General features: G+C 45.5%; 2 protein-coding genes across 6 annotated transcripts; one reads left to right on the top strand and one right to left on the bottom strand.

Moving 5' to 3' along the window:
* The first annotated feature begins 65,457 nt into the window (after positions 1–65,457).
* SMAP2 (small ArfGAP2) lies at positions 65,458–129,210 on the top strand. Of its 3 annotated transcripts, none has more exons than XM_063954208.1 (10): positions 65,458–65,672; positions 86,430–86,563; positions 86,685–86,770; positions 92,665–92,743; positions 114,634–114,717; positions 122,375–122,456; positions 123,031–123,137; positions 125,063–125,225; positions 125,386–125,699; positions 125,941–129,210. In XM_063954208.1, exons 1-10 carry the CDS (start codon positions 65,570–65,572, stop codon positions 126,055–126,057), a joined length of 1,269 nt encoding a protein of 422 aa, XP_063810278.1. In that variant the 5' UTR covers positions 65,458–65,569; the 3' UTR covers positions 126,058–129,210. The 3 variants fall into 3 exon arrangements, with proteins under 3 accessions (XP_063810278.1, XP_063810280.1, XP_063810279.1); XM_063954209.1 differs by having other exon boundaries at positions 65,459–65,672; positions 122,378–122,456; XM_063954210.1 differs by lacking the exon at positions 114,634–114,717 and having other exon boundaries at positions 122,378–122,456.
* A 35,937-nt stretch (positions 129,211–165,147) lies between these two features.
* On the bottom strand, positions 165,148–415,112 carry RIMS3 (regulating synaptic membrane exocytosis 3). Of its 3 annotated transcripts, XR_010229178.1 has the most exons (8): positions 414,805–415,112; positions 395,581–395,813; positions 251,477–251,618; positions 248,622–248,734; positions 193,169–193,270; positions 175,788–175,927; positions 172,605–174,363; positions 165,148–168,131 (listed from the first exon to the last, which is right to left on the bottom strand). XR_010229178.1 is itself a non-coding variant. In XM_063954211.1 (7 exons), the coding sequence occupies exons 2-7, from the start codon at positions 395,795–395,797 to the stop codon at positions 174,151–174,153; spliced, it is 927 nt and encodes a 308-aa protein (XP_063810281.1). In that variant the 5' UTR covers positions 395,798–395,813; positions 414,805–415,112; the 3' UTR covers positions 165,148–174,150. The 3 variants fall into 3 exon arrangements, 2 of the variants coding, with proteins under 2 accessions (XP_063810281.1, XP_063810282.1); XM_063954211.1 differs by having other exon boundaries at positions 165,148–174,363; XM_063954212.1 differs by lacking the exon at positions 414,805–415,112 and adding an exon at positions 413,755–413,817 and having other exon boundaries at positions 165,148–174,363.
* Between the last annotated feature and the right edge of the window lie 161,604 nt (positions 415,113–576,716).

Raw genomic sequence — 576,716 nt, forward strand, 5'->3', positions numbered from 1 at the left:
GGACTACTGTACCGTACTGCTATATATATACTGGTGGTCAGCAAAATTCTGCACTGTTCTCCTACTATATATTGCGCACAACTACAATGCAGCACAGGTATGGATGGATAGTATACTTGACGACGCAGAGGTAGAGCAATGGACTACTGTACCGTGCTGCTATATATATACTGGTGGTCAGCAAAATTCTGCACTGTCCTCCTACTATATACTGTGCACAACTACAATGCAGCAGAGGTATGGATGGATAGTATACTTGACGACGCAGAGGTAGAGCAATGGACTACTGTACCGTACTGCTATATATATACTGGTGGTCAGCAAAATTCTGCACTGTCCTCCTACTATATACTGCGCACAACTACAATGCAGCACAGGTATGGATGGATAGTATACTTGACGACACAGAGGTGGAGCAATGGACTACTGTACCGTACTGCTATATATATACTGGTGGTCAGCAAGATTCTGCACTGTCCTCCTACTATATACTGCGCACAACTACAATGCAGCACAGATATGGATGGATAGTATACTTGACGACACAGAGGTAGAACAATGGCCTACTGTACCGTACTGCTATATATATACTGGTGGTCAGCAAAATTCTGCACTGTCCTCCTACTATATACTGCGCACAACTACAATGCAGTACAGGTATGGATGGATAGTATACTTGATGACACAGAGGTAGAGCAATGGACTACTGTACCGTACTGCTATATATATACTGGTGGTCAGCAAAATTCTGCACTGTCCTCCTACTATATACTGCGCACAACTACAATGCAACACAGGTATGGAAGGATAGTATACTTGACGACACAGAGGTAGAGCAATGGACTACTGTACCGTACTGCTATATATATACTGGTGGTCATCAAAATTCTGCACTGTCCTCCTACTGTATACTGCGCACAACTACAATGCAGAACAGGTATGGATGGATAGTATACTTGACGACACAGAGGTGGAGCAATGGACTACTGTACCGTACTGCTATATATATACTGGTGGTCAGCAAAATTCTGCACTGTCCTACTATATACTGCGCACAACTGCAATGCAGCACAGATATGGATGGATAGTATACTTGACGACACAGAGGTAGAGCAATGGCCTACTGTACCGTACTGCTATATATATACTGGTGGTCAGCAAAATTCTGCACTGTTCTCCTACTATATACTGCGCACAACTACAATGCAGCACAGGTATGGATGGATAGTATACTTGACGACACAGAGGTAGAGCAATGGACTACTGTACCGTACTGCTATATATATACTGGTGGCAGGGCCATTTCTAGCCAATTTGGCTCCCAGTGCGAAATTTAAAAATGCGCCCCCCCCATTCACATAAAAAAAAATGCGCCCTCCCCCATAGATATAAAGAGTAAAAGCATGTGAGTGCCGAAGGCGCGCACGCTCCCGGCAAGGGGGCGTGGCCTCATTAGAATGGGCATGGCTTTGTTAAGATGGGCGTGGCCTCATCTGATCTCATCATCACGGCCACCACAGGATAAAAAAATAAAAAGTCCTCATTTTACACATTACAGCAGGCATGCGACCCCATTTTACACAGCACGGCAGGCAGGTGTCCCTATTTTAAACAGCACAGCAGGCAAGTGTCTCCATTTTACACATTGCGGCAGGCACGTGCCCACATTTTACACATTGCGGCAGGAAAGTGTCCCCATTTTACACATTGCGGCAGGCACGTGCCTCCATTTTACACAGTACAACAGGCAAGTGTCCCCATTTTACACATTGTGGCAGGCACGTGCCCCGATTTTACACATTGCGGCAGGCACGTGCCCCCATTTTACACATTGCGGCAGGAAAGTGTCCCCATTTTACACATTGCGGCAGGCACGTGCCCCCATTTTACACAGTACGGCAGGAAAGTGTCCCCATTTTACACACTGCGGCAGGCACGTGCCCCCATTTTACACACTGCGGCAGGCACGAGCCCCCATTTTACACAGTACGGCAGGAAAGTGTCTCCATTTTACACAGTGCGGCAGCCACGTGCCCCCATTTTACACATTGCGGCACGCACGTGCCCCCATTTTACACATTGCGGCAGGAAAATGTCCCCATTTTACAGATTGCGGCAGGCACGTGCCCCCATTTTACACAGTACGGCAGGCACATGCCCCATTTTACACATTACGGCAGACTGCGTCCCCATTTTACACATTCCAGCAGGCAAGTGTCCCCATTGTACACATTCCGGCAGGCAAGTGTCCCCATTTTACACATTCCGGCAGGCAAGTGTCCCTATTTTACACATTAAGGCAGGCACGTGCCCCATTTTACACATTCCGCCAGACTGCATCCCCATTTTACACATTCCGGCAGACAGGTTTCCCCATTTTACACAGTACGGCAGGTGGGGGGGGGGGGGGGGGAAAGGAGGGAGGGAGGGAGAGAGAGAGGGAAAGGGGCTGACTTACATTTGAAGCGGTACTTCCCACTCTTCAGCCGCATCTCCCTCGTCTGTGCGGCGCCGCCGCCGGCCGGCTTGGCTCCCCCTTCTCCCTCCTCCCGAGTGCCCAGCTCGGGGGGGCGGGTTTTTGCAGAATGACGCGATTGCGTCGTGACGTCACGACGCAATCACGTCATTCCGCGAAGCCCCGCCCCCCGAGCTAGGCACTCGGGAGGAGAGGGGAGGGGGAATTCAAAGTCCTCAAGAAGTGCCGCGGCGGGCGCCCCGTACGGTTGCACAGCGCGCCCGCCGCAAGAAACGGCACTGACTGGTGGTCACCAAAATTCTGCACTGTCCTCCTACTATATACTGCGCACAACTACAATGCAGCACAGGTATGGAAGGATAGTATACTTGACGACACAGAGGTAGAGCAATGGCCTACTGTACCGTACTGCTATATATATATACTGGTGGTCAGCAAAATTCTGCACTGTCCTCCTACTATATACTGCGCACAACTACAATGCAGAACAGGTATGGATGGATAGTATACTTGACGACACAGAGGTGGAGCAATGGACTACTGTACCGTACTGCTATATATATACTGGTGGTCAGCAAAATTCTGCACTGTCCTACTATATACTGCGCACAACTGCAATGCAGCACAGATATGGATGGATAGTATACTTGACGACACAGAGGTAGAGCAATGGCCTACTGTACCGTACTGCTATATATATATACTGGTGGTCAGCAAAATTCTGCACTGTTCTCCTACTATATACTGCGCACAACTACAATGCAGCACAGGTATGGATGGATAGTATACTTGACGACACAGAGGTAGAGCAATGGACTACTGTACCGTACTGCTATATATATACTGGTGGCAGGGCCATTTCTAGCCAATTTGGCTCCCAGTGCGAAATTTAAAAATGTGCCCCCCCCCCATTCACATTAAAAAAAATGCGCCCTCCCCCATAGATATAAAGAGTAAAAGCATGTGAGTGCCGAAGGCGCGCACGCTCCCGGCAAGGGGGCGTGGCCTCATTAGAATGGGCATGGCTTTGTTAAGATGGGCGTGGCCTCATCTGATCTAATCATCACGGCCACCACAGGATAAAAAAATAAAAAGTCCTCATTTTACACATTACAGCAGGCACGCGACCCCATTTTACACAGCACGGCAGGCAGGTGTCCCTATTTTACACAGCACAGCAGGCAAGTGTCTCCATTTTACACATTGCGGCAGGCACGTGCCCACATTTTACACATTGCGGCAGGAAAGTGTCCCCATTTTACACATTGCGGCAGGCACGTGCCCCGATTTTACACATTGCGGCAGGCATGTGGCCCCATTTTACACATTGCGGCAGGAAAGTGTCCCCATTTTACACATTGCGGCAGGCACGTGCCCCCATTTTACACAGTACGGCAGGAAAGTGTCCCCATTTTACACACTGCGGCAGGCACGTGCCCCCATTTTACACACTGCGGCAGGCACGAGCCCCCATTTTACACAGTACGGCAGGAAAGTGTCTCCATTTTACACAGTGCGGCAGGCACGTGCCCCCATTTTACACATTGCGGCACGCACGTGCCCCCATTTTACACATTGCGGCAGGAAAATGTCCCCATTTTACAGATTGCGGCAGGCACGTGCCCCCATTTTACACAGTGCGGCAGGCACATGCCCCATTTTACACATTACGGCAGACTGCGTCCCCATTTTACACATTCCAGCAGGCAAGTGTCCCCATTGTACACATTCCGGCAGGCAAGTGTCCCCATTTTACACATTCCGGCAGGCAAGTGTCCCTATTTTACACATTAAGGCAGGCACGTGCCCCATTTTACACATTCCGTCAGACTGCATCCCCATTTTACACAATCCGGCAGACAGGTGTCCCCATTTTACACAGTACGGCAGGTGGGGGGGGGGGAAAGGAGGGAGGGAGGGAGAGAGAGAGGAAGAGGGGCTGACTTACATTTGAAGCGGTACTTCCCGCTCTTCAGCCGCATCTCCCTCGTCTGTGCGGCGCCGCCGCCGGCCGGCTTGGCTCCCCCTTCTCCCTCCTCCCGAGTGCCCAGCTCGGGGGGGCGGGGTTTTGCGGAATGACGCGATTGCGTCGTGACGTCACGACGCAATCACGTCATTCCGCGAAACCCCGCCCCCCGAGCTGGGCACTCGGGAGGAGAGGGGAGGGGGAATTCAAAGTCCTCAAGAAGTGCCGCGGCGGGCGCCCCGTGCGGTTGCACAGCGCGCGCGCCGCAAGAAACGGCTCTGACTGGTGGTCAGCAAAATTCTGCACTGTCCTCCTACTATATACTGCGCACAACTACAATGCAGCACAGGTATGGAAGGATAGTATACTTGACGACACAGAGGTAGAGCAATGGCCTACTGTACCGTACTGCTATATATATACTGGTGGTCAGCAAAATTTAGCACTGTCCTCCTACTATATACTGCGCACAACTACAATGCAGCACAGGTGTTGATGGATAGTATACTTGACGACACAGAGGTAGAGCAATGGACTACTGTACCGTACTGCTATATATATACTGGTGGTCAGCAAAATTCTGCACTGTCCTCCTACTGTATACTGCGCACAACTACAATGCAGCACAGGTATGAAAGGATAGTATACTTGACGACACAGAGGTGGAGCAATGGTCTACTGTACCGTACTGCTATATATATACTGGTGGTCAGCAAAATTCGGCACTGTCCTCCTACTGTATACTGCACACAACTACAATGCAGCACAGGTATGGATGGAAAGTATACTTGACGACACAGAGGTAGAGCAGTGGACTACTGTACTGTACTGCTATATATATACTGGTGGTCAGCAAAATTCTGCACTGTCCTCCTACTATATACTGCGCACAACTACAATGCAGCACAGGTATGGATGGATAGTATACTTGACGACACAGAGGTAGAGCAATGGACTACTGTACCGTACTGCTATATATATACTGGTGGTCAGCAAAATTCTGCACTGTCCTCCTACTATATACTGCGCACAACTACAATGCAGCACAGGTATGAAAGGATAGTATACTTGACGACACAGAGGTGGAGCAATGGTCTACTGTACCGTACTGCTATATATATACTGGTGGTAAGCAAAATTCTGCACTGTCCTCCTACTATATACTGCGCACAACTACAATGCAGCACAGGTATGGATGGATAGTATACTTGACGACACAGAGGTAGAGCAATGGACTACTGTACCGTACTGCTATATATATACTGGTGGTCAGCAAAATTCTGCACTGTCCTCCTACTATATTCTGCGCACAACTACAATGCAGCACAGGTATGGATGGATAGTATACTTGACGACACAGATGTGGAGCAATGGACTACTGTACCGTTCTGCTATATATATACTGGTGGTCAGCAAATTCTGCACTGTCCTCCTACTATATACTGCGCACAACTACAATGCAGCACAGATATGGATGGATAGTATACTTGACGACACAGAGGTAGAGCAATGGCCTACTGTACCGTACTGCTATATATATACTGGTGGTCAGCAAAATTTAGCACTGTCCTCCTACTATATACTGCGCACAACTACAATGCAGCACAGGTGTTGATGGATAGTATACTTGACGACACAGAGGTAGAGCAATGGACTACTGTACCGTACTGCTATATATATACTGGTGGTCAGCAAAATTCTGCACTGTCCTCCTACTGTATACTGCGCACAACTACAATGCAGCACAGGTATGAAAGGATAGTATACTTGACGACACAGAGGTGGAGCAATGGTCTACTGTACCGTACTGCTATATATATACTGGTGGTCAGCAAAATTCTGCACTGTCCTCCTACTGTATACTGCACACAACTACAATGCAGCACAGGTATGGATGGATAGTATACTTGACGACACAGAGGTAGAGCAATGGACTACTGTACTGTACTGCTATATATATACTGGTGGTCAGCAAAATTCTGCACTCTCCTCCTACTATATACTGCGCACAACTACAATGCAGCACAGGTATGGATGGATAGTATACTTGACGACACAGAGGTAGAGCAATGGACTACTGTACCGTACTGCTATATATATACTGGTGGTCAGCAAAATTCTGCACTGTCCTCCTACTATATACTGCGCACAACTACAATGCAGCACAGGTATGGATGGATAGTATACTTGACGACACAGAGGTGGAGCAATGGTCTACTGTACCGTACTGCTATATATATACTGGTGGTCAGCAAAATTCTGCACTGTCCTCCTACTGTATACTGCACACAACTACAATGCAGCACAGGTATGGATGGATAGTATACTTGACGACACAGAGGTAGAGCAATGGACTACTGTACCGTACTGCTATATATATACTGGTGGTCAGCAAAATTCTGCACTGTCCTCCTACTATATACTGCGCACAACTACAATGCAGCACAGGTATGGATGGATAGTATACTTGACGACACAGAGGTAGAGCAATGGACTACTGTACCGTACTGCTATATATATACTGGTGGTCAGCAAAATTCTGCACTGTCCTCCTACTATATTCTGCGCACAACTACAATGCAGCACAGGTATGGATGGATAGTATACTTGACGACACAGAGGTGGAGCAATGGACTACTGTACCGTTCTGCTATATATATACTGGTGGTCAGCAAATTCTGCACTGTCCTCCTACTATATACTGCGCACAACTACAATGCAGCACAGGTATGGATGGATAGTATACTTGACGACACAGAGGTAGAGCAATGGCCTACTGTACCGTACTGCTATATATATACTGGTGGTCAGCAAAATTCTGCACTGTCCTCCTACTATATACTGCGCACAACTACAATGCAGCACAGGTTTGGATGGATAGTTTACTTGACGACACAGAGGTAGAGCAATGGACTGCTGTACCGTACTGCTATATATATACTGGTGGTCAGCTAAATTCTGCACTGTCCACCTACTATATACTGCGCACAACTACAATGCAGCACAGGTATGGATGGATAGTATACTTGACGACACAGAGGTAGAGCAATGGACTACTGTACCATACTGCTATATATATACTGGTGGCAGGGCCGTTTCTAGCCAATTTGGCTCCCAGAGCGAGATTTAAAAATGCGCCCCCCCCCCCCCCCCCCATTCACATAAAAAAAATGCGCCCAGCCCCATAGATATAAAGAGTAAAAGCATGTGCGTGCCGAAGGCGCGCACGCTCTCGGAAAGGGGGCGTGGCCTAATTAGAATGGGCATGGATTTGTTAAGATGGGCGTGGCCTCATCTGATCTCATCATCACGGCCACCACAGGATAAAAAAATAAAAAGTCCTAATTTTACACATTACAGCAGGCACGCGACCCCATTTTACACAGCACGGCAGGCAGGTGTCCCCATTTTACACAGCACAGCAGGCAAGTGTCTCCATTTTACACGTTGTGGCAGGAAAGTGTCCCCATTTTACACATTGCTGCAGGCACGTGCCCCCATTTTACACAGTACGGCAGGAAAGTGTCCCCATTTTACACAGTGCGGCAGGAAAGTGTCTCCATTTTACACATTGCGGCAGGCACGTGCCCCCATTTTACACAGTACGGCAGGAAAGTGTCCCCATTTTAGACACTGCGGCAGGCACGTGCCCCCATTTTACACACTGCGGCAGGCACGTGCCCCCATTTTACACAGTACGGCAGGAAAGTGTCTCCATTTTACACAGTGCGGCAGGCACGTGCCCCCATTTTACACACTGCGGCAGGCACGTGCCCCCATTTTACACAGTACGGCAGGAAAGTGTCTCCATTTTACACAGTGCGGCAGGCACGTGCCCCCATTTTACACATTGCGGCAGGCACGTGCCTCCATTTTACACATTGCGGCAGGAAAGTGTCCCCATTTTACAGATTGCGGCAGGCACGTGCCCCCATTTTACACAGTACGGCAGGCACGTGCCCCATTTTACACATTACGGCAGACTGCGTCCCCATTTTACACAGTACGGCAGGTGGGGGGGGGGGAGGAGGGAGGGAGGGAGAGAGAGAGAGGGAGAGGGGCTGACTTACATTTGAAGCGGTTCTTCCCGCTCTTCAGCCGCCTCTCCCTTGTCTGTGCGGCGCCGCCGCCGGCCGGCTTGGCTCCCCCTTCTCCCTCCTCCCGAGTGCCCAGCTCGGGGGGGGCGGGGTTTCGCGGAATGACGCGATTGCGTCGTAACGTCACGACGCAATCACGTCATTCCGCGAAACCCCGCCGCCCGAGCTGGGCACTCGGGAGGAGAGGGGAGGGGGAATTCAAAGTCCTCAAGAAGTTCCGCGGCGGGCGCCCCGTACGGTTGCACGGCTCGCCCGCCGCAAGAAACGGCACTGACTGGTGGTCAGCAAAATTCTGCACTGTCCTCCTACTATATACTGCGCACAACTACAATGCAGCACAGGTATGGAAGGATAGTATACTTGACGACACAGAGGTAGAGCAATGGACTACTGTACCGTACTGCTATATATATACTGGTGGTCAGCAAAATTCTGCACTGTCCTCCTACTATATACTGCGCACAACTACAATGCAGCACAGGTATGGATGGATAGTATACTCGATGACACAGAGGTAGAGCAATGGACTACTGTACCGTACTGCTATATATATATATACTGGTGGTCAGCAAAATTCTGCACTGTCCTCCTATATACTGCGCTCAACTACAATGCAGCACAGGTGTGGATGGATAGTATACTTGACGACACAGAGGTATAGCAATGGACTACTATACCGTACTGCTATATATATACTAGAGATGAGCGGGTTCGGTTTCTCTGAAACCGAACCCGCACGAACTTCATGTTTTTTTCACGGGTCCGAGCAGACTCGGATCCTCCCGCCTTGCTCGGTTAACCCGAGCGCGCCCGAACGTCATCATGACGCTGTCGGATTCTCGCGAGACTCGGATTCTATATAAGGAGCCGCGCGTCGCCGCCATTTTCACACGTGCATTGAGATTGATAGGGAGAGGACGTGGCTGGCGTCCTCTCCATTAGAAATTAGATTAGAAGAGAGAGAGAGATTGTGCAGAGTCAGACAGAGTTTACCACAGTGACCAGTGCAGTTGTTGTTAGTTAACTTTTATTTATTTTAATATATCCGTTCTCTGCTATATCCGTTCTCTGCCTGAAAAAAAACGATACACAGCAGCAGCCAGTCACACAGTGTGACTCAGTCTGTGTGCACTCAGCTCAGCCCAGTGTGCTGCACATCAATGTATAAAAGGCAAAGCTTATAATAATTGTGGGGGAGACTGGGGAGCACTGCAGGTTGTTATAGCAGGAGCCCCCAGGAGTACATAATATTATATTAATTTAAAATTAAACAGTGCACACTTTTGCTGCAGGAGTGCCACTGCCAGTGTGACTAGTGGTGACCAGTGCCTGACCACCAGTATAGTAGTATATTGTTGTATGTATTGTATACTATCTCTTTATCAACCAGTCTATATTAGCAGCAGACACAGTACAGTGCGGTAGTTCACGGCTGTGGCTACCTCTGTGTCGGCAGTCGGAACTCGGCAGGCAGTCCGTCCATCCATAATTGTATTACAATATATACCACCTAACCGTGGTATTTTTTTTTCTTTCTTTATACCGTCGTCATAGTGTCATACTAGTTGTTACGAGTATACTACTATCTCTTTATCAACCAGTGTACAGTGCGGTAGTTCACGGCTGTGGCTACCTCTGTGTCGGCAGTCGGCAGGCAGTCCGTCCATCCATAATTGTATAATTATTATAATATATACCACCTAACCGTGGTTTTTTTTTCATTCTTTATACCGTCATAGTGTCATACTAGTTGTTACGAGTATACTACTATCTCTTTATCAACCAGTGTACAGTGCGGTAGTTCACGGCTGTGGCTACCTCTGTGTCGGCAGTCGGCAGGCAGTCCGTCCATCCATAATTGTATTATTATTATAATATATACCACCTAACCGTGGTTTTTTTTCCATTCTTTATACCGTCATAGTGTCATACTAGTTGTTACGAGTATACTACTATCTCTTTATCAACCAGTGTACAGTGCGGTAGTTCACGGCTGTGGCTACCTCTGTGTCGGCAGTCGGCAGGCAGTCCGTCCATCCATAATTGTATTATTATTATAATATATACCACCTAACCGTGGTTTTTTTTTCATTCTTTATACCGTCGTCATAGTGTCATACTAGTTGTTACGAGTATACTACTATCTCTTTATCAACCAGTGTACAGTGCGGTAGTTCACGGCTGTGGCTACCTCTGTGTCGGCAGTCGGCAGGCAGTCCGTCCATCCATAATTGTATTATTATTATAATATATACCACCTAACCGTGGTTTTTTTTTCATTCTTTATACCGTCGTCATAGTGTCATACTAGTTGTTACGAGTATACTACTATCTCTTTATCAACCAGTGTACAGTGCGGTAGTTCACGGCTGTGGCTACCTCTGTGTCGGCAGTCGGCAGGCAGTCCGTCCATCCATAATTGTATTATTATTATAATATATACCACCTAACTGTGGTATTTTTTTTTCTTTCTTTATACCGTCGTCATAGTGTCATACTAGTTGTTACGAGTATACTACTATCTCTTTATCAACCAGTGTACAGTGCGGTAGTTCACGGCTGTGGCTACCTCTGTGTCGGCAGTCGGCAGGCAGTCCGTCCATCCATAATTGTATTATTATTATAATATATACCACCTAACTGTGGTATTTTTTTTTCTTTCTTTATACCGTCGTCATAGTGTCATACTAGTTGTTACGAGTATACTACTATCTCTTTATCAACCAGTGTACAGTGCGGTAGTTCACGGCTGTGGCTACCTCTGTGTCGGCAGTCGGCAGGCAGTCCGTCCATCCATAATTGTATTATTATTATAATATATACCACCTAACCGTGGTTTTTTTTTCATTCTTTATACCGTCATAGTGTCATACTAGTTGTTACGAGTATACTACTATCTCTTTATCAACCAGTGTACAGTGCGGTAGTTCACGGCTGTGGCTACCTCTGTGTCGGCAGTCGGCAGGCAGTCCGTCCATCCATAATTGTATTATTATTATAATATATACCACCTAACCGTGGTTTTTTTTTCATTCTTTATACCGTCATAGTGTCATACTAGTTGTTACGAGTATACTACTATCTCTTTATCAACCAGTGTACAGTGCGGTAGTTCACGGCTGTGGCTACCTCTGTGTCGGCAGTCGGCAGGCAGTCCGTCCATCCATAATTGTATTATTATTATAATATATACCACCTAACCGTGGTTTTTTTTTCATTCTTTATACCGTCGTCATAGTGTCATACTAGTTGTTACGAGTATACTACTATCTCTTTATCAACCAGTGTACAGTGCGGTAGTTCACGGCTGTGGCTACCTCTGTGTCGGCAGTCGGCAGGCAGTCCGTCCATCCATAATTGTATTATTATTATAATATATACCACCTAACCGTGGTTTTTTTTTCATTCTTTATACCGTCGTCATAGTGTCATACTAGTTGTTACGAGTATACTACTATCTCTTTATCAACCAGTGTACAGTGCGGTAGTTCACGGCTGTGGCTACCTCTGTGTCGGCAGTCGGCAGGCAGTCCGTCCATCCATAATTGTATTATTATTATAATATATACCACCTAACTGTGGTATTTTTTTTTCTTTCTTTATACCGTCGTCATAGTGTCATACTAGTTGTTACGAGTATACTACTATCTCTTTATCAACCAGTGTACAGTGCGGTAGTTCACGGCTGTGGCTACCTCTGTGTCGGCAGTCGGCAGGCAGTCCGTCCATCCATAATTGTATTATTATTATAATATATACCACCTAACCGTGGTTTTTTTTTCATTCTTTATACCGTCATAGTGTCATACTAGTTGTTACGAGTATACTACTATCTCTTTATCAACCAGTGTACAGTGCGGTAGTTCACGGCTGTGGCTACCTCTGTGTCGGCAGTCGGCAGGCAGTCCGTCCATCCATAATTGTATTATTATTATAATATATACCACCTAACCGTGGTTTTTTTTTCATTCTTTATACCGTCGTCATAGTGTCATACTAGTTGTTACGAGTATACTACTATCTCTTTATCAACCAGTGTACAGTGCGGTAGTTCACGGCTGTGGCTACCTCTGTGTCGGCAGTCGGCAGGCAGTCCGTCCATCCATAATTGTATTATTATTATAATATATACCACCTAACCGTGTTTTTTTTTTCATTCTTTATACCGTCGTCATAGTGTCATACTAGTTGTTACGAGTATACTACTATCTCTTTATCAACCAGTGTACAGTGCGGTAGTTCACGGCTGTGGCTACCTCTGTGTCGGCAGTCGGCAGGCAGTCCGTCCATCCATAATTGTATTATTATTATAATATATACCACCTAACTGTGGTATTTTTTTTTCTTTCTTTATACCGTCGTCATAGTGTCATACTAGTTGTTCCGAGTATACTACTATCTCTTTATCAACCAGTGTACAGTGCGGTAGTTCACGGCTGTGGCTACCTCTGTGTCGGCAGTCGGCAGGCAGTCCGTCCATCCATAATTGTATTATTATTATAATATATACCACCTAACCGTGGTTTTTTTTTCATTCTTTATACCGTCGTCATAGTGTCATACTAGTTGTTACGAGTATACTACTATCTCTTTATCAACCAGTGTACAGTGCGGTAGTTCACGGCTGTGGCTACCTCTGTGTCGGCAGTCGGCAGGCAGTCCGTCCATCCATAATTGTATTATTATTATAATATATACCACCTAACCGTGGTTTTTTTTTCATTCTTTATACCGTCGTCATAGTGTCATACTAGTTGTTACGAGTATACTACTATCTCTTTATCAACCAGTGTACAGTGCGGTAGTTCACGGCTGTGGCTACCTCTGTGTCGGCAGTCGGCAGGCAGTCCGTCCATCCATAATTGTATTATTATTATAATATATACCACCTAACCGTGGTTTTTTTTTCATTCTTTATACCGTCGTCATAGTGTCATACTAGTTGTTACGAGTATACTACTATCTCTTTATCAACCAGTGTACAGTGCGGTAGTTCACGGCTGTGGCTACCTCTGTGTCGGCAGTCGGCAGGCAGTCCGTCCATCCATAATTGTATTATTATTATAATATATACCACCTAACCGTGGTTTTTTTTTCATTCTTTATACCGTCGTCATAGTGTCATACTAGTTGTTACGAGTATACTACTATCTCTTTATCAACCAGTGTACAGTGCGGTAGTTCACGGCTGTGGCTACCTCTGTGTCGGCAGTCGGCAGGCAGTCCGTCCATCCATAATTGTATTATTATTATAATATATACCACCTAACCGTGGTTTTTTTTTCATTCTTTATACCGTCGTCATAGTGTCATACTAGTTGTTACGAGTATACTACTATCTCTTTATCAACCAGTGTACAGTGCGGTAGTTCACGGCTGTGGCTACCTCTGTGTCGGCAGTCGGCAGGCAGTCCGTCCATCCATAATTGTATTATTATTATAATATATACCACCTAACCGTGGTTTTTTTTTCATTCTTTATACCGTCGTCATAGTGTCATACTAGTTGTTACGAGTATACTACTATCTCTTTATCAACCAGTGTACAGTGCGGTAGTTCACGGCTGTGGCTACCTCTGTGTCGGCAGTCGGCAGGTATCCAATACTAGTATCCAATCCATCCATCTCCATTGTTTACCTGAGGTGCCTTTTAGTTCTGCCTATAAAATATGGAGAACAAAAAAGTTGAGGTTCCAAAATTAGGGAAAGATCAAGATCCACTTCCACCTCGTGCTGAAGCTGCTGCCACTAGTCATGGCCGAGACGATGAAATGCCAGCAACGTCGTCTGCCAAGGCCGATGCCCAATGTCATAGTACAGAGCATGTCAAATCCAAAACACCAAATATCAGAAAAAAAAGGACTCCAAAACCTAAAATAAAATTGTCGGAGGAGAAGCGTAAACTTGCCAATATGCCATTTACCACACGGAGTGGCAAGGAACGGCTGAGGCCCTGGCCTATGTTCATGGCTAGTGGTTCAGCTTCACATGAGGATGGAAGCACTCAGCCTCTCGCTAGAAAACTGAAAAGACTCAAGCTGGCAAAAGCACCGCAAAGAACTGTGCGTTCTTCGAAATCCCAAATCCACAAGGAGAGTCCAATTGTGTCGGTTGCGATGCCTGACCTTCCCAACACTGGAGGTGAAGAGCATGCGCCTTCCACCATTTGCACGCCCCCTGCAAGTGCTGGAAGGAGCACCCGCAGTCCAGTTCCTGATAGTCAGATTGAAGATGTCAGTGTTGAAGTACACCAGGATGAGGAGGATATGGGTGTTGCTGGCGCTGGGGAGGAAATTGACCAGGAGGATTCTGATGGTGAGGTGGTTTGTTTAAGTCAGGCACCCGGGGAGACACCTGTTGTCCGTGGGAGGAATATGGCCGTTGACATGCCAGGTGAAAATACCAAAAAAATCAGCTCTTCGGTGTGGAGGTATTTCACCAGAAATGCGGACAACAGGTGTCAAGCCGTGTGTTCCCTTTGTCAAGCTGTAATAAGTAGGGGTAAGGACGTTAACCACCTCGGAACATCCTCCCTTATACGTCACCTGCAGCGCATTCATAATAAGTCAGTGACAAGTTCAAAAACTTTGGGTGACAGCGGAAGCAGTCCACTGACCAGTAAATCCCTTCCTCTTGTAACCAAGCTCACGCAAACCACCCCACCAACTCCCTCAGTGTCAATTTCCTCCTTCCCCAGGAATGCCAATAGTCCTGCAGGCCATGTCACTGGCAAGTCTGACGAGTCCTCTCCTGCCTGGGATTCCTCCGATGCATCCTTGCGTGTAACGCCTACTGCTGCTGGCGCTGCTGTTGTTGCCGCTGGGAGTCGATGGTCATCCCAGAGGGGAAGTCGTAAGCCCACTTGTACTACTTCCAGTAAGCAATTGACTGTTCAACAGTCCTTTGCGAGGAAGATGAAATATCACAGCAGTCATCCTACTGCAAAGCGGATAACTGAGGCCTTGGCATCCTGGGTGGTGAGAAACGTGGTTCCGGTATCCATCATTACTGCAGAGCCAACTAGAGACTTGTTGGAGGTACTGTGTCCCCGGTACCAAATACCATCTAGGTTCCATTTCTCTAGGCAGGCGATACCGAAAATGTACACAGACCTCAGAAAAAGAGTCACCAGTGTCCTAAAAAATGCAGCTGTACCCAATGTCCACTTAACCACGGACATGTGGACAAGTGGAGCAGGGCAGGGTCAGGACTATATGACTGTGACAGCCCACTGGGTAGATGTATGGACTCCCGCCGCAAGAACAGCAGCGGCGGCACCAGTAGCAGCATCTCGCAAACGCCAACTCTTTCCTAGGCAGGCTACGCTTTGTATCACCGCTTTCCAGAATACGCACACAGCTGAAAACCTCTTACGGCAACTGAGGAAGATCATCGCGGAATGGCTTACCCCAATTGGACTCTCCTGTGGATTTGTGGCATCGGACAACGCCAGCAATATTGTGTGTGCATTAAATCTGGGCCAATTCCAGCACGTCCCATGTTTTGCACATACCTTGAATTTGGTGGTGCAGAATTTTTTAAAAAACGACAGGGGCGTGCAAGAGATGCTGTCGGTGGCCAGAAGAATTGCGGGACACTTTCGGCGTACAGGCACCACGTACAGAAAACTGGAGCACCACCAAAAACTACTGAACCTGCCCTGCCATCATCTGAAGCAAGAAGTGGTAACGAGGTGGAATTCAACCCTCTATATGCTTCAGAGGTTGGAGGAGCAGCAAAAGGCCATTCAAGCCTATACAATTGAGCACGATATAGTAGGTGGAATGCACCTGTCTCAAGTGCAGTGGAGAATGATTTCAACGTTGTGCAAGGTTCTGATGCCCTTTGAACTTGCCACACGTGAAGTCAGTTCAGACACTGCCAGCCTGAGTCAGGTCATTCCCCTCATCAGGCTTTTGCAGAAGAAGCTGGAGGCATTGAAGAAGGAGCTAACACGGAGCGATTCCGCTAGGCATGTGGGACTTGTGGATGCAGCCCTTAATTCGCTTAACAAGGATTCACGGGTGGTCAATCTGTTGAAATCAGAGCACTACATTTTGGCCACCGTGCTCGATCCTAGATTTAAAGCCTACCTTGGATCTCTCTTTCCGGCAGACACAGGTCTGCTGGGGTTGAAAGACCTGCTGGTGACAAAATTGTCAAGTCAAGCGGAACGCGACCTGTCAACATCTCCTCCTTCACATTCTCCCGCAACTGGGGGTGCGAGGAAAAGGCTCAGAATTCCGAGCCCACCCGCTGGCGGTGATGCAGGGCAGTCTGGAGCGACTGCTGATGCTGACATCTGGTCCGGACTGAAGGACCTGACAACGATTACGGACATGTCGTCTACTGTCACTGCATATGATTCTCTCAACATTGATAGAATGGTGGAGGATTATATGAGTGACCGCATCCAAGTAGGCACGTCACACAGTCCGTACTTATACTGGCAGGAAAAAGAGGCAATTTGGAGGCCCTTGCACAAACTGGCTTTATTCTACCTAAGTTGCCCTCCCACAAGTGTGTACTCCGAAAGAGTGTTTAGTGCCGCCGCTCACCTTGTCAGCAATCGGCGTACGAGGTTACATCCAGAAAATGTGGAGAAGATGATGTTCATTAAAATGAATTATAATCAATTCCTCCGCGGAGACATTGACCAGCAGCAATTGCCTCCACAAAGTACACAGGGAGCTGAGATGGTGGATTCCAGTGGGGACGAATTGATAATCTGTGAGGAGGGGGATGTACACGGTGATATATCGGAGGGTGAAGATGAGGTGGACATCTTGCCTCTGTAGAGCCAGTTTGTGCAAGGAGAGATTAATTGCTTCTTTTTTGGGGGGGGGTCCAAACCAACCCGTCATATCAGTCACAGTCGTGTGGCAGACCCTGTCACTGAAATGATGGGTTGGTTAAAGTGTGCATGTCCTGTTTTGTTTATACAACATAAGGGTGGGTGGGAGGGCCCAAGGATAATTCCATCTTGCACCTCTTTTTTCTTTTCTTTTTCTTTGCATCATGTGCTGATTGGGGAGGGTTTTTTGGAAGGGACATCCTGCGTGACACTGCAGTGCCACTCCTAGATGGGCCCGGTGTTTGTGTCGGCCACTAGGGTCGCTAATCTTACTCACACAGCTACCTCATTGCGCCTCTTTTTTTCTTTGCGTCATGTGCTGTTTGGGGAGGGTTTTTTGGAAGGGACATCCTGCGTGACACTGCAGTGCCACTCCTAGATGTGCCCGGTGTTTGTGTCGGCCACTAGGGTCGCTAATCTTACTCACACAGTCAGCTACCTCATTGCGCCTCTTTTTTTCTTTGCGTCATGTGCTGTTTGGGGAGGGTTTTTTGGAAGGGCCATCCTGCGTGACACTGCAGTGCCACTCCTAGATGGGCCCGGTGTTTGTGTCGGCCACTAGGGTCGCTTATCTTTCTCACACAGTCAGCTACCTCATTGCGCCTCTTTTTTTCTTTGCGTCATGTGCTGTTTGGGGAGGGTTTTTTGGAAGGGACATCCTGCGTGACACTGCAGTGCCACTCCTAGATGGGCCCGGTGTTTGTGTCGGCCACTAGGGTCGCTAATCTTACTCACACAGCTACCTCATTGCGCCTCTTTTTTTCTTTGCGTCATGTGCTGTTTGGGGAGGGTTTTTTGGAAGGGACATCCTGCGTGACACTGCAGTGCCACTCCTAGATGGGCCCGGTGTTTGTGTCGGCCACTAGGGTCGCTTATCTTACTCACACAGCGACCTCGGTGCAAATTTTAGGACTAAAAATAATATTGTGAGGTGTGATGTGTTCAGAATAGGCTGAAAATGAGTGTAAATTATGTTTTTTGAGGTTAATAATACTTTGGGATCAAAATTACCCCCAAATTCTATGATTTAAGCTGTTTTTTAGGTTTTTTTTAAAAAAACACCCGAATCCAAAACACACCCGAATCCGACAAAAATAATTCGGTGAGGTTTTGCCAAAACGCGTTCGAACCCAAAACACGGCCGCGGAACCGAACCCAAAACCAAAACACAAAACCCGAAAAATTTCAGGCGCTCATCTCTAATATATACTGGTGGTCAGCAAAATTCTGCACTGTCCTCCTACTATATACTGCGCACAACTACAAATCAGCACAGGTATTGATGGATAGTATACTTGACGACACAGAGGTAGAGCAATGGACTACTGTACCGTACTGCTATATATATACTGGTGGTCAGCAAAATTCTGCACTGTCCTCCTACTATATACTGCGCACAACTACAATGTAGCACAGGTATGGATGGATAGTATACTTGACGACACAGAGGTAGAGCAATGGACTACTGTACCGTACTGCTATATATATACTGGTGGTCAGCAAAATTCTGCACTGTTCTCCTACTATATATTGCGCACAACTACAATGCAGCACAGGTATGGATAGTATACTTGACGACACAGAGGTAGAGCAACGGACTACTGTACCGTACTGCTATATATATACTGGTGGTCAGCAAAATTCTGCACTGTCCTCCTACTATATACTGTGCACAACTACAATGCAGCACAGGTATGGATGGATAGTATACTTGACGACACAGAGGTAGAGCAATGGACTACTGTACCGTACTGCTATATATATACTGGTGGTCAGCAAAATTCTGCACTGTCCTCCTACTATATACTGTGCACAACTACAATGCAGCACAGGTATGGATTGATAGTATACTTGACGACACAGAGGTAGAGCAATGGACTGCTATACCGTACTGCTATATATATACTGGTGGTCAGCAAAATATTGCACTGTCCTCCTACTATATACTACAATGCAGCACAGATATGGAGCATTTTCAGGCAGAGAACGTAGATATTTGCAGCACACTGAGCACAGATATTTGCAGCACACTGAGCACAGATATTTGCAGCACACTGAACACAGAAACTGAGAGAAACGCAGCCACGTCTTCTCGCTATCATCTCCAATGCACGAGTGAAAACGGTGGCGATGCGCGGCTCTTTATATGCAATACGAATCTCGCAAGAATACGACAGTGGGATGATGACGTTCGGGCGCGCTCGGGTTAACCGAGCAAGGCTGGAAGATCCGTGGCTACCTCAGAACCGTGGAAAATAGGTGAAGTTCGGGGGGGGGGGGGGGGGGGGTTCGGATCTCAACTAACCGAACCCGCTCATCTCTAATATATACCTGTTTTTTTGTAAGCATCCAGTTTTATTTTAAATGTGCTTCCAATGTTAATAAGATGTTTTACACCTGAGTTATCTTCTGGACCAATAAGAAGGTGGATCCAATTGGGATGAGGAGGTTATAAGGAATGTTTTTTTCACAACCATATTACTCTTTGAAAAAGAACCTTAGGGTTCGAAACGCGTAAGAGGAATAGGATCTTCTCATTCTGAAAGGACTTTACAACTTTGAGACAATACCGAGAGTCCCACTGCATGATCCCACATTACAAACATTTGTTGTTTCCAGCATGCAGACACTGGTAATCTTGATTTGACATTACACCTGGAGCCTCAGCATTCTGAGATGGATTAAACCAGCGAGGCGGGTGACGTCATCCAGTTACGGCACACAGTGTATACAGCGGTGGCTACAGTCCCGACTTCGGCAGTACTTGCCAGCAGCTGAGGAAACGAGGGACAGGTGAGGCTAAGCATCTCCAGCAGTGCAGCCAGCACCAGTGCCGGGAATATCAGTTGTGGGACCGGTAAGCTCCACATTGCGGTACATGACACGTACCAAGTTGTTCTAATATGGACACCACTTTATCCATCAGCATTTCATTAGCGCTATCTATATAAAGAACCTAAGGATAATTCGATATATTACCATGTACATGGATTAATCATTTGTGGACAGTTTTTTTATTTTTTATTTATTAGTGTATATATACACTTATGTAAGTGTTTTTACTCTATTTTATGTCATGTGACTACATATATATAATTTTATACAGTACAACATTGGATGCTAATTGTTATATAAGTGGTACATCTTGGGAAATATACAAAATAAATTATTTCAATATATACAAGTGTCTTTAGTCTGTGAATGCACCTTGGCAATTGGGATGATAAGCGCAAATAGTCATAGTTTCTCATCTTTTGGTATGGAATAATGGGTAACGGGGAGTATACTGCTTTCTAGTATTCATTTACATTTATTTGTGTCCACACAGCCACAAATTGACATATTGCTGCTAGACATACATAGAAATATTTTATTTTGATATAATAGAGTTTATAATTAAATATGAGCGCCTGAACATACCACAAAATATTTTTTTTTATGTGTAGTGTGTAAAACAGAGCTGGCCAAACCAGTCCTCGAGATCTACCAACAGTTCACATTTTCCAGACGTTCTAGCTGGTGCACAGGTGTAGTAATTACTAATTAAGATGTGCAGCATTCATTCCTAACTGACAATTCTACAGATCTCCAGGAGGCCTGGAAAACATGAACTGTTGGTAGATCTCGAGGACCGGTTTGGCAAGCCCTGGTATAAAACAACTAAAACAGTTTGGGCTGCTAGAGAATTAATAGACGTTATACATTTTTATATAAAGATTTATGTTACACAGTTGCCAGCTGCACCATGTTTTAGCAATCGTCTGTCAAGGAAAGAGCTGTATGCACAGTCTAATGATCATAATGCAAATATGGATATGGATACAGTAGATAATGATTTGTCCAGGGGTTTCATCAAGTTGGAACAATTATTGAAGTATGAAATGAGGCACTGGTGGGATAGAACGACATTAAAGAAATACATTCATAACAAAAAATTCCCAGGGGTCTTAGAATTTTTTAAGCTTTTTCTATACAGGATGACTCCATTTTAGAGAATAAAAAGAAGAAATTATCAAGAGATAGCAGAGATTACAGAGACAACAAAGTACGTTCATATAGGAGGAGAGATCAATCCGCACACTATAAGAAACAAACATATAACTCTGAGACAACTAAACATCCAGCATATACAAATTCCAGGAGATTCTCCATAGAAAAACAGACAGCGCAAAATAGAGGTGAATGATACAATAAGAAGTATACCGCTCGAAAACACATGGCTACAAGAAAAATTTACAAAACACCCAATAATGAAGAGCAGTCTGTACGTAGAAAAACAGAGAGGAACAACAACATAAAAGAAGAACCCCTTGACAGCTCTTTTTTTAGAGAAAAACAGGGATCAAAAAGTTACTGCCATCTGAACAGATATGCATATTTAGATATAGGCACCCCAAAAAGAGGCAGAGAAAGAGGGGAGTCAGAGGAGGGAGAAAATTCCACAAGAAGACCAAGATTCCGGTAGACCAGACAGGTATATTTAATTTGAGTAAGAAGGATCTAACTCAAGATCAAATCAAATTATTACAGAAGGGATTGAATTATGCACCTAGTAAAGAACCTAACATATTTGATTTATTTGTCGAATTAAATTATTTTATGAGAAACCTATGTAGGAAACGGTATTTTGCATCAAAAAGATTGAAGGATACAGATGATGCACCAGTGTTACTGGATTCTACTGATAAGGAAACACTTATTTTAGAAAATAATACCATCACATCCGAAACATATAAGAAAATCTTTGATATCAATAGGGATGATTAAGATGCTACATTAAGCAATATGTTTAAAAAGAAATCTAGCATCTACCCTGATAAACATAAATCCAATACAATTCTGTATTTTTATGAAAAAACTTTGGATGATTTTCATGACTTGTGTGCAAAAAGGTCCAAGTGGTCTAATTAACAAAACAAGAACAAATTGCACTAAAACAGCTTGAAAGAGACAACTCGATAGTCATCAAGAGCGCCGATAAAGGTGGAGGAGTAATCCTGTTAGAAAGATCTTACTATTTTGATGAACCATATAGGCAATTAAGTGATACAACATTCTATTGTAAATTAGAGAAAGATCCCACTGAGAGTTTTTGTTGCGAATATAAGTCTTTTTTGGATGGAGCCCTCAGACAGGAGATAATCACTAAGGATGAATTTGCTTTTTTGTTTATTACATTTCCTGTTACACCTATATTTTATCACATTCTCAAAATCCATAAGTCACTCATCGCACCCCCCAGGAAACCTATCATTTCTGGTATAGGGGCCCTCACTTCCAATCTTTCACAGTTTATTGATTATTTGTTACAGAAGCATGTGATCAAATTGAATTCGTACATACGCGATACGATGCATCTGCTGAATATTCTAAAAGATGTAGAATGGAAAACTAATTATTCATTTCTTTCATTAGATGTGCAAGCACTATATACACATACAACACACAAATTTGGAGTGGAATCAATAGCAGATTTTATAAACTCCAGATCTCAAGCAATTTTAATAAGTTTTTATTAGATGCAATCACATTCATATTGACTCATAATTATTTTTTGTTTGAAGACATGTTTTATCTTAAAACAGTCGGCACGGCCATGGGCACCAGATTCGCGCCAAGTTTTGCCAACTTGTATATGGGATGGTTTGAAGATGAGTACATCTGGAACTGACCCTTTGGCGCGAATCTGGTGCACTATGGCCATTATATCGACGACTTGTTTATTATTTGGAAAGAGGATTCACATTCTGCAGAAGATTTTATCACTTATTTGAACACTAATAATTATAATCTTAAATTTACGCACATTTTTGGTCACCATATGGATAATTTTTTGGCTCTAACTATCTCCGCTGAGGGCTCCACTGTTTCTTCTGCCAATTATAAAAAGAAGGTAGACACTAATCATTTTCTCCACTTTTCTAGTGGACATTTCAAACCGTGGCTAAAAAATGTACCACAAAGCCAGTTTAATTATCTACGTAGGAATTGTACTACCAAAGAGTCCTTTAAAGAACAAGCAGAGATTATGTTTATTGACTTTGGAAAAATAAGAATTTACTTACCGATAATTCTATTTCTCGTAGTCCGTAGTGGATGCTGGGGACTCCGTCAGGACCATGGGGAATAGCGGCTCCGCAGGAGACAGGGCACAAAAATAAAGCTTTAGGATTAGGTGGTGTGTACTGGCTCCTCCCCCTATGACCCTCCTCCAAGCCTCAGTTAGGATACTGTGCCCGGACGAGCGTACACAATAAGGAAGGATATTGAATCCCGGGTAAGACTCATACCAGCCACACCAATCACACCGTATAACTTGTGATCTGAACCCAGTTAACGGTATGACAAACGTAGGAGCCTCTAAACAGACGGCTCACAACAATAACAACCCGAATTTGTTTGTAACAATAACTATGTACAAGTATTGCAGACAATCCGCACTTGGGATGGGCGCCCAGCATCCACTACGGACTACGAGAAATAGAATTATCGGTAAGTAAATTCTTATTTTCTCTAACGTCCTAAGTGGATGCTGGGGACTCCGTCAGGACCATGGGGATTATACCAAAGCTCCCAAACGGGCGGGAGAGTGCGGATGACTCTGCAGCACCGAATGAGAGAACTCAAGGTCCTCCTCAGCCAGGGTATCAAATTTGTAGAATTTTGCAAACGTGTTTGCCCCTGACCAAGTAGCAGCTCGGCAGAGTTGTAATGCCGAGACCCCCCGGGCAGCCGCCCAGGATGAGCCCACTTTCCTTGTGGAATGGGCCTTGACAGATTTAGGTTGTGGCAAGCCTGCCACAGAATGTGCAAGTTGAATTGTGCTACAAATCCAACGAGCAATCGTCTGCTTAGAAGCAGGAGCACCCATCTTGTTGGGTGCATACAATATAAACAGTGAGTCAGACTTTCTGACTCCCGCCGTTCTTGAAATATATATTTTCAATGCCCGGACCACGTCCAACAACTTGGAATCCTCCAAATCGTTAGTAGCCGCAGGCACCACAATAGGCTGGTTCAGGTGAAACGCTGACACCACCTTAGGCAGAAAATGAGGACGCGTCCGCAGTTCTGCCCTGTCCGTATGGAAAATCAGATATGGGCTCTTATATGATAAAGCCGCCAATTCTGATACTCTCCTGGCTGAAGCCAGGGCCAGTAGCATGGTTACTTTCCATGTAAGATACTTCAACTCCACCGATTTGAGCGGCTCAAACCAATGGGATTTGAGAAAATCCAAGACTACATTAAGATCCCACGGTGCCACTGGGGGCACAACCGGGGGCTGTATATGTAGTACTCCTTTTACAAAAGTCTGGACTTCAGGAACTGAAGCCAATTCTTTCTGGAAGAAAATCGACAGGGCCGAAATTTGAACCTTAATGGACCCCAATTTGAGGCCCATAGACAATCCTGTTTGCAGGAAATGTAGGAATCGACCCAGTTGAAATTCCTCCGTGGGGGCCTTCCTGGCCTCACACCACGCAACATATTTTCTCCAAATGCGGTGATAATGTTGTGCAGTCACCTCCTTCCTGGCTTTTACCAGTGTAGGAATGACCTCTTCCGGAATGCCTTTTTCCCTTAGAATTCGGCGTTCAACCGCCATGCCGTCAAACGCAGCCGCGGTAAGTCTTGGAATAGACACGGTCCCTGCTGAAGCAGGTCCCGTCTTAGAGGTAGAGGCCACGGATCCTCCGTGAGCATCTCTTGAAGTTCCGGGTACCAAGTTCTTCTTGGCCAATCCGGAGCCACTAGTATCGTTCTTACTCCCTTTTGCCGTATAATTCTCAGTACTTTTGGTATGAGAGGCAGAGGAGGGAACACATACACTGACTGGAACACCCACGGTGTTACCAGAGCGTCCACAGCTATTGCCTGAGGGTCTCTTGACCTGGCGCAATACCTGTCCAGTTTTTTGTTGAGGCGGGACGCCATCATATCCACCATTGGTTTTTCCCAACGGTTCACAATCATGTGGAAGACTTCTGGATGAAGTCCCCACTCTCCCGGGTGTAGATCGTGTCTGCTGAGGAAGTCTGCTTCCCAGTTGTCCACTCCCGGAATGAATACTGCTGACAGTGCTATCACATGATCTTCCGCCCAGCGAAGAATCCTTGCAGCTTCTGCCATTGCTGTCCTGCTTCTTGTGCCGCCCTGTCTGTTTACGTGGGCGACTGCCGTGATGTTGTCCGACTGGATCAACACCGGCTGACCCTGAAGCAGGGGTTTTGCCAGACTTAGAGCATTGTAAATCGCTCTTAGCTCCAGTATATTTATGTGAAGAGACATCTCCAGGCTTGACCATACTCCCTGGAAGTTTCTTCCCTGTGTGACCGCTCCCCAGCCTCTCAGACTGGCATCCGTGGTCACCAGGACCCAGTCCTGTATGCCGAATCTGCGGCCCTCTAACAGATGAGCACTCTGCAACCACCACAGAAGAGACACCCTTGTCCGTGGCGATAAGGTTATCCGCTGATGCATCTGCAGATGCGATCCGGACCATTTGTCCAGCAAATCCCACTGAAAAGTTTGTGCGTGGAATCTGCCGAATGGAATCGCTTCGTAAGAAGCCACCATCTTTCCCAGGACTCTTGTGCATTGATGCACAGACACTGTCCCTGGTTTTAGGAGGTTCCTGACAAGTTCGGATAACTCCCTGGCTTTCTCCTCCGGAAGAAACACCTTTTTCTGAACCGTGTCCAGAATCATTCCCAGGAACAGCAGACGTGTCGTCGGGGTCAACTGAGATTTTGGAAAATTCAGAATCCACCCGTGTTGTTGCAGCACTAGTTGGGTTAGTGCTACTCCGTCTTCCAGCTGTTCTCTGGACCTTGCCCTTATCAGGAGATCGTCCAAGTAAGGGATAATTAATACGCCTCTTCTTCGTAGAAGGATCATCATTTCGGCCATTACCTTGGTAAAGACCCGAGGTGCCGTGGACAATCCAAACGGCAGCGTCTGAAACTGATAATGACAGTTTTGCACCACGAACCTGAGGTACCCTTGATGTGAAGGGCAAATTGGGACATGCAGGTAAGCATCCTTTATGTCCAGGGACACCATAAAGTCCCCTTCTTCCAGATTCGCTATCACTGCTCTGAGTGACTCCATCTTGAACTTGAATTTTTGTATGTACAGGTTCAAAGATTTCAGATTTAGAATAGGTCTTACCGAGCCGTCCGGCTTCGGTACCACAAATAGCGTGGAGTAATACCCCTTTCCCTGTTGTAGGAGGGGTACCTTGACTATCACCTGCTGAGAAAACAGCTTGTGAATGGCTTCCAATACCGTCGCCCTGTCTGAGGGAGACGTTGGCAAAGCAGACTTTAGGAACCGGCGAGGGGGAGACTTCTCGAATTCCAACCTGTAACCCTGAGATACTACCTGCAGAATCCAGGGGTCCACCTGTGAGCAAGCCCACTGTGCGCTGAAATTCTTGAGTCGACCCCCCACTGCTCCTGAGTCCGCTTGTAAGGCCCCAGCGTCATGCTGAGGGCTTTGCAGAACCCTGGGAGGGCTTCTGTTCCTGGGCAGGGGCTGCTTGCTGCCCTCTCTTACCCCTTCCTCTGCCCCGAGGCAGATACGACTGTCCTTTTGTCCGCTTGTTCTTATAGGACCGAAAGGACTGCGGCTGAAAAGACGGTGTCTTTTTCTGTTGGGAGGGGGTCTGAGGTAAAAAAGTGGATTTTCCGGCAGTTGCCGTGGCCACCAGATCCGATAGACCGACGCCAAATAATTCCTCCCCTTTATACGGCAATACTTCCATATGTCGTTTGGAATCCGCATCACCTGACCACTGTCGCGTCCATAAACTCCTTCTGGCAGATATGGACATCGCATTTACTCTCGATGCCAGAGTGCAAATATCTCTCTGCGCATCTCGCATATAAAGGAAAGCATCCTTTAATTGCTCTATAGTCAATAAAATACTGTCCCTATCCAGGGTATCAATATTTTCAGTCAGGGAATCCAACCAGACGACCCCAGCACTGCACATCCAGGCTGAGGCGATGGCTGGTCGCAGTATAACACCAGTATGTGTGTATATACTTTTTAGGGTAGTTTCCAGTCTCCTATCCGCTGGATCCCTGAGGGCGGCCGTATCAGGAGACGGTAACGCCACTTGTTTTGATAAGCGTGTGAGCGCCTTATCCACCCTAGGGGGTGTTTCCCAGCGCGCCCTAACCTCTGGCGGGAAAGGGTATAATGCTAATAACTTTTTTGAAATTAGCATTTTTCTATCTGGGTTAACCCACGCTTCATCACATACATCATTTAATTCCTCTGATTCAGGAAAAACTACAGGTAGTTTTTTCACCCCCCACATAATACCCCTTTTTGTGGTACTTGCAGTATCAGAGATATGCAAAGCCTCCTTCATTGCCGTGATCATATAACGTGTGGCCCTACTTGAAAATACGTTTGTTTCATCACCGTCGACACTAGATTCAGTGTCTGTGTCTGGGTCTGTGTCGACTGACTGAGGTAAAGGGCGCTTTACAGCCCCTGACGGTGTCTGAGACGCCTGGGCAGGTACTAACTGGTTTGCCGGCCGTCTCATGTCGTCAACTGATTTTTGTAATGTGCTGACATTATCACGTAATTCCATAAACAAAGCCATCCATTCCGGTGTCGACTCCCTGGGGGGTGACATCACCATTATCGGCAATTGCTCTGCCTCCACGCCAACATCGTCCTCATACATGTCGACACACACGTACCGACACACAGCAGACACACAGGGAATGCTCTTATCGAAGACAGGACCCCACTAGCCCTTTGGGGAGACAGAGGGAGAGTTTGCCAGCACACACCCAAGCGCCATAATATATATGGGAACAACCTTATATAAGTGTTGTTCCTTATAGCAGCTTAAATATATCCAATATATCGCCAAAAAATGCCCCCCCTCTCTGTTTTACCCTGTTTCTGTAGTGCAGTGCAGGGGAGAGTCCTGGCAGCCTTCCTCACAGCGGAGCTGAGCAGGAAAATGGCGCTGTGTGCTGAGGAGAATAAGCCCCGCCCCCTATTTCGGCGGGCTTTCCTCCCGTAGTTTTAGATAACTGGCATGGGTTAAATACATACATATAGCCTCAATGGCTATATGTGATGTATTCTTTTGCCATAAGGTATTAAAATATTGCTGCCCAGGGCGCCCCCAGCAGCGCCCTGCACCCTCCGTGACCGCTTGGTGTGAAGTGTGTGACAACAATGGCGCACAGCTGCAGTGCTGTGCGCTACCTTCATGAAGACTGAAGAGCCTTCTGCCGCCTGTTTCCGGACCTTCAATCTTCAGCATCTGTAAGGGGGGTCGGCGGCGCGGCTCCGGGACGAACCCCAGGGTGAGACCTGTGTTCCGACTCCCTCTGGAGCTAATGGTGTCCAGTAGCCTAAGAATCCAATCCATCCTGCACGCAGGTGAGTTGAAATTCTCTCCCCTAAGTCCCTCGATGCAGTGAGCCTGTTGCCAGCAGGACTCACTGAAAATAAAAAACCTAAAAAACTTTTTCTAAGCAGCTCTTTAGGAGAGCCACCTAGATTGCACCCTGCTCGGACGGGCACAAAAACCTAACTGAGGCTTGGAGGAGGGTCATAGGGGGAGGAGCCAGTACACACCACCTAATCCTAAAGCTTTATTTTTGTGCCCTGTCTCCTGCGGAGCCGCTATTCCCCATGGTCCTGACGGAGTCCCCAGCATCCACTTAGGACATTAGAGAAAAGGGGTTATCCGACTGCATTATTGAGATCAGCCTATCATAAAAGTTTGAATGCAGAAAGGACCCATTTATTGCAATCTAGAGCTAAACCAGCAATATGGAATTCTAATGACTCAATAGAAGGACAGACACAGATGTTATATACATCAAAATATAACAATAAATCAGGGGACACTAAGAAGATACTTATGAATAATTTTAGTATATTACAACAGGATCACATTCTACATAAGGTTATTCATCCTCAATTGAAATTAATATTTAAAAAGAACAGAAATTTGACGTCACAATTGGCACCTAGTATGCTTAAAACAGACAAAACAACCAATCAGGGAACTTGGTTAACCACCCACATTCCTAAGGGGTGTTATAGGTGTGGTAAATCCAAGTGTATCACTTGCCAATTCATGAAGAGAAAGACAAGTGAGATTACATCATTCAGTACTAAAGAAACAATTCAGATTAGTGAATTCATCAACTGTGATTCAGTATATTGGATATATGTGCTGCAGTGCCAATGTGGACTGCAGTACATTGGTAGAAACACACGTGCATTAAAGACTAGATTCAGGGAGCTCAGACTTAACATTCTTAAGAAGTTTCCATTATACAGCGTATCAAGACACATTGCAGAAGAACACGAAGGTTGTCTAGATGGACTCACTGTAATAAAGGTTCAACATGTCAAAGGTACTAAGTGCAGTGGAGATAGATATAAGCTTCTCAGTTCAAGAGAGGCTTGGTGGATCTTCAAACTGTGCACTTTACAACCCCATGGTTTAAATGACAACATTGATTTTGAGTCGTTTGCCTAGAACTATTTTAGATAGATATGTTTCTATTAAAGATACCTAGTGATGCGACATGCTTGGCAATCAGATATCTCCCCCACCATATAGTGGATGTTGTGCATGTGTACATATTTCTTCTTATACTGATGAATAGAGTATCTGTGAATATCATGATTGGACACATTGTTTAGAATGAAGAAGTCTTACCGAATATCTATTTGTATGAAGACTATTGAAATCCAAGTGTATGTTCAGCAGTACACTGAACACACTCATTTATATACTTAAACAATAGTGGTCTGATCAATGAAGGAACCTTGATAATAGAGAACACATTATCTGTATCATCTTAACACTATATATTTTCTTTGCTATGTATAGATGCCTATTGTTGGATAATTGTGTTTTTCTAAATATATCCGGAACCAAATACATTCAGGAAGCTGCTGGCTATCGAGGGGCTTCTATAGCGCAGTGGTCTAGTTAATGGTTTTGGAACAGTTGAAACCCGCATATAATTCCCTTAGTAGTGTGCTAATGATATTTAGCTTTTGAAATAATAAAAAGAAATGTGTGAGGTGAATAATATTTTTAATTACAACTCTCTCTATGACATATTTTTATATATATGTATATCTCTTTATGAATTAGACATGTATACGACTACATACACCTGGTTTCTGCAAGTATTCAGTTTTATTCTAAATGTGCATTCAACGTTAATGAGATGTTCTGCACCTGAGTTTCCTGTGACTATTGAAATCCAAGTGTCTGTTCAGCAGTACACTGAACATGTTCATTTATATACTTAAATAATAGTGGTTTGAGAGATTACTTTGATTAATGAAGGAACCTTGATAATAGAGAATATACTATATGTATTATCTCAACACTATATATTTTCTCTGTTATGCATAGATGCCTATTGCTGGATAAATTATTTTTTTCTAAATACACCCGGAACCAAATACATTCAGGAAGCTGCTGACTATTGTGGGGCCCTTACAGCGCAGTGGTCTAGTTAATGGTGTAGCAACAGTAGAGACCTAGGTTCAATCCCCATAGCTGTGCACTAACGATTTTTTTGATATTTAACTTTTGGAAAAAATAAAAAATATAAGAACTGTGCGAGGGGAATACTATTTCTAATTACAACTCTACATGACACGCTTTATATATATATATATATATATGTGTGTGTGTAAACTTATTTTTAGGAATTAGATATGTATACGATTATATATACCTGTTTTTTGTAAGCATCCAGTTTTATTTTAAATGTGCTTCCAATGCTAATGAGATGTTTTACACCTGAGTTACCTTCTGGATTAATAAGAAGTGGATCCAATTAGGATGAGGAGGTTATAAGGAACGCTTTTTCACAACCATATTACGCTTTGAAAAAGAACCTTAGGGTTCGAAATGTGTAAGAGGAATAGGATCTTCTCATTCTGAAAGGACTTTGCTACTTTGAGACAATACCGAGATTTCCACTGCATGATCCCACATGATAAACATTTGTTGTTTCCAGCACGCAGACACTGGTAATCTTGATTTAACATTGCATCTGGAGCCTCAGCATTCTGAGACAGATTAAACCAGCGAGGCGGGTGACGTCATCCAGTCATGGCACACAGTGTATACAGCGGCGGCTACGGTCCTGACTTTGGCAGTACTTGCCAGCAGCCGGGGAAATGATGGACAGGTGAGGCTAAGCATCTCCCGCAGTGCGGCCAGCACCAGTGCCGGGAATAACTATATAAAGAACCTAAGGATAATTCAATATATTACCATGTACATCGATTAATAATTTGTGGACAGGTTTTTTTTTACTGTATATATATACACTTATATAAGTCTATTTTATGTCATGTGACTATATATATATATATATATATATATATATAAAGAAAGGAAATTGGCGCCCAAAAGTTATTTTAACCTATAAATACAGGGAACCCAGTGGGTTTCACAATTAACAATTAATTAATAGGTTAAAATAACCTTTGGGCGCCAATTTCCTTTCTTTTTATATTTTCTGTATCAAGTCCCTCCTAACAAGGGACTTAGTGAAATAGGCAGCCCCTCCCAAGGAGCACTGTATCTTATTGTATCTAATTAGCCTTAGAACAGCGCAGAAGGAGAGTATTTGGTTGATATATATATATATATATATATATATATATAATGGACAACAAGGTTCGGCACTCCCAAAGATATGCATGCAACTTGCTCCGGTGCCCTGCTTAAGCCCAAGCAGTAAAATAGAAACCAAATAGCCGGCACTCGCAGAGACTTAATGAAAGACAAAAAATGCAGTTGCTTTAAATCAACGTTTCAGGGCTATGCCCTTTAATCAAGACCAACTGTAGACAAATACAAACATACATATATACATTACCGATAACACCTCGTGTGCAGACGACCGCCGCTCTCCGGGAGACCCGATGACGTCATGGGCGCGCGCCGGCGTAATTCCATAAACAAAGCCATCCATTCCGGTGTCGACTCCCTGGGGGGTGACATCACCATTATCGGCAATTGCTCTGCCTCCACGCCAACATCGTCCTCATACATGTCGACACACACGTACCGACACACAGCAGACACACAGGGAATGCTCTTATCGAAGACAGGACCCCACTAGCCCTTTGGGGAGACAGAGGGAGAGTTTGCCAGCACACACCCAAGCGCCATAATATATATGGGAACAACCTTATATAAGTGTTGTTCCTTATAGCAGCTTAAATATATCCAATATATCGCCAAAAAATGCCCCCCCTCTCTGTTTTACCCTGTTTCTGTAGTGCAGTGCAGGGGAGAGTCCTGGGAGCCTTCCTCACAGCGGAGCTGAGCAGGAAAATGGCGCTGTGTGCTGAGGAGAATAAGCCCCGCCCCCTATTTCGGCGGGCTTTCCTCCCGTAGTTTTAGATAACTGGCATGGGTTAAATACATACATATAGCCTCAATGGCTATATGTGATGTATTCTTTTGCCATAAGGTATTAAAATATTGCTGCCCAGGGCGCCCCCAGCAGCGCCCTGCACCCTCCGTGACCGCTTGGTGTGAAGTGTGTGACAACAATGGCGCACAGCTGCAGTGCTGTGCGCTACCTTCATGAAGACTGAAGAGCCTTCTGCCGCCTGTTTCCGGACCTTCAATCTTCAGCATCTGTAAGGGGGGTCGGCGGCGCGGCTCCGGGACGAACCCCAGGGTGAGACCTGTGTTCCGACTCCCTCTGGAGCTAATGGTGTCCAGTAGCCTAAGAATCCAATCCATCCTGCACGCAGGTGAGTTGAAATTCTCTCCCCTAAGTCCCTCGATGCAGTGAGCCTGTTGCCAGCAGGACTCACTGAAAATAAAAAACCTAAAAAACTTTTTCTAAGCAGCTCTTTAGGAGAGCCACCTAGATTGCACCCTGCTCGGACGGGCACAAAAACCTAACTGAGGCTTGGAGGAGGGTCATAGGGGGAGGAGCCAGTACACACCACCTAATCCTAAAGCTTTATTTTTGTGCCCTGTCTCCTGCGGAGCCGCTATTCCCCATGGTCCTGACGGAGTCCCCAGCATCCACTTAGGACATTTGAGAAAAGGGGTTATCCGACTGCATTATTGAGATCAGCCTATCATAAAAGTTTGAATGCAGAAAGGACCCATTTATTGCAATCTAGAGCTAAACCAGCAATATGGAATTCTAATGACTCAATAGAAGGACAGACACAGATGTTATATACATCAAAATATAACAATAAATCAGGGGACACTAAGAAGATACTTATGAATAATTTTAGTATATTACAACAGGATCACATTCTACATAAGGTTATTCATCCTCAATTGAAATTAATATTTAAAAAGAACAGAAATTTGACGTCACAATTGGCACCTAGTATGCTTAAAACAGACAAAACAACCAATCAGGGAACTTGGTTAACCACCCACATTCCTAAGGGGTGTTATAGGTGTGGTAAATCCAAGTGTATCACTTGCCAATTCATGAAGAGAAAGACAAGTGAGATTACATCATTCAGTACTAAAGAAACAATTCAGATTAGTGAATTCATCAACTGTGATTCAGTATATTGGATATATGTGCTGCAGTGCCAATGTGGACTGCAGTACATTGGTAGAAACACACGTGCATTAAAGACTAGATTCAGGGAGCTCAGACTTAACATTCTTAAGAAGTTTCCATTATACAGCGTATCAAGACACATTGCAGAAGAACACGAAGGTTGTCTAGATGGACTCACTGTAATAAAGGTTCAACATGTCAAAGGTACTAAGTGCAGTGGAGATAGATATAAGCTTCTCAGTTCAAGAGAGGCTTGGTGGATCTTCAAACTGTGCACTTTACAACCCCATGGTTTAAATGACAACATTGATTTTGAGTCGTTTGCCTAGAACTATTTTAGATAGATATGTATCTATTAAAGATACCTAGTGATGCGACATGCTTGGCAATCAGATATCTCCCCCACCATATAGTGGATGTTGTGCATGTGTACATATTTCTTCTTATACTGATGAATAGAGTATCTGTGAATATCATGATTGGACACATTGTTTAGAATGAAGAAGTCTTACCGAATATCTATTTGTATGAAGACTATTGAAATCCAAGTGTATGTTCAGCAGTACACTGAACACACTCATTTATATACTTAAACAATAGTGGTCTGATCAATGAAGGAACCTTGATAATAGAGAACACATTATCTGTATCATCTTAACACTATATATTTTCTTTGCTATGTATAGATGCCTATTGTTGGATAATTGTGTTTTTCTAAATATATCCGGAACCAAATACATTCAGGAAGCTGCTGGCTATCGAGGGGCTTCTATAGCGCAGTGGTCTAGTTAATGGTTTTGGAACAGTTGAAACCCGCATATAATTCCCTTAGTAGTGTGCTAATGATATTTAGCTTTTGAAATAATAAAAAGAAATGTGTGAGGTGAATAATATTTTTAATTACAACTCTCTCTATGACATATTTTTATATATATGTATATCTCTTTATGAATTAGACATGTATACGACTACATACACCTGGTTTCTGCAAGTATTCAGTTTTATTCTAAATGTGCATTCAACGTTAATGAGATGTTCTGCACCTGAGTTTCCTGTGACTATTGAAATCCAAGTGTCTGTTCAGCAGTACACTGAACATGTTCATTTATATACTTAAATAATAGTGGTTTGAGAGATTACTTTGATTAATGAAGGAACCTTGATAATAGAGAATATACTATATGTATTATCTCAACACTATATATTTTCTCTGTTATGCATAGATGCCTATTGCTGGATAAATTATTTTTTTCTAAATACACCCGGAACCAAATACATTCAGGAAGCTGCTGACTATTGTGGGGCCCTTACAGCGCAGTGGTCTAGTTAATGGTGTAGCAACAGTAGAGACCTAGGTTCAATCCCCATAGCCGTGCACTAACGATTTTTTTGATATTTAACTTTTGGAAAAAATAAAAAATATAAGAACTGTGCGAGGGGAATACTATTTCTAATTACAACTCTACATGACACGCTTTATATATATATATATATATATATATATATATATATGTGTGTGTAAACTTATTTTTAGGAATTAGATATGTATACGATTATATATACCTGTTTTTTGTAAGCATCCAGTTTTATTTTAAATGTGCTTCCAATGCTAATGAGATGTTTTACACCTGAGTTACCTTCTGGATTAATAAGAAGTGGATCCAATTAGGATGAGGAGGTTATAAGGAACGCTTTTTCACAACCATATTACGCTTTGAAAAAGAACCTTAGGGTTCGAAATGTGTAAGAGGAATAGGATCTTCTCATTCTGAAAGGACTTTGCTACTTTGAGACAATACCGAGATTTCCACTGCATGATCCCACATTATAAACATTTGTTGTTTCCAGCACGCAGACACTGGTAATCTTGATTTAACATTGCATCTGGAGCCTCAGCATTCTGAGACAGATTAAACCAGCGAGGCGGGTGACGTCATCCAGTCATGGCACACAGTGTATACAGCGGCGGCTACGGTCCTGACTTTGGCAGTACTTGCCAGCAGCCGGGGAAATGATGGACAGGTGAGGCTAAGCATCTCCCGCAGTGCGGCCAGCACCAGTGCCGGGAATAACTATATAAAGAACCTAAGGATAATTCAATATATTACCATGTACATCGATTAATAATTTGTGGACAGGTTTTTTTTTACTGTATATATATACACTTATATAAGTCTATTTTATGTCATGTGACTATATATATATATATATATATATATATATATAAAGAAAGGAAATTGGCGCCCAAAAGTTATTTTAACCTATAAATACAGGGAACCCAGTGGGTTTCACAATTAACAATTAATTAATAGGTTAAAATAACCTTTGGGCGCCAATTTCCTTTCTTTTTATATTTTCTGTATCAAGTCCCTCCTAACAAGGGACTTAGTGAAATAGGCAGCCCCTCCCAAGGAGCACTGTATCTTATTGTATCTAATTAGCCTTAGAACAGCGCAGAAGGAGAGTATTTGGTTGATATATATATATATATATATATATATATATATAATGGACAACAAGGTTCGGCACTCCCAAAGATATGCATGCAACTTGCTCCGGTGCCCTGCTTAAGCCCAAGCAGTAAAATAGAAACCAAATAGCCGGCACTCGCAGAGACTTAATGAAAGACAAAAAATGCAGTTGCTTTAAATCAACGTTTCAGGGCTATGCCCTTTAATCAAGACCAACTGTAGACAAATACAAACATACATATATACATTACCGATAACACCTCGTGTGCAGACGACCGCCGCTCTCCGGGAGACCCGATGACGTCATGGGCGCGCGCCGGCGACGGCGACCCGGCGTCTCCAGGGGGCGTGGTGCAGGGACAGTGTAATCCATCCCCATGGTAACAAGTACAGGGGAGCTGGAAACATAGAGCAGGATGAGATAAAATGATCGTGGACTAGGCACACAGCGTTACACATAGCTTAATCAAAGGCATGCTGAGTAACACAAAAAAATACGTGCAATGATAAATGGATAATGAGAAAACCAAATCTAAGCATCAGCGCACTAATGACCCAAAACTTGATATAATAAAGCATAATACAGCCCTACAAGTAAAACTTCGTTGGTATGTCCCCAGATAACTATACAAGGGCAGATTGGGAATGGCACCTAACGGAACCAGACAACAATGTACCCTTGTACAAAATTTGCCTGAGGTCATCTAAAGACTATATAAGGCAAATATCAGTTAATAACTATAAACCTAAGGATAACTGTAAACTAATGAGAAACATCATCACAAATCAAATAACCTAGCAAAATAACTCATAAGAAACATGTATATGATAGAATGTCATTAAGTCCGAATGGTTTAACCGATTGAAGTGTATGAATCCAACGGGATTCCTTTTGTAGTAGAAGCCGACCACGGTTGCCACCTCTGGAGTTATCTGGGACTCCATCAATAATCTTATAACGGATAGAAGCCAAGTTGTGTTGTAATTCTTTGAAATGTCGGGCAACGGGTTGGTCAGACCCGCGTCCTTCCAGTGCGGCCCGTATACTTGAACGATGTAAGGCAATTCGCTCCTTAAATTGTCGAATGGTCTTCCCTATGTATAGAAGCCCGCAAGGGCATTTGATGTAATATATTACGTATCGACTGGAGCAGGTAAAGGGTTGTGTAATGTTAAACTTTTTACCCGATCTCGGATGATAAAAAAATTCGCCAGTCTCAAGACTACTGCAAGTAGTGCAGCCTTAGCACTTATAATTACCCGCTTTGCGAGATAGAAAATGTATTGGTGCTGCAGGTTTCATCTTTGTAATGTCATTATGGACCACAATGTCTTTGATGTTTTTACCTCTACGATATGAAGGTAAAATTGAGGTCTTTGTGAATCTGGGCATCAGTTTATCTTGCGCAACAATCGGCCAAAGCCGTTTAGCGGTTTTCATGGCTGTAGTACTGATAGTGGAAAAATCTTGTGGCCAGACAATCCGATCCTGGTCGTTCCTACAGAAAACCATCAAAGTGAACGACCAGGATCGGATTGTCTGGCCACAAGATTTTTCCACTATCAGTACTATAGCCATGAAAACCGCTAAACGGCTTTGGCCGATTGTTGCGCAAGATAAACTGCTGCCCAGATTCACAAAGACCTCAATTTTACCTTCATATCGTAGAGGTAAAAACATCAAAGACATTGTGGTCCATAATGACATTACAAAGATGAAACCTGCAGCACCAATACGTAGAGGTAAAAACATCAAAGACATTGTGGTCCATAATGACATTACAAAGATGAAACCTGCAGCACCAATACATTTTCTATCTCGCAAAGCGGGTAATTATAAGTGCTTAGGCTGCACTACTTGCAGTAGTCTTGAGACTGGCGAATTTTTTTATCATCCGAGATCGGGTAAAAAGTTTAACATTACACAACCCTTTACCTGCTCCAGTCGATACGTAATATATTACATCAAATGCCCTTGCGGGCTTCTATACATAGGGAAGACCATTCGACAATTTAAGGAGCGAATTGCCTTACATCGTTCAAGTATACGGGCCGCACTGGAAGGACGCGGGTCTGACCAACCCGTTGCCCGACATTTCAAAGAATTACAACACAACTTGGCTTCTATCCGTTATAAGATTATTGATGGAGTCCCAGATAACTCCAGAGGTGGCAACCGTGGTCAGCTTCTACTACAAAAGGAATCCCGTTGGATTCATACACTTCAAACGGTTAAGCCATTCGGACTTAATGACATTCTATCATATACATGTTTCTTATGAGTTATTTTGCTAGGTTATTTGATTTGTGATGATGTTTCTCATTAGTTTACAGTTATCCTTAGGTTTATAGTTATTAACTGATATTTGCCTTATATAGTCTTTAGATGACCTCAGGCTTAAATTTTGTACAAGGGTACATTGTTGTCTGGTTCCGTTAGGTGCCATTCCCAATCTGCCCTTGTATAGTTATCTAGGGACATACCAACGAGGTTAAGCTATGTGTAACGCTGTGTGCCTAGTCCACGATCATTTTATCTCATCCTGCTCTATGTTTCCAGCTCCCCTGTACTTGTTACCATGGGGATGGATTACACTGTCCCTGCACCACGCCCCCTGGAGACGCCGGGTCGCCGTCGCCGGCGCGCGCCCATGACGTCATCGGGTCTCCCGGAGAGCGGCGGTCGTCTGCACACGAGGTGTTATCGGTAATGTATATATGTATGTTTGTATTTGTCTACAGTTGGTCTTGATAAAAGGGCATAGCCCTGAAACGTTGATTTAAAGCAACTGCATTTTTTGTCTTTCATTAAGTCTCTGCGAGTGCCGGCTATTTGGTTTCTATATATATATATATATAATTTTATACAGTTCAACATTGGATGCTAATTGTTATATAAGTGGTTCATCTTGGGAAATATACAAAATAAATGATTTCAATATATACAAGTGTCTTTTGTCTGTGAATGCACCTTGGCAATTGGGATGATAAGCACAAATAGTCATAGTTTCTCATCTTTTGGTATGGATTAATGGGTAACTGGGAGTATACTGCTTTCTAGTATTCATTTACATTTATTTGTGTCCACACAGACACAAATTAACATATTGCTGCTAGACATACATAGAAATATTTTATTTTTACATAATAGAGTTTATAATTAAATATGATCGCCTGAACATACCAAAAAATCTTTTTTCTGTATATGGATTTAGGTCTCTCTCGGCTTAAGGCTGGGGTCTTTTGTTAAAAGGTGCCAGTGTTTATTTATAATTTTCTCTACCTGTTTGTATTGTCCATTGAATGTGGTAATAAATGGAATTGTAATTTTCTCCTCACCTACAGTATGTCCATATCTGTGTTCCTTTTCTTGGGAATCAAAAGCGTATCTCTGTCCATGTGAATGAGTTCTTCAAATGGTTTATTTAGTTCTTCCTCTGAGTAACCTTTAGATAGAAATTTGGATTTAATCTCTCCTGCTTTATTTTAATATACCTCTATTTCAGTGCAGTTTCTCCTTAGTCTGGTTATTTGTCCTTTAGGGATGTTCTTGAGCCATGTTGGGTGATGGTTACTTTTTTGGAAATGTATGCAGTTCTATCTATCAGTTTGTTATAGTTGCGTGTCTGTAAATCATTATTGTTTATATACAGTACCAAATCCAAAAATAGCAATTCTTCCTTGCTGATATTAAAAGTGAGATTGATGTTGAATGGATTGGTTTTCAGGTCCTCGCAGAAGGTTCGTAGTTCCGATTCATCCCCCTCCCAGATGAACAAAATGTCATCAATGAACCTGTTACATAATATGATATTCTTGCTGTTGTCATTGTTGTTCCATATTCTTTGCTCTTCCCACATTCCCATGAAGAGGTTTGTGTATGATGGTGCAAATCGCATTTCCATGGCTGTTCCCCGTTTTTGTTGATAGAACTGTTTGTTATGCCAAAAGAATTCATTATTTAAGATGAATTCTATACTTCTCAATATGAATTTGATTTTCATTTTCTCCATATTACTCTTATCTAAAAAGAATTTTGTGGCCTCTATTCCTTTTTAGTGCTCTATTATTGTGTAAAAGGTACTGACGTCTGCTGTCCCCAATATGTAATTCTCTTTTTATTTGATGTCTTTTATTTTTCCTAATATATCCATGGTGTCCTTTATATATGATTTCAGCTTGATAATTTCTGGTTGGAGATGGAAGTCTACAAAATGAGACAGGTTGGAGGTAATAGATTCGGTACCTGTTACTATCGGTCTTCCAGGGGGGTTCTCAAGACCTTTATGGACCTTTGGGAGGGTATGAAACACTGGTAACGATGGATTTTCCAGAATGATATATTTTGTTTCATTTTCTGTTAGTGTTCCGTTATTTTTGTAATCTGTTATTCATTTTCTTAAAGATTTCTCTATCCGATTGCTCAGATTACACCTCATTATTTTATAAGTATCTTTATCAATTAGTTGTCTCTGTATTTCTCCTTCGTTTTTGTCGATTCCATTATCACGATACTTCCTCCCTTATCAGCTGGTTTGATCTTTATGGATTCATTTTTTTCCAGATTATTCAATGATTCTTTCTCCTTTGCCATGGTATTCATATTTTTCTCCCATCTGGGTTTCAGTTCTTCCAAATCCGTGCTTACTGCTTTCTGGAAGCTCTCGATAAAAAAAACCCTGTTGAATGTGGGGTTGAAAGTTGATTTTAGTTTAAAGATTTCCCTATTATAGGTGGAGACTTCTTTCTGATTCAGGAAGTATTTTTTCAGTGAGACCTTCCTCACAAATTTTTGTAGGTCTACATATGTTTCAAACTTAGTTAGTTTGTTTTGGGGGCAAATTTCAGACCTTTCTGTAGGATTGAATTTTCTTCTGTTGTTAATACATGTTTACTGAGGTTATATACTTTGTTTCTACAATATCTTTGTTATCTGAATTTCCTTGTGATCTCTCTTTCTGAATTGTTTTTCCTCTTCCTCTTTTCCCCCATTTCTTCATTTTCTTCCTACATCCTAGTTTCTTTCTTTCTTCCTCCAGCTCCTGTCTAAAAAAGATTCCTTATTAAGGATTCTGAATCTATTGCGTGTGGTGATAGGTTCTCTTTCCATAGTTCTACCCTCCGGGTACCACTCATCCTTCACATAATATTCTCTCTTTCTTGGAGTATCAAATCTTCTGTCTCTTCAGTATCTTCTTTCCATCCCTCCACGATGGTCACTTATTGTGTCAGTATACTTGATCCTTAATTTATCATGCCCATCCTTGTGGGATTTCCTGTCATATTTTATGTAGTTTCTTCTTCTGTTATCGTAGGACTTCCGTCTAGTGTTGTTATTCCAATTGTCACAGTTATACTCTGGAGACCTCTTCCTTGTATTCACACTTTGTTTTGGGGTTTCGTAAGGTTCCCAATCTATTTCTTGTATATCGTTCACTTCTTCTTCGAGTGCTTTTATGTCTCTGATGTATTTCCTTTTCTTTCTAATAATCAGTCCCTTCTCTTGCTTCACAATCTTGGCTTCCATTTCTTTTTCCATTTGAATGTATTCTTCCTGTTTCATATGCAGTTGGAACTTAGTTGTTAGTTCTCTTATTTCTACCTCGATGTCCATTAGATTTCTTTTTCTCTCTTGTACAATGAGGCTTATTAATGAAAAGGAGCATTCTTCCAATACTCTTTCCCATTTTTCCCAAAAATCTTCGTTTTCATTGTTCCCTGAAGAGGTTTTTTGGACCCTGAGTCCCTTGGGTATAATTTTTTCGAGCATATACTTTTCTAATGCAGCCATTTCCCACCATAGACGACTTTCTTTACTTAAAATAAGTTCTAATTTCTTCATTTTTGATCTTAGATCATCCTCTGATGTTGTATCTACTTCTTCATCATTATTCCTTTCTATATCAAAAACTGAGTTGGTAAGCAGTTTGCGTTTATCTCTATACCCCAACATGGTGCAGCAATAATAAACAGTTAGGATGGATAATGTAAATGATCAAAATTATGCGCTCCAGTTATACAAATGCAGCCAGGATTTGGGTGTAAACCTGGATCACCCCTTGTGGGTCTGGGACTCAGGGTCGACAACAAAAAGGTAGACACACCTTAGGTCGACGCCAATTGGTCGACACACCTTAGGTCGACATGGACAAAAGGTCGACAGGAACAAGGTCGACATGGAAAAAGGTCGACATGAGTTTTTTTGGTGTTGTTTTCTTCGTAGAGTGACCGGGACCCCAATTAGTGCACCGCGTCCCCTCGCATTGCTCGCTTCGCTCGCCATGCTTCGGGCATGGTGCCTTCACTCCGCTACCGCTTCGCTCAGCACAGATTACCATTCCAATCGTAGTCCACGTGGATCGTTAAGTATGAAAAGGTTCAAAAAAAGAAAAAAATTGTGAAGAACTCATGTCGACCTTTTTCCATGTCGACATTGTTCCTGTCGACCTTTTGTACATGTCGACCTAAGGTGTGTCGACCAATTGGAGTCGACATAAGGTGTGTCGACCTTTTTGTTGTCGACCTGGAGTCCGGATACCCTCCTTGTATGCATAACACTCAAAAAATAGATTGGCGCAAAAGCAATAAGAGTATAGACAGAGCGGTGGAACGCAAAAAGCGGAAGTGAAGTGACACACTTCTGGAGAAAGCTGCAATGCGGCTCAGAAGCGTCAGTGAAAGGGGGAACCTGTTATTAAAAGCCAGGGGGAAGATGTTTAAGTACACACCCGCTACTTCCGGCAGAAAACAACTGGAAGTTAATCAATATACATTATTAATTGGTTTTTTAAAGCGTTTCTACATCTTAAAATCCATTTATTTAATAAAGTGAGATTAAAGTAAATTATAGCTCTGAATATGGACAATCAAAAATGATGTTTTTCCCAATTTAAACATTTAATTGTACTGGACACTCCCCTGATCGGACCCACCAATTAGAGATCAGGAAGGGGGATAAATAAACCATCAGTGAGTGCAGCCCAGCACACCTTGATATAGACTTCTATAAGCCGAAACGCGTTGGTGAGGAGACACATCCAGGGCAGATACCAACAAGCCAGGACTCTTGAGGTCGATTTCCGGTCCAGAGAGGTACCTGAGAAAGTTTTTGCTTGTTTAATGTGTTTTGGTGTGCATTATACACCGCAAATACATTACACACCGCAAATTATGGTATGTTGTTTTACGTGTGAATTTCAAACAAACTCTTTTACTGAATTAAATGTTATCACACTATTGCGACCTTCTCTTTCTCCATACATGTAATATACGAATGGGAGAAGTCTTATACTAAAGGGAAAATTTTTCAAGCACCAGTAAGACAGAGAAGGACAAGTGTGAATATGGCTGGGCTAATAAGAAGAGGACATTTGGAGAGATAACAAAGAAAACTGATTGTTTTTGTATGTGACTTTGAACAAGACTCCACCTTTTTATTAATAGGCACAAGACATTATTATCTGGTTATTATACAACATAAATAGGAAACCATCTGTCTATAGCCTTATTGCTTTTGCACCAGTCTATTTTTTGTTGTACATTTAAAACAGGGACAGTCCACACCAAAAGCATGCATCAAAATTACAGGGATGTGGCTTTATGGGGAAGGGGCGTGGCCACATAATAGTACCAATTCACATTACATGGCATAGTAGTGTCCATTATTCACATTACATGGTACAGTTGTGTCTGTTATTCACCTTACATGACACAGTAGTGTCCGTTCTTCACATTACACCACACAGTAATACCCCTTATACATGTTACGCCACAATAGAGCCCCTTATATACATTATGCCATGGTAGAGTCCCTTACACACATTACACCACACCACAGTAGAGCCCCTGATACACATTATGCCAGGTAGAGCCCTGATACACATTATGCCGGGTAGAGCCCGCGATACACCTTATGCCTGGTAGAGCCCCCATTATGCCAGATAGAACCCCAGATACACATTATGACAGGTAGAGCCCACATTATGCCAGGTAGAGCCCCTGATATAAATTTTAGCAGGTAGAGCCCCTGATACACTCTATGTCAGGTAGAGCCCACATTATGCCAGGTCGAGCCCCTGATACACATTTTAGCAGGTAGAGCCCCTGATAACACTTTATGTCAGGTAGAGGCCACATTATGCTAGGTAGAGCCCCTGATACATATTATGCCAGGTAGAGCCAACATTATGCCAGGTAGAATCCCTGATACACATTATGCCAGGTAGCGCACGCATTATGCCAGGTAGTGTCCCTAATACAGATTATGCAAGCTAAAGCCCCTGATACACATTGTGACATATGCAAGTAGAGCCCAGTGGGTGGGTGGGTTTGTTTGTACTGTCAGTGAGCAGTGTGTGTGTGTGTGTGTGTGTGTGTGTGTGTGTGTGTGTGTGTGTGTGTGTGTAAGAGCAGGGTGTAGTGTCAGTGAGCAGTGTTTGTATAAGTGCAGGGTATAGTGCCAGTGAAGAGTGTGTGTGTTTGTTTGTGTGTCTTAGCATCCCTCCCTGAAACAGCTATAGTGTAACTTACATTACATGTACCTGTTGGTGAGCAGCAGCAGCTGTCTCCTGCAACCAGGCAGTCCTTTCACACAATGCAGGAGGGAGGCAGAGCACACTGGGGAGGAGACAGTGACTGCCCAGCGCTGCCTGCTATAATCTACACAGCAGTCAGCGCTGCAGCATAGGTGGCCAATCGGGTGCTGCAGCTACATACCAGTGCGGAACTACTGCAGTGCGGAACTGGCGGCGTTGCCCAAGGTGCTACATCCATATGCAATGCATAAGCACTGTGAGGGCTTTACTCGCAAGCTTACAATCTATAGGCAAATAGGAATTTGATACACGAGGATAATTACCACATACGGCACATGTTACAGATTGCAAAGGTTCTTTGTTGGCCGCATTATCCAGTCACACAGCAATATTGTCATGAGGTCAGTGTGTTGTTTGACTGTAGAAAGAGAACTTATTTAAAATTAAGTGGGTGGTTACACATGCAATTATTACTACGCATACATGCAACATACACATATAAACTAACTGCAATGCAGCCATGCATCATATGTATTTCATGAGTCCCCACTTTAACATAACTGACCTAGCAATACCTGATAATAGCACCACAGATGGGCAACCGCCAATAGACGCAGCCTCAGCCAAATTTACGTATACCTCTGAATCAGCCACAATTCTGATATCATCCAGTGTGAAAAAGTTTACCAAATATCACTAATCTATAATGGGTGCAGTGTGAGGTGCACATTGGCCTCCGAGGTCCACGGGGACCCACATCACAAACCATGTACCTATTTTTTCAATACTTACCCTCTGGAGTCCTGCTTCGGCTGCATCAGCGATGCAGAAACCACCAGAAAAATGTTGATGCGGTCATTTTTCCAGTGTTTTGACCATGCGCAGTAGAAAAATCACTGGGAAAATGGCGCTGTTCAATTCTCCCAGAGCCCTGTGCACGTGCACTAGACTCTGGACAGTGCTAGGGTCTCCTAGTGACCCTAGTGCCCTAAGTCTATTGCTCTGCCGGCTAGAGAGGAGGGGGCCCGGATGTGCCATATTTAATTAAAAAAACATAAATCAATAGAAGAAATCTTTAGAAAAAACTTGGAAGGACAGAAATACTGTATTAAATCAATTAATTAATTACAGTGCATCCGGAAAGTATTCACAGCGCTTCACTTTCTCCACATTTTGTTATATTACATCCTTATTCCAAAATGGAATAAATTCATTTTTTTTGGTGATTTTTGCAAATTTATTAAAAATAAAAAAATAAAGGGCCCATACACTAGTGTGATATTGCACGTTTTCGTGCAATTGCGATTTGTTCCTGAGACGGATAGCATGAAAAATGTAAAGTTGCATGTACTTTTCTTGCGATTGGGTGCTCCCGTGTGTCACCCATCGCAATCGCAGATCACTCGTGCTGCACATGAGATTTACCTCAATTGCATGGAAATAGGTTTAATAACATTAGATTGTCTGAGATAAATCACATGTAAAAATACACTCAAGTATGAAATCGCAATTGCAGGCCTCCTGGGAAGCTCCCAGACAGATTGGAGGAAAATTGCATGGAAGTCATTGCTGAGATACATCTCCCTAGTGTATGGGGCCCTTAAGAAATTACATGTACATAAGTATTCACAGCCTTTGCCATGAAGCTCAAAATTGAGCTTAGGTGCAACCTGTTTTTACTGATCATCCTTGAGATGTTCTTACAGCTTAATTAGAGTTCACCAGTGGTAAATTCAGTTGATTGGACATGATTTGTAAAGGCACACACCTGTCTATATAAGGTCCCACACTTGACAGTGCATGTTTAAGCACAAATCAAGCATGAAGTCAAAGGAATTGTCTGTAGTCCTTCGAGACAGGATTGTCTCGAGGCACAAATCTGGGGGAGGGTACAGAAAAGACTAGGGCCCTAGTCAGAGAGGTGACCAAGAACCCGATGGTCACTCTGTCAGAGCTACAGCATTCCTCTGTGGAGAGAGGAGAACCTTCCAGAAGGACAACCATCTCTGCAGCAATCCACCAATCAGGCCTGTATGGTAAAGTGGCAGCCCGCCTGGAGTTTGCCAAAATGCACCTGAAGGACTCTCAGACTATGAGAATCAAACTTCTCTGGTCTGATGAGACAAATATTGAACTCTTTGGCGTGAATGCCAGGCATCATGGTTGGAGGAAACCAGGCACTGCTCATCACCAGCCAATACAATCCCTACAGTGAAGCATGGTGGTGGCAGCATCATGCTGTGGGAATGTTTTTCAGCGGCAGGAACTGGGAGACTAGTCAGGATAGAGGGAAAGATGAATGCAGCAATGTACAGAGACATGCTGGATGGAAACCTGCTCCAGAGTGCTCTTGACTGGGATGACGGTTAATTTTTCAGCAGGACAACGACCCTAAGCACACAGCCAAGATATCAAAGGATTGGCTTCAGGACAACTCTGTGAATGTCTTTGAGTGGCCCAGCCAGAGCCCAGACTTGAATCCGATTGAACATCTCTGGAGAGATCTGAAAATGGCTGTGCACCGACGCTTCAGATCCAACCTGATGGAGCTTGAGAGGTGATGCAAAGAGGAATGGGCGAAACTGCCCAAAGATAGGTGTGCCAAGATTGTAGCATCATATTCAAAAAGACTTGAGGCTTTAATTGCTGCCAAAATTACATCAACAAAGTATTGAGCAAAGGCTTATGTACTTATGTACATGTGATTTCTTAGTTTTTATTTTTAATAAATTTGCAAAAATGTAAAAAAAAAATTCACGTTGTCATTATGGGGTATTGTGTGTAGAATTTTGAGAGAAAAAATATTTCTTTCCAGTTTGGAATAAGGCTGTAACATAACAAAATGTGGAAGAAGTGAAGCGCTGTGAATACTTTCTGGATGCACTGTAATTACAAGTAACAACAAAAATGTGATCTATGTATTACAGGGGTGGATTTACTGCTAGGCAACCAAGGCACGCACTTAGGGCCTGGAAAGTGTCAGGGATCCTGGCCGCCAACGGTGATGGAGCAGCGCTGCAGAGGACTTTTTATTTAAAATACATTTGAGCTGGCCAGGTCCCAGCAGGCTGTCAGTGCACATTGATTGGACGGCTTTTTGAGGTGCAGGGGTAGTTATGATGGGAGGAACCCAGCGGCAATGGTAGTTATGGACGGCGCGCATGCGCAGCAGGACATTGTGGTATGTTTTATGAAAAACACCACAATGATGCTGTGGAGAGGATGTGGATGGTGATAAATTCGGCCTCTAAATAAGATATCATTTATAGCTTATACAACTCATTGTCCTACTGTACATTATATTGCTAAACAGTTTGCCATCCTTCATTTCCTGTTTTATTATTTTTACTCAATAATATATCTTGGTTAAGATTTTTGATGGGGGGTGTGGCTTGGTGAGCTGAGGAGAGGACGTGCTCTGAGAGTGTTCCTCCGCTTCTTTAGCCCTTTCTAACTATATCAGCGATTAGCGAAGACTCCCCCCACCCTAGATCGCTCCTGTGACTGCCCCGCTGCTCTGTCCAGGTGCTCTGAATTGCCGCAGAGCCAGAGGAAGCAGCCGCCTATCCCCGCGGATATCGGCCTAGCTGATTCCCGGAAGCCCGGATCTTGAGTTTGCAGTGTGGCCGGGCGGCGGGCTCCGTGGAGCACATACAGCAATGGATGTTGCCGCTGGCGCTCCCTTCTGTAGGCAGACTCCACACCCCCCACGGACAGAAGCGTGGCTGAGGAGGACCCGGAGAGACCCCTGCAAACAGAGTAATCCACAGGTACTCACTGCCTTTTCCACTGGTGCTTCAGCTCCTCTTTGCGGTGGCCATCTTGCCTCACCTCCTTTATGCTGATGTCTCTCCTTTGGCTGATATACTACAGGGAGTTATTCTAGAGCAGTGCTGATATAGCTTGAGCTCTGATCTAATATATTTGCATGCAGTCACAGTTTGTTGCAGCCCACTGAATATAGCTGTTTCTATCCTGCTAGCCCTTTAAAGTGTCATAGGTGCTTTTTTAGCCCCTGAGATGTGCTGCAGCTTTTACAGAAAACTCCCTCTGGTGGCTATCCCGAGGAATTTCATCTGAGCTGTGTACTGCATTTTTTTTTTTAAATAAAGTATTTTTATTTCGAAGGAGATTAGTTTGCACATGGACATTGCATATCAGTAACATACCATACACATAAAGACATGTCAACATCAAGAAACATCATTCATTTTCGGCTCAATATGATATTATGTCATACGTTCATAGGCGCCTAGGTATGTACATTTATTTATACCAATATCTTGCATAATCCGTGCATTCTAGTATTCAAGAACTCTCGTTATACTTAGTTTTGGATTTTCACCCCAATTAAAAAAAAACAAAAAAACAACTCTTACGGACAACTTGTCCGGGTAAATCTCTTCAAAGAGAAAATATCGAACAAGAACCAAACACAAAAAAACCTCAAAGAGAAGGAAACAAAGAAACCCATAAAATAAAAATAATAAATAAATAACAAAAATTAATAGGGGGAAGAGGACACATTGGGGGATATTAGCACTCTGTATCCTACCCTGTCCAGCTGGGCGTAGAGCCAACCTCTCATACACAACCCATTGGGTGAGAGGGAAGCCTATAGCCCTAAAGAAATCATATATTAACAATTCCAGGACCCATTAGCAACCCTAGTGCCACTAAGTTATAGGGTCTGGCAAGGAGTACATGGAGTCCAGCCATGGAGACCAAATTCTATCAAATTTATCAGAGGCATTATGTTTCATATAAATGTATCGTTCCTTGAAAACAGTGTCGTTTATTAGGGCCTTAAAAGTGGGGAGTGTAGGGCCCTTGGGGGCCATCCATAGCCTTGCGATGCACACCTTCGCCATTGCACACATATTGCGAGCATAGAGGCCCTCTGGACTAGACATGAAGTCAGGTCCTCCCATTCCTAGGATACAAAATTGCGGAGTGAGCATGGCCTCGTCCACCCCCGTGTTCACCAGAATCGACCCGACCCCCGACCAGAAAGCCCGCATCTCCGGGCAGTCCCAAAGAAGATGCCAAAAAGTACCTGCAGTCATCCCACACTTAGGGCAGGCGCCCGAACGGCCCGTCCCGAGTCTAGCCAGTCCGACCGGGGTCATATATATTCTGTGCAAAAGGAAGTATTGTATTTGTTGAAATCTGATGGATTTGGTAACCCTGCTCTGAGTTTCCAAAGCAAGGGCCCAGTTCTCCTCATCTATGGGGCCCAGATCTTCTTCCCATTTGACACGGAGACATGTCAAAGGGTCTGTATGCAGTTTGGCGAGTAGGTAACCATAAGCATGGGAAATCATCTTAACCCGACCCAGCATACTTACAAAGGTCTTAATGGGAAATGGTATGATCTTAGGAGGGGAAGTGGCGAATTGGGACTGCAAAGCATGCCTAACTTGGAGGTATCTAAAAAAATAGGAGTTAGGTAAATCAAACTCATCTTTTAATTGTTGGAAGGATTTAAGTGTATTATCCGTATATAGATGATTTATAGAAACTACCAATCTAGGGGCCCAAACCTCCCTTCCCTCGAGCGCATATAGTTCAGGGAGCCATTTAGAGTACCAGAGGGGGGTGTCCGGGTCCAATCCATCAAATTTCAAGAGAATTCGTAGTGCCTGCCACACCTTCATGGCTTGATATATAAGAGGAGGAAGGAACTGGGCCAAGCTCCCACTCAGCAACACCTGCAGGGGAGACAGGTCGGGGAAGTAACATTGGATAAATACCCAGTGCAGAGAAGTGACGCCAGTATCCTGCACCCATGCACTAATATGTGTCAGCTGAGCGGCATAGTAGTACATCTGAAAGTTTGGCAAAGCCAGACCTCCGTCGCAGCGCAGCCTGGTGAGTGTGTTCAGCTGTATTCTAGGACGTTTATTAGCCCATATTAAAGAGGACAGGACACTATTCAGTTTTCTAAAGAAGGATGGGTGAATAAATACAGGGGATTGAAGGACCACATATAGAATCTTAGGTAGCAATTTTCACGAGGCTGACCCTGCCAGATACAGTCAATGGAAGCTTACACCAAGTCTTAGATTTACGGGCAGCCTGTTGCATGATCGGATCAAGGTTCAAAGGTGTAAAATCAGAGGGGTCATTGGTTACCTGAATCCCAAGATATTTAAATTTCGCCGTCCAACATAGCGGCAAGGAGACTTTAGGAACAGCAGGGGGGGGGGGGGCAATCACAGGCATAATGGAGGATTTAGACCAGTTAATATGAAGGCCTGAATATACACCGAACTCCTCAATCAATTGCAACAACGTGGGCATAGACCTGGTGTAATCCTGCAAAAACAGCAGCATGTCGTCAGCGTAGAGGGCAATTCTGTCCTCTCGAGGGCCGGTATGAATGCCCACTATACCCGGATGAGACCTTATTAGACAGGCTAAAGGCTCGATGGCCAGGGCAAACAGGGTTGGGGACAGAGGGCATCCCTGTCTGGTCCCGCGATACAGGCGGAACGAGGGAGATACATAGCCATTCACTGAGATCCTGGCGGTCGGGTTCTGATAAAGTAGTTTAACCCATCTTATAAAATTAGGTCCGAATCCCATACTTGTCATGACTTCCCATAGATAGGACCACTCAATACTGTCAAATGCCTTAGCGGCATCCAGTGAGACCACTACCGAGTCGGAGGGAGAGTCATGCGGGATTTGTAAAATGGTATATAATCTACGTAGGTTTACAGAAGTGGACATCCCTGGCATAAAGCCAGTCTGGTCGGAGTGGATAATGGAGGTAATTACTGTATTAAGTCGAACAGCTAAAATTTTGCCAGGATCTTAGCGTCAGTAGGAATCAATGATATCGGTCTATAGGATTCTGGGGATTTAGGGTCCTTTCCGGGCTTCGGGATCACTATAATAACCGCCTCCGCCATAGAGGGGGGAAGTTGATCATTTACAAAAATATCAGAATATAGGGCGTGAAGCCTAGGACCGAAGAAATCAATGTGGGTCTTGTATACCTCTGAGGGGATGCCGTCACAACCCGGTGCCTTGCCGCTGGGAGACAAGCCAACAGCCGCCGTCACCTCCTCCAGAGTCAAGGGTGCCTCCAACACCTCAGATGCCTCTGAGGAGAGTGTGGGTAGGGGAATATTTCTTAAGTAAGCGGAGATGTCTGATACCGAGTCCACCAGCTGCGAACTGTAGATCTCAGCATAGTAAGAGCGGAATAGCTGCGCAATTTCCGGTGTGGTGTTAACGAGGGAGCCATCGCTACCGGTCATCTGTGCAATAGTAGATCCCGGGCGGTCACTGTGCACCAGGCGAGCCAGCAGGCCACCTGGCCTATCGCCCTGCATATAAATATTAGTAGCCTGAAATAAGAGCGAGCGCGAGTTTTTATCAGACAGATGAGCCACCCATGCCGACTGAGCCGCCAGCCAGCGTACCTTCAGCGCAGGGGTGCCATCCATCAAGTATCTAGATTCCAGATCTCTGGCGTCACTCTCAAGGGCTCTCTCTCTTTCCTTGCAGGACGTTTTAAGGGCAGAAATGCGTCTAATATACGTACCCCTCAGGAAGGCCTTAAACGAATCCCAAACCACTGTTCCCGGGGCCGAGCCCACATTGTCATTAAAATAGCCCTCCCACTGAGTCACCTGGTCAGAGCAGTCACCCATTTGTAACAGCCAGGATGGATGAAGTTTCCAATATGATTGACCCCTCCGACTCACCATAGCGAGAGTCAACACCATAAGGGAGTGATCAGATATACCCCGGGCCTCGTACCGGACGTCAACCACCCTGGGGAGAAGGACGGGGGACAGCAGGGTCAGGTCGATTCTGGAGAACGAACCATGTGTGCCAGAAAAGCATGAAAACTGGCTAGTAGTAGGGTGCCTAGCCCTCCACACATCCACTGTTAGGGTCTCCTGTCCTGTGCTGCCACGTCGTCATGGCAACCGGGAGACAAGTGCTAGCGGAGTAACCTGAGCGCAGCTGATACTCCGGTTCGGGTCTTTTGCTGTGCAGTGGTTACAGGCTTTGTGCACGGCAGGGGATCCGGTGCTGGTTTTTGTGCTCACAGTCTGTGAGGTCTGAGTGGGGCGTGGACAGCACCTGCTATATAAACCCTCTTCTCAGGTTAAGCAGATGCTGCTGAATCTTTGTTGGTTAGTCAGTTCCTGAAAGTTAGCCAGTACTGTGTAACTTTGTATTTGTTTGTTGCTTACTGCAAATAGGCCTTGGGATTTGGTACTACACTCTTCCAATCCAGACCTAGCAGTAAGACTGGAGTCAGTCGTTTAACTTGCTGGGGTTCTTTTGCTACTCTGTGAACTTAGCAAGTTTGCGGCTGTATTCTCAGACTTGCCTGCAAAAATCCTTTCTCACTGTGCAAGGTGTTCAGGTGTCAGTTTAGTGGCAGTAAGCTGAACCAGTGCACTGCAAGTGAGGACTAGGATTGTGGAGACTCTCCTTGTGTCTATTATTCCATCTCTGACCAAGGAGTTTACTGCCACACCCGTTGGTAACCCTTTAGGGTTTTGCTGTTGCCCTTAGCAACAGCATTTCGGGTTCTCTACGTATTAAAACACAACATCTCGCTTCTTTCCATCTGAGCATTCCTAATACTAGGGAGACACCCAGTTTCTTAGCCTCTGGGCTTCTCTGTTCACTTTGTGTTTATTTTGTTACCCTATCACCTTCTGTGTACGTAATGTCATATTCCCCAGTCTGTCTGTGAGTTCATTTGTTTTGCATCCCTCTCCGTTCAGACACCAGTACATTCCTGCAGGCACTGGTGTGCATAACATATTCAGCAGCCCAATACTCCTGTTGAAATTTTGTGGGAATATGGAGCATACCCCTCAAAATACTTTGCAACAGGTGGTCGATCAGGTGCAGGTCTTGACTCGACAATTTAATGATTTGTCCATTAAAATGCACACCTCCCAGGCCGCTGGCGGAGCTCCCGCAGCAGCAGCACCTTCAGGGGTTAAGGAGCCGAAAGTAAATCTCCCGGATCGTTTTTCTGGAGATCGCTCGCAGTTCTTTTGTTTCAAGGAGAGCTGCAAGCTATATTTCCAGCTTAGGCCTCAGTCTTCTGGGTCGGAGATTCAGCGGGTGGGCATAGTGATTTCCTTGCTACAAGGAGACCCACAGGTCTGGGCATATGGGTTGCAGCCTGACTGTCCGTAGCTTAAAAGTGTTGATGCTTTTTTTACGGCACTGGGCATGTTGTATGATGACCCTGACAAGACGGCCTCAGCCGAGGCTCAGATTTCGATCCTTAAGCAAGGGCAAAGGCCAGTTGAGGTTTACTGTACGGAGTTTCGGAGGTTGGCCCATGATACCCAGTGGAATGACCCAGCCCTGAGACACCAGTACCGAAGAGGTCTTTCTAACCAGATAAAAGACCAACTGGTACAATATCCCTTGCCTGATAGCTTGGATCAGCTCATGCAGTTATCCATCCGGGTGGATAGACGGCTGAGAGAGCGTAGGCTTGAAAGGGAGACCGAGGTTTCCTTCTTTCCCAAGGGAACCTCAGACTCTGAGGAATTTTCCGAGGAGCCTATGCAGATTGGGGCTACCCGCCTCTCCTCGCGTGAGAAGACGCGGAGGAGACAGCAGGGGTTGTGTTTGTACTGTGGGAATAAAGGTCATGTGGTAGTATCATGCCCAGAAAAGCCGGAAAACTTCAGGGCCTGAGGGTGATGGGAAATATCCTGTCAGGCCAGAAGTCAGAATTTCCCAAGAAGACTTTTATCATTCCGGTGACCTTGAAGATCCTCGGTCAAACTGTCAAGACTGAGGCCTTTGTGGACAGTGGGGCCGACGGGGTTTTTATGGACCGCCAATTCGCCCTGAAACACTCTGTTCCCTTAGTACCCTTGGCATCGGAAATTGAGATCTGTGGGTTAAACGGGGAACCATTATCCCAGGGTAAAATTACCTCTTGCACTAGCCAGATTTCTTTGTTTATTGGAGCCACACACTCTGAAAAATTGTCCTTTTATGTGACTGTCTGTACTTTTGCCCCATTGGTGTTGGGGTTACCCTGGTTAAGGGCCCACAATCCTCAATTTGACTGGGTCTCTGGGGAGATTCTTAGTTGGAGTACTGATTGTTTCAGGAGTTGCTTGAGCCTTCCAGTCAGGCTTTCGCAGCTAAGTTTGCCAGGATTGCCAGGATGTTATGCAGATTTTGCGGACGTGTTCTCCAAAAAAGTTGCAGAGGTACTACCTCCCCATGGCCCCTATGACTGTGCCATTGATTTGTTGCCGAATGCTAAGCTTCCCAAGAGCAGGTTGTACTCCCTGTCACGTCCTGAGACTCAGGCTATGGCAGAGTACATTCAGGAGAACTTGGCTAAGGGATTTATCAGACCTTCACAGTCTCCAGTTGGGTCGGGGTTCTTCTTCGTGGGTAAAAAGGACGGTTCGTTGCGACCCTGCATCGACTTCAGGGAATTGAACCGTATCACGATTAAAAACTCATACCCACTGCCTCTCATTTCGGTCTTGTTTGACCAGCTTCGTACTGCCACCATTTTTTCTAAGATTGACCTACGCGGTGCGTACAATCTAATCCGAATAAGAGAGGGGGATGAATGGAAGACTGCCTTTAATACCCACTCAGGGCATTATGAATATTTGGTGATGCCTTTTGGGCTCTGTAATGCCCCGGCAGTCTTCCAGGATTTCATGAACGATGTGCTCAGGGAATATTTGGATAGATTCTTAGTTGTATACTTAGATGACATCCTAATCTTCTCCCATTCCCTGGAGGAACATCGTAAGCATGTACGCTTAGTCCTCCAGAAACTCAGAGACCACCGGCTTGGGGCAAAGCTGGAGAAGTGCAAATTTGAAGTTCAGCAAATCGCATTTCTAGGATATATTATCTCCCCAGAAGGTTTCCAAATGGAGGGTTCCAAGGTACAGGCAGTCCTGGATTGGGTGCAGCCCACTAGTTTGAAGGCGCTTCAGCGTTTCCTGGGCTTTGCGAATTTTTATAGACAATTTATCGCTGGATTTTCGTCTATAGTGGCGCCCTTGGTGGCACTCACTAAGAAAGGGGCGGATGTTGCTCACTGGTCTTGTGAGGCCAAAGCGGCTTTTGCCCGTCTCAAAAGGGCATTTGTCTCGGCCAAGGTGCTGCAACACCCAGATCCAGAGCGTCCTTTTGTGGTGGAGGTGGATGCCTCTGAGATGGGTATTGGGGCAGTGTTCTCTCAGATGGGAGTGTCTGATAATTGTCTTCATCCCTGTGCTTACTTTTCCCGTAAATTTTCGCCTGCCGAGATGAATTATGACGTGGGTAACCGGGAATTGTTGGCTATTAAGGATGCACTCGAGGAGTGGAGACACTGGCTTGAGGGGGCTAAGTTTGTGGTCTCAATTCTCACCGACCATAAGAATTTGGCATATTTAGAGTCAGTGAAGCGTCTCAATGCCAGGCAGGCACGATGGGCTTTGTTTTTTGCTCGCTTTCATTTTTTGATAACATATCGCCCTGGGTCAAAAAACATCAAGGCTGATGCGCTCTCGTTGAGTTTTGCTCCAATCCAGGAGACCACCGAGGAGCCATTGCCCATTGTGTCCCCATCATGTATTAAAGTGGGCATTACCCAGGACCTCTTGTCATTAGTCCTTAGAGCACAGGAGCAGGCTCCTCCAGACCTTCCGGTAGGTCTTTTGTTTGTGCCTCCTAGGTTAAGACAGCGAGTGTTCCTGGAATTCCATGCCAAGAAGTCGGCAGGTCACCCGGGTATTGCCAGAACTCGGGAGTTGCTATCTAGGGCGGTGTGGTGGCCCTCGGTGGCTAAGGATGTGGATCAGTGGGTTCAAGCATGTGACATCTGTGCCCGAAATAAGACTCCTAGAGGGGTTCCTGTTGGCCCATTACATCCACTCTCTATTCCATCTAAGCCATGGACCCACATTTCAATGGATTTTGTGGTGGACTTGCCCAAATCCTCGGGGATGACAGCCATCTGGGTTGTCGTTGACAGGTTTTCGAAGATGGCGCACTTCGTTCCACTGGTTGGGCTGCCATCGGCCAGACGCCTGCCTGAATTATTTATGCTGCATGTTGTGCGCCTCCACGGGTTGCCACTTGATGTGGTCTCTGACCGCGGATCCCAGTTTGTGGCCAAATTCTGGAGGGCATTTTGTTCCGATCTCCAGATTTCTGTCAGCTTGTCGTCAGGCTACCATCCGCAGTCTAATGGGCAGACTGAAAGGGTGAACCAGTCCTTGGAGCAGTTCCTCAGGTGTTATGTCTCCAAGTGTCAGACTGACTGGGTTGCTCATCTGTCCATGGCGGAGTTTGCCTATAACAACGCGGCTCACTCTGCTACAGGGATCTCTCCCTTCCTTTGTGTGTATGGGCATCATCCTAAGGCCAATTCTTTTGACCCCCTGGACTCCACGCCTGGTGGTTCCTCTGTGGTTTCGGTCCTTAGGGGTATTTGGAGGAAAGTGAAGAAAGCCCTTGTGTCTGTGTCATTAGTGACCAAAAGGGTTTTTGATAAGCGGAAAAGACCCTGCAGCTTCAAATTAGGAGACTTCGTCTGGTTGTCTACCAAGAATTTGAAGTTGAGACAGCCATCTCATAAGTTAGGCCCCTGGTTCATCGGCCCTTATAAGATCACTAGGGTTATCAATCCGGTGGCATTTCAGTTAGATATGCCCCGTTCTTTGGGTATCAATAAAACATTTCATTGTTCCCTTTTAAAACGGGCGATTAGTAATCCTTCTTCCAGTGGAAGACCATCTCCTCTTCTGATACGTGGCCAGAGGGAGTTTGTTGTTGAAAGGATTCTTGACTCCAAGATGGTTCGGGGTCGGCTGTCATTTTTGGTGCACTGGAAGGGGTATGGCCCGGAGGAGCGGTCGTGGGTGCGCAGTTGTGATCTTCATGCCCCCAGACTGATACGCTCTTTCTTCTCGCAGTTCCCCGATAAACCCGGTGGTAGGGGTTCTTTGACACCTCGTCAGAGGGGGGGTACTGTTAGGGTCTCCTGCCCTGTGCTGCCACGTCGTCATGGCAACCGGGAGACAAGTGCTAGCGGAGTAACCTGAGCGCAGCTGATACTCCGGTTCGGGTCTTTTGCTGTGCAGTGGTTACAGGCTTTGTGCACGGCAGGGGATCCGGTGCTGGTTTTTGTGCTCACAGTCTGTGAGGTCTGAGTGGGGCGTGGACAGCACCTGCTATATAAACCCTCTTCTCAGGTTAAGCAGATGCTGCTGAATCTTTGTTGGTTAGTCAGTTCCTGAAAGTTAGCCAGTACTGTGTAACTTTGTATTTGTTTGTTGCTTACTGCAAATAGGCCTTGGGATTTGGTACTACACTCTGCCAATCCAGACCTAGCAGTAAGACTGGAGTCAGTCGTTTAACTTGCTGGGGTTCTTTTGCTACTCTGTGAACTTAGCAAGTTTGCGGCTGTATTCTCAGACTTGCCTGCAAAAATCCTTTCTCACTGTGCAAGGTGTTCAGGTGTCAGTTTAGTGGCAGTAAGCTGAACCAGTGCACTGCAAGTGAGGACTAGGATTGTGGAGACTCTCCTTGTGTCTATTATTCCATCTCTGACCAAGGAGTTTACTGCCACACCCGTTGGTAACCCTTTAGGGTTTTGCTGTTGCCCTTAGCAACAGCATTTCGGGTTCTCTACGTATTAAAACACAACATCTCGCTTCTTTCCATCTGAGCATTCCTAATACTAGGGAGACACCCAGTTTCTTAGCCTCTGGGCTTCTCTGTTCACTTTGTGTTTATTTTGTTACCCTATCACCTTCTGTGTACGTAATGTCATATTCCCCAGTCTGTCTGTGAGTTCATTTGTTTTGCATCCCTCTCCGTTCAGACACCAGTACATTCCTGCAGGCACTGGTGTGCATAACATCCACCCACTGCAAATTATTCAGAAAATCAGCAAATTTTGTAGGACTGGAGCGCACTCCAGCAGCCCGCGGAGGGCGCCATCTGTCTAAAGCTAGGTTAGTAACATTGTTAAAGTCACCCAAGCAAACTACCGGGGTGTCCGGAGAGGAGGCTATGAATGAAGCGGCCTGCTGTAGCACATCATACGAGAAGGGGGGGGGGATATAAACCGCCAGTATGTAGTAGGGTTGGGAACTTAGTCTGCAGTCAAGGAACACAAAGCGACCGTATTGGTCAGTCTTGACCGACACTAACTCAAATTGGACCGATTTCCTTATCAGGATTGACACACCTCTGGAGGAAGAGGAGTGAGAAGCGTGATAGGCCCAGCCCACCCAGGGTCTTCTAAGTGACAGTAACCTATTCCCTTCCAAGTGAGTCTCGCAGAGACACGCAATATCCGGGCCATATTTCAGAAGTGTAGTTAAAACTAAGGAACGTTTTATCTTATTGTTTAAACCTCGAACATTCCATGTCAGAATTTTCAAATTAGCCATAGACCTGGTAATATGCTATGTAATAACCTAGAGGAGCAACCCAGGGAAAATTCCTGGAAATTTCTAGAACGGGCAAGAACAGTGCTATATTACTCAATCCCTGTAACTTAAACAACAGTATCCAATGCATCAAACATACTTCCCACAAGAAAAAAAACATACTCAAGAACAAATTGAGGCATGAGAAAAATAACAAACTATAGAAAAAAAAAACTTGCAGAAGGTACAGCAACCAGCTGTTCGTTGACCTCCCCCTCCCTCCCCGTATACCACCCCTATCTTCGGCATACTTAAATCCCAAACAGTCGAACCCTACTCTCAAAAGCTAATTTCAGGCAAAGCCCTCAACCAAAACAAGCGAGCAAGGGTAATAACAATCCTGAGCCACCAACGCCAAGAGGGGGCTCCCTGGACAATGGGTAAAGGCCTCCGGTGATCCCACCCAAAGGTTAGATTGTGCAGGGCCTCAGTCCGGGGCTAGCTGGCGCGCTCCTGGTGCATATCTATCCAGCCATTGGGCCGCCTCTCTGGGGGAATTGAAGAATTTGGTTTCCCCGTCCGCTACTACCCGGAGCCGGGAGGGAAATAGCATAGAGTAGGAGAGGTTCAGGTCTCTGAGGCGCCTCTTAATTGGCATAAACTGGGCTCGATCCTTCTGGACGTCCGCAGCAAAATCAGGAAAAGCAGACACGGTAACTCCATTCCTGACAAGGGGGCCTTTTGTGCGTCCCAACCGGAGGACCGAGTCCCGATCCCTATAATGCAGAAATTTGGCGATGAAGGTGCGCGGTGGGGCGCCAGGAGGTAGAGGACGAGATGGTATCCGATGTGCACGCTCCACCGTAAACTGTGCCGTGAAGGATTCAGCGCCGTACAGTTCTTTAAGCCACGACTCTAGGAAGACCTCAGGTTGGGAGCCTTCCTCCTTCTCCGGCAGACCCACAAAACGCACGTTATTTCTACGCAGCCTTCCCTCCATGTCTAGTAACTTGGATTGAAGGGATGTTACTTGTTGGGTTACCGTGGAAATGGATTGTTTCATAGGACCGCACATATCCTCCAGATTCGAGACACGGGTTTCTGCCTCTCCCACTCTCTCTCGTATGCGCTGGACGTCCTGCCGAAGCAGTGAGAGATCACACTGCACTTTCTCCATCTTATCTGAAAGACGCTGCTCCGACCCCGCTATTGCCTCCAGCACTTGTTGAAGGGATGGAGCTGTGGGTGTGTTAGGGGATTCAGCAGCTGTAGCAGATGGGGAGTAGGAGTGTGACGGAGAGGCCCCCTGCGCAGCGGCCTGCGAGGCCCGCATGTTAGGTGGATTAGGTTGTCTGGCAAATTTCTCCAGCTTCGCCGCCGCCGTGCGCTGGCCGTCGCGAACCATGGCGGGCAATAGGTAGTAACGAACACTCCGAGGGGTGCGTACAACCTCATCCGGATCCGAAAGGGTGATGAGTGGAAGACCGTGTTTAACACCCGTGACGGACATTACGAGTACCTCTTCATGCCTTTCGGACTCAGCAACGCTCCAGCGGTATTTCAACACTTTGTGAATGAAATTTTCCGAGATATCCTCTACCGACATGTTGTGGTCTACCTCGATGATATTCTCATCTTCACTAATGATCTAGAGGAACAACGCTTCTGGGTCAAGGAGGTCCTGTCTCATCTCTATGCCAACCATCTTTATTGTAAGTTGGAGAAATGTGTCTTCGAGGTCAAATCTATTCGGTTTCTAGGTTACATTGTGTCCGGTTCCAGACTAGAGATGGATCTTGAGAAACTCCAGGCTATTCGTGATTGGCCGATACCCACGACACTCAAGGGTGTTCAAAGATTCCTGGGGTTCACCAATTATTGCAGGAAATTCATTCGGGACTTTTCTACTATTGTGGCGCCTGTCACTGCCCTCACCAGGAAAGGTGCCAATCCTTCCAAGTGGTTGGAAGAAGCTATGCAAGCTTTCTATCTACTGAAACAAAAGTTTGTCTCTGCTCCAGTTCTGAAACAGCCAGATACCAGTTCGTCCTTCACCCTGGAGGTGGATGCCTCTTCCGTTGGAGTGGGTGCAGTCCTGTCTCAAAGAGCTGATGATGGCCACTTACATCCTTGTGGCTTCTTCTCACGGAAGTTCTCCCCTGCTGAGCGCAATTACACCATTGGTGATCAAGAACTTCTAGCTATCAAGCTCACTCTAGACGAATGGAGATATCTACTGGAGTGAGCTTCTCATACTATTACTATTCTGACAGACCACAAGAACCTCCTGTATTTGAAAGCCGCCCAATGCCTCAATCCTCGTCAAGCCAGACGGGCACTCTTCTTTTCCAGGTTTGACTTTAAGCTTCTGTTTTGTCCAGGGTCACAGAATCGCAAGGCTGATGCTCTTTCCCGCTCCTGGGAGCAAGAAAATGAGTCTGAATCTACTGACAAGCATCCCATTATTGATCCAGTGGCATTCTCCGCCGTGAGGATGGACTATATGCCCCCGCCAGGGAAAAGCCTTGTAAAACCGGCTCTCAGAAGGAAGCTCTTGCAATGGGCACATTGCTCTCGCTTCGCCAGACACGCGGGTATTCAGAAAACCTTTGAATTCGTTTCCAGATCATACTGGTGGCCGATCCTAAATAAAGACATAGCAGAGTTCACTGCATTCTGCCCTAAGTGTGCCCAGCACAAGGTACCATGCCAGTCGCCCGCTGGACAACTTGTACCTCTGTCTGTTCCTCATCGTCCGTGGACCCATTTATCAATGGACTTTATTACGGATCTTCCTGAGTGTAACAAATGCAATATCATCTGGGTGGTAGTTGACCGATTCACCAAGATGGCTCACTTCATTCTGCTCACTGGTCTTCCGTCAGCTTCCAAGTTGGCTCAAGTCTTCATCCAAGAGATCTTCAGACTACATGGTCTTCCTGAAGAGATTATCTCCGATAGAGGTGTCCAGTTCGTAGCCAAATTCTGGCGAAGTCTGTGTTCGGCACTTCAAGTCAAGCTAAAGTTTTCTACGGTTTATCACCCCCAAACCAATGGGCAAACCGAGAGGGTGAATCAGGACTTGGAGGCCTTCCTCCGAATTTACATTTCCTCTACTCAAGACGACTGGGTTCATCTTCTTACGTGGGCCGAATTTTGTCACAACAACCAGTACCATTCTTCATCTTCTTCCACACCATTCCTGTCCAACTACGGGTTTCACCCAAAGGTTACAGAGTTTCAATCGCTTCCAGCAACATCAGTACCTGCAGCTGATATTACTCTTCGCCAGTTTCTCCAAAACTGGGAGAATGTCCGGGCAGCTCTCCTAAAAGCTTCCTCTAGGTACAAAAAGTTTGCGGACAAGAAGCGTTGGGCAATTCCTGCCCTCAAACCAGGTGACCGTGTGTGGCTGGCCACCAAGAATCTCCGATTGAAAGTCCCAAGTATGAAGTTTGCTCCTCATTACATCAGTCCTTTCCAGGTTGAGCAAGTCGTCAATCCAGTTGCCTATAAACTCAAACTGCCTCCATTTCTGAAAATCCCTAGAACATTTCATATCTCCCTTCTCAAGCCGGTGGTCCTGAATCGTTTTCATTCTGCGCTCCCCACTGCACCTAAGGTCCAGACTCAACATGGTGTTGAGTATGAGGTCGCCAAGATTCTGGACTCACACTTCAGGTACAGTCACCTTCAGTACTTGATTGATTGGAAGGGCTATAACCCCGAGGAACGTTCTTGGACGAACGCATCGGATGTCCATGCTCCCAAATTGGTCCAAGCTTTCCACGCCAGATTTCCTCGCAAGCCTAAGAAGTGTTCTGGGGCCACTCCTAAAGGGGGAGCTGCTGTCATGATCCGGGTTTTTGGACACGATTATTTACCTTTCAAGTGTCTCCTGAGACTGGCCCAGTGTTCCAAAACGGGATTCCATCTGCGTTGTCTGCGTGCAGCGCGCTGTATATCTTCACCTCAAGTCTCTTCCCCGTGATCCCCCAGCGCTGTCATGGCAGCCTTACAGTTTAGTTGCACTGTTTTAAAGAATGCCGTCTCCTGCCCTCCGCGGCCTCCGACACCATTACTGCTGTTTACCACATGGAATATACAAACAGACTTTCCCTCCAAATGCAAACATGGGCGCAGCCATGTTTTTCCTCATCACATGTCACTTCACAACCTATCCGCTGCACTCTGGACTCTGCCTAATTATTCAGCCAATGCCTGCTTCCCAGCTGGTATAAATATCCTGCTCCTGGGCTGGATAATCGTCAGTGCTTTGGTTGTCTAACCTATACACATGTCTCTCCTGCTTGTGGATTCTACTGCTTGTTTCTCCAGGTATTCCAACTACTGTGACTCAGCTCCACTAAGAGACCCGCACCTGTTTCCATCCTGCGGTGCAGCCTGGCTTCTGCAGTGTTCCAGCATTGCTCCTGATTACTCTTCACGATCAGACACCGGCTTCCTGCTTCCAGTGTTGGTCCTGCTTCGCTTCCAGTCTCCAGCGGTGTACTGGTATCGTTTTCAACTCCTCCTTTCTGCAGCACCGCTCTCCATACTCCACAGCGTACTTACCACGGCCTACCAGCTTTCCACAGTGCTCCTGAGTCGCTGGTATTCTGCTAGCGGTGCTCCACAGTGTCTTCAGTTTATTTCAACGTCATCAGCGATATTCCTATATCGCCTGTATCAGTGACCATTCCACCATTGAACCACAGCGTCCATCGATGCTCACCATCGGACTCTAAATCTACAGTGGTGAGTTCTGCACACCTTTCATTCATACCGGTTCCATCCGGCACTCTCTGCAATTACCAAGTACCATCTACTTCTGTGCATCTGTGTTGCTCCAGCCTCTGTGCACCATCTGCTGGGCAGTACCAGTTCATACCTCTCCTCAGCGGTTAGCTGTGGTCATATGGACTTACCATCTCCAGTTCTGGCAAGGACTCTGTGATATTCTGTTCTGCAGCGCTAATTACCCTACGTTTCTGGGAACTGTACTGTAATTTACCATTGCACATCTCCTGTGACGTTTTGCATATCTAAGGTGTCTTAAGCTGTGTGTTCACTGAAACTGACTTTACCTTTTACAACTTCATTGTCGTGGTCACGCCTTCAGGCAACTGGTACTAGAGCTCCTGTATGTCAAGGAACCCAATACTACCTCCCTGGTTCACCTACACATCAGCCCCTACATCTGAGGCTTCCCCAGGTCAGCCTCAGCCCTCAGTTGTGACAGCACCTGTGCAGCAGCACACCGTCACTGGTGAGTGGTACGCCAACCAATGCCTGTTTCAAGTGCTGGAAGTACTCTGGCTAGTACCCTTCTCCATCATGACAATGCACCCGCAAGTCCAGGAAAGTGGTGGACTTTGTGGCCCATGAATGCATCCAGGAGCTTAGTCATCTGTATTTTGACATAGTCATTATTATCACAGTTCAATTAATGTTTTGCATCTAGTTTTTTGTTATTATTTCTGTGCAATAGCGCTCTGCCTGAAACCTGAAGCCCAGTGCCTTTAGATGGTGAAGAAACTCCTCGGTTAAAAGTTAAAACTGAGTTCTAATATTCACATATTTACAGTAGAAGCAGGCATGATTTTTCCATCTATGAATGGGAATTTATATTTTTTTACTATTATTTGTGGAATGTCTTTATATTGCTTTGGAAGGTGTTAAAGTCACTAGAAGGTCTTCATTTAAATTTAAAGCATGTACATTAATATTGGACGTAAACTATAATTTAAAAAAAAAAATGTCAAAATAGTGTATCACAACACTTCCCTGTTTATTATAATTATCTTTATAAATCTATAATTTTAAAGATAATATCATCTACTTGTACTTTTTAAAGCATATATACTAAAATCGTAACGTCAGAGATGCGGACTGACTGGCAGTGAATGCAGAACTCCCTTAGCATCATCATATAATGGATGATGGCTTTATTCCAGCTCTCGCAGCAGACGGGTATCCAAGTTGCTACGTGACGTCAATGTCCATTCATAATTTCTGTCTTGTGGGCGTGGATTGCGATCTCCTGATTGGCTGTCTCCCGGACAGTGCGAGTGCATGGCGGTGACGCAGAGAGCTGGGAGGGAGGGGGAGAGACCCGGAAACAGGAAGTGAGAGGCGCAGTAGCCACGGGGAGCCATCTTACTGTCTCCCGGGAAGATGACCGGGAAGTCGGTGCGGGACGTGGAGCGGTACCAGGCTGTGCTGTCTGAGCTGCTGCTGCGGGAGGAAAACAAATTCTGTGCCGACTGCCAAGCAAAAGGTATCCCAAGGCCTTTGTGTCAGAGCCGCAGCTGTATGTGGCTGTGCGGTCTTTTAGTGTTCAAGGCATTACCTCACCGGTATCTGAAATATTCTGCCTGTACCTGGGAGAGGTGAGTGAGGTGTGCCTGGGTCTTTTGTGTGCGGCATCAGGAGACTGGAGTATTGTGTGTGTGTGTGTGTGTGTGTGTGTGTGTGTACAGTAGCTAGAGACCCCCTGCCCGTGGCACCAGGAGAGAGTAATTGTGTGATCCTATACTGTGCCTATCTCCCCAGGAAACAGTGTGTACATACACCCCTGCCCCTGGTGCCAGGAGATGGGAAGAGTGTCTATCTGATGGAAATGTTTTGTACCCAGTACTCTATCTGTGTCCCCAGCAGATAGATGGATGGGAATTTTGTGTGTAGCTAGACCCCATGTCCTCAGGATGAGATGAATTGTGTGACTGCCTAGACTGCTTCAATAGATCAACAGGAGGGAGGAAGGATGTGTGTACCTAGACCCTAAACCTATGTCCTTAGCAGCTGGGAATAGTGTGTATCCAGACTTACTGCCTATATGGAATATCATGGTGCTATATATAAGTAATTGTTAATAAATGGTTGTCTCCAGATGATGGGATTGGTGTGTATTCATATTCAGAGTTGATGGCAGTGTGTCTGGCCTGTGGGAATAGTTGTTCCCAGACTCCCTTTGGGGATACAGAACATATTTCATATACTGTAGCTCCAATACATCAATGATTATACTCGGAGGCTGATGTATAATGCATGTGCCGACAGGTTATTATGTTTTTGTGGAGTCAGCAATCAGATGACCCTAATAGAAATAACTGAAAAATATCAGGTGGGACAGTAACTTTTTGTCTGCATGGCTATACTGGGATTCGTCCAGCTCTGATTACAAATGCTGACACTTTCATTTACTATCTATAGCTGCACAAGGCCCACTCCAAATACTTCCTCTCCCACACAGATAAACTGACCTAATATCTTCCATGTAGTTACATGAGAAACCCATAATACAGTAATTCTAGCGCCACATCAAGACTGCCAAAAAATCCTGTGCTGGTAGCCCTTACATTTTCCTTCTTGTGCATACACCATCATTGTAGGTTTTCTACATTTTAGAAATACAAAAAAAAAAATTGAAAACCTGACCAGTGCGCAAGTAGCTGCCTATGTGAATCGGCTGATGCGGAGCGTCACCTACACTCCCATAACACAATACAATACCACAAAGATCATCAGCCTTGATTCCCTTGGCGCTCAAGATAACAGTCCAAAGGTCCTCTGACTCACAATGGGAGTCATACGATCAGAAGCCTTTAAAAGACACAAAACAACACCTCATAGGGCAATATAGCCAATTCTTCTATATGAAAGAAATAGTGATAAGTGAGGACTCCTACCCCTTGGAGTGGTCTACTTTTGGGTAGACAATACCGCATGTGATATATCTAGTAATACGGCCCACACTGGAAACTCCACGTGTTCATCCTCCAAGAGAAGAGATAATCCCACAATAGTATAATACTGTTTTTAATAAAAATAAGCAATAAAAGACAATAACAGTGATGCTAGCCTCTCACCCGGTGAGTGGTCTACTCCAATAAGGGCAGACAAATGAGCATGAGAATGGAAAGTCCAGGCGTCCCTGCAAGCTTCAACAAACACCAGGCTCGGGTCAGGACCACTGCTTTCTCCTTCCGCCAACGCGTTTCGATACTTCCTGTATCTTCGTCAGGGCATGAAGGAAGTGATGGCTCCTTGGGTTTTTATACCCTTTATAATCATTGTCTAAAAAACCTATTACCAGACATAGACTACTAACTCTAAAACAATCCTATGATAACAATATTGCACAATCCCATATCAGTGGTCAGTCCATGATTTCAAACTCTCTCGAGTCATGGTGATGAATTAACTTTAGCCGGTTATGCCCGCGAAAACGCTATATCGAACAACCCTCTAACTTCCTGTTTCCACCGGAAGTGACGTATCATGCGTTCCACCGCGGCAATCGATGTTTGTTAGTCATCCTCCTTCCTGTGTGTACCGGAGGTGACGTCCTCTGCGTTTCACGATATTTGACAGTCATCCTCCTTCCTGTATGTACCGGAGGTGACGTCCTCTGCGTTTCACCGGCATCTCGTGTTTTCACCAGACTTCCGCTACTGTTTAGTTCACATATGATATCTTATACGGAAATATTTTCAGATTATCCGTCATTCCTTTATTCCATATAGATGTAACCTTCAAAATAATAACATACATTTGTATTATCTGTGGATATGAAACAAAACATATAGAACCCTAAAAATGCCCTATATTTTGCATGAATTAAAATCAGAGGAACCATTTAACCTCAAAGTCCTTATTCAGACCAGAGGGAATTAGGGTTTTATATTTATAAATAAAACTCATCTCCTCTTTCGCTAACTTCGTTGTTATGTCTGTTTGTCTTGGATTTAGGCTCACTTTTTTTAACCCATAAAAGTTTTTAATTTTAGACACATCACAATCATGAACAATTTTAAAATGTGCCGACAGGGCTGGACACTCATGCCCTGTCGGCACATTTTAAAATTGTTCACATCTATAGGTTACATCTATATGGAATAAAGGAATGACGGATAATCTGAAAATATTTCCGTATAAGATATCATATGTGAACTAAACAGTAGCGGAAGTCTGGTGAAAACACGAGATGCCGGTGAAACGCAGAGGACGTCACCTCCGGTACATACAGGAAGGAGGATGACTGTCAAATATCGTGAAACGCAGAGGACGTCACCTCCGGTACACACAGGAAGGAGGATGACTAACAAACATCGATTGCCGCGGTGGAACGCATGATACGTCACTTCCGGTGGAAACAGGAAGTTAGAGGGTTGTTCGATATAGCGTTTTCGCGGGCATAACCGGCTAAAGTTAATTCATCACCATGACTCGAGAGAGTTTGAAATCATGGACTGACCACTGATATGGGATTGTGCAATATTGTTATCATAGGATTGTTTTAGAGTTAGTAGTCTATGTCTGGTAATAGGTTTTTTAGACAATGATTATAAAGGGTATAAAAACCCAAGGAGCCATCACTTCCTTCATGCCCTGACGAAGATACAGGAAGTATCGAAACGCGTTGGCGGAAGGAGAAAGCAGTGGTCCTGACCCGAGCCTGGTGTTTGTTGAAGCTTGCAGGGACGCCTGGACTTTCCATTCTCATGCTCATTTGTCTGCCCTTATTGGAGTAGACCACTCACCGGGTGAGAGGCTAGCATCACTGTTATTGTCTTTTATTGCTTATTTTTATTAAAAACAGTATTATACTATTGTGGGATTATCTCTTCTCTTGGAGGATGAACACGTGGAGTTTCCAGTGTGGGCCGTATTACTAGATATATCACATGCGGTATTGTCTACCCAAAAGTAGACCACTCCAAGGGGTAGGAGTCCTCACTTATCACTATTTCTTTCATATAGAAGAATTGGCTATATTGCCCTATGAGGTGTTGTTTTGTGTCTTTTAAAGGCTTCTGATCGTATGACTCCCATTGTGAGTCAGAGGACCTTTGGACTGTTATCTTGAGCGCCAAGGGAATCAAGGCTGATGATTTTTCTACATTTTAGAGCTTCATATTTCTTATAACTTAATTAGATTGTATTAATGTTCCTGTAAAGGTTTATTTTCATCATAGTTTCAACAGATATCTCATGATGACCTTCCTATTATCCATCCTGCACCGTCTGCAAAATTCCCTTTTTCCTAATATATACAGTTACACCTGCTTGTGACCAGAGTTTTTGCCTTACATTCAAGATGGCAAAACATGTTTTCATGGTTAAAATGGTACTTACAGTCTTTCTACTAAGAATATGGGGGCAGATGTATTAAGCCTGGAGAAGGCATAAAGAAGTGATAAAGCGGTGATAAGTGCAAGGTGAAAACGCACCAGCCAATCAGGTTCAATATGTAAATTGACAGTTATGAGCTGATTGGATGGTGCATTATCACCTTGCACTTATCACTGGTTTATCACTTCTTTATGCCTTCTCCAGTCTTAATACATCTGCCCCATTGTCTCAAAGAGAAGCGAATCAGCAGTAGCCCACACTATCCCACCGGGAGTACATTTGCTGGGAAATGATGCATCCAGTGATTCACTGTGGAGGGAGGGAACAATTCCTTGATCGGTGTCCTTAAGGAATTGTTACTCTAAAAGAAATGTCCTTTCTGTTGCTGGGGCAGAGATCTGTTCTTTTATCTGGGTTAAGAACAGCCATTCCCTTGTGTGGTTTTGCTGGAATCAGATGCTCTCTGTTGACTGTATACATGGCCTGTGTCACTACAAGCAGCTTGCATTATATGGCTTTGTTTAGACTTCCTTAATCTTTGTAATGACAACATTCAGCTCTATTGTGGCAAAGAATACAAGTGTTCTTATCTAATGATGGAAATATGAAACTGTATCTAACTTGTGTGTAGATATAATATAACGCTTATTCACTTTATATCTCCTCCTGGGACTGTGGCCTAGGTTGAAAACTGCATGTGATGTCTAGAATAATCCATTCTTCTAAACCATGGGTCTTCAAACTGTGTCCCTCCAGTTGCTGTGTAACTATACATCCCAGCATGCCCTGCCACGGTTTTGCTATAAAGGCATGGTAAAAGTGAGGCAGTGCCTGTTGGTATGTGTAGTTCCACAGCAGCTGGAGGGCCGCAGGTTGCAGACCCATGTTCTAAACCATGAACGCTTCCGGATCCACCTTTTTGTTCTACTTGTTTCATTTGGTAATTGATAAATTCCCAATTTCCAAAAGTCTTTTCTGCTGGAAGGCTTTGCACAAATCCACCACCCCTATTTCATCTGTAAACATTCTTTAGCAATATTTCTCTGACGTCCTAGTGGATGCTGGGACTCCGTCAGGACCATGGGGATTAGCGGCTCCGCAGGAGACAGGGCACAAAAATAAAGCTTTAGGATCAGGTGGTGTGCACTGGCTCCTCCCCCTATGACCCTCCTCCAAGCCTCAGTTAGGTTTTTGTGCCCGTCCGAGCAGGGTGCAATCTAGGTGGCTCTCCTAAAGAGCTGCTTAGAAAAAGTTTTTAGGTTTTTTATTTTCAGTGAGTCCTGCTGGCAACAGGCTCACTGCATCGAGGGACTTAGGGGAGAGAAGTGAACTCACCTGCGTGCAGGATGGATTGGCTTCTTAGGCTACTGGACACCATTAGCTCCAGAGGGATCGAACACAGGCCCAGCCATGGAGTCCGGTCCCGGAGCCGCGCCGCCGACCCCTCTTGCAGATGCCGAAGATTGAAGAGGTCCAGAAACAGGCGGCAGAAGACTTTTCAGTCTTCATGAGGTAGCGCACAGCACTGCAGCTGTGCGCCATTGTTGTCAGCACACTTCACACAGCGGTCACTGAGGGTGCAGGGCGCTGGGGGGGGCGCCCTGGGCAGCAATGTATAATACCTTTCTTATGGCTAAAAATACATCACATATAGCCCTTGAGGCTATATGGATGTATTTAACCCCTGCCAGATCTCACAAACTCCGGGAGAAGAGCCCGCCGAAATAGGGGGCGGGGCTTATTCTCCTCAGCACACAGCGCCATTTTCCTGCTCAGCTCCGCTGTGAGGAAGGCTCCCAGGACTCTCCCCTGCACTGCACTACAGAAACAGGGTAAAACAGAGAGGGGGGGCACTTTTTTTGGCGATATTACTATATTTAAGCTGCTATAAGGATACAACACTTATATAGGGTTGTTCCCATATATATTATAGCGCTTGGGTGTGTGCTGGCAAACTCTCCCTCTGTCTCCCCAAAGGGCTAGTGGGGTCCTGTCTTCAATAGAGCATTCCCTGTGTGTCTGGTGTGTGTCGACATGTATGAGGACGATGTTGGTGTGGAGGCAGAGCAATTGCCGGTAATGGTGATGTCGCCCCCGGAATGGATGGCTTTGTTTATGGAATTACGTGATAATGTCAGCACATTACAAAAATCAGTTGACGACATGAGACGGCCGGCAAACCAGTTAGTACCTGCCCAGGCGTCTCAGACACCGTCAGGGGCTGTAAAACGCCCTTTACCTCAGTCGGTCGACACAGACCCAGACACGGACACTGAATCTAGTGTCGACGGTGAAGAAACAAACGTATTTTCCAGTAGGGCCACACGTTATATGATCACGGCAATGAAGGAGGCTTTACATATCTCTGATACTGCAAGTACCACAAAAAGGGGTATTATGTGGGGTGTGAAAAAACTACCTGTAGTTTTTCCTGAATCAGAGGAATTGAATGATGTATGTGATGAAGCGTGGGTTAACCCAGATAGAAAAGTGCTAATTTCAAAAAAGTTATTGGCATTATACCCTTTCCCGCCAGAGGTTAGGGCGCGCTGGGAAACACCCCCTAGGGTGGATAAGGCGCTCACACGCTTATCAAAACAAGTGGCGTTACCGTCTCCTGATACGGCCGCCCTCAAGGATCCAGCTGATAGGAGGCTGGAAACTACCCTAAAAAGTATATACACACATACTGGTGTTATACTGCGACCAGCCATCGCCTCAGCCTGGATGTGCAGTGCTGGGGTGGTCTGGTCGGATTCCCTGACTGAAAATATTGATACCCTGGATAGGGACAGTATTTTATTGACTTTAGAGCAATTAAAGGATGCTTTTCTTTATATGCGAGATGCTCAGAGGGATATTTGCACTCTGGCATCGAGAGTAAGTGCGATGTCCATATCTGCCAGAAGAAGTTTATGGACGCGACAGTGGTCAGGTGATGCGGATTCCAAACGGCATATGGAAGTATTGCCGTATAAAGGGGAGGAATTATTTGGCGTGGGTCTATCGGATCTGGTGGCCACGGCAACTGCCGGGAAATCCACCTTTTTACCTCAGACCCCCTCCCAACAGAAAAAGACACCGTCTTTTCAGCCGCAGTCCTTTCGGTCCTATAAGAACAAGCGGGCAAAAGGACAGTCATATCTGCCCCGAGGCAGAGGAAAGGGTAAGAGAAGGCAGCAAGCAGCTCCTTCCCAGGAACAGAAGCCCACCCCGGGTTCTGCAAAGCCCTCAGCATGACGCTGGGGCTTTACAAGCGGACTCAGGAGCGGTGGGGGGTCGACTCAAGAATTTCAGCGCGCAGTGGGCTTGCTCACAGGTGGACCCCTGGATCCTGCAGGTAGTATCTCAGGGTTACAGGTTGGAATTCGAGAACAAAAAAAACGAAAAACCTAGGCGCTAATTTTATGAAGAAAAATTAGATATATAAGTACATATATACATATGCAAACATGCACATGTACATCCAAAATGTTCGCACCTCTGTATCTCCCGTTCGCTGCTGCAAACAAACTTCTGTACGTTTGTGTATAAATATAAGGAAAAGAAATAATACAGCTGCGCCCGGGATTAACAGAGAATATAATGAACCATAGTTAATCAATTAATTGCACATGCAAATACAGGCCACCGAGTGTCAGATCAATTGAGCCCAATCAATATTGCACATAAATGTTTTAATATATAACAAAATAAAATTATATTTAAAATATACTGTGCACAGTATCAAATTGATAATGCTTTAAAAAAGCCAAAAGAGAGAACATATAAAACATAAATCATAAAAGTGTGTCCAATTATGAACACAATAATGTAGCATATATGGTATCTCAGACCTGTCTCAATTAAGAAACGTAGTCATTGAAAAACACTGTTGCGCAATTAATTTAAACAGTAACTAAGATATCAGTTTAGAGTCCACAATAATGTATGGTGATTACTTAATTTGAACAGATATCTCAGTTCTTCAAGTCCATAAGGTATATAACTATTATTGTGATAAATACCGTTCGTGCAAAAGGAACTATAATATGAAATGCTTGTTCTCTAAGACAGGTACGTGTGGCGTCCCACCGTAAAGTTACCTGATATAGTTGTGAAATAGGAACCGGTATTTGGATTAAGCGCACCTCATGTAGCTGCTGGATTGATTGGCAATATTGAGACCGCTGATCCTTGGTTGAATAACAGGAAGAAAGGTGCAGATAGTAACCGCCAGACTGCGCTGGCTTAGATGATCGCCTCGTGATGCTCTTACCGGCAAACCCGTCCTGCGGATAGTGCAGATAGTGACCGCCAGACTGCGCTGGCTTGGATGATCACCTCGCAGTGCTCTTGCCGGAAAACCCGTCCTGTAGCGAGAGGGAGCCGAGCTGGAGTTATATCACCTCACGCCGACCCGCCGGGTCAGATGGAATAATGTGACCGATGTACTGCAGCGGAGGTCGGCTGGCTGTGTCTCATAGGCACCAATCAAAAATTTCCGTGTCGGTTCAAACCTCTGGGTATCGGACCAGAGGAATTGCGTGTGGCAGGTATCCCAGATGGGAAAATAGGGAGGAGTCCTAACGCGTTTCGTCACACCCACGTGACTTTCTCAAAGGTATGACTCCTATAGCCAGAATCAGAGTTATATACCTCTTCCATACAACACCTGTGTTGTGTTTTTAATCACAGTGCAAAGCTGTCATCAGCCTTAGATCTAATTGCGCACATTCTCATTAGTTCTTTAACAGATATCCACAGTAGTATATAGAAACAAAACGAAATTAGTAATGATAAAAACTTCATTATACTGCATATTACTTTCCAATTTACATCTTAAGATAATGACACTCGGTAGCCTGACCTCATGGCAATGATAAGGATTTGGAGTGATATAGCACTACCAATAATACATAAAGGGATATATAGCAATTATAAACACAGAGAGAAAAAAACAAATAAAAAAATAAAATTATATATAAAGTTTCATATGCGTTTAAGCAAAAATAGTTAGATCAAAGATATTGAGATAGAATCCTTGATAATAAATTTACATTTCTGTACCTAGACACAACTTAATGTTAAAAAAAATTAATTAAAAATATGTCTTAATAATATGATATTTATACACATAATTCAAAATTGACTAATATTTTTTATTTCGATTTTTAGGCATATATACCGATTAGTCAATTGATATAATATAATATCATATTAATGAATTGATTAATTAAATATACACAGAGAATAGTAAAATAAATTACTTATATATATTTTGAACTATGATCATATCTTTTTATGAGTTGATAAAAAATACAAGAGAGAATAAATAAAAATATTGGAAAAATGTATATATATAGAAATTGGTATAAAATATCCATATATATTACATTGATGACGAAGGGGAAGAGAGGGGGAAAAAAAAAAAAAAAAAAAAAAACAAGGAGAGAGAGGAACGAAATTCAAAAGGACACTGGAAGAATGAAGGAGAAGGAGGGAGGGTAATGATCTTAGATTATGTGCTGTGAGTGATACAAATATTGATAGATCAAAGATCTATATCAATATGTTCATTAAGTCCCTCTGGAGCGAGGGTCCCTAACCTGTGTATCCAATAATTTTCACTCGCGCAAAGTTTTCTAAATCTATCCCCACCCCTCAATGTTGGGCTGATAGTTTCAATACCCAACAATTTCAAATCCCGTAGGTTCCTACAGTTAAATTCCGAGAAATGTTTGGATAACCCATGTGTAAGAATACCCTTGAGAATATTGCGTCTATGCTCAAGGAAACGTGTTTTGAGTGGTCTCGTAGTTCTGCCCACGTATTTCTTATTACAATTACATATTAGCACATATATAACATATGTGCTATTGCAATTGATAAAAGACTGTATTTCAAAGGTTTCACCCTCTGTAGTATTGGTAACCTCAAACTGTCGTGTATTATTTAAGATAAAGGAGCAAGTTATACAGATGTTATGACCACATTTAAAACACCCTTTGGGTTTCTCTGGGAGCCACTGTAAGGAACCTTTACTTGCGTGTTCGATTTGTCTCTTATCAACAAAGAAACTAGGAGCTAAGCTCTGCTGTAAACTGGAAGATTTCTTAAACACAACTGAGGGAATATCCTTGATACACTTCTTAAGGAGAGGATCAGCATGAAGAATGGAGAAATTATTGGTCAAAATCCTCTTAATCTTAGTGGATGCAGTGTTGTATTTGGTGATAAAATGTGGATTAGTAGAGTCAAAAGAAGATTTCTTTCCCCTATATTTCAAGAGGTCATCCCTGTTTATTTGTGAGATTTCTTTATAAGCTGCATCTGTCAGACTGACTGGGTAACCCCTCTGGTGTAGAGCAGTGGTCAATTCCTTAGCCTGCTTTTCAAAAGTGGCCACATCACTACAATTTCGGCGCAATCGCCGTAGTTGTCCAGAGGGGATATTGTTGATCCATGATCTATGGTGTGAACTATTAAAATGTAAAAAGTTATAATTGTCCACTGTTTTCCTATAAGTTTTGGTCGTGATATGATTGGCGTCAACAGAGAGTGTAATATCAAGAAAAGAGATGGAGTGAGCATCAATAGTACTGCTAAAAAACAAATTAAAATCATTATCGTTAAGGAGTGCTGTGAAATTGGTGAAAGAGGAAACATTCCCATCAAAAATAAAAAATAAATCATCGATATAACGGCCATAGAAGACGAGGTCCGCGCCCAAGTCCCGCCCCCATATGTGCGCCTCCTCGAAGGCGCCCATATATATGTTGGCGAAACTCGGCGCGAACCTCGTCCCCATGGCCGTGCCGAGTATCTGCAAAAAAAATTCACAATTAAATAAAAAATAATTGTGTGTCAGGATGAATTGGATAGAATTTAATATGAATTCACGTAAATCCTCGGACATCGATTTACTGTTCTCCAGACAAGACCTGACTGCCCAGATACCTTTATGATGTGGGATGTTTGAATATAAAGCTTGCACATCGCAAGTAACAAAAAAATGTGTCCTTCCATATGATTTTGGATATAGAATTAAGAAAAGCCGTTGTGTCTTTAATATGTGAACGTAAAACTGTGACGTGTGGCTGAAGAAAAAAATCTATAAAGTGAGATAAATTAGCAGTGAGGGAACCAACACCAGAGATAATAGGTCTACCCGGGGGTGTGTTGAGTGTTTTGTGGATTTTGGGAAGGTGATAATATGTGGCAGTGACAGGGTAAGTGGGGACTAAATACTTCATCTCTTCTCTTGAGATTGTCCCCCCGTTGAACGCCTCTTCCACCAAGTTGTTTAAAAGGTTAAGATATTCCCTGGTGGGATCTGATGTTAGCTTGATGTATGTATTGGTGTCTCTGAGCTGTCTTTCTGCTTCTTTGAGGTAATCTGCCGTGTCCTGAATAACTATCCCCCCTCCCTTGTCAGCTGGCTTAATTACAAGGGAGGGGTCTTTTGCAAGAGTTTTAACTGCTAATTTCTCCCTAGCTGAAAGATTGTTTTTATATTTGGATCGTTTGAGTTCACGTTTGCACAATGCATTAAATTCATCTAATGTTTTTTTATAAAAGACATTAATGGGTGCACTCCTATACTGTGTAGGGAAAAATTGAGATTTATTCCTAAATTGGAAACGATTCTCCCGAGAACGGTCTGTATCAAAAAGCTTCACAGTATTTGTCCCTATTTGACCTTCTAGGGATAGTGACTCCAACATCTCTATTCCTATATTATCACTGTCATCCAACACTATTGCTGTTCCCTCTATTTGTTGTTTATTAAGATTTTTAGAGGCGAAATATCTTTTTCGTGTTAAGGTTCTGGTGAATCTATTAAGGTCTACGAATAAATCAAAGAAGTCAGGAGGTTGTGTAGGAGAAAACTTCAATCCTTTATTTAATAATCTCAACTCATGTGGATCTAATTGTTTGGAGGAGAGGTTATAAATGTTAGAATTGTCTATGTTCTTAAGTCCTTTCTTTTTTTGTACTCTACGTCCTCCTCTCGTTCCTCTACGCTGGTTTCCCTTCTTCTTTTTGGGGTCTCCATTCGGAGTACCTCGTATCGATTTCTTGTGGTTGGAGGTGATAACCTGTTTCCCCCCTGATCCTCTCCTAAAAAAGATGCATGTTTGGTACTCCTATTGTATATCAAAGTATCTTTATCAGTTTGCTTAGGTCTAACCGTTTGTTCTTCCTGTTGTCTAACTGGAAGGTCTCTAACCATTTGTCGTCCCTGAAAATCCCTATGGTTAGTGTATGAGTTTTTGGAATATTCTGTTGAAAATTTGGAATGACTAATGCGCTCTCTAGGAACTGAATGTTCCATGTTAGATGGAGAACCTGAATATATGTAGGGTCCACTTTTGGCCCTATAATCTTTTTTATACGCTCCCTGATAATGAGGGTTAAAGGTACTTCTTTTGTTAGAATTACTCCTCTGCATGTGCAATTAATTGATTAACTATGGTTCATTATATTCTCTGTTAATCCCGGGCGCAGCTGTATTATTTCTTTTCCTTGGAATTCGAGAAGTCTCCCCCTCGCCGGTTCCTAAAGTCTGCTTTGCCAACGTCTCCCTCAGACAGGGTGACGGTATTGGAAGCCATTCACAAGCTGGTTTCTCAGCAGGTGATAGTCAAGGTACCCCTCCTACAACAGGGAAAGGGGTATTACTCCACGCTATTTGTGGTACCGAAGCCGGACGGCTCGGTAAGACCTATTCTAAATCTGAAATCTTTAAACCTGTACATACAAAAATTCAAGTTCAAGATGGAGTCACTCAGAGCAGTGATAGCGAATCTGGAAGAAGGGGACTTTATGGTGTCCCTGGACATCAAGGATGCTTACCTGCATGTCCCAATTTGCCCTTCACACCAAGGGTACCTCAGGTTCGTGGTACAAAACTGTCATTATCAGTTTCAGACGCTGCCGTTTGGATTGTCCACGGCACCTCGGGTCTTTACCAAGGTAATGGCCGAGATGATGTTTCTTCTGCGAAGAAAAGGCGTATTAATTATCCCTTACTTGGACGATCTCCTGATAAGGGCAAGGTCCAGAGAACAGCTGGAAGACGTAGTAGCACTAACCCAAGTAGTGCTGCAACAGCACGGGTGGATTCTGAATTTTCCAAAATCTCAATTGAACCCGTCGACACGTCTGCTGTTCCTGGGAATGATTCTGGACACGGTTCAGAAAAAGGTGTTTCTTCCGGAGGAGAAAGCCAGGGAGTTATCCGAACTTGTCAGGAACCTCCTAAAACCAGGAAAAGTGTCTGTGCATCAATGCACAAGAGTCCTGGGAAAGATGGTGGCTTCTTACGAAGCGATTCCATTCGGCAGATTCCACGCACAAACTTTTCAGTGGGATCTGCTGGACAAATGGTCCGGATCGCATCTGCAGATGCATCAGCGGATAACCTTATCGCCACGGACAAGGGTGTCTCTTCTGTGGTGGTTGCAGAGTGCTCATCTGTTAGAGGGCCGCAGATTCGGCATACAGGACTGGGTCCTGGTGACCACGGATGCCAGTCTGAGAGGCTGGGGAGCGGTCACACAGGGAAGAAACTTCCAGGGAGTATGGTCAAGCCTGGAGATGTCTCTTCACATAAATATACTGGAGCTAAGAGCGATTTACAATGCTCTAAGCCTGGCAAAACCCCTGCTTCAGGGTCAGCCGGTGTTGATCCAGTCGGACAACATCACGGCAGTCGCCCACGTAAACAGACAGGGCGGCACAAGAAGCAGGAGAGCAATGGCAGAAGCTGCAAGGATTCTTCGCTGGGCGGAAGATCATGTGATAGCACTGTCAGCAGTGTTCATTCCGGGAGTGGACAACTGGGAAGCAGACTTCCTCAGCAGACACGATCTACACCCTGGAGATTGGGGACTTCATCCAGAAGTCTTCCACATGATTGTGAACCGTTGGGAAAAACCAAAGGTGGATATGATGGCGTCTCGCCTCAACAAAAAACTGGACAGGTATTGCGCCAGGTCAAGAGACCCTCAGGCAATAGCTGTGGACGCTCTGGTAACACCGTGGGTGTTCCAGTCAGTGTATGTGTTTCCTCCTCTGCCTCTCATACCAAAAGTACTGAGAATTATACGGCAAAGGGGAGTAAGAACGATACTCGTGGCTCCGGATTGGCCAAGAAGAACTTGGTACCCGGAACTTCAGGAGATGCTCACGGAAGATCCGTGGCCTCTACCTCTAAGACGGGACCTGCTTCAGCAGGGACCGTGTCTATTCCAAGACTTACCGCGGCTGCGTTTGACGGCATGGCGGTTGAACGCCGAATTCTAAGGGAAAAAGGCATTCCGGAAGAGGTCATTCCTACACTGGTAAAAGCCAGGAAGGAGGTGACTGCACAACATTATCACCGCATTTGGAGAAAATATGTTGCGTGGTGTGAGGCCAGGAAGGCCCCCACGGAGGAATTTCAACTGGGTCGATTCCTACATTTCCTGCAAACAGGATTGTCTATGGGCCTCAAATTGGGGTCCATTAAGGTTCAAATTTCGGCCCTGTCGATTTTCTTCCAGAAAGAATTGGCTTCAGTTCCTGAAGTCCAGACTTTTGTAAAAGGAGTACTGCATATACAGCCCCCGGTTGTGCCCCCAGTGGCTCCGTGGGACCTTAATGTAGTTTTGGATTTTCTCAAATCCCATTGGTTTGAGCCACTCAAATCGGTGGGTTTGAAATATCTTACGTGGAAAGTAACCATGCTACTGGCCCTGGCTTCAGCCAGGAGAGTATCAGAATTGGCGGCTTTATCGTATAAAAGCCCATATCTGATTTTCCATTCGGACAGGGCAGAACTGCGGACGCGTCCTCAGTTTCTGCCTAAGGTGGTGTCAGCGTTTCACCTGAACCAGCCTATTGTGGTGCCTGCGGCTACTAGCGATTTGGAGGATTCCAAGTTGCTGGACGTTGTCCGGGCATTGAAAATATATATTTCAAGGACGGCTGGAGTCAGAAAATCTGACTCGCTGTTTATACTGTATGCACCCAACAAGCTGGGTGCTCCTGCTTCTAAGCAGACGATTGCTCGTTGGATTTGTAGCACAATTCAACTTGCACATTCTGTGGCAGGCCTGCCACAGCCTAAATCTGTCAAGGCCCATTCCACAAGGAAGGTGGGCTCATCCTGGGCGGCTGCCCGAGGGGTCTCGGCATTACAACTCTGCCGAGCAGCTACGTGGTCGGGGGAGAACACGTTTGTAAAATTCTACAAATTTGATACCCTGGCTAAAGAGGACCTGGAGTTCTCTCATTCGGTGCTGCAGAGTCATCCGCACTCTCCCGCCCGTTTGGGAGCTTTGGTATAATCCCCATGGTCCTGACGGAGTCCCAGCATCCACTAGGACGTCAGAGAAAATAAGATTTTACTTACCGATAAATCTATTTCTCGTAGTCCGTAGTGGATGCTGAGCGCCCATCCCAAGTGCGGATTGTCTGCAATATTTGTACATAGTTATTGTTACAAAAAAATCGGGTTGTTATTGTTGTGAGCCGTCTGTTCAGAGGCTCCTACGTTTATCATACTGTTAACTGGGTTCAGATCACAAGTTGTACGGTGTGATTGGTGTGGCTGGTATGAGTCTTACCCGGGATTCAAAATCCTTCCTTATTGTGTACGCTCGTCCGGGCACAGTATCCTAACTGAGGCTTGGAGGAGGGTCATAGGGGGAGGAGCCAGTGCACACCACCTGATCCTAAAGCTTTATTTTTGTGCCCTGTCTCCTGCGGAGCCGCTAATCCCCATGGTCCTGACGGAGTCCCAGCATCCACTACGGACTACGAGAAATAGATTTATCGGTAAGTAAAATCTTATTTTTACTTCAGCTTTTTCATATTTTCTAAAATATTCCAGTATAGTATGAAATTGTGTTTATTTTTTTTATTTTTTCAAATAAAGCTGGCCGTACATTAGAGCGACTCGCAAACAAGCGATGTCACTAACGATTTCTATTGAACTCCCTGGCAAGCTCCCTGGCAGCTCCTGGACAAACGATTTTGCTAGGTCACACAAAGGAACGATCAATATATCGGACGATCTGCCATCCACTGTTTCCACATCACGGTAAGAGCTGAAGAAACGTCAAACTACCAGCAGGACCGCGCATTGGATCGTTATCGTCCGGGAAAACGACACGATTTAGAATGATTTATCGTTCCAATGTGTTGAAATCGTGCCATCGGCCCTAAAATCCTCCATGGCCAGCTTTAGGATCTGGGCTCTTCTCATGAAGATGAAATATAGGAAATGGCTTTGATTGTGCTGTTTTAGTAAGGCTGCATTTCATGCACATGTTCTTATGTATCTGATTTATGCTAAGTACATGCTATACAATTATTGGACCAATTTGCCAGTCGGGTGCTCGGCCTGTTTTATTGTATAGTGAGTATAAACAATTGTACCAGCATATCATAAGTAAACCCGAAAATCATGGCCATAAACATGGCCCTCTGCTTATCTGATTTGTCTGCCAAGACAGAAAATCTCTGCTCCAATCTCCCGATATCTGCAGTGTGTGTGTGGGCACCTTTTGATAATCAGACCATCAGTGGTATGTACTGGAGTCCAAGTGTACTGGAGGTGCAGGATGCCGGCTGAACTCGGACGTTTTTTAAATCGACCGTCATTTACAAGGAAAAACCATGCCTTGTAAATGACTGCAGCTTTAAAAGACTGCCCAGTTCGGCCGTCATCCTGCACCTCTGGCAAACTCTGACTCCATTACACCCCGCGCATGTTTCCCACGTTTTTCTGTGACTACGTCATCCTCCTTGTGGGCAGACATATGAAATTCAGTGTGATGTGGTGTAAGATCAGTTACTTTGATAAAAAAAAAAAAAAATGCTTACCGATATTAGGTCCTTCAATTTGCAGAAAAATCTCCCCAATTGTCAGCACGACAAAAAAACAGTGGGGTTGATTCAATTCGGCAACTTATGAATAGCGCCGGGAATTAGCTCCCGACGCTATTCAATTCAGCTAAAGTTAAGTCGGCGAATGCCCATTCTCGCCGACTTAACAGGTAGTTTTGTCGGGAGAACGGGCGTTCTCCGACTTAACGACCCGCGGCGATGCTGATTCCCGACAGAATCAGCCGCGCGGCAGCACTTTTGTCGGTTTTCTTCTCTCACTCCCCGGGGATGAGAGAAGAATTCCCGACAATTGCAGGTAACTAGTAGCTGAATTGAATAGCGTCGGGAGCTAATTCCCGGCGCTATTCATAAGTTGCCGAATTGAATCGACCCCACTGTGTACCTGACTCAAACTACTTTCTTACAAATAAGGAATGTTTCAAATAAGGTTATTTCATGTTCCATTTTTGATGCAGCATTTAGGGGTCTATTTGTCAAAGTTTTTCTGTTCTATTGAAGTTATCTGCTGCTTTCCAAACTACAAAGATCAGAGCAGTCATCTGTGCCCATGGTAGGGTGTTTGCACATGTGCAGGGGCACAGTTGAGATCTGGAGGTATATCTGTCGCTTTGCTTTTACTAATCGTTGAGCCTGTCATAGTGACAGTGGCAACCCTATGATAAGTTGCTCTGAAAAAGCATTTGAATTTCGAAATCATTGCAATATGTAATGATTTTCAGTGGTTTATTGCAAATTAATAGAGGTCCCTTAAATAACCTGAAGTTACTTGCATTTTATAATATATGTGGGTTCAAGTGAGACCTATATTCTTTATGCTCAAGGCGATTCTCTCATTGTCATGTCTGACACATTACTTAAGCTTATTACTGTGCTTTTGTTTTATGTATGGATTAATTTAGTCCACTTCCACATTATTTTGTCACCTGGAAAGTACTGTGTGTTCCACTCTTCAGTTAGGGGAAAACTATAATAAATTGTCTTTTTGGTGGTATGACCTGTGTGTAATAAACAGCAATATGACTGATGTTGGCATGTTACTCAGTGTAGCTGTGAAAAAATAAGCTTAAGAAATGAAAGTTAAAGTAAAAAAATGTACCCTCTATGGAAGTAGGAATATTTGCACTTTTTTATTAAATTTACTCCTTTGGAATGTTGCTTCAGTACCATAAGTGGTACATTACGTGTCTATTTCTCTCAGCAATATCCGATCAGATGAAAACAAAACATAACTCTCATGGAAGGAATTCAGTCCCGTCTCCCCTCTCATGCCACTAGATGGCGCTCAAAGGAGCAATTCAATTGATGCTCCGCTCGGTTGCGCATGCTGCGGGGCGGGGGCATTACAGTTCGCAGCCTCCTGAGGCGCAAGCTGAAATGTGTGAAAACTCTGTGGTTTACCTATTAGCCACTTTGCGCAGTTAGTCACAGTCCTAATGGGCGTGCACATGTGGAATGTCTGCCCACTGGGGAAGGGGGGGGGGGCACCCATTACGTTTGGGTGCCAACAAAACAATTGAATTCCACCTGCAGTTTATTTTCAAACAGTATTCCACTGAATAAGAATTCTGTGGTTCACGTTAAGAACATGGGACCCCCTGGGTTAGTATAACTAAACTGCTTGAGAGCATCATTAAACTTGTCAGAACATTGAAATGTGTACCATCGCAAACCCATTTCAGTCGCCTCCGGTTACTATTCCCTATAGATCTCCACAGGATAGTGTTCTGTTAGTCCAGGGGGTCCCATGTTCTGAACTTGAGCTGAATTCTGCCGTTTCATAGTTAATATGACTGACCTGTACTGTTTTATATTTATGAGTAATGTTTTGTTTTGCTTTAGCCAAGCAAGCCATATGGCAGCTTTAAACATAGCATATGTTCTTATTACATAACTATTCCCTCCACAAAATTATTTATATAAATTATTACTGGATGAATGTCAAGCCAACAGCATTTAAAAATATCATTCTATAACTGTCTTGCCCGTCACACCACACTGTTTGGTTAAACTGTAGTTTGTGTGTTAGGAGTATTGTAGTTTCAAACAACCAAATAAGATTTTGTCTAGTGACATTCCTACATGAACACAAGTCAAGCCCCATATACACTAGACGAGAAAGTAAAAGATATCGCTCAGAAGGGCCATTCTTAGTGATATCTGTTACTTTCTCGTCTAGTGTGTACACTCAGCATCGTTAAAGATTCCCACTCCCACGCATTAATGACCCCTCGTCTGAGCAGTCCAGCCGAGGACTGACCTCCTGCAGCATGGCCCCCGCGGCTACAGCTCCCCCCGTCGTTGCTTCCTTCACGTCAGCATCGGCAAGTGTGTATGCACTTGCCAGTGCCAGGTCCCTGCCGCAGCTAGTGTGTACCCGGCTTTAGTCATTACTTTGGTTATTCTGAGTGGCCAGAGGTGTAACAATAAATGCTATACTGCAGTAGAATCTACCAAGGTAAAATGAAATATACTAAAGCTGTGCCATACCTAACTTCTGGCAGTCTGGAGCACAATACACAGTATTGCGTGTCTACTTCAGTCATGATTGGTGCCGAGTAGTGGAATGGAAAAGAACGTCAGTGGGTGTGGTCCCACAGACAAACAGTGGGCGCTGATTACTAAAACTAATTTAATTAGAAGAAATAATTAATTAATTGAATAGGTGTTATACCTATGGTGTAAAAATCTCCTATTAGCTGCCCACAATGGTGGACCTGGGTATCCACCTGATTATGCGAAGAGAGAAAACTAATAAAAATGTGGGCGCTCAAGGGATTGGTAAATGCAACGGCTGCTGGTTTTGTAAAAAATCAATAACATTTATTAAAAAGAGCAAATCAACATGTAATATACGGTTGCCATGAATGGCAACTAATAACAAATTAATAAACCAAATATTATTGCAATAGTTTAAAAAGTATTAGTAATCACTGTATCCTGGGTCCCGGGACTTTAAATGATGTTAGTGCACTTTATCCCAGATTTAGGTTGTTAGTTCTTTTGCATGCATGCATATAACTGTTAATTAGTGATAGAAATAAAGTGCTGTTACTGGCTCAAAAGCACTTTGCGGGAAGGAGGAAGAAAAAAGGCTGTAGATAACCAATGCTTGTTTATACTTCACCGATTGGTGTGGCTAATATGGTGGTATGCCAATCCCGCAGCTGTCTCCCTCCGTACGACTGACCGCACTGCGGCGGTTTCTCTTGGGGCCGTGCCTGATGTGTGTGTCACAATGTCCTGTAGGCTGGTATTCGGCTACGTCGGGAGCGGAGACAGAGAGCCGTATGTGGGAATCCTCAGTAGCAGGGGACGCTACGATGCCGCGGCTCGCGGCTTCCGGTTACGGTGCTTCCGGTTTGCGGTCCACCTGCGTTCCACGGCTGTGTAGATCAGCCGTGGAACGCAGGTGGACCGCAAACCGGAAGCCGGAAGCACCGTAACCGGAAGCCGCGAGCCGCGGCATCGTAGCGTCCCCTGCTACTGAGGATTCCCACATACGGCTCTCTGTCTCCGCTCCCGACGTAGCCGAATACCAGCCTACAGGACATTGTGACACACACATCAGGCACGGCCCCAAGAGGAGTAGTGGAATGACCTGCCTTTCCTCTGTTGTGCTGTTCATACTTGTGGCCCCTGACCTTTGCACAGGAAGGCTGTAACAAACTGCACAGTAAGGGTTTACAGGCACGTCCTTCAGGATTCTAGAATAAATCCCGCCACACAAGCCCAACACAAATTGCTTCAAATGTGATATGAGGCTGCAGGTTACTTTGTACTAAAGACATTACATTTTCTTTCACTGCTTTTCCTCCTTTTGTTTCCGTTGTTTGTTGCAGCTGTGTGCTGTTGTCACAAGATGTCTCACTTCCTGCATGTTGCACAATGTACACACATTTCTAATGGGTCAGCAGAACAAGATTTTCCAGAAATGATAAAGTTGGATACTTTTTGTGGGATCAGCTATTGTGATACAGTTTATGTTCTTTAGCTCTGACTTTATCTGTCTGTGTCCTGGCAGGACCAAGATGGGCCTCTTGGAATATTGGCGTATTTGTCTGCATCCGCTGTGCCGGTGTCCACAGGAACCTTGGAGTCCACATATCCCGAGTCAAATCTGTAAATTTGGACCAGTGGACACAGGAACAAATACAAGTGAGAAGAAATGTCACTGCTCAGTAACATTATCAGTTTGAGCTAAAAACAAAAAAACTGTTCTATAAATGTCTTAAGTTAGTAATTCATTGTTTTGTTTCTTTTTTTATTTTCCCTCCAGTGCATGGAAGAGATGGGAAATGGGAAAGCAAAAAGACTGTATGAAGCTTTTTTGCCAGAGAGCTTTATCCGGCCACAGACAGACCAGTATCCTTTGAATGTGTACTTGATACCTCCCTATGTAAATGGTTAATATTCTAAAAGTAAGTGTATTCATTTAAAAGAGGAACACATTTTGAAAAGGCCTGCATACTTTACCCCCTTAAAAATAGTAAAGCTGTAGCTTATCCAGTCATCTTCCAGCTGCGCGCTCTATGATGAAGAGCTTGGCTAATCATAGGTGCTGTAGCATCAGTGGGGTGAGCAACTCCCAAACCGTGCTGGTTCTTGGCACTGGAGTCCTGAGCTTATGCTACTTGAGTAGAGGTGAACAATGTTTTCTCTGACGTCCTAGTGGATGCTGGGAACTCCGTAAGGACCATGGGGAACAGCGGCTCCGCAGGAGACTGGGCACAAAAAGTAAAATGCTTTAGACTAGCTGGTGTGCACTGGCTCCTCCCCCTATGACCCTCCTCCAAGCCTCAGATTTTTGTGCCCGAACGAGAAGGGTGCAAGCTAGGTGGCTCTCCTGAGCTGCTTAGAAGTAAAAGTTTAAATAGGTTTTTTATTTTCAGTGAGTCCTGCTGGCAACAGGCTCACAGCATCGTGGGACTAAGGGGAGAAGAAGCGAACTCACCTGACTGCAGAGTGGATTGGGCTTCTTGGCTACTGGACATTAGCTCCAGAGGGACGATCACAGGTTCAGCCTGGATGGGTCCCGGAGCCGCGCCGCCGGCCCCCTTACAGAGCCAGAAGAGCGAAGAGGTCCGGAGAAAGCGGCGGCAGAAGACGTTCCTGTCTTCAAATAAGGTAGCGCACAGCACTGCAGCTGTGCGCCATTGCTCTCAGCACACTTCACACTCCGGTCACTGAGGGTGCAGGGCGCTGGGGGGGAGCGCCCTGAGACGCAATAAAAACGATATAAAAACCTTATATGGCTAAAAAAAAAATGCATCACATATAGCTCCTGGGCTATATGGATGCATTTATCCCCTGCCAGTTTCCTGAAAAAAGCGGGAGAAAAGGCCGCCGTGAAGGGGGCGGAGCCTTTCTCCTCAGCACACAAGCGCCATTTTCTTTCACAGCTCCGCTGGAAGGACGGCTCCCTGACTCCCCTGCAGTCCTGCACTACAGAAACAGGGTAAAACAGAGAGGGGGGCACTATTGGCAGCTAATATATAAATACAGCAGCTATAACAGGGAGTAACACTTATATAAGGTTATCCCTGTATATATATAGCGCTCTGGTGTGTGCTGGCAAACTCTCCCTCTGTCTCCCCAAAGGGCTAGTGGGGTCCTGTCCTCTATCAGAGCATTCCCTGGGTGTGTGCTGGGTGTCGGTACGATTGTGTCGACATGTATGAGGAGGAAAATGATGTGGAAGCAGAGCAATTGCCTGTGTTAGTGATGTCACCCCCTAGGGAGTCGACACCTGACTGGATGGTAGTAATTAAAGAATTACGTGACAATGTCAGCACTTTGCAAAAAACTGTTGACGACATGAGACAGCCGACAAATCAATTAGTGCCTGTTCAGGCGTCTCAGACACCGTCAGGGGCGCTAAAACGCCCGTTACCTCAGATGGTCGACACAGACCCTGACACGGATACTGAATCCAGTGTCGACGGTGACGAGACAAACGTAATGTCCAGTAGGGCCACACGTTACATGATCACGGCAATGAAGGAGGCATTGAACATTTCTGACACTACAAGTACCACAAAAAAGGGTATTATGTGGGGTGTGAAAAAGCTACCAGTGGTTTTTCCTGAGTCGGATGAATTAAATGAGGTGTGTGATAAAGCGTGGGTTTCCCCCGATAAAAAAACTGCTGATTTCTAATAAATTATTGGCACTATACCCTTTCCCGCCAGAGGTTAGGGCACGTTGGGAAACACCCCCTAGGGTAGATAAGGCGCTCACACGCTTATCAAAACAAGTGGCGTTACCGTCTCCTGATACGGCCGCTCTCAAGGAACCAGCTGATAGAAGGCTGGAAAATATCTTAAAAGGTATATACACACATACCGGTGTTATACTGCGACCAGCGATCGCCTCAGCCTGGATGTGCAGCGCTGGAGTGGCTTGGTCGGATTCCCTGACTGAAAATATTGATACCCTGGATAGGGACAGTATATTATTAACTATAGAGCATTTAAAGGATGCATTACTATATATGCGAGATGCACAGAGGGATATTTGCACCCTGGCATCTAGAGTAAGTGCGATGTCCATTTCTGCCAGAAGAACGTTATGGACGCGACAGTGGTCAGGTGATGCGGATTCCAAACGACATATGGAAGTATTGCCGTATAAAGGGGAGGAGTTATTTGGGGTCGGTCTATCGGACCTGGTGGCCACAGCAACGGCTGGAAAATCCACCTTTTTACCCCAGGTCACCTCTCAGCAGAAAAAGACACCGTCTTTTCAAACCCAGTCCTTTCGTCCCTATAAGGGCAAGAGGGAAAAAGGCCGCTCGTTCCTGCCCCGGGGCAGAGGAAGGGGAAAAAGACTGCACCATGCAGCCTCTTCCCAGGAGCAGAAGCCCTCCCCCGCTTCTGCCAAGTCCTCAGCATGACGCTGGGGCTCTGCAAGCAGACTCGGGCACGGTGGGGGGCCGTCTCAAGAATTTCAGCGCGCAGTGGGCTCACTCGCAAGTGGACCCCTGGATCCTGCAGGTAGTATCACAGGGGTACAAATTGGAATTCGAGACGTCTCCCCCTCGCCGGTTCCTGAAGTCTGCTCTACCAACGTCTCCCTCCGACAGGGAGGCAGTATTGGAAGCTAGTCACAAGCTGTATTCCCAGCAGGTGATAATCAAGGTACCCCTCCTACAACAGGGAAAGGGGTATTATTCCACGCTGTTTGTGGTACCGAAGCCGGACGGCTCGGTGAGACCAATTTTAAATCTAAAATCTTTGAACACTTACATAAAAAGGTTCAAATTCAAGATGGAGTCACTCAGAGCAGTGATAGCGAACCTGGAAGAAGGGGACTATATGGTATCTCTAGACATCAAGGATGCTTATCTCCATGTCCCAATCTACCCTTCTCACCAAGGGTACCTCAGGTTTGTGATACAAAACTGTCATTATCAGTTTCAGACGCTGCCGTTTGGATTGTCCATGGCACCACGGGTCTTTACCAAGGTAATGGCCGAAATGATGATTCTTCTTCGAAGAAAAGGCGTATTAATTATCCCTTACTTGGACGATCTCCTGATAAGGGCAAGGTCCAGGGAACAGTTAGAGGTCGGAGTAGCACTATCTCAGGTAGTGCTACGTCAGCACGGGTGGATTCTAAATATCCCAAAATCACAGCTGATTCCGATAACACATCTACTGTTCCTAGGGATGATTCTGGACACAGTCCAGAAAAAGGTGTTTCTCCCGGAGGAGAAGGCCAGGGAGTTATCCGAGCTAGTCAGGAACCTCCTAAAACCAGGACAAGTGTCAGTGCATCAGTGCACGAGAGTCCTGGGAAAAATGGTGGCTTCTTACGAAGCGATTCCATTCGGAAGATTCCATGCAAGAACTTTTCAGTGGGATCTGCTGGACAAATGGTCCGGATCGCATCTTCAGATGCATCAGCGGATAACCCTATCTCCAAGGACAAGGGTATCTCTCCTGTGGTGGTTACAGAAGGCTCATCTTCTAGAGGGACGCAGATTCGGCATTCAGGATTGGATGCTGGTAACCACGGATGCCAGCCTGAGAGGCTGGGGAGCAGTCACACAGGGAAGAAATTTCCAGGGCTTGTGGTCAAGCATGGAAACGTCTCTTCACATAAATATCCTAGAGCTAAGGGCCATTTACAATGCCCTAAGTCAAGCAAGTGTTCATTCCGGGAGTGGACAACTGGGAAGCAGACTTCCTCAGCAGACACGACCTCCACCCGGGGGAGTGGGGACTTCATCCAGAAGTCTTCCACATGATTGTAAACCGTTGGGAAAAACCAAAGGTGGACATGATGGCGTCCCGTCTCAACAAGAAACTGGACAGATATTGCGCCAGGTCAAGGGACCCTCAGGCAATAGCGGTGGACGCTCTGGTAACTCCGTGGGTGTTCCAGTCGGTATATGTGTTCCCTCCTCTTCCTCTCATACCAAAAGTACTGAGAATCATAAGAAGGAGAGGAGTAAGAACGATACTCCGGATTGGCCAAGAAGAACTTGGTACCCGGAGCTGCAAGAGATGCTCACGGAGGACCCGTGGCCTCTACCTCTAAGGAAGGACCTGCTCCAGCAGGGACCTTGTCTGTTCCAAGACTTACCGCGGCTGCGTTTGACGGCATGGCGGTTGAACGCCGGATCCTGAAGGAAAAAGGCATTCCAGATGAAGTCATCCCTACCCTGATCAAGGCCAGGAAGGATGTAACTGCAAAACATAATCATCGCATTTGGCGAAAATATGTTGCGTGGTGTGAGGCCAAGAAGGCCCCTACGGAGGAATTTCAACTGGGTCGTTTCCTACATTTCCTGCAAGCAGGATTGTCTATGGGCCTAAAATTAGGATCCATTAAGGTTCAAATTTCGGCCCTGTCGATCTTCTTCCAGAAAGAACTGGCTTCAGTGCCTGAAGTTCAGACGTTTGTCAAAGGGGTACTGCATATACAGCCTCCTTTTTGTGCCTCCAGTGGCACCTTGGGATCTCAATGTAGTTTTAGGGTTCCTAAAATCACATTGGTTTGAACCACTTGCCACAGTGGATTTGAAATATCTCACATGGAAAGTGGTAATGCTGTTGGCCCTGGCTTCAGCCAGGCGCGTATCAGAATTGGCGGCTTTATCCTATAAAAGTCCTTACCTGATATTTCATTCGGATAGGGCGGAATTGAGGACTCGTCCTCAATTTCTCCCTAAGGTGGTTTCAGCGTTTCACATGAATCAACCTATTGTGGTACCTGTGGCTACTAGGGACTTGGAGGACTCCAAGTTGCTGGACGTAGTCAGGGCCCTGAAAATATATGTTTCCAGGACGGCTGGAGTCAGAAAATCTGACTCGCTGTTTATACTGTATGCACCCAACAAGCTGGGTGCTCCTGCTTCTAAGCAGACGATTGCTCGTTGGATTTGTAGTACAATTCAACTTGCACATTCTGTGGCAGGCCTGCCACAGCCAAAATCTGTAAAAGCCCATTCCACAAGGAAGGTGGGCTCATCTTGGGCGGCTGCCCGAGGGGTCTCGGCTTTACAACTTTGCCGAGCAGCTACTTGGTCAGGGGCAAACACGTTTGCTAAATTCTACAAATTTGATACCCTGGCTGAGGAGGACCTGGAGTTCTCTCATTCGGTGCTGCAGAGTCATCCGCACTCTCCCGCCCGTTTGGGAGCTTTGGTATAATCCCCATGGTCCTTACGGAGTTCCCAGCATCCACTAGGACGTCCGAGAAAATAAGAATTTACTTACCGATAATTCTATTTCTCATAGTCCGTAGTGGATGCTGGGCGCCCATCCCAAGTGCGGATTGTCTGCAATACTTGTATATAGTTATTGTTACAAACAAATCGGGTTGTTTATTGTTGGAAGCCATCTTTTCAGAGGCTCCTACGGTTATCATACTGTTAACTGGGTTCAGATCACGAGTTGTACGGTGTGATTGGTGTGGCTGGTATGAGTCTTACCCGGGATTCAAGATCCTTCCTTATTATGTACACTCGTCCGGGCACAGTATCTTAACTGAGGCTTGGAGGAGGGTCATAGGGGGAGGAGCCAGTGCACACCAGCTAGTCTAAAGCTTTTACTTTTTGTGCCCAGTCTCCTGCGGAGCCGCTGTTCCCCATGGTCCTTACGGAGTTCCCAGCATCCACTACGGACTATGAGAAATAGAATTATCGGTAAGTAAATTCTTATTTTTTCTTTCTAAAAGAGCATCAATAAAGTTGTTGAATTGAACTCCTCACAAAGTAAATACTCCCGGTTTCCTTAACATAACTTTTGCAGAGCGGTAGAAATATTTATTAGAGAGAAATATGAAAAGAAGAAATACATGGATCGCAGTGTGGATCTTACCGCATTTAGAGTGAGTATCTGACATGAAAGATATGGGGATGGAGACTACAAACAGTGTCAGTTATTGTGATTATACACTGGTGCAGTGACCGGGTCACAGCGTCTGGGAGCTATATGTAAGTGCTAGAGGAGAGCACCTACGGGTGGAACTCAGAAAATTAGAATATCGTGCAAAAGTTCATTTATTTCAGTAATTCAACTTAAAAGGTGAAACTAATATATTATATAGACCAGTGGTGGCCAACCAGTGGCTCTTGAGCCGCATTAGGCTCTTTCTTTATTTAAATGTGGCTCCCAACACTCTAAATCATGTGACCACAACAGATACAGAAACTGCTACACTCCAGCCAGACATGCAGCAGCACTACAGGGACTGAAATCTGAAGGAGCCAGATACTAGAGGCGAAACACCCACTGGCAAACAGAGAACACATTAGGGACTGCAACAATGGCACGACTTGGTGGGGGAACTTTAGTGACACATGAGGATGGGCTAGAGTGACACAAGGCGGAGCTGGCTGGAGTGACACAGAAGAGTCCTGGCAGGAGTGACACATGGAGGAGCTGGCTGGAGTGATGAAGGAGGGTGCTGGAAGTAGTGACACATGGGAAAGCTGGCTGGAGTGACATAGGAGGGTGCTAGCAGGAGTGTCACATGGGCAGCTGGCTGGAGTGACATAGGAGGGTGCTAGCAGGAGTGTCACATGGGGAGCTGGCTGGAGTGACATAGGAGGGTGCTAGCAGGAGTGTCACATGGTGTGCTAGCTGGAGTGACAGGAGGGTGCTAGCAGGAGTGTCACATGGGCAGCTGGCTGGAGTGACATAGGAGGGTGCTAGCAGGAGTATCACATGGGGTGCTAGCTGGAGTGACAGGAGGGTGCTAGCAGGAGTGTCACATGGGCAGCTGGCTGGAGAGACATAGGAGGGTGCTAGCAGGAGTGTCACATGGGCAGCTGGCTGGAGTGACATAGGAGGGTGCTAGCAGGAGTGTCACATGGGCAGCTGGCTGGAGTGATATAGGAGGGTGCTAGCAGGAGTGACACATGGGAGAGCTGGCTGGAGTGACATAGGTGGGTGCTAGCAGGAGTGACACATGGGCAGCTGCCTGGAGTGACATAGGAGGGTGGTAACAGGAGTGTCACATGGGCAGCTGGCTGGAGTGACATAGGAGGGTGCCTGCAGGAGTGACACATGGGGGAACTTAAGTTTATTATGTGAATCTGGCTTTTTCAATTATTTTATGTGAAAGTGGCTTTTTCAATGGATCTGACTTTAAATTTTTTTATTTTATGTCGTTCTGGCTTTTTCAATGTATTTTATACCAGGGGCGTGGTCTAGCAGGTACAAGGCCACATTCCATTTTTGCATGCGCACCTTCGGCTCGATGTCGGCTCTTTGACGTACCTAACAAGGTTTTTTGGCTCTTTGTCACTGACTGGTTGGCCGCCCCTGATATAGACTAATTACATGCAAAGTGAGATATTTCAAGCCTTTATTTGTTATAATTTTGATGATTGTGGCTTACAGCTTAAGATATCCCCAAATCTCAGAAAATTTGAATTACATAAAATCAATAAAGCATTTCTCTGACGTCCTAAGTGGATGCTGGGGACTCCGTAAGGACCATGGGGAATAGCGGCTCCGCAGGAGACAGGGCACAAAAGTAAAAGCTTTAGGATCAGGTGGTGTGCACTGGCTCCTCCCCCTATGACCCTCCTCCAAGCCTCAGTTAGGTTTTTGTGCCCGGCCGAGAAGGGTGCAATCTAGGTGGCTCTCCTAAAGAGCTGCTTAGAGTAAAAGTTTTATTAGGTTTTTTATTTTCAGTGAGTCCTGCTGGCAACAGGCTCACTGCAACGAGGGACTTAGGGGAGAAGAAGTGAACTCACCTGCGTGCAGGATGGATTGGCTTCTTAGGCTACTGGACACTAGCTCCAGAGGGACGATCACAGGTACAGCCTGGATGGGTCACCGGAGCCGCGCCGCCGACCCCCTTGCAGATGCTGAAGAGAGAAGAGGTCCAGAAATCGGCGGCTGAAGACTTCCCAGTCTTCTTAAGGTAGCGCACAACACTGCAGCTGTGCGCCATTGCTCTCAGCACACTTCACACCAACGGTCACTGAGGGTGCAGGGCGCTGGGGGGGGCGCCCTGGGCAGCAATGAAAGTACCTATGCTGGCTAAATATACATCACATATAGCCTCTGGGGCTATATGGATGTATTTAACCCCTGCCAGGTTGTCAGAAAAACGGGAGAAGAAGCCCGCCGAAAAGGGGGCGGGGCCTATTCTCCTCAGCACACAGCGCCATTTTCCCTCACAGAACTGCTGGTGGGAAGGCTCCCAGGCTCTCCCCTGCACTGCACTACAGAAACAGGGTTAAAACAGAGAGGGGGGGCAATTTTGTGGCGATATTATTACATATTAAGATGCTATAAGGGAAAACACTTATATAAGGTTGTCCCTGTAAAATTATAGCGTTTTGGTGTGTGCTGGCAAACTCTCCCTCTGTCTCCCCAAAGGGCTAGTGGGGTCCTGTCCTCTATCAGAGCATTCCCTGTGTGTGTGCTGTGTGTCGGTACGTGTGTGTCGACATGTATGAGGACGATGTTGGTGAGGAGGCGGAGCAATTGCCTGTAATGGTGATGTCACTCTCTAGGGAGTCGACACCGGAATGGATGGCTTATTTAGGGAATTACGTGATAATGTCAACACGCTGCAAGGTCGGTTGACGACATGAGACGGCCGGCAAACCAATTAGTACCTGTCCAGGCGTCTCAAACACCGTCAGGGGCTTTAAAACGCCCATTACCTCAGTCGGTCGACACAGACACAGACACGGACACTGACTCCAGTGTCGACGGTGAAGAAACAAACGTATTTTCCATTAGGGCCACACGTTACATGTTAAGGGCAATGAAGGAGGTGTTACATATTTCTGATACTACAAGTACCACAAAAAAAGGTATTATGTGGGGTGTGAAAAAACTACCTGTAGTTTTTCCTGAATCAGATAAATTAAATGAAGTGTGTGATGATGCGTGGGTTTCCCCCGATAGAAAATTATTGGCGTTATACCCTTTTCCGCCAGAAGTTAGGGCGCGTTGGGAAACACCCCCTAGGGTGGATAAGGCGCTCACACGCTTATCAAAACAAGTGGCGTTACCGTCTCCAGATACGGCCGCCCTCAAGGAGCCAGCTAATAGGAGGCTGGAAAATATCCTAAAAAGTATATACACACATACTGGTGTTATACTGCGACCAGCGATCGCCTCAGCCTGGATGTGCAGCGCTGGGGTGGCTTGGTCGGATTCCCTGACTGAAAATATTGATACCCTTGACAGGGACAGTATTTTATTGACTATAGAGCATTTAAAGGATGCATTACTATATATGAGAGATGCACAGAGGGATATTTGCACTCTGGCATCAAGAGTAAGTGCGATGTCCATGTCTGCCAGAAGATGTTTATGGACACGACAGTGGTCAGGTGATGCAGATTCCAAACGGCACATGGAAGTATTGCCGTATAAAGAAAAAGACACCGTCTTTCAGCCTCAGTCCTTTCGTCCCCATAAGGGCAAGCGGGCAAAAGGCCAGTCATATCTGCCCAGGGGTAGAGGAAAGGGAAGAAGACTGCAGCAGGCAGCCCCTTCCCAGGAACAGAAGCCCTCCACCGCTTCTGCCAAGTCCTCAGCATGACGCTGGGGCCGTACAAGCGGACTCAGGTGCGGTGGGGGGTCGTCTCAAGAGTTTCAGCGCGCAGTGGGCTCACTCGCAAGTGGACCCCTGGATCCTACAAGTAGTATCCCAGGGGTACAGATTGGAAATTCGAGACGTCTCCCCCTCGCAGGTTCCTGAAGTCTGCTTTACCAACGTCTCCCTCCGACAGGGAGGCAGTATTGGAAACAATTCACAAGCTGTATTCCCAGCAGGTGATAATCAAAGTACCCCTCCTACAACAAGGAAAGGGGTATTACTCCACACTATTTGTGGTACTGAAGCCAGGCGGCTCGGTGAGATCTATTCTAAATCTGAAATCTTTGAACACTTACATACCAAGGTTCAAATCAAGATGGAGTCACTCAGAGCAGTGATAGCGAACCAGGAAGAAGGGGACTATATGGTGTCCCTGGACATCAAGGATGCTTACCTCCATGTCCCAAATTGCCCTTCTCACCAAGGGTACCTCAGGTTCGTGGTACAGAACTGTCACTATCAGTTTCAGACGCTGCCGTTTGGATTGTCCACGGCACCCCGGGTCTTTACCAAGGTAATGGCCGAAATGATGATTCTTCTTCAAAGAAAAGGCGTCTTAATTATCCCTTACTTGGACGATCTGATAAGGGCAAGGTCCAGAGAACAGTTGGAGGTCGGAGTAGCACTATCTCAAGTAGTTCTACGACAGCACGGATGGATTCTAAATATTCCAAAATCGCAGCTGATTCCGACGACACGTCTGCTGTTCCTAGGGATGATTCTGGACACGGTCCAGAAAAAGGTGTTTCTCCCGGAGGAGAAAGCCAGGGAGTTATCCGAGCTTGTTAGGAACCTCCTAGAACCAGGCCAAGTGTCAGTGCATCAATGCACAAGAGTCCTGGGAAAAATGGTGGCTTCTTACGAAGCGATTCCATTCGGCAGATTTCACGCAAGAATTTTTCAGTGGGATCTGCTGGACGAATGGTCCGGATCGCATCTTCAGATGCATCAGCGGATAATCCTGTCTCCAAGGACAAGGGTGTCTCTTCTGTGGTGGCTGCAGAGTGCTCATCTACTAGAGGGCAGCAGATTCGGCATTCAGGACTGGGTCCTGGTGACCACGGATGCCAGCCTGAGAGGCTGGGGAGCAGTCACACAGGGAAGAAATTTCCAAGGAGTGTGGTCAAGTCTGGAGACTTCTCTCCACATAAATATACTGGAGCTAAGGGCAAGTTACAATGCTCTGAGCCTAGGAAGACCTCTGCTTCAAAGTCAACTGGTGCTGATCCAGTCGGACAACATCACGGCAGTCGCCCACGTAAACAGACAGGGCGGCACAAGAAGCAGGAGGGCAATGGCAGCAAGGATTCTTCGCTGGGCGAAAAATCATGTGATAACACTGTCAGCGGTGTTCATTCCGGGAGTGGACAACTGGGAAGCAGACTTCCTCAGCAGGCACGACCTCCACCCGGGAGAGTGGGGACTTCATCTGGAAGTCTTCCACATGATTGTGAACCGTTGGGAAAGACCAAAGGTGGACATGATGGCGTCCCGTCTGAACAAAAAACTGGACAGGTATTGCGCCAGGTCAAGAGACCCTCAGGCAATAGCTGGGACGCTCTGGTAACACCGTGGGTGTACCAGTCGGTGTATGTGTTCCCTCCTCTGCCTCTCATACCCAAGGTACTGAGAATTATAAGACGGAGAGGAGTAAGAACTATACTCGTGGCTCCGGATTGGCCAAGAAGGACTTGGTACCCGGAACTTCAAGAGATACTAATGAAAGCCGGATCCTAAGGGAAAAAGGCATTCCGGAAGAGGTCATCCCTACCCTGGTCAGAGCCAGGAAGGAGGTGACCGCACAACATTATCACCGCATTTGGCGAAAATATGTTGCATGGTGTGAGGCCAGGAAGGCCCCCACGGAGGAATTTCAACTCGGTCGATTCCTGCATTTCCTGCAAACAGGACTGTCTATGGGCCTCAAATTGGGGTCCATTAAGGTTCAAATTTCGGCCCTGTCGATTTTCTTCCAGAAAGAATTGGCTTCAGTTCCTGAAGTCCAGAAGTTTGTCAAGGGAGTACTGCATATACAACCCCCTTTTGTGCCTCCAGTGGCACTGTGGGATCTCAACGTAGTTCTGGGATTCCTCAAATCACATTGGTTTAAACCGCTCAAATCTGTGGATTTGAAATATCTCACATGGAAAGTGACCATGCTGTTGGCCCTGGCCTCGGCCAGGCGAGTGTCAGAATTGGCGGCTTTGTCTCACAAAAGCCCATATCTGATTGTCCATTCGGACAGGGCAGAGCTGCGGACTCGTCCCCAGTTTCTCCCTAAGGTGGTGTCAGCGTTTCACCTGAACCAGCTTATTGTGGTACCTGCGGCTACTAGGGACTTGGAGGACTCCAAGTTGCTAGATGTTGTCAGGGCCCTGAAAATATATGTTTCCAGGACGGCTGGAGTCAGGAAAACTGACTTGCTGTTATCCTGTATGCACCCAACAAACGGGGTGCTCTTGCTTCTAAGCAGACGATTGCTAGTTGGATGTGTAGTACAATTCAGCTTGCACATTCTGTGGCAGGCCTACCACAGCCAAAATATGTAAATGCCCATTCCACAAGGAAGGTGGGCTCATCTTGGGCGGCTGCCCGAGGGGTCTCGGCTTTACAACTTTGCCGAGCTGCTACTTTGTCAGGGGCAAACACGTTTGCAAAATTCTACAAATTTGATACCCTGGCTGAGGAGGACCTGGAGTTCTCTCATTCGGTGCTGCAGAGTCATCCGCACTCTCCCGCCCGTTTGGGAGCTTTGGTATAATCCCCATGGTCCTTACGGAGTCCCCAGCATCCACTTAGGACGTCAGAGAAAATAAGAATTTACTTACCGATAATTCTATTTCTCGTAGTCCGTAGTGGATGCTGGGCGCCCATCCCAAGTGCGGATTGTCTGCAATACTTGTACATAGTTATTGTTACAAAAATCGGGTTATTATTGTTGTGAGCCATCTTTTCAGAGGCTCCGCTGTTATCATGCTGTTAACTGGGTTCAGATCACAGGTTGTACAGTGTGATTGGTGTGGCTGGTATGAGTCTTACCCGGGATTCAAAATCCTTCCTTATTGTGTACGCTCGTCCGGGCACAGTATCCTAACTGAGGCTTGGAGGAGGGTCATAGGGGGAGGAGCCAGTGCACACCACCTGATCCTAAAGCTTTTACTTTTGTGCCCTGTCTCCTGCGGAGCCGCTATTCCCCATGGTCCTTACGGAGTCCCCAGCATCCACTACGGACTACGAGAAATAGGATTATCGGTAAGTAAATTCTTATTTTTAAATACAGAAATGTCGACCTTCTGAAAAGTATAATCATGCATATGTTCTCAGTACTTGGTCTGGGCCCCTTTTGCGTGAATTACTATCTGCCTGTGGCACTGCTGAGGTGTTATGGAAGACCAGGATGCTTCAATAGCGGCCTTCACCTCTTCTGCATTTTTCGGTCTCATGTCTCTCATCTTTCTCTTGGCAATGCCCCATAAATTCTCTTTTATTTAGCCCAGGTAAGACGCTTGTGACGTTTGTTGACGAGGAATACGACATTTGAAGCCCATGTCCAGGATCCGTCTGTGTGTGGTGGCTCTTGATGCACCATCTACAGCCTCGGTGCACTCCTTGTGGTGCTCCCCCACTCTTTTGAATGGCCTTTTCCTGACAAGAAAAAAAGAACTGGTCTGTTGCTCAGTGGTCCAAAGTCCTCTTTTCTGATGAGAGCAAATTTTGCATCTTATTTGGAAACCAAGGTCCCAGAGAATGGAGGAAGAATGGAGAGGCGCACAATTCAAGATGCTTGAAGTCCAGTGTGAAGTTTCCACAGTCTGTTGATTTGGGGAGCCATGTCATCTGTTGGTGTTGGTCCACTGTGCTTTATTAAGTCCAGAGTCAATGCAGCCATCTACCAGGACATTTTAGAGCACTTCATGCTTCCTTCAGCAGACAAGCTTTATGGAGAGGCTGACTTCATTTTCTAGCAGAACTTGGCACCTTCGCACACTACCAAAACCTGGTTCAATGACCGTGGGATTACTGTGCTGGATTGGCCAGCAAACTCGCTTGACCTGAACCCCATAGAGAATCTATGGGGCATTGCCAAGAGAAAGATGAAACATGAGACTGAACAATGCAGAAGAGCTGAAGGCCGCTATTGAAGCATCCTGGTGTTCCATAACACCTCAGCAGTGCCACAGGCTGATAGAATTCAGGTAAAAGATGCCCAAACCAAGTACTGAGTACATATGCATGATTATACTTTTCAAAGAGCCGACATTTCTGTATTTAAAATCCTTTTTTTATTGGTTTTATGTAATATTCTAATTTTCTGAGGTTTTGGATTTGGAGTTCTGTTAAGGTGTAAACCACAATAATCAAAAATATAACAAATAAAGGCTTGAAATATCTCACTTTGCATGTAATGAGTCTATATAATATATTCGTTTCACCTTTTATATTGAATTACTGAAATAAATGAACTTTTGCCTGATATCCAAATTTTCTGAGTTTCACCTGTACATAGTTATCACAGATATAAACCGACATATGCTTCGTTATAAGTGAGAAGGAATGCTTAGAAGCAATTTTTGCCTAAAGTAGTGTAACAGTCGGATAGCATATTGTAGATGTTTAAGTATCCATTGGATACTGTGAAATTGTTACTTAAAATGACCTGTTCTCTACATGTAGTGGGTCTGTACCACTGTGTAGCTTATCAGTTTGCTAGGATCCAGTGGGGCGGTTCGTGGGTATGTAGCTCTCAGGTTACGTGCCCAGATCTATTGCTCCTGCTGTAAGCCTCCAATTAGCATATACCTGCTCACACCCTCTTGAAGGTGTGAGCAGAAGTCCACATCACCTATTCACAGGCTTACTGTGATTGGCACTTAGCCGAGGAGTTTGCTGCAACTAAGCCCAGGCATTAGTCATGGTAAGGTAGACATCCCAGGTTGTGTCATGAGGTTCCCAGGTAGTTGGTAGGTTGCATTCTCATTATTCCAGTCCACAAAATGTCTGCCTACATTGAGTGTAATTGATGAATTTACTTTTAAATTGTTAAGCTGGTGTAAACGCCGGTTTACTTACAGGACTAAAAGCAACACTTTAAAAAGACATTTAATACACTTTAAATGGAGCCGCTGCGGCCGCTATACTCAATCCTCAACCTACGTACATATTACACCATTAGCGTACAGAGCCCGGTACCGTGTACGTACTTTGCGTACAAACGCCCCGCTGGTTGTACAAAGTACACACCCAAAGATACAGCTACACATGTGATTGTAATACACTTATAACCTTAGCAGGGTAAGGAAACACGACAACAGATTGTATTTAAAATGTACAGTCAATGGTACATATGTTTAGTTTCGCCTGCGCTTCCCAGTCTGGTCCTTGGTCATCAGGGTAGATGACCTTCAGAGTCTGTGATAGTGACCTGGCATGCAGCGGGCTCTTTATACAGTGGATCAAAACATAATATAATAGACACTGTGTGCTCTTCTTCCATTGGTTCGGGGGTGGGACATATCCTGTGCACCGGGGATCACTGGTCAGCTCAAGAGGTGGGCGATGGCTAAGACTTGAGATGTGATTTCTGTTGTTTGCATCTGAGTTCCCGCCCCATGACCAGTTAAACCCATCACATTAATCATACATAAATCTGGTATTATTAATAACTTAATGTTGTAATATATGATAATATTCTTATTCCCACCAGATTAATATTTACGTGACTCTGAACAATATGATCCCACACATGATATGATTATCCGGTATTTTGGATATCGGATTTTTCCGTATTTTGGAATAATTGCATACCATAATGAGAAATCATGGTTATGGGACCTAAATCTAAGCACAGAATTCATTTATGTTACATATACACCTTATACACACATCCTGAAGGTCATTTTAGCCAATATTTTTTATAACTTTGTGCATTAAACTAAGTGTGTCTACATTCACACAATTCATTTATGTTCCATATACACCTTATACACACAGCCTGAAGGTCCTTGAATACAATGTTTAATAACTTTGTGTATTAAACAAAGTTTGTGTACATTGAGCCATCAAAAAACAAAGGTTTCACTTTCTCACTCTCACTCAAAAAAGTCCGTATTTCGGAATATTCCGTATTTCGGAATATTTGGATATGGGATACTCAACCTGTATATATGTGTGTATATGTATGTATATATATATATATATATATATATATATATATATATATATATATATATATATATATATTTATCTCCAAGAGTTTAGACTATGAATGTTATTACCTCAGATTTCTAAATGTCTGGTTTGTAATTTTGTTAGCTATTGCTAATTGAGTTTCTCCTCAGCCAAGCTAGCTTCTTGGATATTGTCTTTCTTGTTTGCCCCGTCCTCAGATAAGACAATGACAATCCAGTATTTTATTGTCTTCGACAGAAACTGGGCTACCCTAGAACAATAGGAGTAAACAAAGGTGTTTGCCTACTTCATAGAATTTAAAAGCTTTGTGTAAATAAGGCCATTGTATTTGAGTCTCTGGGAGTATAATTTATGTGTGACCCATCTTCATGCTATTAGAAGAGAAAGCAGACAGTGGGTGATTTATGCAATATATGGACTATATATATGATATGTCTTTGTGGCTTTTCCGTGCGAGTACAAATTCCACTGTAATTACTCATACCACGCTCTAATGCGCAGGACCGCGGGAGCGACCATACGCAAATTGCGAATATGTGCACGCACGGCCGAATAAGTACGCACACGGAGGCCATCTATGTGGCCATCTATGACCACTTTTTTCCATATGCTGTGATATAATATACGTTTGTGTTTATCAACGGAGTGCCGCTGCTTTATTTCTTCTTCTTGCGTATCTACTGCTGCGGAGGGCACCCGTACTTAGCATTTATACCGAGAGTGCCGGGCATTCCAGTGTTTTTTATATAGATAGATAGATATAGAGAGAGTTTTATTTATTTATATATATATATATATATATATATATATATATATATATATATGTATATATATATATATATATGTATATATATATTTCTCTTACGTCCTAGAGGATGCTGGGGACTCCGTAAGGACCATGGGGAATAGACTGGCTCCGCAGGAGACATGGGCACTAAAGAACTTTATGTATGGGTGTGCACTGGCTCCTCCCTCTATGCCCCTCCTCCAGACCTCAGTTTGATACTGTGCCCAGAGGAGACTGGGTGCATTACAGGGAGCTCTCCTGAGTTTCCTGAAAGAATTTTTGTTAGGTTTTTTTAATTTCAGGGAGCCTGCTGGCAACAGGCTCCCTGCATCGAGGGACTGAGCAGAGAGTAACAGACCTACTTAAATGCTAGGCTCTGCTTCTTTGGCTACTGGACACCATTAGCTCCAGAGGGAGTCGGAACGCAGGTCTCTCCTAGCTGTTTGTCCCGGAGCCGCGCCGCCGTCCTCCTCACAGAGCCGGAAGATAGAAGCCGGGTGAGTATAAGAAGATGGAAGACTTCATAGGCGGCAGAAGACTTCAGATCTTCACTGAGGTAACACGCCATTGCTTCCACACAAAACACACACGGTAGGCACTGTAAGGGTGCAGGGGGGGCGCCCTGGGCAGCAATTTACACCTCTGGGACTGGTAAAACTAGATATATTGGCTCTGTGGGCTGTATATGGATATCCTCCGCCAGTTTTTGAATGGATTCGAGCGGGAACGAAGCCCGCCGCTGAGGGGGCGGAACTTGATCCTCAGCACTCACCAGCTCCATTTTTCTCCACAGCACACGCTGAGAAGCTGGCTCCCCGGACTCTCCCCTGCTGAACACGGTGACAGAGGGGTTTAAAGAAGTGGGGGGGGCACATAATTTGGCGCAATCAAGATAGATATATATATATATATATATATATCAAAATCACAGAACAAAGTCCCGGGAAGCCGCACTGACACTCTCCATTAATAAAAAGCAGGTGTCCGGTTAAATCGTAAATAAAGTCACATGCCAAACACTCGGGGTGAGGTTTAAGACAGAACCAGCACTCTGCGTAGTTTTCAAGACAAGTTTTACTCCAAGCCGTGCTCCAATCATAAAGTAATCACATCGACATCAGCATGAAAGACAAAGGCATATACTCATCACTGGTAAATTCCCAAACAGCCGTTTTCGGTGAAAAACCTTCCTCAGGGGAATAACCATGCATAGGGTCTAGCTGCCATGTGAAAAAGTGCTTGCGTGCCGTGCAACTTTTGCATCAATTGTGTGCACATTTTATATGCTCACAATACTGTACTCACCACAAACACCTGGAGTCCAGTGTCGCCCAGGGAGGCCAGTCCCGCCGCTGCAAGTACACCCGGAGATACGGGCCGTGGAACGCACGCCGTTCACCACGTGTCCGGAAGTTCCGGCACGTGGAGCGCAGGCTGCGTATCACGCGGCGGAAGTCCCCCCAAACGGTGTAGTGCACGCTGGCAAGATGTCCCCGGGCAACAAAAAACTGTCCCCCGTGGTCCAGGTGGCAGTAACAGTAACACATGTAATACAGCAATTCTTGATTCACCATGGATTACAATGCTGGCCACAGGATTAACATAAGCAAAGACATTAAATATAACGAAAGTCAAAATTGCACAAAATAGGACACCTATGTGCCATCAGTATTAATTAATGTAATAAATAATGTTCTAATGTGCTCATGAGATCAAAATAATCCTGTAGAAATACTCACATGGGTGCATCAGAAAAAAGAAAGAGAAAAAACCAACATAAAAAAGTAAAAGACATGAGAGATAATAGGTGGGAAATGCAGACATGTGTACACAGAGTCTCAGAGAGCAGTAAATATCATAATGTTATTGTTATAGTGGACACATTAATCATCGTGTCCATCAGCATATCACGGGATCCAACAGATCACTGCACCCTAAAGAAAGGGTACCAGGGAAAATTCTTCATTGAGCCCATGGGGCGTCATAGCGTCCATCTGATATATCCATCGACATTCTTGCTGAAGTAGCAGTCTGTGTCTGTCACCTCCCCTCCTCAGGGGGGGTACATGATCAATCGGCATGTAGGTGAATTCACTCAATTTGTGTCCAGCAGAGACAAAATGCTTGGCAACAGGAGGTGTACTGCCATCAACCTTCTGGTAAGCTTTTTTAATCGAGGATCTATGCATGGCAATCCTCTCTTTGAGCATCCGTATGGTTTTACCAATGTAGATCTTCTTACACGGGCAAGCAATCATGTAGGTCACAAATTTAGTTTCACAGGTCATTCTGTGCCTCAAGGTGTATTTGGTTCCCTTATACGGATGATAGCAGAACTTGCCAGTTAGCATAAAGCTACAGTTAACGCATCCATGGCATCGGTAAGCACCAGATTGAAGCCGTAGCCACTGAGTTCCCCTGCCCACTCGTGGGCTAATATCTGAGAAGGTTACTCGCTCCTTCATGTTGCGACTTCGTCGGTAGCAGAAAAGTGGCAGCTGTTCACAATATTGCCCCATCACAGGATCCGTTTGTAAGATATGCCAGTGTCTACGGATGGATTGTCGGGCATCATTGGAAGAAATCGAGTATGTGCTGGCAAACACCAATCGGTCTGACTCCGATTTGGCCCGAGGTTTCAATAGATCCTCTCGTGAGAGCTGCATGCACTTATCAATGGCTTGGCGTACTTCTGTCTTCTGGTAACCCCTACTGATAAAGTTATCGCCCATCCTGGTGAGTGCCTCATGTAGTGTCCTACGATCAGAGGTGATTCTGGCAACACGAACCAGTTGGGAATAGGGTAGACCCCTCTTCAATGCCATGGGGTGAAAACTAGATGCAAGAAGGAGGGAGTTTTTGTCAGTGGGCTTCCTGTATATCCCTGTGACTATAGAGCCATCCTGCACTCGTACAGACACATCAAGGAAATTAATCTCGGAAATGTCATAGGTGCAGGTAAATCTGATGGATCCCGGAATGCTGTTAAGTTTAGCAACAAAATCAATCAACCTCCGTTCACCCCCTGTCCACAGCACAAATAGGTCATCGATATACCGTACGTAAAATTTAATGTACTCGGAAAAAGTTGAATCACCCATAATGTGCCTCTGTTCATATTGGTACATGAACAGATTGGCATACGATGGGGCCATGTTAGACCCCATCGCGGTGCCCTTCAGTTGTAAATAGAACGAGTTGTTGAACAGGAAGTAGTTTTTGTGAAGTACAACTTCCATCAATAAAAGAACAAATTCCAATTGTGTCTGCTGGACACAAATTGAGTGAATTCACCTACATGCCGATTGATCATGTACCCCCCCCTGAGGAGGGGAGGTGACAGACACAGACTGCTACTTCAGCAAGAATGTCGATGGATATATCAGATGGACGCTATGACGCCCCATGGGCTCAATGAAGAATTTTCCCTGGTACCCTTTCTTTAGGGTGCAGTGATCTGTTGGATCCCGTGATATGCTGATGGACACGATGATTAATGTGTCCACTATAACAATAACATTATGATATTTACTGCTCTCTGAGACTCTGTGTACACATGTCTGCATTTCCCACCTATTATCTCTCATGTCTTTTACTTTTTTATGTTGGTTTTTTCTCTTTCTTTTTTCTGATGCACCCATGTGAGTATTTCTACAGGATTATTTTGATCTCATGAGCACATTAGAACATTATTTATTACATTAATTAATACTGATGGCACATAGGTGTCCTATTTTGTGCAATTTTGACTTTCGTTATATTTAATGTCTTTGCTTATGTTAATCCTGTGGCCAGCATTGTAATCCATGGTGAATCAAGAATTGCTGTATTACATGTGTTACTGTTACTGCCACCTGGACCACGGGGGACAGTTTTTTGTTGCCCGGGGACATCTTGCCAGCGTGCACTACACCGTTTGGGGGGACTTCCGCCGCGTGATACGCAGCCTGCGCTCCATGTGCCGGAACTTCCGGACACGTGGTGAACGGCGTGCGTTCCACGGCCCGTATCTCCGGGTGTACTTGCAGCGGCGGGACTGGCCTCCCTGGGCGACACTGGACTCCAGGTGTTTGTGGTGAGTACAGTATTGTGAGCATATAAAATGTGCACACAATTGATGCAAAAGTTGCACGGCACGCAAGCACTTTTTCACATGGCAGCTAGACCCTATGCATGGTTATTCCCCTGAGGAAGGTTTTTCACCGAAAACGGCTGTTTGGGAATTTACCAGTGATGAGTATATGCCTTTGTCTTTCATGCTGATGTCGATGTGATTACTTTATGATTGGAGCACGGCTTGGAGTAAAACTTGTCTTGAAAACTACGCAGAGTGCTGGTTCTGTCTTAAACCTCACCCCGAGTGTTTGGCATGTGACTTATAGATATATATATATATATATATATATATATATATATATATATATATATATATATATATATATATATATATATATATATATATATATCTATATATCTATATCTATATCGCGATAGGATGGCAAATCATAGAACGTCGATACATCAAGCGATCACTACAGGGACTGCCACTTTGCCGGTAGCCAGACATTTTATGACACTACGACATCAAGTATCTGATCTTAGGTCCAAACTGATAGATTGGATACCCCCATTACCGCGAGGCGGTGACCGTGCTCTCTTGCTTAGAAAAAGAGAGAGCCTTTGGATACATAAACTGGACACAATAGCACCAAAAGGAATGAATGAAAATAACCTTTTATCAATTTTCCTGAAATAAATTAACGAACTACCTAATGATATCTTTGACTGCACCTGTTAATATCATGTATAGGGTGCACCTGTGATAAATTCCACTGGGCGTGGGATTGACTATGCTTTTTCTTGACTTGGTTTTTTCTTTTCTTTATTTTTCACCTTGTCTGCTGTTTATTATCTATTATTTGATGGTTTATTATTTTTATTATTTGATGTGTTAAGATATAACCCCATTTTGTGACCACACTGGCCTCTGTTATACCCAGCTATAATCGAATTATATGTCCCTTGAGTTGTGATGTAAGTTTACCCTATGATTAAAAGCCCTGTGTTGAACTATATTTATGGTGGGTGATGCAGACTATGAACTGGACCGCGATGGGCAGATTTCCATCGCTGCTGGTTTGACATCTGCAAAGAACCGGTGATGTTCTCTTTTGTGCTATATTACCACAAGAAGCGTAACTCGTAATCAGTATTGATTACGGTTATAGATGAGCTATGCTGTACTAGTCGGACGCAGCTCACTTCCGGTAACAACGGAAGTGACGCTTGCGTTCCAGCACATGGTTATCCCCACTTCCGGATTGCGCTCCACGGCGCGCCCGAGGACTCCATTCAACACTAGTCTGATGCAGCTCACTTCCGGCAACAACTGAAGTGACGCTTGCGCTCCAGCACATGGTTCTCCCCACTTCCGGATTGCGTTCCACGGCGCGCCCGATGACTCCAACAGTACGGACGCAGCACACTTCCGGCAATGGCGGAAGTGATGCCTACGTTCCAGCCATGCGTTCCACCCCACTTCCTGCACTGTTGCGGGCGGGATTGGCGCCTATCATGCTGGTTATTTAACAGGGGCCGGTGAGGCAACATCTCTAGACTCCAGTTACCTGTAATATTGACTCCTGCTGTGATGCTGACTGTTTTGACAAAGTTGTGACTCCTTGACAAAGGTCCTGGTGTGGACCGAAACGTCGGAAGGATATGGATATTACCCTTGAAGTGTGAGATTACCGTTTACATTAAATACTCTGTTTGCTGAATTATTGAATTGAAATCTGGTGAGTGCTATCTGTTCCACTCTGTGGATCATCCTGTATATTATATATACATATACATATATATATATATATATATATATATATATATATATATATATATTTTCACCATGGTCCTTACGGAGTCCCCAGCATCCACTACGGACTACGAGAAATAGATTTACCGGTAAGTAAAATCTTATTATATGTATATATATATATATATATATATATATATATATATATATATATATATATATATATATATATATATATATATATATATATATATATATATATATATTTATTAGCGCTATCTGGGAATTTTGGTTTCCAAAGTTATTAGCGCTGGGTGTGTGCTGGCATACTCTCTCTCTGTCTCTCCTAAGGGCCTTGTGGGGGAACTGTCTCCAGATTAGAGATTCCCTGTGTGTGTGGGGTGTCGGTACGCGTGTGTCGGCATGTCTGAAGCAGAAGGCTCTTCTAGGGAGGAGGTGGAGCAAATGAGTGTGGTGTCTCCGTCTGCAACGCCGACACCTGACTGGGTGGATATGTGGAATGTTTTAAATGCAAATGTGAATTTATTACACAAGAGGTTGGACAAAGCAGAGTCCAGGGAATGTACAGGGAGTCTAGCCCTGCCTTTTACTATGTAGCAGGGGCCTTCTGGGTCTCAAAAGCGCCCACTATCCCAGGTTGTAGACACGGATACCGACACGGATTCTGACTCCAGTGTCGACTATGATGATGTGAAGTTGCAGGCAAAATTGGCTAAAAGTATTCATTATATGATTATTGCAATAAAAGAGGTGTTGCATATCACAGATGACCCCTCTGTCCCTGACACGAGGGTGCGCATGTATAAGGAAAAGAACCCTGAGGTAACCTTTCCCCTTCTCATGAGCTGAACGAGTTATTTGAAAAGGCTTGGGAATCTCCGGACAAAAAACTGCAGATTCCCAAAAGGATTCTTATGGCGTATCCTTTCCCGACTAAGGACAGGATATGGTGGGAATCCTCCCCAAGGGTGGACAAAGCGTTGACACGCTTATCCAAAAAGGTAGCGCTGCCATCTCAAGATACCGCAACCCTCAAGGATCCTGCTGATCGCAGGCAGGAGACTACCTTGAAGTCAATTTACACACATACTGGTACATTACTCAGACCGGCGATAGCGTCGGCTTGGGTTTGTAGCGCTGTAGCAGCGTGGACAGATACCTTATCTGCTGATATAGATACGCTGGATGCTGTCCTATATATGAGAGATACTCAGAGAGACGTTAGCCTACTGGGGTCCAGAGCCAACGCTATGGCGATTTCTGCTAGACGAGCCCTATGGACCAGACAATGGACGGGTGATACCGACTCGAAGAGGCATATGGAGGTTTTGTCTTACAAGGGTGAGGAATTGTTTGGGGAAGGTCTCACGGACCTGGTTTCCACAGCTACTGCAGGTAAATCCGCTTTTTTACCTTATGTTTCCTCACAGCCAAAGAAAACGCCACATTATCAGATGCAGTCCTTTCGATTGCATAAACCCAAGAGAGAACGGGGATCTTCCTTTCTTGCCAGAGGTAAGGGCAGGGGGAAAAAGCTGCCAACTACAGCTAGTTCCCAGGAGCAGAAGTCCTCCCCGGCCTCTACAAAATCCACCGCATGACGCTGGGGCTCCGCTGAGGGAGTCCGCCCCAGTGGGGGCACGTCTTTGACTTCTCAGCCACGTCTGGGGTCACTCACAGGTAGATCCCTGGGCAATAGAAATTGTTTCCCAGGGTTACAAACTGGAATTCGAAGAGGTGCCTCCTCGCCGGTTTTTCAAATCGCTCCTACCGGCTTCTTCCCCAGAGAGGGAGATAGTTTTAAATGCAATTCAAAAATTGTGTCTTCAACAAGTGGTGGTCAAGGTTCCCCTGCTTCAGCAGGGGATGGGGTATTACTCAACCCTGTTTGTGGTCCCGAAACCGGACGGTTCGGTCAGACCCATTTTAAATTTAAAATCCTTAAACCTATACTTAAAAAGGTTCAAGTTCAAGATGGAATCGCTCAGGATGGTCATAGCCAGCCTGGAAGGGGGGGGGGGGATTATATGGTGTCCCTGGACATAAAGGATGCATACCTTTATGTCCCCATATATCCGCCTCATCAGGCGTTCCTGAGATTTGCTGTACAGGATTGTCATTACCAATTTCATACGTTGCAGTTTGGGCTTTCCACGGCCCCGAGGATTTTCACCAAGGTAATGGCGGAAATGATGGTGCTCCTGCGCAAGCAGGGTGTCACAATTATCCTGTACTTGAACGATCTCCTAATAAAAGCGAGATCAAGAGAGCAGTTGCTGAACAGCGTATCGCTTTCCCTGAGGGTGTTGCAGCAGCACGGCTGGATTCTCAATATCCCAAAGTCACAGTTGGTTCCGACGACCCGTTTGCCTTTCTTAGGCATGATTCTGGATTCAGACCAGAAAAGGGTTTATCTCCCGATGGAAAAGGCCCAAGAACTCATGAATTTGGTCAGGGACCTCTTGAAGCCAAAAAGGGTGTCGGTGCATCACTGCACTCGAGTTCTGGGAAAGATGGGGGCGTCTTACGAGGCCATTCCGTTCGGCAGGTTCCATGCGAGGACTTTTCAGTGGGACCTTCTGGACAAGTGGTCCGGGTCACATCTACAGATTCATCAGATGATCAGCCTGTCCCCCAGGGCCAGGGTATCTCTCCTGTGGTGGCTGCAAAGTGCTCACCTTCTAGAGGGTCGCAGGTTCGGCATTCAGGACTGGGTTCTGATAACGACGGACGCGACCCTCCAAGGTTGGGGAGCAGTCACACAGGGAAGAAACTTCCAAGGTCTCTGGTCAAGCCAGGAGGCTTGTCTTCACATCAACGTACTGGAATTAAGGGCCATATACAACGGCCTTCGTCAGGCGGAGACTTTCCTTCGTGACCTACCGGTTCTGATTCAGTCAGACAACATCACCGCAGTGGCTCATGTAAACCGCCAAGGCGGAACAAAGAGCAGAGTGGCAATGGCAGAAGCCACCAGGATTCTTCGCTGGGTGGAAAATCATGTAAGCGCTCTAACAGCAGTCTTCATTCCAGGAGTGGACAACTGGGAAGCAGACTTCCTCAGCAGACACGATCTACATCCAGGAGAGTAGGTACTTCATCAGGATGTCTTCGCAGAGATTGCAAGTCAGTGGGGACTGCCTCAGATAGACATGATGGCGTCACGCCTCAACAAAAAGCTACCGAGGTATTGCGCCAGGTCAAGGAACCCTCAGGCGGTAGCAGTGGACGCCCTGGTGACACCGTGGGTGTTCCAGTCGATCTATGTGTTTCCTCCTCTCCCTCTCATCTCCAAGATATTGAGAATCATAAGACGAAGAGGAGTACAGACAATTCTCATTGTTCCAGATTGGCCTCGAAGGGCCTGGTATCCGGATCTGCAGGGAATGCTCACAGAAGATCTGTGGCCTCTATCTCTGAGAGGACCTGTTACAACAGGGGCCCTGTCTGTTCCAAGACTTACCGCGGCTGCGTTTGACGGCATGGCGGTTGAACGCCGGATCCTAGCGGAAAAGGGCATTCCGGATGAGGTCATTCCAACTCTGATTAAGGCTAGGAAGGACGTGACAGCAAAACATTATCACCGTATATGGTGGAAGTATGTATCTTGGTGTGAATCCAGGAATGCTCCTCCGGAAGAATTCCATCTGGGCCGTTTCCTTCACTTCCTACAAACTGGAGTGAATTTGGGCCTAAAATTAGGCTCTGTTAAGGTTCAGATTTCGGCCCTATCCATTTTCTTTCAGAAGGAATTGGCTTCTCTTCCGGAAGTACAGACTTCTGTGAAGGGAGTGCTGCATATCCAGCCTCCTTTTGTACCTCCAGTGGCACCCTGGTACCTTAACGTGGTGTTGCGGTTCCTTAAGTCTCACTGGTTTGAACTTCTTAAAACGGTGGAATTGAAGTATCTCACTTGGAAAGTAGTCATGTTGCTGGCCTTGGCATCGGCAAGGCGAGTGTCGGAATTGGCGGCTTTATCTCACAAAAGCCCCTATCTGGTCTTCCATGTGGATAGAGCGGAGTTGCGGACTCGTCCTCAATTTTTGCCCAAGGTGGTTTCATCTTTTCATATGAACCAACCTGTTGTGGTGCCTGTGGCTATGCGGGACTTGGAGGATTCCGAGTCCCTTGATGTGGTCAGGGCATTGAAAATTTATGTGGCCAGAACGGCTCGGGTTAGGAAAACAGAGGCTCTGTTTGTCCTGTATGCAGCCAACAAGGTTGGCGCTCCTGCTTCAAAACAGACTATTGCTCGCTGGATCTGTAACACAATTCAGCAGGCTCATTCTACGGCTGGATTGCCGTTACCAAATTCTGTAAAGGCCCATTCCACTAGGAAGGTGGGCTCGTCTTGGGCGGCTGCCCGAGGTGTCTCGGCATTACAGCTTTGCCGAGCGGCGACTTGGTCGGGTTCAAACACCTTTGCAAAGTTCTACAAGTTTGATACCTTGGCTGATGAGGACCTCATGTTTGCTCAATCGGTGCTGCAGTCATCCGCACTCTTCCCGCCCGTTTTGGAGCTTTGGTATAATCCCCATGGTCCTTACGGAGTCCCCAGCTTCCTCTAGGACGTAAGAGAAAATAAGATTTTAAACCTACCGGTAAATCTTTTTCTCCTAGTCCGTAGAGGATGCTGGGCGCCTGTCCCAGTGCGGACTACAGTCTGCAAGACTTGTATATAGTTTCTGCTTACATAAGGGTTATGTTAGAGTTTTGATCAGTCTCGGGCTGATGCTGTTTTGTTTCATACTGTTGACTGGTTCGTATATCCATGTTATACGGTGTGGATGATGTGGGCTGGTATGAATCTTGCCCTTAGATTAACGAAAATCCTTTCCTTGTACTGTCCGTCTCCTCTGGGCACAGTTTCTCTAACTGAGGTCTGGAGGAGGGGCATAGAGGGAGGAGCCAGTGCACACCCATACCTAAAGTTCTTTTTAGTGCCCATGTCTCCTGCGGAGCCCGTCTATTCCCCATGGTCCTTACGGAGTCCCCAGAATCCTTTAAGGACTAGGATAAAAAAAAATTACCGGTAGGTTTAAAAAAAATAAAATAAATATATATATATATGTTTTTTTTTATTATTATACAGTGTATAATGAAAGGAAGTATTCATCAATACAGTATACAGACATATTGGCTGATAATCTGCCATCTCTGAATAAATACAGTAATATACTTAATGTTGCATAGTGGCTTTAGGGGGCAGCACCCTAAGAGTATTGTTTCAGCCTTTCCTTTACACTGTGCCTCTCACTGCACCAACATCATTGAGCAGACAGCATTGTACTAATGTAATGACATGGGTGCTTAGAATTGGTATGTCTTTTACAACAGAAAGAGCGAGAGCACAAGTGGAAAAAGTCAGAGTCTGCTCCTGACATGAAGTCTGAGCCTATTGTCTTTGAGAAGGTTAAATTGGTAAGTATTCTGGCTCTTCTATGACCTATTTTTAAACCAGTAATAACCGTCCGTCTCCCATGCTAATATTAAAAGGGTGGTTCAGGGAGGAGCAGAGCAGATTTGATGCATTATTATACTGTACAATAATAAATATCTTAACCTGATGATAAATCAGTAAGTATGACCTTTATGAAAGGGCACATCTAATTTCCCCTAACTGTCCTGGGAGCCAGTGTTACGACGTAAAGCCAAGCTCAGGTGGAAAATAAGGATTATTTCTCTTACGTCCTAGAGGATGCTGGGGACTCCGTAAGGACCGTGGGGTATAGACTGGATCCGCAGGAGACATGGGCACACTAAAAGACTTTTACTGGGTGTGAACTGGCTCCTCACTCTATGCCCCTCCTCCAGACCTCAGTTAGATTCTGTGCCCAGGAGAGAATGGAGACACACACTAGGGGAGCTCTACTGAGTTTCTCTAAAAAGACTTTTGTTAGGCTTTTTTTATTTTCAGAGAGACCTGCTGGCTACTGGCTCCTTGCATCGTGGGACTGAGGGGAGAGAAGTCAGACCTACTTCTTCTGAGTTAAGGGTTCTGCTTCTTAGGCTACTGGACACCATTAGCTCTAGAGGGTTCGATCACTTGGGGGGGGGGGGTCACAAGCAACTGGTGCGCTATATATATATATATATATATATATATATATCTATATATATCTCAGCGCTGTGAACATATATTATTTGTTTGTAGTATATGGGCGCTGGGGTGTGAGCTGGTATACTCCCTCTGTGTTCTCTCTAACAGGCTTCCCTGTGGGTCTGTCCCATATAGCCAGTGTGTGTGTGTGTGTGTGTTGGTACAGAGTGTCGACATGTCTGAGGCTGAGTGCTCCTCCACAGAGGAAGTTACTGGGGGCGCAGAGAAGGATTTGGGAGTGACTGTCGGCACCGCCGACTGCTGATTGGGTGAATATGTTGAGTACATTGAATGCAAATGTGGCGTTATTGTCTAAGAGGCTGGATAAATCTGATTCTCAGACACAAACGTGGAGAAAATCCATGGAAGACGCCTTATCTCAGGTACAGGCCCCCTCAGGGTCACAAAAACGTTCCTTTACCCAGATGGCAGATACGGATACCGACACGGACTCTGATTCCAGTGTCGACTTTAGTGAGGCCAGTTTACATCCAAAATGGGTAAAGAGTATTCAGTACATGATTGTGGCTATTAAAGATGTTTTACATATTTCTGAGGAACCTCCTGTTCCAGATACAAGGGTTTGTTTGTTTATTTAAAGGGAAAAAGCCTGAGGTGAAGTTTGCCCCCTCTCATGAACTGAATGCTCTTTGTGAAAAGGCTTGGGAGTCGCCTGACAAAAGGTGGCAGATTCCCAAGAGAATTTTTATGGCATATCCTTTCCCCTCTGACGACAGGGAAAAGTGGGAGTCATCTCCCAATGTGGACAAGGCTCTGTCCCGACTGTCCAAAAAAGTGGCGCTTCCGTCTCCTGACACGGCTGCCCTCAAGGATCCTGCGGATCGCAAGCAGGAATCAACATTAAAGGCCATTTATGTCACTACGGGTGCACTCCTCAGACCTGCCGTGGCGTCGGCATGGGTGAGTAGTGCTATTGCTAAGTGGGCTGATAATTCGGCATCTGACATGGATACCCTTGATAAGGATAACATTCTTTTGACTCTCGGTTATATCGGGGACGCTGCAGCTTACCTAAAGGATGCAGCGAGGGATATTGGTCTCTTGGGATCAAGGGCCAATGCCATGGCGGTCTCGGCCAGAAGGGCGCTGTGGATTCATCAATGGAATGCTGATGCAGACTCCAAGAAAGCTATGGAAGCTCTCCCTTTCAAAGGTAGTGTCTTGTTTGGTGATGGCCTCGCTGACCGGGTAGTCATCTTTTCTTCCTTATGTTCCCGCACAACAGAAAAAGGCGTCCCATTATCAGATGCAGTCCTTTCGGCCTAATAAATACAAAAAAGGAAGGGGCTCGTCCTTCCTCACTTCAAAAGGTAGAGGAAGGGGAAAAAGGTTGCCTGCTCTATCTGGCGCCCAGGACCAAAAGTCCTCCCCCGCCTCTGCCAAGTCCACCGCATGCCGCTGGGGCTCCCCTATGGGTGTCCGTACCGGTGGGGGCCTGTCTCCGAAACTTCAGTCAGGTCTGGTCTCAATCGTGCCTAGATCCTTGGGTCTTAGACATAGTGTCCCAAGGGTACAAACTGGAGTTTCAGGAGATGCCTCCCGCCGATTTTTCAAATCAGCCTTGCCAGTTTCTATCCCAGAAAGGGAAGTGGTAAGTGCAGCGATACAAAAGCTGTGTCAACAGAGGGTCATTGTTCCGGTTCCCCCGTCCCAACGGGGGGAAGGGTTCTATTCGAGCCTCTTTGTCGTGCCGAAGCCAGACGGCTCGGTCTGACCGATCCTGAACCTAAAATCCCTCAACAGCAAGTACTTGAAAACTTTCAAGTTCAAGATGGAATCTCTTCGGGCTATGATCTCCAGCCTAGAAGGGGGGGATTTTATGGCTTCAGTCGACATAAAAGATGCCTACTTACACGTCCCGATATATCCTCCACATCAGGCCTTTCTGAAATTTGCAGTGCAGGATTGTCATTACCAATTTCAGACGTTGCCGTTTGGGCTTTCCATAGCCCCGAGGGTCTTCACCAAAGTAATGGCGGAAATGATGGTGCTCCTACGCAAGCAAGGTGTCACAATTATCCCGTACTTGGACGATCTCCTGATAAAGGCGAGATCGAAGGAGCAGTTGATAAGAAATGTGGAACTCTCCCTGACCGCTCTCCAACATCATGGTTGGATTCTAAATTTGCCAAAGTCTCAGTTGATCCCGACAACTCGGCTGCCCTTCTTGGGCATGATCCTAGACACAGAACTACAGAGTGTTTCTTCCGGCGGAAAAGGCTCTGGAACGCCATTGCATGGTCAAGGAATTTCTGAAACCAGCAAGAGTGTCGATTCATCAATGCACTCGAGTGCTAGGGAAGATGGTGGCGGCTTACGAAGCCATTCCGTTTGGCAGGTTTCATGCCCGGGTGTTTCAGTGGGACCTGCTGGACAAATGGTCCGGGTCTCATCTGCACATGCACCGGAAAATAAGTATCGTCCAGGACCAGAATTTCTCTACTGTGGTGGCTGCAAAGTTCTCACCTTCTAGAGGGACGCAGGTTCGGAATCCAGGATTGGGTCCTGCTGACCACGGATGCAAGTCTCCAAGGCTGGGGAGCAGTCACGCTAGGAAAAAGTTTCCAGGGAAAATGGTCAAGCCAGGAAACTTGTCTCCACATAAATGTTCTGGAGTTAAGAGCCATTTACAACGGCCTTCTGCAAGCGGAACACCTGCTTCGGGATTTACCTGTCCTGATTCAGTCGGACAACGTAACAGCGTTAGCATACGTAAACCGCCAGGGCGGAACAAGGAGCAGAGCGGCGATGGCAGAGGCCACGAGTTCTCCGCTGGGCGGAAAAACACGTGAGCGCTCTGTCAGCAGTCTACCTTCCGGGCGTGGACAACTGGGAAGCAGACTTTCTCACCAGACACGATCTCCATCCAGGAGAGTGGGCTTTTCATCAAGAGGTATTTGCAGAAGTGACACGGCATTGGTGAATTCCTCAAATAGACATGATGGCGTCTCGCCTCAACAAGAAGCTTCCGAGGTATTGTTCCAGGTCAAGGGACCCCTAAGCCAGTGCAGTGGACGCCCTGGTAACTCCGTGGGTGTTTCAGTCGGTATATGTGTTCCCTCCTCTTCCTCTCATTCCGAAGTTGTTGAGGATCATAAGACGAGCAAGAGTTACGGCAGTACTTGTCGTTCCAGATTGGCCACGGAGGGCCTCGTATCCGGATCTTCAGGAGTTGCTCATAGAAGATCCTTGGCCGCTTCCTCTCAGAGAGGACCTGTTACTGCAAGGGCCATGCGTATTTCAGGACTTACCGCGGCTGCGTTTGACGGCGTGGAGGTTGAACGCCAAATTCTAGCTCGAAAGGGTATTCCCGGGGAAGTCATCCCCACTCTCCTTAAGGCTAGAAAGGAGGTCACGGCGAAGCATTATCACCGGATTTGGAGAAAATGTGTGTCGTGGTGTGAAGCCAGGAAAGCTCCTGCGGAGGAGTTTCAGCTTGGTCGTTTCCTAGGCCTAAAATTAGGTTCCATCAAAGTGCGCATTTCGGCTTTATCTATTTTCTTTCTAAAAGAATTGGCCGCCCTTCCTGAAGTTCAGACTTTCGTGAAGGGAGTGCTGCATATCCATCCTCCATTTGTGCCACCCGTGGCACCGTGGGATCTTGACGTGGTGTTACAATTTCTTATGTGTCACTGGTTTGAACCTTTTGCGAAAGGTTGAGTTGAAATTTCTCACTTGGAAAGTGGTCATGCTTTTGGCCTTGGCGTCCGTCAGACGGGTGTCGGAATTGGTGGCTCTGTCACAAGAGCCCATATTTGATTTTCCATGTGGATAGAGCGGAATTGAGGACTCGTCAATGATTTCTGCCGAAGGTGGTTTCTTCGTTTCACATAAATCAACCTATTGTGGTGCCTGCGGCTTCGGATGCCGTGACGGTGCCAAAATCTCTCGATGTCGTAAGAGCTTTGAAGATTTATGGCTCTTGTGAGGAAAACAGAGGCTCTGTTTGTCCTGTATGCTTCCAACAAGATTGGAAATCCGGCTTCCAAGCAGACTATTGCGCGCTGGATTTGTAATACAATTTAGCACGCTCATTCTACGGCTGGATTGCCGTTGCCGAAGTCGGTGAAGGCCCATTCTACCAGGAAGGTGGGCTCATCTTGGGCGGCTGCCCGAGGGGTCTCGGCACTTCAGCTTTGCCGAGCAGCTACGTGGTCGGGTTCAAACACTTTTGCTAAATTCTACAAGTTTGATACCCTGGCTGATGAGGACCTAATGTTTGCTCAATCGGTGCTGCAGGGTCATCCGGACTCTCCCGCCCGGTCTGGAGCTTAGGTATAGACCCCATGGTCCTTTTGGAGTCCACAGCATCCTCGAGGACGTAAGAGAAAATAGGATTTTAATACATACCTGTAAATCCTTTTCTCCTAGTCCGTAGAGGATGCTGGGCGCCCATCCCAGTTTGTACTGTTACTTGCAGTTGTATTGTTACTTGTTGGTTTCGGTTACACGAAGGTTGTGTATCGGTCATGTTCAGCTTGTTGCTGTTTCGTTCATACTGTTATCTGGTTTTCTTGGTTATCCAGTTGTACGGTGTGTTGTGGTGTGAGCTGGTATGTATTTCACCCTTGGTTTAACAAAAATCCTTTTCCTCGAAATGTCCGTCTCCCCTGGGTACAGTTCCTATAACTGAGGTCTAGAGGAGGGGCATAGAGGGAGGAGCCAGTTCACACCCAGTAAAAGTCTTTTAGTTTGCCCATGTCTCCTGCGGATCCCGTCTATACCCCATGGTCCTTTTGGAGTACCCAGCATCCTCTACGGACTAGGAGAAAAGGATTTACCGGCAGGTATTAAAATCCTATTTTCTTACATATACTGCTGTTTTCAGTATATTTGCATAATACAAATTGTCACTTTCCCCCTTAGATAATGTTTGAAAGATCATGTGTGTTAAATATCAAATCAGCCTGAATGACTCACATTTGCTTTCCAGGATAGCAATGTTCTGTAATGATTTTGGCAAGTGTGCAGTGCTCTCCATATTTGCATTCTCCACTCTGTTATGTCACTTGAACCATTTTGTCTTCCTATTGGTTATGGAGTATAGCTGCTTTCATGGATACCCCATTTGAAGCTAGAACACTCAGTGACCACTGTCTTTACTCTCTGTCATGAAAGAATTGTACTAACATACATGTAGTACTCTCTGGGCGGTATTCAATTCTTTTCACCACTTTCCACACCCGTTCTGTTTCTGCCCTCAGGGACGTTGTATCATTATTTCAGCTCGCTACCCCCGGAGTAGCGTGGCACCCAATCCTTTACACAGCTAAACCTGATCACTATGGGCACAATATGCACGATAACGGAGATCATTTTAGAAAGGAAATTGGGTGTGAAATATCATTTGAATCTGTGTAACCAAAATACACCCAACAATAAAATAGTCAATGAGAATATGGCAAAAATGAGTAGGCATATGGGGCATAGAGGAGAAAATAACATAAAACAGTAAATGGCATAATACAGGATGCAGGATATACATAGCACCCCACATCATATAAATAAAACATATCAAGAATCTAAAGGCGCCATTCAAGCTCATATAGCCGGAGATGTAGAGAAGTACAGAAAACAAAATACTAACCGCAAACTAAAATATTACAAACCCACATCTGCACAAACAGTATTACATAATTACTCCCAAAACAAACTACCCAGAAACCCCCCACCCAGTATGCCCCATCGCCAAACTAGGCATACTTGGATCCCTAAACTCAAACCTTCCCCCAAACTACACTACCTATCCTAATCATCCCCCACCAAAATGAAGTGTAAGAAAATACATAACTGGTGACTGCACACACAATACTATGCCAGCATACTGGTGTAAATATGACACGGATAAAAAACAAAACGGAATACTTGGATATTACAAACAACTGGATATATAAGGTGTCCAAGCAGTAAAGCAAAATGTTGGCCTTTAAAATATCAATCCGGGCAATTTTCAGCTTCTTGCGAGATTGTGGAAACCATCTCGTCCCCTTTCATCCATGGACACAAAGGAAAGAACATGAAGTGCCTGAACAGTAGGTCTAGGAGAGTCCCGTCCTCCCAAGGGTATGCGGTTAGCAAACCGCTCATCGGGATCCCGGCTGTCACAATACTGACGTCGGGATCCCGATGGGGGCATCATACCGCCCTCCGGTATACCGGCTAGGTAGGTGATTACTCCACCCCCCCCCCCCCCCCTCTCCTTCGTGGGGAGAACAGGAACTGTGGCGAGCGTAGAAAGTTTTATATTAAGAATACTCATTCTGAACCTATATGATGTTGGATGCAAAATATGCATTCAGATCAACTTTGGGGTTAGCCTTATTAGATTAGAACCAGGCACACTTAGAAGCCGTGTATATGCTCATTAATGCACTAGATAGGTGGCTTATTTCGAGTGTATAAAGTCCAGGACCAGGATAAATTTCCTGGTCTCCTCTCAGGATTACTGCCTTGTCGGTGATCCATTTTACTTCTACTGCTGGATCGCACCTGTATAGGTAGGTCCGATTGATTGCCGCTAGCAGCAGGTGGAAAGTGTCAGCATCTGCCTCTGATGAAAGCACCCCCAGAAATAGGCAGGGAAACGAGTCAGGCTCCTGCACTCCTTTGTTTTCATCAACTGCTGAAACAAACCAGTGCTGCTACTTTTCCACTTCTCATTCTGTACAAAGTTTCTTTGTAATCCTGTCCACTTGCTGCCTTCTCACTACACCATTCACCACGTCTGTCTGTCCACTCTGTATTTCCTTACTGCCTGTAACTTGTAATTGTGTAAAGCACTGGATGTGCTGTTTGCCGTAACTAATCTAGGCCAACTGGTTCAAATTGGTGACACTGAAGGGTCTTTTTTCTTTCTTTCTGTTGTGCACTCCTGTATCCAATTCCATTGTGAATGTAAGTACATTATATAGTGGGTCTTACTTGTATGTGTGCTAATCTGTCTTTCTGTTTGTTCAGCAGCATAGGAAGGATGAGCCTCAACCTCCTAAGTGCTCTCCCAAAAAGACAGTGGAGCCAGTCATGGACCTCCTAGGTCTCGGTGAGATGACTTAATCACTGTATGTCATTTGTTTTGTTCTCATTGGAGAATCTAGCAGACAGACTTGATCCTCAAATTAGAGGAAATAAGTGTTAATACCTATCATATATCCATAATTCTATATGTACATGATAGTGTAGTTTACCTCTATTTTTTTACGGCCGGGGTGTTTAATCCAGGCACGTTGTCATTTGTTTAAATATTGTATGTCTTTGGGTTTTTTTTTAAATTACGAATAATAATAATAATTTGTTGTTCTGGGGCAGTTGAGTTCTAAGCTGCGGAACAGCCACACATTTCTAATTTTGTATCCTCTTGTCTAATGACTACATAAATCTGCTCTAAGGAACAGTATAATAAGCAGTCATTAGGTCTCTAGTTCCGGGCAGTGAGTGCCTCTCTCTGTGTGCACTGCTGGCTATAATAATGAGTCATTAAAAAACTGCACATGGTGTCATTGTCATTTGGACTGGAACTAAGATCCTGTGCTTTAACCATCAATAATTCTTAGTTGCAAATAACATACCAGTCATTTAATAATTTGTACCTTTTTTTTTTTTTTTTTTTTTTGTAGACACTCCAGTAGCCACTTCTGTTCCCAATGGGAAGTCCAACACCAGCTTGGAGAAGGAATTAGACCTGTTTGGTTCCACATCTTTGTCTGGTTCCAAATCCAGCCAGGTAAATCACACATACAGTTATGTGTAGCATTCTTATTGACAATCCACTTCCAGAACTTGTAGTCTGTTCTGATTTCAATGATGTCAGTAAGCCAACATCAAGTAGTCTAACTGGTTCCCTGGAGGACACTGGGTGAATACGGTTTTGCACATTTCTAAAGATGGTTAACTAGGACACATACTTATGGTTATTAGTGTCCTTTGTAGCAGCATACTGTATGTTACTACTCACCATGTGCCAATTTGCTGCTTCGCATTAGTAGTTGGAAGTGAAATGTTAAGGGAGTTCTTTGCTTGTCCCTCATGATATTGTTACCCTTGGGCTAATTCAGATGTGTTTTATGTAAATGCAGCAGGAGGTGTCTATTACAAGTAGACATATCCTGCTGCAATTGTAAACCAAGCTGCACCCTAAGATGCAGCAACAGCTCACTGCGACACCATCAGAAGGCTTGTGGCACCCATGCAGGTTCTCATAAAAGACCAGGAAATCTCCTTCCAACGATGGAGATCCTGGCCCCTTCCCTCCTCTTAAACTTCTCACTATCGCAACATAGTGACATTGGAATTTAATTCCCACATTGTATACATCATGCAAGGGAAATGGTGACTTCAGCCTTTGTACAGTTTCTATTGCACTGTGACACCAGCTGAAGAGTGTTTAAGCATTGAGACGATTTAAATTTACTGGCTGATACAAATCCACTTGTCATAAATAATGTTTTATTTCTTGATTTTGCAGTGTCCCTATCGTCATGCAGTATTGTTTGTTTGCGTTGATCTAGTGCAGAGTTTCTCCCCCATAACTCCATTTCATACAGCTACCCCTCAGTCGGCTGCGGGAACTCTTGCTAGCATGGCTAACTGTCTTCCCTTGCTTTATACCGCAATAGGTGGCGGGAGGTAGATTTGTGTAATGGCGATATGGTGAAGTGGTATCGGCTCACGTTTTGTGTGCTGATACTGCTTATCCCCCACGTATGAAGGAGGAGATTTGTGTGAAATGACAGGGGCGCAGCTATCTTTAAGAGAGTGTGCCAATGTGCCACCCAATGCATGAACGGTCAGTGGCACTGACTGTTCCGACAACTGCAGTGATCAATTTCAACAGCTGCAGTTGTCGATACCCCATCACCACAGCAGGGACAGCTCTGTCCCTGACTGCTGCAGCTACTGGCTACAGGATACATAGGAGATCTTGCGCATGCCCAGTGGAGCCTTCTGGGGGGAGAGACAACGCATCAGCCCTATGGTGATGCCCTGTGGACTCTGTGGTGATCACCGGAGGGGGGATCTCCAGCATCCAAGATGTTCATACATCTCGTCACTACTGCTTCTGCTTCGCCTCGGTAAAGAGGTGAAGCAGAAAGCGCTATACCGACATGATCAGTGCGGGTATAATACATCTACCCCCTGATTTTATTTAAATTCTGAATGAATACCGGTGCTTTGTGGGAATACAGCTTTTTGTTTACTGGAAAAGATGATTGAGAGACTCATGGCATGAGTTTCTTGGTGTGAAAGTTCCCTTACAGAAGGAAATAGCTAAAACAAACAAATGCATAGGAGTTCTCTGAATAATAGAGCAAATATTGATCACTCACAGACTGGGCTTATATATAGATCAAGAAAATAATGTGAACATAAGCCATTCTGCATAGAGAACCCTTTCTTGACACCTTTTGTTATATAAGTCATGTAAAATAAAATGCCATCATACCTGTTAATGCTGTTACCCCAGTAGCCAAACATTGGAAGCAAATTATTGCAATAAACTTTGGTTAAAAGCTTTTTGTAGATATATGGTAATGCTGGGAGAGCTCTGTGCAGTACACACGTTGCTTTTAGAATTGGTAAGCTGTCCTTTTAACAAAGTTTCTGAGGCCTATCTGCTGAGCTGTTGGTTCTGTTTATCATTTCCCCCAGACTGTCAGCACCATGCCAGTGACTGGTTCTGGATCCGTCCCAGAGAATCTCAACCTGTTCCCAGAGTCTGGAGGGAAAACAGAAGAAGGCACAAAGAAGCAACTTTCCAAGGACTCAATCCTATCTCTGTATGGTCCTCAGACCCCTCAGATTCCAGCTCAAGGTAAGAATATAAGGAGTGACCTAATTGACTGCATATTTCTGGATAACTTTATCTTAACTTCATAAAATGATTTGGCCATCGAAGTTGAAGACATGACATAGAAAAGCAGTCATATTTGTAACTTTTTCTCTTGCCTGCGTCTCTTCATTTATTATTGCAGGAGCCCTCTTCATGGCACCAGCACAAATGGCATACCCGAATGCCTATACTGGCTTTCCAGCAGCAGTTCCCACTCCTGGTATGGGTGGTATGATGGCATCACCAATGGGGATCATAACCCAGCCAACCCACACAGGAATGGTAGCACCCATGGCTGTTCCAGCTGGGTATGTAGGTGGAATGCAGGCAGCAGTCATGGGTGTCCCAAATGGAATGATGGCGCAGCATGCAGGTTATGTAACTGGCATGGGTGCTGTGGCCCAACCAATGTATGGGATGCAGCCAGGACAGCAGCTACAGTGGAATGTTGCTCAGGTAAAATATATGAAGTAACCATGAGATACACGGGTAGCCAAAATTCTCACTACTAATATTAATTTATTCATTTCAGTCTTTGGTTTAAATTTTATGCTTTTTATTTATCTTTCTTTGATTTTGTTTTATTTGCTTATTTGGGGGAGGGGTGTGTTTTTGTTTTGTGTGTGTTTTAGATATTGCATCATAATAAATATGTACACTTTTGATCTTTTCTATCTTTATAATTTTTTCTTTCCAGGTTTCCCAACAGATGGCAGGGATGACCTTTTTTGGTGTGGGAGGCATGGCAGGATATGGACAGCCTACTGCCAACCAGGCGCCTAACCAGAGCCTCAGCTCACCGATGTGGAAATGAAATAGGCATTCTCTGCTCACTCTGAACTTACTCCACTCCTTTCTCCCAGCTCAGCTGGTCCCTCACTGGTGGTACACAAGCATCATATTCATTTACCTGAGAGTCCTCCTAAGAGCTATCCACTAATACTCCCTATCAGCCTGAATCTAGTCTGACAGACATAACAAATTGTCCCTGATTATACAATTGCCAGTACCCTGAAGTATAAGGCAATGCTGAATTCTTCTGCAAATTTCTACAAGCATTTCCCAAAGTTGAGCCATGCATTATGTAGTGCTGTCTGAAAATCCATAAAAAGGGCGCAATGCATTCAAATATCAATAAGCTGGTGATGTGCACCAGTGATACAGATACCAGCTGAATGCAGTGTGCAGTGTTAGAGAGACATTTATTACAATTCTGCACCAGCAAGCTCTGTAGATCTGCAGGCAAGTCTAAATGTGACAACTGGAAGTGGATGTCACCCACCTCTGTTCTCCTTGTGGATTGAAGTCTAGAAATGCAGGGCTGCATGCATATATTGGTTACGTCATACCACAAAGTGTTCAGTGTCTGTTTTACGTTCTAGGCCTCCTTTTATTTTTATTTTTTATTACTTTGTCGATCTTTGTATGAAAGTGGAGTAATACCTCACCACATATTAATTCAGTGTAAGATTGTTCAGTCATTTTAGTAAAATGAATTACAGGTTTTGTTTTCAGTGATTTGTTTTGTGTTTCCTCCACACTCCAACATGATTCCTTATTCTAAAGCATCAGGGGTTGTATAATGACAGTTACATCTAATAGTAACACACTACTCCATTTTGGAGTAGATCATTTGCATTTAAGCAAACCTCTTTTTGGAGTATTTTATTTTGACTTTTTTTTTTTTAAACATGGTGTTAACTTTAAAAAAATATTTAAAGCCATACCAGCTTTGCTTAATTTATATGCAATCCAGAGTTTATGTAATGTAATATAAAGGGCATTTTCTGCTTACTCCACTTTCATAAATCCCCCCCCCCATATTTTTACATTCAGATTTTAATTATTCTGCTGCTGAATGCAATGGAAGGAGTGGTGTATTTGTTTTAGCGGGTAACTTTTATCTCTGTTATGTATTGTGCAATGTACTTTGAAGAGAGCTCTAACTTGTGGCAGGGAAAGGTTTAGGCTAAAGGATTTATATAATATAGAATAAATAGTATATACTTCTAAAATAACATTTGTTGGTGCATGGGGGCCATATCTAATTTTATTAAATGTAATAAAAATGATGGGATGAAAGTGGTCATGCAAATTATATTCTCCCTGTTTACCTTATCATTGACATATTTGGGTGATGCCTTATTTCAGATGAAAGTATGTCTTTTCTTTCTTTTTCAATATGACTGTAATGTGCTAATGTGATTTGGTGCTGTTCATACCCTTTTGTGTGTGACGTTTGCCCACCGTAGCAGAACCTAGCTATCATGGCACTCTACATAGACATCTTTTAAATGTCCTATGTAAAATTGGGTTGGCAAGTTCTCAAGGGTGGCTCACTATGGGTTTTTTTTCTAGTGAATAAAATTGCCTGCCTCAACACTCCTATTTTATTACATAATGTGATGGATGGTTGTGTGCAGTTAGAATGAGTGTTTGGGCCGCAGAGCTTGTACACAGTCTTATCTGGATCTTGGACAAGCATTCTGCAGACAAAACTGTCTTCTCAGATTCTCTTATCCAATGTGTTGAATCCTGATCTTTTCTGTAGTAGACAGAAACATAGATTCCAAAATATCCACTTTACATATGGTCATGCATAAGCCTCTTATGCACCAAACTGAAATGTTTGCAGTGCTATTTACTAATAATGAACTGTTTTGCAAATACATGTTTGGAACATTCAGATCTATATGATTTTTAGTGATGTTGCCCCTTTGAAGATTCACAGCCGTTTTAGGATCAGTGGTGTTAATTGCAATGCTTAAGTCATTCTCGTGTAGTCACATTTGCATGATAGATGACCAATTATTTTGCTAGTTCAGCTGCATTATTTGCATTTTTGTTTTATGGTCCCTACTTTAGTAGTATTCTGAAGCTAAAAGCAATGGTGTGGCAGTGTAAAAGCATAGAGCTTCCCTGAGACTGTGCAGCGGCATTTCTATTCTAGTGCTGGTAGGATAGCCCCTGTAGCACACTGGCATTTTATTCCATACTCATAGATGGTCTGATGTCACATTGAGTAGAGGCCGGTTTTCCTCTGCATTCCATGCAAATCACTGCACTTATGGCTGCCTTTACACTTGTCAGCAAGACCACGTTGGGACTGAAGCTGTATTTATGTGTGAACTTGATTTCTTTTGGTTTTAGTTTTTAAGGATCTTTTCACTTAGTATATAGAAAAGATCCACACAACAAACATAATCATGTTACATCTGGATAAACAGCATTTCATGTGGGACCTTTTTACTTGATCAAAGTGTCCCTTACATCCAACTGCCTCTGTCATTACTTTGTAGCCTCTTTCCCAACCATATGATTGCACACAGGAATACAAGTTTTTTTATTTATTTTCTTAAAAACAGACCAGAAGAATTGTAGGACAGAAACCTTAGAATACATGCCATGTTGCTGTTGGCATGGCAGTTTCCGGAAAAGCAGGGTTTTTAGCATGCAGGGCATCTAGGTGATTAATGTTCTCGTAGTATTTGTATTGTTAGCTAATCAGCTGAACCAAATTCCTTCAAACAAAAGGACTTCATGTACCGTATGTGCTGGGAAATAATTACATATTCTGAATGTGAAATATTTGCACTTTCTGTAGCTTTAACATGTGTTTTGTGTCTGTTTTTTATAACTTTAATATTGTTAAGCTAACCTGTGTTGTGTTTTTGGGTTTTTTTTGGGGGAAATTTTTATTTAACCTTTTCAATATTAACGAGCATTTAAGTTATAAACACATCTAATGCAGATAATCTTACAGATCTATAAATATATATTTTTTGTTCTGTTAATCTCTTGAATTATTTTCTTAATGTCAGTTTTTTTTTTCTAACAATTTATTGTAAAAAAGATGGTTTCTTGTGTATTTGATTTTTGTTCACTTAAAATGTGAAAATCATTTACAGAGGCAGCTACACATCTGTGTATATGTACATTCCGAAATAAAGATGGTCATTAAACATTGCCACAATTGTGTGGGTTTTTTTTGTTTGTGTTGGGTGGAGGTTGGTGAAATACTGTGGTCTGTGAAGTTTTGCAGTGTCTACACTCTGTGGTTCCTTTATTAGGTATGCTTGCTTGTTAATGCAAATTGTAATCCGCCAATCCTATGGCAGTAATTCATTGCTTAAAAGCATGCAGACACGTTCAGAGGTACAGTTACTGTTCAGACCAAACACCAGAATGGGTAATGTGGGTATCTCAGAAACTGATGATCTCCTGGCCCAGATTTATCAAGCCTTGGAGAGTGATAGATTGCACGGTGATAAAGTGCCAACCAATCAGCTCCTGTCATTTTTCAAACACAGCCTGTAACATGGCAGTTAGGAGCTGATTGGTTGGTACTTTGTCACCGTGCAATTTATCACTCTCCAAGGCTTGATAAATCTGGGCCCCTGTGGGGGTTTTTTTTATACCCAAAGGTCTCTTGAGATTACAGAGAATTGTATGCACTGTAATAAACAACCAGAGGTAGATTTACTAAAGCCTCTAAAACAGATCAGTGGTGCTGTTGCCCATAGCAGCCAATAAGATTCTAGCTATCATTTCTCCTACGTGCTAGAGGATGCTGTGGACACCAAAAGAACCATGGGGTATAGACGGAATCTGCAGGAGACATGGGCACTTTAAGACTTTGAAAAGGGGTGTGCACTGGCTCCTCCCTCTATGCCCCTCCTCCAGACTCCAGTTTTAGAATTGTGCCCAGTGAGACTGGACGCACTACAGGGGAGCTCTACTGAGTTTCTCTGAAAATACTTTTTTGTTAGGTTTTTTATGTTCAGGGAGGCTGCTGGCCACAACCTCCCTGCTTCGTGGGACTGAGGGGAGAGAAGTTATGACCCACTTCTAGTGAGTTTAAGGGCTCTGCTTCTGGCTACAGGACACCATTAGCTCCTGAGGGTTTCATCGCTTGGTACGATCAGATGCTCGCTCCCACAGCCGGCCGTCACCCCCCTTACAGAGCCAGAAGTCAGAAGACAGATGAGTAGAAGAAAAAAGAAGACCAGAGACAGCATTTTCCTGAGATACCGTGCAGCGGACGGATGCTGCGCGCCAAGCTCCCGCTTACACACACAGCACTTCTGGTTGCAGGGGAGGGGGGGCAGGTTATTTGGTGCAATATAATATAAAAGCGCTACAGGTCTGGGGCATTTTGGTTAAAGCTTCTGACCCATTGATTTGGCGCTGGGGTGTGAGCTGGCAAATTCCCTCTGTGTCTCTCTGAGGCTTCTCTGTGGGTCTGTCCCCCATAAGCCCAGTGTGTCTGTGAGTGTGTATTACACGTGTGTCGGCATGTCCGAGTGCTCTTCACAGGAGGAGACTGTATTAGAGACGCAAAAGGCGGTGGGGGTGACCGTGTCAGCACTGCCGACTCCAGATGGGGTGAATGTATTGAATGCTTCGAATGCTAATGTAACTCGTATAAGTAAAAGATTGGACAAGTCTGAGTCTCAGACCCAAGCATGGAAGAAATCTGTGGAAGATATGTTATTACAAGTTCAGGTCCCCTCAGGGTTACAGAAACTTACGTTTACCCAGTTGGCAGACACTGATACTGACACGGACACTGATTCCAGTGTCGACTATAGTGACTCCAGATTAGATCCTAAATTGTCAAAGAGCATTCAGTACATGATTGTGGCTATTAAAGGGGTATTGCATATCACTGAGGACCTTGCCGTTCCGGATAAAAGGGTCTGTATGTATAAGGAAAAGAAACCTGAGATAACGTTTTCTCCCTCTCATGAACTGAATACTTTTTTTTTATAAAGTCTGGGAAAGTCCTGACAGAAAATTCCAAATTCCGAAAAGGATTCCGGTAGTTTATCCGTTTCCCACTGGGGATAGGGAAAAGTGGGAGTCGCCCCCCATTGTGGACAAGGCCCTATCACGGTTGTCAAAAAGGTGGCTCTTCCGTCACCTGACACGGCAGCCCTTAAAGACCCTGCAGATCGTAGGCAGGAGGCTACGTTAAAATCCATTTATACGACCACAGGTACACTACTCAGACCGGTCATTGCCTCTGCGTGGGTGAGTAGTGCTATTGAAAAGTGGGCAGATAACTTGACATCTGACATAAATTCCCTAGATAGGGATAACATCCTCTTGACGCTGGGTTATAGCAAGGACGCGGCAGTTTACCTAAAGGAAGCTGCGAGGGATGTTGGCCTTTTGGGATCAAAGGCCAATGCCATGGCAGTCTCAGCTAGGCGAGCACTATGGATTCATCAGTGGAATGCTGATACTGACTATAAGAAAATATGGAATCTCTACCGTACAAAGGTGGTATCTTGTTTGGTGACGGCCTCGCAGATTTGGTATCTACGGCTACCGCGGGTAAGTCATCATTTTTGCCTTATGTGCCTTCGCAACAAAAGAAGACACACCACTATCAAATGCAGTCCTTTCGGCTCAATAAATACAAGAAAGGACGAGGTTCTTCCTTCCTTGCGGCTAGAGGAAGGGGAAAGGGTAAAAGATCTCCAGCCGTGGCGGGTTCCCAGGAGCAGAAGTCCTCCCCGACTTCTGCCAAATCCAGCGCATGACGCTTGGGCTCCTCTACGGGAGTCCGCACCGGTGGGGGCACATCTCAAACTCTTCAGTCAGTTCTGGGTTCATTCGGACCTGGACCCATGGGTTTTACAAATAATATCCCAAGGGTACAAACTGGAGTTTCAAGACGTCCCCCCTCACCGATTTTTCAAATCGGCCTTGCCAGTTTCTCGTCCGGATAGGGAGGTAATTTGCAACGCCATACAAAAGTTGTGTCAAAATCAGGTTATAGTCCGGGTTCCCCAGTCACAACAGGGAGAAGGCTTTTATTCAAGTCTATTTGTGGTTCCGAAGCCGGATGGCTCGGTCAGGCCAATCCTAAACCTGATATCCCTCAATTTCTACCTAAAGAATTTCAAATTCAAAATGGAGTCTCTCCGAGCAGTGATCTCCAGTCTTGAGGAAGGGGACTTTATGGTGTCGGTGGACATAAAAGATGCCTACTTACATGTTCCCATTTATCCTCCACATCAGGCTTACCTGAGGTTTGCACTTCAGGATTGTCATTACAAATTTCAGACGTTGCCGTTTGGTCTGTCCACGGCTCCGAGGATTTTCACCAAAGTAATGGCGGAAATGATGGTTCTCCTTCGCAAGCAGGGAGTCACAATTATCCCGTACTTGGACGATCTCCTGATAAAGGCGAGATCCAGGGACCAGTTGATGAAAAACGTTGCCCTGTTGACAGTTCTTCAACAACACGGTTGGCTCCTGAACTTGCCAAAATCAGAGTTGATTCCGGCAACGAGGTTGTCATTTTTAGGGATGATACTGGACACAGAACTACAGAGTTTTTCTTCTGGTGGAAAAGGCTCAGGAACTTTAGAGCCTGGTCAAACAAATTGTGAAACCACCAAGAGTGTCAATCCATCAGTGCACTCAATTGCTGGGGGAAGGGGGCGACCTACGAGGCCATTCAGTTTGGCAGATTCCATGCCAGAGTATTTCAGTGGGACCTGTTGGACAAATGGTCCAGATCCCACCTGCACATGCACCGGAAGATAGTCCTATCCTCAAGGACCAGAATATCACACCTGTGGTGGCTACACAGCTCTCACCTCCTGGAGGGGTGCAGGTTCGGGATCCAGGATTGGGTCCTAATACCACGGATGTAAGTCTCCGAGGATGGGGTGCAGTCACGCAAGGGGTAAACTTACAAGGAAGATGGTCAAGCCAGGAAATTTGTCTCCACATAAACGTTCTGGAGGTACGGGCCATTTACAACGGCCTTGTGCAGGCGGAACAGCTTCTTCGCAATCTGCCCGTGCTGATCCAATCGGACAAAGTGACAGCAGTAGCGTACATAAACCGCCAGGGCGGAACAAAAAGCAGAGCGGCAATGGCAGAAGTCACAAAAGTTCTCCGCTGGGCAGAGAAGCATACCAGAGCGCTGTCGGCTATCTTCATTCCAGGAGTGGACAACTGGGAAGCAGACTTCCTCGGCAGACACGATCTCCATCCAGGAGTATGGAGCCTCCATCAAGAGGTCTTCACAGAAGTGACAAGTCATTGGGGAATTCCTCACATAGACATGATGGCGTCGCGCCTCAACAAAAAGCTTCAGAGATATTGTTCCAGGTCCAGGGACCCTCAAGCAATGGCAGTGGATGCACTGGTGACACCATGGGTGTTTCCGTCGTGTATGTGTTCCCTTCACTTCCTCTCATTCCAAAAGTTCTAAAGATCATAAGAAGAACAAAGGTTCAAGCAATCCTCATTGTCCCAGACTGGCCAAGGAGGGCTTGGTATCCGTATCTTCAGGAATTACTCATAGGAGATCCCTGGCCTCTTCCTCTACGCGAGGACCTGTTACAACAAGGGCCGTGCGTATACCAAGACTTACCGCGGCTACGTTTGATGGCATGGCGGTTGAACGCCAGATCTTAGCACGGAAGGGTATTCCCAGTGAAGTCATTCCCACACTTCTTCAGGCCAGGAAGGGAGTAACGTCTAAACATTACCACCGCATTTGGAGAAAGTATGTGTCTTGGTGTGAATCTAAGAAGGCTCCTGCAGAAGAGTTTCAGCTAGGACGTTTTCTCCATTTTCTACAAGCTGGTGTAGAGGCGGGCCTAAAGTTGGGTTCAATTAAGGTTCAAATTTCAGCCTTATCGGTTTTCTTTCAAAAACAATTGGCCTCCCTTCCAGAAGTTCAAACTTTCGGGAAGGGTGTGTTACACATCCAACCTCCAATATGTGGCACAGTGGGATCTTAACATGGTGTTGCAGTCCCTTCAATCGCATTGGTTTGAGCCTTTACAGTCGGTGGAGTTGAAGTTTCTCACTTGGAAAGTGGTCATCCTGTTGGCTTTGGCATCCGCAAAGCGGGTGTCTGAGTTGGCGGCCTTGTCTCACAAGAGCCCTTATTTAATCTTTCATGAAGATAGAGCAGAGTTGAGGATTCGGCAACAATTTCTGCCGAAGGTGGTTTCATCTTTCCACATGAACCAACCTATTGTGGTGCCAGTGGCTACTGCCTCTTTCGTTGAGTCAAAATCTTTAGATGTGGTCAGAGCTCTGAAAATCTTATGTCGCCAGAACGGCTCGGGTTAGGAAAACCGAAGCTCTGTTTGTCCTGTATGCTCCCAACAAGATTGGGTGTCCTGCTTCCAAACAGACCATTGCACGCTGGATCTGTAACACGATTCAGCATGCTCATTCCACGGCCGGTTTGCCATTACCGGATTCGGTGAGGGCCCATTCTACTAGAAAGGTGGGCTCTTCTTGGGCAGCTGCCCGAGGGGTCTCGGCATTGCAACTTTGCCGAGCTGCTACTTGGTCGGGTTCGAACACTTTTTTGCGAAGTTTTACAAGTTGCTACCCTGGCCGATGACGACCTCGAGTTTGGTCGATCGGTGCTGCAGAGTCATCCGCACTCTCCCGCCCGTTCTAAAGCTTTGGTATAACTCCATGGTTCTTTTGGTGTCCCCAGCATCCTCTAGGACGTAGGAGAAAATAGGATTTTAATACCTACTGGTAAATCTTTTTCTCTTAGTCCGTAGAGGATGTTGGGCGCCTGTCCCAGTGCGTACTGTATCTGCAGTTATTATTTCTGGTTACACACATGTTGTGTTATGTTTATAGTCAGCCTGTTGCTGACATTGGTTCATGCCGTTGGCTTGGGTTCTGTTGAATGCCACGTTGTGCGGCGTGTTTGCGGTGTGTGCTGGTATGAATAGCACCTTAGTTTAACAATAAATCCTTTCCTCAAAATGTGTCCGTCTCCCTGGGCACAGTTCCTATAACTGGAGTCTGGAGGAGGGGCATAGAGGGAGGAGCCAGAGCACACCCCTTTTCAAAGTCTTAAATTGCCCATGTCTCTTGCGGATACCGTCTATACCCGATGGTTCTTATGGTGTCCCCAGCATCCTCTACGGACTAAGAGAAAAGGATTTACTGGTAGGTATTAAAATCCTATTTTCTCTATTACAGTCTAGAAAATGATGGACAGAATTTGATAACTACTTGTCTATTTTACAAGCTTTAGTAAATTTACTCTCCAGTGACCTTTTTGATGAGTGGTCGGATGATAATGGCCAAACCTGGTTCAAGTTGACAGGAAGGCGACTAACTCAAATAACTATGCCTTACAACAGTAGTATGCATCTCTGAATGCGAAGCATGTTGAACCTTGAACTGGATGGTCTACAGCAGCAGTAGTCTGGGTTCCACGTCATTCATCTAAGAAGAGGAAACTGGGGCTGCAGTGGGCACAGAACCCCAGCCAAAGGACAGTTGAAGATTTGTAGGAAGTCACCTGGTCTGACATCTGTCTTTTAGCTGTAACGTGCAGATGGTAGGGGCAGAGTTTAGTGTAAATAACATGGATTCATCCTGCCTGTCTGGTTCATGCTACTGGGGGTGTAATGTTAGAGAATGCTATTTTCTCCGGCAGGGCCCACAGGTTATCCACAGGATAACAATGGGATATGATGGAGCGACAGCGGATTTGCACCAATCAGTCAAAGCTTTCCAGCCTCCCAACATGCAATGGGCCCGTCCATATATCCCCGCCCCCTGGCTCAGGCAAATCAGTTTTTTGTTTGGTGCGGCAGGAGGCGGACCATGGTCAGAGGGCTGCTGGATTGTTAGCAGCCCCGAGCTTTCTTATTTTTTATTTTTTTTATAGTCTTACTGTTTTTTGAGTGATCTTTCTTAACAGCGTCTTATACGCATATTGGAAAGAGTCGCTCCAACAACTCTCCACTGGGTCGCGACAACACTTACCCACGAGTACAGTGCTGTTTCGGCGGGTGTCTGTGTCAGATATACTAGCAGGTCCATCAGACGTTACCAGGCTGTGGCCGGAGCATGGGGAGAAGGTAAGGCATCGGTTCCGCGTAGCACATGGAATACGGACACAGTAGCTGACGTGCCGCCACTACGGGTGCTCCAGGGCTAGGCCTTAGGGATCAGAGGCTCCAGGAATAGTATGAGGCTGCGATTCCTAGGGTTGATATTAGCGGTGGGGAGTCAGACACTCTCCTGGTCGCCCCTCCCCCCGGTTCATGACCAGTTTCTGCCGAGTCTCCCGCCATGAACTGATTCCTAGCTTCCGTCTCAGACGCTACCAGCTACACTGGAAGACGAGGGGACCCGGTCGCAGCATATGCGGCTGTATGACTGTGGCATCTGTGTTCACTGATTGCTACCACGAGGGGACCCAGTCGCAGCATAGGCGGCTGCATGACCGGTGCGTCAGAGTTCACTGAGGTCCCGGTCGCAGCATAGGCGGCGGCTGTGTGACCGGTGCGTCTGTTCACTATAGCTTCATGGAGCGGCAGTGTACACTAGTAGCGTCTGGATCCACTCAGCGTTCGCTAACCTATTGATCGATCCTGGAAGCGGGTGAAGTCTCCCTGTATCCCACTCTACTGAGTACGGGCTAAACAGCACTAAATCTCTATCTACTGTTTTAAGTATGAATAGTTAGATAAGTGCCTATTGCATAGGAGTCTGTATACCATTACTGTTGTTTCTGTCGCATTGTGTCTAAATACGTTACATATGTTAAACATGATTCAGTAAATGTGTTCTACATACATAAAATATTAATGTAGTTGATGATATGTTCATATTGCTTAATATACTAATGTATAACCTGTGACTGACTGCTAGTATGATGCTGACTTTGCTACAGGTTTGTATGCATAAGGTTTAGCTCAGCAGGAACAATCTGCAGCCACACCACACTGGGGGACTGGTTGGTTCTTGGATGTGGGGCCACCTGGGAATACCTGGTGCTATATTTGCACAAGCTTATCCAGGAAATTAGATGGACAAATCCCCCAAAATCCTGTACCAGGAATAGGGTTACAACCCCTTACATACAGCAGCAGCTTCTCGGAATCAGTGGTAAGTAAATCTTCACTCTCGCAGACTACACATTGTTTAGATTCATCAGTAGATGAAAGCCCTGTTATTCTACTTCATCATTGAAAAAGAGGTAGGTCTCAGTGCTCGAATATACCTGAGTTAATTGAAAGCAATAAAGCCATCTTATCCTTAGAGGATACAGTAAAGCCTGTGTAAAAAGCCAAGGTACCGGTGTTTAAACATCCCAATACTTGAGTTCCAAGAAGATCATGGAGGTGGTTGGGTTACGCCCAATAAAAAGTTAGAATTCCTAAGAAATGGAATTCCTATGATCTGCTTCCAGCTGGAGATTGTTTAAAAAAAAAAGGGGAGGTGTTTCCTAAAGTAGATAAGGAGAATCTACAATAGCTTTGCTTTAAATTTTTCTGTCTAGGGCTGTCATGAGGCCAAGCCTTGGCTTCGGCTTAAATGGCAAAGGCAGTGGTTGCCTGGGCTGATGCGATGGAAGAACAAGAATCTCATATGACTCGTATAAAAGACTGTAATGTTCCTGGAAGCATTGGATATGGCCAGAATATTTACTCCAGGGCATCAGCCCTAACTTTACCTGCTCATAGAGCAGTTTAGCTGGGTACGTGAAAGATCTACAGCCACACCATACTGGATATGCCCAATCTCACCAGATCTTGGAAGCTATACAGTGTGGGACCTGGTAAGAAATGCCAGGTGCTGTAGATGGAATCATTGTCTTGTTCTAAAAAATACACTGCTCAAAAAAATAAAGGGAACACTAAAATAACACATTCTGGATCTGAATGAATGAAATATTCTTATTAAAGACTTTTTTCTTTACATAGTTGAATGTGTTGACAACAAAATCACACAAAAATTATAAATGGAAATCAAATTTATTTCTCTAACGTCCTAAGTGGATGCTGGGGACTCCGTAAGGACCATGGGGAATAGCGGCTCCGCAGGAGACTGGGCACAAAAGTAAAGCTTTAGAACTACCTGGTGTGCACTGGCTCCTCCCCCCATGACCCTCCTCCAAGCCTCAGTTAGATTTTTGTGCCCGAACGAGAAGGGTGCACACTAGGTGGCTCTCCTGAGCTGCTTAGTGAAAAGTTTAGTTTTAGGTTTTTTATGTTCAGTGAGACCTGCTGGCAACAGGCTCACTGCATCGAGGGACTAAGGGGAGAAGAAGCGAACTCACCTGCGTGCAGAGTGGATTGGGCTTCTTAGGCTACTGGACATTAGCTCCAGAGGGACCGATCACAGGCCCAGCCATGGATAGGTCCCAGAGCCGCGCCGCCGGCCCCCTTACAGAGCCAGAAGACAGAAGAGGTCCGGAAAATCGGCGGCAGAAGACGTCCTGTCTTCAACAAGGTAGCGCACAGCACTGCAGCTGTGCGCCATTGCTCTCAGCACACTTCACACTCCGGTCACTGAGGGTGCTGGGCACCCTGAGACGCAATAAAAACACCTTGGATGGCAAAAAAATGCATCACATATAGCTCCTGGGCTATATGGATGAATTTAACCCCTGCCAGAATACACAGAAAAACGGGAGATAAGGCCGCCGAGAAGGGGGCGGAGCCTATCTCCTCAGCACACTGGCACCATTTTCCCTCACAGCTCCGTTGGAGGGAAGCTCCCTGGCTCTCCCCTGCAGTCACTACACTACAGAAAGGGTTAAAAAAGAGAGGGGGGCACTAATTACGCGCAGTATTAAAAATACAGCAGCTATAAGGGGAAAAACACTTATATAAGGTTATCCCTGTATATATATATAGCGCTCTGGTGTGTGCTGGCAAACTCTCCCTCTGTCTCCCCAAAGGGCTAGTGGGGTCCTGTCCTCTATCAGAGCATTCCCTGTGTGTGTGCTGTGTGTCGGTACGTTTGTGTCGACATGTATGAGGAGGAAAATGATGTGGAGACGGAGCAGATTGCCTGTAATAGTGATGTCACCCCCTAGGGGGTCGACACCTGAGTGGATGAACTGTTGGAAGGAATTACGTGACAGTGTCAGCTCTGTATAAAAGACAGTGGTTGACATGAGACAGCCGGCTACTCAGCTTGTGCCTGTCCAGACGTCTCATAGACCATCAGGGGCTCTAAAGCGCCCGTTACCTCAGATGGCAGATATAGACGCCGACACGGATACTGACTCCAGTGTCGACGGTGAAGAGACAAATGTGACTTCCAGTAGGGCCACACGTTACATGATTGAGGCAATGAAAAATGTTTTACACATTTCTTATAATACGAGTACCACCAAAAAGGGGTATTATGTTCGGTGAGGAAAAACTACCTGTAGTTTTCCTGAATCTGAGAAATTAAATGAGGTGTGTGATGATGCGTGGGTTTCCCCCGATAACAACTGATAATTTCTAAAATGTTATTGGCATTATATCCTTTCCCTCCAGAGGTTAGGGTGCGTTGGGAAACACCCCCTAGGGTGGATAAAGCACTCACACGCTTGTAAGAACAAGGGCTCTACCCTCTCCTGAGATGGCTGCCCTTAAGGATCCTGCTGATAGAAAGCAGGAGGATATCCTAAAATGTATTTACACACATACTGGTGTTATACTGCGACCAGCAATCGCCTCAGCCTGGATGTGCAGTGCTGGGTTGGTGTGGTCGGATTCCCTGACTGAAAATATTGATACCCTAGATAGGGACAGTATATTATTGCCTATAGAGCATTTAAAAGATGCATTTCTATATATGCGTGATGCACAGCGGAATATTTGCCGACTGGCATCAAGTCTAAGTGCGTTGTCCATTTCTGCCAGTAGAGGGTTATGGACACGACAGTGGTCAGGTGATGCGGATTCCAAACGGCATTTGGAAGTATTGCCTTATTAAGGGGAGGAGTTATTTGGGGTCGGTCTTTCAGACCTGGTGGCCACGGCAACAGCTGGGAAATCCACGTTTGTACCCCAGGTCGCCTCTCAACATAAGAAGACGCCGTATTATCAGGCGCAATCTTTTCGTGGGCAAGCGGGCAAAAGGTTCCTCATTTCTGCCCCGTGACAGAGGGAGAGGAAAAAGGCTGCAGAAATCAGCCAGTTCCCAGGAACAGAAGCTCTTTCCCGCCTCTGCCAAGCCCTCAGTATGACGCTGGGGCTTTACAAGCAGAATCAGGCACGGTGGGGGCCCGTCTCAATGAATTTCAGCGCGCAGTGGGCTCACTCGCAAGTAGACCCCTGGATCCTTCAGGTGATATCTCAGGGGTACAAATTGGAATTCGAGACGTCTCCCCCTCGCCGTTTCTTAAAGTCGGCTTTACCGATGTCTCCTTCTGACAGGGAGGCAGTTTTGGAAGCCATTCACAAGCTGTATTCCCAGCAGGTGATAATCAAGGTACCCCTCCTGCAACAGGGAACGGGGTATTATTCCACACTGTTGTGGTACCGAAGCCGGACGGCTCGGTGAGACCGATTCTAAATCTAAAATCTTGAACACTTACATACGGAGGTTCAAATTCAAGATTGAGTCACTCAGAGCAGTGATTGCGAACCTGGAAGAAGGGGACTACATGTTGTCTCGGGACATCAAGGATGCTTACCTTCATGTCCCAATTTACCCTTCTCACCAAGGGTACCTCAGGTTTATGGTACAGAACTGTCACTATCAGTTTCAGACGCTGCCGTATGGATGGTCCACGGCACCCCGGGTCTTTACCAAGGTAATGGCCGAAATGATGATACTCCTTCGAAGGAAGGGAATTTTAGTTATCCCTTACTTGGACGATTCCCTGATAAGGGTAAGATCCAGGGAACAGTTGGAGGTCGGTGTAGCACTATCTCAGGTAGTGTTGCGGCAGCACGATTGGATTCTCAATATTCCAAAATCGCAGCTGATTCCGACGACTCGTCTTCTGTTCCTAGGGATGATCCTGGACACAGTCCAGAAAAAGGTGTTTCTCCCGGAGGAGAAAGTCAGGGAGTTATCCGAGCTAGTCGGGAACCTCCTATAACCGAGCCAAGTCTCAGTACATCAATGAAATGGTTCTGGGAAAAATGGTGGCTTCCTACGAAGCAATCCCATTCGGCAGATTCCACGCGAGAACTTTCCAGTGGGACCTGCTGGACAAATGGTCCGGGTCGCATCTTCAGATGCATCAGCGGATAACCCTGTCACCAAGCACAAGGGTGTCTCTCCTGTGGTGGTTGCAGAGTGCTCATCTTCTAGAGGGCCGCACATTCAGGACTGGGTCCTGGTGACCACGGATGCCAGCCTGCGAGGCTGGGGAGCAGTCACACAGGGAAGGAATTTCCAGAGCTTATGGTCAAGCCTGGAGACATCACTTCACATAAATATCCTGAAGCTAAGGGCCATTTACAATGCTCTAAGCTCAGCAAGACCTCTGCTTCAAGGTCACCCGGAGTTGATCCATTCGGACAACATCGCGGCAGTCACCCACGTAAACAGACAGGGTGACACAAGAAGCAGGAGGGCAATGGCAGAAGCTGCAAGGATTCTTCGCTGGGCGGAAAATCATGTGATAGCACTGTCAGCAGTATTCATTCCGGGAGTGGACAACTGGGAAGCAGACTTCCTCAGCAGACACGACCTCCACTCGGGAGAGTGGGGACTTCACCCAGAAGTCTTCCACATGTTTATAAAACTCGACAAGTATTGCGCCAGGTCAAGGGACCCTCAGGCAATAGCTGTGGACGCTCTGGTAACACAGTGGGTGTACCAGTCAGTGTATGTGTTCCCTCCTCTGCCTCTCATACCCAAGGTACTGAGAATTATAAGATGGAGAGGAGTAAGCACTATATTCGTGGCTCCGGATTGGCCAAGAAGGACTTGGTAACCGGAACTTCAAGAGATGCTCACGGAGGATCCGTGGCCTCTACCTCTAAGAAGGGACCTGCTCCAGCAAGGACCCTGTCTGTTCCAAGACTTACCGCGGCTGCGTTTGACGGCATGGCGGTTGAACGCCGAATCCTGAAGGAGAAAGGCATTCCGGATGAAGTCATTCCTATCCTGATCAAAGCCAGGAAAGATATAACCGCAAAACATTATCACCGCATTTGGCGAAAATATGTTGCGTGGTGCGAGGCCAGTAAGGCCCCGACGGAGGAATTTTCAACTAGGTCGATTCCTACATTTCCTGCAAACAGGAGTGTCTATGGGCCTGAAATGGGGGTCCATTAAGGTTCAAATTTCGGCCCTGTCAATTTTCTTCCAAAAAGAACTAGCTTCAGTCCCTGAAGTTCAGACGTTTGTGAAAGGGGTACTGTATATACAGCCTCCTTTTGTGCCTCCTGTGGCACCTTGGGATCTAAATGTAGTTTTTGGGTTCCAAAAGTCACATTGGTTTGAACCACTTAAATATGTGGAGTTAAAATATCTCACATGGAAAGTGGTCATGCTGTTGGCCCTGGCCTGGGCCAGGTGCGTGTCAGAATTGGCGGCTTTATCCTGTAAAAGCCCTCATCTGATTTTCCATTCGGACAGGGCGGAATTGAGGACTTGTCCTCAGTTTCTCCCTAAGGTGGTTTTCAGCGTTTCACCTGAATCAACCTATTGTGGTGCCTGCGGCTACTAGGGACTTGGAGGACTCCAAGTTGCTAGACGTTGTCAGAGCCCTGGAAATATAGGTTTCCAGGACGGCTGGAGTCAGAAAATCTGACTTGTTGTTTATTCTGTATGCACCCAACAAGCTGGGTGCTCCTGCTTCTAAGCAGACTATTGCTCGTTGGATTTGTAGTACAATTCAGCTTGCACATTCTGTGGCAGGCCTGCCACAGCCAAAATCTGTAAAAGCCCATTCCACAAGGAAGGTGGGCTCATCTTGGGCGGCTGCCCGAGGGGTCTCGGCTTTACAACTTTGCCGAGCAGCTACTTGGTCAGGAGCAAATACGTTTGTAAAATTCTACAAATTTGATACGCTGGCTGAGGAGGACCTGGAGTTCTCTCATTTGGTGCTGCAGAGTCATCCGCACTCTCCCGCCCGTTTGGGAGCTTTGGTATAATCCCCATGGTCCTTACGGAGTCCCCAGCATCCACTTAGGACGTTAGAGAAAATAAGAATTTACTTACCGATAATTCTATTTCTCGTAGTCCGTAGTGGATGCTGGGCGCCCATCCCAAGTGCGGATTGTCTGCAATACTGGTACATAGTTATTGTTACCAAAAAATCGGGTTATTGCTGTAGTGAGCCATCTTTTCTAGAGGCTCCTCTGTTATCATGCTGTTAACTGGGTTTAGATCACAAGTTATATGGTGTGATTGGTGTGGCTGGTATGAGTCTTACCCGGGATTCCAAATCCTTCCTTATTGTGTACGCTCGTCCGGGCACAGTATCCTAACTGAGGCTTGGAGGAGGGTCATGGGGGGAGGAGCCAGTGCACACCAGGTAGTTCTAAAGCTTTACTTTTGTGCCCAGTCTCCTGCGGAGCCGCTATTCCCCATGGTCCTTACGGAGTCCCCAGCATCCACTTAGGACGTTAGAGAAATAAATTTGATTTCCATTTATAATTTTTGTGTGATTTTGTTGTCAACACATTCAACTATGTAAAGAACAAAGTCTTTAATAAGAATATTTCATTCATTCAGATCCAGAATGTGTTATTTTAGTGTTCCCTTTATTTTTTTGAGCAGTGTATTTTTTAGAACAAGACAATGATTCCATCTACAGCACCTGGCATTTCTTACCAGGTCCCACACTGTATAGCTTCCAAGATCTGGTGAGATTGGGCATATCCAGTATGGTGTGGCTGTAGATCTTCCACGTACCCAGCTAAACTGCTCTATGAGCAGGTAAAGTTAGGGCTGATGCCCTGGAGTAAATATTCTGGCCATATCCAATGCTTCCAGGAACATTACAGTCTTTTATACGAGTCATATGAGATTCTTGTTCTTCCATCGCATCAGCCCAGGCAACCACTGCCTTTGCCATTTAAGCCGAAGCCAAGGCTTGGCCTCATGACAGCCCTAGACAGAAAAATTTAAAGCAAAGCTATTGTAGATTCTCCTTATCTACTTTAGGAAACACCTCCCCTTTTTTTTTTTAAACAATCTCCAGCTGGAAGCAGATCATAGGAATTCCATTTCTTAGGAATTCTAACTTTTTATTGGGCGTAACCCAACCACCTCCATGATTTTCTTGGAACTCAAGTATTGGGATGTTTAAACACCGGTACCTTGGCTTTTTACACAGGCTTTACTGTATCCTCTAAGGATAAGATGGCTTTATTGCTTTCAATTAACTCAGGTATATTCGAGCACTGAGACCTACCTCTTTTTCAATGATGAAGTAGAATAACAGGGCTTTCATCTACTGATGAATCTAAACAATGTGTAGTCTGCGAGAGTGAAGATTTACTTACCACTGATTCCGAGAAGCTGCTGCTGTATGTAAGGGGTTGTAACCCTATTCCTGGTACAGGATTTTGGGGGATTTGTCCATCTAATTTCCTGGATAAGCTTGTGCAAATATAGCACCAGGTATTCCCAGGTGGCCCCACATCCAAGAACCAACCAGTCCCCCGGACTACGAGAAATAGAATTATCGGTAAGTAAATTCTTATTTAACCCATGGAGGTCTGGATTTGGAGTCACCCTCAAAATTAAAGTGGAAAAACACACTACAGGCTGATCCAACTTTGATGTAATGTCCTTAAAACAAGTCAAAATGAGGCTCAGTAGTGTGTGGCCTCCACGTGCCTGTATGACCTCCCTATAACGCCTGGGCATGTTCCTGATGAGGTGGCGGATGGTCTCCTGAGGGAACTCCTCCCAGACCTGGACTAAAGCATCCGCCAACTCCTGGACAGTCTGTGGTGTTGGTGGATGGAGCGAGACATGATGTCCCAGATGTGCTCAATTGGATTCAGGTCTGGGGAATGGGCGGGCCAGTCCATAGCATCAATGCCTTCGTCTTGCAGGAACTGCTGAAACACTCCAGCCACATGAGGTCTAGCATTGTCTTGCATTAGGAGGAACCCAGGGCCAACCGCACCAGCATATGGTCTCACAAGGGGTCTGAGGATCTCACCTCGTTACCTAATGGCAGTCAGGCTACCTCTGTCGAGCGCATGGAGGGCTGTGCGGCCCCCCAAAGAAATGCCACCCCACACCATTACTGACCTACTGCCAAACCGGTCATGCTGGAGGATGTTGCAGGCAGCAGAACGTTCTCCTTGGCGTCTCCAGACTCTGTCACGTCTGTCACATGTGCTCGGTGACAACTTGCTTTCATCTGTGAAGAGCACAGAGCGCCAGTGGCGAATTTGCCAATCTTGGTGTTCTCTGGCAAATGCCAAACGTCCTGCACGGTGTTGGGCTGTAAGCACAACCCCCACCTGTGGACGTCGGGCCCTCATACCACCCTCATGTAGTCTGTTTCTGATCGTTTGAGTAGACACATGCACATTTGTGGCTTGCTGGAGGTCATTTTGCAGGGCTCTGGCAGTGCTCCTCCTGTTCCTCCTTGCACAAAGGCGGAGGTAGCGGTCCTGCTGCTGGGTTGTTGCCCTCCTACGGCCTCCTCCACGTCTCCTGATGTACTGGCCTGTCTCCTGGTAGCGCCTCCATGCTCTGGACACTACGCTGACAGACACAGCAAACCTTCTTGCCATAGCTCGCATTGATGTGCCATCCTGGATGAGCTGCACTACCTGATCCACTTGTGTGGGTTGTATGGAGGTCATACAGGCACGTGGAGACCACACACACTACTGAGCCTCATTTTGACTTGTTTTAAGGACATTACATCAAAGTTGGATCAGCCTGTAGTGTGTTTTTCCACTTTAATTTTGAGGGTGCTCCAAATCTAGACCTCCATGGGTTAATAAATTTGATTTCCATTGATAATTTTTGTGTGATTTTGTTGTCAACACATTTAACTATGTAAAGAACAAAGTCTTTAATAAGAATATTTCATTCATTCAGATCTAGGATGTGTTATTTTAGTGTTCCCTTTATTTTTTTGAGCAGTGTATTTTACTCTTACGTCCTAGAGGATGCTGGGTACTCCAAAAGGACCATGGGGTATAGACAGGATCCGCAGGGGACATGGGCACACTAAAAAGACTTTGACTGGGTTGGAACTGGCTCCTCCCTCTATGCCCCTCCTCCAGACCTCAGTTAGATTCTGTGCCCAGGAGTGACTGGACACACACTAGGGGAGCTCTACTGAGTTTCTCTGGAAAGACTTTTGTTAGGTTTTTTATTTTCAGGGAGACCTGCTGGCTACAGGCTCCCTGCATTGTGGGACTGAGGGGAGAGAAGTCAGACCTACTTCTTCATAGTTCAAAGGCTCTGCTTCTTAGGCTACTGGACACCATTAGCTCCAGAGGGTTCGATCACTTAGTGCGCCTAGCTGCTTGTTCCCGGAGCCGCGCCATCACCCCCCTCACAGAAGCAGAAGAGAGAAGCCGGGTGAGTATTAGAAGAACAGAAGGCTTCAGCCGGCAGAAGACTTCAGTGACGGAGGTACAGCGCAGCGGTCGCGCTGCGCTCCATGCTCCCACACACATCACCAACGGCACTCACAGGGTGCAGGGCGCTGCGGGGGAGTGCCCTGGGCAGCAGTTACTGAAGGCTTTTTTACGCTGGCACAAGGCATATTCGGGGCCCGGGCACCGTATACGATACCCCCGCCAGTATACAAAAATTCAAATTTGAGCGGGACTACAGCTCGCCGGGAAGGGGCGGGGCTTAGCCGCACAGCTCACCAGCGCCATTTTCTCTCTCCAAAGCCGCTGCAGAGACGCTGGGCCGGACCTCCAAGCTCCTTACAAGTAACAAGGGAGCAAAACGGGGGGGGGGGGGGGCACATGCGATTTGGTGCTTTATATGTATATTACAGCGCAAACACCATATATTATTTGTTTGAAGTATATGGGCGCTGGGGTGTGAGCTGGCATACTCCCTCTGTGTTCTCTCTACAGGCTTCCCTGTGGGTCTGTCCCCTTTATTTGGCTGGTGTGAGTGTGGGTGTGTCGGTACTACGTGTCGACATGTCTGAGGCTGAGTGTTCCTCCCCGGAGGAAGTTACTGGGGGCGCAGAAAAAGATTTGGGAATGACTCTGTCGGCACAGCCGACTGCTGATTGGGTGAATATGTTGAGTACACTGAATGCAAATGTGGCTTTATTGTTTAAGAGCTGGATAAATCTGATTCTCAGACACAAACATGGAGGAAATCCATGGAGGACGCTTTCAGGTACAGACCCCCTCAGGGTCACATAAACGTTCCGTTGCCCAGATGGCAGATACTGATAACGACACAGACTCAGATTCCAGTGTCGATTTCAATGAGGCTACTTTACATCCAAAGGTAGTTAAGAGTATTCAGTACATGATTGTGGCTATTAAAGATGTTTTGCATATTTCTGAAGAGCCCGCTGTTCCAGATAAGAGGGTTTGTTTGTATAGGGGAAAAAAGCCTGAGGTGACGTTTCCCCCCTCTCATGAACTGAACGCTCTTTGTGAAAAGGCTTGGGAGTCGCCTGACAAAAGATGGCAGATTCCCAAGAGAATTTTTATGGCATATCCTTTCCCCTCTGACGACAGGGAGAAATGGGAGTCGTCACACAACGTGGACAAGGCTCTGTCCCGATTGTCCAAGAAGGTGGCGCTTCCGTCTCCTGACACGGCTGCCCTCAAGGATCCGGCGGATCGCAAGCAGGAGACGACATTGAAGGCCATTTTCGTTACTACTGGTGCATTACTCAGACCTGCTGTGGCGTCGGTGTGGGTGATTAGTGCTATTGCTAAGAGGGCTGATTATTTAGCTTCTAATATGGATACCCTTGATAAGGATAATATTCTTTTGACTCTTGGTTATATCAAGGACGCTGCAGATTACCTAAAGGATGCGGCGAAGGATATTGGCCTCTTGGGATCAAGAGCCAATGCCATGGCGGTCTCGGCCAGGAGGGCGCTGTGGATTCATCAATGGAATGCTGATGCCGACTCCAAGAAAGCTATGGAAGCTCTTCCTTTTAAAGGTAGTGTCTTGCTTTGTGATGGCCTTGCTGACCTGGTGTCTACCGCTACTGTGGGTAAGTCATCTTTTCTTCCTTATGTTCCCACACAACAGAAAAAGGCGCCCCAATATCAGATGCAGTCCTTTCGGCCTAATAAATACAAAAAAGGAAAGAGCTCGTCCTTCCTCGCTTCAAAGGGTAGAGGAAGGGGAAAGAGGTCACCTGCCGTGCCTGGTACCCAGGACCAAAAGTCCTCCCCCACCTCTACCAAGTCCACCGCATGATGCTGGGGCTCCCCTGCGGGAGTCCGTGCCGGTGGGGGGCCGTCTCCGATTCTTCAGTCAAGTTTGGGTTCAATCGGCCCTGGATCCTTGGGTCTTAGACATAGTCTCCCAAAGGTACAAACTGGAGTTTCAGGAGATACCCCACCACCGCTTTTTCAAGTCGGCCTTGCCAGTTTCTTCCAGAAAGGGAAGTAGTAAATGCTGCAATACAAAAGCTGTGTCAACAGAGGGTCATTGTACCGGTTCCCCCGTCCCAACGGGGGGAAGGGTTCTATTCGAGCCTCTTTGTAGTGCTGAAGCCGGACGGCTCGGTCAGACCGATTCTGAACCTAAAATCCCTCAATCCATACTTGAAAATTTTCAAGTTCAAGATGGAATCTCTTCGAGCTGTGATCTCCAGCCTAGAAGGGGGGATTTTATGGCGTCAGTCGACATAAAGGATGCCTACTTACACGTCCCGATATATCCTCCTAATCAGGCCTTCCTAAGGTTTGCGGTGCAGGATTGTCATTACCAATTTCAGACGTTGCCGTTTGGACTTTCCACGGCCCTGAGGGTTTTTACCAAGGTAATGGCGGAAATGATGGTACTCCTTCGCAAGCAGGGCGTCACAATTATCCCGTACTTGGACGATCTCCTGATAAAGGCGAGATCAAAGGAAAAGTTGCTAGGAAATGTGGAACTCTCCCTGTCGGTTCTGCGACATCACGGTTGGATTCTAAATTTGCCGAAGTCTCAGTTGATCCCGACAAATCGGCTGCCTTTCTTGGGCATGATCCTAGACACGGAACTACAGAGAGTGTTTCTTCCGGCGGACAAAGCTCTGGAAATCCAGACCATGGTCATTGAACTTCTGAGACCGACAAGTGTGTCGATTCATCAATGCACTCGAGTGCTAGGGAAGATGGTTGCGGCTTACGAAGCCATTTCGTTTGGCAGGTTTCATGCCCGGGTGTTTCAGCGCGATCTGCTGAACAAATGGTCCGGGTCTCACCTACACATGCACCGGAAAATAAGTCTATCTTCCAGGACCAGGATTTCTCTCCTGTGGTGGCTGCACGCTTCTCAACTTCTAGAGGGATGCCGTTTCGGAATCCAGGACTGGGTCCTGCTGACCACGGATGCAAGTCTCCGAGGCCGGGGTGCAGTCACACTAGGAAGAAGTTTCTAGGGAAAATGGTCAAGCCAGGAATCTTGTCTCCACATAAATGTTCTCGAGTTAAGAGCCATTTACAACGGCCTCCTGCAGGCGAAGAACCTTCTTCAGGGTCTCCCTGTCCTGATCCAGTCGGACAATATAACAGCGGTGGCGTACGTAAACCGCCAAGGCGGAACAAGGAGCAGGGCGGCAATAGCGGAGGCCACAAGAGTTCTCCGCTGGGCGGAACAGCATGTGAGCGCTCTGTCAGCAGTCTTCCTTCCGGGCGTGAACAACTGGAAAGCAGACTTCCTCAGCAGACACGATCTCCATCCAGGAGAGTGGGCTCTTCATCAAGAGGTATTTGCAGAGGTAACAAGGAATTGGGGAATTCCTCAAATAGACATAATGGCGTCTCTCCTCAACAAGAAGCTTCCGAAGTATTGTTCCAGGTCGAGGGACCCCCAAGCCAGTGCAGTGGACGCCCTGGTAACTCCGTGGGTGTTTCGGTCGGTGTATGTGTTCCATCCTCTTCCTCTCATTCCAAGAGTGTTGAAGATTATAAGACGAACAAGGGTTCAGGCAATACTCGTCGTTCCCGATTGGCCACGGAGGGCCTGGTATCCGGATCTTCAGGAGTTACTAGTAGAAGATCCTTGGCCCCTTCCTCTTCGAGAAGACCTGTTACTGCAGGGGCCCTGCGTGTTTCCGGACTTACCGCGGCTGCGTTTGACGGCGTGGAGGTTGAACGTCAGATCCTAGCTCGGAAAGGTATTCCCGCGGAGATCATCCCCACTATCCTTAAGGCTAGAAAGGAGGTCACGGCAAAACATTATCACCGTATTTGGAGAAAATATGTGTTGTGGTGTAAAACCAAAGCGGCTCCTGCGGAGGAGTTTCATTTGGGTCGGTTCCTCCATTTTTTGCAGGCAGGTGTGGATGCAGGCCTGAAATTGGGTTCCATCAAAGTTCAAATTTCGGCTTTATCTATTTTCTTTCAAAAAGAATTGGCCGTCCTTCCTGAGGTTCAGACTTTCATGAAGGGAGTGTTGCATATCCATCCTCCGTTTGTGCCACCCGTGGCACCTTGAAGTGGTGTTACAGTTTCTTATGTCTCACTGGTTTGAACCTTTGCGAAAGGTTGAGTTAAAGTTTCTCACTTGGAAAGTGGTCGTGCTTTTGGCTTTGGCCTCTGCTAGATGAGTGTCAGAATTGGCGGCTTTGTCTCACAAGAGCCCGTATTTGATTTTTCATGTGGATAGAGCGGAATTGAGGACTCGTCAACAATTTCTGCCGAAGATAGTTTCTTCGTTTCACATAAATCAACCTATTGTGGTACCTGTGGCTACGGAGGCTGTGGCAGTCCCAAAATCTCTTGATGTCGTTAGAGCTTTGAAAATTTATGTTGCCAGGACGGCTCGTTAGGAAAACGGAAACACTGTTTGTCCTGTATGCCTCCAACAAGATTGGAAATCCTGCTTCCAAGCAGACCATTGCACGCTGGATTTGTAATACGATTCAGCACGCTCATTCTTCGGCTGGGTTGCCGTTGCCGAAGTCAGTAAAGGCCCATTCTACCAGGAACGTGGGCTCGTCTTGGGTGGCTGCCCGAGGGGTCTCGGCACTTCAACTTTGCCGAGCAGCTACGTGGTCGGGTTCAAACATTTTTGCTAAGTTCTATAAGTTTGATACCCTTTCTGAGGAGGACCTCATGTTTGCTCAATCGGTGCTGCAGAGTCGTCCGCATTCTCCCGCCCGGTCTGGAGCTTTGGTATAGACCCCATGGTCCTTTTGGAGTCCCCAGCATCCTCTTGGACGTAAGAGAAAATAGGATTTTAATACCTACCGGTAAATCATTTTCTCCTAGTCCGTAGAGGATGCTGGGCGCCCATCCCAGCGCGGACTGTTTCTTGCAGTTTGTATTGATACTTGTTGTTTTCGGTTGCACAAAGGTTGTGTATCAGTTGTGTTCAGCTTGTTGCTGTTAGTTCATACTGTTATCTGGTATTCTTGCTAATCCAGTTGTACGGTGTGTTTGTGGTGTGGGCTGGTATGTTTCTCGCCTTAGTTTAACAAAAATCCTTTCCTTGAAATGTCCGTCTCCCCTGGGCACAGTTCCTATAACTGAGGTCTGGAGGAGGGGCATAGAGGGAGGAGCCAGTACACACCCAGTCAAAGTCTTTTTAGTGTGCCCATGTCTCCTGCGGATCCCGTCTATACCCCATGGTCCTTTTGGAGTACCCAGCATCCTCTACGGACTAGGAGAAAAGGATTTACTGGTAGGTATTAAAATCCTATTTTTTGGGGGGGTAAGAATTTACAGAATTTCCGGAGTCAGAAGCAGACTCCCAAGAAAGTCAGGTTCCTTCCACATACAGTTCACGCGTTGATATTATACTATCAATAGAAGGCTGTCATAGGCTGAATCACACGTCAGTGTCATTTCAAATTAGGAAACCATTGAGCTACCAGAAGATCTTACAGTGTGGCTCTGGTTAGTATTCGGATATCGGGGAATACCAGGTGCTGTAGAAAAATAAAACCATCAGCGGATGGTGTGGTCTCCTCCTGGGAGATCCCAGTGTGGGGGCAGACTTCATCAGGTCACAGACCTGGCATGGTATTTCTAGTTATGTTTCGCCTTCAAAACAGCCTATCTCGGCTATAGACGAAGGCCTGGCTTTGCAAGAAGCAGGTCAGAAAATTACTTTGGTCAGGAATAGTCATTCCAGTTCCTCTGGTAAACAAGGACAAGGTTTTACTTCAACCTGGCTTAATCGGAAAACAAATGAGTCATTTTGGCTCATGCTAAATCCGAAAAATGCTGAGCAAATACATTTGGAAACATGGAATCATATGTTCCTTATGTGGGGCATGGAGCCAGGGTTTTTTTTTATGGATCCCTGGAGATACAGGAGGCTTACCTACATGTTCCTATACCTTTGTCCATCAGTGTTATCCAAGGTTCGGCTATTCCTCCAGAAAAGCATTTTTCAGTTTAGGCTTTACCTTTTGGGTTAGCCACAGTCCCCGGACTATTTACCAGAAATATGGGGCACCTTATCTCCGCGAGCAGGGGTTTAGGATTTTTCCCATACCTAGGATCTTTTAATCCTGACACAGTCGCAGGAATTGCTCCTATGTCATCTGCAACAGACAATAACATGTCTGAAAAGGCACGGGTGGCTCATAAATTGGGCAAAATCATCTCTGGTTCCGTCACAGCGGATGATTCACTTGGGGGGCTGTACTGGATTCAAGTGTTCACAGAGTAATTTTACCTCTGAACAAGATATCTAAGGTTCAGTCAAGGATTCAGGACTTGCTACACAGTCGAAAGGTATCCATTCACGCAGCAATGCGTGTGATGGGATTGATGGTGTCAACATTCGACATGGTGCAGTATGCACAGTTCCACTCGAAGCCTTTGCAGCATCTGATTCTTGCCACATGGAATGGATTGCATCAGATGATAAAAACGCAAACTATGGTTCTTACGATAGAAGTAAGAAGGTCATTAGCCTGGTGACTACAGACATCCTATCTGGACAAGGGGAGACGCTTTTGGATATCAGATTGGGAAATTCTGACAACAGATGCCAGTCTCCAGGGCTGGGGAGCAGTGTCAGGAAGGTTGTGTTTCCAGGGGAAATGGACCAAGGAAGAAGGTTGCCTGCCAATAAATATATTGGAACTTCGGGCCATATGCATGGCACTGATTCAGGCAAAGGACATTTTTCGGGGAAAACCAATTCAGATCTGCTCAGACAATGCGAAGGCAGTAGCGTACCTCAGCCATCAGGGAGGAACTCGCAGCCGAAAAGCGATGAAGGAGGTAAGTCACATACTAAAGTGGGCAGAACTTCATCCACCCTTGTCCGCATTGTTCCGTTCATGAGACCTAAACTGGGAAGCAGATTTTCTCAGTCGACAAGCCATTCAGGCAAGCGAATGGGCGCTACTTTCTGAGGTCTTCCAGACTCGAGTAGACAAGTGAGGGTTGCCAGAGATGGATCTCATGGCGTCCCATCAGAACAACAAAGTTCTCGCATACGGGTCAAGAACAAAGGATTGCAGAGCGATCTTTGTGGATGCCCTGTCTGTGAGATGGGACTTTTATCTGGCTTATGTGTTTCTTCCAATCACTCTATTACCCAGGGTGGTGAGAAAGATAAAGCAAGGAAAAAGTGCCGTGATACTAATAGCTCCAGTTTGGCCCAGAAGGCATTGGTACACAGATCTGCAGAGAATGTCGATGGATGCTCCACTTCTGCTCCCTCAACTTCCAGATCTACTGATGTAGGGTCCTTGTTATCACATACATCTGGATCGACTGTCTTTGACAGTGTGGCTCTTGAAACCTTTATCCTGAAGTCAATAGGATTCTCACAATAGGTAATTCAAACAATGCTCAGAGCAAGGAAACCTTCCTCAGCTCGCATTTATCACCGAATATGGCAAACCTATATTCATTGGTGCAGTAAACGGAAAACGGACCCTAAGTGGTATATTCAATTGCGGTCGAATTGCCGAAAATGTTGAAAAACTGGTCATTTTCGATACAAAAAACCTGTTGAATTTTATTCGACAATTCAATACAGTACTTTTCGACAAAAAACCTGCCGTTTCATTTTCGACTTTTTGCAATTCTACATTTTTTCAATTCGACATGTCTGCAATGTTAAAAATGCGGCTTTTTGACAAAAGTATATTCAATTGAAGAATGTCGATTCGACAACAGTGCTTTTCGACAGTCATTTCGTCAATTTCATTCCGCCTCATTTTTCTGTCGTAATCTAATAATTTTTTTTAAAAATATGTATTTTTTGGTGCTTTTTTTATTGCTAATAGCATGTCTATTTATATTTGAAGGGATTATCTACTTGGTTTGACTATTTAGGAGGCACAAGTATTATTTATTCGATTTTTTAAAAGAATTTTTTTTTTACTATCTACAATAATATGAAGAGATCAGTGCATGTTTTTCAGTTGGAAGGGGTGTGAAATGGTTAAAAATCCTGAAAAAAGTTGTGTGGGGTCCCCCCTCCTAAGCATAACCAGCCTCGGGCTCTTTGAGCCGGTACTGGTTGTAAAAATACGGGGGGGGGGGGGGGAAATGACAGGGGTTCCCCCGTATTTTAACAACCAGCACGGGCTCTGCGTCCGGTCCTGGTGCAAAAAATACGGAGGACAAAAGACGTAGGGGTCCCCCGTATTTTTAACACCAGCACCGGGCTCCACTAGCCAGAGAGATAATGCCACAGCCGGGGGACACTTTTATACTGGTCCCTGCGGCCGCGGCATTAAATCCCCAACTAGTCACCCCTGGCCGGGGTACCCTGGAGGAGTGGGGACCCCTTAAATCAAGGGGTCCCTCCCTCCAGCCACCCAAGGTCAGGGGTGAAGCCCGAGGCTGTTTCCCCCCCCCCCCCCCCCATCGGATGGGGGGCGGCGGATGGGAGGCTGATAGCCTTTTGTGTCAAAAAAAAGAATAGTTTTTGTAGCAGAACTACAAGTCCCAGCAAGCCTCCCCCGCAAGCTGGTACTTGGAGAACCACAAGTACCAGCACGCGGGGGGAAACGGGCCCAATGGTTACTGTAGTTCTCCTACAAAAAAATACCCAAATAATAAGAATTTAATCACCGGTAAATCTATTTCTCGTAGTCCGTAGTGGATGCTGGGAACTCCGTAAGGACCATGGGGAATAGCGGCTCCGCAGGAGACTGGGCACAACTAAAGAAAGCTTTAGGTCACCTGGTGTGCACTGGCTCCTCCCACTATGACCCTCCTCCAAGCCTCAGTTAGGACACTGTGCCCGGACGAGCTGACATAATAAGGAAGGATTTTGAATCCCGGGTAAGACTCATACCAGCCACACCAATCACACCGTATAACTCTTGATACTATACCCAGTTAACAGTATGAATATAACTGAGCCTCTCAACAGATGGCTCAACAATAACCCTTTAGTTAGGCAATAACTATATACAAGTATTGCAGACAATCCGCACTTGGGATGGGCGCCCAGCATCCACTACGGACTACGAGAAATAGATTTACCGGTGAGTAAAATCTTATTTTCTCTGACGTCCTAGTGGATGCTGGGAACTCCGTAAGGACCATGGGGATTATACCAAAGCTCCCAAACGGGCGGGAGAGTGCGGATGACTCTGCAGCACCGAATGAGAGAACTCCAGGTCCTCCTCAGCCAGGGTATCAATTTTGTAGAATTTAGCAAACGTGTTTGTCCCTGACCAAGTTGCAGCTCGGCAAGTTGGAAAGCCGAGACCCCTCGGGCAGCTGCCCAAGATGAGCCCGCCTTCCTTGTGGAATGGGCTTTTACAGATTTTGGCTGCGGTAGTCCAGCCGCAGAATGCGCCAGCTGAATTGTTACTACAAATCCAGCGAGCAATAGTCTGCTTAGAAGCAGGAGCACTCAGTTTGCTGGGTGCATACAGGATAAACAGCGAGTCAGTTCTCCTGACTCTAGCCGTCCTGGAAACATAATTTTTCAAGGCCCTGACTACGTCCAGTAACTTGGAATCCTCCAAGTCCCTAGTAGCCGCAGGCACTACAATAAGTTGGTTCAAGTGAAAAGCTGATATCACCTTAGGGAGAAACTGGGGACGAGTCCTCAATTCTGCCCTATCCATATGGAAAATCAGATAAGGACTTTTATATGACAAAGCCGCCAATTCTGATACACGCCTGGCCGAAGCCAAGGCCAATAACATGACCACTTTCCGCGTGAGATATTTTAGATCCACGGTTTTTAGTGGCTCACACCAATGTGATTTTAAGAAACTCAACACCACGTTGAGAACCCAAGGTGCCACTGGAGGCACAACCGGGGGCTGAATATGCAGCACTCCTTTTACAATGTCTGAACTTCAGGTACTGAAGCTAGTTCTTTCTGGAAGAAAATCGACAGAGCCGAGATCTGTACCTTAATGGAGCCTAATTTTAGGCCCATAGACACTCCTGCTTGTAGGAAATGCAGAAATCTACCTAGTTGAAATTCCTCTGTTGGGGCCTTTTTTGGCCTCACACCAAGCAACATATTTTCGCCATATGCGGTGATAATGTTTTGCAGTTACATCTTTCCTGGCTTGAATCAGCGTAGGAATGACTTCCTCCGGAATGCCCTTTTCCTTTAGGATCCGGCGTTCAACCGCCATGCCGTCAAAACGTAGCCGCGGTAAGTCTTGGAACAGACAGGGCCCCTGCTGCCGCAGGTCCTGTCTGAGCGGCAGAGGCCATGGGTCCTCTGATATAATTTCTTGAAGTTCTGGGTACCAAGCTCTTCTTGGCCAATCCGGAACCACGAGTATCGTTCTTACTCCTCGCCTTCCTATTATTCTCAGTACCTTTTGTATGAGAGGCAGAGGGGGGAACACATAAACCGACTGGTACACCCACGGTGTTACCAGAGCGTCCACAGCTATCGCCTGAGGGTCCTTTGACCTGGCGCAATATCTTTTATAGCTTTTTGTTGAGGCGGGACGCCATCATGTCCACCTGTGGCCTTTCCCAATGGTGTACAATCCTTTGGAAGACTTCTGGATGAAATCCCCACTCTCCCGGGTGGAGGTCGTGTCTGCTGAGAAGATCTGCTTCCCAGTCGTCCACTCCGGGAATGAATACTGGTGATAGTGTTAACACATGATTTTCCGCCCATCGGAGAATCCTTGTGGCTTCTGCCATCGCCATCCTGCTTCTTGTGCCGCCCCGTTGGTTTACATGGGCGACTGCCGTGATGTTGTCTGATTGGATCAGTACCGGCTGGTTTTGAAGCAGAGGCCTTGCCTGACTCAGGGCATTGTAAATGGCCCTCAGTTCCAGAATATTTATGTGTAGGGAAGTCACCTGACTTGACCAAAGTCCCTGGAAGTTTTTTCCCTGTGTGACTGCCCCCCAGCCTCAAAGGCTGGCATCCATGGTCACTAGGACCTAGTCCTGTATGCCGAACCTGCGGCCCTCTTGAAGATGGGCACTCTGCAGCCACCACAGTAGAGATACCCTGGTCCTTGAAGACAGGGTTATCAGCCGATGCATCTGAAGCTGTGATCCGGACCACTTGTCCAACAGGTCCCACTGAAAAGTTCTTGCATGGAACCTGCCGAATGGGATTGCTTCGTAGGAAGCTACCATTTTTTCCCAGGACTCGCGTGCAATGATGCACCGATACCTGTTTTGGCTTCAGGAGGTCTCTGACTAGAGATGACAGCTCCTTGGCTTTCTCCTCCGGGAGAAACACTTATTTCTGTTCTGTGTCCAGAACCATCCCCAGGAACAGTAGACGTGTCGTAGGAACCAGCTGTGACTTTGGACTGTTTAGAGTCCAACCGTGCTGTTGTAGCACTTTCCAAAATAGTGCTACCCCGACTAGCAACTGCTCCTTGGACCTTGCCCTTATAAGGAGATTGTCCAAGTACGGGATAATTAAAAATCCCTTTTTTCGAAGGAGTATCATCATTTCGGCCATTACCTTGGTAAACACCCTCGGTGCCATGTACAGTCCAAACGGCAGTGTCTGGACTTGGTAATGGTAATCCTGTACCACAAATCTGAGGTACTCCTGGCGAGAATGGTAAATGGGGACATGCAGGTAAGCATCCTTGATGTCCCGGGATCCCATGTAATCCCCCTCGTCCAGGCTTGCAATAACCGCCCTGAGCGATTCCATCTTGAACTTGAATTTTTTTATGTATGTGTTCAAGGATTTTAAATATAAAATGGGTCACACCGAACCATGCGGTTTCGGTACCCCAAACCGTGTGGAATAGTAACCCCGTCCTTGTTGAAGTAGGGGCACCTTGAGTATTACCTGCTGGGAATACAGCTTATTAATTGCCTCTAGCGCAGCCTCCCTGCCTGAGGGAGTTGTCGGCAAGGCATATTTGAGGAAACGGCGGGGGGGAGACATCTCGAATTCCAGCTTGTACCCCTGACATACTACTTGAATGAAACAGGGATCCACCTGTGAGCGAGCCCACTGATCGCTGAAATTTTTGAGACGGCCCCCCACCGTACCTGGCTACACCTGTGGAGCCCCCGCGTCATGCTGTGGACTCAGAGGAAGCGAGAGAAGAATTTTGATTCTGGGAACAGGCTGACTGGTGCAGCTTTTTCCCTCTTCCCATGTCTCTGTACAGAAAGGAAGCGCCTTTGACCCGCTTGCTTTTCTGAAGCCGAAAGGACTGTACCTGATAATACAGTGCTTTCTTAGTCTGTGAGGAAACCTGAGGTAATGGATACGAGGTCCCAGAGACCATCCCCAAATAATTCCTCACCCTTATAAGGCAGAGTCTCTATGCGCCTTTTAAAGTCAGCATCACCTGTCCAGTGACAGGTCTCTAATACCCTCCTGACAGAATGGACATTACATTAATTTTGGATGCCAGCCGGCAAAATATCCCTCTGTGCATCCCTCAAATATAAGACGACGTCTTTAATATGTTCTCATGTTTGACAGGGTCACCGACCACGCTGCAGCAGCACGATCTGCAGGTCTCAGTCTAGTACCTGAGTGTGTAAATACAGACTTCAGGATAGCCTCCTGCTTTTTATCAGCAGGTACCTTCAAAGTGGCCGTATCCTAAGACGGCAGTGCCACCTTTTTTGACAACCGTGTGAGCGCCTTATCCACCCTAGGGGATATCTCCCAGCGTAACTTATCCTCTGGCGGGAAAGGGTACGCCATCAGTAACTTTTTAGAAATTACCAGTTTCTTATCGGGGGGAACACACGCTTTTCACACACTTCATTCATTCATCTGATGGGGGAACAAAACACTGCCTGCTTTTTCTCCCCAAACATAAAACCCTTTTTTAGTGGTACTTGGGTTAATGTCAGAAATGTGTAACCCATTTTTTATTGCCGGGATCAAGTCACGGATGTTCCTAGTGGATTGTGTATATGTCTCAACCTCGTCGACACTGGAGTCAGACTCCGTGTCGACATCTGTGTCTGCCATCTGAGTGAGCGGGCGTTTTTGAGCCCCTGATGGCCTTTGAGACGCCTGGGCAGGCGCGGACTGAGAAGCCGGCTGTCCCACAGCTGTTACGTCATCCACCCTTTTATGTAAGGAGTTGACACTGTCGGTTAATACCTTTCACCTAACCATCCACTCTGGTGTCGGCCCCACAGGGGGCGACATCACATTTATCGGCATCTGCTCCGTCACCATATAAGCCTCCTCATTAAACATGTCGACACAGCTGTACCGACACACCGCACACACACAGGGAATGCTCTGACTGAGGACAGGACCCCACAAAGCCCTTTGGGGAGACAGAGAGAGAGTATGCCAGCACACACCAGAGCGCTATATAATGTGGGGATTAACACTATAACTGAGTGAAATTTCCCCAATAGCTGCTTGTATATATAATATTGCGCCTAAATTTAGTGCCCCCCCTCTCTTTTTAACCCTTTGAGCCTGAAAACTACAGGGGAGAGCCTGGGGAGCTTTCTTCCAGCTGCACTGTGAAGAGAAAATGGCGCCAGTGTGTCTGAGGGAGATAGCTCCGCCCCTTTTTCGCTGACTTTTCTCCCGCTTTTTTCTGGATTCTGGCAGGGGTATTTACCACATATATAGCCTCTGGGGCTATATATTGTGGTATTTTTGCCAGCCAAGGTGTTTTTATTGCTGCTCAGGGCGCCCCCCCCAAGCGCCCTGCACCCTCAGTGACCGGAGTGTGAAGTGTGTATGAGGAGCAATGGCGCACAGCTGCAGTGCTGTGCGCTACCTTGGTGAAGACTGATGTCTTCTGCCGCCGATTTTCCGGACCTCTTCTTGCTTCTGGCTCTGTAAGGGGGACGGCGGCGCGGCTCCGGGACCGAACACCAAGGCTGGGCCTGCGGTCGATCCCTCTGGAGCTAATGGTGTCCAGTAGCCTAAGAAGCCCAAGCTGGCTGCAAGCAGGCAGGTTCGCTTCTTCTCCCCTTAGTCCCTCGCTGCAGTGAGCCTGTTGCCAGCAGGTCTCACTGAAAATAAAAAACCTAATTCTATACTTTCTTTCTAGAAGCTCAGGAGAGCCCCTAGTGTGCATCCAACCTCGGCCGGGCACAAAATCTAACTGAGGCTTGGTGGAGGGTCATAGTGGGAGGAGCCAGTGCACACCAGGTGACCTAAAGCTTTCTTTAGTTGTGCCCAGTCTCCTGCGGAGCCGCTATTCCCCATGGTCCTTATGGAGTTCCCAGCATCCACTAGGACGTCAGAGAAAAAAACAATACACAGACACCGTGACAGTATAACTTTATTACATACATGCACACCAACATGCATACATACTTACCTATGTTGACACGAAGAGTCGGTCCCCTTCTCCACGTAGAATCCATGGGGTACCTGTAAATAAAATTATACTCACAACAATCCAGTGTTGATCGGTCCTCTTCTGTTTGTAATCCACGTACTTGGCAAAGTAACAAAACAAAAAACACGATCCACGCACTGAAAGGGGTCCCATGTTTACACATGGGACCCCTTTCCCCGACTGGTTGGACCCCCGTGACTGCTGTCAAAGAGGGTCCCTTCAGCCAAACAGGAAGCGCCACGTCATGGCACTCTCCTGATTGGCTGTGCGCGCCTGAACTGTCAGGCGGCGCACTCGAGATACGATGTAGCGCATAGGCGCTCCATTATATCCAATGGTGGGAACTTTGCGGTCAGCGGTAGACCACAAGAGTGACCCCACATAACCTTGCGGTCTACCGCTGACTGCAAAGTTCCCACCATTTGATACAATGGAGTGCCTATGCACTACATTGTATCTCGAGTGCGCCGCCTGACAGCTCAGGCGCGCACAGCCAATCAGGAGAGTGCCATGACGTGGCGCTCCCTGATTGGCTGAAGGGACCCTCTTTGACAGCACTCACGGGGGCTCCCGACAGTCGGTGAAAGGGGTCCCATGTGTAAACATGGGACCTCTTTCAGTGCGTGAATCGTGTTTTTCGTTTTTTTAATTTTGCCAAGTACGTGGATTACAAACAGAAGAGGACCGATCTACACTGGATTGTTGTGAGTATAATTTTTACAGGTACCCCGTGGATTCTACGTGGAGAAGGGGACCGACTCTTCGTGTCAACATAGGTAAGTATGTGTGTATGTAGGTGTGCATGTATGTAATAGTTATAGCGTCACGGTGTCTGTGTATTGTTTTTATTTGGGTATTTTTTTTGTAGTAGAACTACCGGTACCAGCGGGCTCATTCCCCCCCCCCCCCCCGCATGCTGGTACTTGTGGTTCTCCATGTACCAGCTTGCAGGGGAGGCTTGCTGGGACTTGTAGTTCTGCTACAAGAAACAATATTCTTTTTTTTTTACACAAAAGGCTATCAGCCCCCCATCCGCCGCCCTTGGATGGGGGGGACAGCCTCGGGCTTCACCCCTGACCCTTGGGTGGCTGGAGGGGGGAAACCCTTGATTTAAGGGGTTCCCACTCCTCCAGGCTACCCCGGCCAGGGGTGACTAGTTGGGGATTTAATGCCACGGCCGCAGGGACCGGTATAAAAGTGTTCCCTGGCTGTGGCATTATCTCTGGCTAGTGGAGCCCGGGGCTGGTGTTAAAAATACGGGGGACCCCTACGTCTTTTGTCCCCCGTATTTTTTGCACCAGGACCAGACGCAGAGCCCGGTGCTGGTTGTTAAAATACGGGGGAACCCCTGTCATTTTTCCCCCCCCGTATTTTTACAACCAGGACCGGCTCAAAGAGCCCGAGGCTGGTTATGCTTAGGAGGTGGCACCCCACGCATTTTTTTTCAGGATTTATTGTACACTTTTGTGATGTCCATGAAGTCGAATCCAGGCCGCCCACTATTCGTCAATTGGTCCGTTTTTCGACAGCGGGACTGTCGAATCCGTTATTTATTGAATATGTCGAATTCGCATCCCGGCAGGAGGGTTTCGCCTGTCGAATCCAAAAACGGTCGAATTCACGCCGAATTCTCGACCGCAATTGATTATACCCCTAATAAGTAAGTCTTTCAGTGTTTCCAGGGTCTTAGCATTCCTTCAGGCAGGAATGGAAAAAGATTTGAAGGTGGCTTCCTTGAGAGTGCAAGTGTCAGCATTGACTGTATGGTTCCAAAAGAAAATTGCCAATTTACAGGATGTGCGTACTTTTTTCCAGGGAATGCTGCGCATTCAACCTCCTTTTGTTCCTCCTACAGTGCCTTGGGACTTAAATTTAGTCCTAAAGGCCCTTCAAGTTGCCCCATTTGAACCACTTAATAAAGTGGATCTTAAATGGTTGACAGCTAAAGTTCTCTTTCTACTGGCCATGGCGTCAGCTAGAAGAGTGTCTGATTTAGGGGCATTGTCATGTCGTTCCCCATTTCTGATTTTTTTTATCCAGATAAAGCGGTTCTCAGTATTAGATCTGGGTATCTTCCCAAGGTGGTGTCTAAATTCCACCTTATTATTATTGCCTGTTATTTATATAGCGCACACATATTCCGCAGCGCTTTACAGAGAATATTTTTGCCCATTCACATCAGTCCCTGCCCCAATGGAGCTTACAATCTATATTCCCTACCACATGTACACACAGACACATTCACGCTAGTGTTAATTTTTTTGTTGGGAGCCAATTAACCTACCAGTATATTTTTGGATTGTGGGAGGAAACCCACGCAAGTACGGGGAGAATATACAAACTCCGCACAGTTAGGGCCATGGTGGGAATCGAACCCATGACCTCAGTGCTGTGAGGCAGTAATGCTAACCATTACACCATCCGTACTGCCCATAATGAAGAAATTGTAGTCCCGGCTTTCCAGGTACCAGGCCTTTCTGTGGGAGATGCATCATTGGACGTGGTCCGTGCCTTAAGGATCTACGTGCATCGTACCAGTGCTATCAGAAAGACAGATTCTCTCTTTATTCTCTTCGGATTTTACAAGAGAGGATGGCCTGCTGATAAGCAGACACTGGCAAGGTCGCTGCGGATGACTATTTCAGAAGCATATTCTCAAGCTGATTTTCCTGTTCCAGCTAATGGGGGTCATTCCGAGTTGTTCGCTCGTTGCCGATTTTCGCTATACTGCGATTAGTCGCTTGCTGCGCATGCGCAAGGTTCGCAGAGCGCATGCGCTTAGTTATTTTACACAAAAGTTAGGTATTTTACTCACGGCATAACGAAGCTTTTTCATCGCTGTGCTGATCGTAGTGTGATTGACAGGAAGTCGGTGTTTCTGGGCGGAAACTGGCCGTTTTATGGGAGTGTGCGGAAAAACGCAGGCATTGGAGTTGCAAAACGCAGGAGTGGCTGGAGAAACGGGGGAGTGGTTGGGCAAACGCTGGGTGTGTTTGTGACGTCAAACCAGGAACGAAAAGGACTGAGCTGGTCGCAATGGCTGAGTAAGTCTGGAGCTACTCAGAAACTGCTAAGAAATTTCTATTCGCAATTCTGCTAATCTTTCGTTCGCACTTCTGCTAAGCTAAGATACACTCCCAGAGGGCGGCGGCTTAGCGTGTGCAATGCTGCTAAAAGCAGCTAGCGAGCGAACAACTCGGAATCACCCCCAATGTCTCTGCTCACTCTACTCGTAAGGTAGGTCCATCATGGGCAGCACAACATGGTGCTTCAGGTGTTCATAATAATGTGACTAGACCTTGTAATAAAGGGGTGATCATGATAAATGAAGGCCTCTATTGTACAGCTGCACTGCAACACTCTGGGGGTGATGTAAGAAGAGTTGGTCAAATGCACTCTGAGGGTTATTCAGAGTTGGTCACAGATTTTACAATCACAGCAAAATCTGCAACCATACTACTCACATGCTGGGGGGCTGCCCAACATGTCTGACTCCACCCTAGGATTCCGAACGCAATTCAGTTGCTATCGCATCAGACAGAGTTAGACCACTGCGCATGTGGTCCAGAGCCATGTTTCCACTCACAGGAAACGCAGGCGATGTCATCGGGCCGCCCCAAACATGGCCATGGCATGCCTGCGTTTCCTGCTCTCCTTCCCCCAACACTGCGTCGAAACCTGTTGCCTGACGATTGCGTGGTGAAGGGTCGCGCACCGTAGCCGTTGCATGTGTGCAGACCCTCTGAATGTAGCACACAGCGTTCAACTCTGGATATGGTCCTATAATCAGCACTATTTGACACAACAAGCCTCAGTATGTATAAATGAAAATACTGTAGTGGTGTCTGCTGGGGTCAGGACTGCACATGGTAGATCTTACAATGGCTGCGGTGAGAGGTGAGACACTGCATCAGAATTAGGCTGGTGCGCTGTGGCTCTGGCAGGGATCTCTGAAGGGGGAAGTTTTTATTGCACTCACAATGGTGGCTGAGATGTTAACACATCTTGTTGGTATTGCTTCCTGCTTCACCTCAGTAAGAGGCGAAGTAGGAGGAGCTGTAGCGGCATGCTAAGTGCCACTATAGTACATCCAGCCCTCTATTCTGTGCATGGCTTGCAGAGTGTAAGAGCAATAATATGACTGGGGCTGGAATAATACATATATTAGTATTTAGGAAATACATTATGCGTAAATGAGAAAAAAAAAATTAATATTTAACCCAATTAAGAATGTATTATGCTTTGTCTTGATGGCATTTTCTTGTTCTTTATTCCAATTTTGATTTCCAGCAAACAATGAGTATACATAACAGGTCACATCTGACAGAAGACAAGCAATTTGTTTTAATTAGGTTTATTAATCTCTGGGTACCAGAATACATGCGTTACAAGCTGACCATCCAAATGTGCTCACATTTTATTCCTCTTTCAAAAATTGCAGAGAATATTTTACAAAAAAAAAATCGTGCATTTTTTTTTTTTGTCATCAGTCCTGCTGCTTTGAAAACCACAAAAATACTAGGATTTGACAGGAAAGACCACATCTATAAAACATTACAGGGCACAAGTAGAAAATGCAGGTTTCCCGTTTTATCATAAACAATCGATTTCTTATTTGCTGTAGTACAAACATTATCCGTCACATACTTGGTCTTTTATCTTTTTTCCTTTTTTTTTTTTTTTTTAAATATATACATGTATTTTATTTTATTTTTTGCCATACATAAAGCGTTACAAATAGAAGCGGGTATCAAACTTTGTGACACCACATTCAGAGCATTAAAGCGTTACAGACATTCAACAGTGAGCCAGAAAGGAGGGCACTTCTGTATGCAGAAGAGGCAGTACATGTCACTCAGAGCTATATGAATAATTTTCTAACCTTTTACTGTGTTCAGGGATTGTCATTTTTCTGGTTTCCTTATTGACTGCATCAACTCTACCTTCAAGTTTCTTGCTACTTCATTTCTATTCTTGTTGTTAAGGCGCTGGTTTGTGACATGGGTGAGATGCTTTTCAGCCTGTATGGCAGCTAGAACTGCTTGTGCGGACTAAAGTTTTTAGTTTTCCTTGTTAATCTGTCCTAGAACATACTGTGCTGTGCAAACTGCTGGTGCAATGTATGAAAATAAACTGCCATACTGTAGTCTTTTCTTATATCCATAAATTCACATCACTATATTTCTGGCAGCAGTGAAGATTTTAAAGCTTTATTTGGCTATTAACTGATTTATACACGGTCGGTTCCGTAAGGCAGCAGGGTATGTATATATATATATTTAAATCCAAAAATCTGTTACCATCTTTCAGTTCTGACAATTGATTCTACTTGTTTTCTTAACCAAAGCAAGAAAAAAAATACATGTACTCTACTTCAGGAAATAATTTTGAGCAAGTGCGGCAAACTAGCATTATCAATTACATACAACTCCTACAGTTTTTGTCCAGCCTCACAACTTGTCACAGTAAATTGTCTATTCTCAAAAAAGAGTAAGCAGTAATTGTCCAACTACCTTTGCAATACTCTGTTTGGGTCACCCTCCTTCTCCTTTCCTTCCCTTTCCATATCTTTTTGCTGACACAGTAAAAAAGAAACACTGCATAACTACTATTATTATTTTTTTTGCTGAATATCAGATATTTTATGAGGCACCTGTGAAAAGCAATAGACGTTGCTACTTCTCTATTCCCTGCATTCAGTTTAATTGCAAGGCATTAGTTATAAAGTCTATATGGAGGTTTTAATGAGAATCCAAAACAATATGTGCTTCTACCATCAGTTGGCCTCCTGCTGTGGGAGTTATGCACCATTGCATATGCACCTGTAATGCCTTTATAATTTAAGGTGGTCTTGTTAGAACAGACAGCAAATATCACCAAGATCAGCAGGGTTAGGTACTGTGGAAGCAAGGTCATATATGATGAGCCTTTTCTACTTTCAAGACAAGTCAATTCTGAAGCTGTTTAGATATGGACAGGCTACTGAGTTGTGGAGGAAAATGTGTTGTAGAATGTGTTTACAAAACTAATACATTGTTTTCAATTGACTTTTATTTTCCTTTGAAGTATGTGGTTGCAATAGGCAAATCAATTGGACTAGATGGGAATCATTTTCAGCCTATGCATTCACCAGGATTACTGACATCCAGCCAGTGCTGAAAGTAGGGTGGTACGGGGTGGTAAGGAGTACCATTAGGAAATTTGGTGGTTGTACGCAGTACCATCAGCCCTCCACTGGTGCATCATTTATAAGGGGCATTTTTGTGTGTGGGACATAAAATAGTGTCAGTGGCATAACAGTGTGTGGCATTATATGTAATAGACATTACGGGGGGTGTGGTATAATATGTAAGGCATTACATTGTGTGGCATAATGTGTAATTGGCATTACGGTGTGTGGCATAATGTGGCCATGCCCCTATTGTCATGTATCAACTCACCTAGTTTTGTGTGACCATGCCCCCTCATGACACATGACCACACCCATTTTAACTATCAGTACCACTAAGAAAAAAATTATACTTGCACCACTGCATCCAGCCCACAAATGCCAACGGTCTCTAATTTCCAGGGGCAGACACAGTGATTGCAAAATGAAATCCAGTCACGATACACCTTCAGCACAAATTAAAATTGGAATTAACATTGCAAAAAAACAAACATTAAGGCCATTAGAGTGCTTCAAGGTGGGGCAGCAGTGTGAATTGAAAAAACAAATGTTGGCAAATTTACAGAATTAAGTCACAAAAGCCACAGTGATGTCACTAGTTCCTAGTGAATTAATAGGCAGCTTTCTACCTCCAAGTGATGGGTACACTTTACTCAGTAACTTCTGAAAGTCGTATGAGTCTCATCTGAAAAATTAGGGTAATAGGTAAGGAAAGGCTTAGATTTACAATGTCAATGGGTAAAAAAAGAAAAACTATGAAAATACAAAATGAAGCCTTACTTGTTCTATAGTGGAAAAGGATAAAGAGGGGTATTCAGAGTTGGACCCAAGTTTGCTTAAATCGTAAACAGCCTTTCACAGCACGCGCAGACTGTCACTATGCAATCACATCCCGAGAGGATCCAGGATAGCAAAAACTGCTACCAACTCTGAATAACCCCCATTGCCATACACACTAATGGAACGCAAACTGCACTTGTCTTCTGACTGCAGTGTGTAAGTATCAAACAACTGTTACGCTATACATTTTAATCTAGATTTTCTCTTTATTAAAACTAGTTGTATTTATCTTCTCTTGGCAAAAGTCCGAATTCTTACCAGTATCTTTTTGATCTTTGTTTTGATGTAAATAAGAGTAAACATTCATATAAGCCTGTACATGAAAAAAAAAAAATTGTATTAAAATGTATATTATACTGTAACTGATGATCTATAGTGAAGAATTCTGTACAATTACTCCATTTTGTAACAATCCAGTTCATGGCACTACTTTTCACAGGTGGGCACAATATTTATGAAATAGGTAAATATTGTACAAAAAACTGCCAAATTCTATATGTGAAAATTTATATTAAGGGTATGTGTACACCTCTGTTTTTTACCATTAAAAGAGTGCATTCTATTATCTATTTATTTATTAACAGTTTCTTATGTAGCGCAGAAAATTCCGTTGCGCTTTACAATTGGAAACAATATATTTGTAATCCTTTTGTTATACCCTTGTTTTGCTGTCTCGGGTTGTAAACATATTATGCATTTTAAGATCCCATCCTATAGACTCAATACTTGAAACAAACAGACAAAAACTGTAGAAAGCTGCATTTAAAACAGACAAAGGACAAAAGGAAAAAACCACAATAGAACAGTCTGTTCATTGTTATTACTTTCATCATAAGATAACAGTATCTGATTTTTGGTATGTTTGTAAGTGATAGCTGTGACATTTTAAAAATCCAGGCATGAAATGTAATACAGCCAATAGAAAGAACTTGTTATAGCATGTGCGTATTATTCAATATGCAGCGATAAAATATGCCTGTGATTCTTGGATTTGTCTATGGTTCTCTTATGGTGCTCAGCTATCATTGTACAGTAACATAAATGGAAGACCTACAGGGAGATTTATCAAACCTAATGAGGACAAGTAAAGACAATTACCATAGCAACAAATCAGACCCTAGCTATCATTTAATAGAATGTACTAGATGATAGATATAGGGGAGAATTCAGTTAGCCTTGGTAATTTACCATGGGCTAATTGATCACCCGGGGCTATTCAATTAGCCCCAAAGGCAGCCGCAGGCTGCATGTAATGGGGGATTTTCTTTTGAGCCTGAACAAGCATGAAAAGAAATCCCCAATAATTAGTGTGTTAACGGGTACTGCAACCCTGCTAGTGCATAGGGCCGTGAAATTATTCTCTGTTACTGCCCGTTATCACGTTCATTTAATTGGCGTTATAAAGGATCTTAAAAGGGACTGGAATTAAATAGCCTCATGCTACCACCCTTTTTCACCCCCATTCAATTAACATGGCTAACTGGATTTGGCCCATAATCTGACTGGTTGTTGTGTAGAAAACCTGCAATTGTCCTCATTAGTAGGTTTGATAAATCAGCCCCCTAATCTACTGTGCACTGAAGCCATATTGTTTCTGCTTTGTCAGGTTAAGCCCTACAGAGCATTCTCCTTTGTTTAGTACATACTGTACGTATACTGCGATACTATTAGGACTATGCCCATCTGAGGCAGCAGATTTGGTGTGAGGTACAGTAAAAGGGTATTTGAAATATGGTCACTTTGTTGCTGCAACAATCTAATTTTGCTGTTTACATACAGGCAATTTTTCTATTTTATTTTAGTGTCTCTCATACTAATACAAATCTTTCTTACCAGTGTAAGGGATGAGGAGGGCACCATTTGTTAGCAGAATAATAGCAACATTTCTACAATAACGTGTACACTGGTATTACAGGTGTGTGCAAATTAATTGACAGTGTAAAGGCTGGGTACACACTAGAACTATGTGTATGTTGGCCGATATCACGCCCGATGGGATTAGGTGTCAGTCGGCTATACACACTGAACTATATAGCGTGAATGATCACGTAATGTATTGTTTATTAGCCGCATTCAGCAGCAAGGTGTCGGGCACTGGGTCATCGCATCGGCCATGCAGTACAGCAGATGGGATGACTCCGATGTTGGCAGACAGGAAAGTGCGATAGTGGGTACACACTACACAATGTGCATAATATGTCAGTCTGATACACGGGATCGTACATTATATCACTTAGGGTGTAAGATTTTGTCATTTTAAATGTGCGAGCCAGACAGAAAGCACATCTAAATGATTGTTTGTTACACTGATGACTTGGGTGAAGTCAGTAAATCTAGTGTTTCAAATTTTCTCCCAGTGAAAGAATCTTTGTTACCAAACGGAATATAAAATGAGGGCAAAAATATAAAACACCCCAAACTGTCAATCTATTGATTAGTTCTTTGTTTAGATAAACCAGGCAAGGACTTATAAAGAGATTAAGCAGCTAGTGGTGTATTGAACGAAAAGTGCACTACAACTGGAAAAAGCCACAATAATAAAAAGCCCTAAAATTAATAAAACTAGTTATTGCAGCTACAGGTGGTTTATATTATAAATCATATTTAACTAATTTGGTGTATTTCCTTAATAAGCAAAAAAATAGCATGGCCAGATTAATTTGCACACCCCTTAAGGTAGACAAGTATTCATTTATTGTTTTAGCATTTAGCTTTCATATGTTATTAATACTGTGCACAAACATGTAAAGAAAATACATTTTCTTTAACATTTCACAATTACATTATTCTTCTAGAACTGCCTAGAAAATATAGTAGCAGAACATATTTTGCACAGAAAACGCATTTTTTCTGCATGTTTGTACCGTCCTACATTGTCTTGTAAGCTCTCATTAGGAGAATTCATATCTGCTGCTTCATGGGAGCAGCAGCGATGCTTACATACGCTAATGCAGCAGGAGGCGCCTGGTATAAACAGACGCCTCCTGAATGCATGTGTGATTCAGTGCTGTGTCCAAGGATGCAGCATCGGATCACTCTGCAACACCATCAGCCGGCTGAGTGACCCACGTGGTTACACAGACTGGCTGCCGCAGCTCCGTCGCTAAGGCCTAGAAACCTCCATCGTAAGACTGAGAACCTGGTCTCCCCACTCTTACAAAACAGAAAAGTCACGCTGAGGAGACACCCCCTGCAGACTGTCAGTCACCCGACATTGGTACACCGTGTCCAAATTCAATACTGACCGGATCTGAATCAAGCCCATCAGGCTCAACCTAAAGAGCCCTGCTGGAGATGTTAGCACTTGATAGATCTATTATAATTGGTGAAGATTTTGTGTTTCCTTGGCCTAGAGTGGAGTACCAGCTAGAGATTCCAATGGAGCAATGACCCTGCTAACTAAATTAGCAATAACTTTTTAATTATGTTATCAATTGCACAGATATCAGAATATTGTTTTATTCAGGGACATAAGATCTATAAATATTCTGTAGCTCTCTTATCTGGGCTGATAAGCCAACTTTAAGCTTTCCAATACTGCATGACCGTTAACTGGTGAGGCATACGTTCCAGGAGGAGAAGTGGCCACCTAGAAATTGGCTATAGCGGTGTGGTATTTTATAAAGCACCTTTGGTAGGTTGCAACATTCCAGTGTCCACAGGAAATACAGATCCTACCCATACTCTGGAATGTGCCTGACATAGATTCTGCTCATTTGAGGTGAACATCTGACACACTGGGACTTGGAATGAGAGAGTGGTAGAACTAGTTGCTGAGTACATATTTACACCTTACTGTATGTGCAAATAACAGCTGAACCAGTGTTAGCAGTCAGCAAATCTGTATTCACATACTGTACCAGCTGAGAAGTACTAATGTTATGCTGGCAGGACAGTAAATATGGTTTTAAAATATACTTTCCCCCTATACATTACAGTAACTAACCATTGTGCCAACTACAGTGAAACAAGTTTTATAACATACAGGGGGGTTGTTGTTAATGAACTACAAAAGTGCACATGGCAACTCTGGTGTGTTAACCTAGTGCATTCATTTACTGCATTAGACAATAAAAGCAGATGTTTGAGAATGATTCTGCTCATTTGCACTTTGTTAGTAAATAGTCCCCACAGACACAATACTCTGGACACTGACAATCAATAACCACAGCAGCACAAGCACAGAATGTCTCATCAGCTCAGTCTCCATACAAGTGATAATGCTGCAGCATTGGAGTCTCTGGGGTAGAGGAAGGACAGGACTGCTCTGTAGTTTGGCAGTTGAGCAGCCAGTCTTTATCTTTTCTGTAAACTCCGGAAATCTTTATTTCTGTCTATGATGGGTATGTAGGACACCTGCTACTATCATGCTATACATAAATCATCATGTGACAAAATGTTATTTCCACATATGCCATTGTGAATTTCTCCTGCAGGGTCCATGTATTAATTTCACAGTACATATAAAGCTTTGAGAAATCCTTAAATATAACTAAAGTGCAAAATAATTATAAGAATTACATTTTTTATATATAATTATAAAGATTATTTTGACGACTGAAATCTTCCCATCAGATAATCCCTACTACTGATATGTTGTTACAACAAAGGTACTTTTTATGGAGTCCTTGAGCTACGGTGTAAGATACCCAATATTCTATATTCTGTTGACACACTAGCGTTTTTTGCTTTGGTTGTCAGATAGAAAAACTGGTTCTAGAGTACATATTTCTTCTTGTTACTGTCGGGAATACAGTTGCACATAACTGCCAGTAAAGATACTTACTGCGTACTGGTGTGGCTATCGCACCTCTTCTGGAAAACCTTTTAGCCTTGCGTGCTGGTGTAAACAGCCTTGCTGAGTACTTGCAGCGCTTATGTAGTTTCCCTATCAGTCCGTGTATTGGTCTTTGAAGGCATATGTAGGGCTCCATTCCTCCTTCTTCATGAAAACCACATCCAGCAGGCTTTGTGGTGTGGTTGTAGTGAAGGGATGTAGACCACTTCAGAAATAAATGACTCTAATCCCAAAGCTACAGAAGAAGCGTAACCTTCTCTCCATCTGCTTGTCCACTAGAGATTGCAGCCCTGAGTTATTACAGTAGACACTGTTTAAGAAATAAGACTGTTGCTACAAGTTTGCTTACTGTTCATTATATATATGCAATTATGCATATGTAGGTTAACGGATAGCTCATAGACAAATAGATAATGCTGTCTCCACTTTCCACTAGCACTGCGAGTCTTACAAATGCACTATCAGACTTATTGGCACATAAAACTCTAAATTCCTAGATGGTCCACAATTGTTTGCGACAAACAATATCTTTGTGCAAAAGAAGTCCACAGATCTTCCTACCACTAAAGTGTTTAGAAGTGTAGCACAGCAAAAATCATTAATGCACTTAAAATAAAAATAATAAAAAACATGTATGAGTTAGATGCAGTGTTATTACAGAAAAAGCTACATGCGGTTATAGGTGTATATATAAAAAATATGCTTATCCGTGCTTCAAAAAGAATGCATAGGTGAGCTGTAGTTATTTGTCTTTCTGCTATTCTTTTTGTTCAACCTCAGAAATAAAATTGCACGTTGAAATGCTACATTCCATTTTAAACAAAAAAAGTAAAAAAAAACATACCTGAAAAAATATCATTCTGCAATATAGATATATGTAAATGCATTCTTGGTTGTATATATAGTTTTGTATGAAATATATGATATCACCAGTTCTCTGCCTGCCTCGGGAGCATATGTGGTATGAAATTAAAAGTTATATGGTCCCTTGGCAAGGGTAGGGCACTACATTGGAGAACATGATGGAGCAGATACCCGCAATGGAAGGGAGTGCTATAACTCTGGGAATTTAATACGATTTGGCATTGATGTGCTATTCAGTGTGCTTCATTTTAGTTTTGTCATACATAACATATATGTTGGTATACATTTACTCCAGCAGGGTAAAGGTCATCAAGGCAGCTCATTTGCCAGCCTCACATCCCTTTCAAGGTTACAATAATAACAAAGGGGTGAGTATATTCTGCTCGGAGTGTCTTTGTTTGGTTAACCTGTAGTATATTTTCTATTAAATATAACAGTCTATGGGATGAATATATATATTTTCCTTTTACAATAGTGTTTAATTGAAAGGATTGTACTTATTGTGCTCGGGGTCCTCACTGATTCTCCCTCCTTTTCCAGAGCCCTAAACAGACACGTTGCATTTGCAACCCAACCTGTAGTGTATGTTTGGTGCTATAATAAGGAACGTGATTGATTTTGCTTCAGGAAAAGGAGGGAACATTGGAACATAACTTTCTTCCTCCACATGTTAAGTGCAGGATGGACTGGTGGAACTTTCCAGTGAGGACTGTGATAGTCGACGGGTGAGAGGACCAATGCTGGAATCTGCCAGTGAAGAAGTTGGAAAGAGTTTGTACCACCCCGTGACACAGGAACTTAGATCAAGCTCTTCAAGTAGGATCTGGGCCATCCCCATGAAACATTTGTGGTCCATTCTGCCATAGTCTCCCCATACAATCACCTATGGAAAGCACATACATGTCAATAACTAAACAATCTGACATGTATCATCAAATTTGTCATCATTTTAATGCATGCTTGGGCATATTCTGACCGAGGGCTGGAATTGTGACTTCTGATGATACAATAGACATAAATGCATCTGTGAACCAAAATAACACCAGTAACTTATTACATTTTGGTCTGGAGGGTGACCAGGAAGGAGAAGCATGTTCCCTATAACTATTTGATCCATTTGTGCCAGCTATAGAAATCTAACGCAGCTGACAAAAGTGTATACAGAAGAATGAGAAAGACCATGGTGGTCATTCCGAGTTGTTCGCTCGCTGCCGTTTTTAGCAGAATAGCGATCAGGCTAAAAATGGGCAAAACTGCCCATGCGCATGGGCCGCAGGGCGCACGCCCTAATTATTTTCACACAAAACTATCTAATTTTACACAGGTCCGAGCGATGCTTTTCAGTCGCTCTGCTGATCGGTGAGTGATTGACAGGAAGTGGGTGTTTCTGGGTGGAAACTGAGTGTTTTCCGGGAGTGTGTTAAAAAACGCAGGCGTGTCAGGTTAAAACGCAGGAGTGGCTGGAGAAATGGGGGAGTGGCTGGCCGAACGCAGGGCGTGTTTGTGATGTCAAACCAGGAACTAAACGGACTGAGGTTATCGCAGTCTAGGAGTAGGTCTGGAGCTACTCAGAAACTGCAGGGAAATATTTAATAGCAGAACTGCTAATCTTTCGTTCGCTATTCTACTAAGCTAAGATATACTCCCACAGGGCGGCTGCCTAGCGTGTGCAATGCTGCTAAAAGCAGCTAGCGAGCGAACAACTCGGAATGACCACCCATGTGAGAAGAGAATCTAAATAAGCTGACCACTAACAACACTCTTTTTATCCTTTATGGCTGTAGATGTGATACTGCTGCAACTCCTATTTCTGGATATGCAGGATTAACTAAGGAATACTATACGTTGGTCTTTCATTGTATGGGATCCAATGTCTTGATAATAACTATTAGCTTGGTGGATCTGTGGGATATGTAATTCAAAATTCTGGCACAATTTAAATATGCTTAATATCTACTCTTTTAGTTGTGCTGCAAATTATTCTTCCCTCGTTGTTACAGGAAACTGTCTCCATATAGTTACTGTTATTTACACTGTTATAGTTAATTCATTGGAACATTCTGAACTTTTTTTTATTGTATACAGAATGTTACTAAATAATTTGATTAATTAAGGCAATTCTATGTTTACCCACTTTGTACCATAATAGTATGATACAGCGCTTGATTTTGGTGTTTTGTGGTTATGCAATAAATGACTCCAGCCAATACTGTATTTTAGCATCAGATGCAGCCACAGCACATGTAATGCGCTCCCTACCCCTTTATCTACCTCCTTTCCCCAAAAGAGCCACAAATGAGCACTTACCTGCAATACCTTCCCCTGAGGTCCTTCATCAAATAGGAGAACTTGCTGATACACTGGGTCCCAGGTTTTCTTAGATGTTCTAGTCTTTTTCTTGGATAGGCAGGCTCCGTTCTCTATCAGGTATACTTTGATGTATGGGGCTGTGCATGAGAAACAGTGACAAGCAATAAAAAAAAAACCCACACACAACACCTTTCACATACATAGAGGTGTGTTTGCAAACAGTTTTATGCACTAGTGCAAGCATTCCCAACTGCGGTCCTCAAGGCACACCAACAGTGCAGGTTTTAGTGATGTCCAGGCTTCAGCACAGATGGTTAAATCAAAACAACTGAGCTACTAATTAAGTCACCTGTGCTGAAGCCTGGATATCACTAAAACCTGCACTGTTAGTGTGCCTTGAGGACCGAGGTTGAGAACCACTGCACCATACTTGCCTACCTGACCCTCTCCATGAGGGAGAAAATGCTCTGTTCCTGGACTTTCCTGGTAATGTATGATTGCCATCACCTGTGGTGAAACACCTTTCTTATCAATTAACTAGCTCACCACAGGTGATGGCAATTATACATTACCAGGAAAGTCCAGGAACAGAGCATTGCATTTTCTCCCTCATGGAGAGGGTCAGGTAGGCAAGTATGCACTGTACTAGTGTGCTAACAGACTCATATCACTACTCTATGCTAATGTTGTAACTACCACTATAATAGCTGAGAAACCCTGTGTAGCTTAGGGGTCTATGGGGGTGATTCAGATCTGATCACTGCTGTGCGTTTTTGCACAGCAGGCGATCAGGTCATAACTGTGTATGCACTGCAATGCGCATGCGCGTTGCAGAGCAACTAAGGGCATCGCTGGTCAGCGATGGGATGGTGTGAAAAATCAGTTTGTACGGGCGTTCACAAGGTAATTGACAGGAGGAAGCCTTTGTGGGTGGTAACTGACCGTTTACTGGGAGTGTCCAGAAAAACGCAGGCGTGCCCAAGCGTTTTCAGGGAGTGTGTCTGACGTCGGCTCCGGCCCCGATCAACCTGATGTGATCACACTGGAGAAGTAAGTCCTGGGCTGCGCACATACTGCAAAAGTGGATTTTATCATCTCAGTGTACACATGGGATCGCACACTTGCACGGCGAATATACACTCCCCCTGGAGGCTGCGACTATCCGAACGCAGGAGAGCAAAATTAGCAGCCCAGCAATCAGATCTGAATCACCCCCTATGTACTAAGCTATGGAGAAAGACAAAGTGAGCAGAGATAAAGTACCAGCCAATCAGCTCCTAAGTGCCATGTTACAGGCTGTGTTTGAAAAATGACAGGAGCTGGTTAGCTGGTACTTTATCTCCATCCACTTTATCTCTCTCCATGGCTTAGTAAATAGATCCCTTATTGAGCTGTGTGCCCAATGACACTGCAATAGGGACCCAGAATGCTGTGTGCGAAAACCTGTGGAATGCTTTAAGTCATAGGAGAAAGGTCAAGGTCATTTGGTGTTGCTGTGCGCATGGATTTCAGTGTAGAGGGTAGCAGGAAGTAAGGTGAGGCAGTAGGAAAAGAGGTTGTTGTCCTAGAGCAGGGAGGACACGTTTGAGAAGTTAAGCTGGTCATAGATGGCATAATATCAGCCAAGGATGAGGGGAAGTAGCCTGCTAATCATAGCACTTCCATATACTGCACAAATGTATGGCAGAGATCTCCATTCAGTGCCTGGAATTGGCTGAATAACGGTCTTTGGATCATACAAACCAAACAATCTGGACCATTTTTCAGTCAATTTCAATCTGTGAATGATTATCATTCAGGTTGATACGCTGACCGATAATCGTTCAGAACAGTTATATGGATAGTTGGTTTGTATGAATATTGTGCTGTGTATGGCCAGTTTTATAGTGGAACAAAGGGATTGATTCAAATGTGGTCACAATGCCGATGGTTGTGCAGCTGATGTTTGAAAAGTCTAGAAACCCTTAATGATGCATGCGTTGCCCTAACTGTATGCAGACACCGCTATTGCCTACAAAGTCAATTGCAATGGAGCCTGCAGCGGACAACCATGGACATTCCTGGGAGAAATAAGAGGTTGCCTGAAGTCATCACAAAAAACAGGTGGGTGTGTTAAAGCCCGTATTCACGGGCAGCTCTGGGGAGAGATGTGTGGCAATCTAGCACTAGCGATAGCGATGCGCGGGGCTATGCATCGCTATTGCTGTGGGGGTACACAGTAGAGATGAGCGCCTGAAATTTTTCGGGTTTTGTGTTTTGGTTTTGGGTTCGGTTCCGCGGCCGTGTTTTGGGTTCGAACGCGTTTTGGCAAAACCTCACCGAATTATTTTTGTCGGATTCGGGTGTGTTTTGGATTCGGGTGTTTTTTTCCAAAAACACTAAAAAACAGCTTAAATCATAGAATTTGGGGGTCATTTTGATCCCAAAGTATTATTAACCTCAAAAACCATAATTTACACTCATTTTCAGTCTATTCTGAATACCTCACACCTCACAATATTATTTTTAGTCCTAAAATTTGCACCGAGGTCGCTGTGTGAGTAAGATAAGCGACCCTAGTGGCCGACACAAACACCGGGCCCATCTAGGAGTGGCACTGCAGTGTCACGCAGGATGTCCCTTCCAAAAAACCCTCCCCAAACAGCACATGACGCAAAGAAAAAAAGAGGCGCAATGAGGTAGCTGTGTGAGTAAGATTAGCGACCCTAGTGGCCGACACAAACACCGGGCCCATCTAGGAGTGGCACTGCAGTGTCACGCAGGATGGCCCTTCCAAAAAACCCTCCCCAGACAGCACATGACGCAAAGAAAAAAAGAGGCGCAATGAGGTAGCTGTGTGAGTAAGATTAGCGACCCTAGTGGCCGACACAAACACCGGGCCCATCTAGGAGTGGCACTGCAGTGTCACGCAGGATGTCCCTTCCAAAAAACCCTCCCCAAACAGCACATGACGCAAAGAAAAAAAGAGGCGCAATGAGGTAGCTGTGTGAGTAAGATTAGCGACCCTAGTGGCCGACACAAACACCGGGCCCATCTAGGAGTGGCACTGCAGTGTCACGCAGGATGTCCCTTCCAAAAAACCCTCCCCAAACAGCACATGACGCAAAGAAAAAAAGAGGCGCAATGAGGTAGCTGTGTGAGTAAGATTAGCGACCCTAGTGGCCGACACAAACACCGGGCCCATCTAGGAGTGGCACTGCAGTGTCACGCAGGATGTCCCTTCCAAAAAACCCTCCCCAAACAGCACATGACGCAAAGAAAAAAAGAGGCGCAATGAGGTAGCTGACTGTGTGAGTAAGATTAGCGACCCTAGTGGCCGACACAAACACCGGGCCCATCTAGGAGTGGCACTGCAGTGTCACGCAGGATGTCCCTTCCAAAAAACCCTCCCCAATCAGCACATGATGCAAAGAAAAAGAAAAGAAAAAAGAGGTGCAAGATGGAATTGTCCTTGGGCCCTCCCACCCACCCTTATGTTGTATAAACAAAACAGGACATGCACACTTTAACCAACCCATCATTTCAGTGACAGGGTCTGCCACACGACTGTGACTGATATGACGGGTTGGTTTGGACCCCCCCCAAAAAAGAAGCAATTAATCTCTCCTTGCACAAACTGGCTCTACAGAGGCAAGATGTCCACCTCATCTTCACCCTCCGATATATCACCGTGTACATCCCCCTCCTCACAGATTATCAATTCGTCCCCACTGGAATCCACCATCTCAGCTCCCTGTGTACTTTGTGGAGGCAATTGCTGCTGGTCAATGTCTCCGCGGAGGAATTGATTATAATTCATTTTAATGAACATCATCTTCTCCACATTTTCTGGATGTAACCTCGTACGCCGATTGCTGACAAGGTGAGCGGCGGCACTAAACACTCTTTCGGAGTACACACTTGTGGGAGGGCAACTTAGGTAGAATAAAGCCAGTTTGTGCAAGGGCCTCCAAATTGCCTCTTTTTCTTGCCAGTATAAGTACGGACTGTGTGACGTGCCTACTTGGATGCGGTCACTCATATAATCCTCCACCATTCTATCAATGTTGAGAGAATCATATGCAGTGACAGTAGACGACATGTCCGTAATCGTTGTCAGGTCCTTCAGTCCGGACCAGATGTCAGCATCAGCAGTCGCTCCAGACTGCCCTGCATCACCGCCAGCGGGTGGGCTCGGAATTCTGAGCCTTTTCCTCGCACCCCCAGTTGCGGGAGAATGTGAAGGAGGAGATGTTGACAGGTCGCGTTCCGCTTGACTTGACAATTTTGTCACCAGCAGGTCTTTCAACCCCAGCAGACCTGTGTCTGCCGGAAAGAGAGATCCAAGGTAGGCTTTAAATCTAGGATCGAGCACGGTGGCCAAAATGTAGTGCTCTGATTTCAACAGATTGACCACCCGTGAATCCTTGTTAAGCGAATTAAGGGCTGCATCCACAAGTCCCACATGCCTAGCGGAATCGCTCCGTGTTAGCTCCTCCTTCAATGCCTCCAGCTTCTTCTGCAAAAGCCTGATGAGGGGAATGACCTGACTCAGGCTGGCAGTGTCTGAACTGACTTCACGTGTGGCAAGTTCAAAGGGCATCAGAACCTTGCACAACGTTGAAATCATTCTCCACTGCACTTGAGACAGGTGCATTCCACCTACTATATCGTGCTCAATTGTATAGGCTTGAATGGCCTTTTGCTGCTCCTCCAACCTCTGAAGCATATAGAGGGTTGAATTCCACCTCGTTACCACTTCTTGCTTCAGATGATGGCAGGGCAGGTTCAGTAGTTTTTGGTGGTGCTCCAGTTTTCTGTACGTGGTGCCTGTACGCCGAAAGTGTCCCGCAATTCTTCTGGCCACCGACAGCATCTCTTGCACGCCCCTGTCGTTTTTTAAAAAATTCTGCACCACCAAATTCAAGGTATGTGCAAAACATGGGACGTGCTGGAATTGGCCCAGATTTAATGCACACACAATATTGCTGGCGTTGTCCGATGCCACAAATCCACAGGAGAGTCCAATTGGGGTAAGCCATTCCGCGATGATCTTCCTCAGTTGCCGTAAGAGGTTTTCAGCTGTGTGCGTATTCTGGAAAGCGGTGATACAAAGCGTAGCCTGCCTAGGAAAGAGTTGGCGTTTGCGAGATGCTGCTACTGGTGCCGCCGCTGCTGTTCTTGCGGCGGGAGTCCATACATCTACCCAGTGGGCTGTCACAGTCATATAGTCCTGACCCTGCCCTGCTCCACTTGTCCACATGTCCGTGGTTAAGTGGACATTGGGTACAGCTGCATTTTTTAGGACACTGGTGACTCTTTTTCTGAGGTCTGTGTACATTTTCGGTATCGCCTGCCTAGAGAAATGGAACCTAGATGGTATTTGGTACCGGGGACACAGTACCTCCAACAAGTCTCTAGTTGGCTCTGCAGTAATGATGGATACCGGAACCACGTTTCTCACCACCCAGGATGCCAAGGCCTCAGTTATCCGCTTTGCAGTAGGATGACTGCTGTGATATTTCATCTTCCTCGCAAAGGACTGTTGAACAGTCAATTGCTTACTGGAAGTAGTACAAGTGGGCTTACGACTTCCCCTCTGGGATGACCATCGACTCCCAGCGGCAACAACAGCAGCGCCAGCAGCAGTAGGCGTTACACGCAAGGATGCATCGGAGGAATCCCAGGCAGGAGAGGACTCGTCAGACTTGCCAGTGACATGGCCTGCAGGACTATTGGCATTCCTGGGGAAGGAGGAAATTGACACTGAGGGAGTTGGTGGGGTGGTTTGCGTGAGCTTGGTTACAAGAGGAAGGGATTTACTGGTCAGTGGACTGCTTCCGCTGTCACCCAAAGTTTTTGAACTTGTCACTGACTTATTATGAATGCGCTGCAGGTGACGTATAAGGGAGGATGTTCCGAGGTGGTTAACGTCCTTACCCCTACTTATTACAGCTTGACAAAGGGAACACACGGCTTGACACCTGTTGTCCGCATTTCTGGTGAAATACCTCCACACCGAAGAGCTGATTTTTTTGGTATTTTCACCTGGCATGTCAACGGCCATATTCCTCCCACGGACAACAGGTGTCTCCCCGGGTGCCTGACTTAAACAAACCACCTCACCATCAGAATCCTCCTGGTTAATTTCCTCCCCAGCGCCAGCAACACCCATATCCTCCTCATCCTGGTGTACTTCAACACTGACATCTTCAATCTGACTATCAGGAACTGGACTGCGGGTGCTCCTTCCAGCACTTGCAGGGGGCGTGCAAATGGTGGAAGGTGCATGCTCTTCACGTCCAGTGTTGGGAAGGTCAGGCATCGCAACCGACACAATTGGACTCTCCTTGTGGATTTGGGATTTCAAAGAACGCACAGTTCTTTGCGGTGCTTTTGCCAGCTTGAGTCTTTTCAGTTTTCTAGCGAGAGGCTGAGTGCTTCCATCCTCATGTGAAGCTGAACCACTAGCCATGAACATAGGCCAGGGCCTCAGCCGTTCCTTGCCACTCCGTGTGGTAAATGGCATATTGGCAAGTTTACGCTTCTCCTCCGACAATTTTATTTTAGGTTTTGGAGTCCTTTTTTTACTGATATTTGGTGTTTTGGTTTTGACATGCTCTGTACTATGCCATTGGGCATCGGCCTTGGCAGACGACGTTGCTGGCATTTCATCGTCTCGGCCATGACTAGTGGCAGCAGCTTCAGCACGAGGTGGAAGTGGATCTTGATCTTTCCCTAATTTTGGAACCTCAACATTTTTGTTCTCCATATTTTAATAGGCACAACTAAAAGGCACCTCAGGTAAACAATGGAGATGGATGGATTGGATACTAGTATACAATTATGGACGGGCTGCCGAGTGCCGACACAGAGGTAGCCACAGCCGTGAACTACCGCACTGTACTGTGTCTGCTGCTAATATATAGACTGGTTGATAAAGAGATAGTATACTCGTAACTAGTATGTATGTATAAAGAAAGAAAAAAAAACCACGGTTAGGTGGTATATACAATTATGGACGGGCTGCCGAGTGCCGACACAGAGGTAGCCACAGCCGTGAACTACCGCACTGTACTGTGTCTGCTGCTAATATATAGACTGGTTGATAAAGAGATAGTATACTCGTAACTAGTATGTATGTATAAAGAAAGAAAAAAAAACCACGGTTAGGTGGTATATACAATTATGGACGGGCTGCCGAGTGCCGACACAGAGGTAGCCACAGCCGTGAACTACCGCACTGTACTGTGTCTGCTGCTAATATATAGACTGGTTGATAAAGAGATAGTATACTCGTAACTAGTATGTATGTATAAAGAAAGAAAAAAAAACCACGGTTAGGTGGTATATACAATTATGGACGGGCTGCCGAGTGCCGACACAGAGGTAGCCACAGCCGTGAACTACCGCACTGTACTGTGTCTGCTGCTAATATATAGACTGGTTGATAAAGAGATAGTATACTCGTAACTAGTATGTATGTATAAAGAAAGAAAAAAAAAACACGGTTAGGTGGTATATACAATTATGGACGGGCTGCCGAGTGCCGACACAGAGGTAGCCACAGCCGTGAACTACCGCACTGTACTGTGTCTGCTGCTAATATATAGACTGGTTGATAAAGAGATAGTATACTCGTAACTAGTATGTATGTATAAAGAAAGAAAAAAAAACCACGGTTAGGTGGTATATACAATTATGGACGGGCTGCCGAGTGCCGACACAGAGGTAGCCACAGCCGTGAACTACCGCACTGTACTGTGTCTGCTGCTAATATATAGACTGGTTGATAAAGAGATAGTATACTCGTAACTAGTATGTATGTATAAAGAAAGAAAAAAAAACCACGGTTAGGTGGTATATACAATTATGGACGGGCTGCCGAGTGCCGACACAGAGGTAGCCACAGCCGTGAACTACCGCACTGTACTGTGTCTGCTGCTAATATATAGACTGGTTGATAAAGAGATAGTATACTCGTAACTAGTATGTATGTATAAAGAAAGAAAAAAAAACCACGGTTAGGTGGTATATACAATTATGGACGGGCTGCCGAGTGCCGACACAGAGGTAGCCACAGCCGTGAACTACCGCACTGTACTGTGTCTGCTGCTAATATATAGACTGGTTGATAAAGAGATAGTATACTCGTAACTAGTATGTATGTATAAAGAAAGAAAAAAAAACCACGGTTAGGTGGTATATACAATTATGGACGGGCTGCCGAGTGCCGACACAGAGGTAGCCACAGCCGTGAACTACCGCACTGTACTGTGTCTGCTGCTAATATATAGACTGGTTGATAAAGAGATAGTATACTCGTAACTAGTATGTATGTATAAAGAAAGAAAAAAAAACCACGGTTAGGTGGTATATACAATTATGGACGGGCTGCCGAGTGCCGACACAGAGGTAGCCACAGCCGTGAACTACCGCACTGTACTGTGTCTGCTGCTAATATATAGACTGGTTGATAAAGAGATAGTATACTCGTAACTAGTATGTATGTATAAAGAAAGAAAAAAAAACCACGGTTAGGTCACTGGTATATACAATTATGGACGGGCTGCCGAGTGCCGACACAGAGGTAGCCACAGCCGTGAACTACCGCACTGTACTGTGTCTGCTGCTAATATAGACTGGTTGATAAAGAGATAGTATACTACTAATATTATATACTGGTGGTCAGGTCACTGGTCACTAGTCACACTGGCAGTGGCACTCCTGCAGCAAAAGTGTGCACTGTTTAATTTTAATATAATATTATGTACTCCTGGCTCCTGCTATAACCTATAACTGGCACTGCAGTAGTGCTCCCCAGTCTCCCCCACAATTATAAGCTGTGTGAGCTGAGCAGTCAGACAGATATATAATATATATAGATGATGCAGCACACTGGCCTGAGCCTGAGCAGTGCACACAGATATGGTATGTATGTGACTGAGTCACTGTGTGCTGTGTATCGCTTTTTTCAGGCAGAGAACGGATTATAAATAAAAGTGGTGGTCACTGGTCACTATCAGCAAAACTCTGCACTGTACACTACTGAGTACTCCTAATGCTCCCCAAAATTAGTAAATCAAGTGTCTAAACGGAGAGGACGCCAGCCACGTCCTCTCCCTATCAATCTCAATGCACGTGTGAAAATGGCGGCGACGCGCGGCTCCTTATATAGAATCCGAGTCTCGCGATAGAATCCGAGCCTCGCGAGAATCCGACAGCGTCATGATGACATTCGGGCGCGCTCGGGTTAACCGAGCAAGGCGGGAAGATCCGAGTCGCTCGGACCCGTGAAAAAAAACAGGAAGTTCTGGCGGGTTCGGATTCAGAGAAACCGAACCCGCTCATCTCTAGTACACAGTCAGATTTCTTAGATTATCGCTCCGTGAGTACCTCCCTTTATGGAAGTGTCACGGGTATGTCAGTGAAAGCAGCTGAATTACCAAATACAGATCCACAGCCACAGAGACCATACTTATACAAAGTTGAGATGAAACCACAGAGCAGCTATAGGGTGTCACAAGTGTCGATGGTGCGCCGATGGTGGAATGTTTACAACCGCCGGCAGAGTTGCACTAAAAATGGGTGTCTCCGCGCTTGTTCTGTTCACCGCATGCTGGTGCACAAGAGGAAGACTGACATTAGCATCTGCATATTACCGTTCCCAATGAACCAACGGCGGTTGCGATTGCAGACACAGCAGCGTCCATCTCTTAATGAGGCAAATACAAGGAGGGTTCACTGCAATTGGTGGGTGATGATGATGTTCACTGAGAGAGACCAAAGGATGAAGTGCGTAGCAACAACTCAATTACTAAAGATCAATTTTTTATGTATAATAGCTTGCCTAGTGTTTAGTGAAAGGGTAATAACAGCTATGAAGTAATTGATACAGCCCTCTAAATGTATGTTATTCGTCTTCACTGAAAAGAGAGCAAGCGCAGACAGGACCAAATGTAGGATTTCTAGACGGTAGTTTCTAATTGCTTGCATGGTGAGGCCTATATAAGAAGTACTGCAGCAGTACTTGTACCATTACAGGATGGCATTAACAATATGCTACATTCTTTGAGCCATGGTTGCAAACAAGGGTCATTTGAGGCAATAGAAGAGTAAAATGGAGTCTCATTGCCCAAATGGTTGGACTGGCCATCAGATGCATGATAAATGGTACACATACCACCAGTGCCGGATTTCCCACTAGGCACGTGCCTAGGGGTGGCAACTGCTGGGGGCGGCATGGCAATTTTCCTCCCCATCAGAGAAGCTGATGTCCTCCAGGTCCGGCCGTGTAAACATTGTGCAGCAGTATAAGCAGAAGAGCCACCCGCGCATCCATTGGCAGCAGCGCGGATGCTCCTCCTTGCTCCAACGTCCTCTGTCTTTGTGCGCTTTGTGCTCCGGACCGGTTGCTGGTGTCATGTCATGTGACATGACAGCTGAGCGCGACCATCACTCAGAGAGCCTGCGTGAGTCTGCATGAGGAGCCAGCCAGGAGGACACATTACGGGAGACGCTGCAGTGTGGGCCTGTCACTGGCTCTGGCTGAGATGAAGAGGACACAAAACGGTATTCAAGAAGAAAGGATTACATTCTGCAAGTTCAAGCCCTATTGGGGGAGGGGGGTGGGTAACATTTATGGCACATAATATATGCAAGGCCGTAGCTAGGTGTCGTAATGTGTGAAAAGGGTGACTCTGCCTGCCGTAGTGTGTAAAAGGGGACTCTACCTGACGTAGTGTGTAAAACAGGGGACTCTGCCTGCCTAATGTGTAAAAACAGGGGACTCTGCCTGCCGTAATGTGTGAAAGGGGCTCTGCCTGCCGTAATATGTGAAAGGGGACTCTGCCTGCCATAATGTGTAAAAAGAGGGGACTCTGCCTAACATAATGTGTGAAAGGGACTCTGCCTGCCATACTGTGTGATAGGGACTCTACCTGCCGTAATGTGTGATAGGGGCACTACCTGGCGCAATATGTATAAGGGGCTCTTCCTGGTGTGTATAAGGGGTACTACTGTGTGGTGAAATGTGGCTCTCGGACACTACTGTGCGGTGTAATGTGAATTGGTACTATTCTGTGACCATGCACCTTCCCATGGTGCTTGGGTGGGAGGGGGGCAGCCAATATCACTGTGCCTAGGGGTGGCCTGACCCCTAAATCCAGCTCTGCATCCCACCTTTCTGACTGAGTGGCTGGTCATACCATTCAGATTGGAAGTCAACAAGAATCTCCATGTTGTTTATTTTAGTGCTGTGGATGGGATGTTTTTGCTTAGTTTTTTTTGTTTGTTTGTTTGTTTTCAACATTTTTCCCCCTCCATGTTTGGGTGGGTTAAAATCACAGTTAGTATGGATACTAGGACTATGGAGGTGATTCAGATATGATCACCGGGCTGCAAACTTTGCCGTCCTGCGTTCAGATAGTCGCTACCCCCAGGGGGAGTATAAATTCGCAGTCAAGTGTGCAATCGCATGTGTATGATGAGCTACAAAAATCCACTGTGTGCAGTCTGTGCGCAGCCCAGGACTTACTCCTACAGTGCGGTGAGAAAAGGCTGATCGGGGCCGGGGCTGACGTCAGACACCCTCCCTGAAAACGCTTGAGAATGCCTGCGTTTGTACGGACAATCCCAATAAACGCTTAGTTTCCGCTACAAACGTCCTCCTCCTGTCAATCACCTTGCGAACGCCCGTGCAATGGGATTTTTCGCACCATCCCGTCACTGACCGGCGATGCCCTTTATTGTTGTCCGACGCGCGTGCGCATTGCGGTGCATACGCATGCACAGTTAGTACCTGAACACCCGCTGTGCGAAAACGCACAGAAGCGATCCAATCTGAATCACCACCTATGTTGGATTTAAAACAGAAAAGCAGAAGATATTTTATATTATTGTACTTTTAGAATAACATCTCTTTGGGGGACATATGTATGTTTTCATTAAATATAATGTACTAAGGTACATATATGTATATGAAGCTGTGAAAAGAGCAGAGGAGTGAGCCAGTGGAGAAATTGCTAATGGCAACCAATTAGCTGCTACTTATGATTTTATAGAATGCATTTGATAAATGTACTTTGAAATTGATTGGTTGCCATGGGAAACTTCTCCACTGGCTCACTTCTCCACTGTTTTCATTGCTTCATACATGTCCGCAATGTGCTTAAAGGAATGGTAAGGATGTGTGTGTTCTGTGTTCATTACAACAGTTTTAGGTGGTCATTCAGAGTTGTTCGCTCGTTGCCGTTTTTCACAGCGCAGCAATCAAGTGAAAAATCGGCAATTATGCGCTAAGTACTTTCACACAAAACTTTGTAGTTTTACCCAAGCTCCAGCGACGTTTTTCAGTCGCTCGAGTGTTCGTAGTATGATTGACAGGAAGTGGGTGTTTCTGGGCGGCAACTCTGCGTTTTCAGGGAGTGTGCAAAAAAACGCAGGTGTGTCAGGCTAAAACGCAGGAGTGGCTGGAGAAACGGGGGAGTGGCTGGCCGAACGCAGGGCGTGTTTGTGACGTCAAACCAGGAACTAAACGGACTGAGGTGATCGCAATCTAGGAGTAGGTCTGGAGCTACTCAGAAACTTCACAAATTTTTTTAGTAGCAATTTTGCTACTCTTTCGTTCGCAATTCTGCTAAGCTAAGATACACTCCCAGAGGGCGGCGGCGAACAACTCGGAATGAGGTCCTTAGTTGGGTGTGATTATATGGACTGTCTTTAATTTTAATTGAAATCACTGTTTCTACAGAGTTGTGTCACATGACATTGGACATTGGACAAGCACTGTTAATAACAATTATAATTACATTTTTGATGATGAAGATAATAATAATAACAATAAGAAAAAAAAACAACAACATTAAACCATCAACCAACCACTGAACTAGAAAGCTCAAACTGATTATTGCTATATGGGCATAGGTGTGCGCAGCACGTTTCATTAGGGGGTGCACTGTTGGAGGGGTGTGTCTAGCACCGCCTTTTGGGCGTGTCTAGCACCATCTATTGACGGTCAACGTAATATAAAATATCCACCTTTGTACCAATCCTAATAAAGCAGATACATTGTCAGATATTGTGGTGTGCACCAAACAAACACCCCTGATAGCACTCACTGCAATTACACTGCTCCTCCTCAGCCTGGTCTGGCTCCCCCTCTCTTTCCCCTGCAAGCTGCAGTCACTCACTGACACTGAGTCACAGACTAGTTACTGCTGCTGCTGGAAAAACGCGTTACGTGTCAATGCTGCTGCCGACCGCCTGACAGTATTGAATTTGTCTTCCTAAGAGGAACGCTGGCTGCATGCTGCTCCTCATCAGTGGCTGACGTTGGCATAGAATAGGAGAGAGGTGGGCGTGTGACGGGTGGGCGTGCGAGCAGCATGATGTCATCACGTCACATCACGCTGTTTTTGTACATTGAGGTGGAGGCGGGAGTATGAAAGCCGGTGGCAGTGGCATCCTTGATTAACCCAGGCGTCCAGTCAGTAATGCAGTCCTGACAGGGTGCATTAATCAGCCTGCTCAGCGATCGTTGCATCAGGCATGTGAGATCGGATTGCCGGACATTAGGGTCTGCCTGTGCGCACCAGGCACCCCCCCTGCGCACGCCTATGTATATGGGGGTATTCAATTTGTACCAAGTTTTCAGACAATCGGAAAACCAGCACTAATTCGACCGTTTGCTATTCTATTGTGGGCATTTTCGACAGGTTTTTGCTCCATTTTCACCATGCCTTTTCAATGTTTTTTTTTGTCAAATTGGCATGACCGAAAAGGGACCAAAAAAACGTTAGAAAACGCCCACAAATTCGCCAATACACATGGATTGGCGAATTTGCCGCCAGTTTGTACCCGGCGGGATTTTTCGGCAAGTCGAAAATTCAGGCTGTGTGAATAGGTCGAATGTGAATTCGACCTGCAAACTGGCGAATAGTGAAATTTTTTCGACTTGAATACCCTCCATGATGGGAATACCAGTAGTGTGTAGTTCCCTTTCTAATGATAATTCAGCACGGAACTTGTGCCTCTTCTAGTGGATTTGGGGGGACAAACTAATGGTACGTCCACTGCCTGCTAGAGGTTGAAAGAAATATGGGGGTCTGGGTATTATTATTATTATTATTATTATTATTAACTTTTATTTATAAGGCATCACAAAGTGGCCATAGATCCGCACAGAGTGGCAAATAAACGTTTCACAAATAATAAGTACCACAACGTAAGTACAGTACGTAGCATAGGTACCAAACATTACAAGAACACCGGACAGGGAAGATGAGGTAACAGGGGCAAACATAGGGAAACTCACTAGTAGGAGCATGCAGTGGTGAGTCACATGTGGGAATTACTACCATTCCTCAATGACCATGTACCTATCATATACGTGAGCAAAGATAGAGAGGGGCATTGGTAATGCAAGAGAAAAACAGGACTGGCCAGGACCTTGCCTGTGAGAGCTTACATACTAAGGGGAGAGGGTGAACAGATAGACGGCGAACTGGAAAGGATACATCGAGGGAAGAGACTCAAGTTATGAGGAAAGTTTGTAGGCTTTGATGAAAAGGCACATTTTAATGTGTTACACTGGTAGAGAGTATGACTGGCCGGAACCATATTGGAGACAAACATGAATGAATAATTAGGACAGATTAATTAGGAAAATTAATAAGTAGGGCTTTTGGAGCAACAACTTGCCATCAATGAAATGCCTACACACATGTAGACACATGGCCAGGCAAGGAATACAATGGCTTTATAACCCTTTCCAGACTGATATTTCAATAACTATCCTTTTCATCTCTTCCGGAATTTATTTTGATCAGGGCATACTGTGCTGTTTGATGAGACCTTTTAGCCAACTTCACACTGCTGGAAAGATTCTATTTATGTTTAGATTTAACAAGGCTGGCATTAATCAAACCTGATTGTGTCTAATTTAGTTGAACCCAATTGGATTCAATTTTAGATGAATGTGTAACTGACGGGACAATAACTATTTCACACAATGTAAGTATGTGTAGGATTTTGTTTTCCTTCAATAAATGAAATGGTCATTTAAAATTGTATCTTTTTTGTTTACTCATGTTGTCTTTTCCTTATATTCATGTTTGTTTAAAGATCTGAAACAATCAAGTGTGACCAATATGGAAACATAAAATAAATCAGAAAGAGGGCAAACAAAAACTTTTCCATGCCACTGTAGTTCTTCATACTGGGACATAATATCTAGAGAACCTGGTTCCCTAGCAACGTTGCATTATACAGTATTAGGTAATCTGTGACTCTCCAGGGGGAGACAGAAGGCAGAGAGGAATGAGCAGGGGTTAGAGAAAGAGCAGTTCTTCCCCTGTCTCCTTTCTGACAGGTGCCATTATTGTGATACAGTAAAGGACAGCAAAAAATGTTTACTGCACTGTACTGAAATTGGGTAATGGTGTCTAGCAGGTAGGTGGTTGCCATGACATCACTACACCTACCTTCACTATTAGTTTGGGTAAACTGATTTATAATTTAAAAAAAATATCTAACATTATGCATAAATAGTATAATAAATTAATAAAATGAGTTTCCTTCAACTAAGATAATGGGACATATGTAACAGGGTCAGAGTTTGCCAGAGGTGCGAGATGCTGGACGACCCTATGACATTTTTTTAAAGTGTCAGTCATTTATAAAGGCATGGTTTTGCCTTGTAAATGATTGCCTCTTCAAACGTGGTGACAACACTGTCGTAATCACAAGCCAGGAGATTCATGGAAGATCATTGTGAATGCCAAATTGTTTTCTCACAAATATTTAAAATGCCCGCTCTAATATATATTGTAAACGCCTGCACATCTTATTACCATGTGCCATGAATGTGCACTATACATAGCAAAACACTGCATCCCATAAGAGAAAACAATACACCCACACATTATCTGAGTTCCAAAGCTCATTGATGTATATATTTGTTATTAAAAGGATATGGATTCAATATATTACAAAGTACAGTATACCTATAGTTACATGGTTACACTCACACAGTAAGCAGTTAAAACATACAGTTACATGCCATCATACAATACCATTCCCTCAATGTATCTTATCTCTCTCTCTCTCTCTCTCTCTGTAAAGTAATGCTGGGACTCCATCTTTCTCTGAGACCAAAACAGGAACTGCCCTCCTGTGTGATCAGCAAGTGTTATCTAGTTTTTGGGGGAGGGATTCATGATGAGTCACTAGTCTCTTTGTATATGCTAATCAGGTTCAGCCTTGAAGACATCCAAAGGGCTGGCCTGAGTTTCCTGTCCACCACCTGTTTGGAATATCTATTGTTCTAATAAAAGTGATTTAAGCTTTTATACATGTAATCATAATTATCCGCTGCAATGTCCCACAACTTCACAACAAGCATCAAATGAAACTACACATCAATCTGGTTGCTTCAATAGTAAACATGACCGATCTATCTTGTTTCGTTCAAATACACATACATGACACCACTCCATCATATACAATTCTAAATCATCATGATGTCTGGCGCTTGATACCACCACAATTATGTACTGCATGAAATAAGTGTCGAATCCATCTCTGTGGCATGTCCGTGTAAATGCGGGTGTTACCATATATTGCTGTGCTTGCTGCGCGTATTTGCAAGTATAGCGACTTATATGTGTGTAGTTTGTATGTTTTTATGTAATTTTTTTTTACTTCGACATCATCAACATTTATAAGATTCCACAAAACTCAACAGTGGCAGTTGCGTAACTATAATATTTCACAGGCATTAAGGTGTGTGGCATATTGTTAATGGGCTTTATGGTGTGTGGTATAATATGTCAAGGGCATTACAGTGTGTGGTATAATGTGTAATGGGCATTATGGTTTGTGGTGTAATGTGAAATGGGCATTGCGGTGTGTGGCATAATGTGCAAAGGGCATTACTATAAGGAGGAAAAATTACAAATAATGTAAGGGGTATGAATCAGGATTTTTTTTTTCTGTGGTAGTCAATGTCTGGGTGTGCAGGTTGCAAAACTGGGGTATAAGTAGTTTTTCCTGCAATGCCACAACCCTTGCACTGAGGCCACACCCCTTTATGATAAAGCCACACACCCCTGTTCTGCAGCGTGCACACCTGCAGCACGCACTGAATCTTTAATTTTTTAAATGGCAATTGGAATGGGGGGGCGGGGTCGCTGTACAGTGGGTATAAAAAAGTCAAACACAATAACAAATCGTACATGAAATCGTACATGAAACTGAGAACATACAAAGTTGAAGAATAAGGTGCAGTGTGAGACAGACGGTAGATCAGGATTCTGCCTCCTACAGTTTACATTAAATGTAAAACATTATCACATGCAATTGCTTATGCTTACTTCTTACGACATGAGGACTTAATTTACCTGGAATTGTTTTGGACCCTGGTTTTGGAGTAAGACCTCGTGCCTGGATTATTTCAACCTCAAGCTGACCATTCCGGTCTAGCATCCCAATATTCACATCCCCTGAAAAGCAAACAGCAAAATAAAACTAAATAAAAGACAGACTAATATTGTTAATGTTACCAAACTGCTGCCAGTTCAGATTGTGGCTTGATGAATCATAAAAGTAACAATACATGCACACGTGTTCAAAGGAGCATAGGTAATTGGCGGGAGTAACTGTGACTATCTTATGGTATCCAAATGCTAATCGTTGAATTGTGTCTGAGCAATGTTATCTATAGACATACACCAGGTTGGATACTTACAGAAATCCACTGATTAACCAATTTGCGGTGCAGAGTATTGCAGAAAATTAATCTACCATTTATAGATTTTGATGCTGGTGGGTGTAGTGGTCATTCACTGTGACTCTCACGAGTGATTATTGTGCTGCGCACAGCAAAGAGGAAAGGGTTTGACTGTAAGCTGCGTGCCATGTAACTACCTCTGTCCTTACGTACTGCACAACGCTAAGACTTAAGGGCTTTATTTAGTAAAAAGCGGAAAACAGTTTGAAACATACCTCTTATTTTCGTGGCATATTTTAACACCTCTTTAATGAAAAATTCAAGCTGGGGCAGACCTTGCGCTAAAGTTGTGTCCCGCCAAAGTCCCAAGAGACCAGCTTCTGTCTCTGGTACCCTCATGGCTGCTTGTCCAGGATCCTAGCTGCTGTGTGCCGGGAAAGGGCAGGGATCCTGGAGTGGTAGCCGGCTGCGTGCATGGCTGCTACTGCAGGGGGGGTGGCGGCGGGCGGACGAAACGGCACTGCTGTGTGCTGGAAGGGGGGGCTGAGTGTGCAGTTGGCAGCTGTACCCTAGAGGAGTGGGAGCTGGGGGAGTGTGCAGTCAGCAGTTGTGAACTCAAACGACTTGCTGGCAGCGCCTAAATAGGTAGACCCTAATTGCAGTCACACCTGAGCGCTGCCGAAAAAGGCACTGTGCATGTGCCTATGGACACAACAATAGAGAAAGAAAAACGGCTGCGCTTGGGGTGTTGCAAATAGATGTAAATAGTGAAGAGTTGACAATCTATATAAAATAATTTATTATAATATAAAATACATCAACAAGGAATGAAATTAATCATATATAAAAGGATTAATGATTATACTCTAAAACACCGTTATATAGACACACAGTATCAAACCGAAGCTTGTATTTAGAATCCCCCTGATTCAGGGTGTAAAATTGATATTCTCTGAGGTTGTAACAATAATGTAACTAAATAGTTACAGTTTTACTCTCTGCAGTGTGTTGTGACTAGAAGTATGTAGAAACAACAGAACTTTTTCTCCAATAATTGGAGAGGGAAAGAGGGCCCAGCGGTCAAGTATGCAATGAACAGTATACAATGTTACCTCTCCTAGGAGCTGATGTTACCGAGCGTCCTCGGTAAGGTCCTGTATAAAGCCCACAGTGCGATACTAGGTAGAGTAGTTCAATAAGGAAATAGTTATCCAAGTTTGCTCCTGAGCCTGTAAGTCCCGGATGTAGGACTGTTGCCAGTGTATTCCCTAGGGCTGGTGGAAATCCTTTTAGTGCCCTAAGCGTAGGGAATACCACATCTTCCAGGACATCAAAGGAGCACACGCTGTAGCCACTAATTGCGGAGAAAATTAGCAGGTGTAGCATTAACCGGAGCCGTTGCTGGCACTGGATTGATGGAGACTGAAGTGCTGTCCCACGGCCAATTAGCAGGTGTAGCATTAACCGGAGCCGGAGCTGGCACTGGATTGATGGAGACTAAAGCGCTGTCCCACGGCCAATTAGCCGTTTAGATGATACAAGCTGGCGTCTCACTGTCAGATGTTACCATCAGAGAATACGGACTGGCGTTGTCCCGCTGTCAGACACAGCCGTCAGATGATATATGCTGGCACTGTCCCGTGGCCAATTGCAGCCGTCAGACAATGTAGGCTGGTGCCGTGCAGAGACCGTATTGGAATCACCATGCAGATAAAAGAATCTCCGCTGTCGGCAGGTTCCTTAGAGCTGTGATGCCGGTGAGTTAGAGTCAGAAGGGAGGAGACTAACGCGTTTTGTCACGATTAACGTGGCTTTTTCAAAGGAATGTCACGTTAATCGTGACGAACCGCGTTAGGCTCCGCGTTAGGTGCTGGGGAAACCAATTGCTTTTTTTCTTGCTCAGAAATACCCCTTCCTTTCGAGCACCTGAATGATATCACTAAGCTAATTGAGCATTTACCAATCTATATGTCTGTTGTGAGAGGCAGAGAGGTTCCTGCATTAGGAGGAGGTGCAGGCCCTGACATGCCACATGGAGCATTATGGGGTTGCTCCAAGGTAGGTAGCTCTTAGCTTAGACATATTTTAGTAAGGAGCCATTATCATGTGGCTCCTTGCTGGTTAATATTAGACCCAGATTGGGGTAATGGAGGTGTGGTGCCTCTGGACTGGCTGAGCTGGGTGGCTTTAGTGTGGCATACCTTTACATTCTATTAACACTTTTCACTTATTAATTTTCTAACACTATTTCTCTATTTTAATTACATTTCATGTTTGTATCACCCTCTCTATAGCTTCGGCTTCCTAAATACTAATTTATTAACACTATAGTTTTTTACACTGGTATGCCGCGCTGGGCTTTCTGGCTCATTCTGGTGTTTTGGGGTGCCACACCCTGCACCTAGATATAGCGCTAGGGACCCCAAATATACAGAGAGGCCTTGATGCGGCTTTGGGGCTTAACCACACATTTGCGCAAATATGTGTAACGAAGATCTCTGAATTCTATTATCATGTGGGATTTATATCTGGTTACTGTTATCATTCAGGGTGCTGGGGAAACCAATTGCTTTTTTTCTTGCTCAGAAATACCCCTTCCTTTCGAGCACCTGAATGATATCACTAAGCTAATTGAGCATTTACCAATCTATATGTCTGTTGTGAGAGGCAGAGAGGTTCCTGCATTAGGAGGAGGTGCAGGCCCTGACATGCCACATGGAGCATTATGGGGTTGCTCCAAGGTAGGTAGCTCTTAGCTTAGACATATTTTAGTAAGGAGCCATTATCATGTGGCTCCTTGCTGGTTAATATTAGACCCAGATTGGGGTAATGGAGGTGTGAGGTGTGGTGCCTCTGGACTGGCTGAGCTGGATGGCTTTAGTGTGGCATACCTTTACATTCTATTAACACTTTTTACTTATTAATTTTCTAACACTATTTCTCTATTTTAATTACATTTCATGTTTGTATCACCCTCTCTATAGCTTCGGCTTCCTAAATACTAATTTATTAACACTATAGTTTTTTACACTGGTATGCCGCGCTGGGCTTTCTGGCTCATTCTGGTGTTTTGGGGTGCCACACCCTGCACCTAGATATAGCGCTAATATATACAGAGAGGCCTTGATGCGGCTTTGGGGCTTAACCACACATTTGCGCAAATATGTGTAACGAAGATCTCTGAATTCTATTATCATGTGGGATTTATATCTGGTTACTGTTATCATTCAGGGTGCTGGGGAAACCAATTGCTTTTTTTCTTGCTCAGAAATACCCCTTCCTTTCGAGCACCTGAATGATATCACTAAGCTAATTGAGCATTTACCAATCTATATGACCATTATTAATGAGGCTGTTTTAAACAGATCTACAGGTTGAGTATCCAATATCCAAATATTCTGAAATACGGAATATTCCGAAATACAGAAGAGAGTGAGATAGTGAAACCTTTGTTTTCTGATGGCTCAATGTACACACACTTTATTAAAAATATTGTATTATTACAATGAATATTACATGGAACCAAGAGCATGAACCCCCTGGAAACGAGCAGGTAATTTAAAAGTAATTAGAAGCCTTACTGTAGGGCTTAATGTGTAATGGGCATTGCAGTGGGTGGCATAATGTATCACGGTCATTGCGGTGTGTATCATAATGTGTCACAGGCATTACGGTGTGTGGTATACTATATCACGGGCATTGTGGTATGTGGTATAATGTGTCAGGGGCATTGCAGTGTGTGGCATAATGTATAACAGGGCATTGCGGTGTGTGTCAAATGTGTCACAGGCATGACGGTGTGTGGTGTACTGTAACACAGGCATTGTATGTACTTTAATGTCTCAGGGTCATTGCAGTGTGTAGCATAATGTATAACGGGCATTACGATGCGTGGCATAATGTGTCAAGGGCATTACGATGTGTGGCATAATGTGTCAAGGGCATTACGATGTGTGGCATATTGTGTAATGGGCATTATGGTGTGTGGCATAATTGTCTAAGGGCCATTGCAGTATGTGGCCTAATGTATACTGGGCATTACTATAAGGAGGAAAAATGACAAATAATGTAAGGGGCAACGCAACACCCATTTCAGCAAGGCCACGCCACCTTTTGCAGATTCATCACTTTTCTAGAGGCAGTTATGGGTGTGGGGGCGCCAGAGAATGTTTTGGCTTGGGGGAGAAAAATTTCTAGTTATGCCACTGGCAATGGGGGTCTGACAGCGTCACACCAAAATCTTGTGACCATCCCAGGCACCTACTGTCGTAATGGGTGGTGGAGGCCCAAAGCATATTGCTGCACCTGGGCCCACCACTCTCTAGTTCCGCCACTGAACCTAAACCATTCTCCATTTTTCTCTGATCTTTTTAAGTACTGCCTGTGATGGAAAGAACCTTTTATTGAAACCAAAGATACAGAGAAAAAATTGCTAGCCATTTCAAAAGAAGAAAATTGAAATTGTCTAAGATTATTTGAATTGATACTTTACTGTATAACAGACCCTGCACTGTAAAAAACATTAAGTCGACTATACTGTACCATTATCAAATTTCATAGAAAGACATAGGGGTATATGCAATTGCGGTCGAATTCCCGAAATTGTCGAATTTCGGGTCATTTTCGACCAAAAAAAAAAAATCGCCTATGCAATTCAATGCTTTCCGACCAAAAAACGGACTTTCAAAATTCGACTTTTTGAAATTCGACTTTTTGCAAATTCGACTTTTCTGCAATGATACAAGTGCTGCAATTCGACCAAAGCATATTCAATTCAAGTTTGGAAATTCGACAGCAGTGCTTTTAGACAGCAAATTCGTCATTTTCAATCCGCCACACTTTGGAGGGTGAAAACAAATAAAAAAAATTTAAACATGTTTTTTTTTTGTGTTTTTTTGGGGGGGAATAGCAGATCTATTTATATTAGAAGGGATTAGGTACTTTTTTTTTTTTTTTTGGAGGCACAAATATTATTTATATATTTTTTAAAATATTATTATTATTTTTTTTTTTATGCTGGAACGGTGAAATCATAAAAAAAAATGGCGTGGGGTCCCCCCTCCAAAGCATAACCAGCCTCGGGCTCTTCGAGCTGGTCCTGGTTCTAAAAATGCGGGGGAAAAATTGACAGGGGATCCCCCGTATTTTTAAAACCAGCACCGGGCTCTGCGCCTGGTGCTGGTGCCAAAAATACGGGGGACAAAAAGAGTAGGGGTCCCCCGTATTTTTAACACCAGCATCGGGCTCCACTAGCTGGACAGATAATGCCACAGCCGGGGGTCACTTTTATGCCGTGCCCTGCGGCCGTGGCATTAAATATCCAACTAGTCACCCCTGGCCGGGGTACCCTGGGGGAGTGGGGACCCCTTCAATCAAGGGGTCCCCCCCCCCAGCCACCCAAGGGCCAGGGGTGAAGCCCGAGGCTGTCCCCCCCCATCCAATGGGCTGCGGATGGGGGGGCTGATAGCCTTTTGTGATAATAAAAAGATATTGTTTTTTCCAGTAGTACTACAAGTCCCAGCAAGCCTCCCCCGCAAGCTGGTACTTGGAGAACCACAAGTACCAGCATGCGGGAGAAAAACGGGCCCGCTGGTACCTGTAGTACTACTGGGAAAAAAATACCCAAATAAAAACAGGACACACACACCGTCGACAGTAAAACTTTATTTCATACGTCGACACACACATACTTACCTATGTTCACACGCCGACATCGGTCCTCTTCTCCATGTAGAATCCACGGATACCTGAAAAGAAAAGATCAATATACTCACCTCAGCCATGGTCCAGAGATAAATCCACGTACTTGGCAAAAAAACAAACCGAACACCCGCTCCATGCCGGACTGAAAGGGGTCCCATGCTGACACATGGGACACCTTTCCACGAATGAGACCTGTCAGTGACAGCTGTCACAGAAAGGTCTCTAAGCCAATCAGGAAGCGCAACTTCGTTGCGCTCACCTGATTGGCTGTGCGCTGTCTGTACTGTGACAGCACATCGCAAAGCCGCTCCATTACTTTCAATGGTGGGAACTTAGCGGCTAGCGGTAAGGTCACCCGCCGGTCAGCGGCTGACCGGCGGGTGACCCCACCGCTACCCGCAAATTTCCCACCATTGAAAGTAATGGAGCGGCTTTGCGATGTGCTGTCACAGTACAGACAGCGCACAGCCAATCAGGTGAGCGCCACGGAAGTAGCGCTTCCTGATTGGCTGAAGGGACGTCAGTGACAGGAGTCACGTGATGTCCCGGCATTCGGGAGAAAGGGGTCTGATGTGAAAGCATGGGACCCCTTTCTAGTCCGGTATGGAGCGGGTTTTTGCGTGTTTTTTTTTTTAAACAAGTACGTGGATTTTACTCTCTGGACGTGGATTTATCTCTGGACGCTGGAAGGTGAGTATAATTTTTTCACAGGTACCCTCGGATCGTCGGAGACCGTGGCAGTCGGCGTGTCAACATAGGTAAGTATGTGTGTGTCGGTAGTGTGTAATAAAGTTTTACTATCAAGGTGTGTGTGTCCTGTTTTTATTTGGGTATTTTTTCCCCAGTAGTACTACAGGTACCAGCGGACCCGTTTTTCTCCCGCATGCTGGTACTTGTGGTTCTCCAAGTACCAGCTTGCGGGGGAGGCTTGCTGGGACTTGTAGTGCTGCTGGAAAAAACAATATCTTTTTATTATCACAAAAGGCTATCAGCCCCCCCATCCGCAGCCCATTGGATGGGGGGGGCAGCCTCGGGCTTCACCCCTGGCCCTTGGGTGGCTGGGGGGGGGGACCCCTTGATTGAAGGGGTCCCCACTCCCCCAGGGTACCCCGGCCAGGGGTGACTAGTTGGATATTTAATGCCACGGCCGCAGGGCACGGCATAAAAGTGACCCCCGGCTGTGGCATTATCTGTCCAGCTAGTGGAGCCCGATGCTGGTGTTAAAAATACGGGGGACCCCTACTCTTTTTGTCCCCCGTATTTTTGGCACCAGCACCAGGCGCAGAGCCCGGTGCTGGTTTTAAAAATACGGGGGATCCCCTGTCAATTTTTCCCCCGCATTTTTAGAACCAGGACCAGCTCGAAGAGCCCGAGGCTGGTTATGCTTTGGAGGGGGGACCCCACGCCATTTTTTTTTATGATTTCACCGTTCCAGCATAAAAAAAAAAAAAATATTTTAAAAAATATATAAATAATATTTGTGCCTCCAAAAAAAAAAAAAAAAAGTACCTAATCCCTTCTAATATAAATAGATCTGCTATTCCCCCCCAAAAAAACACAAAAAAAACATGTTTAAAATTTTTTTATTTGTTTTCACCCTCCAAAGTGTGGCGGATTGAAAATGACGAATTTGCTGTCTAAAAGCACTGCTGTCGAATTTCCAAACTTGAATTGAATATGCTTTGGTCGAATTGCAGCACTTGTATCATTGCAGAAAAGTCGAATTTGCAAAAAGTCGAATTTCAAAAAGTCGAATTTTGAAAGTCCGTTTTTTGGTCGGAAAGCATTGAATTGCATAGGCAATTTTTTTTTTTGGTCGAAAATGACCCGAAATTCGACAATTTCGGGAATTCGACCGCAATTGCATATACCCCATAGAAACATATGTAGCAGCAAATAATACATTTAACTTATATACATTAAAAAATCAAATATTTGATTTACAAATTTCTGAATGGCTCTAATACTTTTGGCCTAGGATAGACACTTGAAAGAGATTACAAGATATGCTGGGGTTTTTTTTGTCATATTCATTAATGTATGTGTGAAGAGATATGGTTATCTTAGGACATATTACCAATCTTAATTTTTATGGTAGGTTATAAGTCTACCCCACACAGACTGAGTTCATTCCACTCAGAGGTCTGAAAGGGATGTCTGGGGTAGTTTGTTAGAATGTATGTCAGTTTTTCCATATATGCACTGGGCCCTTGTATGGCTCACCTCCCACAGTGTAACCTTCGAAGTGCGCCCAACATGGCTGCCTCATCTGGTACGCTTGTGGATGGGATGAAAAATACATGGACCTGGTGGTTTTGTTGGAACCCTACTCTGAACTTTAGGACTCTGAAATCACCCCCGTTGTGTGTCATCTCTTCTAGGGGTAGGCTTTTCCACCCTGGGTAATCCTACACTGTGAACCCAAGATGGCTGCTGCACCTGGTACCTTGTGAGGGTGGAATACACAACCCTTAGAAGTTATTACCAAAAATGCCTACACTAGTCATGCATTACGCTTTCTGTGTGCTTAAAGTTTTCTTTTATGTCTGTGTGGCTTATCTATTGCTATATTACTTAAATCTTCTGTATTACGTGCATTGTTTTTGATGTCTGTAAAGCGCCTTGAGTCCTGTTGGAGAAAGAGCGCTATATAAATAAAATTATTATTTATTATTATTATTATTATTATTAAATGATCTTCAGGCTGTGTGTATAAAGGGCGTAATTCCAAGTTGATCGCAGGAGGATTTTTGTTAGCAGTTGGGCAAAACCATGTGCACTGCAGGGGAGGCAGATATAACATGTGCAGAAAGATTTGGGTGGGTTATTTTATTTCTGTGCAGGGTAAATACTGGCTGCTTTATTTTTACACTGCAATTTAGATTGCAGATTGAACACACCCCACCCAAATCTATCTCTCTCTGCACATGTTATATCTGCCTCCCTTGCAGTGCACATGGTTTTGCCCAACTGCTAACAAAAATTATGCTGCGATAAACTTGGAATTACCCCCAAAGTGTATATGAAACATAAATGAATTGTGTGAATGTACACACACTTTGTTTAATGCACAAAGTTATAAAAAATATTGGCTAAAATGACCTTCAGGCTGTGTGTATAAGGTGTATATGAAACATAAATGCATTCTGTGCTTAGAGTTGGGTCCCATCGCCATGATATCTCATTATGGTATGCAATTATTCCAAAGTACAGCAAAATCTCATGTCCAAAATACTTCTGGTCCCAAGCATTTTGGATAAGGGATACTGAACCTGTAATACACACAGTAGGGTGGATCGCCTTCAATATAAGCCAAGTATAAGAATTAAGAAAATAAAGCATGCTATCATTTAACATTGGGGTATCCTACAAATGGACCCTGTCCTTGTCCTTAAAGCTATCCTTCCTAACAAACCAATTATGTTCAGAAAGGCTACAAACCATAAAGACATATTGGCACCAAGTATTACCCAAGTACGCACATAATTAATTTATAAAGTGCGTACGGTCCTATAAATGTGGACACTGTAATATGTGTAAACATATTAGAAGGACCTTCACCAATTATGATATTTCTGTATCACATAACATTAAGCAATTTATTAATTGCAATACTTGTTCTGTTATTTGTTGGAATGCACATGTGGTCTCAAATACTGTATGTGGGTAAGACTAAATGAAGTCCCAAATTGAGAATACAGGAGCATGTGCGAAATATTAAGCATAAACTTGAAAGACACTCAGTCTCAAGACACTATAAGGAACAGCATGATTGTAATACAGAACATTTAACTTTTAAACCCACTGAACATGCAACATTAGGCACTAGAGGGGGAAATCCTTCACTTAGACTTGCACAAAAGGAAATGTTTGGGATTTTTGAGCTAAATACAATGGTGCCAAATGGGTTGAATGAATGTTATAATAAAACAGACCCATTCTATAAAGGAACATCTACTGTATATATATTTAAAATTACAGGTTTTAAGCTGTTGTCTATTTATTGCATGATAAAATTTTCAAGAATTGGTATATTTTATGGTTTATTATTGAATTAATAGGATTTTAGTACCTACCGGTAAATCCTTTTCTCCTAGTCCTTAGGGGATGCTGGGGACTCCAAAAGGACCATGGGGTATAGACGGGATCCGCAGGAGCTTGGGCACAATGAAAAGACATAACCTGGGTGTGAACTGGCTCCTCCCTCTATGCCCCTCCTCCAGACCTCAGTTATAGGAACTGTGCCCAGGAGAGACGGACATTTCGAGGAAAGGATTTTTGTTTAAACTAAGGGCTACAAACATACCAGCCCACACCACAAACACACCGTACAACCGGAGTAACAGTAAACCAGATAACAGTATGAATTAACAACAGCAACAAGCTGAAAACAATAAATACACCACCCGTGTATAAACTAATTTAACCAGCAAGAAAACACTGCAAGTAATAGTCCGCACTGGGATGGGCGCCCAGCATCCTCTACAGACTAGGAGAAAAGGATTTACCGGTAGGTACTAAAATCCTATTTTCTCTTACGTCCTAGAGGATGCTGAGGACTCCAAAAGGACCATGGGGTTTATACCAAAGCTCCAGACCGGGCGGGAGAGTGCGGACGACTCTGCAGCACCGACTGAGCAAACGCAAGGTTCTCATCAGCCAGGGTATCAAACTTATAGAACTTAGCAAAAGTGTTTGAACCCGACCAAGTAGCTGCTCGGCAAAGCTGTAAAGCCGAGACGCCTCGGGCAGCTGCCCAAGATGAGCCCACTTTCCTGGTAGAATGGGCTTTTACTGACTTCGGCACTGGTAGCCCGGCCGAAGAATGAGCCTGCTGAATCGTACTACAAATCCAGCGTGCAATAGTCTGTTTTGAAGCAGGATGACCAATCTTGTTGGAAGCATACAGGACAAACAGCGCCTCAGTTTTCCTGGCAACAGCCGTTCTGGTGACGTAGATCTTCAAAGCTCTCACAACATCCAGAGACTTTGGAACCGCCACAGCATCCGTAGCCACCGGCATCACAATAGGCTGGTTAATATGAAATGAAGAAACCACCTTCGGCAGAAATTGTTGACGAGTCCTCAATTCCACCCTATCCGAATGAAAAATCAAGTACGGGCTCTTATGAGATAAGGCCGCCAACTCTGACACTCGCCTGGCAGCCGCCAGCGCCAACAGCATGACTACCTTCCAAGTGAGAAATTTCAACTCAACCTTACGCAAAGGTTCAAACCAGGAAGACATGAGAAACTGTAAGACCACATCAAGATCCCATGGAGCTACAGGAGGCACAAACGGAGGATTGATATGCATTACTCCTTTCACAAAAGTCTGCACCTTTTGGAGGACAGCCAATTCTTTTTGAAAGAAAATAGACAAAGCCGAAATCTGTACTTTGATGGAGCCTAATTTCAGGCCTGCATCTACACCTGCCTGCAAAAAGTGGAGAAAGCGACCCAAGTGAAAATCTTCCGCAGGAGCCATTTTAGACTCACACCAGGAAACATACTTTCTCCAAATACGGTGATAATGTTTCGCCATAACCTCCTTCCTAGCCTTAATGAGAGTGGGAATGACCTCCCCGGGAATACCTTTACGAGCTGAGATCTGGCGCTCAACTTCCATGCCGTCAAACGCAGCTGCGGTAAGTCTGGAAACACGCATGGACCCTGCAACAACAGGTCCTCTCTTAGAGGAAGCGGCCAAGGATCTTCCACCAGTAATTCCTGAAGATCCGGGTACCAGGCCCTTCTTGGCCAATCTGGAACGACGAGAATCACCTGAACCCGTGCTCATCGAATGATCCTCAGTACCTTTGGAATGAGAGGAAGTGGAGGGAACACATACACCGACTGGAACACCCACGGAGACACCAGGGCGTCCACTGCACTGGCTTGGGGGTTCCTTGACCTGGAACAATACCTTGGGAGCTTCTTGTTGAGACGAGACGCCATCCTGTCGATCAACGGAATTCCCCAACGCTTTGTCACCTCTGCAAATACCTCTTGGTGAAGAGCCCACTCTCCTGGATGGAGATCGTGTCTGCTGAGGAAATCTGCTTCCCAGTTGTCCACTCCCGGTAGGAAGACCGCTGACAGGGCGCTCACGTGTTGTTCCGCCCAGCGAAGGATTCTTGTGGCCTCCGCCATTGCCGCTCTGCTCCTTGTCCCGCCTTGACGGTTTATATGTGCCGCCGCTGTGATGTTGTCTGACTGTACCAGGACAGGTCGACCCTGAGGAAGGCTTCTTGCTTGTTGCAGGCCGTTGTAAATGGCTCTTAACTCGAGAACATTTATGTGGAGACAAGCGTCCTGGAGCGACCATTTCCCCTGGAAGTTTCTTCCTTGGGTGACTGCGCCCCAGCCCCGGAGACTTGCATCTGTTGTCAGAAGCACCTAATCCTGGATACCGAACCAGCGTCCCCCTAGGAGGTGAGAACTTTGTAGCCACCACAGGAGAGAAATTCTGGCTCTGGGAGATAGACTTATCTTCCGGTGCATGTGCAGGTGAGACCCGGACCATCTGCTCAGCAAGTCCCACTGAAACACCCGGGCACGAAACCTGCCGAACGGAATGGCTTCGTACGCCGCAACCATTTCCCCCAGAACCCGAGTACAGTGATGGATTGACACACTCGTCGGCCTCAGAAGTTCCCTGACCATCGTCTGCAGTTCCAGAGCTTTTTCTTCTGGAAGAAATACTCTCCGTAATTCCGTGTCCAGAATCATGCCCAGAAAAGGCAGCCGAGTGGTCGGAATCAACTGACATTTTGGCAAATTGAGCACCCAACCGTGCTGTCGCAGAACAGCGACAAATTTACACTTCTCAGCAACCGTTCCTTGGACCTCGCCCAGGAGATCATCCAAGTACGGGATAATTGTAACCCCTTGCTTGCGAAGGAAAACCATAATTTCTGCCATGACCTTGGTGAAAATCCTCGGGGCCGTGGAAAGCCCAAACGGCAACGTCTGAAATTGGTAATGAGAATCCTGTATCGCAAACCTGAGGAAGGCCTGATGCGAAGGATATATCGGGACGTGTAAGTAGGCATCCTTTATGTCGACTGACGCCATAAAATCCCCCCCTTCCAGGCTGGCAATCACAGCTTTCAAGTATGGATTGAGGGATTTTAGATTCAGAATCGGTCTGACTGAACTGTCCGGTTTCGGCACCACAAAGAGGCTCGAGCAGAACCCCTCCCCCCGTTGGGACGGGGGAATGGGAACAATGACCCTCTGTTGACACAATTTTTGTATCGCTGCCAGCACCACCTCCCTGACCGGAAGAGACACTGGTAAGGCCGAAATTAAAAACCGGTGAGGGGGCACCTCCCAAAACTCCAGCTTGTATCCCTGAGACACAATCTCTAGGGCCCAAGGATCCAGGTCTGATTGAATCCAGACCTGACTGAAGATTCGCAGACGGCCCCCCACCGGTCCGGACTCCCCCAGGGAAGCCCCAGCGTCATGCGGTGGACTTGGTAGAGGCAGGGGAGACTTTTGGTCCTGGGCGCCTGACACGGCAGGTGACTTACTTCCCCTTCCTCTACCCTTTGAAGCGAGGAAGGACGAACCTTTTCCACGCCTGTATTTATTGGGACGAAAGGACTGCCTCTGCTGATGTGGTGCCTTTTTCTGTTGTGTGGGAACATAGGGAAGAAAAGAGGACTTACCCGCAGTCGCGGTAGAGACCAGGTCAGCCAAGCCATCCCCAAACAAGACAGTACCTTTGAAGGTTAAAGCTACCATAGCCCTCTTGGAGTCGGCATCAGCATTCCATTGATGTATCCACAACGCCCTCCTGGCCAATATTGACATGGCATTGGCTCTTGATCCCAAGAGACAAACATCCCTCGCCGCATCCTTCAGGTAATCTGCAACGTCCTTGATATAACCAAGAGTCAAAAGAACATTATCTTTATCAAGTGTATCCATATCATTAGCTAAATTCTCAGCCCATTTAGCAATAGCACTACTCACCCATACCAATGCCACAGCAGGTCTGAGCAATGCACCCGTATTAGCGAAAATGGACTTCAGAGACATCTCCAGCTTGCGATCCGCCGGATCCTTGAGAGCTGCCGTGTCAGGAGACGGAAGCGCCACTTTCTTAGACAAACGAGATAGAGCTTTGTCAACATTTGGAGACGACTCCCATTTTTCCCTGTCATCAGAGGGGAAAGGATACGCCATGTAAATCCTCTTGGGAATCTGCCACCTCTTGTCCGGCGACTCCCAAGCCTTTTCACAAAGAGTATTCATTTCATGAGAGGGGGGAAACTTCACCTCAGGTTTTTTTCCCTTGAACAAGCAAATCCTTGTTTCCTGTACCGCAGGTTCATCAGAAATGTGTAAAACCTCTTTTATAGCCACAATCATGTATTGAATATTCTTAACTAATCGTGGATGTAAAGCAGCCTCAGTGAAATCGACCTCGGAATCAGAGTCCGTGTCGGTATCAGTATCTACCACTTGATTAAACGGCCGCTTTTGCGACCCCGATGGGGTCTGCACCTGTGACAAAGCCTCCTCCATGGACTTTTTCCACACCTGTGTCTGTGACTCCGACTTATCCAAACTCTTTGATAAAGAAGCTACATTCGTATTAATCGTACTTAGCAATGCGAGTAAATCAGGTGTCGGCTGCGCCGACAGGCCCATATCTAGCCCCGCATCCGCTCCCCCAATAACCTCCTCCGGTGAATAACATTCAGCCTCAGACATGCCGACACGTAGTAACGACACACGGACACACACAGAATGTCTCAGCTAGGGGACAGGCCCACAATGAAGCCCAGATAGAGGACACAGAGGGAGTATGCCAGCTCACACCCCAGCGCCCATATATCCCCTCAAGGGATATATGTGACCAGCGCTGCTTAAACCACGATAGAATGCACCACAACTGCGCCCCCCCCCCCCCGATTAGCTCCCCGTTACTGTGAGAGTAGTTGCGGAGGTCCCGGGCAGCATCTCCTTCAGCCGCGTGTTGGAGGAGAAGATGGTGCTGTGAGCCGCGCGATGAAGCTCCGCCCCTTCCCGGCGCGCTTCAGCCCGCCAAATTTGAAAATGTAAAAATGCCAGCGGGGGTCTGAGAAACGGTGCCGAGGCACCGAAAAGGCTTCTGCCGGCCCCGGACCTTAGTAACATGCTGCCCAGGGCGACCCCCCCCCAGCGCCCTGCACCCTGTGAGTGCCTTTCCTGATAATGCGTGGGAGCATGGAGCGCAGCTGTACCTGGTTACTGAAGTCTTCTGCCGTCCTGAAGTCTTCTGTTCTTCTCATACTCACCCGACTTCTTTCTTCTGGCTTCAGTGAGGGGGGTGACGGCGTGGCTCCGGGAACAAGCAGCTAGGCGCACCAAGTGATCGAACCCTCTGGAGCTAATGGTGTCCAGTAGCCTTTAAACTAAGAAGAAGTAGGTCCTGCTTCTCTCCCATCACTCCCACACTGCAGGGAGCCTGTAGCCAGCAGGTCTCCCTGAAAATAAAAAACCTAACAAAAGTCTTTTCAAGAGAAACTCAGGAGAGCTCCCCTAGTGAGTGTCCAGTCAGTCCTGGGCACAAAGTCTAACGGAGGTCTGGAGGAGGGGCATAGAGGGAGGAGCCAGTTCACACCCAGTTTAAGTCTTTTCACTGTGCCCAAGCTCCTGTGGAACCCGTCTATACCCCATGGTCCTTTTGGAGTCCCCAGCATCCTCTAGGACGTAAGAGAAAGTTTGTTTAAACATTGGTCCTATGATCTTATAGTCTATTTTTTTCTTTGCGATACCGACCCCACGGGAACGCACATCGCTGTCGCAAGCTGTGTACAAACGGTGCAATATGTGCTAACTTTTCTTATGATTTTGACCATATAGATGGAACATAAATATTTGTTTCAAACCAAGAAAATGGCCACCGTTTGGTATTAAAATCTAAAAGTATCCAGATTGGTGGTATATGCACAATAATAAGGGATTGGTGTATTGTGAAAATAACCCAATGCATAAAGAAAGCGGGCTTTACAATAGCCGCTTATGTTGTGAGACTCTGCCACTTTGTGCTAAACACTGGCGGCTTTTTTGCTGGTCTGCAGATGCGCAAGGTACTATGGTAACAAAGCAATGCATTATGGGTAGTATGCATGTAGCGTGTGACATCAGGTATAACACCAGTGACACACTGCATGTGCAGACCGATAAATGGTGCCAATTAATCTTTGATCCCTCCCCTGACATAGTGGGGGCTCCAGCACCTTTTTAGTAAGAAAGTCTTAAAGATACAAAACGTGTTGGGTCACTGCTCCTCAGGGGTTGGCTGGCAACTTTTAGCCTAGGGGGCAAGTCCAAAGCACTGGCCCATAAGTAATGGCGCCATCTTAAATGGGTTTTATTTTGTTTAAAAAATATTTATTAATAAAAAAAAATTGGGCCTGGTGTAAATTATCCCAAAGATACTTTATTATAAATTTGTCAGTGTGGCCGCGGCTTCAGCAGAGCTGTGTAGTGCAGGGGTGGCCAACCAGTCAGTGGCAAAGAGCCAGAAAAGATCTGTAGTCAAGAGTAAGAGCCATATCATGCGCGCGCCTAAGGCACGCAAGCAAAAATGGGGGCGTGGCATAGTTGTCACAAAGCCACACACCATTTTTATGCGCACACCTTTTGGTTTGACGTTTTTAGGAGTATGACCTTGTGTCATAACCCCATGTTTAGTCATGTTGTACAGTGCCACATACAAATAAAGCCCCTGTACAGTGCCACATACATATAAAAACACCAAAAAATGGCTGCCTCCACAGTGCCAAAGGGATCTGGTCTCTAGGTCGACAGTAACTAGGTTGACACTATCTAGGTCGACGACTACTGGTCGACAGTAACTAGGTCGATAGGGTTTCTCTAGGTTGACAGGGTCTCTAGGTCAACATGTTCTAGGTTGACTGGTCAAAAGGTCGACATGAGTTTTTCACAATTTTTTTTCTTTTTTTGAACCTTTTCATACTTAATGATCCATGTGGACTGTGATTGGAATGGTAATCTTGCCCGAAGCATGGCGAGCGAAGCGAGCCATGCGGGGGGACACGGTGCACTAATAGGGGTTCCCGGTCACTCTACGAAGAAAATTACACCCAAAAAATTTAAAAACTCATGTCGACCTAGAGACCCTGTCGACCTATTTACTGTTGACCAATAGTGGTTACTATCTACCTTCCATACCACACCCGTGCTAAATACATATATGTCCCCACAGTGCCAGATACATATATTCCTCCACAGTGCCAGATACATATATTCCTCCACAGTGCCAGATACATATATGCCCCCACAGTGCCAGATACATATATGTCCCCATAGTGCCAGATATGCTCCCACTACCAGATACACATCTCCCCAGTGCCAGATATGCCCCCAGTGTAAGATACACATGTCCCCCAAAGTGCCAGATATGCCCACAGTGCCAGATATGCCCACAGTGCCATATACACATGTCCCCCCAGTGCCATATATGCCCCCAGTGCCAGATATGACCCCACTGCTAGCTACATGTCTCCCCAGTGCCAGATATGCCCCCAGTGCCAAATATGCCCCCACTGCCAGATACACATCCCCCCAGTGCAAGATATGCCCCCAGTGCCAAATATGCCCCCAGTGTCAGCTACACGTCTCCCCAGTGCCAGATATGCCCCCACTGCCAGCTACACTTCTTCCCAGTGCCAGATATGCCCCCAGTGCCAGATACACATCCCCCCAGTGCCAGATATGCCCCCAGTGCCAGAAACACATGTCCCCCCAGTGCCAGATATGCCCCCAGTGCCAGATACGCGCCCCCCAGTGCCAGATATACCCCCAGTGGCAGAAACACATGTCCTCCCAGTGCCATATATGCCCCCTGTGCCAGATATGCCCCCAGTGCCAGATGCACGCCCCCAGTGCCAGATATGCCCCCAGTGTGAGATACACATGTCCCCCAAGTGCCAGATACACATCCCCCCCAGTGCCAGATATGCCCCCAGTGCCAGAAACACATGTCCCCCCAGTGCCAGATACACGCCCCCCAGTGCCAGATACACGCCCCCCAGTGCCAGATATACCCCCAGTGGCAGAAACACATGTCCCCCCAGTGCCAGATACACGCCCCCCAGTGCCAGATACACGCCCCCCAGTGCCAGATATACCCCCAGTGGCAGAAACACGTCCCCCCAGTGCCAGATATGCCCCCTGTGCCAGATATGCCCCCAGTGCCAGATGCACGCCCCCCAGTGCCAGATATGCCCCCAGTGTAAGATACACATGTCCCCCAAGTGCCAGATACACATCCCCCCCAGTGCAAGATATGCCCCTAGTGCCAGATATGCCCCCAGTGTAAGATACACATGTCCCCACACTGCGCCCCCCCTAAAGTGCTGCTCACCGCCGCGCTGCTCCTCTGCTCAGTCTGCTGCTTGTGAGGGGAGGAGAGCGCAGCGTGCGCCTCTCCTGCCCCTCAGTCTCCACTCTCTGGCGGCGTTGATTCTCTCTAATTAGGCGCCGGTCCATGAGCCAATCAGAGTTTGCAAACCAGCAGTTAAGACTCCTTATTGGCTGCCGGACTGCGAGCTCTGATTGGCTCACGCGCCGGCACCGGGCACTGCAGACTAAGGCAGTGGGAGATGCCGCAGGAGCTTACGAGCGCGGCCACCGCTGGTGTAGTGGAGGGTGGCGGCTGGCCCGTGACCCTTGGCAGTAGCGTGGCCCGGAGGGCACATGGCACCCTGCCTCCCGGGCCAGCCCGCTTCTGCTGCTCCTACATCTCTTCTTTCATATGGGACTCATTCATGGACTTTTCAGATAAGGACTTTTTAAAATATTTTTTATATTATGATATGTAGGTTTTTTTCTTGCTTGTTCCCTTATATATTCTTGTATGGAATAAATGGGGGTTTTTTTGCTTGATTTTTTATTGGGTACTACTAATACTTTTTTGGACAGTATTATTGGCAACATCTATAAAGGGTACATTTTTGGATATGGAGTACTGTGCAAAAGTTTTAGGCAGACATGGAAAAAATGCTGCAAAGTAAGAATGCTTTAAAATAAGAAGTGTTAATAGTTTATTTTTATCGATCAAGAAAATACAAAGTGAATGAACAGAAGAAAAAACTAAATCAAACCAATATTGTGTGTACTGACCACCCTTTGCCTTCAAAACAATATCAATTCTTCTAGGTACACTTGCACAGTATTTGAAGGAACTCGTCAGGGAGGTTGTTCCAGACATCTTGGAGAAATAACCACATATCTTCTGTGGATGTAGGCTGGGAAGGCAGCAGCAGGTAGAGGTGACACCCACTGGTGATAGACAAACAGTGGTGCTGAGATGGCTGTGGAGACATAGGGGGTATATGTACTAAGCCTTGGATGAGAGAGCTAAAGTGGACGGAGATAAAGTACAAGCCAACCAGCTCCTATAATTTTTCAAATACAGCCTGTAACATGGCAGTTAGGAGCTGATTGGCTGGTACTTTATCGGTCCCCAAGGCTCAGTATAGCGATCCCATAAGCATACTTGCTTACTGTCCCAGAATGGCTGGGAGGCTCCCGAAAATCGTATGGCCCTGTCGGCTCCCTGGAAGAACAGACAAGTCTCCCGATTTCGAATTGGGCGGTCAGGGCGGCAGGCTTTCTGAATCACATCATCTTAGCCATGCCCCCTGCAGTATAATGCCGGTAATCTCGGTATTGTATAGTGGGGGCGTGGCTACAATGAAGCAAACGCAGCTATTATGCCCCTGTTCCGTCTCTTACATTGTTATGCCTCCACCCTGCCACATTTGATGCATCACACCCTCATACTGCTTTCCCAGCTGAGCCGACCTGGCTGCTTTCTCCCGGAGAGAGCAGCCAGGAAGTGCAACTATGGATAAAGTGCATGTGAAACAACTGTTTATTATAGACCCCAGGCGCTGGACCCCCTACTGCTGAGGACATTTTTAAAGAGCTGGTGGGTCTCAAGGGAAAGATGTAGTGATTGATTACAACAAGGGACTGCTGTCTGTTCCATACTTACAGATTATATTTTCCAATCCACTCCGGTGCTTTATTTGAATTATAAGAGTCCCTTTATGATGCATACATTTTTTTATTGATTAAGCCTGACATATCCTGGTTAAATATTGCCAGTATTATAATATTTCATGGCTACCGAGCATGCACAGTGCTGAACGTTACAAGGTCCACCCGCAATATGAAAGAAAAAGAAATGACTGATTGCGCTATATTACGAGGTGCGTATATGAAAAAAGACACATTTAAAATGACCTCTCTGGTTTTTATTTTAATTCAAAATATCACAAATGTAAATATATAAAAACTCAATATGCATGCATATCCACTATGAGCTCATTTAAAAACTGTAACACTAATTCTATGTTTAAGCGTCCAGTGCACAGATCTGTTTTTTGGGGACAGTTTTATTTCTCCCACTTACATAAATAGCTCGTATTCCCACACCAATAGGTGATGTTTTTCCCAATATATTGGGACTCAGTCCTCTAAATAGAGACACAGTTCCTGTTTGTGTACTGGCCACAGTCTATGAACTGTCAATTTTAAGACAGATGAATGCCGCTTACCGCAGCAGCCGTGAGAACGGACGTGCTGGGGAGATCCTCGCTGTGCACAGCGGCGTGTCTAGTTCTCTTTTCTCCCATCTCTCTTTAGCGGTAGTAGCGGTGCTGGATGGTCTCTACCCCTCAACGTGCTGGAGCCGCTTGTATGCGGACACATGCAGAGCAGACTCCTCACCTGGCTGACCGCGTCTCCTCTGATTGCGGCTCAGCTGAAGCGGCAGGTGTGTGGAGTCTCGTTGGTTGCCCTTAGCTCCCAGTCCGGCGGGGCATATCCAAATGTGGGGTGTCACTTATCAGAGTGAACAGCAGATCCTCTAATGCGTTTTGCACACAGGTGCTTTTTCAAAGATGCAATATGGATATGTGCGCAACAGTCCATCAGTGTATATATATTATGTGTTTAACAAATGACCTCCTCAGTTTTATTTCTATCCAATATATAAAAATTTAATAATTAAAAAACACCACTTTGGAAAAGATGTCCATTTGTTTATCATTCCATGAACAGTTTAATGCCAATCCATACATAGCTTTGTTGCAAACTTGACTGACTTAATTGCCTCTTATAATTAGTATAATACATAATCATGAAATGTACAAAGAGCCTAAAGGAAGAGATGTAATTTGTAACAACACATACCGAGAGCCCAGCATATGTTTTCCCCTCATGTTTGTGTGCTAAAATAATTAGTATTACAGTTTCATATAGGGTTTTGTGTTATATTGTGCCAACTAAACAGCTTCTTGCCACAATATTAAAAAGAGATTAGGGGCCTAATTCCGATGGGTTACATACAAATCCGATGCTGTGGAGCTGTGCAGATGTGCAGAACGGGCCTTGCTATATCACTTGCAACCCCCTGTCAACCGCATATAAATTGACATGCTGCTGCGTTTGGGGGAAGGGGGGGGGAGTGGGGGAGGCACCTGACATGAGTATGGATCATTAGGTTGACCCTAATTAGATTGACAGTCTATAAGTTGACCCCATATGGTAGACATGGAAAAAGTCGAATGGGACAAAAGTTAAAAATGGTAATTTGATCGACAAGTAAAAGGTAGACACTGGAAAAGGTTGACAGGTGCAAAACGTTGACACATGAAAAGATCAACATGAAAAATGGTCAACACATAAAAGGTCGACAGAACATTTTAAAGATGTTTTTGTTTGGGTGTCGTTTTCTCTGTCAAAGCACATTAAACCCCAATTAGTGTACAGCTTCGCTCACCAGGCATGATGACTCGCTCCGCTACAGCTGCACACGGCACAGGTTACTATTCCCAATCGTAGTCCACGTGGATGGCAAAGTGTGAAAAAAATGGTAAAGAAACAAAAAAATTGTGTCGACCATATGTGTGGTGATCATTGTCATGTTGACCTTTTGTACCAGTCGACCATAAGTAATGTTGACCCTTCACATGTCGACCCATTGACCATGTTGACCATGTGGGGTTGACCTAATTAGTGTCGACCTATCATCTGGATACCCCCAGCACCGTTCTTCAAAATGGTGGCATTTTCTCCCCATTTTGTAACCGTGGCGGTACCAGGTTGTAGATAATAAGCCATATGTTGCGCTAATATGGGTGGTCTAAGCAACTCAATAAAGAATTTTGTGGATAATGGGCCTAATTCAGGTTGGATCGCAGTGTGCGATCAAACCAGAATTATTGAAAAAAGATGTGGGTGCATGCGCAGCGCCCATCCTGCTCATGCGCACGCATTTTCTGCAGGGGGCCGCAAAAAATGCAATTGCCTCTGCCTGTCAATCAGGCAGAGGCGGTCGTGGGGCGGGGCGGCAACGCTCCGTTTCCAGGGAGGAGAAGGAGCGTTGCAGGGACGGAACCGGATGAACGGGGACAGTGCGGCGCAAATGTGGGCGTATTGGGGGCGTGATTGGGAAGATGGCAGCAGGTCTCCTGTGGGCGCAGCTAAGCTGCACCGACAGGAGGCTTCCTCTATTTCTGCTAACAAGCAGAAATTGCGATACGATCGCAATTTTTGCTTGTTGAAGGGAGGGGGGGGGGGGGGGGGGAGGCAGCTGGCAGCATGCTGGGCGGACTTGCCCTGCGATGGGTGGCCCCCAGCGTGCAATCCAAAGTATTGCAAATTCTGCTAATTAGCAGAATTTGCAATCCTTACTGAATTAGGCCCATGTTTAGAGATACAAGCGCTAGTGTGTATGAAATGTAGCGAGTAGGTTAAAATAAAATAAAAAAACAAAGAAATAATAAAGAAACAATATAACAATAAATGCAAAAGACGTTTCTAATGTTTTTTTCAGCTGTTTTTTTAAAAGGTTTTGGGAGACGGAAGACCTTCGTTTACGTTTGCGACTTGCCCGTCTGTGCTATGAAGAGTGCTTTCTCTTCTTTACCCTATGGGGGTAATTCAGAATTGATCGCAGCAGCAAATTTGTTAGCCAATGGGCAAAACCATGTGCACTGCTGGGGGGAGGGGGGGGTACAGAAATAACATGTGCAAAGAGAGTTAGATTTTGGTGGGTGATATTGTTTCTGTGCAGGGTAAATACTGGCTGCTTTATTTTTAGATTTCAGTTTGAACACACCCCACCCAAATCTAACTCTCTCTGTACGTTACATCTGCCCCCCCTGCAGTGCACATGGGTGGTCATTCCGAGTTGTTCGCTCGGTAAATTTTTTCGCATCGCAGTGATTTTCCGCTTAGTGTGCATGCGCAATGTCCGCAGTGCGACTGCGCCAAGTAAATTTGCTATGCAGTTAGGAATTTTACTCACGGCTTTTTCATCGTTCTGGTGATCGTTATGTGATTGACAGGAAGTGGGTGTTTCTGGGCGGAAACTGGCCGTTTTATGGGTGTGTGTGAAAAAACGCTACCGTTTCTGGGAAAAACGCGGGAGTGGCTGGAGAAACGGAGGAGTGTCTGGGTGAACGCTGGGTGTGTTTGTGACGTCAAACCAGGAACGACAAGCACTGAACTGATCGCAGATGCCGAGTAAGTTTAGAGCTACTCAGAAACTGCTAAGAGAGCTGTAATCGCAATATTGCGAATATGTCGTTCGCAATTTTAAGATGCTAAGATTCACTCCCAGTAGGCGGCGGCGGCTTAGCGTGAGTAAATCTGCTAAAAGCAGCTTGCGAGCGAACAACTCGGAATGAGGGCCATGGTTTTGCCCAACTGCTAACAACTTTGCTGCTGCGATCAAGTCTGAATTAGGACCTATGGCCCTCATTCCGAGTTGATCGCTCTCTAGCTACTTTTAGCAGCCGTGCAAACGCATAGTCGCCCCCACGGGGGAGTGTATTATCGCTTTGCAAGAGTGCGAACGCCTGTGCAGCCGAGCGGTACAAAAAAAATTGTGCAAAACAAGACCAGCCCTGTAGTTAGTGCTGCAGCACTCAGATCTCGCACATGTATGCCGAAGATGTCTATCTCCTACAGACGCCTCCTGCTGCATTTGAATTTTAATTACACGAACTGTACAGCCACTTCCTTGCGGCTGTGCAATTACTTACATGAGTTAGGCACTAGGTGCACAGATGACAGTTATTAAAGGCTTACAAAAATATTCATTTTCAAAACATCAGTGTACTTTGTTGTTTATTTTGTTGTTTTCTTTTGCTTTGCAGAGGACAATCTAGGTAAATGGGCATTTTGTGGTATTCACTTGTCCAGTGTACCAGATACTACCACAAATAGAAAATCTGTAGAGAAAATGAAGAGCTGATGCTAATAATCAAGCCCAGAAAAAACATGCGTCAACTGCAACTTTGCAGGTATACCATAATGTAGTAGTATTACTGTACTCGATGTGGCAGGGTGTGTTATGGCGCCCCTCCTCGATAGCAGCCAGCCCAGGTGAATAGGCACTGTGCATTTGCAGGTCTTCTGGAACATGGAGTCTGCTCCATGTTTCTGGTGATTTTCCTACAATGTATGTGCATAGTCTAACTCTTGCTGCCAGAAGATAATATACACATCCAGGGCTGGACCGGCCATTTGACACTTGTGTCACATGCCAAAAAGGTTGATGGCCTGATGGTCCAGTATGTCCCGAAAGCCTGGCCAAGTAGCTCTGTCTCCGTGTGCACTGCTTAGCCAAGATGCAGAGAAATGAGGGCTTGCTGTGAGGCCACACCCCTATGACTTGTGCCACACCCATTGAGACATGGCTGTCAACAGTGCCCACACAAAGAGGGATGCCAGGGCCAAACCACAGCTGCAGTACATCTCTGTACACATCAAATGATTGTTAGCTGAATTCCAGAGCCTGATTCAGGTGTGCACATAGTAAGCAATGGGAACTATATACACCACAGTTTCCATACAGTAATGCAGCAGGAGGCGCCTGGTATAAGTATATGCCTCCTGCCAGTGCCGTTTACTTTGTGACTACTCCTCTCCTCCCTCTCTCTCCCCCCGAGCGCTCCTGCTCGGGGGGCGGGGCTTCGCGGAATGACGCGTTTGCCTCGTGACGTCACGACGCAAACGCGTCATTCCGTGAAGCCCCGCCCCCCGAGCAGGAGCGCTCGGGGGGAAGAGAGAGGGAGGAGAGGACTGGAGATAACCATCGACGGAGGAGGCGGCCGGCGCGCGGGACCCGAAGAGCGGCAAGTTGTAAGTATTCTTTCTCTCTCTCCTCCCACTTGACACCTGCCGCACTGTGTAAAATGGGGATACCTGCCGCACTGTGTAAAATGGGGACACCTGCCGCACTATGTAAAATGGGGGCACCTGCAGCACTGTGTAAAATGGGGACACCTGCCGCACTGTGTAAAATGGGGATACCTGCCGCACTATGTAAAATGGGGGCACCTGCAGCACTGTGTAAAATGGGGACACCTGCCGCACTGTGTAAAATGGGGACACCTGCCGCACTGTGTAAAATGGGGATACCTGCCGCACTGTGTAAAATGGGGATACCTGCCGCACTGTGTAAAATGGGGACACCTGCCGCACTGTGTAAAATGAGGATACCTGCCGCACTGTGTAAAATGGGGATACCTGCCGCACTGTGTAAAATGGGGATACCTGCCGCACTGTGTAAAATGGGGATACCTGCCGCACTGTGTAAAATGGGGACACCTGCCTGCGTACTGTGTAAAATGGGGGCACGTGCCTGCGTACTGTGTAAAATGGGGACACCTGCCTGCGTACTGTGTAAAATGGGGACACCTGCCTGTGTACTGTGTAAAATGGGGATATCTGCCTGCGTACTGTGTAAAATGGGGACACCTGCCTGCGTACTGTGTAAAATGGGGATATCTGCCTGCCGCACTTTGTTAAATGGGAACACCTGCCTACCGTACTGTGTAAAATGGGGACACCTGCCTGCCGCACTTTGTAAAATGGGGACACCTGCCTGCCGCACTTTGTAAATGGGGACACCTGCCTGCCGTGCTGTGTAATATGGGGACACTTGCCTGGTGTAATGTGTAAAAAGGGGACTTTTTTATTTTTATTTTTTTCCCCTGTGGTGGGTGTGATATCAGACGAGGCCACGCCCACTGTAATGAGACCACGCCCATTTTAATCAGGCCACACAGCCTTGTCGGGAGCGCGCGCATGCTTTTTTTCTGGCTATATGGGGGGGGCACGCAATTTTTTTTTATAGCAATGGGGGGGGGGGGGGCATTTTGAAATCTCGCACTGGGAGCCAAATTGTCTAGAAACGGCCCTGCCTCCTGCATACATGTGTGATCCAGTGCTGCGTCCAAGTACGTAGCATTGCATCACTTGTAACCCCATCAGCCGGCTGAGTGACACTGAGATCACACAGACCGGCGTCCGCAGCTCCGTCCCTGAAGCTATCTCGGTTGGAAGACAGAAACCCTGGCCTTGACACTCCCACAAAACGGAGGTGACACACATCTCACGGCATGCTATGTATGAAATGTAAGAAACATTTTTTAAGCATATTATTATTATTATTATTATTATTATTCTCATACAGCACATCAACACGACATGCAGCATTCTATCGAAAGCTTATTTTTTCATATTGGTTCAGATTTACCTATTTTGTCAAGGTGACCTCCGGGGAAAGGATGGGGAAGTCCAGGTGAAAAGTAAGCATTGTGGTACCATGATTTGTATAATTGTGGCCAGAGCCAGATTAAGGTCCACATGGGTCTGGAGCTGTAATTTACGAAAAGAGCCTATTGTGTGCTGTGACAGTGGGTGTGAGCAGCGCTTCAGGGCTCTTACTAGTAATATGGAGGTTGTAACCAATGTTGTGGAGGTGTGGTCTGCACAGGGGGTGTGGCCTGTGCCAAAGGGTGTGACTAGCAACTACCTTCAAAAGCCACATCCCCCCCCCCCAGTCCATTCTGCCTTTAAATATGTGGAAACAGCAGTTTCTGCATATTTTAAGGGCAGAATTGGATCCTAAATATGCACCATAGTGAGAACCAGTTGCAGAATTCACCTATGGACTGCAGCCCCCCCCCAGTAAAATCCGCCACCTCACCTCATGTCAGTGAGTTAGATGCAGTCTGGCTACACTGTGACTGGCAGTGACTTCCCATTGGAAGTCCTACCTGTCAGTCACCCACAGGCCTTGCATTCCCATTGGGAGTGTTTCCTCCGTCTGGGACCGCCAGTAAGAGCTGAAACTAGCGGAGAGCTGGCTTCCTATAGGAAGCCACTCCCTGCCCACCCGGCTTCTATGGGCTGCAGCTGACAAGGTTTTGTGCATGCGCAGTACCACCGCCTCTAGTGCATATGCGCCGGTCCCGGTGCCTATCAGCTTCACTGTGCAGGTGCTGGGACCTGGCCAGCAGTGGGGACAAGGCGGCAGGGACCAAGCAGCATGGCCAGGGGCTGTTGCAGTTGTACAAGTGGTGGGGTGGCGCTTGCTGTAATGTTACACGTCGGGGTTTATATTACCAAAATTCTTATGCCCGGTTTTTCAACTTTGGGAAAGTGGGGAAGGGGGATTGCGGCTTCAGTGGGCAGGGCCTTAGGCGGCCGCTGTAACAGGGAACATAACTATTACTGTGTAGTGTGTATAGCAACGCAACAGATTTTGAGGGCCTATTTTGATGGGGCGGCCTGGAGCTGCAGCTCCATCCGCCCCATTGTTAATCCGCCCATGATTGAGGCCCCACTACATGGTACTTGTGGCAATTTGTGTAATTACACTCCATGTGGCGGGGCCAGGATGATGGGCTCAAAGCCCAGAAGAATTCCCCCAAATTCTGGAGCGTAATGGAAATTGGAGAGCATAGGCAAGTATGCATCAGTCAATGCGCTTGTGAGTTTAAGATCCAATTTCCATATTGCAAGCACAAAAATACAGTACATTATAAGTAATTTCATAGAAAGCCAACAAACCTGCCAGCAGGTGATTGGATCATAGCCAGATTAAGGTGGGGCTGCAAGGCATACTGTACACCCGGCCCCCTCTGTCAGGGGGCCCCCTGGCCAGAACACACTGACATCACTAGCTCCCCCTCTTGTGCAGCAGCAGAACCAGGCAGCCAGAATGTCAGCAAAACAGTATGCAGTGCAGGCAGAGACACAGGAGTATCAGGTTTCATGAGCCACTGTAGCAATCGAACTTCCGGACCAGAGGAGAGATACGGGCACTATATTTTTCTATGTGTATTTTAAGATTGTCTTTGCTACACTACAAAAAACGTTATAAAATAGTTATCTCAATTAGGTGGAGCCATAAACTGTACCCAGGCATTAGTAAACTATTAGTTTAAATCTAATATACAAAATTGGTTTAAATTTAATATACACAATCCATACCTCTCAACATGACCCATTCCAGGAGGGACAAAATTCTCTCTACCTGGACTTCCCTATTAATTTATGATTGCACTCTTCTCTGTTGCAATACCTTTTTTTATCAATTAAATAGTTCAAATACAAGTGCCGCCAATCATATATTAAGAAGGGAAGTCCAGGCAGAGAGCATTTTGTTCCTCCTGGAATGGGTCATGAAGGGAGGTATGCACAATGTAATATACACCCCCCCAATCCTCTAGGCCCCCTGTCTAAAGGGACCCGTGCCCCCCCAAGACTTAATCCGGCCCTGGATTGGATTGTGGGGAAAAAACAAAAGCACCCAGAGAAACCCGAGCAAACCCGGTAGAGCACAGGTTCTCAAACTCGGTCCTCAGGACCCCACACGGTGCATGTTTTGCAGGTCTCCTCACAGAATCACAAGTGACATAATTAGCTCCACCTGTGGACCTTTTAAAATGTGTCAGTGAGTAATTAATACACCTGTGCACCTACTGGGTTACCTGCAAAACATGCACTGTGTGGGGTCCTGAGGACCGAGTTTGAGAACCACTGCGGTAGAGAATATTCCATAATTTCCATCTAGCTCCCTTCGTCCCCAGATCTCACGGCAAGAGAGATCCCTGGTATGGTATCTTAGAACATCTGCTCTTAAACAATTATCTGTATTGATTCAGTCTGTATGGCTATGTAAATACAGCACATTCTGCTTTTCCGGTAATGAAATACTGCTGTCAATGCTGTAACTTGGATTTTGCTGACCCTCCTGATAATCATTCAGAATAAACATCTACACCCTGTTTGCTTAGGCCCACTAGAACAGGATGTAGATTTACTATGGGATGGATAGAAAGGGTTAAATACAAATATTAGTGTATAATAAATTATTTTATGCAGGAAGTGTCTATCTTCTTTCAAAGTCTTACTGGGTTAATTGAGAATTACATTCACTATAGTGCCATCGCATTTTGCCTATGTACCATAATCCCTTTATGTCCTCCTGAAGTCTACGTGTGATAATCCTACTGCGATGATGTGAGGTAATGGCAGGGGTCTATAAAAGGCAGCAAAAAAGAAAAGAAGAGACTGGTAATCACTTATCTTATACGAAGGTATTACTTCAAACCAGCAGCGAGATGTAATGGAGTCCGAAGTCGCTGGAGGTGCTGCATACCGGCCAAACTCTGACTTTTTTTTAAAGGGACAATCAGTTACAATGCACAACTTTGCCTTGTAAGTGTTTACCCCTTGAAAAAATGTCCAGGATTGGCCGGAATCCAACACCTCCTGCGATCTCAGACTTCATTACATCCCGCCTTATATCTAGAATATACATTTCTTCCCCTGTACATTCCCCGTTACTAATTAAATGAAGAAAATAGAAGTAAGCATGATGTAACCCTCTAGCAGACTTCTAGACTATACATAGCTACTGTCACCATTAAGAAGCAATAAACATGCATAGATCTGTAAATGACAAACTACATAATAAACAGAATGAGTGTAAACCCAAATGGGCATCTTAGGCACACAGGTATAATAATAATGCACAGAGAGTGAGGAGGAAAGTTTTATTCATTCAAAAATATATGGTTTAGTTTCCCAATCCTTATGCAATACAGATAATCCAATGTCCAACAAGAGACATGAACAGCTGTTGAGCATGTTAAGCTCTGGGTTTCAGGGAGCAAATTACTGGCATTACTTTAAATGTACAGAAACACCTCTCCTCCGCACACAATATATCGCCTTCTCTGCCTACGGTTCTCAGGGTGGAATAGACAGAATGAAATAAGAAGTGTAAATAAGAACAGGGCAGAACTTTCTAGATGGGAATGATCTCATTCCTCTGGGCTACAGCTTTGACTGTAAAACACTAACAAGGTAATTACGATTAGAGATAGCAAGTGGTCCCAAAGGATGGGGGCAATTTGCAGCTGGAAGATTGTCTTACCAGAAATGACTCTCTGGAGAAAAGACAGCGAAACATGGGGAAATATCAGCAGAAATCCTCTAACGGATCAGTCCCCTATAGTAGAAAGCTTAATAATGACAGTGAACATTGTAGCCCACATATTTCAGCATTTCATTATTTACATTTCCTTGTAATAAGCCCATATTGCTGTTACCAGCTACTACATTTAATTCCCAAGGAATGACATTCCCTTAATAGAATATGTATTGAAAAAACTTAGGGTGTGTACACACGGTGAGATATTTTCTTATAGTCAAAATCGCAAGAAAAGTTAGCGCAGATCGCAAGGTGAAAGTCACCTTGCGATCAGGATTCGATCCCGATGCGCGGTCCCGCCAGGTCGGTATCACAAGAAAAGATAGACTATGCAGGCAATCCTTGCTAGATCGGTGTACTATCTAGTTCATCTCACATGTCAATGACATCTTACATAAGCCAAAATCTCACATAAGCCAAAATCGTAAGCACAAATAGTCCATATCTCAAGAAAAGTTAGTCAAAATCTGTGCTATCTGGGCTCCAGGGAGTTCAAGGGAAATCGCAAGTAAAAATCGGGCATAGCAAGGATCTCACCATGTGTACACACCCGATGTTTTGTTAAAAAAAGACTCATCAATTCAGGGGCGTTTTAAGAGAAGTGGGGGTCAGTGTGCAAACTCCGGGTGGGCCCCCTCCTCTCCATGTCGCCATAGGCTCCGGCCAGGGCCGGACTGCCCATCTGGCACTTCTGGCAAATGACAGAAGGGCCTATGGGCTAGGGGCCGGTCCTGACATTCAGAGTGCCGGTAAGGCCGCGCACAGTGCAGCCTCCAACTCTGTTGTGGAAGCTCCCCGCCACCCCTGCTCATCTCCATGGAAATGAAGGCGTGCTGCCAGTCCACACCCCCTAACTCGTGGCATGCCTCCCGCCCGCTTCCATGGACTCCGCGTCCATGGACTCCCCTGACTCGCGACATGCCCCCGTTGCTAGTGTCTTCGCCGTGCGCGCGGGCCGATTTTGGCCCCCATTTTGTCCCTGGCTCCGGCATTGTGCCGGAGTCTACTGTGCATGCGCAGGTCTCCATAAACATGGTGCTCGCCATGGTCCAGAGACAAATTTCATACTGCGCATACGTGGAGCCATTTTTGGTGCGATTTTTGTGGCAGTTGCAGCGCCCGTCACGAGACTCCGGAATGGTAAGTATTACAACAACATGGGTGCAGTGTGTGCGGTGTGGGTCCCCGAGTATGCACCGCACACACTGCACCCATGATAGAATCGCCAATGCCTCAATGCCTTACAAGGGTACTTATAGTATAATGGTGATATGGACATGATGACACAGTTCTGTTGTGTTGGGATAACATCTCAATTAGGGTGGTCTTCAGTATGCCAGCTGTCGGGATCCCGGCGCACAGTATACCGGCGCCGGAATCCCGACAGCCGGCATACCGACACTTATTCTCCCTGGTGGGGGTCCACGACCCCCCTGGAGGGAGAGTAAAATAGCGTGGCGCGCGTAGCGCGCCACCGTGCCCTCAGCGCGGCGAGCGCAGCGAGCCCGCAAGGGGCTCATTTGCGCTCGCCACACTGTCGGTATGCCGGCGGTCGGGTTCCCGGCACCGGTATGCCATACTACACCCCTCATTTACCCTCAGTTATGGGAGCCCTCACTTTGCTTTTTTTTCTTCATATATCTGTTAATATCTATTTATTAACATTTACTTATATAGTGCCAGCATAACCTGTAGCACTTTACAGTTGGGAACAAACACAGTTTTAGCATCAGAATGGTTATTAACAGACAGATAGAGTGGTACTGTAGGAGTGTTCTACTTAGTATAGAAATGGAACACGTAAGATTTGTATATACTGTGTAGAGGGGTGCTTCCAGGGCCGGTGCGAAGTCTCTATGCACCCTAGGCAAACCTTCAACTCGGTGCCCCCTAACCTGCAACCCCCCTGCAGGAGGTGCATCAGGGCTATGAGGAGCAGCTGTAGGGGTGCCCCTCGGGAGCCATAGTTACATCCGCATCCTATGTGACTTCACATAACTTGATGTTACTCATGTTTGCACAGAGGAAGCACTGAGACACTATGTGGTACAGCCTGATAGTAGTAGCTGCACCTGATTAGACCCGCAGCAGCAGCCAGCGCAGTGTAAAATGAGGAGGCCGCATACAGATACATCCTTCAGTTTTTTGCTAGATGAATTCAGTGGCGCCCCCCAGGAGCTGGCGCCCCTAGGCAGCCGCCAAAAGCTGCCTAATGGCAGAGCCGGCCCTGGGTGCTTCTCAACTACTCTTGTATTTGTTTGTTTTGTGGATTCCTTAAATATGCACAAATTAGTTAATCTGTTTTGCTGGGCCACTAATTATCCCACCTGCTTCCAGAGAAAGATGCTCAAAACATGACCTGTTAGGAAACTTGAAGGATGAAGCCAGGGCCGGTGCTAGGGTGTTCGGCGCCCCCCTGCAAACTATAAATTTGCGCCCTCCCATATTCCTTTGGCCTGTGCCGGGAAAAGGGGTGTGGTCTCACAAGTAAGGGGCATAGCCACACAATAGTACCCCCATTCAAAATTACGCCACAATGTAGCACAATCTTATTCATCTTATACGTAATGCCCCACTCGTAGTAGTAGCGTCCTTATATGTAATGCACCCCAGTAGTAGTAGCATCCCTATGCATAATGCCCCCCCCCAGTAGTTGTAGCATCCTTATACATAGTGCACCCCAAGTAGTAGTAGCGTCCTTATACATAATGTCCCCCCAGTAGTAGTAGCATCCTTATACATAATGCCCCCCCCCAAGTAGTAGTAGCGTCCTTATACATAGTGCACCCCCAGTAGTAGAAGCGTCCTTATACATAATTCCCCCTAGTAGTAGTAGCGCCCTTATACGTAATGCCCCCCCAGTTGTAGTAGCGTCCTTATACGTAGTGCACCCCCAGTAGTAGAAGCGTCCTTATACGTAATGCGCCCCCAGTAGTAGTACCATCCTTATACATAATGCCCCCCCAGTAGTAGCATCCTTATTCGTAATGCCCTCCCCCCAGTAGTAGTAGTATTGTTATACGTAATGCCCCCCCAGTAATAGTAGCATCCTATACATAATGCCAAGTAGTAGTATCGTCCTTATACGTAATGACCCCCCCAGTAGTAGCGTCGTTACACGTAATGGCCCCCCCATTAGTAGCGTCCTTACACGTAATGCCCCCCCCCTGTAGTAGTAGCGTCCTTAAAGCACACATAAACGAACACAGACCTACCACACACACACAGACACAATTCACAACACACACACACACACACACACACACATTTCCCTCTCACCCTTCACTTACCTAAGCCAGTCTCCCTCTGAGTCTGTACACTACAGCAGCCTGGTCTGTGTAGCTCGGGAGGAGGATTTTCATGCTGCAAGTGCCGCTGCCAGTGCCTGTCATACAGTGACAGGCACAGCAGCAGCAGCAGGGGGGACAGGACAGCGCAGCGGCAGCAGGGAAGGAATGCAGAGCAGGGGGAGCGCCTCTCCATCCCAGCGCCTCCCTGCACTGCATCCCTTCGCTGAGCGGGTAGCGCTGGGCCTGGATGAAGCCTTGATCCACTGTGGTAGAAAAGAAGTATAGAAGTAAGATAATCAGGTAGAATACCTTAGAGACATAGGCGTTTCTATAATGAGTGCAGTGTGTGCGGTGCACACGGGCCCCCGGAACCACTTTGGAGTCCTGCGGCGGCCCTCCAGTGCGGGCATAAATCATTTGTAAAATGACCGCCAAGGCCATTTCTGAGTGATTTGCACATGCGCACTGGGGATGACCCCGGGAACAAGGCGTGGGCGCCATGTTACCGGAGACCTGCGCAATCGCGGTAGACTCTGGCATTATCCCAGAGTCTACTATTTGCCGGGGAAGGAGGGGGCCCGTGACGGAGGCTGCACACGGGTCCTCTCCTCTCTTGAAATGCCCCTGCTTAGAGATGATAAGAGGGTGTTCAGGAATTTGGTAAATTTTCCCTGAAGAGTGGGGTTTCATGGAACGGGTGTAGTATGGTCTCCCGGCGACCAGCATACCGGCGCCAGGAGCCCGACCGCTGGCATACCGACAGCGTGGCGAGCGCAAATGAGCCCCTTACGGGCTCGCTGTGCTCGCCACGCTGCAGGTACGGTGGCGCGCTATTTTATTCTCCCTCCAGGGGGGTCGTGGACCCCCACGAGGGAGAAAAAGTGTTGGTATGTCGGCTGTCGGGATTCCAGCGCCGGTATACTGTACGCCGGGATCCCGACAGTCGGCATACTGAAGACCACCCCAAGGAACACCTGAAAGTTATGGGGGGATATTTACTATTGTGTGGGTTTATAGAAGTGGAGATGTTGCCCACAGAAAACAAACACATTGTATTATCTTCTAGAAGGTGCTACATCAATGGTAAGTAGAATTTAAAATAACTACGATGGGGCATAACATTAACTAGGGCACTACTATGGTCAGGGGCAGATTGGGATGGAAAACCAGCCCGAGAAATTTATTTAAGCAGCCCTAATGGGGGCTGAGTCTGCTGTGAGGGTGGAGTCTGTTGAGGGAATGGTATTCATCCTTATATGGTCTGATTCTGACTTGGACGCAGTTTCGGTCTTCCTTGCCTCTGTGACTTTGTGCTAATGACTCTACAATGCAGTTCTCTAATGTACATCCAGGCATCCAAATATGCAAGGACTGAGATGCCCACTTTCAGTGTCTACAGATGCTGCAATCATGCTTTGTGCGTCTTTAGATGCCACCATCAGCCGCACCAGTCCTATGCTAGAGCAATTCAATGCCTCTATATGAAACCACTATCAGCAACCCACCCACACTACATTACATCTGCGTCTGATTAGCCAACCCCCTGTAACCACACAGGAATGTCCAACACATTTCTAATGCACTTCTTGGTGCATGTGTCTAACTCTGTACTACAACTCTGTATGAACACCATTCCAGTGCACACAAGCGCGGTGCTGATGGAAAACATTGCACAAGAAAAAAAAACATATTGGCTCCCACAGTAGAAAACACACCCATTGGCCCCCACAGAAAACAATAGAACAAATTCAGGGGGGAAAAAGTATACTATAGCTTGTGGTATTATTATTTTATTTATTTATTAAGTTTCTTATATAGCGCAGCAAATTCCATTGTGCTTTACAACTAGACACAATTAGAAGACAAACTGAGTAAAAACAAACAGTCATAAAGGTAGGACAATTTGTATTACAATTTGTTTCAAATTTGCACTGCTGTTTGAAAGGGCCAGTGACACCAAGAGGTTTTATAATTCTTGGCTATAACATCTCAATATTAATTTATTAACATTTATGTAGAACTAACATATTCCATTGCACTTCTTTCAAGGTGCTATATATCATTTCAACAAAGAAACAGGCCCCATGTGCCCATCGGCCCACCGGGGATCGCCCCTTGTGCTGATCGCCCCTGACTATGGTACAGAAAGTGAACTAGGGCACTATTATCAGGCATAAAATTAGCAACTGCTGCAGAGAGATGTTTCTCTAGAAGCACTGAGATAGGGGTCCCTCAAAATGTTGCTATGGGGCCCACTAAGTCCTTTCTACGCCCCTGAGTGTGGATAAGCTATGCAGATCTTTGGCAGTGAAAAATTGGCTGAGTTGTAATATATTTTGAGACAAAGGAAGAGAAGTATGTTAGTGCAGTCTTGTTGAAAGCTTTGTATATTAGTAGAAGGATTTTATATTGGACTCGATAAAATACAAGCAACCAGTATAGTGCTGACAGAGTGAAGCAGATGTAAAAGAACATTTTGGGAGTTAAATCCTATGGGATGCATATTTTCATGCTCACCTCTTATCAGATAGCTCTTTATATGGGATGGTATCGGGATCCCGGTATTTGGGGTACTGGAAGTCAGAATACCGACAGCGACATCCCACCAAGCAGAATCACGACACCTGGTAGGTAAGTAATCTAAGCCTCCTCCCTCTGACCCCCTAACCCTCCCTGCCCACAGCCTGACCCTAGCCCCCGCCCCCTCCCGCCCCCCTTAGTGCCTAACCTTAACCCTCCCTTTTTTGTGCCTAACCCTTAGCCTCCCTCCCAGCAGGATAACCCTAACCCCCACCCCCATCCCGGGCATACTTACGATTAGGTTATTGACAGTTGGGATTCCGGCACGGACATTGTCATCAATGTTGGTATCCCGGTGTCAATCTTGTGACCAGTGTTGGGATTCCAGCATCGGTATTCCGACTGCTGCATCCGGATTGCCAGTAAGCTAACCAGAACCCTTCATATATATTTTTAAATATATGGCAATATTGTTAGGGTTGTTCTGATGGGACTATTTGATCTTGTCTTTTTCCTCTATAATCACCTTACCAGGAATTATGGGGGTGATTCCGAGTTGTTCGCTCGCTAGCTGCTTTTAGCAGCATTGCACACGCTAAGCTGCCGCCCTCTGGGAGTGTATCTTAGCTTAGCAGAATTGCGAATGAAAGGTTAGCAGAATTGCGAAAATAAGATTTTAAACCTACCGGTAAATCTTTTTCTTGTAGTCCGTAGAGAATGCTGGGACTCCGTAAGGACCATGGGGATAGACGGGCTCCGCAGGAGACATGGGCACTTTAAGAAAGACTTTGACTCTGGGTGTGCACTGGCTCCTCCCTCTATGCCCCTCCTCCAGACCTCAGTTAGAGAACTGTGCCCAGAGGAGATGGACAGTACGAGGAAAGGATTTTAGTTAATCCAAGGGCAAGATTCATACCAGCCACACCAATCACACCGTATAACTTGTGTTAAACTAACCAGTTAACAGTATGAAAAACAACATAGTTTTGGTCCAAAACCGATGAAACTATAACATAACCCTTATTTAAGCAATAACTATATACAAGTCTTGCAGAAGTAGTCCGCACTTTGGACGGGCGCCCAGCATCCTCTACGCACTACGAGAAAAAGATTTACCGGTAGGTTTAAAATCTTATTTTCTCTAACGTCCTAGAGGATGCTGGGACTCCGTAAGGACCATGGGGATTATACCAAAGCTCCCAAACGGGCGGGAGAGTGCGGATGACTCTGCAGCACCGATTGAGCAAACAGTAGGTCCTACTCAGCCAGGGTATCAAACTTATAGAACTTTGCAAAGGTGTTTGACCCCGACCAAGTAGCAGCTCGGCACAGCTGTAGTGCCGAGACCCCTCGGGCAGCCGCCCAAGAAGAGCCCACCTTCTTAGTGGAATCGTGTTACAGATCCAGCGAGCAATAGTCTGCTTTGAAGCAGGAGCGCCAACCTTGTTGGCTGCATACAGGACAAATAGTGCTTATGTTTTTCTGACTCTAGCCGTTCTGGCCACGTAAATTTTCAAAGCCCTGACCACATCCAGGGACTCGGAATCCTCCAAGTCATGCGTAGCCACAGGTACAACAATAGGTTGATTCATATGAAAGGATGAAACCACTTTAGGTAGGAATTGAGGACGAGTCCGCAATTCCGACCTATCCACATGAAAAACCAGATAGGGGCTTTTATGTGATAAAGCCGCCAATTCCGAGACTCGCCTAGCCGAAGCCAAGGATAGCAACTTGACCACCTTCCAAGTGAGATATTTTAACTCCACCGTATGGAGTGGTTCAAACCAATATGACTTAAGGAAACTTAACACCACGTTAAGGTCCCAAGGCGCCACCGGAGGTACAAAAGGAGGCTGAATATGCAGTACTCCCTTTACAAAAGTCTGTACTTCAGGTAGAGAGGCCAATTCCTTTTGAAAGAAAATGGATTAGGCCAAAATCTGAACTTTTATGGAGCCTAATTTTAGGCCCAAATTCACTCCAGTTTGCAGGAAGTGAAGGAGACGACCCAGAGGGAAATCCTCCGTAGGAGCATTCCTGGCCTCACACCAAGAAACATATTTTCTCCATATTCGGTGATAATGTTTTGATGTCACGTCCTTCCTAGCCTTTATTAGCGTAGGAATGACCTCATCCGGAATACCTTTTTCCGCTAGGATCCGGCGTTCAACCGCCATGCCGTCAAACGCAGCCGCGGTAAGTCTTGGAACAGACAGGGCCCCTGCTGCAGCAGGTCCTGTCTTAGAGGAAGAGGCCACGGATCTTCTATGAGCAATTCCTGTAGATCCGGATACCAAGTCCTTCGTGGCCAATCTGGAACAATGAGGATTGTTCTCACTCTTCTCTGTCTTATTATTCTCAATACCTTGGGTATGAGAGGAAGAGGAGGAAACACATAGACCGACCGGAACACCCACGGTGTCACCAGGGCGTCCACAAACAGCTATCGCCTGAGGATCTCTTGACCTGGCGCAATACCCTTTTAACTTTGTGTTGAGACGGGACGCCATCATGTCTAATTGGGGCAGTCCCCACCGACTTGCGATCTGCGCGAAGACTTCCTGATGAAGTCCCCACTCTCCCGGATGCAGGTCGTGTCTGCTGAGGAAGTCTGCTTCCCAGTTGTCCACTCCCGGAATAAACACTGCTGACAGTACGCTTACATGATTTTCCGCCCAGCGAAGAATCCTGGTGGCTTCCGCCTTTGCCACCCTGCTCTTTGTGCCGCCTTGTCGGTTTACATGAGATACTGCGGTGACATTGTCCGACTGAATCAGAACAGGTTTGTCGCGAAGTAATGCCTCCGCTTGACGGAGGGCGTTGTATTTGGCCCTCAACTCCAGGATGTTGATGTGGAGACAAGTCTCTAGACTCGACCAAAGACCTTGGAAATTTCTTCCCTGTGTGACTGCTCCCCAACCTCGGAGACTTGCGTCTGTGGTCACCAGAATCCAGTCCTGAATGCCGAACCTGCGACCCTCTAGGAGGTGAGCACTCTGCAGCCACCACAGGAGAGACACCCTGGCTCTGGGGGACAGGGTGATCCTCTGATGCATTTGTAGATGTGACCCGGACCACTTGTCCAGTAGGTCCCATTGGAAGGTCCTCGCATGGAACCTGCCGAAGGGAATGGCTTCATACAATGCCACCATTTTCCCCAGGACTCGAGTGCAGTGATGCACTGAGACCTGTTTTGGCTTCAATAGGTTCCTGACCAGAGTCATGAGCTCCTGAGCTTTTTCCATTGGAAGAAAAACCTTCTTCTGGTCTGTGTCCAGAATCAAGCCCAAGAAGGTCAGACGCGTCGTAGGAACCAACTGTGACTTCGGGATATTGAGAATCCAGCCGTGTTGCTGTAACACCTTCAAAGACAGAGACACGCTGTCCAGTAACTTCTCCCGAGATCTCGCTTTTATGAGGAGATCGTCCAAGTATGGGATATTTGTGACCCCTCGCTTGCGCAGGAGCACCATCATTTCCGCCATTACCTTGGTGAAAATCCTCGGGGCCGTTGAAAGCCCAAACGGCAACGTCTGAAATTGGTAATGACAATCCTGTACAGCAAATCGCAGGAACGCCTGATGAGGAGGAAATATTGGAACATGAAGGTATGCATCCTTTATGATTCAGGGAAACCATAAAATCCCCCCCTTCCAGGCTGGTGATGACCGCCCTGAGCGATTCCATCTTGAACTTGAACTTTCTCAAGTATAGGTTCAGGGTTTTAAAATTCAAAATGGGTCTGACCGAACCGTCCGGTTTCGGAACCACAAACAGGGTTGAATAATAACCCTTTCCTTGCTGCAGTAGAGGAACCTTGACCACTACCTGTTGAAGATACAATTTTTGTATTGCATTCAACACTAACTCCCTCTCTGAGGGAACCGCCGGAAGAGCCGATTTGAAAAACCGGCGAGGAGGCACCTCTTCGAATTCCAGCTTGTATCCCTGAGAAACAATTTCTATTGCCCAGGGATCCACCTGTGAATGAACCCAGATGTGGCTGAAAACTCGAAGACGTGCCCCCACTTGAGCGGACTCCCCCAGGGAAGCCCCAGCGTCATGCGGTGGATTTTGCAGAGGCAAGGGAGGAGTTCTGTTCCTAGGAACTAGCTGTGTGCAGTTTTTTCCTTACCTCTGGCAAGAAAGGACGATCCTCGTACTCTTTTGCTTTTATTCGAACGAAAGGACTGCATTTGATAATGAGGCGCTTTCTCAGGCTGTGAGGGAACATAAGGCAAAAAATTCGATTTACCTGCCGTAGCTGTGGAGACTAGGTCCGAGAGGCCTTCTCCAAATAACTCCTCACCTTTGTAAGGCAAAGACTCCATATGTCTCTTTGAGTCGGCATCACCCGTCCACTGTCGGGTCCATAAGACTCGCCTAGCAGAAACAGACATAGCGTTTATTCTGGAACTTAGCAAACAAATGTCTCTTTGAGTATCCCTCATATATAACGCAGCATCTTTTATATGCCCTAGGGTCATTAAAATGGTATCCTTATCTAGGGTCTCAAATTCCGTAGATAAGGAGTCTGTCCATGCTGCGACAGCACTACAAATCCAGGCCGACGCCATTGCCGGTCTTAGAATTGTACCTGAATGTGTGTAAATGGACTTCATGGTAACCTCCTGTCTGCGATCAGCAGCATCCTTGAGGGTAGCCATATCTTGGGATGGCAGCGCTATCTTTTTTGATAAACGTGTTAATGCCTTGTCCACCTTAGGAGAAGACTCCCATCGTATCCTATCCGTTTGCGGGAAAGGATACGCCATAAGAATCCTTTTGGGAATCTGCAGCCTCTTGTCTGGAGATTCCCAAACCTTTTCGCACAGCTCGCTCAGCTCATACGAGGATGGAAAAGTGACCTCAGGCTTTTTCTCTTTATACATGTGTACCCTCTTGTCAGGGACAGGGGGTTCCTCTGTGATATGCAAAACATCTTTTATTGCAATAATCATATATCGAATGCCCTTAGCCACTTTTGGCTGTAATTTTGCCTCCTCATAGTCGACACTGGAGTCTGAATCCGCGTCGGTATCTGTGTACATTATTTGGGACAATGTGCGCTTCTGAGATCCGGAAGGTCTCGGTGACACAGGGACAGGCATGGTCTGACTACCTGACTGTTCCCTAGCCTCAGCCTTGTCTAATCTCTTGTGTAATAAATTTACACTAGCATTCAAGACATTCCACATCTCCATCCATTCCGGTGTCGGCGCTGCCGACGGAGATCTGACATTCATACACTCCCCCTCCTCCTTAGGTGAGCCTTCCACTTCATACATGTCGACACACGCGTACCGACACACCCCACACACACAGGGAAGCTCTTATCTGAAGACAGTTCCCCACCAGGCCCTTTGGAGAGACAGAGAGAGAGTATGCCAGCACACACCCCAGCGCTATATAACCCAGGCAAAACACAGAATGTTTCCCCAGTAGCGCTGAAATAACTTGTTTTTCGCCAATAATGTGCCCCCCCACTTGAAAAACCCACTGTCACCTCAGTAAGCAGGGGAGAGTCCGGGGAGCTTCCTCTCAGCGCTGTGCTGTGGAGAAAAATGGCGCTGGTGAGTGCTGAGGGAGAAGCCCCGCCCCCTCAGCGGCGGGCTTCTGTCCTGCTCAAATTATTCAAAAACATGGCGGGGGCTCTTTATATACATGTACAGTGCCCAGCTGTACATGTATATATGTGTTTATGCCATAATAGAGGTTTATATTGCTGCCCAGGGCGCCCCCCCTGCGCCCTGCACCCTTACAGTGACCGGAGTGTGTGAGGTGTATGGGAGCAATGGCGCACATCTGCAGTGCTGTGCGTTACCTCAGTGAAGATCACGAAGTCTTCTGCAGCCTTTGAAGCCTTCTTTCTTCTCATACTCACCCGGCTTCTATCTTCTGGCTCTGTGAGGAGGACGGCGGCGCGGCTCTGGGACGAACTCCAGGGTGAGACCTGTGTTCCGACTCCCTCTGGAGCTAATGGTGTCCAGTAGCCTAAGAAACAGGACCTTGAAACTCAGAGAAGTAGGGCTGTTTCTCTCTCCTCAGTCCCACGATGCAGGGAGTCTGTTGCCAGCAGTGCTCCATGAAAATAAAAAACCTAATTAAAATACTTTCTTAGCAGGAAACTCAGGAGAGCTCCCTGCAGTGTACCCATCTCCTCTGGGCACAGTATCAATCTGAGGTCTGGAGGAGGGGCATAGAGGGAGGAGCCAGTGCACACCCAGAGTCAAAGTCTTTTTTAAAGTGCCCATGTCTCCTGCGGAGCCCGTCTATCCCCATGGTCCTTACGGAGTCCCAGTATCCTCTAGGACAGGGGTGGGGAGCCTTTTTTCTACCGAGGGCCATTTGGATATTTATAAAATCCTTCGGGGGCCATACAAGTCTGCCCACGCGCGCGCGCCAAAAAAATGAGTGTGGCCAGTTAAAATGGGACGTGATACACATATGCCCCCAATAGTGCAGTGCCAGATCCACAATTGCCCCCACAGTGCCAGGTATACAAATGACCCTCACAGTGCCAGGTATACAGATGCCCCCACAGTGCCAGGTATACATATGCCCCCACAGTGCCAGGTATACAATTGCCCCTCACAGTGCCAGACATACAGATGCCCCCACAGTGCCAGGCATACAAATGCCCCCACAGTGCCAGGTATACAAATGCCCCCACAGTGCCAGGCATACAGATGCCCCCACAGTGCCAGGCATACAAATGCCCCCACAGTGCCAGGCATACAAATGCCCCTCACAGTGCCAGGTATACAGATACCCCCACAGTGCCAGGTATACAGATGCCCCCACAGTGCCAGGTATACAAATGCCCCCACAGTGCCAGGTATACAAATGCCCCTCACAGTGCCAGGTATACAGATGTCCCCACAGTGCCAGGTATACAGATGCCACCACAGTGCCAGGTATACAGATGTCCCCACAGTGCCAGTTATACAAATTCCCCTCACAGTGCCAGGTATACAGATGCCCCCACAGTGCCAGGTATACAGATGTCCCCACAGTGCCAGTTATACAAATGCCCCTCACAGTGCCAGGTATACAGATGCCCCCACAGTGCCAGGGATACAAATGCCCCCACAGTACCAGGTATACAAATGCCCCTCACAGTGCCAGGCATACAGATGCCCCCACAGTGCCAAGCATACAAATGCCCCCACAGTGCCAGGTATACAAATGCCCCCACAGTGCCAGGTATACAAATGCCCCTCACAGTGCCAGGCATACAGATGCCCCCACAGTGCCAGGCATACAAATGCCCCCACAGTGCCAGGCATACAAATGCCCCTCACAGTGCCAGGTATACAGATGCCCCCACAGTGCCAGGTATACAGATGCCCCCACAGTGCCAGGTATACAAATGCCCCTCACAGTGCCAGGTATACAGATGTCCCCACAGTGCCAGGTATACAGATGTCCCCACAGTGCCAGTTATACAAATGCCCCTCACAGTGCCAGGTATACAGATGCCCCCACAGTGCCAGGTATACAGATATCCCCACAGTGCCAGTTATACAAATGCCCCTCACAGTGCCAGGTATACAGATGCCCCCACAGTGCCAGGTATACAGATGCCCCTCACAGTGCCAGGTATACAGATGTCCCCACAGTGCCAGTTATACAAATGCCCCTCACAGTGCCAGGTATACAGATGCCCCCACAGTGCCAGGGATACAAATGCCCCCAAAGTGCCAGGTATACAAATGCCCCTTACAGTGCCAGGCATACAGATGCCCCCACAGTGCCAAGCATACAAATGCCCCCACAGTGCCAGGTATTCAAATGCCCCTCAGTGCCAGGCATACAGATGCCCCCACAGTGCCAGGCATACAAATGCCCCCACAGTGCCAGGCATACAAATGCCCCTCACAGTGCCAGGTATACAGATGCCCCCACAGTGCCAGGTATACAGATGCCCCCACAGTGCCAGGTATACAGATGCCCCCACAGTGCCAGGTATACAAATGCCCCTCAGAGTGCCAGGTATACAGATGCCCCTCACAGTGCCAGGCATACAGATGCCCCCACAGTGCCAGGCATACAAATGCCCCCCACAGTGCCAGGTATACAAATGCCCCCCACAGTGCCAGGTATACAGATGTCCCCACAGTGCCAGGTATACAGATGTCCCCACAGTGCCAGTTATACAAATGCTCCTCACAGTGCCAGGTATACAGATGCCCCCACAGTGCCAGGTATACAGATGTCCCCACAGTGTCAGTTATACAAATGCCCCTCACAGTGCCAGGTATACAGATGCCCCCACAGTGTATATTGTATATCAGCCATTCATCCAGGGTATACGCTTATATGAAATCTGAAGTGTATATTGTGTATCAGCCCTTCATCCAGGGTATACACTTATATGAACTGTGCAGTATGTACTAACAGATTAGAAGAGTACTAGAGAAGGGTGGTATTCAGTATACCAGTTGTTGGGATCCCGGCGCACAGTATACCGGCGCCGTAATCCTGACAACCAGCATACCGACACCTTTTCTCCCTCTTGGGGGTCCACGACACCCCTGGTGGGAGAATAGATACTGTGCCCACAGCCTGGCGAGCACATCGAGCCCGCAAGGGGCTCATTTGCGCTCGCCCCGCTGCCGGCAAACCGGCGGTCGGGATCCTGGTGCCGGTATGCTGGGAGCCGGGAACCCGGCCGCCGGCAACTCATACCACACAACTAGAGAAGAATGCAGAAATGGGTGACCACACCATCTGGAAATAATTGATGAGCTGCAAGACACACATCCTGTATAGAACACTTTGCTATTCACTCTAGATGTGTCAGTCAGGAACAGTACTAAGCCTACTGGAAATGAATCATGCCATGGCAGCTACTTCTCAGTGACATTTTGTAGTACCCATAGGCCCAGAGCCAGCCCAAGGCATAGGCAAACTAGGCAAATGCCTAGGGCACTTGGTATACCATGGGGCACAAGCAGATTTTGCTGATTAAAATGATATGCGGCATGCGTATATTCTGTACGTGACTGCGGCTGTATCTGCATATGAAATGCTATGTTACAGTGTATTCTTGGAAATCACTGTAATGTAGTATTTCATATGCAGATACAGCCACAGTCGCACACAGAATATAGGCACGCTAATTATCATTTTAATCAGCAGAAGCTGCTTGTGCGTCCTAATCACATAGCAATGAAAATAAGATGCATTTTCTGCAAAAAAAGGCGCCCAACATTAGCAGAGCTAGACAGGAGCTGCCAGCTGACTCAATACTGGCATCTCCTGCTGCATGGCATATTGTGGCAAGATGTATGAGGACACATCTGTATCCAAGTAGAATCAGAGGTCACAGTGTTAGCGGCTGTTGAATGCTGTGTGTGGGTAGGTTCATTGTGCAATAGTGTTCGGTATATGTGTAAGGAGCATTATGTGTGTCATGTGTATAAATGCATTAATAATGTGCGGCATATGTGTAAGGGGCACTATGTGTGTCATTATGTATATAATGGCATTAATAATGTGCGGCATATGTATAAGAGGCACTATGTGTGTCATTATGTGTATTAATAATGTATGGTATATGTGTAAGGGGCACTATGTGTGTCATGTGTATAAGGGTATTAATAATGTGCAAATATGTGTAAGAGGAACTGTGTGTGTCATTGTGTGTGTATAAGGGTATTAATAATGTGCTGCATATGTGTAAGGGGCACTGTGTGTCATTATGTGTATAAGGGTATTACTAATGTTCGAGATATGTGTAAGGGGCACTACGTGTATCATTATGTTTATAAGGGTATTAATAATGTGCGGCATATGTGTAAGGTGCACTATGTGTGTCATTATGTGTATAAGGATATTTATAATATGTGACATATGTGTAAGGGGTACTATGTGTGTTATTATGTGTATAAGGGCATTAATAATGTGCGGCATATGGGTAAGTGACATTGACATTGACAAAGACCTTTGGTCGAAACGCGTTGGTGTGAGGGCTATACACCATTCAAGGACCTTCCAGATCACCGTTATTTAGGTGAGATAATCCGGATCTATCTCATCCTTTTTGATTGTGTTTAACATCTTCTGGGCGGTCTATTAGGATTGACACTACTGTTGTGTTCATTTTAAGAAACCTTTTTGTATAATAAAGTTTTTTTTAACTACACCTCCATCCCTGATATATATTTTATTATACCGAGATTGGGCGCATCCAAGGGTGGAATTCCACCTTCTGAGAAGGAGGTGGAGAAAGAAACCGCTACGTGAGAGACAACAAGTGGAAGACCGTAAGTGGGGTACGCTTACCCATTGATATTCTCAACACTGAGTGAATGGTCAGGCAATTAATCACAGTTAAAGATACCTTTATGTGCCTTTATACACATGTTTAGTGTAAGTACGGTAAGCTGGCTAACTCCTCCGTCTATAAATTTCAATTGAGATAATAGACTACAATTGTGGTCTATTAATTCGACTACTTTCTCCCTTATTTTCCGCCTTGGGTCATCGCTTGGGGAGAAACCGAAAGAAGTCTGGATCATCCATCTGCTCGGCCAGGAGTAGTCTGGACCTATAAAGAAACCTTTATATGTGGAAAAAACTTCCCTCTAGACGTGAGTACGGTACGAAATTTATTCGTCAAACTATGAAATCCTAGAACAACTTCCCCTTTTTGAATCTGGGACGTACTACACGATATCGCTCTCCTGTCTTCTTCCTTTTGAGGGACATTGGAACAAGTTTGCTAAGAGGACTCCAACCCATTTGAATAAGAGAAGGAAGTCTTAAGAAGACCCAACAATCCTTGAACTGACCCACTTCTTAATGTTTAGAGACATTATAGAGATCATTGGTTATTGTGCGCAGTTGATGTAGTCCCCATTTTTTCTTTAGGTCCATTTGTATGGTGTTGAGTGACACCTTGGTACTACGCAACTGCAGCCGTTGAGCGCAGTGGTTTACTATTTTTTGCTTTCTTTACACCACCTACCTGACAGAGATAGATAGATAGATATATCTAGATATAATTCTATCTATCTATCTATCTATCTATCTATCTATCTATCTATCTATCCATCTATGGCCCACACTTATCAAGCCTTGGAGAGTGATAAATAGCACAGTGATAAAGGACCAACCAATCAGCTACTAACTGCCATTTTTCAAACACAATCTGTAACATGTGAGTTAGGAGCTGATTGACTGATACTTTTTCACCGTGCTATTTATCACTCTCCAAGGTTTGATAAATGGGGGCCTAACTATCTTTGGAGAAAGGATAAAGGGGAGCTGAGGGGGAAGAGGGGAGGATCATGTGAAGTGGGAGGTGAGAAAGGCACAGGACTGGTCCCTGTGGAGGGACCAGCCCACAGTAAATAACCACACAATGTAGGTGCTGGAGTTGGGTGCAGGATGGCGCAGGGCCCTGAAGGTGGGCAGGAAGGGCTGTGTGGAGTGATGAGGAGTAGCAGGTGGAAAAGTGATAATCTCTATCTTGACACTGATCCTGGTAAACGTAAAGCCCCGTAACCCAGTACATTCACTGGCACCTCGCAAATATGGGGGGACGGGGAGGTGCAAACCTGTGAGCGCATGTGTGATGGATGTAAGTGCACACAAAAATGCACTTAACCAGGTAACAGTTTATTAACAAGTAGGAGCTAGTCTGTAGATGCAGCACGATCAATAGTAGAAGCGGGACGCCGGAATCCCGACAGCCAGCAAAATGCTGCCGTTTGGAATACCGACCAAATCCCCTACTTCCCATTCAGGTGGTGGACCACCATCCGAGGGGGAATATAATAGTATGGCGAGCAAAGCTTGTCACCGGGCACGAAACGTGGCGAGGAGACTCGCTGCGTTCGCCGCTGGAATTCCGGCTGTCGGGATCGCGGCATCAGTCTACTGACCACCTGTGTTACATACTGGAACCGTAGAAGCATGAGGCAAAATGACTCCTATATATTGAATGTGCTCTTATTGCATTTATATAATATTTTTCCCTCTACAGGACATTACTGCATTCTTGCCGACTTTTTGGCTGCTCTCTCCGGGAGAGAGCAGCCAGGTCGGCTCAGCAGGGGGGCGGGCTGCGACGTGTCGTGCAGAGGGGGGCGGGCCAGAGGTGGAATGGGGGTGTGGCAGAGGCGGAACAGGGGCGTGACTGCTGGATCGCGTCATGTAAGCCATGCCCCCCGCTGTGTAATGCCGCTATTACCGACATTATACAGCAGGGGGCGTGGCTATGATGATGCGATTCAACAAGAATTGCGTCATTGCCTGCCTGGACCGCCCACTTTACTCGCTAAGTGGGCGGTCGGGCAGGGGGGGACCCCTGAAATCGGGAGACTTGCCTGCTCTTCCGGGGAGCCGGGAGGGTCACCCGATTTTCGGGAGCCTCCCGGCCATTCCGGCAGAGTAGGCAAGTATGCATTACTGATGACTAAACACAGTGCTAAGACAGTGTTATTATTACTGTATGTTACAGGGTATATAACAAATGAAAACGTGTATATGCCTAATATTTTGCGTTTTGCATTTCAGTTTACACAAGCTGATGTTTTCTATTGTGCATGGAATGCTATTTTGACCATCCTGGTATTTACCATATGATATATCTGCAATAAGTGACTCTTATGTGAATTGTTTGTGCTCTTCCAGTATAGATATATATTGCAATATTATCCTCCCTACAGTATAAGGTACCTCTGTTGACTGTGTTAATACAGCTTAAACACACTAAGATCGCTGTAACCATGCTTGCCTACTTTTGAAAAAACATTTCAGGGAGATTGTAACACCTATCAGCGTGGACATGTACTGTTACATCTGAGAGGCGTGTCATGAAAATTGCTTACATCCAAACTTAAATGAGCCCCAAAGTTAGTATACTGTATACACATATACTGCAAGTGGCCATGAAAAACCTTATTTAAAATGCATGTAGCCATAGGGATCATTGTGCCTTATAATCAATACAGGGAAATGGCACTGATGATCCCATTTGAATGTATGTATCTCTGATTTATTGTTCCCCCCAAGAATGTAACAGCTACATAATGAGGATTAGGTGCAATCAGGGAGATTGCTGGTCTATTCAGGGAGACAGGGAGATTGCTGCTGTTTCAGGGAGTCTCCTGCAGAATGAGGGAGGGTAGGCAACTATGGTAACCCATGTAAGTGGTATTTGGATAACCACAAGAGTGCAGCATTGAGACTGTTATCTGTGCAATCCATTAATATGTGATTTATTTTCAGATATGTGTGATACAACATAATTATACAGAGTCAGACCCGTACTTTTGCATTTATGGCAATAGATTGATCTAGGAATTTTCCTATTATTTTTCTGAGCTGTGTTTTGAGAATTTAATATACTTTTACTTTGATGTTTGTCTTATGTTAGTAGCATACCTCCCAACTGTCCCGAATACAGTGGGACAGTCCCACTATTGGACACTGTTCCGCTGTCCCATCTGCGGACCGCAGTGTCACGTGGGCGAGAGAGCAGGTTGGAAGAGCCAGGGATCACCGCTGCTCTGCTCAGCAGCTGGTGATCACTGAACAGATGCCGTGCGCATGCCCCACAAATGACGAAAAAACGGGGGTCGCGGCACTAGGCTCCACCACTCCGCCCAAGGCCTTGCCCACCCCTCCCAAAAGATGTTCATTAATGTGGGGAAACAGTGTATATTAATAAACAGACTCCTTCATCCGTAGACCTTATACAGCTATCAGGTACTGTTCCATGATTCATTACTGTTGTCAAGCTGCAAGTGCATTTACATTCATGACCACAAGGGGGCAGTATAGTACTGCAAGTTGTAGTTATACAGTATTAGTGCTTCAGTCAGCAGCAACGTTGGGAAGAAATCTAGGTCTTTCACACACAATACAGTTGTACTGCAGTACTCATATTGCAGTGAAATTAATTATAATTTATAGAAAAATACAGTTAAAATACAAGTTATTCCTATATGCATTCATTTGTAGCTTTCTCTATATATTACAGATTATGATGCGTTTGGGTGATAACACTTTCACACTCCCTGAATATAATGGTCCCACGGCTGGCACTATTGCCTAAACAGTTTCATTAAAAATGTATTTAATATAAAGACACATAAGAACTAATGTATGATAGTGCATTACATAGTGCTGGGTTTTACTTTAGTGTTCTGTGTAAAACTATGAACTGGAAATTGCATTGAAATATAGTAGACTACAGAGCAGGAGAGCTGCATGGACAGCAGGGAGCTACATCACTTTCTCAGCACTGAAATCATAGGATAGTTACTGTATGTAAGTAATAAAATACCATTAGGTGACGGAGACGATTATAAGCAAGAAGAGGTGATTAGAAGAGACGGGCAAATCGATTCAGTTCGTTCTGGAATTCAGCCAAACGTGGCTGTTTCTGATCTTTGTGAATATTACACGAGGATTCCCACTGCATTTGCTACATGGATGTGTAGTACTGCAGTACTGCGTGACTGATTTATCTTCTCCCATTTTACTACCAATATCTGGAGACCTCACAATGTTTTTTTCTGACCCGAAGGCTTGCACCTGTTGGGACGCTGGAATATTGTAATTTCATCAGTACATTCAGAGGTTGGATAATTGTATGGTAATACCCATACAAGCTATCCTAGAAATGTGCACTTGCTTGTATGCCTATATAATACATTTGAAATAATTATATATTACTCCAAAAACAAATCCTTATTTTTTGTTTCATGCATGATCTGGAAAGCTATGTTCTGCATATCTTTTACATAACATCCCCATCGAAAAATATGGGATGGCTGATGGATATTTCGTTATCTCCTGCTTTTTATCTTGTTACATTGCAGCAACACTTAATTCTTCTCTAAAACTTGTGGAAACAGCATGTTATATTATAATATATATATATATATATATATATATATACAGCAGAAAAAGTGATTAAGAAACATTGGCCGATCATCACGACAGACCCCAAATTTGAGGGCATCAACCAGAAACCTCCAATGCATTCCTATAGAAGAGGTCCAAACTTGAAACAGCTATTGATGCGACCATTGTTACAACCGTCCAAAGCAAATCCTTCTTGGCTAACGATGAGGAAGACGGGTTGTTTTCGTTGTGCTGATTGCACGACTTGTAGATCAATGATGAGCGGCTCTTCATTCTCACATCCACATAGTGGTAAAAGAATTCAAATCAAGCATAAACTACCTGGGATTTCGTGATCTACATTATCATTTGCCCATGCGGGTTGTACTATGTACTATGTTGGTTTGACTACACAGTGTTTCAGAGATCATATGGCGAATCATCGCTATTCAATTCGTGTGGCTTTGGAAACAAGTAAAACCGACAAGCCTGTAGCTAAACATTTCTTGCAATATAAACATTCTATTTCAAGTCTGAAATGTATGTTGATTGATCATATTCCTGCCTCAATTAGGGGAGGCGATAGAGAGAAGAAATTAAAATGTCGTGAAGCAAGATGGATTTTTGATTTGGGAACTGTGGTCCCACATGGACTGAATGAAGCCAATCCTTATTAAATTGAATCCAGGAAAATTCCATAAGAATTAATGAGTTTATACCATGATCTTTCTTATTTGAAATTTTTTTCTTTACAGCAGAACCTCTGTTTAAGAATTTCTACATATATGTATATGTGTTTACATGTGTATATACATGTACTGTATATGTCCTTGTGTATGTATATGTTTGTTTTAATCTCTATATTGTTTATATTGTTAACCTGGACACTGCTGCGCTGATCTGACACACTATTAGTTTTAGTGTAGTGGCAGTTGGTCCAGTTTTTACATTTTTAAGTGGAAATTATTAAAAGTTAATTTTTATCTTATAGGCTTCTTGACAATGTATGTGGTGCAGTTGCTGGGCTATCTATACCTACTTTTGTATTATTTTGCCTCTTTCTAACATATTGATTGGGTTTGTTATGTTTTAATAAACAGATTTGACTTCAGCACTGGTTACCTAGGAGACGTAATGTCACTTCCGGTTCTGGTATGTGTTCCTCAGTTGGTGGAACGCATGGCACTTCCTGTTTGGCAGTGCCGTAGTACAGAGCTATGTAACATCGTTGTGGGTGTTTTCTATTCACTGTAGTTGAATATATCCCCTAATTGCCATTTATACTAGTGGTCCTTTTGACTCTTAAACATTCATGTGAGCTGATTCTTAATGTTTAATATGCACTTCCTCTCCATGACACAATCGGAAGGGATGTCAGAAGGAGTGCCTGTGTTATCAATTGGTGTGGGTATAAATATCCTGGCGGCTGCACATGCTGCTTATGCTGCTTTGGGTGTCTTGTGCCACTTTGTGACCTTAAGATGTCTTGACAAAGATCACTGAGCTGATCAAAACGTCGACTGACCTACTTACTATGCTGCTTTGATTAATAAAATGATCTTCTGAAGCTTTTACTGCAAAAACGTGGTGAGTGCCCTCTTTTGAAGTAAGTATATATATATATATATATATATCTATATATCTATATATACACACACATATATATATATATATATATATATATATATCAGTTGAATCGGCACTCACTTCTAATAATAAATACTGCCCCGGTGCCATCCGGAAAACATTTATATGTACAGTAAGCCCAGCAAGCAGCGGCACTCAGGGTCTGGTCACAGCAGGTACAGTGCAAAGTGCAGAAAGTGCTTTTATTCAATCACTCCATGTCCAACGTTTTGGAGCCACAACGCCCCTTTTTCAAGGTATCACCTTGAAAAAGGGGCGTTGTGGCCCTGAAACGTTGGACATGGAGTGATTGAATAAAAGCACTTTCTGCACTTTGCACTGTACCTGCTGTGACCAGACCCTGAGTGCAGCTGCTTGCTGGGCTTACTGTACATATATATATATATATATATATACCGTATATACTCGAGATAAGCCGACTTTTTCAGCACTTTTTTTTGTGCTGAAAAAGCCCCCTCGGCTTATACTCGAGTCAGTGCAGGGAAGGAGTGGGAACACGGAGGGCAGTGCAGTGCAGTGTGAAGGAGGGACACGGAGGGCACAGCACGCGCCTCTCCTGTGTCCCTCCTGCGTCTCCGGCGGGTCTATTAAAGGAAGTACCCGTTCATGAGCTCTGATTGGCTCACGAACCGGCACTTCATTTAACAGACCCGCCACGGCCGCTGGAGACGCAGGAGGGACACAGGAGAGGCGCGCGCTGTGCCCTCCGTGTCCCTCCTTCACAAGACAGCGCGGGAGCGGCGGAAGGTAAGTAACTGGCACTGGGGGAGCATATTTAGCACTTGGGGGGCACATATCTGGCACTAAGGGGGCATATCTGGCACTGAGGGGGCATATCTGGCACAATGAGGGGGCATATCTGGCACTATGAGGGCATATCTGGCACTGAGGGGGCATATCTGGCACTATGAGGGCATATCTGGCACTATGAGGGGGCATATCTGGCACTATGAGGGCATATCTGGCACTGAGGGGGCATATCTGGCACTATGAGGGCATATCTGGCACTGAGGGGGCATATCTGGCACTGAGGGGGCATATCTGGCACTATGAGGGGGCATATCTGGCACTATGAGGGGGACATATCTGACATTATGAGGGCATATCTGGAACTGAGGGGGAATATCTGGCACTGTGAGAGCATATATGGCACTGAGGGGGGCATATCTGGCACTGAGGGGGCATATCTGGCAGTGTGAGGGCATATCTGGCAGTGTGGGGGCATATCTGGCACTGTGAGGGCATATCTGGCACTGTGAGGGCATATCTGGCACTGTGGGGGCATATCTGGCAGTGTGAGGGCTGTGTACGGCTAGAGCTGCATTTCCCACCCTAGGCTTATACTCGAGTCAATAAGTTTTCCCAGGTTTTTGTGGTAAAATTAGGTGCCTCGGCTTATATTCGGGTTGACTTATACTCGAGTATATACGGTATATATACGGTATATATATATATATATATATATATATATATATATAATGTATTCTACTCTCCTTTTGCACTAATAAAATTAGTGTGTGTAGTTTTTTGGGCTGCCCTTCTCATTGAGTTCCCTGTTAGCCAGAACTAGAGTAAGGCAATATACAACAATAGTGAGCCGCGCCCCTATATCATTGGTGAGAACAAATCAACACTCTACTCAACCATATGTAGCTTCCTAGAGTCTACAATAAACAGTTTATAACATGTTCCAATTCACATATATTTATTTTAAAGCTTTTGTTATTTAAAATAACAATTCTGTGTCCGATGTATACAGATATCCTTTTCTCCTCCTTCTGTTTATGATGATCGGAGACCACAATGATAACAATTAACCAACGCGTTTCATCTCATGCCGCAACTTCATCAAGGATATGTCTTTTGTTATACAAAGAATCATCAACCAAATGTGAATTTTGGTGTGGACACTCAGGCCTGTTTAATTGAGCTTAAGGTTCTTTATTCATGGCCCATTGCCTGGTTCATTGTTCAAAATGGCGTATTACAGCTCAGATAATTAGTTTATCATGTTTAAGAAGAAGTCCGCAATGGGATCTACCCTCCAAACCAGTATGTCTCCTCCTATGGATCCCATATGTCTGATACACTGGCGTATTTATAATGGGTGCACGGTCTGCGGTGTGGGCCCCCCTGGATCCTGGGGGCCCATGTGCACCGCACACACTGCACCCATTAAAAATACGCCAGTGACTATAACTATGACTTCTGCAATTTGCCTACAAATAGAATGCAAGCTGTTTTACTGGCTCATTTGTAGTGTGCTGGGGGATTTTGTGTGTTTTCCTTATCTATATAACCCCTCCCTTTCATGCATCTGCTCAGTCTATAAACTGATTTGAGCAACTGCCACTTATTCAGAGGTGTATTAACACCCAGAGAGACCCATGTGCAGTCATCTTTTCAGTGATATTTTCAGGAAGATGGTGCATGCGCAGAAGACAGCAAATGTGCTGGTACAGTGCCATAGTCTTTGATATCATCTAATCCTATGCCATTTTTCTGAAGGTGTCACTCAAAGATGGTGCCTCTTGCAGATTACAGATGGGGGCGACACATGCACAAAATCAGTGGGTTTGTTCTGGGCAGTTGTGCCCCCTTGACCCAAAGGCCAGTGTACACCTCACACTTTGCATCCATTATAGATAAGCTACTGAATTTATGTATCTTTAAACCGTAAAGTTCCAGATATTCATGAACAGTTCATAATATGAATTACATTTTTGTTTGTTACATATAAATATTTAAGTGATACTCACCCATAGGAGGTGTAGCAAGGGTCTGTCTCCCAACAATCTGCGCTGGGCCAAGTCCATCCAAAAAGTTACTAAACTGACTCTCTGCTCCTAACCGGGTTGTGGGGAATATAAATCTGCAAATATGAAAAGAAGGATGTGTATAGATACTTATCGTGTGACATCGTAACAAATTCCTTAAGAAAACATTAAAATTTTATTACCTTTATGATATACTAGTATCTGCATAAAGTCTGAGATCCAAATATAATAGCCTGTGGTAAGGCAAGGAAAATGCTCTGCATGGGACAGTGGAGGCTGTAAAAGGAAGATTCTCACCTCCACCATCCAGGGATGAGCACATGTATTGTACAGACAGACAACTCTATGGGGTAAATTTACTAAGATGGGAGTTCTATTTAAGATGGGATGTTGCCCATAGCAACCAATCAGATTCCAGGTACTATCATCTAGAAGGTAATAGATAAATGAGAAGTAGAATCTGATTGGTTGCTGTGGGCAACATCCACTCTTAAATAGAACTCCCATCTTAGTAAATTTACCCCTATGTGCACAAGTCTGTACAGCTCCTCCCTGCTGATGCCTCTGGCTATCACTGGCTTCATCCCTCTGCACAATCAGATCCCTCTCCTCCCAGGCTGTAATCAGGAGGGATGCTGTCACAACTAGCAGCCTGCCCCCATGTCTGCGTGCTTAGCCCTTACAGTCTTCACTACCTCAACCAATGATCCCTACATACTCACCAATACCTCTTTGCACTACCTCCTGAATACCTTTATACTAACCACTACTTGTCTGCACTACCTCCCTGACCCCTGCATACTCGCCATTATCTCTCTGACACTACTTCCCGGTGCTATGCCCATTACCCTACCCACACTAGCAATCTGCACTGCTTCCATAACCCCTCCATACCTACCTGAGCTACATAATATAGATAGATCAATTTGAATCATAAGAACTTCTGTTTTATAGATTTTTTTTTAGCATACATAAGTGGTCACAAATAATAACAATACTATTGTCCAGTCTAGTTGGCCACACTCCTCTAATGACTGGCTACATGCCTTCTCTATAATGGCATTTCCCGGTGGGCCCTTCATGCTCTTGTTCGCCATTACCTACCTATATACTACTGCTGGCCTCTGTAATATAGAGCAGCACAGCTGCAGTGGTATATCATGCAGGGGAGAGAAGACAGCTGCTGCTCAGTGGCAGCAGCCTCCCTAAACTCTCCACAGCCCAGTAGCAGCTGTCTCCTCTCTCTCTCCTTGTATGCAGTCATGCTGCACTGCTGTATATTACAATGGCCATCAGTAGTGGAAAGATAAGAACTGTTATGGGGTGGGGGGCCCCCAGGATCCACCCCCCGCGGGTGGTGCTGACAAGTGGGGGAGGGCTGGAGGACTGGGGATGGACCCCCTCTGTCATCTGTCCCCCTGGTCACCTGAAGGCCTATCACACTGAACGAATGTCTCTTTTCAATACATACTACAGCAATAGGGGTTAGGACAGGAGTGAGCGTGCATTGAAGAGACGTAACAAACCTTACACAATTATGTAGATTACTGCAATACTGATTAATGGTGCTAAAAGTTTCTGCTTTTTTTATGTGTCCTGGGCTGGGGGGAATACTTGGCCTAAAATATGAAACTGCAGTAAAGTGTAATGATAAAATAAAAATTTTGCTTTCAAATATGGAACATCACATCTACTGTAGGTAGTGTCGGAGTGGGGTATGAAGGGCCCACCGGGGGAATGCAGTGATACGGGCCAATATTTAGGGGTGTGGCCAGCCTCCACATAGGCTTGAAATGCACAATAGCTTAGTGCAGTGTAATGCAACACATCTACCATGTATAATACAAGTGCACAGTCTGGAACCTGATCCCTAGAGGAAGGAGTGGGCCCTCAGGCAGTGGGGCCTACCGGTGGTTTCCCTGGTACCCCTGTGGGCCAGTCCGACCCTGACTGTAGGAAAGCTTAGTTCCATATGTAAATGAATGTCACAATGATAATAGCACATGTGGGTGCATCCCACTACCCCCTTTTTTTTTAACTTCCAATTAATTTAGCCCTGTCAGTTGACATCCCCCCCCTTCCCATAATCCATCTGCGTATGCCTTTACAAGTATGTACTCTATAAGGTTTCAGATTTTAATCATATACATGGAGTACATTATAAAAAAAATGTTGTTATTTAAAGACTTGCGGGAATCCTAATTTTCAGAAGAGAAAAAAAAAAAAACAATGAGAAAAACAGGACTAACAAAGGAGGACAGAGAACAACTCTGCTTGCATTAGACATTCTAGAATGAAATGGGAATTGTATTTTGGAGAGGTTATTGGGGCTAATTCAGACCTGATTGCTGCTGTGCGTTTTCGCACAGCGGCCGATCAGGTCTGAACTGCGCATGATCGACAGACAGAGGTGTTCGCTGAGTGGGAGGGGGCGGCAGCATTGGGCCGCCGTTTTGGGGGCGCAGTCCGGGCAACGCAGGCATGCCCGTACCGTGCGGGGGGCAGGCCGAGGCGGCTGCGTGACTTCACACGCAGCCACTGCAACCCGGAGAGCGACGGATAGCCCCCTGCCAGCGCACAGGAGCTACGCTGGTAGGGAGCTACTCATCAGGTACAAAAGCATCACTGCCGCGCGATGGGGAGGGCCAGACATGCACGGGGGAAGGGACGGACATGCGGGACGGACTAGCCCTGTGCTGGGCGTCCCCCCGCATGTCAGGGTGGCTGATCGTAGCTACGAACAGGTCTGAATTAGGCCCATTGTTTGAAGCAAAATAGAGTATCATATAAAGTTTTTAAAAGTAAAAAAAAAATTATAAATGAAGACTGTGACCTACGTGCCATCAGAACTGTTGCTATTTGTGCTGCCATCTGTAGATTCCCGGCTCCCTTGCCTTGTCACCCGATTCCTCATCTCCACAGCAATCCCTGTCTCTGTGCTGCGTCGAATATTACTGCGTAGTTTTTTTGTAGTACCATCTGTGAACATCAAGAAAACATTGCTTAACAGCAGCACAGAGTGAAAATAGAGAGCATCATATACAGTAATTAAACAGAATACATACGGAATTGTACAACAGCAGTCTCAAATATCCTACATACACGGCATAAAAACAATATACAGTATATTGTTAATAAGTAAAGCATGATATGGTTGGAGTCCAGCATAAAAGTGGTAGTTTACTGTTTCTAAAACCTTTGTCACCAACCTGACTGATATGTGTACCCTAAGCTAGATATCTGTTTTGAAGACCCTCAGCCAACCATTAACCTCGACCCATTTGCCAACCTGTATCTGCAACCTGCTCCAACCAGAAGCTCAGAAGAACTGGAGGGGGTAATGACTGCAGCAACATACACAAGAAGAAGCCCAAAGAAGAGGGGTAGGATAGCCAGCCAGTAGCAACTAGGCACATGTATTTTTCTATCACTGTGTTATTGGATTAGCAAGAGAAAGCTGATAACAAACACCCAAAAAACTGCCTTATTTTATAGTTGATACAATGTAAGTTGTGCACACAGCTCTAATCAGAGTGATAGGCACTTAGTTTCCTCCGACTCTTGCAGGGCCATCTTATTGTTTAGGCACACTAGGCAGTTGCCCAGGGCCCCACAATTCTAGAGGCCTTTGAGCAGGGGCAGTTGATAGTCACACAATCAGAGCGGCGAGGCAGCACTCTCTATTTGCCTGTAGTCAGACAGTGAATGGCTATCAGCATGCTGATTGGTGGATGGCTGGAGCTATCCAATAATCGGACTGCTGGGGTCACATACAATATCCCGGCAGTCTGGATGTCAGCAGTCAAAAAACTGACTGCGGCATCCCAATGTTGGGAATCCCGACACCCTCACAGTAAGGTAGCTTAACCTAAGCCCTAACCCCCCTAGCCATAACCCTACCTCCCCGTTGCCTAAACCTAACACACCCCCTACCGCAGCCCAACCCTCCCAGATGTTGCCTATCCCTAATCCCCATTCCCGCAGCCTAAACCTAACCCTCCCTTCCCTGCAGCCTAACCCTCCCTAGGGGTGCCTAACCCTAGCCCACCCTCCCCGCAGCCTAACCCTAACCCTCTCACCCCTGCAGCCTGAACCTAAACCTCTTCCCATAGTTTACCAATCCTGAGTGGTGGCAGGTCCTCATACGGGATCCTGGAGTCATCCTTGTTGGGATCCCGGTGTCGGTATTCCCATCGGTGTCGGGGGCATATCTGGCAGTGTGAGGGCTGTGTACGGCTAGAGCTGCATTTCCCACCCTAGGCTTATACTCGAGTCAATAAGTTTTCCCAGGTTTTTGTGGTAAAATTAGGTGCCTCGGCTTATATTCGGGTTGACTTATACTCGAGTATATAAGGTATATATATATATATATATATATATATAATATATTCTACTCTCCTTTTGCACTAATAAAATTAGTGTGTGTAGTTTTTTGGGCTGCCCTTCTCATTGAGTTCCCTGTGTTGCCTTATAGGTAATTGTCTGCACTTAGTATAATATTAGGGCAATGGATATTGTCTGAATCAAAATATAATTCATTATAAATAGGCGATGTTACCATAGTGGACAGTATACTGGATATATATAGTAAGGAATAGATATGAAATAAGTTTGAATGTATGTGTTTATATAGATATACTGTATATTTGTGTTTTACAGCAAGATGGTAAAAAATAGTGTAGGGAACAGGTTTATTCTGCTCTAGTCATAAATAAGGCCAGAGAGGTTACAGTAAGATCAAGAGTCATTGTAGAGAAAAGGTATTAGGCCATAAATGATAATAGGTATGTGACAGAGCTCTGTTGGTCATTGGAATTCACAGGTGTGCTTACAGTAGATCAGAATCTACTGGTTTGTCTATTGTCCAGTGAAGGTTAAAAGCTAGGGAGTATAAATTAACTACTATGAAAAGAGATCACATCCATTGATAAAACATTGTGTAACCGACCCCAGGAAAACTTGTCAATACAACAGAACTTTGGATGAAAAGACATTCCAGATTTTACAATACTATACTTGCTTAAGGCAGTGTGGACACCACACTTTTATGACACCATGCCTCCGTGAACAGGACACGACAGCCCAGTTCAATGTTTGTTTTATTACACCTTGGAATCTGACAAACCTATAATTACCTATTCCATTGGAAACTATGAGAATATGATAGTTTGAATTGGTAAAATATGAGATAAAAGGACCAGACTTGTAGTTAGGAGTTAGAAGGAAGAGGGAGAGGGAGAAGAAGAAGGAGAAGGAAGGAAGTCAGTCAGGAGGAGAAGTCATGGAGAACATGCAGAAGGAATGATTCTTGGGATGGCAATCTTTAACTTGCAAGTATACATTTTATGTTAGCAATTGAAACTGTTTGTGAAACTTATGTCATGTTGTTTTATGTTATGTAACGAAGGAAGCATATATAATTATAATTAGTATATATATCACTACTGTGTATATCTTATTCTGTACGATTTGATCTGCCTGTAAATAAAGAATCATATAAAAAGAGCGGTAATATTCAAGCTTGAACTCTCTTTAAGGAATCTTAACTTAATAACTTCATAAGTCATATGTATAAGGACTGCATATATGTATCAGCCAATTAGTTTGTAAGCCTGACATAATATATTTGCAGATATATATGATAAATGCATATTAATTGAAATATATCCATATATTAAATACCATATATGATATATTAAATATTAATATTCATAAATATGATTCCATATAAAAAATAGTGTAGGGAACAGGTTTATTCTGCTCTAGTCATAAATAAGGCCAGAGAGGTTACAGTAAGATCAAGAGTCATTGTAGAGAAAAGGTATTAGGCCATAAATGATAATAGGTATGTGACAGAGCTCTGTTGGTCATTGGAATTCACAGGTGTGCTTACAGTAGATCAGAATCTACTGGTTTGTCTATTGTCCAGTGAAGGTTAAAAGCTAGGGAGTATAAATTAACTACTATGAAAAGAGATCACATCCATTGATAAAACATTGTGTAACCGACCCCAGGAAAACTTGTCAATACAACAGAACTTTGGATGAAAAGACATTCCAGATTTTACAATACTATACTTGCTTAAGGCAGTGTGGACACCACACTTTTATGACACCATGCCTCCGTGAACAGGACACGACAGCCCAGTTCAATGTTTGTTTTATTACACCTTGGAATCTGACAAACCTATAATTACCTATTCCATTGGAAACTATGAGAATATGATAGTTTGAATTGGTAAAATATGAGATAAAAGGACCAGACTTGTAGTTAGGAGTTAGAAGGAAGAGGGAGAGGGAGAAGAAGAAGGAGAAGGAAGGAAGTCAGTCAGGAGGAGAAGTCATGGAGAACATGCAGAAGGAATGATTCTTGGGATGGCAATCTTTAACTTGCAAGTATACATTTTATGTTAGCAATTGAAACTGTTTGTGAAACTTATGTCATGTTGTTTTATGTTATGTAACGAAGGAAGCATATATAATTATAATTAGTATATATATCACTACTGTGTATATCTTATTCTGTACGATTTGATCTGCCTGTAAATAAAGAATCATATAAAAAGAGCGGTAATATTCAAGCTTGAACTCTCTTTAAGGAATCTTAACTTAATAACTTCATAAGTCATATGTATAAGGACTGCATATATGTATCAGCCAATTAGTTTGTAAGCCTGACATAATATATTTGCAGATATATATGATAAATGCATATTAATTGAAATATATCCATATATTAAATACCATATATGATATATTAAATATTAATATTCATAAATATGATTCCATAAATCAATATTGGCGACCACGAAGGGACTTGTTATTACTGAATCTGATTATCTGATTTATAATATTTATGAGGAGTAGCAAATGCTATAAGCTGGCTACCAAATCTGCAGAATCACGGTGGGGATGTATCTATGAAAATTTATTACCATTGTGTAATGTCAATTTTGTATTCTGTATAACCTAGGATAAATGTGTTAGTGCAATATACGTTATTTTAACTAACATAATATCTATTAGGAAGCAGCACCAAAGGCTATAAGCCTGCTGGCAAAATACAAGATCACAGTGGAATAGGTTACAAATGAGAATAAAGAATTTAAAGGCCTAGAATAGAAAATGTGCACAGTGGAAAAGAGTATTTCCAAATAAATGTATAAATGTACCAGGTATTAGAGTTTAACCTTAAGACACCGGTCAATCTTAAGGAGAGGATACCTTCAGTACTAAAAACAAAGAATATATAAATTTAGCATTGAAATGTTAAAAATGCAAAAGTTTTCTGTAGCATTTAGAAAAATGCGCAGAACTGCGGCTCTAGAAGCCAAACAGAAATGTAAAGAAGAATCAGGTTCACGTCTTCGTAAGGCGTGCCTGACCATTAATGCAAAAATGCATTCGTTATTTAAGTCCCTTAAACAGAAAAATAAACAGAAAAAGTTTGGGGCAGAAGCGAAAAGCCTGACAGTTTGTAATCAAATTGTCAAGATCTCTGATGAAGAGATAACATCCAGCAAGCAAGCTGAGATAGAAACACCAAACAGGAATAGTGTTGAGGTATGTGAAACTCTGTACACAGAGTCTACAGGAGTCAGAAATGACTTAATCAGTCAAGATCCTAAAATTAAGGAAAGTTACATGTTGCAGGACTGCATCAATGTGCAGCGCATGGAGTCTGCTATGGTCACACAGACCACCAGCAGAACAGCCTCTGTGGTAAAGGAAGAAAGTAGCAATGTGCCGGATGTGTCTATCATCAGACAGCACATTAATGTAAAGGAGGTAGCAGCAATAGGAGATGTCCCCTATACTGTGTCTAGTAAGGGGGAAGATCATTGTAACTCAGATTATGAGTATTCTGCTGAATACACTCTCAGAGTTCCCAATGTAAATGAAGAATTTGTTATGCCCTTAGGCAAAGGTGAATTGTCAGCAGATTTAAACACTGATAGCAGCAGTACAGTGCACACAGGGGTGGGGAAGTTCCCCATGGTGAAAACTCCCATGGCAACCAGAGTTGCAAACCTTGAAATGTATTCACCTGGAAACATGTTTAAAGGGAAAATCCATGAAATTAATTCAGGAATGCATGTTTACAAACAAAGTTCCCAAACTTATGTAACCCCCACAGAGCACTCAGAGACTTCTAGTGATGGTGCAAATGTTTGCATGCTCTCAGAGAGACCACATGCAGAGTGTCATTCTGCAAACCACACACCAATTAACAATGACAAAAAGGATCACCAGGATGAAAATGTTTTTATGCCCTGGTGCCATAACCATTTTATTACAGGTGTGGAAAGACAGAAAGCCCTGGGACCTGCAATACATATTTGGCAAAGTTTAACAAGTTTCTCTCCCCACAAAAGTAGGTTTTTTCAGAAGCTCCAAGATTCTTCCAAACTAAGGAGCCACACCAAGCAGCAAACGCTATGGTTAAAGACAGTCTGGGACCAGGCTGCATCACAAGGGAGTATGGTCACAAGTGAATACGGTAGTATCATTCCTTTACTTGTTAGATCCAATGAAGCCATTGTTTGCTTTGATGTTCAAACAGCCACAGTTTCCAAATTAAACCTGCATCATATCTGCAGCGACAATTGTGCTGTCATTGACACACAATGTGACAGGAAAGATTGGCACAGGCCAGAAACAATTGTTTGTTTGTTATTCAATCGTTAAAAGACACATTTGTAAATTCTGTACCTGATAACATGCAGCAGATAGGACAGAATGCATAGCAAGCTATGTTAAATCACTGTATAAATATCTGTGATAGTCATTGTATGTATTTTTGTTTGATTCATAGTAATCCTGGCAACCTGTATACAGAATGGTGCAAGACTCCAAAAAGACTCCAATTTACAAGGGAAAAGGTCTTCATTAACCCTTTCATCGCTGCTATCCAGCAAAATCTACATAGCATCCCTAAAGACTGATATATGGACAAATCCTCAAGGAGTTTTCTAGTTTCACAAGAAAGGGGAATGTTTTCATTAACCTTTTCATCACAAGTAATCATTACTTGTCTTTCAAACTACATGTACACTCCCAAAACAGTGTACAGCACATCTCATCACTGTGATTATACAGAACTGTCTCATCCCTTCATATACCTTAATCACATATATGTAAACATTTGTCTGATATATATATATATATATATTATGTAATTGTATTATATACCTTGTAAATATTTTATGTTTTTTTAATATTACACAGTAGATACTACCTATGCTTCCTTCGTAAAAGCTTCAAAAGTAATTAAATATCTAATACAGGATGGTATACCGCGTTATAACAAATTGGGCCGAGATTATTAAGTGGGATGAATAATTCTCTTAATAAAGACTGTCACAAGTCTAAGATAATTATTTGTAGCATAACAGGGTCACTGTATATGCACATGGCTGCATATAAAATAATATTGGATGGAATTAGATATATTTAAAGCCATTCCTAAATGATATTTAATATCTGTTTGAAGCAAAATTATATTCATTTATTGTATTGATAGGATGTTACTATATACACATCAAAAGCATTTTAAATAATTATTAGTCAAAATATAGGTAGGATAGAAAACGCCTTTATATGGGTTAAACTGGTATAAGTTTATGTAAGATTGAGATGTATAAATAGGTACAAGGTAGAATAAGGAGATTTAAGACTGCATGGTAATTTATTCAGTGAGGAAATACAGAACAGAGTAGGTGTACTACTCACAGCCATTTGTGGTACTATTGCCCGAAGACAATTAAGACCTACTATTAACAAGCAAGGAAAGAAAGAAAGAAAGAAAAAAAAAAAAGACTGTTTCATATATGCCTGTTCTATTCAAAATCACAACCTGTTTGTGCAAAAGCAATATGGACACTGGTCACAACTGCGGCATTGGATAAACGCAAAGGAAACAGAACTGCTAAAGACTGTATAAAGACTATTACTATTACTGAGGGTCGTCACAAGTACTGAATGTTCAAGACACAGCACTCGACGTACACAGCCCTCTGCCTCAAACAGCGAAATGGCAAGCAAAGGAGCAGCTGCTACGAAGAATTCTACTTCTAGTAATGGTGCAAATGTTGCAAACGCAAGGCCATAATGCAAACGCAAGGCATCTCCAATTGCAAGCAAACCACGCAGATGACAGTCTTATCCCAGTAAATTGCTACATACAAGAACAGCAAAAATGTCCAAACGTACTGATCCAGATACAGAAAAAAGGTCTACAATTGGGCTATGGTATTCCAAATGTCTGTAGAAATTAGTTTTCCTCATGAATACTGAATAAAAACCTCAGTTTTGTCTGCTTTAGTTAAAAAGTAGAATAAGGTTAGGTAAGCTAAGAATTTTTAGAGATTTTTAAAATCATAATGGTTATTATTATTACACTTATGGTATATATTATGGTTACAACGAAAGTTATGTTTGAAGGAATATTTTGAAATGTATTTGGAAGCAATTACGCTAGTTTAATGTGTGGCCAATCAAAAGAATTTCTCATGGCCACAAGGGGGCGACTGTTGCCTTATAGGTAATTGTCTGCACTTAGTATAATATTAGGGCAATGGATATTGTCTGAATCAAAATATAATTCATTATAAATAGGCGATGTTACCATAGTGGACAGTATACTGGATATATATAGTAAGGAATAGATATGAAATAAGTTTGAATGTATGTGTTTATATAGATATACTGTATATTTGTGTTTTACAGCAAGATGGTAAAAAATAGTGTAGGGAACAGGTTTATTCTGCTCTAGTCATAAATAAGGCCAGAGAGGTTACAGTAAGATCAAGAGTCATTGTAGAGAAAAGGTATTAGGCCATAAATGATAATAGGTATGTGACAGAGCTCTGTTGGTCATTGGAATTCACAGGTGTGCTTACAGTAGATCAGAATCTACTGGTTTGTCTATTGTCCAGTGAAGGTTAAAAGCTAGGGAGTATAAATTAACTACTATGAAAAGAGATCACATCCATTGATAAAACATTGTGTAACCGACCCCAGGAAAACTTGTCAATACAACAGAACTTTGGATGAAAAGACATTCCAGATTTTACAATACTATACTTGCTTAAGGCAGTGTGGACACCACACTTTTATGACACCATGCCTCCGTGAACAGGACACGACAGCCCAGTTCAATGTTTGTTTTATTACACCTTGGAATCTGACAAACCTATAATTACCTATTCCATTGGAAACTATGAGAATATGATAGTTTGAATTGGTAAAATATGAGATAAAAGGACCAGACTTGTAGTTAGGAGTTAGAAGGAAGAGGGAGAGGGAGAAGAAGAAGGAGAAGGAAGGAAGTCAGTCAGGAGGAGAAGTCATGGAGAACATGCAGAAGGAATGATTCTTGGGATGGCAATCTTTAACTTGCAAGTATACATTTTATGTTAGCAATTGAAACTGTTTGTGAAACTTATGTCATGTTGTTTTATGTTATGTAACGAAGGAAGCATATATAATTATAATTAGTATATATATCACTACTGTGTATATCTTATTCTGTACGATTTGATCTGCCTGTAAATAAAGAATCATATAAAAAGAGCGGTAATATTCAAGCTTGAACTCTCTTTAAGGAATCTTAACTTAATAACTTCATAAGTCATATGTATAAGGACTGCATATATGTATCAGCCAATTAGTTTGTAAGCCTGACATAATATATTTGCAGATATATATGATAAATGCATATTAATTGAAATATATCCATATATTAAATACCATATATGATATATTAAATATTAATATTCATAAATATGATTCCATAAATCAATACCTGTTAGCCAGAACCAGAGTAAGGCAATATACAACAATAGTGAGCCGCGCCCCTATATCATTGGTGAGAATAAATCAACACTCTACTCAACCATATGTATCTTCCTAGAGTCTACAATAAACAGTTTATAACATGTTCCAATTCACATATATTTATTTTAAAGCTTTTGTTATTTAAAATAACAATTCTGTGTCCGATGTATACAGATATCCTTTTCTCCTCCTTCTGTTTATGATGATCAGAGACCACAATGATAACAATTAACTAACGCGTTTCATCTCATGCCGCAACTTCATCAAGGATATGTCTTTTGTTATACAAAGAATCATCAACCAAATGTGAATTTTGGTGTGGACACTCAGGCCTGTTTAATTGAGCTTAAGGTTCTTTATTCATGGCCCATTGCCTGGTTCATTGTTCAAAATGGCGTATTACAGCTCAGATAATTAGTTTATCATGTTTAAGAAGAAGTCCGCAATGGGATCTACCCTCCAAACCAGTATGTCTCCTCCTATGGATCCCATATGTCTGATACACTGGCGTATTTATAATGGGTGCACGGTCTGCGGTGTGGGCCCCCCTGGATCCTGGGAGCCCATGTGCACCGCACACACTGCACCCATTAAAAATACGCCAGTGACTATAACTATGACTTCTGCAATTTGCCTACAAATAGAATGCAAGCTGTTTTACTGGCTCATTTGTAGTGTGCTGGGGGATTTTGTGTGTTTTCCTTATCTATATAACCCCTCCCTTTCATGCATCTGCTCAGTCTATAAACTGATTTGAGCAACTGCCACTTATTCAGAGGTGTATTAACACCCAGAGAGACCCATGTGCAGTCATCTTTTCAGTGATATTTTCAGGAAGATGGTGCATGCGCAGAAGACAGCAAATGTGCTGGTACAGTGCCATAGTCTTTGATATCATCTAATCCTATGCCATTTTTCTGAAGGTGTCACTCAAAGATGGTGCCAGCCAGTAGCAACTAGGCACATGTATTTTTCTATCACTGTGTTATTGGATTAGCAAGAGAAAGCTGATAACAACACCCAAAAAACTGCCTTATTTTATAGTTGATACAATGTAAGTTGTGCACACAGCTCTAATCAGAGTGATAGGCACTTAGTTTCCTCTGACTCTTGCAGGGCCATCTTATTGTTTAGGCACACTAGGCAGTTGCCCAGGGCCCCACAATTCTAGAGGCCTTTGAGCAGGGGCAGTTGATAGTCACACAATCAGAGCGGCGAGGCAGCACTCTCTATTTGCCTGTAGTCAGACAGTGAATGGCTATCAGCATGCTGATTGGTGGATGGCTGGAGCTATCCAATAATCGGACTGCTGGGGTTACATACAATATCCCGGCAGTCTGGATGTCAGCAGTCAAAAAACTGACTGCGGCATTCCGATGTTGGGAATCCCGACACCCTCACAGTAAGGTAGCTTAACCTAAACCCTAACCCCCCTAGCCATAACCCTACCTCCCCGTTGCCTAAACCTAACACACCCCCTACCGCAGCCCAACCCTCCCAGATGTTGCCTATCCCTAATCCCCATTCCCGCAGCCTAAACCTAACCCTCCCTTCCCTGCAGCCTAACCCTCCCCAGGGGTGCCTAACCCTAGCCCACCCTCCCCACAGCCTAACCCTAACCCTCTCACCCCTGCAGCCTGAACCTAAACCTCTTCCCATAGTTTACCAATCCTGAGTAGTGGCAGGTCCTCATACGGGATCCTGGAGTCATCCTTGTTGGGAACCCGGTGTCGGTATTCCCATCGGTGTCGGGATTCCGAATCCCGGGATCCTGACCGCATCCTGACAGCCATTCACTGTATAGAAGCATGTGGAAAGATGCTGTAGGACTGCAGGAGGTGTAAATTATAAGTTTTCTTTTATTGGTTCTCGTGAACTGGTGTGAAGGGGCCACAGTGCATTGCTTTGACCAGGGCCTACAATGCTGTTAAGATTGCCTTGTGATTAATAAATGGCAAGAGTTATCCATTAACCAGCTGCTGGATAGGCCACAATGTCTGAGCCATCTAGAAAACAGATTTCTGTTTCTAGATGGCTCTGGACCACATATTTGGCGTAACAATTATTTGCAGGAGTCTTTGAATGGTCCAGCAGGAGACTTAAGTATAATATCTTTCTACATTATGCTGATGCAAAAGGCACTTTATGTGTTTACCAGGTTCATTTTTTATTGACATTATGGTGCCATGCTTTTTACTTTTTATTACTTGACAATGGGATGGTGAAAATTTTATAAATTTACTATTTCTGTACCAAAAGTGGAGTGCCCTTAAATAATATGCTATATAGTACTTAGAGATGAGCTGGCTCGGTTCTCTAAGAATTGAGCCTACCCAAACATCCAGGATCTGAGGGAATGACTCAGGTTTGCCTGGCAGGCTTGGATTCCAAAATTAGTCAAAATGTCATCTTCCCGGCGGCAGATCTCGTGTGTTTTGGATTTGATATAAATCCCTCCTGTGTTGATTTGGGAACTATTTCACAGTAGAAGCCGGTGTGAGAGCACAACCAATAGACTGCCAGGGCAAATGTCAACAATATTATCCTTCTAATACAGGGGCAGCATTAACCCACTGGTGTTTTTTTTTGTCACTGTCCACAGTGCAGCATTAACCATTTATTGGTGCACACTCAGGGCCGGATCTAGACCTTGCGGCGCCCCGGGCGAAAAAATAGTTATGCCCCCTGTAGCTATGCCCCCAGTAGTATTGCCCCCAGTAGTATTGCCCCCAGTACTGTGCCCCCGGTAGTATTGCCCCCAGTACTGTGCCCCAGTAGTATTGCCCCCAGTACTGTGCCCCCAGTAGAGTAGAAAATAAAATAATAAATAAAAATAAATTAATACTTACAATCCCTCTGCTTCCCGACCGCTGCTGCCCTCCAGCCGCCGGCGCCACTCCTTGGATCTATGGGAGAGACGTCATGACGTTTCTCCCATAGCATAGCACCGCATAGACACTAGAAGTCAATTATGACCTCTAGTGTCTATGTGTCGCTCCCACAATGCAGTGCGGTGCGTGATGATTTAATCGCGCACCGCACAGCACCGGGCATTTACACAGCACCGGACGACACTAGTAGCGGTTCTTGCCACGGCGGCGGCGCCCCCCGGAAGGCGGCGCCCTGGGCAAAAATCTCGCTACTGTGCACACTGGTGCGTGCCACCATTTCTATAATTATATAAGCACAGTGAATCGTAAATAAATTAAAAGTGAGTCCGCAGTGTGAACTGTCATTTATGAAAAAGCAAAATTAAGTTTTTTTGTTTTTTTTTGTACAACTTGTGTGTTTAAAAGGTGCTGTGCCATTGTGTTAATAAATATAAGCGCTGTAAGTCGATATGGATCATGATCAGTCGATAGAAGAGCAGGAACAACAACCAAGTACTAGTGCTGTGGCTGCTGCCAGTCATGATGATCGTGATATTAGTACATAGAACTTCAACATCAACAAAAGCCGGTGTTTAAAAAAAGAAAAAAAAAACATCTCTAATAAAAGGAAAGTTTACTGCTGAAAAATATCAAATTGGCAACACTGGAATCCAACATTGCAGAAGTCTGTGTACTTTTTTGCATTGGGGTCTTCCTCATAGAATTTGAAGTTAATTTTTATGACCATGAGCAGGCCCTGCCCAAGGCCAAATTATTGGTAAGCGAATAAATACTTTGGCACCTGAAAAAATTAAGAAGGCGTGGTCTCATTGTAAAAGCCCAGTTGTAGTGCCCCTTACAAATTTGCCCACTGTGTAATTGCCCCTTACACATTTGCCCACTGTATAAGTGCCCCTTACACAATTGCCCACTATATAAGTGCCCCTTACATATTTGCACACTATATAAGTGCCCCTTACACATTTGCACACTATATAAGTGCCCCTTACACATTTGTACACTATATAAGTGCCCCTTACACATTTGCCCACTATATAAGTAAGTGCCCCGTACACATTTTCACACTATATAAGTGCCCCTTACAAATTTGCCCACTATATAAGTGCCCCTTACACATTTGCCCACTGTATAAGTGCCCCTTACACATTTGCCCACTATATAAGAGCCCCTTACATATTTGCACACTATATGAGTGCCCCTTACACATTTGCACACTAAGTGCCCCTTACACATTTGCCCACTATATAAGTGCCCCTTACACATTTGCCCACTGTATAAGTGCCCCTTACACATTTGCACACTATATAAGAGCCCCTTACATATTTGCACACTATATAAGTGCCCCTTACACATTTGCACACTAAGTGCCCCTTACACATTTGCCCACTATATAAGTGCCCCTTACACATTTGCCCACTGTATAAGTGCCCCTGACACATTTGCCCACTGTTGAAGTTCTCCTTACATAGTTTGCCCACTTTAATACTTCCCCTTACATATTAATATAATCAAAGTATGCCCCCTGTGCCCGGAGACTCGCAAAGCAGTCAGTGATGTTAGCGTCTCCGCCATACCCGGCACCGCACTATAGTACTAGAAGATGAAGAATCTCAAAATAAACTACCGCTCCTGGTAGCTGGACAGCAAGGGCTTCTGGGAGCGGTAGTTTATTTTGCATGTACAGTAATGTGAAGAATCTCAAAACAAACTACTGCTCCCAGCAGCCCTTGCTGTCTGGAAGCAAGGGATTCTGGGAGCAGTAGTTTATTTTATTTTTCTTCACAATACTGTAGTGGGGTGCGCTGCCGGATATAGCACGGCGGCGCCAACATCACTGCCTGCTCGGTGAGTCTCCGGGCAAGCACTACATATCAAAGTGTATCAGGAATGGCCAGTGTTACACAAATCCAGGGCCGGATCTAGACCTTGTGGTGCCCAGGGTGAAAAATAGGGGCGTGGCTTTATGAAGAAGGGGTGTGGTCAGTTATGCCCCCTGTAGCTGTGCCTTCAGTAGTTGTGCCCCCTGTAGCTGTGCCCACAGTAGTATGCCCCCAGTACTGTGCCCCCTGTAGAGTTGTGCCCCCCAGTAGTAGCTCCAGTACTGTGCCCCCTGCACAGTTGTGCCTCCTAGTTGCGCCGCTTACAAAAAAAATAAGATTTTACTTACCGATAAATCTATTTCTCGTAGTCCGTAGTGGATGCTGGGGACTCCGTCAGGACCATGGGGAATAGCGGCTCCGCAGGAGACAGGGCACAAAAACAAAGCTTTAGGATCAGGTGGTGTGCACTGGCTCCTCCCCCTATGACCCTCCTCCAAGCCTCAGTCAGGATACTGTGCCCGGACGAGCGTACACAATAAGGAAGGATATTGAATCCCGGGTAAGACTTATACCAGCCACACCAATCACACCGTACAACTTGTGATCTGAACCCAGTTAACAGTATGACAAACGTAGGAGCCTCTGAACAGACGGCTCACAACAATAACAACCCGATTTTTTTGTAACAATAACTATGTACAAGTATTGCAGACAATCCGCACTTGGGATGGGCGCCCAGCATCCACTACGGACTACGAGAAATAGATTTATCGGTAAGTAAAATCTTATTTTCTCTGACGTCCTAAGTGGATGCTGGGGACTCCGTCAGGACCATGGGGATTATACCAAAGCTCCCAAACGGGCGGGACTGTGCGGATGACTCTGCAGCACCGAATGAGAGAACTCCAGGTCCTCTTTAGCCAGGGTATCAAATTTGTAGAATTTTACAAACGTGTTCTCCCCCGACCACGTAGCTGCTCTGCAGAGTTGTAATGCCGAGACCCCCCGGGCAGCCGCCCAGGATGAGCCCACTTTCCTTGTGGAATGGGCCTTGACATATTTTGGTTGTGGCAAGCCTGCCACAGAATGTGCAAGTTGAATTGTGCTACAAATCCAACGAGCAATCGTCTGCTTAGAAGCAGGAGCACCCAGCTTGTTGGGTGCATACAATATAAACAGCGAGTCAGACTTTCTGACTCCAGCCGTTCTTGAAATATATATTTTCAATGCCCGGACCACGTCCAACAACTTGGAATCCTCCAAATCGTTAGTAGCCGCAGGCACCACAATAGGCTGGTTCAGGTGAAACGCTGACACCACCTTAGGCAGAAAATGAGGACGCGTCCGCAGTTCTGCCCTGTCCGAATGGAAAATCAGATATGGGCTCTTATATGATAAAGCCGCTAATTCTGATACTCTCCTGGCTGAAGCCAGGGCCAGTAGCATGGTTACTTTCCATGTAAGATATTTCAACTCCACCGATTTGAGTGGCTCAAACCAATGGGATTTGAGAAAATCCAAAACTACATTAAGATCCCACGGTGCCACTGGGGGCACAAACGGGGGCTGTATATGTAGTACTCCTTTTACAAAAGTCTGGACTTCAGGAACTGAAGCCAATTCTTTCTGGAAGAAAATCGACAGGGCCGAAATTTGAACCTTAATGGACCCCAATTTGAGGCCCATAGACAATCCTGTTTGCAGGAAATGTAGGAATCGACCCAGTTGAAATTCCTCCGTGGGGGCCTTCCTGGCCTCACACCACGCAACATATTTTCTCCAAATGCGGTGATAATGTTGTGCAGTCACCTCCTTCCTGGCTTTTACCAGTGTAGGAATGACCTCTTCCGGAATGCCTTTTTCCCTTAGAATTCGGCGTTCAACCGCCATGCCGTCAAACGCAGCCGCGGTAAGTCTTGGAATAGACACGGTCCCTGCTGAAGCAGGTCCCGTCTTAGAGGTAGAGGCCACGGATCCTCCGTGAGCATCTCTTGAAGTTCCGGGTACCAAGTTCTTCTTGGCCAATCCGGAGCCACGAGTATCGTTCTTACTCCCCTTTGCCGTATAATTCTCAGTACTTTTGGTATGAGAGGCAGAGGAGGGAACACATACACTGACTGGAACACCCACGGTGTTACCAGAGCGTCCACAGCTATTGCCTGAGGGTCTCTTGACCTGGCGCAATACCTGTCCAGTTTTTTGTTGAGGCGGGACGCCATCATATCCACCTTTGTTTTTTCCGAACGGTTCACAATCATGTGGAAGACTTCTGGATGAAGTCCCCACTCTCCCGGGTGTAGATCGTGTCTGCTGAGGAAGTCTGCTTCCCAGTTGTCCACTCCCGGAATGAACACTGCTGACAGTGCTATCACATGATCTTCCGCCCAGCGAAGAATCCTTGCAGCTTCTGCCATTGCTGTCCTGCTTCTTGTGCCGCCCTGTCTGTTTACGTGGGCGACTGCCGTGATGTTGTCCGACTGGATCAACACCGGCTGACCCTGAAGCAGGGGTTTTGCCAGACTTAGAGCATTGTAAATCGCTCTTAGCTCCAGTATATTTATGTGAAAAGACATCTCCAGGCTTGACCATACTCCCTGGAAGTTTCTTCCCCTTGTCCGTGGTGATAAGGTTATCCGCTGGTGCATCTGCAGATGCGATCCGGACCATTTGTCCAACAGATCCCACTGAAAAGTTCGTGCGTGGAATCTGCCGAATGGAATTGCTTCGTAAGAAGCCACCATCTTTCCCAGGACTCTTGTGCATTGATGCACAGACACTTTTCCTGGTTTTAGGAGGTTCCTGACAAGTTTGGATAACTCCTTGGCTTTCTCCTCCGGAAGAAACACCTTTTTCTGAACCGTGTCCAGAATCATTCCCAGGAACAGCAGACGTGTTGTCGGTGTCAACTGAGATTTTGGAAAATTCAGAATCCACCCGTGTTGTTGCAGCACTAATTGGGTTAGTGCTACTCCGTCCTCCAGCTGTTCTCTGGACCTTGCCCTTATCAGGAGATCGTCCAAGTAAGGGACAATTAATACGCCTCTTCTTCGAAGAAGAATCATCATTTCGGCCATTACCTTGGTAAAGACCCGAGGTGCCGTGGACAATCCAAACGGCAGCGTCTGAAACTGATAATGACAGTTTTGCACCACGAACCTGAGGTACCCTTGATGTGAAGGGCAAATTGAGACATGCAGGTAAGCATCCTTTATGTCCAGGGACACCATAAAGTCCCCTTCTTCCAGATTCGCTATCACTGCTCTGAGTGACTCCATCTTGAATTTGAATTTCTGTATGTACAGGTTCAAAGATTTCAGATTTAGAATAGGTCTTACCGAGCCGTCCGGCTTCGGTACCACAAATAGCGTGGAGTAATACCCTTTTCCTTGTTGTAGGAGGGGTACCTTGACTATCACCTGCTGAGAAAACAGCTTGTGAATGGCTTCCAATACTGTCGCCCTGTCTGAGGGAGACGTTGGCAAAGCAGACTTTAGGAACCGGCGAGGGGGAGACTTCTCGAATTCCAACCTGTAACCCTGAGATACTACCTGCAGGATCCAGGGGTCCACCTGTGAGCAAGCCCACTGTGCGCTGAAATTCTTGAGTCGACCCCCCCACCGCTCCTGAGTCCGCTTGTAAAGCCCCAGCGTCATGCTGAGGGCTTTGCAGAACCCTGGGAGGGCTTCTGTTCCTGGGCAGGGGCTGCTTGCTGTCCTCTCTTACCCCTTCCTCTGCCCCGGGGCAGATATGACTGTCCTTTTGCCCGCTTGTTCTTATAGGACCGAAAGGACTGCGGCTGAAAAGACGGTGTCTTTTTTTGTTGGGAGGGGGTCTGAGGTAAAAAGGTGGATTTTCCGGCAGTTGCCGTGGCCACCAGATCCGATAGACCGACGCCAAATAATTCCTCCCCTTTATACGGCAATACTTCCATATGTCGTTTAGAATCCGCATCACCTGACCACTGTCGCGTCCATAAACTTCTTCTGGCAGATATGGACATCGCATTTACTCTCGATGCCAGAGTGCAAATATCCCTCTGAGCATCTCGCATATAAAGAAAAGCATCCTTTAATTGCTCTATAGTCAATAAAATACTGTCCCTATCCAGGGTATCAATATTTTCAGTCAGGGAATCCGACCAGACCACCCCAGCACTGCACATCCAGGCTGAGGCGATGGCTGGTCGCAGTATAACACCAGTATGTGTGTATATACTTTTTAGGGTAGTTTCCAGCCTCCTATCAGCTGGATCCTTGAGGGCGGCCGTATCAGGAGACGGTAACGCCACTTGTTTTGATAAGCGTGTGAGCGCCTTATCCACCCTAGGGGGTGTTTCCCAGCGCGCCCTAACCTCTGGCGGGAAAGGGTATAATGCCAATAACTTTTTTGAAATTAGCACTTTTCTATCTGGGTTAACCCACGCTTCATCACATACATCATTCAATTCCTCTGATTCAGGAAAAACTACTGGTAGTTTTTTCACCCCCCACATAATACCCCTTTTTGTGGTACTTGCAGTATCAGAGATATGCAAAGCCTCCTTCATTGCCGTGATCATATAACGTGTGGCCCTACTTGAAAATACGTTTGTTTCTTCACCGTCGACACTAGATTCAGTGTCCGTGTCTGGGTCTGTGTCGACCGACTGAGGTAAAGGGCGTTTTACAGCCCCTGACGGTGTCTGAGACGCCTGGGCAGGTACCAACTGGTTTTCCGGCCGTCTCATGTCGTCAACTGATTTTTGTAATGTGCTGACATTATCACGTAATTCCATAAACAAAGCCATCCATTCCGGTGTCGACTCCCTGGGGGGTGACATCACCATTATCGGCAATTGCTCTGCCTCCACACCAACATCGTCCTCATACATGTCGACACACACGTACCGACACACAGCAGACACACAGGGAATGCTCTTATCGAAGACAGGACCCCACTAGCCCTTTGGGGAGACAGAGGGAGAGTTTGCCAGCACACACCCAAGCGCTATAATATATATGGGAACAACCTTATATAAGTGTTGTATCCTTATAGCAGCTTAAATATATAAAATATCGCCAAAAAAAGTGCCCCCCCTCTCTGTTTTACCCTGTTTCTGTAGTGCAGTGCAGGGGAGAGTCCTGGGAGCCTTCCTCACAGCGGAGCTGAGCAGGAAAATGGCGCTGTGTGCTGAGGAGAATAAGCCCCGCCCCCTATTCCGGCGGGCTTTTCTCCCGAAGTTTGAGATATCTGGCATGGGTTTAATACATCCATATAGCCTCAAGGGCTATATGTGATGTATTTTTTAGCCATAAAAGGTATTATACATTGCTGCCCAGGGCGCCCCCAGCAGCGCCCTGCACCCTCCGTGACCTATGGTGTGAAGTGTGTGACAACAATGGCGCACAGCTGCAGTGCTGTGCGCTACCTTCATGAAGACTGAAAAGCCTTCTGCCGCCGGTTTCTGGACCTTCAATCTTCAGCATCTGCAAGGGGGGTCGGCGGCGCGGCTCCGGGACGAACCCCAGGGTGAGACCTGTGTTCCGACTCCCTCTGGAGCTAATGGTGTCCAGTAGCCTAAGAAGCCAATCCATCCTGCACGCAGGTGAGTTGAACTTCTCTCCCCTAAGTCCCTCGATGCAGTGAGCCTGTTGCCAGCAGGACTCACTGAACATAAAAAACCTAAAAACTTTTTCTAAGCAGCTCCTTAAGAGAGCCACCTAGATTGCACCCTGCTCGGACGGGCACATAAACCTAACTGAGGAGGGTCATAGGGGGAGGAGCCAGTGCACACCACCTGATCCTAAAGCTTTGTTTTTGTGCCCTGTCTCCTGCGGAGCCGCTATTCCCCATGGTCCTGACGGAGTCCCCAGCATCCACTTAGGACGTCAGAGAAATAAATAAAAATAAGTTAATACTCACAATCCCTGCTCATGCTTCCCGACCGCTCCTGCCCTCCGTCTATGGCCGCCGGCGCCGCTCCTCGGATCTATGGGAGAGACGTCATGACGTCTCTCCCATAGCACCGCATAAACACTAGAGGTCAATTATAACCTCTAGCGTCTATTTGCCGCTCCCAAAATGCAGTGCAATGCGCAATGACTTCATCACGCACCGCACAGCACCGGGCGGCACCAGTAGCGGATCTTGCCATGGCGGCGGTGCCCTCCGGACGGCGGCACCCCGGGCAAAAATCCTGCTTGCCTGTAGCAAGATCCGCTACTGCACATATCTCTGGTGCAGCTAAGAAGGGCGCCCTCCTCTATGCTACACCTTACTCAGCTGCGTAACCAGCATATGCGTAAAACCGTCCCTGACCATGAGTCTTTTTGCACATTTCATTAGTTGCTACTTAAAAAGGTTTCAGTAGCTTGTATAAAACAGAATACTATTCAGTGTGCTTTATTTTCGGAGTTTGGAAGAGAAACTGTTTGAAAGGGAAAGCTCAGAATCTCGTTTACATGGCAGCTTTTGCAGCAGAAGGGTAGGGGGAGAGGAGGCGGTCGTGGCCCCCCTCCACCTCGGCAATAAGGTCCTGGGAGGTTGCAGCTGCAGCGCAACCTGCAGCACAGATAATTAGGTGCCAGCAGGTGGAGCGCTGACCTCCGAGCTGACAGTCCGGCCAGGGAAAGTGAGGGGCCTATGGCTGAGCGCTGGGCAGATAACTGTCAACCCCAGCAGGGGGAAGGGGTGAGGGGGCTGCAGCATAGCTCACACATCACAAATCCTGTGTGGCCGTGGAGCCAGGGGGAGGTGAGCAGCCTGCACGCGGGTGCTGGCCGGGCCCAGGGAGAAATTAGTGGATTCTATGGTGGGGAAGGGGGGGAAGGAAAGACCCATAAAGCCTGTCTTCAAGCTGGGCATGCACAGTGTGAGGCAGCAGGAAGAAAAATATCACTTTTACAAAAAGCTGCTTCGCAAAAGAAGCAGTTTTTTGGAAGTGTTAATTTTACAGGGGACGCTTCATGAATATGGCATAAATAGGGAAATGGAAGAATGAGAATTGAAGACTAAGGGGTATATGCAATTCCGGGCGAATTGCGGCACTTTTTCGCCCGTTTTTAAATTCGACATAATTCGACCGTCGAATTCCGGCAGGTGGGTGCCGGAATTCGACATATCCAATAAAAAAAGGATTCGACAGTCCCGCTGTCGAAAAACGGCTGAATTGACGGATTTTGATTCGATTTTTAAAAATGTTAAAAAAACTGTAAAAAAAACGAATTTTTTTTGCGTGGGGTCCCCCCTCCTAAGCATAACCATCCTCTGGCTCTTTGAGCCGGTCCTGGTTGCCAAAATACGGGGGGGGGGGGGGGGGAAATGACAGGGGATCCCCCGTATTTTAACAAACAGCACCGGGCTCTGCGCCTGGTCCTGGTGCATAAAATACGGGGGACAAAAAGAGTAGGGGTCCCCCGTATTTTTTGTACCAGCACCGGGCTCCACTAGCTGGACAGATAATGCCACAGCCGGGGGACACTTTTATACCGCTCCTTGCGGCCGTGGCATTAAATACCCAACTAGTCACCCCTGGCCGGGGTACCCTGGAGGAGTGGGGACCCCTTCAATCAAGGGGTCCCTCCCCCCAGCCACCCAAGCGCCAGGGGTGAAGCCCGAGGCTGTCCCCCCCATCCATGGGCTGCGGATGGGAGGCTGATAGCCAAGTGTAAAAATGAAAGAATATTGTTTTTTGCAGAAGAACTAGAAGTCCCAGCAAGCCTCCTCCGCAAGCTGGTACTTGGAGAACCACAAGTACCAGCATGCGGGGGGGGGGGGGCACTGGTACCTGTAGTTCTTCTGCAAAAAAATACCCAAATAAAAACAGGACACACACACCTTGAAAGTAAAACTTTATTACATACATGCCGACACATACATACTTACCTATGTTGACACACCGACTCTGGCCACGTCTCCGTCTGTCGACGTCCGGGGTACCTGAAAATAAAATTATATACTCACCTGATCCAGTGTCCGGTTCTTTTATTGTAATCCTCGTACTTGGCAAAAAAAAACAACGCATAGCCGATCCAGATGGACTGAAAGGGGTCCCATGTTTACACATGGGACCCCTTTCCCCGAATGCAGAGACTGCTGTCACAGAAGCTGTCACAGAAGGTCCCTTCAGCCAATCAGGGAGCGCCACGTCGTGGCACTCTCCTGATTGGTTGTATGCGCGTCGGAGCTGTCAGACGCGCATCGCACAGTCCCCTCCATTATCTTCAATGGTGGGAACTTTGCGGTCAGCGGTGAGGTCACCCGCGGTCAGCGGCTGACCGCGGGTAACCCCACCGCTGACCGCAAAGTTCTCACCATTGAAACTAATGGAGGTGCTGTGCGATGCGCTGTCTGCCAGCTCAGACGCGCATAGGGAATTAGGAGAGTGCCACGACGTGGCGCTACCTGATTACCTGAAGGGACCTTCTGTGACAGGAGTCACAGGGGGTCTCAGCATTCGGGGAAAGGGGTCCCATGTGTAAACATGGGACCCCTTTCAGTCCGTGTGGATCGGGTAAATGCGTTTTTTTTATTTTGCCAAGTCTGAGGATTACAAATATCACTGGATTTAGGTGAGTATAATTTTATTTTCAGGTACACCCCGTGGATTCTACTTGGACAAGTGGACCGAACGTCGTGTCAACATAGGTAAGTATGTGTGTGTGTCGACATGTATGTAATAAAGTTGTACTTTCAAGGTGTGCGTGTCCTGTTTTTATTTGGGTATTTTTTTGCAGTAGAACTACAGGTACCAGCGGGCCCGTTTCCCCCCCCCCCCCCCGCATGCTGGTACTTGTGGTTCTCCAAGTACCAGCTTGTGGGGGAGGCTTGCTGGGACTTGTAGTTCTGCTGCAAAAACAATATTCTTTCATTTCACAAAAGGCTATCAGCCTCCCATCCGCAGCCCATGGATGGGGGGGACAGCCTCGGGCTTCACCCCTGGCCCTTGGGTGGCTGGGGGGGACCCCTTGATTGAAGGGGTCCCCACTCCTCCAGGGTACCCCGGCCAGGGGTGACTAGTTGGGGTTTTAATGGCACGGCCGCAGGGACCGATATCAAAGTGTCCCCGGGCTGTGGCATTATCTCCCCAGCTAGTGGAGCCCGGTGCTGGTTCCAAAAATACGGGGGACTCCTACGCTTTTTGTCCCCCGTATTTTTGGCACCAGGACCGGACGCAGAGCCCGGTACTGGTTCTAAAAATACGGGGGATCCCCTGTCATTTTCCCCCCGTATTTTTACAACCAGGACCGGCTCAAAGAGCCCGAGGCTGGTTATGCTTAGGAGGGGGGACCCCACGCATTTTTTTTTCTGATTTTTAACCCATTCATAAAAAAAAAAAAAAAAATATTTAACATTTTTTATTAGATTCCGCCAGCAAAGTGAGGCGGATTGAAAATGACGAATTTACTGTCTAAAAGCACTGTTGTCGAATTTACAATCTTCAATTGAATATACTTTTGTCGAAATGCCGCATTTGTACCATTGCAGAAATGTCGAATTTGTCAAATGTCGAATTTCAAAAAGTCGAATTTGGAAAGTCCGTTTATTTGACGAAAAGTACTGAATTGCATTGTCGATTTTTTGGGGGGGCGAAAATGTCCCGTTTTTCGTCATTTTCGGGAATTCGACCGCAATTGCATATACCCCTAAATATTCTCATTTTACAATTTTTTCACGATGAATATGCCCCTGTGTTATATCTTGTATCGGTTTTGATGGCTTGTTGCTGTCCCTCCATTTTCTGAAGCATTTCTACCTGATCACTACCTCTTGCTTCATTTGATGGCATGGCAAATGGAACTGTTCTTGCAGCTGCTGCTGCAATCTTCGACATGCGGTTGGTTGCTGAATGAATGCTGAAAATGTCCAGACTTTTTTCGGGCCACACACAGCACGCCCCTGTCATTTTTGTAAACAATTTTGAACCATCAAGCCTAATGTGTGGGAAAACCTCCCCCCTTCATAAATATTCACAGTCAATCAATTAAATTAACTAATGAATTCTTCTTTCTTTCTTTTGCAGCAACCAAGGAGAGAAAAGGTCACAAAAGAAGAATTTTCTATCATTACCATCCCCAATGCCGTCACTGATTAAAATTTTTAGAATCAAACAATTAAATTAAGAATCAATCCATCCTTCCTTCTGATCTAGTTCTTAATTAATGAAAACATTCTTGGTTTCACTTTTCTATAGGGTCATATAGTTTATTAAACTGCAATCCTATATGCCACTGCAATGCCACTGTTTCCTACATGTGCCATGTTTGAAGTTGAACTGCCACGTGTTTGTGCCACCCACTGCTTCGCTTATCTTAGCCAGCTAGCTGGGTGCAACATTTTGACCTAAACTGGATGAAAATATTATGAAATGTGAGGTGACAGTAACAATCAACTGGAAATTAATGTAATTGAGATTAATAATGCTGTAGGAACAAATAAATGAAACAAATAATTACAGTTCCAAAATGAATATACGTGAGCGCGGTTTTGGCAAAACCAAAACCCGATGATGAATTAGAATCAAAACACGGAGTGGGCACACATCTCTAATATTTTCTGTCTTTGATTTGTGTAGGCATTTGCTGACATTACTATAAACACAATTGTTCAGCAAGTATTCATCAGGAGGTATCTGAACAGCAGTATTGCCTGAACTTCCTATGTCATTACTATAGAGTAAGTTGGGGAATGGTAAGAACATTCAGAGAGGAGAAAGAGAGACCAAAATGACTGGTATTAACGTTTAATCCTCACTGACAATGGCAGATATATCCTAGCTAACTTATGTTTTTTTAATTTGTTTTTTATTAATATTTCTTGTGTTAAAACAAGAGACACTTATGGGGGACCTCAATGCTCGGTGAGATCTGCAAAGTGCATTCAGAATGCTGTAGGGACAGTCGGAATGCTAGCGCCTTATGGACACCAGCATAGCCAATTCCCCGCACACTCCATAGAGATACGTAGGAAAATGATTTTGAATCACCAGAACGCTTGGGGATTAGGAAACGAAACATCGCGATCCGCACATAGTTGAATTCCCCCTTTATAGTCCCCCCTCCCCCCAAAAATAAAAATAAAAATCACATTTACTTAAATAGTAGAATGGAAGATGACAAAGTAAGTAGAGCACAATAATGAAAATGGGCCTAATCACAGAGGCAGAAACAACCTCTGGCCATAACGGGGTTATGAATAATACACAATATTACAAATGCCCAGAACTGGGAAGCTATGCATACATGGGGAGTATTATACCACATATTATTTACACGTCAGTAGATTGAAATAGTAGATTAAAAATTGCCCACATTTAAATGCAATGCCTGCATATAATGCTTATTTACAAAAATATACAATACAGTGCAAAAGTTTTAGGCAGGTGTGGAAAAAGATGCTGCAAAGTAAGTAAGCTTTAAACAATAGAAGTGTTAATAGTTTATTTTTATTAATTAACAAAAATGCAAAGTGAATGAAGAGAAGAGAAATCTACATCAAATCTATATTTGTTGTGAACACTCTATGCCTTCAGAACAGCGTCAATTCTTCTAGGTACACTTGTACGAAGTCAGGGATTATGTAGTACTATAGTCAGGTGTATGATTAACAAATCATACCAAACAGGTGATAATGATCATGATTTTCGTCTGAGGTTAAAACACAGTCTCTAACTGAAACAGCTGTGTAGGAGGCTTAAAACTGGGTGAAGAACAGCCAAACTCTGGGCCTAATTTAGATCTGATCGCTGGGCTGCGTTTTTTGCAGCCCTGCGATCAGATAGTCGCCGTCTACAGGGGGAGTGTATTTTAGCTGTGCAAGTGTGTGATCGCATGTGTTGCTGAGCTGCTTGTGCAGTCTCTGTGCAGCCCAGGACTTACTCTTCCAGTGCGATTGCATCCTGCTGATCAGGGCTGGAGCTGATGTCAGACACCCTCCCTGAAAACGCTTGAGCCCGCCTGCGTTCTTCCGGACACTCCCTGAAAACGGTCAGTTTCCAACCCACAAATGGCCTCTTCCTGTCAATCACTCAACTCAGGCACAAAAACATAGGAACTGGGGTGCAGAAAAATGCCAGCTTTTGTTCTGGACTGATAAGTCAAAATTTTTAATATTTGGCTGTAGTCTAGTGTCAGTGAAGCATGGTGGAGGTTCGTTGCAAGTTTGTGGCTGCATGTCAGCAAAAGTTGGGGATTTGGTAAGGATTACTGGTGTCCTCAATGCTGAGAAATACAGACAGATATTTATCCATTATGCAATACCATCGGGGAGGCGTCTGATTGGCTCCAAATGTATTCTACAGCAGGACAACAACCCTAACTTACAGCCAATGTCATTAAGAACTATCTTAACTGTAAAAAAGAGCAAGGAGTCCTGGAAGTGATTATATGGCCCCCACAGAACCCTGATCTCAGCATCATCGAGTCTGTCTGGGATTACATGAAGAGACAGAAGGATTTGAGCAAGCCTACATCCACAGAAGATTTGTAGTTAATTCTTCAAGATGTTTGGAATAGTTGTAATATCACCCCTTGTGTTGGCGTAGTGTCGTACCTGTCCGTTTCCAGAAGACGGCTGGCGTGGAGCTGTACATTTCCAGAGGACAGCCGGCGTAGAGCTTCTCCCAACTTCTTCCTGCAGGAGCTTGTGGCAGAAGGATCGACACCCCAAGGAGAACCCCAGCGATATAAACCCCAGCGATATAATGATACACAAAAAAATGACAGTGTTGATAATTTATTGTGCAGTAATCAACGGGTTATCACTGCGAATGAACATGGGATATATCCAATCAAGTGGAACAAATCAATGTAAAGGCTAAGCTAAACCACATCTCATAGCAACCATGAACATGGATGTACTGTATAACGTCTTAATAAAACACTTGGCAGCGTTATCAGATAATAACAACAATATTCTGCTCCCTGGCTATCTTCCGTGTATGTATGTATATATATATATATATATATATATATATATATATATATATATATATATAGATGAAAAGAAACAAACTCTCTTTTTTATTAACCCTGCAAAGACTGGGATGTCCACAAGATGGCAGTAGATTATCCGGTTCAGTTTAAGCTGATAACCAAAGTTCCCACATAAGTCGATGTCCCTCCGGGGACATTGCGAAGTGAGTTGGTTCCAGGGGTGATGCCGTAGAGTGCTCACTGGCAAGCAGGTGGAAGCACAAACACAGTCTAAACCTGGACTCCACTGGGTTAAGGCAGACACAATTTGTTTGCAGGTTGTCTGTATGTTTCAGGGGCAAACCCAATCCGTGTTGGGTACTCTAAGCTGGGTACCCGGGTGGCTACTTGGGACAGACTTTGCAAGGGAAGGCTGACGTGGAGCCCCACGTGGGGTGAAGGGTGACAGTCCCTGGGCGGTCAGGCTAAATGTATTGGCACAGGGGCAGCCTCTCTTTACAGGCTTCAAAGGGGTTTGCAGATGGCAAGGGGATTGGGAGGGCTAACAGGGTGGTCTCTGCTGGAATAACTTTCCCAAGGACGCAGTCTGTCAGTGGGGAAAATTGAGACCAGGTACCTGGGAGATCCGCTGCAGTTGCCGGCTCCTGCCGGTCATGGCTCCTCGAGTCTGCCAGGCGCCTCTTGCACTGTCCCCAGGTCAGCTGCTTTCAGGGCTCTCTGTCATGTCCCTGTGTAGCTGGCCGTGTTTCCAACTCTGCGCTCCAGATCCCGCCAGTAAGTGCAGGGCTCAGACTCTCCTCAGCAGCATGTCTCCCTCTGCTGCTCCGTTTGCAGCAGTGCTCGCCACAGCTCTGGCGGTTCCCCCTCTGAGCGGTGAGCACTCTCTCCAGCGGTCAGGGTACCCTGCGCGGCTCTTCTCCGACAGATCCCAGCTGTCACACCTCCTCACTCGGCAGCCACCTGACGCCACCTCACCTCTCCTCACTCGCACTATGCACCCGTCCAATCCTAACAGGGCAGACTTCCTGTGCTGCTGGATTACTTGTTGCAGGTCCTGGGTCCCAGTGCCCTGCTGGTTCTTCCACCCCGGATTCTGTTGTTGGATGGGGAGATTAACCCCTGCAGTCTCTGGTCCTAGGGCTCATTAAGCTGTGGTGACAGCTCAAATAACTAGTTCAGGAGCACCACAGCAGGGGGTTATCACACATTCCCTGGCTGGAATGATGCGTGTCCTCACGCATTCGTAGGGTAACTAAAAGTCCTGAGCAAAAGTCCCCTTTTTGTTTCGTTGTTTGTTTCTTTTCTTTTTTAATAACTTCAAAGATGTTAGGCACATAACAGATTAAAATTAGGCCAGAATAGATATGTATACTGAATACACTGCATATTTTATTCCCGTTAGCTCAAGGGCAGAACGCCTTTAGTGCTGCGTTCTGACCTGCTGTCACCGATTACGTTAGATTCACTTTCAGAATCATAGACACCTGAAGAAAAGTACTGTCTGTTACTGATGAGTTCATCACCCGATGACTCTGGATCCGTGCTCCTGGCAATGGGGGAGGGAATGGCGCTTCCCATAAACATCAACAACTTAATGTGGTCATCAAGTGGTATACCTTACTGGGGCTCCCATCCCCACGCCACAGGACTCTCCTCCTTCTCCGGTACAGGTTCTTCGGAAGTGCACAACTTCAGTTGGTCACGAGGTACAGTGCTGAGTCGACCATCTTCTCCCTTGAGTTGGTGCGTATACAGGTCATCTGTCGGGACTCTTACGATAGTGTATGGCACAGCCTCCCACATGGCGTCGAGTTTACTGGTGCAGCGTTTTTTCTTTCTCCACACTCTGTCGCCTACTTGTAGAGGCACCGGCCAAGCATTGGTTATAGTTTCTCTCTTGTCGAGCGTGTACGACTTCCAGCCGCTTCTCTACAACTTGCCTGGCGGTCTCAATGCGATACTGGTGTTCTTGGATCCAGTTGGTTTGCGATGTACCGACTTCTCCAATCACTGAGGTTACCTCCAGGTCCTTGGGACGTTTACCTTGTCTCCAAAACATCAGGTAGAAGGGCATGAATCCTGTCGAACAGTATTCCGTGTTATTGTACAGGTACGTAATTTCCAGTAGGAGAGTGGGCCACCGGGCCCTGACTTCTGCCAAGAGGCTTCGGAGCATCCCTATAACAGTCTGGTTGGCTCTCTCGCAGAGGCCGTTTCCCTGCGGGTGATAAGCGGTGGTCCTCAATTTCCGGCATCCGTAAATGGAGCATAGCTGGTGGAACATTTGGGATTCAAAGTCAGAGCCTTGATCCGTCAGGATCCGATCAGGGTACCCGTAGGGTCAGACAAAGTGTTTCATGAAGAGTTCAGCTGTCGACTTTGCGGTCAGGTCACGTGCTGGGACCACCACTAGAAACTTGCTATAGTGGTAGATCGTTAAGGCGTACTGGAAGCCATTGGATCTCATTTCACGTGGTCCAACACCATGAGTTCGGCCGGACGGCTGTTTGGTATCGGGTGAAGAGGATTTTTCTGGGAGGATTCAGCTGGGCGTTTCAAGGTACAACTCACACAGTCGCGGCACCATCTTTCAACATAAGCCCGCATTCCAATCCAGTAGTACCTCCTACTCAGAGTCGCCTCAGTCTTCTGTGTCTCGAAATGACCGGACTGGATGTGATAAGCGGTAAGCGGTAAGCAAGAAGCGGGCTTGTTCTTTTGGGACCACGACTTGATGGATGGGTTGATGGTTTCCAGGGTCAAGACTTGTGCGAATGACAAGTCCTTGCCGAAGACTCAGGCGATCACTGTGTATCAATAGTTTGACCAACTCTTTCTGCATTAGCTCTCTGTACTTTGCTCAGCCGACCATTCTGGCGGAGAAGTTCTTTAAGGTTCTGGATCACGAACTCTTTTTAGATCAGCTCCCAATCAAATCCTCCCTTGTCTTGTAGACTTGGTTCAGGTGAGGGGTCTGTGGTGACAGCAACAGGGTTGGCGGTGACCATACGTCTTTTTGCCTTAGGAGCCTTGAAGACCGGGGTCTCAACGTCTTCAGCCCAATCTCGTTCTTCTTCCTTGACATCCGCTGTGGGCAGGCGGGACAGGGCATACGCATTTCCATTGGATTTCCCACTGCAATATGTTACTGTGTAGCAGAAGTTGGCCAGATGTGACAACCATCTCTGCTCCACTGCTCCCAGCCGGGCCGTAGATAGGTGGGCCAAGGGGTTGTTGTCGGTGACAATTACGAAAGCGGTGGCGGCCAAGTAATTTTTTTACTTCTCTGTCATGGCCCAGATCAGGGCAAGCAGCTCCAGTTTGAATGTGCTGTGGTTTTCATTATTGCGTTCTGTTTTCCTGAGGCCCCGACTGGCATAGGCGATCACCCTTTCCCGGCCATTTTGTATTTGCAATAGCACAGCTCCCAGGCCGTGGTGGCTGGCATCAGTATGGACCTGGAAGGGCTTCTCGTAGTCAGGGTAGGCCAGGGTAGGCCAGGAGGGGTGCCTCGACCAGTGACCGCCTAAGCTGTTCAAAAGATGCTTGGTGGTCTTCGGTCCACGCGACCATTGCTGTACTTCGCCTCTCTTGACCCGACATGCCACGTAGGAGTTCATGCAGTGATGAGGCCACTTTAGCGAAGTTCTCGATGAAACATCGGTAGTATCTGTCGAACCCCAGGAAGCTGCGTACATCTTTGACGGATCTTGGTACTTGCCAGTCGCGCACCAGGCAAATCTTCACCCCTTCAATGCTCACGATGTGCCTGAGGTATTGCACTTTTGGCTTCAGGAGGTGGCATTTGGATGGCTTCAACATTGAGTCAGCTGTACGAACACTTCCTCCAGGTGTTTCAGATGGTCCTCGTACGTCTTCGATAAGATGATCACGTCGTCGAGATACAGGAGGACGATCTCGAAGTTCCGATAGCCCAAACAGTGTTCCATGACCCTCTGGAAGGTAGCAGGGGCATTGCAGAGTCCGAATGGCATTCTATCAAATTTGAATAGGCCCATGGGGGTGGTGAAAGCATTTTTCTCCTGATCTTCTGGGGCCATCGAGATCTGCCAGTACCCGCTGGTCAAACCCAAGGTTGAGAAGTAGACAGCGGTCTTCAGGGCAGTCAGGGACTCCTCAATTCATAGCAGTGGAAATGCGTCCTTGTGGGTGACTGCATTCAACCTCCTGTAATCGACGCAGAAATGAAGGCTGCCATCCTTTTTCTTGACATTGACCAGTGGGGCGGCCCACGGGCTGTGACTCTCCTTGATCACGCTGGCCTCTTGCATCTCACTGATCATGGTTTGTACCAGTTGGTACATAGCCGGTGGGAGCGGCCTGTGTCTCTCTTTAATTGGTGGGCTCACTCCGGTGGGAATGTGGTGTTGCACCCCCTCTGCTCTACCATAGTCAGCTGTATGTTGGCTGAAAGCCCCGGCATTCCTGCACATGACTTGGATAACACCCTCTCGTTGGTCCTCTGATGTATCCGCATCTCCGATTTGGATCTCGTTCCACCAGGGGGTGTCCATGGTGATTAGGCTGGATTGGCTGGCCATAGTTCTTTGTTGAGTTCCGGACATGGTTTCTTCCAACACGTCTTGGAATTCGACCAGCACCATGCTGGCCACTGGGCAGTGGTACAGCCGGATTGGGTAACTGCGTGGATTGAGTACCCGGACTGGAACTCTTCCACGTTCCACTCTCATCAGTGTCCTGCCCACTGCGAATGGCTGCTGCCCATCGGGGTCACAGGCTTCGATGACGGCTTCGTAATCCCATTCACCTGGGCCGATCCTGGCCTTGCACCATATCACATGTTCGGCGTTGGGTCGAAGTATAAAGGGTTGGCGGTCCGCGATCCTGGCCTTGTCCACTTCTCCTTTGGGGTAAGTGAAACGCTTGTGTCCTTCGAGCATATGCACTGTCTGCTGCATCGTCTTCCGGTCTCTCTGGGCCGTGGACCTCATTTCAATTCCGAGGGCCTCCACCAGCTCATCGGGACAATTCTTTAGCACGTTCATCCCCAGAATGACAGGGGGCAGGTTTTCATTGCAGGAAGTCGTGACCAAACAGCCTTGGTGTTCTAGCTGTGCCTCGCCAATAGATAAATCGGACTCCCAGTAGCCACGGAACTGAATCGTTGGCCATTACTGGCCAGTAGGCTTAGGCAGGTGGTGTAACGATCTCGCTCTCTATCCAGTGTTTTTGGAACTCGGTGAGCTGAATAGTCGTTACTTGGGATCCGGTATCTAGGAGAGCTGACATGTCTACTCCGTTGACCCTTATCTTCAAGTGGGGACACTTGCCCACGTATCCTAGCCACCATTCCGGTGCCGATGGACCTATTTGCGAGGTTCTTCCCGAGGGTCGGTCCCTCGCCTCGGGGTCACGTAGTTTAAAGGCTCATCTTCACATTCGCGCTCAACATGCCCACTCAACTTGCAACGTCGACGGATGGGCCTCCCCTGAGCATCAAACTGATCGGTGGGGCATCATCCTGAGCCTCGCGAGATGTCCCATTGATGTCTGTTTCTTCCACCTGAATCGCGACACCATCCTCCGCGTTTATTCTCGGCCTGTTCCAGGCGTGTGTCTCAGATTTCTTTCATCATTTCTGTTACGGCATTGGTGAGAGCCCCGATCGGATCTTGGCTGACTTGGACCTGCTGAGTGGCGACTCATTTAGGCTTGCCGGGTTCGGATATCAAACACAGTTGTGCCTTGTCGCACTCTTCATCCTCGGTCAGTTCCGAGGTCACCCCATATTCTGCGTCTGTGTTCTGATTCAACTCCAGTATGTCCATGGAGGTTTCTTTAAATTCGGGGAAGGTGCAATCGGGTTTCTGTTTTCTCCACATTCTCAGCTGGGCCCTTGTTGGTTCGCTCCTGGCTCCTTCAATAAACAAGTCCGTCAATGTTTCATTGACATGTTCTACTTCCCTCGGTGCTCTAGCTTGGATTGCCCGCATTGCCTCTTGTAATCCCAGGGCAAAATCTTGCAAGGATTCTCGCAGTTGTTGTTTTCGGGCGTATAGTCGCCCCTTCAATTTTGCGATGGACTGGAAAATATAGATGCTGGTCAGTTTCTTCAGGATCCCTTCGGCCATCTTTGGGTCTGCATCTGACCATGATCGTGCCTCCCGTAGCATGGAACCCTTTAGCTGGCCGATAACAATCTCTGTCCGTTGTTTCTCGCTCAGCGCGTATAACCGGAACATGGAGTGTAGCTTTTCATTGAATTCTCTGAAGGAGCTGGTACCCCGTATGCTGTTATCACCTGAATATGTGGTAAGCCAGGGGGCCCCAAAGTATAGGGCATGGTGTAGAATCACGGCTCGGTGTAGAATCCACAGGCTGTTGTTGAACTCCCACATCTGTTGTGTCCTGCGGCAGCGACATCACGCTATTCACAAGGGTATCTGTGATCCTGCTCGTAGACGCCAAGTTGTAATATCACCCCCTGTGTTGGCGTAGTGTCGTACCTGTCCATTTCCAGAAGATGGCTGGCGTGGAGCTGTACATTTCCAGAGTATGGCCAGCGTAGAGCTTCTCCCAACTTCTTCCTGCAGGAGCCTGTGGCAGAAGGATCGACACCCCAAGGAGAACCCCAGCGATATAATGATACACAAAAAAATTACAGTGTTGATAATTTTTATTGTGCAGTAATCAACGGGTCATCACTGCGAATGAACCTGGGATATACCCAATCAAGTGGAACAAATCAATGTAAAGGTTAAGCTAAAACATATCTCATAGCAACCATGAACATGGATGTACTATATAACGTCTCAATAAAACACTTGGCAGCATTATCAGATAATAACAACAATATTCTGTTTCCTGGCTATCTTCAGTGTATATATATAGAGAGATGAAAAGAAACAAACTCTTTTTTATTAACCCTGCAAAGACTGGGATATCCACAAGATGGCAGTAGATTATCCGGTTCAGTTTAAGCGGATAACCAAAGTTCCCACATAAGTCGATGTCCCTCCGGGGACATTGCGAAGTGAGTTGGTACTGGGCCCAGTATTTGTAATTCCAGGGGTGATGCTGTAGAGTACTTACTGGCAAGCAGGTGGAAGCACAAACACAGTCTCAACCTGGACTCCACTGGGTTAAGGCAGACACAATTTGTTTGCAGGCTGTCTGTATGTTTCAGGGGCAAACCCAATCCGTGTTGGGTACTCTAAAAGCTGGGTACCCGGGTGGCTACTTAGGACAGACTTTGCAAGGGAAGGCTGACGTGGAGCCCCACGTGGGGTGAAGGGTGACAGTCCCTGGGCGGTCAGGCTAAATGTGTTGGCACAGGGGCAGCCTCTCTTTACAGGCTTCAAAGGGGTTTGCAGATGGCAAGGGGATTGGGAGGGCTAACAGGGTGGTCTCTGCTGGAATTACCTCCCCAAGGACGCAGTCTGTCAGTGGGGAAAATTGAGACCAGGTACCTGGGAGATCTGCTGCAGTTGCCGGCTCCTGCCGGTCATGGCTCCTTGTGTCTGCCAGGCGCCTCTTGCACTGTCCCAAGGTCAGCTGCTTTCAGGGCTCTCTGTCATGTCCCTGTGTAGCTGGCCGCGTTTCCCGCTTTGCGCTCCAGATCCCGCCAGTAAGTGCAGGGCTCAGACTCTCCTCAGCAGCATGTCTCCCTCTGCTGCTCCGTTTACAGCAGCGCTCACCACAGCTCTGGCGGTTCCCCCTCCGAACGGTGAGCGCTCTCTCCAGCGGTCAGGGCACCAGGTGCAGCTCTTCTCCAGCGGATCCCGGCTGTCACACCTCCTCACTCGGCAGCCGTCTGATGTCACCTCACCTCTCCTCATTTGCGCTATGCGCCCCGTCCAATCCTAACAGGGCAGACTTCCCGTGCTGCTGGATTATTGTTGCAGGTCCTGGGTCCCAGTGCCCTGCTGGTTCTTCAACCCCGGATGCTGTTGTTGCTTAGCAACCGGGACGGGGAGATTAACCCCCGCAGTCTCTGCTCCTAGGGCTCATTAAGCTGTGGTGACAGCTCAAATAACAAGTTCAGGAGCACCACAGCAGGGGGTTATCATTATCACACAACTTTCCTGCCGAGTTCCTTCAAAAACTGTGGGCAAGTATACCTAGAAGAATTGGTGCTGTTTTGAAGGCAAAAGGTGGTCACACCAAATATTGGGGTATATTTACTAAAATTCGTATTTTCCCGTTTGAGGTCAAAGTTCAATCACGAATGACATCGAAAGTGTAAAGTTGCAACTTTTTGAATTTAATACGACTAATTTATTAAGCTGTCGCATTCTGCGTTTTCGGATTTACCGATGTCGATGTCATTCGGTTTTTTTGGCAGTGTTTTACGTGAGTGACTTGTAAAACACTGCCGACTTTAATACAATGAATCTCGGCCGGATCTGAGAGATCCGTGCTGGGCTTCATTGTGCACCTTTTAAAAAATTGTAATCAGTGTTAAAATAAAATAAAAAAATTGCGTGGGGTCCCCCCTCCTAAGCCAAACCAGCCTTAGGCTCTTTGAGCCGGTCCTGGTTGAAAAAATATGGGGGAAAAAATGATAGGGATTCCCCCATATTTAAACAACCAGCATCGGGCTCTGCGCTTGGTCCTGGTTCCAAAAATACGGGGGACAAAAAGCGTAGGGGTCCCCCGTATTTCTGAAACCAGCACCGGGCTCCACTAGCCAGATACATAATGCCACATCCGGGGGACACTTTTATCTTGGTCCCTGCGGCCCTGGCATTACATAACCAACTAGTCACCCCTGGCCGGGGTACCCTGGAGGAGTGGGGACCCCTTCAATCAAGGGGTCCCCCCCCTCCAGCCACCCAAGGGCCAGGGGTGAAGCCCGAGGCTGTCCCCCCCATCCAAGGGCTGCGGATGGGAGGCTGATAGCCTTTTTGACAAAAAATGAATATTGTTTTTAGTAGCAGTACTACAAGTCCCAGCAAGCCTCCCCCGCAAGCTGGTACTTGGAGAACCACAAGTACCAGCATGCAGAGGAAAACCGGGCCCGCTGGTACCTGTAGTAGTACTACTACTAAAAAAATACCCCAATAAAAACATAAGACACACACCTTGAAAGTAAAACTTTAATACATACATCCACACCTCCATATACACATACTTACCTATGTTCACACGAGGGTCGGTCCTCTTCTCCATGCAGAATCCATGGTGTACCTGTTGAAAAAATTATACTCACAAAATCCAGTGTAGATGGCTCCTCTTCTCAATTTGTAATCCACGTACTTTGCAAAATAACAAAACGGACACCCGACCTCGCACTGAAAGGGGACCCATGTTTTCACATGGGACCCTTTTCCCCGAATGCCAGGAACCCCCTCTGACTTATGTCTAAGAGGGTTCCATCAGCCAATCAGGGAGCGCCACGTTGTGGCACCCTCCTGATTGGCTGTGTGCTCCTGTAGTGTCTGTCAGGCAGCACACGGCAGTGTTACAATGAAGCGCCTATGCGCTACATTATAACCAATGGTGGGAACTTTGTGGTTAGCGGTGAGGTTACTTTCGGTCAACCGCTGACCACAAAGTTCCCACTATTGGTTACAATGAAGCGCATAGGCGCTACATTGTAACACTGCCGTGTGCTGCCTGTCATACACTACAGGAGCACACAGCCAATCAGGAGGGTGCCACAACGTGGCGCTCCCTGATTGGCTGATGGAACCCTCTTAGACATAAGTCAGAGGGGGTTCCTGGCATTCGGGGAAAGGGGTCCCATGTGAAAACATGGGGCCCCTTTCAGTGCGAGGTCGGGTGTCCGTTTTTTTTATTTTGCAAAGTACCTGGATTACAAATGGATTAAAAGAGGAGCCTTCTACACTGGATTTTGTGAGTATAATTTTTTCAACAGGTACACCATGGATTCTACATGGAGAAGAGGACCGACCCTCGTGTGAACATAGGTAAGTATGTGTATATGGAGGTGTGGAAGTATGTATTAAAGTTTTACTTTCAAGGTGTGTGTCTTATGTTTTTATTGGGGTATTTTTTTAGTAGTAGTACTACAGGTACCAGCGGGCCCGGTTTTCCTCTGCATGCTGGTACTTGTGGTTCTCCAAGTACCAGCTTGCGGGGGAGGCTTGCTGGGACTTGTAGTACTGCTACTAAAAAACAATATTCATTTTTTGACAAAAAGGCTATCAGCCTCCCATCCGCAGCCCTTGGATGGGGGGGACAGCCACGGGCTTCACCCCTGGCCCTTGGGTGGCTGGAGGGGGGGGACCCCTTGATTGAAGGGGTCCCCACTCCTCCTGGGTACCCCGGCCAGGGGTGACTAGTTGGTTATGTAATGCCAGGGCCGCAGGGACCTAGATAAAAGTGTCCCCAGGTTGTGGCATTATGTATCTGGCTAGTGGAGCCCGGTGCTGGTTTCAGAAATACGGGGGACCCCTACGCTTTTTGTCCCCCGTATTTTTGGAACCAGGACCAGGCGCAGAGCCCGGTGCTGGTTGCTTAAATATGGGGGAACCCCTGACATTTTTTTCCCCATATTTTTTCAACCAGGACCGGTTCAAAGAGCCCGAGGCTGGTTTTGCTTAGGAGGGGGGACCCCACGCATTTTTTTTTTTTAAATAACACTTTCCCACCCCTTCCCACTGAAAAACATGCACGGATCTCATGGATCCGTGCATGCCTATCCAAACACGGGGGAAAAAAGCAGGTCTGGTTTTTTTTAGCACTTTTTCACGAATTGTATTTCAGCACGGCAGTGTTTGGCTATTGTCGGCAGTGTTTGTGATTTGCACTTTTTAGTAAATTACCGATTTCTACCAAATTGCAGGCGTATTTGACCGATGGTGTATTGATTCGTAATTTTTTCCTAGGACTTCCAAAATATTACGAATGCCCTCATCACTGCCGTGATTTGAGTTTAGTAAATTCCCGAGATGACACTTTGAAGAAAAAACGTCATCTCGGTCAAAATCGGGACCTTAGTAAATATACCCCATTGATTTGATTTAGATTTATGTTCTTCTCTTCTGTTCGTTCACTTTTCATGTTGTTAATGGATAAAAATAAACTAACACTTCTATTTTTTAAAGCATTCTTACTTTGCATATATATATATATATATATATATATATACAACAATGTCAGCCCGGCACTCTGTTTAAGATCCAAAACGTTGCCCTGGTGCCTTCAGTGTGGATTTCAATATCTTTCAAAAAGGCTGCGGCACTCGGGGTCTTAAGCAAAGTCAAGTGTATTTAAATAGTCAAATACATTCCATCGACGTTTCGGGGACTCAAACCCCTTTGTCCAGATGTGTTTGTCCCCGAAACGTCGATGGAATGTATTTGACTATTTAAATACACTTGACTTTGCTTAAGACCCCGAGTGCCGCAGCCTTTTTGAAAGATATATATATATATATATATATATATATAGAATAATGTTATTACCCGGCACTCCAATAAGGGATTAAAAGCAATACTTGCTGCGGTGCCCTCCGTGGGTTGGTAGCACAAACCCCATGTATTCACCAAGCGGCGGCACTCATACAGACTTGCTCAAAGCTTTATAAAAGTTGTAGATTTATTTTCCAACGGCGTTTCGGGGATAAACCCCGTCGTCAGGGACAGCACATCCCCTGACGACGGGGTTTATCCCCGAAACGCCGTTGGAAAATAAATCTACAACTTTTATAAAGCTTTGAGCAAGTCTGTATGAGTGCCGCCGCCGCCGCTTGGTGAATATATATATATATATATATATATATATATATAAAAGACTTTATGGAGCCCAATCTGAAGACACATTAAAAACCTTTCAGCATGCAGAACCGGATAGTCCCGCATGATCTGTACCCAGATCAGAAAGATCTCAGAGTACATCTGCTCACAGGCAGGGAATTGACCTATAAGAGTAAGAAGAAAGATAGTCACTCCACAAACATTTTAAGGCTACAGTATTAAAAGATATGCAGCAGCTGAGACAGCACCGGCAAAAAACAGGAGCATGGACCAAGGATGACAAAATCTTCAGTTTCTAGCAAAAGCTCTGTGAATGGTCTCCAAAATGTTCTACATAAGCCAGAGAATAGCATCATTCCAGGCCATATATAAATGTGATGGATTTGACACTGGCATTATACATTCTGGGTCTCTCACAGCATGGGCGAATTTAGGGGTCAGGCCGCCCCCTTGGCACTACATTATCAGTTGCCCCCCATCACGTCACTGCCCCTTCATGTAAGGGCCTCCCGTCTGCTAAGCAGCACCAACCTCATTACCGCAATTTACTGACCCCCCCCCCCCCCTTTACCAGTTGTAAAAAACAAAGAATTACCTGGCCTGATTTAGCCATTGGCATAGCAGGACTCTCATGCAAATGAGCATGCTCTGCCGTCCCCCAACAATTGTCACCCCTAGGCACAAGCCTCACATGCCTAGTGAGAAATCCACCACTGTCTCACAGCCAGCATGAAGGAACTAGTGAAAGTAATTAGGCAGCACGAATGGTGTAATGGTTAGCATTACTGCCTCACAACAATCAGGTCATAGGTATGATTCTCACCATGGCCCTAACTGTATAGGGATGTATATTCTCCCCGTATTTGCGTGGGATTCGTCCGGGTACCCCGGTTTCCTCCCACAGTCTAAATATAAACTGGTAGGGTAATTGGCTACCAGTTACCCTACCAGTTTATTTTTGGACTGGTAGGGTATGTGTATGCGGCATATACATGTGGTAGGAAATATAGATTGTAAACTCCACTGGGGCAGGTACTGATGTGAATGGCCAAATATTGTCTGTAAAGCTCTGCGGAATATGTGTGCGCTATATAAATAACTGGTAATAAAGAAATAAATAATGACTAATTAGACAGTGTCATTAAATCACAGTGAGTCAACTGCACGCTCATTTGGTTGCCAGACTGTCACTCATTTACTATACTGTTTAGTCTTGTGAAAGAGACATGAAACAAATCTCATCCCATGAGATTGTTTTGCCCCACACTCTGACACCAGGCTCAGGTTTTCCTATTGCAAACAATCCTTCTCTACCAATGCCTGGCTGGCCCTGCGAGCCCCATCACTGACAGCAAAGGTGATGATTTTTGTCCAAGAGTTTTTTTATTTCTACCTAATTGCTGGCCCCTCACCTTTGGCCCTGTATCCTAGCGGGTTGGTAATGGAGCTCACTGCTCTTGGCACGCAGTGGACTCGGTACACCCAACTATGGGAATAGACCCTCTGTGTCGGCATTCAATTGTGCGGCATTGTGATCGCTCAGGATTCCAGCATTGTAATCTCTGGGATCCCAGGCGCGGGTCACATGACCACATCCTCTCCTAGCCTGTCAAACTCTGGAACCAACATACTGGTATTACTCATCACTTGCACTTATTCCACTGCCAATTCCCACATACTAAAATCCTATATGAAAGACATTTACCTACAGTCCACCACAACATATATAACTCCACAATATGAATATATCACTTTATACAGATCACATATTTATTTATTACCAGTTATTTATATAGCGCACACATGTTTCGCAGCACTTTACAGAGAATATTTGACCATTCACATCAGACCCTTCCCCAATGGAGTTTACAATCTATATTCCCTACCATATGTACATGCACACACATTCACGCTAAGGTTAATTTTGTTGGGAGCCAACCAGTATATTTTTTTGGATTGTGGGAGGAAACCCACACAAGTACGGGGAGAATATACAAACTCCACACAATTAGGCCCATGGTGGGAATATATAGCAAATGCATACTTTACATTTCCTTCCACTACTATCACAAAAGTCTACTCTAAGAGGAGTTTCAATTAGCCGCGGGGTTTACCTGGGAATAATTGCCGGCAATAATCTCCACAGCGTGGGGAAAGGCTATTTGAATAGGTCCGGCACCGGCAATGAGCAGCTGGACTAACTGAATTCCCCCTTAGGGATAATTCTGCCTACCCTTCACCATCTGAAATTAAAATCTTCCGTAACCTGCAAGATTTATCATTTATAAATATAATATATAAACTGTAGTTTAAGTCTCCTAATGGTGTAAGAATACATCTTGCATTCAACATCTTATAAAAAAAATACTTGTTATACTCCCAGAATTTTTAAAAACTTCACCAACAAACCACTTCCTGATACCCACAACTCCACATCCTGTGCTTTAAAGAAAGTATAACAAGATGACAGTCAAAGGCAATGTTTCCACTTAACGTTACTTTCGCCATTTTTCAGTAATTGATACCCTGATCTTAAATTTACAGGAAAACCGATATTTTTATGTTTATTTTACTTGTATTTTTACTTACATTAAAAAATATATCTACCAGACTTTCAGTGAAGGCCATTTGTTTTTTTTTGTTTTTTTTTATACCTCATTGTCTCTGAGACCTGGAAATATTTGTAATCTTTAGGTCAGCGCCGTTTCTAGAGAGGAGGGGACCCATGTGCAGACTCCGTGTGTGGGCCCCCTCCTCTCCTGAAGCTGTCACCGCCGCTGTCCGCGCTGAGACTCTGGCACAGTGCCAGAGTCTACAGTGCATGCGCAGGACTCCGCAAAATGGCCGGCGCCCCATTTTTCCGGAGTCCTGCGCATGTGCTGTAGACTCTGGCACTGTGCCAGAGTCTCTAGCGCTCAGTGTGCTAGCAGCGGCGGTGACAGCTACAGGAGAGGAGGGGGCCCACACATCTCACCGATGGACGCCGAAAAGGTCAGTATAGAAAAAATGGGTGCAGTGTGTGCGGTGTGGTCCGCCTCTGGACTCAGCGGCCCGTGTGCACCGCACACACTGCACCCATTATAGATACGCCATTGCTTTAGGTGAGTAAACTGATATTAGTTATCAGCAATGTCATTAATTAAAACAATGGTTAACTGACAGTTGTTACATTTATAATTTTATGTCTTTTAATTACATATTTCGATAGGAAATTTATCAGGAATTTATTTACAGTAATTGATTACAAATTTTCATGGACGTTGGGCCTAATTCAGCATGGAACGCATCTATATGCGTTCGCATGCTGAAGGCCTTTTGCAGTTTGCACACATGCAGAAGTCGCACTGCATTTGAATACACAGTGAGATGCAACAGCATCTCATACATGCAAACGCCTCTGCTTGATTGACAGGCAGAGGCGTTCGCGGGGCGGGAGGGGGCGTCAATGTGCCATTTAGGAGGCGGCGTTGCGGGGCGAGGTCCGGACAATACAGGCGTGTCTGGACTGCTTGCGGGGCGGGCCTGCGGTGGCTAGCGGACGGCACATGCAGCCGATGCGACCTGAAACATGGTGGGTAGCAATCTGCCTTCCCATACTGAATTGAGCCCATAATTATTATTATTATTACCAGCTATTTATATAGCGCACACATATTCCGGAGCGCTTTACAGAGAATATTTGGGCATTCACATTAGTCCCTGCCCCAGTGGAGCTTACAATCTATATTCCCTACCACATGTACACACACACACACACACACACACACACACATATTCCGGGCGGAAAGACGGACACCAGGAGGGACTGTCTGAGGGGCTGAAATTCCGGACTTCATCCTCTCTCTTCCATTCAGATAACATCAGGGAAGGTGACAGAAGTCCTGCCTGTCTGCTGCCTGCCATTAGTGGAGTATTTTAATTTGCTGTTATTTTATGTCTTTCTTGTAAGTGCAATTGGTATTAACATTTTGTCATTTTTTAAGAACTACTGCACTATTACCTTTTTATCCCTCTTAAAACTTGGACCCACTGCAAAGTGCCAAGGGGGTAGAGGTTTATATCCTTGTAGGTTGGTGTTGGATTCACATCTGTGAAATAGGAAGAATCTATCATCTGGGAGCAGTTTGCCCAATTGGATATTTCCATATATGCTGATTATGCCCCTACGTTTGTAAGTGTGGTTTTGGAAATTTGAAAGTAATGATATAAAGGAAATACTACACTATATTTGTTTTTTCTTTTTCTCTAAAAACCCAATTTATGTGAGAGCCTCCTGGGATAAGAGAAAACACACCCTTCAGATATTTATCCATTTGGAGTTTGGAAACCATTAGATTGACACCCTCAAGCCGAATTTAAGGGTGAATTCTATATTATTGTTAAATTTATTGATGCATGGTATATTTGTGTGCGCTAGATGTCCTTTGTGTTTTCTGTTATTTGCACAGTATTTAAACTCTGGCAATGGCGCCATATCTCGCACCCTTCACCCTCCCTGCCATTAATGAATTTGCTTAGAAGTGCACCTCTGGGCAAGATTGGGCTGACAAAGTGTGGCTGCTGCTGTACTGATTCGACTGGGTGAAGTCATCCACCCGTAATTGAATTTTACCCACTGAGTTGTTGTTTTTCCCGGTGGGGGACAATGTGTGTGTTTTTGTTATTAATTATTATTATTATTATTATTATTATTATTAATAATAATAATAATAATAATAATAACAATCCTATATAACAAAAGGCTAACGCTGCTATTCTCCGGAGGACGGATTGGAATCCATGGGTCTTTTCAATTGTGAACCTAATCTTGCCTCCTTGTACTCACTGTAGATGATAGTACAAAATGGACACCATTTAGGGGCGGAACTCTCAGAGGCAATGGAAAAGCCTGCCTCCAGGTTCCAAGCCCTGCAGGAGCACCTACATACACAGCAACACCTGTGTGGTTCACAGCAGGATCCAAGTCTGGCTGCTTCTCTTGTGAGTCTGACCCGGACTCACCGGCTGTTTGTCACACAGTGTAGCTGGAGCCCCAATTCACTGCACACTCCTGTATATAATTCTGTAAGACGTGTATCCAATATATCTATATATATAATTATTATTATCTGTTATTTATATAGTGCACACATAATCCGGAGTGCTTTACAGAGAATATTTGGCCATTCACATCAGTCCCTGCCCAGCAGAGCTTACAATCTATATTCCCTACCACATGTACACACACACACACACACACACACACACATATTCACGCTAGGGTTAATTTTGTTGGGAGCCAATTATTTACCATTATATTTTTGGATTATGGGAGGAAACCCACGCAAGCACGGGCAGACTATACAAACTCCACACAGTTAGGGCCATGGTGGGAATCTAACACAAACCTCAGTGCTGTGAGGCTATATTGCTAACCATTACACTGTCCGTGCTGCCCACACCGCCCGTACTGCCCACACGGTGCGGACAGGATGTATATACAGTACATACACACACACACCAGATTTGTTTTCCCATTTTTCTGGGGGGGAGGAGGGGCACCAAACTCCAACTTGCCTCCGGGTGACTGGGATGAAGTTACACCCCTGACACCACTAGTGAAGTGCTCCTACTCTCCAGTATTTGTTTGTTTTGTCCACATGCTGCTCGGCCAGGTCACTGGACAGCTGCACTGGCCCAAAAGGCAATCGACCCATCTGGTATTTGCCAAAATTGAAGGCGCTGAAATGCTCAACAAAGGAAGAGGAGTAAAGGGAGAAGAAGGGAGCCGAGGACAGAATAGTAAGGACACCAATGAGGAGAGGAGAGGAGAGGAGAGGAAAGATAAGAACTATGGGCATGAGATCTACAGAGAAATCCTGCATGAATATACTGTATAAACAGTTTTCAAATTCTCACCATGTAATTGGATGTGGTTCAAAAGGTCGACAGTGAAAATATGAACAGTGTCTAAGTTGATACCAAATTGTTGGCATACACAAGCTCGATAAGGAAATGGTCGACACATGAAACGGTTGACCCAAGTGTTTTAATGTTTTTTTGGGTGTCAAATTGTAGGTTTCAACACATGAAACCCCAACTAGTGTTTTGCGTCTCACATGGCGAGAACTTTGGGAGAGGTTACCATTCTCAATCATACTCCACGTGGATGGTAAAGTAGGAAAAAGTTGAAAGATTTCAAAAAATTCCAAGAAACTTGTATCGACCATTGTCATGTCAACCAATTGAACCTGTCGACCTTTTGACCATGTCCACACATGCATGTTGACTATATGGTGTTGACCTATTGACTGTTGAGTGTTGACCTATTATCCGAATACCATTTAACTGAGGTGCTTGTGAATAAGCAGGAGGGAGAGAGATTTGCTTTCACCCTTTGCATAGGCAAACACGCGCGCGCGTGGGGGGGTCCAGTTGTCCGTAAACCCCCCTCCTCTTAGGCAGTGACTCTAATTATGACCACTATAGCAATAGTATATAATACGGTTACTGCAGCTGCTGCCACAACATGTATTTATGGGACATAGCAGAGCTGCTGTACATGCACAGTATAGCAGTTTTTACCAAGTTTGCTGTATGTGGAGACCTGAGTGCTCAATCAGTGCACTGTACCTGAAAGTAGCTGCCAGGAAGAAGAGACAGGCACCTTACCATGAGGTGGGAGAATGTGTGCTTAGAAAGTAAAGTTCTGTCTCCTACTGGTTCTATTATGTTTGCTTGTTTGTTTATTATGGAAAGTTTAACCTTTTCCTGACCACTTATGGTTATAATAATTAAATATGCTGGACTGTTAGTGTGCCTTGAGGACTTAGGTTGGGAAACACTGGCCTATAACCTTTACACCATCTAGTGTTAATTATTAATACTGTATTCCCAGTAGCGGATCTTGCCACGGGCAAGCAGGACTTTTGCCCGGGGCGCCGCCTTCCGGAGGGCGGCGGCGCCATCCGGAGGGCGCCGCACCATGGCAAGATCCACTATGTGCCCCCCGCTGGCCGCTGTGTCCCCCACTGGTCCCGCTGTCCCCCGCTGTGAAGGGAAACTAGACGCTACGCGTCTAGTATCCCTTCGTGTAGAGGACTTTTGCTGTGCGGTGCGCGATGACGTCATCGCGCACCGCACAGCATTGTGGGACTGACAGACGCTAGGGGTCATAATTGACCTCTAGTGTCTGTCATCCGAGGAAAGGAGCGGCGCCGGGGGAGATCTGTAGCGGTCGGGAGCGGGGATAGTAAGTATTTTTTTCATACACTAGGTTCTTATACAGATCCCCCCAACTCCTGCTCTTGCTCCAGCTTTCTGCAGAGCAGGAGATTGTTATTTACATTTGGAAACTCCATCTCTACAAATCCTGCATTTGCCCCTGCTTTGTGGTTCTCTCTCAGTTTCTTGCAGCGGCATAATTTTGTTATTAATTTAATTGTATAAGCTGAAGAGACATTACTGTAAATGGAATCCATTAGTTTTCACACAAAAAAAATTCTAGCAGAGCTGAGCTAGTGTCTTTATGGGGCAGAAATGTATACCTTCACAAAGGTTTATGAGTTAATGTCAATATTAATTAGAATTTCAGCAAACAGGGATACTGATGAAATGTTGTGGATGCATGTAGTCCCTTAAAACAAACATATTGTAATGATTTCCAAACAACAATCTTTCTTTAATGTGATGTCATTTTACAAATATGCTGCATGTATATAGTCTAGGCAGAAATGTAGTTTGTGATTGGATAGCTGCTTCTTTTGTCTTACTAACAAGCAGAATATGATGCACAGTATCTAGTTAGCCATGGTCAAAGTTGCTTTACCATAGGTTAGATCAATGGTTCTCAAACTGTGTGCCGTGGCACCCTGGGATGACTCAGGACACTTGCAGGGGTGCCTTGAATTAATGGTCCAAGACCAATTCAAATTATTTATGGTCAGTGTAATAGGCAAAACCAGTATTGGTGGCCATCAATTCTAAAATATGCGGACAAACAGAAGCAAATCTTGCCACACAACTGAACCTAAGGATGACATATAAACACAATTTACTTCATTTAATATTTCTTCCTAAATTTCTGAAACTTTTGTCCTAGGGGTGTCGTGAAAAAAAATTCTAATACTCTAGGGCGTCGTGATTAAAAAAAGTTTGGGAACCACTGGGTTAGATCAATGACTATACAAAGAATCAGTTCAAAGGGGCTAAATAATTATATTTTGGGTACACTGCTGGTGTAATAATATTGCAGGGATAGGATTATGGGGGACCCAATTTGCTACACTCTTGGGCATAATGTACATTGGCATTATTGTGCATAACTGTAGGTATTGTTGGTCATAATTGGAAAGGCAACATGCAAAATTCTAAAAATGGATATTTAAGGTGAAATCATTGGCGTATCTATCTATAGTGAATACAGTGTGGTGCACAAGGGCTGCTGGTCCAGGGGGCCCACACCTTGCTCCCACTGATTATAATTACCTAGCGGCCCCCACTGAATAAGTCTCCAGGAAAATATTGCTAGTGCCACTTTCTGAGAGATGTGTGCATGCATAGTAGGCTTTGGCACAATGCAAGTGTCTACACCGCGCATGCTCCAGCACAAGAGGAAGGCCCACTGGGAAACTGAACACGGGCCCAACCTTACATTAGGTACCCTGGGGTGAAATGTAACTAAAAGGCGGCTAGTAACAATAATATCCTCAGGTGTACCGAAGGTAACCAATTACAACACTAAAATCACACATGCAACAGAAGATCTACTATTTTTTCATCTATTCCTACATTAAAACAACATGGATCTTTCATATTGCTCCTTTTTTCTGTGAGACATCACCAACCAATCCTTAAAGGGGAGATATGAACCTGCCCAATGCACTAGCAGAGGCCTTGTTTCCACAGATATCTTGCTCTGCATTTCACTTCACTTTCCCAGTCTAAATTTGTTCTCTCCTGCAAACACTGATTTTACCTGTTTCTACTTCCTACTGACCTTATACTTAGTCCTGTTACTGCCTGTCTTACCTGTGCTGTGACCTATGACCCTCAGTTGTATTATATTCATTGTAATAAGAGATTCAATCACAGAATTAATATAAAAAAAAAAAATCTTTCTATAAAAGTATTTATTTATTAAAAGTTACTTATATAGCACCAGCATATTACACTGCTCTTTACAATTGGGAACAAAACAGTAATAAAATGAGACTGGGTAATAACAGACAGAGTGGTAAGAGGGCCCTGCTCGCAAGCTTACAATTTATAAGGAAATAGCACTTATCCTTGTGTATCAGTACCTATCTATTGCATATTAGTTTAGGTTCATAGTGGCCTATATGATCCAGTCACACATGTATGTTGGCCTATAGGTAGTAAGATGTGACAGTGAAGAAAGAGAAAATATGTAAAGTTATGTGTGGACTTAACCATGGCTACATCTGACCACGATACATGAATTTACCAACACAATCTACTTTTTCTGGGCTACAGTATGTCCCAATTCTGGAAGACCCACTTTTTCTGGTCCAATTCCATTGTGATACTGACCACTTCAAAATGATGCTATTTCTTATGTCCAATATTATAAATATTGACATTTATATATGCATATGTGTGTTATACCCTTGAAAAGTGATCCAAAATATATTATATCACATGCATGCTACTTGTCTTTAACCTGGCATAAGAAACATTCAGTAAAAAATCCGGCAAAGATTTCCTAATCAATAATACTTTAAAGGTCTATTTAAGACCCTTAGGCCCAGATTTATCAAGCCCTAGAGGGTGATAAATTGTGTGGTGATAAAGTACCAACCAATCAGCTCCTGTCATTTTTCAAATACAGCCTATAACATGACAGTTAGGGGCTGGTTGGTTGTTACTTTATCACCGTGTAATTTATCACTCTAAAAGGCTTCATAAATCTGTGCCATTTTATCCCCATAAATTATCATTTGTTAATGATGCAAAATGCAGTGATAAGAAATTATTTTGCTTGGATAATTAAGAACATTTGCCAGGACAGCGGCATCGATAAGATCTTGTTCTGACGAAGAGTCTATAGTAATTCGCTATCACTTCACTTCAGGGTTCTGACCCAGCTTGCCATCAGGCTGCATATGTACAGAAAAGTTAGCAATAGAAATGACAGAATAAGCATCAAGCCTGCTAGGCAGGGACCACGAAATACCTCTCCGGTGATGCTCTCCCCCGAAATCAGTGAGCAACAGAGTTTGACTGGCAAGTTTTTGTTTAGAAGACAAGAAAGTGGCATGTGGTTGGCAATATCAATATGACTATTGCAGAAATGCATGGAGATATGAAAACCTAAAATGAGCCAAAAGCTGTACTTTCCTGCATGCTTGTTTTGGTAATGCCTCCCAATAAAATGCCATACATATACAGAAACTGTGCCCTGCTGAACTCTGCAGGGACAGTGTTGCTTTCCATATATTAAAACAAGAGTGACTCAGGGTGGTAGTGTCCTTTTTTTGCCCTTACTAACCCTCTTCACCTAACAAATAAAATTCTTTAATACAATTCATTGATTGATAAAGTCAGATCACTTATATTCCAGTCATGAATCCCTAATAAATGGTAATATTGATGTGTTGAGTTTCCTGTTGACTGCATATCAGTATCAATTGATCCTGATTATTTTCTTACAATTATTAAATACAAGAAAAACAAAATAAAAGTATGGTTTATATTCAGTTTCAAAAACTAAAATTGTTGGCTAGATAAGTTGTTATCAAGCTGCTTGTAACAGGCACTTATATGATTTATGACTCCGTGATATGGTAGGTTCCACAAATTACATTTTGTAAATAAATGGGATAAAGTAAAATATATTTGAGTCCAACTTCTAGATCAGTAACTAGACAAAACAGGTTGAGTATTAAAATGATCATTGTCATTTCTAAGAGCCGACATTTCATTTATGCTGATAACTTATCCCAGGCCCCAAATGATAGCAGGAACAAATATCTGGGTTGCTCCTCTTCATCCCTTCAAGGGAGCAGAGAATCCAATACCTCCTGCTAACCTGGAGCGTCTGATAAATTATTCACCAGTTTCTATTTTATCTAATTTAGATTCAACTTAAATCTTTGAAAGAAAGATGGTTCAGGGACCTTTCATGACATTAATAAAAACTGTGCTTCAGTAGTACAGAAAGAATAAAAATATTTTTAACTACTATTTTCTTTAAAAGAAAACTGTAGCCCACAAACTCCTGTATAACAGACAAATCTGGCTTTAAAAATAAACATTCTATTTATATATCGAGCTTCTGTAGCCTTCTGAGCATCTTAACTTTGCATGTCAGCCAATGTGAGCTTGGAGATCTTGTCTCCATGGAGACGAAGTCCTCTGGATCATAACCACTAAAGGTAATTATATCTTCTTACAGATGGGGACAGTGGTACAGAAGTGATGCTGGGTAAGACCATCAGAAGCAAAGATGTGCGTTATTATTGCTTCCTAGTGGCAGACATGGACGGGTTCTAATAAGGAACTCTCCAGCACAACAGCTTCTTTATAAAATCTATATTTAACTTAGATAGCCACATTAGTGTTCAGTTCACGTTCACTGTTTGTATCAATGACATCATTGTATATCATTTGTAATTCTTTATTGTAAAGTTATAGTTAACTGAGAATTTTTAGCCTATAGTATTACTCTGTACAAATAGTACACAGGGATGCTGCAAGGGGTAGCAGAGAGCGTACTTTTTACCATTACCTTAGTAAGGTAATAAGGGGGATAATGTACATGAATGGAATTATTAAAAGATTTTGAGGCTAATAAGTAATGAGGATTATGAAGGTAATTATTGTAAAATAGATAATTGTACTAAGTATGTTGAATTGTTGTTTTTATGATGATTCTGAAGTAGTTAATGTTTTTTGAACAAGGGTTAATTATTGATGTGGGAAAATATTGTATGGCAATAACCAATATGGTGGCCAGTAGTAATGCTCTCTGTGTTGTAAGGTGGTCACTGTGATCAGGGGTTAAAGTGTGTGTGGGGGGAGGGAAACGAGGTGGAACTGAGTTCCACCACCTGTCATGGTAGGGGGAACTAGGTCCACCACCTCCATTGCCCTGCACAGTAATTCCAGTAATTCCAACACAAAAACCTGCCCCATCACCTACATCAATAGATGATGAGGTCGGCGCTAGTGTTGCTGATAAGCTGCAGCCACCTCCTTCTTCCCCAGGTCCTGGTAGCTCCATGGTCCTCCTCCAGTTTGCAGGGGGGTGCTGAAAACACTAGCACTGGCCCTGGCTCCGCATTTAATGTGTGTGTGGGGGGGAGTGGGGGGTGCATGGGGGTAAGGGTAAGTGGCAGTGTAAATGAGTTCCAGCACCTCTCCAGGACCACTTTAAGCCCTGACTGTGATGCATACTTACAGGGTGGTCACAGTGATGATCTCTGCATTATATGGTAGTCACTGTGATTGTGATATTGGAGGACAGGCAGCAAATCTTTCCTTTCAGTCTGGAGAAAGTGGAGCCTGCATTGTCCATTCATAATTGAAGTGAAATCAGAACCACAGAGTAAATACGACCGGCGCTGACACCTTCATTTATTGGGTTCTACCCACACCCTATAATGTTAACATGTGCATTCTTGCATCCAAGTGTGACTACTGTCCAATGTGGAACATCAAGCTGAGTCCTTTTGCCCTGCTACGGCCCTGGTACCCACAACTATAGACCATATTTAAGAGGTGGTGAGAAACTAGTGACTTAACTAATGATGATACTTTATTTGCATCACATATGTTATCCCTTTTTAAGGATTTTCATTATCCTTACAAGTCACAGCCTGGCACTGTGTGCCGTTACGCGGCTTTAGTTTTTTCCATCTTAGTTGATGGGCAAATAGCATAGTTACATAACCATGCAGCGTGTATTTTACATTATGGGGTTGTTATCAGAGTTGTAGGTAAAGCTACCAGGTGCAAAACTTACACCTATAAAAATAATGTATAGTGAGGGGGATATGTACCCTTTTAGGTGCTACATTGTCATTTTGTCTAATCTTTCAGAAGTCTGTGTTAGTAACTCTACATAGCTAGCTTAGTGTCATCACCAAATACAGGCACTTTATTTTTTTACTCACCTTGCAGATCTTTCCCCTAGACCTAATACCCTCATTTTAGATACTAGACTATTATATAATAAACAGTTTTACAAAATTCTAATATATCAAATTAATTGCACCACCTAGTGTAAAGCTTACCTCAGCATAAAGACACATTTATTGATATAGAAGAGAAACGGAACACAGACAAGCAACTAGCCATGTAACTGAGGCATAGAAATTGCATTCTGAAATGCATACAATGCAAAGTCTGTAATTGCCTACTATCCAGTCACTAATCCTGCTGTGCTCTGTAGAAGCCCCTAGCTATCTGTGGGTTTCTTGGCAACTCCTAGATGATCCAGGTCACCAGGAGATAGTCTTCATTAGTTCCTTTCATCACATTCACATCTGTTTGATACCTCCTGTTGCTATAGCAACAACTGTCCTGTATGCTCTCTGTCACTCTAACATGAGTGCCACAGTTTAGCATGGAGGGGGCAGTGAAATGTAAAAGTCAACAGCAGATTGCAGATTGGTGTTTAAATATGCTCTTCATAATATATACATATATATATATATATATATATATATATATATATATATATATATATCTATATCTGTTAGGATTGCGTCAGGGAATGTCTGTCTGTTCGTTTTGGCTTCACACAAAGATTGTTTGATGCTTTTGGATCACATTTTCCCTATTGTATAGCTTCATGACCTAGAAAGAAACTGCGGTATGTATGAGCCTGATATGACATCAGGGAGAGGAGCAATAAAGGAAAAACCAGATGCTTGACAAACGGTGCACTGAAAGTTGGTGTTCTGGTCATGCTTGGACTCTGCCAAAGTTATGCAACTGAACCCGACTTAAAGTGTCTGCTCTGCAGAGGAACCTAGCTGTGCAGAGATTATAATGGGATGTGGTACAGGTGAGACTGAGGGGGTGATTCAGATCCGATCGTAGACGTGCTAAATTTAGCACATCTACAATCAGTTACTCAGATATGCGGGGGGACGCCCAGCACAGGGTGCGAAAGCATTGCACGGCGGCGATGCTTTTGCACCCGCTGAGTAGCTGCCTGCAGGGGGGCTACCCGCTGCGTCCCAGGTCACAGCGGCTGCGTGTGACATCACACAGCGACCGCGGCCTACCCTCACAACTGTCCAGACACGCCTGCATTGTCTGGACCACGCCCCACTAATGGCATTCTAACGCCATTGGCATGCCCCCCTCCGCCCAGTGACCACCTCCCAGCGACCACCTCTGTCTGTCAATCAGGCAGAGGCGATGGCAGCCCTGAAATGCTTTTAGCATCTCACTGGGTCTCCCGGGGTGCGCGGGTTGCACTCCCCGAAGGGCTTCAGACTGCGATAGCTGCTGTGATCCAGTCTAACTTAGGCCCTGCATTTATACCACATATACCCCTTATCCTCCACAATTTTCCTTTTCAATTCAAGTGCCTGCAGTTTCCTGTTAGTGGCTGCCTTGCTATGACAATCAACAAGTTACAGGGGCAAACGCTCCGGGATGCAGGTGTAGATCTCAGGACCAGCTGCTTCTCCCATGGGCAGCTGTACATTGTTTGCTCGCGAGTTAGTAACCCAAAGCATCTTTTTATGTTAATCCCAAAAGGAAAAAATGCAAATATTGTTTACAGTAAATGTTGTGATCAATGTGTACAATATAAAATAAACATCATAATATTAGATGGCACTACTGTCTTTGTAAAAGGAGTTCTGCTGAGCAATAACAGACATCCACGCAACCACAGGCAAATGCTAGTATACAATATACATATAATAAAACTGTAAGGGTTGTGTCTGTACATAGCAATTTTTCTGATACATACTTCTAGGGACTGTTTATGAACTATGGAGACGAAAAAGAAAATTCCGAATTTTTGTCTTTCTGTTTATCTGTCTCATCATATCAGCATCACACAAAAACGACTCGAATTTGGATCACATTTTCACAATTGTATAGTTTAGTGACCTAAAAAGAAACTGTGGAATGCATGATTTTGGTGTGACATCAGGGAGGAGCAATAACGGAAAAATCAGACGCTTGACACACGTGCAGTGTGCAGGCTGCTCAAGTCCAAAATGAGTATATGTATATATATGTATATTAAAAAAATATACAATATATACATATATTGCACACCCAGAACACAAAGAGTTATATATGTATGCATATATAAATACATATATATATATATATATATATATATATATAATGTAAGGACAAACAGTATGAGCGCGAATACCAAGGTAAATGTTTTTAGTCCCGTGGAACTACAAGTCCAAAGCTGGACAAGAAACAATGTTCCTCAAAATCACTGACAGACAATATTATTTGATAGTAGAAGCTTGTCAGTGTGCACTTCTGGGACTTCCAGCTGTCGCTTCCCCAGTGTTACCCGATTCCGGACGGGTGATAATCCTGCCAAGAAATTGAAGAAGTAGGGAGTGCCAATAGTGCATTAAAAGAGTAAAGTAATTTTAATTTAAAAATCCAAATCACTGACAAGTAAAAACTCGTACCATAAAAGGCGGTCAAACCACCGCTCGTATAACCAGCATAGAATTTACCCCACTGTGCAAAACAGCATTCTCAATTCGAGATCCAAACGTCAGAACACGACCATACGCGTTTCGTCATTCGACTTTTATGGTACGAGTTTTTACTTGTCAGTGATTTGGATTTTTAAATTAAAATTACTTTACTCTTTTAATGCACTATTGGCGCTCCCTACTACTTCAATTTCTTGGCAGCATATATATATATATATATATATATATATATAGATCTATTTCACATGAAAATACAACTATATATCAATCACTGATCAAGCAGGTTATCACAACTCATGAAGTTGCAGTTTACATGTTAATCCACTAGGTGGTGCATTAAGACAAATACTACAAACTATGGTTACGCATGATGCGAGTTGATATATATCACAGAATCCCAGGTCATGTTACTTGCAACCTTTCAGTGTTAGGCTAAGTAGCAACGGATTGGCACTACTGGCTTTGTAACATTTGTTCCACGCAAGCTAAGCAAAATTAGACATCCACGCAAGCTAAGCCTTGGACAAATGCTGGTATATATCTAGCAAAATATGACCAAATCAACCAGCATTAATGCTTTTATAGAATTTCATAGGGCTAAATAATTGATAAATAATGCCATTAAGATATACCACCTTTCAGGAAAAAAATATCACTTGCCTTTATATGAACTCTGGATAGGAAGCTGTTATCACTCCATGAACTCTGGATAGGGAGCTGCTATCACTCCACTAAATTTTAGCTATGTCAGGTGGTGTCAATCAGCAAGACTGTTAGTTGCTAAACTTAGTAGACAGCATATAATATTGAATGCATAATACAAAGGAATGATTAGTGTTATTGTATAGTACTCCTGTCCCTATGTTAAACACTTGATTGATCACAGACATATTCCTTAAATCAGAATTACCCATTCTGCTTATTATTATCAAATCTGATAAACATTACACTAGTTTTCCTAAGATAGCACAAGCAAGAATTCAAAGGTGAATGTTGTGTTCTGTTAAAAATGGCTCTTCAGAGGACTTCCGGTGGGCGGACCCGCAGCAGGCCGAGTTTTAAAAGAGCTCTCCGATCCCGGACACCTCGAGCAGGATTTGAGGGTCTTTATACCGGGACCTGCGCCCCAAGTCAATATCAGGGGCCAGCGGAGATACTGGTGGGCAAGAGGGAATCATCCACCCGGCTCCCCACCGCCTGATCTCCCCGGAATTCGAGCACCAGTTGTGGTGCGCGCTGCCCGCGGCCGCCATCTTGGAGGTGGCCGGGCATCCCACGGCTCCCGTCCCGTCACGAACCCCCGCCTGAGGAGACTGCAGAGAGAGGGTCTGTTCGGCGCACAAGCCCTGTGCCGCTGCCGCTGGCGGTGAAAACGCCCGTGTGTGCCCGCCGGGAGAGAGAGCCTGACCTACGGCGGGGTGAGTGTGCTGGGCCGGACTCCCCCCCCCCCCCTCTTCCTCCCCCAGTTACCTCCACGGACGGTGCGCAGAACACACACGTGAACGGAGGGGAAATCAAGCAACTCTCTGGCTCTGGACAGTGGCACCTCCTCGGAGTGACACAGCCACTTTACTCAGCCACCCCCAAATGACACACGCAGGCCCACATAAAGTGTGACCCGTGGCGCCTCTGAACATCAGTTATGAGGAGGATGAGATAAACATCTACTAAACCAATCCTGCACATTTGGAATTCCTTGCACATTTGGAATATTAGTAACATATTACACGATCCCTAGGGCTGCTGGACTCAGAACATATACAGGCTGAACCGTGTTGATCCACTGCACTGAACGCAGCAAGCACACGCTCACAATTACTCCCTGCAGGGCAGGATATCTCACTATACTAATTGTCTCATTGAAAAGTGCCAACACCGCGCTTCTATGGATAAATACGTGGCCAAGACACAGAGAGGGGGCCGCGGCTCGGCGCCGGCAAAAACTAAAGACACCAGGGCATCAACCTCCGCCTCAACTAACTCGCCACCCCCGTCGCCCTCGGCTAATGTCCTAGATGGTGTACCAGATCCTGCTAGATACACTGTGGACGCGGTGGCCAGAGCACAGGAAATCTCAGACATATTATCGCCATTGCTAGACAAAAAACTGGCTGGGCTGAAGGACGCCATTGAAACCACCATGACGCAGTTAAAGGAACACAGCACACGACTTGATGAAGCTGAACAAAGGGTTTCAAACCTGGAAGATGACATGACCACCGCCCGATCTGAAATTGATTCCCAAGCGTCCACCATCTCCGCGATACAAGAGAAGCTAGAAGATTTAGAAAATCGCAATCGTCGAAATAATCTTCGTATGATCGGCTTACCAGAATCCGTTAGACCGAAAGAGTTGGTCTCTTCCTGGTTGCCGATGGAGTTGGGCTGCCTGACAGAAGGGGAATCGTTGGCAATTGAAAGAGCACACCGTATAGGTCCGGACCTCCAAACGGACCGGTGGAGACCTAGGCCGGTCATATTCAAATTCCTCAACTACACAGACAAAGTCAAGGTGATGGATGCATACCGTAAAGCTCAGGAACTTTTCTACCACGGAGACAAGCTGCTTCTATTCCAAGACTTCTCTTACGGTGTAGCCATGAAAAGGAGAGAATTCTCCCCTTACTGCAAGATCTTGTTCGAGGAGGGCATAAGATTTGCCTTGCTTTACCCGGCCAAGCTTCGAGCTCAACACAACGGCAAGACGTACCTGTTTGAATCACCCTCAGAGGCAAAGACATTCGCAGAATCAGTGCGGAGCCGCTCCTCACATGCCTCCAAGGAACGAGACTGACCATAAACTTCACCACGGAGCTAACATCTGTATTATCTCCCTTATGGAGGTCGTGATTGGTGATGTATGGCTGATCATTAATGTTCAATTGGTTTGGTTTATTATAGTAATATTTGCCCTCAAATTCGTAAAATGTTGGGCCTTCCCATCTTCTCATTCCCCTCCCTTTTCCTTCCCTTATCCTTTTTTTTACCGCCCCTCCCACTACCCCACCACCCATCCCCTATTCTGATCGGAGTTACACTACTAGTATACAGTAAGTCATTCAGACTACTGTTATGGGTTCCAAAAAGATGGAAAATGGACATACTGTAATACAATGTTTGCATTTATTGTTAGGGCTGATGTTAGGACAAGGATTTATTACCTTTGCTATAGGTCGAGTCACCATGCTTGCTGGGACATGGGGGACTCCACAATTTATTTCAAAAATGCTGAACGCGTTCGTCAGTACGGGCATCGGATAGATATATAGTTAACATGACAAATTCACTAGAGCTTAAGAAGAGTCTAAAATTCCTTACATGGAATGTAGAAGGTCTTAACACCCCGATTAAGCGAAGGAAAATACTGCAGCACCTTAAACGCTTGCGACCGGATGTGGCGATGCTGCAGGAAACTCATTGGAAATCAGGGGACCCCAACGTACTTAGAGACAGCTGGATACAGGGATTTAGCTCGGCATCATATACCTCCAAGAAGCGAGGGGTAGTGATTATATTCCATAAATCTCTGAGCTATAACATACTAGATACCTTAGAAGATGTAGACGGCAGATTCCTATTCCTAAAGGTACAATTAGAGGGGGAGCTATACACATTAGTATCCATATATGCACCGAACTCAGATCACAATGTTTTCTTTACCAACGTTTATGTCCGACTGCAGGAGTGGGCAGAGGGCCACCTGATCATTGGCGGTGATTTTAACTCCACACTGCAGCCGGCCCTGGATAGGTCAGGCGCTTCGGGTGGACGCAATTATTCCATTCCAGCATCACTGCAACTCTGGCTGACCTCACTCCAGTTAATAGATCCATGGCGACACCAACACCCAGTTGACCGTGCATACACCTTTTATTCTCACCCACATGACACGTCCACTAGAATAGATTATTGGCTGCTACCAACGGGACTGCTCCCTAGGTTACGGGATTCAAAAATAGAAAATATTGCCATATCGGACCACGCACCCACATGGTTCACACTAGACCTAAAATCTCCTAAACAGACCTCCTTTAATTGGAGATTTCCCTCACACCTCTATACATCTCCTGATTTCAAGTCATACTTGGAAACTCACTTTCTTAATTATGCCAAAGACAACGCACAACACGTGGATGACATTGGTCTTTTCTGGTCTGCCTCCAAGCCGGTGGTGCGGGGCTTCATCATTGCGTACATTGCGGGTAAGCGTAAACGCCTCAATCAAAGGTTTCGTGACCTAGGCCTAACACTGACAAACTCCTACGCGACGCTGTTGACTTCCCCGACGGAAGATAATCGCAGAATCTATATTGAGACTAAACATCTTTATGACACTCTATGCACAGAGAGAGCTCAATACGCTTTAGATTTCCAAAAACATAAATACTTCAAGTGGGGGAACAAAGCCGGCAAACTACTGGCAAACGTAGTTCGTGGTCAACAACCCACTTCACGCATTCTCGCTCTTCAGTCAAATACCCAGTTATCCTCCGACCCGACGGTAATCGCTGACTCCTTTTTATCTTACTACAAGGAACTGTACACGGCACCACCAGACGACCCTATTAACGGCATGAACTTCTTACGATCGGCAGAGGCCCCCACACTGACGGTGGAAGATAGAAACTCCCTCATGTCTCCCGTCACTGAAATAGAATTGATAACAGTAATTAAACAGTTAGCTGACGGAAAATCCCCAGGTCCAGATGGTCTGAGTGCAGAATACTACAAACTGCTGCTGCCCCATATCACTCCCCACATATTAGCCCTATTTAATTTCATCCTGGCAGGCGGAGCCGCCCCGCGCGCTTTCAACCATGCACGCATGATAGTTCTGCCAAAACCAGGAAAAGACCCTACTTTAGTTCATTCATACCGTCCGATCTCACTCCTGAACCAGGATTTCAAGATCTTAACGACACTCATAGCACATAGGCTACAAGAGGTGCTGCCCACACTACTACATCCAGCACAGACTGGCTTTGTGAAAGGGAGGACATCAGTACATAATATCAGAAAGTTGGTAGCTGCTTTGACCGTATCGGCTGGACTACCAGGTGGAAAATCCTTGATAGTGAGCTGCGACGCAGATAAGGCGTTTGATCGGGTGTCGTGGCCCCATCTGCTGAGGGTGCTCCACTGGCAAAGATTTGGAGCTGACTTTGTAAAATTCTTCCGTACTATATACGACACACCCTCTGCGTTCATCACAGTGAACGGACTGAACACAGACACATTCACATTACATAGAGGTACGAGACAGGGATGCCCCTTGTCACCACTCCTTTTCGACCTGGCATTGGACCCACTTATTAGACATTGTTATTTAAACTCTGATTGGCAAGGGATTGGAATTGGCAGTCACAGCCTTAAGGTCACGGCTTACGCAGATGACCTATTATTATATTTTTCAAACCCTCAACACGCATTCCCTAACCTATTGTCTTTACTAGCGACCTTCGAGTCGATCTCAGGGTTTAAAATTAATAAATCTAAGACGGAAGCATTGGTGCTACATCCAAAGGCCACTCACGGATGGGATTCACAGTTCCCTTTCCGATGGGCGAGCAACTCAATCGTATACTTAGGTCTTCAGATCCCTGTCCACCCGTCAGACCTTTACAGATATAATTTCCCACGAATAATAACTCGCATGTTGAATGATTTTCAAACATGGAAACACTTGCCCCTGTCCTACTTAGGACGCTGTCACTTAATTAAAATGATTTCTTTCCCGAGACTGCTATACCCCATCCAAATGCTGCCTTTATTAATATCGGAGGCAGACATAAAGATCTTAAACAAGGCCTGCAGTGAATTCATTTGGGCACACAAAAAGCCTAGGATCTCCCTGTTAAAACTAAGTCAATCACAAAAATTAGGAGGTGTCAACCTACCTTGCATTAAAAGTCACACGCTAGCCGCGAACTATCGATACGCTATCGATTGGATACATGAGACGGAAACCTCTGCTAACTTCGGCCTGGAGCAGGCTTTCTGTCCTGAGCTCTCTCTTGTCAGTTTGCTACACATGCGTCCATCGGCCTTTCCACCCCAGGTTAAAGACAATATACTACTGGCATCGACTTGCGCGGCTTGGAGGCAGACACGCTCAAGGATGGGTGTATCCAGCTATAACACGACTTTCCTACCCCTAACTCACAACCCTGACTTCCAGGGGACCACAGCACGCACAACATTGACAGCCCTGGCAGAAGAAGGTATTAGGTTGCTATACCAGATGATTTGTAGAGATACTCGACAGGTCATCACATACTCTCACCTTTGCGATAGTTTTCCACAAGTTAAGATACCGTTATTCATATATTTCCAGATACGGAGTTACGCAAACAAATCGATAGCCATTATGACTGCAGAGGATTGGAATAATTCCTTAGATATCACTTTACAGTCGACGCCAAGGATTCAACCCTCCACTGCATTGCTCTATACATACACCAAAAAGTCTATTGACTGGGAATCTACACAGACAGGGATGGTAAAATGGATAACAGATTTCCCATCTCTTGACACCTCCACCATGCTTAAGGCTTTTAACAGGATCAATAAGACTCTTATATCAGCTCGTATGCTGAAATGAATTATCAACTCTTACATCGATCCTACATCACACCTAAGCTAAGGCTGCAAATGGGGACAGCGTCTGACTCTAAATGCTTTAAATGCGGCATGATGGACGCAGACATTTATCATTGCATGTGGAGTTGCCATGAAGTGAACAAATTCTGGGGCTTAATACACACCTTTATAAAAGACAGATTACACCTCACATTGGATATTTCCCGGAGTGGGTCATGTGGGATATTCACCCGACACATTCTGTTCACAAGCTGACGACAGGACAGCGCCAGTTACTGACCAAAATAGCAGCGGCAGGCAAGAAAACCATATTATCACAATGGATAGCCACTGACTCATTATCCATAGCTTTATTTGTACCAAGACTGTCATACCTGTTCCATATGGAGTGGCTAGAAATGCTTCTAGATAAAGAGAATAAAATAACTAAATTCTTTGGCGTATGGCTCCCTTACATTTAGATGCTAGACGAGCCGGTTAAAACCCCTCTGCGACAGGCCATATCTCACACTACGTGGTATAACCTGGAAATTTTAGAGCAGGGACATCCACCCTTTTAAAATGGTCACTAGCAGGATACCTTAAGGATATGCTCGATTTACCCTATCACGGTTGAACTGTTTCAAAAATGTAATATGTTATATGATGTCCTAACATGTTTAGATATATCTTGCGATAATGTATGTAAATGTTGTACAGATGTCCAATAAACTATTTTTCAAAAAAAAAAAAAAAAATGGCTCTTCAGACCTCTTCCTCATGTAGGATGATTTTATAGCTTTATTTGGAAGAAATATGAATGCTTCTATATCTAAATTTAGGATAATGGTTGTATCTAAAGAACATGCTGTAAGAACACATATCAATAGCTGAAAAAAGGCATTTCTAGTTATTTCTATTTCTAATAATATAACTCATACCAGCTTAATGTCAGCATTGAGAGCATTCTACTTCCACCTGAATGAATCTGCCAAAATTGATTTGTTTCTCATCTTGCAACACGAGCTTCAGCACAGGGATAACATGGGTAAACTACTATGTTGAAGTAAAAAAAAAAAATTACATAGAGAGAACATACAGACTCCACACATTATGAGTCGCTATGCTTGCAAATACGCACAGCGCACACAGCAATATATGGTAACATACGCATTTACACAGACATGCCACAAAGATTCAACACATATTTCATACAGCACATAAATTGAACGGGTGGTCTTCTGGTTACCGGCGGTCGGGCTCCCGGCGCTCAGTATACCGGCGCCGGGAGCCCGACAGCCGGCATACCGACACTTATTTTCCCTCGTGGGGGTCCACGACCCCCACAGAGGGAGAATAAAATAGTGTGGCGCGCGTAGCGCGCCACCGTGCCAGTAGCGTGGCGAGCGCAGCGAGCCCGCAAGGGGCTCATTTGCCCTCGCCACACTGTCGGTAAGCCGGCGGTCGGGCTCCCGGCGCCGGTATGCTGGTCGCCGGGAGCCCGACCGCCGGCCAGCCGTAGTGAACCCAAATTGAACATATCAAGCACCAGACATCATAACGTTTTAAATTATATAATGGAGTAACGTCATGTATGTGTATTATTGGAGCGGAGCAAGGTGGACATGTCGTGCTTGGTGTCAAAGTAACCAGATTAATGTGTGGATTCATTTGCCTGTGATTAAGTTGTAGCACATTGTCATGAGTAGATATGATTAAATGTAGGAATATAAAGCCACAATTCTGAAGAGAACAATGGAGATTCCATTTAAAGCATGTGATGGACAGGAAACCAGTCGACCAGCAACCTTGAACAAAAGCCCTCACACTGACCAATGACTCATCTGTATGAGAAAGTTCCCTCCCCTAGACCAATAACAAGAGATCTGTGCACGCCCCCAACAGACTCAGTGTATTGCTAAACACACACACAGAAGGCCCTGTTTTGTCCCAGATGCTGATCGAGATGGGTTTCTGCTGATACTCTGCTGTGAGCATGGAGGGGGAGCGTAGTGAGCATTGAGGGAGATGGTAATTGTATTGCTGGCCGTGTCTGTATTTGAATTAGTTTGTAATAACTGCTTACTGTGTAAATTGTAACCATGTAACTATATATATACTGTACATTGTGATATATTGACTACATATCCTTTTAATAACAAATATATACATCAATGAGCTTTGGAACTCAGATAATGTGTGGGTGTATTGTTTTCTCTTATGGGATGTAGTGTTTTGCGATGTATAGCGCACATTCATAACACATGGTAATAAGATGCGCAGGCGTCCACAGTATATATTAGAGCTGGCATTTTAAATATTTGTTAGAAAGTAATTTGACTTGAACAACTAGTTACATTCATATCAATGTCTAGAAATGATAGTGGTTCATCCAATAAGATATCAGGAATATAAATCATAGTTTTGTTAGCCTTTACTCAAGCTATAAACACAAACTAGGAACGCCCATCAAAAACCAAACTTTCGTAACCATCGCAGGTTTTGTTCTGATTACTGGTTTATGATGTCATGAGATGTCACTGTGTACACTGTATCTATAGCAGAGCTCCTTTGCACATGTGCAAACTATTTTTGTGTGTGCACACATACAAGAATACCGTTGATGGTTGCTGTGTGCTGTCTGCAGCTCTATTCTGTCAGTTTAATTGCAGCTCTGTTCTGTCTGTTTAATTGCTGTAGCAGCACACCTGTTGGGAAATGCCTTGTTACCTTATTCCAGCATGTGGTTTCTTGTTAAAGTCAGGAGCCTGGTGGATGTGCAGCAGCATAGTTGCACTGAGTTAGTAATTAAAGGGGGCTTGTCTGTACTGAACCTTGTCATTGGTTAGTGCTCCCTTTATATTCCAAGTCTGCTCATTATTCCATGCTGGTCATAGAATTGGGTTACCATGTGAGCATTTGGTCCTCAGTATCAAGTCCCAGTCCTGTTGGACTCCTGCTTTGTAGCTATAGTTCTGCAGAATCCTTCTTTGTTTGTCCCTGCAATCAGTCCATCGTTTATGTGAGTGCATTGTGGGCTTCTTGTGAGAGACTGTCAGTTCCATTCCAAGTGGAAAAACAAAGATGTTTGTCTTTATTTGAACTTTCTACGATCTTATAGCATTGTACTTATTACTACTACTATCCAGGCATTATTCTCTAGTCGTTTATATGATATTTCATAAAACCTATATATTATATGCAAATAGGGCAATGCTATCAAGCTACATCTCTATGCTATACTACACATCTCCATGAAATTCCTACATTATCTTCTAGCGTGGACATGCATCTGGTGGATTGCTACTGAATTTGAAAATTCATTTTCTTGACGTGTCTTTTAACATAAATAAATAAATACATGTGTTTAGCTCTATCAGTGAATAACAGGAAGCTTTGTGTTTTTCCACATAGAAATGCAATTAATCTACTCTAATGGTGTGTACACACGGTGAGATTTTTTCTTTCGATTTTGACTATATAGTCAAAATCGCAAGAAAAGTTAGTGCAGATCACAAGGTGTTATGCCACTTGCGATCCCGATGCGCAGTCCCACCAGGTCGGGATCGCAAGAAAAGATAGACTGTGCAGGCAAGTCAATCCTTGCTAGAGCGGTATACTATCTAGTTCATCTCACATGTCAATTAAATCTCTAAGGTTTTATGTTTCATTTTTGTTTTTTGCATTTCCTGTGTGAGCTCTGTCCATGGTGCTGATTGTCTAATAATCCATTCTATCTCCTCAACATGAACTCTTTAATGCCTGACTACATTTTAGTATTAAATCACAACAAATACTAGTATGCTTAAACATGATTTGAGCCACTCCACTGGCTTGACCACATATGACCACAGAAATTTTGTCGCTTAGTAAAGCACATTTTTAGGCAATGGCCCTGAAAAAAACCTGAATTATTATTGGAAATTCATGACTTTGATTTCAACTGAAAAAGCAGCAAAAAAAAAAACCCCATAACTCACTGCAGGCTTGTCACGCTGCATGTTCTGTAACCGGCTTTCATTGCCTATTCACTGACTGACATGTCCCTCCTGACCAGTCATCTCAGGATGTTTCTGTTTGTTCTATTTCAGTATGATGTGAGGTGCATGGGTGCAGCGATCTTGCTGAGGTCAGCTGACTACTCCAGCCAGTCACGGCCACATTGACCCTACTACTCACATAACTCCAGTGTCCAATACAGGTGCAGAGTGCCCTACAGAAGCCATTACCGACCGCATGAAGCTTGCACATACCTCCCAACATCTTGTAAATGTGACTCAGGACTCTGGTGCTCATGCTCCCGAAAGGGTTGTGGTCTCTGCATGGGGGTGTGGCTTCACAGGAAATGCCATTTATTGTCACTGTGGGGACATGGCCAGTGCTCTAGGAGATGCTGGTAATGCCCCCAGTCCCTCTTGTTTACTCACACAGCATCTATTCACCACTGCGAGCGAGAGGGAGCCTCCCAAATGCCACCCCACCCTGCAGCAGGGCACTTCAGCCTACTGGTGGCATGGAGGGACAGTGCCCAAAAAACAGGATTGTCCTGCCAAAATTGGGACAGATGGGAGCTGAGCCGGATTAAGACTGTATGGGGTGCTAGACATTATAATGGTTTGGTGGCACCCTCCTCCAATTCATTGATATATATACAACTGATACACACTGCTCAGTATACCCAGGTCACACTGACATCACATGCCTCATATCAGGGCTGTTTCTAGCCAATTTGGCTCCCAGTGCGAGATTTCAAAATGCGCCCCCCCCCCCCTCATTAAAATGGGCGTGGGCTCATTAAAGTGGGCGTGGCCTCATCTGATATCATCACGGCCACCACAGGGAAAAATAAAAAAATCTAAAGTCCCCATTTTACACAGTACGGCAGGCAGGTGTCCCCATTTTACACAGTATGGCAGGCAGGTGTCCCCATTTTACACATCACGGCAGGCAAGTGTCCCCATTTTAGACAGTATGCAGGCAGGTGTCCCCATTTTACACATTACGCAGGCAGGTGTCCCCATTTTATACATTACGGCAGGCAGGTGTCCCCTTTTTACACAGTACGCAGGCAGGTGTCCCCATTTTATAAATTACGGCAGGCAGGTGTCCCCATTTTACACATTACGCAGGCAGGTGTCCCCATTTTACACAGTGCGGCAGGCACATGTCCCCATTTTACACAGTACGGCAGGCAGGTGTCCCATTTTTACACAGTATGGCAGGCAGGTGTCCCCATTTTTTACACTACGCAGGCAGGTGTCCCCATTTTATACACTACGAAAGGCAGGTGTCCCCATTTTACACAGTACACAAGCAGATGTCCCCATTAAATACAGTGCGGCAGGCAGGTGTCCCCATTAATACAGTGCGGAAGGCAGATGTCCCCATTAAATACAGTGCGGCAGGCAGATGTCCCCATTAAATACAGTGCGGCAGGCAGGTGTCCCCATTAAATACAGTGCGGCAGGCAGGTGTCCCCATTAAATACAGTGCGGCAGACAGGTGTCCCCATTAAATACAGTGCGGCAGGCAGGTGTCAATTGGGGGGGGGGGGGGGAAGGGGGGAGAAAGAGAGACTACTTACATATACAGAACCTTCCCGCTCTTCGAAGTTGGGCCGCCTCACCTCCCTCGCGCCGGCCGCCTCCTCCTTCCAGGTAGTCTGCTCCTCCTCCATCATCCGAGTACTCCTGCTCGGGGGGCGTGGTTTCGCGGAATTACGCGATTTTGTCGTGACGTCATGACGCAATCGCGTCATTCCGCGAAACTCCGCCCCCCGAGCAGGAGTGCTCGGGAAGAGGAAGGAGGAGAAGACAAGGACACGAAAAGTGCAGCGGCGGGCGCCCCGTGCGGTTGCACGGCTCGCCCGCCGCAAGAAACGGCACTGCCTCATATACACAAGCCACACTGATATCACAGTTCTGTCAGTATCTCTTAGCCACGACCCCATACTGCTGAGCAGGAAAAGTCAGAGCAGATTGTGCTGGCCCGAGTGGAAGTGCTTAGCACATGCACCTGTGACTCCTGTGATTGGCTGAGAGTACACAGAGTGCTGTGCAGGAAGCTCTACCGCTACTACTGTATACTGTCATTTTGAGCAGAATAATTGGGCTTGCAGCCTGCCTGTGCCCAGATGCTGACATCGCAAAACTCTCTAATCGAGGTCCTGTAGCCTACCCCATCCCCAGATTGCAGGCTCTCAAGGCCTCTCTTTTTTTTTTTTTATACAAATTTTTCATTTGCGCACCTGGTACCCCGTAGGGCCCTTGACCCTTCCACTATGTTGCCTTGTGGAAAATGCGCCCCTGGTTGGGAGGTATGGCTTTGCCAGTTCAACTTGTAATCTTGAAATATACCGTACTTGTTCCTGGTTCAGCTCAGCAGATCTGTCTACTTATTCCTGCTTTAGATTTTACATTCCACTGTACAAATCCTGCCTATATTCTCCAGCTCAGCAGTGTGTCCCATCATCAGTTACTCACTGTTGCCTGTCCTGTGCACACTCCACTGTGCACATAAAGTGCAATTACTTCTCTTGCTTTTCGCATCCTGAATTTCTCATTGTGCTTCGGACAAACAGCTACATCAGGTGCACATCGTTAACAGATCCTAATGCAAATCATTACCAGCCTACAATATCAGTTTATCTGTTACAAGCTGTGTGTCCATCTCCAAGCACTGTGCTAGTGTGCTGGTGTTGCCCCTGCCATTCACTCAGGGCCTAATTCAGACCTGATCACAGCAGCAAAATTGTTCTCTAATGGACAAAACCATGGGGGTAATTCCAAGTTGATCGCAGCAGGATTTTTTTTCGCAATTGGGCAAAACCATGTGCACTGCAGGGTAGGCAGATATAACATGTGCAGAGAGAGTTAGATTTGGGTGGGGTGTGTTCAATCTGCAATCTAATTTGCAGTGTAAAAATAAAGCAGCCAGTATTTACCCTGCACAGAAATAAAATAACTAGAGATGAGCGCCGGAAATTTTTCGGGTTTTGTGTTTTGGTTTTGGGTTCGGTTCCGCGGCCGTGTTTTGGGTTCGACCGCGTTTTGGCAAAACCTCACCGAATTTTTTTTGTCGGATTCGGGTGTGTTTTGGATTCGGGTGTTTTTTTCAAAAAACCCTAAAAAACAGCTTAAATCATAGAATTTGGGGGTCATTTTGATCCCAAAGTATTATTAACCTCAAAAACCATAATTTCCACTCATTTTCAGTCTATTCTGAATACCTCACAATATTATTTTTAGTCCTAAAATTTGCACCGAGGTCGCTGTGTGAGTAAGATAAGCGACCCTAGTGGCCGACACAAACACCGGGCCCATCTAGGAGTGGCACTGCAGTGTCACGCAGGATGTCCCTTCCAAAAAACCCTCCCCAAACAGCACATGACGCAAAGAAAAAAAGAGGCGCAATGAGGTAGCTGTGTGAGTAAGATAAGCGACCCTAGTGGCCGACACAAACACCGGGCCCATCTAGGAGTGGCATTGCAGTGTCACGCAGGATGTCCCTTCCAAAAAACCCTCCCCAAACAGCACATGATGCAAAGAAAAAAAGAGGCGCAATGAGGTAGCTGACTGTGTGAGTAAGATAAGCGACCCTAGTGGCCGACACAAACACCGGGCCCATCTAGGAGTGGCACTGCAGTGTCACGCAGGATGTCCCTTCCAAAAAACCCTCCCCAAACAGCACATGACGCAAAGAAAAAAAGAGGCGCAATGAGGTAGCTGACTGTGTGAGTAAGATAAGCGACCCTAGTGGCCGACACAAACACCGGGCCCATCTAGGAGTGGCACTGCAGTGTCACGCAGGATGGCCCTTCCAAAAAACCCTCCCCAAACAGCACATGACGCAAAGAAAAAGAAAAGAAAAAAGAGGTGCAAGATGGAATTGTCCTTGGGCCCTCCCACCCACCCTTATGTTGTATAAACAAAACAGGACATGCACACTTTAACCAACCCATCATTTCAGTGACAGGGTCTGCCACACGACTGTGACTGATATGACGGGTTGGTTTGGACCCCCCCCAAAAAAGAAGCAATTAATCTCTCCTTGCACAAACTGGCTCTACAGAGGCAAGATGTCCACCTCATCATCATCCTCCGATATATCACCGTGTACATCCCCCTCCTCACAGATTATCAATTCGTCCCCACTGGAATCCACCATCTCAGCTCCCTGTGTACTTTGTGGAGGCAATTGCTGCTGGTCAATGTCTCCGCGGAGGAATTGATTATAATTCATTTTAATGAACATCATCTTCTCCACATTTTCTGGATGTAACCTCGTACGCCGATTGCTGACAAGGTGAGCGGCGGCACTAAACACTCTTTCGGAGTACACACTTGTGGGAGGGCAACTTAGGTAGAATAAAGCCAGTTTGTGCAAGGGCCTCCAAATTGCCTCTTTTTCCTGCCAGTATAAGTACGGACTGTGTGACGTGCCTACTTGGATGCGGTCACTCATATAATCCTCCACCATTCTTTCAATGGGGAGAGAATCATATGCAGTGCCAGTAGACGACATGTCCGTATCCGTAATCGTTGTCAGGTCCTTCAGTCCGGACCAGATGTCAGCATCAGCAGTCGCTCCAGACTGCCCTGCATCACCGCCAGCGGGTGGGCTCGGAATTCTGAGCCTTTTCCTCGCACCCCCAGTTGCGGGAGAATGTGAAGGAGGAGATGTTGACAGGTCGCGTTCCGCTTGACTTGACAATTTTCTCACCAGCAGGTCTTTCAACCCCAGCAGACTTGTGTCTGCCGGAAAGAGAGATCCAAGGTAGGCTTTAAATCTAGGATCGAGCACGGTGGCCAAAATGTAGTGCTCTGATTTCAACAGATTGACCACCCGTGAATCCTTGTTAAGCGAATTAAGGGCTCCATCCACAAGTCCCACATGCCTAGCGGAATCGCTCCGTGTTAGCTCCTCCTTCAATGTCTCCAGCTTCTTCTGCAAAAGCCTGATGAGGGGAATGACCTGACTCAGGCTGGCAGTGTCTGAACTGACTTCACGTGTGGCAAGTTCAAAGGGCATCAGAACCTTGCACAACGTTGAAATCATTCTCCACTGCGCTTGAGACAGGTGCATTCCACCTCCTATATCGTGCTCAATTGTATAGGCTTGAATGGCCTTTTGCTGCTCCTCCAACCTCTGAAGCATATAGAGGGTTGAATTCCACCTCGTTACCACTTCTTGCTTCAGATGATGGCAGGGCAGGTTCAGTAGTTTTTGGTGGTGCTCCAGTCTTCTGTACGTGGTGCCTGTACGCCGAAAGTGTCCCGCAATTCTTCTGGCCACCGACAGCATCTCTTGCACGCCCCTGTCATTTTTTAAAAAATTCTGCACCACCAAATTCAAGGTATGTGCAAAACATGGGACGTGCTGGAATTTGCCCATATTTAATGCACACACAATATTGCTGGCGTTGTCCGATGCCACAAATCCACAGGAGAGTCCAATTGGGGTAAGCCATTCCGCGATGATCTTCCTCAGTTGCCGTAAGAGGTTTTCAGCTGTGTGCGTATTCTGGAAACCGGTGATACAAAGCGTAGCCTGCCTAGGAAAGAGTTGGCGTTTGCGAGATGCTGCTACTGGTGCCGCCGCTGCTGTTCTTGCGGCGGGAGTCCATACATCTACCCAGTGGGCTGTCACAGTCATATAGTCCTGACCCTGCCCTGCTCCACTTGTCCACATGTCCGTGGTTAAGTGGACATTGGGTACAACTGCATTTTTTAGGACACTGGTGAGTCTTTTTCTGACGTCCGTGTACATTCTCGGTATCGCCTGCCTAGAGAAGTGGAACCTAGATGGTATTTGGTAACGGGGCACACTGCCTCAATAAATTGTCTAGTTCCCTGTGAACTAACGGCGGATACCGGACGCACGTCTAACACCAACATAGTTGTCAAGGCCTCAGTTATCCGCTTTGCAGCAGGATGACTGCTGTGATATTTCATCTTCCTCGCAAAGGACTGTTGAACAGTCAATTGCTTACTGGAAGTAGTACAAGTGGGCTTACGACTTCCCCTCTGGGATGACCATCGACTCCCAGCAGCAACAACAGCAGCGCCAGCAGCAGTAGGCGTTACACGCAAGGATGCATCGGAGGAATCCCAGGCAGGAGAGGAATCATCAGAATTGCCAGTGACATGGCCTGCAGGACTATTGGCATTCCTGGGGAAGGAGGAAATTGACACTGAGGGAGTTGGTGGGGGTGGGGTGGTTTGCGTGAGCTTGGTTACAAGAGGAAGGGATTTACTGGTCAGTGGACTGCTTCCGCTGTCGGCCAAAGTTTTTGAACTTGTCACTGACTTATTATGAATGCGCTGCAGGTGACGTATAAGGGAGGATGTTCCGAGGTGGTTAACGTCCTTACCCCTACTTATTACAGCTTGACAAAGGGAACACACGGCTTGACAAATGTTGTCCGCATTTCTGGTGAAATACTTCCACACCGAAGAGCTGATTTTTTTGGTATTTTCACCAGGCATGTCAACGGCCATATTCCTCCCACGGACAACAGGTGTCTCCCCGGGTGCCTGACTTAAACAAACCACCTCACCATCAGAATCCTCCTGGTCAATTTCCTCCCCAGCGCCAGCAACACCCATATCCTCCTCATCCTGGTGTACTTCAACACTGACATCTTCAATCTGACTATCAGGAACTGGACTGCGGGTGCTCCTTCCAGCACTTGCAGGGGGCGTGCAAAAGGTGGAAGGCGCATGCTCTTCACGTCCAGTGTTGGGAAGGTCAGGCATCGCAACCGACACAATTGGACTCTCCTTGTGGATTTGGGATTTCGAAGAACGCACAGTTCTTTGCTGTGCTTTTTCCAGCTTGAGTCTTTTCATTTTTCTAGCGAGAGGCTGAGTGCTTCCATCCTCATGTGAAGCTGAACCACTAGCCATGAACATAGGCCAGGGCCTCAGCCGTTCCTTGCCACTCCGTGTGGTAAATGGCATATTGGCAAGTTTACGCTTCTCCTCCGACAATTTTATTTTAAATTTTGGAGTCCTTTTTTTTACTGATATTTGGTGTTTTGGATTTGACATGCTCTGTACTATGACATTGGGCATCGGCCTTGGCAGACGACGTTGCTGGCATTTCATCGTCTCGGCCATGACTAGTGGCAGCAGCTTCAGCACGAGGTGGAAGTGGATCTTGATCTTTCCCTAATTTTGGAACCTCAACATTTTTGTTCTCCATATTTTAATAGGCACAACTAAAAGGCACCTCAGGTAAACAATGGAGATGGATGGATACTAGTATACAATTATGGATGGACTGCCGAGTGCCGACACAGAGGTAGCTACTGCCGTGGACTACCGTACTGTACTGTGTCTGCTGCTAATATAGACTGGTTGATAATGAGATGTAGTATGTATGTATAAAGAAGAAAGAAAAAAAAACCACGGGTAGGTGGTATACAATTATGGACGGACTGCCGAGTGCCGACACAGAGGTAGCTACAGCCGTGGACTACCGTACTGTACTGTGTCTGCTGCTAATATAGACTGGATAATAATGAGATGTAGTATGTATAAAGAAGAAAAAAAAAACCACGGGTAGGTGGTATACAATTATGGATGGACTGCCGAGTGCCGACACAGAGGTAGCTACAGCCGTGGACTACCGTACTGTACTGTGTCTGCTGCTAATATAGACTGGATGATAATGAGATGTAGTATGTATAAAGAAGAAAGAAAAAAAAACCACGGGTAGGTAGTATACAATTATGGACGGACTGCCGAGTGCCGACACAGAGGTAGCTACAGCCGTGGACTACCGTACTGTACTGTGTCTGCTGCTAATATAGACTGGATGATAATGAGATGTAGTATGTATAAAGAAGAAAGAAAAAAAAACCACGGGTAGGTGGTATACAATTATGGATGGACTGCCGAGTGCCGACACAGAGGTAGCTACAGCCGTGGACTACCGTACTGTACTGTGTCTGCTGCTAATATAGACTGGATGATAATGAGATGTAGTATGTATAAAGAAGAAAAAAAAAACCACGGGTAGGTGGTATACAATTATGGATGGACTGCCGAGTGCCGACACAGAGGTAGCTACAGCCGTGGACTACCGTACTGTACTGTGTCTGCTGCTAATATAGACTGGATGATAATGAGATGTAGTATGTATAAAGAAGAAAGAAAAAAAAACCACGGGTAGGTGGTATACAATTATGGACGGACTGCCGAGTGCCGACACAGAGGTAGCTACAGCCGTGGACTACCGTACTGTACTGTGTCTGCTGCTAATATAGACTGGATGATAATGAGATGTAGTATGTATAAAGAAGAAAGAAAAAAAAACCACGGGTAGGTGGTATACAATTATGGATGGACTGCCGAGTGCCGACACAGAGGTAGCTACAGCCGTGGACTACCGTACTGTACTGTGTCTGCTGCTAATATATACTGGATGATAATGAGATGTAGTATGTATAAAGAAGAAAAAAAAAACCACGGGTAGGTGGTATACAATTATGGATGGACTGCCGAGTGCCGACACAGAGGTAGCTACAGCCGTGGACTACCGTACTGTACTGTGTCTGCTGCTAATATAGACTGGATGATAATGAGATGTAGTATGTATAAAGAAGAAAGAAAAAAAAACCACGGGTAGGTGGTATACAATTATGGACGGACTGCCGAGTGCCGACACAGAGGTAGCTACAGCCGTGGACTACCGTACTGTACTGTGTCTGCTGCTAATATAGACTGGATGATAATGAGATGTAGTATGTATAAAGAAGAAAAAAAAAACACGGGTAGGTGGTATACAATTATGGATGGACTGCCGAGTGCCGACACAGAGGTAGCTACAGCCATGGACTACCGTACTGTACTGTGTCTGCTGCTAATATAGACTGGTTGATAATGAGATGTAGTATGTATGTATAAAGAAGAAAGAAAAAAAAACCACGGGTAGGTGGTATACAATTATGGACGGACTGCCGAGTGCCGACACAGAGGTAGCTACAGCCGTGGACTACCGTACTGTACTGTGTCTGCTGCTAATATAGACTGGATGATAATGAGATGTAGTATGTATAAAGAAGAAAGAAAAAAAAACCACGGGTAGTGTTAGGCGCCGGGGTCCGCTCGGCCGTGCGGCCCGGCGCCTAGCAACCAGGGACGCCGTGCGCGTTCAGCCGCCGGCTCCCTGGCAACGCTAAGACGCCGGGCGCACGGAGCCGCTCTGACCTTAGCAACGGGGACGCCACGTTCAGCCGCGTTCCCCGTTGCTGGGTCTATTCTCATTACCCTGATTATGTGCTGGCCGTGCAGCATGCAAGCTGCACGGCATTTCTATTTGATTGTCCTGTCTGGATCCTGATTGGAGGGTGCCTGAATAAAGGCACCCTCAAGACTTCTTACAGACGCCGGTGATAGCTTCCTGTTTGCCTGTGTCTGCTGCAGAGAGTTCCCAGTCCCGGTCTTTTCGGTTGTTCCTGTCCTCAGAGATCCTGTACTCGGAAGTTACCATCTGTTCCTGGAGTCTGACCGAGCACCTTTAACATCTGGTGGTGTTCGTGAGTCGCGGCGCAGCCGTGTGTTGCGGCTTGTCCGCTTCTGTTTATTATTTTGTTTAATTGTGTTCTGGAGCTTTGCGGAGGATTCCGCTTCCACAGATCCACTCTGGTGTCCGGCGGTGCCGGATAGGAGTGTCGGATCAGTGGATCCTTGGTTGTCCTTTTTCCTGGCGGCTAGTCCGCACATACCTTTTGATTTAGTTAGTTAGCTTGTAACCCCTGGCCTGGTTGCTTAGTCAGAGGGCCCCTTGTTATCACCCTGTCTCGGACTTCCCCTTGTTTCCAATTAAGACCTGCGGGGGCATCCGATTTGGGCAGACATAATCCGCCCTTCGAACGCGGCTGCCATGGGCTCAAGCAACCATAGTCTTGCAGGGGATTTCTGATAACACGGGCGAGACAACGGAGTTAGGGCGCCAGGGGTTACTAGGCTATCCAGCTCCCACAACCAGCTTATTTTCCTGTACTCAGATCCCTGCCATAAGATCTCCTCCGGTCTGGAGTACAGGAATCATAACATTATCACCGGCCCAAAAGAAAAGATTTAACTTACAGTAAATTTTTTCACTTTTTAGTTGGGAGATTTTTGTCGGCCTTATGAATCCCACCGGTGTTGGGCCAAACCCTGGCCAGCTTCTTGTTAGTCAGATTCAGGAACTTACTCAGATGGTTCAGGATCTGTCCCTCCGGGTGAGGTCACAGGAAGATCTGTTACGGACTTCCCCGAGGGTCATCCCTGAACCAAAAATGCATCTGCCTGACCGTTTTTCTGGGGATAGAAAACAGTTTTTTAATTTTAAAGAATCTTGCAAACTGTATTTTCGTTTAAGACCAGTTACCTCAGGTACAGAGGCTCAGCGGGTTGGGATTATTATTTCTCTACTTCAGGGGAATCCTCAGACCTGGGCTTTTGGTTTAAAGACAGACGATCCGGCCTTATCGTCTGTAGACGCCTTTTTAAAATCTTTAGGGCTATTGTATGACGACCCTGATAGAGAGGCGCCCGCAGAAAGTCAGTTGCGTGCTCTTAGACAGGGTAGGAATCCCGCAGAGAATTATTGTACGGAGTTTCGCCGTTGGTCGAACGACTGTGGCTGGAATGACCCAGCCCTGCGCAGTCAGTTTCGCCTCGGCTTATCGGAATCTATAAAAGACAGTCTCCTCCAGTATCCCGCTCCTGAGACCCTCGATAACCTCATGGAGCTATCTATTAAAATAGATCGTCGGCTCAGAGAGCGGAGGGCTGAAAAAGGGGCATCTGTCGGGTCCTCTCCCTGGGTTCCTTCCATTCCTGTAGACATAGAGGAGCCTATGCAGATTGGTCTCTCCAAATTGTCTCCGGAAGAAAGAACCAGGAGGCAAAATTATGGTCTGTGTTTATACTGCGGAGGTAAGGGACATTTTGCCCGTAGTTGTCCAAACAAGTTGGGAAACTTCCTGACCAAGTGAATTGTGAGGGGGTTCACTTTGGTCTGCAGCTCATCTCCTCAAATAATTCACTGTTGGTTCCTGCTAAAGTTTCCTATGGCAGCCTCTGTTCCTCGGTCTCTGCTTTTGTGGACAGTGGAGCTGCAGGAAACTTTATGGATTTAACATGGGCCAAGGCCTTAGGTATTCCTCAGCTAACCTTAGGTAGGTGTATCACCATGCATGGTTTAGATGGGAGTCCTTTATCCAATGGGGTTATTTCTCTATGTACACCTCCTGTTTTGCTCTCGGTGGGAGCTCTGCATTCTGAAAAAATTGAGTTTTTCCTTACCCATTGTCCAGCAGTTCCTGTGGTTCTGGGTCATCCTTGGCTGGCCTTTCATAATCCCGTCATTGATTGGCAGTCTGGGGAGATCCTACAATGGGGTACCATCTGTGATAAAGAATGTATTACGCTTCCTATCCGAGTAGCTGCCGCCAGTTCCGCACATATTCCTGGGGAATACCAGGATTTTGTTGATGTGTTTTCCAAGGGCAATGCGGATATTTTGCCTCCCCATAGGCCTTATGATTGTGCCATTGAGTTAATTCCTGGTGCCACGTTGCCTAAAGGAAGGTTATATGCATTGTCTGGTCCTGAAACTGTGGCCATGAATGAGTATGTGAAAGAAAGCCTTGGGAAAGGGTTTATCAGGCCATCTAAATCCCCTTTAAGTGCAGGTTTCTTCTTCGTAGAGAAGAAGGATGGTTCACTCAGACCCTGCATTGACTTTAGAGCTTTGAATAAAATCTCAGTAAAGAATACTTACCCTCTGCCGCTGATCTCTGTCCTCTTTGATCAGCTACGTTCGGCTGTTATTTTTTTCTAAGATTGATCTTAGAGGAGCATATAACCTCATCAGAATCAGGTCAGGGGATGAGTGGAAAACGGCATTTAGTACTCAGTCGGGCCACTATGAGTATCTGGTCATGCCATTCGGCCTATCTAACGCTCCGGCAGTTTTCCAGGATCTCATTAATGATGTGCTCCGTGAGTTTCTGGGAAGATTCGTCGTGGTCTATTTAGACGATATTTTGATATATTCTGACTCCGTGGAACAACATGTTACCCAGGTGCGTCAGGTGCTAAAGAGATTACGTGAAAATCACTTATATGCCAAGCTGGAGAAGTGTGAATTTCATGTCACGGAAGTATCCTTTTTAGGGTACATTATTTCCCCTCGGGGATTCCGAATGGAACCAAAAAAGCTCCAAGCCATCCTTAGTTGGGCGCAACCCACCAATTTAAAAGCAATTCAGCGCTTTTTAGGGTTTGCAAACTACTATAGAAGATTTATTCACTCTTTCTCTGACCTAGTTGCTCCCATTGTGGCACTTACTAAGAAGGGAGCAGATCCTACCAATTGGTCATGTGAAGCGGAGTTATCTTTTCAGGCCTTAAAACAAGCCTTTGTCTCAGCCCCTGTCCTTAGACATCCCAACCCAGAATTACCTTTCATTATTGAGGTGGATGCCTCGGAGGTTGGAGTAGGGGCTATCCTTTCTCAGAAGGATCCAGATTCCCTTGAGTTACATCCTTGTGCCTTTATGTCCAGGAAATTCTCATCTGCAGAATCCAACTACGATGTTGGTAACCGGGAATTGCTGGCTATTAAATGGGCTTTCGAGGAGTGGAGACATTGGCTTGAAGGAGCTACCCACACCATTTCAGTTTTGACTGATCACAAAAATCTTCAATACATTGAATCGGCTAAACGACTGAATGCCCGACAGGCTCGTTGGGCTTTATTTTTTACTCGTTTCAAATTCATTATCACCTTCAGACCAGGTTCCAAGAATACCAAGGCAGATGCCCTGTCACGCAGTTTCCTTCCGGTTCAAGACAACAGTCCTGTTACTCCCATACTTCCGCCTTCAGTCATTCAGGCAGGTCTCACACAGGATGTATTTTCCCAATTAAAGCTGCTTCAACATCAAGCTCCGGGAAATACTCCTGCTAGTCGTCTTTTTGTTCCTGAGTTTTTGAGAGCAACTGTTTTGGCGGAATTTCATGATAGCAAAGTTGCAGGGCATCCGGGAATCGCTAAGACTTTGGAATTAGTATCCCGCTCAGTATGGTGGCCTGGTCTTTCCAAAGACATTAAAGAGTTTGTTTTTTCGTGTCAGGTCTGTGCACAGCATAAAGTTCCCCGTTCTTTGCCTATTGGTCAACTTATGCCCTTGAAAGTTCCTCTTAGGCCATGGTCGCATATCTCCATGGATTTTGTGGTGGATCTCCCTCTGTCAGCCGGATGCCGAGTCATATGGGTGGTAGTGGACCGTTTTAGCAAGATGGCCCATTTTATTGCTCTTCCCCGATTGCCATCTGCCCAGGGATTGGCAGTCTTGTTCCTCCGTCATGTTTTCAGACTCCATGGGTTACCCACTGATATTGTTTCTGACAGGGGTCCACAATTCATTGCGCAATTTTGGAAGTCTTTTTGTGCTTCATTAAAGATGAAATTATCATTAACCTCCGGCTATCATCCACAATCCAATGGACAGACTGAGCGAGTTAACCAATCTCTAAAACAATATTTGCGTTTATACTCGGCCAAACTCCAAAATGACTGGTCTGAGTTTCTTCCATTGGCGGAGTTTGCTTATAATAATGCCTGTCATTCCTCCACCAATGTGTCTCCATTTTTTGCAGTTTTTGGTTTCCACCCCAGAGCTAATTCATTTTTTCAACATTCCTCTGTCTCCTCTCTGGCCCTGACCTCTCATCTTAAACTTATTTGGAAAAAAGTGCACCTGGCTCTCAGAAAAGCAGCTTTCCGGGAAAAAAAAATTTCTGACAGGCTCCGGCGGCCGTGCACTTTTAAAGTGGGAGACAGGGTGTGGTTGTCGACTCGCAACATCAAACTTCGACAAACCTCAGCCAGATTGGGTCCTAGATATATTGGACCATTTCTCATTATCAAAAAAGTCAATCCAGTTGCTTTCCGGTTACGTTTACCAAAAACTTTACGGATCGGAAATACCTTCCATTGCTCATTGCTTAAACCATATGTTTCGTCCAGCAGATTTCCTCGTAAAAAATCTCAGGGGAGATCACCAGTTAATGTACAGGGTCAGCAAGAGTTCTTGGTTGAGAAGGTTCTCGATTCCAAGTTGTCCCGGGGTCGGCTTTATTTTTTGGTGCATTGGAGAGGTTATGGGCCAGAGGAAAGGTCGTGGGTCCTGGATGAAGACCTTCATGCCCCAAAGCTCAAAAGGGCATTTTTTCGTGAATTTCCTCGGAAACCTGGCTTTAGGGGTTCCTTGACCCCTCCTCAAGGGGGGGGGGTACTGTTAGGCGCCGGGGTCCGCTCGGCCGTGCGGCCCGGCGCCTAGCAACCAGGGACGCCGTGCGCGTTCAGCCGCCGGCTCCCTGGCAACGCTAAGACGCCGGGCGCACGGAGCCGCTCTGACCTTAGCAACGGGGACGCCACGTTCAGCCGCGTTCCCCGTTGCTGGGTCTATTCTCATTACCCTGATTATGTGCTGGCCGTGCAGCATGCAAGCTGCACGGCATTTCTATTTGATTGTCCTGTCTGGATCCTGATTGGAGGGTGCCTGAATAAAGGCACCCTCAAGACTTCTTACAGACGCCGGTGATAGCTTCCTGTTTGCCTGTGTCTGCTGCAGAGAGTTCCCAGTCCCGGTCTTTTCGGTTGTTCCTGTCCTCAGAGATCCTGTACTCGGAAGTTACCATCTGTTCCTGGAGTCTGACCGAGCACCTTTAACATCTGGTGGTGTTCGTGAGTCGCGGCGCAGCCGTGTGTTGCGGCTTGTCCGCTTCTGTTTATTATTTTGTTTAATTGTGTTCTGGAGCTTTGCGGAGGATTCCGCTTCCACAGATCCACTCTGGTGTCCGGCGGTGCCGGATAGGAGTGTCGGATCAGTGGATCCTTGGTTGTCCTTTTTCCTGGCGGCTAGTCCGCACATACCTTTTGATTTAGTTAGTTAGCTTGTAACCCCTGGCCTGGTTGCTTAGTCAGAGGGCCCCTTGTTATCACCCTGTCTCGGACTTCCCCTTGTCTCCCATTAAGACCTGCGGGGGCATCGGGGTTGGGCAGACATAATCCGCCCTTCGAACGCGGCTGCCATGGGCTCAAGCAACCATAGTCTCGCAGGGGATTTCTGATAACACGGGCGAGACAACGGAGTTAGGGCGCCAGGGGTTACTAGGCTATCCAGCTCCCACAACCAGCTTATTTTCCTGTACTCAGATCCCTGCCATAAGATCTCCTCCGGTCTGGAGTACAGGAATCATAACAGGTAGGTGGTATACAATTATGGATGGACTGCCGAGTGCCGACACAGAGGTAGCTACAGCCGTGGACTACCGTACTGTACTGTGTCTGCTGCTAATATAGACTGGATGATAATGAGATGTAGTATTTATAAAGAAGAAAAAAAAAACCACGGGTAGGTGGTATACAATTATGGATGGACTGCCGAGTGCCGACACAGAGGTAGCTACAGCCGTGGACTACCGTACTGTACTGTGTCTGCTGCTAATATAGACTGGATGATAATGAGATGTAGTATGTATAAAGAAGAAAAAAAAACCACGGGTAGGTGGTATACAATTATGGACGGACTGCCGAGTGCCGACACAGAGGTAGCTACAGCCGTGGACTACCGTACTGTACTGTGTCTGCTGCTAATATAGACTGGTTGATAATGAGATGTAGTATGTATAAAGAAGAAAGAAAAAAAACCACGGGTAGGTGGTATACAATTATGGATGGACTGCCGAGTGCCGACACAGAGGTAGCTACAGCCGTGGACTACCGTACTGTACTGTGTCTGCTGCTAATATAGACTGGATGATAATGAGATGTAGTATGTATAAAGAAGAAGAAAAAAACCACGGGTAGGTGGTATACAATTATGGATGGACTGCCGAGTGCCGACACAGAGGTAGCTACAGCCGTGGACTACCGTACAGTACTGTGTCTGCTGCTAATATAGACTGGATGATAATGAGATGTAGTATGTATAAAGAAGAAAGAAAAAAAAAACCACGGGTAGGTGGTATACAATTATGGATGGACTGCCGAGTGCCGACACAGAGGTAGCTACAGCCGTGAACTACCGTACTGTGTCTGCTGCGACTGGATGATAAATAATGATATAAAAAATATATATATATCACTACTGCAGCCGGACAGGTATATATTATATAATGACGGACCTGCTGGACACTGTCTGTCAGCAGAATGAGTTTTTTATAGAATAAAAAAACACCACACAAGTCACACGACGAGTGTTTAACTTTTTCAGGCAATCACAATATAGTATACTATACTGGTGGTCAGTGTGGTCAGGTCACTGGTCAGTCACACTGGCAGTGGCACTCCTGCAGCAAAAGTGTGCACTGTTTAATTTTAATAATATGTACTCCTGGCTCCTGCTATAACCTATAACTGCTCCCCAGTCTCCCCCACAATTAAGCTGTGTGAGCACAGTCAGATATTATACATAGATGATGCAGCACACTGGGCTGAGCACAGATATGGTATGTGACTGAGTCACTGTGTATCGTTTTTTTCAGGCAGAGAACGGATTATATTAAATAAAACTGCACTGGTGGTCACTGGTCAGTGGTCAGTCACTAGTAAACTCTGCACTCTCTAGTACTCCTAAGCTCCAGTAAATCAAGTGTCTCTGTCTCAATCTCACTCTCTCTCTTCTAATCTAAATGGAGAGGACGCCAGCCACGTCCTCTCCCTATCAATCTCAATGCACGTGTGAAAATGGCGGCGACGCGCGGCTCCTTATATAGAATCCGAGTCTCGCGATAGAATCCGAGCCTCGCGAGAATCCGACAGCGTCATGATGACGTTCGGGCGCGCTCGGGTTAACCGAGCAAGGCGGGAAGATCCGAGTCGCTCGGATCCGTGTAAAAAAAGCTGAAGTTCGGGCGGGTTCGGATTCCGAGGAACCGAACCCGCTCATCTCTAAAAATAACCCACCCAAATCTAACTCTTTCTGCACATGTTATATCTGTCTCCCCTGCAGTGCACATGGTTTTGCCCAATTGCTAAAAAAAATCCTGCTGCGATCAACTTGGAATTACCCCCCATGTGCACTGCAGGGGGGTAGATATAACATGTGCAAAGAGTTAGATTTGGGTGGGGGGTGTTTAAACTGAAATCTAAATTGCAGTGTAAAAAATAAAGCAGCCAGTATTTACCCTGCAAAGAAACAAAATAACCCACCCAAGTTTAACTCTTTCTGCAAATGTTATATCTGCCCCCCCTGCAGTGCACATGGGGCCTAATTCAGATTTGATTGCAGCAGCAAATTTGTTAGCTAACGGGCAAAAATAGGATTTTAATACCTACCAGTAAATCCTTTTCTCCTAGTCCGTAGAGGATGCTGGGGTCCACTTCAGTACCATGGGGTATAGACGGTTCCGCAGGAGCCATGGGCACTTTAAGACTTTTCAAAGGGTGTGAACTGGCTCCTCCCTCTATGCCCCTCCTCCAGACCTCAGTTATAGGAACTGTGCCCAGGGAGACGGACATTTCGAGGAAAGGATTTAATTTTAAACTAATGGTGAAATTCATACCAGCTCACACCTCAACCATGCCGCACAACATGGCATTCAACAAAACACACGCCAACAGGCATGAACCATTTTCAACAACATGCTGAAAACAAATGTAACAACTTGTGTAATGATAATTAACAAACTGCAGGTAAAGTACGCACTGGGTCGGGTGCCCAGCATCCTCTATGGACTAGGAGAAAAGGATTTACCGGTAAGTATTAAAATCCTATTTTCTCATATGTCCTAGAGGATGCTGGGGTCCACTTCAGTACCATGGGGTTATACCAAAGCTCCAGTACGGGCGCGAGAGTGCGGATGACTCTGCAGCACCGATTGACCAAACTTGAGGTCCTCATCGGCCAAAGTGTCAAACTTATAAAATTTAGCAAATGTGTTTGACCCTGACCAAGTAGCCGCTCGGCAAAGTTGTAAAGCCGAGACAGCAGCCGCCCAGGATGAGCCCACTTTCCTAGTAGAATGGGCATTCACCGACTTCGGTATCGGCAATCTTGCCATAGAATGAGCGTGTTGTATGGTACCTCTGATCCAGCGCGCAATAGTCTGCTTAGAAGCAGGACACCCAATCTTGTTGGGAGCATACAGGACAAACAGAGCCTCTGTTTTTCGTATCTGAGCTGTTCTTGCGACATAAATCTTCAAAGCTCTAACCACATCTAGAGACTATGACTCAGTGAAAGTGTCATTAGCTACTGGCACCACAATAGGTTGGTTTATGTGGAAAGATGAAACCACCTTTGGAAGAAAATGTTGGCGAGTTCTCAATTCCGCCCGATCTTCTTGGAAGATCAGGTAAGGGCTCTTGTGAGACAAGGCCCCCAACTCAGACACCCACCTTGCGGATGCCAAGGCCAAAAGCATCACCACTTTCCAAGTAAGAAACTTCAATTCTATCTCCTGCAGAGGTCCAAACCAATCTGATTGAAGGAACTGCAACACCACATTAAGGTCCCATGGTGCCACTGGAGGCACAAATGGAGGCTGGATGTGCAGAACCCCTTTCACGAACATCTGAACTTCTGGAAAGGAGGCCAATTGTTTTTGAAAGAAAACTGATAAGGACGAAATTTGGACCTTGATTGACCCCAATCTAAGGTACGCATCCACACCAGCCTGCAGAAAATGGAGAAAACGTCCCAATTTAAACTCTTCCGTAGGAGCCTTCTTGGATTCACACCAAGACACATATTTTCTCCAAATCCGGTGGTAATGTTTAGACATTACTCCTTTCCTGGCCTGAATAAGAGTGGGGATGACTTCCTTGGGAATACCCTTTCGGGCTAGGATCCGGCGCTCAACAGCCATGCCATCAAACGTAGCCGCGGTAAGTCTTGATAAACACACGGCCCCTGCTGTGGTAGGTCCTCTCGAGGAGGAAGAGGCCGAGGATCTTCTATGAGCAACTCCTGAAGATCTGGATACCAAGCCTTTCTTGGCCAGTCTGGGGCAATGAAGATTGCTCGAACTCTTGTTCTTATTATTTTGAGAACTTTTGGAATCAGTGGAATTGGAGGGAACACATATACCGACCGAAACACCCACTGGGTCACCAGTGCATCCACTGCTATTGCTTGAGGGTCTCTCGACCTGGAACAATATCTCTGAAGCTTCTTGTTTAGATGAGATGCCATCATGTCTACTTGAGGAACTCCCCAAAGACTTGTCACCTCTGACAAGTTGTCCACTTCCGGAATGAAAATTGCTGACACAGCTCTTACATGTCTTTCTGCCCAGAGGAGAATCCTTGTCACCTCAGCCATTGCCGCCATGCTTTTGTTCCGCCTTGCCTGTTTATGTACGCGACTGCTGTTACGTTGTCTGACTGGATCTGCACGGGATGATCTTGAAGAAGATGTACAGTTTGTAGAAGGCCGTTGTAAATGGCTCTCAATTCCAGAACGTTTATGTGAAGGCAGGCTTCCTGACTTGACCATTTTCCTTGGAAGCTTTCCGCCTGTGTGACAGCTCCCCAGCCTCGGAGACTTGCATCCGTGGTTACCAGCATGTGTAGGTGGGATCCGGACCACTTGTCCAACAGGTCCCACTGGAATACTCTGGCATGAAATCGGCCAAACTGTATGGCCTCGTAGGCCACTACCATTTTCCCCAACAACCGAATGCATTGATGGATCGACACTCTTGTTGGTTTCAATATTTGTTTGACCATTTTCTGGATTTCCAGAGCCTTTTCCACTGGAAGAAATACTCTCTGTACTTCTGTGTCCAAAATCATCCCTAAAAAAGACAATCTTGTCGTCGGTTCCAACTGCGACTTTGGAAAATTCATGATCCAACCGTGTTGTTGGAGTATTGACAGGGAGAGTGCGATGTTCCGCACCAACTGTTCCCTGGATCTCGCTTTTATTAGGAGATCGTCCAGATAAGGAATTATATTGACTCCTTTTTGACGAAGGAGGACCGTCATCTCCGCCATCACCTTGGTGAATACCCTTGGTGCCATGGAGAGACCGAACGGCAACGTCTGAAACTGGTAATGGCAATCCTGTACTGCAAATCTCAGATAAGCCTGGTGAGGAGGATAAATGGGAACATGCAAGTAAGCATCCTTTATGTCTACTGACACCATGAAGTCCCTCTCCTCCAGACTGGAAATCACTGCCCTCAGGGATTCCATCTTGAACTTGAACCTTTTCAGGTAGAGATTCAGATTTTTCAGGTTTAAAATCGGTCTGACCGAGACGTCCGGCTTCAGAACTACGAAGAGGCTTGAATAAAAACCATCTCCTTGTTGTGACAAAGGTACCAGGATAATGACCTGATCTTGACATAGTTTTTGAATTGCCATTGTTACTGCCTCTCTTTCTGGAAGAGAAGCTGGCAAGGTCGATTTGAAAAATCGGCATGGGGGGACGTCTTGAAACTTCAGTCTGTACCCTTGGCACACTATTTGTAAGACCCATGGGTCCAGGCCAGATTGAATCCAAATTTGACTGAAAAGTTTCAGACGTGCACCCACCCGAGCGGACTCCTGGGATTGAGTAGGTCAATGACAAAAATATGTATTTTTTACTTTTTCTAAAATAGAAATGACTGACTAGCACAAATTATGGTTTGAAAGAACAGTATCCACAGGAAAAAGTCACCATTTATGGCCCAGCAGCACAGGCCCACAGAAAAAAAAGTCTTATCTTCTTCCTTTGGGCCTGTGCTGGGCCATGAATGTTATTTTATTCCTGAGGTTTTAGGGCTCATCCAGGGTCCCAACACCACAGGTATAAAATAAATAACATTCATACATTCATGGCCCAGCACAGGCCCACAGTAAAAAACAGAAAAACCTTTCATGGACCCTGCTCCATTCCCCCACAGGAATACAGTATCTTCCATGGTCCCAGCCCCCCCACCCCCCCAACACAGGGTGACAGGAACTATCATAATCATGGCCATTGCACACAACCCTACCACCCCTTTACCCCTACCTACCCCCAGGAATAAAATAACTTTACTGACTCACCCAGTCTGAATACAGTAGCAATCTTCTAAGTCTCTCCTCTCCAAAAGAGCAGCATGCACTTCCTAACTGGGCATGGGACTGCACTCTAGTCCCCACTCCCGACTACCACTCGAGTCCGGGGCCGGCCATCCGTCCATTACTGATGAGTCCCCTGTTGTTTTTGAGAGGATCTGTCATGTCGTGCTGTGACAAGCAGAGGCAGTCTCCACCTCTGCTTAAGATGACTGGCCGCTGGCGGGAGCTGCTGAAAGGGGCGAGACAGCATGTGGCTGCGAAACGCCATGTGACCTCTGACGTCACGCAGCGCCACGCACAGCGGCACAGCCAGGCAGTGTCTGAGCCGAGTGCTCAGCGCTGCCGGGAAGAGATATGAAACAGCGCATGCGCAGCACAGTCCCGAAATCCCGGGATTGGAAGCTCCAATCCCGGGATTGAAATCCCGGCAATTTTGGCCCCAAATCCCGGGATCCCGCCGATCCTGGGATTGGCCACCCTAGCCGAGACTAACGCATCCAGCCCATCACCAAAATAAGGCCTCACCTTTATACGGGAGAGCCTCCATATTTCTTTTGGAATCTGCATCCGCATACCACAGGCGAATCCACAACGCCCTCCGAGCCGATACTGCCATGGTAGCAGCTGTTGAACCCAAGAGTCCAATATCCTTCATAGCTTCCAGGATGTATGCGGCAGCGTCTCTGATGTTACCTAACGTTAGGAGTAACTCGTCTCTATCAATCGTGTCAATTTCTGATGACAAGTTATCAGACCATTTTTCAATAGCACTACTCACCCATGCGCAAGCAATGGTGATTCTGAGCAGCGTACCATTGGCCACATAGATTTTAACGTGGTCTCCATTTTGCGGTCTGCCAGCTCCTTTAGTGAAGCCATCCCAGGTGCAGGGAGAATCACCTTTTTTGTCAACCTTGACAGTGCACTGTCTAACACCGGGGGTGACTCCCATCTTTTCCTGTCCTCTAAAGGAAAAGGATAAGCAATTTGAATTCTTTTTCGGAATATGAAATTTCTTTTCAGGATTCACCCAAACTCCCTCAAAAAGATTATTGAGCTTGTGGGAAGGAGGGAAAGTTACCTTACATTTCATATAGAAATAAGCATTCTCCTGAGGTACAGTAGGGGCTTCCGTAACTTCTAAAACCTCCTTTATAGCAACAATCATATATTGTATGTTTTTTGCCAATTTAGGATCTACCTCCCTGGAATCACTATCGTCGACACAAGAATCAGAGTCTGTGTCGGTATAAGTATGTACAATGTTTGCAAACGGTCTCTTATGTGACCCAGAGGGGTCGCCTGCGGATGAGACAGCTGAACCCTGAAAAATCACATCTTCAACTGATTTTCTCCAGCTTTCTGCATGAGACTCAGACTTATCTAATCTCCTACTGATATGATTCACACTATCACGTATTTCTTTCACCCATTCAGGCTCGTGGTGTGCCGGCAACGTCACCACATTACAACTCTGTGTCCCTAAAATGGCTCCCTCAGGGGAAGAACTCCCTGCCTCAGACATGTCACACACGTGTACAAACACACTACAGACACTCCGGGACTTATAGGGGACAGACCCACAGTAAAATTTGTCAGAAGGACACAGATAGGAGCAGCCAGTTCACAAACCCAGCGCCAGTAACACAATGCCTGTGAAACATAAAATGCCCACTGACATACAGCGCTTTTTTATAATGTAAATACACAATTCAAAGCACCAATTTTACCGTGCCCCCCCCCCCCCCCCCCCCTGTTTTGCACCCTGATACTTGTATTCAGTAGTGGAGGAGGACCAGCGTTGTCTCTGCAGCCTGAGGAGAGAGAGAAAATGGCGCTGAGCAGTGTGCTGGCTGACTGTGGAGGAAGCTCCGCCACCGCAATGGCGCATTTCTCCTCAGAGATTCTGACAATATTATTTATACTGGCTGGGGTAGGGCTGTGCCATGGCATCTTATGCCCCCTTTCTACCAGTTTTTTAAGGTTTCATGCTGCCCAGGGCGCCCCCCCGCACCCTGCACTGGCTGTGTTGTGTGGGCAGTATAGCGCGCTGCGCTCCCGCAAGCCACACGGTACCTTTAGCCGTCACCTTCATTGAAGATCTATCTTCTAACACTCACCTATCTTCTGACTTCTGGCTCTGCAAGGGGGTTGACGGCGTGCTGTGGGAGTGAGCATCTAGGCACAGCTAGCGTTCAGTACCCTTCAGTAGCTAATGGTGTCCTGTCAGCTAGAAGCAGAGCCATGAAACTTTTTAGGAAGTTGGTTCCTACTTCTGCCCCCTCAGTCCCACGAAGCAGGGAGACTGTTGTCAGCAGTTCTCACTGAAAATAAAAAACCTAACATAAGTCTTTTCAGAGAAACTCAGTAGAGCTCCCCTGGAGTGCATCCAGTCTGCCTGGGCACATTTCTAAAACTGAGGTCTGGAGGTGGGGCATAGAGTGAGGAGCCAGTTCACACCCTTTGAAAAGGCCCATGGCTCCTGCGGAACCGTCTATACCCCATGGTACTGAAGTGGACCCCAGCATCCTCTAGGACGTATGAGAAACCATGTGTACTGTAGGGGGGGGGGGCATAGGGGGGGGGGCAGATATACCATAAGCAGAGAGAGTTAGATTTGGATGGGGTGCATTCAAACTGAAACCTAAATTGCAGTGTAAAAATAAAGTAGCCAGTATATACCCTGCACACAGAAACAATATAACCCACCCATATCTAACTCTCTCTGCAAATGTTATATCTGCCCCCCCCCCCCCTGCAGTGCACATGGGACCTAATTCAGAGTTGATTGCAGCAGCAAATTTGTTAGCAGTTGGGCAAAACCATGTGCACTGCAGAGGGGGGGGGGGGGGGGGGGCAGATATAACATGTGCAGAGAGAGTTAGATTTGGGTGGGTTATTTTGTTTCTGTGCAGGGTAATTACTGCCTGTTTTATTTTTACGCTGCAATTTAGATTTCACTTTGAACACACCTCACCCAAATCTAACTCTCTGCACATGTTATATCTGCCCCCCTGCAGTGCACTTGGTTTTGCCCATTAGCTAACAAATTTGCTGCTGCGATCAGATCTGTACTAGTGAAGTGGAGCACAAGGCAGCAATGTGCTTTATAGTAAAGTCCACCAGTAAAAGGAAATTAGAGCAGTTAGTAGAAGGACATGTATGTGGATGGGGTACACCCAGAGATATAGAAAAAATCAATCTTGTATCTTGAATTTGGGGCCACAGAGAAATCTTAGAAGATAAACAGCTTTTTATTTTCCCATAAGATGAAAGAATGTTGCTTTCATAGAAGCTTTCCAGAAGGCCAACTTGTGGAGATAATTTAAACAGCGAAAAAAGTACTACTCGTGGACGGGCATCAGATGAGGACGGAAGGTGAGGAAGGTCCTTCCTTGTGTACTCTGTCAGTCACAAGATCTCTGTCAGTCACAAGATCTCTGCATTTTTTGGTAATGCCTAGAAGGGAGGGTGGTATTCACAAAGTGAACTACTGGGTAGCGGGTACTCTTTAAACTTTAAACGGACCGGAGCCTGTTGGAGTGGACCAGTGAGGGCCCGGGTCCTGCTACATCCCCTTTCACCCTCTCCCTCGCTACCCCCATTGCAGAGGTACTTTGTGAAGGGAGAGAGAGCAAGGACTGGCTGCAGCAGTAGCCTCTCTCCACAGCAGCCTCTCTCCCCAGCACAGCATATGGCACATGCTGCTGTATGCTGCGCTGGGGAGAGAGGCAGAAGAAGTCCTTCAGTTCTCTCTCCCATTTTGTGATGTGCAGGGGGGCCGATTGCGATCACAGCTGCCCACCACCGCTTCCTCCTCCGTTGCTGCTGCTGCCACGGCTGCTTTATGGCTGCAGTCTTACTGCACCTCCTATTAGCCACACCCCCTCCTATTACCTGGACTTGGCAAGGTCGTCGGCGCCCCTGCCTGTGAGTGAGACGCTGTAGCTGTAATTTTATGTCAGATGCTTGTGACAACGGGTCCCATTGTGGATTTAATTGCTTCCACCATGTCTGAATGGGTGTGGTTCATCAAATCGACAGTATCTAGGTCGACAATGTTTAGGTCGACCACTATAGGTCGACAGTCACTAGGTCGACATGGATGGAAGGTCGACAGGGTTTCTAGGTCGACATGTGCTAGGTCGACAGGTCTAAAGGTCGACATGAGGATTATTATTTTTGTGTCGTTTTCTTCGTAGAGTGACCGGGATCCCAAATTAGTGCACCGCGTCCCCTCGCATGGCGAGCAAGCTTCGGGCATGGTGCCTTCGCTCCGCTACCGCTTCGCTCGGCACAGATTACCGTTCCAATCGTAGTCCACGTGGATCGTTAAGTATGAAAAAATTCAAAAAAAGATTTTTTTTTTAAAAACTCATGTCGACCTTTAGACCTGTCGACCTAGCAAATGTCGACCTAGAAACCCTGTCGACCTTCCATCCATGTCGACCTAGTGACTGTCGACCTATAGTGGTCGACCTAAACATTGTCGACCTAGATACTGTTGATCTTCAGACCGGATCCCTGTCTGAATATGTGATAGGGGAAGTCAGGGGGTGACGCACCTGAGGACTGTCAGAGTCTTTCAGGGCAGCAATGGCTTTCTTGAGCTCTGGAGAGGTTGGTGGCATTACCGTGCCAGGCGCCATGTTTGATTCCGCTCTGAGCTTTTCTTGCCATGGTACTTGATCTAGCAGGGGTGCCCGAGGCCAGGAATTTCTCCCTAGGTGGGAGGAGACAATATGGGTGCTAGAAAAGTCTGCTGGAGGCTGTAAGGAGCCTTGTAAAGTGCAAGGTGAGTGGGGCTTCTCCAGATCTACATGGCGGAGCTGCTCACCGCATGAAGCTGGAACCGGATCCTGTAAGTTGCTTTTTTTAAAAAATAATAATTATATACAGGTTGAGTCTCCCTTATCCAAAATGCTTGGGACCAGAGGTATTTTGGATATCGGATTTTTCCGTATTTTGGAATAATTGCATACCATACTGAGATATCATGGCTGTGGGACCTAAATCTAAGCACAGAATGCATTTATGTTACATATACACCTTATATACACAGCCTGAAGGTAATTTTAGCCAATATTTTTTATAACTTTGTGCAATAAACAAAGTGTGTGTACATTCACACAATTAATTTATGTTTCTTATATACCTTATACACACAGCCTGAAGGTCATTTAATACAATATTTTGAATAGCTTTGTGTAGTAAACAAAGTTTGTGTACATTGAGCCATCAGAAAACAAAGTTTTCACTATCTCACTCAAAAAAGTCAGTATTTCGGAATATTCCGTATTTCGGAATATTTGGATATGGGATACTCAACCTGTATATATATATATATACACTACAGTCGCCATCTGTCAAGCATGGTAGAGGTAATGTGATGGTCTGGGGCTGCTTTGGTGCTGGTAAAGTGGAAGATTCGTACAAGGTAAAAGGGATTTTGAATAAGGAAGGCTATAACTCCATTTTGCAACGCAATGCCACACCCTGTAAACAGCGCTTGATTGGAGCCAATTTCCTCCTACAACAGGACAATGACCCGAAGCACACCTCCATATTATGCAAAAACTATTTAGGGAAGAAGCAGGCAGCTGGTATTCTGTCTGTAATGGAGTGGCCAGCGCAGTCACCAGATCTCAACCCCAGTGAGCTGTTGTGGGAGCAGCCGGTACGGTACGCAAGAAGTGCCCATCAAGCCAATCCAACTTGCGGGAGGTGTTTCAGGAAGCGTAGGGTGAAATTTCTTCAGATTACCTCAACAAATTAACAGCTACAATGCCAAAGGTCTGCAATGCTGTAATTGCTGCAAAATGCACATTCTTTGACGAAAGCAAAGTTTGAAGGAGAAAATTATTATTTCAAATAAAAATCAATATTTCTAACCTTGGCAACGTCTTAACTGTATGTTCTATTAATTTTGCAACTCATTTGATAAATAAAGTGAGTTTCCATGGAAAACACAAATTTGTCTGGGTGACCCCAAACTTTTGAACGGTATATTTTTTTTTTCTTTACCTTGATCAGCCTGTGGTCTTATTAGACAAACACAGCTGATCACAGGTGTAGGTTCCCGAATCTTCTCTGCCTGTCAGAGAGGAGAAGGAGCCATGGAACCGTATAGAACCGTGGATAACACTATTTATTATCATATGGCTCCCTCCCTGGTGTTTTGTCACCATTTGTTTTTCTAGAAAATCTGAGCAAATCGCATTTCCAGTTACAAGTATGGGAAATGGGATCTGCTCACTAAGAAAATATGAATTAAAAGGGCTTGGAGACGTTTTTCAAGAAAACTGCTCCAAAAGTCCTGTAAAACATTTCAGTGAAACTAACATTAATGTGAAAAGGGTGTGAAAACACCCTTTTTCACATTATTTTAGTAAAAATAATAATGATAAAGATGCCCATGTGAGACAAAGACTTAAGGGTAAAGGGAAAGTACATACCTACCTATTTTCTAGATTTTAGTGGGACAGTCCTGTTTTTCTGAGACTGTCCTATTGTCCCACCCGCAGGTCACAGCATACCACAGTGGGGGGGGGGGGGGGGGGGAGCATGCGCACGGCATCTATTCACCATGAGAGAGGGGCTGGGAGCATGGCCAGCTCCTAACATGGCGATCTCAGCAGCTGACAGAAGAGAGGATCAGTTAACAATCCTACTTGGAAGATTTGGGCTGTGAGTAGATAATAGGGGCAGTGCTAGTTACATTGGTGTAGGAAGCAGTGTGGCTTTTTCTATTTTAATAAAAACCAGCATAAAAGCTCAGTCAAATTCTTTATTTATCGTGGGCACAGAACTGGGACCTCGGGCTGGACTGGTACAAACTAGAGACTTGGATATGATACTAAAGCCATTTTCAGGTATGCAGCTAAATCCTGGGTTATTGCACGTGCACGTGCAGCAACCCAGGATTTCTGCATGTGTGAAAGCATGCAACCGGGGACTAAGTCCCAGGTCCATGACACTGCTCCCGACAAGGGTAAGGGAGATGAGACCCAGGAATTTGCCGGCTTGCAAGACCCGGCAAATTGCTAGGTCCCATGTATGAAAGGGGTATTAATACAGTAGGAAGAAGAGCAGTGTAATACTAGGCTAAGGAACAGGTGTGCTACCTGACAGTGTCAGCAACACAACTGAAGCTTAGAACATTGGAGAATAAATGGTCAGTACTAGCGGCTGCCCCATTCAACTCCAAGGCTAGAGGAGTGGATATCTTGGCCAAGCGCAATCTTAAGGTTAAAATATTACACTCAGATGTAGACCCTGAAGGTCGTAATATCTACCCTAATACGTATGAAAAATACTTTTTTCCAGGCTTTATTGGTCAAGTTGTGTAGTCAGAGTCACGGAACTCTAATAATTTGTGAAGATTTGACCCTGATTTCATCCCCTTATCTGGACCGCTCTAATCCCTCCAGTAACCGAGAGGCCTGGGATGATTTTAAATTGCATAACATACATCACGCTGATCCCGATCCACTACTATTTTGGCAAACGGGTAAATCAGTGCTGAGAGCTACTATTATCCCTTACTCATCAGTTATTAATATAAAATGTGCCACCTTTTATCTCACTTTACAACTGGCCCTATCTGGCATTTAAATTTCGACCATCCCCTGAGACCAAAAATCCAGTTTAAAAGTCTAAGTTCTTCAGTCACATTTTCCAAGAATCTAGTTTCCAAAGTCCGAGTTCTTCAAGTATCCAGTTCTTTTAATTCTTGTCTTTGACCCACAGCAACTCAGCCTCCAGTCTTCACAGTTATTGTCTCCAAGTGCCAGTCATCAAGTACACAGTAACCACGATTATTGTATTCAAGTTCCAGTCTTCAAGTACCCAGTCTTCACAGCTATTGTCTTCAAGTTCCAGTCTTCAAGTACCCAGTCTTCACAGCTATTGTCTCCAAGTCCCAGTTAACAACTCAGTTTTCCCAGTTATTGTCTACAAGTGCCAGCCTTCAAGTAACCTGTCTTTACAGTTATAGGGGGTCATTTCGAGATGACCGTAGCTGTGCTAAATTTAGCACAGCTACGATCATTCACACTGACATGCCGGCGGATGCCCAGCACAGGGCTATCCCACCTTGCATGTCAGTGCCGGCCCCCACCCCCGCAGAAGTGCAAAGGCATCGCACAGCATGCCTTTGCACTTCAAGAGTAGCTCCCGACCAGCGCAGCTTTAGCGTGCTGGCCGGGAGCTACTCATCGCTCCACGGCCCGCAGCGGCTGCGTGTGACGTCACGCAGCCGCTGCGGCCCGCCCCCCATTCGGCCTGGCCACGCCTGCATTGGCCGGACCGCGCCCATGGAACGGCGGCTAGACGCCACGATTCCGCCCCTGCCCAGCAACCACCTCTGCCTGTCAATCAGGCAGAGGTGATCGTAGAGGCCCGACGGCCATGTGCCGGCGCACTGTGGCGCATGCACAGTTCTGACCCGATCGCACCGCTGCGATAAACTGCAGCATGCGATCAGGTCAGAATGACCCCCGTAGTCCTTAATTTACAGCTATTCAACTCTCAGTCTTCACAGATATTACCCTATGCCGCAGTAATCATGTACGAGTCTTTGCAATTATTATCTTCTTGCTACAGTAACCACCCTCTCTAACTTCACAGCAATAGTTATTTCTTATCCAGTTGTCATGTGTTTAGTGTAGACCAGAGGTTCTCAAACTCGGTCCTCGGGGGCCCACATAGTGCATGTTTTGCAGGTAACCCAGCAGGTGCACAGGTGTATTAATTACTCACTGACACATTTTAAAAGGTCCACAGGTGGAGCTAATTATTTCACTTGCGATTCTATGAGGAGACCTGCAAAACATGCACTGTGTGGGCCCCCGAGGACCGAGTTTGAGAACCACTGGTGTAGACTGTATCTACACTAAAAAGGTCTGCAGTCAATAGGTCTGCCACTAATGTTAGACATGAATTAGGTCGGCAGGGTTAAAAGGTCGACATATAATAGGTTGAAAGTAGGACAGGTCTACAGGGTCAAAAGGTCGACATGTAAATGGTAGACACAATAAAGGTAGATACCATTTTTTTATTTTTTGGGGGGGTGTTTTGTCAGTTTTCTGCCACAAACAAGCCCCATTAGTGTACCACGTCCCCTCGCATGGCTCACTTTGATCGCCATGCTTTGGTCAAGGTTACTATTCCGAATTGTAGTCCACGTTGTTGGTAAAGTATGAATACGTTGAAACCCCCCCAAAAAAAACCTTGTGTCTACCATATGTTTGTCTACAATTGTCATGTCAACCTTTTAATCATGTCAACTTTTTGACCCTGTCAACCTTTTGAATTGTCTACCTTTTACATGTCAACCTTTTGACCTAATGCATGTCTACTACCATTAGTGGTAGACCTATTGACTTTAGACCTTTTTAGTGTAGATCTATAGTATGGAAACCCCAGCTGTCATAGTGCGCCTATCCTTCTTCCCTGGGAGTCTATGAGAAGGAACTATATACAGCCTCCACGTCTTCTTCCGTCAGGGGCCTCTGCCACCTCCGCTCAAACCCATTTGTCGGAGACCACATTCCAGCCTGACCTGACAAACAGCACTCGACTTCCCATGGTGTTACAGCCTCTCAACTTACCTAATGGTTCCCTCACAACTAGCAATCAACAAATGATGGAGGTTACGAGGTTATTTTATGAATCCTTATATGCCACAACTCACAGTGAACTTACACCCTGATACCCCTTCCCCTTCTTCTCTTCCTCCCTCTCATTCAGAGGCCACCACCTCTATAGACTCTCCATGGGACCATCTACCTCTTCCTCAAGTCCCTCCTGACCTGCTCCTGAGCTTATCTTAGCCCATTACCCCAGAGGGGGTTAATGCTATCAAACATCTTAAATCCGAGAAGGCTCCTGGTTCGAATGGTCTCTCAGGTGAATTTGATATAATCCTAGCACCAACATTTGCAGATACTTTAGTTTTCTGTCTATAATTACATACGCAGTGGTCACTCTATTCCCTTATACTTAAATTCAGCAATTATTAAAGTTCTCCCCAAGCCTAACAGAGACTTTTCCCAACCAGGATCTTATTGCCCCATTTCACTTCTTAATTTGGACTATAAGATCCTAACCAAAATCATGGCAGAGCGTCTAAAAAATATTCTTCTCCATATAATGCTCCCGAACCAAACCGGGTTCATATTGGGACGCCATTCTGTATTCATTGTCCGCAAGGTCTTCTCGGACAGCCAACATCTGTCCTTTTCTGGTACTACAGATCTTAATATTATCTTAACCTTGGACGCTGAGAAGGCCTTCGACATGATAATGTGGCCACATCTCTTTCAAACCCTTGTAGATTATGACTTTCCTCGGTCTTTTATAACACTAATTCAATCCCTTTATAGTGAATCAACATCCCAGATGGCCACTTTTTTTCTAATTTTGCAATTGCCAGAGGAATGAGCCAAGGTTGTTCCCTTTCCCCGCTTCTTTATGAACTTGCGATTGAACCTCTTGCAATAGCAATTTCTAATTCTCCATCAGTTAAAGGCATCTCAATTGGCAACGCTGATTTTAAAGTTTCTCTTTTTGCATGTGCCAGGACCCTGGGCTGGACGTCTCCTCTCCAGGCATGGGAGTAGTGGCAGCTTCAGCTTACTCAGGCTTGCCGTCATACGGTGGCTTGCATCTTGCGACATGGTCCTTGGCCTCACTACTCCCGGAAAATTAGGGTGACACGCTCCCGTTTTCTCAAATATCTGATGCCCTGCCCCCTCCCCGCAGACGAGGGGAGAGGCGTTTGCATACCTCAAACAAATATTGGGGAGTATACGGTCAGCTTGGTAGAGGTATAGAATAAATGTAGTATTTGCAACGTTATATTCTGTGAGATGTGCAAGGCCCAGCAGTGAGACTTGTTATCAGGACAGGTCTGCCACTTGTTCAGAAAACTGCATATTTTCCTAATCAGGAGTTTCTGCACCTGAATCCCAATTTGTAGGCACGTGAAAAAGGCTATTGAAATAGTCTTTTCCCGTTATGCTGGGATTTTTGCCAGCAATTAGTTGCAGGGTTAACCCAGGGGCTAAATGAATACCCCCCTAAGGATATGGACTAAGTGCGGAAGATGCCAGCAGCTGGTTGTGGCTATATGGTAACACTTAAAGCTACTTTATCTTACTGGTTATATAAAAGACTTGTGAACCTTTATTGGCATGTTATCTATATGAAGGTATTATTACAATATGAGGCATACTATATTATTATATGGATGGATACTGACTGTGTGGTAAACTACATGGAGGTTTACTGATTATGTGGTGACATGTGAGCTATATCCAGCATACTATATTGGCTATATGACGCATACTGTCTATTTTGATGGCATAAGCAGCTATATGGAGTTATATTAGTGTTGTGGTGATATGTGAGATTCAGTGGAGATACACTGGCATTATGGTGGCATGTGAGGCTATATGAAAGGACAGACAGTTGTTTATATTGCAAATGATGTATGTGCAAATGTTGATAATGCAGAGTTATATTTAGATGTGTCCTGCAACAGCTTTGCTGCGTATAGCATACGCAATGGCCACCAGTCCCAATAACGTAAATGCATAGCCGGACCATGCTTACGCTATGCCGCAACTTGTGTGTACATCGCAGCCACAGTAACTGTACACTATAGGTTGAATATAAGGAGGAAAAATTACAAATAATAAATAATAATAATAATAATAATAAGGGTCCCATGATGTCTAAATCTGCCTCTACCCCCACCCCCTCACATACTCCACCTCCATTAGGACTGCACTCAGAAATTTCCCGGGCTGGTTTTGTATCCCAATCCGCCCCTGGAGACAGGACTACTGTGTAGATCAATCTTGAGATCTCACTGAGCATGTAACTTGGCTTATGGCTTCTTCATTGTAGAATTGATTTAAAAAAAAAATCACACAGATTGGTTGCTCTCAACTGAAAAATAAACGCATACAGTGATGCAAAAGTAATCCAATATTAGGCAATTTAAGCAGTCTTCTAAAATTCTAAACAGAACTGAAATTTGCTATACTGTATGTCATGCTGTATATTCCCGTTTATATGTCCTCACATAGCCCAACAGTTGCAACCATGCAAACTATCCAAAAGGCTGATAATGTATGTGCAAATGGTATAACAATAGAAGAACTGTGAAGTCTATTCATCGCAGGGCGGAGGGGACAGAGCTGGGATTTCTCATCAGACTGGTTACCTGGAGAAAAAGCCTCTCCATGGACCATGACAGTAATTACTGCCTGCTCTTCTCTGTTCACTGTACTGTTTCTCATCGTATAATTAAAATCTTTTAATAATCCTAGAGAATATGTGATCTGCCCATGAGTTCTACTTTTTGCCTCAGTTTATTATCTAAAAGTATTTAAGGTTCACGTTCAAAGTCAAATATAGGCTTACGCCCACATATGTATACAAAAAACCTATTCAATCATAAATTATAATTAATAGGTCAAAATGATAGACATCCAAATAAACAGCTTTAAAATTATGGTTTCCTTTACGCTGTTTTGCAATTTCTGCAGATTAGATTCCATAGAAGACATGAACAATATAGTGTATGCAAAAAAGTAACCAATTCCAATGAACCGTAAAGTGTAGCACAAGGGCATCACTATGCTATGTGACACCCAACACACTGCAGTAGAAATGCCCCATGCAAACATCAAAAAGAGGTGTAGCCTCATGGGGTAGGGGGTGTTGCCTCACAGGAAGGGGCATGGTTTTGCGGCCTGACTCCTATTTTCATCACTCCAGGGGTCCCAGAGATGCTGGGCTGCCCCCAAAGTCCGTCTGTCTGCAGTGTCGGCACCTACACTGTGACAGGAGTTGAATGCTGCACGTAAGGTTGAAGTGCAGCTCCTGGCTCCTGTCATTGTTACTCTGTGTGCTCAGACGGGGATCGCTGGAGGGGGAAGGGGGGGGGGGGTTCTCACTCCCTTGCTCCGGCAAAGGAGATGTTCTTACATCTCGTTGATATGTGCCGCTATAGAACATCTACCCCTGTGTTTCTATAATTTACTCCATAATTTTAAAAAAAGTCAATAAAACACAGTCACAAGTGAGTAAATATTTCAGAACAAGAGGTCATGTCATATAGAAACTCAACCTGTAATAGGAAATTAGGGGCATATCCCGGTACAGACATTTTCTATGTACATATTTCTCAGACCCCAGGGTGACCTTGAGACCAGGCAGCAATGGAGCTATGGATGTGATGGGCACACACACTGCCCGGGCAATCTGACTACCCCATGTATACAGCCCAGCCACCAGAGTCATAACTAGGTTTGATGGCACCTAGGGCTAATAATAAAATGGTGCCCCGTTCTATAAGTTCTAGCTGAATTCTTAAATTGGTACTGAAATAAAAAGCTATTAGGGTCACACACACACACACACACACACACACACACACACACACACACACACACACACACAGTCTTATTCCTATCACAGAATCAAAATTCCAAAGGCTAAATTTACTCACAAATGTTTGTTTTTTTCCCTACACTGAAATTCACCTATCACATACAAAATTACAAATGTGATTGTGGGGTGTGTACCTGTTGTCCTTGCGGGGCATGGTGTTATAAGTGGTGATTACCTGATTTTTCATAAATGGATGTCAAATCTTGCATGAAATGTGCCACTGCCATCTTTGGTATGATGTTTATCTAGCTATTAAGGCAACTCAAGGTGTAGTTATCAAACGTGTTCAACTGCTATGGCAGTTTTCGTCAGTATCAGATACAACTGCTGGTTACAGAAACATGTAAAAAATAAAGAATTGTTAAATCCACTACAGTTCCCTGTAAGGACTTATATATAATAAGCCACGTACTGTATGAACAGGAACCTTATGTTTGTTTATTTTTAATATAAACCATAAAAAAATCCACTTTGGTTTCAAGCATACTGTATTCAAATGTTCACTAAAGTTCAGAACACAAGGAACACTAACTTTTTACTATCTATCTACAGATGTGTCCTCTTACATCCTTGCTGCAGTCATGCTAAACAGCCCTTCAAGTCGCGCAATGCCGTGGTGGGATTTGGTAGTGCAGAGCGCCTTTTTTGTGTCTTTTTCTGTGCAAATGCGTCTTAGATGCAATGTAATGCAATAGGACGCACAAGCAGCATAAGCTGATTAAAATGGTATGCAGCATGCCTATATTCTATGTGTGACTGCGACTGTAACATTTAATTTTGGATGCAGATAGAGCTATTACATACAGAATATAGGCATGCTGCATACTATTTTAATCATCAGAAGCTGCTCCTGCTCCCTATTGCATTACATTGCGTCTGAGAAGCATGTTTGCGGCAAAAGACGCAAAAAAGACGCCTGGCACTATTGACTTATGCGGCACTCATGAGTTATGTGTAACGTGACTTGTAGCGCATGGAGCAAAGTTGTATGAGGACTATCTATCTATCTATCTATCTATCTATCTATCTATCTATATGCATAGAGATCATAAGACATACCGTATATGGGGGGTAATTCCAAGTTGATCACAGCAGGAAATTTTTTAGCAGTTGGGCAAAACCATGGGGGGGTCATTCCGAGTTGTTTGCTCGGTAAAAATCTTCGCATCGCATCGATTTTCCGCTTAATGCGCATGCGCAATGTCCACACTGCGACTGCGCCAAGTAAATTTGCTATGCAGTTAGGAATTTTACTCACGGCTTTTTCATCGTTCTGGCGATCGTAATGTGATTGACAGGAAATGGGTGTTACTGGGCGGAAACAGGCCGTTTTATGGGCGTGTGGGAAAAAACGCTACCGTTTCCGTAAAAAACGCAGGAGTGGCTGGAGAAACGGGGGAGTGTCTGGGCGAACGCTGGGTGTGTTTGTGACGTCAAACCAGGAACGACAAGCACTGAAATGATCGCAGATGCCGAGTAAGTCTGGAGCTACTCAGAAACTGCTACGAGGTGTGTAATCGCAATATTGCGAATACATCGTTCGCAATTTTAAGATGCTAAGATTCACTCCCTGTAGGCGGCGGCTTAGCATGAGCAAATCTGCTAAAATCCGCTTGCGAGCGAACAACTCGGAATGACCCCCCATGTGCACTGCAGGGGGGGCAGATATAACATTTGCAGAGAGAGTTAGATTTGGGTGGGTTATTTTGTTTCTGTGCAGGGTAAATACTGGCTGCTTTATTTTTACACTGCAATTTAAATTGCAGATTGAACTCACCACACCCAAATCTATCTCTCTCTGCACATGTTATATCTGCCTGCACTGCAGTGCACATAGGGGGTAATTCCAAGTTGATCGCAGCAGGAATTTTTTTAGCAGTTGGACAAAACCATGTGCACTGCAGGGGAGGCAGATATAACATGTGCAGAAAGAGTTAGATTTGCGTGGGTTATTTTGTTTCTGTGCAGGGTAAATACTGGCTGCTTTATTTTTACACTGCAAATTAGATTGCAGATTGAACACAGCACACCCAAATCTAACTCTCTCTGCACATGTTATATCTGCCTCCCCTGCAGTGCACATGGTTTTGCCTAACTGCTAAAAAAAATAAGAATTTACTTACCGATAATTCTATTTCTCGTAGTCCGTAGTGGATGCTGGGACTCCGTAAGGACCATGGGGAATATCGGCTCCGCAGGAGACAGGGCACAAAAGTAAAGCTTTAGGATCAGGTGGTGTGCACTGGCTCCTCCCCCTATGACCCTCCTCCAAGCCTCAGTTAGGATACTGTGCCCGGACGAGCGTACATAATAAGGAAGGATTTTGAATCCCTGGTAAGACTCATACCAGCCACACCAATCACTAGAGATGAGCGCCTGAAATTTTTCGGGTTTTGTGTTTTGGTTTTGGGTTCGGTTCCGCGGCCGTGTTTTGGGTTCGAACGCGTTTTGGCAAAACCTCACCGAATTATTTTTGTCGGATTCGGGTGTGTTTTGGATTCGGGTGTTTTTTTCCAAAAACACTAAAAAACAGCTTAAATCATAGAATTTGGGGGTCATTTTGATCCCAAAGTATTATTAACCTCAAAAACCATAATTTACACTCATTTTCAGTCTATTCTGAATACCTCACACCTCACAATATTATTTTTAGTCCTAAAATTTGCACCGAGGTCGCTGTGTGAGTAAGATAAGCGACCCTAGTGGCCGACACAAACACCGGGCCCATCTAGGAGTGGCACTGCAGTGTCACGCAGGATGTCCCTTCCAAAAAACCCTCCCCAAACAGCACATGACGCAAAGAAAAAAAGAGGCGCAATGAGGTAGCTGTGTGAGTAAGATTAGCGACCCTAGTGGCCGACACAAACACCGGGCCCATCTAGGAGTGGCACTGCAGTGTCACGCAGGATGGCCCTTCCAAAAAACCCTCCCCAAACAGCACATGATGCAAAGAAAAAAAGAGGCGCAATGAGGTAGCTGACTGTGTGAGTAAGATTAGCGACCCTAGTGGCCGACACAAACACCGGGCCCATCTAGGAGTGGCACTGCAGTGTCACGCAGGATGGCCCTTCCAAAAAACCCTCCCCAAACAGCACATGACGCAAAGAAAAAAAGAGGCGCAATGAGGTAGCTGACTGTGTGAGTAAGATTAGCGACCCTAGTGGCCGACACAAACACCGGGCCCATCTAGGAGTGGCACTGCAGTGTCACGCAGGATGTCCCTTCCAAAAAACCCTCCCCAAACAGCACATGACGCAAAGAAAAAAAGAGGCGCAATGAGGTAGCTGTGTGAGTAAGATTAGCGACCCTAGTGGCCGACACAAACACCGGGCCCATCTAGGAGTGGCACTGCAGTGTCACGCAGGATGTCCCTTCCAAAAAACCCTCCCCAAACAGCACATGACGCAAAGAAAAAAAGAGGCGCAATGAGGTAGCTGACTGTGTGAGTAAGATTAGCGACCCTAGTGGCCGACACAAACACCGGGCCCATTTAGGAGTGGCACTGCAGTGTCACGCAGGATGTCCCTTCCAAAAAACCCTCCCCAATCAGCACATGATGCAAAGAAAAAGAAAAGAAAAAAGAGGTGCAAGATGGAATTATCCTTGGGCCCTCCCACCCACCCTTATGTTGTATAAACAAAACAGGACATGCACACTTTAACCAACCCATCATTTCAGTGACAGGGTCTGCCACACGACTGTGACTGATATGACGGGTTGGTTTGGACCCCCCCAAAAAAAGAAGCAATTAATCTCTCCTTGCACAAACTGGCTCTACAGAGGCAAGATGTCCACCTCATCTTCACCCTCCGATATATCACCGTGTACATCCCCCTCCTCACAGATTATCAATTCGTCCCCACTGGAATCCACCATCTCAGCTCCCTGTGTACTTTGTGGAGGCAATTGCTGCTGGTCAATGTCTCCGCGGAGGAATTGATTATAATTCATTTTAATGAACATCATCTTCTCCACATTTTCTGGATGTAACCTCGTACGCCGATTGCTGACAAGGTGAGCGGCGGCACTAAACACTCTTTCGGAGTACACACTTGTGGGAGGGCAACTTAGGTAGAATAAAGCCAGTTTGTGCAAGGGCCTCCAAATTGCCTCTTTTTCCTGCCAGTATAAGTACGGACTGTGTGACGTGCCTACTTGGATGCGGTCACTCATATAATCCTCCACCATTCTATCAATGTTGAGAGAATCATATGCAGTGACAGTAGACGACATGTCCGTAATCGTTGTCAGGTCCTTCAGTCCGGACCAGATGTCAGCATCAGCAGTCGCTCCAGACTGCCCTGCATCACCGCCAGCGGGTGGGCTCGGAATTCTGAGCCTTTTCCTCGCACCCCCAGTTGCGGGAGAATGTGAAGGAGGAGATGTTGACAGGTCGCGTTCCGCTTGACTTGACAATTTTGTCACCAGCAGGTCTTTCAACCCCAGCAGACCTGTGTCTGCCGGAAAGAGAGATCCAAGGTAGGCTTTAAATCTAGGATCGAGCACGGTGGCCAAAATGTAGTGCTCTGATTTCAACAGATTGACCACCCGTGAATCCTTGTTAAGCGAATTAAGGGCTGCATCCACAAGTCCCACATGCCTAGCGGAATCGCTCCCTTTTAGCTCCTTCTTCAATGCCTCCAGCTTCTTCTGCAAAAGCCTGATGAGGGGAATGACCTGACTCAGGCTGGCAGTGTCTGAACTGACTTCACGTGTGGCAAGTTCAAAGGGCATCAGAACCTTGCACAACGTTGAAATCATTCTCCACTGCACTTGAGACAGGTGCATTCCATCTCCTATATCGTCCTCAATTGTATAGGCTTGAATGGCCTTTTGCTGCTCCTCCAACCTCTGAAGCATATAGAGGGTTGAATTCCACCTCGTTACCACTTCTTGCTTCAGATGATGGCAGGGCAGGTTCAGTAGTTTTTGGTGGTGCTCCAGTCTTCTGTACGTGGTGCCTGTACGCCGAAAGTGTCCCGCAATTTTTCTGGCCACCGACAGCATCTCTTGCACGCCCCTGTCGTTTTTTAAAAAATTCTGCACCACCAAATTCAAGGTATGTGCAAAACATGGGACGTGCTGGAATTTGCCCATATTTAATGCACACACAATATTGCTGGCGTTGTCCGATGCCACAAATCCACAGGAGAGTCCAATTGGGGTAAGCCATTCCGCGATGATCTTCCTCAGTTGCCGTAAGAGGTTTTCAGCTGTGTGCGTATTCTGGAAAGCGGTGATACAAAGCGTAGCCTGCCTAGGAAAGAGTTGGCGTTTGCGAGATGCTGCTACTGGTGCCGCCGCTGCTGTTCTTGCGGCGGGAGTCCATACATCTACCCAGTGGGCTGTCACAGTCATATAGTCCTGACCCTGCCCTGCTCCACTTGTCCACATGTCCGTGGTTAAGTGGACATTGGGTACAACTGCATTTTTTAGGAGACTGGTGAGTCTTTTTCTGACGTCCGTGTACATTCTCGGTATCGCCTGCCTAGAGAAGTGGAACCTAGATGGTATTTGGTAACGGGGGCACACTGCCTCAATAAATTGTCTAGTTCCCTGTGAACTAACGGCGGATACCGGACGCACGTCTAACACCAACATAGTTGTCAAGGACTCAGTTATCCGCTTTGCAGTAGGATGACTGCTGTGATATTTCATCTTCCTCGCAAAGGACTGTTGAACAGTCAATTGCTTACTGGAAGTAGTACAAGTGGGCTTACGACTTCCCCTCTGGGATGACCATCGACTCCCAGCGGCAACAACAGCAGCGCCAGCAGCAGTAGGCGTTACACGCAAGGATGCATCGGAGGAATCCCAGGCAGGAGAGGACTCGTCAGACTTGCCAGTGACATGGCCTGCAGGACTATTGGCATTCCTGGGGAAGGAGGAAATTGACACTGAGGGAGTTGGTGGGGTGGTTTGCGTGAGCTTGGTTACAAGAGGAAGGGATTTACTGGTCAGTGGACTGCTTCCGCTGTCACCCAAAGTTTTTGAACTTGTCACTGACTTATTATGAATGCGCTGCAGGTGACGTATAAGGGAGGATGTTCCGAGGTGGTTAACGTCCTTACCCCTACTTATTACAGCTTGACAAAGGGAACACACGGCTTGACACCTGTTGTCCGCATTTCTGGTGAAATACCTCCACACCGAAGAGCTGATTTTTTTGGTATTTTCACCTGGCATGTCAACGGCCATATTCCTCCCACGGACAACAGGTGTCTCCCCGGGTGCCTGACTTAAACAAACCACCTCACCATCAGAATCCTCCTGGTCAATTTCCTCCCCAGCGCCAGCAACACCCATATCCTCCTCATCCTGGTGTACTTCAACACTGACATCTTCAATCTGACTATCAGGAACTAGACTGCGGGTGCTCCTTCCAGCACTTGCAGGGGGCGTGCAAATGGTGGAAGGCGCATGCTCTTCACGTCCAGTGTTGGGAAGGTCAGGCATCGCAACCGACACAATTGGACTCTCCTTGTGGATTTGGGATTTCAAAGAACGCACAGTTCTTTGCGGTGCTTTTGCCAGCTTGAGTCTTTTCAGTTTTCTAGCGAGAGGCTGAGTGCTTCCATCCTCATGTGAAGCTGAACCACTAGCCATGAACATAGGCCAGGGCCTCAGCCGTTCCTTGCCACTCCGTGTGGTAAATGGCATATTGGCAAGTTTACGCTTCTCCTCCGACAATTTTATTTTAGGTTTTGGAGTCCTTTTTTTACTGATATTTGGTGTTTTGGTTTTGACATGCTCTGTACTATGCCATTGGGCATCGGCCTTGGCAGACGACGTTGCTGGCATTTCATCGTCTCGGCCATGACTAGTGGCAGCAGCTTCAGCACGAGGTGGAAGTGGATCTTGATCTTTCCCTAATTTTGGAACCTCAACATTTTTGTTCTCCATATTTTAATAGGCACAACTAAAAGGCACCTCAGGTAAACAATGCAGATGGATGGATTGGATACTAGTATACAATTATGGACGGGCTGCCGAGTGCCGACACAGAGGTAGCCACAGCCGTGAACTACCGCACTGTACTGTGTCTGCTGCTAATATATAGACTGGTTGATAAAGAGATAGTATACTCGTAACTAGTATGTATGTATAAAGAAAGAAAAAAAAACCACGGTTAGGTCACTGGTATATACAATTATGGACGGGCTGCCGAGTGCCGACACAGAGGTAGCCACAGCCGTGAACTACCGCACTGTACTGTGTCTGCTGCTAATATATAGACTGGTTGATAAAGAGATAGTATACTCGTAACTAGTATGTATGTATAAAGAAAGAAAAAAAAACCACGGTTAGGTCACTGGTATATACAATTATGGACGGGCTGCCGAGTGCCGACACAGAGGTAGCCACAGCCGTGAACTACCGCACTGTACTGTGTCTGCTGCAAATATATAGACTGGTTGATAAAGAGATAGTATACTCGTAACTAGTATGTATGTATAAAGAAAGAAAAAAAAACCACGGTTAGGTCACTGGTATATACAATGACAAAGCCTTTTGGATTGCTTTATCGTATAAACAACCCTTTATGAGGTCTAAGAACACTGTACGCTGAATGCGTGAGAAGTACCGTAAAGGTACGCTATTTGCGTATCGATCGCTTAGCCGTGATCGAGACGCTCAGGCGTCACGTTTACTCACGAGTAAATGATCACAGGCAGGCACGCTATTGGCTATAGACAAACGTAATGCTTCGCTATGGCGTAGCGGACGCTTGAGACCACGAGGAGGTCACCAGCGGCGCAGACGCTCACAACGCTAAACCTTGATATCTATATCTTTGACAATGAAATACACAGAATACCTTAATGTGAATACAGGGTGTAAGTGCAACCTTGTGTAACCTGACTAACTACAAAGCTGCTTGAGCGTCACCGACGCTCAAGTGAACACTTAAAACTATAGGAAATACACAGATACTTGTTTAGGGTCCAAAGCCTATTATATGTATTATAACTAATATACTTGCAAAAAGGAATCACAGTACAAATGATACACTACAATATAACAGAGACTTCCTAACCAAAATAGCTACACTAGAAATACAATACAATACCAATCTAATACAATACAATACAATACTAGTCAAGGGGAGATATGGGAGAAAAGAGAAGGGAGAGAGAGAGAGAGAGACAGAGAGAGAGAGAGAGAGAGATGGAGATTGGCTCACAGTAAGACAATATGATTACGGAGAGAAACTTACGCACAAGGGTAACGATCGCAAGCGCTTCTGGACAGCCAGCTTCCCGATTATCAGCAATGAGAACCGTTTGATGAGAAGTGCCAGCTGGATGCCACAGGCCCGTCTTTTATGCTACTCACACAATGCAATCCAATGGTCCCTACAATCTCATTGTCCATTGGACGCAGGAATTCGGCTTCGCATTATAACAAAGGTCATAGGTTGATTCATACAGGTGGGCTGTGTTGTATCAGTGGCCTTGTTTATGCAACACAATGGGTGATGACCAACACATTCCTGTCTTCTGGAGAGCTATTGTTTGACGAATACAAAACAGAATCCTGTCTGGGTTTTGTTCTATATTCATGATGTCCACTTTCAGTTGAGACAATGACATCTCAGCCCTCATTCTCCTGGATACAAACCCTAATCCATTCGAAAACACAGGTGTTGGCCCTCCTCATTGAGTCTCAAAGCTCAGTGTAATTAAAGACTATTGTACTCCGTCTGCGGGAAAGATACTGATTTGGAGTACAATTGATCTTCAATTACTATTCCGGTGCTTACCTTATGCATGTAAAGTTATGAGGCCCTCCCAACATGCAAACTATTGTTTGGGGGATCTCTGAGGTCAAAGAGCCATTTGAGACCCACTGATACCTGTCTCCACTGTTCAGGTGCATGAATAATAAATGGACATAACTTCTTATGTCCATAACTATTCGCACGAGCGATTAATACGCTCCAAACCAACACCGGAATATTGCTATTTAAATACCCTTCCGATGGGTACCAAACACTGCTGTATGATTCCTGTTAGACCCTTCCTACAATACAAAGAGGGATTCCTCCGTTCAGGGACATTCTATATTAACCAAACTTTCAGAATCTATCAAAGGGACCATGGTCTACAAACTACATTAATTGTGAAAATATGTAACGATTGGGTCGCACGCTACGACTACATACTCCTTACCGTAAATACGCATACCGATGCGAGCGGGTGCACGCATCAGCGGGTATGCGCTATCACGGGAAAGCGCACGCATGCGCAGCGCGGACCAGCGTGAGGTGCAAATATGGCAGCGTGTATAGGGATATTTTTCTGACTTTGACAGTCCACCCTTTGGCAGTCAATAATAACTGCCACCTTCAAAACATTTCAAAAAGGAGAAAAATATAAGTCAGGGGTTAATTCATTTCCATGGTTGGGTAAGGAAGAAGAGAGGAGTAGGTGTGAAGAGGGTATGACCTAGTGAGATAGCAGAAGTATGTGTGTATGAGTCCATGTTTGGAGGGTCATGTATCATCGTGCCGTACGTGTGGTAAATCAAGCTTCGAGGTATTGCGAAGTATACATTTGAATTCCTTCTTATCCCGTGGTACAGGTCTGTGGATGGGCTGTCAAACTTTACCGAGCTCTTTTCGGCTTTTGAACAGAATGGGGAGCACATTTTAGTTGATGATACATGAATGGGGGAATATGTGATTGCTGGTATCTGTGCCTGTATTCCCTATACTATGTGTGTTATTACCTGAGGGTTGTAGAAATGAAGAAAAGACATAATTACGGTAAATGCGGTGGTATTCTATGTCAGGGAAATGTACATCTGTTGTTGAAGTTTTGTTCGGTATCTGTTGAGAGTCGTCTTCTTTGCGCTGTATTGCTCCTTGGGCATGAGCAAATAGCTTTGTCAGTGCCATCAGATTTACAAAAATGTTGGGCTAGCGTGAGTTTAAGAATACTAGGGAAACTGGGGATCCATGGCAAAGTTCATCAAATGTCCATTTCTCAAGTGGTCAAAACTTCATCTTTGGTGCTTGTCTGTTGTCTGTATAGCGTCTCGTCAACTTCCTCGTCCAAGGGGGTCTTTGTATCTTGGGGAAAAGCAGAAAAACAGGTGAAAGAAACGGACCTTATAATCGCATTTTCATCACATCATGGTTTCTATCATTGGGTCATAAATCAAATCCAGGTTAATTACAGTTTCCTCACTCCTCAAGCTCATCACTTTTGTACTTTGTTTGCACCTCATTAAAGCCTGCCCGCATCTAAATATCACTCCAATAGATATAATAACACCTAAGATACATAGGAGAAACTTTCCAACATCCATTATGACTCCTTGAGCCCAGTCTCCTAAACCGGAGAACCAATTTCGCGGGTTCAACCATGACACCCAACCAGTCAGCTCATTACCTACAGCAGCAAGGGTGAGATTGTGTTTTCGACGAAATTCCCACTTCAATTGGAGAATATCGTCCATCTTTTGGTCTATGACCTCTACCGGATCCTCGGTGCTATTTGTGATATACGTGCAACACTTTATGCCGTACTGTGTTGCCAATGTAACACAATATCCGCCTGTTACTGCTGTAAGATAATTAAGAACCATCCTATGCTGAACTAGTTCTGTTTTGTAAGCTTGAAGTTCTCTTCCAGTGTATCTAAACGTGTCATCATACATTTCAGTGATATTATCTAACAAATTGGCGAGTGCGGAAATGTATCTATAATTCATCACTCCTCGAGCGGTGCGAGTGAAATCTAACGCTACCAGAACCTGAATCCCGGTGGATTCATGGATAAGATCAGAGGCCGGATGCTCTAACCTTTCTGACAGTTGTCTTTTAACTCGGTGCTCGTAATGAGTGTGAGTATAAGGAGCTTGGGCACCACGGTGTATGTCCTTCATTTTGTCATGTGTAACAGTCATCACTTCAGGCAATACTTTTCCAATATAACACAATCCTTCAGAGTTTGGGGCAAGCCACTTGTACGCCTTTCTCCCGCATATGAAATATGCGTCATCGGGGAGAACATATGGGACGGAGAAGGACATGACCATGTTACAAACCTTCCAGGTGAAATCTCCTGACCCTAATTCTTCCATCTGCTTAATGCACGTATCGGTTTGTACGATATGTGCACAGTATCCTGGTGATACCTCTCCAACTCTAGTAATCCTATTTCCTAAGGTATATCGATACCGGAAAGATTTTCCTCTACTGGCTATGTGGCGTACAAGCTCTGTATCTGTAGGCATTCTATCTGCTCTGTGTGAAAAGGTCATGGTAAGGTTGCTCCATGACACTTCCCAATTTCCCGGCTTACGGGGATTGGAGATATTAAAACATAAGAGGGACCTATCCACATGGTATTGGTGGAGCTTCAAACTAGGAGGGCTGGAGATGTTAAATCTCTGGTCCACCGGTCTCCCACCCCTTAGCTCAAGTACCTCCCCTAACGTTAAAGGAAATGGTACTAGCCCTGATTTGCTATGACCCTGAGGTACTTGAGAGCATACCCAACAATCTGTTTTATTTAACACGTTACCCACTAAGGAGTGATGGTCACTCAATGGATGCTGGTCCATATGGATATTAAGACTGGATTGGCATTTCTTTATGCATCCATCTTCAACCATTGTCACAGAGCCTACAGATACAGTTTTTCTTTTTGAACTAACAATCCTTCAAAGAAAATGTTTACAGATAACATGGTTGTTAGATCGTGCCCGGTACTCGCCTTTGCTTGGTGATTGAGTTGCTATTGGAAATTTACACCTCCGTCTCAGTCATCAGGACCTTTCTGGATCCTTTCTCGACCTCACTGGTACTCTCACCGAAACAGACTGCTCTGGTCAACATCATGGTTAACGGAAAAATCCATATCACAGTCTCTTGGGGCAAGTCCATCTTACAGGAGGAGAAAAGAAGAAATTTGTAAAGGGGGTATAAGAAAACAGTTTGAGGGGGAGAGAACTTGTTACGATAATAAGTTCTCTCGTCTTGTTGTTCTTCTTGTTCTGCTGTCCTCTCAAAGGTGCTGTCTCTCAGTCTTCCAAACGAACATTCTGGTGATGCAATATTCCTTCCCAACCGACGATCTTTCTGTAAGGAGCAAAAATCTGGCATTACCATTGGTCCAACTGAGGGGTGACATAGCATCTTTAAACCATGGAAACATGAGTGGGAAGAGAGAGACAACAAAAAAAAAAACAAAAAAGAGATAGAGAACAATTCATGTGCATATATACATTACATAACTCGACAATAACCATCAATAAGAAAAGAGAAACAAAGCATTTTTAAACATTGTCAACATTAAGAAAACATTGTTAGCATTAGAAAAACATTGTCAGACTTATTAGGCTGTCATATCTATGTGTCTAATGGTCTCCTTGAGCAGTCCCTCCCCACCAGCACCTGCATTACTCCACTGTCTGTATCTGGCCAGAAATACATTGTGGCGGAGGTCATGCTGGGGTTTGGTAGACTTCTGCAAGGACCAAGTGGATATGCAATGTGTGAATTCTTACCGATAATCGTCAAAGATGGGGATAGAGAGAGAGAGAGAAAAACATTTTTCTTCACAAATACATTTACAACGTTTCACCTGGTCATTCCTGTGTCTTCAGTGAATGACCTCCCACTTTATTAACCGTTACCTCAGGCTTACCATCCGTCGTATGATCACCTTTCTTGACTACCTATCATGGGTGTGGCTCAAAATTCCTCCTATCTGATCTCTGATTATAATGGTGTGTGTTGTAATTTTGCTCATTTCTTGGTCTAGGGGGTCTAACTTTATGTGGGTTATTACAGTTGTTGGCATAATGCCCTTCTCTTCTACAATGGTAACAAATCCTTGGCTTTCTCCATGTGCTAGGGGCCTGGGGTTCCGGTCGACTTGATGCATCCTCTAGTGCTTGGATGTTCAGTGTCATCAACCGCTCTCCCTGCGCTTCCCTGGTTCTTTGGATATTTCGGTCATGCTCGATAGCGGACTCTCTTAATGCCGCCACCGAGATACCTCTCCAATGAGGTATTGAAGTTTGTACCCTAATTTTTAGTGTGTCTTTTAAGTTGTTCGCTAATACGGACACAGCTACCTCTCTGTGGTGTACATTAGTTTCAATGTCATCTATACCTGTGTACCTAGCCATATCCTGCAGAGCCCGGTGAAAATACTCTTCTGCGGATTCACCTTCTTTTTGTCTTATTGTATAGATTTTATTCCACTTTACTACTGTAGGAAAATATTCTTTCAACTGTAGATTGATTCTTTTTACATTATCTTGGTTATACTTGTTTGTTAGTGGCACTTCCTCATCTAGCTTACAATCAGTGATAAATTTCAATGAATCAACATCGGGGGGTAAACATGCCCTCAAAACTGTCCTCCAATCTTTGTTACTTGGCTCTGCAGTATGTCCTAGCACTCTAATGTATCTTTGACAAGCAACTAAGTCTTTCCTGGGATCAGGAAATTCAGACAGAATTGCTCTTAATTCTGTTCGGGAAAAAGGGCAGTACATGGCGATGTTCCTGACAGGAGTGATTCCTGAAGAGTCAGTTTCCCCATTTGGTACTGCAATTACCCTAACAGGATTAAGTCCAGTAATGTCATTCTGAATTGATTCTAAGATATAAGGTACATTTGTTTGTGCGTGATGTATAATACCATACATACCTGTGGACACGACCTCACCTGACCCTCCATTAGGGGGTTTGATTACAGTTTTTACCGACTGGGTCGCGTCCACCTGGACGTCTTGTGTGATGGCTTCTGGAAGAGGTGCCGACATCGTTCTGGGTTCACTTTCTGGTTGGTGTTCCTGAGGAAAGTTTAACATGGGGTGCGACTTGCATGGGTTAATAGTTGTACATTCAACAGTATTACAATTATCTTTGTTACATTTATTACACTTATTCTTATCATCTATACTACAGTTGCTAAGAGCGTTTTTATTGTTCACCCTTGTGCTTTTCTCCGCAACCACAATCCCCTCCATTGCCATCTCTCTCCTCTCAAGATGAAAGTTAGGTAAGTAAGTTACATTTCTTTGCATTTCACCCTCCTGTTGCCATATCTGTAAACAATCATAATGCTTGATTCGTCTCTTTGCTGATTTAATGAGACATATCCTTCTCCTTAAATTATGCAACACCTCTGAGTCAAAGCTACCTATCCCGGGAAATGGTACCTTATCCCCCGCAGTCATTCGTGTCCATTCATCACAAAAGGTCTCAGAGTGGGGACCATATTTCCCCCACATTACTAACCGAGCAGACCCTCGGGGTCTGCAAGCCTCTGGAGTCTGAATCCTGACCTCCGACCGTCTCTGTATTGTGCACTTGGCTGCCATTGTGGACCTTTTTAACACAGAAAAACTTCCTAAAATGCACCAAACACAGAACTTCGTTGGAAATCCTTAAAGCTCTTCCACTGAACTTCTTCTGCTCCGGGTATCTCCGGTCCGCCTTCTAGCAGACACGTGTAGCCGTTGCAGGCCCTATTTTTAGAGATTTTCCTGAGAAAATTCCCTTTTCCATTTTTCTTTACACAAATCACGCTTGCATGTGCTCCCTACAACACGTATGAGGGCAAGATTTACGCATGGATATACGACCTCATATCACGTTGCGTTATTGGTCACACATACAACCGTGCGGTCCAATCGTACCACTTATAGACACTTGTTGCCCATAAATGGTAGGATCATTGGAGTCTCCCTACTGTGCTCCAAAACAGCCAGAGCGTAATACAACGAAAACTTTATCACACTCTGTTGCACGTTTTCACTCAGATCGTGCTCATCACGTTCCACATAGATCACAAAGTTCACAAAGCGGGATTATCACATAGATCACAAAGTCCACAAAGCGGGATTCAATACACTCATACCGTTTTCAAACCAATATCATTCTTATAGTTTTCTGATCAGAAAAATCATTTCCCGTAGTCTGATAGCTCTCCCCAGAGGTATTACAGTAAAGTAAGGTATTTAAACTAAGTTTTTGGAAAACTGAAATCAATTTGTGCTATTTATCGCCTTGCGCTATTTACCGCGTTGCGCTATTTATCGCCTGTTAAAGTCAACTTGTGGTTTGAGTTACGTGGGCGTACACAGACGCTCCGTTGCGTAATGTACACTGCGTGCGTCGGCCTTTGGATTGCGTACGCAAGTCTCAGTTAGGGACACGTGTACGCAAAGCAAAGATCCACCGTAACACAATTTATACTTTTATCAATGTAGATGATCCCTGATCATCTACCACACACCACACTGACTTCGCCTTATCTCCCAGGCAAACCGTGTGTTGGTCTATACTTTAACTATTACCTCTATTCTTAAACTATGAAATAACAGCAAATCTCTTTTGGCACTTTTCTATCAACTATAAAACTGGCAAACAGGATAGTGATATACGAAAAATGAAATACACAGATGGAAAAGAAATGCAGATATATATATGTATGCGTGCGTATATACGCAAGACAGAAGAAAAATAAACAGTTTTAAAAAACACTAGCGTTTTGTTCTTACCTCCGGTTCCCGGATTCCTTCAGCACCCTTTACCTAAGCGAAGCAGACGCTTATCCCATCAGCACTGCGAGACAACCTCCCGCCCTTTGCTGAGGGATAATGTCTGCTGATCTACCTAGTGCAGATATGTGAAGGACTGGACGGCCCCCAATTGACAAAGCCTTTTGGATTGCTTTATCGTATAAACAACCCTTTATGAGGTCTAAGAACACTGTACGCTGAATGCGTGAGAAGTACCGTAAAGGTACGCTATTTGCGTATCGATCGCTTAGCCGTGATCGAGACGCTCAGGCGTCACGTTTACTCACGAGTAAATGATCACAGGCAGGCACGCTATTGGCTATAGACAAACGTAATGCTTCGCTATGGCGTAGCGGACGCTTGAGACCACGAGGAGGTCACCAGCGGCGCAGACGCTCACAACGCTAAACCTTGATATCTATATCTTTGACAATGAAATACACAGAATACCTTAATGTGAATACAGGGTGTAAGTGCAACCTTGTGTAACCTGACTAACTACAAAGCTGCTTGAGTGTCACCGACGCTCAAGTGAACACTTAAAACTATAGGAAATACACAGATACTTGTTTAGGGTCCAAAGCCTATTATATGTATTATAACTAATATACTTGCAAAAAGGAATCACAGTACAAATGATACACTACAATATAACAGAGACTTCCTAACCAAAATAGCTACACTAGAAATACAATACAATACCAATCTAATACAATACAATACAATACTAGTCAAGGGGAGATATGGGAGAAAAGAGAAGGGAGAGAGAGAGAGAGAGACAGAGAGAGAGAGAGAGAGAGATGGAGATTGGCTCACAGTAAGACAATATGATTACGGAGAGAAACTTACGCACAAGGGTAACGATCGCAAGCGCTTCTGGACAGCCAGCTTCCCGATTATCAGCAATGAGAACCGTTTGATGAGAAGTGCCAGCTGGATGCCACAGGCCCGTCTTTTATGCTACTCACACAATGCAATCCAATGGTCCCTACAATCTCATTGTCCATTGGACGCAGGAATTCGGCTTCGCATTATAACAAAGGTCATAGGTTGATTCATACAGGTGGGCTGTGTTGTATCAGTGGCCTTGTTTATGCAACACAATGGGTGATGACCAACACATTCCTGTCTTCTGGAGAGCTATTGTTTGACGAATACAAAACAGAATCCTGTCTGGGTTTTGTTCTATATTCATGATGTCCACTTTCAGTTGAGACAATGACATCTCAGCCCTCATTCTCCTGGATACAAACCCTAATCCATTCGAAAACACAGGTGTTGGCCCTCCTCATTGAGTCTCAAAGCTCAGTGTAATTAAAGACTATTGTACTCCGTCTGCGGGAAAGATACTGATTTGGAGTACAATTGATCTTTAATTACTATTCCGGTGCTTACCTTATGCATGTAAAGTTATGAGGCCCTCCCAACATGCAAACTATTGTTTGGGGGATCTCTGAGGTCAAAGAGCCATTTGAGACCCACTGATACCTGTCTCCACTGTTCAGGTGCATGAATAATAAATGGACATAACTTCTTATGTCCATAACTATTCGCACGAGCGATTAATACGCTCCAAACCAACACCGGAATATTGCTATTTAAATACCCTTCCGATGGGTACCAAACACTGCTGTATGATTCCTGTTAGACCCTTCCTACAATACAAAGAGGGATTCCTCCGTTCAGGGACATTCTATATTAACCAAACTTTCAGAATCTATCAAAGGGACCATGGTCTACAAACTACATTAATTGTGAAAATATGTAACGATTGGGTCGCACGCTACGACTACATACTCCTTACCGTAAATACGCATACCGATGCGAGCGGGTGCACGCATCAGCGGGTATGCGCTATCACGGGAAAGCGCACGCATGCGCAGCGCGGACCAGCGTGAGGTGCAAATATGGCAGCGTGTATAGGGATATTTTTCTGACTTTGACAACAATTATGGACGGGCTGCGGAGTGCCGACACAGAGGTAGCCACAGCCGTGAACTACCGCACTGTACTGTGTCTGCTGCTAATATATAGACTGGTTGATAAAGAGATAGTATACTCGTAACTAGTATGTATGTATAAAGAAAGAAAAAAAAACCACGGTTAGGTGGTATATACAATTATGGACGGGCTGCCGAGTGCCGACACAGAGGTAGCCACAGCCATGAACTACCGCACTGTACTGTGTCTGCTGCTAATATATAGACTGGTTGATAAAGAGATAGTATACTCGTAACTAGTATGTATGTATAAAGAAAGAAAAAAAAACCACGGTTAGGTCACTGGTATATACAATTATGGACGGGCTGCCGAGTGCCGACACAGAGGTAGCCACAGCCGTGAACTACCGCACTGTACACTGGTTGATAAAGAGATAGTAGTATACTCGTAACAACTAGTATGACGACGGTATAAAGAATGAAAAAAAAAACACGGTTAGGTGGTATATAATACAATTATGGTTGGACGGACTGCCTGCCGAGTGCCGACACAGAGGTAGCCACAGCCGTGAACTACCGCACTGTACACTGGTTGATAAAGAGATAGTAGTATACTCGTAACAACTAGTATGACGACGGTATAAAGAATGAAAAAAAAACCACGGTTAGGTGGTATATAATACAATTATGGTTGGACGGACTGCCTGCCGAGTGCCGACACAGAGGTAGCCACAGCCGTGAACTACCGCACTGTACACTGGTTGATAAAGAGATAGTAGTATACTCGTAACAACTAGTATGACGACGGTATAAAGAACGAAAAAAAAACCACGGTTAGGTGGTATATATTATAATACAATTATGGATGGACGGACTGCCTGCCGAGTTCCGACACAGAGGTAGCCACAGCCGTGAACTACCGCACTGTACACTGGTTGATAAAGAGATAGTAGTATACTCGTAACAACTAGTATGACGACGGTATAAAGAACGAAAAAAAAACCACGGTTAGGTGGTATATATTATAATACAATTATGGATGGACGGACTGCCTGCCGAGTTCCGACACAGAGGTAGCCACAGCCGTGAACTACCGCACTGTACACTGGTTGATAAAGAGATAGTAGTATACTCGTAACAACTAGTATGACTATGACGACGGTATAAAGAAAGAAAAAAAAAACCACGGTTAGGTGGTATATAATACAATTATGGATGGACGGACTGCCTGCCGAGTGCCGACACAGAGGTAGCCACAGCCGTGAACTACCGCACTGTACTGTGTCTGCTGCTAATATAGACTGGTTGATAAAGAGATAGTATACAATACTACTAATATACTGGTGGTCAGGCACTGGTCACCACTAGTCACACTGGCAGTGGCACTCCTGCAGCAAAAGTGTGCACTGTTTAATTTTAATATAATATTATTTATCATGTACTCCTGGCTCCTGCTATAACAACCTGCAGTGCTCCCCAGTCTCCCCCACAATTATAAGCTTTATATACAATACATTGATGTGCAGCACACTGGGCTGAGCAGTGCACACAGACTGAGTCACTGTGTGACTGTGTATCGTTTTTTTCAGGCAGAGAACGGATATATTAAATAAAACAAACAACTGCACTGTCTCTGGTGGTCACTGGTCACTGTGGTCGTCAGTCACTAAACTCTGTCTGCACTCTGCACTCTCTTCTAATCTACAGTATCACAGCAATCTCTCTCTCTCTCTCTCTCTTCTAAATCTAATCTAAATGGAGAGGACGCCAGCCACGTCCTCTCCCTATCAATCTCAATGCACGTGTGAAAATGGCGGCGACGCGCGGCTCCTTATATAGAATCCGAGTCTCGCGAGAATCCGACAGCGTCATGATGACGTTCGGGCGCGCTCGGGTTAACCGAGCAAGGCGGGAAGATCCGAGTCGCTCGGACCCGTGAAAAAAAAAGTGAAGTTCGTGCGGGTTCGGATTCAAAGAAACCGAACCCGCTCATCTCTACCAATCACACCATACAACTTGTGATCTGAACCCAGTTAACAGTATGATAAAACGTAGGAGCCTCTGAAAGATGGCTCACAACAATAAACAACCCGATGTTATTGTAACAATAACTATATACAAGTATTGCAGACAATCCGCACTTGGGATGGGCGCCCAGCATCCACTACGGACTACGAGAAATAGAATTATCGGTAAGTAAATTCTTATTTTCTCTGACGTCCTAAGTGGATGCTGGGACTCCGTAAGGACCATGGGGATTATACCAAAGCTCCCAAACGGGCGGGAGAGTGCGGATGACTCTGCAGCACCGAATGAGAGAACTCCAGGTCCTCCTCAGCCAGGGTATCAAATTTGTAGAATTTAGCAAACGTGTTTGCCCCTGACCAAGTAGCTGCTCGGCAAAGTTGTAAAGCCGAGACCCCTCGGGCAGCCGCCCAAGATGAGCCCACTTTCCTTGTGGAATGGGCTTTAACAGATTTTGGCTGTGGCAGGCCTGCCACAGAGTGTGCAAGCTGAATTGTACTACAAATCCAACGAGCAATCGTCTGCTTAGAAGCAGGAGCACCCAGCTTGTTGGGTGCATACAGGATGAACAGCGAGTCAGATTTTCTGACTCCAGCCGTCCTGGAAACATATATTTTCCGGCCTTGACAACGTCTAGCAACTTGGAGTCCTCCAAGTCCCTAGTAGCCGCAGGCACCACAATAGGTTGGTTCAGGTGGACGCTGAAACCACCTTAGGGAGAAACTGAGGACGAGTTCTCAATTCCGTCCTGTCCGAATGGAAAATCAGATAAGGGCTTTTACAGGATAAAGCCGCCAATTCTGACACGCGCCTGGCCCAGGCCAGAGCCAACAGCATGACCACTTTTCCTGTGAGATATTTTAACTCCATAGATTTAAGTGGGTCAAACCAATGTGACTTTTGGGACCCAAAAACTACATTGAGATCCCAAGGTGCCACTGAAGGTACCAAAGGAGACTGTATATGCAGTACCCCTTTTACAAACGTCTGAACTTCAGGGACTGAAGCTAGTTCTTTTTGGAAGAAAATTGACAGGGCCGAAATTTGAACCTTAATGGACCCCAATTTCAGGCCCATAGACACTCCTGTTTGCAGGAAATGTAGGAATCGTCGAATTTCCTCCGTCGGGCCTTACTGGCCTCGCACCACGCAACATATTTTCGCCAAATGCGGTGATAATGTTTTGCGGTTACATCCTTCCTGGCTTTGATCAGGATAGGGATGACTTCATCCGGAATGCCTTTTTCCTTCAGGATCCGGCGTTCAACCGCCATGCCGTCAAACGCAGCCGCGGTAAGTCTTGGAACAGACAAGGTCCTTGCTGGAGCAGGTCCCTTCTTAGAGGTAGAGGCTACGGATCCTCCGTGAGCATCTCTTGAAGTTCCGGTTACCAAGTCCTTATTGGCCAATCCGGAGCCACGAATATAGTGCTTACTCCTCTCCATCTTATCAATCTCAGTACCTTGGGTATGAGAGGCAGAGGAGGGAACCCATACACTGATTGGTACACCCACGGTGTTACCAGAGCCTTTACAGCTATTGACTGAGGGTCCCTTGACCTGGCGCAATACCTGTCGAGTTTTTCCCAACGGTTTATAATCATGTGGAGGACTTCTGGGTGAAGTTCCCACTCTCCCGGGTGGAGGTCGTGCTGAGGAAATCTGCTTCCCAGTTGTCCACTCCCGGAATGAATACTGCTGACAATGCTATCACATGGTTTTCCGCCCAGCGAAGAATCCTTGCAGCTTCTGCCATTGCCCTCCTGCTTCTTTTGGCACCCTGTCTGTTTACGTGGGTGACTGCCGTAATGTTGTCCGACTGGATCAACACCGGCTGACCTTGAAGCAGAGGTCTTGCTAAGCTTAGAGCATTGTAAATGGCCCTTAGCTTCAGATATTTATGTGAAGTGATGTCTCCAGGCTTGACCATAAGCCCTGGATATTCCTTCCCTGTGTGACTGCTCCCCAGCCTCGCAGGCTGGCATCCGTGGTCACCAGGACCCAGTCCTGAATGCCGAATCTGCGGCCCTCTAGAAGAAGAGCACTCTGCAACCACCACAGGAGGGATACCCCTGTCCTTGGTGACAGGGTTATCCGCTGATGCATCTGAAGATGCGACCCGGACCATTTTTCCAGTAGGTCCCACTGGAAAGTCCTTGCGTGGAATCTGCCAAATGGGATTGCTTCGTAGGAAGCCACCATTTTTACACAGAACCCTTGTGCATTGATGCACTGAGACTTGGCTCGGTTTTAGGAGGTTCCTGACTAGCTCGGATAACTCCCTGGCTTTCTCCTCCGGGAGAAACACCTTCTTTCAGGACTGTGTCCAGGATCATCCCTAGGAACAGAAGACAAGTCGTCGGAACCAGCTGCGATTTTGGAATATTGAGAATCCAATCGTGCTGCCGCAACACTACCTGAGATAGTGCTACACTGACCTCCAACTGTTCCCTGGATCTTACCCTTATCAGGGAATCGTCCAAGTAAAGAATAACTAAAATTCCCTTCCTTCGAAGGAATATCATCATTTCGGTCCGTACTTTAGTAAGGACCCGGGGTGCCGTGGACCATCCCTACGGCAGCGTCTGAACTGATAGTGACAGTTCTGTACCATAACCTGAGGTACCCTTGGTGAGAAGGGTAAATTTTTTGACATGAAGGTAAGCATCCTTGATGTCCCGAGACATCATGTAGTCCCCTTCTTCCAGGTTCGCAATCACTGCTCTGAGTGACTCAATCTTGAATTTGAACCTCTGTATTCAAAGATTTTAGATTTAGAATCGGTCTCACCGAGCCGATTGGCTTCGGTACCACAATAGTGTGAAATAATACCCCGTTTCCTTTTGCAGGAGGGGTACCTTGATTATCACCTGCTGGGAATACAGCTTGTGAATGGCTTCCAAAACTGTCTCCCTGTCAGAAGGAGACGTCGGTAAAACCGACTTTTGGAAACGGCGAGGGGGAGACGTCTCGAATTCCAATTTGTACCCCTGAAATATTACCTGAAGGATCCAGGGGTCTACTTGCGAGTGAGCCCACTGCGCACTGAAATTCATTGAGAACGGGCCCCCACCGTGCCTGAGCTTGTAAAGCCCTAGCATCATACTGAGGGCTTGGCAGAGGCGGGAAAGGGTTTCTGTTCCTGGGAACTGGCTCATCTCTGTAGCCTTTTTCCTCTCCCTCTGTCACGAGCAGAAAAGAGGAACCTTTTGTCCGCTTGCCAACAAAGGACTGCGCCTGATAATACTGCGTCTTATTTTGAGAGGCGACCTGGGGTACAAACGTGGATATCCCAGCTGTTGCCGTGGCCACCAGGTCTGAAAGACCGACCCCAAATGTCCCCTTTTTTAAGGCAATACTTCCAAATGCCGTTTGGAATCCGCCTCACCTGACCACTTTACTGGTAGAATTGGACAATGCACTTATACTTGATGCCAGTCGGCAATATTCCGCTGTGCATCTCGCATATATTTTAAATGCTCTATAGGCAATAATATACTGTCCTTATCTAGGATATCAATATTTCCAGTCAGGGAATCCGACCACGCCAACCCAGCACTGCACATCCAGGCTGAGGCGATTGCTGGTCGCAGTATAACACCAGTATGTGTGTAAATACATTTTAGGATACCCTCCTGCTTTCTATCAGCAGGATCCTTAAGGGCGGCCATCTCAGGAGAGGGTAGAGCCCTTGTTCTTACAAGCGTGTGAGCGCCTTATCCCCCCTAGGGGGTGTTTCCCAACGCACCCTAACCTCTGGCGGGAAAAGGTATACTGCCAATAACTTTTTAGAAATTATCAATTGTTATCGGGGGGAAACCCACGCATCATCATTTTATTTCTCAGATTCTGGAAAACTACAGGTAGTTTTTCCTCACCAAACATAATACCCCTTTTTGGTGGTACTCATATTATCAGAAATGTGTAAACATTTTCCCTTGCCTCAATCATGTAACGTGTGGCCCTATTGGAAATCACGGTTGTCTCTTCACCGTCGACACAGGAGTCAGTATCCGTGTCGGCGTCTGTATCTGCCATCTGAGGTAACGGGCGCTTTAGAGCCCCTGACGGCCTATGAGACGTTTGGACAGGCACAAGCTGAGTAGCCGGCTGTCTCATGTCAACCACTGTCTTTTATACAGAGCTGACACTGTCACGTAATTTTCAACAGTACATCCACTCAGGTGTCGACCCCCTAGGGGGTGACATCACTATTACAGACAATCTGCTCCGTCTCCACATCATTTTTCTCCTCATACATGTCGACACAAACGTACCGACACACAGCACACACACAGGGAATGCTCTGATAGAGGACAGGACCCCACTAGCCCTTTGGGGAGACAGAGGGAGAGTTTGCCAGCACACACCAAAGCGCTATAAACTGTATAGGGACAACCTTATAATAAGTGTCTATCCCTTATAGCTGCTTATATATATTTTTAGCCAAATAAGTGCCCCCCCTCTCTGTTGTACCCTGTTTCTGTAGTGCAGTGCAGGGGAGAGTCTGGGAGCCTTCCTACCAGCGGAGCTGTGTGGGAAAATGGCGCCGTGTGCTGAGGAGATAGGCCCCGCCTCCTTCTCGGCGGGCTCTTCTCCCGCTTTTATCTGGAAAACTGGCAGGGGTTAAATACATCCATATAGCCCAGGGGCTATATGTGATGTATTTTTTTGCCATAGGAGGTATTTACATTGCTGCCCAGGGCGCCCCCCCCCCCAGCGCCCTGCACCCTCAGTGACCGCAGTGTGAAGTGTGCTGGGAGCAATGGCGCACAGCTGCAGTGCTGTGCGCTACCTTAATGAAGACAGGAACGTCTTCTGCCGCCGATTTCTGGACCTCTTCACTCTTCAGCATCTGTAAGGGGGCCGGCGGCGCGGCTCCGGGACCCATCCAGGCTGTACCTGTGATCGTCCCTCTGGAGCTAATGTCCAGTAGCCAAGAAGCCCAATCCACTCTGCACGCAGGTGAGTTCGCTTCTTCTCCCCTTAGTCCCTCGATGCAGTGAGCCTTTTGCCAGCAGGTCTCACTGAAAATAAAAAACCTATTTAAACTTTACTTCTAAGCAGCTCAGGAGAGCCACCTAGCCTGCACCCTTCTCGTTCGGGCACAAAAATCTAACTGAGGCTTGGAGGAGGGTCATAGGGGGAGGAGCCAGTGCACACCACCTGATCCTAAAGCTTTACTTTTGTGCCCTGTCTCCTGCGGAGCCGCTATTCCCCATGGTCCTTACGGAGTCCCAGCATCCACTTAGGACGTCAGAGAAATTCCTGCTGCGAACAACTTGGAATTACCCCCATGGTTTTGCCCAACTGCTAACAAAATTCCTGCTGCGATCAACTTGGAATTACCCCCATGGTCAAAGTTTACTTAGGTAATGTTATGAGTGTTTATATATTCTAGGTTAGTCTACCCTATGTTGGAAACCAGCATCAGAGTTGTCGAGTGTCGCAACTTGACTGTAGGGGGTACACTCCCCTCTGTATCTGCTGCATCAACAGGGCTGACAGCTACAGTGTGCAGTCACAGGCAATCAGCCCCAAAGGATGAACATTATACAAGACCTTCCAGCCTAGGCCCCCCTCACTGTCCCAGCGCCCAGGGCACGTGTCCCGCTTGCCCCACACTCATTACACCAGTGCCGGCCACTCTTAGCTCACAGCAGGCAGATTCATGATGCTGTTGGCTCTACCTGGGCCAGTGTTACAGCGTAGACTCTTCCAGATCACACGCAGGCCTTATGATCATGGCAGCTGGCCCCGCAGCAGTGCAAATTGTCCCATTGCACGCCACAGAAGGGGACACACTACCTGGCCGGTGGAAACTTACCGTGTTCCTGGCAGACCAATCCGCCCCTGGCAATTTGTATATTGTGTGTGACTGAGTCTGTATATGGAGCATAACAAAACTTGTATTTGAAAAAAATAAGTGGCTGCTACATTGTAGCAGTTTGTATACAGATTCAGAGACTCAGTCGCAGGGCCGTAACTACGTGTGTGCCAAGTGGGCTTGGCACACAGCGCAGTTGCCCTGAGGGCGCGCGGCCAGCGGCATATAATGAGTCAAATTGACTCATTACATGCCTTTAATTAAATATGGTTGAAGGCTGCGCTCACATTGGGGGATGGTGGCTGAGTGTGCAGCTGACCTGGAGGTGTCCCACCTCCTGTTACAATTGCGTATTTCGTGGTGGTCAGCGCGCTCTAAAGGGTGTGCGAGGGATTGGATTGATTGGAGAGGTGGATGGTGGTGTGTGAAGTGATGTGTTCTCTGTGTATCTATTTGTAGGGGATGTGGTAATGATCACTCGATGTAAATGAAATATAGGATTTTATTTGGATGTAATAGGATTAATATTCCATAGTCAATAATGAATGTCCCAGGTTGGTTCACCACTTATCAGGTGTGTCTTGCAGACTACCCTTTCTCTGAGTATACCCTCCTATTGGTATACTGATGGAGCTACAGCTCAGGTAAATGTTAGGTATGCCCTAGGGGCCACCTTTACCATAGGTGTGGATGGTCCTATGTATCCTCTGATGCTGTGTCTATTGTTAGGTTTGTGGTTAAGTTTATGGTGTGACTAGTGCGGCGTCCCGCCTGTCAGACCCTTCCGTGTGTGGCAACGAGTGGCGTGGTCATATACTGTGTAATGAAACTTACCGCCGGGGGCAGGTGCTACCTGCCGCCGGTGACCAGTTCTTAGCCGTCCTCAAGCCTGTGTTCCTCGATGTATCCTCTCTGGGTGTCCTCCGTGTCTCAGAAGCCGCGCACCTTGTCTGTAAATGCCGGTCTCCTAAACTCCCGTCCCGTCCTCTGACTTCCTGGTTCGCGCGTCACGTGCCGGGTCACGTGAGCGCGATGTGTGCGGAAGCGTCTCCTTCTCCAGCCGGAGAGAGGAGAATGTATGTGGCAATGTCGGTAGTAAAGTCTGTGGGTCCCAACGCGTTTCAGCACTGATGCCTTTTTCTAGGGTTACCCATATGGTGTTCAGTGGCTTATTTATGCTGTGATCGCTTTCCTGATTGGTCCTTCCTCGGTGTCCCAATCTCTATTCTGATTGGGAGGCGGACATGTCAATCATCCAGATTAGGTGTCAGTGATTGGATGTGTGACTGTTTTGATTGTGTACATGAATTGGGTGTTAATCGGATATCCTTTACATAGGAAACCTTGTATTTATGTTGATGTGTGTTAACCTGCATGGTGGAAGAAGGTTGTGTACCAAAAAATGTACTGTTGGAGGGGAGATACTGAATGTTTTTTGTTGTGATATAAAGAAATTGTCACCGTTAGTGATACTGTGAATATTTTCTATATTGTGATAGAAGGAATTGTCACAGTTAATGGTACTGTGAACATGAATGGATATTTGTTAATATAATGCATGTGTGTTGTTATTGTGTGGTCGTAATTGTCACAGTTAATGGTACTGTGAACATGGTTGGATATTTGTTAATATATTGCATGTGTGTTGTTATTGTGTGGCCGTATATGTCCTTTACTGATGATTGCGGACCAGGGTGATATGGTGGTATGTGTCGATGACTGGCCCATATTGGGGAGGGAAGTGGTGCAGAAGGTCTCAAATGGGGGGATGTGGGATCAGCTTGTACTAAATGGCTGTTGCTGATTCTAGTAAATTGTTCTGGTGCGTGTATTGTATGCTGCACCAAAAGTGTCAGCAGTACCTAGCTAGATTTTGTTAATATGAACATTGAGGATGAGCGAGTGTGGGGGGGGGGATGAAAGGGCAGGTGGGGATAGGATTGCAGGTACATTATTTTTGCTGTAGCTGTGATTTACATGGCAGTGGTCGTGTTGTACTCTATATTAAGGCCTCGTGGTGCGAGTGTCTTTAGATTGAAGATCCACCTGAGTTCTTCTCTATTGATTTTTTTCACATAATCCCCCCCTCGCCAGTTGTTAGTAACCTGTTGTATTGCTATGAATTGTATTTTGGATGGGTCCTGCATGTGTGTCTCCTTGAAATGTTGTGAGACGCTGTGTTGTTCATAGCCTTTCTTTATGTTGTGGATGTGTTCAGAGATCCTGATCTTAAGTGTTCTAATGGTACGCCCGACATATTGTAGTCCGCACGGGCATGTGATCAGATATATAACCCCTTTTGTGTGGCAGGAGATTTCTTCCCTAATGGTGTATTTCTGACCTGTGGTGTTCGATGTGAACTCAGTGGTTCCTTTCCTCTATCACAATATAGAAAATATTCACAGTATCACTAACGGTGACAATTTCTTTATATCACAACAAAAAACATTCAGTATCTCCCCTCCAACAGTACATTTTTTGGTACACAACCTTCTTCCACCATGCAGGTTAACACACATCAACATAAATACAAGGTTTCCTATGTAAAGGATATCCGATTAACACCCAATTCATGTACACAATCAAAACAGTCACACATCCAATCACTGACACCTAATCTGGATGATTGACATGTCCGCCTCCCAATCAGAATAGAGATTGGGACACCGAGGAAGGACCAATCAGGAAAGCGATCACAGCATAAATAAGCCACTGAACACCATATGGGTAACCCTAGAAAAAGGCATCAGTGCTGAAACGCGTTGGGACCCACAGACTTTACTACCGACATTGCCACATACATTCTCCTCTCTCCGGCTGGAGAAGGAGACGCTTCCGCACACATCGCGCTCACGTGACCCGGCACGTGACGCGCGAACCAGGAAGTCAGAGGACGGGACGGGAGTTTAGGAGACCGGCATTTACAGACAAGGTGCGCGGCTTCTGAGACACGGAGGACACCCAGAGAGGATACATCGAGGAACACAGGCTTGAGGACGGCTAAGAACTGGTCACCGGCGGCAGGTAGCACCTGCCCCCGGCGGTAAGTTTCATTACACAGTATATGACCACGCCACTCGTTGCCACACACGGAAGGGTCTGACAGGCGGGACGCCGCACTAGTCACACCATAAACTTAACCACAAACCTAACAATAGACACAGCATCAGAGGATACATAGGACCATCCACACCTATGGTAAAGGTGGCCCCTAGGGCATACCTAACATTTACCTGAGCTGTAGCTCCATCAGTATACCAATAGGAGGGTATACTCAGAGAAAGGGTAGTCTGCAAGACACACCTGATAAGTGGTGAACCAACCTGGGACATTCATTATTGACTATGGAATATTAATCCTATTACATCCAAATAAAATCCTATATTTCATTTACATCGAGTGATCATTACCACATCCCCTACAAATAGATACACAGAGAACACATCACTTCACACACCACCATCCACCTCTCCAATCAATCCAATCCCTCGCACACCCTTTAGAGCGCGCTGACCACCACGAAATACTCATTACATGCCGCCTCTGCAGTCTCTGCGCCGTGCGCCGCAGCCGCGCTGGAGGAGAGAGCAGCGCCGGGCAGGTGAGAAAGAGGAGGAGGGAGGGGGACTGGAGCCGCAGCAGCGCTATTTCATTGGTAGTAAGCGCCGCTGCAGCATCCCCCTCTCCTTCTGTATAGGCTGCCCGGCGCTCCTGTGGATGCTGGGATGCGGTTCCTCCATCCCAGCATCCACAGCAGCGCCGGGCAGCCTATACGGAAGGAGAGGGGGATGCTGCAGCGGCACTTACTACCAATGACATAACGCTGCTGTAGCTCCCTGCTCCCCCTCCCTCCTCCTCCTTCTCAACTGCCTGCACAGAGAGGGAGATACCAGCACGAGGAGCCTGTCAGCGGGGAGAAGGTAAGTATCTCTCTCTCTCTCTCTCTCTCTCTCTCTCTCTCTCTCTCTCTGGGACACCGTCTGCCATAATGTGTAAAAAGGGGTCCTGGCTGCCGCAATGTGTACAAAGGGGGACTGCCTGCCGCAATGTGTAAAAAGGGGGACTGCCTGCCGCAATGTGTAAAGAGGGGTCCTGGCTGCCGCAATGTGTAAAAAGGGGGACTGGCTGCCGCAATGTGTAAAAAGGGGTCCTGGCTGCCGCAATGTGTAAAAAGGGGGACTGGCTGCCGCAATGTGTAAAAAGGGGGACTGTCTGCTGTAATGTGTAAAAAGGGGGACGCTGTCTGCTCTAATGTATAAAAGGGGCTCTACCTGGTGTAGTGGCGCTGCTGTGCAGCGTAATTTGAATAATGGAGACTACTGTGCACCGCAGTATGAATTGCTATTATTTTGTGGCCACGCCCCTTCCCATGAAGCCACGGCCCTATATATTTTTCTCGCGCCTACAGCGCGCACTGCCCCTATCTTGCATGGGGGGGCGCCAATGTCGTTTCTTGCACACAGCGCTAAAATGCCTAGTTATGGCACTGCTCAGTCGCACACAGATATACAATTGTCATATATCAGCAAGTCTCCTCATGCGTCCTAATCACACTACGTTGCGACTAAGATGCATTTTCGGCAAAAAAGACAGCAGATGGCGTGCCAAAAAGGGCTGTTTGCGTGACTGCAGCAAAGATGTATAAGGACACATCTGTACAGTATATTCCATGGCTATTTTTGAGCCAAAACGCCGTTCCTTTTGTAAAATGATGTTACCAAGAATGGCGTTCCGGAACCTCCTGTGGCCCACCTGAAATGCCCCTTTGTGCAGCGCCTGCCCGGAGACTCACAAAGCAGGCAGTGGTGTTGGCACCGCCGCACCATGTCCGGCAACGCACTCTACTATTATAGTACTGTGATGAAACGCAAAAGAAACTACCGCTTCCAGAAACCCTTGTCCGGCAGCAAGCGTTGCAGGGAGCTGTAGTTTCTTTTTACTTTCTTCACAGTACTGTACACGCAAAACAAACTACTGCTACCAGAAGCCATTGCTGTTGGACAGCAAGGACTGCAGGAATTGGTAGTTTATTTTTAAATTCACAGTACTGTAGTGTGGTGCTGAGCACGGCGTAACGGCACCATCACCACTGCCTGCTGTGTGAGTCTCCAGGAAAACCCTGCACAGGGGGCATATCAGGTAAAACAGTTGGCGTTACTGTGGGGGCATAAAATGATGTCAGGCAATACTGTGGGTGCATAATATGGTGTCAGACATTACTGTGGGGGCATAATATGGTGTCAGGCATTACTGTGGGGGCATAATATGGTGTTGGGCATTACTGTGGGGGCATAATATGGTGTTGGTCATTACTGTGGAGGCATAATATGTTGTCAGGCACTACCAGGGGCGTAGGGAGGGTGGAGCAAGTGGAGCTCGAGCTCCATGCACCGCTGGGGACAGAAGGCGCCGACACCCAGTACCACAGCTGAGAGCCGGGATCTCAGGGTAGGAGGAGATAACTAGAAGAGAGGGAAGGGGTGGCCACCACACTGCCTGCATGTTCAATGTCACTGATTGCAGTGCAGAGAGTCCAGTGCAGTGTAGTGTGGTGTGTTGTTAGGGAAGTGGGGAGGTTTGGAGGCTTGTCAGAAGATAGATGCTTCCTGGCTGTCAGGTATCTGCATTCAGTGATCTGGAACATGCAGGCAGTGTGGTAGCCACCCCTTCCCTTTCCTCAGTCCTTTCCTTCTACCCACGGAGGCCCAGCCTGTTAATCACATAGAAGCTCCGCCCCTCCAGGCTAGAACGAGGAGCTGCTGCCCACTTGGTGAGAATTAATATGTGTATACTGTGTGTATATGTGTGTGTATGTGTTTATATCTGTGTATACTGTGTGTTTATGTGTATATGTCTGTGTTTGTAAATGTGTGTATACAGTATGTGTGCATGTGTGTGTTTATGTGAATACATATGTGTGTTTATGTGTATATATCTTTGTATACAGAATATGTGTGTGTATATTTGTGTTTGTGTGTATATATCTGTGTATGTGTGTGTTTATGACTTTATGTATGTCTATATATCTGTGTGTTTATTTGTGTGTGTATATATCTGTGTATGTGTATGTTTATGTATGTCTGTGTATATTTGTGTGTATATATCTGTGTATATGTGTGTGTTTATGTATATCTGTGTGTATATTTGTGTATTTATGTGTGTGTGTGTGTGTGTGTGTGTGTGTGTGTGTGTGTATCTGTATATATGTGTATATGTGTGTGTATATGTATGTCTGTGCCTAAATGTGTGTGAATCTATGTATGTATGTATGTGTGGTGGTGGGTGGGGGGCGCCGTGACATGGCCCTGCTCCGGATGTCATGTCTCCACGCTACGCCTCTGGGCACTACTTTGGGGGCACAATATGGTGTCGAGCATTACTCTGGCGGCATACTATGATGTCAGGAGCTTTAATGTGTGGGGCATAATATGTCCCTTTCTTGTGAGACCACACGCTTTTTTCTGGTGCGTTCCTTCTGCACACATTGTCCCTTTAAAATATTTATCCCATCAACGGGCACCACCCAAATAGCATAAACTGTGTTTAAAAAAAAAGTTTACTCACCAATTGATGCCCCCTACCCCAGTGGTAGCTCCACCCACATCACCGCCCACATCTGCCCTGCCCCCAGTTCCTGAACCTATTTTACTAGAAAAATAGCACTGGTATATTCTATATAATTTTGCTTATGTGTGTGTATTTTAACTAAATCCTCATCTAGGCCTTAGGGGGTAATTCTGAGTTGATCGCGGCAGGAACTTTGTTAGCAGTTGGGCAAAACCATGGGGGTAATTCCAAGTTGATCGCAGCAGGAAATTTTTTAGCAGTTGGGCAAAACCATGTGCATTGCAGGGGAGGCAGATATAACATGTGCAGAGAGAGTTAGATTTGGGTGTGGTGAGTTCAATCTGCAATCTAAATTGCAGTGTAAAAATAGAGCAGCCAGTATTTACCCTGCACAGAAACAAAATAACCCACCCAAATCTAACTCTCTCTGCACATGTTATATCTGCCCCTCCTGCAGTGCACATGGGCCCTCATTCCGAGTTGTTCGCTCGCTAGCTGCTTTTAGTAGCATTGCACACGCTAAGCCGCCGCCCTCTGGGAGTGTATCTTAGCTTAGCAGAATTGCGAACGAAAGATTAGCAGAATTGCGAATAGAAATTTCTTAGCAGTTTCTGAGTAGCTCGAGACTTACTCAGCCATTGCGATCAGTTCAGTCAGTTTCGTTCCTGGTTTGATGTCACAAACACACCCAGCGTTCGCCCAGACACTCCCCCGTTTCTTCAGACACTCCCGCGTTTTTCCAGAAACGCCAGCGTTTTTTTGCACACTCCCAGAAAACGGCCAGTTTCCGCCCAGAAACACCCACTTCCTGTCAATCACACTACGATCACCAGAACGATGAAAAATCCTTGTTATGCCGTGAGTAAAATACCTAACTTTTGTGTAAAATAACTAAGCGCATGCGCGCTGCAAACCTTGCGCATGCGCAGTAAGCGACTAATCACAATATAGCGAAAATCGTCAACGAGCGAACAACTCGGAATGACCCCCTTGGTTTTGCCCAACTGCTAACAAACTTCCTGCTGCGATCAACTCAGAATTATCCCCTTAATTTCTAATGTGCAAACTGGCTATCACATATGCAGAACAACAGCACTGCTCTGTCAAAGTGGTAACCAGTGATATTTTCATAAATACTGGAGAGAACTACAGTATATATTGTGTTTTTCTTTTATCACAACAATTCAAAAATTACAATTCTCACATAAACCATGGAAACAATTATAAAAAGGCCACCCAACATCAAAAATGATCATGGAGGGATATTTTTTTGCTGCAGAGGTTAGCTTTAAAAGTAGCAAGTTAAGAATATAATAATAATAATAATAATAATAATAATAATAATATAATAATTATTATTTTATTTATATAGCACTCTTTCTACAATAGGAATGAAGGCGCTTTATTGACAGAATGACAAATTGACCGCTGCGCCCAAAGTAGACAGGTATGTGTTTAAGCAGCAACCTTACCTAAAATAAAACTTTTATTTAAAGGAGCTTCTGGTAACATTGACAAATGTATGAAACTGTTCTCATAGCCTGATAAAACTTTAGAGATGTTTGGCATATTTATATTTGCAACTATTGTTCTCTCTTTACTGCAAAAACGGGCTTAAACAGGCTGGGGTATATTTACTAAGGTCCCGATTTTGACCGAGATGCCGTTTTTTCTTCAAAGTGTCATCTCGGTAATTTACTAAGCAAAAATCACGGCAGTGATAAGGGCATTCGTAATATTTTGGAAGTCCTAGGAAAAAATCACGAATCAATACACCATCGGTCAAATACGCCTGCAATTTGGTAGAAATCGGGAATTTACTAAAAAGTGCAAATCACAAACACTGCCGACAATAGCCAAACACTGCCGTGCAGAAATACAATTCGTAAAATAGTGCTAAAAAAAAACAGACCTGTTTTTTTATCCCGTGTTTGGATAGGCATGCAGGGATCCATGAGATCCGTGCATGTTTATCAGTGGGAAGGGGATGGGAAAGTGTTCATTTTTAGATAAAAAATTGCGTGGGGTCCCCCCTCCTAAGCAAAACCAGCCTCGGGCTCTTTGAGCCGGTCCTGGTTGCAAAAATATGGGGAAAAAATTGACAGGGGTTCCCCCATATTTAAACAACCAGCACCGGGCTCTGCGCCTGGTCCTGGTTCCAAAAATACGGGGGACAAAAAGCGTAGGGGTCCCCCGTATTTTTGAAACCAGCACCGGGCTCCACTAGCTGGACAGATAATGCCACAGCCGGGGGTCACTTTTATACAGCGCCCTGCGGCCGTGGCATTAAATACCCAACTAGTCACCCCTGGCCGGGGTACCCTGGAGGAGTGGGAACCCCTTCAATCAAGGGGTCCCCCCCCTCCAGCCACCCAAGGGCCAGGGGTGAAGCCCGAGGCTGTCCCCCCCATCCATGGGCTGCGGATGGGAGGCTGATAGCCATTGTGTAAAACAATGAATATTGTTTTTAGTAGCAGTACTACAAGTCCCAGCAAGCCTCCCCTGCAAGCTGGTACTTGGAGAACCACAAGTACCAGCATGCGGCGGAAAACCGGGCCCGCTGGTACCTGTAGTACTACTACTAAAAAAATACCCCCAAAAAAACATAAGACATACACCTTGAAAGTATAACTTTAATACATACATCCACACCACCATATACACATACTTACCTTATGTTCACACGAGGGTCGGTCCTCTTCTCCATGTAGAATCCATGGTGTACCTGTTGAAAAAATTATACTCACAAAATCCAGGGTAGAAGGCTCTTCTGCTTGTAATCCATTTGTAATCCACGTACTTGTCAAAATAAAAAAACGGACACCCGACTTTGAACTGAAAGGGGCCCCATGTTTTCACATGGGACCCCTTTCCCCGAATGCCAGAAACCCCCTCTGACTTATGTCTAAGTGGGTTTCTTCAGCCAATCAGGGAGCGCCACTTTGTGGCACCCTCCTGATCGGCTGTGTGCTCCTGTACTGTCTGACAGGCGGCACACGGCAGTGTTACAATGTAGCGCCTACGAGCTCCATTGTAACCAATGGTGGGAACTTTGTGGTCAGCGGTTGACCGAAAGTAACCTCACCGCTGACCACAAAGTTCCCACCATTGGTTATAATGGAGCGCATAGGCGCTACATTGTAACACTGCCGTGTGCCGCCTGTCATACAGTACAGGAGCACACAGCCGATCAGGAGGATGCCACAACGTGGCGTTCCCTGATTGGCTGATGGAACCCACTTAGACATAAGTCAGAGGGGGGTTCCTGGCATTCGGGGAAAGGGGTCCCATGTGAAAACATGGGGCCCCTTTCAGTTCGAGGTCGGGTGTCCGTTTTTTTATTTTGACAAGTACGTGGATTACAAATGGATTACAAGCAGAAGAGCCTTCTACCCTGGATTTTGTGAGTATAATTTTTTCAACAGGTACACCATGGATTCTACATGGAGAAGAGGACCGACGCTCGTGTGAACATAAGGTAAGTATGTGTATATGGTGGTGTGGATGTATGTATTAAAAGTTATACTTTCAAGGTGTGTGTCTTATGTTTTTATTGGGGTATTTTTTTAGTAGTAGTACTACAGGTACCAGCGGGCCCAGGTTTTCCGCCGCATGCTGGTACTTGTGGTTCTCCAAGTACCAGCTTGCGGGGGAGGCTTGCTGGGACTTGTAGTACTGCTACTAAAAACAATATTCAACACTTTCAACAAAGGCTATCAGCCCCCCATCCGCAGCCCTTGGATGGGGGGACAGCCTCGGGCTTCACCCCTGGCCCTTGGGTGGCTGGAGGGGGGGGACCCCTTGATTAAAGGGGTTCCCACTCCTCCAGGGTACCCCGGCCAGGGGTGACTAGTTGGGTATTTAATGCCATGGCCGCAGGGCGCTGTATAAAAGTGACCCCCGGCTGTGGCATTATCTGTCCAGCTAGTGGAGCCCAGTGCTGGTTTCAAAAATACGGGGGACCCCTATGCTTTTTGTCCCCCGTATTTTTGGAACCAGGACCAGGCGCAGAGCCCGGTGCTGGTTGTTTAAATATGGGGGAACCCCTGTCAATTTTTTTCCCATATTTTTGCAACCAGGACCGGCTCAAAGAGCCCGAGGCTGGTTTGGCTTAGGAGGGGGGACCCCACGCAATTTTTTTTTAAAGTTTAAACATTTTTTTTTTTTTTTTACAAGGTGCACAATGAAGCCCAGCACGGATCTCTCAGATCCGGCCGAGATTCATTGTGTTAAAGTCGGCAGTGTTTTACAAGTCACTCACGTAAAACACTGCCTAAAAAAACGAATGACATCGAAAAAACCGAAAATGCAGAATACGGCAGCTTAGTAAATTAGTCGTAATAAATTCAAAAAGTTGCATATTTACACTTTCGATGTCATTCGTGATTGAACTTTGACCTCAAACGGAAAATTACGAATGTTAGTAAATTTACCCCGCTGTGTCTTTTAATGAGATTACTGTGCTGTGCAAAGTAGAAAATTCTGCACCAAAATCACAACTTAAATATTTTCTGTTCTAATAAGCTGCTGAGATTTCTCCATGTACTGCATACTTGTGAATAGCATCAGTAGCCCTTATGTAAGTCTTAAGCATTTATTTCTCATGGCTATTTGAAAACTTTGAAGGTGCCAGAATAAAGAAAGATGTTTTAAACAAAAGATGGCCTACTCTCTCTAGATAATATAAAGCAGTCTTGTAAGTGAGCTATTTGTATTATATAGTCGTACACAATCCTTTTATATTATATTATGCTCTGTTATACTGCATGTGGCACTCTGTTGCTTGTAGCATGAATCTCATTAGGAAAAAAATCCTACTGTGATGTTGGTTTTTGCAAGATGTACTGTAGTCGTGAGGGGATGTGTTTATTCCTGAGTACTTGCATAGTCTGCCCCCTAGCATGCTGTAGGCCACAAATGCCAGGATATTTTTTACTTACTTGACATAGCCTGCAAACTTCCATGCTGATTTATCTAGTTTGTATTTCTTCTACTCTATAGAAATACACTGCTCAAAAAAATAAAGGGAACACTAAAATAACACATCCTAGATCTGAATGAATGAAATATTCTTATTAAATACTTTGTTCTTTAGCAGGGCCGTAACTACGTGTGTGCCAAGTGGGCTTGGCACACAGCGCAGTTGCCCTGAGGGCGCACGGCCAGTGGCATGTAATGAGTCAAATTGACTCATTACATGCCGCCTCTGAAGTCTGTGCCGTGCGCCGCCGCCGCACTGGGGAGGAGAGCTACAGCGCCGGGCAGCGGAGAAGGAGGAGGAGGGAGAGGGACTGGAGCCGCAGCAGCGCTATTTCATTGGTAGTAAGCGCCACTGCAGCAGCCCCCTCTTCTTCCGTATTGGCTGCCCGGCGCTGCTGTGGATGCTGGGATGCGGTTCCTCCATCCCAGCATCCACAGCAGCGCCGGGCAGCCAATACGGAAGGAGAGGGGACAGCTGCAGCGGCGCTTACTACTAATGAAATAGCGCTGCTGCGGCTCCAGTCCCCCTCCCTCCTCCTCCTTCTCACCTGCCTTCACCGAGGGAGCTGCACGAGGAGCCTGACTGCCAGCGGGGAGATGGTAAGTATCTCTCTCTCTCTCTCTCTCTCTCTCTCTCTCTCAGGGGGACACCGTCTGTCATAATGTGTAAAAAGGGGGCCTGGCTGCCGCAATGTGTAAAAAGGGGGACTGGCTGCCGCAATGTGTAAAAAGGGGGACTGGCTGCAGCAATGTGTAAAAATGGGGACTGACTGCCGCAATGTGTAAAAAGGGGGCCTGGCTGCCGCAATGTGTAAAAAGGGGGCCTGGCTGCCGCAATGTGTAAAAAGGGGGACTGGCTGCCGCAATGTGTAAAAAGGGGGACTGGCTGCCGCAATGTGTAAAAAGGGGGACTGGCTGCCGCAATATGTAAAAACTAGGGGGACTGGCTGCCGCAATCTGTAAAAAGGGGGACTGGCTGCCGTAATGTATAAAAAGGGGGCCTGGCTGCCGCAATGTGTAAAAAGGGGGACTGGCTGCCGCAATGTGTAAAAAGGGGGACTGGCTGCCGTAATGTGTAAAAAGGGGGACTGGCTGCCGCAATGTGTAATAAGGGGGACTGGCTGCCGTAATGTGTAAAAAGGGGGACTGGCTGCCGTAATGTGTAAAAAGGGGGACACCGTCTGCCGTAATATGTAAAAAGGGGGCCTGGCTGCCGCAATGTGTAGAAAGGGGGACTTGCTGCCGCAATGTGTAAAAAGGGGGACTGAATGCTGTAATGTGTAAAAAGGGGGATGCTGTCTGCTCTAATGTATAAAAGGGGCTCTACCTGGTGTAGTGGCGCTACTGTGCAGCGTAATTTGAATAATGGAGACTACTGTGCACCGTAGTATGAATTGCTATTATTTTGTGGCCACGCCCCTTCCCCATGAAGCCACGGCCCTATATATTTTTCGCGCGCCTACGGCGCGCACTGCCCCTGTTTTACATGGGGGGAGGGGTGGCGCCAATGTCGTTTCTTGCACACAGCGCTAAAATGCCTAGTTATGGCACTGGTTGAATGTGCTGACAACAAAGTCACAGAAAAATTATCAATTGAAATTAAATTTATTAACCCATGGAAGTCTGGATTTGGAGTCACACTCAAAATTAAAGTGGAAAAACACACTACAGGCTGATCCATCTTTGATGCAATGTCCTTAAAACAAGTCAAAATGAGGCTCAGTAGTGTGTGTAGCCTCCACGTGCCTGTATGACCTCCCTACAATGCCTGGGCATGCTCCTGATGAGGTGGCGGATGGTCTCCTGAGGGATCTCCTACCAGACCTGGACTAACGCATCCGCCAACTCCTGGACAGTCTGTGGTGCAACGTGGCGTTGGTGGATGGAGCGAGACATGATGTCCCAGATGTGCTCAATTGGATTCAGGTCTGGGGAACGGGCAAGCCAGTCCATAGCATCAATGCCTTCATCTTGCTGGAACTGCTGACACACTCCAGCCACATGAGGTCTAGCATTGTCTTGCATTAGGAGGAACCCAGGGCCAACCGCACCAGCATATGGTCTCACAAGGGGTCTGAGGATCTCATCTCGGTACCTAATGGCAGTCAGGCTACCTCTGGCGAGCACATGGAGGGCTGTGCGGCCACCCAAAGAAGTGCCACCCCCCACCATTACTGACCCACTGCCAAACCGGTCATGCTGGAGGATGTTGCAGGCAGCAGAACGTTCTCCTTGGCGTCTCCAGGCTCTGTCACGTCTGTCACATGTGCTCAGTGACAACCTGCTTTCATCTGTGAAGAGCACAGGGCGCCAGTGGCGAATTTGCCAATCTTGGTGTTCTCTGGCAAATGCCAAACATCCTGCACGGTGTTGGTCTGTAAGCACAACCCCCACCTTTGGATGTCGGGCCCTCATACCACCCTCATGGAGTCTGTTTCTGATCGTTTGAGTAGACACATGCACATTTGTGGCTTGCTGGAGGTAATTTTGCAGGGCTCTGGCAGTGCTCCTCCTGTTCCTCCTTGCACAAAGGCGGAGGTAGCGGTCCTGCTGCTGGGTTGTTGCCCTCCTACGGCCTCCTCCACGTCTCCTGATGTACTGGCCTGTCTCCTGGTAGCGCCTCCATGCTCTGGACACTACGATGACAGACACAGCAAACCTTCTTGCCACAGCTCACATTGATGTGCCATCCTGGATGAGCTGCACTACCTGAGCCACTTGTGTGGGTTGTAGACTCCGTCTCATGCTACCACTAGAGTGAAAGCGCCGCCAGCTTTCAAAAGTGACCAAAACATCAGCCAGAAAGCATAGGAGTTGAGAAGTAGTCTGTGGTCACCACCTGCAGAACAACTCCTTTATTGGGGGTGTCTTGCTAATTGCCTATAATTTCCACCTGTTGTTATTCCATTTGCACAACAGCATGTGAAATTGATTGTCAATCAGTGTTGCTTCCTAAGTGGACAGTTTGATTTCACAGAAGTGTGATTGACTTGGAGTTACATTGTGTTGTTTAAGCGTTCCCTTTATTTTTTTAAGCAGTGTATTTCTAGTCACTATATAGGATTCATTCCTTCCTGTAACCCATTAGTCTCCAGCATTTTTTGCAAATAACAGATTTGTAAAGTAGAACAAAGAACAAGGTGTGTTTCTCTTCCTGTGCTTCTGTAATCCCTTTGTTGGAGTTATCAGAGCATGCATTGTGACTGTGCTGATGATGGTGACTACGGAACGCGATGCCTAGCAGAGGGGAGGCTACCACACTGTCACTCTAATGACAGCTTTGCACACATATAACTGGCAGCAGGAGCAGTTAGCTCAGCGTGATGGTGTCTCTCCAGATAGGATAATCACATCACAATAAAACAGAAATGAGATACCTCTCCACAAAAAAATACAAAACTACAGTGATAAGAACTGGCACAGTCAGAAGGTACATGAACTCACTACAAATCTCTGTAGAGAATAAATACCATTTCCAAGTCCTGGAGTAGGTGTCTCCTTTACAAAGAATAACAAAAAGAGAAATTCAGTCTTCTACAAAATGCCAGTTTCAATTTGTAAAACACCTTAATTTGAAAAGTAGAATACACACTAGAATGATATAAGCACGATGTGCTGTATCGGAATGACAAATCGCGCACATCGCCTAGTGTGTATGCCCAATTGCGCTCTCCAGCGGGTCGCTTCAGGGCCAAATTTACGACAAGGCAACCTAGGCGCATGTCAAGACCCCAGCAGGTCCCAAGGGGCCTGTTGCCGGGTCCCAGAAAATCTGTCACTTTCATCACAAAAGCTGACTTCCCTCAGGGGATTATCATGGCCCCTGTGCCGCCCAAATTCATAGCTGCCACCTGCCGTGGTTCGGAGCTTCTCTGCATACAACAATGCTTAACGTAGTGTTGGAGTTAAGGCCGCCATCAGGGAGGGTGAGGCGGCGGGTACTTCAGTCCCTAGCCCAGACCCAGAGGAGTCCCGGATGGCAGCAGTATGGATCAAGGCAACAGTGTGGCTGCCAGTTGGCGATCCAATCAGGAACTGCCACTGTAGCCCTCTGTGACTGCGGACAGTCATTAGCTTATAAGGGCCCTACACACTGGCTGACATGACTGCACGATATGAACGATCTCGTTCATTAATGAACGAGATGACGTTCATATCGTGCAGTGTGGAGGCTCCAGCGATGAACGATGCGCGGCCCCGTGCTCGTTCATCGCTGGTCCCCCGTCGGCTGTACATGCAGGCCAACAAGGACAATCTCGTCCATATTTGCCTGCACTTCATTGCAGCCGGGTGACGGGGGGAGTGAAGAAACTTCACTCCCTCCGTCACTGCCCCTCCGCCGCCGGGTCGCTCGTCGGCCGTATCCGCCGTCGGGCAGCTCGGCGGCGGACCGGCCAGTGTGTAGGGCCTAATAGGCCCAACACACTGGCCGACAATCTTCAAAGATATGAACGATCTCGTTCATTATTGAACGAGATAACGGGGGTAATTCTGAGTTGATCGCAGCAGGATATTTGTTAGCAGTTGGGCAAAACCATGTGCACTGCAGGGGAGGAAGATATAACATGTGCAGAGAGAGTTAGATTTGGGTGTGGTGTGTTCAATCTGCAATCTAAATTGCAATGTAAAAATAAAGCAGCCAGTATTTACCCTGCACAGAAACAAAATAACCCACCCAAATCTAACTCTCTCTGCACATGTTATATCTGCCTCCCCTGCAGTGCACATGGTTTTGCCCAACTGCTAACAAAATTCCTGCTGCGATCAACTCAGAATTACCCCCAACGTTCATATCTTTGAGTGTGGAGTCACCAGCGATGAACGATGCACGGCCCCGCGCTCGTTCATCGCTGGTGCTCCGTCGGCTGTGCATTCAGGCCAATATGGACGATCTCGTCCATATTTGCCTCCACTTCTATGGAACCGGGTGACGGGGGGGAGTGAAGAAACTTCACTCACCCGGTCACTGCCCCCCTTCCCCGCCGCCGGGTCGCCCATCTGCCGTATCGGCGGTCTGGCAGCTCGGCGGCGGATCACCGTGACTGTAGGGCCCATTACTCTTAGGGATTGGAGCCTTCTTCAGTCAGCTGTACGGTGCACCCTTCTATTTTCACAGGCTGTCGGACCATGGTCTCGTGAATTCCACTAGCAGCTCATTGGGATTATCAGAGGGCTTTGATGGACTGGGCTCTCAAGTGTGTCCCTCTGCTCAACGCGGTAGTGCCTCGGTCTGCTGGATGGACTCTCCTGCCTGCTACTCACCTTTACTAACTCCTATATGGGTCCCCTGTTGGCTGCCCGACACCTTATCTATCCGGGCTGTTGCCTCACTACATCTCCGGTGCTGCGGAACCCTTGTCTGCCCTCTCGGTGTCCAAGACTGCCTCCACGACTTTTATACACCCTGGTAATTCCCTTTTTTTTGCTGGAGTTGTCCCATTGCTGCCAGCCATGAAGTACTTGCCTGCAGGCATCTTGGGCACTACCTGCAGCTGCTGATCCAGTGCCCCTATGCTGGTCCTGTGCCTCTCCGCTGGTCACACCCCTGGGGTATCCATGCTTCAGATATTTGTTGGCTGTGGTGGTGCTCCTTGCCTCTGTCTCCACTGAGAGCCTCTATCCCCAAAAAGTCATCCTCTGGACCCAGGATGGTGTCTTCTGGGGTCTGATCGACTTGCTCCCATCCTGACTCATATGGTGTGTACACCATATGAGTCAGGATGGTGCACGTGGTCCTGCTGCTGGGCACTCCTGCCACGGACGATAGGAACTTGGCTCATTGGGCTTTACAACAGCTTTTAAGCATCTGGGTATTATACTTTTTGTTTTATATATTGCTTTACATAATCTTTTTTTCCGCTTCTTTTATCTCCCCCTTTCTGCAATCTCCTGGATTATTTCCTTTTCCTCTCCTATTTTACTCTTTCTCTTGCTTTTTCCCCACTTTCTCTCAGTTGTTTAGTCTTCTTTTCCTGCTGTCGTTTTTTTTACCTCACTTTTTCTATTTAGTGTTTTTAGTGTTCTAACTGTCCTGCAATCAATTTGAGGCAAACTTAAATTGTTATTGTTTTTTTTTTATTTATTTGTTTTCCTTTTTATTTTCATTGTGTTTAATTGTATTGATTTATCAATCATTTTCGCTACTGCTGCAAGTTGTGCATTTTACTTCTAGCGTCTGTTACTTGTAACTGTTCCACTGTGGGGTGTGAGTATGGGGCAGTGTGTGTGTGTGTGTGTGTGTGTGTGTGTGTGTGTGTGTGTGTGTGTCAATGGGGCTGTGTGTGTGTGTGTGTGTGTGTGTGTGTGTGTGTGTGTGTGTGCGTGTGTGTGTGTATGTGTGTGAGTGTGTGGCGGGGGGTCCCTGCCTATTTTGTTAGTCCCAGTCCCACAATTTGTGATGGCAGCCTAGTTGGAGGTTACATTATACATTCTCCTAGCGCAGGAACTAGGCCTCTGTTTAAAGTGACGGGCAGACACCGCCTCCCTACACTGCGCAGTGCAGCTTGTAAAATGTTAAGATTGCACCGCACCACCCACACTGTGGCTAAGACGCCACCTAATTGGCAGGAGAGGAGTGTCAATCTTAAGAGAACCTCCACTAACTACGGCCAGAGCAGAAAGAGCTATCATGGATGGCCGGCAGAAGCATCCACTCTCTAAACTCTGGTAAGTGGTTACAGAAGCGTCACTAATGGTGGTGACACCTGGTGCGCGGGATATACAGTGAGTGCGGCAAAGATTTGTGAGGGGTGTAGTGTTCTGGCTGTTTGGCAGTGGGCACAGTTTAAAAATAAGCAGAGGTATGTGGTAGGCAGCACATACTCCATAGTTGTTTATCAATCCATTTCATTCAGGGATATTTTTTTAATATCTTTGCTATGACAACTATCAGTCTTATACTATATTTTATTCGGAAAGAAATTTTTTTATAAAATGAAAATACACTTTTTTTCTGTAACAGTCATTTTTGCCATTCTTTCTTAAGAAATAAAGCATTTTTATAGTAATTCTTTATGTTGTTATTTTGATTTATTACATAATTCTAATTCTGTTAGTAAAAAATAAGTGGTAAAACGATTACATAACCTGAATCCCAGGGGCAATTTAAGAGAGCTGGAGGACCTTGTGCTGCCTACTCTGTCCAGGCCCCCTCCTCTCTGTCGGGTGATGCCAGCCGCACAATGCTGTAAAGAGTCTGACCCTAATGTGCAGATGCACAGATCTCTGGGAAAATAGCATTTTTCCCAGCGATATCTGCAGCGCTGCTGCCATCGGTGTGGGACTCCGGAGGGGTACGTTTTTTAAAAATGGGTACTGCGTGTGCGGTGTGGACCTCCCTGTACTCACACACCTCACCCATTATAAATGTGCCAGTGCTGGATCCTATAAAAGTGAATTTATTATGACTTTATTAAACTCTGTTCTGCTCATTAGCATAAGAATTATCAGGCAATGATTCAGAAAATAGCAGTACTGTAATACATTATAGAGTACAAGTAAGGAGGATCTTATGCAGGAGCTGGCTGCATACTTATAAGATTTGATTTTAGCCAAAAGAGCCCTTTTACAAGTGTGCGGGAGTACATTAATTTGGTAAATTAGGATTTTGACACTCTCCAATTTGCGGTGGGGTGTAAGGGAGTCCGAGATCGCTGAAGGTGCGGGATGCTGTCCGTTCTTGGTTGTTTTTTTAAAGAGGCAAAACCATGTCTTGTAAGTGATTGCCCCTTTAAAAAAACGTCTGAGATAGGCCGGCATCCCACACCTCCAGCGACCTTGGACTCCATTACATCCCGCTGACAAAATGTAATTTGGCGCACAGATTTCCTGGAACGGCACCGTGCAGCCAGTAGCGCTGCTGCAGAGCCACTTAAATATATGAATACAAAGTAAAGCAGGACAACCCTAGACGAATCACAACATATATCACACTACATAGATTCAGATGAACACCATTGGTGTAGCACTGTGCCCCCCACCACTGATTCTTAGTATAGAAATGTTGGATGCCTTTCAGGACACAACAACTCCAACCTAAGTTCCACCCCCCACTAATACATAAGCGAATGCAACTCACACTAACACACTTAATAACTTATTTGAAGAACAGTATGAAAACTCACCAGGTTGGTTCAATTGTAGAGTGCTCTTACTCCACTGTGACAGCCCCACAATAGCCACCATCTTGGCACCTAGACTGGACCGCCTCTTCTTGGTTGTAGTAACACCAGCTGCATCCGGAGTTCCTGAGCTACCCTTCTCTAGGTTGTACATCTCTCCGCTAATGCTGGAACTGCGGATCACATTCTTGGCTGAGGAACTAGCCTCCCCGTTGAACATTTTGGGGAGGGAAAATCTAGGCAAACGGAGAGAGGAAGTGATAATATATCAGAATATAATCTACTAGGCACAAACAATTTATGCCTTAAAATCTATAGAGGGTGTGTCATTACAGTAACAACATCAAAAGTTTTTGTGACATGACACTTTACATTATATATACAGTAGTATAGTTTTTGTTTACATATTTTTTTACAGTTCAAAGGGGGTATCTAATTACCCGCAAAAGTGCAGTGGCGGCAAAAAACGGGTATTTTTTGCATTTTTTCTGTCACCCCTATCCAATTAGTTCATGAGAAAAACACCAGTTTTTTGTGCGAAAATAAATAGGGTCCGCGAAAAAACATGTAATTGGATACCGTTAGCTGATATTATGATAAAAACATACTAATAACATTACCTAATGTTTGCATTCTGAATTACTTTTTATGTCTAAAATCTTCAGCAAAACATTTATGTATCTCTCACAACATAAGTGCCAATGGCCTAGCAATAGAAATTCAAATTGAGATTTGCTAGAAAGATGTTTTGAGAAATAAAAAATACAGAGAGATAAATAATATAGCTCGTACTGTCAGTGTTATCTGTATGATTTCATGCATTATTTATATCCTTCTGATGCTGGCGGAAGTTTGACATAACTCAGTATTTGTTACCTGCTCAAGTGCTCAGATCAGTGATCATCTGATTTCAAGATATGTTAAATAAAAACTGCTAAACTAGTCAGCCAAATTGCTGATTTATTATTATTTTAAAGCTTTTCTGCAGGGCTGAAGTTCAAAGCAAAAAGAACAGTCTGGTGTCCACAATTATTACTAAAGCAGGACAGAAATGCCACTCAACAACAATGGGGGTAATTCCAAGTTGATCGATTAGCAATTGGGCAAAACCATATGCACTGCAGGGGAGGCAGATATAACATGTGCAGAGAGAGTTAGATTTGGGTGGGGTGTGTTCAATCTGCAATCTAATTTGCAGTGTAAAAATAAAGCAGCCAGTATTTACCCTGCACAGAAATAAAATAACCCACCCAAATCTAACTCTTTCTGCACGTTATATCTGCCTCTCCTGCAGTGCACATGGTTTTGCCCAATTGCTATCAAAAATCCTGCTGCGATCAACTTGGAATTACCCCCAATGTGCATTAAAAGCAGAGAACAAACTCAAGCTCATAATCATTTTGTTTAGGATGCATGTAATAGAAAACATTGTCATTCAATGCAAAACAAACAAACAAAACCCACTAGGATATCAGAATGACTGTAAAATCTGGTATAGGGGCTCCTCCAAAACTAGGCATCCAGATCCCTCTTTTATGTTTATGCTTATTCTACCTATAGTTGTTAGAGACTGTGAAGCCTATGGAATTCCATCATTATATAAATGTCAGTGAGACATCATACCAAGAAATGTGTGTGTGCAAAACAGAGGGGTGATAGATTAAGAAACTTAGCCGCAACGCACTGAATTACATGCTTACCAATTTTACATTTCCCTACTAAAGCCAAACCACCATAAGAAGATATGTGTGTGTTGTTCTTGCTCCAGGCTACAATTGTAGACTTATTCCCAGTACACAGTATCAGCAATCTTCCTAGACTAGTATGGAACTGTGACTGCAGCAAAATCCTCCCATTACCATTGAAGTTATGGCACTACAATTGCTCACGCAGAACCAATCATTCTGTTAACATCTGGAGCTGATGTATTAGATGGCAAACAGACTTGCAGTTTTAATGCAGAAATACCCTTGGCAAAATTTCATACACATATATTTGATAATAAGGGGTAAGATGTATTGGTTTATATCAGTAACATGATGGTTTTTCTCAACATGGATATTGTGTGCTGTATACTATATACAAGGGCAATATAGTGGTACAAAGTTATTACACTTGTAAGTGTTTTACTTGCTGTATTTACAATTACAGTATATTTAGTGGCAGTGGCTTATAGTTCAGGGCCCTACAGACTCGGCGACCCGCCGCCGAGCTGCCCGACCGCCGATATTGCAGACGGGTGACCCGGCAGCGGGGGGAGGTGACGGGGGGGAGTGAAGTTTCTTCACTCCTCCCGTCACCCGGCTCCATAGCAATGCATGCTAATAACGAGCCAGCACCAATGATGAACGAGCATGGGGGCCGCACATCGTTCATTGCTGGTGCCTACACACTGAAAGATATGAATGGTTTCTTGTTCAATAATGAACGAGATCGTTCATATCTTTCACTGGTATGGACCAGTGTTTAGGGCTCTTAAGTGTTTCAAGCTGTGGATAAGAGAGAAAAATGGAACAGAGATTCTGGGATTCTGGTGATACATTAGTAACTACAGATAAGCCTCCTATAAAATATGTTCCTGTTTGTGTACTTTCCTATACCACAGGTGCATACTTTTGAATATTAAATGATTTTGGAGACTTGTCTCTCTTTTGTCTTTTCTATGAAGCAAATTCTGTACTATATGGCTCTCATTCAGAAGTGGTTGGAGTTGCTATCTTTGCTACTTACATAGACAAAAAGCAAGTGGAGGGAGTGCACAGGTAAAGGTAATGTCAAAATGTAATAAAAGCGTCTTCATATAATGTTTAAAAGAATACATTTAAGATGTACAAAAAACCTCAAGCCACTATGTAAACTGCCAAGTCTCAATGATTTGAGCTATATGCATACCTCCCAACTTTTGACGGTGCTGATTTAGGACCTGCCATGCCTCTGGCGCAGCCACGGCCAAAAAGGGGAAGTGGCCTCCTGAAGAATGGGCATGGCCTCGTGTGGATGGCACTTGGCTGACCCTCCCTGCACTGATAGATGATCTATTCAGTGATCACCAGCTGCTTTCAAAGCAGAACAGCGGTGATCACTGGCTCTATCAACCTGAAACCCCCACCTTCCCGCCTTCGGGACACTGCGGCCAGCGGGAGAGATAGCGGGACAGTGTCCAAATAGCGGGACTTTCCCACTGGCATCTCAACATACAAGCCTACATATATTAAAAACAGCATAATATGATTCTTGACACATCCAGTTGTAAGTGTTCACAGCATTTACTGTATATAACACGGATCTAAAAATAAAACAAATACCAAAACTTTATATCAATGTCCTCTTTGTATCCGTCTCCAGTATGAAATAACCAGACTCCTCCAAACGTACTTCAATGTTTGGTATTTATAAATCATACAATTTTATATACCAAACAGGGATTTCTAAATACCAAACATTGAAGTACGTTTGGAGGACTCTGGTTATTCATGACTCCACCTCCCCCTCACTTCCACTAACTGTAAGTTCATTAGTTGTTTTGGTATCCAATATCGGCCCTCATTCCGAGTTGTTCGCTCGTTATTTTTCTTCGCATCAGTGCGATTTTCCGCTAACTGCGCATGCACAATGTTCGCACTGCGGCTGCGTCAAGTAAATTTGCTAAGAAGTTTGGTATTTTACTCACGGCATTACGAGGTTTTTTCTTCGTTCTGGTGATCGGAGTGTGATTGACAGGAAGTGGGTGTTTCTGGGCGGAAACTGACCGTTTTATGGGTGTGTGTGAAAAAACGCTGCCGTTTCTGGGAAAAACGCGGGAGTGGCTGGAGAAACGGGGGAGTGTCTGGACGAACGCTGGGTGTGTTTGTGACGTCAAACCAGGAACGAAACTGACTGAACTGATCGCAGTGGCAGAGTAAGTGTCGAGCTACTCAGAAACTGCTAAGAAATTTCTATTCGCAATTTTGAGAATCTTTCGTTCGCAATTCTGCTAAGCTAAGATTCACTCCCAGTAGGCGGCGGCTTAGCGTGTGCAATGCTGCTAAAAGCAGCTTGCGAGCGAACAACTCGGAATGAGGGCCATCATCTCTATGCTGATGACACTCAAATCTATCTTTCCTCTCCAGACCTCTCCCCTGCTATCCTCACTCGCATCTCCAACTGTCTCTCTGCTATCTCTGTTTGGATATCCCAACACTTTTTTAAACTTAACATGTCTAAGACCAAGCTGATCATCTTCCCTCCCTCCCGCATAACCTCACCTCCTACAATCTCATTATCTATTGATGGCACTATCTCCTCTAGCCCCCAAGTGCGATGTCTTGGAGTAATCCTTGACTCCTCTCTCTCCTTCAAACCACACATTCAGCACCTCTCACAAACCTGCCGTTCTCATCTAAAAAATATTTCCAGGATCAGACCCTTTCTGACCCAGGATGTTACTAAAACTCTTATCCACTCACTGGTCATCTCCAGACTGGATTACTGTGATCTCCTCCTGACTGGCATTCCTGACAAATACCTCTCTCCACTCCAATCTATCCTCAATGCTGCTGCCTGGCTCATCTTCCTCACCAAACGCACTATGTCCACCTCTCCTCTCTTACAAGACCTTCACTGGCTCCCCTTCCCTTTCAGAATCCATTTCAAGCTTCTCACACTCACTTACAAAGCCCTCACCCACTCCTCTCCCATCTACATCTCTGACTTTATCTCCCTTTACACTCCCACCCGTCCTCTTTGCTCTGCTAATGCACGCCGACTCTCCTGCCTACTGATTACCTCCTCCCACTCCTACCTCTGAGATTTTTCACGTGCTGCTCCATTTCTCTGGAATTCTCTACCTCTCCCCCTCAGACTCTCCACCTCTCTACAAAACTTCAAACGGCTCTCAAGACCCACTTCTTCACCAAACCCAGCCAAATCACATCCTAACCTTCTGTTCCACGCTCTCTATGTACCCCGTCTGTGTCACCCCTGTCTGTCTACTCCTCCCCTTTAGAATGTAAGCTCTCACAAGTAAGGAAGCTGAGATGCCATATACTGTAGCTCCAATCATTGAGACTTGTCAGTTTTCACAGTGGCTTGAAGTTTTTTGCACATCTTAAATGTATTCTTTTAAACATTATACGAACACGCTGTTATAAAAATTTTGACTTCACCTTTACCATTGTGCTCCCTCCATTTGCTTTTTTTTATTTTTTCACTTTCGAGTTAAATTGGGCTGTCAATCCCCTGATTTTTGAAAGAGCTGCATAGGGATCGGTTCCCAACACCACAGGTTGCATCTGCTCACACAGAAGCAGCAGCGTTGGCACTAATATGGTAATGCAACAGGAGGTGTCACGTCTCCTGCATGCATTACTAATCTGAGCTGCGTCCTAAGATGTAGTATCAAATCATCTGCGACACAATCGGCAGGCTGCGTGACCCATGTGGTCGCGCAAGCCCGCTGCTGCAGAAACTACAAAGATGTCAGGAAATCTCCATCCTCAGACAGAGATCCTGGCCTCGTCCCTCCTCCGCAACAGCAGTGACACGCCTCTATTTGGAGACACAGAGGCTGCCGCCACCCCCAAACTACATCAGACTGTCAGTGATTGACAGCTGGTACAGGTATCAATTATGTGAATACAAACTCGCGTTTCAGTCCTTGCTCATTCATATGCAAGGAGGTACACAGGGGAAGAGCAGAAAGTTGCAGAAGCGACTTTGGCAAAAGACACAGCCTTCACCAGTTCAACCTCAGAATCAGCCCCTAAATGAGGTTGAGATGATCTCTACAGTGCTGGATTTCCCACTATGCACACAAGGCATGTGCCACTGGCTGCGGGCTGCACAGCAGACCCCCTATAACACAGCTTTCCAGTGCCATAATTGAGCCGCAGCTATTTAGATACAGAACAAAGACTATTCCTCATGGTGCATCAGGGGGAGTCTCTGGCACATATGCAGTCCAGGAACCCGGAAGATTGGGTTCATATCAGGGGGAGTCTCAGGGGCATCGAAGCCCACGAACATGTAACTGTGAGGGAAAGTTTTGCTTAGGGGTGGCCTGACCACTAAATCCGCCCCTGGCTCTCTGAATCCCTTTACTATTTGCCAAAGAAATTGGACACTTCTTATAATAAGCTTCTCGCCCCAATTGTACTACTTTTTATAACCCTGGTCTCCTGTACCTAGGGTGGCCAATCCCATGCCATTTTTTTCAATCCGGGAATCGGGATTGAAACATGCTCAATCCCGGGATTCCCGGGATGGTTCCTTTTCAGTGTTCTCTCCGCCCTGCCCACATAATCTACCCTCATCATAATTTACCCTCATCCAAATGGGAGGGTGGGTCCACCTGCTGCGAGGATAGAAGGTGCGGTGCGGGCCGGGACAGACGCTGAGGTCCAGGCGGCGGGCGGCTGGCTGCGTAGCGCGACCTCTGACTTCACCTCATGCTGCGCACTGCGCACAGCTGGGGGCAGGTGAGCAGGGGGAGCCGGGCAGAGTCTAAGCCTCCCGAGGACGCTCAATGCTGCCCGGCATTAAAAATACAAAGGGGCGTCCTAATCCGTAAATACCCCAGGATTGGAAGCACCAATCCTGGGATTGAATCCCGGCCAATTTTTGGCCAAAATCCCAGAATCCCGCAAATACCGATCCCGGGATTGGTCACCATACCTGTACATTTACCTTCTCCACCACACTCCCATGGAAAGCCCCTCAAGCATAGGTTTTCCTTATGAAAATAGGCTACATATTCTCAATAAGATTAAAGTCTGGGTATTCACTGGGAACCTCCAGGACATTCATTTGTTGGTCTATGTTCTAGAATATCGTGCTCAATTCAATTAAGCATGATATGAATAGCACTGATATATAGGAAAATGATGGTTCTCGCTGTCACGATCCTGACTTAATTCCTCTTGTTTTGTAACTTATGTCTGTCGTCAGTCCTGCATCCCAGGAGTATCTTACCTGAGTTTGACAGGTCTGCTTAGCTTACAAGCTGCAATCTGTGTTGCTGGCTGCTGAATCTTCTGATTAGCCACCTGTGAGTAATCTGCAAATTTCTGAATTCAACAGTGATGCTGTCCCTGCACAGCAAATCCGGCATGGCATGTTAATTCCAGTTCCAGCTCTCCACAGTGCTCTGCTTACTCTCCGCATCCCCAGCATTCGGGCCTACATCCTCCACGCCAGAGTTCCCTCCATAACTCAGACATAGCCGCCACCATGACACTTGCAATCAGCTGACCTTTGATTTCCCAACCACTGACTCTGCAGCAGTCACCTGATTCTGCACACCAATCCGCTGCTGTTCTCTGCTTTACGAGATCCTGGTCTAGCAGTGGTCATCTGACCAGATCCTCCATTCATCACTCTCCAGGGGGGATGTAAGAGTTGCACAGACAGACAGCAAGTGCATTGAACAACGTCACCTACAGAGCAGTGTTCTGGGCTTCAGACTTTTGACTTCTGCTTCCTATAGTTTGTCCGCGGTCTGTGTTTCTCATCAGTTCCAGTCTGACTAAGAATATCTGCTGATTCCAGCTCAGCCTGAAAGCATTTGTCAGTTCCAGCCTGACTAAGTAACACCTGCTGATTCCAGTTTAGAGCAGAGTATTGTCAGTTCCAGCCTGACTCAAGTATTTCTGTTGATACCAGTAGAGCTTGAAGTCACATCATCGGTTCCAGTCAGATAGTTACATTAATGGTTCCCATCTGATCGTTACATTATCGGCTCTAGTCTGATAGTTACATCTTTGGTTCCAGTCCGATAGGCTCATCCTCAGTTCCAGTCCGAAAGTCTCATCATCGGTTCCAGTCCGATAGTCTCATCATCAGTTCAAGCCTGATAGTCTCATCAGTTCCTGTCCGATATTAGAAGCATCATCATTTCCAACCCGATAAAAGAACAACCATCACTTCCAGCCCGATATAACAAGCACCATTGGTTCCAGCCTGATATAAGAAGCACCATCAGTTCCATTCTGATACAAGACGCACCATCGGTCCAGCCATATATAAAAAGCACCATCAGTTTCAGCCCGATATTTACATTACTGGTTCCGGCCTGATATCTATATCTTCAATTCCAGTTTGATATCTGTACATTTAGCACCAGTCCTGTTTACAATCAGTTCTACTCCTACTATTTCCTGTTCCTTCATATAAGATATTCTGGTGCAGTACTGGGACCCAGACATAGGGCCGCGACCTGTATGCCGGACGCAGCAAAGTCTAAACTCCAATGTGGGAGGTCATAGTGAACACTAACGGTGAGTTAGACTCCGTGTATTTGTCAACACTCTGGTACTAACCAGTCTCCTGTTTCTGCACATGCGCAAGAATTACCTCAAACCTCTCAACTTCCTACATTAAGCTTCCACGACTCGTTCACCATTGTCACAGCCGGGAACACAAAAGACCCCAGTCCTGACACTAGCACCATAGAACGGGTGTTTAGTCGTGAGAACGGGCATTCTCAGACTTAACAGCCTGCCACAATGCTGTTTGCACTGCGCTAAAGGAAGAAAACAGGAGGGGTGTGAGAAGAAATACTCTGGTTGGACATAAATGACCCCATTGAGGCCTATTTATCAGTATTAGGTGAAAAAAAGATTATATCACTGCTTCTAGCAGTCACAAGAAGTCTTTAATCAGGCCAATTTACTAAACAATTTTGGCAGGGACAGCTAAGTAATATTCAACTTTGGTGTCACTGGCTAAAAGGTGTTAAAGCACTCTTACTGCTTCACCAGCCAGTCAAGGTCCCTTTTACACATGTGATGGCTTCCAGTAGTATATTACAAATAGGTTACACTAAAAATAGAAAACACAATTTGTACCGATGCTGTCATTGTTAAATAGGCTTATCTATGATTTGGTCTACAGTCAGTCATACTCACTAGCACCTTTGATGAATGGTATAAAATCCTTCTCTGACCACTAGCGTCTTCAAAAGTATTCTTATATTCTGATTAGTACTTTTCATGGACTTGCTTTGAAAGTTCTTTGATTTTTATAATTAAGCTTGGCAACAGATAAAGTGGAGTGAGATAAAGAACCAAACAGCTGCAATTGTCAATATGTGAACACAACATGTAAAAATGTCAGTTAGCAGCTGATTGGTTGGTACTTTATCTCTCTCCAAGCTTTGATAACTCTCACCCCAATGGGGGGAACGTAGTACTGTACGAGTTTGTATAAATGTGCGAGTTTAGTAATAGGTTGCCGGACCGTACAAACTTGCATGTTTCCTGCAATGCCAAAACACGCAATGTCAAAACATGCATCCAGATGTTTTGCCATTGCAAACATACAATTCGGTCAGTGTAATAAGGTGCATGTTTACAACTCAGACCTAAAACATTACCAAAATCTCTCTCAAAAAACAACAACCTCTGGTTGGCAAGTTTGACAGAAACATGCATAGATCAGTGAGATCCATGCATGCTTCTGTCTGTAAAAGTGTCTAAACAGATACAAAAAGTTAAAAAGTAAAAATACAAAAGAAGTATAGTCCCCCCCCCGGACCTCGTTGCTAAAAATCAGTAGCGGATCTCGCTACGGGCACACATAATTTTTGCCCGGGGCGCCACCTTCCGGAGGGCGCTACCGCTGTGGCAAGATTCGCTACTGGTGGTGCCCCCCGGTGCTGTGCTGCCACTGCTGTTCGGTGCACGATTACGTCATTGAGCACCGCACGGCATTGTGGTATCGGCACATAGACGCTAGGGGTCATAATTGACCTCTAATGTCTATGCGGTGCTATGGGAGAGACATCATGACGTCTCTCCCATAGATCAGAGGAGCGGCGCCGGCAGCCGGAGATGGAACAGTGGTCGGGAATCAGGAGCGGGGATGGTGAGTATTAATTTTTTTTTTAAGCGGCACAAACTAGGGGGCACAAACGGGGGCACATCTCTACAGGGGGCACGACCATACAGGGGGCATACCTGACCATGCCCCTTTTCTGAAGCCACAAGGGCTAGAACCGGCCCTGGCTAAAATACAGAGAAAAAAGATGTAGACCTAAAGCTGTCCCCAGCACCCCTGGATGAAGCCTGAGGTTCTCCCCAGCACCCCTGGCTGAAGCCTGAGGCTGTCCCCAGCACCCCTGGCTGAAGCCTGAGGCTGTCCCCAGCACCCATGGGCTGTGGGTGCCTGGCTGGTAGCCATTATGTTAAATTAAGAAATAATATTGTCTTTTATCTGTGGAACTACAGATCCCAGCAAGACTCCCCCACATGCTGGTACTTTTGGAACCACAAGTACCAGCATGTGGGGTATCAATGGACCTGCTGGTACCTGTAGTTCCACCTGTAATATAAATATTACAATAAAGACAAGACACACACCGTGAAAGTATAACTTTAATTAAACATACATACACACTCACACTTACATATACTTACCTACATTCCACGTAGCCATTCACGTACCCTTATCCAGTAGAAATCCATAGGTTACCTGGAAAAAAAAAACTCGCCTAATATTCACTGTAGATCGGTCCTCTTGGGTCCATGTAGGCTATCAGTGGATAAAACAACAACGCATTAGCCTGTACCAGCCGGATGTAAGGTGATCCATTACTTTGGGCGAGTTTTGGGATAAACACGCACCTTCTAATGTACGAGAAGGTGTGGGTTTGTCCTGCAAAAACAAATTGCACTTCACTACATCTTGCCTCAAGTCTTTGTATAGAAATGCACTAAATAACGTGGGATCAATCACTGACAGATGTATTTATGTTATATATACAGATGTATATATTTCTATAAAATTCAAGACATCTGCATTTTACGCTGCTGGCTTAGTGTAATTTAAATGTAGGTATATAATTATTGCAGTAAATAAATCGGTGAACCTTAGGCATTTACAAAATACACAGTTTGTGCCAATTAATAAAGTTTGACAAATTCTCTCAAGTTTCCAATGAGCTTGGAACCAATGTCATTCATAACGCAAAAGGAAACATTTTTAAACATCATAGAATAGTGATCACTAACTCACCCCAGATAATGACACACAGAAAAAGTGATTAAAATGGAAACCAATGTTAGCTATCACTTTACTGACATCCTCTTAAGTCAGATAGTTCATAGAGCTCCACTGCTATCAATGATAAATAGGCCCCATCACTCAATACTTATACTTTTACTTTAGTGGCCCATGGGGGTCATTCCGAGTTGATCGCTCGCTAGCAGTTTTAAGCAGTCATGCAAACGCATTGTCGCCGCCCACCGGGGAGTGTATTTTCGCTTTGCAGAAGTGCGAACGCCTGTGCAGCAGAACGCCTGCAAAAACTTTTTGTGCAAAACAACTGTAGACTTGTATGATGCTCACTGTAGACTTGTATGATGCTCACTGTAGACTTGAATAAGAAAAAAAAATATTTTTCAAATCTGCCTCTTCTATCCAGAGCAGCTTTGTTAAAAACATAAATTTAATGCAAAGTTTTTGATATGTCATTTCGACAAGATTAACACCAAACAGCAGCAATTATTTATTTTTTCCTTCTCATTTAAGGAACTTGCTGGATAATAGGTTTCTGGGAAAAAGATGTAATGAATGCTTTAACTGCTCATCAAGTATATACTGTAGTTAGGGGAACGTGTCCATTGTCCATTGCACCACTAAATGCTTTTGTTAATGTGATGCGAAAGTCTTGCCTTATGTCTTTGTTAGTCACTAATTATGTATAAAACATTAACCAGATAAAAGGCACTTTAAACTTTTAAACCAGACTGATTATAATATATCATTAGTAAACACCCTTACACATACAAGACACTTGCATGAATATAACAATTATTACCATGGAAATAAATGTAGTAATGACTTTTTTTAAGATCGAAAAAAATATATATTATAATTAGACGTTTACAGGTCAGATCCTATTAACAAAGATGTCGAACAATATAGACTGTGGAGCTCTACAAAGAGTTCATGTACATCCAACCAGACGTACAGCTTAAGGGCCCGATTCAGACCTGATCGCTGCTGTGCGTTTTTGCCAATTATCGATTGAATGCGCATGCATTGCAATACGCATCGCCAAACAGCGAGAAGCTGGTGCGAAAATTTCGACCGCACAGCCATTCGAAAGCTGACAGGAAGAGACCGTGGATGGTAACTGACCATTTTCTGGGAGTGTCAGGAAAAACGCAGGCGTTCCCAAGTGTTTTCTGGGAGGGTGTGTGACATTAGCTCCGGACCCCATCAGCCTGATCTCTTCGCAGTGGAGGAGTAAGTATTGAGCTACGCACAGACTGGACACACTGCACAGAATGGGAAAACATTCAATGGTAAGCATGATGCAAACAGATTTGCAGCTGTCCGCTGACTAAGGGGAATTTTCGCACAGCGCACACTTGCACAGGGCGAATATATTAGGCCCTATAAGCGACAACTTACTCACAGAGTGTCTGTTTTGCAGGTGGATCCTGTGGGTTTTAGCACTGCGTTTTGACTTGACGCAGCGGTCGCACTCAAAGGGTCTGCGCAGTTGTGAACCTTCACCATGCGATCGCATCCCGGAAAGGATGCGATCGCATGGTGATTGACAGATGAAGGGCGTGCAGGGGGGGTGACGTGGCATTGGGGGGTAGGGAACGCAGTTGTGTCATGGCCACTTTCAGGGCGGCCCGATAATGCTGCCTGCGTTTCCTGCAATAGGAAAAATGGCACCGGACCGCCTGCATATGCAGCCATGCTGCATAGGCAGGGGTCTACCTCTATTCCATGCGATCGGATCACGGGGTGGAGGCTGGACTACCTTCCCCTGTGTTTGGTGGTCCCCAGCATGTGAGTAGTATGGTTGCAGATTTTGCTGCAACGGCAAAATCTGCAACCAACTCTGAATAACCCCCAATGTTCTGTAGCTAAGTATATACAGCTAGAGGGTGATCAGGGTGTAATAGGGTGGCAATAAAAAATAAAAAATGGGTGGACTCTGAAAGCAGGAAAAAAAAAGTTTTATTTTGCCCATATTAAGATGTATAAACCCAGGATGATATACAAGAGGGGATGGTGTGTACACACGGTGAGATATATCCTTTAAATTTTGACTATATAATCAAAATCGCAAGGAAAGTTAGCGGAAATCGCAAGGTGTTAGGCAGCTTGCGATACCGATTCAATCCCGATGCGTGCTCCCGTGGGGTCAGTATCGTAAGGCTAGATAGACTGTGCAGGCAAGTTAATCTTGACGATCTAGTGTACTATCTAGTACAAAGTATAGTCAAAATTGTACAAAGTCAAAATCATAAGTATAGATAGTCAAAATCTGTGTTATCTGGGCTCTGGGGGAGTTCAAGAGAAATCGCATAGTCAAAATCGGGCATAGCAAGGATCTCACCGTGTGTACACACCTTTAGATTTGGTTGCCGTTGGCATATAGATGGTATTGAAAGCAGAAGGAGCTGATGAGATTTTCTAGGTAGGAGGTGTAGAGGGAGAAGAGAATGGGGCTGAGAACCCTTACAGATAAAGCAAGTGAGGTGGTGGTGGAAACAAAAAATGAATGGTTGGTGAGGTACAATAGGAGCTGATCCATTATGGGATCCAAATGTCCTTGTGGTTGCTATAGGGACTTATATACGTGGGTGGGTCGAGTCACATTATTATGACCACCTGCTAAGTGGGGGCATTCCGAGTTGATTGCACACTGCCGATTGTCGCTGCGATCAGGTCTCTACTGCGCATGCATATGCACCACAAAGCGCACGCACATTGTACGGGTACAATGCACAGCCGATCGCAAGAAGATTGACAGAAAGAGGGTGTTTTTGGGTGTCAACTGACCATTTTCTGGGAGTGGTAGGGAAAACGCAGGCGTGTCCGGGCGTTTGGAGGGCGGGTGTGTGACGTAAATTCCGGCACCAAAAAGACTGAAGTGATTGCAGCGGCTGAGTAAGTTCAGACCTACTCTGAAACTGCACAAAATGTTACAGCAGAGCTCGGCTGCACAGGCGTTTGCACACTTGCAAAGCTAAAATACACTCCCCCGTGGGTGGCGACTATGCGTTTGCACGGCTGCTAAAAACAGCTAGCAAGCGATCAACTCGGAATGAGGTCCAATAGCCAGAGTAACCGCCGTTTGCAGCATGGACAGAAGCTAGACAGGCTGAACTGTCATTTTAGACATACATCTGGTAGCCCCCAGGTTCATTTTGATGGTGAGCTCCTCCACTGTAGCGTGTCGGTCGGCCCTCACGCACCTCTCACATCAATGGTACGTGGTGCTCCGCAATTTACACGGTGGTTATTCACAATGGTGCCATTTGTCCGGTCACGATACACCTTCACCACAGCAGCACGCCAACTGTTCACAAATTGTCCTGTTTCAGAAATACTGCCATCCTTGACCCGGAAACCGATAATCAACCCTTTTTGCAACTTGGATAAATCACCCCTTTTACCCATGACAGCAACAACTGATATGTGGGCAGACGGCCTATCGCACACGTATATAGCCACCAAGCCAGCGCACGACATGTGACGTACTTCATTGGCTACGCGCTGCTGACGTGAAATGTAGGAGGTGATGTGTACCAGAGCCAGATGTACACACAATATATGAGCCAAAGTGTGCACGTGGGCATTGACCCTTATTCAGCTTCAGTTGCAGTTTTGCTAAAATAGCAAAACTGCAACTGGCTGTGATCGCATGCTGGGGGCTGCCTAGCGCAGGGCAAGGCAGCCCAGCATGCAAATGTCCGCCAGCAATGCAAATGCAATTTAATTGTGACCGCATCACTGCCTCTGCAAAACTACGGTGGCTCCTTGCCGGTGCAGCCTAGCTGCAAAAGCAGGCACAATGCCACCATGTTTTGCGAAATCATTCGCCCGCCCCCGAAAATGGCACTGCCCACCCCCATTTCCCCCGTAACGCTGCCTATACGCCCCCTGACCACCCCGAAAACGGCGGCGCAGTCAATCATGTTGCGGTCGCATCCTCCAGGGATGCAACCGCAATATGACAACCGGCAAATGTGCATCGTCACCGATGCACGTGCGCAGTGCATGCGGAACGCATCTCCGACCCCTGCTGAATAGGGTCTTTTATACACAGGTGCATATACTGCTGGAAATCTGGTGAGTGTTGATCAGAGATGTGCGGAAAAGATAGGCAGGGGAGGCACTGCCTTACCTGCCATAGACTTTTTACTCCTTAGTTTTGACTATAAAAATTATTTGAATAATACAAAGAAGATATTTCTAATACAAGTTGAGTATCCCTTATCCAAAATGCTTGGGACCAGAAGTATTTTGGATATCGGATTTTTCCGTATTTTGGAATAATTGCATACCATAATGAGATATCATGGTAATGGGACCTAAATCTAAGCACAGAATGCATTTATGTTACATATACACCTTATACACACAGCCTGAAGGTAATTTAATACACAATTGTTAATAACTTTGTGTATTAAACAAAGTTTGTGTACATTGAGCCATCAGAAAACAAAGGTTTCACTATCTCACTCTCACTCAAAAAATTCCGTATTTTGGAATATTCTGTATTTCGGAATATTTGGATATGGGATACTCAACCTGTATATTCTTTGTATTTTTCATATACTTTATATACTCAAAACTCTGATGTATACGTCAGTACGACAGTTATACGACATGTATACGTTAGTACGACAGGAAAGGCTCTGCCTCGCCTTACCGCACGTCACTGGACTGGGTATATACTGTATAGAATATGAGTTTAGTAGAAGCATATCACATGGCCTATCAGAACAAACTTGACAATAAACTATTTTATTAACTTATTAAGATTGAAATATACGCAACAGTTGACAATTCCACATTTTTTTATTGCAGTCCCAAAACATCCCTCTTTCCACCTGGAGGGGGGGGGGGGGGGACTAGTGTGAATGTGAAATGTTCCAAACCACATTACTCACTATCTGTTAATAGTTTCATCTGATTAATCCACTGTGCCAACACTTTGTCATCTCATGTGCTGAACTGTGTGGGAGGCCTCAATCTCATTAACTATACACTCTGTCACTCAGTTCTATTTAATAGTTTGGTCTATAATGAGTGGTCATATGGAAAGAGAAATTGTGTAAAATTTCAGTGCATATTAACATCACCACTGCATGGTGATTCCTCCAAGGATGACTATACCAAGATGTAACAATCACCAAACAGGTTTTCTGACAGCTTAATTAGACACAATGTTAGCAAATAAACCGCACACAACAGATGAACATTTAAATATGTATTGTTCCTACAAATGAGTAAGAAATAGGATAAATGATCAGCAATGCTACAACACTGTATGCAGCAGGCACAGGCACTGGGGTTGTGAAGAAGAAGATGGTCTCTGTTACCGTTAATAATGGCACATGGAAGAATTAGGGCTGGATAGGCTATTTCATACAGCTATGTTAAGTGTTCACTATTCAGTGTTACCTTACAGCATTCTTAGATTTAACTCTTCACCCTCCAGAATGTGAGCACAATGTCTTTGACTATAATAGTTTCTGCCAATTTACGCATAATTTGAAATCAAACCAACGCAAAGAGAAATAACCTGTAGGAGTTTACTCATTGCAATGTTCATTTCCAATGGAATTTAAAATTGATATTACTATATCAGCATATTTGGAAACTGTGCACCCTACCTAAGTCTGTATTAAGGGACCCTGATAGTTTGGGTGATACAACAGATGTACTTTTTGCCTGTTTGACACAATGGAGGAAAATACTGCTTTCTGTGGTCATATGACTCCAATTTCACTTCTCATTACAGGTCTTCCTTTGATTCCAATGCATACATTTATGCCGTCAATAGGTTTGTTGGTTCTATTCAAATACTTCCATGAATACTCTATAGACCAGAGGTTCCCAAATGCGGTCCTCTAGACCAGGGGTTCTCAAACTCGGTCCTCAGGACCCCACACAGTGCATGTTTTGCAGGTAACCCAGCAGGAGCACAGGTGTAGTAATTACTCACTGACACATTTTAAAAGGTCCACAGGTGGAGCTAATTATTTCACTTGTGATTCTGTGAGGAGACCTGCAAAACATGCACCGTGTGGGGTCCTGAGGACCGAGTTTGAGAAACTGTGCTCTAGACACCCCAACGGTTGTGGTTTCAAATGTGTCCATGCTTGGCCACAGGTGACTTAATTAGCACCTTAGTCAATTTGATTTAACCATCTGTGCTGATCCATGGCTATACCTAAAACCTGGACTGTTGGGGTGCCTTGAGGACCGCGTTTGGGAACCTCTGCTATAGACATCAATGTCATACTGTTGTACATAGAGAGTATCACTGTGCCAGTGCCACTATCTGAACTAAAAGTAATATTATCAGTGGTATTCAGCTCTTTAGCATGGCCACACAGACAGAAGGTTTACCACGGATGCACAATTTAATTGCTAAACATTGATATCTGATATTGCAATAAGAATGACAGCCAGAGTAATGCTCATGTCCCAGGGAGGTTGGCTATAACATAGGATGTACTTTAGGATGTGACAGTCTGCCACAGCCTGTCCTCTCTATACACCATGTCATGTGATACAGATACTGCTGCAGTTTACATATCAGTATTCAGTATGCACCACCTATGTACTTCCTGAAAGCACCTGCCTATAGAGGAGTGTTGTTATAGAAGGTGAACATGATGGAGAACAGGTTGCTTCATAAGTAGGCAGGCAATGGTACTGTATTATACACAGGCTGATATGCAGTTTCTCAGAATTAGCATATATCACCTGGGAAGATTCCAGCTGCACCGCACACTGTAATATAGATTTATGGATTCATTGCACAGTAAAGGAAGTAATACTGACAAGATACTTCCCCAAAGCAATACACGGGGCATATTAATCCCATTTATACAGGTAAATAATGGGCAGTTCCAAATAAGACAATTATGTAACAGCAAGGCATAAATGAAATGCATATGAAATTTAAGATATATATATATATATATATATACACACACACATCATCTATGTGACAGAAATTATCCAAATAAAGAGTGGTCATTGCTAATTGCAGATAGCATTTGTTAAAAGAGAAAATTTAATTTACATACTATTTAGTGTATTTGGAAATATTATAGTTAGTAATTACAGTTACATGACTAGTAGCATTTATATATACTACAGCTGCATAAACTGATGTTAGGCAAATACAATGTAATCTATGATTAATATATCTACCATTGTGCAACGGATCAATGAAATTGAGCAGCTCAATGTTCTATTGATAAGAGGCTACTGTGAGACCAATTATACAGGCAGTTTACAAGCTGTGGGGGATTAGAGGAAGGATGAAGGTGAGAGGCTATTCATTATTAGCAATCTGATCAGGCTGCAGAGTGGCCCCAGGTAGTTTGTACAGACTGAGGTACACTAGTCTTCTTTAAATGAACATGAACCCCACACCATCTGCAGTTTTGTAGGAAATAAAAATGCAGAGCTGTTTTATTCACATTAGAGGCTGGTGACTGTTGCAGACAAAAACACACAATCAGATTCAAGAGTATCTTGTAACATTCCTCAGAGTGAACTATTATGCAATATATCATGTTGGGCTATTTAGGTGGTATGCCAAGTACAATATACTGTACAGTGTTGTCATTCCCAGTAACCCTGATGTTGTGAAGTACTGCATGTAATGTATCTATCAATCTGCTACAAAATAAAAACAACAACAACAACAAAACAATGGTTTTAGTAAATGGAAGGAAACAGCGTAGACACAAAAGAAAATGACTGTAAATGCAGAATGAGGATTACTACCTAAGGCATTGCTATCGGTTTATTTTATTATTATTTTTAAATTGGTTTTAGTGATAATTTTATGTACCCAAAAAAGCACTAGGAGAGATATATAGATTCTTTAAGCTGTATGCTCCAGTAAATAAACACTTCTCATTGTTTATTATAGTATTTCTAGTTTTTATATCAACTATTTGTTTTCCCGTGATGGTACAATACTGAAGAATATAACGGTGCTAAATAAATAAAGGAAGCATATATATATATATATATATATATATATATATATATATATGCAGACAAAATCATATATATATATACACACATATAAATGTAATGCAACTAACGTAATAATATATATAAAAAAGGAATAAAAAGATAGATAGATAGATAGATAGATAGATAGATAGATAGACAGACAGACCCCTCTGCTTACACAGACAGATTAGCCAGCAGACATTCATGTCATATCACAGTCGCACTTCTTACCAGCTGGTAAGCAGAGTCCTGGTGCCAGGGAGGCGTGGAGAAGAACTGACTGAAGATAAAGGCAAAGAAATCACCCAACTTTGCCTGCTTCCCTCCCTTTCCCCATCCACCAGATGAAAGGCTGCTGTGAGAAGGGAACCAGAGCTGCAGCATGGAGCAGGGCCGGCCGCTGGCACCACCACAGCAGAGACAGCGAGGGACAGGGAACCAGAGAGGAAGAAGCAGAAGCAATCTTGTAGGGCTACAGGATAACACTGAGGGAGAGGCTGCAAGATTGGTTGCTAAAGCGTCTCCATGGCAACCGCACTGACCCACTTCTGCAGTAGCCAAAAGCTTGGGGAGAGATGCCTCATTAACCGCTGCATTGCCGGGCAGCACTTGTGGTGCACAGAGGGGAGCACAGGGCTCACCCGGGGAACAGTCTCAGTTTGTTCCATTTTGTTGCCCTCAATTTAGATTTGTTTATTTTTTTCTTCAGAGATGAAGACAGTCACACTCCTGATTTATCTCACACAATAGGTTCTGGTCCTAGCATGCATTTTACAGATGAACCGATATCAGGCACCCAACGATCCAACATGCTGTATAACAGACAGAGCAATATATACATTACAAGTACACAAATAAAATAAAAACAATAAAACGCATTATTTATAATACAAGTGGCTGAAATGAATAATACACATGTGAGTGCTAGTAATGGGATGTATCCGTCATCCCGATTAGCTATTTATTAGTTAGACGCAATGCAAAGACAATACCAAAGGGAAACAGAAAATATTTGGAATAACGTGACAATTACAGAATCGTCGTAATTAATCAGTCCAGGGATTTGCATTCAAAGACAGTCTCATGTGGGTGAGATGCTGTAAGGATAAAGGGAGTTGGTGTAAAAGTCTTCTGCATTTATTTATTTTTTAATCTGGTATAAGAGACATGGGAGTAGCAGCTGCCATATGTATGGCTAACTGTACTTCTAATACTGTATGTATTGCTAATAACATTCCTATATTTAGAATTGTCCTGAAACAGGGTGGATTATTTATTGATTTAAGTAACTGATTTGGGGGATGTAGTCAGGATCCCAGCAGTCAGAATACAGACGCCGGGATGCGGACTGCCAGAATGCTGCCAGCTCTGCCACAGCTATTCTCACACCTGGGTGTCCACGACACCCATGGAGTGGGAATAGAACCTGTGGCCAGCACAGTGAGCCACCGAGCCCACAGCGTGGCGAGCCCAGCGAGCCCGCAAGGGGCCTCATTGCGTTTGCCTCCCTGTCGGTATTCTGGCGGTCAGGATCCCGGCATCTGTATTCTGAGCACCGGGATTCCGACCGACAGGATCCCGACCACCAGGATCCCATTACCCAACCCTGATTTGCGATGTGAAACTATGCGACTGCAATTTATCCTAGCAGGCGCTTTATTGACAGAGGCATTCCCGGGGTGGCAACGCAGTGTTGTGGGGATGGGACGCTGCAAACAGGGGGCATGGGTCGTCCACAGTTGCTGCGACCGCCATTACATAGCGGTCGCAGCCACTAGGCGGGACGGTCAGTATGGTGGGCAACCTTGCCCTGCGCTGGGTGGCTTCCAGCATGCGATAGAAAGAATTGCAGATTATGTCAGTGTACAATGATCAAATAATCTTTTACTTAACCAGTGTTTGCCAGCCTTGATTCTCAAGACACACAAAAGCTGGGTACACACAGAAGCTGTGTACACACAAAAGCCAGATTGCCCATCAGGCTGACAGTTAGTGTGTATGCACTTACCGATCCGTTGGCTTATACCCCTTTTCCACCTACGTACCGTGTCCGATCCGGGATGTTTAACACGGCTACAACCCGTGTCGGCTCCCCCGTTTCCACTACACTTCGACACGGGTTATTCCCGTGTCTGATCTGTTTCCACTTAACCCGGGTAAGCTCTGTAAAAGCCTATTGCTGTCATTACAAATGGACTTTTTACTGTCTCATCAAGATGATGTCATCAAAAGGACCAAAAGGGAGGGGTGGGGCCTGCTCACAGCATTGCAGCAATGGACACCGGTGCAGTAGCTGTGTCTAGCATGGAGTCGCAGACTGTTTGCAGTTTACTGCTGCTTTCTGCTACAGACAGCTTGATGCAGCTTTTCACCTTGTGCTACCTACTGCAGAGCTGGAGAAGGAGAGCTCAATTCTTTGCAGAGAGGGCTACCTATCGACGCAAATATTTGAAAAGGAGGAGAGCGCGTATATCATCCACTGTTGTTATTTCTTTAATAACAATGAACTGTACACCAAGCCGAAGAATGTGGATGAGAGATCGCAGACATGGGGAAGCATTCATGCAGACTATTCTAGCATATCAGGAGGAGCAGTGGATGTCAAACTTCAGGATGTCTCGCGCTACATTCGAGTATGTTTTGGAACTACTGTCCCCCGCAATAACCATGCAGACCACCAGGTTCCGTAAGCCCATTGAGCCAGCCAGGAGATTAGCGATTGCTCTCTGGTGGTATGCTACCCCTGGAGAGTATCGCACAGTTTCCAGTTTATTTGGAGTAGGGATTGGCACGGTCTGCAAGATTGTCTACCAGGTCACGCGGGCATTGCTGGATACCATGTACCATCGCTTTATTTCCTTGCCACAAGGACAGCGGCTAGATGAGACTATAAAAGGGTTTAAGAAGCGTGGCTACCCACAGTGTGCTGGTGCCATAGATGGGACCCACATCCCCATCATCGCCCCCCATGACAACCCAGCAGACTATTACAATCGTAAGGGTTGGCATTCCATTGTTCTGCAAGCTGTAGTGGACCACAAATACTGGTAAGCACTGTTTCACTAATGTGTTTGAAATAGGCTTGGCCTGTTTTATGATAATGAATAAACCTTTATTTTTAGTTTCACAGATGTCTTCATAGGGTGGCCCGGACGGTCACATGATGCAAGGGTTCTCGCCAACTCCGATCTTTACAGTATTGCTGAGGACAAGCTTGGTGGATGGCTTTTCCCTCGAGAGGTAAGATTATTTACTACTTAAACTAATGTTCGCCCATAAACCAATAGTCAAGTTTTACCCCTGTAATAATATTAATGTTTTATTAACAGAAATCGGTGATCGTACATGGTGTGGACATCCCGGTCCATCTCATTGGTGATGCAGCATACCCATTACAGCGCTGGCTAATGAAGGGCTACACCCAGCATGTTCACTTATCCCCCGAACAGACATCATATACCCATGCCCTAAGTTCGGCCCGTATGGCAGTGGAGAATGCGTTTGGGCGTTTAAAAGGACGCTGGCGCTGCCTCATGAAGAGGAATGATGTGGACTTGAAAATAATGCCAGATATAGTAGCGGCCTGCTGCATTCTCCATAACATATGTGAGATACAAAAGGAAAACTTTCTCCCCGAGTGGAATGTACATGATCATGGGGCGGGGGTCACTGTACATGATGCACCAGGCTTGGTGGGGGGGCATGACGCTGCCAGCGAGTGCATAAGGGCCACCATTGCAGCTAATCTTCAAACAATGTTGCAGCAGAGAAAACAGACAAGTTTTTGTGTGCAAACAATTTTTGTTTATTTCGTTTTTTCAGTTATAAAAATTTGGTTCAAAAGTTGTTATTATATTTTTCCTTTTAAACAGTTGGCACACATTTTCTGAGGTAACAATATAAAATATTTAAGTGCAAACATGTCACTGTAAAATTCCACATAACGCAAGGGGTCTTCAACATGTGTCCCTCCAGCTGTTGTGGAACAACATGTACCAGCATGTGTTGCTATGTGTTTCCACAACAGCTAGAGGGCCACATGGTGAAGACACCTGCCCTGAGGTAAAAGAGTAAAGTGCAAACAGGGCACTCTGTATAAAAAAAACCCTAATGTTTGGTTTGGCAGATATCGGGTCACCCCCAATATTTGGATCGCACTGCCGCACATTTTCTGAGGTAACATTATAAAATATTTAAGTGCAAACATGTAAAATTCCACATAACGCAAGGGGTCTTCAACATGTGTCCCTCCAGCTGTTGTGGAACAACATGTACCAGCATGTGTTGCTATGTGTTTCCACAACAGCTAGAGGGCCACATGGTGAAGACACCTGCCCTGAGGTAAAAGAGTAAAGTGCAAACAGGGCACTCTGTATAAAAAAAACCCTAATGTTTGGTTTGGCAGATATCGGGTCACCCCCAATATTTGGATCGCACTGCCGCACATTTTCTGAGGTAACAATATAAAAAGGTAGCCCAAATATCTGGATCCCACTGCCCATTTTCTGAGGTAACACTATAAAACTTTAAAGTGCCAACAGGGCACTCTGTAAAATAAAAATAATGTTTGCATTTGTAGGTATCAGGGTTGAGGATACAGTGCAAACATAACCTTAAAACACAAACATTGTTTTATAACCCGCTGCTCTATGGCAGTTGTCTATATACCCGAAATTCTGAGGACTGCGGGATTTGTGTTGGGGGATTTGAGGGAGGCTCATAGTTGTATGGACCATATGGGTGCTGTGGGTAGGCTGTGTCTTGCTGTTGTGTTTGTGTGGTATTCCCTATGGTACGTGCAAACGTGCGTTCAAAAAATGTCATCTGCCTATCATGCATGGTCATTAACTGACTCATAAAAGTTTGATGCATTTCTTTTTCTGACGCAAGGAATCTCTCAAGCCGTGCATCTTCCTGGGCATTGAGCTCACTATCTGCCTCACGCAGGTGATCCAAGATAATGGACTTCATTGCTTTGACCGTTTGTTCTGTTTTGTTCAGTTTCTTTTTCCGCTGTGGAACGTTGTAGACTGTGAAGGAGATGAAACAGAATGTAAGCAACAATTTAAAAATAGCAGTGGTAGCATATACGTGTTTGTGGCCTTCTCCCACCTGCACACTAGCTATACTCTGCAACATTACCATGATTCTATTAAAAAATAGCAGTGGTAGCATATACGTGTTTGTGGCCTTCTCCCACCTGCACACTAGCTATACTCTGCAACATTACCATGCCTTTACATATAGGGACTGCTGCAACTGTATTTGTAATGGTAATACTTACTATTTGAGCGCAAAGTCGTGGTCTTGGGGGGTTGCGACGTCTCCGCCTGAGACTGTGGTACGTCCTCAATAGTGGCACTGATGGAATCATCATTGACGGTCGAGTCTTCAAAACTGCTGTCCGATATAAGCAGCGGGGATGATGGGCTGCATTGTGAGCTGGGAAGGCTGTGCTGTGTTTCGTCACAGTCCTCGTCGACTGACATCTGGCGACTGGCAGAGCTGGATGACGATAGTGCTATGGGATTTGTTATCGCAGTTTTGCCGAAGACACTATAGTATAGGTCATAATATGGCCATTCCATACGCCCAGCACCACTTTTCTTGCGGTTATGGTCGTGTACTTTGGTGAATTGTCTGCGTAGTGCCTTCAATTTGTAAACGACTTGTTGCTGGGTTTTTTGGATGCCCCTTTCTGCCAGCATAAGGGATATGTTCTTGTAGACGATAGCATCCTTAACTGTTCCAGTCACCTGCCTTCTTATTTCTTCCTCTCCCCGAATATTAAGCAGCTCCTTGATCTCTGTGTCTGACCAGATATGGCTAGCCATGTTGCTGTGCTGGAGCTTCTGCTGCTGTATATTGTCTGTTTGTTTGGAAGCTGCTGCAATAAAAAGATCTGTATGTACCCAGCGCGACTTCAGAGTGTTTTGTTTGCTGCCTCAATGCCTGCATGTGCCCAGCGTGTCTCCCAGGGATGACATCATCTTCCAGTGCCCCAGAAGCACCAATCAGCGTCTCAGAGCGTTACTCGGGTCTGAAAACACGTGTAATGACCGTTTCCACTGCACCGCTATCCGTGTCATTACCGTGTTCTACCCAGGTAAATAGCCGGGTTGGATTCCCGGGTCACTCAACCCGTGTTGACCCGTTTCCACCTACTAAAAATCCGTGTTGATGCGCGCCCCCGTGCAAAAACACGGGTAAAAACAGCTAGTGGAAAAGGGGTATTAGTGTGTACCCAGCATAACAGTCCAGATTTAAGATTAGCCATACTTGATCACAGGTTACTTAATTAGTACCACAGTTATTTTGATTTAACCATCTACTGCATGGGTCTTCAACCTGCGGCCCTCCAGCTGCTGTGGAACTGCACATTTCAGCATGCTCTGCCACAGTTTTTCTATTAAGGAATGCTAAAACTGAGCATGGCATGCTGGGATGTGTAGTTCCACAACAGCTGGAGGGCCACAGGTTGAAGACCCATGATCTACTGTATGCTCAAGCATGGACTGTTAGGTTAGGTACACATTAGAACGACGGGTGACAGGACCCTGTATCGCACAGTGCATGATGCAGGGGATGCTGGCACTATGTAGGATGCCATGCAGCATTCGCCTTCATACAGGATAACTTCTGATTGGCCGTGCATATGGCTGACTGTGAGATATCACATCCTACTTGAGGTATTGCGCAATCAGGCATACACACTTAACGATATGCCCTATTTAGCGTTCTGATTTGGCTGGAAATGACAAATCAAGTCGATATTGTTTGAGTGTGTACCCACCCTTGGTGTGCCTTGGGAGACACTGACTTAAACAGAGCTGATGTTAGAAACCTATCCTGCAACATACAAAGTTATTGTTTAGATTTTGCCAAGTGCAGTTCTTTTTTTTTTTTTACATAGGCAGTGTATTTGTTTTCTAAATAAGCAAATAAGGACTTATATATAAATACAAATCATAAACCCTGGTACTGTGAAATCTGCTTTATAAGTCCTTAGAATAATGTTGGTCAAAATAATTACCTACAGCATTATAGTCCAACAGTTTTTAATAAATGTATGACTTGTCCACATTAAATCATAGTAGACAATCATTTCCTTTCCTACCATCTAATTGATTTGGTCTCTTTAGCCACAGATGCACATGTCATGTTTCTTTTGTTTATGAGATGTATCAGACCCAGACCTTTGACCTGAATAGTTGATCCCAGTGGGGTTATCTGCATGCAGACTGACTCAGTAATGGCTAGCTTATCTTTATCTAATAGAAAAAATAAATGGAAATAATACAAGTCAAGACTGCATTGTGTTATATATGAAACAGAGGAGATGTCATTTGCAGAATAGACTTGCTTGTAATTGAAAAGTAAGGGCAAAGGGCACTGCAATGGGCACTGTTTTCAAATAATGGGAGGTTACTTGATAATTTGACCATTAAAATGATGATGATGATGATAATAATATTAATAAAGACTCACATTATCACGCTTCTTCTTAATGCAGACACCATTTATTTCTCTAAATAATAGTTTTCTTTCATCCACTCTCATATATCTCCCCACCCAACAGCATTTATATATTTTGCAGCAGTAATGCCGTTATAATAGCGCTATCAGAATTAGCAGGGACTGATGTTCACGGTACAATAGCAAGTTTATTAAAGCAGTGTACAACTGTAAACAATAAATATAAACCAGGAATAACTAGAGAACATAAAATGAAAGGGAGAACTGAGGGGACATGGGATGCCAGGAGACTGTGAATACACGGGCTGCCAGGAGACTGTGGGGTAAATTTACTAAGCTCCCGATTTTGACCGAGATGCCGTTTTTTCATCAAAGTGTCATCTTGGTAATTTACTAAGCAATAATCACGGCAGTGATGAGGGCATTCGTAATATTTTGAAGTCCTAGGAAAAAATCACGAATGAATACACCATCGGTCAAAACGCGGCTGTTTAAGTATGAATCTCGGTCATTTACTAAGAAGTGCAAAGCAAAAAAAAACAAACACTGCCGTGAAAAATTACAACTCGTAAAAAAGTGCTAAAAAAAAACAGACCTTTTTTTTTCTTCCCGTGATTAGATAGGCATGCACAGATCCATGAGATCCGTGCATGTATATCAGTGGGAAGGGGTGGGAAAGTGCTTATTTTTTCCAAAAAAATTGCGTGGGGTCCCCCCTCCTAAGCATAACCAGCCTCGGGCTCTTTGAGCCGATCCTGGTTGCAAAAATATGGGGGAAAAAATGACGGGGGTTCCCCCATATTTAAGCAACCAGCATCGGGCTCTGCGCCTGGTCCTGGTCCCAAAAATACGGGGGACAAAAAGAGTAGGGGTCCCCCGTATTTTTAAAACCAGCACCGGGCTCCACTAGCTGGACAGATAATGCCACAGCCGGGGGTCACTTTTATATAGTGCCCTGCGGCCGTGGCATCAAAAATCCAACTAGTCACCCCTGGCCGGGGTACCCTGGGGGAGTGGGGACCCCTTCAATCAAGGGGTCCCCCCCCCCCAGCCACCCAAGGGCCAGGGGTGAAGCCCGAGGCTGTCCCCCCCCATCCAATGGGCTGCGGATGGGGGGGCTGATAGCCTTTGTTGTAAAAGAAAAGATATTGTTTTTAGTAGCAGTACTACAAGTCCCAGCAAGCCTCCCCCGCATGCTGGTACTTGGAGAACCACAAGTACCAGCATGCGGCGGAAAAACTGGCCCGCTGGTACCTGTAGTACTACTACTAAAAAAATACCCAAAAAAAGACAAGACACACACACCGTGAAAGTATAATTTTATTACATACATACACACATACATACATACTTACCTTAAGTTCCCACGCAGGTCGGTCCTCTTCTCCAGTAGAATCCAAGGGGTACCTGTTGAAGAAATTATACTCACGAGATCCAGGGGTCCAGGCTCCTCGGGAAATCCAGGGGTAATCCACGTACTTGAAAAAAAAAAAAAAAACGGTGTCCCGACCACGAACTGAAAGGGGACCCATGTTTGCACATGGGTCACCTTTCCACGAATGCCAGAAACCCACTTTGACTTCTGTCTAAGTGGGTTTCTTCAGCCAATCAGGGAGCGCCACGTTGTAGCACCCTCCTGATCGGCTGTGTGCTCCTGTCCTCACTGACAGGCAGCACACGGCAGTGTTACAATGTAGCGCCTATGCGCTACATTGTAACCAATGATGGGAACTTTCTGCCCTGCGGTTGACCTAAAGTGACGTCACCGCTGAGCAGAAAGTTCCCAGCATTGGTTACAATGTAGCGCATAGGCGCTACATTGTAACACTGCCGTGTGCCGCCTGTCAGTTAGGACAGGAGCACACAGCCGATCAGGAGAGTGCTACAACGTGGCGCTCCCTGATTGGCTGAGGAAACCCACTTAGACAGAAGTCAAAGTGGGTTTCTGGCATTCGTGGAAAGGTGACCCATGTGCAAACATGGGTCCCCTTTCAGTTCGTGGTCGGGACACCGTTTTTTTTTTTTTTTCAAGTACGTGGATTACACCTGGATTTCCCGAGGAGCCTGGACCCCTGGATCTCGTGAGTATAATTTCTTCAACAGGTACCCCTTGGATTCTACTGGAGAAGAGGACCGACCTGCGTGGGAACATAAGGTAAGTATGTATGTATGTGTGTATGTATGTAATAAAATTATACTTTCACGGTGTGTGTGTCTTGTCTTTTTTTGGGTATTTTTTTAGTAGTAGTACTACAGGTACCAGCGGGCCAGTTTTTCCGCCGCATGCTAGTACTTGTGGTTCTCCAAGTACCAGCATGCGGGGGAGGCTTGCTGGGACTTGTAGTACTGCTACTAAAAACAATATCTTTTCTTTTACAACAAAGGCTATCAGCCCCCCCATCCGCAGCCCATTGGATGGGGGGGACAGCCTCGGGCTTCACCCCTGGCCCTTGGGTGGCTGGGGGGGGACCCCTTGATTGAAGGGGTCCCCACTCCCCCAGGGTACCCCGGCCAGGGGTGACTAGTTGGATTTTTGATGCCACGGCCGCAGGGCACTATATAAAAGTGACCCCCGGCTGTGGCATTATCTGTCCAGCTAGTGGAGCCCGGTGCTGGTTTTAAAAATACGGGGGACCCCTACTCTTTTTGTCCCCCATATTTTTGGGACCAGGACCAGGCGCAGAGCCCGATGCTGGTTGCTTAAATATGGGGGAACCCCTGTCATTTTTTCCCCCATATTTTTGCAACCAGGATCGGCTCAAAGAGCCCGAGGCTGGTTATGCTTAGGAGGGGGGACCCCACGCATTTTTTTATTTTATTTTACATTGCTTAATTAAAAAAAAAAAAAAAAAGAACCCCAGCACGGATCACACAGATCCGGCCGAGATTGATTGTAAAAAAAGTCGGCAGTGTTTTGCTAATCACTGCCGTAAAAATATAAAAAAAAACGCGAATGACATCGACATCGGAAGAAAAGAAAAACCCGAATACGACAGCTTAGTAAATTAGTCGTAATAAATTCAAAAAGTTGCAGTTTTACACTTTCGATGTCATTCGTGATTGAACTTTGACCTTTTTCGGAAAATTACGAATGTTAGTAAATTTACCCCTGTGAGTACATGAAAACGGTGTAAATACTAGAGACACTGGGGACTGTGAAGGCACTTTGCAATAGGATTGCTCAGTAGCGGATATTGCACCATAGCAGGATGCAATTGAATAGGGAATGCAGGATTGCACTGTGGTAGAGTATGTAACATACCAGGATAACACGATTGCACTGTAGCAGGATCACAGGATAGCACTGTGGTAGAGTATGCAACGTAGCAGGATAACAGGATTGCACTGTAGCAGGATCACAGGATAGCACCGTGGTAGAGTATGCACTGTAGCAGGATAACAGGATTGTACTGTAGCAGGATCACAGGATAGCACTGTGGTAGAGTATGCACTGTAGCAGGTGATAATGTCGATATTATCTTAGACCGAAAAGCTATACCTTTATATACACTATTACCGTGGAGCCGCTATGGCCGCTAGACTGAATACACGTGCTACGCACTTTGTGCGCTATTTGCGTACAGAGTCCCGCACGTGGTACGTACTTGGCGTACACACGCCGCACTGAGTGTACAGAGTACACACAGCGTGCACACACACAATTGATAACCTTTAAACCTTGCTAATGATACAATGCAATGATATGATTACACTTTAAACCCTTAGCAGCAAAGTACTGTAACGATGTTATACCTTAAACCTTAAGTAGCGCTGACGGTATAAAGTAACCGCAGTGCGTACACCTTATAAATACTTATACACCTTATACAGATAAATACACTCTAAAACCCTTGCAGGAAACTGAAGACACAATACAATCGTCACTGTAATCTCATTGTCCATTGGACACAGGGATGTGTCTTTACATTACAGAAGAGGTCATAGGTGGATTTGAATAGGTGGGCGTTGTCTTTCCCCAACTGCTCTTGTGTGTGGTATCCTCTGGATTCCCGCCGCATACATAATATACAGTAAATACAGTTAATGTTCATATTCTACTTTTGCACATAACTAAACGCAGGAACATGCGATCTTTCTCTAACCAACACCGGAATGTTACCCTCAAAATACCCTACAGTTGGATACTAGACATCACCTTCCAACCTTTATCTGACCCTTCCTATCATGCAAAGGCGAATCTCTTAGTCCAGGAACTGTTTAAACTATTAATACTCGCTGACGTGGTCTAGGGGAGCTATATCTAAAATGTACACTATTTGGGTTAAATATGTAATGTTCTAATAACCCTCTATGCGTTCACAAACGTAAATGCGCATATCACGCACTAAGGCGCATGGCCGTGGAAAGCTCTTTTACGCAAATTGCGGATATGTGCACGCACGGCAGACTGAGTGCATGCGCAGCGCGCATGTGCATGGGGTTAGTACGTGGGGCATGCATTACAATATTTTTTGAATTTGACAGTCCACCCTTTGGCAGTCAACAATAACTGCCACTATCTAAACATTAAACAGAAAAATATACCATACAATATCTACAGATGGTTGGATAAAAATATACAATACATTATCCATAAAATAATTGGATGGTAGGAGGAGAGGTGTACGCGGGAAATGTATGACCAAGTGGGATAGTAAAAGCATGTATGTATAAAATCCATGTCTGAGGGGCATGTATCATCGTGCCGTATATGTTCTAGATAAGCTTCGAGGTATTGCGAAGTATACATTAAATCCTTCTTATCCCGTATTAAGGGTCTGTAAGTGGGCCAACAAACACTACCGAGCTCTTTTCGTCTTCTTGTTCCAACAAATGGGGTGCACATTTAGTTGATGATACATGGAGGGGGGGAACATATGTGAATGCTAATATATAGGTATTACCTATCGACTATGTGTGACACTACCTGAAGGTTGTAGAGATGAAGATAAGACACGTATCACAAATACATTCACATAACATTTGTGCAATCGTTCTTGGGTGTTGGTTGAAGTCTTGTCCGGATGGGTGTATCTTTGCTGAAAGTGTTAATCAAAGTCTTTTCTGGATGGATGTATTGTTCATCAAAAGTCTTTTCCGAATGGATGTATTTTTGCTTGAGGGAAAACAAAGGAGAAACGGGTGAAAGAAACGGACCGTGGAATCACGTCTTATCACAACATTGTCTCTATTGATGGGTCATAAATTAAATCAGTTGTTGTAACAATGCCCCCGCTCCTCAAACTCATCACTTTGGTACCGCGCTTGCGCCGCGTTAAAATTCGAACACACCTAAATATCAAACCAATCATTATGACAACTCCCAGGATACAAAGGAGAAACTTTCCTACACTCACGATAACATTTTGAGCCCATTCTCCTAAACCTGAGAACCAATTGCGTGGGTTCAACCATGAGACCCAGCCGGTCAGTTCATTACTCACAGCAGTAAGGGTAAGGTTGTGTCTCCTTCGGAACTCCCATTTCAATTGCAAGATATCGTCCATCTTTTGATCTATGACCTTGGTTGGGTCATCAGTGCTGTTTGTGATGTACGTGCAACACTTCACACCATACTGAGTTGCCAAGGTGACACAGTACCCGCCTGTCACCGCTGTGATATAATTTAGAACCATCCTGTGCTGGATCAGTTCCGTTTTGTAAGCTTGCAACTCCCTCCCTGTATACCTGAAGGTGTCATCATACATCTCGGTGATATTATCTATCAGGTTCGCTAGCGCGTGAATATACCTATAATTTATAATTCCTCTGGCGGTACGGGTGATAGCTAACGCGAGTAGGAATTGAATCCCGGTGGATTCGTGAATTAAATCAGAGGCTGCGTGCTCTATCCTATCTATAAGGTGTCTCTTAACGATGTGTTCATAGTGAGTATGAGTGTAAGGAGCTTGAGCATTGCGGTGAACGTCTTTCATCTTATTATGGGTTATGGTCATAACTTCTGGCAACACTCTTCCAATGTAACACAATCCCTCTGAGTTTGGGGCAAGCCACTTATACGCCTTCCTCCCGCTTATGAAATATGCATCATCGGGGAGAATATATGGGACAGAATATGACATTACCATATTGCAAACCTTCCAAGTGAAAAATCCTATCCCTAACTCTCTCATCTGTTCAGTACACGTATCAGGCTGTATGATATGCGCACAGTACCCTGGTGATACTTCTCCAACCCGCATGGTCCTACTTCCTAGAGTATACCTGTACCGAAAATACCTTCCACCGTCGGCTATTTGGCGTATAAGTTCAGTGTCTATGGGTATTCTGTCGGCTCTGTGTGAAAATGCCATGGTTTGGTTATTCCATGTCACTTCCCAATTTCCCGGCTTTCGGGAATTGGAAATGTTGAAACATACTAAGGATCTATCCACATGATATTGGTGGAGCTTCAAACTAGGGGGCCTAGAAATATTAAATTTCTTGTCCACCGGTCTCCCACCCCTTAATTCAAGTACCTCATCTATTGTTAATGGATACGGTACTAGTCCTGACTTGCTCTGACCTTGAGGTACTTGTGAGCACACCCAGCATTCTGTTTGGTTTAAAACCTTACCCACTAATGAGTGATAATCACTCAATGGATGACGGTCCATGTTGATATTAAAGCTGGACTGACTCTCTGGATGCACCCGTCCTCAACTATGTTTTCACAGTTTCTACAAATACAATTTTCCTCAGCCAATAACCCTTCACAGTGCCTCCTAGTTTCTTGACTACCAGATCGTTTTCTGATACTCGCCTTTGCTCGGTGGATGTGTTGCTCTTGGAATTCTACAAATCCGTCCTTGCCATCAGAACCCATTCCAGATCCTTTCTCGACCTCTCTGGTACTCTCACCGAAACAGACTGCTCTGGTCAACAACAGGGTCAACAGGAAAACCCGGAATGCAGTCTCTTGGGGCAAGTCCATCTTGTTAAGGGGAAAGAAAAAGGAGCAAGGAAGGGGGAAAGGAGGGTAATGGGAGATGGAGAAAATAATAAAAAGGAAAAAAAAATTTGGTGCGACAACCGCTTCTGGTCTTGTAGTTCTCTGTGCTCAGGTGCCGTGACAGGAACAGGCACTCCAGTGATACGATTTCCTCTACACTCTGCTCTTTGTCACGGGTTCTCTCTGGGTCAGCGACCTTCTTACAGTGGGACGAGTGGACCCAAGTCTCTCTCTCGGCTACCTTTAATGCTGTCGTGCTGGTCAGTAAGACTTGGTACGGTCCTTCCCACCAGTCAATAAGGCAACCTGAGCGTAGAAAATTTCGAATCATTACATAATCCCCAGGTTCAATGTCATGACAATTACTGTTTGGTAGGTCAGGAATCACCAGCTTTACATTTCTGTTTTGATTCCTCAGCTGCTGGCTCATCTTAACCATATATTTTACAGTCACCTCATTATTGCATTTTAAATCATCCTGGGGGTCAATCATTACATGGGGTTGTCGATCAAAAAGAATCTTAAAGGGTGATAGGTTAAGGGGGGACCTGGGAGTGGTTCTGATGCTGTACAATACAAGTGGCAAAGCTTCTGGCCTAACAATCCAGTTTCAGCCATCACTTTGCTCAACTTGTTCTTAATAGTGCTGTTTACTCTTTCCACTTTCGCACTCGCCTGTGGGCGGTACGGAGTATGCAGCTTACTATTAATTCCCATCAGTTTGCACATAACCTGAAAGACTTCACCTGTAAAATGGGTACCCCTATCGCTTTCAATTATCCTAGGGATACCATATCTGCACACAAATTCCTGCACAATTTTCTTTGCAGTGAACGTAGCAGTATTTGTGGCATCGGGGAATGCTTCTACCCAATTTGAAAACACATCAATACAAACTAACACATACTTTAAATTTCTGCAGAGTGGCAACTGTATGAAATCAATTTGTATTACCTGAAAAGGGCCATCTGTTGGCGGGATATGGGATGGTTCTGTTGGTATTGACTTTCCAATATTCTTCCTCAAGCAGATAAGACATGTCATTGCTCTCTTACCCGCATGAGAAGAGAATCCTGGCGCACACCAGTAGGCTCTTACCAGCTTACACATACCTTCTTTGCCCAGATGAGTCAGACCATGTGCCGCCTCAGCTAAGCTTGGAAGATATGATCTGGGGGCTACTGGCTTACCCTGTCCATCTGTCCAGAGTCCTGAGGACTCCTGGCCATAGCCTTTTGACCTCCAGACTGCCTTTTCCTGTGGAGAACACAAATTTTGCATTTCACTTAATTTTTGTGTGTTGACGGTATTGAATACCATCAGTTGTGTGATATATGTCTGTATGGGGGTGCTGGCTGCTGATTTAGCAGCTTCGTCTGCCCGGCTGTTACCAAGTGACACTGGGTCTTGACTGTAAGTGTGGGCTTTGCACTTGATAACAGCCACTCTGTCAGGTTCCTGTATCGCTGTTAGAAGCCTTTTTATATGGGATGCATACGCTACCGGTGTGCCAGCTGCCGTCATGAAATTTCTGAGGCGCCATAGGGCCCCGAAATCATGCACTACTCCAAAGGCATACCTAGAGTCTGTATATATATTGGCTGACTTACCCTTAGCCAATTCACACGCTCTGGTTAGGGCGACCAGCTCAGCAACTTGTGCTGAGTGCGGTGGGCCCAAGGGTTCAGCTTCTATGATACCTTTGTCATCTACGACTGCGTATCCAGTACACAAGTCTCCCGAGTCCATCTGTCTGTGGCAACTACCGTCAGTGTAAAAAGTAAAATCTACGCCTTCCAGTGGGTTGTCACTAATGTCGGGTCTTGCAGTGAAAGTTTGGTTCAGATGTTCCATACAATCATGTGTGTCAGTGTCTATACTAAATCTTCCTTCACCATCACTCTCATCCTCCACCCTTTGTGCCTGTCCAGGCACACCTGGGAGATAAGTTGCAGGATTTAGTGCGCTGCATCTCTTTATGGTGATGTTTACAGGTGCCATTAGTGCTAATTCCCACCTTGTAAATCGTGCTGATGAGACATGTCTAGTTTGGGCAGAGTTCAGTAAGGCTGATACTGCATGAGGTGTATGGATGGTCAGGTTGTGTCCCAACACTACCTCTTCACTTTTACTCACTAGCAATGCTATCGCTGCAACACTTCGCAAGCATGTGGGGAAAGACCGTGCTACGGTGTCCAACTGTGCACTGTAGTAAGCTACCGGCCTGCTGGCATCACCATGTCTCTGGGTTAGGACACCTGCCGCACACCCAGCACTTTCCGTACCGTACAACTCAAAAGGTTTCCCATAATCTGGCATGCCTAATGCAGGTGCCTGTGATAGGCATTGTTTAAGTCTCTCAAATGCCAGTTCGGACTCATCTGTGTGAGAGATCCGATCTGGTCTGTTCGAGGAGACCATTTCCTGCAAAGGTAAAGCCAGTATGGAGAACCCTGGGATCCAGTTTCGGCAGTACCCACACATTCCAAGGAAAGTGCGGATCTGCTGCTGGGTTTGTGGCAGAGTCATGTCGCGAATCGCCTGTATTCTATCAGCTGTGAGGTGTCTCAGTCCTTGTGTCAAGCAATGTCCCAAATATTTTACCTTGGTCTGGCACAACTGTAACTTATCCTTTGAAACCTTGTGTCCCGTATAAGAAAGGTGAAACAGAAGCTGTTTCGTGTCTTTCAAGGATGCTTCGAGTGAATCTGAACACAGCAGTAAGTCATCTACATACTGTATCAATACTGATCCGCTCTCAGGTTGAAAGGATTGTAAACAGTCATGCAAAGCCTGGGAGAAAATACTTGGGCTGTCAATGAAACCTTGGGGTAGGCGAGTCCAGGTGTACTGTACTCCCCTGTATGTAAATGCAAACAAATATTGGCTGTCAGGGTGCAGAGGGACTGAGAAGAAAGCAGAACAGAGGTCAATGACAGTGAAAAATTTCGCAGTAGGGGGAATTTGCATGAGGATGACAGCTGGATTTGGCACTACGGGGAATTGGCTCTCAACTATCTTGTTTATCCCCCTTAGATCCTGCACTAGCCTGTAACCCCTCCCCCCACTCTTTTTCACAGGGAAGATGGGACTATTGGCAGTGCTGGACGTCCTAACTAGGATGCCCTGTTGTAGCAAGCGCTCTATGACTGGGTACACTCCTAATTCCACATCTGGCTTCAGAGGATACTGTGGGATTTTTGGAGCTATCCTACCATCTTTTACTTGCACTACTACAGGAGCTACATTTGCCATCAATCCAGTGTCTTGTCCATCTTTGGTCCAGAGGGATTCCGGTATCTGGGAGATCATTTCCTCTACCTTGGATGGACACCTGTCTATAACAGCAGAGTGTGACATCAACCTTTGTGGGGTGTCTAACATATCCTGCACTTCCTGAACGTGATTCTTGGGTATATCTAAGAAGACACCCTCAGGAGTACAATATATGACACACCTCATCTTATACAATAAATCTCTCCCAAGTAGATTAGTCAGAGCCGATGCAGCTAGCAAAAAGGAGTGCTTGGTCTGCAAAGGCCCTATCGTAATCTCCGCTGGTCTACTTAAAGGGTAGTGTTGCACTACTCCTGTTACCCCCATTGCTGAAATTGTTTTACCCGTGGTTTTCATACCTACCGTTGAATTTAACACTGACCTGGCCGCCCCTGTATCTACAAGGCAAGGTAGTGATCTACCAGCTACATCAACTGTAACCTCGGGTTCATTTCCAAGGCTAGCAATCAACTTTACTGGCTGCAAACTACAGGCGTGGCCTAACCTCTATTGTATGTTGTGACCCTCCCACAGCGCGCTGGCAGCTACAATATGTGAGGGGGGTAGCTGAGAATTTTCAGAGGTCTGCCAGTCCCTCCTAGGTGGGTACCTCCTTGTTTCCCCTGCATGTGGCTCATAATTCCTCCTATGCGATCCCTGATCCCAATTACGTGTGTTATGCTGTGAGTCATGTTCTGGTCTAGGGGGTCGATATACGTTGTTTTTATAATTACAGTTCCGTGCGTAATGTCCTTCCCTCTTGCAATTATAACATTTCACTACATGCGACTTACCATCAGGGGTCTGGGGTTTTGGCTGATGTGGCTTCGTTGTCAGGGCTTTGATACTTACGGTCATCAGCTTATCCCCCTGTGATTCCGTGTGTTTAATGATGTTCCGATCATGCTCGATAGCGGACTCTCTTAATGCAGCCACCGAAATACCTCTCCAGTTAGGTTGAGTGGTTTGTACCCTTGTTCTCAAGGTTTCTTTCAAGCCGTCCATTAATACGGACACAGCTACCTCTCTATGATGTACATTTTCTTTAATGTCCTCGACCCCAGTGTATCTAGCCATTTCCTGCAGTGCTCGATTGAAATATTCAGAAGCAGTTTCACCTTCTTTTTGTCTTATGGAAAAGATTTTATTCCACTTGACAACAGTAGGGAAATATACCCCTAACTGCAGATTGATCTGTTTTACATTCTCCTGAGTGTATTCATCAGTGAGAGGTACTTCTGCGTCTAATTTACAATCAGCAATGAATTTCACAGGGTCAATATTGGAGGGCAAACATGCCCGTAGCACTGTCCGCCAATCTTTGTTTGTGGGTTCGGTGGCGTTACCTAGTTCTCTAATAAACCTCTGACATGCGGCTAGATCCTTTCTGGGATCGGGAAATTCAGACATAATTGTCCTCAATTCTGTCCGGGACCAAGGACAATGCATAGCAATGTTCCTGACAGGAGTGATTCCCTGAGCGTCAGTCTTCCCATTGGGGACTGCGATCACCCTGACAGGATTTAGTTCAATTACATCATTCTGGGTTGCTTCTACAATGTGAGGTGCAATTGTCTCTGCATAATGTACTGTACCGTACTTACCTGTGGACACGACCTCACCTGTCCCTCCGCTAGGGGCCTTTACTACTGTTCTTACTGGTTGGGCCGTGCCCACTTGTGTGTCTTGTATGGTGGCTGCTAGAGAGAGTGCCGATATCGTGCTGGGCTCATCTTCTTGGTCGCAGTCCTGAGGGAAGTTTAAGATGGGATACAACTTGCACGGGTTAGCATTAATACATTTATCAAGTTCACTCTTATCATATATTAGTATGCCATTGTCTGTAGCCACTTTCTCCCCTGTAATATACGGTGGTGGTGGTGGTGCAGTTGCAATCAGTTTCCTGCTAGGGTTGGAACCAGCTGCGTGAGCTAGATCCCTTTGCATATCACTCTCTCGTTGCCATAAATGTAAACAGTTTGAGTGTCTGATCCTTTCTTTTCGGGATTTTAACAGACATATCCTAATCCTTAAATTCTGCAACACCTCTGGATTAAAACTGCCTACCTTAGGGAATGGTTCCCTATCTTCCGCAGTCATACGTTCCCATTCATTGCATAAAACCTCTGCGTGTGATCCATATTTCTCACACATTATGTACCTCGCCAACCCCTTGGGCCGCGGAATATCAACCTGAACCCTGGTTGATCGTCCCTTACTTGAGCAACTGGCCCCCATCTTTTGCAGGTATTGCCTTCTCAGCTAATTCCTACAAAAAAACAAAATACTCAATTATAAGGCAACGGTGAAAGTTCAACGAGTGCTCTCACCAACTCACGCCCACGTTGGCCAATACACCTAAGCACTGTCGTCAGCGCCGGTACATACCCAACCTAGGGCCCCTGTGTAACCTTTATTTACTGGAAATGTATGGGAGTGACTTACCCTAACCAGTAAATATTGGTCGTTGGAGTATTTCCTGAGTGACTAGCGAAACTCCCTTAAAATAAAAAAACTGTTACACAAATCACGTTGCGTGTGCTACACCTAGCGCCAATGATCCCGCGATTTTTACGCAAAAACTCGTAAAAGGGTATCGCGGTTGGCTAAGTATTGCACCCACGAACGCGCGGTACAATCGCACAGCGTATAGGTAACTGTTACTTATCCGCCATGCGACCAATGGAATCGTTTTTCAGGCTGCGAAACCTCAGCCGGAGCATATCTGAACGGGCCTATATGGGTACTATGCCAACCCCCTGGGCTGCGCTCTCTACACAAAAACCTTGCTGACCTTTTAGGCCACGGTATTCAGAGCTTCGCTTGACTTTGTCAGCGGTTTTCTGACTTCGCTGACCTCTTGGTCTGCTGTCATCTACTACTTGCTCCTTTGTACCTTAATCAATGTTAACGTGAGCAAGCCACTCTCACGCCACCAAGTGTCCACTCACCTGGTGTGGTCTCCTATGGGATCCCGAATTCCCTGGGTCCACAAAACCTTTTTTGTTTGCACACTCACGCTCGTTCACTCATATACACTTTGGTTTTTCTGTACAGAAAATTAACTTTCATTCAGGAAAAACAGTCTTAGTTCCAGAGGTAATACAGTAAAAAAGGTTTTTAAACTAAATATTGGTAAACTGATCAATTTGTGCTATTATCGCGTGGCTACCGTCTCGCGCCTAAACTAAAACAATGCTATTGTGTGATTTGTATTTAGCGGTCGTACTTTTACGCACGTTGCATGAACACGCCACGTGTGTATGCCTTTACGTTGTGTACGCAGTCCCGCACGCTGTCCGAGACACGTGTATAAAGGCCGTACGTCCGCATTACTACAAAACCTACACTTCTATAAATGTAAGCGATATTTAACTATAATCGCTTACTGAACACAACAAACAATTTCTACTGTATAAACCTTTACAACTAGGCCAGGCTGCGTGTGCGTCTTACACTTACTTCTTTAACTATTAACTCTATGTTTTAACTAAATAGCAACAAATTTTCTCAGTACAGGTCAAAATGAATCTAGTAATCAATGCTTACGGCAATAATGCGAGCAGATATGCAAAGTACAAAATACAGGTGTATGCGTGTGTTGCGTGCGCATTTGGCGCCAAATAGAAATTTACAGATTTTAAAAATAGCTTTGCGTTCTTACCTTACGGATCCCTCCAGCATCCCTTCAAACCATGCAGGGCAGACGCTTATCTAATCAGCACTAGTGTATCCACCGACCAAGAGAAGGCTTACAGGGGATACCTTTCCGCCCTTTGCTGATAGATAAAGTCTGCGTAAACTTGCTAGGCTGCGGGTATGAGGAAGAACCGGACGAGCTCCCAATTGATAATGTCGATATTATCTTAGACAGAAAAGCTATACCTTTAGATACACTATTACCGTGGAGCCGCTATGGCCGCTAGACTGAATACACATGCTACGCACTTTGTACGCTATTTGCGTACAGAGTCCCGCACGTGGTACGTACTTGGTGTACACACGCCATGCTGAGTGTACAGAGTACACACAGCGTGCACACACACAATTGATAATCTTTAAACCTTGCTAATGATACAATGCAATGATATGATTACACTTTAAACCCTTAGCAGCAAAGTACTGTAACGATGTTATACCTTAAACCTTAAGTAGCGCTGATGGTATAAAGTAACCGCAGTGCGTACACCTTATAAATACTTATACACCTTATACAGATAAATACACTCTAAAACCCTTGCAGGAAAGTGAAGACACAACACTGATTTGTAGTTGAAACCACAGGGTTCTAAGGCCACAGTGGATTAATTCCAAAAGGTAAACAGTACAAATCATACACTAAAGGCTAACAAGATAAATCTAAACAGAATAATGGCTACAGAGAATGTACATACGTGAGAATGTTCGCAAGCGCAACCCGGCCGGTCCTCCGCTAGTCAGATAGAAAGCGTTCAGAGTCTTCTGACCGGCCAGGCAACAATGGGCTTTTTATACACAACATGCATACACAATACAATGGTCACTGTAATCTCATTGTCCATTGGACACAGGGATGTGTCTTTACATTACAGAAGAGGTCATAGGTGGATTTGAATAGGTGGGCGATGTCTTTCCCCAACTGCTCTTGTGGGTGGTATCCTCTGGATTCCCGCCGCATACATAATATACAGTAAATACAGTTAATGTTCATATTCTACTTTTGCACATAACTGTACGCAGGAACATGCAATCTTTCTCTAACCAACACCGGAATGTTACCCTCAAAATACCCTACAGCTGGATACTAGACATCACCTTCCAACCTTTATCTGACCCTTCCTTTCATGCAAAGCCGAATCTCTTAGTCCAGGAACTGTTTAAACTATTAATACTCGCTTACGTGGTCTAGGGGAGCTATATCTAAAATGTACACTATTTGGGTTAAATATGTAATGTTCTAATAACCCTCTATGCGTTCACAAACTCTACCGTAAATGCGCATACCACGTGCTAAGGCGCATGGCCGTGGAAAGCTCTTTTACGCAAATTGCGGATATGTGCACGCACGGCAGACTGAGTGCACGCGTAGCGGGCATGTGCATGGGGTTAGTACGTGGGGCATGCATTACAATATTTTTTGACTTTGACACAGGATAACAGGATTGCACTGTAGCTGGATCACAGGATAGCACTGTGGTAGAGTATGCACTGTAGCAGGATAACAGGATTGCACTGTAGCTGGATCACAGGATAGCACTGTGGTAGAGTATGCACTGTAGCAGGATAACAGGATTGCACTGTAGCTGGATCACAGGATAGCACTGTGGTAGAGTATGCACTGTAGCAGGATAACAGGATTGCACTGTAGCTGGATCACAGGATAGCACTGTGGTAGAGTATGCACTGTAGCAGGATCACAGGATAGCACTGTGGTAGAGTATGCACTGTAGCAGGATAACAGGATTGCACTGTAGCTGGATCACAGGATAGCACTGTGGTAGAGTATGCACTGTAGCAGGATCACAGGATTGCACTGTAGCAGGATCACAGGATAGCACTGTGGTAGAGTATGCAACGTAGCAGAATAACAGGATTGCACTATAGCAGGATCACAGGATAGCACTGTGGTAGAGTATGCAACGTATCAGTATCACAGGATTGCACTGTAGCAGGATCACAGGATTGCACTGTAGCAGGATCACAGGATTGCACTGTAGCAGGATCACAGGATTGCACTGTAGCAGGATCACAGGATAGCACTGTAGCAGGATCACAGGATAGCACTGTAGCAGGATCACAGGATTGCACTGTAGCTGGATCACAGGATAGCACTGTGGTAGAACCTGGCAGTTCCATGGATAATTTAGCAGTAGAGACCAGCATAACCAGGACCAAGAACTGAGACAACCTTGACACGATGAACTGGCAACAGGGAGCCTGTGTGGCTGGCCTAAGTAGTGAGTTCAGGTGCTGCTCACAGCTGTGGTAACAGCTAATAATCAAGCTGCAGATACAGAGCAGAGTGCTGAGCACCAGAGCAGACAGCGCCACCCCAGGCATGAAGGAGAAACTGCATGGATCGTGACAAGCGCAACATGGATCCACAAAATATAGATAGTGTACCCATCTTATACCCATTGAGAATGGCTAATAAAAGCTAAAATACAGTACACTATATAAAAACTATGTACTTGTTATCACAAGTTTCCATTTGCAGCTAAACCAACAGTCATATGATTGTCCAGCAGTATAGAAAACCCATTTTACATACAGTATTCATGCTTATTTCTCTATCGTCCTAGTGGATGCTGGGGTTCCTGAAAGGACCATGGGGAATAGCGGCTCCGCAGGAGACAGGGCACAAAAAGTAAAGCTTTAGGATCAGGTGGTGTGCACTGGCTCCTCCCCCTATGACCCTCCTCCAAGCCTCAGTTAGATTTTTGTGCCCGGCCGAGAAGGGTGCAATCTAGGTGGCTCTCCTAAAGAGCTGCTTAGAAAAGTTTAGCTTAGGTTTTTTATTTTACAGTGAGTCCTGCTGGCAACAGGATCACTGCAACGAGGGACTTAGGGGAGAAGAAGTGAACTCACCTGCGTGCAGGATGGATTGGCTTCTTTGGCTACTGGACATTAGCTCCAGAGGGACGATCACAGGTACAGCCTGGATGGTCACCGGAGCCTCGCCGCCGGCCCCCTTGCAGATGCTGAAACAAGAAGAAGGTCCAGAATCGGCGGCATGAAGACTCCTCAGTCTTCTTAAGGTAGCGCACAGCACTGCAGCTGTGCGCCATTTCCTCTCAGCACACTTCACACGGCAGTCACTGAGGGTGCAGGGCGCTGGGAGGGGGGCGCCCTGGGAGGCAATGAAAACCTATTTTTGGCTAAAAATACCTCACAAATAGCCTCCGGGGGCTATATGGAGATATTTAACCCCTGCCAGAATCCGTTAAGAGCGGGAGACGAGGCCGCCGAAAAAGGGGCGGGGCCTATCTCCTCAGCACACAGCGCCATTTTCCCTCACAGAAAGGCTGGAGGGAAGGCTCCCAGGCTCTCCCCTGCACTGCACTACAGAAACAGGGTTAAAACAGAGAGGGGGGGCACTAATTTGGCGTTAAAAATATATAAAAAAGATGCTATAAGGGAAAACACTTATATAAGGTTGTCCCTATATAATTATAGCGTTTTTGGTGTGTGCTGGCAAACTCTCCCTCTGTCTCTCCAAAGGGCTAGTAGGTCCTGTCCTCTATCAGAGCATTCCCTGTGTGTGTGCTGTGCGTCGGTACGTGTGTGTCGACATGTATGAGGACGATGTTGGTGAGGAGGCGGAGCAATTGCCTGTAATGGTGATGTCACTCTCTAGGGAGTCGACACCGGAATGGATGGCTTATTTAGGGAATTACGTGATAATGTCAACACGCGGCAAGGTCGGTTGACGACATGAGACGGCCGACAAACAATTAGTACCGGTCCAGACGTCTCAAAAACACCGTCAGGGGTTTTAAAACGCCCGTTTACTTTAGTCGGTCGACACAGACACAGACAGGGACACTGAATCCAGTGTCGACGGTGAATAAACAAACGTATTCCTTATTAGGGCCACACGTTAAGGGCAATGAAGGAGGTGTTACATATTTCTGATACTACAAGTACCACAAAAGAGGGTAAAATGTGGGATGTGAAAAAACTACCGTAGTTTTTCCTGAATCAGATAAATTAAATGAAGTGTGTGATGATGCGTGGGTTCCCCCCGATAGAAAATATGGGCGGTATACCCTTTCCCGCCAGAAGTTAGGGCGCGTTGGGAAACACCCCTTAGGGTGGATAAGGCGCTCACACGCTTATCAGAACAAGTGGCGGTACCGTCTATAGATAGGGCCGTCCTCAAGGAGCCAGCTGACAGGAGGCTGGAAAATATCTTAAAAAGTATATACACACATACTGGTGTTATACTGCGACCAGCGATCGCCTCAGCCTGGATGTGCAGAGCTGGGGTGGCTTGGTCGGATTCCCTGACTAAAAATATTGATACCCTTGACAGGGACAGTATTTATTGACTATAGAGCATTTAAAGGATGCATTTCTATATATGCGAGATGCACAGAGGGATATTTGCACTCTGGCATCAAGAGTAAGTGCGATGTCCATATCTGCCAGAAGATGTTTATGGACACGACAGTGGTCAGGTGATGCAGATTCCAAACGGCACAAAGGTGTATTGCCGTATAAAGGAAGAGGAGTTATTTGGGGTCGGTCCATCGGACCTGGTGGCCACGGCAACTGCTGGAAAATCCACCGTTTTTACCCTAAGTCACATCTCTGCAGAAAAAGACACCGTCTTTTCAGCTTCAGTCCTTTCGTCCCTATAAGAGTCATATCTGCCCAGGGATAGAGGAAAGGGAAGAAGACTGCAGCAGGCAGCCCATTCCCAGGAACAGAAGCGTTCCACCGCTTCTGACAAGCTCTCAGCATGACGCTGAGACCGTACAGGACCCCTGGATCCTACAAGTAGTATCCCAGGGGTACAGATTGGAATGTCGAGACGTTTCCCCTGCGCAGGCTCCTGAAGTCTGCTTTACCAAGGTCTCCCTCCGACAAGGAGGCAGTATGGGAAACAATTCACGAGCTGTATTCCCAGCAGGTGATAATTAAATTACCCCTCCTACAACAAGAAAAGGGGTATTATTCCACACTATATTGTGGTACTGAAGCCAGAAGGCTAGGTGAGACCTATTCTAAATCTAAAAAAAAAAAAAAATTTGAACACTTACAAAGGTTCAAATCAAGATGGAGTCACTCAGAGCAGTGATAACGAACCGGGAAGAAAGGGACTATATGGTGTCCCGAGACATCAGGGATGCTTACCTCCATGTCCCAAATTTGCCCTTATCACTAAGGGTACCTCTGGTTCGTGGTACAGAACTGTCACTATCAGTTTCAGACGCTGCCGTTTGGATTGTCCACGGCACCCCGGGTCTTTACCAAGGTAATGGCCGAAATGATGGTTCTTCTTCGAAGAAAAGGCGTCTTAATTATCCCTTACTTGGACGATCTCCTGATAAGGGCAAAGTCCAGGGAACAGTTGGAGGTCGGAGTAGCACTATCTCGGATACTGTTACAACAGCAGGGGTGGATTCTAAATATTCCAAAATCGCAGCTGATCCCGACAACAAGTCTCCTGTGCTTAGGGATGATTCTGGACACAGTCCAGAAAAAGGTGTTTCTCCCGGAAGAGAAAGCCAGGGAGTTATCCGAGCTAGTCAGGAACCTCCTAAAATCAGTGCATCATTGCACAAGGGCCATGGTAAAAAAAAATGGTGACTTCCTTCGAAGCAATTCCAGTCGGCAGATTTCATGCAAGAACTTTTCAGTGGGATCTGCTGGACAAATGGTCCGGATCGCATCTTCAGATGCATCAGCGGATAACCCTATATCCAAGGACAAGGGTGTCTCTCCTGTGGTGGTTACAGAGTGCTCATCTTCTAGAGGGCCGCAGATTCGGCATTCAGTTTTGGATGTTGGTGACCACGGAGGCCAGCCCGAGAGGCTGGGGAGCAGTCACACAAGGAAAAAATTTCCAGGGAGTGTGATCAAGTCTGGAGACTTTTCTCCACATAAATATAGCTAAGGGTAAATTTATAATGCTCTAAGCTTAGCAAGACCTCTGCTTCAAGGTCAGCCGGTATTGATCCAGTGGGATAAAACATCACGGCAGTCGCCCACGTAAATAGACAGGGCGGCACAAGAAGCAGGAGGGCAGTGGCAAAAACTGCAAGGACTTTTCGCTGGGCGGAAAATCATGTGATAGCACTGTCAGCAGTGTTTCATTCCGGGAATGGAAACTGGGAAGCAGACTTCCTCAGTAGGCACGACCTCCACCCGGCAGAGTGGGAACTTCATGGGGAAGTTTTCCACATGATTGTAAACCGTTGGGAATTACCAAAGGTGGACATGATGGCGTCCCGTCTGAACAAAAAACGGGACAGGTATTGCGCCAGGTTAAGAGACCCTCAGGCAATAGCTGTGGACGTTCTGGTAACACCGTGGGTGTACCAGTCGGTGTATGTGTTCCATCCTCTGCTTTTCATACCTAAGGTACTGAGAATTATAAGACGTAGAGGAGTAAGAACTATACTCATGGCTCCGGATTGGCCAAGAAGGACTTGGTACCCGGAACTTCAAGAGATGCTCACAGAGGACTTATGGCCTCTGCCGCTAAGAAGGGACTTGTTTCAGCAAGTACCATGTCTGTTCCAAGACTTACCGCAGCTGCGTTTGACGGCATGGCGGTGGAACGCCGGATCCTAAGGGAAAAGGCATTCAGGAAGAGGTCATTCCTACCCTGGTCAAAGCCAGAAAGGAGGTGACCGCACAACATTATCACCACATGTGGCGAAAATATGTTGCGTGGTGTGAGGCCAGGAAGGCCCCACGAAGAAATTTCAACTCGGTCGATTCCTGCATTTCCTGCAAACAGGAGTGTCTATGGGCCTCAAATTGGGGTCCATTAAGGTTCAAATTTCGGCCCTGTCGATTTTTCTTCCAGAAAGAATTGGCTTCAGTTCCTGAAGTCCAGAAGTTTGTCAAGGGAGTATTGCATATACAACCCCCTTTTGTGCCTCCAGTGGCACTGTGGGATCTCAACGTAGTTCTGGGATTCCTCAAAACACATTGGTTTAAAACCAGTCAAATCTGTGGATTTGAAGCATCTCACATGAAAAGTGAACATGCTCTTGGACCTGGCCTGGACCAGGCGAGTGTCAAATTGGTGGTTTTTTTTCTCAAAAAAGCCCATATCTGTTTGTCCATTCGGACAGGGCAGAGCTGCGGACTCGTCCCCAGTTCTCTCCCTAAGGTGGTGTCAGTGTTTCACCTGAACCAGCTTATTGTGGTGTCTTGCGCCTACTAGGGACTTGGAGGACTCCAAGTTGCTAGATGTGGTCAGGGCCCTGAAAATATAGGTTCCAGGACGGCTGGAGTCAGGAAAACTGACTTGCTGTTATCCTGTATGCACCCAACAAACTGGGTGCTCTTGCTTCTAAGCAGACTTTTGCTAGTTGGATGTGTAATACAATTCAGCTTGCACATTCTGTGGCAGGCCTGCCACAGCCAAAATATGTAAATGCCCATTCCACAAGGAAGGTGGGCTCATCTTGGGCGGCTGCCCGAGGGGTCTCGGCTTTACAACTTTGCCGAGCGGCTATTTAGTCAGGGGCAAACACGTTTGTAAAATCCTACAAATTTGATAACCTGGCTAAGGAGGACCTGGAGTTCTCTCATTCGGTGCTGCAGAGTCATCCGCACTCTCCCGCCCGTTTGGGAGCTTTGGTATAATCCCCATGGTCCTTTCAGGAACCCCAGCATCCACTAGGACGATAGAGAAAATAAGAATTTACTTACCGATAATTCTATTTCTCGGAGTCCGTAGTGGATGCTGGGCGCCCATCCCAAGTGCGGATTATCTGCAATACTTGTACATAGTTACAAAAATCGGGTTATTATTGTTGTGAGCCATCTTTCAGAGGCTCCGCTGTTATCATACTGTTAACTGGGTTCAGATCACAGGTTGTACAGTGTGATTGGTGTGGCTGGTATGAGTCTTACCCGGGATTCATAAATCCTTCCTTATTGTGTACGCTCGTCCGGGCACAGTATCCTAACTGAGGCTTGGAGGAGGGTCATAGGGGGAGGAGCCAGTGCACACCACCTGATCCTAAAGCTTTACTTTTTGTGCCCTGTCTCCTGCGGAGCCGCTATTCCCCATGGTCCTTTCAGGAACCCCAGCATCCACTACGGACTCCGAGAAATAGAATTATCGGTAAGTAAATTCTTATTTTTTACTGATATTAAGAGGTACCTGAAGTCTGAACTCTCTTCCACCATCACCCTCAATTCCAACTGTCTTTCTTCTATCAATTCCTGGATGTCCCAGAACTTTCTTAAGTGCAACATGTCTAAAACTGACCTTATGTCCTCCACTCCTCCAGGGTCCTCTTTTCATCCCACCTCACTCTTTCTGTTGCTATCACCATCCTCTCTTTACTAGGCCACTACCTGGGTATCATCCTTGACTCCTTCTCCTTCACATTCAAGTTTTTTACTAAATCATGCCACTTTCACTTCCAAAATATCTCCAGGATTAGACCCTTACTGACCCTGTAGGCTACCAAATCTCTTATTCATGCACTTGTAATCTCCCACCTGGACTACTGTAACCTGGATCTCTCTTGTCTTCTTCTCTCCTGCTTCTCCCCTCCTAAGTCTGTCCTTAATGCTACTGTTTTCCTCGTCTTCCCATATTATAATTTTGATCCAACCTCACCTTCAACTACTTCATTGGCTCCACTTCACCTACAGAATGGTGCTTAAACTCAGCTTGGTGGTCCTGAATGCCCTTTATATGCCCATCAGATATACCCTACACTCCTTATATGCTCATCAGATGTCTCCCATGTCCCTTACAGTATATGCCCACCAGATGTCCCCTTGCAGATGTTATGCCATATCAGATGTCCCCACAAGTTATATGCCATCAGTCTTCCCAAAAATATCTTTCAACTAAGCTAAACTCTCCTCCACTTACCCCGTTGTTCATTGATCTCATGCAAGGGCAGTAGCAGAGCAAATAGAGAAGGTGGGAGAGAACACTCTTTTCCTCCAACTTCTCCGACAGAATGTGCTCCTTCTGTGACAGCCTCCCGGGACCTCCCAAGCTAGTCTCTGAGTGAGACAGCATGTTACTGCCCAGTCTTCAGTGTCTGATCATGATGTTGCCAATAATACATAAAATACAGACATCAGTGACTACCATACAATACAGAAACATCACTGCCTGCACCAAAGCACCAAAGTCCGATATCAGTTTTTGCAGCTAACCGCCTGCAGTTGCTTTTCCCTACTCCTTGTCCTCAAAGTTATCTGCATAGTGACTTCAAGGCTCATGAAAGGTGGAATGAAGAAGTGGGTTCCTGTCTGCTGAAGCTGTGAGGAAGAGGGTGTCTCAGAGGAGGCAGGGTCCGTGCAGCCTAACTATGAGGCGCATAGCCTCTGAAAAGGGATACGCTTAATACACAGCTGACAGCCCTGCCCCAAACTCCCCCACCCCACTCCACAATTGAAAGAACACCTGTTCGCTGCCAAGGCCACTATTGTTATGATTCCAGTACTTCTGACCAGAGGAGATCTTATGACAGAGGCCAGAGTACTGGAAGGAAATGCTGGTTACGGGAGCGGGAAAGCCTAGTAACCCCTGGCGCCCTAACTCCGTTGTCTCGCCCGTGTAATCAGAAATCCCCTGCGAGACTATGGTTGCTTGAGCCCATGGCAGCCGCGTTTGAAGGGCGGATTATGTCTGCCCAACTCCGATGCCCCCTCAGGTCTTAATGGGAGACAAAGGGAAATCCGAGACAGGGTGATAAAAAGGGGCCCTCTGACTAAGCAACCAGGCCAGGGGCTACAAGCTAACTAACTTAAACCAGAAGTATGTGCGGACAAACCGCCAGGGAAAAGGACAACCAAAAATCCACTAATCCGTAACTCCTATCCAGCACCGCTGGATACCAGAGTGGATTTGTGGGAGCGGAATCCTCCGCAAAAGCTCCGAAACACAATATAACCAAATAATAAATAGTAAGCGGTCAAGCCGCAACACACGGCTACGCCGCGACTCACGAACACCACAGGATGTTAAAGGTGCTCGGTCTGGACTCCAGGAAAAGATGACAACTTCCGAGTACTGGACCACTGAGGACAGGAACGACCGGATAGATCAGGACTGGAAAACTCTCTGCAACTGACACAGCAAACAGGAAGCTATAACCGGCGTCTGTGAGAAGTCCTGAGAGTGCCTTTAAATGGGAGACCTCCAATCAGGAGCCAGACAGGGCTAATTACAACATGCCGTGCAGCTGCATGCTGCACGGCCAGGAACCAGTGAGGTGATTAACTTAGACCCAGCAACGGGGAACGCGGTCCGACAGTGGCGTCCCCGTTGCTAGGGTCTGTGCGGCTCCGTGCGCCCGGCGTCTAGCGTTGCTAGGGAGCCGGCGGCTGTCCGCATGCGGCGTCCCTAGTTGCTAGGCGCCGGGCCGCACTGACGAGCGGACCCTCGGCGCCTAACAGTACCCCCCCTTGAGGAGGGGTCAAGGAACCCTAAAGCCAGGTTTCTGAGGAAATTCTCGAAAAAATGCCCTCTTGAGCCTCGGGGCATGGAGATCCTTATCCAGGACCCAAGACCTTTCTTCTGGACCATAACCTCTCCAATGTACCAGAAAATAAAGCCGACCCCGGGACAATTTGGAATCGAGAACCTTCTCCACCAAGAACTCCTGCTGACCCTGTACATCTACTGGTGATTTCCCCTGCGAGACCTTTCGAGGAAATCTACTGGAAGAAACGTATGGTTTCAACAAGGAGCAATGGAACGTATTTCCGATCCGGAGAGTTCTTGGTAAACGTAACCGGAAAGCAACTGGATTGATCTTTTTTATAATATGAAATGGTCCAATAAATTTGGGGCCCAATCTGGCTGAGGTTTGTCGAAGTTTAATGTTGCGAGTCGACAACCATACCCTATCTCCTACTTTAAAAGTGCAAGGCCGCCGGAGCCTGTCAGAAAATTTTTTCTCCCGAAATGCCGCTTTTCTGAGAGCAAGGTGCACTTTTCTCCAAATGAGTCTGAGATGAGAGGTCAAGGTCAGCGAGGAGACAGAGGAATGTTGAAAAAAGGAATTAGCCCTGGGATGAAAACCGAAAACTGTAAAAAATGGAGACACATTGGTGGAGGAATGACAGGCATTGTTGTAAGCAAACTCCGCCAAAGGAAGAAACTCGGACCAATCATTTTGGAGTTTGGCCGAGTACAAACGCAAATACTGTTTTAATGATTGATTAACTCGCTCAGTCTGCCCGTTGGATTGGGGATGGTAGCCGGACGTTAAAGACAATTTCATCTTTAATGAGACACAAAAAGACTTCCAAAATTGTGCAATGAATTGTGGACCCCGATCAGAAACAATATCAGTGGGTAATCCATGGAGTCTGAAAACATGGCGGAGGAACAAAACTGCCAATCCCTGGGCAGATGGCAGTCGGGGAAGAGCAATGAAATGGGCCATCTTGCTAAAACGGTCCACTACTACCCATATGACTCGGCATCCGGCTGACAGAGGGAGGTCTACCACAAAATCCATGGAAATATGAGACCATGGCCTGAGAGGAACATTTAAGGGCATAAGTTGACCGATAGGCAAGGAACGGGGAACTTTATGCTGTGCACAGACTTGACAAGAAAAAACAAACTCCTTAATGTCTTTGGAAAGACCAGGCCACCATACTGAGCGGGAGACTAATTCCAAAGTCTTAGAGATCCCCGGATGCCCGGCAACTTTGCTATCATGAAACTCAGTCAAAACAGTTGCTCTCAAAAACTCAGGGACATAAAGACGACCAGCAGGAGTATTTCCAGGAGCTTGATGTTGAAGCTGCTTTAACTGGGTGAATAAATCTTGTGTGAGACCTGCCCGAATGACTGAAGACGGAAGTATGGGAGTAACAGGACTGTTATCATGAACTGGAAGAAAACTGCGTGTCAGGGCATCCGCCTTGGTATTCTTGGAACCTGGCCTGAAGGTGATAAAAAACTTGAAACGAGTAAAAAATAAAGCCCAACGAGCCTGCCGGGCATTCAGCCGTTTAGCTGATTCGATGTACTGAAGATTTTTGTGATCAGTCAAAACTGAAATGGTATGTGTTGCTCCCTCAAGCCAATGCCTCCACTCCTCGAAAGCCCATTTAATAGCCAGTAATTCCCGGTTACCAACATCGTAGTTGGATTCAGCAGAAGAGAATTTCCTGGACATAAAGGCACAAAGATGTAATTCTAGAGAGTCCGGATCCTTCTGAGACAGGATAGCCCCTACTCCAACCTCCGAGGCATCAACCTCAACAATGAAAGGCAATTCTGGGTTGGGATGTCTGAGGACTGGGGCTGAGATGAAGGCTTGTTTCAAGGCCTGAAAAGATACTTCAGCTTCACGTGACCAGTTGGTTGGATCCGCTCCCTTCTTAGTCAGTGCCACAATGGGAGCAACCAGGTCGGAAAAAGAATGAATAAATCTTCTATAATAATTTGCAAACCCTAAAAAGCGCTGAATTGCTTTTAAGTTGGTGGGTTGCGCCCAACTAAGGATGGCTTGGAGCTTCTTTGGTTCCATACAGAATCCCCGAGGGGAAATAATGTACCCTAAAAAGGATACCTCCGTGACATGAAATTCACACTTCTCCAGCTTGGCATATAGGTGATTTTCACGTAATTTTTGAAGAACCTGACGCACCTGGGTAACATGTAGTTCAATAGAGTCAGAATAGATCAAGATATCGTCTAAGTAGACGACTACGAATCTTCCAAGAAAATCACGGAGCACATCGTTAATGAGATCCTGGAAAACTGCCGGAGCGTTAGACAGGCCGAATGGCATAACCAGATACTCGTAGTGACCCGATTGAGTACTGAATGCCGTTTTCCACTCATCTCCTGACTTGATTCGGATGAGGTTATACGCTCCTCTCAGGTCAATCTTAGAAAAAATCACAGCCGAACGTAGCTGATCAAAGAGGACAGAAATCAGCGGCAAAGGGTAAGTATTCTTTACTGAGATCTTATTCAAGGCTCTAAAGTCAATGCAGGGTCTGAGTGATCCATCTTTCTTCTCCACAAAGAAGAAGCCTGCACTTAAAGGGGATTTAGATGGCCTGATAAATCCTTTCCCTAAGCTCTCTTTAACATACTCATTCATGGCCACAGTTTCTGGTCCGGACAATGCATATAACCTTCCCTTTGGCAATGTGGCACCAGGAATTAGCTCAATAGCACAATCATAAGGCCGATGGGGAGGCAGAATGTCCGCATTGCCCTTGGAAAATACATCAACAAAATCCTGGTATTCCACAGGAATGGGTGCGGGAATGACAGCAGCAATTCTGAGGGGAAGCGTAATACATTCCTTATTACAGATGGTACCCCATTGTGAGATCTCCCCCGACTGCCAATCAATGATGGGATTATGAAAGGCCAGCCAAGGGTGACCTAGAACCACCGGAACTGCTGGGCAATGGGTAAGGAAAAATTCAATCTTTTCGGAGTGAAGAGCTCCTACCGAAAGTAGAACAGGGGGTGTACAGAGGGAAATAACCCCATTGGACAAGGGACTCCCATCTAAACCATGCATGGTGATACGCCTACCCAAGATTAACTGAGGAATACCTAAGGCCTTGGCCCACGTTAAGTCCATAAAGTTCCCTGCAGCTCCACTGTCAACAAACGCCGACACCGAAGAACAGAGGCTGCCAAAGGAAACTTTAGCTGGGACTAACAGGGAATTATTCGAGGAGATAAGCTGCAGACCAAAGTGAACCCCCTCACAATTCACTTGGTCGAGGCGTTTCCCGACTTGTTCGGACAGTTACGGGCAAAATGTCCCTTACCCCCACAGTACAAACAAAGACCAGAATTTTGCCTTCTGGTTCTTTCTTCAGGAGACAGCTTGGAGAGACCCATCTGCATGGGTTCCTCTATGTCCACAGGAATGGAAAAAACACAAGGAGTAGATCCGACAGGTGCTCCTTTTTCAGCCCTCCGCTCTCTGAGGCGACGATCAATCTTAATAGAAAGCTCCATGAGTTTATCGAGAGTCTCAGGAGCGGGATACTGAAGGAGACTGTCTTTTATAGACTCAGATAAGCCGAGGCGAAACTGACTGCGCAGGGCTGGGTCATTCCAGCCACAGTCGTTCGACCAACGGCGAAACTCCGTACAATAAATCTCTGCGGGATTCCTACCCTGTCTGAGAGCACGTAACTGACTCTCGGCGGATGCCTCTCTATCAGGGTCATCATACAAAAGCCCTAACGACCCCAGAAAGGCGTCTACCGACAACAATGCCGGATCCTCTGTTCTTAAACCAAAAGCCCAGGTCTGGGGATCCCCCTGAAGTAAAGAAATAATAATTCCGACCCGCTGAGCTTCAGTACCTGAGGAGATTGGTCTTAAACGAAAATAAAGTTTACAAGACTCTTTAAAATTAAAAAACTGCTTCCTATCACCAGAAAAACGATCAGGCAAATGCATTTTCGGTTCAGGGACGACCCTTGGGGAAGTCCGTAAAAGATCTTCCTGCGACTTCACCCGAAGGGAAAGATCCTGAACCATCTGAGTAAGTTCTTGAATCTGGCTAACTAGAAGCTGGCCAGGATTTGGCCCTAAACCAGTGGGATTCATGAGGCCGACAAATCTTCTAAACTGAATAAGGGAAAAAATCAAACCCTGTTTAATTTTAAGTTTTGGTCTGGCCGGTTATAATGTTATGATTCCAGTACTTCTGACCAGAGGAGATCTTATGACAGAGGCCAGAGTACTGGAAGGAAATGCTGGTTACGGGAGCGGGAAAGCCTAGTAACCCCTGGCGCCCTAACTCCGTTGTCTCGCCCGTGTAATCAGAAATCCCCTGCGAGACTATGGTTGCTTGAGCCCATGGCAGCCGCGTTTGAAGGGCGGATTATGTCTGCCCAACTCCGATGCCCCCTCAGGTCTTAATGGGAGACAAAGGGAAATCCGAGACAGGGTGATAACAAGGGGCCCTCTGACTAAGCAACCAGGCCAGGGGCTACAAGCTAACTAACTTAAACCAGAAGTATGTGCGGACAAACCGCCAGGGAAAAGGACAACCAAAAATCCACTAATCCGTAACTCCTATCCAGCACCGCTGGATACCAGAGTGGATTTGTGGGAGCGGAATCCTCCGCAAAAGCTCCGAAACACAATATAACCAAATAATAAATAGTAAGCGGTCAAGCCGCAACACACGGCTACGCCGCGACTCACGAACACCACAGGATGTTAAAGGTGCTCGGTCTGGACTCCAGGAAAAGATGACAACTTCCGAGTACTGGACCACTGAGGACAGGAACGACCGGATAGATCAGGACTGGAAAACTCTCTGCAACTGACACAGCAAACAGGAAGCTATAACCGGCGTCTGTGAGAAGTCCTGAGAGTGCCTTTAAATGGGAGACCTCCAATCAGGAGCCAGACAGGGCTAATTACAACATGCCGTGCAGCTGCATGCTGCACGGCCAGGAACCAGTGAGGTGATTAACTTAGACCCAGCAACGGGGAACGCGGTCCGACAGTGGCGTCCCCGTTGCTAGGGTCTGTGCGGCTCCGTGCGCCCGGCGTCTAGCGTTGCTAGGGAGCCGGCGGCTGTCCGCATGCGGCGTCCCTAGTTGCTAGGCGCCGGGCCGCACTGACGAGCGGACCCTCGGCGCCTAACAACTATAGGTCTTTCAAGCACTTCTAGTAGAGGTCCCATCTAAGGTCCACCATTCACTGCAACATAACTTTTCAAAATGTATCTGGCTGGGAAACATCAGAGGGTAAGGCTTTGATCTTTTTTCAAATCAGGAGGGAGGCCTTGGTATTCCTAATCTACAATCATATTATTTTGCCACTCACTCAACGTATGCTCTGACACTCCACACCTGACACTAGACTTTGAGTTTCCATTGAATCCTCTTGAACAAAATCAGTTTCTGTCTCCACTGCAATTTGAAATTCTCCTTGCAATGGGGCCCCATAGTTTTGACAATTCTCCACAGTAGTCTTCCCATATGGGATAGACAAACTAGAAAATATAACTATATCTCTGACCCTTCGGCACCAATGCTGCTCTGGAATAACACTGCATTTCTCCCGGGCCTTGGCAATGTTCAATTCTCTACCTCAATTTCCAGAGGTCTCCCCATACTTTCTGATTTTACCTCCCTGCATAGCTTTCCTTCATTATCCTTGCCACAGTACTTTTCCAAGTTCTTCATATACGCCACTTTTGTCATACCATCCAAAGAATCCAGGACTGCTGCCCGCAATGTACTGCTCTGGAATTGTTTTGCTGGCTCAAGTCCCCTACCAGGGCAGTTGTCCTCCACCTATCGACTGTTGTTGATGGCCCATTCACCTGAAAATGATCCCCGTGAATTAGATTGGGAAGAAAAAGGACCTGCAGGAGACTTTTGCTCCTGAGTCTTATCTACTCCAATGTGGCCGCTTCTCCTTCCTGTATACGTATACGTGAAAATACGGCTAAGATATATCTGAGATGGTATTTGGTCCATCAGACTTCACAAAATTTACTCTGAGGCATCACCTCAATGCTAGCATAACTGTGGATGGGAGGGCAACCTGCTTCACATTTTCTGTGATTGTCCAAAACTCACACCACTCTGGAAAAAAGTTAATATTCTTACAGTATATCAAGTAAAACCCAGAGTCATGTCCACTATTGCCCCTCTTAATCTCTTCTGGCTAGGCCCATCCTGAAATTAACAAACAGACTTAATGCCTGATCTGGCATATTTTGAATGCAACCCGATGTAAGATTTCTTTGGCTTGGAGACGGCCAGATCCTTATCTCTGTTGTGGAGAGGGTTTGTTTTGTTTATAAAATGGCATATATCTCCTGTGTTCCGAATTCCTCTCATAAATGTTCAGCTATTTGGTCCCCCTGTTTGGATCATTACAGACTATCCTCTCCATTCATGCATGGTCTTTAACTACGTCTAATTAATACAGTAGTTTGGCACTCGATGATCGAAGCCTGTTAACACTATTGTGTATGGTACTATGACTGGTACTATGACTGCTTGATTGTGAAATATAAATTAAAGATAATACAGATAATAATAATAATCTATATAATTGAGTAAGGCTGTCCTGTCTCCTCAATGCACCAACCACAATGGTCCCCAAGGGAGACGGGATAGCCTTAGGAGAGGAGGACTGGGTAAGTATTATGGGAGCAGGGTGCTGGGGCTGGGACATGAGCTGCAACGGGGGTGATAGGATGGAGCTGCAACAGGGTGGAGGAGGGAGACAGCCTAGAAAGGGTGGGGCCAGCCAGAGAGGGATGGAGCCATGCGGGTGCAGAGACTGATGTAACCTGGGTCTGTTAAACTAGTAGAAATAATAATAATAATAATAATAATAATAATACTAAAAGGCTATATACAAAGATATGGCCATATGTGTAAAATACAAGTCTGTTAGGATCGCTATTTGGCCCTGGTACTATGGGGCGTGTCCACATCATGATATGTCTATCAAAGGCCTCTTTACACAGAGCATCATCCACTAAAGGGTACGTGGTCAAGCTTTATTTGTTCAGTTGCTGCGCCTTGTTCTGTGTGCGGATATACAAGAATGGTTGCATATTGTATAGATTGTAAGCTTGCCTTCCTACCTCTATGTCTGTCTGTTATTACCCAGTTTTGTTCTGTCACTGTTGTATCCAACTGTACAGCGTAATGAAATATGCTGTGCTATATAAAAAAAACTGTTAATAATAATAATAATAATAATAATAATAATAATAATAATAATGTACAACATTATCTTGTTCAGACAATTAATATTTATTCATGTTTGTATGGGGACTACTGTGGCATCTGATTGTGTCCTAACAGATGCTGTTTAAGATTGTCATAACTTTTTGTACCAATATATGCTGTGATTTGCAGTCAGTTAGAATGGAAAGCCCTTATTGGCTATGTAAATCACAGCATATTATCAGCACCTTTATACAAAGCTACATATTTCTCATTTAGTTATATGAAGAGGCTGGGGTTGAACAGAGTCCACAATTCATGTTTCATTTCAGACAAATTTGAAGTTTTTATTTATTTTCTTCTTTTATTGGAAGATAGGAGTTGGGTGAAATCATTAGGAATCACTTCCAGTAACTAAATTACAGAAATTATTTGATAATTTAGGTCCCTTTTGTTTCTATTTAATTGCAAAATTATGATTCCAATTCAGTACAGGGTAATGAATATATTTACAGATGTGTGTGTGATGCTTAATAATACGCTTATTATAGCACTGTAGAACCTATTTTCTATGAATTGTTAAGTAAGAGACTTGCAGTGTTCACCTTACTATTGTTTTGTCTGACAAACTCCTTATTGTCACCTAAAATCCTCCTTAACATTTTCATCTGTCATAATCCTTTCACAACGCAAAATGCTGGGCCATGGTTTAGTGGCAAGACATGGATAAAATATCATTAAGATGGTGTATGATGTTATTTGGGAGAAAGAAAGAAAACATGACACAGTGCATGTAGAAGTGGCACACACAAAGCCCTAATAATAATAATAATAATAATAATAATATTTCTCTAACGTCCTAGTGGATGCTGGGAACTCCATAAGGACCATGGGGAATAGTGGGCTCCGAAGGAGGCTGGGCACTCTAGAAAGATCTTAGACTACCTGGTGTGCACTGGCTCCTCCCACTATGACCCTCCTCCAAGCCTCAGTTAGATTTCGTGCCCGGCCGAGGTTGGATGCACACTAGGGGCTCTCCTGAGCTCTTAGAAAGTTATAGTCTTAGAATTTGTTATTTTCAATGAGACCTGCTGGCAACAGGCTCACTGCAGCGAGGGACTAAGGGGAGAAGAAGCGAACTCGCCTGCTTGCAGCCGGATTGGGCTTCTTAGGCTACTGGACACCATTAGCTCCAGAGGGATCGACCGCAGGCCCAGCCTTGATGTTCGGTCCCGGAGCCGCGCCGCCGTCCCCCTTACAGAGCCAGAAGCAAGAAGATGGTCCGGAAAATCGGCGGCATGAAGACTCTGTCTTCACCAAGGTAGCGCACAGCACTGCAGCTGTGCGCCATTGCTCCTCTCACACACTTCACACTCCGGTCACTGAGGGTGCAGGGCGCTGGGGGGGGCGCCCTGAGGCAGCAATAAAAACACCTTGGCTGGCTAAAATACCTCAATATATGGCCCCAGGGGCTATATATGAGGTAAATACCCCTGCCAGAATTCCATAAAAAACGGGAGAATAGGCCGCGAAAAAGGGGCGGAGCCTATCTCCTCAGCACACTGGCGCCATTTTTCCCTCACAGCTCGGCTGGAGGGAAGCTCCCTGGCTCTTCCCTGCAATTCTACAGTACAGTAAGAGGGAAAAGAGAGGGGGGGCATTAAAATTGGCACTGTATACAGTATATTATATAAAAGCTATTAGGGACATAACTCAGTTAGTCCCTGTATATATATAGCGCTCTGGTGTGTGCTGGCATACTCTTACTCTGTCCCCCCAAAGGGCTTTTGTGGGTCCTGTCCTCGTTTAGAGCATTCCCTGTGTGTCTGCGGTGTGTCGGTACGGCTGTGTCGACATGTTGAATGAGGAGGCTTATATGGTGACAGAACAGAGGCCGATATATGTGATGTCGCCCCCTGTGGGGCCGACACCAGAGTGGATGGATAGGTGAAAGGTATTAACCGACAGTGTCAACTCCTTACATAAAAGGGTGGATGACGTAACAGCTGTGGGACAGCCGGCTTCGCAGCCCGCGCCTGCCCAGGCGTCTCAAAGGCCATCAGGGGCTCAAAAACGCCCGCTCTCTCAGATGGCAGACACAGATGTCGACACGGAGTCTGACTCCAGTGTCGACAAGGTGGAGACATATACACAATCCACTAGGAACATCCGTGACGTGATCCCGGCAATAAAAAATGTGTTATACATTTCTGACTTTAACCCGAGCACCTCTAAAAATGGGTTTTAGGTTTGGGGAGAAAAAACAGGCAGTGTTTTGTTCCCCCATCAGATGAATAAATGAAGTGTGTGAAAGCGTGGGTTCCCCCGTTAAGAAACTGGTAATTTATAAAAAGTTACTGATGGCGTACCCTTTCCCGCCAGGTGGATAAGTTACGCTGGGAGATATCCCCTAGGGTGGATAAGGCGCTCACACGTTTGTCAAAAAAGGTGGCACTGCCGTCTTAGGATACGGCCACTTTAATAAGTACCTGTTGATAAAAAACAGGAGGCTATCCTGAAGTCTGTATTTACACACTCAGGTACTAGACTGAGACCTGCAGATAGTGCTGCTGCAGCGTGGTCGGTGACCCTGTCAAACAGGGATACTAGTTGGCAAACATAAAAACATATTAAAGACGTCGTCTTATATATGGGGGATGCACAGAGGGATATTTTGCCGGCTGGCATCCAAAATAAATGTAATGTCCATTCTGTCAGGAGGGTATTAGAGACCTGTCACTGGACAGGTGATGCTGACTTAAAAAGCGCATAGAGAGCCTTATAAGGGTGAGGAATTATTTGGGGATGGTCTCTGGGACCTCGTATCCACAGCAACTGCTGGGAAGAAATAATTTTACCTCAGGTTTCCTCACAGACAAAGGTACAGTCCTTTCGGCTTCAGAAAAGCAAGCGGGTCAAATGGCGCTTCCTTTCTGTACAGAGACAAGGGTAGAGGGAAAAAAGCTGCACCAGTCAGCCTGTTCCCAGAATCAAGATTCTTCCCCCGCCTCCTGTGAGGCCACACCATGACGCGGGTGCTCCACAGGTGTAGCCAGGTACGGTGGGGGGCGGTCTCAAAAATTTCAGCAATTAGTGGGCTCGCTCACAGGTGGATCCCTGTTTCTTTCAAGTAGTATTTCAGGGGTACAAGCTGGAATTCGAGATGTCTCCCCCCAGCCGTTTCCTAAAATATGCCTTGCTGACAACTCCCTCAGGCAGGGAGGCTGTGCTAGAGGCAATTAATAAGCGGTATTCCCAGCAGGTAATACTCAGGGTGCCCCTACTTCAACAAGGACGGGGTTACTATTCCACACGGGTTGGGGTACCGAAACCGCATGGTTCGGTGTGACCCATTTTATATTTAAAATCCTTGAACACAAAAATTCAAGTTCAAGATGGAATCGCTCAGGGCGGTTATTCCAAGCCTGGACGAGGGGGATTACATGGTATCCTGGGACATCAAGGATGCTTACCTGCATGTCCCCATTTACCATCCTCGCCAGGAGTACCTCAGATTTGTGGTACAGGATTACCATTACCAAGTCCAGACACTGCCGTTTGGACTGTACATGGCACCGAGGGTGTTTTATCAAGGTAATGGCCGAAATGTTGATACTCCTTCAAAAAAAGGGAGTTGTAATTATCCCGTACTTGGACAATCTCGTTATAAGGGCGAGGTCCAAGGAGCAGTTGGTAGTCGGGGTAGCACTATTTTGGAAAGTGCTACAACAGCATGGTTGGATTCTAAACAGTCCAAAGTCACAGCTGGTTCCTATGACACGTCTACTGTTCCTGGGGATGGTTCTGGACATAAACCAGAAATAGTGTTTCTCCCGGAGGAGAAAGCCAAGGAGTTGTCATCTCTAGTCAGAGACCTCCTGAAACCAAAATAGGTAGCGGTGCATCATTGCACGCGAGTCCTGGGAAAAACGGTAGCTTCCTACGAAGCAATCCCATTAGGCAGGTTCCATACAAGAACTTTTCAGAGGGACCTGTTGGACAAGTGGTCCGGATCGCATCTTCCGATGCATAGGCTGATAACCCTGTCTCCAAGGACCAGGGTATCTCTACTGTGGTGGCTGCAGAGTGCCCATCTTCAAGAGGGCCGCAGGTTCGGCATACAGGACTAGGTCCTAGTGACCATGGATTCCAGCCTTTGAGGCTGGGAGGCAGTCACACAGGGAAGAAATTTCCAGGGACTTTGGTCAAGTCAGGTTATTTCCCTACACATAAATATTCTGGACCTGAGGGCCATTTACAATGCCCTGAGGCCGGCAAGGCCTCTGCTTCAAAACCAGCCGGTACTGATCCAATCAGACAACATCACGGCAGTCGCCCATGTAAACCAACAGGGCGGCACAAGAAGCAGGATGGCGATGGCAGAAGCCACAAGGATTCTCCGATAGGCGGAAAATCATGTGTTAGCACTGTCAGCAGTGTTCATTCCCGGAGTGGACAACTGGGAAGCAGATCTTCTCAACAGACACGACCTCCACCCGGGAGAATGGGGACTTCCTCCAGAAGTCTTCCAATAGGATTGTACACCATTGGGAAAGGCCACAGGTGGACATGATGGCGTCCCGCCTCAACAAAAAGCTATAAAAGATATTGCACCGGGTCAAGGGACCCTCAGGCGATAGCTATGGACGCTCTGGTAACACCGTGGGTGTACCAGTCGGTTTATGTGTTCTCCCCTCTGCCTCTCATACCAAAGGTACTGAGAATAATAAGAAGGCGAGGAGTAAGAACGATACTCGTGGATGGCCAAGAAGAGCTTGGTACCCAGAACTTCAAGAATTTATATCAGAGGACCCATGGCCTCTGCCACTCAGACAGGACCTGCGGCAGCAGGGGCCCTGTCTGTTCCAAGACTTACCGCGGCTGCGTTTGTCGGCATGGCGGTTGAACGCCGGATCCTGAAGGAAAAGGGCATTCCGGAGGAAGTCATTCCTACGCTTACTAAAGCCAGGAAAGAGGTTACAACAACTCATTATCACCGCATATGGCGAAAATATGTTGCATGGTGTGAGGCCGAAAGGGCCCCAACAGAGGAATTTCAACTAGGTCGATTTCTGCATTTCCTGCAAGCAGGAGTGACTATGGGCCTTAAATTGGGTTCCATTAAGGTACAGATCTCGGCTCTGTCGATTTTCTTTCAAAAAGAACTAGCTTCAGTACCTGAAGTTCAGACATTTATAAAAGGAGTGCTGCAGAGTCAGCCCCCGTTTGTGCCTCCTGTGGCACCTTGGGATCTCAACGTGGTGTTGAGTTTCTTAAAATCACATTGGTTTGAACCACTAAAAACCGTGGATCTGAAATATCTCACGTGGAAGGTGGTTATGTTATTGGCCTTGGCTTCTGCCAGGCGAGTATCAAAGTTGGCGGCTTTGTCTTGTAAAAGCCCTTATTTGATTTTCCATATGGATAGGGCAGAATTGAGGACTCGTCCCCAGTTTCTCCCAAAGGTGGTGTCAGCGTTTCACCTGAACCAGCCTATTGTGGTGCCTAGGCTACTAGGGACTTGGAGGACTCCAAGTTGCTAGACGTTGTCAGGGCACTGAAAATATATGTTTCCAGAACGGCTAGGGTCAGAAAATCTGACTCGCTGTTTATCCTATATGCACCTAACAAGCTGGGTGCTCCTGCTTCTAAGCAGACTATTGCTCGTTGGATTTGTAGTACAATTCAGCTTGCACATACTGTAGCAGGCCTGCCACAGCCAAAATCTGTCAATGCCCATTCCACAAGGAAGGTGGGCTCATCTTGGGCGGCTGCCCGAGAGGTCTCGGCTTTACAACTTTGCCGAGCAGCTACTTGGTCAGGGGCAAACACGTTTGCAAAATTCTACAAATTTGATACCCTGGCTGAGGAGGACCTGGAGTTCTCTCATTCAGTGCTGCAGAGTCATCCGCACTCTCCCGCCCGTTTGGGAGCTTTGGTATAATCCCCATGGTCCTTACGGAGTTCCCAGCATCCACTAGGACGTTAGAGAAAATAAGAATTTACTCACCGGTAATTCTATTTCTCGTAGTCCGTAGTGGATGCTGGGCGCCCATCCCAAGTGCGGTTTATCTGCAATACTTGTACATAGTTATTGTTAACTAAATCGGGTTATTGTTGAGCCATCTGTTGAGTGGCTCTATTGTTTCATACTGTTAACTGGGTTTCATATCACGAGTTGTACGGTGTGATTGGTGTGGCTGGTATGAGTCTTACCCGGGATTCAAAATCCTTCCTTATTGTGTACGCTCGTCCGGGCACAGTACCTAACTGAGGCTTGGAGGAGGGTCATAGTGGGAGGAGCCAGTGCACACCAGGTAGTCTAAGATCTTTCTAGAGTGCCCAGCCTCCTTCGGAGCCCGCTATTCCCCATGGTCCTTACGGAGTTCCCAGCATCCACTACGGACTACGAGAAATAGAATTACCGGTGAGTAAATTCTTATTTTATATAGCACTTTTCTCTTAATAGAACTCAAAGTGCTTTACAAATGTCTTTACAGCTCAAAATACAAAACAAGCTTAATAGATATTAGTGAAATGCTGAGTAAATAGGTGTCTTTATTTTTGAACGATTCTAAAGTAGAGGCTTCTCGCACTGTGCAGGGAAGAGAGTTCCATAGAGTCAGAGCCACAAAGTTGAAAGCTTGACCCCCAGATTAATTCTGGGAGATTCTAGGTACTGTTAGTAGTTCTTCATCTACAGATCGTAGTAATCGAGTGGGACAGTAAGGATTCAGAAGCTGCTTCAAGTACAGTATCTTGGGCCCTGGTCATATAGGGCTTTGAAAGTGAGTAAGCCAGTCTTGAAAACGATTCTCTATTTTACAGGTAGCCAGTGAATTGAGTCGATAATGGGTGTTATGTGGCTGGAACGGGGCTGGTTGGTTAATAGTCTGGCAGCTGCAATTTTTACCATCTGCAAGTGGTGCAATTCTGTTGCTGGGAGACCAAGGTAGAGGGCATTGCAGTAGTCTGGGCGTGATGATACAAATGCATGTATGACTTTAAGCAGATCTTCTGAGGGAATGAAGTACTTGATTCTGGCTATGTTCCTCAGATGAAAGAATGAGGATCTGATTGTGGCTGATACCTAATGTTTAAGTGTCAGGCCACCATCCATGACAACACCAAGATTCAGCACAAGTTCAGTGTTTTGTAGTTCTGAACACCCAAGTGTAAGTCCTGACAGTTGGCTATGCTGCAGTCTTGTTCTGAGATCTATCATCAGGACTTCTGTTTTATCAGGGTTCAGTCTCAGCCAACTGGCACTCATGCACTCCTGGAGCTCAGCTAGACAGCCATTTAGGGTTGTTATTGGGTTATCAGTTCCCAATCCCTAACTGTTCTCAGCCAAATAAGGCCCTCTATACAGGAGAATGAGTCAGAGCCGGCCATAGGCATAGGCAAACTATGCAATTGCCTAGGGCATTTGATATGCCTAGGGGCATCAGCAGTTTCTGCTGATTAAAATGATATGCGGCATGCCTATATTCTGTGTGTAACATTTCATATGCAGATACAGCCACAGTCTCCCACAGTATATAGGCATGCTGCATATAATTTTAATCAGCAGAAGCTGCTTGTGCATCCTAGCCACATAGCAATGCAAATAAGATGCATTTTCATAAAATAAAATGTGCCCGACATTAGCATTGAGGCAAGATTTTTGAGGACACATCTGTATTCAAGCAGAGGCAGAGGTAACAGTGTTGGTGGCAGTGTGAGTGTTGTGTGTATGTGAGTAGGTTGGTTGTGCAGTAGTGTTCGGAATATGTGTAAGAAGCATTATGTGTGTCATGTAAAAATGCATTAATAATGTGCAACATATGTGTAAGGGGCACTATGTGTGTCATTATGTGTATAAGGGCATTAATAATGTGCAGCATATGTGTAAGGCACATTACGTTTATGAGGACATTAATAATGTGTCTTATATGTGTAAGGGGCATTACTGTGTAGCATTATGTGTATAAGGTGCTCTACTATGTAGCGTTGCGTATAGAAAGGGCACTACTGTGTCGTCTAATGTGAATAAAGAGCAATATGGTGTGGTGTAATGTGAATAAGGAGCAATTCAGTGTGATGTAATGTGAATAAGGGGCTCTACTGTGAGGAGTAACGTTTATAAGGTAAAGTGACACTACTGTGGGATGTAATATGAATTATGGACACTATCGCATGATCAAATGTGAATAAAGTTGCAGTACTGTGTGGCGTAATTGGAATTGGGGATACTATTGCATGCCCTCCAACATTTTACACACAAAAATCGGTACAAATTAGAAAAAGGGGCGTGGTCACGGGTAAAGGGGGCGTGGTTACGGGGGAAGTTTGGAGAGCCAAAAATAGGTACAGACCATAAAAAAAAGGTACTGTACCTATTAAAAAGGTACAGTTGGAGGGTATTGTGTGGCCATGCCCCTTGCCAGCAAAAACACACTCCTTTTTGGGCTGTGCGCCAAATGTGCAAACTGTTCCTATTTAAAATATAGGGGGTACAAACCCCAAAATAAGGACTGCTATGGATGAGGGGTGATGGTGCTGGAAAAGAGGTGCAAGGTCAGAGGCGGAACCAGTGGTGGTGCTTGGGGGGCACCAGCCAAAATCTTGCCTAGGGCATCATATTAGCTAGGGCCGGCTCTGGAATGAGTAGTATAGATTTACCATAATATCCCTTTCATACAGACAGGTTCTGTGACTGATTAAAACTAGGTGAAATTTAGGCTTAACTTTAGCCAGCCACAGAACCTGTGTAAATCATAGGTGCCCCAGATTAAAGGGATGTTATGGCAACCAGGGCAGTAGAGAGCCTGGTTAGGCCCAGGTACATTCAGGCGGTGTGGCCTAATCACAGGAGGCGTGGGCATGCACCTGTAGAGAAAAATACAGATTTTTTATTTTTAAGCACATCCCTGGCCACACTGCAGCCCAGCACACAGCAGTGTGCGCTGGGCTGAGGAGAAAAGCTGCTGGTACTGCTGCCAGGTAAAGAGGGGGCACCTGGGCCCGGGTAATAATTAGTACCTTGACCCACCTACCCACCCCTCTCGGCGTCCCTGATGGCGACCCTAGTCTAGTACAGTGCATATATTTTATGTTGTAGCTCTTTGAGACAGTGAGGTGTAGCCAGGGTATGTAGGAGAGGAAGACCTCACATGTCATACTCCAGTGCACACCACAGTTTTAAGTAGAAAAATTGTTAGAATAAAAAAAAAGATATGTATAATTATTATAGTTATAATAATCATTTTTATTGTCAAAACCCACCACCAAATCAAGTATGTGTGTGTATATCTGGCTCTGATACTAGCCAGCGCCTCACCAGCCATTCACCTTACCGCACCTCACTGCTCTGAGACAATATACATATTATAAAAATAAATTTCATTCAGCAAAAGTTATTGTGATTGGAATGTCAGCAGGAAAAGGTCAGTAAACATAACATTTTTGATACGTAGAATCCTAAAAGCAGCAAATTACAGGTGTAATAAGTTTTTTTTTTTTTATAAGATATTAGCTATTGTTATTGGTGCTACCTGGATTTTTATTCCTCTGCATTTCCTCCTCTCTATTCATTGCCCCCCTTTTTCTTTTCCTCTCTGTCTCCTCTTATTCTGTCTCTCCCCCATCTGTCTGTTTCTGTTTCTCTGACGTCCTAGTGGATGCTGGGAACTCCGAAAGGACCATGGGGAATAGCGGGCTCCGAAGGAGGCTGGGCACTCTAGAAAGATTTATGACTACCTGGTGTGCACTGGCTCCTCCCACTATGACCCTCCTCCAAGCCTCAGTTAGATCTTGTGCCCGGCCGAGGTTGGATGCACACTAGGGGCTCTCCTGAGCCCTTAGAAAGAAAGTATAGATTTAGGTTTTTTATTTTCAATGAGACCTGCTGGCAACAGGCTCACTGCAGCGAGGGACTAAGGGGAGAAGAAGCGAACTCGCCTGCTTGCAGCCGGATTGGGCTTCTTAGGCTACTGGACACCATTAGCTCCAGAGGGATCGACCGCAGGCCCAGTCCTTGGTGTTCGGTCCCGGAGCCGCGCCGCCGTCCCCCTTACAGAGCCAGAAGCAAGAAGAGGTCCGGAAAATCGGCGGCAGAAGACATCAGTCTTCACCAAGGTAGCGCACAGCACTGCAGCTGTGCGCCATTGCTCCTCATACACACTTCACACTCCGGTCACTGAGGGTGCAGGGCGCTTGGGGGGGGGGGGCGCCCTGAGCAGCAATAAAAACACCTTGGCTGGCAAAAATACCACAATATATAGCCCCAGAGGCTATATATGTGGTAAATACCCCTGCCAGAATCCAGAAAAAAGCGGGAGAATAGGCCGCGGAAAAGGGGCGGAGCTATCTCCCTCAGACACACTGGCGCCATTTTCTCTTCACAGTGCAGCTGGAAGAAAGCTCCCCAGGCTCTCCCCTGTAGTTTTCAGGCTCAAAGGGTTAAAAAGAGAGGAGGGGCACTAAATTTAGGCGCAATATTGTATATACAAGCAGCTATGGGGGAAAATTCACTCAGTTATAGTGTTAATCCCCACATTATATAGCGCTCTGGTGTGTGCTGGCATACTCTCTCTCTGTCTCCCCAAAGGGCTTTGTGGGGTCCTGTCCTCAGTCAGAGCATTCCCTGTGTGTGTGCGGTGTGTCGGTACAGCTGTCGACATGTTTGAGGAGGAGGCTTATATAGTGACGGAGCAGATGCCGATAAATGTGATGTCGCCCCCTGTGGGGCCGACACCAGAGTGGATGGTTAGGTGAAAGGTATTAACCGACAGTGTCAACTCCTTACATAAAAGGGTGGATGACGTAACAGCTGTGGGACAGCCGGCTTTTTAGCCCACGCCTGCCCAGGCGTCTCAAAGGCCATCAGGGGCTCAAAAACCCCCGCTCATTCAGTTGGCAGACACAGATGTCGACACGGAGTCTGACTCCAGTGTCGACAAGGTTGAGACATATACACAATCCACTAGGAACATCCGTGACTTGATCCCGGCAATAAAAAATGTGTTACACATTTCTGACATTAACCTCTAAAAATGGGTTTTTATGTTTGGGGAGAAAAAGCAGGCAGTGTTTTGTTCCCCCATCAGATGAATGAATGAAGTGTGTGAAAAGCGTGGGTTCCCCCTGATAAGAAACTGGTAATTTCTAAAAAGTTACTGATGGCGTTCCTTTTCCCGCCAGAGGATAAGTTACGCTGGGAGATATCCCCTAGGGTGGATAAGGCGCTCACACGTTTGTCAAAAAAGGTGGCACTGCCGTCTTAGGATACGGCCACTTTGAAGGTACCTGTTGATAAAAAGCAGGAGTCTATCCTGAAGTCTGTATTTACACACTCAGGTACTAGACTGAAACCTGCAGAGCGTGCTGCTGCAGCGTGGTCGGTGACCCTGTCAAACATACTAGTTTGCTAACATGAGAACATATTAAAGACGTCGTCTTATATATGAGGGATGCACAGAGGGATATTTTGCCGGCTGGCATCCAAAATGAATGTAATGTCCATTCTGTCAGGAGGGTATTAGAGACCTGTCACTGGACAGGTGATGCTGACTTTAAAAGGCGCATAGAGATTCTGCCTTATAAGGGTGAGGAATTATTTGGGGATGGTCTCTGGGACCTCGTATCCGCAGCAACAGCTGGGAAGAAATATTTTTACCTCAGTTTTCCTCACAGACTAAGAAAGCACTGTATTATCAGGTACAGTCCTTTCGGCTTCAGAAAAGCAAGCGGGTCAAAGGCGCTTCCTTTCTGTACAGAGACAAGGGAAGAGGGAAAAAGCTGCACCAGTCAGCCTGTTCCCAGAATCATAATTTTTCTCTCGCTTCCTCTGAGTCCACAGCATGACGCGGGGGCTCCACAGGTGTAGCCAGGTACGGTGGGGGGCCGTCTCAAAAATTTCAGCGATCAGTGGGCTCGCTCACAGGTGGATCCCTGTTTCATTCAAGTAGTATTTCAGGGGTACAAGCTGGAATTCGAGATGTCTTCCCCCCGCCGTTTCCTCAAATATGCCTTGCCGACAACTCCCTCAGGCAGGGAGGCTGTGCTAGAGGCAATTAATAAGCTGTATTCCCAGCAGGTAATACTTAAGGTGCCCCTACTTCAACAAGGACGGGGTTACTATTCCACACGGTTTGGGGTACCGAAACCGCATGGTTCGGTGTGACCCTTTTTTATATTTAAAATCCTTGAACACATACATAAAAAAATTCAAGTTCAAGATGGAATCGCTCAGGGCGGTTATTGCAAGCCTGGACGAGGGGGATTACATGGTATCCTGGGACATCAAGGATGCTTACCTGCATGTCCCCATTTACTATCCTCGCCAGGAGTACCTCAGATTTGTGGTACAGGATTACCATTACCAAGTCCAGACTCTGCCGTTTGGACTGTACATGGCACCGAGGGTGTTACCAAGGTAATGGCCGGAATGATGATACTCCTTCGAAAAAGGGGAGTTTTTAATGATCCCGTACTTGGACAATCTCCTTATAAGTAGAGATGAGCGGGTTCGGTTCCTCTGAATCCGAACCCGCCCGAACTTCAGGTTTTTTACACGGGTCCGAGCAGGCTCGGATCTTCCCGCCTTGCTCGGCTAACCCGAGCGCGCCCGAACGTCATCATCACGCTGTCGGATTCTCGCGAGGCTCGGATTCTATCGCGAGACTCGGATTCTATATAAGGAGCCGCGCGTCGCCGCCATTTTCACACGTGCATTGAGAGTCATAGGGAGAGGACGTGGCTGGCGTCCTCTCCGTTTAGAGAAGAGAGAGACACAGTATTTTCGGGGAGCATTATTAGGAGGAGTACTACTGTATACTACTATACTACTTGCTGAAGTGATATTTATAGATTAGATAGTGTGACTGTAAGTGTATTATCTGACTTGTGGGGGAGACACTGACAGTGGGGAGCAGTTAGAGTCTGAGAGCAGGACTCAGGAGTACATATAACGTACAGTGCACACTTTTGCTGCCAGAGTCAGTGCCACACTGCCATTGTTGTGACCACACTGACCACCAGTATAATAATATATTTTGTGATTGTCTGCTTAGGCCTCGGAGTACTAGTTGCAAGTTGCAACGTGACCTGTCCTGAAGTGACCACCAGTTTAATAATCAATCACCACCAGTTTAATATATATATATATATATATATATATATATATAATTGTATATAATATATATATATATATATAATATTGTATACCACCTACCCGTGGTTTTTTTTTTTTTCATTCTTCTTTATACATACTACTATAGTAGCTTACTGTAGCAGTCTGCGGTGCTGTGCTGACCTGACAGTGTCCAGCAGGTCCGTCATCAGTCATTACATAATAAATATATATAGTACCTGTCCGGCTGCAGTACTAGTGATATTATATTGATTTCATCTCATTATCAATAATTTATCATCCAGTCTAGACTCTATATTAGCAGCAGACACAGTACGTTAGTCCACGGCTGTAGCTACCTCTGTGTCGGCACTCGGCAGTCCATCCATAATTGTATACCACCTACCCGTGTTTTTTTTTTTTCTTTCTTCTTTGTACATACTACTATAGAGTATAGTAGCTTACTGTAGCAGTCTGCGGTGCTGCTGAGCTGACAGTGTCCAGCAGGTCCGTCATCAGTCATCATTACCTAATAAATATATTATCTACCTGTCCGGCTGCAGTACTAGTGATATTATATATACATACATATATATATTGATTTCATCTCATTATCAATCATCCAGTCTATATTAGCAGCAGACACAGTACGTTAGTCCACGGCTGTAGCTACCTCTGTGTCGGCACTCAGCAGTCCATCCATAATTGTATACCACCTACCCGTGTTTTTTTTTTTTCTTTCTTCTTTGTACATACTACTATAGTATAGTAGCTTACTGTAGCAGTCTGCGGTGCTGCTGAGCTGACAGTGTCCAGCAGGTCCGTCATCAGTCATCATTACCTAATAAATATATTATCTACCTGTCCGGCTGCAGTACTAGTGATATTATATATACATACATATATATATTGATTTCATCTCATTATCAATCATCCAGTCTATATTAGCAGCAGACACAGTACGTTAGTCCACGGCTGTAGCTACCTCTGTGTCGGCACTCGGCAGTCCATCCATAATTGTATACCACCTACCCGTGGTTTTTTTTTTCTTTCTTCTTTGTACATACTACTATAGAGTATAGTAGCTTACTGTAGCAGTCTGCGGTGCTGCTGAGCTGACAGTGTCCAGCAGGTCCGTCATCAGTCATCATTACCTAATAAATATATTATCTACCTGTCCGGCTGCAGTACTAGTGATATTATATATACATACATATATATATTGATTTCATCTCATTATCAATCATCCAGTCTATATTAGCAGCAGACACAGTACGTTAGTCCACGGCAGTAGCTACCTCTGTGTCGGCACTCGGCAGTCCATCCATAAGTATACTAGTATCCATCCATCTCCATTGTTTACCTGAGGTGCCTTTTAGTTGTGCCTATTAAAATATGGAGAACAAAAATGTTGAGGTTCCAAAATTAGGGAAAGATCAAGATCCACTTCCACCTCGTGCTGAAGCTGCTGCCACTAGTCATGGCCGAGACGATGAAATGCCAGCAACGTCGTCTGCCAAGGCCGATGCCCAATGTCATAGTACAGAGCATGTCAAATCCAAAACACCAAATATCAGTAAAAAAAGGACTCCAAAACCTAAAATAAAATTGTCGGAGGAGAAGCGTAAACTTGCCAATATGCCATTTACCACACGGAGTGGCAAGGAACGGCTGAGGCCCTGGCCTATGTTCATGGCTAGTGGTTCAGCTTCACATGAGGATGGAAGCACTCAGCCTCTCGCTAGAAAAATGAAAAGACTCAAGCTGGCAAAAGCACCGTAAAGAACTGTGCGTTCTTCGAAATCCCAAATCCACAAGGAGAGTCCAATTGTGTCGGTTGCGATGCCTGACCTTCCCAACACTGGACGTGAAGAGCATGCGCCTTCCACCATTTGCACGCCCCCTGCAAGTGCTGGAAGGAGCACCCGCAGTCCAGTTCCTGATAGTCAGATTGAAGATGTCAGTGTTGAAGTACACCAGGATGAGGAGGATATGGGTGTTGCTGGCGCTGAGGAGGAAATTGACCAGGAGGATTCTGATGGTGAGGTGGTTTGTTTAAGTCAGGCACCCGGGGAGACACCTGTTGTCCGTGGGAGGAATATGGCCACTGACATGCCTGGTGAAAATACCAAAAAAATCAGCTCTTCGGTGTGGAAGTATTTCAACAGAAATGCGGACAACAGGTGTCAAGCCGTGTGTTGCCTTTGTCAAGCTGTAATAAGTAGGGGTAAGGACGTTAACCACCTCGGAACATCCTCCCTTATACGTCACCTGCAGCGCATTCATAATAAGTCAGTGACAAGTTCAAAAACTTTGGGTGACAGCGGAAGCAGTCCACTGACCAGTAAATCCCTTCCTCTTGTAACCAAGCTCACGCAAACCACCCCACCAACTCCCTCAGTGTCAATTTCCTCCTTCCCCAGGAATGCCAATAGTCCTGCAGGCCATGTCACTGGCAATTCTGACGATTCCTCTCCTGCCTGGGATTCCTCCGATGCATCCTTGCGTGTAACGCCTACTGCTGCTGGCACTGCTGTTGTTGCTGCTGGGAGTCGATGGTCATCCCAGAGGGGAAGTCGTAAGACCACTTTTACTACTTCCACCAAGCAATTGACTGTCCAACAGTCCTTTGCGAGGAAGATGAAATATCACAGCAGTCATCCTACTGCAAAGCGGATAACTGAGGCCTTGGCATCCTGGGTGGTGAGAAACGTGGTTCCGGTATCCATCATTACTGCAGAGCCAACTAGAGACTTGTTAGAGGTACTGTGTCCCCGGTACCAAATACCATCTAGGTTCCATTTCTCTAGGCAGGCGATACCGAAAATGTACACAGCCTCAGAAAAAGAGTCACCAGTGTCCTAAAAAATGCAGCTGTACCCAATGTCCACTTAACCACGGACATGTGGACAAGTGGAGCAGGGCAGGGTCAGGACTATATGACTGTGACAGCCCACTGGGTAGATGTATGGACTCCCGCCGCAAGAACAGCAGCGGCGGCACCAGTAGCAGCATCTCGCAAACGCCAACTCTTTCCTAGGCAGGCTACGCTTTGTATCACCGGTTTCCAGAATACGCACACAGCTGAAAACCTCTTACGGCAACTGAGGAAGATCATCGCGGAATGGCTTACCCCAATTGGACTCTCCTGTGGATTTGTGGCATCGGACAACGCCAGCAATATTGTGTGTGCATTAAATATGGGCAAATTCCAGCACGTCCCATGTTTTGCACATACCTTGAATTTGGTGGTGCAGAATTATTTAAAAAACGACAGGGGCGTGCAAGAGATGCTGTCGGTGGCCAGAAGAATTGCGGGACACTTTCGGCGTACAGGCACCACGTACAGAAGACTGGAGCACCACCAAAAACTACTGAACCTGCCCTGCCATCATCTGAAGCAAGAAGTGGTAACGAGGTGGAATTCAACCCTCTATATGCTTCAGAGGTTGGAGGAGCAGCAAAAGGCCATTCAAGCCTATACAATTGAGCACGATATAGGAGGTGGAATGCACCTGTCTCAAGCGCAGTGGAGAATGATTTCAACGTTGTGCAAGGTTCTGATGCCCTTTGAACTTGCCACACGTGAAGTCAGTTCAGACACTGCCAGCCTGAGTCAGGTCATTCCCCTCATCAGGCTTTTGCAGAAGAAGCTGGAGACATTGAAGGAGGAGCTAACACGGAGCGATTCCGCTAGGCATGTGGGACTTGTGGATGGAGCCCTTAATTCGCTTAACAAGGATTCACGGGTGGTCAATCTGTTGAAATCAGAGCACTACATTTTGGCCACCGTGCTCGATCCTAGATTTAAAGCCTACCTTGGATCTCTCTTTCCGGCAGACACAAGTCTGCTGGGGTTGAAAGACCTGCTGGTGAGAAAATTGTCAAGTCAAGCGGAACGCGACCTGTCAACATCTCCTCCTTCACATTCTCCCGCAACTGGGGGTGCGAGGAAAAGGCTCAGAATTCCGAGCCCACCCGCTGGCGGTGATGCAGGGCAGTCTGGAGCGACTGCTGATGCTGACATCTGGTCCGGACTGAAGGACCTGACAACGATTACGGACATGTCGTCTACTGTCACTGCATATGATTCTCTCAACATTGAAAGAATGGTGGAGGATTATATGAGTGACCGCATCCAAGTAGGCACGTCACACAGTCCGTACTTATACTGGCAGGAAAAAGAGGCAATTTGGAGGCCCTTGCACAAACTGGCTTTATTCTACCTAAGTTGCCCTCCCACAAGTGTGTACTCCGAAAGAGTGTTTAGTGCCGCCGCTCACCTTGTCAGCAATCGGCGTACGAGGTTACATCCAGAAAATGTGGAGAAGATGATGTTCATTAAAATGAATTATAATCAATTCCTCCGTGGAGACATTGACCAGCAGCAATTGCCTCCACAAAGTACACAGGGAGCTGAGATGGTGGATTCCAGTGGGGACGAATTGATAATCTGTGAGGAGGGGGATGTACACGGTGATATATCGGAGGATGATGATGAGGTGGACATCTTGCCTCTGTAGAGCCAGTTTGTGCAAGGAGAGATTAATTGCTTCTTTTTTGGTGGGGGTCCAAACCAACCCGTCATATCAGTCACAGTCGTGTGGCAGACCCTGTCACTGAAATGATGGGTTGGTTAAAGTGTGCATGTCCTGTTTATACAACATAAGGGTGGGTGGGAGGGCCCAAGGACAATTCCATCTTGCACCTCTTTTTTCTTTAATTTTTCTTTGCGTCATGTGCTGTTTGGGGAGGGTTTTTTGGAAGGGACATCCTGCGTGACACTGCAGTGCCACTCCTAGATGGGCCCGGTGTTTGTGTCGGCCACTAGGGTCGCTTATCTTACTCACACAGCTACCTCATTGCGCCTCTTTTTTTCTTTGCGTCATGTGCTGTTTGGGGAGGGTTTTTTGGAAGGGACATCCTGCGTGACACTGCAGTGACACTCCTAGATGGGCCCGGTGTTTGTGTCGGCCACTAGGGTCGCTTATCTTACTCACACAGCTACCTCATTGCGCCTCTTTTTTTCTTTGCGTCATGTGCTGTTTGGGGAGGGTTTTTTGGAAGGGACATCCTGCGTGACACTGCAGTGACACTCCTAGATGGGCCCGGTGTTTGTGTCGGCCACTAGGGTCGCTTATCTTACTCACACAGCTACCTCATTGCGCCTCTTTTTTTCTTTGCGTCATGTGCTGTTTGGGGAGGGTTTTTTGGAAGGGACATCCTGCGTGACACTGCAGTGCCACTCCTAGATGGGCCCGGTGTTTGTGTCGGCCACTAGGGTCGCTTATCTTACTCACACAGCTACCTCATTGCGCCTCTTTTTTTCTTTGCGTCATGTGCTGTTTGGGGAGGGTTTTTTGGAAGGGACATCCTGCGTGACACTGCAGTGCCACTCCTAGATGGGCCCGGTGTTTGTGTCGGCCACTAGGGTCGCTTATCTTACTCACACAGCTACCTCATTGCGCCTCTTTTTTTCTTTGCGTCATGTGCTGTTTGGGGAGGGTTTTTTGGAAGGGACATCCTGCGTGACACTGCAGTGACACTCCTAGATGGGCCCGGTGTTTGTGTCGGCCACTAGGGTCGCTTATCTTACTCACACAGCTACCTCATTGCGCCTCTTTTTTTCTTTGCGTCATGTGCTGTTTGGGGAGGGTTTTTTGGAAGGGACATCCTGCGTGACACTGCAGTGACACTCCTAGATGGGCCCGGTGTTTGTGTCGGCCACTAGGGTCACTTAGCTTAGTCATCCAGCGACCTAGGTGCACATTTTAGGACTAAAAATAATATTGTGAGGTGTGAGGTATTCAGAATAGACTGAAAATGAGTGTAAATTATGGTTTTTGAGGTTAATAATACTTTGGGATCAAAATGACCCCCAAATTCTATGATTTAAGCTGTTTTTTAGTGTTTTTTGAAAAAAACACCCGAATCCAAAACACACCCGAATCCGACAAAAAAAATTCGGTGAGGTTTTGCTAAAACGCGGTCGAACCCAAAACACGGCCGCGGAACCGAACCCAAAACCAAAACACAAAACCCGAAAAATTTCCGGCGCTCATCTCTACTTATAAGGGCGAGGTCCAAGGAGCAGTTGCTAGTCGGGGTAGCACTATTTTGGAAAGTGCTACAACAGCACGGTTGGATTCTAAACAGTCCAAAGACACAGCTGTTTCCTACGACACGTCTACTGTTCCTGGGGATGGTTCTGGACACAGACCAGAAATAAGTGTTTCTCCCGGAGGAGAAAGCCAAGGAGCTGTCATCTCTAGTCAGAGACCTCCTGAAGCCAAAACAGTTATTGGTGCATCATTGCACGCGAGTCCTGGGAAAAATGATAGCTTCCTACGAAGCAATCCCATTCGGCAGGTTCCATGCAAGAACTTTTCAGGGGGACCTGTTAGACAAGTGGTCCGGATCACATCTTCAGATGCATCGGCTGATAATCCTGTCTCCAAGGACCAGGGTATCTCTACTGTAGTGGCTGCAGAGTGCCCATCTTCAAGAGGGCCGCAGGTTCGACATACAGGACTAGGTCCTAGTGACCATGGATGCCAGCCTTTGAGGCTGGGGGGCAGTCACACAGGGAAGAAGCTTCCAGGAACTTTGGTCAAGTCAGGTGACTTCCCTACATAAATATTCTGGAACTGAGGGCCATTTACAATGCCCTGAGTCAGGCAAGGCCTCTTCTTCAAAACCGGCCGGTCCTGATCCAATCAGACAACATCACGGCAGTCGCCCATGTAAACCAACAGGGCGGCACAAGAAGCAGGATGGCGATGGCAGAAGCCACAAGGATTCTCCGATGGGCGGAAAATCATGTGTTAGCACTGTCAGCAGTGTTCATTCCCGGAGTGGACAACTGTGAAGCAGATCTTCTCAGCAGACACGACTTCCACCCGAGAGAGTGGGGACTTCATCCAGAAGTCTTCCAAAGGTTTGTACACCATTGGGAAAGGCCACAGGTGGACATGAAGGCGTCCCGCCTCAACAAAAAGCTATAAAATATATTGCGCCAGGTCAAGGGACCTTCAGGCGATAGCTGTGGACGCTCTGGTAACACCGTGGGTGTACCAGTCGGTTTATGTGTTCCCCCCTCTGCCTCTCATACCAAAGGTACTGAGAATAATAAGAAGGCGAGGAGTAAGAACGATACTCGTGGTTCCGGATTGGCCAAGAAGAGTCTGGTACCCAGAACTTCAAGAAATTATATCAGAGGACCCATGGCCTCTGCCGCTCAGACAGGACCTGCTGCAGCAGGGGCCCTGTCTGTTCCAAGACTTACCGCGGCTACGTTTTGATGGCATGGCGGTTGAACGCCGGATCCTAAAGGAAAAGGGCATTCCGGAGGAAGTCATTCTTACGCTGATTCAAGCCAGGAAAGATGTAACTGCAAAACATTATCACCGCATATGGCGGAAATATGTTGCTTGGTGTGAGGCCACAAAAGGCCCCAACAGAGGAATTTCAACTAGGTCGATTTCTGCATTTCCTACAAGCAGGAGTGTCTATGGGCCTAAAATTAGGCTCCATTAAGATACAGATCTCGGCTCTGTCGATTTTCTTCCAGAAAGAATTAGCTTCAGTACCTGAAGTTCAGACATTGTAAAAGGAGTGCTGCATATTCAGCCCCCGGTTGTGCCTCCAGTGGCACCTTGGGATCTCAACGTGGTGTTGAGTTTTCTTAAAATCACATTGGTTTGAACCACTAAAAACCGTGGATCTAAAATATCTCACGCGGAAAGTGGTCATGTTATTGGCCTTGGCTTCGGCCAGGCGTGTATCAGAATTGGCGGCTTTGTCATATAAAAGTCCTTATCTGATTTTCCATATGGATAGGGCAGAATTGAGGACTCGTCCCCAGTTTCTCCCTAAGGTGGTATCAGTTTTTCACTTGAACCAACCTATTGTGGTGCCTGCGGCTACTAGGGACTTGGAGGATTCCAAGTTACTGGACGTAGTCAGGGCCTTGAAAAATTATGTTTCCAGGACGGCTAGAGTCAAGAAAATTGACTCGCTATTTATCCTGTATGCACCCAACAGGCTGGGTGCTCCTGCTTCTAAGCAGACTATCGCTCGCTGGATCTGTGACACGATTCAGCAAGCGCATTCTGCGGCTGGACTGCCGCATCCTAAATCAGTGAGAGCCCATTCCACAGGGAAGGTGGGCTCATCTTGGGCGGCTGCCCGAGGGGTCTCGGCTTTACAACTTTGCCGAGCTGTTACTTGGTCAGGGGCAAACACGTTTGCAAAATTCTACAAATTTGATACCCTGGCTGAGGAGGACCTTGAGTTCTCTCATTCGGTGCTGCAGAGTCATCCGCACTCTCCCGCCCGTTTGGGAGCTTTGGTATAATCCCCATGGTCCTTTCGGAGTTCCCAGCATCCACTAGGACGTCAGAGAAAATAAGATTTTACTCACCGGTAAATCTATTTCTCGTAGTCCGTAGTGGATGCTGGGCGCCCATCCCAAGTGCGGATTGTCTGCAATACTTGTAAATGGTTACTGCTAACTAAAGGGTTATTGTTGAGCCATCTGTTGAGAGGCTCAGTTGTTTTCATACTGTCAAACTGGATATAGTATCACGAGTTGTACGGTGTGATTGGTGTAGCTGGTATGAGTCTTACCCGGGATTCAAAATCCTTCCTTATTATGTCAGCTCGTCCGGGCACAGTGTCCTAACTGAGGCTTGGAGGAGGGGCATAGTGGGAGGAGCCAGTGCACACCAGGTAGTCATAAATCTTTCTAGAGTGCCCAGCCTCCTTCGGAGCCCGCTATTCCCCATGGTCCTTTTCGGAGTTCCCAGCATCCACTACGGACTACGAGAAATAGATTTACCGGTGAGTAAAATCTTATTTTTTCTCTCTGACATACTGTAGTGCCAACTTTCTCTTTTTCTATACCCCTCTTCCTTTCTCTCCCTTCACACCTCTGCCTTACTCGTTTTCCTTCTTTTGCTCTCCTTCCCATCTGCACCTGCATCTCTGTTTCTCTCCTGCCCCTGTTCTTCCCTCTTTGCCCCCCTTTGTCTCTCTTACAGCAGGCCTGCGTTCATCCAGTTTTTGTTCAGACCAGAGAGGCAGACAGTGGGTGTGGTGTGTGCTATGGACATCACCATGTTGGCACACACATATGAGGATTCGGTCAGGATCCTGTTGTTCTAGATCCTGGCAGTTGGAATACCAACACAGAATCTCGACACTGCTCAGAATACCAACGCTGGGATGCCAATATGGATTGCAATGCCGGCACCAGAATCCTAAATACAAATATGATGTAAAGTATGCTGGGGCAGCTGGGGGTCAGGCAGCAGGGAGGGGAGGTTAGGTTTAGGCTGCGGGTGAGGGTTATGTAGTGAGGAAGGGAGTGTTAGGGTTAGGCTGCGGGGGAGGGGGGGTTAGGCTTAGGCTGTGGGGAGGGGGGTTAGGGTTAGGCACACTGGAGAGGGTTAGGGTTAGGCTGGGGGGGTGGGTTAGGGTCAAGCTGTGGGTAGGGAGGGTTATGGCTAGGAGGGTTCAGGATTAGGGTTAGGGAATTTACCTAACAGGTGTCAGGATCCTACATGTCAAGGTGCCGCTGTCGGTATAATGACCGTCAGCATCCCAAGTGACGGGATCCCGATACCATCCTCACATATGTACAAACCCTTTCTGACAGGGAACATGTTTCCTGCTGAGCCTTCACTTGTATCAACTAGCTACTTCCTGCTATGTTGTCATATTTGTGTGTTATAGTTTGTAACATTTATTTGAAATGTTTGATGACATGTTATTACAAATAGCTGATCATATTTATCTAACTTACATCTGAAAATAAGAGTAATGTGCAGTTCTTATGGAGGCTAGAGTGATGCACAATGCAGCTCCTGAAGCGTATTATGGGGTCATTGCGACCCATTTTGAACGCAGCGGTTCTTCACTGCGGTGCGAACGGGTCGGAACTGCGCATGCGCGACACGTGCGTCGTTGTCCAGCGACAGCCGTCACTGGGAATCGACCAGAAGAGAGAAGAAAGTGTTTCTACGTGCGATCAACTCGGAATGAGGGCCTATGGGGGTAATTCTGAGTTGATCGCAGCAGCAAATTTGTTAGCAGTTGGACAAAACCACGTGCACTGCTGGGGGGTGCAGATGTAACATGTGCAGAGAGAGTTAGATTTGGGTGGGGTTCGTTCAAACTGAAATCTAAATTGCAGTGTAACAATAAAGCAGCCAGTATTTACCCTGCTCACAAGAAACAATATAACCCACCCAAATCTAACTCTCAATGCAAATGTTATATCTGCCCCCCCTGCAGTGCACTTGGTTTTGCCCAACTGCTAACAAATTTGCTGCTGCTGTCAACTCTGAATTACCCTCTATGTTGCCTATCACAGAGATGGGTGCCGAGCGTGTAAATATTTTTTATTAAATGAATGCACTGTTAAAGATGTGCGCTGTGCACAACATGTCCAAACGCACTTTCACCAGCATCGTGACATAATTTTTATCAACATATGATTCTATTATATAGATGCATTAAAAAGCTGTCACTCTCCAGAGCAATTAATATTAGTCAGACCTGCACTGGAGGCCAGCCACACACTAATAACCCTTTCACATCGCCAAAATAACCTGGGTTATACCCAGGTTGTTGCCGGGTAGACCTGGGTTGAGGTGCAGTATGAAAGCGACAAAGTGAATAACCCTGGTCGAGCAAACCAGCATTTCAACCCGGGTTAATAGGGTTAAACACGGGTCGGACTCAGGTCGTTGTGCAGTGTTAAAGCCTCTAACCCGGAATATTCAACCCGGGTCTCAGAATAAGGTGCTGATTGGCTGTTTATGTGTCTGCTCAGAGCAGTCCCCAACCCTTCCTTTTATTTCCTTTGAAACCTCATCAATGTGAGCCAGAAAAGTCCATTTTAAATCACATCACAGTGTTTAACATGGGTGACCCAGGTTCAGTGTGAAACAGGGACATGCAGTGAGCTAAATAGCTCAGAAGGCACTGGCTGGCACCAGAGCCAGATTTACATGCAACATATGAGCCAAAGCATACATGTGGGCATTATACACAGGCAGAGGCGTATCTAGCATGGGGCGAGCAGGGCACGTGCCCTGGGCACCGTGGCAGCCCCAGCAGAGGGGGCGCCACCGGCACCTGCACAGCCCACTCGCCCCATGCGTCAGGGATTCCGCCGGCGCTACCTGCGGCGCTCTCCCTGTCTCCCCGGCTGCTGTGCCTGTCACACTGTGCAGGCAGCGGCAGCCAGGAGCCTCCCCCTACTAAACCCCCCCCCCCTCCTTCAGTGCACGTACGCGACCTCGGAGGTACGCGCGTGCGCGACTTTGTTTGGAGGTGCGCGTGTGGCCTCGGAGGGAGGTGCAGGAGGTGAGCAGGGCAGGCTAAACTGTGTGTGTGTGTGTGTGTGTGTGTGTGTGTGTGTGTGTGTGTGTGTGTGTGTGTGTAATTTACTGTGTGTGCCTGGGGCTAGTGTGGTGTGTGTGTGTTTGGGGCTAGTGTGGTGTATGTGGGGAAATGTAACTGGCACTGTGGGGCATGTATCTGGCACTGTGGGGCAATGTATCTGGCACTGTGGGGCAATGTATCTGGCACTGTGGGGCAATGTATCTGGCACTGTGGGGCAATGTATCTGGCACTGTGGGGCATGTAACTGGCACTGTGGGGCAATGTATCTGGCACTGTGGGGCAATGTATCTGGCACTGTGGGGCAATGTAACCGGCACTGTGGGGCAATGTAACTGGCACTGTGTGGCAATGTAACTGGCACTGTGGGGCAATGTAACTGGCACTGTGGGGCAATGTAACCGGCACTGTGGGGCAATGTATCCGGCACTGTGGGGCATGTATCCGGCACTGTGGGGCAATGTAACTGGCACTGTGTGGTATTGTATCTGGCACTGTGTGGCATTGTAACTGGCACTGTGGGGCATGTAACTGGCACTGTGCGGCATGTAACTGGCACTGTGGGTCATGTAACTGGCACTGTGGGGCATGTAACTGGCACTGTGGGGCATGTATCTGGCACTGTGGGGCATGTAACTGGCACTGTGGGGCAATGTAACTGGCACTGTGGGGCAATGTAACTGGCACTGTGGGGCAATGTAACCGGCACTGTGGGGCAATGTATCCGGCACTGTGGGGCAATGTAACTGGCACTGTGGGGCAATGTAACTGGCACTGTGGGGCAATGTAACTGGCACTGTGGGGCAATGTATCTGGCACTGTGGGGCAATGTATCTGGCACTGTGGGGCAATGTATCTGGCACTGTGGGGCAATGTATCTGGCACTGTGGGGCATGTATCCGGCACTGTTGGGCATTGTATCTGGCACTGTGGGGCAATGTAACTGGCACTGTGGGGCAATGTAACTGGCACTGTGGGGCAATGTAACTGGCACTGTGGGGCATGTATCTGGCACTGTGGGGCAATGTAACTGGCACTGTGGGGCATTGTATCTGGCACTGTGGGGCAATGTATCTGGCACTGTGGGGCAATCTATCCGGCACTGTGGGGCATGTATCCGGCACTGTGGGGCATTGTATCTGGCACTGTGGGGCATGTAACTGGCGCTGTAAGGCATGTATCTGGCACTGTGGGGCATGTAACTGGCACTGTGGGGCATGTAACTGGCACTGTGGGGCAATGTAACTGCCGCTGTAAGGCATGTATCTGGCACTGTGGGGCATGTAACTGGCGCTGTAAGGCATGTATCTGGCACTGTGGGGCATGTAACTGGCACTGTGGGGCATGTAACTGGCGCTGTAAGGCATGTATCTGGCACTGTGGGGCAATGTAACCGGCACTGTGGGGCAATGTAACCGGCACTGTGGGGCAATGTAACCGGCACTGTGGGGCATGTAAACGGCACTGTGGGGCATTGTATCTGGCACTGTGGGGCAATGTAACCGGCACTGTGGGGCAATGTAACCGGCACTGTGGGGCATGTAACTGGCACTGTGGGGCATGTAACTGGCACTGTGGGGCATGTAACTGGCACTGTGGGGCATGTATCTGGCACTGTGGGGCATGTAACTGGTACTGTGGGGCAATGTAACTGGCACTGTGGGGCAATGTAACTGGCACTGTAGGCCAATGTAACTGGCACTGTGGGGCATGTATCTGGCACTGTGGGGCAATGTAACTGGCACTGTGGGGCATTGTATCTGGCACTGTGGGGCAATGTATCTGGCACTGTGGGGCAATGTATCTGGCGCTGTGGGGCATGTATCCGGCACTGTGGGGCAATGTATCTGGCACTGTGGAGCATGTAACTGGCGCTGTAAGGCATGTATCTGGCACTGTGGGGCATGTAACTGGCACTGTGGGGCATGTAACTGGCACTGTGGGGCAATGTAACTGGCGCTGTAAGGCATGTATCTGGCACTGTGGGGCATGTAACTGGCGCTGTAAGGCATGTATCTGGCACTGTGGGGCATGTAACTGGCACTGTGGGTCAATGTAACCGGCACTGTGGGGCAATGTAACCGGCACTGTGGGGCATGTATCCGGCACTGTGGGGCATGTATCCGGCACTGTGGGGCATTGTATCCGGCACTGTGGGGCATTGTATCCGGCACTGTGGGGCATTGTATCTGGCACTGTGGGGCATTGTATCTGGCACTGTGGGGCATTTTCAGTGGCCACACCCCTTCTGGTGCATGGCCACACCCCTTCTGGAGTGTGGCCACACCCATTTTTTTTGCCGCATGCTACTTTTGGTGGGGTTTTTTTTTTTGGGGGGGGGGGGGGGGGGCGCCATTTTCCATCTTGCCCTGGGCTCCAAAAACCCTAACTACGCCTCTGTACACAGGTGCAGCAGTATAAACAACTAGAAATTTGGTGATTTTTGATCAGAGATGAGCGGAAAAGATAAGTAGGAGAGGCACTGCCTCACCTGCCATAGACTTTTTTTTTACTCCACAGTTTTGGCTATAAAAATTATTATAATAATGCAAAGAAGATATTTGAAACATATTCTTAGTATTTTTCATATACTTTATACAGTAAAAACTGGCACAAATGTTAGTATGACAGAAAAGGCTCTGCCTCACCTTCCTCACCCCACCGCACATCACTGGTGTGAAAGGCACCAACTCGGGAATAACTTGCCTTGAAACTGCAATGTGAAAGGGTCTGAGCAATGTGAAAGGGTCTGAGCCTGCTGGGACCCGGGTTCAAAAGCCGTCCGACCTGGGTTTACAATCTCAAAGCGGTAGCTGTCACCTGCATCCACTGGCTATTCTCTGCTTGTTTTAAAATGATTATATGCATGCATACCAGAATGCCTCCATATCTAGATTTGTGCGTGACTTGCAGCCCCTGATGCCTGCTGAGTTGGAATAGGGGACTCAAGGCAAGATTATGTTGAGTACAGCTAGGAGCTGTAATCTAATTATTATATAATGAAGGCTATTTATCACATCCGGCATTTTAATGCTATTATGATGTGAAAATTTCAGGCATAATTGCAAGTGGTAATGTAAATTACCACTTGCAATTATCATCCTTTGGGTACTGGGGCAGAGTTTCGGAAAAAGGGTTAGAATACAAGTGATAGCTTATGCTATTACTTTGCTTTTTAGGTTTGGAGCTGGTAACCGTACTGCACATGCTTTCAGCCTATAAGCTACTACTATGGGCTAAGCAATCTGCTTGGTAAATGTAACCATTTTGAAATTTTGAAGCCCCTATAGAAACCTGTGGGGGCTGCTTTTGCGTAGAAAATGGAGGACTGCAGCAGGGGATACGGTCGTTGGGTCGACACAGCTTAGGTCGACAGTCATTATGCTGACCACTGAAGGTCGACATGCATTAGGTCGACATGGTCATTATGTCGACATGTACTAGGTCACAGGTCAAAAGGTCGACATGAGTTTTCCACATTTTTTTAAAAAAATTGGACCTTTTCATACCTAACGATCCACGTGGACTACAATTGGGAACGTAACCTTGCCCGAAGCACGCGAGGGGACACGGTGCACTAATTGGGGTTACTCGTCACTTTACAAAGAAAACGACACCAAAAAAAAGTCCAAAACCCATGTCAACCTTTTGACCTGTCGACCTAGTACGTGTCAACCTAATGACCATGTCGACATATTGTCCCTGTCGACCTAATGCATGTCGACTTTCCATGGTCGACCTAAGTTGAGTTGACCCAACGACCAATACCCGTTCTAGATATACACTGTTTAATGTAATGAAATGTCATATATACAAGAGAGAATAATGTATTGACAGTGTCAAAGTCAGAAAAATATCACGATGCACACTGCCATATTTGCACCTCATACAGGTCCGCGCTGCGCATGCGTGCGCTCTCCCGTGCGTGCGCATACTCGCTGTTGCGGGCACCCGCAGGCGCACGGTATGTGCATTTACGGTAGAGTTTATGTGTTCGTAGCGTGCGACTCAATCGTTACATATTTTCACTATATAATGTATTTTGTAGATCATGGTCCCTTTGATAGATTCTGAAAGTTTAGTTAATGTAGCATGTTCATGGACAGAGAGATCCCTCTTTGTCTGATACAAAGGGTCAGACAGGGATTATACAGTGGTGTTTAGTATCCATCGGAAGAGTATTTAATTAACAATATTCCGGTGTTGGTTTGAAGCGAATTAATCGCTCGTGCGAATAGTTATGGACATAAGAAGTTTATGTCCATTTACTATTATTTGCACTTACTTATCCATGCGGCGGGAAACCTAGTTTCCCACCCACCTGAGCAGTTGGAAATTGTCACAGCCCACCTGTATGAATCAACCTATGACCTTTTGTTATAATGCGAAGACGAATTCCTGTGTCCAATGAACAATGAGATTGTAGGGACCATTGTATTGTATTGTGTGTGGGGCATAAATAGACAAGCCGATCACATCCAGCTCACTCTTCAACGGTTCTCATTGCTGATAATCGGGAGCTGGATGTCCAGAGGCGCATGCGATCGTTCCCCTTTGTGCGTAAGTTTTCTCCGCAATCATATTGTTTTTCTTGTTATTCTGAGCCATATCTCTCTATCTCTCTCTCTCTCTTCTCCTCTTTCTCTCATTTTCCCTTAAATGTAATTGTGTTGTATTGTATTCACTGTGTAGTTATCTGGTTAGTTAGTCTATGTTATATTGGTAGTGTATGACTTGTATTGTATTATTCTTTTCTCAAGTATAACATTCATATAAGGCGTTAGACCCTAAGCCCGGTAGTTGTGTATTTCTTATAGTGTTAAGTATTCTCAGAGCGTCGGTGACGCTCGAACAGCTTTTAAGTTAATAAGGTTACACTGTGTTGCATCTACACCCTATCTCTACACTAAGGTTTTACTGCATAGTACATTGTTTATGGTTTAGATATAAAGGTTTAACATTGTGAGCGTCTGCGCCGCTGGTGATCTCCTCGTGATCCCGAGCGTCCGCTACGCTATAGCGAACCATTACGTTAGTCGGCAGCCAATAGCGTGCCTGCCTGTGATCTCTTGGCCGTGAGCGAACGTGACGCTTGAGCGTCTCGACCACGGCTAAGCGATTGTTACGCAACGTGCGTACCCTTACGGTACTCCATACGTCAATAGCGTACAGTGTTCTTAGACCTCTTAAAGGGTTTTAAATAAGATAAATATTTAGCTTTATCAACAGTATTAATAAAAATGTGAAATTAGCAGTTTCCATGTAAAATGTAATTACATGCAAAGGCCCCCTACATTCATCACATACAGCTCAGTAGATCCAAAGAGAATGTTCTCCAGTAGTCCAAACAAAAATGAGAAATACATAATCTGAATAGTGTATACTACACAGGCCACTATCAACTGGAGGGCTGAAAACTCAAACAGCCAATCAGAAGCTCCTAGCTCTTCATTCAGAATTGTAACTTTAAAGCCATGCTGTAACATCTAAGAACATTAACAATTAACATCAAGATGAAGCATTTTTATGCCATACATTTTCTCACTTGTAACTGCATTTGTTTGTATTGATTGCAACTAAAATACTTTTATTATATACCGCTGACGGATGTCTCACCCATGCACAGGGTGATAACAAGCGGTTTCTTAACCATTTATCCCGTACAGCAAGAGATCATTACGTCTCAGTGAGTAACATTAATCGGCTGGTTTATTTTGCTCCAAGGAAACACTATCTAAATCTGGACACCTTTATGGTCACAAACGCTAATTACATCAGTTTACAGGACTTCCTTTTCATTTAAACTGTCTGATATGGAATTAATGTGAGAGATTAACCCTATCTTACAGAGACGGGTTCTCCTGCATATTAGTGTCCCTTTCACTTATTTATACACTTTATGTGTGAACTATAAGGTATAATACCTCAGTTATATGCTCTGTGTAGTGTTGTGTCTTTTAATCAGTTTGTTATTGGTTTTATGTTAATAAATTGTGTTTTTATCAACATCACTGGTACCGTGCGCCTACTTGGTGATTTTGTTTTAGTTGTTTCACTTTCAGGAGGCCGGCTACCTCCTCACCAAGTGGCTGCCATTACCAGTGCTATATTTGCACGACCCTGTTCAGCGCCTATAAACCTTTTTTCTGTAAGATAAATATTTAGCTTTATCAATTGGCGGCTCGTCCTGTCCTTCACATATCTCTGCTAGGTAATTTCAGCAGACATTATCCATCAGCAAAGGGCGGGAGATCATATTCTTCGCAGTGCTGACGGGATAAGCGTCTGCTTCGCTTAGTAAAGGGTGCTGAGGGAATCCGGAACCGGAGGTAAGAACAACACGCTAGTGTCTTTTAAAACTGTTTATTTCTATCTTGCGTACGCACACACGCATATCTGCATTTCTTTTTTGTGTATTTTCATATATCACTCTCCTGTTTGCCATTTTATAATTGATAAACGTGCTAAAAGAGATTTGTCGCTATTTCATAGTTAAAGTGTAAAAGTAATATATTAAGGGATAAATTGTAAAGCGCACACGCAACTCTACCTAAAGGTACAAGGAGAGATTGGCGTGGTGCTCGGTAGATGATCGAGGATCATCTACATTGATAAACGTGTTAGTTGTGTTACGGTGGACATTGGCTTTGTGTACACGTGTCTCTAACAAAGGGCTGAGACTCGCGTACGCAAAGGCCGACGCACGCAGCGTAAATTACGCAACGGAGTGTCTGGGTACGCCCACGTAACTCAAGTCACACGATAGTGTTGATTTTTAACAGGCGATAAATAGCGCAACAGGCGATAAATAGCGCAACAGGCGATAAATAGCGCAAAACGCGATAAATAGCGCAAATCTATTTTAATATCCGAAATTTAAATTAACAGATCCTTCTCCAAATTTACAACACATCTGGTCTAAAGAAAAATTTCTGCGCAGAAATAGAAATAGAAACAAAAGTGTACATGTGGTGAGTGAGTGTTTGCAATTATACAATTTTGAGGTTGAACCACAAGAAAAGTATCGAGTTCTCGTGAAGGTACATACATGTAAGTGACGTGCATGGTGGCTAGGGAGGCATCCCTGGTTAAACATAAAATTTGAGCATTAGAGTGTAGCAGACCAGGAGGTCACACTGTAGCAGCAGACCAGGAGGTCTTATAACAAGACCAGGAGGTCCAGTTACAGCAGTCTAAGAAGTCCGCTATAGAGACGAGTAGCACAACACCAAGAAGGGTTGGTGCGGAACCCATATAGGCCATAAAGCTCTGGCTGAAGGAATTCGCAGCCGTAATTTTCGATTCCACTGGTCGCTCCGCACATAAGATTAGTTGCTTATGTGCTGAACGATTGTACCGCACGTAATTGTGTGCATTAGTAAACCTGACCGGTACCATTTGTGTACGAAGGTCATAAACGCTATTTGTACATTTTAACGTGATTTGTGAAATTTTTTTATTTTAAGGGAAGTTCGCTGGTCACTCAGGAACTATCCAACAACCGATACTTGCTGGGGAACGCGCCCCAGTAAATAAAGGTTCACAGGGGCCCTAGGTTGGGTACAACAGCTCTGGATACAGTGATTGTGTTACTGGCCAACGTGGGCGAGAAGTGAGTGGAGTACTCGGTAAACTTCACCGCCAGCCTGCCCCGGACATCTTGGTTTTTGTAAGGGTTCGCTGAAGAAAAGCAACACCTGCAAGTTATGGAAGCCAGTTGTTCAGGTAGGGGGCGATCAACCTCGGTTCGGGTTGATTTAGTAAACCGACCAATCGGGTCGGCAAGGTATGTAATGTGTGAAAAATACGGTTCACACACAGAGGTTTTATGTGATGAATGGGAAAGAATGACTGTACATGACGGGGAGAAATTCCCAAGAATAGGTAGCTTTAGCCCAGAAGTGTTACTAAATCTAAGGAGAAGGATAGGTCTTATTAAACCAGCAAAGAGACGGATCAAACATTATGATTGTTTAAAATTATGGCAACAGGAAAGTGAAATGCAAAGAGAGTTAACTGACATATCTGACTCTCATCTTGGGAGGAGAGATATGGCAATGGAGAGGATTATGGTTGCGGAGAAAGGCACAATGGTGTACGATAAAAATGCACTTAGTAACTGTATTAAGAATGAAAGTGTAAAATGTAATAATGTTTATGAAAATGAAAGTGTAAAAATTACAAATGTTAACCCGTGCAAGTCGCACCCCATGTCAAACTTCCCTCAGGAATACAAACAAGAAAGTGAGCCCAACACGATGTCGGCACCTCTTCCAGCAGCCATCACACAAGACATCCAGGTGGACGCGACCAAATCGGTAAAGGCAATAATCAAACCCCCTAACGGAGGGTCAGGTGAGGTCGTGTCCACAGGTACGTACAATGTTTTATATCACGCACAAACAAATGTACCCCATATTGTAAGACCAAAACAAGGTGATGTAATTGAGTTTAGTCCTGTCAGGGTGATCACAGTCCCCAATGGGAAGACTGACGATCAGGAAACCATTCCCGTCCAGGACAGTGCAATGCGCTGTCCATGGTCCCGGACCGAATTGAGATCAATTATGTCTGAATTTCCTGATCCTAGGAAAAATCTAGTCGCATGTCAAAGGTTCATTAAAGAACTAGGAAACTCAACAGAACCCACCAACAAAGAGTGGCGGACAGTGCTGAGGGCATGTTTGCCCTCCGGTGTTGACTCTGCGAAATTTATTACTGATTGTCAATTAGACACAGAAGTACCTCAAACGGAGGAACACAATCAGGAATGTATTAAGCAGATAAACCAACAGTTGGAAGTATATTTCCCTGCCGTTGTCAAGTGGAATGAAATCTTCTCCATAAGACAAAACGAAAGGGAAAGTATTTCCAATTATTTCAATCGAGCACTGCAAGTAATGGCTAGGAACACTGGGATCACAGACATCAAAACATGCGCACAGCATAGAGAAATAGCGGTTAAGGTATTAATGAATGGTTTAAAGGAGGTATTGAGAACAAGGGTACAGACCACCAACCCAAACTGGAGAAATATCTCAGTGGCCGCATTAAGAGAGGCCGCTATTGATCATGATCGAAATATCACCAGACACAGGGAGTCACAAAGTGATAAGTTAATGGCCGCAAGTATACAGGCCCTAACCACAAGACCACTCCAGCATAAGCCCCAAACCCCTGCGAGAAATTTAAATGTGGAAATCTGTTACAATTGCCAGAAGGAAGGTCATTTTGCAAGAGATTGTAGATCAGGAAGTAGACAAAAGTCACATCAGCCCCCTAGACAACGACATAATCATGGTATCCAAGGAATCAGGGAAGTACAGGGAAAACGGTTGATGGTGATGAGCATCCGAGCGTTTGAGGAGGCATCAAATCAACCAAGACCTCAGGTCATTGACACTTGGAGGAAACCCAGGGTTTGTTATCTCTGTAGAAGAGAAGGGCATTATGCCAGCAACTGTAATAGCCCACATAAAGTCAGACCCCCTAGACATGAAAATGAGCAAAAGTTAGGACACACCAAATTGTAACCAGGGATCATATAGGAAGAATTTTGGGCCACACCCATAATATATAGTCAGGAAAGGTGATTATTAGGATTGATGGTAAGCCTGAGGTTATGGTTAACAAATTGGGAGGTCATTCCCTGAAGACACAGGAATGACCGGGTGAAACGTTGTAAATGTATTTGTGAAATGTTTCTTTTTCTCTCCCCATCTCTGACGATTATTGGTAGGACTCAAACATTGCATGTCTGCTTGGTCTTTGCAGAAGTCTACCAAACCCCAGCATGACCTACCCACATCAATGTATCCTGGCCAGATACAAAGGGTGGAGTATGGAGGTGCTGGTGGGAGGGACTGCGCAAGGAAACCATTGGACATGTAGATATGACAGCCTGATGATCTGACAATGTTTTAAAAATGTTTGAAAAATGTTTTTCCCTATTGTTGTTTATTGTTGATTTATGTGATATATACATATATGAACGGTTCTCTCTCTCTTGTTGTTTTTTTTTCCCTCTCCCTCTTCTCACTCATGTTTTTATGTTTTAAAGATGGTATGTCACACCTCAGTTAGATAAATGGTAATGCAAGATTTTTTGCTCCTTACAGAAAGATCGCTGGTTTGGAAGGAATATTGCATCATCGGAATGTTCGGTTGGAAGACTGAGAGACAGCACCTTTGAGATGACAGCAGAACAAGAGGAACAACAAGACGAGAGAACTAATTATCGTAACAAGTTTCTCTCCCCCTCAAACTGTTTTTCTGTACCCCCATTACAAATTTCTTCTTTTCTCCTCCTGTAAGATGGACTTGCCCAAAGAGACTGTGATATGGATTTTCCTGTTGACCATGATGTTGACCAGAGCAGTCTGTTCCGGCGAGAGTACCAGTGAGGTCGAGAAAGGATCCAGAAAGATCCCGATGACTGAGACAGAGGTGTAAATTTCCAATAGCAACACAACCACCAAGCAAAAGGCGAGTACCGGAAACGATCTAGCAGCCATGTTATTTGTAAACATTGTGAAACATTGTTAGCTGAAAAGAGAACTGTATCTGTAGGCTCTGTGACAACGTAGTTGAGGATGGGTGCATTAAGAAATGCCAATCCAGTTTTAATATCCACATGGACCGGCATCCATTGAGTGACTATCACTCCTTAGTGGGTAGTGTGTTAAACCAAACAGATTGTTGGGTATGCTCTCAAGTACCTCAAGGTCATAGCAAATCAGGACTAGTACCATTTCCTTTAACGATAGGGGAGGTACTTGAGCTAAGTGGTGGGAGGCCGGTGGACAGGAGGTTTAATATCTCTAGTCCTCCTAGTTTGAAGCTCCACCAATATCATGTGGATAGACCCCTAGTATGTTTTAACATTACCAATCCCCGAAAGCCGGGAAATTGGGAAGTGTCATGGAGTAACCAAACCATGACCTTTTCATATAGAGCAGATAGAATGCCTACAGATACAGAGCTTATACGCCACATAGCCAGTAGAGAAAAATCTTTCCGATATAGGTATACCCTAGGAAGTAGGATTACGAGAGTTGGAGAAGTATCACCAGGATACTGTGCACATATCGTACAAACTGATACGTGTACTAGACAGATGGGAGAATTAGGGGTAGGAGATTTCACATGGAGGATGTGTAATATGGTTATGTCCTACTCCGTCCCATATGTTCTCCCCGATGATGCATATTTCATATGCGGGAGGAAGGCGTATAAGTGGCTTGCCCCAAACTCTGAAGGATTGTGTTATATTGGAAAAGTACTGCCTGAAGTAATGACTGTATCACATGCCAAAATGAAAGATATACACCGTGTTGCCCAAGCTCCTTATACTCATACTCATTACGAGCACGTAGTTAAACGGCACCTGATAGAGAGAACAGAGCATCCGGCCTCTGACATGATCCATGAATCCACCGGGATTCAGTTTCTAATCGTGTTAGATTTCACTCGCACCGCCAGAGGAGTGTTGAATTATAAATACATATCTGCGCTCGCAAATTTGTTAGACAATATCACGGAAATGTATGATGACATGTTTAGGTATACTGGAAGAGAACTTCAAGCTTATAAAACAGAACTGGTCCAGCATAGAATGGTTCTTAATTATCTCACAGCAGTGACAGGTGGATATTGTGTCACACTGGCAACGCAGTACGGCGTGAAATGCTGCACATATATAACGAATAGTACCGAGGACCCGGTCGAGGTCATAGACCAAAGGATGGACGATATTCTCCAACTGAAGTGGGAATTTCGCAGGAGACACAATCTCACTCTTGCTGCTGTGGGTAATGAGCTGACTGGTTGGGTGTCATGGTTGAACCCGCGAAATTAGTTCTCTGGTTTAGGAGAATGGGCTCAAGGAGTCATAATGGATGTTGGGAAGTTTCTTCTATGTATCTTAGGTGTTGTCATATCCATTGGCTTGATATTTAGATGCGGTCAGGCTTTAATGAAGTGCAAACGTAGTACCAGGGTAATGAGTCTAAGGAGTGAGGAAATTGTAATTCCAATGGATTTGATTTATGACCCAACGGTAGAAACAATGATGTGATGAAAATGCGATTATACGGTCCGTTTCTTTCACCTGTTTTTCCGTTTTCTCCAAGGTAAAAAGACCCACTTGGACGAGGAATTTGATGATCCTGTATACAGACAACTGATGGATTAAAGAAGAAGTTTTTGACAACCTAATACACAGATATTTGATGAACTATGCCATAGACCCCCAGTTTCCCTAGAAATTTTAAAATTACGCTAGCCCAACACTTTTGTAAGTCTATGGACATTGACAAAGCTTTTTGCTTGCACCTTTTGGGCAAAAGCACAAAGAAGACGGCATTCAACAGACACCGAACAAGACTTCAACCGACAAATGTTCATTAACCTGACATAGAATACCACTGCATTTACCATAAGTGTTCTTTTTCTTCATCTCTACAACCTTCAGGTAATGACACACATAGTCGATAAGGAATACAGGCACAGATATCAGCAATCACATATTCCCCCATTCATGTATCATCAACTAAAATGTGCTCCCCCATTTTGTTGCAACCAAAAAAAACGAAAAGAGCTCGGTAAAGTTTGACAGCCCATCCACAGACCCGTACCACGGGATAAGAAGGAATTCAAATGTATACTTCGCAATACCTCGAAGCTTGATTTACAACACGTACGGCACGATGATACATGACCCCCCAAACATGGATTCATACACACATGCTTCTGCTATCTCACTAGGTCATACCCTTTTCCTACCTTCTCCTCTCCTCCCTTACCCAACCATGGAAATGTATTTACATTTGACATATATTTTTCTCGTTTTGAAATGTTTTAGGAAGTGGCAGTTATTATTGACTGCCAAAGGGTGGACTGTCAAAGTCAGAAAAATATCACGATGCACACTGCCATATTTGCACCTCATACAGGTCCGCGCTGCGCATGCGTGCGCTCTCCCGTGCGTGCGCATACTCGCTGTTGCGGGCACCCGCAGGCGCACGGTATGTGCATTTACGGTAGAGTTTATGTGTTCGTAGCGTGCGACTCAATCGTTACATATTTTCACTATATAATGTATTTTGTAGATCATGGTCCCTTTGATAGATTCTGAAAGTTTAGTTAATGTAGCATGTTCATGGACAGAGAGATCCCTCTTTGTCTGATACAAAGGGTAAGACAGGGATTATACAGTGGTGTTTAGTATCCATCGGAAGAGTATTTAATTAACAATATTCCGGTGTTGGTTTGAAGCGAATTAATCGCTCGTGCGAATAGTTATGGACATAAGAAGTTTATGTCCATTTACTATTATTTGCACTTACTTATCCATGCGGCGGGAAACCTAGTTTCCCACCCACCTGAGCAGTTGGAAATTGTCACAGCCCACCTGTATGAATCAACCTATGACCTTTTGTTATAATGCGAAGACGAATTCCTGTGTCCAATGAACAATGAGATTGTAGGGACCATTGTATTGTATTGTGTGTGGGGCATAAATAGACAAGCCGATCACATCCAGCTCACTCTTCAACGGTTCTCATTGCTGATAATCGGGAGCTGGATGTCCAGAGGCGCATGCGATCGTTCCCCTTTGTGCGTAAGTTTTCTCCGCAATCATATTGTTTTTCTTGTTATTCTGAGCCATATCTCTCTATCTCTCTCTCTTCTCCTCTTTCTCTCATTTTCCCTTAAATGTAATTGTGTTGTATTGTATTCACTGTGTAGTTATCTGGTTAGTTAGTCTATGTTATATTGGTAGTGTATGACTTGTATTGTATTATTCTTTTCTCAAGTATAACATTCATATAAGGCGTTAGACCCTAAGCCCGGTAGTTGTGTATTTCTTATAGTGTTAAGTATTCTCAGAGCGTCGGTGACGCTCGAACAGCTTTTAAGTTAATAAGGTTACACTGTGTTGCATCTACACCCTATCTCTACACTAAGGTTTTACTGCATAGTACATTGTTTATGGTTTAGATATAAAGGTTTAACATTGTGAGCGTCTGCGCCGCTGGTGATCTCCTCGTGATCCTGAGCGTCCGCTACGCTATAGCGAACCATTACGTTAGTCGGCAGCCAATAGCGTGCCTGCCTGTGATCTCTTGGCCGTGAGCGAACGTGACGCTTGAGCGTCTCGACCACGGCTAAGCGATTGTTACGCAACGTGCGTACCCTTACGGTACTCCATACGTCAATAGCGTACAGTGTTCTTAGACCTCTTAAAGGGTTTTAAATAAGATAAATATTTAGCTTTATCAACAGTATTAATAAAAATGTGAAATTAGCAGTTTCCATGTAAAATGTAATTACATGCAAAGGCCCCCTACATTCATCACATACAGCTCAGTAGATCCAAAGAGAATGTTCTCCAGTAGTCCAAACAAAAATGAGAAATACATAATCTGAATAGTGTATACTACACAGGCCACTATCAACTGGAGGGCTGAAAACTCAAACAGCCAATCAGAAGCTCCTAGCTCTTCATTCAGAATTGTAACTTTAAAGCCATGCTGTAACATCTAAGAACATTAACAATTAACATCAAGATGAAGCATTTTTATGCCATACATTTTCTCACTTGTAACTGCATTTGTTTGTATTGATTGCAACTAAAATACTTTTTTATTTTCATTTACTTGGAGATATCTGCTGCAGGGGTATAAGACATTTCATTACATTAAACAGTGTATACTGTATCTACAAGAATGGGACTGGCAGGTTTACTACTAATGGGCCCTACACACTTAAAGATTTCCCTTAACGATATGAACGTTCTCGTTCATTAATGAACGAGAACTCGTTCATATCGTGCAGTGTGTAGGCACCAATGATGGACGATGCGCGGCTCCGCGCTTGTTCATCGTTGGTGCCGGGTCGCTTATGCATGCAAGCCATTATGGACAATCTCGTCCATATTAGCATGCACTGCTATGAAGCCGGGTAACGAGGGGAGTGTAGAAACTTCACTCCCCCGTCACCTCCCCCGTATCGGCCGTCGGGCAGCTCGGCGGCGGATCGCCGACTGTGTGTTAGGGTCTCCTGCCCTGTGCTGCCACGTCGTCATGGCAACCGGGAGACAAGTGCTAGCGGAGTAACCTGAGCGCAGCTGATACTCCGGTTCGGGTCTTTTGCTGTGCAGTGGTTATAGGCTCTGTGCACGGCAGGGGATCCGGTGCTGGTTTTTGTGCTCACAGTCTGTGAGGTCTGAGTGGGGCGTGGACAGCACCTGCTTTATAAGGCCTCTTCTCAGGGTAAGCAGATGCTGCTGAATCTTTGTTGGTTAGTCAGTTCATGAAAGTTAGCCAGTACTGTGTACCTTTGTATTTGTTTGTTGCTTACTGCAAATAGGCCTGGGGATTTGGTATTACACTCTGCCAATCCAGACCTAGCAGTAAGACTGGAGTCAGTCGTTTAGCTTGCTGGGGTTCTGTTACTACTCTGTGAACTTAGCAAGTTTGTGGCTGTATTCTAAGACTTGCCTGTCTAATCCTGTCTCACTGTGCTAGGTGTCAGGGGTCAGTTTAGTGGCAGTAAGCTGAACCTGTGCACTGCAAGTGAGAATTAGGATTGTGGAGACTCTCCTTGTGTCTATCATTCCATCTCTGACCAAGGAGTTTACTGCCACACCCGTTGGTAACCCTTTAGGGTTTTGCTGTTGCCCTTAGCAACAGCATTTCGGGTTCTCTACGTATTAAAACACAACATCTTGCTTTTCCCATCTGAGCAGTTCTAATACAAGGGAGATACCCAGTTCCTTAGCCTCTGGGCTTCTCTGTTCACTTTGTGTGTATTTTGTTACCCTATCACCTTCTGTGTACGTTATGTCATATTCCCCAGTCTGTCTGTGAGTCCATTTGTTTTGCATAACAGTTCAAACACCAGTACATTCCTGCAGGCACTGGAGTGCATAACAGTTCTGACACCAGTACTTTCCTGCAGGCACTGGTGTGCATAACATATTCAGCAGCCTAATACTCCTGTTGAAATTTTGTGGGAATATGGAGCATACCCCTCAAAATACGTTGCAACAGGTGGTCGATCAGGTGCAGGTCCTGACTCGACAATTTAATGATTTGTCCATTAAAATGCACACCTCCCAGGCTGCTGGCGGAGCTCCCGCAGCAGCAGCACCTGCAGGGGTTAAGGAGCCGAAAGTAAATCTCCCGGATCGTTTTTCTGGAGATCGCTCGCAGTTCTTTTGTTTCAAGGAGAGCTGCAAGCTATACTTCCGGCTTAGGCCTCAGTCTTCTGGGTCGGAGATTCAGCGGGTGGGCATAGTGATTTCCTTGCTACAAGGAGACCCACAGGTCTGGGCATATGGGTTGCAGCCTGACTGTCCGTCGCTTAAAAGTGTTGATGCTTTTTTTACGGCACTGGGCATGTTGTATGATGACCCTGACAAGACGGCCTCAGCCGAGGCTCAGATTTCGATCCTTAAGCAAGGGCGAAGGCCAGTTGAGGTTTACTGTACGGAGTTTCGGAGGTTGGCCCATGATACCCAGTGGAATGACCCAGCCCTGAGACACCAGTACCGAAGAGGTCTTTCTAACCAGATAAAGGACCAACTGGTACAATATCCCTTGCCTGATAGCTTGGATCAGCTCATGCAATTATCCATCCGGGTGGATAGACGGCTGAGAGAGCGTAGGCTTGAAAGGGAGACTGAGATTTCCTTCCTTCCCAAGGGAACCTCAGACTCTGAGGAATTTTCTGAGGAGCCTATGCAGATTGGGGCTACCCGCCTCTCCTCGCGTGAGAAGACGCGGAGGAGACTGCAGGGGTTGTGTTTGTACTGTGGGAATAAAGGTCATGTGGTAGTATCATGCCCAGAAAAGCCGGAAAACTTCAGGGCCTGAGGGTGATGGGAAATATCCTGTCAGGCCAGAAGTCAGAATTTCCCAAGAAGACTTTTATCATTCCGGTGACCTTGAAGATCCTCGGTCAAACTGTCAAGACTGAGGCCTTTGTGGACAGTGGGGCCGACGGGGTTTTTATGGACCGCCAATTCGCCCTGAAACACTGTTCCCTTAGTACCCTTGGCATCAGAAATTGAGATTTGTGGGTTAAACGGGGAACCATTATCCCAAGGTAAAATTACCTCTTGCACTAGCCAGATTTCTTTGTTTATTGGAGCCACACACTCTGAAAAATTGTCCTTTTATGTGACTGTCTGTACTTTTGCCCCATTGGTGTTGGGGCTACCCTGGTTAAGGGCCCACAATCCTCAATTTGACTGGGTCTCTGGGGAGATTCTTAGTTGGGGTACTGATTGTTTCAGGAGTTGCTTGAGCCTTCCAGTCAGGCTCTCGCAGCTAAGTTTGCCAGGATTGCCAGGGTGTTATGCAGATTTTGCGGACGTGTTCTCCAAAAAAGTTGCAGAGGTACTACCTCCCCATCGCCCCTATGACTGTGCCATTGATTTGTTGCCAAATGCTAAGCTTCCCAAGAGCAGGTTGTACTCCCTGTCACGTCCTGAGACTCAGGCTATGGCAGAGTACATTCAGGAGAACTTGGCTAAGGGATTTATCAGACCTTCACAGTCTCCAGTTGGGTCGGGGTTCTTCTTCGTGGGTAAAAAGGACGGTTCGTTGCGACCCTGCATCGACTGAAGGGAATTGAACTGTATCACGATTAAAAACTCATACCCACTGCCTCTCATTTCGGTCTTGTTTGACCAGCTTCGTACTGCCACCATTTTTTCTAAGATTGACCTACGCGGTGCGTACAATCTAATCCGAATAAGAGAGGGGGATGAATGGAAGACTGCCTTTAATACCCACTCAGGGCATTATGAATATTTGGTGATGCCTTTTGGGCTCTGTAATGCCCCGGCAGTCTTCCAGGATTTCATGAATGATGTGCTCAGGGAATATTTGGATAGATTCTTAGTTGTATACTTAGATGACATCCTAATCTTCTCCCATTCCCTGGAGGAACATCGGAAGCATGTACGCTTAGTCCTCCAGAAACTCAGAGACCACCGGCTTGGGGCGAAGCTGGAGAAGTGCGAATTTGAAGTTCAGCAAATCGCATTTCTAGGATATATTATCTCCCCAGAAGGTTTCCAAATGGAGGGTTCCAAGGTACAGGCAGTCCTGGATTGGGTGCAGCCCACTAGTTTGAAGGCGCTTCAGCGTTTCCTGGGCTTTGCGAATTTTTATAGACGATTTATCGCTGGATTTTCGTCTATAGTGGCGCCCTTGGTGGCACTCACTAAGAAAGGGGCGGATGTTGCTCACTGGTCTTGTGAGGCTAAAGCGGTTTTTGCCCGTCTCAAAAGGGCATTTGTTTCGGCCAAGGTGCTGCGACACCCAGATCCAGAGCGTCCTTTTGTGGTGGAGGTGGATGCCTCTGAGATGGGTATTGGGGCAGTGCTTTCTCAGATGGGAGTGTCTGATAATCGCCTTCATCCCTGTGCTTACTTTTCCCGTAAATTTTCGCCTGCCGAGATGAATTATGACGTGGGTAACCGGGAATTGTTGGCTGTTAAGGATGCACTCGAGGAGTGGAGACACTGGCTTGAGGGGGCTAAGTTTGTGGTCTCAATTCTCACTGACCATAAGAATCTGGCATATTTAGAGTCAGCGAAGCGTCTCAATGCCAGGCAGGCACGATGGGCTTTGTTTTTTGCTCGCTTTAATTTTTTGATAACATATCGCCCTGGGTCAAAAAACATCAAGGCTGATGCGCTCTCGCGGAGTTTTGCTCCAATCCAGGAGACCACCGAGGAGCCGTTGCCCATTGTTTCCCCATCATGTATTAAAGTGGGCATTACCCAGGACCTCTTATCATTAGTCCTTAGAGCACAGGAGCAGGCTCCTCCAGACCTTCCGGTAGGTCTTTTGTTTGTGCCTCCTAGGTTAAGACAGCGAGTGTTCCTGGAATTCCATGCCAAGAAGTCGGCAGGTCACCCGGGTATTGCCAGAACTCGGGAGTTGCTATCTAGGGCGGTGTGGTGGCCCTCGGTGGCTAAGGATGTGGATCAGTGGGTTCGGGCATGTGACATCTGTGCCCGAAATAAGACTCCTAGAGGGGTTCCTGTTGGCCCATTACATCCACTCTCTATCCCATCTAAGCCATGGACCCACATTTCAATGGATTTTGTGGTGGACTTGCCCAAATCCTCGGGGATGACAGCCATCTGGGTTGTCGTTGACAGGTTTTCGAAGATGGCGCACTTCGTTCCACTGGTTGGGCTGCCATCGGCCAGACGCCTGTCTGAATTATTTATGCTGCATGTTGTGCGTCTCCACGGGTTGCCACTTGATGTGGTCTCTGACCGCGGATCCCAGTTTGTGGCCAAATTCTGGAGGGCATTTTGTTCCGATCTCCAGATTTCTGTCAGCTTGTCGTCAGGCTACCATCCGCAGTCTAATGGGCAGACTGAAAGGGTGAACCAGTCCTTGGAGCAGTTCCTCAGGTGTTATGTCTCCAAGTGTCAGACTGACTGGGTTGCTCATCTGTCCATGGCGGAGTTTGCCTATAACAACGCGGCTCACTCTGCTACAGGGATCTCTCCCTTCCTTTGTGTGTATGGGCATCATCCTAAGGCCAATTCTTTTGACCCCCTGGACTCCACGCCTGGTGGTTCCTCTGTGGTTTCGGTCCTTAGAGGTATTTGGCGGAAAGTGAAGAAAGCCCTTGTGTCTGTGTCATTAGTGACCAAAAGGGTTTTTGATAAGCGGAAAAGACCCTGTAGCTTCAAATTAGGAGACTTCGTCTGGTTGTCTACCAAGAATTTGAAGTTGAGACAGCCATCTCATAAGTTAGGCCCCCGGTTCATCGGCCCTTATAAGATCACCAGGGTTATCAATCCGGTGGCATTTCAGTTAGATCTGCCCCGTTCTTTGGGTATCAATAAAACATTTCATTGTTCCCTTTTAAAACGGGCAATTAGTAATCCTTCTTCCAGTGGAAGACCTTCCCCTCTTCTGATACGTGGCCAGAGGGAGTTTGTTGTTGAAAGGATTCTTGACTCCAAGGTGGTTCGGGGTCGGCTGTCATTTTTGGTGCACTGGAAGGGGTATGGCCCGGAGGAGCGGTCGTGGGTGCGCAGTTGTGATCTTCATGCCCCCAGACTGATACGCTCTTTCTTCTCGCAGTTCCCCGATAAACCCGGTGGTAGGGGTTCTTTGACCCCTCGTCAGAGGGGGGGTACTGTTAGGGTCTCCTGCCCTGTGCTGCCACGTCGTCATGGCAACCGGGAGACAAGTGCTAGCGGAGTAACCTGAGCGCAGCTGATACTCCGGTTCGGGCCTTTTGCTGTGCAGTGGTTATAGGCTCTGTGCACGGCAGGGGATCCGGTGCTGGTTTTTGTGCTCACAGTCTGTGAGGTCTGAGTGGGGCGTGGACAGCACCTGCTTTATAAGGCCTCTTCTCAGGGTAAGCAGATGCTGCTGAATCTTTGTTGGTTAGTCAGTTCATGAAAGTTAGCCAGTACTGTGTACCTTTGTATTTGTTTGTTGCTTACTGCAAATAGGCCTGGGGATTTGGTATTACACTCTGCCAATCCAGACCTAGCAGTAAGACTGGAGTCAGTCGTTTAGCTTGCTGGGGTTCTGTTACTACTCTGTGAACTTAGCAAGTTTGTGGCTGTATTCTAAGACTTGCCTGTCTAATCCTGTCTCACTGTGCTAGGTGTCAGGGGTCAGTTTAGTGGCAGTAAGCTGAACCTGTGCACTGCAAGTGAGAATTAGGATTGTGGAGACTCTCCTTGTGTCTATCATTCCATCTCTGACCAAGGAGTTTACTGCCACACCCGTTGGTAACCCTTTAGGGTTTTGCTGTTGCCCTTAGCAACAGCATTTCGGGTTCTCTACGTATTAAAACACAACATCTTGCTTTTCCCATCTGAGCAGTTCTAATACAAGGGAGATACCCAGTTCCTTAGCCTCTGGGCTTCTCTGTTCACTTTGTGTGTATTTTGTTACCCTATCACCTTCTGTGTACGTTATGTCATATTCCCCAGTCTGTCTGTGAGTCCATTTGTTTTGCATAACAGTTCAAACACCAGTACATTCCTGCAGGCACTGGAGTGCATAACAGTTCTGACACCAGTACTTTCCTGCAGGCACTGGTGTGCATAACACTGTGTAGCGCCCATAACACTGTCAAGCTATGCACCAGTATTCCTAATGTACAACTAACACAGCAAAACTGCTATAATTTTATATGGACATATGTTAAATTGAGAAATTCAACTTAGACATGTAAATACACATATTTTTTTTATTATAGAATTATTCCACAGATGTTCTGGGCGCTGAATACATCAAACTGTAAATTAATCCTTTAACACTGCATCAATGACTAGGACAATTTACTGTCCATGTATATAGGAGGTGTTGAGTTCAATGGGAATAATTATTTTTATTCTACCCACAAAACATTTCATTTTGGTAGCGTGTTCGATTTTGTTTTTGTTTTCATTTAATTGTAACATACTAAATGTAGTTCTAGTCTTGCACCTTTAACTACTTAACTTTGTAGTGTAAAAAATTACATTATGACAGGTTAATAAACAACTGTAGTCAATGCCCTAGTATTAAAAAATGAATTAAATACAAATAACGGTCAAAAAAGCTATTAAATACAATAAAAATAAGTTAAAAATAAAAGTAAATGTGACCAAATGCAATACTGAAAGATGTCATGATAATAAAGGGCATTCTTGCTGGAGGGAGCCTTTCATTTAATTTCTGACTATGTAGAATAAAGAAAAGTGCAGAGGAATCACTGATTTCTCCGCCTTTTATTCCCCTATAATATAAATTGTGTTCTAGACCCCATAGGTTTCAATGAGGGTTGAGCACAAACTCTATTTAAAATAAAAAAAAAATGAGAGTAGCGAATCATTTCTCCAAAACATAATACCATCTCAGGATACAGTCATGTGCGTCCTCAGAGGAGATTAGCGGGAAGAGACCGTTCTCTTCCTGCTCTCTCCCATACTATATATCTCCCCTCTGGCCCCTTCAGCTAGGTGGCGCGCATGTGTACAGGCATTGGCGTGCGCAGAACATTTTATTAGGGGGTGCACCGTCGGAATGGTGTGTCTAACAACGCCTTTTGGGCGTGTCTAACACCATCTATTGACGGTCAACGCAATATAAAATATCCATATTTGTACCAATCCTAATAAAGTAGGTACATTGTCAGATATTGTGGTGTGCACCAAACAAACACCCCTGATGGCACTCACTGCAATAACACTGCTCCTTCTCAGCCTGGTCTGGCTCCCCCTCTCTTTCCCCTGCAAGCTGCAGCAGCTTACTTACAAGTCAGCCACTCACTGTCACTGACAGTCGCAGACTAGTACTGCTGCTGCTGGAAAAACAAGTGACGTGTCAATGCTACTGCCGACCGCCTGCCAGTATTGAATTTGTCTTCCTAAGAGGAACACTGGCTGCATGCTGCAGCTCATCAGTGGCTGGCGTTGGCATAGCATAGAAGGAGCGAGGTGGGCGGGTGTGACGGGTGGGTGTGCGAGCAGCATGACAATCACATCACGCTGTTTTTGTACATGGAGGTGGAGCTGGGAGTTTGAAAGCCGGTGGCAGTGGCACCCTTGATTAACCCAGGTGACCGGTCAGTAATGCAGTCCTGACAGGCTGCAGCGCAGAGGGGACAGTAATCAGCCTGCTCGGTGATCGCTGCATCAGGCATGTGAGATTGGGGTACCGGACATTAGGGGGTGCCTGTGCGCACCAGGCACCCCCCCTGCGCACACCTATGTGTACAGGGCACATGACATCTTTCATAAAGACGAAAGATGGCACTGGGCTTTGTTATCTCCTCACTGAAACAGACGTTTACCGCTAGGTCTCTTCTGGCTCTCTTAGAAGTTGCAGTCATTTTTTATTTGGCCAAGTACAGTACCAGTGTATGTCTACATGGACTTAAGACAACCAGTCCCATAAGATTGATAAGTCAGAAATTGGTACAAAAGAGATCTTTGGCAGTTTGGACTCAAAAAAATGTTGTTTTTTACAATTTGGTGTGAAAGGGGGACATGTACTAAGCAGTGATAAAAGTGGAGAAGTGAGACAGTGGAGAAGTTGCCCATGGCAACCAATCAGCATTGTCGTAACATTTATAATTTGCATTCTATAAAAGTATACAGAGCAGCTGATTGGTTGCTATGGGCAACTTCTCCACTGGCTCACTTCTCCACTTTTATCACTGCTTAGTACATGTCCCCCTAAGTCTTTTATATTATATTTCATTTACAGGTGTACTACAAGTTCCAGCACTATAAGCACAAGGCTTGTTGTCCCTTGGGACGGAGGGTACACTTGCTATGTGCTGAGCAGCCTAATGCTGGTTGACATTATGGCAGGTTGGACCCCATGTTGGATTTACCATGGTTTTAGTGTCCCCAGCCTTTTCTAATAAAACCTAGTGAAACGTTGGGTAGTTGTCCCCCTGATACTTACACTACCAGCCTAGGCTTAAAGGATTGGAGCTGATTATCAAATGATAGTGAATCTTCTCATTTTAAAAATATACAAATCTGCACAGATCTTAAGGATCGGTGCAGTTATTTAAAACCACAGCGGGTTAGTGGTTGGGAGAGGCGTTTTTATATCAATGGCAGGTTCTTTTTAGAATTGCAAACCAAACTTTAGTACATTTTGCATTTTGGGCTTAGAACAGAAGCGCCATCAATCTGTGGTGAGTTCCACTGATTTCAAAACCCCAGCACACCCACCTCTTAGCAGTTGCTGCCCCTGGTGCAGAGTTTCAGAATTATCTTGATAACAGGTTAGCTGAAAAACCTAAGACCAAGTAATGAGCTATACCAGGAATAATTGTCGGAGCATCATGGAAAACAGCTGCCACAAAATTCAGATCTATGACATATTATGTCCGTTGTAGATTATCCTGGTCCAGAGGATTAAAAGATTGAGATGTTTTTGGACCCAATAAGCAGAGCCGGCCCTAACCAATATGATGCCCTAGGCAAGATTTTGGCTGGTGCCCCCTAGCACCACCGCTGGTTCTGCCTCTGACCTTGCACCTCTTTCCCAGCACCATCACCCCTCACCCATAGCAGTCCTTGTACCCCCTATATTTTAAATAGGAACAGTTCGCATATTTGACGCACAGCCCAAAAAGGGGCATCTTCTTGCTGGGAAGGGGCAGGGCCGCACAATGGTAACCCCAATTCCAATTACGCCACACAGTACTGCAACTTTATTCACATTTTATCTTGCGATAGTGTCCATAATTCATATTACATCCTACAGTAGTATCACTTTACCTTATAAACGTTACTACTCACAGTAGAGCCCCTTATTCACATTACATCACACTGAATTGCTCCTTATTCACATTACACCACACCCTATTGCTCTTTATTCACATTAGACGACACAGTAGTGCCCTTTCTATATGCAACACCACATAGTAGAGCACCTTATACACATAATGCCACACATTAGTAATGCATTTATACACAATTCCACACAGTAATGTCCCTTACACATATGAGACACATTAATGTCCTTATAAACATAATGCACCTTACACATTATGACAACCTTTATTAATGCCCTTTTACACATAATGTCCCTTACACATATGCCGCACATTATTTATGCCCTTATACACATAATGACACACATAGTGCCCCCTACACATTTGCTGCACATTATTAGTGCCCCTATACACATAATGACACACATAGAGTAGTACCCTGTTACACATATGCCGCACATTATTAATGCCCTTCTACACATAATGACACACATAGTGGCCCTTTACACATATGTTGCACATTATTAATGCATTTTTACATGACACACATAATGCTCCTTACACATATTCTGAACACTACTGCACAACCAACCCACTCACATGCACACAGCACTCACACTTCCACTAACACTGTGACCTCTGCCTCTGCTTGGATACAGATGTGTCCTCACAAATCTTGCATCAATGCTAACGTCGGGCACTTTTTTTTATGATAATGCAGCTTATTTGCATTGCTATGTGGCTAGGATGCACAAGCAGCCTCTGCTGATTAAACTGATATGCAGCATGCCTATATACTGTGTGAGACTGTGGCTGTATATGCATATGAAATGCTACACACAGAATATAGGCATGCCGCATATCATTTTAATCAGCAGAAGCTGCTGATGCCCCTAGGCATATCAAATGCCCTAGGCAATTGCCTAGTTTGCCTATGCCTATGGCCGGCTCTGCCAATAAGTGTTAATGAAATCAAACGTAAAGAAGAAGAATTCCTTACTGGGAATTCAGTCTCTGAGCTGACATAGAAATGTGCTAAAGATTTACAGTATATAATCTGTAAAGAAGGTTATGGGATGAAGCGCCCTTTTAACCAAGAACAACAAAAACATTCATTCTTCCAATGTTAGCACCACTGCTGAAAGCTCTTTGATTCCAGTGATTGCTCTCTGCAGATGAAAATCCTTGCAAAAAATCTACATGGGTTATATGCCAAATTTATATGCAGTAGACAAGCTGGTATTTGTTTCAAGTAGTATCAAGACAAAAAGGTAATGATGTATCTGGGAGGTATAGACATAGAGCTGAAGAAAAGCAGAGCCGCTTCTGGGGGTAAAACCCAAAAATGTCACCCCTTTTTGGTGAGAGATGTAAAAGCAGCTATGATGGAACAGTAACAAACTAAACTTACAATAATAATTTCTGAGTCCTAAGAAACATTTTTATTTAATCTTCAGGCTGTTTTCTGGTGGACTATCATCTTCTCATTCATAACCGCTTCCAATTCACAGTCTGAAGCCCTTTGGGGAGTGCGCACGTGCACACCATGAAGCCCAGTGAGATGCGAAATCATCTCAGGGCTGCGATCGCTTCTGCCTGATTGACAGGCAGAAGTGGTTGCGGAGTGGTAGGTGGCGTCCCTACGGCATTATAACATCGTTGGTGGGGCGCAGTCCGGACAATGCAGGCGTGTCTGTACTGTTGTGGGGGTGGGCCATGGCGGTTGCGTGATGTCACAGGCAGCCGCTGTGACCCAGAACACGGCGGGTAGCCGCCTACCAGCACAGCTAGGTTGCGCAGGCTGGGAGCTACTCGGCGGGTGCAAAGGCATTGCCGCCATGCGATACTTTCGCACCCGTGCGGGAGGAGGGGGGGGGGCCTGACATGCGGAGCGTACTAGCCCTGTGCTGGGCGTCCCACCGCATGTCAGAGCAACTGATCGTAGATGTGCTAAATTTAGCACATCTACGATCAGCTCTGAATCACCCCCTGAATGTACACACAATTTTGCACATACTATGACATCACCATTGCTATTTCCTTCTATGTATTGACCTCTAAAATTAAATACTCTTCTAATTTTTGTATTCCTTAGCTTATCCATGTGCTAAAAGATAGCAGCTAGCCTTTGTCCATGATTAGTTGTTCTTGATTGTCTGACTCAACTTATCCACTTTTTCCACTTTGAACCACTTCCTACAACGGCTTATGTTACAGGCAGAACATGTGTCCCACGTCTTTACTCTCATTGTCACATATGCTGTATCTCAATGAAACTATGAAAGGGAGAATGAGGGTGAGGTTCAACAAGGGAATATTGGGGAGAACAGTGGTTAAAGTGTGCCGGAACGGGGCGGAACTGCGTTCCGTCACCTTTAATTGCAGGTGGCACCAGTTCCGTCTCCGCCCGGCCACAGCATCAGGTTCCTGCTCCATTGTAAAGGTAGCAGCGGCCGCCAGCCTATGCCGGCTCGCGGACCGGCTGCAGCACCAATCAAAAGAAGGTGCGGCTTTTTAAAAATCTGGTGTGAGCCAATCACAGCTCACGGACCGCCAGCCAATGAGAAGCTGCAAAGTGGCAACTTCTCATTAGCTGGCGGTCCGGGAGCCGTGAATGGCGCACAATCGGCGCCAGATTCAAAGTGCCCTCCGCCAGGGAGGTTACAGTGCCCGATCTCCCCCGCTGCCGCAGCCGCTGGAGCTTAGTGTGAGCTGCGGGCTGTAATGGCCGACCCCCTTACCGTCTCCATGCCATCGCCGCTGTTGCAGTTTTTAACTAGTCCCTCAATCCCCAAAACTTGTGACCTGCGGGCTGTAACGCCCAATCCCCCCCGCAGCCGCCGGAGTTTACTGTGAGGCTGAGTGGCATGCAGTAATGCCCGTGCCCACTCCCCATCTCCCTGCCAGCGCAGCAGCTTAAAGTCCACCCCAACCCTAAGCTTAGTCACCCACGGGCTGTAATGCCCTCCCCACCTCCACCGGACCGCTGTCTGCATGTGAGTGATGGTCCGAGGCCCTATCCTAATCGTGGCAAACCCCTGGGTGTCTGGCAGGAGACTTGCTAAAGGATTGGTAAATCTGCACAGAATACAATGCTAGTAATGTTTATATTACTCTGGTAATTTGTTAAACCAACATAATGCTTACTACATAGACAAATAAATTCAGCAATGGGTTGGTGGTGCTCCCGGAAAATAGTTCAGAAAACTATATGGGAAATGTGGTCTTAAGAAAAGAGCAGGCAGGAGAGACAACTCACCCTCCACATGAAGACCTCCAGGTAACTGCTGTCCCCTACATTTCACAGCTCTGGGTGCCCAGTCTTTCTGCTGCTGCTGCTGTTGCTGCTGCTGCTGCTGATGATATTCTCTCCATGTTGCTCGCTCTCTCTCTTTCTACAGGTTGCTCTCTCTTTTGCCATGTCTCTCTTTTGCCATGTCTCTCTCTCTCCTGTCATGTCTCTCTCTCCATGTCTCTCTTTTGATATGTCCATCTCTCTCTTTTGCAATGTCCCTCTCTCTCGTCATGTCTCTCTCTCCATGTCGCTCTCTTTTGCCATGTCTCCCCCTCATTTCTCTCTCTTTTGCCATGTCTCTCTCTTTTGCCGCGTGTCTCTCTTTTGCCATGTCTCTCTCTCTCTTTTGCAATGTCTGTATCTCCATGTCTCTCACCTTCTCTTGCCATGTCATTCTTTTTGTCTTCCTTCCCGTATCTCTCTTTCCCTCCCTACCCATGTCTCTCTCTCTTGCCATGTCTCTCTCTCTTTTGCTATGTCTCTCTATCTCTCTCGCAATGTCTTTATCTCCATGTCTCTCTTACCCTCTCTTGCCATGTCACTCTTTTTGTCTTCCTTCCCACGTATATCTCTCCCTCCCTTCCCATGTCTCTCTCTCTTTTGCTATGTCTCTCTCTCGTCATGTTTCTCCCTCGCCAAGTCTCTCTCTCTTTGTCTAGTGCCCCTCTTATGTCTAGCTCTCTTTATAGAAATATCCAGCACCTGCCGTGCTCATAAGCAGTATATGCTTGCAATATGGCGGCACGCGGAGACTTGATAAAAGTGCAAAAAGCTGCTGTTTATTTCAACAAACAGAACCTTTTTGCACTTTATCAAAACTCTGAGTGTATATATATATATATATATATATATATAAATATCTGGAAAACCCCCTCATTAAATCCTGCATGTGCCCCTGGAGGGAGCTCTAATTGCCATACTGTGTAAAATGGGGCTCAGCCTGCCGTATTGTGTAAAAGGGGGCTCTGACTTCCGTACTATGTAAAAGGGGGCTAAGTCTTCCGTACTGTGTAAAAGGGGGCTCTGTCTGCCGTACTGTGTAAAAGGGGGCTCACCAACTAATCTTCATGTTAGGAGACAGGGTTCATCAGTGATAGAACAATATATCCAATGGAGAGCACTAGATATTTTAACATACAAGAAGGAATTAGGGAACACACTTTTTTTTACATTTACTAGGTTAGACTAGGGACTAGAACTAAGGGATTCAGACAATCAAGTTCCACTTCAAAAGAACTTTTCTGTCATGCAACACATATCTATCTATTCTTTCTCAGCTATTAGTATGGCAAAACGTTTCTGTTGTTTAATATCTATTCATTGTATCTCACCAACCATTATGGCAACAGTATCTATATCGAGCCATATATTTAACCACACTTAAAAGGAATTATTGCCCTCTACAATGTGACATCAAGGAAAAACATAGACGTTAAACACCTCATAAAAGTATTTACAATAAGAACAACATTTGTCTCACAGGGGACATAGTGTCACAGATACAGCAGTTCGTATAGTTAATGGGTAATTTAACAGTAGGATAATGGTAACAGCACTTTTAACACTCCAAATACAAATACACCTTATAATAAGTTGCTATGGGATATGACTAAACAAATAAAAATGTTTAGAACTCAACAACCCTCAGTGGACACAATGTTATCACCAGTCAATACAGACTGTCAAACATCTATGATGGACATTTGGAAAAACCAATCAGGCACTAAGACAGAGACAAATGAATGAAGATCCCGCCCCTGCACCATGATTTAAAAACCCTCATGGCATGAACATTCTTAATTGCAAACTCCCAGAGGAAGGCCAGACCCGGCTGAAACGCGTTGGAAGACACCAAGGAAAGTAACTACATCAAAGCGGTCAGTGGATGCAAGAGGAACCCCGGAGCAACGACGATGAGCTCGCAGTAACAGCGCAGCAAGGCGGGTAAGTGAGTGCAGGCGGACGGGAGGGAGACTGCAGGTGCGGCTCAACAAGTGGACTGGTGTGCCTCGCTGTGGATTCCCGGACAGGTTCCACAGCGGCGCACCCTCTCCACGGACACAGGATCGGCACGGTGAAGGCAGCAGGCTCACGGTGAATCCGTACAAGGACGAACCGAGTGAGCAAGTGCTGACCGCCGTCAGCTGACTGGTCCAGAGCCCCTCCAGAATCCTGGCACTGACCCGCACCCGGACTCCTCACGAACACGTCCGCAACGGTAAGGACTTTAATCCACTAGACCTCAACAGAGACAAGGGATGCCGGTCTCTGTTACTTCATTAAGGATCAAAGACTGTCAATTCAATGTGAACTATTACTAGGAAAAGGACGTTTTGAAGTTATTACTCCTTGCATCAAAAAGGGCACTTTCAGTAATAGAAAGAGCTTGTTGGACTTTCACTTAAGAGAAGGACAGCATTTGGACTTTGTTTGGAACGCATACCCTGTCCAATTAGCAATCAATAAAACACCTTTTAGTTATACTTTTCCACTCACTGGTATTATTGATCTCAAGCTAAGAAACTGCACAGGTATTCCCGATATAAACATATTGAGACATATGAACATCAGGGGTAGAGCGCAGTTAAATTTCTCACATTGTGTTCTCGCATTGTGTACCCATTCTTTAAGACTGTAACAATAGGGACTGGACATCCCCTGAACTTGCAGCACACCCAGCTGACACCTAACACCTCAGTGCGCAGATTACCATCACCTGTTCTAAAAGGGGGCTCTGTCTGCCGTACTGTGTGTAAGGGGGACTCTGTCTGCCATACTGTGTAAAAGGGGGCTCTGTCTGCCGTACTGTGTGTAAGAGGGACTCTGTCTGCCGTACTGTGTAAAAGGTTGCTATGTCTGCCGTACGTGTTTGGAATTCCCTGCCTGAGGGAGTTTGGAATTCCCTGCCTGAGGGAGTTGTAATGGCGGACTCAGTCAACACCTTTAAGAATGGGTTAGATAAATTCCTAATGGATAAGGATATACAGGGTTATGGTGCGTAGTCGCGCGCTATAGTTACTATAAAAAGAGGGCTAAAACGCAACGGCAGACATCAGCATCAGACAAAATTTTAGTCCAAATTAATCTTGCATAGGAGACCACAAATAGGTTGACCTCGATGGACAAATTGTCTTTTTTCAACCTTAGATACTATGTTACTATGTTACTATGTTACTGTGTAAAAGGGGACTCTGTCTCCCTTACTGTGTATAAGGGGGACTCTGCCTGCCGTACTGTATAAAATGGGTCTATGCCCGCCGTACTGTGTAAAATGGGACTCTGCCTGCCAAACTGTGTGTAAGGGGGACTCTGCCTGCCGTACTGTGTAAAAGGGGGCTCTGCCTGCCATACTGTGGAAAAAGGGTACTCTACCTGGAATAATGGGGGTCATTCCGACCCGATCGCACGCTGCACTTCTTCGCAGCCGGCGCATGGCAGTCATCGTTGCCTAGCGATCGCTGGGTGGGAGGGGGATGAGCGGCGACATTTAGCTGCCATTTAGGGGGAGTAGTCTGGCCAACACAGGCGTGGCCAAACCGTTCGGGGGGCGGGCAGCAGTAGCGATGAGTAACTCCCGGCCAGCTGCAGGAGCTGCGCTGGCTGGGAGTTACTCCTCAAATACAAAGGCATCGCCGCTGTGCAATGCTTTTGTATTTGTGCGGGGGGCGGACTAGCCCTGTGCTGGGCGTCACCCCGCATGTCTGAGTTAAGGATCGTAGCTGTGCTAAACTTAGCACAGCTACAATCAACTCGGAATGACCCCCCATGTGTAAAAGGGAGCTCTACCTGGCGCAATGCATGATAGGGGCTCTACCTGGTGTAATGTGTATAAGTGGTGCTACTGTGCGGCGTAATTTGAATAATGGAGATTACTGTGCAGCGTAATATGGATTGTTATTATATTGTGGCCACGCCCCTTCCCTCTATATTTTTGTCATTGGTCCTATTTTAAATATCAGGGGGGGGCGCCGATGCTGTTTCTTGCACACAGCGCTAAAATGTCTGGTTACGGCACTGCCTAGGATGAAGATATGGACTCATGAGGAGAGTGACACACAAGAAAGCAGAAGGGACACATAGAAGACATAAGAGAGGTGAGCAAAGGTTGTTCAACATATACTGCTATATTGTGAACCAAATCTAGAATTAGGAGGGGGAGTGGCTCTGCTATTGTGGGCATTGTGTGTATAAAGGGCACTAGTATGTGGGGCGTGCAATGTGAATACGATTGTGCTAATGTGAGGCATTATTTTGAATTGGTGGTACTTTTGTATGGCCACGCCCCTTCCTTGTGAGGCCACACCCCTTTCTGCGGCACATGCGCCTTCGACACGCGCTAAGCAGAAGGGGTTGCGCGTGAGGTGAGTTCCTCCACCTCTCCAGGACCACTTTAAGCCCTGGGGTAGAACATATGTGACAAAGGGGTAGGGGGTTCATAATGTTACCCAGGGCAATGAGAAATGTACATGCAGTAGGCCAAGGGAATCACAACCAAATGCGGAAGGTACATGATACAGCACGTAACATATATGCAGTGCATCACATCCTGTATACTGTAAAGTATATTTTGCATGTTCAAGACTTGCATGTTGTGTGAAACTCATGGAACATATACAGTCAAGGACTTGGAATCATCTTGGGCCACCACTAATTCCACCTGCCTTGATAGATTGAATTATGCAAAGCCTCTACTACCTCAGTTACCAACTAGTAATTAGGGTCCTCACTGGACTCCACACAATATAAGAGGTAGTGGTAAATCATTAGTGTTGGTGTGCCTTGCAGTCAGGCCCTAACTATAGGAAGATATTCTTTTATACTGTAAGTACGTTTGATCAGGGTGCTGATACCATAATTCATATGGAGTTTTACTTAATCTACTTGTATTAGCTCCCCATTGTATAACACTGCAGACCATAATTTATATAGTAATTAGCATTGATCTGTCCTGACTTCCTCGTATGCAGTGCAAGCCCCCTACCAACAAGCGCTGAGATAGAGCAGGACAACATACAAAAGAGCTCCATGTCAGCCAGAGAAGATGTCTAATGTCAGTGTGCGGAGGCTGAGAATGCCGTGGCAGGGGGTTGTACAGTAAGTAAGTGCCAAGTAGAAGGGAAGGAAGTAGGGTATGAGGGAATGAAGGCAGGAGTTAGGGAAAGAGATCTGAATATAGGGATGACAAAGCCCTGCGGCGACAGTGATAATAGGTAACTACTTACAAGATGTGAATGTGCACAGCAAAACACTTTGGAATGCCAAATGTGGGGTCATGTCCCGAGTGCTGACAGTAGACATGTGCCTTGTAAACCTTGATTTCCTTTCCTTTATTTTAATCTAGTTACATTTTCTTTCCAAATTATTTCAAAAAGGATAATGTCCTGCTGACATGTGAAAGGTTTATATTCAACTAGCACCAGAGCTGGATTAAAACCCCACGGATCTTAGGTAACAAACTGGTTTGGGACACATTCTGCCCTTTGTCAAAACACAACAACATAAAATTGGGTTAGGACAATCTGGGCCCCTCAGCGCCCTAAGCACTAGCCTAGGTTGCCGTATGACTGTACTAAAAGTAGTATGAACAACAGGAAAAAGAAGACTCTTGTGTGGCGCACTCTTGAAACTAATTAGTAGTAACTAATTCAAAATTAGAATTAAAATCGATACATTTTATTATGTACCATTAAAAAAAAGGAAAAATTATTAAGGTGTATCCATTAGGACAAACAAACATCAAATCAAAACAAGTGAATTCAAAATCAATCTAGGGTCCATCAGGTCATACCGATATCATAAGTTTGTATCAGTTTGTTTATGAATCACTTGGACCAAGTGGACCCTTTTTTTTTGTAATCAAGACCAATATGGTCTGTTACCAACTCACAGGTATGAGAAATTGAATATCACACAATAGAGTCACGCAGGTTTAATAGACATCTTATTTGGTTGTGTAGGACCATCTGTGGAGAGATTCTATTAGTATTTCCGCCAAAATAACAGTGATGAATTCAATAGCACCTATTCTCTGAATATATAGATACAAGTATAGAAACAAGTATCAGTGGTGAATCTGCTGTCAATGTTAGGCATGGAGTATGCCAATGGCAGAAAATCAGGGCCATTGGCATACTCCGTGCCTAACATCTTGTAGTGGAACAAAGATAACTTAAACAAGCTTAAAATACACATAGAAAAATAAAATCTATAATTTATCCTGTCACGTGCAAGAATAGCAGCAGCAATTTATCCTGAACACTGGGACAGTACTCCGAAGGACACTCTCTGTGTGTCCCTTTCTAGACCCAAATGCTCTGATTAGATAACAGGTTACACAGGACCCAGACTCCCAGGCAGGGAGGTGGAGAATCTGGGATCCTTGGGTTACCTACAGCTCTCTCCCCCTTCTTTCTCTCCTCTGGTTGTGAAGCTCCATTGGTAGTCCATGAAACCTGATACTTCTGTGTCTCTGCCTGCACTGAATACTGTCCTTCCCGCATTCTGGCTGCCGGGTTCTGCTGCTGCACAAGAGGGAGAGCTAGAGACTTCTGTGCGCTTTGGCTGGGGGGCCTGAAAAGGAGGGCCTGGGGTACAGTATCCCCTGCGCCCTCACCTTAATCTGGCTGTGTCTGACAGGAGGCCAGGAGCTAGTTTTACGGTCTACAGAGTTATTAAAGCATTGCATTGATACTAGTCTGTAAGACCTGGTGTGACATTCAAAGAGAACAGGAAGTAATCTGTAACCACTGGTAGTTGGAGCAAGTGCTCACCCTTCGCTGAAATAGACAGTATATTATTTATATTATTTCATAAGTAACTTGCTAAAGCATTACAGTGTAACTAGCTTCCCACAGGCTTTTCATAATGCTGTGTTTCCAAGCCATTGAGTACTGTAAACAGATGCTTACTTACCAGATGCAATAAATACCTGCAACACAGCAATGCTTACTTACACTAGAAATCCATCCATAGCATGAAGGTGGTCATTCCGAGTTGATCGCAGCAGGAACTTTAGGGGTAATTCTGAGTTGATCGCAGCAGCAAGAAAGTTAGCAATTGGGCAAAACCATGGCCCTCATTCCGAGTTGTTCGCTCGCAAGCTGCTTTTAGCAGCTTTGCACACGCTAAGCCGCCGCCTACTGGGAGTGAATCTTAGCATAGTAAAATTGTGAACGAAAGATTAGCAGAATTGCGAATAGACACTTCTTAGCAGTTTCTGAGTAGCTCCACACTTACTCGGCAACTGCGATCAGTTCAGTCAGTTTCGTTCCTGGTTTGACGTCACAAACACTCCCTGCGTTCGCCCAGACACTCCCCCGTTTCTTCAGACACTCCCGCGTTTTTCCCAGAAACGGCAGCGTTTTTTCACACACACCCATAAAACGGACAGTTTCCGTCCAGAAACACCCACTTCCTGTCAATCACATTACGATCACCAGAACGAAGAAAAAACCTCGTAATGCCGTGAGTAAAATTCCTAACTGCCTAGCAAATTTACTTGGCGCAGTCGCAATGCGAACATTGCGCATGCGCAATTAGCGGAAAATCGCTGCGATGCGAAGAACATTACCGAGCGAACAACTCAGAATGACCACCCATGTGCACTGCAGGTGTGGCAGATATAACATTTGCAGAGAGAGTTAGATTTGGGTGGGTTATTTTATTTCTGTGCAGGGTAAATACTGGCTGCTTTATTTTTACACTGCAAATTAGATTGCAGATTGAACACACCACACCCAAATCTAACTCTCTCTGCAAATGTTATATCTGCCACCCCTGCAGTGCACATGGTTTTGCCCAACTGCTAAAAAATTTCCTGCTGCGATCAACTTGGAATTGCCCCCTTTGTTAGCAGTTGGGCAAAACCATGTGCACTGCAGGGGAGGCAGATATAACATGTGCAGAGAGAGTTAGATTTGGGTGTGGTGTCTTCAATCTGCAATCTAAATTGCAGTGTAAAAATAAAGCAGCCAGTATACCCTGCACAGAAACAAATAACCCACCCAAATCTAACTCTCTCTGCACATGTTATATCTGCCTCCCCTGCAGTGCACATGGTTTTGCCCAATTGCTAACAAACTTGAGGCTGCGATCAACTCAGAATTACCCCCGAAATGTCTTATTAAAATAGGGAAAACTGTGCTTTATATCACACACGTGACACAGTGTACACATTCTCAGCAGTACAGAAGCATCTACATATAATGAAGTATTTATAATATATGTCTATGTACAATAGAATAAGTGGAAGTCACACACTGCAATACGAGTGTCTGTTCCTGTAATACAGGAAGGCTGCTTGCTAGGATAACAAGGTTTGTAATTATCAGAGTCCCTGATGAGAAGAGGATGTGGTGCTGAAGCAGGACCAGCAGCATATGCCAAAGCCTAAACAGACAGCTTGGAAGAAGCAGATGGACTGATGGGATCCTGTATCCGGCATCCACCAGACACTAGTCTGTCCGGGCAGAGATCCAGGGATCTGCACTGCAGACACTGGGAGAACAAAGAGTAATTCTGCAACAGGCCTGGGAATGTAAGGTGTGCCATGAGCAGGAGATGTAGCACTAAGCATAGCATCCACACATACATAAAGAAAGAGCACACCACTCTGATGTAATGTACCTTGATGCTTCCCCTTGGGTGAGGTGGAAGAGTCAAACACTGTAAGGGAAGGGGAAACATTTTGCCTATCTAAGAAAGCTATTCATCTAATATGGTTAACATTAAGTAAGAAAAGGGGTGGACTAGGTGGGACGTAGGGTTACTTTCTGTTTTCAGAATACACTGCTTAAGGACCACACCTGATTCATTTAGATGTGTTTCTATTTACTTCACACCTCCCTTCTAGCTTTAATATGATTCATGCTGCTAAATAATTCACCAAGGTATCGATTCAGAGCTGTACAGTTTGGTGTTGTGGCCAAGTCTTCTGCATCGAGCTGGACTGTCCCAGTGGGATTCTGTGTTTTATTGCTGCGTGTCAGCCAGGCCTGTACATTCTGCAATAGGAGGGAGAATTGTGCAGCTACTCAGCAATACAGACAGCGAATATTACATATTGCCCTGTAGATAAACCAGCTACTGCTCTCACAAACAAGAATGTAAGACGAACAAAGAAAACCAATAGCAAGGAGGCCAAGAGCAGGATGCCAAGGTCATGAAGAGGAAATAAACCACTGAAAATATGTTTATTCACCTCTGTATAATAATAATAATAATAATAATAATAATAATAATAATAATACAATTTGTGTTAATTAGCAATAAATATGAGTACATAGTGTTGCTTTGTGATTTACTATAAATTCCATTACTTGCATTGTGTAACTATACAAACATAGTTTACATAATTTAGTTTATTTGGAAATAGTCATATACTGTACTTGAATACATCTGCATAAAATATCCACATCACACAGCGCATTTTATAACCCACCCAAATCTAACTCTCTCTGCACGTTATATCTTCCCCCCCTTCTCCCCCCTGCAGTGCACATGTAAATTTGCTGGCAGTTGGGCATACCATGTGCACTGCAGGGTGAGGGTGGGGTAGGGGGGGGGGGGGGGGGGGGCAGATATAACATGTGCAGAGAGAGTTAGATTTGGGCGGGTTATATTGTTTCTGTGCAGGGTAAATACTGGCTGTTTTATTTTTACACTGCAATTTAGATTTCAGTTTGAACACACCCCACCCAAATCTAACTCTCTCAGCACATGTTATATCTGCCCCCCCCCCCCCCCTGCAGTGCACATGGTTTTGCCCAACTGCTGACAATTTTGCTGCTGCGATCAACTCTGAATTAGGCCCATGGTTTTGCCCATTAGAGAAAGATTTTCTTCTACGATCAGGTCTGAAGTAGGCCCCAAGTTAGTAGCATTGCAAACACATCTGAAACATGCCATCTGAAATAACTGGGTTACACTAAATTTTATAATTTTCTTATTTTTCTATCAGAAAACATCTAAAAGATTAATAACTATGATTTGAAAATCATTTTAGGATCTGATGAGTTATTTAAACAAAGTCGGATTAAGACCCTGGGGGGATTTAATAGGGTGTGAGAATCAGAAAGTGAGAGATTTTGTGAGAGTTCTGTTGTTTTTTTTAAAGTGGCAATCATTTACATGGCAAAATCAACCTTGTTTTGCCATGTAAATGATTGTCATTTAAAAAAAACCCAGGAGAACTCTCACAAAATCTCTCACTTTCTGATTCTCACTCCCTGTTACATTCTGCTCTTAACACCGTTATTTTATTTCAACTTGTTTCTAATATAGGGGGTAATTCGGACCTGTACGTTTTTTGCATCCCTGCGATCAGGTTGTTGCCGCCTACAGGGAGAGGGTACGGTGTGTGTGCAGATGTGTGATCGCATTTGTACCAGAGCTGCACAAACATGCCCAGGACTTACTCAGCCGCTGCGATGATCGGGGCTGGAGCTGACGTCAGACACCCTCCCTCCAAACGCCTGGTCCCTCCTGAGTTTTCCCGGACACTCCTCTAAAACGGCCCGGTGCCACCCACAAAGGGCCTCCTCCTGTCAGTCACCTTGCCATCGCCCGTGCAATTGCTTTTTTTGCACCATCCCATCGCTATGCACCGATGCCCGATGCAGTCATCAGATGCGTCGGAGCATTGCGGTGCATACGCATGCGCAGCACAGACCTGATCGCCCGTACAGCAGCGATCAGGTATGAATTACCACCATAGTACTGCTCAGTTTCACCTCCTTTATGTGTCAAATGAATTTTGCCAACGAGGGACATCATGACTATTTGTATTACAGGTGTCACTTTTGTGTGTTTGAAGGTTTTCTGTTTATTAGTCAGAGTGCACCAGTCACAACTTTATTATAAAAGGCAACTGGAAGGAACCCCCTTAAAAATACAGCTTCAGTACGGCTTTATATACCATTTACTCAGAGCCGGACCTAGGCATAGGCAAACTTGGCAAATGTCTAGGGCATTTGATATGCCATGGGGCCAGGGTTGGACTGGCCCACAGGGGTACAGGAGAAACCACCGGTGGGCCCTACTGCCTGGGGGCTCACCCTCTTCTCTAGGGATCAGGTTTCAGACTACTGTTACTAATCTAGTAAAGTATCATGCATGCACTACAGTATTTACTGTATATACACTGCTCAAAAAAATAAAGGAAACACTAAAATAACACATCCTAGATCTGAATGAATTAAATATTCTTATTAAATACGTTGTTCTTTACATAGTTGAATGTGCTGACAACAAAATCACACAAAAATTATCAATGGAAATCAAATTTATTAACCCATGGAGGTCTGGATTTGGAGTCACCCTCAAAATGAAAGTGGAAAAACACACTACAGGCTGATCCAACTTTGATGTAATGTCCTTAAAACAAGTCAAAATGAGGCTCAGTAGTGTGTGTGAATATTTCATTCATTCAGATCTAGGATGTGCTATTTTAGTGTTCCCTTTATTTTTTTGAGCAGTGTATTTATCTAGGGGACCAACACTTGGAAAATGGTTAGGCAAACCAATGTGGCAGCTGGGCACACCCCCTCTAGAGACTGGCCACACCCCTAAACATGGGCCCCTACCACTGCATTCCCCTGGTGTGCCCTACATGCCCCAGTCCGACACTGCTTGGGGCACAAGCAGCTTCTGCTGATTAAAATGATATGCGGCATGCCTATATTCTGTGTGTGACTGCGAATGTATCTCCATAGGAAATGCTACATTACAGTGTATTCCTGGAAATCACTGTAATGTAGCATTTTGTATGCAGATACAGCCACAGTCGCACACAGAATATAGGCATGTTGCATATTATTTTAATCAGCAGAAGCTGCTTGTACATCAAAGCCACATAGTAATGCAAATAAAATGCATTTTCGGCAAAAAAAGGCCCCAACGCTAGTATAGCTGCCACCTGACTCACGTCAGGAATCTCCTGCTGCATGGCATATTGAGGCAAGATGTATGAGAAGACATCTGTAGCCAAGCAGAGGCAGAGGTCACAGTGTTTGCGGCCATGTGAGTGCTGTGTGCAGGTGGGTTGGTTGTGTAGTAGTGGTCGGCATATGTGTAAGGGGCATTATGTGTATAAGGGCATTAATAAAGGTTGGGATAATGTGTATGGGGCATTATGTTTATAAGGACATTAGCAATGTGTGTCATATATCAAGGTGCATTAATGTGTGGTATGTGTATAAATGCATTACTAATGTGTGGCATTATGTGTATAAGGTGCTGTGTATAAGGTGCTCTACTGTGTGGTGTAACGTATAGAAAGGGCCCTACTGTGTGGTCTAATGTGAATAAATAGCAATATGGTGTTGTGTAATGTGAATACGGAGCAATTCAGTGTGATGTAATGTGAATAAGGGGCATTACTGCGAGGAGTAAGGTATATAAGGTAAAATGGTATTACTGTGTGATGTAACGTGAATAAGGGACACTATCGCATGATGAAATCTGAATAAAGTTGCACTACTGTGTGGCGTAATTTGAATTGGGGGTACTATTGTGTGGCCATGCCCCTTCCCAACAAGAACACACCCCGAATGTGTGCACTGTTCCTATTTAAAATATAGGGGGTAGGAGCACCAAAATCTTGCCTAGGGCATCATATTGGTTAGGGCCGGCTCTGCATTTACTGAATCCTATCTTGCAAAATGAAGCATTACGGGCCTTAATCAGGTCACAGTGCAAATGCGATGTGACAGCAATTTAAGCGACGGGACCCGTGTATGCATGCGCAGGTGCCGTCCTGCGCATGTGCCTGCAGTTAATACAGTTGGCCTGCATTAACTGAGAACGCTGTTGCCTGATTGACAGTCAGAGGTGTGCGCAGGGCTGGCGGGGGGGGGGGGGGGGGGGGGGCGTGACCAAGCATTTTTGGGGTGGCATCAGGGAAATGGGATCATGTTGGTAGTGTTTTCGAGGCAGCTGCATTTTGCCACACGCAGCCGCTCCAATTGAAAAATGGCAGCGGGACTCCTGCCATCGCAGCCAGGCTGCACCGGCAGGGGGCTTCACTAGTTTCTGCGACCACGCTCTAATTGCGTTTGCAGATTGCGATTGCAATTAGAGCATGATCGCAGTGGGTGGGCGGTGGGTCGCATGCTGGCCAGCCCCCAGCATGCAATTGCAAGGATTGCAGATTCTGCTAAAAGCAGAATCTGCATTCCTCTGAATTAGGCCCTATATCTCCTTTTCAGTGGAGTGCCTAATTCATTTTACATCATTTAAAAGAAAGAAAGAAAAAAATGACATATAAGGGCGATGTAGAATAGCACTAGGTCCACAATGATACTACTACTGACATTACTGGTACGAAACATAGGCAAATGCCCTGAAACCCCCCTTCCCAACAGTCTTGCCAGTGGCCATTAAATGCAGTATACTGTAAATGGCAGAATGGAGCTGCTGCACATCCCTAGTGGCAGCAGATTTTCGTGTGTGTGTGTGTGTGTGTGGATCTGAGTGCTCAATTATCGCACCATAGAGAATCTGATAAATGGCTTACCGTGATCATTGGGCCTGCATATGTCTGAAATACTGTATTACACAAACTGCACTTTGTTTGGGGCAGACTACAGCCTGTTGCATGCTAATTATGAATCATTCATGGGTTGACGACAACCACTCAGTCTAAAATCAAACATTTGGAAACCTCCACCCAGAAAGCCTGCGTTTGCCCCTGCCAAACATCTCTCATTTATGCTCACACATCATAGAGGCTTTCTGTTCCTTATTACAGTGTTATAATACAGAGCCTGTGTCCATACTGCCAAAGCATACTAACTGACATCTATGTTTTGGATTAGTGCTGAACATGTTCTTATCTTTGTGGTACTCACTACTGAAGTTATCAAGATGTTCACGTCTAGTCTTATGCAATACTTTAATATCACTTTGTTCTAAGTAGGCACAGTCTGCATACCCTCGAACATTTTACAGATACAAATCGGTACAAATTAGGAAAAGGGCGTGGCCATGGGTAAAGGTGATGTGGCCACGCTGCCTTTCCTATACTTACAATGGAAGTTTGGAGAGTCAAAAATCGGTACAGAGCATTAAAAAAAGGTACTGTACTTGCCAAAAAGGTACAGTTGGAGGGTATGAGTCTGTAGATACCCTCCTACAAGCAAGTCCAAGTGTGAATCAGAATCAGAATCAGAATCAGCTTTATTGGCCAGGTATACTTACGTATACTAGGAATTTGTCTTCGGTTTGCTATACAACAGCCAAGTAGGTAACAGGTAAGCAGGTGTGTGTGTGTGTGTGTGTGTGTGTGTGTGGGGGGGGGGGGGGGGGGCAAGTAAAGTTACACAGATAGGTATACCGTAGGGACGCAAGTGAGTTACAATGTTCAGGAGGTCAGCAGGCGGACAGCTTGGGGAAAGAAACTTTTGAGGCTTCTGGTGGATCTGGCGGGGACAGCCCTGTAACGCCTGCCTGAAGGAAGCAAGTTAAACATGCTGTGGCCGGGGTGTAGCTGGTCTTTTACTATCTTCATTGCCCGCTTTTTAGCTCTGGACAAGTACAGGTCCTGGACTGAGGGAAGGTCGGTCCCGATGATCTTCTCTGCGGTTCTGACCACCTTTTGGAGCCTGCATATGTCCCTCGCGCTGGCGGAGCTGTACCATACGAGTATCGAGGAGCACAGTACCGACTCCACAATCGCGGAGTAGAAGAGGAGCAGGAGCTTCTGTGGGATGTTGAACTTCCTTAGTTGCCTGAGGAAGAACAACCTCTGCTGCGCTTTCCCAACAGTGGCGTCAGTGTTGGACCCCCATTTAAGGTCCCTGGAGATTGTGGTCCCTAGAAACTTGAAGGAGTCCACTAGCGATACCACACTGTCAGCAATCGTTAGCGGAGGTGCTACAGTGAAGGACAGTCTGCAGGATTTTCCTTTCACCCAATTAATAATTAATGGAATATACAGTAAGATACAGCATTGACCGTGTACTAGGTTGTGTTTGCTTGCTATGTTTGTTTGGGCAGATGTGCTTCATGTTAGGATATGGTGCGCTCTGTACCTGTCTCCTTCTGTGTATCAGTCTATGGGTGCATCCCCTAGTGTTAGACCTCTAGTGCCAGGAGTCACTGGGAGGCGGAGTTATATGATGTAATTTCCTGTTCCTCCATCTCAGAGAGAGTGAGGAGAGTGTGACACACACAGAGACTGAGAGACAGAGCCCTGGTGTACAAGTGTGCAGAGCTGAGACTGGAATAAGATCAGAGACTCACAATGTTCCAGTGCATGCATCATCTTCTCTACAGTGGGAGTCAGACTGCACAGCTGTGCAGTCCTCCATGCTTCACCACCACAGACATCTCCTGATAAGTACCACTACCTAATGCTGTTACCTTGTGTGATATATGGGCTCCTGATTACAGCTATCAGTGTTACATCTGAGTCACCTGTGTTCACTAAATAAACCTGCATCACTGTTTAAGTCACTAAGTGTGTGGACTGACGTCACTGCACCAGATAGCCCAGTACACTCTGTCAACAGGTTATGGGTCCAGTCCCGCGCCCAGACGTGCATGTGCTTGAAGATTAACCCCCTAAGAGCTGTTGAATAATCACAGTGACACAGTTCAAAGTGACATTTTATACAAGTGCAGAAAGGATGTATAATACAGGACACAGCATGAACTTTGATAAGCTAAAAGGTTCAGAGAACTATGCTACATGGAAGTTTGCCATGGAGATGCAGCTTAAGCGGGAAAGTTGTGGAAGGTTACTATAGACCTGGGAGCAGATCCAAACCCAGATGATGTAGACAGAGCCATCGGGACAATAGGTTTAGCTGTGGAGCAGCATGTCTATTAAATAGTCAGTGGGAAAGTGTCAGCTAAGGACATGTGGACAGCCCTGCAAAATGCATATGAAGGTAAAGGTCTAATGAGGATAAGTTTAAGATGCATGCTATATGGAATGAAGCTAAGTGCCTGCAAGGACATGAATGATTACATTGATAAGTTATTGTCAATAGCTCAGCAGTTGGCATCTGTGGTGGCACAGGTAGATGAGGAAGAAGTCTAAATGGCTATGTTACAGAATCTGATGCCAAAATTGTAATTTTTGGTGGTTGCGTTAGAGTCAAATGACACTAAACTGACAATGGAGATTGTAAGAGCCAAGTTGCTGCAGTTCCCAGAACGTATTCCTGTTGAGACCATAGCTGAGGGTTCTGCCTTGATCACAAGTCCAGAAAGCACGAATTCAAGTGTTTTGTATGTTACAAGATAGGATATAAAGCTTCAGATTGCAAGATGAGTAATTCCAGTGGTGTGCAGAAGCAGCGTGACAAGCCAAATGAGTCAGCAATGAATGTAGCAGACAGTCACAGGAAGGATTGCTGGTACATGGACTCGGGGGCCACTAGACATTTCAGTTGCAATAAGCATTGGTTCAATTCTTTAACACTGTGTGTTCCCACTACAGTTACAAGGATTGGAAATAAGGCCCTTACTGCATTACAAGCTGGGACAATCACAGTACATTTAAGAATTGGAGGTGAGACAGTTGTTACAGATTTCCAAGATGTGTTGTACGTGCCTGATTTAGGAAGCAATCTCATTGCTATCAGCGTCCGAGAGAAAAAAGTCCATAAAGTCCAATTTCAGAAAAACAAGTGTATAGTGCAGAATAAAAGAGGGACTGTTATTGCCTCAGCAACCCAGTGCAACCAACTATATGTCCTGGACACGGAGGAGTGTACTGCAATGATGGCTACTAAGGAAAAAACAGTCAATGGAGCTGTGGCACAAACGCTTGGGTCATCTGGGATATGACAACGTCCAGAAACTGCTGGATGGAATGGTAACAGGGATCACCGTGAGCAACGCTGAAAGACCCATGTGTGAGAGTTGCATAAAAGCAAGCAAACTTGCAACCCATTTCAACAGTCAGTTAATAGAACCCATTAGCTCTAGTGCACACAGGCGTGTGTGGTCCAATGGAGGAAGAATCCATCAGTGGCTACAGGTATTTCATGACACCCATTGATGACGCCCCAAGAATGACACACGTGTACTTTTTTAAAGAGAAGAGTGAAGTGGTCGACAAAATTGTGGAGTACAAAAACCTGGTGGAGAATCAGACAGGTCTGAAACTAAAGATCCTGAGATCAGACAACGGTGGACAGTATGATAACAAAGTCTTAGCTGCATTCCTTAGGAAATATGGCATAAAGCATCAGCTAACAATTGCCTACACACTGGATCAGAATGGCGTGAGTGAGCGGGAAAACCGCACAATTGTTGAAAGAGCACAGACTATGCTAATTGATGCTGGCCTGGAAAATAAGTTTTGGGCAGAAGCAGTATCTACTGCAGTATACGTAAAGAATTGTGCACCTACAGTGGCCATCAAAGGTAAAACGCCACTGGAGGCATGGTCCAGAAAAAAAGCCAAGTGTCAGTCATCTTCGTGTCTTCTGGAGCAAAGCTTTTGCACATATACCAAAAGAGAAAAGGAGAAAGCTAGTGTAGATCCAAAATCCTTAGAATGTATAATGCTCGGATACTGGGACGAAAGTAAAGGATACAGACTTTGGGATGTTACAAGTTTACGTTTTCTTAAATCCAGAGATGTGGTATTCTACAAGACAGCGCCACTAACTGGAGCAGTGGAGCAACAACAAAATGTATTATTGGATGCACAGGCAGCAGAAAGCGTGTCTGAATCTGAGAGTGTCAAAGCAGACAACAAATCATTGAACAGAAGTTCCACAAGGAGCAACAAAGGTATTCCAGCCAAGAAATACAGTGAGTATGCAAACATAGCTTACAGTGAACCTCAACACATACAGGAAGAAAAGTTAAGTAGTGATTGGACAGAGTGGAAGTCAGCAATTGATAAAGAACTGTCAACACTACATGATCTACTGTTATATCAACTAGACTTTGATTCCGCATTCCTTAATGGAGAATTGATTGAGGAAATTTTTATGGAACCACTTGAATAATAATTATAATAATAATAATTTTATTTATATAGCGCTCTTTCTCCAATAGGACTCAAGGCGCTTAACAGATACATTGCATAATATAGTACAGAAAATAATGAAGTACATTTTCATAAAATACAGAAGCATGAAGATACTAAAATGGACACTATGGAAATGCTTTAGTAAACAGAAAAGTCTTGAGTCTACTTTTGAAGGATTCTATAGTTGGGGCCTCTCGCACTGTGCGGGGAAGTGAGTTCCATAGAGTCGGAGCCGCATGACTAAAAGCTCGACCCCCAGATGAATTACGGTAGATTCTAGGTACTGCTAAAAGTCCTTCATCTACAGATCGCAGTAATCGAGTGGGGCAGTATGGGGTCAGAAGCTGTTTCAGGTACCTTGGGCCTTGGTCATGTAATGCTTTGAAACTCAGTAAGCCAATCTTGAAGATGATTCGCCATCTTACAGGCAGCCAGTGAAGGGAGTAGAGGATGGGTGTTATGTGGCTAGAACGGGGCTGGTTGGTTAATAGCCTGGCAGCTGTGTTTTGCACCAGCTGTAAGCGTTGCAATTCTTTTGCTGGTAGACCAAGGTAGAGGGCATTACAGTAGTCTAAACGAGATGATACAAATGCATGTATGACTTTTGGCATGTCATCTGAGGGAATTAAGTGCTTGATTCTGGCTATGTTCCTCAGGTGAAAGAATGAGGATTTGATTGTGGCTGATATCTGATGTTTAAGTGTCAAGCCACCATCCAGGACAACGCCAAGATTCCGCACACGATCACTGGTCTGTAATTCTGAATCCCCCAGTGTAAGTCCAGTTGGTTGGCTATGCTGCAGTCTTGTCCTTTGATGTTGCGGTCGTATCAAAAGGACCTCTGTTTTATCCGGGTTCAGTCGCAGCCAACTGGCGCTCATCCACTCCTGTAGTTCAGCTAGACAGCCATTTAGGGTTGCTATTGGGTTATCAGTGCCCGGAGCAAAGGACAAGTACAGTTGTGTATCATCTGCATAGCAGTGGTAGACCAGGCCATGGCGCCTGATTATTTCGCCCAATGGGAGCATGTATACTGCAAAAAGCATGGGGGATAGCATAGAACCTTGTGGGACACCACATGGCAATGGCACTGGTGGTGATGAGTATAATCCAGATGAACATTATGATATGGACATATTCCAAACTGGGAAGGTTTGTCTCTTAAAGAACTCGCTATACGGCCTCAAGCAAAGTACTCGTTACTGGTATCTAAAGTTGGATGCAGCGTTACTAGAAATTAAGTTGGGGGTAATTCAGATGGAACCACTTGAACATTATGATATGGACATATTCCAAACTGGGAAAGTTTGTCTCTTAAAGAACTCGCTATACGGCCTCAAGCAAAGTACTCGTTACTGGTATCTAAAGTTGGATGCAGCGTTACTAGAAATTAAGTTGGGGGTAATTCAGAGTTGATCGCAGCAGCAAATTTGTTAGCAGTTGAGCAAAACCATGGGGGTAATTCCAAGTTGATCGCAGCAGGATTTTTGTTAGCAATTGGGCAAAACCATGTGCACTGCAGGGGAGGCAGATATAACATGTGCAGAGAAAGCTAGATTTGGGTGTGGTGTGTTCAATCTGCAATCTAATTTGCAGTGTAAAAATAAAGCAGCCAGTATTTACCCTGCACAGAAACAAAATAACCCACCCAAATCTCACTCTTTCTGCACATGTTATATCTGCCTCCCCTGCAGTGCAGATGGTTTTGCCCAATTGCTAAAAAAAAATCCTGCTGCGATCAACATGGAATTACCCCCCATGTGCACTGCAGGTGTTGCAGAAGGGTGGGTTATTTTTTTTTCTGTGCAGGGTAAATATGGGCTGCTTTATTGTTACACTGCAATTAGATATCAGTTTGAACACACCCCACCCAAATCTAACTCTCTCTGCACATGTTATATCTGCCCCTACCCCTTCAGTACACATGGTTTTGCCCAACTGCTAACAAATTTGCTGCTGCGATCAACTCTGAATTACCCCCTTTGTTAGGTCAGAGACTGATCACTGCCTATACCACAAAACCATCAAAGAAAAGTTGTTCATCATAGCTATGTGGTTGATTTACTTTTGGCAGGTCAAGAAGATCACATCATTGATGTCAAGCACCAGCTTAAACAAAGATTCAAGTTGAAAGCTCTAGACCCTGTAAATCAACTATTAGGTATGAAGCTTGTACAAAACAGATACAAAACCAGTAAGTACTCCCATTGATAAAAGTACAAAGATGGCCAAGGCCATGTCACCAAATCAGTACGCAAATAATCCTGGGAGACAACACTGGATTGCAGTAAAGATAATACTAAGGGACCGCAAAGGTACAAATTCACTAAAGCTGAAGTTTACAAGATCATCAGATACCAGCTTTAAAGTATTCTGTGACGCCGACTGGGGATCAGATGAGGATGAGAGACATTCTTACACTGGATACCTGTTTGCACTAGCAGGCACAGCCATAATCTGGGCAAGTAGCAAACAACCCACAGTTACTCTTTCTACAACAGAGGCAGAGTACATGGCACTCACAGAAACTTCAAAAGAAGCGCTTTGGATAAGAGAGACTTTATGCGAACTAGGTCTTCCTTACCACAGTGAGATCATCAACATAAAGTGTGATAACAAGGGAGCAATTGATCTTTCTTGTAGCACAAAGCATCATTGACGGTCTAAGCACATTGTTATAAGACAATTTCATTCGTGAGTTGGTGGAAAACAAGTCCATTAATGTGGAATATGTTGCAAGTGAAGAAAATACTGCCGACATGCTGACAAAAGGACTGTCATCACGCTTGCTCCCTGCATTCCTGATTGAATGTGGACTAGAATATGGTTAATGTTAATTTATTCTTACTGTTTTTGCTTCATGTTATGTTTTCGGTTTACAGGAGTGACTTTATTATTTATTTGATAAAATGTCATGTTCTTTAAACTTGTGACCCGAGACAGTCTTGAGCAAGGGTTAGCGTTAGGATATGGGGGGGTCATTCTAACCCCGATCACACGCTGCACTTCTTCGCAGCGGTGCGATCGGGTCAGAACTGCGCATGCGTGGCGTACGCAGTGCACACGCGCATCATTGCCTGCTAACAACGTCAGGAACGAGGAAATCGGTCAAGAAGATTGACAGGAGGAAGGCGTGTCGGGGCGTCAACTGACCATTTTCCGGGAGTGGTCCAGCGAACGCAGGCGTGTCCAGGCGTTTTGAGGACGGATGTCTGATGTCAAATCCGGGACCTGCATCGCTGGATCTGTCGCAAATGGTAAGTAGGTATAGGGCTGGTCTTGTTTTGCTAGAAACTTTTTTAGCATAGCAGGGCTGCGCAAGCATTCGCAGCCCTGCTATGCTAAAAAACACTCCCCCATAGGTGGCGTCAGGTTGATCGCACAAGCAGCAAAAACTTGCTACGTGCGATCAACTCGGAATAACGCCAATGGTGCCCTCTGTACCTGTCTCCTGTGTATCAGTCTATGGGTGCATCCCCTAGTGTTAGACCTCTAGTGCCAGGAGTCACTGGGAGGCAGAGTTATATGATGTAGTTTCCTGTTCCTCCATCTCAGAGAGAGTGAGGAGAGTGTGACACACACAGAGACTGAGAGACAGAGTCCTGGTATACAAGTGTGCAGAGCTGAAACTGGAAGCCAATCTCAGCTACAGAGACTCACAGTGTTCCAGTGCATGCATCATCTTCTCTACAGTGGGAGTCAGACTGTATGGCTGTACAGTCCTCCATGCTTCACCAAAACAGACAGCTCCTGATAAGTACCACTGCCTAATGCTGTTACCTTGTGTGATATATGGGCTTCTGATTACAGCTAAGAGTGTTACATCTGAATGACCTGTGTTCACTAAAAAAAACCTGCATTACTGTTTAAGCATACCTCCCAACTTTACAGGTTGTGGATGTGGTACCCCACGCGCAGCGAAGCCGCCGAAAAGAGGGTGTGGCTACAGGAAATGGGTGTGTCATTGTAGAGAGGGGCGTGGCCTTGTGGCAATGCCGCAATCGTGAGCCACGGCCCCCATTCTCGTCACTATGGGGGCATGACCAGCGCTCAGTGAGCCCCAGTACCTCTGTCTCTGTGCATAGACGCTGTGTGTGCATGCGCACAGCGTTTATTAACCCTGCTCTGCAGCGAGTGCAAGAGCCTCCCAGCTGTCCCCCCACCACCACCGCGGGACTGTCCCGCGAAAATCGGGATAGTTGGGAGGTATGGTTTAAGTCACTAAGTGCATACCCTCCCAACTGTCCCGATTTTCGCGGGACAGTCCCATTTTTTGAGGACTGTCCCGCTGTCCCACCCGCGGGCCACAGTGTCCCGCGGTGGGGGGGGGGGGGGGGGGCGTTGGGAGTCTCTGTCACTCGCTGCCCTGCTTAGCAGAGCAGCGGTGTATAGACGCTGTGCGCATGCGAACAGCATCTACTCACTGGAGTCAGAGGGAGAGGGGGCATGCCAGCGGCTCACAGAGCGCTGGGCATGCCCCCTCAGTGACGAAAATGGGAGCGGGGCTCGCGATCGTGGGTCCTCCATGAAGCCATGCCCCCTTTCCCTCAGACCACGCCCTTTTCCGGGAGCGTGTGTGTCCCTCCGCGCGTGTGTCCCTCCTTCACCAAATGAAAAGTTGGGAGATATGCTAAGTGTGTGGACTGACGTCACTGCACCAGATAGCCCAGCACACTCTGCCCACACATCAGTGACTAGAAAGGTGTTAATACTCTTGGTGTATGTGTCTGTGCATCAGCTTCTGGAGTCTGCTCTTAATTGTGCCCTGTTTTAACTTTTGTGTAGCTCCCCTGCCTCATTATAACTCCTGCTGATGTGATACTTCCTGCAGTTCATCCTTACCAGTTCTGAGCAGTTTCTTCTAGTAATCTCTGGTAAAAACCGCAGAGTGGAAGGCGGAGAAACTTTCTACTTAAGCCTGTACTGAGCAGTGAGCATCTAACTAGTCAGCTCAAAATCCTTACTCCTTCACATATACAGCCTCATCAGTCCTTTCTGCTCTTTCCATGCGTATACCGTATCACTGCTTTTAATGCATAAGTAATGAAATCCTTGTAGCAAATGGCTTTCTCCCCTGTGTCCAAAGCTTCAGTGTTTTGGCAGTCAGCTGTCACCTTGTCCCCAGAGCCTCCTGCAATACTAAACATACCTTGTATGTCTGCTCTCTGCATCTATACACAACATAGAACAAGCACTATATTGCAATAATTGCATTTCACGACATACCAACACATTTAGAGAATGTTGCAGACCTTGCTTTGAAACTATGCTATGCCGCTTACATCACTGACATATGTAAACCAGCATACTTTACAAAATTATATTTATTATTCACCTAAAATTATAAAAAGTTATAAAATAATAAATTGGTCCATTAAGTCTGTCTATAATATTAAATCATCTCATATATTGGGCCTTATTCTGATATACGGTTGCTACTTTGTTGGTGTCGCCACTGTGCGATGATCTGTATATTGTACATATGTCATGGCCGCAGTGCGCGCGCTAAGGTACCTTTTCAATGCTGCTCACAGGGGGTGATTCAGACCTGATGGTAGATGTGCTAAATGTAGCACATCTACGATCAGCTTCCCTGACATGCGGGGGGGAAGCCCAGCACAGGGCTAGTCTGCCCCACATGTCAGGCCCTACCCCGTCGCACAAGTACAAAAGCATCGCACAGCGACAATGCTTTTGTACTGGAAGAGTAGCTCCCCACCAGTGCAGCTCCTGAATGCTGGTAGGAGCTACTCGTCGCTGCTCGGGTCGCAGCGGCTGCGTGTGACATCACGCAGGTGCTGTGGCCCGCCCCCCAACAGTCCGGGCACGCCTGCGTTGCACGGACTGCGTCCCCTAAACAGGGGGGCAAATGCCGCCAGCCCGCCCCCTCCTACCCAGCGACCGCCTCTGCCTGTCAATCAGGCAGAGGCAATTGCAGGATAAAGACAGGCGTCGGCTGTCTGGCATGCACCGGCGCACTGCGGCGCCAGCGCATGCGCACTTCAGACCTGATCGCTGCTGTGCAAACACACACAGCACCGATCAGGTCTGAATCAGACCCACAGTGAGGAATAGTCACAGAGTGATTGACAGGAAGAAGCCGTTTGGGAGGAGGTACTGAGGAATGTTTGCAAAAAAATGCAGGCATGTCGTGACCGTTTTCAGGGCGGGTCTGGGCGCGCTACTGCAATCTCGTATGCATAAAACATGGCGCCAGTGTCGCTGCTCCCACTGTTATTCTGCGCGGGCATGGAGGCACTCGGAGTAATCTTTATTGCATCTACTGGAATATATCACTGCATATCACATCGTATTGATGCGATATATAGTAATAGTTGGTTGCCATTTAGGATAACTTAGCTTATAGGTGACATCCTCCAATAGGCAGCCCCTCCACAATCAGGGCAAGCAGCACAAAGACTGAAATATGCAATGACGAAAAGTCTTCTTCAGACTATGTGTGCCTCTGGCAGTGACTTGCGCACTTGCGTCCGCTCTCATCACAGGGTGGATGTTGGACACAAGGAGCAGAGTGACAGAGAAGGAGCAGGAGCAGAGAACTGAACTGCTACTCTCCCCCCAGTGAGGTTCATTTCAGCACATTCTGCCAACTCCTGTTGTTGGCAAAACAAAATTGAGAAGTGAATGTGACACATAACAGTTTCCTATCTTCTCTGAATCAATCTCTCCATACTATTGCTGTGTGCCAAGAAACCCCCCTGACAAACTATTCCCCATCACACACTGCCCACATGCGGGGGCAGAGTCAAAATGGTTAGCTCTGCCCCTTTCTCATTTTCCTGTGAATTAGGGATGGCCATCAACCATAGATGATTCAAATTCATCGCTGGTCTATGCCCGATGTTAAATACTTTTACCATCGTTGTGGGAGAACCAAATGGTTTCTCGCCATCGATGGCATAGAAGCATACTTGCCTACCTGACCCTCTCCATGAGGGAGAAAATGCTCTGTTCCTGGACTTTCCTGGTAATGTATGATTGCCATCACCTGTGGTGAGCTAGCTAATTGATAAGAAAGGTGTTTCACCACAGGTGATGGCAATCATACATTACCAGGAAAGTCCTGGAACAGAACATTTTCTCCCTCATGGAGAGGGTCAGGTAGGCAAGTATGCATAGAAGCATCAAATATGTATTTGAGGCTTTTTTTTAACGTGTGCCAGGACATGGAGCATAGCTCCGCCCCTGATTCCTGCAAAGTCCTGGCCCCAGGCTGTGATTGCCCTGTGGGCCAATCAGTGAAAGAAAAGGGATGACCATCGTTGGGTGAAACCATTGATGGTCTTCCATAGCATGGTTTATTACCATTGATGGCCACTCATAGCTTCACCATCTATGATAACCATTGATGGCTAGCACACAGATGACCAAGTGGGATTATGCTGCTGCAGGTTGCTGACTGGGGTGGGTGGGCACCTTGCATACTCAGACCCCGTCCCTGTCAGTAACCTGCAGCAGCTGTTGAGCTGCATCAGAAAGAGTTTATATGTTGTTATATACAATATATACTGTATGTGTGTGTAGTATATAATATATGTGATTACAGTAATGCAGGGGAGGCTAAGGGCCTAATTCAGACCTGATCGCAGCAGCAAAATTGTTCTCTAATGGGCAAAACCATGTGCACTGCAGGGGGGGCAGATATAACATTTGCAGAGAGAGTTAAATATGGGTGGGTTATTTTGTTACTATGCAGAGTAAATACTGGCTGCTTTATTTTTACACTGCAATTTAGATTTCTCATGTGTCCTAGAGGATGCTGGGGATGACATCAAGACCATGGGGTATAGACTAGAGATGAGCGCCTGAAATTTTTCGGGTTTTGTGTTTTGGTTTTGGGTTCGGTTCCGCGGCCGTGTTTTGGGTTCGAACGCGTTTTGGCAAAACCTCACCGAATTTTTTTTGTCGGATTCGGGTGTGTTTTGGATTCGGGTGTTTTTTTAAAAACACACTAAAAAACAGCTTAAATCATAGAATTTGGGGGTCATTTTGATCCCATATTATTATTAACCTCAAAAACCATAATTTCCACTCATTTTCAGTCTATTCTGAATACCTTACACCTCACAATATTATTTTTAGTCCTAAAATTTGCACCAAGGTCGCTGGATGACTAAGCTAAGCGACACTAGTGGCCGACACAAACACCTGGCCCATCTAGGAGTGGCACTGCAGTGTCACGCAGGATGTCCCTTCCAAAAAACCCTCCCCAATCAGCACATGACGCAAAGAAAAAAAGAGGCGCAATGAGGTAGCTGACTGTGTGAGTAAGATAAGCGACCCTAGTGGCCGACACAAACACCGGGCCCATTTAGGAGTGGCACTGCAGTGTCACGCAGGATGTCCCTTCCAAAAAACCCTCCCCAATCAGCACATGACGCAAAGAAAAAAAGAGGCGCAATGAGGTAGCTGACTGTGTGAGTAAGATTAGCGACCCTAGTGGCCGACACAAACACCGGGCCCATTTAGGAGTGGCACTGCAGTGTCACGCAGGATGTCCCTTCCAAAAAACCCTCCCCAATCAGCACATGACGCAAAGAAAAAAAGAGGCGCAATGAGGTAGCTGACTGTGTGAGTAAGATTAGCGACCCTAGTGGCCGACACAAACACCGGGCCCATTTAGGAGTGGCACTGCAGTGTCACGCAGGATGTCCCTTCCAAAAAACCCTCCCCAATCAGCACATGACGCAAAGAAAAAAAGAGGCGCAATGAGGTAGCTGACTGTGAGTAAGATTAGCGACCCTAGTGGCCGACACAAACACCGGGCCCATTTAGGAGTGGCACTGCAGTGTCACGCAGGATGTCCCTTCCAAAAAACCCTCCCCAATCAGCACATGACGCAAAGAAAAAAAGAGGCGCAATGAGGTAGCTGACTGTGTGAGTAAGATTAGCGACCCTAGTGGCCGACACAAACACCGGGCCCATTTAGGAGTGGCACTGCAGTGTCACGCAGGATGTCCCTTCCAAAAAACCCTCCCCAAACAGCACATGACGCAAAGAAAAAGAAAAGAAAAAAGAGGTGCAAGATGGAATTGTCCTTGGGCCCTCCCACCCACCCTTATGTTGTATAAACAAAACAGGACATGCACACTTTAACCAACCCATCATTTCAGTGACAGGGTCTGCCACACGACTGTGACTGATATGACGGGTTGGTTTGGACCCCCCCCAAAAAAGAAGCAATTAATCTCTCCTTGCACAAACTGGCTCTACAGAGGCAAGATGTCCACCTCATCATCACCCTCCGATATATCACCGTGTACATCCCCCTCCTCACAGATTATCAATTCGTCCCCACTGGAATCCACCATCTCAGCTCCCTGTGTACTTTGTGGAGGCAATTGCTGCTGGTCAATGTCTCCGCGGAGGAATTGATGATAATTCATTTTAATGAACATCATCTTCTCCACATTTTCTGGATGTAACCTCGTACGCCGATTGCTGACAAGGTGAGCGGCGGCACTAAACACTCTTTCTGAGTACACACTTGTGGGAGGGCAACTTAGGTAGAATAAAGCCAGTTTGTGCAATGGCCTCCAAATTGCCTCTTTTTCCTGCCAGTATAAGTATGGACTGTGTGACGTGCCTACTTGGATGCGGTCACTCATATAATCCTCCACCATTCTTTCAATGGTGAGAGAATCATATGCAGTGACAGTAGACGACATGTCCGTAATCGTTGTCAGGTCCTTCAGTCCGGACCAGATGTCAGCATCAGCAGTCGCTCCAGACTGCCCTGCATCACCGCCAGCGGGTGGGCTCGGAATTCTGAGCCTTTTCCTCGCACCCCCAGTTGCGGGAGAATGTGAAGGAGGAGATGTTGACAGGTCGCGTTCCGCTTGACTTGACAATTTTCTCACCAGCAGGTCTTTCAACCCCAGCAGACTTGTGTCTGCCGGAAAGAGAGATCCAAGGTAGGCTTTAAATCTAGGATCGAGCACGGTGGCCAAAATGTAGTGCTCTGATTTCAACAGATTGACCACCCGTGAATCCTTGTTAAGCGAATTAAGGGCTCCATCCACAAGTCCCACATGCCTAGCGGAATCGCTCCGTGTTAGCTCCTCCTTCAATGTCTCCAGCTTCTTCTGCAAAAGCCTGATGAGGGGAATGACCTGACTCAGGCTGGCAGTGTCTGAACTGACTTCACGTGTGGCAAGTTCAAAGGGCATCAGAACCTTGCACAACGTTGAAATCATTCTCCACTGCGCTTGAGACAGGTGCATTCCACCTCCTATATCGTGCTCAATTGTATAGGCTTGAATGGCCTTTTGCTGCTCCTCCAACCTCTGAAGCATATAGAGGGTTGAATTCCACCTCGTTACCACTTCTTGCTTCAGATGATGGCAGGGCAGGTTCAGTAGTTTTTGGTGGTGCTCCAGTCTTCTGTACGTGGTGCCTGTACGCCGAAAGTGTCCCGCAATTTTTCTGGCCACCGACAGCATCTCTTGCACGCCCCTGTCGTTTTTTAAATAATTCTGCACCACCAAATTCAAGGTATGTGCAAAACATGGGACGTGCTGGAATTTGCCCATATTTAATGCACACACAATATTGCTGGCGTTGTCCGATGCCACAAATCCACAGGAGAGTCCAATTGGGGTAAGCCATTCTGCGATGATCTTCCTCAGTTGCCGTAAGAGGTTTTCAGCTGTGTGCGTATTCTGGAAAGCGGTGATACAAAGCGTAGCCTGCCTAGGAAAGAGTTGGCGTTTGCGAGATGCTGCTACTGGTGCCGCCGCTGCTGTTCTTGCGGCGGGAGTCCATACATCTACCCAGTGGGCTGTCACAGTCATATAGTCCTGACCCTGCCCTGCTCCACTTGTCCACATGTCCGTGGTTAAGTGGACATTGGGTACAACTGCATTTTTTAGGACACTGGTGAGTCTTTTTCTGACGTCCGTGTACATTCTCGGTATCGCCTGCCTACAGGAGTGGAACCTAGATGGTATTTGGTAACGGGGGCACACTGCCTCAATAAATTGTCTAGTTCCCTGTGAACTAACGGCGGATACCGGACGAACGTCTAACACCAACATAGTTGTCAAGGACTCAGTTATCCGCTTTGCAACAGGATGACTGCTGTGATATTTCATCTTCCTCGCAAAGGACTGTTGGACAGTCAATTGCTTACTGGAAGTAGTACAAGTGGGCTTACGACTTCCCCTCTGGGATGACCATCGACTCCCAGCAGCAACAACAGCAGCGCCAGCAGCAGTAGGCGTTACACGCAAGGATGCATCGGAGGAATCCCAGGCAGGAGAGGACTCGTCAGAATTGCCAGTGACATGGCCTGCAGGACTATTGGCATTCCTGGGGAAGGAGGAAATTGACACTGAGGGAGTTGGTGGGGTGGTTTGCGTGAGCTTGGTTACAAGAGGAAGGGATTTACTGGTCAGTGGACTGCTTCTGCTGTCGGCCCAAGTTTTTGAACTTGTCACTGACTTATTATGAATGCGCTGCAGGTGACGTATAAGGGAGGATGTTCCGAGGTGGTTAACGTCCTTACCCCTACTTATTACAGCTTGACAAAGGCAACACACGGCTTGACACCTGTTGTCCGCATTTCTGATTTTGAGCTTATTTTTTTGGTATTTTCACCAGGCATGTCAACGGCCCTATTCCTCCCACGGACAACAGGTGTCTCCCCGGGTGCCTGACTTAAACAAACCACCTCACCATCAGAATCCTCCTGGTCAATTTCCTCCCCAGCGCCAGCAACACCCATATCCTCCTCATCCTGGTGTACTTCAACACTGACATCTTCAATCTGACTATCAGGAACTGGACTGCGGGTGCTCCTTCCAGCACTTGCAGGGGGCGTGCAAATGGTGGAAGGCGCATGCTCTTCACGTCCAGTGTTGGGAAGGTCAGGCATCGCAACCGACACAATTGGACTCTCCTTGTGGATTTGGGATTTCGAAGAACGCACAGTTCTTTGCGGTGCTACTGCTTTTGCCAGCTTGAGTCTTTTCATTTTTTTAGCGAGAGGCTGAGTGCCTCCATCCTCATGTGAAGCTGAACCACTAGCCATGAACATAGGCCAGGGCCTCAGCCGTTCCTTGCCACTCCGTGTGGTAAATGGCATATTGGCAAGTTTACGCTTCTCCTCCGACAATTTTATTTTAGGTTTTGGAGTCCTTTTTTTTACTGATATTTGGTGTTTTGGATTTGACATGCTCTGTACTATGACATTGGGCATCGGCCTTGGCAGACGACGTTGCTGGCATTTCATCGTCTCGGCCATGACTAGTGGCAGCAGCTTCAGCACGAGGTGGAAGTGGATCTTGATCTTTCCCTAATTTTGGAACCTCAACATTTTTGTTCTCCATATTTTAATAGGCACAACTAAAAGGCACCTCAGGTAAACAATGGAGATGGATGGATACTAGTATACAATTATGGACGGACTGCCGAGTGCCGACACAGAGGTAGCTACAGCCGTGAACTACCGTACTGTGTCTGCTGCTAATATAGACTGGTTGATAAAGAGATGTTGTAGTATGTATGTATGAAGAAGAAAGAAAAAAAAACCACGGTTAGGTGGTATACAATTATGGACGGACTGCCGAGTGCCGACACAGAGATAGCCACAGCCGTGAACTACCGTACTGTACTGTGTCTGCTGCTAATATAGACTGGTTGATAAAGAGATGTCGTAGTATGTATGTATAAAGAAGAAAGAAAAAAAAAACACGGTTAGGTGGTATACAATTATGGACGGACTGCCGAGTGCCGACACAGAGGTAGCCACAGCCGTGAACTACCGTACTGTACTGTGTCTGCTGCTAATATAGACTGGTTGATAAAGAGATGTCGTAGTATGTATGTATGAAGAAGAAAGAAAAAAAAACCACGGTTAGGTGGTATACAATTATGGACGGACTGCCGAGTGCCGACACAGAGGTAGCCACAGCCGTGAACTACCGTACTGTACTGTGTCTGCTGCTAATATAGACTGGTTGATAAAGAGATGTCGTAGTATGTATGTATAAAGAAGAAAGAAAAAAAAACCACGGTTAGGTGGTATACAATTATGGACGGACTGCCGAGTGCCGACACAGAGGTAGCCACAGCCGTGAACTACCGTACTGTACTGTGTCTGCTGCTAATATAGACTGGTTGATAAAGAGATGTAGTAGTATGTATGTATAAAGAAGAAAGAAAAAAAAACCACGGGTAGGTGGTATACAATTATGGATGGACTGCCGAGTGCCGACACAGAGGTAGCTACAGCCGTGAACTACCGTACTGTGTCTGCTGCGACTGGATGATAAATAATGATATAAAAAATATATATATATCACTACTGCAGCCGGACAGGTATATATATTATATAATGACGGACCTGCTGGACACTGTCTGTCAGCAGAATGAGTTTTTTATAGAATAAAAAAAAAAACACCACACAAGTGAAGTCACACGACGAGTGTTTAACTTTTTCAGGCAATCACAATATAGTATACTACTAACTATACTGGTGGTCAGTGTGGTCAGGTCACTGGTCAGTCACACTGGCAGTGGCACTCCTGCAGCAAAAGTGTGCACTGTTTAATTTTAATATAATATGTACTCCTGGCTCCTGCTATAACCTATAACTGGCACTGCAGTGCTCCCCAGTCTCCCCCACAATTATAAGCTGTGTGAGCTGAGCACAGTCAGATATATAATATATACATAGATGATGCAGCACACTGGGCTGAGCAGTGCACACAGATATGGTATGTGACTGTCTTGTACTCCTGGCTCCTGCTATAACCTATAACTGGCACTGCAGTGCTCCCCAGTCTCCCCCACAATTATAAGCTGTGTGAGCTGAGCACAGTCAGATATATAATATATACATAGATGATGCAGGCATGCAGCACACTGGGCTGAGCAGTGCACACAGATATGGTATGTGACTGAGTCACTGTGTGTACCGTTTTTTTCAGGCAGAGAACGGATATATTAAATAAAACAACTGCACTGCTGGTGGTCACTGTGGTCAGTCACTAAACTCTGCACTCTCTTCTACAGTATCAGCCGCAGGTCAATCTCTCTCTCTCTCTCCTAATCTAAATGGAGAGGACGCCAGCCACGTCCTCTCCCTATCAATCTCAATGCACGTGTGAAAATGGCGGCGACGCGCGGCTCCTTATATAGAATCCGAGTCTCGCGAGAATCCGACAGCGTCATGATGACGTTCGGGCGCGCTCGGGTTAACCGAGCAAGGCGGGAAGATCCGAGTCGCTCGGACCCGTGAAAAAAAACATGAAGTTCGTGCGGGTTCGGATTCAGAGAAACCGAACCCGCTCATCTCTAGTATAGACGGGATCCGCAGGAGACATGGGCACTCCAAAGACTTTTCATTGGGTGTGAACTGGCTCCTTCCTCTATGCCCCTCCTCCAGACCTCAGTTTTAGAAATGTGCCCAGGTCGGCTGGATGCACTCTGAGGAGCTCTACTGAGTTTTTCTGAAAAGACTTGTTAGTTTTTTTATTTTCAGGGAGATCTGCTGGCATCTGACTCCCTGCTTCGTGGGACTAAGGGGGCAGAAGCAGATCCAACTTCCTCAGAGTTTCATGGCTCTGTTTCTGGCTGACAGGACACCATTAGCTCCTGAAGGGAACTGAACGCTAGCCGTGTCTAGATGCTCACTCCCACAGCACGCCGTCACCCCCCTCACAGAGCCAGAAGACAGAAGACAGGTGAGCATGAGAAGAATGATCTTCAATCAAGTAAGTGACGGCTGAGGTGCGGCGCGGCTGGCGGGAGCGCAGCGCGCCATTGCTGCCCACACACACAGGCACTGCAGGGTGCGGGGGGGGGGGGGGCCTGGGAAGCAAGAAAAATACCTCAAACTGGCTAAAAGGGGGCATAAGATGCCGCTGGCACAGCCCTACCCCCGCCAGTATAAATATTGTCATGGATACTGAGGGGCGGAGCTTCTTCCTCAGGCAGCCAGCACACTACTCAGCACCATTTTCTCTCCTCAGGCTGCAGAGAACACGCTGGTCCTCTCCTCCACTTCTGACAAGTACAGGGTGCTATAAAGGGGAGGCACAAAGCGATTGTGGTGCATTTGATAGTGTATACTACTATTTAAAAGCGCTTTTGGGCTGTGGACATACTGTGTTCACAGGCAATACTGGCGCTGGGTTTGTGAACTGGCTGCTCCTATCCTGTGTACCTCTGACAGATTTTACTGTGGGTCTGTCCCCAAAATAAGTCCCAGTGTGTCTGTGAGTGTGGTGTACACGTGTGAGGCATGTCTGAGGCAGGGAGTTCCTCCCCGGAGGAAGCCATTTTAGGGACACAGAGTTGTAATGTGGTGGCGCTACCGGCACACCAAGAGCCTGCATGGGTGAAAGAGCTATGTGACAGTATGCATCTGATTAACCGTAGATTAGATAAGTCTGAATCTAAGGCTGCATGCTGGAGAAAATCTGTGGAAGATGTTATTTTTCAGGATGCTGTTATTCCTTATGCGGGCGGCCCCTCTGGGTCACATAAGAGACCATTTGCAAATGTTGTAAACAATGATACCGACACGGATTCTGATTCTTGTGTCGACAATAGTGAATCCAGAGAGATAGATCATAAATTGGCAAAAAGTATACAATATATGATTGTGGCTATAAGGGACGTGTTGGAGGTTACAGAAAGCACTCCTGTACCTCAGGAGAAAGCTTATTTATGTAAGGAAAAGAAATCCAAAGTCACATTCCCTCCTTCACACAAACTAAATGCTCTGTTTGAAGGGATGTGGGTGAATCCTGATAAAAAAATTTCGTATTCCCAAAAGGATTCACATAGCTTATCCTTTCCCGGTTGAAGACAGGAAAAAATGGGAGTCACCCCCTATATTAGACAGTGCACTTTCCAGGTTGACAAAGAAGGTAATTCTCCCTGCTCCTGGCACGGCTTCTCTTAAAGAGCCGGCAGACCGCAAAATGGAAATGACAATGAAATCCATTTATGTTACCAATGGTACAATTGGCCCACTATTGCCTGCGCATGGGTGAGTCGCGCTATTGAAAAATGGTCAGAAAGCGTGTCATCAGAAATTGACACGATTGATAAAGATGAGATACTCCTTAAGTTAGGGAATATCAAGGACGCTGCCGCCTACATGCTGGAAGCAATGAAGGATATTGGACTCTTGAGTTCACAAGCCGCTACCATGGCAGTATCGGCTAGGCGGGCGTTATGGATTCGCCAGTGGAACGCGGATGCAGATTCCAAAAGAAACATGGAGGCTCTCCCATATAAAGGTGAGGCCTTATTTGGCGATGGCCTGGATGCGTTAGTCTCGGCGGCTACTGCAGGTAAGTCAACATTTTTGCCCTCTGCGCCTGCACCGGCAAAAAAGACCTATCACCCGCAAATGCAGTCCTTTCGGCCCAATAAATACAAAAAGGCGAGAGGTTCCCCCTTCTTTGCAGGTAGGGGAAGGGGAAGGCGAAAGAAGCCCACACCGGCTCCAGGTTCCCAAGAGCAGAAGTCTATCCCTAATTCTGCCAAATCCCCAGCATGACGCTGGAACTCCCTTGCGGGAGGCCGCTCGGGTGGGGGCACGTCTCAAACTCTTCAGCCAGGATTGGATTCTGTCTTGCCTGGATCCCTGGGTGTTGCAAATAGTATCCCAGGAATACAAACTAGAGTTTCAAGACGTTCCCCCATGCCGATTGTTCAAATCGACCTTGCCAGCTTCTTCGCCAGAGAGAGAAGCAGTAACAGCGGCAATCCAAAAATTATGTCAAGACCAGGTTATAGTCCTAGTACCGTTGTCACAACAAAGGCGGGGTTTTTATTCAAGCCTCTTTGTTGTTCCGAAGCCGGACGGCTCAGTCAGACCGATCCTAAATCAAAAAGATCTGAATTTCTTCCTGAAAAGGTTCAAGTTCAAGATGGAATCACTTCGGGCAGTGATTACCAGTCTGGAGGAGGGGGACTACTTAGTGTTGGTGGACATAAAGGATGCTTACTTGCATGTTCCCATTTATCCTCCTCACCAGGCTTATCTGAGATTCACGATTCAGGATTGCCATTACCAATTCCAGACGTTACCTTTCGGTCTCTCCACAGCGCCAAGGGTATTCACCAAGGTGATGACGGAGATGATGGTCCTCCTTCGTCAGAAAGGAGTCAATATAATCCCTTATCTGGATGACCTCCTGATAAAGGCGAGATCCAGGGAGCAGTTATTACAAAACATATCCCTCTCCCTGTCAATACTCCAACAACATGGGTGGATCATAAATTACCCAAAGTCACAGTTGGAACCGACGACAAGGTTGTCTTTCCTCGAGATGATTCTGGACACAGAAGTTCAGAAAGTATTTCTTCCACTGGAAAAGGCTCTGGAAATCCAGAAAATGGTAAAACAGATATTGAAACCATCAAGTGTGTCGATCCATCAGTGCATTCGATTGTTGGGGAAGATGGTGGCGGCCTACGAGGCCATACAGTTTGGCAGGTTCCATGTCAGAGTATTCCAGTGGGACCTGTTGGACAAGTGGTCGGGGTCACACCTACACATGCACAGAAAGATAATCCTGTCGACAAAAACCAGGATTTCGCTCCTGTGGTGGTTGCACAGCTCTCACCTGCTAGAGGGACGCAGGTTCGGGATTCAGGACTGGGTCCTAGTAACCATGGATGCAAGTCTCTGAGGGTGGGGAGCAGTCTCTCAGGGAGAAAACTTCCAGGGACATTGGTCACAACAGGAAGCCTGCCTTCACATAAACGTTCTGGTGCCAAGAGCCATTTACAATGACCTTCAACAAGCGGTACATCTTCTTCAAGACCGTCCCGTGCAGATCCAGCAGTTGCATACATAAACAGGCAGGGCGGAACGAAAAGCAGAACGGCAATGACAGAGGCGACAAAAATCCTCCGCTGGGCAGAAAAACATCTACAAGCTCTGTCGGCAATATTCATTCCGGGAGTAGACAACTGGGAAGCAGACTTCCTCAGCAGACACGATCTCCATCCAAGAGAGTGGGGCCTCCACCAAGAAGTCTTCGCAGAGGTGACAAGCCTTTGGGGAGTTCCTCAAATAGACATGATGGCGTCTCGTCTTAACAAGAAGCTTCAGAGATACTGTTCCAAGTTGAGAGACCCTCAAGCAGTAGCAGTGGATGCACTGGTGATCCAGCGGGTGTTTCCGTCAGTGTATGTTTTCCCTACACTTCCGCTGATCCCAAAAGTACTCAGGATCATAAGAAAGACAAGGGTTCGAGCAATCTTCATTTCCCCAGACTGGCCAAGAAGGGCTTGGTACCCAGACCTTCAGCAGTTACTCATAGGAGATCCTCAGCCTCTACCTCCTCGGGAGGACCTGCTGCAGCAGGGGCCCTGTGTGTACCAAGACTTACCGCGGCTACGTTTGACGGCATGGCTGTTGAGCACCGTATCCTAGCCAGGAAGGGTATTCCTAAGGAGGTCATCCCCACCCTTATTCAGGCCAGAAAGGGAGTAACGTCAAAACATTACCACCATATTTGGAGAAAATATGTGTCTTGGTGTGAATCCAAGAAAGCTCCTACGGAAGAGTTTCACTTAGGACGTTTTCTCCATTTTTTGCAGGATGGTGTAGAGACGGGCCTACGATTGAGATCAATCACGGTCCAGATTTCGGCCTTGTCAGTGTTCTTCCAAAAACAATTGGCCTCTCTTCCAGAGGTTCAGACCTTCGTGAAAGGGGTTCTGCACATCCAGCCTCCATTCGTGCCTCCATGGGACCTTAACGTGGTATTGCAGTTCCTTCAATCGGATTGGTTTGAGCTAGTGATGTGCACTGGAAATTTTTCGGGTTTTGTGTTTTGGTTTTGGATTCGGTTCCGCGGCCGTGTTTTGGATTCGGACGCGTTTTGGCAAAATCTCCCTGAAAATTTTTTGTCGGATTCGGGTGTGTTTTGGATTCGGGTGTTTTTTTACAAAAAAAACTCAAAAACAGCTTAAATCATAGAATTTGGGGGTCATTTTGATCCCATAGTATTATTAACCTCAATAACCATAATTTCCACTCATTTCCAGTCTATTCGGAACACCTCACACCTCACAATATTATTTTTAGTCCTAAAATTTGCACCGAGGTCGCTGGATGACTAAGCTAAGTGACCCAAGTGGCCGACACAAACATCTGGCCCATTTAGGAGTGGCACTGAAGTGTCAGACAGGATGGCACTTCCAAAAAATAGTCCCCAAACAGCACATGATGCAAAGAAAAAAAGAGGCGCAATGAGGTAGCTGTGTGACTAAGCTAAGCGACCCAAGTGGCCGACACAAAGACCTGGCCCATCTAGGAGTGGCACTGCAGTGTCAGACAGGATGGCAGATTTAAAAAAATAGTCCCCAAACAGCACATGATGCAAAGAAAAAAAGAGGTGCACCAAGGTCGCTGGATGGCTAAGCTAAGCGACACAAGTGGCCGACACAAACACCTGGCCCATCTAGGAGTGGCACTGCAGTGTCAGACAGGATGGCAGATTTAAAAAAATAGTCCCCAAACAGCACATGATGTAAAGAAAAAAAGAGGTGCACCAAGGTCGCTGGATGGCTAAGCTAAGCGACACAAACACCTGGCCCATCTAGGAGTGGCACTGCAGTGTCAGGCAGGATGGCACTTCAAAAAAATAGTCCCCAAACAGCACATGATGCAAAGAAAAATTAAAGAAAAAAGAGGTGCAAGATGGAATTGTCCTTGGGCCCTCCCACCCACCCTTATGTTGTATTAACAGGACATGCACACTTTAACGAACCCATCATTTCAGCGACAGGGTCTGCCACACGACTGTGACTGAAATGACTGGTTGGTTTGGGCCCCCACCAAAAAAGAAGCAATCAATCTCTCCTTGCACAAACTGGCTCTACAGAGGCAAGATGCCCACCTCCTCCTCATCGTCCGATTCCTCACCCCTTTAACTGTGTACATCCCCCTCCTCACAGATTATTAATTCGTCCCCACTGGAATCCACCATCTCAGGTCCCTGTGTACTTTCTGGAGGCAATTGCTGGTGAATGTCTCCACGGAGGAATTGATTATAATTCATTTTGATGAACATCATCTTCTCCACATTTTCTGGAAGTAACCTCGTACGCCGATTGCTGACAAGGTGAGCGGCTGCACTAAACACTCTTTCGGAGTACACACTGGAGGGGGGGGCAACTTAGGTAAAATAAAGCCAGTTTGTGCAAGGGCCTCCAAATTGCCTCTTTTTCCTGCCAGTATACGTATGGACTGTCTGACGTGCCTACTTGGATGCGGTCACTCATATAATCCTCCACCATTCTTTCAATGGTGACAGAATCATATGCAGTGACAGTAGACAACATGTCAGTAATCGTTGGCAGGTCCTTCAGTCCGGACCAGATGTCAGCACTCGCTCCAGACTGCCCTGCATCACCGCCAGCGGGTGGGCTCGGAATTCTTAGCCTTTTCCTCGCAGCCCCAGTTGCGGGAGAATGTGAAGGAGGAGCTGTTGACGGGTCACGTTCCGCTTGACTTGACAATTTTCTCACCAGCAGGTCTTTGAACCTCTGCAGACTTATGTTTGCCGGAAACAGAGATACAACGTAGGTTTTAAATCTAGGATCGAGCATGGTCGCCAAAATGTAGTGCTCTGATTTCAACAGATTGACCACCCGTGAATCCTAGTTAAGCGAATTAAGGGCTCCATCCACAAGTCCCACATGCCTAGCGGAATCGCTCTGTTTTAGCTCCTCCTTCAATGTCTCCAGCTTCTTCTGCAAAAGCCTGATGAGGGGAATGACCTGACTCAGGCTGGCAGTGTCTGAACTGACTTCACGTGTGGCAAGTTCAAAGGGTTGCAGAACCTTGCACAACGTTGAAATCATTCTCCACTGCGCTTGAGTCAGGTGCATTCCCCCTCCTTTGCCTATATCGTAGGCAGATGTATAGGCTTGAATGGCCTTTTGCTGCTCCTCCATCCTCTGAAGCATATAGAGGGTTGAATTCCACCTCGTTACCACCTCTTGCTTCAGATGATGGCAGGGCAGGTTCAGGACTGTTTGCTGGTGCTCCAATCTTCGGCACGCGGTGGCTGAATGCCGAAAGTGGCCCGCAATTCTTTGGGCCACCGACAGCATCTCTTGCACGCCCCTGTCGTTTTTTAAATAATTCTGCACCACCAAATTCAATGTATGTGCAAAACTTGGGACGTGCTGGAATTTGCCCAGATGTAATGCACGCACAATATTGGTGTCGTTGTCCGATGTCACAAATCCCCAGAAGAGTCCAATTGGGGTAAGCCATTCTGCGATGATGTTCCTCAGTTTCCGTAAGAGGTTGTCAGCTGTGTGCCTCTTATGGAAAGCGGTGATACAAAGCGTAGCCTGCCTAGGTACGAGTTGGTGTTTGCGAGATGCTGCTACTGGTGCCGCCGCTGCTGTTCCTGCTGCGGGAGGCAATACATCTACCCAGTGGGCTGTCACAGTCATATAGTCCTGAGTCTGCCCTGCTCCACTTGTCCACATGTCCGTGGATAAGTGGACATTGGGTACAACTGCATTTTTTAGGACACTGGTGACTCTTTTTCTGAGGTCTGTGTACATTTTCGGTATCGCCTGCCTAGAGAAATGGAACCTAGATGGTATTTGGTACCGGGGACACAGTACCTCAATCCAGTCTCTAGTTGCCTGTGAATTAACGGTGGATACCAGAAACACGTTTCTCACCACCCAGGCTGCCAAGGCCTGAGTTATCCGCTTTGCAGCAGGATGACTGCTGTGATATTTCATCTTCCTCGCAAAGGACTGTTGGACAGTCAATTGCTTACTGGAAGTAGTACAAGTGGTCTTCCAACTTCCCCTCTGGGATGACGATCGACTCCCAGCAGCAACAACAGCAGCGCCAGCAGCAGTAGGCGTTACACTCAAGGATGCATCGGAGGAATCCCAGGCAGGAGAGGACTCGTCAGACTTGACAGTGACATGGCCTGCAGGACTATTGGCTTTCCTGTCTAAGGAGGAAATTGACACTGAGGGAGTTGGTGGTGTGGTTTGCAGGAACTTGGTCACAAGAGGAAGGGATTTAGTGGTCAGTGGACTGCTTCCGCTGTCATCCAACGTTTTTGAACTTGTCATTGACTTCTGATGAATGCGGTCCAGGTGACGTATAAGGGAGGATGTTCCTAGGTGGTTAACGTCCTTACCCCTATTTATTACAGCTTGACAAAGGCAACACACGGCTTGACACGAGTTGTTCGCATTTCTGTTGAAATAATTCCACACCGAAGAGGTGATTTTTTTTTGTATTTTGACCAGGCATGTCAATGGCCATATTTGTCCCACGGACAACAGGTGTCTCCCCGGGTGCCTGACTTAAACAAACCACCTCACCATCAGAATCCTCCTTGTCAATTTCCTCCCCAGCGCCAGCAACACCCATATCCTCATCCTGGTGTACTTCAACAGTGACATCTTCAATTTGACTATCAGGAACTGGACTGCGGGTGCTCCTTCCAGCACTTGCAGGGGGCGTGCAAATGGTGGAAGGCGCAACCTCTTCCTGTCCAGTGTTGGGAAGGTCAGGCATCGCAACCGACACAATTGGACTCTCCTTGGGGATTTGTGATTTAGAAGAACGCACAGTTCTTTGCTGTGCTTTTGCCATCTTAACTCTTTTAAGTTTTCTAGCAGGAGGATGAGTGCTTCCATCCTCAGGTGAAGCTGAACCACTAGCCTTGAACATAGGCCAGGGCCTCAGCCGTTCCTTGCCACTCCGTGTCGTAAATGGCACATTGGCAAGTTTACGCTTCTCCTCAGACGATTTTGATTTAGGTTTTTGGGTCATTTTACTGAGCTTTATTTTTTTGGATTTTACATGCTCTCTACTATGACATTGGGCATCGGCCTTGCCAGACGACGTTGATGGCATTTCATCGTCTCGGCCATGACTAGTGGCAACAGCTTCAGCACGAGGTGGAAGTGGATCTTGATCTTTCCCTATTTTACCCTCCACATTTTTGTTCTCCATTTTTTAAAGTGTGGAATTATATGCCAGTAATATATCAATAGCAATGGCCTACTACTATATATACTGCGCACAACTGAAATGCACCACAGGTATGGATGGATAGTATACTTGACGACACAGAGGTAGGTAGAGCAGTGGCCTACTGTACCATACTGCTATATAGTATATACTGGTGGTCAGCAAACTGTGCAAAACTGAAATGCACCACAGGTATGGATGGATAGTATACTTGACGACACAGAGGTAGGTAGAGCAGTGGCCTACTGTACCGTACTGCAATATATTATATACTGGTGGACAGCAAACTGTGCAAAACTGAAATGCACCACAGGTATGGATGGATAGTATACTTGACGACACAGAGGTAGGTAGAGCAGTGGCCTACTGTACCGTACTGCTATATAGTATATACTGGTGGTCAGCAAACTGTGCAAAACTGAAATGCACCACAGGTATGGATGAATAGTATACTTGACGACACAGAGGTAGGTAGAGCAGTGGCCTACTGTACCGCACTGCTATATATTATATACTGGTGGACAGCAAACTGTGCAAAACTGAAATGCACCACAGGTATGGATGGATAGTATACTTGACGACACAGAGGTAGGTAGAGCAGTGGCCTACTGTACCATACTGCTATATAGTATATACTGGTGGTCAGCAAACTGTGCAAAACTGAAATGCACCACAGGTATGGATGGATAGTATACTTGACGACACAGAGGTAGGTAGAGCAGTGGCCTACTGTACCGTACTGCTATATATTATATACTGGTGGACAGCAAACTGTGCAAAACTGAAATGCGCCATAGGCATGGATGGATAGTATACTTGACGACACAGAGGTAGGTAGAGCAGTGGCCTACTGTACCGTACTGCTATATAGTATATACTGGTGGTCAGCAAATTGTGCAAAACTGAAATGCACCACAGGTATGGATGGATAGTATACTTGACGACACAGAGGTAGGTAGAGCAGTGGCCTACTGTACCGTACTGCTATATAGTATATACTGGTGGTCAGCAAACTGTGCAAAACTGAAATGCACCACAGGTATGGATGGATAGTATACTTGACGACACAGAGGTAGGTAGAGCAGTGGCCTACTGTACTGTACTGCTATATATTATATACTGGTGGACAGCAAACTGTGCAAAACTGAAATGCACCACAGGTATGGATGGATACTAGTATACTTGACGACACAGAGGTAGGTAGAGCAGTGGCCTACTGTACCGTACTGCTATATAGTATATACTGGTGGTCAGCAAACTGTGCAAAACTGAAATGCACCACAGGTATGGATGGATAGTATACTTGATGACACAGAGGTAGGTAGAGCAGTGGCCTTCTGTACCGTACTGCTATATAGTATATACTGGTGGTCAGCAAACTGTGCAAAACTGAAATGCACCACAGGTATGGATGGATAGTATACTTGACGACACAGAGGTAGGTAGAGCAGTGGACTACTGTACCGTACTGCTATATATATATAGTTATACTGGTGGTCAGCAAAATTCTGCACTGTCCTCCTACTATATACTACAATGCAGCACAGATATGGAGCGTTTTTCAGGCAGAGAACGTATAATACTGGTGGTCACTGGTCACTGGTCAGCAAAACTCTGCACTGTCCTCCTACTATATTATACTGCTGGTCCCCAGTCCCCACAATAAAGCAATTAGCACACTGAGCACAGATATTTGCAGCACACTGAGCACAGTCAGATATGGAGTGTTTTTCAGGCAGAGAACGTAGATATTTGCACTTACAGCACACTGAGCACAGATATTTGCAGCACACTGAGCACAGATATTTGCAGCACAATTTGCAGCCCACTGAACATAGAAACTGAGAGGATGCCAGCCACGTTCTCTCACGATCATCTCCAATGCACGAGTGAAAAATGGCGGCGACGCGCGGCTCCTTATATAGAATACGAATCTTGCAAGAATCCGACCGCGGGATGATGACGTTCGGGCGCGCTCGGGTTAACCGAGCAAGGCGGGAGGATCCGAGTCTGCTTCGGACCCGTGTAAAATGGGTGAAGTTCGGGGGGGTTCGGATCCCGAGGATCCGAACCCGCTCATCACTAGTTTGAGCCTCTACAAAAGATAGAGTTGAAGTTTCTCACTTGGAAAGTGGTGATGCTTATGGCATTGGCATCCGCAAGGCGGGTGTCGGAATTGGGGGCCTTGTCTCACAAGAGCCCTTACCTGATTTTCCATGAAGATAGGGCAGAGTTGCGAACTCGCCAACATTTTCTTCCAAAGGTGATTTCTGCTTTTCACATAAACCAACCTATTGTGGTGCCAGTAGTTACTGACACATTCACTGATTCAAAGTCTCTAGATGTGGTTAGAGCTTTGAAAATCTATGTTGCTAGAACAGCTCGTATACGGTAAACAGAGGCTCTGTTTGTCCTGTATGATCACAACAAGATTGGCTGTCCTGCTTCCAAGCTGACTATTGCACGTTGGATTAGAAATACAATTCAGCAAGCTCATACTACGGCCGGATTACCGTTACCGACATCGGTAAAGGCCCACTCCACTAGGAAGGTGGGCTCATCCTGGGCGGCTGCCCAGGGGGTCTCGGCATTACAACTTTGCCGAGCAGCTACTTGGTCAGGGTCAAACACATTTGCTAAGTTCTACAAGTTTGACACCTTGGCCGATGGGGACCTAAAGTTTGGTCAATCGGTGCTGCAGGGTCATCCGCACTCTCCCGCCCATACTAGAGCTTTGGTATAGACCCCATGGTCTTGATGTCGTCCCCAGCATCCTCTAGGACATATGAGAAAATAGGATTTTGATAACCTACCGGTAAATCCTTTTCTCCTAGTCCGTAGAGGATGCTGGGCGCCCGTTCCAGTGCGTACTTTACCTGCAGTTTAGTTTACAGTTACACAAGTTGTGTTATCTTGGTTTTAGTATGTTGCTGCAATTATTTCATGCTTGTTGGCGTGTGTTATGTTGAATGCCATGTGTGCGGCATGGTTGAGGGTATGAGTTGGTAGATATCTCACCACTAGTTAAGTCATTCCTTTCCTCGAAATGTCAGTCTCCCTGGGCACAGTTCCTACAACTGAGGTCTGGAGGAGGGGCATAGAGGGAGGAGCCAGTTCACACCCAATGAAAAGTCTTTGGAGTGCCCATGTCTCCTGCGGATCCCGTCTATACCCCATGGTCTTGATGTCATCCCCAGCATCCTCTACGGACTAGGAGAAAAGGATTTACCGGTAGGTTATCAAAATCCTATTTTCAGTTTAAACACACCCCACCCAAATCTAACTCTCTCTGCACATATTATATTTACCCCACCTGCAGTGCACATGGTTTTGCCCATTAGATAACAATTTTGCAGCTGTGATCAGGTCTGAATTAGGCCTAAGACCATTCCAGTGTGCATGCACGACTACAATATGAGGGGTGTAACTAAGCTCCCTTCTGTAGCCATCCCCACAGCAATTGTGCCTGCCGAATATTTGTTAGACTTGTCTATAACCATGTGCCTGGTGAGGTAATTGAAAGTGCTTAGGGCTCTAGCAGCCAGTTGTCAAAGTTTCTAGTATTAGAGAGCTGCACAGTCAGCCAACTGCCCTGATAATATTTGTATTATCAGGGTAGATCTGCTGGTATTAGGATGAAGAAATTTCTAAATAAATTATGCTGCTTTCACATCACAAAACCTGCTTTTGAAACTGTTCTTTAAACGGTTCTTAAAACGGGTCTGAGCAGTTAAACCCCCTTCACATCGCATGTTGTAACCAGTATATTACCATCTCATTACCGTTTTGGTACCTTTCACACTGAACCCGTTTCACCCATACAAAACAGTGGTTGTCATTTTAAATGTTTATTTCCTGCTTCTGCCTGGTGAGATCACACATGGAGACAGCCTATCACCTTCTGGGGCTTGCAAATACCGTTTCAGACCCTTTCACACTGCACAATTAAACGGGTCTGAAACTGGTAGGACCCTGCTTTTTTACCGTTTCAAAATACCGGTATTTTGTAAACGGTAAATTGAAGGTGACCCTTTCACATCGCAGCTCGAACCGTTTAGGAAGCCAGTAAAAACGGCAAATTACCGGGTACAAGCTGCGGTGTGAAAGGGGTATAAATGTATCTTCTGAAAGCTTCAATAAATATGCTGCCATGAGAATATATGCAACAGTGGCATACCTCCCAACATGACCCTCTCCAGGGGGGACAGAATGCTCTGCTCCTGGACCTCCCTCTTAAGTTATGATTGCCATCACCTGTGCTGAAACACGTTTGTTACCCACTAACCTGTTCAACACAGGTGCCGGCAATCATAAATTAAGAGAAAAATCTAGTAGCAGAGCATTTTATCCCTCCAGGAGAGGGTCACGTTGGGAGGTATGTACTATGACTATGCAGCGGCCAGTTCCAAAAATTAGGCATAACTAAACATAGACCAGCTTCAAATATAAATGAAGCATAAGACCTCCAAAAGCTACATTTAGCCAGGATGACCTCCTCTGATGTAAAGGACTGTAGCCAGTTGATAAATTCATTTTAATCTGACAAGGTTTAAAAGACTACTAGAGTTATACCTATTGGAGACTAGTGGGAGTTGTTAAAATGGGAATATACAATTATTTAAATACGGACGTTACTTTGCAATGGAGTATACTAATCCCCTCAACGATGTATTTGCTTACACATGATAATTGGGCTAAATCTATATGAATAGTGAATACCTCAATACATTTATCAAAATGTTGCATTTACTGCTATTAAAAAAATGTCTATGCCTTATGTATGTTCATTATGTGGGGAAATGTTTAGTTAGTTAAGATAATTATACACCATGCAGTCACAGTTTCCAGCCCATAATGATCATGCACATTGTACAGTATGTACTGATGGAAGTGAGATATGCATACACAGGCACAAAGATGTGGCCGATTGGGCCACCAGGACAGTGGGTAAGCCCCCGCTGGGCTGGTCCCATGCCCCCCTCGCCCCCGGGTGGCAGGCTGCCACTGTCTGCCGGCTAACCAGCCGTATTCTCTGGCCTCACAGTACAATACCTACACTAACCACCATCCCAGCTCCGGAACACACTCTACCCCTCTGGCCTCTGGAAAAATATCCGACCACCTGGGTCATACACTCTCCATCCTACCCCCAGCCCCCTAAACATACAGGACCCATCAGCTCAGGGATATTTAAAAAAAACCCGGCCGCACGGACTAACACTACCCACCCTACTCCGTTTTTTTCCTGTGGGGGTCAATGTGTATGTTTTTCCTGCAGGTGCCAATGATTTTTTGTTTGCGCATAGACCATGCATCCCAATAGATTTTGCAAACAGTTGCAATACAGATTCAGGTACCAAGAAGTGTATTAAAAATATGTTGGAAATTTCTAGGCAGTTACAGAGGGTTGAATAATCAGTTGCAGACATTACATAGTATGGGCGTGTTACTGAAAGTGATTGCACATAGGGGGTAATTCCAAGTTGATCGCAGCAGGAATTTTGTTAGCAGTTGGGCAAAACCATGGGGGTAATTCCAAGTTGATCGCAGCAAGAAATTTTTTAGCAGTTGGGCAAAACCATGTGCACTGCAGGGGAGGCAGATATAACATTTGCAGAGAGAGTTAGATTTGGGTGGGTTATTTTGTTTCTGTGCAGCGTAAATACTGGCTGCTTTATTTTTACACTGCAATTTAGATTGCAGATTGACTACACCCCACCAAATCTAACTCTCTCTGCACATGTTATATCTGCCTCCCCTGCAGTGCACATGGTTTTGCCCAACTGCTAACAAAGTTCCTGCTGCGATCAACTCAGAATTACCCCCCATGGGGGTCATTCAGAGTTGTTCGCTCGTTGCCGATTTTCGCAACGGAGCGATTAAGCAAAAATGCGCATGCGCATGGTTCGCAGTGCGCATGCGGTTAGTATTTTAACACAAAACTTAGTAGATTTACTCACGCCCGAACTAAGATTTTTCCTCGTTGAAGTGATCGTAGTGTGATTGACAGGAAGTGGGTGTTCTGGGCGGAAACTGGCCGTTTTATGGGAGTGTGCGGAAAAACGCAGGCGTGCCAGGGAAAAACGCGGGAGTGTCTGGAGAAACGGGGGAGTGGCTGGCCGGACGATGGGCGTGTGTGTGACGTCAAACCAGGAACGAAACTGACTGAACTGATCGCTATTTGTGAGTAAGTCTCGAGCTACTCAGAACCTGCTAAGAAATTTATTTTCGCTATTCTGCAAATCTTTCGTTCGCAATTCTGCTAAGCTAAGATACACTCCCAGAGGGCGGCGGCTTAGCGTGTGCAATGCTGCTAAAAGCAGCTAGCGAGCGAACAACTCGGAATCAACCCCCATGTGCACTGCAGGGAAGCAGATTTAACATGTGCAGAGAGAGTTAGATTTGGGTGTGGTGTGTTCAATCTGCAATCTAATTTGCAGTGTAAAAATAAAGCAGCCAGTATTTACCCTGCACAGAAACAAAATAACCCACCCAAATCTAACTCTCTCTGCACATGTTATATCTGCCTCCCCTGCAGTGCACATGGTTTTGCCCAACTGCTAACAAAATTCCTGCTGCGATCAACTTGGAATTACCCCCATAGAGACACTGAATTGCTCACATTGAAGGACATACTCCGCTGGGGAAAGTTTCATTGGTGCGATTGATGGCATGATTGAAGCATTTAAAAGTGGGCGACTCAATACTTGCATATTTGGACACAAGGATGTACACTATGAAAGGGCAGTGTAGCATCATTAGCATAAAGATGCAACTGCTGCAAAAGATGCAAGGAAAGCCACAACTGCATCCAACTCAGAATCAGGTCCTATGAGGAAAGATCCTGCGCACCTCGACTGTCCCCACACCTTTAACAGACTTCGCCTCCATTAGGACTGTATCCAAACATTTCCTGGGCTGGTTTTTATTACCAATCCACCCCTGACTGGACACAAATACTCACTAGGACTCATTTATTTGTCAGCAGCCAATTAATCTACCAGTCCAGGCCAAGGGATGCAGTGCAGGTAGACGCCAGGGTGGAGAGGTGCTCTCCCTGGCCTGCATCCCCGCTGCTGCGCATGGCCTCCCTCCTGCTGCTGTGTCTGTCACTGTATGACAGGCAGCGGTGCCGGCAGATTGAAGCCTCCTCTCCCCCTCCTGTGGCAGGGGCAGCTACATGAACCAGCAGACTGCAGTGCCACAGAGGAGAACATGGCATGCTGCTCTAGATCCTGCCAGCCAGACTGTGATAAGTAAGTGACGGGATAGTGAGTGAGAAAGTGTTTGTGTGTGTGTGTGTATATGTATGTGTGTGTACTTATGTACTGTATGTGTGCGGGGGGGGGATGTGAATAAACTGAACTTCTGTGGGTGTTATTTGTACGCGGTACTACTACTGGGGCGTTACGTGTAAGCTGCACTACTACTGGGGCGTTACGTATAAGCTGCGCTACTATTGGGGGCGTTACGTGTAAGCTGAACTATTACTCGGACGTTACATGTAAGCTGCACTACTACTGGGGCGTTACGTGTAAGCTGCACTACTACTGGGGTGTTACGTATAAGCTGCGCTACTATTGGGGGCATTACGTGTAAGCTGAACTATTGCTCGGGCGTTATGTGTAAGCTGCGCTACTACTGTGGTCGTTATGTGTAAGCAGCACTACTACTGGGGCATTATGTGTAAGCTTTGCTACAACTGGGGCGTTATATGTAAGCAGCGCCACTCAGGGCCGTAACTAGGTGTGTGCCGATGGAGCCTTGCACACAGCGCACATGCACTGATGGCGCTCCTTTGGCAGCACCTACCCCCCCCCCCCCCCCTGCACGGCCGCAGCAACTGTCAGTACTTACTACTATAGAGGCCAGCGCTGCCGCCTGTCTCCCGCCGCCCGCCGGAGCCGCCGCCTCTGAAGCACCTTGAGCTCTGCATTCCCCCCAGCACTGCCGCCTGTCTCCCGCCACCGCCACCTCTGCAGGGGACACGGGAGCGCTGCAGCCAGCTCCCATGTCTCTGCCTCTCTCTGCAGTCTGCCTTGAAACTCAGCCTGCCTGTCCTTATGTGTGCCGAGTTAACACAGCAAATGGATGCCGGATTGCAGGTCACAGGTGAGTATCTCTCTCTCCCTCCCTCCCTCCCATAAAATGGGGACAGCCTGCCATAATGTGTAGGAAAAAAATGGTGCCTGCCATAATGTGTAAATAGGGGGACTGCCTGCCATGTTTTTTTATTTAAATGGGGACTGCCTGCCATAATGTGTAAATAGGAGGACTGCCTGCCATAATGTTTTGTTTTTTTTTTTAAATGGGGACTGCCTGCCATTATGTGTAAATAGGGGTACTGTCTGCCATGATGTTTTTTAAAAAAAAATTAGGAATGTCTGCCATAATGTGTAAAAAAAAGGACTCTGCCTGCCCAATGTGTAAAAAAAGAGGACTCTGCCTGCCCAATGTGTAAAAAAAGAGGACTCTGCCTTCTTAATGTGTAAAAAAAAGAAGAAGGGGGGACTCTGCCTGCCAGATTGTGTAAAAGTGAGCTCTGCCTGCCATAATGTGTAAAAGTGAGCTGTGCCTGCCGTAATGTGTAAAAGGGGGCTCTGCCTGCCGTAATGCATAAAAGGGAGCTCTACCTGCCTAATGTGTAAAAGTGAGCTCTGCCTGCCGTAATGTGTAAAAGTGAGCTCTGCCTGCCGTACTGTGTAAAAGGGAGCTCTACCTGCCATAATGTATAAAAGGGAGCTATGCCTGCCGTAATGTGTAAAAGGGAGCTCGGTGGCCACGCCCCTTCCCCATGAAGCCACGCCCTATATTTTTGGAGCACGCCTGCGGCGCACACTGGCCCTTGCTTGTGTATGGGGGGTGGGGGGGGCACGATGCTGTTTCTTGCACATAGCACTAAAATGTCTAGTTACGGCACTGGCGCCACTACTGGGGGTGTTTTAAATGGGGGTACTATTGAGTGTCCACATACCTTCCTTGTGAGACCACATCTTTTTATTGATGAGTGCTGTCCCTTTGTGAAGCATGGGAGGGCGCAAATTTATAGTTAGCAGGGGGGCGCCGAACACCCTAGCACTGGCCCTGTACCAGTCCCTTGAATTTCTGAAGCTATGCACTCCCTTGCTCTCAATTACCAGACCCTGGACTTCACTATTCCTTCTGTTCCTGTATGGGGTCTCACTCCAGTGCTGACTTTCCACTCAGTCTCTTCTGGTGACTACCCAGGCTCTCCACCACTGCAGACTGTGTCATGACATAATGGAGACCACTCACTTAAATTTGGCAATGTCCTCTTACAGAAACCCCTCGATGTTAACTACAGCTCACCACACTTCTTGTCTATGCAGTGGTGATTGGTGCAGAGACAACCATCTAGAGCTCTCTTCATCTTAGTCCATTTCTCTCCAGGTTAATTGCAGCTCTCCTCCTAGCATATTGTTTATATGATGTGCCACTCATCTAACGTTCGCAGTTATGTCTCTCCCTAACACAGACTGTTTCCCCACTGCCTTGGGTCCCACCTACCCCTCAGCATTACTACTATATGCAAATTTCACTCTCCTCACCCCTTACATTGAGTTTCTCCAGGCTTTTTCATTTACCAATGGATTTGCTTTTCTCCTGCTGGGAAATGTACCATCTCTAGCTGATTTCTAGGGGCCCTCACAGAGTCACACATTTTAACTCTATACCGGTAATCCCAGTCGTTTAACACTGACTTTCCTAGCTCAGGGGGCCTGATTCAGATCCCGACATAATGGCACAAAGTATGCAATTTACCAATGTACATTTCCTCTAAGATACTCTATCACTATGGGATTTTACTTAAGATGGCATCTGAGTTCAAAGGCTCCTCTGTTGTCGAACTGGCAAGCATCTTTCATAGGCACGGTAAACAACTGTAGTTGACGACAGCTCCTTCACTCTCTCCACTCTCCAATCACTCCCTGAGCCATCCACCATGGACAAGTTCACACCTGCTATATGTTGCCTCATAAATTCCCTCTTTCTAGACATAAATAAACAGTACTGTACCGATACTTTAGAATCCAAAATGGTCAACATCTGCCAAACTCATGCAAGCGGTGACAAATCTCCATTCTGTCTCATTCAACGGAATCGATGTTGAACTGTATGCTGATCTGGCTCCAGTCACCATTCAAAAATCTAGGGACCCCTATATGACCATCAGAGATCTTCGATAACATGGTTACCAATATCAAAGGTGCTTTCTGTTCAAGTTTCAAGTCTTCACAGAAATGAGACCTCTACAACTAACTCACCTGTCTGGCTCGACATACATGCCTGCTCCAGAGTGGCAGAGCATATAGGATAAGGATCTGCTAGACTGCCTGTCTACCTTGGAACTTTTTCTTTAGCCAAATAATCCATACTTGGGGACTCCCAGTTGTGCAATTTGCCCACATTGCCTGTGTTTTGACTTTAATTTTATAACCCTGGGCACTGCTCACTTGTATTCCCTCCTACTCCAAATTGGTTCTTACAACCTTGTCTTTCTGGGACACCTACTAATTACTACTGCATGAGTGAACACAAACCTTATTTTGTTTTTTTGTTTTTTCTTCTGTGTTTTCTATTTGCAGGTTCTGGATCTCTGGCTATCCCTACATTGGTTACCAAGTTTCATGTTCTTAGCATCCTCAGTATTTTTTACAAAGGCATGCTTACCTCACTTTTACATGTTTCTTTTCCTCCCCCTTAATGTGTCACCAGAGCTCCATGTCAGTCAGTTAGACTTTCCTCTGTAGGGCTTTCCTAATCACTGTGATTCACTTTGTAGGTGATGCCTCAATTCACTTCTGGTTTTACCAATACCTTAGCTAACCCATCCTAATCCCTCCCTTTGGATATACTTTCCTCCTTGAACTCCTCTCCTTAGTGCCACTCCCATCATAGACACTCCCCTCCCCCTCCTACCTCACCAAGGTGTTCATGTCTACTCACTCAGTGACTTCCCTTCTTCCCCTCATGGTGTCACGCATCTACTATTTTTTCAGACTCTAGTGACCTTACGATCAACTTATTTGATTCACTCTCTCCTCTTTGTTCCATGCTGCCTCCCTTCAATGTGGTAACATCCACCTATCCTGGATTATGGAGGATTTTCTAGGTTTCTGCTCATGCTCTCCTCCGGTACCGTGCCTTTCAATTTACTCTTCCTTAATGCCATGGGGCAAAAAAACATATATAAAATGCTCCATACTCCTTTCTGTCCTAAAAAAAGACATGTGCATACATTGTTCTCTTACAAGACACCCATCTCTGGCCCACACACTTCCCTACAGTCTAGAAACTCTTCTCCCAATCCTACTATTACCGCTTTCACATCGCTAACCCGGTAAAGAACCGGATTTTGAACACGCTTCCGACCCGGGTCTGAACACGCTATACCCCTTCACATCGCAGTTTGGAGCCGTGTTATTACCGGGTTATTCCCGGGTTGGTGCCTTTCACACTGAACCTGGTTCACCCTTTGAAAACATTTGTGATGTCATTATAAATGGACTTTTCTGTCTCCTATTGATGAGGTTTGAAAGGTATTACAAGGAGGGGCTGGGAAGTGCTCAGTAGTGCAGCAATCATGGCCGACACAGCACATGTCTCTATAGACTTTATGATAGTCTCAGCTGTACTGCTCTTGGATTCAGCCTGTGAGAGGATATTTGAGCTTCTCACATTCTGTAGCTTGTTCAGCAGCTATGTTATGAGGAGGAGGAGGCTGCAGTATTTGAGAGACACCGCCATTCGTCGCCGACAATACCTGCGCAGGAGGAGATCGTTTATATCTGCTTCTGTGACCACCATACTCAACCTTAACCTCACTACTCAACGAAAATTGTGGTCTAGAGAACGGCAGCATGGGCAAGTTTTTATGCAAAGTGTGCTGAACTTTCAGGATGTTCAGTGGAAGTGTACGTGATTGCATCCTTAACAGTCCCTGTCATTTGGTGGGTGATTTCAGACTCCCCTCTTATCCGTAACAGCTCCCTAACCTCATCCTCACTCCAGTTTGCCATATTCTCCAAGCACTGTAGCACTGTGAATGTAGTAAAAATAAAAACACACTGTTTAAAGCGTGCTGCCTGTTTATTTCCGGGTTCAGACAGGTGACATCATGCAGGGAGACAACCTATCACCTCCTTTTTAAGATTACCGGGTTGAATATAGCGGGTCTGAGGCTTTCACACTGCCAAATGAACCGGTTCCGAACCGTGTAGGATCCTTCTTTTACACGGGTTGAAATACCGGGTTGTTTGACACGGTAAATTCATAATGGCGCTTTCACACTGCACCTCAAACCGGGTTGACACGGCTCAAACTCGGCAATATACCGGGTTATTTTTGCGATGTGAAAGGGGTATATGCCTCCACTACCTCTAAACATAAAAAGGGGTTACTGTCCTCATTCGTAACAATGTCCCTCTCTTGCTTCAAACTACGGTATCCAGCACAAACAGCAGATATCCCATGCTCATTGGCGACTTCCTATCACTGCTGCTATCCTCCCAACTCTGGTCAGATTGCCTTTTTCAAAACCTGTTTCATGAAATTGAGAAGTATACCCAGGGACACCTACTGCTAGGTGGTGATGTTAATTTGATCGTATATCTTTGTTATACCTTCTTTTCCCATTGATAAAGGGGAGCCCAGGAAAGGGCACCCTTTGCTTAACCAAGTTCAAGCACGCATTCAGTCAGTCAGCATCAGGTTCATACACGGCTGCAGCCAGTGACCAGTCAACAAAATAACCTTTGTAATAACTAGCCACACGTGTATAAAGTGGAAAGTAATAGAGCAGAGAGAGAGAGAGAGCTTTATTTCCTACCAGCAGTACATTATAAAGTGATACCAATTAACATATCGTGTCGTCGTTTCCTGACACGAAGCTTAATCCTATTGGCTAATAAAACTTCTATCTTATACGTAATATATTTTGCCAACGTCTATATTTTTTATATGTGCTCTTAAGTGGAATAACTAGGGGGTTTTGCTAACCTCGAAACCTACATATGTCTGGTTATATTTTTACACCTGCTATACCGCAAACTGACAAATATCCTTTGAAGCTCACATGTCTAGCTGCTGACATTATATTTCTGCTAGGAAATTACCGTAAAATATATCTTAGATAAAGGTCATAACTTCACAATCTGGGTTCAAACAAAATGCAGTGTCTGTACTTTTTCCTGTTTCAATTCTAAGCTGAAAAACAATTTGAAACAACTTGTCAGATAAAATGGAGTCTTATGAACAAATATGGCTTCCATCTTTATCAACTTCCCCTCTTTGTTTCTAATTTTAATTTACCCTTCCTTTACCTGGTCATTGATTCTATAGGGACACCTACTTTCACGACTGGTGTACCATAAGGGCACTCCAGGCATGGGCTAGTCCATTCAACATCCCTATGCTTGGGCAGAACCAATGTTCCCTATTTTCTTATCCCTAACCACAAAAGAAAGTTCATAAAGGAGAAGCGTTTTCTGAAGATGAGATCGTGATAATGTTCATAGTCCTTGCTCAATAGTTTTTGAAAGTCTTTTTGACTCAATATTGTGATAGCAATGTTTCTTTAGATCACATCATCATAACAGCAGGGACAGCTTTTGAGTATCTTGTATGGCAGCTTTCACAGTAGTGTGATGTAGAGTTATATATTATAGCTCTTCCAATAAGTTTCATATAAATTGGTTGCGGTTTAGCAGTTTCAGCAATGAGGTAGAAAAACATTTTAGTGTCAGTATTCACATAATAAGCCTTAAAATATGCAATTAATAGCAAAACAAGTCCCTTAGCAACAATAGATAATATTTTGAAAAGCAATTGGTTGTATAGTTTTTATAAAACCAAGAAAAAGAATCTGGAAATACACTGGTATAATTATGATTAGTAGCGAACTGATTTTTCGACTGTATTACTTCATTCATCTTTTCATCAATAATATCTTCTGGGCTAGTATAATTTATTAAATAAGTACAACATTTTACTTCATAGATGGTCTGCAAAGTGACATACTAGCCTGCAGATACAGTAAACAATTGGTGACAACTGTTTTTATATTGGTCCTGTTTTACATTTAATGACCAGCATCTTTTATGCCTATATGTCTTTACCTGGGTAATTGTTGACATCCTATGTGTAGACATTTCAGGTGGAGTAAGGGTAGTTAGTTGTGTATATATATTTCTTTTTGTTCTGTTATTTTTGGCATAGTTACTGATTATTGCACTATCACTTGACTCCTCATATAAGTAAGGATCAATCATTACTGTTTATATAAGAATAACCATGCTAACAAGAAGAACTGAGTAACACATTATACATCTCCCAGACCCTTATATGGCCTGGGGCCTCTTAAATTGTATTTATATATTTTGATTATGTATCGTGATTGGATAATACTTCCTTTTGTCACTTTCTTGCAATGAGATGCGTCTATTCACGAGTCTTTTTCACTTAACGTGACTGAAGTGGCGGTAGTCAACAGAACTTAAAACGGTCCTTTGAATTTGGGTTCAAGAGACTTTCTTTTTCTTAGTGACCACCCAATCACCTTGCTTTAGTTCATGTGAGTCTTGGGAACAGTTAGTCAAAAAAAGGGGGAAAAAGTTCCTGCGCACTGGAAAGGGTATATAGCACACCTTATTTGGTGTGATTAAAACCTTAACCAATTTTTCTGATTATATACAAGTTGATATTTCTATCAAACAACTCTCCACGTTAATATATATAAGTACAGATGTTTCTCCTAAATTCTGGAGAAAATGTGTGGACCACCTTAATTGGGGTTTTTAAATTTTAACATTCGTCTTATTTCTCGCAGAAGAAGTAAAACAAAAGAAAAAGTTTCGTGATGATATCATGAAATATATAAAGTCCAATCAAAGTCCAATAATCCGAATCAATGAAAAAGCAATAAGTCTCTTATCTGGTATCCTCCTTAATGTTTGTAGTAAGTCGTCCCCACCGTATATGAATCCTTGTCTAGCTCCTCAGTTTAGGTACATGCAAAACAAATAATAGGGAATCATGGTGCAGACTTCTACAAATTTATTCAAAAAACAATATTTTACACTTAAAATGCGTACCACAAATGACCTTCCAGGAAGGCACAGTAAATAGCGTGCAAGGGTATTTGTGAAGCTCCCCCTATAGAGCTGTACCTTCACCAGGTCCTGGGCAGCCAAGAGCACCAACGCGTTTCAACCAATCAGGTCTTTGTCAAGGTGTGTTCACGAGTCTTTTTCACTTAACGTGACTGAAGTGGCGGTAGTCAACAGAACTTAAAACGGTCCTTTGAATTTGGGTTCAAGAGACTTTCTTTTTCTTAGTGACCACCCAATCACCTTGCTTTAGTTCATGTGAGTCTTGGGAACAGTTAGTGTCTGGAATAGAATCAAAAACTTTGCCGTGCAATTTGGTTAGTTGCTGTTATATATGCATTACATAATAAGTTAAGTTACCATGCTCATGCAGAAGCTGCTGGGGAAAATAACATACTGTTCTAGCAACAATACCAAAATAAGATTTCATATGGTATTAACCCATGCTTTTCACTTGATGTATTTGTGAGAACCGAGCAATGGGTAAACCTTCTAGCCATGTTTTGCCTGTTTCTGTAACTTATTTTTATAGCTTTAGTTTTAAGGTAATAAGTTTTTCTACATGTTTACTACTCTGCCTATAGGGAGTGTAAAAGGCCTGAGTAACACCTAAATCTGACAGAATTTTGCCTAATACTTCTCCTGTGAAATGGGTACCTCTGTTGCTTTCAATAACTTAAGGTACTCCATATCTACATATTACTTCTTGCATTATCTTCTTTGCAACTGTTTTTGGCGTTTGCTGCTTTACAAGGCCAAGCTTCAACCCAATTTGAGAATAGGTCTTTACACACAAGTACATTTTCATACCCAGAACATTTGGGTAACTGGATAAAGTCTATTTGTAATCTCTGAAAGGGGTAGCAAGTTTGTGGGGTACTTTTTGCTGGTACCTTCACACCCTTTCCGGGGTTATGTAAAGCACAAGTTACACACCCTGCAACATAAGCTTGTGCTGCCTGTGTGAAACCTGGTGCCACCCAATGCTGGTTCAGAATCCTCACCATTGCATCTCTTGATTGGTGAGTTTTTTTATGCAATATTTGTGCTAAGACTGGGTTAAGTGAGCGTGGTAAACAGATACGGTTCTCCACCATCCACCTGTCACCGTGTATTCGCCCACCTAATTTTTCCCAATCCTTTTTCTCCTTGCCTAAGGCCTGTGCTTGTAATTTGCACAATAACTGTAAGTCTAATGACTCTGGTGTGACAGTTAACATCACCTGAGTGTCTGGCAGAGGCTGGACTGCTGCAGCTTTTGCAGCCTGATCAGCTAGAGCGTTTCCTCTGACCTCTGCAGTATCCTCTTTAGTGTGCGCTTTGACCTTTATAACTGCTAATTTCTTTGGCAATTGAAAGGCAGCAAATAATGCTCTAATACAGTTTGCATGTTTTATTGGTTTTCCTGAAGAGCCTATAAAATTTCCGCTCTTTCAGATAACTGCATAGTCATGGGCAATACCAAAGCAGTACCTTGAGTCTGTATAAACGTTAACTGTTTGACCTTTAGCATAAATACAGGCTGCCATAAGTGCCCTAAGCTCTGCCTCCTGTACTGAACTACCTGATGGCAAGGGTTCTTGTATTAAGATGTCTGTCTCTGTGGTAACTGCAAAACCTGTATGAGGTTCCCCATCCACATAGTACCTGGAGCCATCCACAAATAAATGTAAATCTGCATTTAGTAGAGGATGGTCCTGTATTTCTGGTGTACTTGCGGCTTCAAGGGTCATTAACTCTATACAATCATGTTCTTGAGCGTGTGTAGAAATTGAAAAATTTGATTGGTTTTCTGTGCCTGTCATTTCATCATCACTCGCACCATTCCCCTCTTTTGAAACCAGCGGCAATAATGTAGCTGGGTTCAAAGAAGTACAACGTTTGATGGTGACATTGGATGGTGTAAGCAATGCTACTTCATATTTGGTTAGTCTAGCAGCAGATAAATGTTTAGTCTGCGCTTGGTTCAGAATTTCAGTCACTGAGTGAGGCACCTGTACAGTTAAGGGATGACCCAGAACAATATCAGCAGCTTTGTCTAACAATAACGCTGCTGCTGCTACTGACTTGACACATGTTGGTGCTGCCCGTATGACTGGGTCTAACTGTACTGAGTAATACGCTAGGGGTCGCTGTTTGTCACCATGTACCTGCGTTAATTTTTTTTTTTTATGGCCTGAAATTTCACAACAAAACAAATTGAAAGGCCTTGCATAATTAGGAAGTCCCAGTGCTGGTGCTGATATTATGTTTGTTTTTAGCTGACAAAAAGCATTTAGCTGTTCTTGTGTTATGAGTAATGCACCTTGTGCATTTTGTCCCTTTAGGGCATCATATAACACTAGTAGTTTTTGTGATGCGCCTACAATTCACTCTTTGCAATAAGTGATCAGTCCTAAAAGGATATGAGTTGTTTACATGTTTGAGGAGGTTTAACTTTTGAAATAATTTTCCTCCATTTTGTAGTGATATGCTTACTATAAGCAGAAATGCAGTGTACCAGAAATTGTACTTTGTCTGGTGCATATTGTAACTTATTTCTATGTACCCTACATTTCTTTTTTTAATATATGAATAGCAATAAGTCTTGACATTTGGGTTTTATTTAAAAATACCTTACACTTGTTGTTCTTTTGATGGCATCATATAAAACTTAGTTTTCTGTGATGCCCTTGGAATGTATTTTGTACAATAGGTAATTAATTTTAGAAATGACTTAAGCTGTTGTAAGGTGCGTCATAGAGATATTTCTAAAATAAACCTTCCTCCTTTACTGTTATATGCCAAGCATCAACAGTGATGCAATGTTAATGTATGTTCGCCTAACATCTTTCAGAGGTATCATTTATGCATTGTCACAGTTTACAGTTACAATTTTGATTTTATACCATGTAAATGTAATTGTATCATGAGGGCAGACTTCTATCTTAGGGGTATGGACTATGACTACAGTTCTGCCCACTTCTCATACCTAGTTTACTTCATGACTTGGCCCCACCCCTTGTAATAGTTACCCAAACACTTCCTGATTCTCTGGCATTTCATTACACACTGTAACTGGAACAGTAACGAGCTGTACATTAAAGAAAATATTTTCTTACATCTGTAACATGTTTTTAATTATCTACCTATGAACTGTTACTGTTTTAGACACAGAGATATTAATTTTACTGTGGAGATTTTTTTTTTTAATACAAATACATGTTATATTTGTAGTCTTATGACAGCCCTTTGCTATTGGCTGGGGCAATATTCATTTGGCCACAACACATTTCATTATACTTATCCAAAACTTTATATTAAGAGAATACTATTTTACACACACAAATAAAACACTGAGAGTGAGCCAGCACTCTCCCAACTCCGAACAGGGGTTAGCTGGAGTTTAATGATAAACCATTAGAACTTACATAATACATACATACATAATACATTATATCACACACTTCCATTGAAGTCTACAAGTCATTTGTAGCCACTGATTCAATACATATTTATTAATGTATTTTACTGACTATATATATATATTATTTTTTTTGTGGCACAAAATGACAGAAAAGTGCAAACACACTGACTACAATTTATGAATAATTTCTTTACACAATTTGATAAGCATGCAGTTTCAGAGACAAAAGCAGCCTGAAACTGAGACTTTTGGACCCCAGTTTTACTTAATGACGGACCAGACCAGCCCACATGGGAAGGCAAAAAAGAGTAAAGAATAGATTACCACCAGCTGGTTTTATGTTTGCATTTCCATGCCACCTGAGTCCAATTGTCCATCACTAAGCAGGATCCAGAAAACTTATAACCCTTTTGGGATTTTATTTCTAGGTTTAAATTATTTTAAATTTTTTTACATGTTTAATGAACTTCATAAATTGTTGTTTAACATCAGGGAGTTCTCTAACTGTTATGTTAACAGTTCTGAATTTTTTATATTATGCAGTGGTTCAGCGCAACTCTTGGCGCACTGGATTAGGTCCGTCAGCAGCTACACCAGGTGTGACAGCATCTTATGTGTACACCGGATATAGTTTGCAGGGACCAAATTCTTAAGTAAATTATACACTGGAGGTGCAGATGCCAAGCTTGAGACCATACATAAAAAAAATTTAGGAGACATTTTTGGTCTCTTGACATTACATGCTGTACAATTTTTAGTCTACCAATATATTAGTCTGTGGCATGCACATCTTCAGGTATAATTAGTAGGTCTTTTATTTTTTTAACACTGGCAACCATTTACTGATTAACTTTTTAGATTTAACAGATTTCCTAACATTTGGTTCTTTACAGGGCTTACATTTATAGGACCAAGGTGTTTGACTAATTGGACATAGTGTATCATCTGGTGGGTTACAATGTCTACAATTTGGACATGCCCAGTACAGATACCCTTTGGTTTTCTTGGGACCTCTATGTATCATTGTTTCCTGTCCAGATATGTCTGCATCTTTAAAATTATCCATATTAATTAGAGCCATTTGTTCTTGAGTTTGTCCTAACTCTTCTAACTTTTTCTTATACCGAAGTAATTTACCTGTTTTAATTCACAAATCAAGACTCTGTTCCAGATTATTATCCTTCACATATCTCCCATAGGTTACTCTAATTTGTTTCAACCTATCCGGGTCTAGTGCCATTAGTAGTCACTTTTGCCCATTGAAACAATCGTCTCAAACCCTTCAAGCATTGCTCACCATGTACATTCTTCATAATGTCCATGGCACTCCGAGGTGCTTCATCCGAAGGATAAGTATTTGTATTTCCCAATCCTTATGGCCAGTAAGTATTCAATAAAATCCGGGAAATATCAGTAACTTGGATCTAACGGATCCTCAGAGATATAACTGTGAGGAAAATTGCCTGAAACAGAGGTGACCTGTAACCAATTTTTACCTATGTCACTATCCTTTGGAATGAAATGACATCCCATCAATATAAACACATCATCTGGGTTTTCTCTATTTTCCCAAACCCCTTCTTCAGCAGAGTACACTACTGCTTTTAAAACAAATGGATGTCCCTCCCCTAACTTATGTATGATTGCTATGCAGACACAATCCTGACAGGACATTTAACTTGCATTCTTGCAGCAGTCTGTGGTTACAGCTCACGGAAGAGAGAGGAAAAAAAAGAAATTTTAAACGGCTTCCGTTTCTGATTTTATTTTTTTTTAACTCTGTACGCTATAATTTTTAAAGCGACAGGACGTGGTTTTATGGTACAAGGTATGCAAGTCAGATGCAATGATATTCTACTGTGAGTACAACTTAGACTTTTATATTATGTACAATATATTGTTCTGAACCTTCCAATTCAGATAGTATATCTGACCAATCCTTTCCAATATTTCTTACTTTAAGAATAAAATGACAACCTATTGGTACAAAAATGTTAAACCCCTCTTCCCACGGTTCAGAGAATAAGGGTGATTCTCCTGGATTACAAATATAATGTAAATAAAATTTTTGATCGTGGTGTGCCTTTACTAAGAGTACTACACACTTACAAAGGGGACATGTCTGTTTCATAACTCTGACTTATTTTTTAAGTCTTTCTACAATATTCTACACATATAGACTGCAGTAACACAAACTTAATCTACGCTTTAATTCTCAATATAAGACAAAACAAGACAGTGGTCGCAGCAAAGTTTAGTTTAACAATCCATCAGTTGGTTATATGCAGACACACTCTAAATACTCAGAATTCATTTACTTCCACATTCATTCATTGTTACGCCTTTATAACACATATATAAGCACATATAAGCAAGAGATAGAATGAAAATGAGAAAAACCTGTTTACTGAGTGAACTTTGTGCGTGCGATCCCGATGCCTGTCTCCCAGCAGAACATAGTGGATAGTTAACAGGAATGAGAGTCTTCAGAGAAATATCTCTACGTACCATGCATGGATTTTGAGTCTCAGTCCAGGAACCGTCCGCCCAGTCGTCCGCTGTTCAACAGGTGATGTGGGATCTCGGATTCGAAACCTCCATATGATAAAGGGGAGCCCAGGAAAGGGCACCCTTTGCTTAACCAAGTTCAAGCACGCATTCAGTCAGTCAGCATCAGGTTCATACACGGCTGCAGCCAGTGACCAGTCAACAAAATAACCTTTGTAATAACTAGCCACACGTGTATAAAGTGGAAAGTAATAGAGCAGAGAGAGAGAGCTTTATTTCCTACCAGCAGTACATTATAAAGTGATACCAATTAACATATTGTGTCGTCGTTTCCTGACACGAAGCTTAATCCTATTGGCTAATAAAACTTCTATCTTATACGTAATATATTTTGCCAACGTCTATATTTTTTATATGTGCTCTTAAGTGGAATAACTAGGGGGTTTTGCTAACCTCGAAACCTACATATGTCTGGTTATATTTTTACACCTGCTATACCGCAAACTGACAAATACCCTTTGAAGCTCACATGTCTAGCTGCTGACATTATATTTCTGCTAGGAAGTTACCGTAAAATATATCTTAGATAAAGGTCATAACTTCACAATGTGGGTTCAAACAAAATGCAGTGTCTGTACTTTTTCCTGTTTCAATTCTAAGCTGAAAAACAATTTGAAACAACTTGTCAGATAAAATGGAGTCTTATGAACAAATATGGCTTCCATCTTTATCACCATCCTTTAGGGTATCTAGTGCCATCACTAACCTATTTGCCTGGACTGACAACTTTGGGCTGCCCATCCAACTTGATGTTATAGCTATGGCTACAGGTTTCTTTACAAATCTCTTCTTCTTAACCCCTTGTAATGAAGCGTGGTCTTAGCCACCCTTACAGGGTTAAACATTCATTCATTGCTGTATCCAAACCTCCCTGCAGACTTATTGACTGATTATCTTTCACCTGGCTGCTCACCTGGTTAGCCAGACAAATGAGCTGACACCAACCCCTTTATTAACCAGCCACAGGGATAAGATCATTGTCTGAACAACTGTGTTCCTTCCGAGGATAGTTCTAGGCTCCAGTGACTGCTTCTCCGTGTCCTGCTGCCGTTACCTGAATTCCCACCTGCTGCTGTTATTTCATCTATCAGAGCTGTGGCACTCACGCTGCCGGTATTCAGCGAATTTCACGCTACCACTGAGTTACCATCCACCAGCACTGCGGCTTCCACATCATACAGACATGCACCAAGTCATCTCACTGGTCCATTCCATCTGCTGCTGTACTCATCGCATATCATCTGCGTGGATCCCATTCTACATCCGGGCTGACTACTTCCTTGGACTGTGCTCTCAAGCATTGCTCTGTGGCTCACTCAGTTTAAACGGCATATCTCTTTGATACTTATTGGTTATCCAGTACTGTATGTATTGTCTTGGGCTAGGAGATTAGGGTGCTGGTTCCAGAGCTGGAGTTAAGGTTAGAGTTGTAGTCTGTGCACTCAGGGACCCAGTACTGTTTTACCCGATCTGCTACTCTGAGAGCAATAAAAGGGATATAGCTTCCTGAAGCTCTTCCCTGGTTACATAAGACTCACATTCCAGATTTGGATTCAAGTTCTGTTTTGCCAGTACTTTGCTGCTCTAAGTTCTGGGGCCCTTGTTGCTGCAGTGTGTCTCTGGTCTGGTTGGTTTTTATTTATCACCAGGTGAGAGGCCACCTGGTGACCTGTGGTTCCAGGTACCATTTCAGTATCTTTGCATATCACCAGTCCATGGTTCCTGTGTGTCATTAGTGTATCTCCTGTAAAACCTATGCGTGCAAGTAACATCAAGCCTCCTGTCGAAGTCGAAAATATTATTGTCACACGCACCAAGTACAAACACCACACAGATGGCCTCCGTACGTGTACTTGTTCTGCCGTACGTGCACATGCCCGCAATTTGCGTATAACCGCTCACGCGGTTGTGCGTATTAGCGCGTGGCATTTGTATTCGCATGGAAAAGCCACAAAGACACATTTCATATTTAATCCACATAGTGCACGATTTACACCTAGCCCACATGCACCACACCAGCGAGTTACACTTGCTTAAAAGGTACAATAACAAAGGAATTCACCTTTACAGGATAGAAGGGGACAGAATTAGGTTAGGAGGTGGTGTTTGGTATCCAGCTGTGCAGTATACTAAGAGCAATATTCCGGTAGCAGTTTGCAGAAGATAGCACATTCCTGTGCACATCTATGCACAGGAACAGAATATTAATATTACACTGTATTTACTGTACTATGATAATCGGCGGGAACCCAGTGGAGAGTGAGACCAACTGCAAGTGCACCTGGACCAGTCATCACCCACCTATTCAAACCGACCTATGACCCCTCCTGTACTGTAAATGACCAGCCCTTTGACCTATGGGTGAAGAGATTACAGTTTCTATTCTATCATGAACTGGACAAATGTATAAAAAGCCAAGCTGCCTTGCCGGTCCCACATTCTCTTAAGGTCATCTAGCCCGATTGACTGAGGACCGGATCCGGGTGGCGCTTGCGAAACAAACGTATGTATCATTGATTGTAGCCTGTATCTCTTATTGTGAATTGTATTACTATTGTAACCCCCTGTTAGTAAATAACTGTTGGTGGGTCGGATCCCAACATATTTAAATACAATTGGTGTCGTGTCCCTTTCCTGGGGACACGTCACCAATTGTCCACACGTGTAGCTGCATTGTGTAGCTGCATTGTGTTTTCAGCGTGTCGGTGTGTGTGTACGTAAAGTGTGTACTTTGTACGTCCGTTGCAGCGTGTGTACGCAAAGTGCGTACACGGTACGGGCCTGTGTACGCTAACTGGGTAAAAAGTACGTAGGTTAAGGATTACATTCAGCGGCCGCAGCGGCTCGAAATTTTGTGTAAAGGTATAGCTTTTCTGTCCTGTAAGTTAATCAGCTTTATCACTCCCTATTTTCTGTATGTCTCTGCTCATACCCATTGCCCTGAGCCGGATCTAAAGAGTTCTGGGAAAGTGACACCCTTTTCTTTGTTGTGATCTTGCTGTTACTCTTTATAGAATGCGTCGCTGACATATCCCCCTTGTATAGCTACTGCTAGAGGCTCATCAGCCACGTGACTGCTTAATACAATGTAGAGAACAAGCTCATAAGGCAATTTCAATCTCAACTACTCTAATTTTTTCAACAACACTAAGGATCACTTTCCCCATATCAAAGATCTCTCAGTCATCCGGGATCACCTTAACTTAGTTCTTGCTGGAAAAGCTACTAAATCCCTTAAATTGACCCAGTAATGATTCCACAAAAACTGAAAGCACACTCTCTTACCAGATACAAAAGAGCAATATATACTGTTCAAGTTATTTTTAACAATTCCAATTAGGCCCTTTATCACTCAAATTTACTCCTAAATTTAGTATTTTTTATCATGATATGTAAAACTGAGACCCGGTACATCTCTCTGGCCTGGAACAGAAGATCGATAACTACAGTATCTGTGTTCCTGTAACCTTCCATAACTTCCCCTCAAGGCAGTCGCCATGTTACACTAGAAAATAACTGAGAGAGAAATTACCACTTCCCTGTGCTCAATGACAATAGCCCCAGGTGCTCGATGAAAATAACCCAGGTTCTGACGGCATCCCAACCTCTTATTACAAAAAAACGTTTGCAAACATTCCCCAAACCCAATAAATTTTAAATGTTTGGGCACTAATCTTCCCATTAAAATGTAACGGATAAATGATCACCTCAAATCTATATAGCTGCAGAAGCACTGTGTTGCAAATTTAATTCACAATAACATTGTACAGATATCAACAATATAATAAATTACAAAAATCTAAAAAGCAATTTACCAATGATTCATGTCAATAAATGTCTTTATGGAGGTGGATTGCATCAAAATAAATGTGTAATTAATCAGCAAAAATATATCCCATTGGAGACTTGAATAGCCAGAGGTAATTGTTTAGAAGTGCTTGTATATCGCTGTGAACATACCTATATCAGAGTACATTCCTAGCCAGGAGGGGTTCTAGGCAAGGGCAAGCAGGGCGGGCGCCCGGGGCGCAGCGGCCCACGGGCACAGCCGCAGTCACCCGCACGCGCCCACCCGCATCCCGCTTCCTGCCGTGGACTGTGTGGGCGCCCGCTGCAGCCGGCGCCACTGTCAGATACTAGAGGTCATAATTGACCTCTAGCGTCTGTGCCGCACTGCTATAGGAGAGAGGTCATGACGTCTGTCCCATAGAGAGGAGCGGGCGGCCAGAGACGGAGGGCAGCGCAGCAGCGGTCGGGGAGCGGGGCTGTTAAGTATTGTGGTGTTGTTGTTTTTTAATTGTGTATGTAAGTGGCGCTACTGCCGGCACAGCTACAGGGGGCACAACTACAGGTGGGAAATCTACCTGGGGTCAAATCTACAGGGGACAAATCTACTGGGGGCACAACTACAGGGGGCACAGCTAATGGGGGCAAATCTAGCACTGCTACTGGGGGCAAATCTACTGGGGCACAGCTACAGGGGGCACAACTGCAGGGGGCAGAACTACAGGGGGCAGAACTGTGGGCCAAACCCCTTCCCTATCAAGCCGTGCCCCCTATTTTTGCACCAACTCTGTTTTACCTGTTAGGGGGGGGGGGTAGGAAACTTTCGCCCTGGGCACCACAAGGTCATGAACCGGCCATGTTCCTAGCTGTGGGGCTCTTCAATCTCCATGCAGGTTTCAACAGTGTGTATTTTAATGCTGTAATCCCCCGTGTTAGCCCATTAATTTATGCCGACTACTCAGCAATTGTCACCAGTGACTGGAGAGTTACGCGACACACAGGTCTTGACAGTCCTTGCATGTACTCCACTGTGGGAGATTATGAACTCTCTTGACTGCCAAGTGCATTGTCGGTGTGCGGCTGCAGCTGGCTTGCATCTTGGTCTGTCCAGGTTATCAGTGCCACTTTAGTTAGGTCCTTTAACAGCACAGCAAAGTCACCTAAATTTTGACTATGCAACCACAGAGCCAGAATCACAGTCATCCCCAAAACAGGTTATAGAATAGAACCATTCCTTTGTAGCAGCTATTGCCCCATCTCATTACTAATGGAGAGTTTAAAAATAAATTCCCAAATCCTCACCAAGAGACACAATCTATTCTTTCTCCCTCTTACTCATACAAATAAGGTGGGCTTTATTCTGGCACACCAAGCTGTGAATAACACCCAATGAATTATCTCTTCAGTCCACAATCAGAATGCTATCTCTCTTTCTCTGCACTCAGAGAAAGTCATTTTTTTCCACTCAATGGAATTACCATCAGTGCAAACCAGTCTTTGCCTCTCCAATCATTCTTTAAAAAGTCTCATATTTAATCTTTATAATGCCCTTATCCCCATCCCAGATTCTGAGAGGGACTCATTCCTAATTAGTTGTGAATCTGATTTGGGAGTGTTTCCATTAGAGATAATGCTTACAAACTGCTTTACTGCTGGTATTACATCCCCACTTGACTCCATGGTACCTATTGCGATGCCTTGGTTGTTTAATTAAGGAATTGTAGGTAGCAACGGTCTTTTTGCGCATATCTGGTAGAGCTGCCCCATATTCCAGTCATTATGGAAGGAATGCATTACCCTAGATTCCCGAGTTCTCAGTTACAAGGATCCGAAGTATATCCTTCTCTCCCTCCCTATCCCAAACCGCCCACACACCCTCAAACTATTCTGCCAAATTATGAGCATGTCTACATTTTAAATAGCTGCTCTTTGGAGCACTATCTCCCTCCATCACCTCAATCTTTCACAGAGTATGTATCATTTAACTAGAGATGTGCGCAAACCCCCGTACATGTACAGTATATTTGTTTAAAAATGTGTTACAGATTAGTAATGCAAAGACCGTCCCCAATATCCCCCCAAAATACAGCCTATTATCAAATGAAATGTGGTGCAAGATGGAATTGTCATTGGGCTCCCCCATCCACTTTTATGCTGGATATTAAAAATGACATGTACAGTTTAACTAACCAAGCACTTCAGTGACAGGGACTTCCACTTTTGTGGCTGAAGTGATTGGTTTGTTTGGGACCCCACAAACCAAATTTTTGGGAAGGACTACTTCCAATCATTAATGAAGAAGTTGATGATGAGGGTGTTAATTACATTATAATTCTGTAAATAAATTTCATGAACTTGCCACAAATTATATAACATGGAGGAGGTGTCTAGATGGTTAATGTCCCTACCTTTACTAACTTTGGCATCACAAATGGAGTAGATGCCTTCACAAACGTTGTCAGGATTTGGGTAAAAGTAATTCCACACACTGGTGGCTGATTTACACAAACAACATCATCAACATCCTCATCCCAATCATCCTTATTAGCATCAGATAGTACACAAATATCCCCCTCATCTTGTCCCACTTCCACACTATTATCCTCAGTTTCTATTATGTCATCATTACCATCTTTACTTATACTGCTCATCCCCACAAGTGCAGATGGTGCAGAAATGGTGGAAGAAGGTGAAAGAGACTTCTCCACGAGGATAGTGTGAGAAATATCAGAGTCACATATCACCAAGTTGTATGTGTGAACTAGCTGCAACGACAAAGGGCCTGACTTGGAGGTGGACTCAGAGATGGATGCAGAACACATTGCTGCTGCATCTTTTCAAGTACTGTGTTCATACATGCAGCATCGGCTCACCATCCAGACCATCGGTCGCGATGTTGTCAGCATCAGTCATCTGAGTAAGCCAAAACTGCTCAACCATGGCAGGGAAAAGTCTGAAGATGCAGACCCTGGCTTCAGCACTTCCAGAAAACGTGGGTGACACGCATCAGTTTTTGGGAATGTTGGGCAGCTCCGCCCACCTCCTGTTGGCAGCCTGTCAATCAGGCTGTGGCTTAGGGGGCACTGTGTGTGATCATACAGTACCTATTCTGCGCATGCACAGCAAGAACCTGCACATCCACAGTCCACCTACCATCAGTGATGTACGAAAACTATCATGTTTATGTACTGTACATCTCTGAGTTAGGCCGAAAGTCTGCTATAGCATTTTGGTTTTACTTAGCCCACAATAACATATATTTTTTTCACTGTTTAATTGATTTGGGGGATAGCAGGATGTGGGGTGTGGCACCTCTCAGAAGCTGTAGGTGGGTCATGCAATTTCGAAAAAAAAAAACATGTTTACGTACTTGCTGCATAACAGCTGTATTAAGTCATTATTTCTCCTTTACCATAACATCTTGGTACAACTTCACAAACAGCTTCTGACAATAGGTTGTCTAATGACACTCCAAGGGGTAAATTTACTGAAGTGGCGATGTTGTCCATAGCAACCAAACAGATTCTGTTTATAATTTTTTAGGATGCAGTAGAGAAATGATAGACAGAATCTGATTGGCTGATATGGGCGACATAACCACTTTTTCATTTTTAGAAGCTTTAGTAAATTTACCCCCATGTGTGTCACCATTACTTGCAAACACAGGTTTGCACATAACTACTTACTTGCCACCACTTTTGGAAGAGGCAATTTTTTTTTAGAACAATCAGTGCACATTTTTCCCATGCCAGATTCGCCCTTCTGAAGATGATTATCACATCACAGTTCTACCATCCCATCTAATCATGCTCATACGCAGACTCATTGGCGTTTCTATAATGGATGCAACTTGTGCGGTGCACATGGGCCCCTAGTCCAGGTGGGCCCACACCGCACACACTGCATCAATATTTTAATACTACCTCTCTGGAGTACAGCATCGCGTGCTTCAGCCGCAGCGAAAATCACAGCCAAAATGGCTGCCGCGCATGCACAGTATTGATTTTGGTCCCGGAACATGGCGGGCGCCATGTTTCCGGAGTTCTGCGCATACGCAGTAGACTCTGATGCCGGAGGCTACTGCGCCAAACAAGGGAGGGGGCCCATCCGGAGTCTGCACAGGGGCCCCCTCCTTTGTTAAAACGCCCCTGCGCAGACTTCTGCAAATTTCTTTGCTCTTATGAAACTGCTGACTGAATAGCAGAGAAATGTGGAAGATGATGGGGAGCCAGGACAAAACAGCACACGTGAGAATATCGCAATTCTCCTGAATAATCTCAATGTTTCCAATGCATGGACCTGCATAAAAGTTTTCTATAATGGAATTTTTTATTTGACCCCTTGATCCACACAGTAATGAAGAGTCAGTGTGGACAAGCTAGTGATTGATTGCTTGGCATCCTTAAGGCCAGTACTGATAAGAGAGATGTGTGCTGAGCGATCTTAACACAGACCGCTCAGCACACATCCCTCCCCCAGCTCAGCACAGAGCGATGTGCTGAGCGAGGGGGACGGGGGACGCTCATTTCACACAGCGCTGAATTGAGCGACCCGCTAGATTGAGCCTGCATGCAGGCTCAATCTAGCACCGGCGATAGCCCCGTGCATCGCTATCGCTGATGGGCATACACGCAACAGATTGCTTAGATTTTAAACACGGATCTCTCCATGTGTACCCCCTATAACTTTCAGTATGCTTGAGAAGATGGCGCTGCCTTCATTGTTATAGAAGGACTGCAGATAAACATCACAAAGGTAATCGATTTTGGCAAGTTAAGCTAAGTAGACACTACCTGGCAGGTGCTACCAATCTGGTACACGCCCTGATTTGAGTTAATATTGGATTAGTAGGCAACTGTGTACCATGAGTACTTTCCATTAATCTTTTGAATGGAGTCTGGACAATAGCACCGATATAGCATGTGCAGCACATTGTGGGCTAGATGCATCATCGTTTGGAGAGTGATAAAATGGGAAAGGAAAAAGTACCAGCCAATCAGCTCCTAACTGCCAATTTTTAAACACAGCCTGTGACATGGCAGTTAGGAGCTGATTGGCTGGTACTTTTTCCTTTTCCATTTTATCACT

This window comes from Pseudophryne corroboree, chromosome 2, assembly GCF_028390025.1.
Source record: "Pseudophryne corroboree isolate aPseCor3 chromosome 2, aPseCor3.hap2, whole genome shotgun sequence".
Classification (NCBI taxonomy): Eukaryota; Metazoa; Chordata; class Amphibia; order Anura; family Myobatrachidae; genus Pseudophryne; species Pseudophryne corroboree.

Coding starts and splice junctions, on each gene's coding strand:
- SMAP2 (XM_063954208.1), top strand. CDS start 65,570: ATGACCGGGAAGTCGGTGCGGGACGTGGAGCGGTACCAGGCTGTGCTG. Junction 92,744..114,633: donor TGGATCTTACCGCATTTAGA/GTGAGTATCTGA, acceptor CTTTTACAACAG/AAAGAGCGAGAGCACAAGTG. Junction 125,226..125,385: donor CCCTCAGATTCCAGCTCAAG/GTAAGAATATAA, acceptor TTATTATTGCAG/GAGCCCTCTTCATGGCACCA.
- RIMS3 (XM_063954211.1), bottom strand. CDS start 395,797: ATGTTCAACGGGGAGGCTAGTTCCTCAGCCAAGAATGTGATCCGCAGT. Junction 251,619..395,580: donor TCTACAATTGAACCAACCTG/GTGAGTTTTCAT, acceptor TGATGTTCACAG/ATGGTACTACAAAAAAACTA. Junction 175,928..193,168: donor AGGGTCCAAAACAATTCCAG/GTAAATTAAGTC, acceptor TCTCATGCACAG/CCCCATACATCAAAGTATAC.